Source organism: Mesoplodon bidens (assembly GCF_964165515.1).
Source record: "Mesoplodon bidens genome assembly, chromosome: X".
Classification (NCBI taxonomy): Eukaryota; Metazoa; Chordata; class Mammalia; order Artiodactyla; family Ziphiidae; genus Mesoplodon; species Mesoplodon bidens.
The window spans coordinates 41626425-42203140 of record NC_138163.1 but is presented as its reverse complement, the minus strand read 5'-3'; the positions used below and the strand labels follow the sequence as shown (position 1 = coordinate 42203140).

The 576716-nt window shown below is 36.1% G+C and overlaps 2 pseudogenes across 2 annotated transcripts; one reads left to right on the top strand and one right to left on the bottom strand.

The window, feature by feature from the left end:
* Positions 1-316149: 316149 nt before the first annotated feature.
* Positions 316150-317506, top strand: LOC308608797 (14-3-3 protein epsilon-like; annotated as a pseudogene). The gene is made up of 2 exons: positions 316150-316611; positions 317269-317506. The product of its transcript is annotated as a 14-3-3 protein epsilon-like (transcript).
* Positions 317507-475830: 158324 nt separating this feature from the next.
* LOC308608796 (small ribosomal subunit protein uS5-like) lies at positions 475831-476359 on the bottom strand (annotated as a pseudogene). The gene has a single exon. The product of its transcript is annotated as a small ribosomal subunit protein uS5-like (transcript).
* Between the last annotated feature and the right edge of the window lie 100357 nt (positions 476360-576716).

The following is a 576716-nucleotide window of genomic DNA, read 5'->3' as shown; positions in this document are numbered from 1 at the left end:
CTTACAACCTATTGAGTGAGTCTTGGTCATTCAGTAAATTAGTTAAGAAAAAATCAGAACACATGATCTGACAAATGGTGGCTAAGCAGAGGGAAAGGAAAAAGATACCCATGGTCCAACCCCTAGTTAATATTTTGACATATGTCCTTTCAGTTATTTTAGGTATGTTTTCTTCACTTGTTTCTACTGTATCTATAAACATACTAGACAAAAAGTTTTTCCTGAGTTTTTCCCACTTAATTTTAAAATAAAAAGCATTTTCAGTGTTACTTCCATTACTTTCAACCAACACGTTTTCCTTTTCCTTTACTATGGCTTATGCTTGATACATTAACATTCATAGATCCTAATTACATGGTTCATTGAGTTTTGATAACATTCATTCATGTAACCATCAACCAAAACAAGATAAACAACATTTCCATTTCCTTGAAAGTTCCCTTGTGACCCTTTAAAATTAAAATTCCCTAGGTTCTTCATGATATTTTTTTTTCTTAAATTCCATACATATGTGTTAGCATATGGTATTTTACCCATGGGCAACCATTGTTCTGAATTTTTTTCACCAAAGATTGGTTTTGCTTGCCTTCAGATTTCATATAAATGGAATCATACAGTTTGTGTTCCATTGTGTCTGGCTTTTTATGCTTAACATATTTTGAAGATTAATCCATGTCGTTGTGTGTATCAGTAGTTAATTCCTTTTTATTGCTGAATAGTATTCCAATTTGTGAATACTTCACAATTTGGTTACCCATTCTCCTGTTGATAGACAGTTGGATTGTTTCTATTTTGGGGCTATTAAGAATAAGGCTACTCTGAATGTCATTGTAGAAATCTTTTTTTATATATGTGTTTTCATTTCTCTTGAAATAGAATTATTGAGGCAAAGGTAGTTAATTATTTAACTTTTTTTAGAAGCTGCCAATATTTTATCCCAAAGTGTTTGTGGTGTTCTTAATATGACTAGCAAGGTTTGAGAGTTCCTTACTGATAAGGAAATTCTACATCCGTACTGATAGTTGTTTTTCTTAGTCATTTTTCTTTAACTTTTCATTTTGAAATAATTATAAGCTCACAAGAAGTTGCAAAAAGAGTAAATCTAATGCTATGAACCTTCCACCCAGCTTCCCCAATTGGTGATATCTTACATAATGTAGTATAATATCAAAATTGTAAATTAACATTGGTACAATACTGTTAAGTAGACTACGGACCTTATTCAGTTTCATCAGCTTTACATGCGCTCACATGAACTGTGTGTGTGCATGCATGTGTAGATAAAGTTCTATGCAGTTAATATCCCGTGTGTAATGATAACCACAATCAAGATGCAAAACTGTTCCATAACCACAGAGGAACTTCCCTGTGCTACACTTTATTAGTAGCACCCTTCTACCCACCCCAGCATTGTGCTTTAGCAACCACTAATCTGCTTTCAATCTCTATAGTTTTGCCATTTAAAATATATAAATGATAACCTTTTGAGATTGGCTTTTTCACTAAGCATAATGCCCTTGAGATGCATTTAAGTTGTTGCACATGTCAATAGTTCGTTTTATTTTATTGATGAGTAGTATTCCATAATATAGATATGGCAGTTTTTTTAACCATTGAAGGGTAGCAGAATATGCTACCCTGAAATATGCCACTTTGGCATAAGGATTATTTTGAGCTAAAAGCACTTGAAAAACAGCAGATGCAAGAAGAGCACTCTATTCTCCCCTTTTCTTCCTGAAAAAAGGAGATTAAAAAAAATTCCTGTGTGAAAGATGCCCTCCCTATACCAAGAAACATGAAGCACTCTTTGACAGGTGATAAAGCCAAGAAAATTCTGTACAACCAGACCTTGTTAAAATAATTCTTATCTACCTTTAGCCTCTCCACATAGTTTAGTTACTTTTCCACAATTGCCTTTCTTTGTTCAACTCAATATAAAAGCACATAGGTTTCACCATTTATTTGGGTCTTCATTCCTTTTGAAGGCTCCCGTGTCACATAAACTTATATTACTTTGTATGTTTTTCTCCTATTAATCTGTTTTATATAAATTTAATTCTCAGGCCTAGCCTAGAAACCATATACCTCTCCTGTACCATTCAACTGTTGAAAGACATCTGGTGTGGTTCCAGTATTTGTGTCATAAATAGACATGTTATGAAATTTCATATATAAATGTCTGAGTGAATGTGAGTTTAACTTTCATTTCCCAGGAATAAATGCCCAAGAGTGCAATTACTAATTTGTATGGTGACTGTGTATTTACTTTTATAAGAAACCACCAAACTATTTTTCAGATTGGCTGTACCATTTGACAGTCCCACCAGCAATTTATGCACAACTGTTTCTCTACATCCTCGCCAGCATTTGGTATTATCCTTTTTTTTTTTAACTTTATCTACTCTAATAGGCGATGTTGAACATCTTTTCATATGCTTATTTGCCATCCATACATACTCTTCAGTTAAATGTGTTTTCACATCATTTGCACATTATCTTATTGTATCTTTTTGGTTGTTTTATTGCTGAGATTTGAGAGTCCTTTACATATGTTAGATTTAACATATATAACCACATATATAGATATGTGGTTTGCAAATATTTTCCCCAAATCTGTAGCTTGTCTTTTTATCCTCTTAACAGAATCTTTTTCAGAGCAAAAGTTTTTAATTTTGATAAAGTCCAGTTTATCTTGTGTCCTTTTTTTAGACTACCCTTTTTGTGTCATGTCTAAGAACTCATCATCCAGCTTTAGCTTCCAAAGACCTTTTTCTAAAAATTCTTCCAAATGTTTTAGAGTTTCACACTTTACATTTAAATTCATAATCAATTTTGAAATAATTTGTGTATAATGTGAGAGCTTCATGTTAAGGTCATTTTTGTGCCTGTGGATTTCTAAATTGCTCTAGCAGCATTTGTTAAGAAGACTATCCTCCATTGAATAGTTTTTGCAACTTTGTAAAAAATCAGCTGGGGGTATTTGTGTGCATCTATTTCTGGGCTCTCTTTCCTGTTGCATTGATCTGTGTATCCATCCCTCAGCCAATAACACACTCTCCTGATTCTATATCTATATGGTAAGTTTTGACATCAGGTAGAGTGATTCATCCCACTGTATTTTTCTTATAAATACTCCATATAAATTTTAGATTAAGCTTGTCCATATCTACCTTGAAATCTTGATGGAATTTGGATAAAATTTGCATTAAATCTATATATCAATTTGGGGAAAATTGGCATCTTTACTATGTTGAGTGTTCCAATCCAGAAACGTACTATGTTATCTCCATTTATTTAAATCTTCTTTAATTTCTTTTTATCAGTATTTTGTTATTTATAGCATACAGTTCTCATAATTGTGCTAACTTTACACCAAAGTATTTAACTTTTTGGCTCAATTGTAAATGGTATTGTGCTTTCAATTTCAGTTGTTCATTGCTAGGATATAGAGATAAGGTAAATGTCTATGTATTGATCTTGTATCCTGCAACTTTACTGAACTCATTAGTTCTAGGAATTTTTTGTAATTTCCATGGGATTTTTTTCATAGATAATTGTGTCATCTGTAAATAAGGACAGATTTATTTTGCCCTTTCTCACTGTATGTCTTTTATTACCTTATTGCTATGGCAAGGACTTTCAGTACTATGTTAAATAAAAGTAGTGAGAGTGAACATCCTTTCCTTGTTTAGTCTTTTTGACTTTTGAAATTCTAGTAAGTAGTGGTATCTCACTGTATTTTAATTTACATTTCCTTAATGAATAAATGTGCTTGAGAACCTTTTAACTTCCATTCTCATATCTTCTATTGGAAAGTTTATTTTCTTATGTTCTATGCTAGAAGGATTAAAATATTAGATCTTTACATTTAGATGTTTAATATTAGACATAAAATAATTTTGGTATGTAGTAGAAGGTAGAGTTCCTTTCTCTTCCATGTGGATATCCTGTTGCAGTACAATTTGTTGCAAAACATTCTCTTTCTCCATTTCATTGAATTGGCAACTTAATTGAAAATCAGATGATATGTATGAATTTATTTCTGACATTCTATTCTGTTAATTTGCTCCAATCCCACCATATCCTAATTATTGTAGCTTTATAGATATCTTGAAATCAGATAGTGCTTAGTCATCAAAACATGTACCTCTTAAACAATATTTTTTTCTGGCTATTTCAAATCATTTTCATTTCTAAATAAACTTTAGAATCAAGTTGTGAATTTTTACAAAGAAGAAGCCTGCAGGAATTTTGAGGGGAGTATGTTGACTCTACTGTTAAAAATATGGAGGATAGTATCTTTAAAATATTAATTTCTCCTATCCATGAAAATATATCTTTTCATTTAGTTAGGCCTTTCAGTTTTAACTCTTTAATTGTATTTTTTTAGCTGCAAGTGCTTTTTTTATGATTGCTTTATTGATTAAAGTATGCATCTTCAACTTACTTCAGTATCCATTAAATGCTTATTATGCCATTTTGCTTATAATGTAAGAAATGTAGATTATAACACCATTTACTACTCTCCAAATCATTGTGCTATTATTCTGCATATTTCACTTCTACACATGTCGTAGTCTCAGAAATACAAACTATTTTAAGTTGATTATTGCTTTTTTTACACTTGGTTTTCCAGTCATCCATATCAAAATAAAATTCTGTCTTTGTCCAGCATTTCATCTTTCTTGGGTAAATACCTAGGAGTGAAATAGCTAAGATTTATGGTAGTTGTGTATTCAAATTTTTAAGAAACTACCAAATTATTTTCCAGTGTTTCTAGCATTTTACATTCCTACCAGCATTGTAAGAGTTTTCTAGTTGCCCTATATTCTTGCTGACTCTTATTATAGTGAAGCTTTTAAAGATAAGCCCCTCAAGTTTGAATATAATGTTCCCTCCTTATGGTTTTAATTTGTATTTCCTAAATGACTAATAGCATTAAATACCTTTTCATGAGTTTATTTTCCATCTGTATATCTTCTCTGATTAAGTATCTGTTAAAATCTTTCTTCTCTTTTTAATTAGGTTTTCTTTTTATAACTGAGCTGAAGAAGTTCTTTATATATCAATATTGCAGATACATGTCCTTTGTCAGATATAAGTTTTGCAAATATTTCTCCTACTCTAAATTTTTTTTCTGTTTCTTTTGAAGAGTAAAGGTTTTTTTTCTAATTCTGAAAATGTTCAGTTTGTAGATCTTTTAAATTCTGTGAGGGTTTTTGTTTTTATATTTTAAGATGTCTTACATTTAGATCTATGATGAAATTTGAATGAATTTTTGTTTATGGTGTGAGGCAAAAGTGGTAGGCCATAAGGGTTTCCAATTATTTGTTTTATTGGTATTTTGTGGTTGTTTCGGAGTTTATGGTGTACTTCTTTAACTTATTATGATCTTCCAGTTGTATATTATTACTTCATATATAGTATAAGAACCGTACAATAGTAGATTTCCATTTTCTCCTTGTGGCTTCTGAGCAATTGTTGTCATACATTTTACATCTTCATTTCTTATAACCCCCATAATACATTGTTATTATTTTTCTTAAAATAATCAATTAGATATTTAAAGCAAAACACTTTATATATACACTCACATATTCATCATTTCCATGTTTTTCATTACTTCTATATACAGATTCAGATTTCTATCCAGTTTTAGTTTCCTTTTGCCTGAAGGACCTCTTTTATTATTTCCTATGATTTAGGTCTGCTGGTGATGAAATCTTTCAACTTTTGTATGTCTGACAAAAATTTTTCATTATAATTTTTGAAATATTTTCACTGGTTATAAATTCCAGTTTGTTAGGGCTTTTAAAAAATATTTTAGTACTTTAAACATGATGCTCTATATAACCTTCTACCTTGCCTTTTCCCAAAGAGAAGTCTGCTGCCATCGTATATTTCTCCTGTTTAAGTGAGATGTTTTTCCTGTACTCTTAGAAGGGGATGACACTTTCCTAGTTTCTCAACTCTAAGATTCTGTCTTTGTTGTTTTCATGAAGTGTTAAAATAATGTGTCTTTTTTTCAGTGCTATTGTCTGAATATTTGTGTCCCCCCCAAATTCATATGTTTGAAATCCTAACCCTCAAAGGTGATGGCATTAGTAGGTGGGTCCTTTGTGTGGTGATTAAGTTATGAGAGCAGAACCCTCATGAATAGAATTAGTACCATTATAAAAGATCCAACTAAGCTCTCTAGCCCCTTCTGCCATGTGAGGATATAAGGAGAAATCTGCAACCAGGAAGAGAGCCCTCACCCAACTATGCTGGTACTCTGATCTGGGACCTCTAGCATCCAGAACTGTGAGGAATTGATTTCTGTTGTTATAAGCTACCCAGTCTGTGGTGTTTTTTGTTATTGTTGTTTTGTTTTTTAATAGTGGCCTGAATGGACTCACACACTAAGATTATGCCTTATCTGCTCCTTTACCCCATATGGATCTTGACTTCAATTTACTTTTCCCTGAGTTTCAATGACCTGTTCATATTAGATTATACTCCCAGTAGATTATCCTCCAAGTGAGTAAAACTGATATTTGGTTGGTTTATTTTGAGTTCATAGGACAAGAGTGTATCCTTCACCATCAGACCTTTATTATGTACTTATGTAAGGAGGACTGAAACAGAGGTTAAAATATAATGTAGGGGCTTCCCTGGTGGCGCAGTGGTTGAGGGTCCGCCTGCCGATGCAGAGGACACAGGTTCGCACCCCGGTCCGGGAGGATCCCACGTGCCACGGAGCGGCTGGGCCCATGGGCCGTGGCCGCTGGACCTGCGCGTCCGGGGCCTGTGCTCCGCAGCGGGAGGGGCCGCAACAGTGAGAGGCCCGTGTACCGCAAAAAAAAAAAAAAAAAAAATATATATATATATATATATATATATATATATAATGTAAAATAAGTTTTTGAGTCTGAATCTTATATGTTGGAATGTGCAATATTTATACAACCTGTAGAGTCTGAGGTTCACCTTTTATACTACAAAAAAAAAGAAAGATAAATGAAGAACCATTTACTTGCCTGATGTCTAATTTAACTAGGAGTAAGATCGAGATTACTTTCCAAATTGGAAGTGATTGCCATCATATGAAACAGGAAAACACAACTACACTCAAAATCTCTCTCTCGACAGACTGTTGCTTGAAGGATTTTATATCATCAGATTGCCTTCCAATCAGCTGGAACTTTTTTTGTCGTTTTCACTTGCTATGTCAGGTTTGCGTGATTTCTGCACATGTTTATGTTCTGTGTTCGACCCAAAGGTGTGCTTCTTGTCCTTGGGATCAAGAGTTGGTCACATTCAAGATACCTGCATCAGCAACTGTTGGGAAGAATGCAATTGACTTGTTTGGATTTCTCAAATTGCTGTGACTTTTGAATAAAATAGTGCTTTCAAAGTTTGGCAAATAGAAATAGAGACCTTCAGATGGCAGAGGAGTAAGACATGGAAATCACCTTCCTCCCCACAAGTACATCAGAAATACATCTACATGTGGAACAACTCCTAAAGAACACCTACTGAAACCTGGCAGAAGACCTCAGACTTCCCAAAAGCCTCAGGAGCAGCAGATAAATTTCCACAATCAACTTGATGTACCCTGCATATTTGGAATACCTGAATAGACAATGAATCATCCCAAAATTGAGGCAGTGGATTTTGGAGCATCTGTAGACTTGGGGTTTGCTTTCTGCATCTAATTTTTTTCTGGTTTTATGTTTATCTTAGTTTAATATTTAGAGTTTATTATCACTGGTAGATTTGTTTATTGATTTCGTTGCTCTCTTCCTTTTTATATATATATATTTTTTTTTTCATTTTCTCTTTTTGTGAGGCTGTATGTGTATGCTTCTTCGTGTGATTTTGTCTGTATAGCTTTGTTTTACCATTTGTCCTAGGGTTCTGTCTATCCATTTTCTGCTCGTTGGTGTGTTTGTTACTATAGTTTTTAATGCTTGTTATCACTGGTGGATTTCTTTTTTGGTTTGGTTGCTCTCTTCTTGCTTTCTTTCATTTTTAAAATACTTTTTCATTTTTTTAATTATTTTTTTTTAATTTTTTTTAATTTTAATCATTTTATTTTTCTTTCTTTCATTCTCCCTTTTCTTCTGAGCCATGTGGCTGACAGGGTCTTGGTTCTCTGGCCGGGTGTCAGGCCTGTGCCTCTGAGGTGAGAGAGCTGAGTTCAGGACATTGGTCCACCAGAGACCTCCTGGCTCCATGCAATATCAAACAGTGAAAGCTCTAACAGAGATCTCCATCTCAATGCTAAGACCCAGCTCCTCTCAACAACCAGCAAGCAGGAGTGCTGGACACCCTATGACAAACAACTAGCAAGACAGGAACACAACCCCACCATTAGCAGAGAGGATGCCTAAAATTATACTGAGTTCAGACACCCCAAAACATACCAGCAGACATGGCCCTGACCACCAGAGAAACAAGATCCAGCCCCACCCACCAGAACACAGGTACCAGTCCCCTCCACCAGGAAGCCTACACAAGCCACTGAAATAAACTCGCCCACTGGGGGCATAGACCAAAAACAACTGCACCACCTGGGAAGCCCCTTCACAGGCGATTTCTATCAAACATTTAGAGAAGAGCTAACATCTATCCTTCTCAAACTCTTCCAAAATATATCAGAGGGAGGAACACTCCAAAACTCATTCTACGAGGCCACAATCACCCTGATACCAAAACCAGACAGAGATGTCAAAAAGAAAGAAAACTACAGGCCAGTATCACTGATGAACATAGATGCAAAAATCTTCAACAAATTACCAGCAAGCAGAATCCAACAGCACATTACAAGGATCATACACCATGATCAAGTGGGGTTCATCCCAGGAATGCAAGGATTCTTCAGTATACATGAATCAATCAATGTGATACACCATATTAACAAGTTGAAATAGAAAAACCGCATGATCATCTCAATAGATGCAGAAAAAGTTTTCGACAAAATTCAACACCCATGTATGATAGAAACCCTGCAGAAAGTAGGCATAGAGGGAACTTACCTCAACATACTAAAGATCATATATGACAAACCCACAGCCAACATTGTTCTCCATGGTGAAAAACTGAAATGATTTTCTCTAAGATCAGGAACAAGACAAGGTTGTCTACTTTCACCACTATTATTCAACAAAATTTTGGAAGTTTTAGCCACAACAATCTAAGAAAAAGAAATAAAAGGAATCCAAATTGGAAAAGAAGAAGTAAAGCTTTAACTGTTTGCAGATCACATGATACTATACATAGATAATGCTAAAGAGGCTACCAGAAAACTACTAGAGCTAATCAATGAATTTGGTAAAGTAGCAGGATACAAAATTAATGCACAGAAATCTCTTGCATTCCTATACACTAATGATGAAAAATCTGAAAGGAAATTAAGGAAACACTCCAATTTACCACTGAAACTAAAAGAATAAAATATCTAGGAATAAACCTACCTAAGGAGACAAAAAACCTGTATGCAGAAAACTATAAGACACTGGTGAAAGAAATTAAAGATGATATAAACAGATGGAGAGGTATACCATGTTCTTGGATTGGAAGAATCAACTTTGTTAAAATGAGTCTACTACTCAGAGGAATCTACAGATTCAATGCAATCCCTGTCAAACTACCAATGGCATTTTTCACACAAATAGAACAAGAAATTTCACAACTTTTATGGAAACCCGAAAGACCCTGAATAGCCGACACAATCTTGTGAAAGAAAAACGGAGCTGGAGGAATCAGGCTTCCGGACTTCAGACTCTCCTACAAAGCTACAATAATCAAGACAGTATGGTACTGGCACAAAAAAAGACATGTAGATCAATGGAACAGTATAGAAAGCGCAGAGATAAACCCACAGATATATGGTCACCTTATTTTTGATAAAGGAGGCAAGAATATACAATGGAGAAAAGACAGCCTCTTAAATAAGTGGTGCTGGGAAAACTGGGCAGCTATATGTAAAAGAATGAAATTAGAACACTCCCTAACACCATACACACACACACACACAAACACTCCAAATTGATTAAAGACCTAAATGTAAGGCCAAACACTATAAAACTCTTAGAGGAAAACATAGACAGGACACTCTATGACATAAATCACAGAAAGATCCTTTTTGACCCACCTCCTAGAGAAATGGAAATAAAAACAAAAGTAAACAAATGGGACCTAATGAAACTTAACAGCAAAAGAAAACATAAATAAGACAAAAAGACAACCCTCAGAATAGGAGAAAATATTTGCAAATGAAGCAACTGACAAAGGATTAATCTCCAAAATCTACAAGCAGCTCATGCAGCTCAATATCAGAAAAACAACCCAATCAAGAAATGGGCAGAAGACCTAAATAGACATTTCTCCAAGGAAGATATACAGATTGCCAACAAACACATGAAAGGACGCTCAACATCAGTAATCATTAGAGAAATGCAAATCAAAACTACCGTGAGATATCACATCACACCAATCTGAATGGCCATCATCAAAAATCTGCAAACAATAAATGCTGGAGAGGGTGTGGAGGAAAGGCAACAGTCTTGCACTGTTGGTGGGAATGTAAACTGATACAGCCACTCTGAAGAACAGTATGGATGTTCCTTAAAAAACTAAAAATAGAACTACCATATGACCCAGCAATCCCACTACTGGGAATATACCCTGAGAAAACTGTAAATCAAAGAGTCATGTACCACAATGTTCATTGCAGCTCTATTTACAATAGCCAGGACATGGAAGCAACCTAAGTGTCCAGTGGCAGATGAATGGATAAAGAAGATGTGGCAGAGATGTACAATGGAATATTACTCAGCCATAAAAAGAAATGAGATTTAGTTATTTTTAGTGAGGTGGATGGACCTGGAGTCTGTCATACAGAGTGAAGTAAGTCAGAAAGATAAAAATAAATACTGTATGCTAACACACATATATATGGAGTCTTAAAAAAAATCGTTCTGAAGAACCTAGGGGCAGGACAGGAATAAAGATGCAGACGTAGAGAATGGACTTGAGGACACGGGGAGGGGGAAGGGTAAGCTGGGACGAAGTGAGAGAGTGGCATGGACATATATACACTACCAAATGTAAAATAGATAGCTAGTGGGAAGCAGCCACATAGCACAGGGAGATCAGCTCGGTGCTTTGTGACCACCTAGAGGGGTGGCATAGGGGCGGTGAGAGGGAGACGCTAGAGGGAGGAGATATGGGGATATATGTATATGTATAGCTGATTCATTTTGCTATAAAGCAGAACGTAACACACCATTGTAAAGCAATTATAAATAAAGATGTTAAAAATATTTTAAAAACCCTCTCTGTCCCTCTCTCTCTCCTTCTCTCTCTCTCTCTCTTTCTCTCTCTCTCTCCCTCCCTCCCTCTTTCTGTCTCTTTCCACCCACCCCCCAATAGTATCTTTCAAGTACAAAATCATGTGTGCCCCTCTACTTTGAGATCTGTAGTTCTTTCTAGTTTGTATATTTTGGTTTCTCTTAAGATCTGCATATATTGGTCATTTTCCTATCTAAGACATTATCATTTCCCCCCTTAGGTAGCTCTGTCAGTTCATAGAGACTTAAAATACTATGTGTTTGATTTTCTAGGCCTCACCATTGGAAGACACGGGTGATCACAAAAAAAGTTTCTAGCAATATAATTACTGAATTTTTATTAGAAATTAAGATTAGAAATCTAATCTAAATTTCTAGTTTAACTGATGAATAAAGCCAGGTCAAGCATGTATTAACAGTAATCTGAACTAGACATCAGTCTTCCTTATGCTCAGCCTGCGGCTATTGCAGCTACATTAGTTCCCCTCCCCTTCATATATTACTCTATACTTCAAAGATGTCAGTTGGAAATTTTAGGACACACACTGCTAACCCCCATTATGATGTGTGTATTTCAGATAGCTATTGAACTAACCAAACAGTCAAGACATCCATCTAAAATTCAGTAGAAATTTAATCTTCTCACAGCCTACTTACCACTGATTTCACCTTTAAAACAAACAATTTTTATATGATTGCACTAACAGAGTTGCATTTATCAGGATGCAAAGTAAATGGCAGTAAATTATACTTTACATGTGGAGAATTCATTATTACTGTATTATAAAATTAAAAGAAGGTTATACTTAGATGAATATAGACTTTAACTTTTCAAATGTGTTTGTGCTCATGAGTATTGATAATTTTCTGAAATATGAAAAAGCAAATGATATTCAGTTGCAAGAGCAAAGAAATTACTGTCATTTTTCAATCTTATTCTTCACCGTGAAAACCCTGGAAGTAATTTAAAAAACCAGAAAATATAATTTCAAATATATTGGTTGGTAGATGCTATCAACCAGTGAACCAACTTATGATTGTCAAATTTAAATTGCCAATTTATTCCCACCAGATACTCTCCAATAACAGGTTATTTTCACATCTGTTGATAGATAACCACTCAGTCATCATTTGGGGCATTAGTCCACCAGGTGGTATATAATCCTGATACAAATAATTTTTCAAAGGGCACATTAGAATATGATTTTCCAAAGCTGCCATTTGTTTTATTTTAATGTTTTGGCATTCAACATAATTTTGTGTTGTGAAAAACAGATTGTAGCCATTTTGTCACTCTCATTGTCTGGAAAGTGTCAATATTACTGTATCAGCAAATAAGTATTTGGAATATCTTCCTTGATGATGATAAATTATTTTGGAAAGTTTCAAAGGATAATTGAACATTATAATATTTTGTTGGAAAGGATTTTGAAAGGTAGTTTATATTCATTCATTAGCCTTTGAACTAAACCTAAATCACCTTAGTCTGTACCTAAATTTAATATGTTTTTAGTCTCCTAGAAGTGGACATTTTTGTTTCCCTCTTGAGATAATTCTAATACATAGGATTTTTAAAAGATATAACCTCAAGGCAAACAAAAACAATCACTTGGTTCTTTAGTTAGTATTACCCAAACTTCATAAGTAATAATAATACCTAGAACTTGAGCAACAAGTTAAATTTTAAAAAGTCATTACTAACAATATTAATATTATTCTCAGTTTATAGAAGAGACAGTGGTTCAGAATGATTTGTACCTTACCCAAACTCATAGTAAAACAGCAATAGAAATATATATATGCTACAAACTAGTTTTGAGCTTTAGAGATAATACATGTAAAGAATCTACCATTTGAACCCAAGTTGTTTGTCTCATATTCCATCCTCTTTCATTCAACCACACTGTTCCTCTAGAATATCTACTCCAAGGGGACTGAATAATTTCTGTGACTACAGCTGTGTGGGGCTACAGATCTCATCATTAGATCGACTGAAGTATCCAGTCAGTTTCTTCAAATAAATGAATTTTCCTCCATCAAATTTGACATTCTTCAGATCTGTTTAGACCCTTATTCCCTGGAAGTCATATCTTATCCTCCAAAACTGGGTTAAGTGGCCATCCTCCATCATTACGCATCACATTTTATACTCTAACTTACCTTTTATTATTTCCCAGCATTTGTAATTGTTCTAATGTTTGCTGTTTGTCCAACTGCATTGTATACAACTACACAGTAGGCATCTTTTGTTTCCCTTGTTCAGCCCATAGCTCTAATACCTAACATCATTCCTAGTACATAGCAGATGTTATATTTCAAAATCTATGCTTAATGAATGAGTAAATTTAATTAGCTTTTAGTAATGGTATTAGGTAGGATGCTTCTAAAGAATTTATATGTCTAACCTCTATCAACAGTGGTTATAGAACTTAGCTGATACGAATTTCCTAATAAATGAATAATCTGTTCTGTTTCTACTTCTACCTTAAATCAATAGGTGGAAGAGCAGATACAGGGGATGAATAACATTGTCCTGCCAGTTGTACAGATGTTCACTCAATAGTCAGACATTACAAATTTAAGGTCTAATCATTTGTGAAGCATAAGCCATCAATTTAGTTGTAGTCTGATTAAGTTTTCTGGTAATGATTTTTAGTAACCTGCCATAACAGAAGGCTAGCTGTACTCTCTTATAAGGCCACTAATTCCACTGAAACCAAAGCTAACTGTTTGGAGGAATTTGGTTAAAGCCTATAGCAGATTCTGAATAAAAATCAATCCTCATCATTGAATATATAGTTCAAAGCACCTGCTCAAGTGTTGACTTGCTGATTAATTATTGTAGATGAGGGCTACAGACTCTAATTAGGGTGTAACTCTAAAGTTATGAGAGGTCAGAAAAACATTATCCTTCAAACCTTTCACTGGTTGAGATCAATGTGAATTAGATTAGATTGGACATATGCAGAAGTCCTCTACCATAAGAGATGCATTGTAAATGCTATTTTGACTAGGGTTTCTCCCAGGACTTGATCTTAGACACTGGCACCCCATTTCATTAAGAGGAGTAAAATATAAATGTCCATCAAGCTATGGCACATAGTGTTGTAAAACTTTGGTGGTGGACCTATCTGCAGAGCTTAGGAAAAGAAATTCCAAAGTGAGATTGAATTAATATTTATTCAGGAGAATGAGAGGCTTTATTTAGCAGATGTGATTTTTCTGCTCACACATCTACAGAAAGTGTTTTTTATAGGGAAACAGGGAAAATTCTCTGGGTTTTCCACAACTTGAATTAACTATCCATAGAGGATTCTTCAACTCCGTCACTCATTAAAGGACCTCCCATTGACTTGTGTACTTGATGCCAAAAGAAGGTTATACAATAGACAACAGGGATTACTAGGAAATTGATGTCTGCTCATTATCTTTTCTTAAGTATACCAATTCCATTTTAAGGATTTGGTAGGTGAGACCAAGGAAAGTTTTCAACAGTCCTTCTCTCTACTAGCTAACATATTTGTGTGTAACATTTTAGATAATAGTGTACTTGGATACTTTGATCTCAGATGGCTATAGAGGTTTTTCATTTTCTTCCCACTTTGTGAACAATGCTTTGAAAAGGACCACATAAAAAGAAAATATTTGCTATTGATTTTTTTAAAAAGACTTTCATAGAAATGTCCCCTTTTGTGTTCATTTATTCTCTTCCTTGCTCAAACCCCATTTTTCCTTATAGAAAGAACCATGATCTGCCATCAGTTCTGCTTATTAATTTATAATATATCCAATGAGTCTCTAGGTACACATTACAAAGATTAAAACAAAAATTAATCCAAAAGAAAAGATGTTCCCTGATTCTCTGAACCTTATCCCTACAGTCCATCTGTGGCTACTCTCATGTCTCTTTGTTTGCTAATAATGTAGAGACCTTCAAAAGCAAAAATAAAAATTCTACCCGAAATATTTTATTCTCCAAAGGCACATATATACCATTTAAATAACAAAGACTACATATGCAGTATTTTCTGTAGAAAAATTACCCCAAATTGCACATTGTCTATTTTGTAGAACTTGACTTGTATTAAGCTGTCTTTGCAAATGGACAAAAGCTACTTTGTGGTCAAATTTGAGGGGCTCAGCTTCTCCAGAATGTACACACACACACACACACACACACACACACACACACACACACATTTGTTATAATGTTTAACATTACACCCTTAGATATAGATTCCTTTGGAGTTTAAACACATTCCTGTCTTCTAAGTTCTCCTATTTAAATACAAATGCACCTGGGTAGAGGAACTTAAACCCCAACATCTCCCATTTCTAATTTTTTTTCAAAGCTTCATGTAACCATATATTTGAGTAGATCTGTTCAATTAAATATTGGTATAATCCTTAGCCATTTACTAAAATATTGGAGCAGGAAGAAGCTTTAGAGATTCCCTAATGCAAATCCTTCACATTATAGAGGAAGAACTAGCAAGAGGGAGTAACTTGTGTCCCAGCTCAGTGTTTCTTTCTCTATACCAAACTGATCTTGTAATTTTGCTATAGAGAAAAATGTTGGTACAAACTTGCTAATATGACGGGAAAGTATACACGTTCCCTCCTCTTGATAACATAAGCCATATGCTCTTAAATAAACCTGGTCTTCTAGAGTTCTAAAAGCACAGAATAGGCAGGAGTACCCAGACAAGATATACAGCTTATTACGCAAGTTGAAAGAAGGTAAATGCCTTACTGTTAACACACATTGAAAAGTCACTTATGCTAAAAAATAGTGTTCAAGGCGAAAGGTTAGGCATCATGCACAGATGGGGTAAAATTTGCCTTGTAATACCTCATTCATCAATGTTTCCCATTTTCCCCCAGCATCATTGAGGAATAATTGAAAAATAAAATTCTGTATACTTAAAGTATATGACACGATGATCTGAAATATGTATATATTGCAAAATGATTACCACAATCAAGTTAATTACCACATCCATCACCTAACATATTTACCTTTTCTGTGTGTGTGGTCAGAACACTTAAGATCAACTCTCTTAGCCAATTTCAAGTATATATTACACTATTATTAACTATAGTAACCATGATGTACATTGGATACTCAGACTTATTCATCTTATAAATGAAAGTTTGTACCCTTTAACAAACATCTGCCCATTTCTCCCACACCCCAGCCCCTGGCAACCACCATTCTATTCTCTGGTTCTACGAGTTCAACTTAAAAAATTTTTTTAGATTCCACATATAAGTGAGATCATACAGTATTTGTCTTTCTCTGTCTGGCTTATTTAACGTAACATAATGTCCTTCAGGTTCATCCATGTTGTCCTAAATGGCAGGATATCCTTCTTTTTTATGGCTGAAAAATATTCCATTATATGTTCTTTATCCCCCACCTTGGGGTAAGGTTGACACAAGCAAAATGAAACTGTTCCTCTTACCCTCTTCAGTGCATCCAGTCTCAGGTTTTTTTCTTTAGCAGTGTGCTGAAACCTCTCCACTGGACAATGGGACTCCCACTAAGACCCTCTCATCCATGGGTTATTTTCAAAATTGATTTTCTGTGGGGAATGACAATAGAAAACTATTTTTGCTATCTTGCTGATTATCATTCTACCCCAATTTCTCCCATTATATCTTAAATTCCACTATGAGAAAAAATTATTTCTTTGTGTCTCCAGAAGTTCTCCGTTTAAAAAAGTATTCATTTTTTCAAAGTCTTAATTTGTCAAATTGCTTCCCAGTGGTCCAGTTAGATGATAGCAGGTCCCAAAGGCATGGATAACCAGCAAGGTAAAATTTTATGGAGAAATGAAACAGTGTGTAGAGCAGGAGTCACTATTTATAAGGGTAATACCAGGCATTGCATTAGGGAACTCTGGGTAGCAATTAGGCAGCTATAGGGCTGCATAATTTTGGATGTAAATGTCATATGTGAAAGTGATAAAAATGCACTGAAAACTCTTTACATTTTGCTAAGAGCCAGCTATGGTTTTGTAAAAAGTTCTGGATTGAAAGAGAGCAGTGATGCAAGCAGAGGATATCTGGCATTTATTGGGTGTTTTTTATATGGAGGGCTTTGTTCTAGGTTTCATGGTGTGCCAGCACTATCACAGTGTTTGGTACTTGCAGGTAAGTGATAGAAATTTCTTGAATTTTAAGGACAAAGAACTTTAAAACTTCTCAACTAAAGTGATTTCCTACATACAATAGCTCCAATCTTCAAAGATAGCTTCTCTCTCTGTTCAAACATGCACTGTAGTTTCTGCTTATAAAGGTACCAAAGTCTGCTCAAGCTCAGAAATAAAGAAAATGAGAGATCTAATATTCAGAGTTCTTAACTAGGACCAATTCTCCTGGTTTATTATTCTGAGAGACAAGTAGTTGCACATCATTGAGAACCTAATGGTGCAACAAGGAGAGAAAGTTTCAACCCATTGAAAGTCTATTATATTGTTCTCCCATAATACAAGTACCCTGAGGATTTCAAATCTAACCTTACTACAAAGTATGCTCAATTCTGGCTACACAATGGACAGCTCTTTGAATTGACAGCTTCCAAAAATCAAATTGACCTAAAGTCAATGATATCTTATGTTTTTTCCTTTCTTCTCTATACATGTTTCACCTTTCCCATGAGAATGTGTCCTATATTGAAGTGATTCAACTGTCTATTGTGATCCTGTAATGTAAGATCAATGCCTCCTTTCTCTTGTGATATTTTTTGGCTCCATGCTGTTGGCTAAACCCAATTATTCCATTTGTTCAATAAACATTTGTTGGGAACTATGGAAATTTAACATATCATTTAATAAAAATTATTTATACATACCAACAGGGGTTTCCTTATTCTGGAAGTCCTGTTGTTTCTAACCTGAGAGGACCTCGGGATCTCTCACTCAGGTTAGGACTGTTATAAAATCTATTTTATAATTTAAAGAGTACAGCGTGGTAGTTCAGTGCCCAGACTGTGGAGCCAGACTGGCTGGCTTCAGATACTTGCTCCGCTTCTTGCAGTTTAACCATGACATGCAATTTAACAACTCCATGTCTTAGTTTCCTTATTTGGAGAACTGAGATAGTAATGGTACCTACTGCATGTGCTTTTTGTGAGGGTTAAACAACACATGTAACATACTTAGAACACAAAAATTATCGATGTTGGGGGAACCTTCAAGATGGCAGAGGAATAATATGTGGAGATCACCTTCCTCCTCACAAATATATCAAAAATACATCTACATGTGGAAATACTCCTACAGAATACCTACTAAATGCTGGCAGAAGAACTCATACCTCCCAAAAGGCAAGAAAATCCCCATGTACCTGGGTAGGGCAAAAGAAAAAAGAAAAAACAGAGACAAAAGAATAGGGACGGGACCTGCACCTCTGGGAGGGAGCTGTGAAGGAGGAAAGGTTTCCACACACTAGAAGCCCCTTCACGGGTGGAGACTGGGCGTGGCAAAGGGGGGAAGCTTCAGAGCCACGGAGGAGAGCACAGCAACAGGGGTGCAGAGGGCAAAGCGGAGAAATTCCCGAAGAGAGGATCGGTGCCGACCAGCACTCAACAACCCCAGAGGCTTGTCTGCTCACCCGCTGAGCAGGCGGGGGCTGGGAGCTGAGGCTTGGGCTTCGGAGGTCAAATCCCAGGGAGAGGACTGGGGTTGGCTGTGTGAACACAGCCTGAAGGGGGCTAGTGCGCCACAGCTAGCCGGGATGGAGTACGGGAAAAAGTCTGGAGCTGCCTAAGAGACAAGAGACTTTTTCTTGCCTGTTTGTTTCCTGGTGTGTGAGGAGAGGGGATTAAGAGCGCCACTTAAAGGAGCTCCAGAGACAGGAGCGAGCCGCGGCTATCAGCGTGGACCCCAGAGACGGGCATGAGACGCTAAGGCTGCTGCTGCACCACCAAGAAGCTTGTGTGCAAGCACAGGTCACCATCCACACCTCCTCTATTTTTGATAAAGGAGGCAAGAATATACAGTGGAGAAAAGACAGCCTCTTCAGTAACTGATGCTGGGAAAACTGGACAGCTACCTGTAAAAGAATGAAATTAGAACACTCCCCAACACCATACAAAAAAATAAACTCAAAATAGATTAAAGACCTAAATGTAAGGACAGACACTATCAAACTTTTAGAGGAAAACATAGAACACTCTATGACATAAATCACAGCAAGATCCTTTTTGACCCACCTCCTAGAGAAATGGAAATAAAAACAAAAATAAACAAATTGGACCTAATGAAACTTAAAAGCTTTTACACAGCAAAGTAAAACATAAACAAGATGAAAAGACAGCCCTCAGAATGGGAGAAAATATTTGCAAATGAAGCAACTGACAAAGGATTAATCTCCAAAATTTACAAGCAGCTCATGCAGCTCAATATCAGAAAAACAAACAACCCAATCCAAAAATGGGCAGAAGACCTAAATAGACATTTCTCCAAAGAAGATATACAGATTGCCTACAAACACATGAAAGGATGATCAACATCAGTAATCATTAGAGAAATGTAAATCAAAACTACAATGAGGTATCACCTCACACCAGGCAGAATGGCCATCATCAAAAAATCTACAAACAATAAATGCTGGAGAGGGTGGGGAGAAGAGGGAACCCTCTTGCACTGTTGTAGGAATGTAAATTGATACAGCCACTATGGAGAACAGTATGGAGGTTCCTTAAAAAACTACAAATAGAACTTCCATATGACCCAGCAATCCCACTACTGGGCATATACCCTGAGAAAACTATAATTCAGAAAGAGTCATGTACCACAATGTTCATTGCAGCGCTGTTTACAATAGCCAGGACATGGAGGCAACCTCCATGTTAAATGCCCATCAACAGATGAATGGATAAAGAAGATGTGGCACATATATTCAATGGAATATTGCTTAGCCTTAAAAAGAAACAAAATTGATTTATTTGTAGTGAGGTGGATGGACCTAGAGTCTGTCATACAGAGTGAAGTAAGTCAGAAAGAGAATAACAAATACCGTATGCTAACACATATATATGGAATCTTAAAAAAAAATGTTCTGATGAACCTAGGGCCAGTACAGGAGTAAAAATGGAGATGTAGAGTATGAACGTGAGGACATAGGGAGGGGCCAGGGTAAGCTGGGACACAGTGAGAGAGTAGCATTGACATATACACAGTACCAAATGTAAAATAGATAGCTCGTGGGAAGCAGCTGTATAACACAAGGAGATCAGCTCAGTGCTTTGTGCCCACCTAGAGGGGTGGGATACGGAGTGTGGAAGGGAGATGGAAGAGGGAGGGTATATAGTGAATATATGTATGCATATAGTTGATTCACTTTGTTATACAGCTGAAACTAACACAGTGTTGTAAAGCTATTATACTCCAATAAAGTTGTTAAAAAATTATCAATGTTATTTATTATTACTATGGTTTTTAATCTTATTTTATGTCAAACCCTTTGGTAGGAGCTGAAAGTACAAAGTTAAAAACTATTTTGAAGTTGTGGAGGCAGTTATCATATTGTGTGATCACTGAGGTAACTAGCCATCTCTCAAGGGAATCAGGGAAGGTTTCATATGAGTTATTATTCTAAAATTAGATATGGAAAATGAGCAGGAGTTAGTCAGAGTATGAAGCCATGTTATGGGAGTAATAGTGTTCTTAAAAAGAGGGAACAGCCATGAGAAAAGATAGCATATGATGAACTCAAAGATCTGAGAGAATTTTAATATGGATGATATTGAAAAATCACAAAGGGGAAAAATCACAGAGGTCCTTGTAATACATATCAAGAAATTTATTTTTTATTTTTATTGAAGTATAGTTGATTTATAATCCTGTGTTGGTTTCAGGTGTACAGCACAGCAAATCATTTATATATATATATATATATATATATATATATATATATATATTCTTCAGATTGATTTCTCCTATAGGTTATTACAGAATATTGAGCATAATTCCCTGTGCTATACAGCAGGTCCTTGTTGGTTATCTATTTTATATATAGTAGTGTGTATTTGTTAATCCCTACCTCTTAATTTAGACTTTACCATGTATGCAGTGGGAAGTTCTGATGGGTTTTAAGCAGAAGAATGACTGGATCACATTCACATTTTAAAATGATTTCTTTGGCTGCAATATGGTAAAGATATTGAGAATAAGCAGAATTGCTAAGTTGCTATTGTAATAGTAATGGGATGAAGATAAGTGGAAGGAATACAGAGATATTAAGGAAGTAGAATCAGCTGTGCTTGTTGATTGAATATTAGAGTGAGAGAAGTAGGACTCAAGCATTCACTTAATGTAATGGTTATGATACAGCTTCAGTATGGAGACAAAGACATCTCAAGTTTTAAACTGGATATTTTTTCTATATCCTAGTGTAGGAAACAGAGAGTGAGGAACATATTTGGGAACAATGGGTGATAAAAGCTATTGACTTTGGTTTTTGATATTTTTGGTGTGAAGTGCCTATACAGCTACTAAGTGAAATTGTCTTGGGAAAATAGATCTGGAACTTAGAAGTCATGGTGTAGCCCATGTCTTAATAGGATCTCTTGGCTACTCTTTGAACCCAGTCAAATTGGATAGGTTTCTTAAATTGCTTTGAAGTGGATTTTATGTCAAGCTATTGTTAGACATGATCTTGTGGTGCTCTGAGATCTTCATAGATTTTATCTCAACAATTTTTACATTCTCCCTGAATGTAGTTCAGTCTAAATCAACTAAGTGCCTGAGGTACCATATAGTTAGAAATTGTGCTAAAGTCTTCTGACAGCTATGTGATATCTTTCTTGGTTTCTAATTTTCATTCTATTTGTGGCCTTTGCCAAAGCCATTAACCTTCTTGTCCACCAATATATCTGTTTCTAATGAAGGAATGATAAGAATTGTGACATCTTGCCCTTCCTTAGCAGCAGAGTTTGGTAAACAGTGATGAGTTCCCCAGTTCAAGACTTCTATTTGTTAGCCATTAAATATTCATTTTAAAATGTTCAGGCTCCTTGGAGTCAGTGCACTGCACTGACACTTGTTTTTACTATCCATAAAAATCTACATATGTCTCTTCAAAGTAGACAATTAAGCAACTCAGGGCAATAACCAGTCATATCGTTAGTTATCAGAAAAGTGTCATTGGGCCTTTGCTCCACTCTTTCTCAGAATAAAAATAATGAACACCTATATTTTGTTTTTTATATGAGCACAGAGCCATGGCTCTCTACCAAGAAGAGGTTTATAATGAGGAGGACAAATAAAACATTAAGGCAGATGACTTAGTCATAGTGAAATGAGGTTCATCACAAGTGGACCAGATAGAGCAACTCCAAACTTCAAGTAAATTAACCTTGAGTATTCTGGGCTATAGCAGTAACTTCAAGCTCTATAACTATTACAAAATCTATGTTTACAGAGTATCATGTGATAGTTAAGTGCCCAGGCTGTGGAGCCAGACTGCACTTGAATATATATAGGATTGGCCAAAAAGTTCTTTCTGGTTTTTCCATAAGATGTTACAGAAAAACCCAAACGAAATTTTTGGCCAACCCAATATAATGAGGTGCAAAGAATACTGGATTAAATTCTGGTCCTAGTTTACTCATTTATTTATTGAGTTATTGAGAACCTATTAGGTTATGAGTATGTATTGGTGAATAAAACAAATATGGTGCTTGAGTTTATGGAGCTTATATTCTGGTAAGAGAGACAAAATAAATAATTAAAGAACCAAATAATTGCATAGTTAAAATCAGTAAGTTCTATGAAGAAAATTAATATACACAAGTGATGGAGTATAGTGAGGGCCCTACATTAGATATGATATGAGAGAAGGTGTGTCTGAGGCATTAACATTTAAGGTGAGACCTGAAGGATGATAATGACCCACTCATACAAGCAAGAGAGGGAAGCATATTATAGATGGAAAGATGAGAGTGTACGGAAGCTCTGAAGTTGGGAAAAGCCTGTTATGCTCAATGAACTAAAAGGAGGCCTGTGTGACGGGAGAGAAGTGAGCAATGGGGACAGTGGCCCACACTGAGTTGTAGAAGGAGTTAGGGGAGAGACACTTTAAGGCCTTATAGGCCATGGGTTTTAATTTGGATTTTATCCTAAGGGTGAAGAAAAGCCATGAAAGGGTTTACTCAATAGAGCAATATGATAAAATTTACATTTTTAAAAGACCTCTTTGACTTTCACATGCAGCAGTAATTAGAGGGGTCAAGAGAAGTACAAAGACCATTTAGGAGACTCTAACAGTGGCCTCTGAGACACATGATGGTGGCCAAAACTATATGGGTAGTAGTAGAGATAAAGAAAAATGAATATGTTTGATATATATTTAGAAGTGTTCTGGTTTGAAAAACTAGTAGATTTTACTGCCATTTACTGAGATATGAGAGACTGAAACAGAAAAGGTAGGTGAAGGTAGGAGGTAAAGTTAAATTTGAGATGCCCATGAGACATCCAGGTAGAGATGTCAAGGAAGCAGAAGGAATATAAACTTAGAAATTCCAAGGATAGGTCAGAGATGAATATGGTGATCTGTGGCCGTAAGTTTGACTGAGAGCTCCCATTTATCTTGGAGCTTCCTTTTTTCACATCTTACTTCTGTCATTTATACACTCTCTGAGACAATCTATGAGATAGGAACTAAAAAACAGATTAAATACTCTGCATTAGCTTCATCACTCTCTAGATGATGCACTTCATCATCTAGATGATGTGAAAGAGTTTTTTCCACAAAGGTCATGGAATTTTTCAGGGAAATAGTATCAGTTTGGTGAGTCTTTGTTCAAGGTATAACTGCATGTAAGATGAGATTCATCAAACCCATTTAAGTATATTGATATATGCTCCTGCTGATGACATCACTGTGAGATTTTGACAGATTACAGAACATTCCCCTTTTGGACAGATTTGCCAGACTAAGGAAAGTATAAATTGAAATGACAAGGAAAAACTGTAATAAATTCTTCCATCATTCTTGTTTTATGCCTTTGCAATTTCTCTAGAAGTTAAAACATGAGAAGGGTAGGGATGAGTGCTTTTTGTTATTCTTGAGTTTAGTTTTCTTAAAGTGGATTACAGTTTAGGGATTTCCATTCACCTAAATACCTAAGAATATTAACACAGATTTGTTGTACAGGTTGGGGATTATCTCTAGAATTAGCTCACCACTTGAGATATGTCATTACAAATTAGCCTTTTTTCTTTTTTTTTCATTGTTCAAGATTTTATTTTTTAATGTAATTGTGCTGCTTGTAAATGAGTAACATCTACTTGCTAAAACAGAACCAGAAAACCTTCATTTGCATCTTTCTGGTAGTGTTAGTTCACCTCCCTATTGTTATTGAAAAATAAAGGGCTCTATTTGGCAATGGATTCAAACTGCCTTTCTTGAAGAACATTCTATGGAAGGTATACCCAGTCTCAGAGGTTAACAAGTCTTCTCTTCCCTACTTCCTGTACCTCAGGGAACTCTTAGTCAATCCGGGAGACCTTCCCAGGAAGAGAAGACAATTCAAGGCTGTCAGTGCTGTGGGCTCCAGGAAAACCTTCAAGGTGGCCTTCAAGGTCCATTTCAGGCAGCTTAATCTTTTCTCTAATCAGATTGGCCTTTCCCTCAGTTGGAGACATCTTTTATTTACTCATTTATTTGTTCAAAGAATTTGTATTAAGCACCTTGTTGGCGCTGGATGTGGTGCTAGACCATGGGCTTCCATCTTTGAACATAGTAAAATGGCTGTCTATCCTCTTGTAGCTTTTTGCTGCTCTCTGCACTTGCCAAATGGTTAGATTCCATAGCAGGTTATAGCACCATGAGATGTTACTTTTTTTGTTTTGGAAGAATGACCAGGGAACAAACAAAGAGAAAGGGTTTAAATATTCATTTGTACTGTAAGTTTGTGGGCCTCACAATGCCCCACACAGCTTTGGGTAGAGGTTACATGTTCAGTCAAAGTTCCATAGACTGGAATATAAATGCTAGTGCTTATAAAGATCCTGGAGATCATCTAGTACAACCCTTTCATTTAATAGATGAGGACACTGAAGCACAGAGAAGAAAACAACTCTGTTCAAGGTTGTACAGAAAGCTTGGGGCACAGCCAGCCTTTAGGGCTCTGTCTCCTGCACTAACTTTGCAAAAAAAAGACAAAAAAAATCTTGCTTTAAGTTGAAATGATCTGAGAGTCAACAGATATGTTTTAGGAGGAAAGATGAATTGAGATAACTTTACCTAAAAAAAACAGAATACCAAAGAGTAACTTAAGGATATTCTTAAAAATTGCTTATGAATATTTATTTTTATAAAACGTCTTGATTAGGGGTTCCTTCTGGTGGCTCCAATGTGAATTGAACACATTTAAGTACTGCCAGAGTGGTAAAGACCTATATTGGAATAGGATCTTAAAAAGAGTGGATATATGTATATTTATAACTGATTCACTATGCTGTACAGCAGAAACTAACACAACATTGTAAAACAACTACACTCCAATAAAAATTAATTAAAATTTAAAAATCCAGAGTACAAGAGTAAATCTCCAAAAAATGTAGTGATTTTTAAATTCTTGGATCTGGCAGGTACTCAATAAATGTTTGTTGAAGTAGTGAAAAAAAAACTTACTCTAGTTTATCTTATGTAAAATAAAGTTTGAGAACCACTGAGCTCAAAAAAAAAAAAAGAATAAACAATTACTGCCAGCATGGCCTGAATTAGACATGGGGAAGAATGGTAAGTGAATTCTATCTTGCACTCCTGAGATGGATCCTTGAATCCTCTACTTAATATGTTTCCAACAGGAGAGGAAATCTATTTGTCCCCAGTTTAGAAGCAATGGTGACCAGACTGGTGACTGTACAAGGTTTCTTCATAGAATTATGTTACTCTGTCCTCAGTGGTAACAAGCTCACATTCCATCGCAGCAGGGACATCTCCTAACAGGACAGTGGCTTCAGCTCTCTGTGTGGCCCACTGACAGCTTCTCTCTCTTGGTTTCTGAGTCTCCCTCTGTAGCCTTTTCTCTTAATATAGGGTTTTAAAGTAGGTCTGAAAGTGATGTTCTTTTAACAAATGTCATACTATTTGTTTATGTTGGAAGAATATTTTTTATATTGTACTTTGTTCACGAGGTGAATACATTGCAAAGAATGAAATTTTACTCATTATCAAGATAAATATTTGTTAGTAGCCAAGCAAGTAATGAGCTACCTCTCCCCTCAACACACACAAACACAGTTATCTGCTTTAGAGAACCATTTCACTCATTACCAGTACCAGTAATCAAGATGGGAGGATATGTAAACTTGAAAAGCTGAGATTCAGTTCTACCATTTGTGAGTCTTTAACAAAAATTCCCTAAACTTTCTGTGGTATTGTGCATGAATGTTGAGACAGAATTTTCTAAAGCACCAGAAAAATCTCTGGGTGCAAAGTTTCCTTGGTATCTATCACCTCTTCAGAATGCAAATACAAATAATTAGGAAAATCTTGTGTGCATGTTTATTTATGTCTCTAAGTCTTAATGACAGGTCAAACTTCAGGTAATGGCTACAATGATAAGAGTCAATAATTTCAAGATTTGGGTTTCTTTTAGAGGAAGCAGAAAAAGCATCTAAGTCATTTGTGTATTCCTGATGCCTAGCATGGTACATATGCACCAAAACGTATCAGTACATGATTGAAAGAGGGAATGATACTAATTGTTTAATTTGGATTTTATTTCTTGATTTAAACTAAGAGCACATGAAAGGACTTGTTGAGCAAATTGCTGGCATTCTCCAACCATACCTTCACCCTTTCCAAACCGTCCATTTTGCACAGATTTTTTTTTCATATTATGAAACTAATTGCTTTTGATATTTTAAAAAATATACATTGCTTTCCAAGGTCATATTACTGAAAAAGGTCAGGATTTGAATTACAGTCACAGATATATTTGGTCCTGGATGTTACCTACTTTAAATTTTACTTAAATTCTGGAGGACTTTCAAGATGGCAGAGGAGTAAGATGTGGAGATCACCTTCCTCCCCACAAATACACCAAAAATACATCTACATGTGGAACTACTCCTACAGAACACCTACTGAACACTGGCAGAAGACCTCAGACTTCCCAAAAGGCAAGAAACTCCCCACATACCTGGGTAGGGCAAAAGAAAAAACAGAAACAAAAAAATAGGGATGGGACCTGCACCTCTGGGAGGAAGCTGTGAAGGAGGAGAAGTTTCCACACACTAGGAAGCCCCTTCACTGGCAGACATGGGGGGGTGGCAGGGGGGAAGCTTTGGAGCCATAGAGGAGAGCACAGCAACAGGGGCACAGAGGGCAAAGCGAAGAGTTTCCCACAGAGAGGATTGCTTCTGACCAGCACTCACCAGCCTGAGAGGCTTGTCTGCTCACCCATCAGTGTGGGTGTGGGCTGGGATCTGAGGCTTGGGCTTCAGAGGTCAGCTCCCAGGGAGAGGACTGGAGTTGGCTATGTGAACACAGCCTGAAGGGGGCTAATGTATCACAGCTAACCAGGAGGGAATCCGGGAAAAAGTCTGGAAGTGCCTAAGAGTCAAAAGACCATTGTTTGGGGTGATTGAGGAGAAGGGATTCAGATAACCACCTAAATGAGCTTCAAAGATAGGCATGAGCCGTAGCTAAGAGAGAAGACACCAGAGACGGGCATGAAATGCTAAGGCCGCTGCTGCAGCCACCAAGAATCCTGTGTGCAAGAACAGGTCACTATCCACACCTCCCACCAGGAGCCTGTGCAGCCCGCCACTGCCAGGGTCCAGTGATCCAGGGACAACTTCCCCGGGAGAACACATGGTACGCCTCAGGCTGGTGCAATGTCATGCTAGCCTCTGCTGCCGCAGGCTTGCCCCACATCCCATACCCCTCCCTCCCACTGGCTTGAGTGAGCCAAAGCCCCCTAGTCAGCCACTCCTTTAACCCCCTCCAGTCTGGATGAGGAACAGTTGCCAGAGGGTGACCTACATGCAGAGGTGGGACCAAATCCAAAGCTGAACCCCAGGAGCTGTGCAAACAAAGAAGGGAAAGGGAAATTCCTCCATGCAGTCTCAGTAGCAGTGGATTAAATCTCCACAATTAACTTGATGTACCCTGCATCTGTAGAATACCTGAATAGAAAACGAATCATCCCCAAATTGAGGCAGTGGACTTTGGGAGCAACTGTAGACTTGGGGTGTGCTCTATGCAACTGACTAGTTTCTGATTTATATGTTTACCTTAGTTAAGTTTTTAGTGCTTGTTATCATTGGTGGATTTGTTTATTGGTTTCCTTGCTCTCTTTTTCTTTTATTACTTTAAAAAAATTTTTGATTTTAATAATACATTTTTTAAATTTTTTATTTTAATAACTATTTTATTTTATTTCATTTCATTTCATTTCATTTTAGTCTTTCTATTTTTTCTCCCTTTTCTTCTGAGCTGTGTGGCTGACAGGGTCTTTGTGCTATAGCCAGCTGTCAGGCCTGAGCCTCTGAGGTGGGAGAGCCGAGTTCAGGATACTGGACCAACAGAGACCTCCCAGCACCCCATAATATCAATTGGTAATAGCTCTCCCAGAGATCTCCATCCCAATGTTAAGACCCAGCTGCACTCAATGACCAGCAAGCTCCAGGGCAGGACACCCCATGCCAAACAGCTAGCAAGACAGGAACACAACCCCACCCCCATCAGCAGAGAGCCTGCCTAAAATCATAATAAGTTCACAGACACCCCAAAACACACCACCGGATGCAGTCCTCCCCACCGGAAAGACAAGATCCAACCTCATGTAACAAAACACAGGCACCAGTCCCCTCCACCAGGAAGCCTGCACAACCTACTGAACCAACCTTAGCCACTGGGGGCAGACACCAACAACAGCTGGAACTGTGAACCAGCGGCCTGTGGCCTGCAAAAACAAGACCCCAAACATAGTCAGTTAAACAAAATGAAAAGACAGAGAAATATGCAGCAGATGAAGGAGCAAGGTAAAAACCCACGAGACAAACAAATGAAGAGGAAGTAGGCAGTCTACCTGAAAAAGAATTCAGAGTAATGATAGTAAAGATGATCCAAAATCTTGGAAATAGAATGGAGGAAATACAAGAAACGTTTAACAATGACCTAGAAGAACTAAAGAGCAAACAAACAATGATGAACAACACAATAAATGAGATTAAAAATTCTCTAGAAGGAATCAACAGCAGAATAACTGAGGCAGAAGAACGGGTAAGTGACCTGGAAGATAAAATAGTGGAAATAATTACCTCAGCCCAGAATAAAGAAAAAAGAAAGAATTGAAGACAGTCTCAGAGACCTCTGGGACAACATTAAATGCAGCAACATTCAAATTATAGGGGTCCCAGAAGAAGAAGAGAAAAAGAAAGGGACTGAGAAAATATTTGAATAGATTATAGTTGAAAACTTCCCTAATATGGGAAAGGTAATAGTCAATCAAGTCCAGGAAGCGCAGAGAGTCCAATACAGGAAAAATCCAAGGAGAAATACACCAAGACACATATTAATTAAATTATCAAAACTTAAATGCAAAGAAAAAAATATTAAAAGCAGCAAGGGAAAATAAACAAATAACATACAAGGGAATCTCCATAAGGCTAACAGTTGATCTTTCAGCAGAAACTGCAAGCCAGAAGGGAGTGGCAGGACATATTTAAAGGCACGAAAGGGAAAAACCTACAACCAAGATTACTCTAATCAGCAAGGCTCTCATACAGATTCAACAGAGAAATTAAAACCTTTACAGACAAGCAAAGCTAAGAGAATTCAGCACCATCAAACCACTTTTACAACAAATGCTAAAGGAACTTCTCTAGGCAGGAAACACAAGAGAAGGAAAAGACCTACAATAACAAACCCAAAACAATTAAGAAAATGGTAAAAGGAACATACATACCAATAATTATAATAAATGTAAATGGCTTAAATGCTCCAACCAAAACACATAGCCTGGCTGAATGAATACAAAAATAAGACCAATATATATGCTGTCTACAAGAGACCCACTTCAGACCTAGGGACACATAAAGACTGAAAGTGAGGGGATGGAAATAGATATTCCATGCAAATGGAAATCAAAAGAAAGCTGGAGTAGCAATTCTCATAGCAGACAAAACAGACTTTAATAAAAAGACTCTTACAAGAGACAAAAAGGACACTACATAATGATCAAGGGATCAATCCAAGAAGAAGATATAAAAATTATAAATATTTATGCACCCAACATAGGAGTACCACAATACATAAGGTATATGCTAACAGGCATACAAGTGGAAATTGACAGTAACACAATCATAGTAGGGGACTTTAACACCTCACTTTCACCAATGGACAGATCAACCAAAATGAATATAAATAAGGAAACACAAGCTTTAAATGGCACATTAAACAAGATGGACTTAATTGATATTTATAGGACATTCCATCCAAAAGCAACAGAATACACTTTCTTCTCAAGTGCTCCTGAAACATTCTCCAGGATAGATCATATCTTGGGTCACAAATCAAGCCTTGGTAAATTTAAGAAAATTGAAATTGTATCAAGTATCTTTTCCGACAACAATGTTATGAGACTAGATATCAGTTACAGAAAAAAATGTAAAAAATAAAAACACGTAGAGGCTAAACAATACACTGCTAAATAACCAAGAGATCACTGAAGAAATCAAAGAGGAATGAAAAAATACCTAGAAACAAATGACAATGAAAACACGATGGCCCAAAACCTATGGGACACAGCAAAAGAAGTTCCAAGAAGGAAGTTTATAGCAATACAATCCTACCCCAATTGACAAGAAAAATCTCAAGTAAACAACCTAATCTTACACTTAAAACAATTAAGAAGGATAAACAAAAAGAATCCAGTTTTAGCAGAAGGAAAGAACTCATAAAGATCACTTCAGAAATAAATGAAAATGAAATGAAGGAAATGATAGCAAAGATCAATAAAACTAAAAGCTGGTTCTTTGAGAAAATAAACAAAATTGATAAACCATCAGCCAGACTCATCAAGAAAAACGGAGAAACTCAAATTAACAGATTTAGAAATGAAAAAGGAAAAGTAACAACTGACACTGCAGAAATACAAAGGATCATGAGAGATAACTACAAGCAACTATATGCCAATAAAATGGACAACCTGTAAGAAACGGACAAATTCTTAGAAAAGCACAACCTTCTGAGACTGAACCAGGAAGGAATAGAAAATATAAACAGACCAATCACAACCACTGAAATTGAAACTGTGATTAAAAATTTTTCAACAAACAAAAGCCCAGGATCACATGGCTTCACAGGCGAATTCTATCAAACATTTAGAGAAGAGCTGACACCTATCCTTCTCAAACTCTTCCAAATACAGCAGAGGATTGGACACTCCCAAACTTATTCCACGAGGCCACCATCACCCTGATACCAAAACTAGACAAAGATGTAACAAAGAAAGAAAACTACAGGCCGATATCAATGATGCAGATAGCTGCAAAAATCCTAGTAAACAGAATCCAACAGCACATTAAAAGGATCATACACCATGATCAAATGGGGTTTCTCCCAGATGGCAAGGATTCTTCAATATATGCAAAGCAATCAATGTGATACACCATATTAACAAACTGAAGGATGAAAACCATATGATGATCTCAATAAATGCAGAGAAATCTTTTGACAAAATTCAACACCTATTTATGATAAAAACTTTGCAAAATGTAGGCATAGAGGGAAACTACCTCAACATAATAAAGGCCATATATGACAAACCCACAGCCAACATCGTTCTCAATGGTGAAAAACTGAAACCAATTCCATTAAAATCAGGAACAAGACAAGGTTGACCACTCTGTCTGCTATTATTCTACATAGTTTTGGAAGTTTTAGCCAGAGCAATCAGAGAAGAAAAAGAAATAAAAGGAATCCAAATCGGAAAAGAAGAAGTAAAACTGTCACTCTTTGCAGATGACATGATACTACACATAGAGAATCCTAAAGAAGCTATCAGAAAACTACTAGAGCTAATCAATGAATTTGGTAAAATAGCAGGATACAAAAGTAATGCCCAGTGATCTGTTGCATTCCTATATACTAATGATGAAATAACTGAAAGAGAAATTAAGGAAACACTCCCATTGACCATTACAGCAAAAAGAACAAATTCCTAGAAATAAACCTACCTAAGGAGACAAAAGACCTGTATTCAGATAACTATAAGACACTGATGAAAGAAATTAAAGATGATACAAGCAGGTGGAGAGATATACCATGTTCTTGGATTGGAAGAATCAACATTGTGAAAATGACTATACTACCTAAAGTAATCTACAGATTCAATGCAATCCCTATCAAACTACCAATGGCATTTTTCACACAAATAGAACAAAAAGTTTCACAATTTGTGTGGAAACACAAAAGACCCTGAATAGCCAAAGCAATCTTGAGAAAGAAAAACAGAGCTAGAGGAATCAGGCTCCCTGACTTCAGACTATAATACTAAGCTACAGTCATCAAGACAGTAAAGTACTGGCACAAAAATAGAAATACAGATCAATGGAACAGAATAGAAAGCCCAGAGGTAAACCCATGCACTTATGGTCACCTTATCTTTGATAAAGGAGGCAAGAATATACAGTGGAGAAAAGACAGACTCTTCAATAAGTGGTGCTGGGAAAACTGGACAGCTACATGTAAAAGAATGAAATTAGAACACTCTGTAACACCATACACAAAAATAAACACAAAATGGATTAAAAACTTAAATGTAAGGCCAGACACTATAAAACTCTTAGAGGAAAACATAGGCAGAACACTATATGACATAAATCACAGCAAGATCCTTTTTGATCCCCCTCCTAGAGAAATAGAAATAAAAACAAGAATAAACAAATGGGACCTAATGAAACTTAAAAGCTTTTGCACAGCAAAGAATCCATAAACAAGATGAAAAGAAAACCCTCAGAATGGGAGAAAATATTTGCAAACGAGACAACTGACAAGGGTTAATCTCCCAAATATACAAGCAGCTCATGCAGCTCAGTGTCAAAAAACAAACAACCCAGTCCAAAAATGGCAAAAGACCTAAATAGACATTTCTCCAATGAAGATATACATATTGCCAACAAACACATGAAAGGATGCTCAACATCACTAATCATTAGAGAAATGCAAATCAAAACTACAGTGAGGTGCCACCTCACACTGGTCAGAATGGCCATCATCAAAAAATCTACAAATAATAAATGCTGGAGAGGGTGTGGAGAAAAGGGAACCCTCTTGCACTGTTGGTGGGAATGTAAATTGATACAGCCACTATGGAGAACAGTATGGAGGTTCCTTAAAAAATTAGAATTAGAACTATCATACAACCCAGCAATCCCACTACGGGGCATATACCCTGAGAAAAACATAATTCTAAAAGGGTCATGTACCAAAATGTTCATTGCAGCTCTATTTACAATAGCCAGGACATGGAAGCAACCTAAGTGTCCATCGATAGATGAATGGGTAAAGAAGATGTGGCACATATATACAATGGAATATTACTCAGGCATAAAAAGAAACGAAATAGAGTTATTTGTAGTGAGGTGGGCGGACCTAGAGTCCGTCATTCAGAGTGAAGTAAGTCAGAAAGAGAAAAACAAATACCGTATGCTAACACATATATGGAATCTAAAAACAAATTGGTCTGAAGAACCTAGGGGCAGGACAGGAATAAAGATGCAGACGTGGAGAATGGACTTGAGGACACAGGGTGAAGGAAGGGTAAGCTGGGACGAAGTGCGCGGGTAGCTTTGACATATATGCGTGGCCAGATGTAAAATAGCTAGCTAGTGGGAAGCAGCCACATAGCACAGGGAGATCAGCTCAGTGCTTTGTGACCACAGAGAGGGGTGGGATAGGGAGGGTGGGAAGGAGGCACCAGAGGGAGGGGATATGGGGATATATGTATACGTATAGCTGATTCATTTTGTTATACAGGAGAAACTAACACAATAGTGTAAGGCAACTATACTCCAATATAAATGTTAAAAATAAATAAAAGGAAGGTAGAGAACTGGCTTCTTTTATTAAAAAAAAATCAAAATAAATTCAGTTTTTCCAGTATCAGTTTTCTTCCCACCATCTTTTACTGAGTAATTTTTCTCTAATTTTTTTTCACATTCTATATTCCCATGCCTACTTGCGTCTATTAGTATATTCCTTATTCCAGCATACTCCAAATAACGTTCTTTGGAAGATAATTATAGGAATTCCTTTAGAAGGATTTTATGGTCATGTAAGTTTGGCAAACTTAGGGTTATGTTAAGTTTAAGCAGGTTTCTATAGCGCAATACTCCTCAGATTCTTTAATATGGTAAAAGTCATTGTAAATCTCTGAGGCGAATAAAGGTGATATTTTTGATGTAAAAAATTTTACTTAAATTCTGACTGAGAAAATTCTCTATCCTCTGCTCCTACATTTTACTTCCCTCTGAAAACAGAGAATTGATCAGAAAGGAGATAGTCCTCTGTTTTCCTGTAGGAACTTGATCATAGTGTGGCCTTTTCTCCCTGCTGGTGCTGTAGCCTTTGTTGTGTTATATAGCAGCTTCTGAGTCTGCTACCAAACCCTAACTGCTAAAGCAAGATGTACGGTGTTTTCTTTGCGGGGCAGAAGAAACTTTTCCAGTCAACTATAGAGGACTCGGCTTCTAAGAGCCCACAATCCTTTTGCACCATGGAAGTTCACCTTCCTCTTTTTGGTTTACAGCACCCTCTGTTGGGAAATGTCTGCCAAATCCAGAAACTGTGAAATAGCACTAATATTTTCAACCAGTCCTGAAATTGTAGCACAAAGAAGTTCTATTGGTACTGCTGCTGTGGCTGCTGTTGTTGTTGTTTTGTGTGTGTGTGTTAAATGAAAGTAGTTCCCTGAATTTTCAAGACCTATTGGCACAAGGTTCTGGAAGCCTTCTACTTTCTTTTATGTACAGTTCTTAATTTGGAAGGTTCAGAGACATGATAAATATACTACTAAAATCCCTGTCACATTTTCTTCCTTGGGACTTGGGACACTCTTGCAAAAGAGACTCCTGGTGACTTGCATGAATATCCCAGAATTCTTCAGATACCTACAGATAGAAAGGCTTATATCTTGTTATATCAACCAAAAATGTAAAATGTCCCTCCTTGCCAATTTACACAGTCAAGACTTGATTTACGCTTCATTCATACAAGAAATTTTGTAAGAAATTCATTAATTGGGGAATTCCCTGGCAGTCCAGTGGTTGGGACTCAGCACTTTCACTGCTGGGGCCCAGGTTCAGTCCCTGGTCAGGGAACTTAGGATCCTGCAGGTCACGCAGCACAGCCCCAAAAAGGAAATCATTAATAACATTCAAAGCTTAAAAGTTAAACATAGTATGCAAATATAATACAATAAAATATTGATATTTCTATTCCTAGGACAACCTGGGCCAAAGCTCATAGCTTAATATCCAGGTTCCTTAGGTATAGCAGGGCAACAGCCTGGTCTCTGGTTGAGCCAGTATGAGAGCTTTGGAGCCACTTAGCCACTATGGTGGGAAATGTAGGTTGTTGTACAAGTTATAATGACAAAAGCAGATATAATATTTAATTATATAAATTATTATTAAACAATAACTACATATAGGTATATCAGGTAAATATTCTCAAAGGTTCCATTTTAATTTACAATCTTCAATATTTATGCAAATTATCTTAAAAACACTAAGTCACATTCTGCCACATTTTAAAGAGAAAATCCATGTTGGGAAATAGGGTAAGTCAGGTCATATTATAGCCTAACTTCTGGGGCACTGGGCAAAAAAAGAGCCCATTAGGTGTCCATTATTGTGCAGTGAATACTGTCTTTTGAAATAGAAAATGTAGCTCATTTCTCTCACTGTTTACTTGGATCTCACTGATACTGTTTTTGTTCATTCCACAATACTTGATGGCTTTAGATGAAATCATTTTGATGCTTTCTCATATTTCATGTGTTATATATGCCCTCTGTTTATAGAATAGAATATGATACAGTTAGTATAAAGTTTATAAAACAAAAACTACAACATGCAAGATGATTTTTTCCCTAAAACAGAATTAGTTTCTTTTGGCCTCATTCTCTCCGAGGTTGAACACTTCATCTTAGATGATTCAAACTAAACTCAATGAATATAAGCTTTATTCAGTCAAATTATGTTTTCTCCTCATACCTTACATTCTCTCCAGTGTTACATCAAAGCTCCAAGAGTTCATGTAATACCACAGCATTGTTGGGAAAGGAGTATCTGTTTCTTGGTTTCTGGCAAATACTCCTTTTAGCATCTGTTGAAATCCACATAATATTCAGTTAATTATCCATTCCGGACACTATATCCTCCTAATTCTGTCATCTTTAGGTTTGTCACCGCTTTACTACCATGCTCTCCACTCATGGGAAATAGAAAATATTTGTGTACTCTCCCATCCCTCTCTTGGGCCTCAGGAAATCACTGGAACAATTTCAGGCCTTCTATCCTAGACATACCATATCACCATTTCTCAGGTACTGCTGCTGAACGATGGTGGCACCAGAGAATTCTTCAAGTGACCTGCTTGGGCTTCATCTGAGGTGTAAAGCATCAAACCTCTTTTCTCTCAGATCCTTAAATCTATCTGCAGTTTCTATTCTCCCCACTCCGAGGACACAGCTTGGGGAAAAGAATTCTCATAATCACTTTTCAGAGGTACTACAGCGTTTCATTATCTTGCTTCTCTTTCCTATATTTTCTGTCCTCTTCTAGTTCAGAGGATCTTTTATTTCCTTTGGTGTGAGAGAATTTGCTTGTGTATCATTATGCATTCTTTCAGATCAATTTTTTATGGCTTTGGCTTCTGATTCTCAATTCCTGGGCTTTTGGAAGCAAAAATAGTATCCTCTCTAACCAGTTTCTCTGCCACTAGTTCCAAAATAAATTTTAAATTGATTTTTTTTCTTCTGCATTTCTTCCATAACCTTTATGTCCTGAGGTAGTGAATGTCAAGGTCTTGTTTTAAATGGAGAGAGCCTCAAGGTAAAAGGACATTCTAGAAAATTAGAAAACATATTGGTTTATTTTTCTAAATGTTACACTGTAACAATAAAATTTCTAAATAATGCTGAAATCCACATTTTGGGATATGCCTTGGGATTGCCAGCTGGAGTATAGAGAAACCAAGACATCTCCTTTCAGTCTCAACAACTGTTATAACTATACACATTCCCCTAAACAATTTACCTGTCAACATTACTCTTCTCCTCTGTGTTTAAAGGGAAGAGTCCCACTCCATAAACAGTGAAGCCAAAAGTGTTGAAAACCTACCCCTCTCAACAAGTCAACAGGTTGCTTCTAGTTTATGAATGGGAAGAAAAATAGAATGGGTGCTTTCAATTCTAATCTTAGAAACTCAAACCCTTGAGCAGGGAAAGTCTTTTTCAATCCAACAGTCAGAACAACTAAATTTCTGGTTACAATTTGTTAGTTGAGATAACAGAGGGCATAGGAACCTCACCCAAATATATAAGATTTCTTCTAAAGCTTAGGGTTTATGACTTTTCATTTCTTTTCTTGACCTTAAATCATTTTTGTTACTTGAAGTTGCCTCTGTGTATACTAAGTTAAACACACCTTGTCATGATAGCATACTAGGATGTCACCAACAACAGAAGGAATCTTTTTTTGGTAACAAGTAGCACAACAATCCCTGCCCCTCTAGTGACCATGTTGTTTCATTTTGGTGATATCTCTGCTCCCAGAAATCCCTACTCTCTTATTCTGGGCCTCTCTGACTATTATCATTGCTGTCCCTTATGCTGATAGAAAAAAAAAATCCATCATTACCTGATCTCAGTAGGTGTGCTATATTGTTTATTTTTAATTCTGTATCAACCACCCTCATGAAGTCTCCTATGCCATACAGAGGAGGAGCTGGGAACCACATTTCCCAGAAGTCCCTTTCCATTTGTTTTCTGTTTAAAACGTGTTAATGAAAGAAACATAGATTTGGAAAGCAGAAGAGAAGGAGAGGTAATTACTCGCTGGAAGCAACTGCAGGCAGACAATTGGGCAGATATGAGGTTTGAAGAAACTTGCAGGAGAACTTCTTAAGAATTTCTAATTTCCAGTCTCTCCCTATTTGGGACAAAGAGAAGTATCCTCCAAAAGTGTTACCTGTGGTTTGAACTAGTCTCAGTGGAAGATGAATCTCTGTCTTTTGTAGTAACTTAGTCATTTCACAAGAAAAGAAGAGGTCGAAGTGTTACAGCATTTATTTCTCTATATTCAGGTGGTTTAGCATCCACAGGACCTCCTATTTCCCAGTTATGGGAACGTTTAGTGCTAACCTCCTCCATGTCCTTTTCTATGGGTAGAACCTCAGTTGAAGAGTAGGTTCAATAGCCTCCAGGTTATTAATTTATTTTTACTATTTTCAAAAATTGGAAATTCTAGAGAGGAAGTTGTGAGTTGCAGATTTACTAGCAAAATTAAATTGTCAATATACGTCTCAAGAACTTTTCTTCATAAAAGCTTAATTCTTATATCTGTTCACCCATGCCTATCTCAGAGAGTATACTTTTTATCTATTTGAAAAAATTGTTTTGAGGACTTAATGAATCCTAAATTTTTTTAAGGTCTTTGATACATAATTGACCAATCAAAACTTTGCTGAAATGTCCACTTGCCTTCTGAAACTCTTTGGTACTGGTCATACTTGAAGAGATATGATTGATCAAAATTACACCTGAGACTTGGCTGAAATATTGGCAGTTGCTCACTTCCACGGATATTACCACTCTTAAAGGGCTGTATTTACTATTTATTAAGGCTACCTTTTAATATTTGGGAGGCTATTTTTTATTTTTTTACTTTTTTAACATCTTTATTGGAGTATAATTGCTCTACAATGGTGTGTTAGTTTCTGCTTTATAACAAAGTGAATCAGTTATACATATACATATGTTCCCATATCTCTTCCCTCTTGCGTTTCCCTCCCTCCCACCTCCCTATCCCACCCCTCTAGGTGGTCACAAAGCAACAAGCTGATCTCCCTGTGCCATGTGGCTGCTTCCCACTAGCTATCTATTTTACGTTTGTTAGTGTGTATATGTCCATGCCACTCTCTCACTTTGTCACAGCTTACCCTTCCCCGTCCCCATATCCTCAAGTGCATTCTCTAGTAGGTCTGTGTCTTTATTCCTGTCTTACCCCTAGGTTCTTCATGACCTTTTTTTTTTTCTTAAATTCCATATATATGTGTTAGCATACAGTATTTCTTTTTCTATTTCTGACTTACTTCACTCTGTATGACAGACTCTAGGTCCATCCACCTCACTACAAATAACTCAATTCCGTTTCTTTTTATGGCTGAGTAATATTCCACTGTATATATGTGCCACATCTTCTTTATCCATTCATCTGTCGATGGACACTTAGGTTGTTTCCATGTCCTGGCTATTGTAAATAGAGCTGCAATGAACATTTTGGTACATGACTCTTTGAATTCTGGTTTTCTCAGGGTATATGCCCAGTAGTGGGATTGCTGGGTGGTATGGTAGTTCTATTTTTAGTTTTTTAAGGAACCTCCATACTGTTCTCCCTAGTGGCTGTATCAATTTACATTCCCACCAACAGTGCAAGAGGGTTCCCTTTTCTCCACACCCTCTCCAGCATTTATTGTTTCTAGATTATTTTTTTAATTTTATTTTATTTTTTATTAGTTTCTGCTTTATAATAAAGTCAATCAGTCATACATATACATCTGTTCCCACATCCCTTCCCTCATGCATCTCCCTCCCTCCCACCCTCCCCATCCCACCCCTCCAGGCGGTCACAAAGCACCGAGCTGATCTCCCTGTGCTCTGCGGCTGCTTCCCACTATCTATCTACCTTACGTTTGGTAGTGTATATATGTCCATGCCTCTCTTTCGCTTTGTCACAGCTTACCCTTCCCCCTCCCCATATCCTCAAGACCATTCTCAAGTAGGTCTGTGTCCTTATTCCCGTTTTACCCCTAGGTTCTTCATGACATTTTTTTAAATTCCATATATATGTGTTAGCATACGGTATTTGTCTTTCTCTTTCTGACTTACTTAACTCTGTATGACAGACTCTAGGTCTATCCACCACATTACAAATAGCTCAGTTTCGTTTCTTTTTATGGCTGAGTAATATTCCACTGTATATATGTGCCACATCTTCTTTATCCATTCATCCAATGATGGACACTTAGGTTGTTTCCATCCCCGGGCTATTGTGAATAGAGCTGCAATGAACATTTTGGTACATGTCTCTTTTTGAATTATGGTTTTCTCTGGGTATATGCCTAGTAGTGGGATTGCTGGATCATATGGTAGTTCTATCGTTAGTTTTTTAAGGAACCTCCATACTGTTCTCTATAGTGGCTGTACCAATTCACATTCCCACCAGCAGTGCAAGAGTGTTCCCTTTTCTCCACACCCTCTCCAGCATTTATTGTTTCTAGATTTCTTGATGATGGCCATTCTGACTGGTGTGAGATGATATCTCATTGTAGTTTTGATTTGCATTTCTCTAATGATTAATGATGTTGAGCATTCTTTCATGTGTTTGTTGGCAGTCTGTATATCTTCTTTGGAGAAATGCCTATTTAAGTCTTCTGCCCATTTTTGGATTGGGTTGTTTGTTTTTTTGCTATTGAGCTGCATGAGCTGCTTATAAATTTTGGAGATTAATCCTTTGTCAGTTGCTTCATTTGCAAATATTTTCTCCCATTCTGAGGGTTGTCTTTTGGTCTTGTTTATGGTTTCCTTTGCTGTGCAAAAGCTTTGAAGTTTCATTAGGTCCCATTTGTTTATCTTTGTTTTTATTTCCATTTCTCTAGGAGGTGGGTCCAAAAGGATCTTGCTGTGATTTATGTCATAGAGTGTTCTGCCTATGTTTTCCTCTAAGAGTTTGATAGTTTCCGGCCTTACATTTAGGTCTTTAATCCATTTTGAGCTTATTTTTTTGTATGGTGTTAGGGAGTGATCTAATCTCATACTTTTACATGTCCCTGTCCAGTTATCCCCGCACCACTTATTGAAGAGGCTGTCCTTTCTCCACTGTACATTCCTGCCTCCTTTATCAAAGATAAGTTGACCATATGTGCGTGGGTTTATCTCTGGGCTTTCTATCCTGATCCATTGATCTATCTTTCTGTTTTTGTGCCAGTACCACACTGTCTTGATTACTGTAGCTTTGTAGTATAGTCTGAAGTCAGGGAGCCTCATTCCTCCAGCTCCGTTTTTCGTTCTGAAGATTGCTTTGGCTATTAGGGGTCTTTTGTTTCTCCAAACAAATTTTGAAATTTTTTGTCCTAGTTCTGTGAAAAATGCCAGTGGTAGTTTGATAGGGATTGCATTGAATCTGTAGATTGCTTTGGGTAGTAGAGTCATTTTCACAATATTGATTCTTCCAATCCAGGAGCATGGTATATCTCTCCATCTATTTGTATCATCTTTAATTTCTTTCATCAGTGTCTTATAATTTTCTGCATACAGGTCTTTTGTCTCCTTGGGTAGGTTTATTCCTAGATATTTTATTCTTTTTGTTGCAGTGGTAAATGGGAGTGTTTTCTTGATTTCATTTTCAGATTTTTCATCATTAGTGTACAGGAATGCCAGAGATTTCTGTGCATTAATTCTGTATCCTGCTACTTTACCAGATTCATTGATTAGCTCTAGTAGTTTTCTGGTAGCATCTTTAGGATTCTCTATGTATAGTACCATGTCATTTGCAAACAGTAACAGCCTTACTTCTTCTTTTCCAATTTGGATTTCTTTTATTTCCTTTTCTTCTCTGATTGCTGTGGCTAAAACTTTCAAAACTAAGTTGAATAAGAGTCGTGAGAGTGGGCAGCCTTGTCTTGTTCCTGATCTTAGTGGAAATGCTTTCAGTTTTTCACCATTGAGGACAATGTTGGCTGTGGGTTTGTCATATATGGCCTTTATTATGTTGAGGAAAGTTCCCTCTATGCCTACTTTCTGCAGGGTTTTTATCATAAATGGGTGTTGAATTTTGTCGAAAGCTTTCTCTGCATCTATTGAGATGATCATGTGGTTTTTCTCCTTCAACTTGTTAATATGGTGTATCACATTGATTGATTTGTGTATATTGAAGAATCCTTGCATTCCTGGAATAAACCCCACTTGATCATGGTGTATGATCCTTTTAATGTGCTGTTGGATTCTGTTTGCTAGTATTTTGTTGAGGATTTTTGCACCTATGTTCATCAGTGATATTGGCCTGTGGTTTTCTTTCTTTGTGACATCCTTGCCTGGTTTTGGTATCAAGGTGATGGTGGCCTCGTAGAATGAGTTTGGGAGTGTTCCTTCCTCTGAAATTGTTTGGAAGAGTTTGAGAAGGATGGGTGTTAGCTCTTCTCTAAATGTTTGATAGAATTCGCCTGTGAAGCCATCTGGTCCTGGGCTTTTGTTTGTTGGAAGATTTTTAATCACAGTTTCAATTTCAGTGCTTGTGATTGGTCTATTCATATTTTCTATTTCTTCCTGATTCAGTCTTGGCAGGTTGTTCATTTCTAAGAATTTGTCCATTTCTTCCAGGTTGTCCATTTTATTGGCATACTGTTGCTTGTAGTAATCTCTCATGATCTTTTTTATTTCTGCAGTGTCAGTTGTTACTTCTCCTTTTTCATTTCTAATTCTATTGATTTGAGTCTTCTCCCTTTTTTTCTTGATGAGTCTGGCTAATGGTTTGTCAATTTTGTTTATCTTCTCAAAGAACCAGCTTTTAGTTTTATTGATCTTTGCTATCGTTTCCTTCATTTCTTTTTCATTTATTTCTGATCTGATCTTTATGATTTCTTTCCTTCTGCTAGCTTTGGGGGTTTTTTGTTCTTCTTTTTCTAATTGCTTTAGGTGCAGGGTCAGGTTGTTTGCTCGAGATGTTTCCTGTTTCTTAAGGTGGGATTGTATTGCTATAAACTTCCCCCTTAGAACTGCTGTTGCTGCATCCCATAGGTTTTGGGTCCTCGTGCCTCCATTGTCATTTGTTTCTAGGTACTTTTTAATTTCCTCTTTGATTTCTTCAGTGATCACTTCGTTATTGAGTAGTGTATTGTTTAGCCTCCATGTGTTTGTATTTTTTACAGATCTTTTCCTGTAATTGACGTCTAGTCTCATAGCATTGTGGTCAGAAAAGATACTTGATACAATTACAATTTTCTTAAATTTACCAAGGCTTGATTTGTGACCCAAGGTATGATCTATCCTGGAGAATGTTCCATGAGCACTTGAGAAAAATGTGTATTCTGTTGTTTTTGGATGGAATGTCCTATAAATATCAATTAAGTCCATCTTGTTTAATGTATCATTTAAAGCTTGTGTTTCCTTATTTATTTTCATTTTGGATGATCTGTCCATTGGTGAAAGTGGGGTGTTAAAGTCCCCTACTATGAGTGTGTTACTGTCGATTTCCCCTTTTATGTCTGTTAGTGTTTGCCTTATGTATTGTGGTGCTCCTATGTTGGGTGCATAAATATTTACAATTGTTATATGTTCTTCTTGGATCGATCCCTTTATCATTATGTAGTGTCCTTCTTTGTCTCTTCTAATAGTCTTTATTTTAAAGTCTATTTTGTCTGATATAAGAATTGCTACTCCAGCTTTCTTTTGATTTCCATTTGCATGGAATATCTTTTTCCATCCCCTTACTTTCAATCTGTATGTGTCTCTAGGTCTGAAGTGGGTCTCTTGTAGACAGCATATATTTGGGTCTTGTTTTTGTATCCATTCAGCCAATCTGTGTCTTTTGGTGGGAGCATTTAGTCCATTTACATTTAAGGTAATTATTGATATGTATGTTCCTATTCCCATTTCCTTAATTGCTTTGGGTTCGTTATTGTAGGTATATTCCTTCTGTTGTGTTTCTTGCCTAGAGAAGTTTCTTTAGCATTTGTTGTAAAGCTGGTTTGGTGGTGCTGAACTCTCTCAGCTTTTGCTTGTCTGTAATGGTTTTAATCTCTCCATCAAATCTGAATGAGATCCTTGCTGGGTAGAGTAATCTTGGTTGCAGGTTTCTCTCCTTCATCACTTTAATTATGTCCTGCCACTCCCTTCTGGCTTGTAGAGTTTCTGCTGAGAAATCAGCTGTTAACCTGATGGGGATTCCCTTGTGTGTTATTTGTTGTTTTTGCCTTGCTGCTTTTAATATGATTTCTTTGTGTTTAATTTTTGACAGTTTGATTAATATGTGTCTTGGCGTATTTCTCCTTGGATTTATTCTGTATGGGACTCTCTGTGCCTCCTGGACTTGATTAACTATTTCCTTTCCCATATTAGGGAAGTTTTCAACTATAATCTCTTCAAATATTTTCTCAGTCCCTTTCTTTTTCTCTTCTTCTTCTGGAACCCCTATAATTCAAATGTTGGTGCGTTTAATGTTGTCCCAGAGGTCTCTGAGACTGTCCTCTGTTCTTTTAATTCTTTTTTCTTTATTTTGCTCTGCAGCAGTTATTTCCACTATTTTATCTTCCACCTCACTTATCCGTTCTTCTGCCTCAGTTATTCTGCTATTGATCCCATCTAGAGTATTTTTCATTTCATTTATTGTGTTTTTAATCGATGCTTGATTCATCTTTAGTTCTTCTAGGTCCTTGTTACCTGTTTCTTGCATTTTGTCTATTCTATTTCCAAGATTTTGGATCTTGGAAATAGAATCTTGGATCATCTTTACTATCATTATTCTGAATTCTTTTTCAGGTAGACTGCCTATTACCTCTTCATTTGTTAGGTCTGGTAGGTTTTTATCTTGCTCCTTCACCTGCTGTGTGTTTTTCTGTCTTCTCATTTTGCTTATGTTACTGTGTTTGGGGTCTCCTTTTTGCAGGCTGCAGATTCGTAGTTCCTGTTGTTTTTGGTGTCTGTCCCCAGAGGCTAAGGTTGTTTCAGTAGGTTGTGTAGGCTTCCTGGTGGGGGGGACTAGAGCCTGTGTTCTGGTGGTTGAGGCTCTATCTTGTCTTTCTGGTGGACAGGTCCACGTCTGGTGGTGTGTTTTGGGGTGCCTGTGGCCTTATTATGTTTTTAGGCAGCCTCTCTGTTAATGGGTGAGGTTGTGTTCCTGCCTTGCTAGTTGCTTGGCATAGGGTGTCCAGCACTGTAGTTTGCTGGTCGTTGACTGAAGCTGGGTGCCGGTGTTGAGATGGAGATCTCTGGGAGATTTTTGCTGCTTGATATTATGTGGAGCTGGGAGGTCTCTTGTGGACCCGTGTCCTGGAGTTGTCTCTCCCACTTCAGAGGCACTGCACTGACTCCTGGCTGCAGCACCAAGAGCCTTTCATCAAGAGCCGCGCCGGCCGCCGAACCTCGGGTGAGCCCTTGTGTTTGCCTAGGGCCGTGTGCACAGTGGTCTGCACCCGGAGGCCGCCTGCGAAGCTGGGAGCTACCTAGGTGGCCCCGCGCAGTCTTAGCTGGGCGAGCGCCTGCGGTTCTCTGTTTCTTGATTTTTTGATGATGACCATTCTGACTGGTGTGAGATGATATCTCATTGTAGTTTTGATTTTCATTTCTCTAATGATTAATGATGTTGAGCATTCTTTCATGTGTTTGTTGGCAATCTGTATATCTTCTAACACCATACACAAAAATAACCTCAAAATGGATTAAAAACCTAAATGTAAGGCCAGACACTATCAAACCCTTAGAGGAAAACATAGGCAGAACACTCTATGATGTAAATCACAGCAAGGTTCTTTTTGACCCCACTTCCTAGAGAAATGGAAATAAAAACAAAAATAAGCAAATGGGACCTAATGAAACTTCAAAGCTTTTGCACAGCAAAGGAAACCATAAACAAGACCGAAAGACAACCCTCCGAATGGGAGAAAATATTTGCAAATGAAGCAACTGACAAAGGATTAATCTCCAAAATTTACAAGCAGCTCATGCAGCTCAATATCAAAAAAACAAACAACCCAATCCAAAAATGGGCAGAAGACCTAAACAGACATTTCTCCAAGGGAGATTATTTTTTAATATTTGTCATCAGAAATAATTCTGATAGAATTATTGAAGCAAATGGAAAGTGAATGGGGGGCTCTACCCTATCATGTGAAATATTGGTGCTAAGTCATCATATCTCAGTCCTCTTGGCTATAAAAGGGTAAAAGTTGCATTGTTGAAACGCTAAAAAAATATTATAAACATATGGATATAGAAATTGGTATTTGGGGTTTGCTGTACCAGATAGTCTCCATCTGTCAGGACCAATAAAACACCTGCGGAATCATTTCAAATAGGCACATTATACATTTGTTTTGACCACTGGGTATGAATCCTTCACATAAAGGTGAACAAAAATGAACAAATCCATAGTATATGATTTTGTCAAGGCATGCAGGAATTTCAGACTTCCAAATTCTTTCTCATTTGATTGATAATCACCTTAGAAATAGTCATAAAACTCTGAACTAATACTAGAGCATGAGCTACTAAAGGAAAGTTAAAAGTTAAAGAATATATGTCAAATGAACATGCAAAATAGGTGTTTTCCTTTAAATCCTCATTTTTTTCTTCTTTTATAAACATCCTGTCCATCTCTAGGCAATCAGTATTCCCATGTTCTCTCAGTCTCATCTGTGATAATAGTCTGATAGTCTCATTCACTCTAAAGAATCACTGACTTGCTGTTCAAAAGGAACTTTGAGCTAAAGAGAATTACTGGACTGGTAGTGTTTAGACCTAATGAAATAAATATTAGTGGATTAAGTAAAGGTATTATAGGAAGATATTTGGAGTCATGGTACATTCCTGACATCCTTCAAATCACATCATATTTTACTTCCATGTAAAGCTAATTTTGTTTATTTGCTTGCATTTTTTTGTTGTTTGTTTATATTAACAACTAATATAGGCTTTACTTACTAAAATAAATGAACACAAGTGAGTGTCCAAATGTCCAACATTTACATACCATGTTCACATATTGATGAACCTTAACTAATTTCCCTTTTTTCTACTTCAAACCCCATTACATATGAGACACTCAATGCCATGTTTCTATCAATAACCCACTACAAATAGGAAAGCAGTCACCCCTAAGAAAATTCCAAAATAAGTATTAAATGAGGGACAAAATATCAAAGGAATTTATTAGATCATAGTGTAATAAGTTACTGTAAGAGTTTTGTAATTAGAACACCACTAAAAATCTGTGAGAAATTCTTACATAAGAACTTTCAAGGAAACTCCTAATTACTGCTTGCCTATACTTATTATTATGAGGGAAATAATGCTCCATATTTTTAAAATTCAATAGAACTTAATATGGTCAGAACGTTGTATTTATCTGGTTATTACCTTTTTAACTTTTTAGTGATCTCATTGCCTCTACCAGCCCTTAGGGTATACCAGATGTGTTTCAGGACCAATAAAGAACCTGATTAGGGAGACAGGATATGTGAAAGCTAATTATAGATGAAGGCAATTCAAACTACAAAATAGCTAGAGAAAATAAAACATTTGGCCAGGATGAATTTTGCAAAATAGAAAAGTCACAGTTATCTTCTGCGAAGCCCTATCCCCATGTAAGAAGAAATAAAAATTAGCCCCCCCCCAAAGAAAAAGAGGGGATTCTTTAGAGAAATATTTTAAAATATATTTTCTAAGTCATATGCAGAGATTGAAATTCCCAAGAGGAAACCTGATCACTCAACTTTCTCTCATTCTTAACTTTCATTCACAAAGTTATATGAAAGTAGGTGGAACTGTGTAACTATAAGCCATACTAATAATTATTGTAGTGTGCTTAATGACAAGTAAAGAGTACACTTGCTCTAAATCAGAGCTTCCAACTTGAGAATAAAGAAATGATTTGAAGGCAAACATAATAACTCAGTGATTACACTAAGGGGAAAATACTATTGTCATGGAAACCATTGAAGGGAACCCAAAGTGTCTTGTAAATGCCACCTCTTTGTTGTGTTGCTCATTTGTTTGTTTGTCAAAAAGCTCTTTCATGTGTTCAATAACTTTAATTAAGAAAAACAAATGTTTATATGTTATGTGTCTAAAAATATTTGTAACCAGTATTCTGTGAACAAAATAGTGTGCAAAGTTGGCAGCAGAATGGCAGCAAATTCAAAAGTACAGAAGTCCTCTTAATGGAAACTTTTTTCAGGCTGAGATTTCTTGACAAACATATTCTGGCTTGCACTATGGAGAACAGTATGGAGGTTCCTTAAAAAACTAAAAATAGAACTACCATACGACCCAGCAATCCCACTACTGGGCATATACCCTGAGAAAACCATAATTCAAAAAGAGTCATGTACCACAATGTTCATTGCAGCGCTGTTTACAGTAGCCAGGACATGGAAGCAACCTAAGTGTCCATCAACAGATGAATGGATAAAGAAGATGTGGCACATATATACAATGGAATATTACTCAGCCATAAAAAGAAACGGAATTGAGTTCTTTGTAGTGAGGTGGATGGACCTAGAGTCTGTCATACAGAGTGAAGTAGGTCAGAAAGAGAAAAAAAAATACCATATGCTAACACATATATATGGAATCTAAAAAAAAGAAAAAAGATTCTGAAGAACCTAGGGGCAGGACAGGAATAAAGACGCAGACATGGAGAGTGAACTTGAGGACATGGGGAGGGGAAGGGGTGGGCTGGGATGAGGTGAAGAGTGGCATGGACATATACACAGTACCAAATATAGAATGGATAGCTGGTGGGAAGCAGCTGCATAGCACAGGGAGATCAGCTCCGTGCTTTGTGGCCACCTAGAGGGGTGGGATAGGGAGGGTGGGAGGGAGACGCAAGAGGGAGGGGATATGGGGATATGTGTATACTTATGGCTGACTCACTTTGTTATACAGCAGAAGCTAACACACTATTGTAGAGCAATTATACTCCAATAAAGATTTTGGGGAAAAAAAACATTCTGGCTTGACAATATGAGTGTATCACCTATAGAAAGTGATAATGTTGCTGTGATTTGCATGTACCAGTATTTCTTAATGTCATTTAATTTCATTTTAACATTTAATATCATTTGCTTCCTTTCTTCTGTTTCCAAATAAAACGATCAGACCTAAAACAAGGAAACTGAACTAGATATATTCTGTTGCACAATAGGTTTATGCTCATTAGCAATTTAAATGAGCTTGACATTCATTCAGTAATCCCAACAACTTGGTGGTAGGTGCTGAAATAGCAATGGTCCTATACAAAATTCAGTAAGCAATGGTCCTTACTTCAGAAGTAAGTTTAGATGGTGACATCCAGTAAATACTCAATAAATATTTTGAGACGAGTGAATCTGTTATTAAGACTTTCACAATTAAAACAACTTTTCACAAATTCTAAATCTGCCCTTCTGGATCCATGCTTCTACCAATCTCTTTTTTCTTTTGTTCTACCTCTCTACTCAGATTTATAAAGAGACATATGAAAACCCCAAACAGCTTTCTTCTCTTTCTTTAGGAAGGCACCCATCAGATATGTCAAAAATTTTATTTGATTTATACATTATGCCAAAATAATACCAACAGCCTAGACTCAGAATTTCTTCCAAAAACTTTAGTTGCATGTAACATCTCTTCCCATCTTAGAGAAGAAAGGTCAATGTTGGTTGGTATTGATTTGCTTAACACAAAGACCTGAAAACCTAACATAATTGTAAAATAGCCTCTCCATCATTTCAACAAAGTATAGAGAAATAGCTTCAAAAACACATTTAGGAACTCTATAAAAGAAGCAAATACTTATAAAGACATTTTTTGGAACTATAATTTTGTGACTTTGGAAAAAAATTAAACTACATTTCAAGCACATGCTCTTTTAAAATGATTACAGTTCCCACCTGTGTGCTGGGCTATCTGGTTGTAAAGTGTGAATGCTGGCTTACTTTACAATCAAACAAAAACATAACAATGAGGACAATGGATGATACTTCTAGGATTCCTCTGCCTTAAGAATTCAACTGTTTTTCAGTAGTTCACTCCATTAATCCTCACATCATTCATTCAAGTTCAGCAGGAAGTAAGAATATCATCCTTGTTCATAAACAGAGAAATTGATCTGCCAAACGATTAAGTGATTTGCTCACAATCAGACAGTGAGTCAGAAGTGTAGTGAGGCAAAGAAACCTGGTGTGACAGAAAAAACATGGATGGGAAACATAAAGGAAGGTAGAGGACCTGGTATGCTAGTCAACCCATTATACTCAATTGGTGTTCTAAATGCCATCCAAAGCACAGAAAGAGAAAAATGTAATAATTGATCGAGAAGCAGAGTAAGGAGCATGATCTCAAGATTATGAATTTTCAAAACTAAAAGACAGCAATTTCTAACCACAATAGACATGAAAGCAAAGTAAGCTACCTGGACAACACTAAACTGCAAATACAGATTCCTAATGCTTCATCTTTGATGTCTCTTGAAAAATTGCTAAATATTCTAAAGTGATTTACAATTCTGTCATGTAGACAACGTGCTGTCATAGATGAACCAAGATACTTCAGACCCAGTAGGCCCCAAAATGCATGTTTCTAGGTGATTTTTCTTGCATTCCCTACCCTACTTAATGACTTCACTATTGCCCTAGTCACCTTAGGTAGACAACACAGGACTCAAAGCACTTTGGAGTTAGAAAATATAGCTTAAAATTACTTAGTCCAGTGTTTCTTTTTTAAAATAAGAATTTATTTTTAGAGCAGTTTTAGGTTCATAGCAAAATTGTGGAGAACGTGCAGAGACTTCCCATATACCCCCTTCCTCCAGACATACATACCCTCCCTCATTATCACCATTCCCCGCCAGAGTGGTACACTTGTCACTGTTGATGAATCTACATCGACACATCATAATCACCCCAAATCCATCATTTACATTAAGGTTCCCTGTTGGTGTTGTACATTCTGTGGGTTTGGACAAATGTATAATGATATGTGTGCATAATTATATTATCATACAGAGTATTTTCACTGCCCTAAAAATACTCTGTGCTCCACATATTCATCTCCCCCACCTGTACCCCCTGGCAACTACTGATCTTTTTACCGTCTCCATAATTTTGCCTTTTCCAGAACGTCATATAGTTAGAATCACACAGTATGCAGACTTTTCAAATTAGCTTCTTTGACTTAATAATATGCATTTAAATTTCCTTTATGTCTTTTCATGGCTTGATATCTTGTTTCTTTCTAGGCTGAATGATATTCCATTGTCTAGATACACCACACTTTATCCATTCACCTAATGAAAGACATCTTGGTTGATTCCAAGTTTGGCAATTAGTAATAAAGCTACTGTAAACATCTGTGTGCAGGTTTTTGTGTGGACTTCAATTTTCAACTCCTTTGGGTAAATAAATACCAAGGAGCATGATTGCTGGATCCTATGTTAAGAGTATGTTTAGTTTTATAAGAAACTGCCAAAGTGTCTTCCAAAGTGGCTGTACCATTTTGCTTTCCCACCAGCAGTAAATGAGAGTTCCAGTTGCTCCACATCCTCACCACCATTTGGTGTTGTCAATGTTTTGGATTTTGGCCATTCTAATAGGTGTGTAGTAGTATCTCTTTGTTTAAATTTGCATTCCCCTGATGACATATATGGAGCATCTTTTCATATGCTTATTTGTCATCTGTATATTCTTTGGTGAGATATCTGCTAAGGTCTTTGGGCCATTTTTAAATTGAGTTGTTTGCTTATTGTTGTTTTATTGAGTTCTTTGTATATTTTAGGTAAGAGTCTTTTGTCAGATGTGTGTTTTACAAATATTTTCTTTCAGTGTGTGGCCTGTCTCCTCATTTCCTTGGCATTGTCTTTTGCAGAGCAAAAGTTTTTAATTTTAATACAGCCTAGCTTAATTTTTTCATCGATCATGAATTTGGTGTGTATCTAAAATGCTAACACCTCACCCAAGGTCATCTAGATTTTCTCCTATGTTGTCTTCTAGGAGTTTTATAATTTTGTGTTTTACATTTAAGTTGATGATTCAGTTTTAAGTTAATTTTTGTAAAGAGCATAAGGTCTGTGCCTAGATTCAATTTTTTGCATGTGAATATCCAGTTGTTCCAGCATCATTTGTTGAAAAGACTATCTGTGCTCTATTGTATGCCCTTGCTCCTCTGTCAGATATCAGTTGACTATGTTTATGTGGGTGTATTTAGGGAGTGCTCTATTCTGTTCCATAGCTCTATTTGTCTCTTCTTTCACCAATACCACCCTATCTTGCTTGCTGTGCCTTTATAGTAAATTTTGAAGTTTAATAGTGTTAGTCTTCTAATTTTGTTCTCCTCTTTCACTATTGTGTTAGGTATTCTGGGTCTTTTGCCTCTCCATATAAACTTTAAAATCAGTTTGTCAATATCCACAACATAACTTTCTGTGATTTTGATTGGGATTGCTTTGAATCTATAGATCAGGTTGGGAAGAACTGACATCTTGATGATATTGAGTCTTCTGATCTGTTAACATGGAATATCTCTCCATTTATGTAGTTTTTTTTTAATTTTGCTCATCAGAATTTTACAGTTTTCCTCACATATATCTTTTACATATTTTGTTAGATATATGCCTAAGTATTTCATTTTGTGGAGTGCTAATGTAAATGGTATTGTGATTTAGTTTGGTATTACTTAAAGTGTGTTCTGAAAAACACAAAGTCAGTAAAATACTCCTAAAAAGGTGTTTCATGGTCAAATAAGTTTGTGAACACTACATTTTCAACCTCTTTTTATAGGTTCATAGTACACATAAACACACTGTTTTGAAATGTTACCCTGTAAACAACTTTCATTTGTTAAGTCATTCTTTTCCAAACATATTTGGCTGTCAAACCATTATTGTACGTGTGTATCACACATATATAACACTTGTGGAACATATTTGAGAAGCCATATCAAGTTTAACTCATTTATTTTACATTTTACAGAATTTAGAGGGGAGGAAATAATGTGTCCAAGGTCACATGGCTAATAGGAACAGAGTCAAGATGTGAAGTAAGGTCTCCAGAATCCAAGTACAGTGTTCTTTTCATTATATCATTCTGTCTCTGATTCTTTCCTCACTTTCAACATGAAATCTGGCATGATGTTTTATCTACTATATCATGAAAATATCTTCTGAAAAATTCTTTTTTTCCAAGCTAAATATCAATTCATTACCTCTGTAGTTCTCAAATGATAAATTATAGAATCACTGGAGGAGCTTTTTTCAAAGTAAAGATTCCTGGGCTCCAGATGTATAAAATCAGAATCTCTATGGGTGGGAGCCTGGAATCTACATTGTTACACAAGTAATATTTATTAGTATTAAAGTGTGAGAACCTGGCTCTTTAGAACAGAGTTTAGTGGGTCTAACATCTTCCTGTGGATATCTTTGAAAAAGTAGGTTTTGAGGGCCTTGCTCTTAGGGATTCTAATTCTGTAGATCTGGGATAGAACCTGATATTTGGAATTTTAACAAGCATTTTCCCCCTTCCCCCAGGTAATTGTAATGTAGATGATCCTTGGATCACAGCTCTTCTTGCCTGGATTTTCACGTTCTTCTTTCTCCATCCTTTTCTATATACCATTTGAAAATTATTTTTATCAAATATGATACGGTTTCATATCTCTGCTCAAAAATCATTAGATGAATGATAAACTCTTTATCTCTCCAGTCTGATTCCAGTCTCCCAAATAGAAATTGTACATTCTAACTCTAATAAGTTTTGTGCTGTTTCTACACATAGCTTGCTTAATCATGCATCTATTTTTGCTTTCTAAGAGGTTACCAACTACTGTATGATTAGGTTCACTATCTGCTGTTTGAAAGTCCCTTGACTATCATAACATTAGATCTTCTGATGCTCCTCCCAATAATATGAGTGATGTGTTTCTAAGGATATTTGTACAGGACCTTTCTCCAGTTCCCTAGGGTTCATGGACAATGAACACTGCAAGAACCTAACAATGACAAGCCTCCATCATGTTTTATAAACTCTAGTGTGTGTGTGTAAGACTATCTTTCTCAGGAAAAGATTTCAGCTAAATTATGAGGTAACCAAGTTAATCTCTGCAGCATCAACCTTCACTTTCTGTACTTTCCTTTTTTTGCTGCCACTCTCTTCTCCAGAAGTGCTACTTCCTCTCTCCTTTCAGTTGACACGATAAGCTCATTCATGCAAAAGTGTCACATCTCATAGGAGAATGTGCCTGGCATATATATATGCTCATCACATGCATAAATAGAACCTGCAGACAGATAACTATGCTATGCCTACTGGAATTAGAATTTTAAGCTTCAATGAGTGGCAATGTTTTGGTGTGGGTGGCCTTCTTGGCACAATAAATTCATAGTAAGTGGGGAGACACGCTCTGCATTTATGTGTGATCCTTATTCCCAGATCCTCCTCTATCAAGCTGAGAAATATACAATTTCAAATGAGCCAATTTAGCTTTAATTAAAAAAAATTTAAATAGAACATAGTATCCTAAATCTTGAAGTTTGCTTTTATCAATATTAGGAGGAGAGAAATGCCAAAATACTTCTCTGTTTATTTTCATTTTTGATTATTTTTAATTAATTATTATTGGAGTATATTTGCTTTACAATGTTGTGTTAATTTCTACTGTACAGCAAAGTGAATCAGCTATATGTCTACATACATCCCCTCTTTTTGGATTTCCTTCCCATTTAGGTCACCACAGAGCATTCAGTAGAGTTCCCTGAGCTACACAGTAGGTTCTCATTAGTTATCTATTTTATACATAGTATCAATAGTGTAAATATGTAAATCACAGTCTGCCAATTCATCCCACCCCCCCTTTCCCCTCTTGGTGTCCATACGTTTGTACTGTATGTCTGTGTCTCTATTTCTGTTTTGCAAATAAGATCATCTATACCATTTTTCTAGATTCCAGATATATGCATTAATATACAATACTTGTTTTTCTCTTTCTGAAAAAAGAAAAAACTTCACTCTGTATGACAGTTTCTAGGTCCATCCACGTCTCTACAAATGACCCAATTTCATTCCTTTTTATGTCTGAGTAATGTTCCATTGTATATATGTACCACATCTTCTTTATCCATTCCTCTATTGATGGACATTTAGGTTGCTTCCATGTCCTGGCTAGTGTAAATAGTGCTGCAATGAATATTGGGGTGCATGTGTCTTTTTGAATTATGGTTTTCTCAGGGTATATGGCCAGTAGTGGGATTGCTGGGTCATATGGTAGCTCTCTTTTTAGTTTTTTAAGAACCCTCTGTATTGTTCTCCAGAGTGGCTGTATCAATTTACATTCCCACCAACAGTGCAAGAGGGTTCCCTTTTCTTCACACTTTCTCCAGCATTTACTGTTTCTAGATTTTTTAATGATGACCATTCTGACTGGTATGAAGTGATAGCTCACTGTAGTTTTGATTTGCATTTCTCTAATAATTACTGAGGTATATAGAAGTTTTGGCTTCATCCTTTGAAATAATGAGTTTTGAATCAATTTTTCTTGATGTCACCAAGACCCTTATTAATTGCAAGGCAATTGATCTCTCTTTACTAGAATATTCAGGGAAAATAGAATTGGATCACTTTCAATGATTTGTATGAAAGAAGGGGAGTTAGTAAACTAGATACAACAAATTGGGAAGGTAATTTACCCAATTTTTTCACTGGGCCCTGTTTCTCTGTCTAGAAATAAGCCTTCCATATACTGATCAGAAATGAGTTATTCTCACAGACTATATACCACATATCAAATTATATTTAAACAAAAACTTTAAAACTCATTCACTACAGCAGTCAGAGACAAAAAAAGAAATAAAAGGAATCCAAATCAGAAAAGAAGAAGTAAAACTGTCACTGTTTGCAGATGACGTGATACTATACATAGATAATCCTAAAGATGCTACCAGAAAACTACTAGAGCTAATCAATGAATTAGGAAAAGTAGCAGGATACAAATTTAATGCACAAAAATCCCTTGTATTCCTATACACTAATGATGAAATATCTGAAAGAGAAATTAAGGAAACACTCCTATTTACCATTGCAACAAAAAGAATAAAATACCTAGGAATAATCTTACATAAGGAGAAAAAAGACCTGTATTCAGAAAACTATAAGACGCCAATGAAAGAAATTAAAGATGATACAAATAGATGGAGAGATATACCATGTTCTTGGATTGGAAGAATCAATATTGAAAATGACTGTACTACCCAAAGCAATCTACAGATTCAATGAAATCCTATCAAACTACCAATGGCATTTTTCACAGAACTAGGACAAAAAAATTTCACAATTTGTATGGAAACACAGAAGACCCCGAATAGCCAAAGCAATCTTGAGAAAGAAAAATGGAGCTGGAAGAATCAGGCTCCCCGACTTCAGACTATACTACAAAGCTACAGTCATAAAGACAGTGTGGTACTGGCACAAAAACAGAAATATATGATCAATGGAATAGAATAGAAAGCCCAGAGATAAACCCACGCACATTTGGTCACCTTGTCTTTGCTAAAGGAGGCAAGGATATACAATGGAGAAAAGATAGCCTCTTCAATAATTGGTACTGGGAAAACTGGACAGCTATATGTAAAAGAATGAAATTAGAACACTCCCTAACACCATACAAAAAAATAAACTCAAAATGGATTAAAGACCTAAATGTAAAGCCAGACAGTATGAAACTCTTAGAGGAAAACATAGGCAGAACACTCTATCACATAAATCACAGCAGGATCCTTTTTGACCCACCTCCTAGAGAAATGGAAATAAAAACAAAAATAAACAAATAGGACCTAATGAAACTTAAAAGCTTTTACACAGGAAAGGAAACCATAAACAAGATGAAAAGACAACCCTCAGAATGGGAGAAAATATTTGTAAATGAAGCAACTGACAAAGGATTCATCTCCAAAATATACAAGCAGCTCATGTAGCTCAATATCAAAAAAACAAACAACCCAATCCAAAAATGGGCAGAAGACCTAAATAGACATTTCTCCAAAGAAGATATACAGATTGCCAACAAACACATGAAAGGATGCTCAACATCACTAATCATTAGAGAAATGCAAATCAAAACTACTACAATGAGGTATCACCTCACACTTGTCAGAATGGCCATCATCAAAAAATCTACAAACAATAAGTGCTGGAGAGGGTGTGGAGAAAAGGGAGCCCTCTTGCACTGTTGGTGGGAATGTTAATTGATACAGCCACTGTGGAGAACTGTATGGAGGTTCCTTAAAAACCTAAAAATAGAACTACCATATGGCCCAGCAATCCCACTACTGGGCATATACCCTGAGAAAACCATAAAAAGAGTCATGTACCACAGTTTTCACTGCATCTCTATTTACAGTAGCCAGGACATGGAAGCAACCTAAGTGTCCATCAACAGATGAATGGATAAAGAAGTTGTAGCACATATATACAATGGAATATTACTCAGTCATAAAAAGAAAGGAAACTGAGTTATTTGTAATGAGGTGGATGGACCTAGAGTCTGTCATACAGAGTGAAGTAAGTCAGAAAGAGAAAAATAAATACCGTATGCTAACATATGTATGGAATCTAAAAAAAAAAAGTTCTGAAGAACCTAGGGGAAGGACAGGAATAAAGATGCAGACATAGAGAATGGACTTGAGGACACGGGGTGGGGGAAGGGTAAGCTGGGACGAAGTTAGAGAGTGGCATGGACTTATATATACTACCAAATATAAAATAGATAGCTAGTGGGAAGCAGCTGCATAGCACAGGGAGATCAGCTCGGTGCTTTGTGACTACCTAGAGGAGTGGTATAAGGAGGGTGGGAGGGAGATGCAAGAGGGAGGAGATATGGGGATATATGTATACGTATAGCTGATTCACTTTGTTATAAAGCAGAAACTAAATCAGACACTAACACGCCGTTGTAAAACAATTATGTTCCAATAAAGATGTTTAAAAATTAATTAAATTTTTTTTTAAAAAGAGTGTACAGAGAGCTAAAAGAAATGCCCGACTATTATTGATTATGAGGTATGAGTGAAAGATGAATGAAACAGTAGTTCATGTCTGGGGGTTACATCCTATATCATGGGATAGTGCTCTCATATCAATAAACTCACCCTTATCCAACGTTATTTTTTGCCTTTCCTTGATCTAGTACCTAAATTATCCAGTACCATATATATTCTCACAGCTTCTCCTAGTACATGTTGGCTTGGTCCTTCAGTTCCTTTTGGATTGTAGTACCTTTCCTTCCTTAGTGGGCACGTAACTTCCCTGGCCAATATTTTGTAAATTGACCCTAGGTTTTAGCTTAATGGCCAGGAGGGGAGATGGGAATAGATCCTGATACAGGTACAAATTGACTTTCAAGGCAGAGGCCTGTGCATAGTCTTTAAACCAAGAGGAATGATAGCCTCTAACATGAAGGAATGGCCCACTTCAGGGGAATCCAGGATTTCAAGGTTTTTGGTGGTTCAATACAAATGCCCCCATCCCCTCATATCAGGGTCCTATCCCTTCCTAACCAAGACCCTGACCTTGGGAAGCAGACATTCCAGGGACAAGCATTCCATGTTCTCAGGACCTCTGTTACTCTTGTAATTAACTCCTCGATATAATACACAGCTTTTTATGGCTTCTAACCTCAGGAGATAACATTCGGTTTACGGCTCCCAAAGAGTCACTATGACTTTTCACACTTCACCTTCAATTGGTGATGACTTACCCTTAGTCTTTCCTTGTTTTTCTTCCAGTTATCAATGGCACTCAGTGAAAACCATTTGACTACATTGTCCTTATTACTACTACTCTACCCAAACCTTTGAAAAACCTGAGATATTGCACCCTCTATTCCCTCCTATCCATATCCCACCTTACTTTACCACCTGTTAAAGCTTTAATAATTACACATATGCCAGGGTTTATCAGTGCTTCACTTACACCAAGTGGTGAGGACCCCAGAAGCTAGCTGGTCAGCACGATATCCAACCGCGAAATCCCATTTTAGATCCAACATCCTTTGACTATTTCTGGATCCACCCCTCTTTGATAGAGTTACCTAGGATACAAACCCTGAGGTGGAGATTTGCGTTCCGGAAGTTTATTGGGGAGTGATCTTGGGATCAACACCTGTGGGAAGTGAAGATCGTAGAATCATACAGAGGAGGAGGTGATGTATGAGGCAGTTTCAGCCAAGCTTTTTGCTGATCCCACTGAGAAAGGTGGAACTGAGTAGAAAATAGGTCTCTTAAAGGGAAAGTTTTTTCCAGAGTCAGTCATTTGGGATTTCTTCCCCCAAATTTTCAGGTAGGAAAGTAAAATGTATAAGGTGAGTCTTAAGCAACAGCAATAGGAAAATATAGTCCTCTTAGGCACCGTCTTTTTCTCTTGATCTATACTTAAAGGAACTCCTACATAATTGAGGATTTTTCCAGTTAACAGTGATTGCAATGGCCACATAAAGGCATTCTGGGAGCTTGGTCTCAGCATACCCTTTGGGAGATGAGAAGCTGAGGATGGGTATCTTGGATTTTAGAAACAAATACTCTCTAGTTATAATTTGCTCTTCAAGCTTGTTTCCCTCCTACTGTCCCCAGGTGTTTCTCTTGTATAAAAATAAAAGTCTGGTTTCAGCTGTGTAATAGAAAAGATGAATATTTTGTTAGCTATAATTTGTCCATGTAGATAGAAGGGGAAACAATCTCTCCCCCACTAACCATCACAACTTTGTGGCCTGCACGGAGATGACAAGCTGGATTAGTAACACCTCCAAGAGGAAGATGAGTCTAGGGAAACAAAAGCCAGGTCGATAGGTCTACACACCTTTTCTATATGCAGACTCTCATTATCATCTTGGAGACCTAGATTTTATTTTATTAGGGACATTGGCTGATTTCTCATCGTCCTTGGCAGCTGAGGAATCTGTTTCTTATCACAACCACTGATAAAGGCATTGCTGTCTTGCACTTCGCCATCCTCAGCAGTCCTTGAGGGGCTTTAAGGAGTTATATAATGAATACTAATGATAACGTTTTGCATTTATTCCTCTCCATGTTCTTTCAGAATCTTAACAGAAAGTAGTGCAAATAGTACTGGAATATAAACCTGAAATATAGGCTGAGCTCTCCCATTGCGTGAGTTTGGCAAGCATTAATAACAGTGATCCTCCAAAATGAACAGATGCTTTAGATGATTTGTAAGGTCTCTTTCAGCATGACATCCTTTGATGTTCTTCATTAATTTGATAGCTGCTACAAACCAATAAAGTAAGTAAGGCAGGCCTAGTCAACCTCATTTGACAGTTGAGGATACTGAGGCCTAGGTAGGCTAAGTGATTTTCCCAAGGTTGCGAAACGAAATTGGTTTGGAACTGGAAATCGGGTTCTTTCTGCTATTTAGGGTAGCAGAATATGGCAAAGATGATCTTGGCTAGTAGAGGGAATGAAGGGTATAAAATTTTGCTTGGGACCCAGTAGATTAAGCCTGCTTTAAAGGATCCTGACACTCTTACTGGATAGTAGAAATTGATAAGAAAGATCTAGGCCATAGATCCCCAACTGCTTAAATCCAGGGAAATTTTATATAAACAGACCAATAAATAAATGCTTATGTGTGTATACTTCTGTGGCATTTAATGAAAAAAAAAGCAACAAACATTTATTGTGTACCCCCACCCCTCATGTAATACACTCTGCAGAGTACACAAAAATATGATGAACATAGTCCTTGCCCTCAAGAATCTTGAAAATTATTGAAAGCATATTGAAATTTATAGAGAAATCAAATGCACAAATATAAAAATCTGACAGTAGAATGTGAACCAGATGCTTGGGAGATAAAAGTAGTATCCTACTCCAATATCTCACTCTATCTCAAGAGAGGAGTTCTACAATCCATATTGCTATCTTTTAGAGCAGTGATGTTGACATACTCATCCCTAACATCTCTCTCTATGTCTCTGTCTCTCTCTCTTCCCCACCCCCCCCCACCCAAGAAAAGGATTGAGACTTGAGTGTTCTGTCCTTTAGCGATGAAATAAGTACAGCCTAGTCTCAGGGGAGGAAAATAAATGTTCCCTTAGAACCCAAAATAAGCTCTTCAGTTATGTCGTCTTGCAGGAGCTCATTACTATGACCTATAAGATTTGGAAGAGTTGTATGAGATTACAAGATCCTTGACGGCACTTCACAAAGTATGAAGTGTCATGCAAATGCAAGGGATTACAAAATAATAATTACTGTATTTTCAAACAAAGGTTTCTTGGTCTGAGTATAATATATCCTGCACAATGAATATGATGCCCGCACAAGGGCTTTCTCTGATTTCTGTCCCTGTAACAATTGCTCTCTATAATGAATGCACTAGACCATATTGCTCACTGAAAGGAAACTGAGTTAAACTAAATTATTAACAATTCTTTTTTTATGTATTCAAGAAGCAATTACTTTTGAATTCTGTGAACCAGCCTCCTTTCCTATCCCTGACTTTCCAAAGAAGAAAACAAAATCCCACCCTAAGTAGCTAGATTCAAACCGCCAGTGCACAATATCCAAAATCAAAGGGATCTCAAAACTTTAAATAACTGTATATAATGTATAAAATGAGGGTATTTTATAAGTATATATAATATACAGATTTTGTAAATTATATAGAACATAAATGTGGGTGTGATTTCACACCATTCTTTAATGTCAGCCTAGAAGTTCTCTCTTTAGGTCCTGCAAACCTTGGTTTCTGACAAGACATTGGATCAGGTTCCTTGCATGTAGTAGGAGCTCAAAAACAATTTTCTGGATAAATGAAACAATCTATGTTAATTAAGCATTCAGAAAAAGCTGAGCAAAGTCAATTGACTGAGTTGGTAAATTGGTTGCTATGGCAACTTCTTTCCTCACTGGAAAGAAGTCAAAGGGTCAAGAGCAGATTTTAACACAAACTGGGGTTGGAGAGAGGGAAGAGAAGCACCATGATCTTTTACTTATTCATTTCCTGTTTTCAAAATGAGTTAATAGGTAGATAGAAAAGGCAATTTGTGGTTTTGAAGAGAGTTCTCACCCAGGAGAGGGATCAGCTGCTTTAATAAAAAGCTGTTGTCTTGGCTGAGTTCTGCCACTAATAACCCTCAAAAATTGCAGGTGGAAGGAGAATGTAGTACTATTATGACGTTTAGTGCTGAGGTTGTGAGGGGCTTGCTGAAGGTTCTGGACAGGCAATAGGGCACAAAGATTTTCATTGCCTAGAACCACTTTGGTGAGAAAAAGTTATGTTATTTTTATTACTTTGTTTTGCTCTGTTTGTTTCTTGGTTGGAAAAAGAACATCCAAGTGTTACTTTAATAATGATTGAAGAACAGTTGAGTTAATGACAGATTTTCAAATGGATAAGAATTTGTGATGATTTATGCATGCTTTTTATTATTTCTGGCATTGCATATTATTGAGGCACATCAAGGCATAGCTAATTAACAGGCAGGTACATTTCGTGATGCTATTTTCATAAAGAAGCAATACAGTAGAGTGGAAAGAGTACTTAGCTAAAAGAAGACCAGAATTATGGTTCTAACTTTGACACTTACTGGTTGAATGGTCACACAAGTTCTTTGAACATCAAGTTCTGTAAATGTCACAGGAGAAAACTGAGACCAATATTAGCTGCTCTGCCTAACCTCACAACTGGTTATGGAATCGAATGACTTATGTGTATTAATTATGAAAACAGTGTATAAATGCAAGCAAGACCTGTTTCATAGTTATGTAATCTGTGCAGTTGTGCAAGGTCCCACACTTGGTTTAATGCTATGTTGTCACAGCCATTAAATTAAAAATTTTTGAACAAGGGGCCCTGAATTTTTATTTTGCACATGGCCCCACAAATTGTGTAGTCATACCTGAATGTAAGATATTATTAAACATACCCTTTTATAGAAGTAGCAATATTTGAGAACTGTGGTTATGAATCTGGGCAATTTATCCCTATTGTTTGTTGAATTTTAAACAGGACAGAATGGAAGGAATTAGTGAATGAGACAGTATAGGCATTTTGGGGAGTAATTCACCTTTAAGTGATATCAAGAGAACCATGTAGGTCAAGATTGAGATGAGATTAAACAACAAGGTTGACTTTGATAATAATTAAGGTCTAAATGTGAGAAATAATTTCATATCTCAATCTGCATCCATTTTCCCCAAGTACGTTTGATTTGTTTGGAGCATTTCAAAGGGTAGAGTTTGGTGTGTGTGTTTAGTGGGGGATGAGGGAGAGGGAGTTCCTTACATTGCTACTGCCAGTCAGAGCAGCATCAGGGGGCTAAGTGAGAATGACACAAACCTTAGTCTACCTGCTGTTTTAGTTGACCCTAATTCCATTAGGGTAGTATTTTTTTTCACTCTAATAACGTATAGTGGGTGTCTCCTGAAACCCTATAAAGGCATTTATTCTGCCTGGTACTATCTAAGATAGCTAATGTCTATGAAGAGAAAAAGGTTTGAAATGCATATATATTAGGGTCCAGTATGTACCCTTATTTTATAACATTTCCCTGTGGGAACTTAAGTAAAACTCAAGGCCTTCAATCCAACTGTTAAACTGTGAAATGAAAGACTTTAGGTTTCTGCTGGAAAATATATGACTTGTAAAATTCACCTTCTTTTCTAATGTTTTGCACACTTTCTTTCACTAAAAGACACTAATGGCTTTCTTGAACTAAGCAGACCTTACTTCAAACACATGGTTCCAGTTGCCAATAGAAGTGAAAACAAGACTGTAGTGGATTAGCTTATGTATGGCCTCTTCCTTTGACAATTATAAAGAAAACATGCATATTTAATTCAAAAGGTAGGATTTAATTAAATAGGGAAGACATTGTAAACCTATATGAAAGTTGGAATTTCTGAAGTAAAATTCTGAGTAGAAATCACAATTAATACAAAAATCTTACCTGATTTCCTGGTGAAAAATGAACGGGTGCTGGGTGCTGCTTTGTGTATGTGTGTCTTCCCTGTTCCAACTCCCCATGAAAAAAATTCTAGTTTATATTTCAGCTAAAAAAAACCCCACCTCCTATGACCATCAGATATGTTAAATCAACCATCTGGAATTCTTTTACTGCATTGTAGCCTCACTCTAAATCATGGTGGAAAGAATGCATTTAGTATACATTTAGTTTTTGTGGACTACATATATGGCAAGATAAGTCATAGATGAAAATAAATATAATCTAGAATGTCCACATAGTATATGTAACTTACCCTCCATGCTTGAGATTATCTTTCTCTTGCCTGAGAAATGAGCAGTTGTAAATATGAATGGATTCACTTCACACACAACACAGTATACACACTCCACACAAAATTAACTTCTCAAACAAAAAAGTTGTGTCAAAAATTAAAAGTAAGCATGGAAGTAAATGTGCCCAGTATGCATGCTAAGAGTAATCATTATTGATGTTGTCACTAATACTGTATCGTATTTTTGAAAGTTGCTAGGAAAGTAGATCTTAAAAATTCTCATCATACACACACACGCAAATTTGTAACTATATGTGGTGATGGATATTAACTAGACTTATTGTGGTGATCATTCTGCAATATATACAATATATACAAATATCAAATGATGTTATAAATATGAAACTAACATGTTATATGTCAATTATATCTCAATGAAAAACAAAAATAATATCATTCAGGGTAAGTTGAAATAAATTATGACAGTAGTCAGAGGAAGGAATACATGTTGGTCCTTGGTAGCCCCTACTTCTGTCTGAGGTCCTCTCTGCCTTTTGACATCTCTAGCCCTGGCTTCAGGAATCTCCCTATGGAAATACCCCATCTGGGGTTGACCACTCTAAGGGACAATCCAATTTTCATTTTGTTCTCTTTCTTACTTCTCATCATGTTTTGGATTTGGAAGGGTTATCTAATACCTGCAGTAGAGTCATGCTATTTTGGGAATCTCAATAGAAAGCTAAATCAAATTTGCCCACTGAATGATTTTCTAGAATCATCAAGCTAACATGCTACTCCTCTGAAGATACTGCATGGTCATTAAAATTTGAAACCATCCTTTCTTTCAAAGCAAAGCATTTCTTTCTTATCAGAGAACATTTTCTCCCTAGAGCTGGTTGTTTTAGCTCAGAAACAAGAAACTCAGTAACTAAATCTCCCCAAAATACTTCTTATACATCAGCATGTGAGGATTTCTTTCTGTGGTTTCCCTTTAGTTTCTGCCTAAGCTCAATTCTGCTCAGTTTCTGAAACCTTAGCAAGATTATAGCCCAAAGGTGTTAGGAAAATTTTTAATTTTACAACAGCTGCTCAAGAGTTTAAAAAAGAAGTTGTAAAATTGGATAACTAGTATTTCTGCTTCTCACTAATTACTTTGGAACAGTTACAGTGGGTATTTATGACTACATCAAAGGTTCCTAAATGTTTCCATCTTAGACTTGTAGCATTCTAAAAATACTGAGAGAGTTTTCTTTCTGCGATTCACTTTGTTTCTCAGTTACTAATCTTCCATGCCACGCTATCTCATTTTAGGGGCTGCCTTTCTACCAGACTGTGAGGCAAACAATGTATTTCTAATGTCCTCCCCAGGATCCAGTTCCACTGTGGCATCCTCCTTTGATCTGCCTCCTCCCCTCAGAAAGAAATTAATGCTCTAGTGTGAACTTTTGCTTTCCCCTTGTCTTACCAAAATGTGTACCTTCTGTTTATCTTTAGAGCAGTGCTACTCAAAATATAGTCTGCAGACTGGTATTGGTCCATGACTGGACCAGATAAGTACAGAAATTGAGAGTAAGCATTTAGAAAACTTTATAGCAATGTGTGGGGGGAGGTAAAACTGGTTCTTTATGACAAATAGCTTGAAAAATATTGTTTTAGAGCCCCACTCCAACAAACTGGATTTCGATAATAAGTACTGCAATCTACTGGGATGAATATGTTATAACTTTGAGGCAGCTTATTCATTTCCAAATAGGAATGCTCTGGAGGCACAAAGGAATAGTCGTAAAAATAGGAGTGTTGGGCTTCCCTGGTGGCGCAGTGGTTGAGAGTCCGCCTGCCGATGCAGGGGACACGGGTTCGTGCCCTGGTCCGGGAGGATCCCACGTGCCGCGGAGCGGCTGGGCCTGTGGGCCATGGCTGCTGAGCCTGCGCGTCCGGAGCCTGTGCTCCGCAGCGGGGGAGGCCACGACAGTGAGAGGCCCGCGTACCACAGAAAAAAAAAAAAAAAAAAGGAGTGTTGTTCCTAAGGTTGTAATTCGCTCAGAATATGGTAAGTAGGGGAGACTTGATTTTCTAAAGTATAAGACAAAATATAGCATATCACCTGGGTAACTCAGTTGAGGAAGCTACTAGACTAAATGATATATTAGAAAGTTGTAGATGCCCTTTTTTTCCTATTAAAAACTTCATACTATATATAGAGAGAAACCACCTATGTAATTTTTTTTGTTTTTGCAAAATTAAATTATACCTGTGTTTTTCCCAACTTATAACTTATGAGCCCAGTTTTATTCAGTGGTAAAAGAGTGAAATATGCTTTCTTATCAGAACCAAGAGCTTATCTGACTGAAGTAAGTTGGTTCCCTGGAAAAGAAATACCATTTCAGGAGGAATTATATTTTATTTTCTTTACCTTAAGGCGGGATCAGGCCCACCGGTTTCTGAGGCAGTAGTGAGAACAAATTGATCCTTAAGTAGATGTACCTCCTCTTTCTCAGTGAAATCACAGAAGGTGTATATCAAGTAATACTTCTTTATAGTCCCACGAAGGAGCCAAGGACTTGAACGCATCTCACGCTACCTCCTTGGAGTGGCAGTAGATCCCTTGATTAAATCTGAACCTCATGCTGAGGTGAAATGAAGAGAATATGTGGTCAGAGCAGAAGTTTATTTAAATTAGTCATAGTTATTTAAATTTAGTGCGTGTTAAAACGGTAGCAAAGCGAATGAAACAATACCTTGTTACTCTTTTAACTTACATTCAAATGATTTTAATTCGGTTTGGGAAAGCAAAGTAAATATTTCTAGTGTTGTAATCTCCTAGAAGGTAGGGATAAGGTAATATTCTTTTTTTTATACCATCCTCTTATGAATGTTTTGTGGGGTTTTTTTGTTTTGTTTCTCCATGCCTGACAAAAGTGAAGATTATACTAAAGATAAATGAAGGTTCCCAGGTGCTGGCACTTTCCTTAAGAAAAACTTACATTATCTTCCTACAAATCCAATTCAGCTGCTCTGTTTTGAAATTATTCCTAGAAATGCCCTCTTCATAAAGGAACGAAGTTACTACAGCAACAAAACTGATGTGTTATGAACATTTGGGGGCTGTATTTCTGTGGGAATATTTCTAAATATGATAATAACAGCATGACAGTCAATTAGGTGATAAACCATGCTTGAGTTGAATTCAGAAAAAGAGAGAGAGAAAGAGAGATCATTTCTAAAAGTATTTGCCTAAACCACAAGCAGGGTCCTTTGCCCAAACTCAGAGTTTGAAGCCATTTTAGTACCCATTCTTATTCTGCTTTACAAATACAGAAGGCATTTAAAATCCTTGTAGTTGTCTCCAGGGCTTATATACCTTACCAATGGATCTTCTCAAGAACATTAGATAAAAATAAAATTCTCTTTCTAATATTTACATCTAAACTGGAGCAAAGGTCTGACCATAAAGACTATTTTTCCATTATTTTAGCTTAACGATTCAGTACTAACTTTTTAAACAATAAAATGAGGATTCTAAAGTCCCAAGTTATGTGTTATTTTTACCCGAAATTCCCCCTTGGAAGAAGGAGGGACAGGATCTTCCAGGTGTGTAAAGTTTTAAGACTGCAGCAGCTTTTCAGGATTCATGCCTAGGGCTACCCAAGCCTTACAAAGCCCGCCAACTAGGCTTTCATTCAGTAATATGGCCTTCTTTTCTGAACATTGTATTTAACCTCTGTTCTTCTTATTGCTTTGTTGGTTTAGATTCCTTGCTCTGTCTTAATACCTTGTTTCTATCTGATCCCTAGCCCTCAGCTACTTGTTCAAATTTTCTTACATCCCTTTCTTGTCTTCTGCCTTTTAGACATAATCTATGGCTGGACTATCTTTTCATTCTTCCCCTTTTCTCCTATACTTTGTCTTGACATTTCTGGTGCTGACTCATAGGCCTTATCTCTTATTCATTGTTACCTATGACCTTGTAGTATATCTGAAGAATGGCGTATCTTGGTACCATACTATACTGCATCCTTTTGTAGCAAGGTGGAGGAAAGTCTGTGTTAATGGTTATCATTTTTAGTTGGCTTTCTGCTGCTTTGGATGGTATTGGTTTGTGTCCATTATATCTTAACATCCAATAAAATATTTTATAATGTCAGCTTTAAAACTACAAGTTATTAGAGGACTTTCACAGATTTTATCATTTGTAGTACATAGAGCAATTTTTTACTTAACCTTTGTTACCTGTTTTTTGAAGAAATACATTTAGCTTTCCTTATTATGCATTTGTGAGGACAGACAGAAGATAAGTTGGGTAAGACTTAAACTATTTGCAATAAACTCAACTCCAAAGCCATTTTCATCCTGAAATCACACACCTCAGTTTGGGACTTGAACCCACTGTCTTTTAATTAAAACCATATACCTGGTCTCAGGACCTACTGAAGTTCAGGTTCTTTATGTCTCAGCGCAGAAAGAATTCAGTGACAGACAAAGTTATAGGTAAGACGTGGATTTATTTAGAGAGATACACATTCCATAGACAGAATGCGGTCTGTCTCAAAAGGTGAGAACAGCCCCAGGGCATGGGGTCATCTCAGAAAGGAAAGTGAGAGTGGCTATGGGAGAAACACACTCCACAGACAAGAGTGTAGGCCATCTCAGAAGGTGAGAGGCCCCAAAATATGCGGTGGTTAGTTTTTATGGGCTGGGTAATTTCATAGTCTAATGAGTGGGAGGATTATTCCAACTATTTTGTGGAAGGGGTGGAGGTTTCCAGGAATTGGGCCACTGCCCACTGTTTGGAGTTTTATGGTCAGCCTCAGAACAGTCATGACACTAGTGGGTGTGTCATTTAGCATATACTAATGTATTACAGTGAGCATATAATGAGGCTCAAGGTCTGCTGGAAGTCGAATCTTCCACCATCTTGGACCTAGTTGGTTCTAGCCAATTTATGTCTATCCTCAAAGGCGTCATTCTTTTAAAAGTTGTGCCCTGCCCCCTTCCCTCCTGTTTCAATTCTGATACCCTAGCTGGAAGAAACATTCACGGGATCTAGATTACTCATTGTCTATACCACTTAGCCTACATGGTTTTGATTTTGCTATTGTTTCTTTACATGGATGACTTTTCTTTCCATACACCAACTAAGCTCCATACTATTTTGTATTTCCGACATTTAGCATACTGCTTTGTGTATGATAGGTGCTCAGTTTATTGACTGATAATATGCAATGAACCATGGAAAGAAAAGGAAAGTTTTGGTGTTTCCCTTTTGGAAGTTATTCTGAGGACCTCTAAGAAGATACATTTATCAAAGAAACACTCTAGAGAAGTTGATAAATCAATGTAAACCCTCTAGCTGGCTTTTCTTCTCTTAGAACTATAACATGAGGTGATTCAGCAAAGATTGAGTCATGATAAAAATACTTTTTTCCAGATATAAAACCTTAAGCTTTCGGAATAGAGTTTGACAACCTCATGACGTATTTATGCTAATTCATGTGCTTGCAGATTAGTTTACATGTGCAGTGCTCTTATACCTTAGCAGCCAGTATCTCCCAGATTTAATGCAAAATCATGGTGTATTTATGCTTTTATGTAATGTTTTTTCCTTTCCTGTCAACAATTGTTATTGCAAAATGTACTTTGTTGGTTTAATGCAAGCACAATCTTCCACTTCCTTCTACTATGGACTAACTATTCAAGAGGATCCACTGACTTATTGAAAACATGCTCATTGTACCTATTTTATTTCTGCTTTATCTTTTTGTTTTATGGATAACCAACAGAGATCTCATATGTGTAACAGACTTGCATTTGATATATAGTATATTCAAAAATTGCCATGTGAGGTACATTATGCCTTTTACTTGATACCTTAATTTTTTGTATATTATAATATAGTATAGTAAATATTCTTGATATATTTTGAATTTTGATGCCATTCTGAGGGCAAGTAAGCAGTTCCTAGAGAAAAACAGCCTGTCTTAAGAAATGCGCAAGAATCATTTGCACACACGGTGTGATTTGAGGAGCACTGACTACAGAACTCTTTATGAAAAATACTGAGAACAGATTTTGAAGCCGATAGACAAGAGTTTGCAACCTATTATTTGGATTTATTAGTTTTATGGTTTCAAGCAAGTCATCTTCTCTCTCAGAGCTTTAGTCTCTTTATCTCTGAAATGAAAGACAATAATATATTTCGTGCTTGTGAATTAACTGAGATAACAACAAATACTTGAAAGTCATTGGTTCCCTTTCTCCTTCCTACAGTCCTACCACAATATCTAAAAGTCCCTGATTAGATATTCATCTTATTGTTGTGGTGACAATCTCTCTTAAAAGCACAGTATTCTTAGAAAGAACAACATATTAAACAAGTATGTTTTAACATTTCAGATATTACTTCATGGTCCCCTGAGGGAGTGGAACCATAGAGTTTTGGTGGGAAAGAAATGGTTGGCAAGTTTGAGCACAGAAATTACTTCCAGAGGTAGACAGAACCAAGCAGGACACTGCAATTATGGGATATAGGCAATGTAGTCAGGGCAATGGATACCCAAAGATAGAGGAAGGAGGGCTCAGGAAAGAAGAATGAGCACACAAAAGATAAACTCAGTTGCTTCTAAATTTTGGTAAGATTAGGCACGGGTAAAAGGAAATGCTCCCAACATGAAAAAGGGTTCAAATCATTGATTTAGATTATTGAAATAATAATAATAAAACACATTAGCTTTCAGGCAAATATCTAATCATTTTACACTTGTTAATTCATTTATTGGTCACAAAACTCTAAGATAGGATATGGTATCATCTTCATTTTACAGATGAGGAAACAAGGCACAGGGCAATTTGGTACTTGACTAAACACACAGCTAATGAGTGGAGATGCCAGGATTTATACCCAAGCACTCTGGTCCCAGAATCCATGTATTTAAACTTGGAATAAGTGTCAGCCTTGTTTTTAGACCCCAAACATGAATTAACATCTTTAATTCTGTATTCTTGAGGGAAAAATAATTCATGTTATTGGAAAGATAAACAGACTGGGAAGCAGGAGAGCTGGGTTCTAGTGTGAGTTCTATTAGCTGTAGGAAACTTGGATAATTTTCTGCTCTCTGGATCTTATTTTCCCAATCTCTCAACAGGTGGGTTTGAGCTAAATAATTTTGAGATCCTTTTCAATTCTGGTTCAATGAAACATCATGGGAATTAATAATTTTGAAGGTTATTCAGAATTTATTATGTATTTACACAGAAAATGCTTCACATGATTTGGATAAAAATTATTCTAATCCTCTTTAGTAGCTATAGAATTTCAGTGGGAGATATGTTTATTTGAGCTTTGGAATATATATTATAATAGGTACATGCTGCTGATCTTGATTACCATAAAAACACATTGAAGTTTCTTTCAGAATCCTCTTAACTTTTGAATCATTTTCTCTCTTTTTCAGTGAGGAAAAGCATCGTGGTCTTATTTATATATTTAGTTTTAAGTGGTTCATTCACTAAGAGGAAATGTTGCCAACCATAATGGGTAGTGTAGAGCAAACCCCTCTCCACCTTACAAAGGAAACTAGGAATAGTCTGCCAAGCATTTAATTAAGTATGTTTTGTTTTTTTTTTCCTAGCAGAAGCTTAAGTTAAATGACATTTTTGGCATCATAAATTTCATGAAACAGCAGTAATTTCAGCTTCATTTCTCTTGGAATTTTTTTTGTATAGTTGGGCTGGAGAAAGCATGGCTATATTCTATTTAGATTGATGTAGTATTAGGTACATTTGATTGAACTGCTGAACTAATGCAGCAGCATTTTCATTTGATGCAGACATATAACTCTCTGTGTTTATCAGCTGCTGTACCCAGCTTTAACCTTCTGGTTTCAATATCAGTTTTCAAAATGTGGCTGCAAAGTTTTCCCAAGTTCACCTTGTAGATTTTTAAGTAAAAGCAAAAGCACAAAAACTGGTGTCAATGTACATTGCTGAGAAGAAATCCAGACATGTTTAATCTCTCTCTCAGTTGGGCCCCACATCACTTTGTTTCTGTCTCTATTAAAGCATTCATTCATGTTGCTTTGCATGCACGTCAGCTGTGTACATGTTTATCTTCTCTGTTAATGTAAGTTCCTTAAAAATACAAATTACATTCCTTAGTGAATATCGTCATAATGCCTAGAGTAGTATGGAACATAAAATAGGTGCCCGATACATGATTGCTGAATGAATTAATCTTGTCAAATTCAAGAAGCTGTTAGGGGAAGTCCTTCTTTTAACTTCATGTAATCCTGAACCAAAAACTTAGTTTCACAAGACATTAATATTCTGCCAAATTAAAGAGAGCTATACATTCTGGGAGACTAACCTAACACCAAGCCCCACTGTATTTTTGGCAGAGTTTACCCTCTTGCTGTCATATAGGTGCTCTTTGCTTTATGAAAATGTATGGCATGTAGGAAAAAATGCTGACCTGATTGTCTAGAGCATATTGGCAACTGCTTAAGGTATATTCTCCCTGTCCCCAATTATTCACATTATGAATGAGGAGAGCAATGGAAGCTTCTAATTTTGAGACTGCAAAACAAATCTGAGACTTCAGCAAATACCAAAATTGAGAGAAAAGGAAACTTTCCTCCCACTTTTATATAAAGGTGCAGCATTTATAATTGCTAAAGAATCCATCATTCTATCTTGGAGACTTAGGTGACAGGTGAAATAAGACTAAAGATGAGTTTGACTTACCTCAGAGCAATAAGAAAATCTGCTATAATTCTGTGCATAACAATCTATTTCATTACATGATACTATTTAGTGGCAGCATGATTGTGTGTATGTGAGACTGTTTGTTATGGGTTGAATTATGCCCCTCCAAAAAAGATATGTTATAGTCCTCACCCATAATACCTCAGAATTTGACCTTACTAGGAGATAGGTTTTTACAGAGGTAAAATCGAGTTAAAATGAAGTCATTAGGGTGGGCCCTAATCCAATTTGACTGGTATCCTTATAAAAATGGAAAATTTGACACAGAAGCAAACGTGTGTAGAGGGACAACAATGTAAAGAAATAAGGGAGAAGATGGACACATACAAGCCAAGAAGGGAAGGCTGAAACAGATCTTTCCTCACAGCTCTCCAAAGGAAGCAACCCTGGGGATGATACCTGGATTTCAAACTTCTAAACTTCAGAACTGTGAGACAATACATTTCTGTTGTTTAAGTGACTCAGTCAGTGGTACTCTATTATGGCAGTCCTAACAAACTAGTACATGCTTATATAACAGAAATTTAGAATGCTGGAATTCGAAGAGACCTTAAGAAATCATTGATTCTGTTTCCTTCTTTGCACCCTGCTTAATGTCTAAGACATTCACATCAAAATGTTCTCCTTTGCTTAGAAATGTGAGTGATGTGTATAGTCTCGAGTGAATTATACAGTGTTCTTTCCCCATGTCAAGAAGTTTTTTGTTGTTTTTTTAAGATTTAACATAAATAATTGGGTTTTTCTAGCTTTGTTGAGGTATAATCGATAAAGAAAAATTTAAAGTGTACAATGTGATGATTTGATATTCATTGTGAAATGATTACCTCAGTTAAGCTAACATATCCATCACTTCACATAGTTTCCTTTGTGTGTGTGTGTGTGTGTGTGTGTGTGTGTGTGGTAAGAACACTTAAGATCTACTCTCTTAGCAAATTTCAGCTATGTGATATAGTATTATTAACTATAGTCACCATACTGTACGTTAGAACTCTAGAAGGTATTTATCTTATAATTGAAAATTTGTACTGTTTGACAAACATCTTAGTTCATCCACCTCCAGCCTCTGACAACCACCATTCTACTCTCTGCTTCTATGAGTTCAACATCTTTAGATTTAACATGTGAGTGAGATCATACAATATTTGTCTTTCTCTGCCTGACTTTTTTTCACTTAGCATATCCTTCAGGTCCATCCATGTTGTCAGAATGTCAGGATTTCCTTCTTTTTTATGGCTGAATAATATTCTATTGTGTGTGTGCGTGTGTGTGTGTGCATGTGTATTATCCATTTTCTTCATCCATTCTTCTGTTGATGGACACTTAGTTTGTTTCCATGTCTTGGCTGTTGTGAATAATGCTGCAATGAACATGGGGTGCATATATCCCTTTTAAATAACGATTTCATTTCCTTAAGATAGATACCCAGTAGTGGAATTGCTGGAGCATATGGTAGTTCTATTTTTAATTTGTTGAAGAACCTCTATGCTGCTTTCCATAGTGGCTGAACCAATTTACATTCCCACCAACAGTGTACAAAAGTTCTCTTTTCTCCACACCCTTGCCAACACTTTTTATCTCTTATCTTCTGATGATAGCCATTCTAACAAGTATGAAGTGATAGCTCCTTGTGGTTTTGATTTGAATTTCCCTGATGATTCATGATGTTGAGCCCCTTTTCATGTATCTGTATGCCATTTGTTTGTATTCTTTTGAAAAATGTCTATTCATGCCCTTTGCCCATTTTTTAGCCAGGTCATTTGTTTTATTGCTATTGAGTTGTAAGAGGTCCTTAAATATTTTAGATTTTGATTCCTTATCAGATAGATGGTTTGCAAATATTTTCTCCCATTCTGTATGTCATATGTTCACTCTGTTGATTGTTTCCTTTACTGTGCAGAAGGACTTTAGTTTCATATAATCTCACTTATCTATTTTTTTGCTATTGTTACCTGTGCTTTTGGTATCATACCCAAAAAAACCATTGCTGAGAGCGGTGTCAAAAAGCATTTCCCTATGTTTTTTTCCAGGGTTTTACAGTTTCAGGTTTTACATTTATTTGAGTCTTCCATCAGTTTTAAGTTAATTTTTGTGTATGCTGTGAGATAAGGGTCCAATTTCATTCTTTTACATGTCTATATCCAGTTTTCCCAACATCATTTATTGAAAAGCCTATCCTTTTCCCATTGTGTGTTCTCAGCACACTTGTCAAATATTGGTTGTCTGTATGTGTGTGGGTTTATTTCTGGGCTCTCTATTCTTTTCCATTGGTCTGTGTGTGTCTCTGGTTTTGTTATATTTTGTTTTCATTTTGCAGAAACTCACTGTCAAAAGTTTTCCAAAGAGCAGGGTCTTGTTGTTATTGTTGTCTTAGTTTGTTGTTGTTTTAAATTGCCAAGGTACCTTATTGCTAAGATGCTGGAGCTGAGAATGTTTGGCAGTAAACTTGGTATTATCACATTATTCCTCCTGAAAATTTTTGTCCAGAGGAATAAAAACAGAGTAAACAAACCTTAATATATTAATATCTCAGTTTATTTTCATATAAAGCATGTCTATCAGCCAGCTGTTTTCAGCATAAGCTATCTCACCTCTGTATTTTAAGTCAAATAAATACTGCAGTTAAATTTGGGAAGGTTCCAAATGAAGATTTTCATTTTGTCTTCAATTCTTGTTATAAATAGTTTGGGGAACTATATTTGATAAATATTCCAGTTATAGACATTGCTTTGGCAACATATTTTACCATGACCATTTTTCTCTTTCCAAACTGTACCTTCCATAGCTATACATTATGCTCTCACCATTAATCCAGTTTATTCTCAGCTTAATTTTCTGTTTATAACTTATTTTTAAGCTATGTGGTAAAAAAAAAAGTCCATTTGAAATAGTTTGAGAAAATAAGCAAGCTTGTTACTAAAGGGAAACAATAAAAATATTCAATTAGTAAAACAGTGTATTTTGGCATAAATTATGTGGCCTTGAGGAAGCTATGGGCAGGCAGTGATGGAGCTAGGGACACTGATGTGGCTGAAGGGGCGGGTCATTCCAAAATACAGTGCCAGAGGAAGGTGGTGAGCTCTAATACCATCCTGGCTGGCCTCACCATGCAAGTGTTCCAATATGGTTAACAGAGTGAAGCAGCACGAGTATTCAGCCCAGTGTTCCTCAACCCCTGGCTGAACATGAATATCATCTGCAGAGTTTTGAAAGATGATGCTAAACCCCATATCCAAAGATTTTAATTCATTGGTCTGGGGTGGAGTTAGGGTATCCAAAGCACCCCCACCTCACCATGGAGATTCTTATGTACAGCCAGGATTGAAAGCCACTGGTTTTACTAGATGTTGTGATAAAGCAAGAATATTAAACATGCTAAGTGGTGTGCATGAAGGAGGACTTGAGCTCGCTGCTTGGATTAGAGTTAAGGATGCTAGGGTGAACAGTAAAGCTTTGGTTTTAGTGAAACAATCAAGAAACCAAGCCATCAACTGGTTAAATAAAATAGGAGGTGAGATAAATGATCCAACTGATGATAAGCAACTGGTTATGCACTAGGCAGCTACCAAGCTCAGGGAAGCAAAAGTCACTGAGCAAGTGAGGAGACTTCTGGTCATATTAAGCTACCATCAGAGTGCTTATTAAACTTCGACAGAGAGTGAGAACTGTAATCCCCTGAAAGAGATTTTGAACTTCTTCCATTGTTATTGTCCTATCAAGATAAAATAGTGATTATATGATGAATTCGTAAAGACAAAAACTGGACTCTGTGTGGGGGGGGGGTGGGAGAGAAGAAGGAACGGAGTGGGGGTTGGAGAATGTGTGAAAACATCATGATGTTGGGTTCCTCAGAATGGAACTTAGTTTTTATTTCATAATACAAACTCTTGGAAAGAAGAGAACATAAGCAAAGATAATCTGTCTTCAGTACTTAATTATTTGGAAAAATCTCTTTCACTGGGTCAATAAAGATGACTACTATGCCCCAGGTATTGTGCTAGCCACTGGAGAAAAAGCAAAATATAAACAGACCCTACCCTCATAAAACTTATATTCTATTAACATACATTACTAAAAAGTTTTAAAATAATTACATTTAAGCACATAGAGAATCAGCTGCTGAACATATGGGATAGGTAGGCAGGAACTGATATATAACTGCTGATCAAGTTACATCCTTCTCTTACCTTTAGCTAGAGTTGGGACTGTTTCACACTTCATGATTTGGTAAATTGCAGCCATACTCATTTGCCCAATCATACTCCTTCACTCCAACCTTCTTAGCACATACACCTTTATTTTCTAGAATGAATAATGCTAATCTTAATCTGGTTTTGCGTAGGCATTTTCCCACTTTGATTATTTTAGGGTTTTTACTGAATTTAGTTATTAATTTACAGTAATAAATGAATTGTAATCACGGTATTTCTTTCTTTCCACACTGCTTCATATCAGAACATTGGCCTCAACATCAGACCAACATAGCAGATAGCAAAAATAATGCTACATGGACAAAGTCATGTCTCTCTCTACTTTAAACTAGAGTCTTGGCAGCCAAATTGGAAATACTTGAGTAGTTTCAGGGTGTAAGATTGGAAAATGATTCATTCAAAATTGACTTTATTGAAGTAATGCAAGCCTACCCTTAGAAATATTTGTAAATATACTTGGTATATCAAAATAAAAGCTGCTGCCATTTCCATCAGGACAAATTTGTTACCCAAAAGAAAGGGATTTCTCTCAGAGTATTAGAAAATGGCACCACTAATTATTACCAAGTTTATTCTAGAAAGTTCATATTTGCTACCATATAGTATCAAATTTATTTGCTGATTAAGTACAAAACTGCTAAATATTGTTTATTGGTTAATGGTGGTTTCCCAAAAGGACATCTAAGTCAAATTACTAATAGCTGTAATCTAGATTTCTGAAAAACCTGACTATTAAGGGTAATTATTTTTAGGAATAAGTAAATAACTATCTTTTTAGATATTCATATTATCATATAAATTTTCTCTTTAAATCAAACCTCTAAAATCCATAATCATCAACAAATCTCAAAATAACTCAATTAATGTTTAGAAAATTATAGTAGCTAAATGTGTATTTGCTGTTACTTATAAATATATATATATTTATATATATAAATATATATATATATATAATGCTTAAAAACATTCCACAAATAATTTTTAAGTATTTCCAATGGAAGTATTTCTTTATAAGGCAACATCTGTGAGTCATATACCCAGTTAGCTTCCAGATTGGTAATAGTAATATTTTCACTTCTAAACCAATCTCAATCAATTTATTTTACATCTGTGTCTCCAAAGTACCACAGAGTCAACAGTTGCTGAGATCTTCATGCACTGTAGTAAACAATCATTCTAACAGTATTAGATAAAACACTATAAATCATGAATTAGATTAGTTTCTTGGAGATATAGAGATTGTAAATAATAATGGCTTTGTATACCAGACAATAAATTATTATACTATACCTTGTTATACTGTATTAAGTGTTAGTGATAGAGAAACATGTTTTATAAGTAATCAATTAATAATAGATCAATTAAATATTTTAACTGAGAACAGCCTTGTCTCTTCTGACACTGAAAAGTATCAGAAAACACGTTCAAATAAGTGAGCATAATAGTTTTACAAAAGATACAGAAGCCATGCCATGTGCAAAACTAACTGCAAAACCTCAGACAAATCACTTCATTCTTCCTGCATTAATCTCTTCATCATGCATTGATTACAAATTAACTGTGCCAGGAACTGTGCTAGTTTCTGGGAACATAAAGATGAGTAAGACTGATGCCCTTACCTTGAGGGGTTCACTGTCAGGTGGGGAAAGCAGATCAGTTTAATAATATTTACAATATAGGTAACACTCAGTATTTGAAAACCCACCATCTAAATATTTGCTATAGCCATTTACCAAAAACTGTTTACTCAAAATTTATTACCTAATTGTAAACTTACTATAAGGACCTCAAGATACTCCAACAAAAATGATTACCTTGCCCAGGAGTCCTGTCCAGAGGATATAGAATATACTACAACATTATTTAACCATTCTGATATTATTGTATCCTGTGTTTTACATGTTTGAATCTGCTGTGCATTACCATTGTCATTTTCTCTACTTGTTCTTAGAGGGCTTAACCCTTTGTCAGTTCAGGTGTTTCCTTGTCCATTTTTCCTAGTACCTGTTGTTTGCAGTGTAGGAGGAAATGTGATTAGTGTTGAATACTGCTCAATATCATGGGATATTGCCTAAAACAGGTCCACTAATGAGCTCATCCAGTATTAGCTGATTATGTATTTCGTACTTTAACTGTTATGCGTTATGTAGAAATCCTCGGAGGATGGTAATTTAGGCATTTTAAAATGTTTTGGTGATACTTGGCAAAACTAGAATTTTGGAGAAGAGCTGAGAATGCATTACTAGCTTTCCTATCTACAGTAATGAAATATAGACCATTTCTGACACCACCTCCTCCCACAACAATAATGGTCACAAACCATTTTGGAGGTGATAATAATAATAATTATGGTGATGATTTCAAGGGTGTACACTTATCTCCAAACTCATTACGTTATATTTGTTAAATATATAAACTTTGTACATGTCAAACATATCTCAATAAAGTGTCTTCTTTTTAAATAATGGCCTCCTGGACTTGGGTGGCTATTTCCTTTCCCATGTTAGGGAAGTTTTCCTATGTTAGGGAAATAATCTCTTCCAATATTTTCTCAGACACTTTCTCTTTCTCTTCTTCTTCTGGGACCCCTATAATTCAAATGTTGGTGCATTTTATGTTGTCCCAGAGGTCTCTGAGACTGTCCTCATTTCTTTTCATTCTTTTTTCTTTATTCTGCTCCTCGGCAGTTATTTCCACCATTGTATCTTCCAGCTCACTTATTCGTTCTTCTCAGTTATTCTGCTATTGATTCCTTCTAGTGTATTTTTCATTTGAATTATTGTGTTGTTCATCACTGTTTGTTTGTTCTTTAGTTCTTCTAGGTCCGTGTTAAACATTTCTTGTATTTTCTTGATCCATGCCTCCATTCTATTTCTGTGATTTGGGATCATCTTTACTATCATTACTCTGAATTCTTTTTCAGGTAAGTTGCCTATTTCCTCTTCATTTATTTGGTTTTATAGATTTTTACCTTGCTCATTTGTCTATAACATATTTTTTTGTCATCTCATTTTTTTTTTGATGGGTAGGGCTGTGTTCCTGTTTTGCTGGTTGTTTGGCCTGAGGCATCCAGCACTGGAGTTTGCTGGCAGTTGGGTGGAGCCAGGTCTTGGTGCCAAGATGAGGACCTCTGGGAGACCTCACACTGATTAATATTCCCTATGACCTGAAGTTTTCTGTTAGTCCAGTGGCTTGGACTTGGTGCTCCAACCACAGGAGCTCACTCCCAAACCCTGGCCTGGGAACTAAGACCCTGAAAGCTGCGCAGCACAGCAAAACAAACAAACAAACAAACAAACAAAAAAAAGGCAACAAACAGAATAGAACAGAACAATGACAAAGAATAAAAAATAAAATTAGAAAAATAAATATATTAGAAAAAATAACAATAAAAATGAAACAACAAAACAAAACAGAACCACAAGAGCAAAAAGATAAAATAAATAAAAAAATAAAGAAAAAAGAATAATAACAAAAAAGAATAAAAATAAAAGATAAAAATTTTTCTAAAAGATTTTAAATAAATTAAAATAAATAAAAAAATTTTTTAATTCCCTGGTGCCTCCTCTATCAGTGTCCTTGCCCTCACAGTGAGCCACAGCCTACCCCTGCCTCCCCGGTAGGCCTCCAAGACCTCTAGGTAGGTCTCTGGACCTGCTGCATTGGCCCCACCTTTGCATGTTTTCCTCTCACCAGCGTCTGTTCCTGAAGCTGGCCCAGAGCACATGTGCGCACACAGGCCAGCTGGGGCACAGGCCTCCACAGGCATGCCCTCATGGGCCGATACAGCCAGAGGAGGCCTTGGAGGGAGACGGTGCTCGTCCTGCCTGGACCTTCGCAGCCAGAGGAGGCCCTGTCAGGGGCAGCCCTTGGGCTGCCAGGACCCTCGTGGTCAGAGGAGGCTTTGGTGGAGGCAGGGCTCAAAGCCAAGACTTCTGCAGCCAGAGGGGGCTCTGGGGGTTGGGGATTCAGGCCCAGGACAGCAGCAGGCTTTCCGGGGCCTGAGCAGCCAGGGGAGATGTTGGCCACCTTCCCCTCTGATCCCCCGATCCCCTGAAGGTCCCTCTCTGTTCCCACTGATCCCCTCACTGTGAGTGGGTCCCTCTGAGCATGGGAACCTCTCCCCTCTCCCAGCCCCACCTCAGGGGTGCCAGTCCTATCCCACCTCCACTTTTCTCCCCCCCAACTTCCCTCCCACGTCCTGCCTGGTCATGCAGGGATTCCTCCCCTTGAAAATGGGTGGAAGACCTAAATAGACATTTCTCCAAAGAAGACATACAACTGGCCAAGAGACACATAAAAAGATGCTCGACATCACTAATTATTAGAGAAATGCAGATCAAAACTACAATGAGGTATCACCTCATGCTGGTCAGAATGGCCCTCATCAAAAAATCTATAAACAATAAATGCTGGAGAGGGTGTGGAGAAAAGAGAACCCTCTTGCACTGTTGGTGGGAATGTAAATTGATACAGCCACTATGGAGAACAGTATGGAGGTTCCTTACAAAACTAAAAATAGAATTACCATATGATCCAGCAATCCTACTACTGAGCATATACCCAGAGAAAAGAATAATTCAAAAAGACACATGCACCCCAATGTTCATTGCAACACTATTTACAATAGCCAGGACATGGAAGCAACCTAAATGTCTGTTGACAGATGAATGGATAAAGATGTGGTACATATATACAATGGAATATTACTCAGTCATAAAAAGGAACAAAATTGGGTCATTTGTAGAGATGTGGATGGACCTAGAGTCTGTCATACAGAGTGAAGTAAGTCAGAAAGAGAAAAACAAATACCGTATATTAACGCATGTATGTGGAATCTAGAAAAATGGTACAAATGAATATATTTGCAGGGCAGGAATAGAGACACAGATGTAGAAAATGGACATGAGGACACAGTGGGAGAGGGAGAGTGGGATGAATTGGGAGACTGGGGTTGACATATATACACTCCCACGTGTAAAATAGATAGCTAGTGGGAACTTGCTATATACTACAGGGAGCTCAGCTCGGTGCTCTGTGGTGACCTAGATGGGTGGGATGGCAAGAAGGAGGAGGGAGGTCCAAGGGGGAGGAGATATATGTATACATATAGGTGATTCACTTCTTTGTACAGCAGAAACTATCACAACACTGTAAAGCCACTATACCCCAATTAAAAAAAATAAACAATTAAAAAAACAAAGCCACTTTGTTAAATAAACCCCAAATCAAGGTAAAAAGGAAAATGTAAATGATAAATTATTTACAAAATGATTAAAAATAGGGATACTTTATATCAATCTGTGGCATACATAGTCCGTTGAAATCAGAGAAAAGTATGTTCTTACCCCTTCAATTATTTAAAACAAAGATTGAGCACTATGAAGTAAGTATTGAACTTCAGACACGGGGGGCGAAGGGTAAGCTGGGACAAAGTGAAAGAGTGGCATGGACTTATATATACATTACCAAATGTAAAATAGATGGCTAGTGGGAAGCAGCCTCATAGCACAGGGAGATCAGCTCAGTGCTTTGTGACTACCTTGAGGGGTGGGATAGGGAGGGTGGGAGGGAGATGCAGGAGGGAGGAGATATGGGGATACATGTATATGTATAGCTGATTCACTTTGTTATAAAGCAGAAACTAACACACCATTGTAAAGCAATTATAATCCAATAAAGATGTTAAAGAAAAACTAGTTAAAGAATAATAAAATGAACTAAAAGAAATTAAGAGGAAGATAAAATCTGAAATCAAGTATACAATAATATTAAATAGTGAAAAACAGCCATATAAGTAAATAATGCCAAAGTTATGCTTATATGAAGGGTGAATATGATGGCATAAGGAAATATTCACTTAGTAAAACTACATTTCCCAGTTCAGTGTAACCAAAATTTATAATGGATAGAATGGTTTCAAGCCATGACATTTATAAATTCTTTATTTCAGAGTACATGTACTGTTTCACTTAGAACATACATTTTTTTTCTATTCCTATCATCAGTCAATCTGATATCCCAACCCCAGGTGGCCATGTTCCTCTTTAGGTAGTGTGAAAGTAGAACACAATTTTCATTTCAGAAACAAAACCCCAATTTCCAACACAGAGGCACACCACTGCAAATAGCAGCCCTCATATCACCTCAACAGCTTAAGTTTCATGGAATAAGTTTGTTTTAGCTGCTTTTAAACTTAGACATACTGTATCCTTTCTTCTTACCTCTATTAAGAAAAAGAATAGATGAAATGAATAAGGTGAAACCTCCAAAACCTTTTCAAAAGCCATGTAACTGAGAAAATATTAGAAAAAAAAGACTTTATATAAAATTAGTACTTTTAAAAATGTCTCATTTTGGTCTTATGTTTTCTCACTTTAATGAGGAACATGAGATAGGATTCTCACTCAGTATACAATTGGGTACAATACACAGACAATTTATTTGGTTCTCAATGAATATTTATTCTTTAGTTCCAACTGAAGGGTCAACAAATGAGGTATGCCTCTTTGTAGTCTTAAAACAGGATTTTCCCAGAACTTGATATTCAGTACTAGTTGTTGATTCAATCCTAACTGGTGATTATTTCACATGTTGATCTCTCTGTTTGAATCTCTAACACCTCCTCCATCATCTTCAGATCTTCCTATGAAGCCACCAGAAGAGAACCTTTATATGCTCCTTCTTTCACTTCCACATATCTGCTTGCATTTGTGCTTATATACAATACTCCATTTTCCCTTCTTTTAGCATAGATAAACTGTAAGTGCTTCTAGATAAGCTCAACTCCTCCATTTGCACACTAAATCTCATTCCCTCTTCCCTGTTTAGAGACATGATTCCAACACTTCTCACCTTCACCATCAGTTTCCTTCTCTAATGGGTTACCCTCATCAGCATACAGGCATTCTATATAATCATTATATAGTTGACTACACATTGAGCATATAACTTGTGTCCAGTCCAGTGATAGAAGCTGTGAGAATATCTTTACCCAAGTAAAGAATGTACCTCTTCCCTTGGAAGATCCTATATACTGCTTGACAAATTATTACTGACCCTCCTTTATTTTTTGTAGAGTGCTCTCCACTTTCTAGTGGAGAAAGCAGGACAGGTAGTATCACCATACTCATAATCATCTTTTCATCCTCTTTTATCATCATCATAGCTAACATTAAGTGGACGTTTATTATATGCTAAGTGCTACATGTATCACATACATTATCTCATTTAATCTTAAAAAACCTCCACATGTAGTAGGTATTATTAGGAACTGATGTTCATAGAAGTTACGTGATTCACCTAAAAAAGTGGAGTCAAAATTTGAATTCAGGTCGATCTGACTCCAAAACCTTCTTTATTATTCACTTTTTTCAAAGGAAAAAACTGAGGCTCAAGCATTTAAGTAACTTGGTCATGACTACTAAGCTTTCAACTCTTTTCACAACTAGTATAAAATGATGATCAGAGTGTCACAGAGAGACTAGTGTGGATAAAGAATCAGTGAAGGAATCAAATGGTAATGGTAAAGCCAGGTTCTCATCCTTGTAAGAATTGTGCTTCATTATTTCTTTTTTTATTTTTTTTGAAGGTTGAAAAAGAGCATTTTATTTTATTTATTTTATTTTTTTAACATCTTTATTGGAGTATAATTGCTTTACAATGGTGTGTTAGTTTCTGCTTTATAAGAAAGTGAATCAGTTATACATATACATATGTTCCCATATCTCTTCCCTCTTGCGTCTCCCTCCCTCCCACCCCTCTAGGTGGTCACAAACCGCCTAGCTGATCTCCCTGTGCTATGCGGCTGCTTCCCACTAGCTATCTGTTTTACGTTTGGTAGTGTATATATGTCCATGCCACTCTCTCACTTTGTCACAACTTACCCTTCCCCCTCCCCATATCCTCAAAAGTAATAGGTCAGAATAAGGTAAAACTTACTAGATGAAGTTTTGTCTTTAGGTACACATTATTCATTGCTAAATGCTTGCTACCACTTTGAGAAATTGGCATCGAACTTCAGTCATTTAAATAAAATTAATGCTTTTTCTTTTTAAGTGACAGTTTGACCTTTGGAAATGTCAGGCACTATTGTAGGTTGAAAAGAAAATCCCAGTTGCTACCTAGAGAAAGGAAGGTAGATTGTTGGTTGTTTCACACTTGCTCAAATATCATGGGTCTCCTAAGGTATGTCCAATGAATTTGTCCAGGCAATTGAGCTATGAAGTCCATATCTTAATGGAATCCATTACTGGAATGTTTAAATTCTTTAGAGAAGTATGCTGCCTTTTAAAAATAGGCTCTACCTTCTTGTTGAAATTGCTAATAAATCTGAGATAAGTAATGTAATAGATCTTTTCTATACCTTTAAGTTCCTTCCAACCCTTACTCCATTTTGCCAGCTTCCAAAAGGAACATGTCAGCAACAGCATCCACATCCCATGTCAGTGATTTTATTTTGAGCCCTAGGTGGTGGTGTTGTGTGTCCCCTCCTCCCGCCCTACTCTGTGCTGGCCATACATACACAACAAATCCCTTGCTGATCTTAAAGCTTTCAGGTAAAGCAACTCCTACCACAACGCCCCAGGAAGTAGGAGAACATTACCCTTTAATGTTAGGTATGACTTCCAAAAAGTAAAAGGGTTTCATGCTTCAAAACTGAGAAATCTTAGCACATAGAAAATATAAAAAGGGCCAGGAGCCTTGAGCTCTTTTCTTTCCTTTCAGTATTTTGACTTGTGTATTTTTATCCCCTAGTTACCCCCCATCCACTCCTAATATGTGAGCATTTCCTCCACATTCTTTCTCATTTTAACCTATGCCAGGCTACTTTTGGTTGTTGATAGGAGTGGGTGTTTAGCCATCCCATACACTTGGAGCAGCTGAAGAGGAGTGAAAAATATCATTTGCTAAAAATGAAAGAATGCTTAGAGATGTGTTAGAAGGAGTTAAATGTATGAAAGAACCTTTTTTTCTCTGTGAGAATTTGTTCCCCATTATCAGTTACATAAGTCTTCCCACTGCCTCCACTTTAGGAAGAAAATATTGAGTCAAAAGAAAGGGATATTATTTGCCCAAACTCTGGGTCACCAGTCTTAACCTAACCTAAGAGTTTTTGTGAACATAAATATGGAAAAGATAGTTATTGAATGTATTTTCAACAGTGCCACCCAAATGTTAGGTATTCATATAATTCTGACATTGTGCCTGTTGGCCCATCTGTTCAGTGGACACTTGCCCACTGCAAGAAGTTGTTTTAAGAATAAATGTGCTCTTTTGATGAATCTAACCAATTACTACTACTCTCCTCTCTTGCTTGATAGTATAAGAGCCATGGAGAGAGATATAATTATTGTTACAAACCTAATGCTTTCCATTTTCTGAATTGAAGCAAAACCCATTGAATTTGCAGAGAATGTCCCTGAAGCAAAAAGGTAACAGCTGGGCCCTCTTTGGTAATGGGTCTGCAGCACTGAAAAACCAAATCCAGCATTTAAATTGCATAAATGAGTGACTAATAGGGCTTGATGTCTCACAGAGTACAGAAGGCATTCATCAATATTGAATTTTTTATCATGATGAGAGTAGGATGTGAGAATTCCAGGGCTCTGTTTTAGAAATTGTGCCTTTTGTGTTCATTCACATCTCTTCAAGAAGCAAGGAAATAAGTAAAGAATAAGAAATGAGTTAAACATCTACATCATCTACCAGAAAGAATATCTATATTTGAATGCTTTAAAATGAATGACTTTCCAGGCATTTAGGCATTATTTTTAGGTGTGTGTAAATGCAACTGGTGTCTTAAACAAACGTTTTCAAAACTCTTGGCAAAAAATATATATATATATTTTGCAAACTACTGGTATACTTTGATTATTAAGTTCTCAAACTTGAATAGGCATCAAAATTAGCTGGAGGGCTTGACACAGATTACTGGGCCTCAGCTTCAGAGTTTTTGATTTAATGGGTCTAAAGTGGGAACCAAGTATTTATATTTCTAATAAGTTCCCAAATGATTCTGTGGCTGCTGGACCAAGGACCTCCAAGGACCACACTTGGAAAATCACTGGATTAAAAGAAAACATCATTGATATTAATGGGTTTAGTAATGATAACTTGTAATTATCTAAAATAGCAGCAGACTTTCAAATGGCTCATGGCCAAATATGTCTTCTTATGTGTCACCCTGAATACATCTGTCTGGTAGAAATAGGAAGAACTCATTATTCCCATTTTAGAGATGAGAAACTGAGGCCTGGTTTATTTGTGGGGAAATTATAGAATATGATAGTTTCTCTCATCTAAGTCCCACCCCCTAAAAGCCCCACACCACCCCCAATACATGCAAGTTCAGACTTTTGTAAGGAAAGGCTTTATTAAGGGGGGCTATTGCAATAGGAGGTCACTCAAAGACCAAGCCAAGGAAAGCATATAAGCAGAGACTGTTGGATAGATGGCTGGGAAAGAGGAAGGGGAGTTGCTAAAACCTGCTAGAGGAATCTTGAAGCTTAACAAATTACGTCAAATATTGCAATAACAGGAAAACTGAAGCAGAAAATGCTTGCACATGAGGCAGAGGTCTGAGAGGGAATAAACAAGTTAAAGTGTGAGAAGTTCACATAAGTTTAGGGCCTAGATGTCCTTGTCAAAACTGCCTAAAGTTATGTCAGGTGCAAAGTTTGATTATTCTTGTCACTCCCCAGCTGACTGGGATATCCTTGGAAGTAAAAGTTGCAATCTTCTATTTCATATGAAGACTTACTGTTGTTTCTACTTGTGAGTAAGGACTTAACTGAATCATAGAACTTGAAGAAAGAAATGTTATACTTGGAATGCTTTTCATTTTTCCTCCTGTTATATAAAGACAGTTTTCTAGGAGAAGAAAAACCTATCAGCAAACCAAATTATCACCTGGCCTTTCCTTTAACAACATTTTTCAACATAAAACAAGAAGGGAGGTAGTAGGAGAAAGCCAGTTTTGGTCAAACCATATATTTGAGAAACTTTTCCTATAGACCTAGACTAAATTACCTGGTAGTCATTATCACTTTTAGTAAAAGCTTTCAGGAAAAACAACTCCTACGTATAAAATTATATGTATTTGTCTATTACCCTTTGCATCAATTATTCTATGGCTATTTGCATGGAGTTTTGTAATCTAGAGAAGTCTCAAACTGGACAAATTAGAATGTTAGAGCCAAAAGAAGAGCTAAATTCTCTAAAACTACTGAAAAAAGTAAACATCCATGACCTCCAAATGGCCCAAATCTGATGATTACTTCAGTTTGGCAGTTTTCCCAATGGATTTAGCCATGGTCATCAGCATCCATCATATCAACACTCTAAATGAACATACCAGTAATGTCACAGTCTGGTTCATGCACTATCTATAGACACAGACTGAATACCTTTCCTCATTTAATGAACTAATCAGACATATAGCATCTGTCACATTTGGACCTCAACCCTTTTGTGACATTGTCAAAAAGGGTAACAAAGAAAATGCAAAGGAAACTGGAAAAGGCAAGTATATCCTCTGGTAAGATAACAGTTCAGTGCAATTCTGAAATAATGGCAACTATTTCCTTTGGGCTAGTTTTATTTACTTTTTAGCATTGATACCTCAAGTTGTTTTCTTGTACTTAATTATTGTTTTACATTAAACATGTATGAGGTATCATTTTCCATAGCGATATCTATAAAGAAATAAATAGTGAGGTAGAAGAAGTGCATTCCTAGATGAGTTAGTACCTAAAGTGCTAAGGAAGCCAAGGTCCAATTAAATATTCTTTGATTGCCATAGTCATGAGCAAAGATAACTGAATAGTTACCTCTGTAAATCACTGGACTAGACATAGGAAATACAGAGTATTACAAGATGTGTACATAAAATCATTACAAATAATCTGATAAATATCTGTATATATGAGCGCTAAATTAGCAGTACAGACAATAAATGCTACCAGAATTCTGAAGTCAGATTATTGGGTGGGTCCAATATTTCTGGGAAGAGGTAGGGCATATTTAAAGAACATATGTTACTTAGAAAAGTTGATTATAAGTAGGAGGTATAACAGATCAGAGCAGTAGAGAGAACAAGGACGATGAAAGGCATGTTTTGAACCAATATGCCTCAAGAGAAGGATTAACATAAAAAAACTGTGGGAGAGGAGTTGAAAATATGTTAGCTTCTATAGTACTAGGCTATTGTCTATGCCCCTTATCCTGATCAACTTTCTGCATCATTACAGCTTGATAGCATGATGTGTCAGGTAAGAGCACAAGCATTAAACTTAAGGTCTCGTTCTTCAATTACTAGATGAGTGACCCAACATTTGTCTGCCTCTATTTTCTAAAACAAAACACACACACACATACTGACAACAACAACAAGTAAATAATAGCACCTATCACTTAAAGCTATTGTGAGGATTAAATGATACATACATACATACTATATCATACATACCCTAGCACATAATGAACTTAATTTAATTCAATGTACCTTCCCCTGCAAATACTTGTCATTGGATACTAATGGTAGAGATAATAGATTCATCAAATATAATCTCACCATAGGAAAAAACAACTCAAAATACCTAATTTATATAACAGTAGTTCAGTAGTTATTATCTTTGCTTCTAAAGGGTAGCCTTATACTATTGGAGAAGGAGAAATGCCATTTTCAATTGTGATTTAAGTTTTACAATTTAATTCTCATATCTCTTAACCATTATTATTTTTTTTTTAAGTTCATAAAATTCCATTTCATAACATACAGAATCTCAGGGCTAAAAGAAGACTTAAGTTTTATTTATATACTATCCATCTTTGTTTGTACAGTTTTACCCACTTATTTCCATTTTGACAGATATGGCAGTGCCAGTGCACCTGTGGAAAGTAAACATCAGTAGTCTGAGTTGTCTTAGTTCTGAAAGTCATTAAAATTCCTCTGCATCTGCAGCTGGATTTCATTTGAACCAAACCTAATTTTATAAAAGAACCATGCCAGAGTCACTCCACATGGCTGACAGTGTGTGTGTGTGTGTATTTAATTTGACTTATCTGGTGAGAGCATGGACTATGTGATACTATGGGAATAGCAAACTAGGTGAAATTTCATAAATACACTGTTTTCTTGGGCCACCCTGCCTCTGCACATTCTGTTTTACCTCTGTTCAAATTATCTATTCCTCCAACCTCTCCCAGCTATTCACCTGACAATTCTCTATTCTTTTAAGCCCCATCTGATTATTTCAGACCAACTTAGATTCTGTTCCTTCTGAACTTCCATTGCACTTTCTATATATTTAGGTATATTGATGTTGTGTTTATACCTAGTAGACTGCATAAGAAACTGATTAAATGGCTATAACCTCCTTAAGAAATGATCTCTTGGGATTCCAAGTCATCTTTGTGTGCTAACATCTAATATAATGTGTAAGACATAATAAATACTTAATACAAGTTTAATGAGTGAATGAATGAATAGAATCAAAGTCCCTGTACTTCTCAGAGGTTGTCACTTTGTTCTCTGCCATTGCCATCCCCCCTAATTCTGGGATCTGACAAATTCATTAAAGTAAGGAATAAAGTTAGAGACAGAGCAGGTAGATGACTTAATAACCCCATGTCACAACTAAAAATAGAGCTCAAACTGCATATCCTAGTGTTACTGAGTTAGAGCATCTCCATATATGGACCTCATATTAAAAGTGGGGTGAAGAGATCCTCTGGCACTTTCCATGGCAGTTCTTAGCAATAAAGCTGTTTATCATGGATATGAGAATTGTTCCTATTTGAATACCTCATTGGAATGGGAAGCAAACATCCACTGTCCTCTTGCTATAGTCCTGTCATGACAATATATGCAGAGAAACAGAGGACAAAGCAAACACTGTTGTCTTCTTCCTCATTAAAGATATTTTCACTGTGGTTTCATTTTATCCAGAATCAGAGTTTGCTCTGTGTAATGAGGAGCTTGCTATTAAGTTCCTGCAAAGCTGCCGAAGGGTTTCTTACTTCAATGACTGCTTCAGTAATCACTAGCTGCTGATAGTGAATACAACCAAAATGGGCTATACAGAAACACAATGAAAGGGACATTTGATGTGGCAAGCTAGAAAGATAATTTTAATTGCTATGGGGCTTCACACTTATTGTCAGAAAAATAAAGTTTCCCAGTTGATTGAAGAGCAGATCCTTCCATTTAAATAGTAATTTTTCTCTACTCCTGGAAGTTATTAAAAGTTTCACTTCTATTACCTTTTTTATCCTCTCAGCTGCCTTATAAGGTAGGGAGAACAGGTAGCATTATTCCTTGGGAAAACATGTTTCTCTTTCCAAAAGGACTGATGTTCAATTTTTGTAGAGAGGTTCTGGAATGTTTCTTTTATTTCACAATTTTAAAATGGCCCTCAAGGATTTTAAAAGGAAAATAGAAATCCACAGGACTGCTTTTAAAAATGCCAGTGTGTATTAAAGTGATGGACAGTACAGGTATAGGTTAAAGTGATCTATAGGAGTCATGGTTAAGCCAGGAATGTTTTAAAGAGAAGCCTGAGATAGAAGAGAAGGGCTTGGAGGAGTCAAATAGTAATAGCTTTAAATAGGGTATCCTGAAACAAGATCCAAGCACCTGAAACAAGAGAAATGGAAATATCACTCAGGGAGGGCCTATCAAGTACCAAGGCCTGTGCAAGGTATTTTACATACCCGTGAACTGGGTCTTAGTATACCCATTTTACAGATAGAAAACAGAGCCAGAGAGGTGAAATGACTTACCAAAACTTGCACAGCTTACATGTCATTCATTGATCCAAGACTCAAACTCAGATCTGTACGAAATTAAGAGGGCCTTATAATAAGCCGATGAAAATCCCTGGGACACTAGGAATGTTATAACAATTAGTTCTGAGCAAAAGTATTTAATAATGGTTATTCTTATTGCTAAATATATTATTGCTGAATATAATGTATTAATTGCTAAACATCATGTGGTTAGCATAAGCCTTTAGCCCTCTATGATACATAGTTTGGTAGCTGATGTTCCTTTAGCTTTTAATTAAGCCTTATTATTTTCCCAATCTGTGTATATTATAGTGTAGTGTAGTATAGCGCATTATAGTAGACAAGGAGAGAGAAATGGATACTGCTGAAGGAGATAAAAGAGTTAGTGGGTGCCTGTATAAGTGGAACCAGGTCTCTTTTTATCGGGAAACCGTTTTCTCTTCTTAAACTTAGGAGGCTGTGACACTGAGCAATCTACCAGTGCCTGAGATCAGGTGTTAGGGGGTCACTAGGTGATAAAGAAACTGAGGCACAGAGAAATGAAGCAATTTGCCTGAGATGAGATTCATTGGAGATATTAAATCCAGAGTTTCTTTTCTCCCAGTCCTGTGATTGTTTCAGGACATGGCTTCTTCCCTCCCCTCCACTGATTTGTAGAGGTATTAAAAAGAAATCTGGGCTTCCCTGGTGGCGCAGTGGTTGAGAGTCCGCCTGCCGATGCAGGGGACACGGGTTCGTGCCCTGGTCCGGGAAGATCCCACATCCTGTGGAGCGGCTGGGCCCGTGAGCCATGGCCGCTGAGCCTGCGCGTCCGGAGCCTGTGCTCCACAACGGGAGAGGCCACAACAGTGAGAGGCCCGCATACCGCAAAAAAAAAAAAAAAAAAAAAGAAATCTATCTTTCATTCATAGGCAGGGACCTAGCTTTTCATCTGAGCTTGTTGCCTTGCTTTGCATCTGAGCCTCTTTAGCATAAAGTTGATCGGTATATTATTTTTCATTAACGTTTTTGAAAAGGGCAGTTCCTGACCCCCTGCTCCTGCCAGCAGAATGTCTTACGATGTATTATGGGAATGACAGTCCATTCATTGGGCAGCAGACTCTCACTGGACCTCTTTGCAGAGAAGCACAAATGTTAAGAAGCCTTGAAGGAAAGTATGACAGAAATAATCTATTCTTTCAAAAGAACAGATATCAGTGTTTGCTGTTCATTGGTATTTTTATATGATATGTTTGTTTGGCAGAGGAGAGATGAAAGAGAGGACACAATATGAAAGGTCATTTAAAAACATTAATGAATATTTTTGCAAGGATTATATTCAGAACCTGGATATAAAACACAGTAGAGGCCAAGTTATTGCCCTCAAGGAGCTAAGCATCTAGGAGAAGAGAACATTGGTTCCAAGAATAATATTTACTTAAATAAGGATTTCAGGCCTAGAAGAGAATTTCTTTTCCAAATATCTCAGACTGATTCCTGTCTGATTTGGGAGTATTATTACATCACAAGCCATCCTGTTTCTATTTTTGAGCCGTTCTAGTTATTAAGTGCTCATTCTATACATGTGAAATCTATTTATAATTTTAATCTATTCCTAACCTCTTTCCTCTAGATGTACACAAAACACATCTTCTATCTTTATTTATTCATACATATGAAGACACCAACCATATACTCTTCTAAGCTTCTCTTTCCGAAGCTAATCTCCCTCAGTTCTTCTCCAGTGGCATGATTTATCATTCACCATTCTATTTATTCTTCTCTGAATATACCTCTAGTATATCAAGAAGATTTTTAAAATATATAACTCGGAACTTAAAACCGTGCTTCTGACCCATTCTGACCAGTTAAAGGAAACTCATTACTGCCATGGTTCTGGATATTATCTTTCTATTGATTCAGGCTTACATAATTATTTTTTGCAAGCCACTGCCTACTGCTATTTTATATGAGCTTAGAGTCGTTTCAATATCCGATCTTTTACCCACATAGATTGGTAAAATAATATGCCTTATACATTTCATTGTTCAAACCAAAATGCAGGACTTCATATTTAGATCTTGTATTTCGTTGTCTTGATTTCAGAAAGTGTTAGTTATACTCTTTACAGATGCAAGAATATAGTCAAACTGAAGTAATAAAGACTTACATAGGTTACCTTCATTACTGGTGGTGTTTTGTGAGTTTCCATGAGTCAGTAAGGGAAAAGAAAACTGTTTAGTTGTTGCAGTGTCATTAGTACCTGAAGGCCAGTGGGCATCTCCTCAGATGTGAGATGCTCTCTATAGTAAGCTGCTCTCTATACTAGTGTTTTAATATAATGGTGACTTAACTATTCTCTGTCTCTGCTTCTGCTGATCCTGCAGCTCCTGACTAGCTTTTTCTCGGTTCTCATGTTTAGACTCTTCCACATGAAGGTATTATTGGTTTAGCCAATTATCATACAGTATAGAGAATCTTTATTGCTTCATATTGTAATCCAAGCTACCCCATAGATTGCTGTCCAGTTTTCAGATTGTTTTCATTGTTTCAGAGATCAGTATCAGATCAAACCAGCTGTGGCTCTGTATTGCAAGCCCATGGGGCAACATATTGTACTGAGGAATGCTCAGAAAGGAGCTGTGGGCCTGGCAGCCTTCAATACTTTGATACATTTTTGTCTAATAAACAATTATTAAAAAATAAACATGTAAAACTTGAAATCCTCTGAATTTTAAGTATTCTCCTTTTGTATTCATTCATAAATATATTTTTGTTATTTTAGCCAAGGACTATTTGGTGGCAAGGGAAAGAAATATTATACAACAAAGCTAATCTAAGCTTGCTTAACTGAAAGGGGAAATTTATGGGAAGGGTATAAATTTATCTCACAGGAATCAGTGATTATAGGCCTCATGAGATACTTTCCAAAACTAGAAAGCTACCAGAAACCCTCTCTCTCTCTCTGGAGCCACATAGTTTCAGATATGATTTTCTCTTTGCAGCTGTTGTTTTTTTTCTTTTTCTCTCTCTCTCTCTTCAGAGTGTCTCCATTTATACATGGACCCTATAACAGTATAGGGTCAAAATAATGTAGTTAGCACCCTTACAAATATCTGTCACATAATACAAACATGGCTGCCAGGAGCCATCCCAGGAGGAGAATAGTCCTCAGAGAAGAGGAGATTAGGCTACACAGGAATCCCAACATGTACTAAATTCATTTTTCCCTTTTCATTTAAAGAGTATTTTCCTTGATAAGGCACTTCATCATAGCAGAGATACAAATAGCAAATAAGCACATGAAAAGATTATCAACATCCTTAGTGATTAGAGAAATGCAAATTTAAAGCACAAACTGACACCTATTAGAATGGGGGAGAACATGGTGGCAAGAATGTTGAGCAACTAAAATTGAATGCAAAATGATAAAGTCACTTAGGAAAACAGTTTGGCAGTTTCTGATAAAGTTAAACATACACTTATCATATGACTCAGCAATCCCACTCTTAAATATTGCCCAACAGAAAATGAAAACCCATGTCCTCACATAAACTTGTACATAAATATATATAGCAGATTAATTCATAATCACAAAAAACTAGAAATAACCCAAAATATGCATTAACTAGTGACTAGATGAGCAATGTGTGATGCATCTATAAAAGAAATACTACTCAGCAATAAAAAGGAATAACCTACTGAAATAAGCAGTAACACAGATCAATCCCAAAAGCATTATGCTAAGTGAAAGAAACCAGACTCAAAAAGGCTATATATTCTATGATTCCATTTTTATGATGATCTGAATAAAAGCAAAACTATGGGTTGGAGAACAGATCAATTGTTACTAGGGGCTTAGGATGGGATGTATATTTGACTACAAATGTAGAAAAGAAATATATATCCTATATCCTACATCTTGATTGTGGTTGTGGTTTATTTGACTTTATCCATTTTTCCCAGTTCACAAAGCTGTGCACCTAAAAATGTTGAATTTTACAAACCTGATTTAAGTAAAAATTTTATTTTCTTTGAGAAAGAAGGCAGACTAAAGCAAAAATACAGTGGTTGAGATGTGTGCAGCTTAATAGAATGTCAGTTCATCTAATACTATTACGCAAAGGGGATTAAAATCAGGCTTCACAGTTTCAACTGTGATCTCTCTGCTGGCCTTAAAGATATAGACAACTCACTCAATACCCAACTTTAGGACCTCCACCACAAAACATTCAACAAACACTTATTAAGCACATACTAGTAATATCGTGAGTACTCAATTGTTCACTAAATTGAAATTGGACAAGATCTGTAGTTTGTCTCTCTTCTCTCTCTTCTAATGCTGACCTTGTATCTATCTACCCTTTTATCTACTCTTAGCAACCCACTTTTCCTCTACCCATCTTTTCCCATCTATAAATAAGATGTAGAAAGAATCCTACTTTTAAGGTTATAGCAAAGGGGCAGTATAAATATGAGGGTTAGGGAAATAATGAATGTAGGTTTTGTCATATACTTCATTTACCTAATAAGATAAGGGTAATTGAGGGTTATTTTTATCAACTATGTTTTCATGTTTAATAATATCATAGTCACCATTAATGAAGAACATTTTTTTTTTACTGTATATGGAATGCAATACAAATAACATTGCTCTAAATTCTATAACCAAGCACTATTAATACATTTGCTGTTGATAATGTTTACTTTCTCTTTAATACTTGTTAATGTCAGAGATAGTATGCATTAAGATACATTTACCTTTTCTAAATGCTTGGGTCTCCTCTTTCTGATTTGCAGTTTCACAATTTATAATAAATGGGAACAGCCCCTTGTAGCTTATTCCTTCTTTTGGAAAAGAAAACAGATATATGTGCAAGAGCTATTTTTAAAATCTATTAAAATGTTATTAGGTGAATATTTTTATGTTTATGAACTAAAATGACATTTGTTTATTTTCTATTCACTGCATTGACATTTAGCATTGTTGAGTTTGATGGTATTGAGTCTATTTACTTTTGAAGCTCCATTGTAAACAAAGGGAGAGGAAAATGGAATAGCAAATATAATGTAATTTATAGGTACTATTCTATTGACAATAACCTACTTATTTGTCTTTTGATATAGTTTCTCCTAGGAGAGCAAACATCTGGATATTTGAAAACAAGCAGAGGGCTGGGTTATAGCTAAGGAAAGAATTTTGGCAAAGTAGAAGGTAATAACTAGTAGAAACATGAATTATAATCTATTTATAATTCAAATAAACAAGTTGATTATTTAGCTATCACGTTATACCCTTATTAGCATTGTTAAGAAGAGTCATTGATAAATACTAATTTAAAAATCAGTGCATTTTCACAAATGTGGTATTATTTCATGCCTCTTTTATTTTATAAGAAGATAACATAATTCATAGGAAACTCATGTTTGAAAAATGGAGTGCCAAATCTGTCACCACTAATAAAATAGGAAATTTCTAAATATTTTTTTTTTTTTTTTTTTTTTTTTTTTGCGGTATGCGGGCCTCTCACTGTTGTGGCCTCTCCCGTTGCAGAGCACAGGCTCCGGATGCGCAGGCTCAGCGGCCATGGCTCATGGGCCCAGCCGCTCCGCGGCATATGGGATCCTCCCGGACCGAGGCACGAACCCGTATCCCCTGCATCGGCAGGCGGACTCTCAACCACTGCTCCACCAGGGAGGCCCATCTAAATATGTTTTTATAATGGAGATTAATAAAGTAGAACAATGAGATAATGACCTTGGAAAATGAAAAGTAAATCAAAAGTTAATTTGGGAATTTACTAGCTGTTCTATGAGTGTTGCAGATATTCCTCTTTCTCACAAACAAGATTATCAGTAACTTGAGTATCATAGCAACATCCACTAGCTGGATGCTGAACACAGAATGGGTACTCAGTTCATTCATTCATTCATTTTTTTATCCCCAAATATTTATTGAGTACTCATTATGTGCTAGATGCTAGAGATAAAGCACTGAAAAAGAGAAATATTTTTGTTCAGTCCATATTTCCATGGAACTTACATTGAGCAAATACACACATTGATTGAACGAGTATTTTCAGCTTCATTGTTATAAAGTGAACACCCATGTCACCACTACCCAAATCAAACAAAGTATCAAAAAAACTCTCAACCCCTCCTCAATCACAACCCCTTCTATCTCTATCTTCCAAAGTAGCCATAAAGTTGACTTTTATAGAATAAATCACCATCTTGCCTTTCTTTATACTTTGATCACCCAGTTTTGTATTGCTAAATGTTATGGTTAATTTTTACCTAGTTTTGAAATTTATATAAATTGAATCATTCAGGATTTATGATTTTGTGTCTGACCTCTTTAACTCAATATTATACTTGTTGTATGTGTAGGTGTTGCATCATTTTCATTGCTATCTAGTATGATTCAGTATTTTTGAATGAATATACATTTCTAGGCATAAGTTTTCTCAACATAAAATTAATTCATGCATTTTTCTTATTTTTTCCACAATACATGTGTTTTAGTTATTGTGAAACTTCACAAAAGTGGAATCATACAGCATCTACTCTTTTGTGTCTGTTTTTTTTCCCTCAAAATAATGCTGTTAGAATTTATCTGTGATGTTGTTTGTATTAGTTCATAATTTTAAACTTTCTTACAATACTTAATAGTATCTCAGAGGTCACTGAGGCTCTGTTTATTTTTTTTCAATCTTTATTTTCTCTCTGTTCTTCAGATTGAACAACGTACTTACTTGTTTTATGATTGAGTAGTTGATAATTCATGATCAGATTTGTGTTAAAAGTATCATTCTGGACACAGTGTAAATACTACATTGAGTATTACAAGAATGGAGACCAGGACGATGGTCAGGACTGGGTTCTAGTGAAAGATGATATTGGCCTAAGCTAAGTTTCAGTAGGAGTGGGAAAAAAGTAGACAGTTCATGAAACATTAAGGAGATAAAATGACACAATTTGACAACGGGTTGTATAAGGTCGGATCTTAAAAAATGGCACCACAAAACAGAGGAAAGCTTCAAGTGAGCTTTATTAGGGGGTGCTCCCGGGCGAGGTTCACTGGTCCAAGAGAAAGGGGCCAGAGAAGTCGCACCCAGGCGAGGGTTGGGCAAGATTTTATAGGGGAAGAAGGGAAAGGGGTGTGGTGAATCTGGGAGGGCGCAGGGTATTTCTTATTTGGTGGTCTCTTTGGGTATCGTGGCAATATCTGGTGCCGGTTGCATCAGTCTTGGGACCGTTAGTCCCGCCCCTTGAAAGGCAGGAAGGCTGGGCCAGGTGGAAGGTCCCCAGGTCAGTTCCTGGAACTGGGTGGTCCGGAAAGTCTCCGGGTCAGTTTCTGGAACTGGGTGGTCCAGAGAGTTTTGGTCTGATGCAACCTGTGAATCTGATTGCGTTCCCCTGCCTCAGGCCAGTTGGCCTTACAGGTTGAATATTGGTAACCAAGGATGAAACTCGGGTTTCTTTTTCTGTGTTAGTCCTTGTCCTCTGAGAAGCAAATTGCCAGAATAAGAAACGATATTTGGTTTTGATCTAGATTTCAGTAGAAAGATCTGGCCTTGAGGTAGAGATGTCAAAGTCATCAATACATCAATGATAATTGGAAGCAGAGAATTGTGTGAAATTACCCAAGAGGAGTGTGTGATGTGAAGAGGGCCAAACACAGAATTTCTAACTTAAAAGAGTGAGCAAAGGAAGAAGCTCACACAGAGAAGTTAAAAAGAAGTTGCTAGAGAAGTAGGAATTAAACCAGAAAAATGGTGCATTAAACATTATCATCAGTGTTAAAAATGCAAGCGAGGTCAAACAAGAATAAAAGGTGTTATTGTATAATGCAAAAGTATAAGAACCTTGATAGCCATGGTGTTAGAAATTGCAGTGAAGAGATGTGGGAATCTCAGTAGATTGTTGCGGGAGTAAACCAGGTTAAAATTCATTGAGTGATGAATGTGAGGTGATGTGGAAACAAGAAACTTTCAATTTTTTTAGCTTTTTTTAAATTGTTTTAATTTATTTTTAAAAATTTTTTATGTATTTTTTTGCGCTGTTTGTGTATTCTCTATTTTTTTATTTATTATTATTTTTTTATTTTTTGCTTTATAACAAATTTAATCAGTTATACATATACATATGTTTCCATATCCCCTCCCTTTTGCGTCTCCCTCCCACCCTCCCTATCCCACCCCTCCAGGCGGTCACAAAGCACGGAGCTGATCTCCCTGTGCTATGCGGCTGCTTCCCACTAGCTATCTACCTTACGTTTGGTAGTGTATATATGTCCATGCCGCTCTTTCACTTTGTCACAGCTTACCCTTCCCCCTCCCCATATCCTCAAGTCCATTCTCTAGTAGGTCTGTGTCTTTATTCCTGTCTTACCCCTATGTTCTTCATGACATTTCTTTTTTCTTAAATTCCATATATATGTGTTAGCATACAGTATTTGTCTTTCTCTTTCTGACTTACTTCACTCTGTATGACAGACTCTAGGTCCATCCACCTCATTACAAATAGCTCAATTTCATTTCTTTTTATGGCTGAGTAATATTCCATTGTATATATGTGCCACATCTTCTTTATCCATTCATCCAATGATGGACACTTAGGTTGTTTCCATCTCCGGGCTATTGTAAATAGGGCTGCTATGAACATTTTGGTACATGTCTCTTTTTGAATTATGGTTTTCTCAGGGTATATGCCCAGTAGTGGGATTGCTGGGTCATATGGTAGTTCTATTTGTAGTTTTTTAAGGAACCTCCATACCGTTCTCCATAGCAGCTGTACCAATTCACATTCCCACCAGCAGTGCAAGAGTGTTCCCTTTTTTCCACACCCTCTCCAGCATTTATTGTTTCTAGATTTTTTGATGATGGCCATTCTGACTGGTGTGAGATGATATCTCATTGTAGTTTTGATTTGCATTTCTCTAATGAGTAAAGATGTTGAGCATCCTTTCATGTGTTTGTTGGCAGTCTATATATCTTCTGTGGAGAAATGTCTATTTAGGTCTTCTGCCCATTTTTTGATTGGGTTGTTTGTTTTATTGTTATTGAGCTGCATGAGCTGCTTATAAATTTTGGAGATTAATCCTTTGTCAGTTGCTTCATTTGCAAATATTTTCTCCCATTCTGAGGGTTGTCTTTTGGTCTTGTTTATGGTTTCCATTGCTGTGTGTATTTTATTTTTTAATTGAAGTATAGTTGATTTACAATGTTGTGGCAATCTCTGCTATACAGCAAAGTGACTCAGTTTTACACATAGAGACATTCTTTTTTAAATATTCGTTTCCATTATGGTTTATCCCAGAGGCTGGATATAGTTCCCTGTTGCTATACAGGAGGACCTTGTTTATCCATTCTAAATGTAATAGTTTGCATCTACCAACCCCCAATTCTCAGTTCATCCTCTCCTCCCCACCCCCAACCTTGTGGCAACCTCAAGTGTGATTTCTATGTCTGTAAGTCTGTTTCCATTTTGTAGATAGGTTCATTTGTGCCATCTAAAGAAAAAAAATGGTTCTGAAGAACCTAGGGGCAGGACAGGAATAAAGATGCAGACGTAGAGAATGGACTTGAGGACACGGGAAGGGGGAAGGGTAAGCTGGGACAAAGTGAAAGAGTAGCATTGACATATGTGTACTACCAAATGTAAAATAAATAGCTAATGGGAAGCAGCCACATAGCACAGGGAGATCAGTTCGGTGCTTTGTGACCACCTAGAAGGCTGGGATGGGGGGTGGGGGAGGGAGATGCAAGAGGAAGAGGATATGGGGGTATATATATACATATATTGATTCACTTTGTTATACAGCAGAAACTAACAAAACATTGTAAAGCAATTATACTCCAATAAAGATGTTAAAAAAAAAGAAGGATAAATAGGATAACTGAGAAGGAGAATAACTGGACTAGGAATTGCTGCGTCCTTTCATTTCTAGCACCTCTCCTGGGTACTCTGGGATGAAATCACCTAAATTAAATCTACCATTTTCAGATTTCTTATCTATAGAATGGAGGTAATGATATATTTTGCTTACCTCGAGGTGCTTAATTATGTATCTGATTAGAAGTTGGTTCTTTTTGGGTGAAAGACATAAGATGGGTAGAGTAATAGGAAGGTGTATTGAGTTTTCTAGCCTTCTTGCCAGAGTAACACAGCTTAGTTGCCCCCTTATGAAGGGTAAGGCAATGTCCTAACAATGGCTGTCAAGGTTCTGACATATCCGTGGTAACCACTGCCTGGTTCATAGCAACCAAACCCACATTGTCTACCTTGTCTACCTTGTCTGATTACAGCTAATTACTAAATGAACTTTTAGTCATCATGTTTTTTTTAAGTTTACAAAGTATTTATATAGAACTTACTATGTGCCAGCACTCTTTTAAGCACTTTATATGTATTAAACTCATTTAATCCTTATTATAACATAACAAAAAGTAGGGGCTATCATTCTTTTTAAGAGATTGTACATGCTAGGAACTGTCCCGGCATTTGGCTTGTACCCAATCACTCTACCAATCCTGCTGAGGTTTCACAATTTAAATAGAAGCCAGGTTGTTTCCCTGATACATGGAGGTGAAGAAAGCAGCCACTGAACAAATGGGAAAAATGCATCTTTTCCTAAACAAAAAGAGGTCAGGAACCAACACGGTCATTGACAGTCAATACCAAGACACTTGATCTTGATTTGCCATGACCTCTATTGTTCATCCAAATACCCAATCGTGACTCAAATTTATAAGTAATAATAAAATAAGCACATCTGCCTGGATAGGGTTTATATTTTATAAAGAAGTTTCACATTCCTCATTTCCTCTGGTGCTCAACAACAAAACCTGTGAGCACAGGTGTACAGAAGAAAGCTAATCTAGCCAGTCATTTAAGCAAGAAAATAAAATAATAGGCATCTAAATTGGAAAAGAAGAAATAAAACTATCTCCATTTGCAGATGACACTATTTTGTATAGAGAAGATCCTAAGGAATCCATTAAAATACTGTTAGAACTAATAAACTGGTTCAGCAAGACTGTAAAATACAAGATCAATATGCAAAACACAACTGTATTTCTATATATGTGAACAATACAAAAAAAAGTTAAAATAATTCCATTTACAATAGCATCTAAAAGTACAAAATAGTTAGGGATAAATTTAACAAAGTGCAAAATTAATACTGTGAAAACTACAGAATATTTCTGAAAGAAATTTAAGTGGAAAGACATTCCTTTTTAATTGACTGGTATACTTAATATTGTTAGGATTGCAGTACTCCCCAAATCAATCCACAGATTCACCACAATCCCCATAAAAATCCTTGCTGGCTTATTTTCACAGAAATTGACAAGCTGATCCTAAAATTCATATGGAAATTAAGGGATCTAGAACAGCCAAGCCGATATTGGAAAAGAAGAGCAAAGTTGGAGGACTCGCCCTTCCCAATTTCAAAATTTGACATAAAACTCAGTAACAAAGAGAATGCAATATTGACACAAGTGTAGACATATGGATCAATGGCATAGAATTGAGAGTCCAGAAATAAACACTTGCATTTATGAGCAATAGATGTTTGACAAGAGTGACACAAAAATTCAATGCAGAAAGAATAGGCTTTTCAACAACTGGTGTTGGGATAACTGAATATTCACATGCAAAGAGTGAAGTTGAACCCCTTCCTCAGATCATACACAAAAATTAACTCAAAATGAATCATCGACCTAAATGTAGGAGCTAACCTTTTTTTAATTCTTAGAAGAAAATATGGGAGTAGATTTTTGTGACTTTGGGTTAGGCAAAACATAAATGACATCTTAGACATGATAATAAAAGCACAGTTTATCTAAAAAATTAGATAAGTTGAACTTCATCAAAGTTAAAAACTTCTTTGTGATGCAAAGGATAGCATGAAATGAAACAGCCATTCATTGAATGGGAAAAATATTTGTAAATCATATATCTGATAAGAGACTTGTATCTAAAATATAAAAAAACAGTTATAACTCAATATTAAGAAGACAACCCAAACTTTTAAAAGGTCAAGAGATCTGAATAGGCAGTTCTCCAAAGAAGATATAAAAATGGCCAATAACCACATGAAAAGATGCTCAACATCAGTAGTCATTAGTGAAAGGCAAATCAAAACAACAAAGAGATACCCCTTAATACCCATTAGAATGGCTGTTAAAAATAAAAAATAAAAAAGTTGGGGGAAACAGCAAGTGTTGGCAAGGATGTGGAGAAATTTGAACCTTCATGCATTGCTGGTGAGATAAATGGTGAAGTTGCTGTGAAAAGCAGTTTGGTGGTTTCTCAAAATCTTAAATCCAGATATGGCCCAGCAATTCCATTCTTAGATATACACCCAAAAGAACTAAAAACAGGTGTTCAAACAAAGGCGTTTTACAGGGATGTTCTTAGTAATACTATAGCCAAAAATTGGAAACAACCCAAATGTTCATCAACTAATGAACCTATTTTTGAAATGTGGTATATGCATACAGTGGAATATTATTCAGCCATAAAAATCAGTGAAGTTCTGATAACATGCTAGAACATGATCAACCTTGAAAACATTGTGCTATTTTAAGGAAGCCAGACACAGAAGGCCACATATTGTATGGCTGAGTTTATATGAAATGTCAAGAATAGGCAAATCTGTAAATATAGAAACTAGATTAGTGCTTGCCTAGGGCTAGAGGTTGGGAGGAGTGGGGAATGACTGCTTAATGGGTACAGGGTTTCTTTTGAGGGGCTATGAAAATATTCTAAAATTGATTTTGGTGATGGTTGTAGTACTCTGTGAATATACTAAAAACCAATGTATTGTACACTTTAAATGGGTGAATTATATGGTATGTGAATTATAACTCAAGAAAGGAAGGGAGGAAGGAAGGAAAGGCAGAAGGGAGGAAGGAAGGAAAGAAAGGAAGAAGTTAACATAAGGTTGACCCTTGGTTGGTTTCTGAGATTTGACTGGTAAACTGTCCCTTATACTGATAAAAATAATTCCCTAAATAAGTATGGTTTGCTATACCTAGACCATTTGTGCAAGTGATAAGATTTCCTTCTGGGAGTCTGGAATTTTAATATGTGCTAGGCAGGGGCTACCTAAGTGATCAGCGCTCAGTAAAAATCTGAGCACTGGGTTTGTTTCTCTGGGCAGAAACATCACACACGTATTGCTGCATTTTCATTGCTGCGGGTAGCACTATGTGTGGCCACTCAGGAGGGACAAAGAATAAGGAAGCATATACTTGGCTTCCCCCAGACTCCTCTTTTGCCTTTTTTCCTTATGATCTGGCTGTGTAACCTTACTACATCACTTCAGTGTGTTTTAGCTGTGAGAAAATCTATGTACTGTGTCCCATGAGTCCTCTTAGTGAATCTGGGAATGTGGGAGTGGTTTGGGGGACCCCTGACACACCATTGACTGAGGTAGAATTCACTAGAATGACCCTGACTCATTGAAATATGGCTATAGTGCTCTTTGGGGAAAAGCAAGTGAGAGGGGTGAAGGATGGCAAGACCCTGGTCTCTGGGTGATTATGGAGTCATACGTGGTATGAAACAGCAGCTGAGGGGCTGTCTTTGGTGAGAGATGAGAGTTACCTATGAAATTCAAAATGATAGATCCAATTCCAGATGCTTTTGGTTTTTCTAGCTAAGGTGGGGAGAAAAGTTAGCCCAGGTGATGCCTTTGGTTTTTGGTTTCTGCCAAGTGGGAGGAGAAGAGACCCAAACATTCCCCAAAATGGGCTTTGGATGGTGAAAAGTCAATAAAAAGTAGTTTGTAATTGTTCTCTTCTCCAAGTGGCAGGAAACATAATCCCAGAAATCCTAAAGTAGAGCTTTGAGTGGAGCAAAAATGTTACAGATCTGCATTGCTCTGTCCTCCAAGTAGGATGAAAAAAGGTTAAATGAGTTCACAGGGCTGGAGCAAAGCTTTAGATAAACCAGAGGAGAAAAAAATGAAACCACTCCAGCCTTGCTGCTGTCACTGCTGCAGCAGCAACTCCACCCCCATCTTAATCCTTTATTTGCTAAATGTACTGCTAGGTGTTTGCATAGACTTGCAATGAGATCAAAGGGAGAGGGTGATTTTAACAAATGGCTTTGTATTTAGTGGCTGTAGCATCTCAGTGCATGATCAAAATGCACCTAAAATGTGATATGTTTGCAATTTCATAAATTTTAAAGAGAAAGGTGTTCACACACCTACACAATTTAGTGGAATACAACTTCCTTGCTGGTGGGTGCACTGAAATTTAAACGCTTTGAGTTTTGGAAACAAAACAGTTCTCTATAGGTGATGATTTTTTTGTTGTTGTTGTTTTTGTTTTTGCCTATTGGAGCCCCTGGAAAAAAGGAAAATAAGATAAAAAGAGAGGCAATTGTCACATGGAGAAGTATTTTTTTGTTTATTAACAATAAACTCTTATAAAAATTAGATGTCTGACCCCCAGAGACTGATGATTTTCCTGCCTGAGGTACATGTTATAAAGGGGGTCAATTTGGACTCTAAGACTTACAAGATAAAACGGGCTTTGGGAAACCTTGCTTCAGCTCTTGGATTTGGAACACAGAGGCTGGCCCTACTGTACCTAGACTTTGGGGTTCCCAAAGCAAAGCCACTAGCTTTTTGGAATCCTGAATTCTCAGACCTTAATTTTTTGGATCGGACTCTAAACTGAAACCTTTTACTGTCTGCTATGAGCTGTTTTCATCTCAGTAAGATCTGTGCTGAAATGAAAGCAGGCATGTGCACAATGAATAGAACCCAGGCCCTTGGACCTTTACAGATTTAAGATACCCTTCCGTGAGCCCATACTTGATGACAACACTACTGATGCTGGCAGGACTGTCTGGGTCACTTGCAGATGTCCATGAGATAGAGCTAGTTTTCTGATGGGATCATCTGAAGTCGAGCAGCTCATAGGCTCTATATTTCTGACACAGAATAACTACATTTGTACTGTGCCTGAGTGGATACCTCAGACCAAGTAAAAAAGGTTAATATGGAAACTTGAGGAAGCTACCAGCTTTCAAAGATAAACCCTTATGGCTAATGGGATTTATTTTAACTGCCTAAATCTAGGACAGTGGAGGGCATAACTGAAGCAAGACTAGTGTACCTATGTGACCAGCCTCCAATTAAAACCTTGGGTGCTGAGTCTGTAATGAGTTTCCCTGGTAGACAACTCTTCACACGGTGTCTTGGAAACCACCCAAACAATAGGCAAATAAAATCATTCTCCACATTTTTATAGATGACAAAATGGACGTTCAGCTCTACTGGTCAAAATGATAATTTTACTTTTAACCAAGTAACTCTACACAAGAGAAAATATAAGACGTGCACATGGCTATGTACACAAGGTCGTTGATTAAAATAGTAAATTTTTCTGCAAATGAAAACATCAAAGAGATGACACTTCACATCTGTCAGAATGGCTATCATCAAAAAGTCTACAAATAACAAATGTTGACGAGGATGTGGTGAAAAGGGAATTGTTGTACACTGTTGGTGAGAATGTAAATTGGTGCAGCCACTATGGAAAACAGTATGGAGGTTCCTCAAAAAACTAAAAATAGAACTACCATATGATCTAGCAATTCCACCCCTGGGTATATATCCACAAAATATGAAAACACTAATTTGAAAAGATACATGTACCCCAATATTCATAGCAGCATTATTTACAATAGCCAAGCTATGGAACTATGGAAGCAACCAAAGTACCCATCAACAGACAAATGGATAAAGAAGAAGTGGCATATGTGCATACACACACACACACACTCACACACACACACCCAATGGAATATTACTTAGCCATTAAAAAGAATGAAATTCTGCCTTTTGCAGCAACATGGATGGACCTGGAGAATATATGCTTAGTGAAATAAGTCAGACAGAGAAAGATAAATATTGTATGATATCACTTTTATATGGACTCTAAAAAATAAAACAAATGAATGTGTATAGCAAAACAGACACAGACTCACAGATATAGAAAGCAAACTAGTGGTTGGTTTCCAAAGGCAAGAGGGAAGGGGGTGGGGCAAATCAGGGGTATGGGATTAAGAGGTACAAACAATTATGTATAAAACAGATAAGGAACAAAGATATATTGTATAAAGCAGGGAATTCTAGCCACTATCTTGTAATAGCTTTTAATGGAGTATAATCTGTAAAAATACTGAATTACTATGCTGTATACCTGCAACTAATATAATACTGTAAATCAACTATGCTTCAAAAAAAAAGGTTACTGCATGACAGAAAAGCTTGGACCAGTATTCTTTCCAAAAAAGATGGCAGGACGATATCAAGAGACAAAAGTCATCCTAACCACCATGCACACCTCCAGCCAAGCACCCAGAAAGGCCACCAGGCACTGGCATTTTTCCCAGCATTGGTTTCTCACTTCTTTGGCTGCAGCCTGTAGCCCTGCTACAGGTACCTGTTGGTTTCCGGCTGAGGATCGCTGCACAGCACCCCTGTAAAGTTTATCAGCGCCACCATGCATCCCCAGATGGCGAGTATCTCCTGCAACATTGGCGCCACCAGCTTGAAGTGGTTCTGGGAGAAGCCACTGTAGCAGTTCATAAACAGCTGGTTGAATTGCTGTGGGCAGCCAGAGAGCACCTCTCACTGACTTCAAGAGTGGACAGTGTGCGTGACTTGGTGGTTGGATCCCAGGCCCTATCTTGACACATCTGCAGTGGTTCAGCTATGCTTACTGGTTTAATTTTTCATATGAAGTTTAGAATCAACTCTCTAGTCTCAACGTGGGATTTTCTTTTGTCGTCTGATTTAGTTGTGTTGGATAGAGTTCAGTACAAGGTTTATAAGGATGGTGATTGACAAATGACTTTAGTGTATCTTAACTAAGGATGAAGCTTGCCTTTTCAACTGTGGCCATATAAAATTACAGTAAGGAAGTAACCGTCAATTCCTACATTATTGAGTGTATGTATATATTTTTTTTAATTTCAAGCATGGTATTGAATTTTGCCAAGTGATTTTTCACCTTTCTATGAAAGTGATATCTAATCTTTTCTATCTTAAAATTACTGATGTGATGAACTACATTAAGAGATTTTCCTCATTTATTTTGTTGTTTCTATTTTTAACTTTTGAACTATATTTTCATGCTTTCTTCTTCATTGTTATATAATATTTAAATCTCTGAATTTTCCCCAATCTCTATTTTACCTGTATTGCATAGATTCTTTTTTTTAACATCTTTTTTTTACAACTTTATTGGAGTATAATTGCTTCACAATGTTGTATTAGTTTCTGCTTTATAACAAAGTGAACCAGTTATACATATACATCTGTTTCCATAACGCTTCCCTCTTGCGTCTCCCTCCCTCCCAAATTGCTTCACAATGTTGTGTTAGTTTCTGCTCTATAACAAAGAGAATCAGCTATTTGTATACATATATATCCATAAACCCTCCCTCTTGCGTCTCCCTCCCACCCTCCCTATCCCACCCCTTTAGGAGGTCGCAAAGCACTCAGCTGATCTTCCTGTGCTATGCAGCTGCTACCCACTAGCTATCTATTTTACGTTTGGTAGCATATATATGTCCATGATACTCTCTCACTTCGTCCCAGCTTACCCTTCCCAATCCCCATGTCCTGAAGTCAATTCTGTACGTCTGCCTCTTTATTCCTGTCCTGCCCGTAGGTTCATCGGAGCCATTTTTTTTTAGATTCCATATATATGTGTTAGAATATGGTATTTGTTTTTCTCTTTCTGACTTACTTCACTCTGTATGACAGACTCTAGGTCCACCGACCTCATTACAAATAACTCAATTTTGTTTCTTTTTATGGCTGAGTAATATTCCATTGTATATATGTGCCACATCTTCTTTATCCATTCATCTGTTGATGGACACTTAGGTTGCTTCCATGTCCTGGCTATTGTAAATAGTGCTGCAATGAACACTGTGGTACATGACACTTTTTGAATTATGGTTTTCTCAGGGTATATGCCCAGTAGTGGTATTGCTGGGTCATATGGTAGTTCTACTTTTAGTTTCTTAAAGAAACTCCATACTGTTCTCCATAGTGGCTGTATCAATTTACATTCCCACCAACAGTTCAAGAGAGCACCCTTTCTCCACACCCTCTCGAGCATTTATTGTTTGTAGATTTTTTGATGATGTCCATTCTGACCAGTGTGAGGTGATATCACATTGTAGTTTTGATTTGCATTTCTCTAATGATTAGTGATGTTGAGCATCCTTTCATGTGTTTGTTGGCAATCTGTATATCTTCTTTGGAGAAATGTCTGTTTAGGTATTTTGCCCATTTTTGGATGGGGTTGTTTCCTGATATTGAGATGCATGAGCAGCTTGTATATTTTGGAGATTAATCCTTTGTCAGTTGCTTCATTTGAAAATATTTTCTTCCATTCTGAGGGTTGTCTTTTTGTCTTCTTTATGGTTTCCATTTCTGTGCAAAAGGTTTAAGTTTCATTAGGTCCCACTTCTTTATTTTTGTTTTTATTTGATTTCTCTAAGAGGTGGGCCAAAAAGGATCTTGCTGTTATTTATGTCATAGAGTGTTCTCCCAAGGTTTTCCTCTAAGAGTTTTATACTGTCTGGCCTTACATTTAGGTCTTTAATTCATTTTGAGTTGATTCTTGTGCATGGTGTTAGGGAGTGTTCTAATTTCTTTCTTTTCCATGTAGCTGTACAGTTTTCCCAGCACCACTTATTGAAGAGGCTGTCTTATCTCCATTGTATATTCTGCCCTCCTTTATCAAAGATAAGGTAACCATACGTGTGTGGGTTTATCCCTGGGCTTCCTATCCTGTTCCATTGATCTATATTTCTGTTTTTGTGCCAATACCATACTGTCCTGATTAGTGTAGCTTTGTAGTATAGTCTGAAGTCAGAGAGCATGACTCCTCCAGCTCTGTTTTTCTTTCTGAAGATTGCTTTGGCTATATGGGTTGTTTGTGTTTCCATACAAATTGTGAAATATTTTGTTCTATTTCTGTGAAAAATGCCATTGGTAGTTTGATAGGGATTGCATTGAATCTGTAGATGGCTTTGGGTAGTATAGTCATTTTCACAATGTTGATTCTTCCAATACAAGAACATGGTATATCTCTCTATCTGTTTGTATCATCTTTAATTTCTTGCATTAGTGTCATAAATTTCTGCATGCAGGTCTTTTGACTCCTTTGGTAGGTTTATCCCTAGGTATTTTTTGTTGTTGTTGTTACAGTGGTAAATGGGAGTGTTTCCTTAATTTCTATTTCAGATTTTTTGTCGTTATTGTATAGGAATGCAAGAGATTTCTGTGCATTAATTTTGTATCCTGCTACTTTTCCAAATTCATTGATTAGCTCCAGATGTTTTCTGATAGCATCTTTAGGATTCTCTATGTATAGTACCATGTCATCTGCAAATAGTGACAGTTTTATTTCTTCTTTTCCAAATTGGATTCCTTTTATTTCTTTTTCTTCTTTGACTGAGGTGGCTAAAACTTCCAAAACTGTGTTGAATAATAGTGGTGAGAGTTGGCAACCTTGTCTTGTTCCTGATCTTACAAGAAAGGGTTTCAGTTTTTCACCATTGAGAATTATGTTTGCTCTGGGTTTGTCATATATGGCCTTGATTATGTTGAGGTAAGTTCCCTCTATGCCTACTTTCTGGAGGGTTTTTAACATAAATGCCTGTGGAATTTTGTCAAAAGCTTTTTCTGCATGCATCTATTATTGTATGGTTTTTCTCCTTCAATTTGTTAATATGGTGTATCACATTGATTGATATGCATATATTGAAGAATCCTTGAATACCTGGGATAAACCCCACTTGATCATGGTGCATGATCTTTTTAATGTGCTGTTGGATTCTGTTTGCTAGTATTTTGTTGAGGATTTTTGCATCTATGTTCATCAGTGGTATTGGCCTGTAAGTTCCTTTTTTTGTGACATCTTTGTCTGGTTTTGGTATCAGGGTGATGGTGGCCTCATAGAATGAGTTTGAGAGTGTTCCTCCCTCTGCTATATTTTGGAAGAATTTGAGAATTATAGGTGTTAGCTCTTCTCTAAATGCTTGATAGAATTCGCCTATGAAGCCCTCTGGTCCTGGGCTTTTGTTTGTTGGAAGATTTTTAATCATGGTTTCAATTTCATTGCTTGCGTTGGTCTGTTTATATTTTCTATTTCTTCCTGGTTGAGTCTCAGAAGGTTGTGCTTTTCTAAGAAGTTGTCTATTTCTTCCAGGTTTTCTAATTTATTGGCATATAGTTTCTTGTAGTAATCTCTCATGATCCTTTGTATTTCTGCAGTGTCACTATTTACTTCTCCTTTCTCATTTCTAATTCTGTTGATTTGAGTCTTTGCCCTGTTTTTCTTGATGAGTCTGGCTAATGGTTTATCAATATTGTTCATCTTCTCAAAGAACCAGCTTTTAGTTTTATTGATCTTTGCTATTGTTCCTTCACTTCTTTTTCATTTATATCTGATCTGATTTTTATGATTTCTTTCCTTCTGCTAACATTGGGTTTTTTTGTTCTTCTTTTTCTAATTGCTTTAGGTATAAGGTTAGGTTGTTTATTTGAGATTTTTATTGTTTCTTGAGGTAGGATTGTATTGCTATAAACTTCCCTCTTAGAACTGCTTTTGTTGCATCCAGTAGATTTTGGGCTACCATGTTTTCATTGTCATTGGTTTGTAGGTATTTTTGGATTTCCTCTTTGATTTCTTCAGTGATCTCTTGGTTATTTAGTAGCATATTGTTTAGCCTCCATATATTTATTTATACAGTTTTTTTTTCCTGTAATTGATATCTAGTCTCATAGTCTTGTGGTCAGAAAAGAATCTCGATACGATTTCAGTTTTCTTAATTCTACCAAGGCTTGATTTGTGACCCAAGATATGATCTATCCTGGAGAATGTTCCATGAGCACTTGAGAAGAAATTGTATATGTTGTTTTTGGATGGAATGTCTTATAAATATAAATTAAGTCCATCTTGTTTAGTGTGTCATTTACAGCTGGTGTTTCCTTATTTATTTTCATTTTGGATGATCTGTCCATTGGTGAAACTTCAGTGTTAAAGTCCCCTACTATTATTTTTTAAAAAACATCTTTATTGGAGTATAATTGCTTTAAAATGGTGTGTTAGCTTCTCCTTTATAGCAAAGTGAATCAGCTGTAAGTATACATATATCCCCATATCTCCTCCCTCTTCCATCTCCCTCCCACGCTCCCAATCCCACCCCTCTAGGTAGTCACAGAGCACCGAGCTAATCTCCCTGTGCTATGCAGCTGCTTCCCAGTAGCTGTCTATTTTACATTTGGTAGTGTATATATATCCATGCCACTCTCTCACTTCGTCCCAGGTTGCCCTTCCCACTGCCCATGTCCTCAAGTCCATTCTCTACGTCTGCATCTTTATTCATGTCCTGCCCTTAGGTTCATCAGAATCTTTTTTTTTTTAGATTTCATTTATATGGTTTAGCATACAGTACTTGTTTTTCTCTTTCTGACTTACTTCACTCTGTATGACCGACTCTAGGTCCATCCACCTCACTACAAATAACTCGATTTCGTTTCTTTTTATGGCTGAGTAATATTCCATTGTATATATGTGCCACATCTTCTTTATCCATTCATCTGTCAGTGGACACTTAGGTTGCTTCCATGTCCTGGCTATTGTAAATAGTGCTGCAATGAACATTGTGGTATATGACTCTTTTTGAATTATGGTTTTCTCAGGGTATATGCCCAGTAGTGGGATTGCTGGGTCATATGATAGTTCTAGATTTAGTTTCTTAAGGAACCTCCATACTGTTCTCTATAGTGGCTGTATCAATTTACATTCCCACCAACAGTGTAGGAGGGTTCCCTTTTCTCCACACCCTCTCCAGCATTTACTGTTTGTAGAATTTTTGATGATGGCCAATCTGACTCGTGTGAGGTGATACGTCATTGTAGTTTTGATATGCATTTCACTAATGATTAGTGATGTTGAGTATCCTTTCATGTGTTTGTTGGCAATCTGTATATCTTCTTTGGAGAAATGTCTGTTTACATTTTCTGCCCATTTTTGGATTGGGTTTTTCATTTTTTTGATTTTGAGCTGCATGAGCTGCTTGTAAATTTTGGAGATTAATCCTTTGTCAGTTGATTCATTTGCAAATATTTTCTCCCATTCTGAGGGTTATCTTTTCCTCTTATTTATGGTTTCCTTTGCTGTGCAAAAGCTTTTAAGTTTCATTAAGTCCCATTTGTTTATTTTTATTTCCATTTCTCTAGGAGGTGTGTCAAAAAGGATCTTGCTGTGATTTATGTCTTAGAGTGTTCTGCCTATGTTTTCCTCTAAGAGTTTGATAGTGTCTGCCCTTACATTTAGAATTTTAATCCATTTTGTGTTTATTTTTGTGTATGCTGTTAGGGAGTGTTCTAATTTCATTCTTTTCCATGTAGCTGTCCAGTTTCCCCAGCACCACTTACTGAAGAGGCTGTCTTTTCTCCATTGTATATTCTGGCCTCCTTTATCTAAGATAAGGTGACCATATATGCGTGGGTTTATCTCCGGGCTTTCTATCCTGTTACATTGATCCATATATCTGTTTTTGGGCCAGTACCATACTGTCTTGATTACTGTAGCTTTGTAGAATTGTCTGAAGTCTGGGAGACTGATTCCTCCAGCTCCGTTTTTCTTTTTCAAGATTGCTTTGGCTATTTGGGGTAATTTGTATTTCCATACAAACTGTGAAATTTTATGTTCTATTTCTGTGAAAAATGCCATTGGTACTTTGATAGGGATTGCACTGAATCTGTAGACTGCTTTGGGTAGTATTTTTTTTCACAATGTTGATTCTTCCAATTCATGAACATCATATATCTCTCCATCTCTTTGCATCATCTTTAATTTCTTTCATCAGTGTCTTATAGTTTTCTGTATACAGGTCTTTTGCCTCCTTATGAAGGTTTTTTCCTAGGTATTATATTCTTTTTGTTGCAATGGTAAATGGGAGTGTTTTCTTAATTTCCATTTCAGATATTTCATCATTAGTGTATAAGAATGCAAGAGATTTCTCTGCATTAATTCTGTATCCTGCTACTTTACCAAATTCATTGATTAATAACTCTAGTAGTTTTCTGGGAGCATCTTTGGGATCCTCTATGTAAAATATAATGTCATCTGCAAACAGTGACAGCTTTACTTCTTTTCCAATTTGGATTCCTTTTATTTCTTTTTCTTCTCTGATTGCTGTGGCTAAAACTTCCAAAACTCTGTTGAATAATAGTCGTGAGAGTGAAAGCCCCCTACTATTATTGTGCTAATGTTGATTTCCTGTTTTATGGCTTTTAGCATTTGCCTTATGTATTGGTGTGCTCCTATGTTGTGTCCATAAATATTTACAATTGTTATATCTTCTTATTGGATTGATCCCTTGATAATTATGTAGTGTCCTTCTTTGTCTCTTGTAATAGCCTTTATTTCAAAGTCTATGTTGTCTGATATGAGTATTGCTACTACTGCTTTCTTTTGATTTCCATTTGCATGGAATACCTTTTTCCATCCCTTCACTTTCAGTCTGTATGTGCCCCTAGATCTGAAGTGGATCTCTTTTAGGCCACATATGTATGGGTCTTATTTTTGTATCTATTCAGCCAGTCTGTGTCTTTTGGTTGGGACATTTAATCCATTTACATTTAAGGTAATTATCGATATGTATGTTCCCATTACCATTTTCTTATTTGTTTTGGGTTTGTTTTTGTAGGTCTTTTCCTTGTCTTTTGTTTCCTGCCTAGAGAAGTTCCTTTAGCATTTGTTGTAAAACTGGTTTTGTGGTGCTCCTTCCACTCCCAAGTTTTAAATTAGGCCTGGAATAGACCTCCCCCCTTTTTTAAATTTATTTATTTTATTTACTTATTTTTGGCTGTGTTGTGTCTTCATTGCTGCCCATGGGCTTTCTCTAGTTGCAGCAAGCAGGGGCTAGTCTTCGTTGTGGTGTGTCAGCTTCTCATTGCAGTGGCTTCTGTTGTTGCATATCATGGTCTCTAAGTGTGTAGGCTTCAGTAGTTGTGGTGCATGGGCTCAGTAGCTGTGGCTCATGGGCTCTAGCATGCTGGCTCAGTACTTGTCCCACATGTCTTAGTTGCTCTGTGGCATGTGGGATCTTCCTGGAGCAAGGCTTGAACCCGTGTCCCCTGCCTTGTCTGGCTGATTCTTAACCACTGCTCCACCAGGGAAGACCTACCTCCCTTTTGTGATACAAGATTTTGAGCTTTTTAATCTACATGTCCTTTTTTGTATACTGGGAAGCCCTCTGCAAGCACTTCATATTTGATATTTGCCCCTGGGGTTTCAACCTCACTTGAGGTGGGCTAAATAAATCTTGCAGTTACTTTGTGAAATGTACTTCGTACATTTAAGAAAGTTCTTCTTTGCATGTGTTTTTCCTAATGAAGTACTCTACTCAACTTCCCTGACGTACCTGATTATCAAGCTAGTTCTCTCTCTAGATAGTGCTGAGATGGTAGCCAGGCAACAAAAAATGATAGCACCTATTGCAGTTTGCCAATATAACTGAGGGTTGTGGAAGACAAAGAAATAAACAAAACTGCAGGAAGCCAAATGTTGGGGTCCTCTCTGTAAATTTACCCCTCAGCCAGGAAATGAACTGAACTGTATTTTTAAATATTAGAATATGGCAGTGTCAGTAATGAAGGAAGTTAATATCTTTAAATCAGAAGTACCATGGGGACTCTCCTTTCATTTCAATTAGTGTGTCATCATTTCACAATATAATTTTAAATAATATAATTTTTAAGGCCGTAATCTCATTTTTGGAGATAAAACTGCTCATCTGATTTAGTTCTTTTGTTGACTTGTGAATTTCTTAAGGAAAGTACATGTGTTTAATCAGACATAAAATTTGAAAGAGTAAAAAATGCAAGATAAGGAAACAAAGCCTCTTATAATTCAACAATATCAATCATTTCATTAGATTTCACTGAGGAAGCCTCAAAAACAAGTCACCAACAGTTCATTCTTGACGTAGACACCCATGCACTCATGTCCCAAAATCCAACTCTGCTTTTAAGTCAGAATTCAGTCAGCTACTTGGGTAGCTCCAACCTGCTAACCTGTTATCATCAATAGTTCTTTTCCAATCCTGAGAACCCATACTAAGTACTCATAAATTCTCTTTCTGAAGATATTTAAATATTTATTAAGCAGGATACAATAGCACAAATACCCCAAAGGAAACTTTTAGCTGGGATTTCTTAACTCTCAGAGACGCAAAATGTAATGGTGAGTTTTTTCATTCTTTTTTCCTTCCATGTATCTGTTTACCTATTTATTCCACAGACATTTATTTAGCACCTACTATCTATGAGGAAATGAAATAAACACTGGGGATACATATATCAATAACACAATCCCTGCTCCAAAATACTCATAATCCATTAGAGAGAAAATTACATAAAAGTGCCATTATAATATATGTATTAATAGTAATTACCCTGAGAGATATGTGTTAGTTGTGAGGGGAGTACAGAGAAAGGCAGGCTTGGTATCCAACTTTTTTCAACACTATTTATTTTATCAACTTCTTTCTTTTCACTCTCTTTTTCCATAGCATCCAGCTTCAGTTCACTTAGAAGAACAAAGGCTTTAAATTTTTTAAAAGAACGCAAAGGAATTTCATATCCACAGAATAAGGCTGTGAATGATAAAGTGAGCTTTAAGTGTCAGACTTAACTATCTATTGACATTGTATATTGTTTTCTAAATGTACTTTGCTTTCAGTTTTGAAATGTCTAAATAGGTTAGGAAATGTGCTTATCACTAGAATTTACAAGTGCCCTGCTTGCCAGATAAACTAACATCCACTTATGACAGAATATCAATTTCCATCTTGGAATATGGAATTTAAAGATCAGTCAACAAATTAAAACAATTTGTCTTAATTGGTAGTGAAGTTTTTTTTTTTTTTTTTTTGCGGTACGCGAGCCTCTCACTGTTGTGGCCTCTCCCGTAGCGGAGCACAGGCTCAGGACGCGCAGGCTCAGCAGCCATGGCTCACGGGCCCAGCCGCTCCGCGGCATGTGGGATCTTCCCGGACCGGGGCACGAACCCGTATCCCCTGCATCGGCAGGCGGACTCTCAACCACTGCACCACCAGGGAAGCCCGGTAGTGAAGTTTTTAAATACTTTTTGAAAATTCTATATGTTTTTTGAAAGACCAATAATTGAAAATTACCTGGCAATTGTAGATAACAAAGGGTTGTCTTTTTGTTTTAATATAGGTTTTTCTCTATGTTTTGTTTAATTCATCAGGCAATTTTGAGCATGCATTATGTGGAAAATGCTATGCTTAGTACTCTGGGAGAATAATTTCACACAGGCCCTGTTCTTAGGGAGCTTATAATACACAATCACAGAAATAGAATTGTGGAACTGGAAAATCTTATAAATCTTATCTGGTCTAATAGCCTAATTTTCTACTTTAGCTTATCTAATACTTGGTGAAAACTTTGTAAGTGGCACACATAAATTATTGTACCCAGGATCACACATGTGATAAATAGCAACGTCAAAATTTCAATCCATGGAGATGGATTCATAGCCCATACCTCTTAATAAACTACACTATAGTTTGAGATGAGGAAAACATGGCTTAGAGGATGAAAAAGACTTATCACCCAGAGTCACAAGCTGTTTAGTGTCTAAGGCAGGATTAAAACCCACATCTCCCAATGATCTACCAAGTGTTGTCCATTATTCCATTCTAAATTAATAATTCATTTTCATGCAAAATGGCAGAAGAGTGAAACTAATTCTTATTATGATATTTATTAGTTTGAGAAACCAGATATACATAAAAATAGAGCTAATGGGTAGCAAAAGAAATATAATGAGCTGTGTAGTAACATGGGTTTTTTTGTACCATCAGTATAACTCACTGGTATCTTTTTAGAGGTGGTCAGCATGCCTGCTTAAAGTAACAGCATTACTGAGTTAGACAAATATAAATGTTATTCATAACACAGTTTTGACAGTAAAGTCAGCAGTGCACAGAAAATGCATGTTGCAAAATAGTCAACAATCAATTCAGGCATTAAAAAAGCTCTGGCTGGGATGCAAAAGGTTGCAGTAATTCTCTGCTTACAGATCCAAGTATGTGTAGTAAAATGCAAAATGGAAAGCCATCTTAAGGGAAATGCCTTTTGAAATCCATTTGAATGAAATCAAGGAACTGTCAGAACACGTGACATCACCTGGTGTCTAGATTATTCTCTGGACAGCGAAGAATATAAGATCTATCCTGTTCTAAGGGTACAAGGCAACTTATTTCCAGATATTGCCCTAATAAATAGCCAACAGTATCAACTGAAAGTTGACTCATTTCAGTGTATCAAAGTTTGATAAAGGTACATTCCATAAAATCATTTTTTAAATCACTTTTGCCAAAAATGTGAAGATCACAAGGTTTTCAAGATCACCAAGCCAAATAGAAAGTCGTTGTAGCTAATGCCTCTGATGCTAAATTACAGTATGGTTCTCTCACAGAGACATATACATTCCTTGCTTCAAAGGCAAGACTTAGCATTTTGGAAAAGAAACAATTCTGACAAATCAGGAATTAGAATCTAAAGCATAGGTAATTTTGGGGACCGACTATTTAAAGAAAAGAGTTCTGAGCGGATTCCCCAGGATATGTACCAGAAAAATAAGAGCATATAAAGGGAAGCTGAAATGATTTTATCTTAAAATTTAGGAATATATTTTTTCTGATTTGGGAGAAATGGGATGAGATTGGGAGGGAGAAGAACTTGAACAGGTAATAAATTGAGGTGCCTCCAATCTTCTTCCATATATTCCCTGAGCTACTGGAGTGAACTAAATCCCATCAGGTACTAAAAGATGAAAGTAGTATGACACTATGGAAAATATGAGTATTTTGTGAATAATGCAGTTACAAAGCAGTGCCGCCAATAAGATGAATTCTTGGTGCTTTTGTTGAGAAGGAAGTTTTGGCAGACTCACAATTGAAAATGTGGTTACAGATGCTCTAATGATGATAATTACTTATTGAGGGTATTCTAAATAACAGTCTTCAGTTTGGCATCTCTGTTGCCTCCAGGACATGGTACTTCCTTCTTTGATGGCATATTTCAATACTATCCTGATCCTGGGCTTAGCAGAGAATGTATTTGCTAGAAGACTTCAAGATGGCCTTCATTATTTCAGTGTATTTGGTAGCAGAAAGAACAAATAGAAATGGGGCAGCAGATCTTATAATACTTGCTTCTTACACAACTTTTCAATTTTTGGAGAAATTACCCACACCCTATACAAGACACTGAAGCCTTATACCTTATTATCCTTCCAAACAAAGTCAAGTCTCCCTGCACTTCTCTGCCAAGTTGCCTGTCTCAGAATGTCAGGGGCTCTTGGCTCCCTGTTATGTGCTATTTTCACAGAGGTGAATGTGAGCCCCTGTATCTTATAAATGATATTTCTTCATTTGTTCACTCACCAGGTGTGCAGTGTTTAATTTCATTTGCTCAGGTTTATACCAAGCCACTCAATAGTAAATATGGAACAGATGTAGCCTATGTCGATGTCCTGTTTGTCTGCTACTACAGATTCTAGATAATGTTGTGTCATCAACATTAAAGAACAGCAGATGGACAAGGACATAGTGCTTGGAAAACCCACATGTAAAGGAGTAAATTGAGCTAGGAAGAGAAAATGAGTAGAAGAACTCAGAGGTAGGAGGAGGACCAGGGGAGTACAGCAAAAATAAGAAGTCCAGACCCATGAGAGTCAATGGTGTGGCACCATCAGGGTCCAAATACCTGAGAAACAGTAGAGATAATGGTGTACATTTCAGTCCAAATCTGAAGCCAAAAAAACCTGATGTTCCAACTCAAACACAGGCAGTAAGTTAAGCAAAATGCGAAGACAGAGAAATATGCAGCAGATGAATAAGCAAAGTAAAAACCCACCAGGCCAAACAAATGAAGAGGAAATAGGCAGTCTACCTGAAAGACAATTCAGAGTAATGATAGTAAAGATGACACAAAATCTTGTAAATAGAATGGAGAAAATTCAGGGACCTAGAAGAACTAAAGAGCAAACAAACAATGATGAACAACACAATAAATGAAATTAAAAATTCTCTACAAGGAATCAATAGCAGAATAACTGAGGGAGAAGAATGGATAAGTGATCTGGAAGATAAAATAGAGGAAATAACTACTGCAGAACAGAAAAGAATTGAGGACAGTCTCAGAGACCTCAGGGACAACATTAAATGCACCAACATTCGAATTATAGGGGTGCCAGAAGAAGAAGAGAAACGAAAGGATCTGAGAAAATATTTGAAGAGATTATAGTTGAAAACTTCCTTAAAATGGGAAAGGAAATAGTCAATTAAGTCCAGGAAGCACTGAGTCCATTACAGGATAATCCAAGGAGAAACATGCCAAGACACATATTAATCAAACTATCAAAAATTAAATGCAAAGAAAAAATATTAAAAGCAGCATGGGAAAAGCAACAAATGACACACAAGGAAATCCCCATAAGGTTAACAGCTGATCTTTCAGCAGAAACTCTGCAACCCAGAAAGGAGTGGCAGGACATATTAAAAGTGATGAAAGGGAAAGACCTACAACCAAGATTACTCTACCCAGTTAGGATCTCATTCAGATTCAACAGAGAAATTAAAATCTTTACAGACAAGCAAAAGCTAAGAAAATTCAGCACTACCAAACCAGCTATATATATATATTTTTTTAGACAGTGAAAGTAGCATTTGTTATTTAAATATATTCAGTATCTGTACATACAGCTGTTTTATTCTTTTTTTTAATTTAACAAATTTAATCAGTTATACATATACATATGTTCCCATATCCCCTCCCTTTTGCGTCTCCCTCCCGCCCTCCCTATCCCACCCCTCCAGGCGGTCACAAAGCACCGAGCTGATCTCCCTGTGCTATGCGGCTGCTTCCCACTAGCTATCTACCTTACGTTTGGTAGTGTATATATGTCCATGCCGCTCTTTCGCTACCAAACCAGCTTTAAAACAAATGCTAAAGGAACTTCTCTAGGCAGGAAACACAAGAGAAGGAAAAGATCTACAAAAACAAACCCAAAACAATTAAGAAAATGGTAATAGGAACATACATATTGATAATTACCTTAAATGTAAATGGATTAAATGCTCCAACCAAAAGATATAGACTGGCTGAATGGATACAAAAACAAAACCCATATATATGCCGTCTTCAAGAGACTCACTTCAGACCTAGGGACATATACAGACTGAAAGTGAGGGGATGGAAAAGATATTCCATGCAAATGGAAATCAAAAGAAAGATGGAGTAACAATTCTCATATCAGGCAAAATAGACTTTAAAATAAAGGTTATTACAAAAGAAAAAGAAGAAGACTACATAATGATCAAGGGATCAATCCAAAAAGATATAACAGTTGTAAATATTTATGCACCCAATGTAGGAGCACCCCAATACATAAGGCAAATGCTAATATCCATAAAAGTGGAAATCGACAGTAATACAATAATAGTAGGAGACTTTAACACCCCATTTTCGCCAATGGATAGATCATCCAAAATGAAAATAAACAAGGAAACACAAGCTTTAAATGATACATTAAACAAGATAGACTGATAATTGATATTTATAGGACATTCCATCCAAAAACAACAGAATACATTTTCTTCTCAAGTGCTCATGGACATTCTCCAGGATAGATCATATCTTGGGTCACAAATCAAGCCTTGGTAAATTTAAGAAAATTGAAATCATATCAAGCATCTTTTCCAACCACAATGCTATGAGATTAAATATCAATTACAGGAAAAAAAACTGTAAAAAAATACAAACAAATGGAGGCTAAACAATACACTACTAAATAACGAAGAGATCACTGAAGAAATCAAAAAATACCCAGAAACAAATGACAGTGAAAACACGATGACCCCAAACCTATGGGATTCAGAAAAACAGTTCTAAGAGAGAAGTTTATATCAATACAATCCTACCTCAAGAAACAAGAAAAATTTCAAATAAATAACCTAACCATAATCCTACAGCAGTTAGAAAAAAAAAACAACCCAAAGTTAGCAGAAGGAAAGAAATCATAAAAATCAGACCAGAAATAAATGAAAAAGAATGGAAGGAAACAATAGCAAAGATCAGTAAAACTAAAAGCTGGTTCTTTGAGAAGATGAACAATATTGATAAGCCATTAGCCAGACTCATTAAGAAAAACAGGGAAAAGACTCAAATCAACAGAATTAGAAATGAAAAAGAAGGAACAACTGGCACTAAAGAAATACAAAGGATTTTGAGAGATTACTACAAGCAACTATATGCCAATAAAATGGACAAACAGGAAGAAATGGACAAATTCTTAGAAAAGCACAACCTTCTGAGACTGAACCAGGAAGAAATAGAAAGTATAAACACACCAATCACAAGCACTGAAATTCAAACCATTATTAAAAATCTTCCAACAAACAAAGGCCCAGGACCAGATGGCTTCACAGGCAAATTCTATCAAACATTTAGAGAAGAGCTAACACCTATCCTTCTCAAACTCTTCCAAAATATAGCAGAGGGAAGAACACTCCCAAACTCATTCTACGAGGCCACCATCACCCTGATACCAAAACCAGACAAAGAGGTCACAAAAAAAGAAAACTACAGACCAATATCACTGATGAACATAGATGCAAAAATCCTCAACAAAATACTAGCAAACAGAATCCAGCACCACATTAAAAGGATTATACACCATGATCAAGTGGGGTTTATCTCAGGAATGCAAGGATTCTTCAATATACACAAATCAATCAATGTGATACACTGTATTAACAAAGTGAAGGATAAAAACCATATGATAATCACAGTAGATGCAGAAAAAATGTTCAACAGAATTCAACACCCATTTATGATAAAAACTCTCTAGAAAGTAGACAGAGAGGGAACTTACCTCAACATAATAAAAGTCATGTATGGCAAACCCACAGCCAGCATCATTCTCAAGAGTGAACAACTGAAACCATTTCCACTAAGATCAGGCACAAGACAAGGTTGCCCACTGTCCCCACTATTATTCAACATAGTTTTGGAAGTTTTAGACACAGCAATCAGAGAAGAAAAAGAAATAAATGGAATCCAAATTGGAAAAGAAGAAGTAAAACTGTCACTGTTTGCAGATGACATGATACTATACATAGAGAATCCTAAAGATGCTGCCAGAAACCACTAGAATTAATCAATGAATTTGGTAAAGTAGCAGGATACAAAATTAATGCACAGAAATCTCTTGCATTCCTATACACTAATGATGAAATATCTGAAATAGAAATTAAGGAAACACTCCCATTTACCATTGCAACAAGAAGAATAAAATACTTAGGAATAAACCTACCTAAAGTGACAAAAGACCTGTATGCAGAAAACTATAAAACACTGATGAAAGAAATTAGAGGTGATATAAACAGATGTAGAGATATACCATGTTCTTGGATTGGAAGAATCAACATTGTGAAAATGACTGTACTACCCAAAGCAATCTACAGATTCAGTGCAATCCTTATCAAACAACCAATGGCATTTTTCACAGATCTAGAACAAAAAGTTTCACAGTTTGTATGGAAACACAAAAGATCCTGAATACCCAAAGCTATCTTGATAAAGAAAAACGGAGCAGTAGGAATCAGTCTCCCTGACCTCAGACTGTACTACAGAGCTATAGTAATCAAGACAGTGTGGTACTAGCAGAAAAACAAAAACAAATATAGATCAGTGGAAAAGGATAGGAAACCCAGAGATAAACCCATGCACATATGGTCACCTTATCTTAGATAAAGGAGGCCAGAATATACAATGGAGAAAAGACAGCCTCTTCAGTAAGTGGTGCTGGGAAAACTGGACAGCTACATGGAAAAGAATGAAATTAGAACACTCCCTAACACCATACACAAAAATAAACTCAAAATGGATTAAAGACATAAATGTAAGGCCAGACACTATCAAATTCTTAGAGGAAAACATAGGCAGAACACTCTACGACATAAATTACAGCAAGGTCCTTTTTGACCCACCTCCTACGGAAATGGAAATAAAAACAAAAATAAACAAATGGGAACTAATGAAACTCAAAAGCTTTTGCACAGCAAAGGAAACCATAAACAAGACAAAAAGACAACTCTCGGGCTTCCCTGGTGGCACAGTGATTGAAAATCTGCCTACCAATGCAGGGGACATATGTTCTAGCCCTGGTGCTGAAGATACCACATGCTGCAGAGCAACTAAGCCCATGTTCCACAACTACTGACCCTGTGCTCTAGAGCATGTGAGCTGCAAGTACTGAAGCCTCTGTGCCTAGAGCCCATGGTCTGCAACAAGAGAAGCCACCGCAATGAGAAGCCCGTGCACTGCAGCAAAGAGTAGCCTCCCCTTGCCGCTACTAGAGAAAGCCCATGTGCAGCAACGAAGACCCAACACAGCCAAAAATAGGTAAACTAAATAAATAAATTTATATATATATATATAAACAACTCTCAGAATGGGGGAATATATTTGCAAATGAAGTAAGTGACAAAGGATTAATCTCCAGAATGTACAAGTGGCTCATGCATCTCAGTATCAAAAAAACAAACAACCCAATCCAAAAATGGGCAGAAGACCAAATAGACATTTCTCAGAAGAAGATATACAGATTGCCAACAACACGTGAAAGGACGCTCAATATCACTAATCATTAGAGAAATGCAAATCAAAACTACATGAGGTATCATCTCACACCGGTCAGAATGGCCATCATCAAAATATCTACAAACAGTAAATGCTGGAGAGGGTGTGGAGAAAAGGGAACCATCTTGCACCATTGGTGGAAATGTAACTTGTTACAGCCACTATGGAGAACAGTATGGAGGTTCCTTAAAAACCTAAAAATAGAACTACCATATGACCCAGCAATCCCACTCCTGGGTATATACCCTGAGAAAACCATAATTCAAAAAGAGTCATGTACCACAATGTTCATTGCAGCTCTATTTACAACAGCCAGGACATGGAAGCAACCTAAATGTCCATCAACAGATGAATGGATAAAGAAGATGTGGCACATATATACCATGGAATACTACTCAGCCATAAAAAGTAATGAAATTGAGTTATTTGTAGTGAGGTCGGTGGACCTAGAGACTGTCATACAGAGTGAAGTAAATCAGAAAGAGAAAAATAAATACCATATGGTAACACAAATATATGCAATCTAAAAAAAAAAAAAAACCCGGTTCTGAAGAACCTAGGGCAGGACAGGAATAAAGAGGCAGATGTAGAGAATGGACTTGAGGACACAGGGAGGGGAAAGGGTAAGCTGGGATGAAGTGAGACAGTGGCCTTGTCATATATACACTACCAAATGTAAAATAGATAGTGGGAAGCAGCGGCATAGCACAGGGAGATCAGCTCAGTGCTTTGTGGCCACCTAGAGGGGTGGGATAGGGAGGGTGGGAGGGAGATGTAAGAGGGAGGGGATATGGGCATATATGTATATGTATAGCTGATTCACTTTGTTACACAGCAGAAATTAACACAACATTGTGAAGCAATTATACTCCAATCAAGATGTTAAAAAAAAATTTCTGTGTGTATTCTCTGAAGTACTGTATCATTGAAATGCAGAATGTTCTATTAGTAGATATGTTTGAAGTTTTTCACTCAAAAGTTTTAATATTTTTTCCTCTTCTTTTTTATTTTATTTTTTCTTTATTCCAGTTGTATTCATTATTCAGATATTTTTAGCTTATAAAGAAGATAAAACCAACTTTTAAAATTTTAAAGAAGAAAAGTGAATCAAACTTGAATTGTAAGCTAATTCATATAGAAGAGATATAGCCTGGTCATTTGGAAGTGAGTATAGGCTAAGAATGTTCAGGGTCGTTGAGATTTTTTTAAAAACCATTAAGAAATATTGAAAATGTTCTTTTCAGAGTCAGTTTCATGGGATTTTTAAATTACCAATATGTCACTGGTAATCTCATATTTAAGTTGGAAGCAAAAATAATTGTAGGGCATTAAGAGGTGTCAGCAACAAATATTTTTAGTAAAAGCTGGGCTTTTGCTTCCTAAGATTCTAGGTGACTGATTCCACTGGGGCATTGGACAGCTAATAAGTTATCTTCAAGAAACCTAAGATATATAGTGATGTTAAGTTTGTTTTTCAGGGAGAAATTATTTTATTTGATGTGACTCATTTTTAACCTCCTGAGGTGAAGTCCTAGGAAAGGGGCTATGCTCCAAGTAACTATATGATTTAAAGAGGTTTTTCTTCTTCAAATCTAGGAAATGTTTACTGAAATAAAGATACTGGGAGTAAGGAGAACTGATGGCTACTCACAGAATCATTATTTTCTTATATTTTGTGTGACTGTGGTCAACTCATTAATTGAGACTAAAAATTAATAACTCCACCTGCAAAACAATGATCTGTTGTCTTTTCTTGTCTCCTGGATTCTGGAAAGGAAAGCAAGAATGTCACAAGTAACATGGTAGTAAAAACATTGGAATAAAAGTGCCCAATAATATTAAATATTACTATGCATCAGCTAGTCCTGTAAAACTTGTGAATATTAGAGTGATTCATGAAACCCTGCAGTCTTAATTTTAGATTGTGAACATATTGATCAAACATTTTCTATACTCTCTTTGGCATGATTCCAGGGGTCTTAGCCATATTTACTAACCAAAAAGTATTTTACATCAGAGTTTTCAGAACAAATTTCTCCTTCACTCATACCCCCTTTTCAATTCTTTCTCCAAGATGCATGATAGCAATGAAGAATGGGACTAAAAAATCTAAATCAAGGCTTTACAGGGTCTGAATTTGTCATTGATAAAGGTTTCTGAAAGAGAAGAACAAAGATCAAGGAGCTTTGTAAAGGATATTGAAGACACATTTGCAGCAATATAGTTGGTGACAAAGAATCTTATACTCAATTGCTGATCTGTGCTAAACTATATTCAGAAAGGGGTCATTTGTCTTTTACTGACTATCAATCAGCCTTTCCACATGGATTCAATTGGAATTTTAGATTTCTATCTTTTTAAATTAAAAAAAAGTTACCATAGGACAAAGAAACAGATTGTAATTTGCTAAAAGGAATTTGGTTTAGTTTTCTATGAAAGTAGCATAATCACCAACTGTGTTATGAATGGTGTCATCTTTCATTAATCAGTGAAGATTTTGCCCATTCCAGGCATATCCCCCTTTGTCTTAGTTCAGGCTGCTGTAACAAATTACCATAGAGTGGGTGGCTTAGACAGCAAACATTTATTTCTCACAGTTATTGAGGCTGGGAAGTCCAAGATCAAGATTAGGTGTCTGGTGAGAGCCCTCTTCTGGTTTTCAGATGGCCATCTTTTTGGTATGTCCTCACATGGGAGAGAGGGAGGGAAAGGGGAGTAAAGGGAGGTTAAGCAAAGAGTGGGGAAGAGAGTGAAAGAGAGAGAGAAGCTTTCTTGTGTCTTTTCTTATAAGGACACTAATTCAGACCATGACCTAATTACCTCCCAAAGGGCCTATCTCCAAATATCGAATATTATCAAATTCGAGATTATAGTTTCAACATATGAATTTCATGGGGGACACAAACATTAAGTCCATAGCACCATTCCAGCCTCAGAATAGATTTCTTGGGTGGGGGTAAAAGCATTATCAACCACAGGAAAAAATAGAGTTGAAAATAATTGTCACTGACCCCTCTGTTTACTAAAACTTGCTTCTTCCATACTTGATTTTTATTCTTCTTTTCATTTTTAACCATTGTACCTTCTACCAATACAACTTTGAAAGCTGAGTCTCCAAAGGCAAAGTAAAAGGAAGAATTTACCTTATGAATATGGTCAACATAAGTGATAATGGTGACTAATGAAGCATGTTTAATTATTTGATATTAAACTTTATGTAAATTTCCCTCAAATATATCTATCTATTTTGCTGCTATAGATATTTCTTCATATGATTTTAGGTACGAGTGGACTCATTTCATGCAAGAATTAATGTAACATCATATGTAAATCACTTTAAAGGCATTGGTAGATTGGCCAATTTAATTTTAATCATTACCGCTGCTGTGTCATAATTGTTCTATGTGAATCATTTATTAATATAATATTTGTTTGTTTAAAAATATCATTCATTTAAGCTTTATTGAGTTTATCAAGATTTTTACCTTCTTATAGTGTGGGTCACCTTACTCAGCTTGCTGAAGAGCTTAGGTTTAGGGTATATGGCATATTGTAGGTTACACTTCTTCCTGATATATATTTTGGCTGGTTTTTAGTGTAGAATTCTCTTCTTAACCAATTTGACATCTGTGGTGCATTGACCGTGATTTATCAATATGGTCTTGCATCAGAAGTCTTAAAAATAATAATCATTGGGAACCAATTAGCTTTTCTTTGTTTGAAAACTCGTCCCTAGAAAAACAACCATTTATTTTTTGTTTACAGCCAAACCAGATATTATCCTTGAGAGATTTATTTTAGCTATTAGGGAATAAATTATCTTTGCACTGCATATATTCCTCCAATAGATACGGTGATGGTTAGTATTCTGTGTCAACTTGGTTAGGCTGTAGTACCCAGTTATTCAATCAAACACTGATCTAAGTGTGCTATGAAGGTATTTTGTAGATGTGGTTAACCTCTAAAATTAGTTTACTTTAACTAAGGAAGATTATCCTCAATAATGTGGTTGAGCCTCACCCAATCAACTGAAGACCTCCTCTTCGAGGGCACACGACTAGGCCACATTTCCCAGACTCCTTGCAGTTAGGTGGGGCCGTATGAATGATTTGTAGCCAGAGGTGCATAGAGGGAAATAATATATGCTCTTTCAAGCTTGACCCATTAAATATTCTATTTGCCATTCTTCATGCTCTTTCCCAGTGTGCTGGCTGTATATTGTCTGCAAGGGTGACCTTGGAAATCATCTGTTGAAGATTGCAGAGCTGCTAGCAGCAGCATGCATTCCTGAATAACTGCAGGGAGCAGAAGTCACCCCACCCCCATCACCACAAACAATGCATACTGAGTAAAGAAAGACACCTCTACTGTGTTCAACCACTTAAATTTGGGGATTGGCTTGTTGTAGAAGTTAGCCTACCTCAACTAAAAATTACTGTATTACTGTCTTTCTCACAGCCATCTTACTAGATTGCTAGATGAAATAACCAACAATCAGGCCTCCTATTCCATCTTTCCATTAGAAAGCTGATCCAAGTGTTCCAGTGGTATTTAAAATGGAATAGGAAGCTTTGGGACTGCGTTTTTCAGCCTATATACCTTTATCTCTATCTTCTAAAATACATAGAAAAAGTAAAGTTAGAAATAATATATATTAAGTTGCCTTCAGAGGCAGTTCATCCGCTGAATAGTTTCTGATCGGAGAATAACACTTTAAAAATAGTATAGACCTCATTGTTCAGAAAGCACCCTCTTTTCTGAAAATATAACAATAAGACCAATGACAATGGTTTGGCTATATATAAGAATAATTGATTTTTAAATTCAAAGTATTCAAATTTTGGCATCTAAGATCTCTCATTCAGAATTTCAGTAGAGATTCAGAGAATCTCTTAGCAAAATAGCACTTTGTAAATAGATAGGATGTCAAGGATATTTCATTTGAATACTTGAGATAATGGAATAGTAGAAAATCAGATCTATTGTGAACAATAAAGATCATCTAGATCATGCCCTTTAACTTAAAGATAGAGAAACTGAGTCCCAGAGAGCTAAAGTGATTGGATTGAAGTCACACAGATAGTGGCACATTTAAAACAAGATTAGCTAGGCACTAGGCTTAGAATGGGAGGCTGACTTCTGGAGTTTCTGAGTATGTGAGTGAGTGTGTGTGTGTGTGTGTGTGTGTGTGTGTGTGTGTGTGTGTGTTTAGCCTTCAATGGAATTAAAATCAAAAAGAGAAAACCAAAGTATGGCTCTTCATTGGATTCATATAGAAAGACCTCTGATTAACAACCAGCAAGGAAATTGTGACCCCAGTTCTATAGCCACATGGAATTGAGTCTGGCCAACAACTGAAGCGAGTGTGGAAGAGGATTTTACTCTAAAGCCTTCAGCTAAGATCACAGACCATTTGAAACCTTGATTCAGGGCTGTGAAACCTTGAGATGAGAAACCATCCAAGCCCATCCAGACTTAGTTACAGAACTGTGAGATAATACATTTATGTTGTTTTAAGCCACTGCATTTTTGGTAATTTGTTACACAGCAATAGAAAACTAATACAGTTATTTGCATCTTTCCTGCCTTGGCTCTCTCTTTGATTAAAATGCCTTACCTTCCAGATTTATTTAACAGTTATGATACAGGTGGAATTTTCCTTAAAACAGAGTCCTGTGATGTAATAGGAGAAGAAAAGTACTGTGAAATATAATCAGCACATTTTCCATTTAACAAGAAAATAAATATCTCACATATACCATCCTTTCCCTCCTTAACCTTCAATTTTATGTTCCTCTTATCGAGGCATAAGAAAAATATGATGAGGACTAGTTTGTAGGAGAGAGACTTTTCTACTGATCCTAGAATTTGGAAAATAAATTATGTCATAACTATTGTCCAATTATACCTAAGGCTGAAAACTTATTATTCTCATTAAATTAAATGAAAATCTATTTTCACATCTGTGAGTAGGATATAGCATATGTTTTTAATATATTAATTTCCTTTCAATTGTGGTATAGATTAATTGGCTGGTCATTGCACTGGTGAAAGAAGGTTCCCAAAGGTGGAGTATAGTAGAAGGAAATTGAGAAGTAAAAAGAAAAACGATTGAAACTTTCACTTCCTGGGTATTGGAATAGCAAAATAAGCTTCACAGAACAATAACAGTGAGAAAACATGAAGACTGCTTTCAGCCAGTTTAGGTAAATCAGAAAACACAGATATCATCATACCTTGGAGCTGCCTATATCTCCTGTTAATTTAGGGGGAAAAAGAATTTCCCCTATTCCTAAATGTCTATAGAATAAAAGTATCTTCGCTCACCATAAGTTCAAATTCTGATGAATCTTATTATATCTGTTGCTTCTTGTAACATTATTATGCAGCTTTGTGTCTCTTTATTGGAACTTCTCTTTTATTACCTGTCACAGCTGTCACAGAGATCACATAGCCTAATTCCCAGCTCAAAATAATCAGGAGCTTCATTTTGTAGTTGTGCTTACTTGGATCACCTTCTGTGACCATTATAAACATTTGGATTTGCACATACAGTCTGGTCTATTTGGTTTTCAACCAATTAAATGTGCTCGTTTTTTTGTATTGTTATGGTTCTGTCAGCTGCGTAAAATATTCTTGCGTGCAGTGGTTGATATTGTCCAAGAAGAATATTGCTTTTCTGGTATGTGAATGAATTTCATGACAAATTTGATTTTGTTATTTTTGTAATTGCCCTGGTTGCTTTCAGCAACATCTGCCTTCAAAATTACAGTTCACAGAAGAGCATCTTTCCATGATGGAAATTTGGCCAGGGTATTCCGCATCAGGCAGTTTGATTATTTTCTAGTATTCTACTAAAATGTATTTGTGTTTATCTGGGCTATTGGTGAACTTCATAGTTTTTATAAAGTACTGCTTCAAGAGACCTGGACTGGTCCCGGAACCAGTTGGCTCTGTGATTTTAAAGTATTCACTTAGCCTCTCTGTGTTTTTTTTCTCATCTGGAATATAGAGGTGAAAATATCTCCCACATGCATTGGCCTTAAAACTGTAATTTATTTTCTCTGGCAGTGCAGAAGTGTTTCTTGCAATCTATTTACCTGCAAGAGAGAGAATGAGGGCAAAACTTGACTGACTTGTACCATGTTCGGCAAACTCTCCCCTTGTCTCTCAAGATCACAGTGATAATATACTGGTCATCAGCAAACATTAGGGATTGCAAAAGGAACAAGAACAGAGCCCATAATCCAATTTCATTCACAGCTGACTATAACCATAAAGCAAGCTGGGAAATCCCCATGATTCCAGGTACTGGGCAAAGTTCCCAGGGACAACTAGCTTCTTCCTTATGGATTCAAAAAGTATACATCCATAATATGTCAACTCAAGGCCACTAGGCAAATGATCAAATAGTATTTTGTGCATAGTATAATACTGACTAATAGTGAAATTTAAGGAAAGAAATGCAACTATGTATCTAGTGAACTTCTTAGAAATGCAAATACCAGAATAAGAATGTTCACTGACATGGTTCTTAAAAAACAAGAAATTTGTTTTCCATTAATTTTGTTTTATAAAGGAACAAAGATGCCTGGTATAAATAAACAAGGATACATTAAGCAGAAATTTTCAGGAACTGCTATGTAATGGACCCAGTACTCTGCTGTGCAATATTGGGATCCAGGAATGAAAGACTTAGCTGGCAATTCGGCTAGAAAGGCAAGATTTATTAGAGTACTTCATATAAAACAAAACTAGAGAACACTATGAGATGATATATAATGCTGTGCTTGATGACTTAGCATTTTAGCAAAGAGATTACTTATAGCTTCCAAAAGGAAAATAAAATTTCTTTACCAAGAATCCAAGACCCTTCACAGTCTGACTTTAACTTACTCTTCCAGTCTTATCTACCTCTCTCTTCTACATACCCTACACTCTCCAGGCACCATTCCCTATAAAAGAATTTTATGGCTTTTTGAGTTTGTCATTATTTCTCTCTAAATGAAATACACTTCTCTGATTGGTAAAGTTCTACTTCCACTCAAGACTCATCTCTTCCATTTCACTTCTCTGTAAGTTATCTATATATGTTATGTTATTTTCTCCATTCTACTTTAGTACTTATAATACTTAGAATTATTTAAATTTATGTTTATAAGTCAAGGACAGGTATAACATCTTAATACTCTCTATAGCACCAAACACCCAGTAGAATTTTTGACCCATAGTTTGTGCTTAATAAACCGTTGTTATTCCATTCCAATTGACATTTGTTCATCCATTCAGTTTATATATACATACGTTTAGAAAGGTAAGGTATGAATCAGTTGATGAAGGAAACTTGCATATCTACCTGAGGAGTTTGCGATTTCTCCTACAGAAAAGGGGAGCCACAGTAGGATTTTGGGCAGAGAAGTAGAATAATGAAAGCATTTTTGTAGGGAGATGATTCTGGATGTTATACAAATGGACAGGATGGAGATGCTCTCTAAGGAGCTAAAGACACAACAGTAAGATAGGTCATAGCAAGACCCTCATGCAACTTAATGGAGGTTATATATATCCTTTGAATCACTTTTTACATTTCCTAAACCGTTTATTTAGAAATAATTTTGGGTTTACAGAAAAATCGCAAAGAGAGTACAGGGAGTTCCTGTATACATCTCACCCAATTTCCTCCCACTATGAACATTTTATTTTCATAATGTATTTGTCAAGACTAAGAAACCAACATTGGTACATTGCTACTAACAAAATTTCATACTTAATTTGTATTTCATTAGTTTTTCCATCAAGGTCCTTTTTCTATTCTAAGGTCCAATCCAGAGTATCACCTTGCATTTAGATATCATGTCTTCCCAGTTTCCTCTGGTTTGTGACTTTTTTTAGTCTTTATGTGTTTTTCATGACCTTGAACATCTGTAGGGGTATTGATCAAGTATCCTGTAGAATGTCCCCTGATCTGAGTTCGTCTGGTGTTTTTCTCATGATTAGACTGGAGTTATAGGTTTCCAGGAAGAGTACCACAGAGATGAAGTTTCCCTTCTCATCACATCTATCAAAGTTTATAAGATATCCATATGACATCACTGATGTTAACCTGCATCACTTTCTTAATGTAATGTTTGCCAGGTTTATTTGTAAAGTTACCATTTTTCCTTTCCCTACTTTATTCTTTGGATGTAAGCCATTAATTCCAGCCTATCCTAAGGGGGTTAGGGGAGGATTAAGGTCTACCCCCTTGAGAGGAAAGCATCTATATATGTTATTTGGAATTTCTTTGTAAGAAAGATTTTTCTCCACTCCCCCATTTATTTATTTATTCAATAATATATTAATATCACTATGTACTCATGTGTATTTATTTCATACTTTGAGTTATAATCCAATCATACTTACTTTGTTGCTCAAATTGTTCCAGATTTGGCCATTGGGAGATTTTTCAGTTGGTCCCCATATCCTTTTGACATATCCCCATCATTGTGAATTTTTCTTGGGGAAGGGGAGCACTTTTGTAATTTCTGGCCCTATGAGAATCTCCATGCTTATTTTATATATTCCTTATTCCAGCCCTAGTATCGGCCATTAATCTAAGGAGCCCTGGTTCCTGGCTATGCTTGTTATTGGAGTGTTATTGTTTTCTAGGTCCTTTCAGTGGGCAGAGCAAGAAAATACACACATGTATACTAAACTATGTACATAAACATCATTAATACCATTAATATACAAAAATATCATATTTCTTTATGTATCCATTTTATCTATATTAAGCAAATTGTGAGTTCATGGAGATGTCTCCAACTCTAATCCAGTATCACATGGTTCATTCTAGTCTTCCTCTTTTGCTTATCAGTAACTCCAGCATTAAGATACCTGTCACTATTTACCATACATTTACTTATTTGCTCAGTAGCAATATACATGCAAAACAGTTTCAGAATTGTTAACTTGTGTCCTCATGTGAAACAAATTTACACACTAGAGTAGTATTTATAGTTTTTATAGTTTTATAGTATTTATAGTTCTTTAGTTTAGTCTTTAGTTTACAGGTTCCACTCAAAACATTCTTTTCCAAAGTTACTTAGGTCAGGTCATTTTCCCCACCTCCTTCAGTGTCATCGTATTGTATATTTGTAATAGAGGTAGATTTGTTTGTCACAGTCTGCATTTGATCTTGAGATACCTCAACATCCTGATCAATTTTATATTTTAGTTTGCATATATTAAAATTCACTCTGTGTAATGTACAGTTCTATAGGTTTTGCCAAATGCATGTAAACATGCTTCTACTGCCCCAATACAGTATAGGTTCTTCATTCTAAAATTAAAGAACAGTTCTTTCACCCCCAGAGTTCTCCTGTGCATCCTCTTTGTAGTCGATTATTCCTCCAACCTGTGGCAACTGTTGATTTGTTTTCCTTCCACTTATTACATTTTAATGGGATAATTTTTTAGCTAATTGATTGTTGCTGCTGTCTCTACCATGTGAGTATAAGCTCTGTGAGGGCAAGAACATATGTCTTGTTAATCACTGTATGTCTTCTGACTAGGAGATTGCCTTGCACATTACATGTGCTTAATAAATATTTGTTGAACAAAAAAATCAATAGTGAAATAAGGAATAAGAATGGAATTATTTATTTTAAACCTGGTAATACTTTTTGAGTTGAGAGAGACTCTAGTAGGCATTAGGGATTCAAAGATAGAATATAGCATCTTCCTTCAAGAAACATTCACTTTAGTCAAAGGACAAAACGTGTACACCAACTGCCATAATACATAGTAGACTATGATACAGGTACCAGAAGGGTAGTAGAAAAAATGTTTAAGGAAGGAAGAAGTCATTTCTAGCTGGGCTCTGCTATTGTCTGAATGTTTGTTTTCCCCTAAAGTTCATATGTTGAAACTCTGAACCCCAAGGTGGTAGAGCCCTTGAGAGGTGATTAGGTCATGAGGGCAATGCCCTCATGAATGGTATTAGTTCCTTATAAAAGAGGTCCTAGAAATATCCCTTGCCTGTCCCACTATGTGAGATTATAGCTAAAAGGTGCTATGAATCAGAAAGCGGGCCCTCACCAGATATCAAATATGTCAGTGCCTTGATCTTGGACTTCCCAACCTCCAGAATTATAAGAAATAAATTTCCATTGTCTAAAAGGTACCCAGTCCATGTTATTTTGTTATAACAGCCCAGATGGACTAAGACAGGCTGTCTGGTGAAGACAATGTAACAAATGAGCTCATTTAAAAGGATTCTATTATAATTTATGTATTTGGATTTTTATGTAAATGTGTTACTAAGGTGTATTTGCTGCAAATAGAACCCTGGTTCTATAATCTTTATGGGGAATGTTGAGAGGGCTTGGATTCTGACGTGGAAGCAGAGGGTATGGGTAAAGGAGATGGCGATAGTTTTGCATATATTTTTTTGTTTTTGCATAGTTTTAAGCTGCTGAAACTTAATGGTTCCAAGATAGTTTTGTTCTAATTTGCAAGGTTGCATTAGGGTCTACGTTAGCCTTGATGAAGACTCATTTTTTTATCATTCTCTATCTGTAATAGGGTCCTCAATCCTCTTTATCTTTCTGGTTAATTTTATATTGCTTTGATTTCCTTTCACAATAGGAACAGTTTTTATCTTTGGGGAATAGACTCCATTCAAACATGATAATTGCATTTGGGAACTATAACTGAACTGTACAGAGCAAATTATATCCAATATACATTCAATGTCAAACACATTTCAAGATAAAGAGTAAATGTGTGCTGGAGTCTTTGTGTATAAATACACATTCTCAGGAGATAATTCTTCAGAAACAATACAGAAATTTGGTGGCTGCAATATCAACTGCATGATATGTTTTGAAGTGTGTTTCAAAGATAATCCCAACCCACAATATATCAATAGCTCCTGTACCAGCCATATTTATTTGGAGTTAAAGCATGAAAAGCCAAGGAAAATTAAAATTTTATTTCTCAGTAGGAATTGTACCTTAACTTAGAATCAATGATTAATAACTAAACCAGATTTTATCCATTGGGTTAACCTTACTAAAGATCTGGGCCCTGAAAAAATGGGTCAGGGTATAGGTAAATTTTGATGGAAGCAGATGGTAGGAAATGTCTGAAGAGGAGGGCCTTGCACATAATGCTGAGATTGAGTAGAGGATGCTGGGATGTAGATCTAAGCAATTTAGACACCTCGTGTGTGAAGAATGCTAAGAAGGAGGAAAAGAATATTTAAAAAAAGTTATGTAAAGGCATCTTGGACATCTAACAGCAAAATTCATAGAAAGCATTGGACTAGGAGTTAAGTGGCAGGAAAAGAGGAAAAGTCCATAAAGTGAATAAGACTATGACTTTGACTGAAAGTAGGGGGATGCTAAAGTAGGAATCAGACAAAGAGATAAGATGACAAGTCCAAGTAAGTCAATTAAGGACGGGAGGAATGAATAGGTACTCTATGATTCAAATTTCAGATACTCATAATGGTGTATAAAGGAAATATATGCAGATGATTTATATGGAAAATATCCTGAAACTCAAGATACTAGTAAGGCACAACAGCAACAAAGATTCTATTTCTAGCTTGCATTCTACTCAGTGCCAGCACTGATGCCCCATTTCAGGTGGGTAAACATCTACAGATGGGTAGGAAAAATCACACCTGGCTAAAGGGAAAGATGGATGTGGCAAGTAGAGAAAAGACACCTCTTGCTAATAATTTCGAATTCTTTTTAGTTGGTCTAGGTCTATTTTTGTGTGTGCTATAATTCAGATTCCCAAAACAAAGCACTTTTTTTAAAAGTGTAAAAGTTCAAATATACAGCCTAGCACTGCTTTAAGCCTCCAGTATTGCTACAATTTGCTGATTCGTATAGCCTCGTATAGAGTCACATTCTGGACCTATAAAATTACAAAGCATTTTTAAAACAGTGTCCAATGCTATGATGGATTTATACTCGATCAGTACTTAGAAAGGTGTATGCTTGTAGTCCTGAGATAGAAACTGAAAGAATAATGCTGAATTTGTCAACTGATGAACAGTAGTATTTTAGAGCAAGAAAATATAAATGGCAGAGTTTTTCCAAAAGATGGTTATTACATATATAATCTATACATATTATATATATATATATATATAATATATATATATACACAGTTATCTTAATGATGATTTGAATGAGGATAACAGTTGACATTCCAAGTGACAAATGCATTAAAATGTATATTCACTCACAAGACAGAATATGCCCTGGGAGAGGAACTTTTTCAGTAGGACGAGCTCTCTTTTTTTTTTTCTAGACATGAAAAATTTAATGATGAAGGAGTAAATGAAGGAAGGAGGAAACTAGTGTAACATGTAATTAAGAATATGCCAAACACTAGACTAGGTTTTTGCATTTATTTTCTAATTTTTACATGTGAGGAAACTGGGATTCAAGGAGGTTATGTTGTCAAACCCCAGTTCATGTGCCTGCTGCACAGTAAGGCCGTACAAACCGAAAAATCAATTTGGAGCAGGGAAAGGTTTATTGCAAGGGCCAAGCAAGGAGAATTGGTGGCTTGTGCTCCCAAGACCTGAACTCCCTGATGGGTTTCAGAGAAGTGTTTTTAAAGGCAAATCAGCAGAGGGCTGCAGGATGTGTGACTTTCTTCTGATTGGTTGGTGGTAAGGTACCAGGGTGGTGTTCCAGGAATCACACTCATCAGCCTTCTGGTTCCAACTAGTCTGGGGCCCATGTGCTTGTGCTTAGCCTGAAGTTACCATCCTCCACCTGGGTGGGGGCCTTAGTTCCTGTAGAAAAACTCAGAGATGTGTACCAGATTGTTATGTGTAGCCCTTGAGGAGGAATTAGGTGTCTTGTAACTCTATAGTTCTAATCATTAACTGTTTGAATCTGCCCTTTGGAACTCAGGGAAGGTCTAGGAGGCTGAAGCCTTTTTGCTACAAACAAGAAATAAGGGACATGGAAAGGCTTTTGTACCCAGGAGGGGGCCAAAGGGTCCTGCTCAGTTTCAATCATTGCCAAAGCTTACGCATCCACTGATAGAGCCAGGATTCAAACCCAGGTCTGCCTGATCAGCTGACTTTTATCTGTATACTCACTAAGGTTCATCACATGTAAATATGGATGTTTTGATGTGAAAATATGGTCAATTAGTAAACAAAGTATTTTTTAGCAAATTTAGGCCCAATACACATAGAGTCAGTTGCTCTGGATTGGATTTCTGATTCCATTGTATGTCCTTCATAAATCACTTAACATCTCTGAAACTTGTCTTTCTCACATATATAAAGAAGATTATTAAAATCTATTTGAAGTTCATCAGAAGAATTGCATGTGCCAATGCAGATAAAATGCCTAACAGAATATTTAACAATTAATAGGTGCTCAGGGAAAATAGACTGATTATAACCCCTTATTGTGGCATATTTCCAAAATTATAGAAAATTAGCAACTGTTAGGAAAAGGTTTTCAACTGGCCAGGAGCAAAAGTTCTTCTCTGACCTGTCTATTTAATCTCTTTTTGGTGACTTTAGTATCGAGGCTTCAACCACTGCCTCTGGGGCAGACTCTCAATCTAATTCAGCAACTCTGACCACAGACAAGGATCTTGCACTTGAATAGGATGATATATATTTTTGATAGGTTTTTGTTTTTTCCTAACCAATCTTCCTCTCTCAAAATACCCATTCTCCTGATTATTTCTTATCTTTATTAATTGGGCTACTATTATAATAATTAGCATAGTCTATTTCTCAGTAAATGTTTGTACACATTAAGTCTTCAAATTAGGTTTCATGTATAACTTTTATTTAACCTTAGATCATTTGTCTAAATAGCAATTAAAGAAGAAAGGAAGAAATTATCCTTTGAGGAGATAGATGTCAGGCACTTTGCTATGCACTTTACATGATTTGCCTCACATATTCTTCTTTTTCTGTTTCTTTTTTTTTAATTTTTAAATTTTATTTATTTTTTTATACAGCAGGTCCTTATTGGTCATCAATTTTATACACATCAGTGTATACATATCAATCCCAATCGCCCAATTCATCACACCACCAGCCCCCCCCGCGGCTTTCCCCCCTTGGTGTCGACATGTTTGTTCTCTATATCTGTGTCTCAACTTCTTCCCTGCAAACTGGTTGATCTGCACCATTTTTCTAGGTTCCACATACATGCGTTAATATACGATATTTGTTTTTCTCTTTCTGACTTACTTCACTCTGTATGACAGTCTCTAGATCCATCCACGTCTCAATAAATGACTCAGTTTTGTTCCTTTTTATGGATGAGTAATATTCCATTTTATATATGTATCACAACTTCTTTATCCATTCGTCTGTCGATGGGCATTTAAGTTGCTTCCATGACCTGGCTATTGTAAATAGTGCTGCAATGAACATTGGGGTGCATGTGTCTTTTTGAATTAAGGTTTTCTCTAGGTATATGCCCAGTAGTGGGATTGCTGGATCATATGGTAATTCTATTTTTACTTTTCTTAAGGAACCTCAATACTGTTCTCCATAGTGACTGGACCAATTTACATTCCTACCAACAGTGCAAGAGGGTTCCCTTTTCTCCACACCCTCTCCAGCATTTGTTGTTGGTAGATTTTCTGATGATGCCCATTCTAACTGGTGTGAGGTGATACCTCATTGTAGTTTTGATTTGCATTTCTCTAATAATTAGTGACGCTGAGCAACTTTTTATGTGCTTCTTGGCCATCTGCATGTCTTCTTTGGAGAAATGTCTATTTAGGTCTTCTGCCCATTTTTGGATTAGGTTGTTTGTTTCTTTAACATTGAGTTGCATGAGCTGTTTATATACTTTGGAAATTAATCCTTTGTCCCTTGATTCGTTTGCAAATATTTTCTCCCATTCTGATGGTTGTCTTTTCGTCTTGTTTATGGTTTCCTTTGCTGTGCAAAAGCTTTGAAGTTTCATTAGGTCCCATTTGTTTATTTTTGTTTTTATTACCATTACTCTAGGAGGTGGATCAAAAAAGATCTTGCTGTGATTTATGTCAGAGTGTTCTTCCTATGTTTTCCTCTAAGAGTTTGATAGTGTCTCGTCTTACATTTAGGTCTCGAATCCATTTTGACTTTATTTTTGTGTTTGGTGTTAGGGAGTGTTCTAATTTCACTCTTTTACATGTAGTTGTCCAGTTTTCCCAGCACCACTTATTGAAGAGACAGTCTTTTTTCCATTGTATATCCTTGCCTACTTTGTCATAGATTAGTTGACCATAGGTGCATGGGTTTATCTCTGGGCTTTGTATCTTGTTCCATTGATCTATGTTTCTGTTTTTGTGCCAGTACCATATTGTTTTGATTACTGTAGCTTTGTAGTATAGTCTGAAGTCAGGGAGTCTGATTCCTCCAGCTTCGTTTTTTTCCCAGAAGACTGCTTTGGCTATTTGGGGTCTTTTGTGTCTCCATACAAATTTTAAGATGTTTTGTTCTGGTTCCGTAAAAAATGCCATTGGTAATTTGATAGGGATTGCATTGAATCTGTAGATTGCTTTGGGTAGTAGTCATTTTCACAATATTGATTCTTCCAATCCAAGAACATGGTATATCTCTCCACCTGTTGGTGTCCTCTTTAATTTCTTTCATCAGTGTCTTATAGTTTTCTGCATACAGGTCTTTTGTCTCCCTAGGTAGGTTTATTCCCAGGTATTTTATTCTTTTTGTGGCAATGGTAAATGAGAGTGTATCCTTAATTTCTCTTTCTGATCTTTTGTTGTTAGTGTATAGGAATGCAAGAGATTTCTGTGCATTAATTTTGTATCCTGCAACTTTACCAAATTCATTGATAGCTTTAGAAATTTTCTGGTGGCATTTTTAGGATTCTCTATGTATAGTATCATGTCATCTGCAAACAATGACAGTTTTACTTCTTCTTTTCCAATTTGCATTCCTTTTATTTCTTTTTCTTCTCTGATTGTCATGGCTAGGACTTCCAATACTATTTTGAATAGCACTGGTGAGAGTGGACATCCTTGTCTTGTTCCTGATCTTAGAGGAAGTGCTTTCAGTTTTTCACCATTGAGAATGATGTTTGCTGTGGGTTTATCATATATGGCCTTTATTATGTTGAGGTAGGTTCCCTCTATGCCCACTTTCTGGAGAGTTTTTACTTAAAATGCATGTTGAATTTTGTCAAAAGCTTTTTCTGCATCTATTGAGATGATCATATGGATTTTATTCTTCAATTTGTTAGTATGGTGTATCACATTGATTGATTTGTGTATACTAAAGAATCCTTGCATCCCTGGGATAAATCCCACTTGATCATGGTGTATGATCCTTTTAATGTGTTGCCAGATTCTGTTTGCTAGTAATTTGTTGAGGGTTTTTGTATCTATGTTCATCAGTGATATTGGTCTGTAATTTTATTTTTTTGTAGTATCTTTGTCTGGTTTTTGTATCAGGGTGATGGTGGCCTCATAGAATGAGTTTGGGAGTGTTCCTTCCTCTGCAATTTTTTGGAAGAGTTTGAGAAGGATGGGTGCTAGCTCTTCTGTAAATGTTTGATAGAATTCACATGTGAAGCCATCTGGTCCTGGACTTTTGTTTGTTGGAAGATTTTTAATCACAGTTTCAAATTCATTACTTGTGATTGTTCTGTTCATATTTTCTGTTTCTTCCTGGTTCAGTCTTGGAAGGTTATACCTTTCTAAGAATTTGTCCATTTCTTCCAGGTTGTCCATTTGATTAGCATAGAGTTGCTTGTAGTAGTCTCTTAGGATGCTTTGTATTTCTGCATTGTCTGTTGTAACTTCTCCTTTTTCATTTCTAATTTTATTGATTTGAGTCCTCTCCCTCTTTTTCTTGATGAGTCTGGGTAATGGTTTATCAATTTTGTTTATCTCCTCGAAGAACCAGCTTTTAGTTTTATTGATCTTTGCTATTGTTTTCTTTGTTTCTATTTCATTTATTTCTGCTCTGATCTTTATGATTTCTTTCCATCTGCTAACTTTGGGTTTTGTTTGTTCTTCTTTCTGTAGTTCCTTTAGGTGTAAGGTTAGATTGTTTATTTGAGATTTGTCTTGTTTTTTGAGGTAGGCTTGAATACCTATAAACTTCCCTGTTAGAACTGCTTTTGCTGCATCCCATAGGTTTTGGACCGTCGTGATTTCATTATCATTTGTCTCTAGGTATTTTTTGATTTCCTCTTTGATTTCTTCAGTGATCTCTTGGTTATTTAGTAACGTATTGTTTAGCCTCCATATGTTCGTGTTTTTTCCGTTTTTTTCCCTGTACTTCATTTCTAATCTCATAGCATTGTGGTCAGAAAAGGTGCTTGATATGATTTCAGTTTTCTTCAATTTACCAAGTCTTGATTTTTGATGGAAGATGTGATCTATTCTGGAGAATGTTCCGTGTGCACTTGAGAAGAAAGTGTAATTGGCTGTTTTTGGATGGAATGTCCTATAAATATCAATTAAACCTATCTGGTCTATTGTGTCATTTAAAGCTTCTGTTTCCTTATTTATTTTCATTTTCGATGATCTCTCCATTGGTGTAAGTGAGGTGTTAAAGTCCCCCACTATTATTGTGTTACTGTTGATTTCCACTTTTATAGCTGTTAGCAGTTGCCTTATGTATTGAGGTGCTCCTATGTTGGGTGAATATATAATTATAGTTGTTAGATATTCTTCTTGGATTGATCCCTTGATCATTATGTAGTGTCCTTCCTTGTCTCTTGTAACATTCTTTATTTTAAAGTCTATTTTATCTGATATGAGTATTGCTACTCCAGCTTTCTTTTTCTTTTTCTTTTTTTTTTTTTTTTTGCGGTACGTGGGCCTCTTACTGTTGTGGTCTCTCCCGTTGTGGAGCACAGGCTCCGGACGTGCAGGCTCAGCGGCCATGACTCACAGGCCTAGCCGCTCCGCGGCATGTGGGATCTTCCTGGACTGGGACACGAACCCGTGTCCCCTGCATCGGCAGGCAGACTCTCAACCACTGCGCCACCAGGGAAGCCCCCAGCTTTCTTTTGATTTCCATTTGCATGAAATATGTTTTTCCCTCCCCTCACTTTCAGTCTGTATGTGTCCCTAGGTCTGAAATGGGTCTCTTGTGGACAGCATATATATGGGTCTTGTTTTTGTATCCATTCAGCAAGCCTGTGTCTTTTGGTTGGAGCATTTAATCCATTCACACTTAAGGTAATTATCAATATGTATGTTCCTATGACCATTTTCTTAATTGTTTTGGGTTTGCTTTTGTAGGTCCTTTTCTTCTCTTGTGTTTCCCACTTAGAGAAGTTCCTTTAGCATTTGTTGTAGAGCTGGTTTGGTGGTGCTGAATTCTCTTAGCTTTTGCTTGTCTCTAAAGCTTTTGTTTTCTCCATCGAATCTGAATGAGATCCTTGCCAGGTAGAGTAATCTTGGTTGTAAGTTCTTCCCTTTCATCACTTTAAATATATCGTGGCACTCCCTTCTGGCTTGTAGAGTTTCTGCTGATAAATCAGTTGTTAACCTTATGGGAGTTCCCTTGTATGTTATTTGTCATTTTTCCCTTGCTGCTTTCAATAATTTTTCTTTGTCTTTAATTTTTGCCAATTTGATTACTATGTGCCTTGGCATGTTTCTCCTTGGGTTTGTCCTGTATGGGACTCACTGTGCTTCCTGGACTTGGGTGGCTATTTCCTTTCCCATGTTAGGGAAGTTTTTGACTATAATGTCTTCAAATATTTTCTCTGGTCCTTTCTCTCTCTCTTCTCCTTCTGAGTCCCCTATAATGCTAATGGTGTTGCGTTTAATGTTGTCCCAGAGGTCTGTTAGGCTGTCTTCATTTCTTTTCATTCTTTTTTCTTTATTCTGTTCTGTGGCTGTGGTTTCCACCATTCTGTCTTCCAGGTCACTTATCTGTTCTTCTGCCTCAGTTATTCTGCTATTGATTCCTTCTAGTGTAGTTTTCATTTCAGTTATTGTATTGTTCATCTCTGTTTGTTTGTTCTTTAATTCTTGTAGGTCTTTGTTAAACATGTCTTGCATCTTCTCGATCTTTGCCTCCTTTCTTTTTCCAAGGTCCTGGATCATCTTCACTACCATACCATTATTCTGAATTCTTTTTCTGGAAGGTTGCCTATCTCCACTTCATGTAGTTGTTTTTCTGGGGTTTTATCTTGTTCCTTCATCTGGTACATAGCCCTCTGCCTTTTCGTCTTGTCTATCTTCTGTGAATGTGGTTTTTGTTCCACAGGCTGCAGGATTGTAGTTTTTCTTGCTTCTGCTGTCTGCCCTCTGTTGTATTCTTCTTAAGAATGACAAAATACATTGCCATTTCATAAGAGAGTTACTTGAAGCTCAGAAGTGTTATATAACTTTCCCAAGTCCTTTAAGACTATCATAGCAGAATTTTCCTCTTTCCACTATCGTGTAGCTAATTAAAAAAATATCTCATTCATAATCCAATTTTTTATTGAGGAATGGATGGATAGACGGATGGATGGATGGATTTTCGGATTGGGCACGTGTGCTAGGAGTATTGTGGTAACTTGCTGATTCACTTCCCTGCCTTCAGACTCTTTTCTCATAATTTATCTTCACCACTGCTAGATTAATCTTCCTAAACTACCACTTTGATTTAATTTCCTGTTAGAAAGGATTGTTAGCTTCCCATTGCCCAGAGGATAAAATTAAAACTACCTATCCGCATGTGCAGAGACTTTCACAATTTGGCACTAGTCTATTATATCAGTATTAACCCTACCCTTAAAAAAAACCTGTCTACTCTCGTTAAGTTGTTCCATTTACTGCTCCCTAGGCACTGTTTTAAAATTTTATATTCCCATGCACTTTTTCATTCTTTTTCCCTTATCACATTCATCCTCTCTATCTGTCAAAGACTATTTCATTTTAAGACCAGAGCAAGTATTTCACATGAATCCATGCCTGACCACTCCAACCACAATGGAATGCATTTGTCACTTGGAGCATCAAATGTGATGCTTTTTCAAATCTTCATGAAACTAAATTTTTACATACATATGTAATGACTACTTTCTTTCACTTCTTTAGTTATTCAAGTCATGACTACCTACTGCCTAGATTACTATAATATCCTCCTATAATTGGTTTTGCTTCCTTCATTCTCCTCCCTTTCATTCACAATGCACACAGTGATTCTTTTTTAAAAAATCAAGTTGAATCATGTAGCAACCATTTTAAAATCCTTGAGCGTTACTAATCATGTGACAAACATGGTAGTAGCCAAAGTTTTCCCTGACTACATACTTTCTGGAAGTCAAGATGACTAGAGCTGTAGCAGTAGCTAGAGTAGCATCCTGAGGTTGATAGCTGAGTATAGCCACTCCAGAGCCTAGATGAGGTTCAGCTGCCACTTTGGCCCTGTGGCCACATTTTTCTTTATGACACTGAGCTTGCAGGTGATCATGAATGGTATCATAGCAGAGCACCTGGACATACGGGGTTCCTTTATTTGCTTAGATGATACCATCTGGGCTTGAGACTGAGCCCAGAGCTGATTAAGAAAACCCACAGTTTCCATGGCTTCATGAATTGGACACATAACCTGCTGAGAGTGAGTAGTAGCTTCTAGCAACTATGTTGGTAACAAATCCCTCTTAGGTTCAGAGAAATCAGTGGAAATTCATAATGCACTGAGCTAATCTATCTTTATATATCTGAATGACATGGCGAGCAGCATGCTGTTGAGACCTTGCATTTTAGGAGGCCATATACAGGTAGAACTATTGGCTAGCTGTTACTATGCAGCCATCTGTCAGCCGGGCAAAGATAATCTGTGATATCATCTAGGGGAAAACAAATAGGTTTCTCTAGACTACCTGTCTGGAAGGGATGATCAGGAAAGATATGTTAGACTTCATCATTGGAGGCCTGAGCAGAGACAAGATCAAGGACCACTTCTAGAAGACAGTAGTGTCAAGCATGTTCAAGGACAAGCCCTGATACCTCACTGGGGTGGATATATGTCTTTCCCCATGAGGACTATGTATTTTGGCTTATCCCTGGTCCCCACAAGTAACCTCTGGCTAAAGAAAAAGCAATTTCAGCAGAATATTGGCCTCATTAACCTAGAGTGTATCTGTCCCATCTGCAATATCACAGGCAGCCCTTTCCTATATGTTGCTTTGTGCAGTGACAAGATGGCAGTCTTATAGCATTTCATCATTCATGTCCACTATCAGGTGCAGCTGATGAACACCATGTGGATAAGCATTATGAAGAAACACTTTTCTGACTTGGTGCCAGACACAATGTACAGTGACCCTACTTTCTGTCCTTTAATCTGGACCACAAACACCTTGACATTTGTGGGTGGCACACTGGTCTGTGTAGCCTGGCTGACGTTGCAATGGCTACAGCTTGGTATTAGGGAGTCTAAGCCAGTGGAGTTAGAAGATATTGAAATTTTAAAAATAAACTTTTGTATCTCTGTGATTTCTTATGGAAGAAAATGGTAATCATCTAATACCTGGTCTGGCAATTATTGCTGCTAATGTTCTCTCCCTCCTCACATATCCATCAGTAATAATAACAATAGTAATAGTTATAATATTAACCAGTATCTGTAAGCACTTAATATAACTTGGCAGATAGAGAGTGCCCACAAAGTGGAAGCTGTCATTATTATTGTATAGCACAGTATCTCAAAACCACCCCAGCTATAAGCACTCTAGGTATCCACATTTACAGTAAGGAAAAAGAGGCTTAGAAAGGGGAAGTGACCTGATAAAAGTCATACAATGTAGCAGAAACAGATTTTGAACTCAGTTCTGACTATACAGCTCAAGTTCTTAACTACTGTGCTCTGCTGATCTGTGTGGTTTAAACTGACTTGATATGAAGGCAAAAGTAATGGGAATATGGAAAATATAGTGAATGCTTACTATGTGTCAGGCTCTGTCTTAAGCCCGTCTCATTAGTGTATTTAATCCTTACATACATATGCATGCATGATTGTCATCCTCATTTACATAGAGGAAACTGAGTTTGAGAGAGATGAAGTCACTTGTCCAATGTCACACAGTGAGTAAGCAAGCCAAGATTTCTAACCTATCTTTGTCTGATAACAAAATTCATGATTAATTAAAAGTAATCATGTACCTGAACAAAAACACAAATAATATAAAAGGATATAACTACGATCCTAGGCTTAAGTCCCTATTGCCAGAGGAAATAAACACTGTCAGTTTATTATATGTTTTTCAGAAATTTTCTATTTATAAATGTATGTATCTCATTTTAAAATAAATGCTAGCCTCTGTACACTGTGTTCTGCACTTAGATTTTTTTATGTAATATATCTTAGAGATTTTCTTATGATTAAAAAAAAATCCTTCAGCAACATCTCACTGCACTAAAAGTAAAGACCAAACTACATACAAAGCCAGTAAGGCTCTACATGATCTTGGACTGTCTACTTCTCCAGCCTCATGTTGAAATTTTCACCTTCTTTCTCTCTGTACTTACCCACATTCTTCCTACATTTTTCTCTTTCTATGTTCACTTATTATTTCTGGATATACACAAATCTGAGGCTCTAAGCCTTTCTCTGTGTTCTCAGCGACTAGGTTTATGAATCCTGCAATTAACCTACAATCGTCACAATGCCATTGGGAGAAGAGAGAAATAATGACTGTTAGAATCTGACAAACGTTTGACTCCAATACGTTATCGTGCTGTGATAGAACCAAGTCAACAGTGCTAAATTTACACTGAAGAGGGATACCTAATCTGGCTTTGAACAATTAGGGAAGACTTTATAAGGAAGTAATATCTGAACTAGAAGAATGATCTGATGATTAGGTGGGAAGAGAGAGAGAAATGGTCTAGAAAGCATAAATTACAAGTGCAAAGGTCAAGTGCAAATTGGTGGCAAGGGGAGGCAATCATTATCTCCTCATAATCTCTATTAGCACCACCATCAAGCTACAGAGCATACAGTCAAAATGGTTCATTTGTTATGGAAATGCAGCTTTAAGACAACATTGTTAGCATCATCTTCCAACAACACTGCTGCCCTGAAGCCTTTCAGCACAGAACTCTGGAATCTTGACTAGCCAAAAGCATATTTTTGTAATGGAAAGAAAGAGCACAGCATATTTTAGTAGTGCAAATTATTCAGTATAGATGGAGCACACTTTGCAAGCACTGGGTGGGAAGAGAGGATAAACAGTGAAGGCAAGAGATGAGGCAGGAGAAGTAAGCAGGAGCCTGATCACTAAACATTTTATGAGTTACATTATAGGCAATAGACTTTATTATGAGAAAAAGTGGGAAATAAATGTTTTTTTAACAGGGAAGTTATATGACCAGTTTTGTGATTTGTGCTTTAGAAAATCAATTTTGACTGCACCCTAGAAAAGGGTTTTGGAAAGGACAAAAAATTAAGGCAAGGGGATGATTTGGGGGGAAGACATTGCAGTAATCCGGACAAGAGATAATGATGGCTTAAGATCAAGTAATGGAACTGGGGTAAAGAAAAGTAGATGGATTCTAGAGATATTTAGTATATGGAAAAAACATAAAGTGGCTGATTAGAAAGATTGAACAATCAAAAATGGCTGCTTGGGCTTCCCTGGTGGCGCAGTGGTTGAGAGTCCGCCTGCCGATGCAGGGGACACGGGTTCGTGCCCCGGTCTGGGAGGATCCCACATGCCGCAGAGCGGCTGGGCCCGTGAGCCATGGCTGCTGAGCCTGCACGTCCAGAGCCTGTGCTCTGCAACGGGAGAGGCCACAACAGTGAGAGGCCCGCATACCGCAAAAAAAAAAAAGGCTGCTTACCTTGAGTTGGCAGGCAGTGGAGAAGAAGCAAGCTTAAGAGAAGGAAGGTAATTTCATCTTTGATAAATTTAATTTTTAAAATATTAATTGAATAATGATAACATAAGTATAGAGTTTGGTGAATGGCCACAAAATAAACAACATATAACAATTACCTACAGTTAAGAAATAGAGCATTACCAGCATTCCAAAGTCTCCACATGCCCTCTAATCAGTCACTACCCTGACCCATTGACCCAAAGTTAAATAATAGATGACTGGTGTTATCATAGCTTGGTTTTGCCCTCTTTTAATTCTATAAAGAAACTTGCTAAGGTTCACTCATTCTAATAGTTTATTTGTAGGATTTTTTTTTGATTTTCTATACAACCATATCTCCTGAAGTGAATGAGCTTTATTTCTTTCTTTACATTTTTTATATCTTTAAAACATGTTTCTCTTTTATTAAAGCATTGGCTAGGACTTCCAAGTCAACATTGTATAGAAATTATCTCATTCCTCAAAGGAAAGGCTTTCAACATTTTGCTATTAAATGTGGTAATTGTTCTAGGGTTTCAGTGGATTACTCTCTCTGAAATTAAGGAAATTTTCTTCTATTCCTAACTTTCTAAGAATTTTTTTGTCCTTTATCATTAAAGGTTCTTGAATTTTATGAAATACTTTTTATTGTATCTGTTGAGATCATCATATGATTTTTCTCCTTTAGTCTGTTAACGTAGTGAACTTCAATGATTGTTTTTCAAATGTTAAACATCTTGTATTCCTAAGAAAACATGACTTTATCATGTATTATATTTATTATACATTGTTTGTTTCAGTTTATGATTTTTGTACCTATGTTTATAAGTACAAACATGCCATTCCATGGGGGGAAATGGAACGGGGAAGTCAGCATTTTTTCTGGTTTAGCTTCTTGCTAAATGATTAAAGACAAGTGTAACTTTCATTTTGGACTTATTGATTTAATTGGCTACTCCAGCACCTGACAGCTCTCTCTAGTTCAGCTGGGCTTATGATAATTTTTTAAGATATTTTTAACTTGGTGCAAAATTCTAAATTGGGAATTATTATCTATCATCATTTAAAAATGGAATTCCATGTTTATATAGCTTCCACTATTTCTGTTGAAGAATCAGCTGTTAGCTTAGTGTTGCTCCTTTTATGATAATATGCTTAATTTTTTATATGGTTGTATTAAAGATTTTCTCTCTATTTTTATCTTTTAGCATTATTACTATGATATACCTAGATGTGACTCTCATTGAGCTAGGGCATATTAGTGGAAGAGGGAATATATGAACTAGAAATTTATCCTCATTAGGGGATATAGAGTTTCTTAAAATTATGACTTTTGAGGGTTTTGGTCAAATTCTTGATTATTATACTTCAAATATTTCTTCTATGTCATTCTTTCTTCTGCTTCTGGTCCACCATATTAAACATATATTAGACCTATGTACCATATGACTTGCATATTCTTTTATATTATCTAAACTCTTTTTCTCTATACTTCAGTTTGGATATTTTATTCTGATCTACCTTCTAGTTCATATATTCCCTCCTCCACTATGTCTAATATGCCCTAGCTGAATCTACACATTTTTTAACAGCTATAATGAATTATCATTAACATAAATGAACTGCATGTATTTAAACTATACAGTTTATAATATCTGACTTCATAATAAGCATACACTCAAGAAATTATCACCACAAACACGATAATGGACATCTCTAACTTTCCCAAGTTTTCTTGTACTCCTTTGTAATTCCTCCTTTAAACCCTGTCTGTAACTATTTCCAGACAATCACTGATATGATTTGCATCATGCTTACGTTTCCTAGAATTGTATATAAAGGGAATAATCAATTATGTATTTTTTGTTTTTTATATTCTTTAACTCAGCATTATTATTTTGAGATTCATCCATATTACTGTGCGTATCAATTTCACCTCATTCTGAGTTTTCCTCTCCATATATTGTTCTATAGCCTGAAAACTCTCTCCTTCAAGTAAACTGGCACAGTCACAGGGCTCACTTGTTTGTTTCCCATTTCCCTGAGAACACTGTCCTGTGCTACCAGGTATCCAATGTGTAAAACACATTATTCCATGTATTCTGTCTGCTTTTTAATTTTTTAGGCAGAGGGTAAATCTGATTTCTGAAATTCAGTCTTGGACAGAAGCAGAAATCTAATCTTCTGACTTCTAATTTTAGTTGTGTTTTTCAAGTCTAAAATTATTATTTAACTAATTTTTATAAATAGTAATTCTCTGATAATATTTTATATTTTTAAATCATTTTTTGAATATTTTCATGAGAGTCATGGTAAAGTCTCCATTTAATTATTCCAAAATCTTTATCTCTTTGTTGGTCTCTTTCTACTGTCTTTTTTTTTTTTTAGATTCATTATATTATTTTTTTAATGATTTTTATATTTTCAGATTATGAAGAATTTTAAACATATGCAAAGCAGACAGAAAAATATAATTAATCCTAATACACTCATCAACAATCCCCAACAATCGTTATCACATAGTACATCTGGCACACCCACTTCCCTTATATTATTTTTTTAAATTACAGATATTATGTTATTTTGAATACATATTTCAGAATATATCTCTAAAATATAAGGATACTTTAGAAAACAATCACAATATGATTATTATACCTAAATATTAACTATAGTTATATCATAAAATATCCAGTCAGTATTCAAAATCTTCTCATGATAAGTATATAATTTTACCATTAAAAAAATTAAAGTTAATGCCACTGATGGATATGTATTTTAAATGGTTTTAGTGTATAGTTTCACTATTTTTTCATGCAACTTATTTATTTCAAAGACAAAAGAAACTTGGTTGTTTGTTCTGGATAATTTTCCATAGACTAGCTTTTGCAGGTTGCTTCTGTGTGGTATAGATTAATATTTTCCCCTGTCCTCTATATTTTGTGTGAATCATAGGTTGGCAAACTACAGTCCTTGAGCCAAATTTGACTGACTTGCTTTTGTATACTGTGCAAACTAAAAATGTTTTGTCATTTTAAATGGCTGAAATTAAAAAAAAAAACAAGAATATGCAACAGAGACCCATCTAGACAACAAAACTTAAAATATTTAACTCTTTGAACCTTTATAAAAATTTTTTTCCAGATCCCTGCTCTTAATTAATAGCTGATCAAACTTGCATTGATTCATGTTCCTTTTTTTGTTTGTTTTTCAAGGTAAGGCTTTTTCATAGGTTGTCATATGGCAAATGATATCTGCTTAATTCTTAACTGACTAGATTTGATTGACTGTCAGACATTGCAAATGAAAAAAATTAGAGATTTATAATCTGAACAACATTATCTTCCTCCAGAGAAGATTTAGTGTTCATTTTTACAAGTTATTTAGGTTAGGGGCAGATTTTTGTAATCCAAGCAAAGAATGTACTTATTCAGAGTTATGCTTTAGTCCTTGTAGGGCTAATCTATTTTTATTTCACCAGTGCTCCTTAAGGTGTATTCGTTTCAGGTACTAAATGAAAGCTTGGAGTGTTTATCAGGGCCTATCCTCCCTTTGGGGCCTTGAACTTCAATCAGTTTCCTCAGCCACATGAGAATGCTGAAAGTTCTCCATGTGGATCTCTCAGGGAAAAGTTGTACCAAATTTCAGGCCTTCTCTTGTTACCTTTTCTCTGGGATATTAGTCCCACAAGTCCATCCTGTGTCTGTAGCTTGCCAGTGTCTTCAAGTAGGTTTGCCTAGCTTTTCCTTATGTTCTCAGCAGGAGGTTTGGTGCAAAACAAAGTAGTATACTATACCGTGAGTGGAAACTACACATTTTATTTGAGATGTCTGTAAAATATCTAAAAAGGAAATATCTTGAGGACAATTACATATAAGGATCTGGAACATTTCCTCTGCCTGCCTCTTAAATATTTGTTTATTCCTCAATCTCTTCTCATCTCCCTGTCCTTAAATGGCCTCATAAACTCCTATGGCTTCATATACTATTTTTATGCTTATGCCTCCTCTTTCTAATATCTTTTGTCCAGGACTTTCTCCTAAGATCTAGACTTGAATTTCCAGCCCTCTACTAGTTATCCATTTTGATGCCCCACATCCACTTCAAACCCAGATCTATTGATTTCTCACCAACTCCATCAATGAATTTATTCTTTGTTCTGAGTTTAACTTTTCCTTCTCCTTTAACACAGTCATCCAGTTCTTCATCAAGTCCTGACTATTCTACCTCCCAAATATTTCTCAATTCCATTCATTTTCCTCCATCCTCATTGTTACCATACTTTTCAAGGAATCATATTAGTCTTTTCACTGGCAGGTAACATAAATTTTTATTCACCATTTTACCTCTAGTGTCCAGTAGAATGCCAAACACTAAAAAACATTTAATTAAGCACAATGTATTTTATTGGAACTTGTGACACATTACTTTTACATATGTGAACTCAATTCAGCATCTTAAAACTGGAAAACAAGAGCCTTTGGAATCTGAGTTCTGTTTTCTCACACATGGTAAGGAGCACAGGTTCTAGAGTCAGATTCTGTGGATTGAAGTCTTGTCTTTTTGGTTTACAGTGTAAACTTGAATAAGGTTTTTAATTTCTTCGTCACTTTCTTCACCTGAAAAATGGACTACTAATACATTCTTCATAAGATTATAAAGATGGAATTAAATAATGGATGTAGAGAGCTTAAAGCATTGTCTAAGACATAAGAAGTGTTCAATAAAGTTTAGCTATTATTGTGGTAATAGAATTATGTATCTTACTTCACTTTGTACAATATAAAAATTTGATAAGCATAACTTCTGTGCTGTTATCCATGTACTGACCACGGTCTTTAAACTGGAAAGATTTTATAAATACTACCAAGAAGGAGAAAATATATTACTTCCCATATTTCACTGCTAACACATGGTATTTAAAACTAATGGTATTTTGATATAATTTATCTGGAAGCTTTAAAATATCAAATTCATAGACTCAGGAAAAATACAGCTTTTTTAATTACCAAAAATATAATAATACCTAGCTAATTTGTTATTACAAATTCATTGCTTTGGGGAAACAGAAGTTTACTTATGGTTCTATAAAGTTCTTCATCCTGGATATTCTTATACTTGACATTTACTTTTTTTTAAGCTACATTTTTCTTTAACTCTATCAATTTTTAAGCCTCTTATATGTGCTAGATTTTCTGACATTTTGGAAAAAATTTTGTGTGCTTTACATGAATATCATATGCTACCAGAAATGTATATGACCTCAAGAAAAAACTTGAAAAGTAATTTTTGAAGCTCAAGTTTTTAAAGCCTCATTTTAGTTTTTACTAGTGATTTTAATAGTAAGTTTAAAAAATTATATTAAAACTATAATCTTAGGATTCACACAATTACCTAACTAATGACTACAGCTCTGACATCTGAGTAGTACAGCTGTCTGTATTTTACAGATTGGTTAAAATTGACCAGGTCTTCATCAAATGGTTCTCAGTTATTCCTATGTTTATACTCACCTAGTCATAAAATATTCAAATACATATCATACATAATGTACGAACCATAACTTCACCTTTTCTATGGTAAAATTACATATGTCCATTATAGTTATAAGAACTATAACTATAGATGTGGGCATTGATTAATTTTTTTGAGAATTAAGACAGCAACATGAGTCACTGCATCCTAAGCTTTAAAAACTGAACATATCAGTCAACAGTAGGGGGGAAAAACAATATACATTCATTGAAGCTTGACCTAGAAGTAAATGAGAGAGTTACATTGGAATATCAATGTCTAGCTTAACATTGTAACCCTTCAATAATAAATGGGAGAAGGGCTGTAAAGCTGAACTGTTGGAGGGGGAAAACCAACTCTTCTGATGGTTAGGTGCTTTATTAGTGATGTTTAAATTATTTTTTCTTTTGCTGTTTCCTCCCCCCAGTTTGATGTGAGTGTGGTGGTGATGGAAGCATACACAGGGTAGAATGAAGGTGTCTGGGATGTAAATGAAGTTGGTAACCTGAGTTGGGAGAGGCCTGAACATTAATGTGCTCTGGGTATATCCATCACCTGAAAAATAGTGACATTCTTTACATAGGAAAGAAAACTGTAGGAAGTAGTTTGTTTAAAGGTGTGGACTTTATAAAAAGGAAAACACAGAACTCATTGGGGAGATGACTTGACTGTGATGGAGAGCTTCTTGAAGGTGCAGACATTTTCTGTCTTATTTAATTATGTATTATTATGTATCAATTATTATTATCTTTAGTATTATTATCTTTAGTATTATATATAATGTATTATTATTATCTTTAGTACTTAGCACATAACAGTGCAAAAAACTATTTGTTGCATAAAATATGAGCATCCCAAATGTAGAGAAGTTTCATGTTTATATGACTACCTGAATCCTAAGAGTCCCAGGAATTAGAGATTTCAAACAAGGCAAGGGGGTGGAAATTTGGGGTATTAGACACGTATAAGGAGAGCAGATCTGGATGCACTAGCGAGGAGACTTGGTTAGCTAAAGAAAAGAAAGACAGCTCTGAGTGCTTGGCAAAAAAGTAGTGAGAGTTCAGGAAATAAGATAAGCATAAAAACGGTTAGATTGTCTTCAATTCAATTTAAACTTTGTCCAGACTCTGATGACCATGAACTATCACCCTAATATTGTTGAAAATTAGCAAAGGCTATTTAGTCTACCAATTAAACATCTTTCCAATCTAGCCCTTACTTATCCCCACCACTGCAAATCTAGCAAAATTTCTCATGATCTCTTACCTGGATATTTGCAACAATCCTCCATGAGCATAGGTTTCACAAAAGCAAGGATTTTATAAGTACTGCTCACTGCTGAACCCTTAGAACTCGGAATAGTGCCAAACACATACCGTGCTTTCAATTACTATCTCATCCATTCATTTTGAAGTATTTGTTTAGCACCTACCATGTGCCAGGCACTGAGGTAAAGTGATGGAGGAACAGTTGAAAACAAGGTAGGCAGTATCCCTGCCCACATTAAGCTTACATTTTAGTAGGTGTATAAATAGTAATAAATAATTAGTAAGTATCATATTTTTAAATAGCAGATAAGTTCTATGAAAAAAAAGAGGGAGCAGAGTATGTAAATAGAATATTATGGGGTTGTAGGTCATTTTAGATAGGGGTTTCTGAGGCCTATCTGAGGAGGTGATCTCCTCAGAGACCTGAACAAAATAAGAAAGCAAGTCATGGGAAGATCTGGTGAAAGATCCTTTCAGAGAAAAGGAACAGCTAGTGTAAATGCCTTGGAGTGGAAACAAACTTGATATGCCTAGAACAGAGTAAAAAAAAAAGGCAAAGGATATTAAGGATTGTGGTTTAGCTTTGTTGAATAAATGCTTGAGTACAGGCACATAAGCAGCTTATTTAACTCAACCCTCTCTATCAAGGCCATGCAGCTGCCAGATGTTAACCTAGGTGAAGGTGCTAGGATTCATTATAGGAAAATGTGTTTCATGGTAATTTAATCAGACTAGCAAAAAAAATTAGCAGTCTCTGTTCTTGCTAAGCAGTGCCAAATAAATCAATCTGTATCTCTGGACCTCTCTCTGCTGACTTAAGCAAAAAAAAAAAAAAAAAAAAAAAGAGTTGTCAAGGGCAGCTTAGCCAGGGTACTGAAAGCGCCCCTTGAAATATTGTACAGTCCAGCTAAATTACCAAAGAAGAGGTTGCAGAACTAGCAAAGAAATTAAAGTGAAATCTTAGGGTTAAGAAAGTCACAGATGAAAAATTGTCCTTGTTTGTCACATCTCTTCCTTTAATTTACAAAAGCTCCAAAGAGCACTGGTAAGGCCTGTGTGACAAAAGTGGCAATCTGGAGATACTTGGAGTCATAGAGAATTTTGCTTCTCCTGTTGACTAATACTGAGCTTCACATCAAGGTAAATGGTGAAGTTCAAGGGACTCCGAGGTTAAAGTAGATACTGTAAATTAGCTAGAAGTTTAACTAGTAGTCTCTGTAAACCAGTAAGCTTACAGAAAGAAGTACAAACCACAAGATATGATTATAGTCAAAATCTTGTGAACCACAGCAAGAACTGTATATTCAGGTAAGAAGTAATCACTGTTCCATATTCTGTGATCACTCAAGCAAAACTCTTTATTTTCAGGGGAAATTAAGCATATATATTTGAGAGAAGAATGTAGCCCTGCACTATAGAATCAGGTTTAATACATGACAAAATAATATTGCAGTTAGCCTCCCAGATTAGAACTTATTTATTAAAAATAATAATAAAGTATTTAAATTTTGAAAGCTTCCCACCCCAATCACTCCACCCCCAACAGTTGAGAGAAACATTAGCAAATTCAGAAAATGCATATTGCAATAAGGCCAGTCTTGTTAATTCTAAAGCTTTATCCAACTGATTAAAACTAACATTAAAAAGGCCTATTTTGAAGGAAATTTTTGAGTCAACTTTATGTTTTTTTAAACTCAAGGAGGGTACCTCTCCTTAAATTAATTTGGTGGAAGGGTTCAATATGTGTAGAAAAAGGCAGTTCTTTTGTTTTTCAATCATAGACAATGAAATTTACCATCGCCATCACCAACATCAGTGTCATCAAGGTTAACCAATTATTTAGTACATCAAACTGCAGGACTGCGATGTGTTATCCATATGTCAATTTGGGAAGCAGGGTTTGGTAATCCAGATTTTTTACATACCTTTTTGAGATCATACCCATCATATCATTCACTTGTTCATCAAATATATAAGCCTCTGCTATGTGCCAAGCATACTGTGTATATCATATATATATATATATATATATATATATATATATATATATATACACACACATACACACACATACATAAATTTTTATATAAATATATATATTTTTAAATTGTTGTTTGTTTGGTTGTTAGTTTTGTCTTTGGGAGCTCACCTTGACCTGATTTCTAGATGTTCAAGATCTGATACACAGTAGTTGCTAAATAAATATTGGTTGAGTAAATGAGTGAAAGAAAAGGTTTTCCTCATCCAATAGTTTACAGTCTAAGATATCATTCATCATTAATATGAAGGCAAAGGTGTAGAGTAGGGCATAGATAGTAGAATAATAATATCAATACCTCTCTTTTTACAACTCTATGATTTTATGTCAAAATACAATATAAGCATATACTTCATCTGCTGGTCTGGAGTAAATAAATTCTAAGAATGGGGCAAGAATAAATTCATACTAGGGACAAATTCTAAAAATAAAGGAGGGAGCCAAAAGCTCTTTTCTGACAATTTGATTAACATATGAGTTCTTCCTGAAGAAGTAGAGTCCTAAGAACTGTGAAAAGATGAGAGTATGACATTGGTCATTGATTTTTTGTGCCACCACCCCTCTTTATAGTGGTGGTATTGGAGCCTCAGAATTATCCATAACTTTAGGTGTATGAGTCTAGTATTCAAGAAATATTTTCTTTCTAGGTACTTTGCCTCAAATAAGGTATGCTGATAACAGATGACAGATAACATTACAAGAAGGAGGTAGCTAGCCTTTCTATAATCATGGGTAACTGAGAAAATGTAATCAATTTATTTTTGCTTAACCATTACTATTTAAAGCAGAACGATAATGTCACTAACTAGTGAAGTGTGATCACTTAACTTTGGGGGCTTTAGTTTCCTCATTGTGAAAACGAGGTTCTTGAAAGCTGTTGCCTGAAGTCCTGCCCTGGTCTCTAATATGATTCCAGCATTTGTCAAGCTCAGCCTTTATACCTTTGTACTTTAAAAGCAGAAACTGTATGGTTCCTCATTTACTTTGAATTGCCTCCCTATAAACATCACTCCCCCACCACCACCCAGAAAACTCCTTTTGTTGTTGAGATAATAAATTACTTTTAATACAGAGATGAGATTTCTAAAATCAAGCTTACTGGAAAACTACTTAGCCACTTTTAACCTTTTCTGGAAGAGAGTGGCATATAAATAATAAATAAATGACATGAAAATGAAACAGCATACTTAAAAGCCCATTTAAACAAAACTTAACAGGATTTTTAAGGACACGAAGCAGAGACATCAAAATCTCTCACCCCAGGAAGTTCATTTAGTGGGCTGGGGCCAAGGGTATTCCAGGAATAAAGCACTGCAGAAAAAAACTTGGAGGTGAGAAGACAACTTGTACCCAGAGATATCTTTAGCTTGACCAGAATGGTAAGGATGTTTAGGGTCACAGAAACGAATGCAACTTAGGTTACCATGTAAACAAAGTGGAGTGATGGCTTGTGTTGTAGTTAAAAGTTGGGAGAAAGCTAGGCAGTCTAGTAGTTATAGTCATAGTAAAAGTAATGATGCTATTACCATCTAAGTGGAGCATACTATAAACCAGGCCCTGCACAAAGCATTTACATGTATTTTTATATTTATTTCTCACATAATTCTATGCAGTTAGTACTTTTAACCTCATTTATAAATTGAGGAAACTGAGGCTTATAAAGTTAATGAAATGTTCCAATGTCATACAGTCTATGTGTGTCAGAACCTATCTAAAGGATTTGCCTCACTCCAAGGTTTATGTTCTTAAATACTATATAGAGTGTCTGTACTTTATTGTGGTTCTGATAATTCCAGGGGTTTGGTCTCCAGCTTTGCTTAAGAACTCTGTTGCTGACATACGAGTGTATACTTTTCTTTGACACACCTTTACTTGAGCTCCATGTTCACACCTCCTTCTATTTTGCAAACATGACTTGTGACATGTTACAATTAACTAAAGCTCATTTTACAGTTGCTCCATTTTGTTTTCTTAATGTAGTTTTGAGTGACACATTCTGCTCCCTTGATGATATTTAGCTCAGAAAGGTGCCTAGGTTGTCAGTAACATGCTTCTTAGTTTGCATCCATTTTTTAAATCTGATCAGTGTCCATTTCAAAAAATAACAGGGTTTCCCATTTTAACATCAACAACAGTAAACATTGGCACTCATGATATCAAAATGAATTTTAGCCATTTAGCTGAAAGATCAAGCTTGTTTACAAAATAGCAATGCGAATAGGTGTTTTGAAGAAAAACATTCTGAATTTCTTACTATTCTGTTTGAATATGCCAGTGTTCTTTTATGGGCCTATGTTTAAAATTTTCTTGTTGGGCTGCTTTTGTGAGAGTGCCTCTTTCTCCCTTTCAATTCTGCTTGTAGCCATTGTGTATACAGAAAGGTACAGATCTGTCCCTCTGAACTTAAAAGTTATGTTATATACTTAAGAATATATGAACCAGAATGAATTCATGCATTGTGCTAGGAAATAAAGATGCAGGAGTGAATTAGAAATCCTTCTTACCTTCAAAGAAGCTGACTGTCTACTCTAGCATTACCTAAAATGTGTTTCTTGAAATTTTAATATCCATTGAGACATTAGATCTTTGAAATCATGAATATTCCCAGTATAATTAATATATTTTAAAGTATTGAAAGGTTTTAGATTTATTGGATGGGGAGGAGCTTGTTTAACTTTCTTTAACCTAGAGAAACCCAAACTTACTTGACAACAGATACTTTCCTTCCTTCATATCTCTCTCTCTCTCTCTCTCTCTCTCTCTCTCACACACACACACACACACACACACACACGTTTTTATTAACATTTACAGGATATGTATTCCAATAAAACAGGTTGGAAATGCCAATCTACTCCATTGGGAAAAAAAGGAGGTAAAACAAACAGATGTGGTTTCTTTCTTACCTGGCATCATACCTAGGGAAAATCTTAACTTACACCTGCATCCTTCTTAGAGGATTGCTGGGGAAAGGCATGGACTGTCTGTTGTTTATGAGACAATATTTTTTATGGAGTAATTCTGTTTTTCAACTTTTTAAGGAATATTTACATTTAAAAGTAAGCTTACTGTAACTCATTCTATTATCAAAATTCTGGTCTAGACCTCTTTCATCTATCTACTGTATATTACCAATATTAACAAAGCAAGAGATAGTTCTAGTTCGAAAGTTCTAATTCAAAACTCATGAATCATATTTGTGCTAATCCAGAATTCCTAAACCAAATTATTAGTCAATTTTAACTCTCTGATATTTTTCTTAAATATGCCATGACTATTATGGGTAACTTGATTTCCAAGTTAATTGAGTCATTATAATTTATTCACAATAGTTAAATAATGTTTGAGCATTGCACAGTGTGAATAATGTAAATAGTTTGAATGTTGTCTTAAAGCACCAGACTGGAACAGTGATATACATACTCATCTTAAAGGATTTTGTCAACTCTGCTATACCACTTTGAGGTAGCTTTTTCTTTGCTTTGGCAAGAAACAGGGTATTTGCACTGTTCTAAATAGTTAGACAGCCAGTATTTCTCCTGTTGGTAGTTTAAATATAATTTCTAATTTCAGCTGAATTCTCTAAACAGAAGGCACCATGGCACTTTTCCAATTATGATTTTATCAATCCAAGTTACCAAAATGAGTTAGCTATTTTGTATAAATCAACAGTCTCTCAGAGGAATGTAATTTCTAGTTTTAGAACCTCAAAAGAAAGAATGTTTTACAATCTATTACATTTTCAGAGGTATCACATTACAACTTGATATCATATTCTTCTTTTTTATTGGTGTTCATAATTATGTGGGTCAATAAAAAACTAGCATGAAATAGCAATTCTAATCATATCAGTAGGCATGTTCTCAAAGTCAGTTTAAATAATTTATGACAGAAAATTAGTATAGATTTTATGATTTGCTTATCTAGATGTCTTTCATGTGCAGAGACTAAGAATTCCTCAGGTTTTCCACGGTGCTCAGTATTCTAATTGCCAGAAATATTACCCCTTGAAAGTGATTTACAATGACAGGAAAAGTTGCAGTGACATATATTCTGTCTTTATGTATCCATTTGTTCATTTATTCATTCTGTCAATATGTGCTGAGTTCCTACTTGGTACCAAGCACTGAAATGGGTATGGAGATATACAGCTGAATAGAACACAGAGCCTGATCTCATGTTTAGTGGATAAGAAGAACCTACAATATATAAAAATGATGAGATATCTTAAGAACTTTACTAGAGATGAAAAAATGCTATAGAAACTCAGAGGCAGGAGCAGAAAGGAACTTGTGTCAAAGTAGAGATAATTCTAGGAACCAGGCATCAACAAAGTTGAAGTAGAATTAGAGTATTCTTGGGGAGCTATACAGAGCATAGAAATCCTTTGTTTTTATTACCGCCATTACGTGAAAGTCATTTCATCAGTCATGTTAAGACTGGGCTCTAGGGCTTCCCTGGTGGCGCAGTGGTTGAGAGTACGCCTGCCGATGCAGGGGACACGGGTTCATGCCCCGGTCCGGGAAGATCCCACGTGCCGTGGAGCGGCTGGGCCTGTGAGTCATGGCCGCTGGGCCTGCGCGTCCGGAGCCTGTGCTCCACAATGGGAGAGGCCACAACAGTGAGAGGCCCCCGTATCGCAAAAAAAAAAAAAAAAAGACTGTGCTCTAAAAATTCAAATGTTAAGTGTAACTGAATTGCTTAGCATCACAAATACTTTGAGGACCTCAGTCCCTACACTCTAACAAAATAAAATTATGTCAAACCAACATGAAGCCTGACTCATAATAATGTTAGTTTTAATATCTCAGGTGTATTCAGATTTTACAACTATTGGAAAGAGTAGAAATTTGCCCTATACAAAATAAAAGACATGAATTAATTTAAATTGAGTTCAAAACAATGCAGCTTAATTTAACTTTTAATTTCTCACCTATATACACAATTATATTCTATGAGAGAACCACACTTCCACTGGGTCAGGAATAACAGATGGAATGAAATGTGTAATACCCATTCTGAATTTACTGTTTGAACTCATTTAGGAAGAATCTGTCTTTATAAACTGCTATTTGATTAAATAGCAATGTATAATAAAAGCATTATAAATCCTTGGTTCTTTACTTCTAAAGATTAGATCGACTTCAGAATTTAAAATCCATATGTATTTTTGTAGTTGTCAGTTCTTTAAAAAATAAAATTTTATGGCAACTTAAAGAGATCATTCAAATTAATAACTACAACTACAGTTCCCTTATAGAACCCTAAATCTTCAATGCAAATGCTTTGGGTATTACACCTGACTGGACCAAGTGTGCTATGTGCATGTGCTATGTGATAATTGAATCTGGGAGTAATTGCCCAGGATTCTGTTCAGCCATAATTGCAAGTAACCAGGGGCAGAGCCATGGAGAATTCATAATCAACAGGAGGTGTTTTGACACAGAATGACCAAATGAGATATTTTAGCAACAGAAAGAATGGTGTGTTTCACACAAAATAGAGGTGGTGGTCCTGGCATCAGGATCAATGGAGAGGAGGAAGAAAAGAAACATTGGAAAAGAAGTTCAGGGAAAAGAAGTTGAAAAGAAGGGTAACGTGTGCATAGGTTTACTTTTTTTAGCAGAAGATAAACTTTTGAGCTCAAGTACTAAGAGCTTAAGCAATTAGTATGAAAGGAGATCAGATGTGGCAAGACTCACTCTGTCACTCTTCATAATCTTTATGGATTCAAAGTGACTGTCACTGGCAGTCAAGACATGTCTTTATACATGTCTTTATACAATGGAGCATAAAAAATAGCTTTGACCAGTCAATTTAAAATCCCTCAGGCCCTTTGGGGAGAAAAAACATGTTTCACTGAAGAGTCTAGCTGTTTGAAGAACAGTAGGGATTAGATCCAGCAGGTGCAAGGAGGAGGAAAGCTTTCAAAAGAAATTAAATGTTGCTCCTACTATGATCTTTACAAACCACCATCTTGTGGGGCCTGCAGGGTTTTAAGGTTACAAGGGATATTCATAAAAACTGAAGTTTACAACGGTCTTGTTATGGTCCTTAGAGGATGCCAAGGATCTAATGCAATCATTTACTAATATTCAATCTGTTTGTTCCTTCTACCTGGAACTCTTTTCCCCCGCGTGACTTCCCTCCCACACCATTTAGGTCTCTGCTCAAATATCAACTCAGAGAGATGCCTCCCTGAGCTCCTCCTCTAAGTGGCAATTATTTTCTATTCCTTTATCCTGTTTTATTTTCCTTCATAAGGATTTTACTGCTTGACATTATATTGCATGTTTGTTTATCTTCTGCCTCCCCTATTAACATGTATGATCCTTGAAAGCATGGAACTTATCTATTTTGTTCATTGCTATAACCACATTGCCTGGAATATGCCATATGCAAGATAAGTCCTCAATAACTATTAGTGCAAAAAATTAATTTAGAATTTAATATATTAGTCAATGAGATTCTTTTAGTGTGACATGCCATATTTTGTTTTCGTTTGGATGAGACACAGGATGGTTAAATTTTGATGGGTGAAGAATGGAGAGAAAGGACCTAACCATCAGATTAACGTCCAGATCAGGATAATCAGAGTGGAAAACCACAGTATGGAGTCTTGGATACCTAGGGCCTATGAAGACACTTTGGACTATCCCTCCTAAATGGAGAATGACAATCAGGAGATGGGTTATAGAGGAGATAATAGTAAGGACATCTTCTGAAGGAAGCAGTTTAGATGCAGAGGATCATAAAGGAATAGAGATAAATGAAACAAGGAGAAGAAAACATCAGGGTCAAGCACAGGTAAACAGAGCACCCCACCTTTATATCTGAGTTCTCACAAGGATCCAGCCTATTCAATGTCCAGCACTGTTACAGCTTGGGAAACACTGTCCTCCTTAGGTATCTACTTTTTTTAATTGAAGTATAGTTGATTTACAATGTTGTGTTAGTTTCAGGTGTACAGCAAAGTGATTCAGCTGCATATATATGTATGTATATATCTTTATTATTTTTTTGATTATTTTCCATTATAGTTTATTACAAGATATTGAATAAACTTCCCTGTGCTACACAGTAAATCCTTGTTGCTTATCTATTTTATATATGGTAGTGTGTATCTGTTAATCCCATACTCCCAATTCATCCCTCCGCACCTCCTTCCTCTTTGGTAACCATAAGTTTGTTTTCTATGTCTGTGAATCTGTTTCTGTTTTGTAAATAAGTTTGTTTGTACTATTTTTTTAGATTCCACATATTAGTGTTGTTATATAATATTTGTCTTGGTCTGACTTACTTCACTTAGTATGATAATCTCTAAGTCCATCCATGTTGCTGCAAATGGCATTATTTCATTCTTTTTTATGTCTGAGTAATATTCCATTGTATATATGTATGTGTATTTATACACACCACATCTTTATCCATTCATCTGTTGATGGACACTTAGGTTGCTTCCATGTCTTGGCTATTATATTGTAAATAGTGCTGCAATGAACATTGGGGTGCATGTATCTTTTCAAGTTTTCTCCAGATTTATCCCCAGAAGTGGGATTGCTGGATCATATGGTAACTCTATTTTTAGCTTTCTAAGGAACTTCCACACTGTTCTCCACAGTGGGTGCACCAGTTTACATTCCTACCAACAGTGTAGGAGGGTTCACTTTTTTCCACACGCTCAACAGCATTTGTTATTTGTAGACTTTTTAATGATGGCCATTCTGACTGGTGAGAGGTGGTACCTCATTGTAGTTTTGATTTACATTTCTCTAATAATTAGCGATGCTGAGCATCTTTTCATGTACCTGTTGGCCATCTGTATACCTTCTTTGAAGAAATGTCTGTTTAGGTCTTCTAACCATTTTTGATTGGATTGTTTGGATTTTTGTTATTGAGTTGTATGAGCTGTTTGGAAATTAATCCCTTGTTGGTCGTATCATTTGCAAATATTTTCTCCCAGTCCGTAGGTTATCTTTTCATCTTGTTTATGGTTTCCTTTGCTGTGCAAAAGCTTATAAGTTTGATCAGGTCCCATTTGTTTATTTTTGTTTTTATTTCCATTTCCGTAGGAGGTGGGTCAAAAAGGATCTTGCTGTGATTTATGCCATAGAGTGTTCTGCCTATGTTTTCCTCTAAGAGTTTGATAGTGTCTGGCTGTACATCTAGATCTTTGATCCATTTTGAGCTTATTTTTGTGTATGGTGTTAGGGAGTGATATAATCTCATACTTTTACATGTACCTGTCCAGTTTTCCCAGCACCACTTATTGAAGAGGCTGTCCTTTCTCCACTGTACATTCCTGCCTCCTTTATCAAAGATAAGGTGACCATATGTGCGTGGGCTTATCTCTGGGCTTTCTATCCTGTTCCATTGATCTATATTTCTGGTTTTGGGAAGGCAGATTCTTTACCACTGGACCACCAGCTCTCTCTTTGAATTGCAACAACCAACTTAGTTTTAGCTGCTTAGCCCCCATGATTTCGGTGAGTCACTTAATCTATCTATGCCTAAATTTCCTCATAATTAATCAATTTGCCTCAGAATTTTTGTAATATGTAGAAAAGGCAATCTAAGAAAAGGCATTTTGAGTTGTATAAAAGTATTACGTGTATGCTAAATCCTCTTGTTATGTATATTATTATATATTATTTTGCGTACTGAATCAACCACTTTCTGAAGTTCTCACTAGTTGTTTCATGATACCAGCCTGCCACCATTGTTGTCCTACAGGTTCAAAATACCAAGTAAGAAGGCAGACTGTGTAAGTAACATTGTATGTGTGCCTAGCATATACCAGGAACTTTCTTGGATGTTTTAGTATATACCATCTCATTTAACCTGCACAATCACACTGTGAGTTAAATAGTAAGATCCCCTGGTCTTGTTTGATTGGAAGCTGAAACTCGTAGGCTTTAATGTCTTTTTGGCTGAGGTCACTTTGGTGTTAAGAATGAAACTCACGTTTCCAACTAAGTCTGACTTCTTTCAGAGCCTATTCTATCTTCCTCCAGAACTGTGCTGCTTTGTGAGGAGCAACTAAGGTCTCTTTAGGAAGTAACTTGTTGGCACATCTCAAAGGGCACAGATATAGTTTGACTGGAGTAGGCAATTACTAAATTTTGTAGAAATGAATTTGAAGTATTTGTTTTATAAATTGACATGTATATATATATAGATAGCATGTATAGATACAAATCATTTCTGTTCACAGCTGTGTTTTCTTTGTAAGCCCACTCTGTTTCCTAAGAGCCTGAGGAAAAATGTGTTAGAAGAACATACAGTTCCATTCTTAGAGTCCTGTCTTTTAAATATTGCTTTTATGTCAGAAAGAGAGACTTTTCATATGACTTAAATATTTGGGGAAGAAAACATTCATTTAATAAACTAATACACAGAGCGACCTAGCTGAATTTAACATTCAGACACTCTTTGGTCACCAGATCTACCTGCCCATAAACCCAATGTTACAGAGAGTGCTTTAAGCAGAAAGTAGAGCCTCGTGAGCCATGTGCTGAAGAACAGTGTGGAGGGAGTAAAGGTTGATGTGAGAAAAACAGAAGACATAAATGAGCTATAATAAATTATGAATTTCAAATCACTGTCGGGCAGATCTTAGAAACACTGTCTTATTTTCTTAGTCCATTCAGGCTGCTATAACAAAATATCACAGACTGAGTACCTTATAAACAACAGAAATTTATTTCTCACAAGTCTAGAGACTGGGAAGTCCAAGATCATGGCAACAGCATGGCTGTGTTCTGGTCAAGGTCTTCTCCCAGATTGCCGACTTCTAACTGTGTCCTCACATGGTAGAAGGGGGAGAGAGATGTTTTTGGAGCCTCTCTTATAATGGCACTAATTCCGTTTGTGAGGGCTCCACCCTCATGACCTAATCACCTCTCAAATGTCCCACCTACTTATACCATCACCTTAGGCATTAGATTTTCAACATATGAACTTTGGAGCAACACAGACATTCAGACCATTCCACTTATGAAATAGAAACATCAAGAATAGGTTTAAAGTCTAAATCTAAGGTCATTTTGGTTGTGGGGTGTGGAATATGGTAGAAGAATATGTGTTAAAGCAATCGTACAAATTCTGATATGAGGGCATATTCCATGTGTTGGGTTAAACCAAGCAAGAACTAGTATAAGACAGAACTTTAAGCTCTTGAGAACAGAGATGTTAAAGCATGTTAGGTAGAGCATTGAAGTGGTAGGAGGATAGGTTCTTGGATTCAAACAGATAGGTATAAGTTCTGATTCTGCAACTTACTGGCTATGAGAACTTGGAAAATTACTTAACGTTGTGCCTCAAGTTTCTTCAGCCTCAAATGAACATAAAAAATAATACCAATTTCACAAGATTGTTGTGAAGATTAAATGAGACAGGCAATATTAAGTATGTAATACAGTGCCTAGTACATAAAGCACTGATAAGTATTAGGTGGTTTCATTGTCTTCTGGCATTTAATGACTAACTCTGAGGCCTGCCTGACTTTTTTTCCTTTAAGGTAATCTGTTTGGGAGCAGGGGTGTTGGATTCATTTAGAATGCTTCCTTTTTTCCTAAAATTTAAAACTTTCAAAATGATTAGTTTAGATTTTAATCTATTTTCTTCATTTTTTGATTCTCTGATAAATCCTTTCAATTTGTCTAGTTCTCCATTCAACTTATTAATCTTTAATTCTATTGTGCTTTGTCAATTATTATTTTCCATTTGTTCTGGTCTATTTTTACCAGCTATGTGATATTGGGCAAGTTACTTAACCCATCTGAACTTCAGTTTACTTATCTATAAAGTGGATATAATGGTAATACTAACTTCATAGTGTTGTTCTGAAAGGTCAGTAAAAAAAAAATACAAGTAAAGCACTTATTACAATGCCTGGTATATCAATATATATTGTTGTTTTTATTGTTATTGGCATAATAATAGCTTCCTTATATCTGCTATGAAGATTACTGTTATAATGTATAAAGTTCCTAGCACATAATTGGCATTCAATGAGCAGGACTGTAAAGGGCTAAAAAGGATTAGTTATTACAATGATTATTAACCACAGTCATAATAAAACACACAGGATTATCTCACAGTAGACCACAAACTTCCTCCAGTCTGACCAATAAAGAGCTTAGCCTCTTGTGCTGAGCCTTGCCAACAAAGCAAACATGAGATAGAGCAAGTACTGGTATTTGACCAAATATGTTAACAGAAAGCAATGATGAAGGAGAGCGAAATAATAGCTATTTCAAGAAAGAGGTGCTGCTATGTCTCAGCATCAGCCAAATTGCATCACTCAATGTAAATCACCTACCACTTTATTAAATACTTTCTGTATTCACAACACTGTGCTATATACTGAGAAATGACTAGGATGTGGCCCCTACCCTCTAGCAAATCACAGAGATATGGACATTCACTTAGCTAGACAGTTATAGATGAAAATAATGCAAACCAGACTGTGGTTAGTGCTAAAACAGAGGTGTAGATAAAGATGTCTAGGAGCATAAAAGGATGAGATAAAAGCAATTTGTTTGTTTCCACAATGGCACTGGGAAAAATACAAATCTAATTTCAAGGAATTGGGATTAACTAACAAGTAATAATTTAATTAAGGACAATAATTTCACACAAGCTAAGTCAAAACAGAAGTTATATAAAATATAAAAGCATCAATATGTTTAAATTTATTTAGTTTATAGAAGAAATAAAGATCAAGAAGGTGTATATGTGCAGGTCGGATTTGGAAAAGGGACATGATTTGTTGTCTCGAGTGATTTTGGATCTTAGTCTGAGAGATGTCCAATTGAGTAAACTTTATTGCTTTTCTGAAAACAAGGGCAAAGAATGGACTGGAACCCAATTATAGCACTGAAATTGAGGAACAAAGGTAATATCTTTGTAACAAGCAATCAGTGAGAGAACAAATATGAGTGCACAGTCAAAGAGTAATTATTCAGAACCATTTGGGTGTGGGGAAGCAGAGTCTTCTTTGACATAGGGAGAGATTTTACACTTCATGGTTTCAGTCTTTGATAATGAACATGGGGATGAGTAATATCTCTGGCCAGCCTCCAGATATTCAAGTAATTGATATTAAGCAAAATCTGTTGTGGGGAATGTTATTTAAGGAATGTCTACAATACTCTGACAGTTGAAGAAAGGGATTTGTTCTCCTGAAACCCTTTTTTTGTTTATACTAAGAAGTAGGGCCATTTGCTAGTGCACTTTCTGACAAAGATAGAAGAGACACAATTACAGCATTACAAAAGATTGAGTGCACTGGCACCTGACAATACATAGATGAGTCTGCAAAAATAATGGACATTCCCTCAGCAGGAAATTAGTCTGAAAGAAGATAATAACCGTCAGCCAACTGAAGGATTTAAGCCTACTTGAAGGATATGATTACCACTTGAAACTGGGATATAAGAGCCAAGGTTCCTGCAATTATCCAGTGAAGTGGGAAATGAAATCAAAGTTACTGAACTACATTAGTGACCTGAAGTATAAGATGAATGCAGTAAAGCTTTATATCCATGACCTCTGTAATGTGCCAACATCATACTTTCCAAAATATGTTCTCCTGCTGATGTATTTTGAATCTTTTGTGTAGACATGATGTTTAAGACTGAGTTGTATAAGATCTGGGGCTTTTAAATATTAATAATGGTACTAACTCAGAGGAATGTTGTAATGCCTGAGTGGATATGAATGTGTAAGTGCTAAGGGTAATGTCTGGCACAATAAGGGCTCAAGAATAGTATCATGTGGCCTTGCGATCCAGGGCTACTATATCCCTGCCGCAATTTTCATGGATAAGCTCCCCATCCAGAGCTCTCAGCTATATCCTACAACTCTTCACAGGAAGCAGCAACTTCTGTTATCTTTCACAACACAGGGAAGCTCTCAGGGAGACTCTGGTGAAGGAGTAACCTCTGAGGACTTCTCCTTTCAGAAACTTCCAGAATCCCAAAGAAGAAGTGAAACAGATAGGTGTACATCTTCCTGCCTATTTTCTCAACTTCTCCTTTCTAATCCCCATAATTCACTGGGGCTGGTAGGATCAGAATTTCCCTTTTCATGTGAACATGACTACTTCCTCTGTGTAAAAATCTAGACCAAGTGCCTTTGCCTCTTGTTGTTAATTGTGAATAAAAGAAGCTTAGGAAATCAATATCCCTCTCACTCTTTCCCTCCATCACAAAAGTGCCAATTTCTCCATATGCTTGCCAACACTTGTTATTTTCTGCTTTTCTTTCTTTTTTTCTTTTTTTTTTAATAAATGTAGTAGCAATCCCAATGGGTGTGAAGTCATATCTTATTGTGGTTTTGATTTGCATTTCCCTAACAATTAGTGATGTTGAACACTGTTGCATGTGCTTATTAGCCATCTGTATATCTTCTTTGGAGAAATGTCTATTCAAGTTCTTGGCCCATTTTTTTATTGGGTAGTTTTTGCAATTGTTGTTGGGTTGTAGGAGTTCTTTTTATATTCTGGATATTAATCCCTTATCAGTTATATGGTTTGTAAATATTTTCTACCATTCCATAGGTTACCCTTTCACTGTGTTGATAATGTCCTTTGATGCACAGTTTTTAATTTGGTTGAAATTTAATGTATCTATTTTTTTTCCTGTGCTTTTGGTGTCATGTACAAGAAATCATTGCCAAATCCAATGCCATATATTTTCTTTCTTTCTTATTTTAAACTGGAGGTGTAATTGACATACAACGTTGTGGAATTTTAAGGTGTACAAGGTGATGATTTGATACATTTATACATTGCAATATGATTACCATCATACAGTTAGCTAACACCTCTATCACATCATATAATTATAATTTTTTATGGCGGGAACATTTAAGATCTGGTTTCCTAGCAACTTTGAAGTACATAATATGGTATTAATGACTGTAATCATAGTGCTGTGCATTAGAGCTTCAGAACTTATTCATCTTCTAACTGGAAGTTTGTACCATTTGACCAAAATCTCTCCAATTCTGCCACCCTACAGCCTCTGGTAACCACCATTCTACTGTTTCCAGTTTGGCTTTTTTAGATTTCATATGTAAATGAAATCATACAGTATTTGTCTTTCTCTGTGTGGCTTATCTCATGTAATATAATGCCCTCAAGGCCCATCCATGTTATTCCAAATAGCAGGATTTCCTTCTTTCTCATGGCTGAATATATATATATATATATATATATATATATCTCACATCTTCTTTATCCATTCACCCATTATTGGACACAAGTCATTTCCATACCTTGGCTATTTTGAATAATGCTGCAATACACATGGGAGTACAGATATCTTTTCAGTGTCCCGTTTTCATTTCCTTTTGGATATATATCGAGAAGTGGAATTGCTGGATGGTACAGTAGTCCTAGGTTTAATTTTTTGAGGAACATCCATACTGTTTTCCATAGTGGCTGCACCAATTTATATTCCCACCAACAGTGCACAAGGGTTTAATTTTCTCCACATCCTCACCAACACTTGTTATCTCTTGTCTTTTTGATGACAACCATTCTAACAACTGTAAGGTGATATCTCATCATGGTTTTCATTTGAGTTGTCTTGATGATCAGTGATGGTGGGCATCTCTTCATGTACCTGTTGGTCATTTGGATGTCTTATTTGGAAAATGTCTATTCAGTTCCCCTTGCCCATTTTTTAAATGAGATTGTTATATAAGTTCTGTATATATTTTTGTATTAACCCCTTATCCAACAAATGGTTTGCAAGTATTTTCTCCCATTCTGTAGGTTGCTTTTTCATTTTTTCATTTTGTTTCTTTTGCTGTCCAGAAGCTTTTTAGTTTGAGGCCTTCCCACTTATTGACAGGCTTTTGTTTCTTGTGTGCCCATATGTTTTCTTCTAAGAGTTTTATAGTTTTAGCTCTTACATTTAGGTCTTTGATCCATTTTGAGTTAATTTTTGTATATGATGAAAATTAAGGGTACAAATTCATTCTTTTACTTGTAGATATCTAATTTTCTCAGCATCATTTGTTCATAAGGATGTCCTTTCTCCATTAAATGGTCTTGGCACCCATTTTCAAAATCATCTGACCATATATACAAGAGTTTATTTCCAAGCTCTTAATTCTTAGCTCCACTAGCTTTACTATTTGGCAGTATCAATAATATTGATAAGTTTTCTTCTTCATCTTGGCTTACAAATTTGGGCATGGCTCTATAAAACATGGAATTGTCTGTTTGGGGTTTACTTGGCTCAACTATCTTACAAATACTAGCCCTCTTTCCCTTCCATTTCTACCCCAAGCAAGGAATGTCCAAGTTAAGGGCCACTGGAGAAAGCATTCTTGAAAGAGAAGTGACTGTAGCTCTGCCTTGGATGGTGATTTGAAAGGAATGTGAGGAGGAAAGCATTAATTCTGGACAAGGTTAAAATGTTGAATTGCCTACTGAGTATAAAATATCAGATTAGGAGATATACAGATGCCCAGTGTTGCATTAAAATAGCCCCAAACTCAAACCAAGTGTACATTTATGTCTTGTGTTCAGTAAGAGGCTCTTGAGTCATTAACCTATGAATTAAAAATATCCTTTGGAAAATGAAATGTTGTGCTATGTGAGATATTCTCACATGAGAAGATTTGAGGACAGTAGCATAACCAGTACTGCTGAATGTCAGTAAGTGGAGAGAGAGCTAAAAGTCTGAAAAAGGGTAGAAAACCAGGAATAGAGACAACAAAGAATGAATTTGCCAATTGGATAGCACTGCCAAGTACTGGCCTTTAATGTGGCTGGTCAAAGAAACTATGGCTGAATGTTGAAAAGCACCTCTTGGACAAATCCACATATGGGGTCATTGCCATCTGTTTTACTGGCATTTATTATTCCACAGATTTTACCCAGGTTTGCACAGAATGTATAAGTTTGGACTTAATAAATTTCTACTCATTGAGATTTTTGTTTCTTTGTTTTGTTTTGTTTTTTAACATCTTTATTGGAGTAAAATTGCTTTACAATGGTGTGTTAATTTCTGCTTTAAAACAGAGTGAATCAGCTATACATATACATATATCCCCATATCTCCTCCCTCTTGCGTCTCCCTCCCACACTCCTTATCCCACCCCTCTAGGTAGTCACAAAGCACGGAGCTTATCTCCCTCTGCTATGCGCTGCTTCCCACTAGCTATCTATTTTACATATGGTAGTATATATAAGTATATGCTACTCTCTCAATTCGTCCCAGCTTACCCTTCCCCCTACCTTTGTCCTCAAGTCCATTTTCTATATCTTCATCTTTATTCCTGTCCTGCTCCTAGGTTCTTCAGAACTTTTTTTTTTTAGAGATTCCATATATATGTGTTAGCATATGCTATTTGTTTTTCTCTTTCTGACTTACTTCACACTGTATGACAGTCTCTAGGTCCATCCATCTCACTACAAATAACTCAATTTCCTTTCATTTTACGGCTGAGTAAAATTCCATCGTATATATGTGCCACATCTTCTTTATCCATTCATCTGTCAGTGGGCACTTAAGTTGCTTCCATGTCCTGGCTATTGTAAATAGAGCTGCAATGAACATTATGGTACATGATACTTTTTGAATTATGGTTTCTCAGAGTATATGCCCAGTAGTGGGATTCCTGGGTCATAAGGTAGATCTATTTTTACATTTTAAGGAACCTCCATGCTGTTCTCCATAATGACTGTACCATTTTACATTCCCACCAACAGTAAAAGAGGGCTCCCTTTTCCTCACATCCTCTCCAGCACTTATTGTTTGTAAATACTTTGATGATGGCCATTCTGACTGGTGTGAGATGATAGCTCATTGTATTTTTGATCTGCATTTCTCTAATGATTAGAGATGTTGACCATCCTTTCATGTGTTTCTTGGCAATCTGTATATCTGCTTTGAAGAAATGTCTATTTAAGTCTTCTGCTCATTTTTGGATTGGGCTGCATGAGCTGCTTGTAAATTTTGGAGATTAATCCTTTGTCAATTGCTTCATTTGCAAATATTTGCTCCCATTCTGAGGGTTGTCTTTTCATCTTGTTTATGGTTTCCTTTGCTGTGCAAAAGCTTTTAAGTTTCATTAGGTCCCATTTGTTTATTTTTGTTTTTTTTTCCATTTCTCTAGGAGGTGGGTCCAAAAGGATCTTGCTGTGATTTATGTCTTAGAGTGTTCTGCCTATGTTTTCCCCTAAGAGTTTTATAGTGTCTGGCCTTACATAACGATCTTTAATCCATTTTGAGTTTATTTTTGTGTATGGTGTAATGGAGTTTTCTAATTTCATTCTTTTCCATGTAGCTGTCCAGTTTTCCCAGCACCACTTATTGGAGAGGCTGTCTTTTCTCCATTGTGTATTCTAGCCTCCTTTATCAAAGATAAGGTGACCCTATGTGCGTGGGTTTATCTCTGGGCTTTCTATCCTGTTCCATTGATCCATATATCTGTTTTTGGGCCAGTACCATACTGTCTTGATTACTGTAGCTTTGTAGTATTGTCTGAAGTCAGGGAGCCTGATCCTGGCAGCTCTGTTTGTCTTTCTCAATATTGCTTTGGCTATTCGGGGTCTTTTGTGTTTCCATACCAATTGTGAGATTTCTTGTTCTAGTTCTGTGAAAAATGTCATTGGCATTTGATAAGGATTGCATTGAATCTGTAGATTGTTTTGGGTAGTATAGTCATTTTCAGAATGTTGATTCTTCCAACCCAAGAACATGATATATCTCTCCATCTGTTCATATCATTTTTAATTTATTTCATCAGTGTCTTATAGTTTTCTGCATACAGGTCTTTTGTCTCCTTAGTTAAGATTATTCCTAGGTATATTATTCGTTTTCTTGCAGTGGTAAATGGCAGTATTTCCTTAATTTCTCTTTCAGATTTTTCATCATTAGTGTATAGGAATGTAAGAGATTTCTGTGCATTACTTTTGTGTCCTGCTACTTTACCAAATTCATTGATTAGCTCTAGTAGTTTTCTGGTAGCATCTTTAGGTTTCTCTATGTATAGTATGATGTCATCTGCAAACAGTGACAACTTTACTTCTTCTTTTCCAATTTGGATTCCTTGTATTTATTTTTCTTCTCTGATTGCTGTGGCTAAAACTTCCAAAACTATGTTGAATAATAGTGGTGAGAGTGGACATCCTTGTCTTTTTCCTGATCTTAGTGGAAATGGTTTCAGTTTTTCACCACTGAGAATGATGTTGGGTGTGGGTTTGTCATATATGGCCTTTATTATGTTGAGGTTAGTTCCTCTATGCCTACTTTCTGGAGGGTTTTTATCATAAATGGGTGTTGAACTTTGAAAAAAGCTTTTTCTGCATCTATTGAGATGATCATATCATTTTTCTCCTTCAATTTGTTACTATGGTTTATCACATTGATTGATTTGTGTATACTGAAGAATCTTTGCATTCCTGGGATAAATTTACCAAGGCTTGATTTGTGACCTAAGATATCATCTATCCTTAAGAATGTTCCATGAGCCGTTGGGAAGAAAGTGTATTCTGTTGTTTTTGGATGGAATGTCATTTAAATATCAGTTAAGTCCATCTGTGATTCCTTATTTATTTTTATTTTGGATGATCTGTCCATTGGTGAAAGTGAGGTGTTAAAGTTCCCTACTATGATTGTGTTACTGTCAATTTCCACTTTTATTGCTGTTAGCATTTGCCTTATGTATTGAGGTGTTCCTATGTTGGGTGCATAAATATTTACCATTGTTATATCCTCCTGGACTGATCCCTTGATCATTATATAGTGTCCTTTTTTGTCTCTTGTAATAGTCTTTATTTTAGAGTCTATTTTGTTGATATGAGAATTGCTACTCCAGCTTTCTTTTGATTTCCATTTGCACAGAATACATTTCCATCCCCTCACTTTCAATCTGTATGTTTCCCTAGGTCTGAAGTAGGTCTCTTGTATGCAGCGTATATGTGGATCTTGTTTTTGTGTCCATTTAGCCAGTCTATGTCTTTTGGTTGGAGGATTTAATCCATTTACATTTAAGGTAATTATTGATATGTATGTTCCTATTACCATTTTCTTAATTGTTTGGGGTTTGTTATCATTGGTCTTTTCCTTCTCTTGTGTTTCCTGCCTAGAGAAGTTCCTTTAGCATTTGTTGTAAAGCTGGTTTGGTGGTGCTGAATTCTCTTAGCTTTTGCTTGTCTGTAAAGGCTTTAATTTCTCCATCGAATCGGAATGAGACCCTTACTGGTTTGTGTAACCTTGATTGTAGGTTTTTCCCTTTCATCACTTTAAATATATCCTGCCACTCCCTTCTGGGTTGCAGAGTTTCTGCTGAAAGATCAGCTGTTAACCTTATGGGGATTCCCTTGTGTTTTATTTGTTATTTTTCCCTTGATGCTTTTAATATCTTTTCTTTGTGTTTAATTTTTGGTAATTTGATTAATATGTGTCTGGGCGTGTTTCTCCTTAGATTTATCCTGTGTGGGACTCTCTGCGCTTCCTGAACTTGATTAACTATTTCCATTCCCTTTTTAGGGAAGTTTTCAACTATAATCTCTTCAAATATTTTCTCAGTCCCTTTCTTTTTCTCTTCTTCTTCTGGAACCCCTATAATTCAAATTTTGGTGCATTTATTGTTGTCCTTGAACTCTCTGACTGTCCTCAATTCGTTTCATTCTTTCTTCTTTATTCAGCTCTGTGGTAGTTATTTCCGCTATTTTATATTCCAGGTCACTTACCCGTTTTTCTGCCTCATTTATTCTGCTATTGGTTCCTTCTAGAGAATTTTAATTTCATTTATTGTGTTGTTTATCATCGTTCATTGGATCTTTAGTTCTTCTAGGTCCTTGTTAAAATTTTCTTGTATTTTCTCCATTCTGTTTGCAACATTTTGTATCATCTTTACTATCATTATTCTGAATTCTTTTTCAGGTAGACTGCCTATTTCCTCTTCATTTGTTTAGTCTGATGGGTGTTTACCTTGCTCCTTAATTTGCTGTGTGTTTCTCTGTCTTCTCATTTTGCTTAACTTACTGTGTTTGGGGTCTCCTTTTCGCAGGCTGCTGGTATGTAGTTGCCGTTGTTTTTGGCATCTGCCCCCAGTGGCTAAGGTTGGTTCAGTGGGTTGTGTAGGCTTCCTGGTGGAGGAGACTAGTGCCTGTGTTCTTCCTGATGAGGCTGTATCTTGTCTTTCTAGTGGGCAGGACCGCATCATGCAGTGTGTTTTGGGGTGTCTGTGAACTTATTATGATTTTAGGCAGGCACTCTTAAGGGGTGCAGTTGTGTTCCTGTCTTGCTAGTTGTTGGGCATAGGGTGCCTAACACTGTAGGTTGCTGGTCGTTGAGTGGAGCTGAGTCTTAGTAGAGATGGAGATCTCTGGGAGAGCTTTCGCCATTTGATATTACGTGGAGCCGGGAGGTCTCTAATGGACCAGTGTTCTGAACTCGGCTCACACCACCTAGGCACAGACCTGACATCCAGCCAGAGCACCAAGACCCTGTCAGCCATATGACTCAGAAGAAAAGCGAGAAAAAAAGTAAGAAAAAAGAAAATAAAAAGTAAAATAAAGTTATTAAAATAAAAAATAATTATTAAAAATAAGAAAAATTAAAAAGTAATTTTGAAAAAAAAACAGAGAAAGAAGAGAGCAACCAAACCAAAAAACAAATCGACCAATGATAACAAGTACTAAAAACTATACAAAAAAAATCGTACAGACAGAACCCTAGGACTAATGGTAAAAGCAAAGCTATACAGAGAAAATCACACAATGAAGCATACACATACACAATCATAAAAGAGAAAAAGGAAAAAATATATACATATATATATATATATATATATATATATAAAAGAGGGGCTTCCCCATTGGCACAGTGGTTAAGAATCCGCCTGCTAATGCAGGGGACACGGGTTCGAGCTCTGCTTCGGGAAGATCCCACATGCCGTGGAGCATCTAAGCCCGTGTGCCACAACTACTGAAGCCTGCGCTCCTAGAGCCCTTGCTCCACAACAAGAGAAGCCACCACAATGAGAAGCCTGTGTAGCACAATGCAGAGTAGCCACTGCTCACTGTAACTAGAGAAAGCCCGCGTGCAGCAACAAAGTCCTGATGCAGCCAAACAAAAAAAAAAGGAGGAAGAGAGCAACCAAATCAATAAACAAATCTACGAATGATAATAAACTCTAAATACTAAACTAAAGTAAACATAAAACCAGAGACAAATTAGATTCAGAAAGCGAACCCCAAGTCTACAGTTGCTCCCAGAGTCCACCACCTCAATTTTGGGATGATTCATTTTCTATTCAGGTATTCCACAGATGCAGGGTACATCAAGTTGATTGTGGAGATTTAATCCGCTGCTCCTGAAGCTGCTAGGAGAAATTTCCCTTTCTCTTCTTTGTTTGCACAACTCCTGGGGTTCAGCTTTGGATTTGGCCCCACCTCTGCGTATAGGTCACCTGAGAGCATCTGTTCCCTGCCCAGGCAGGATGGGGTTAAAGTAGCAGCTGATTAGGGGACTCTGGCTCACTCAGGCCGGGGAGAGGGAGTGGTAGGGAATGTGGGGTGAGCCTGTGGCAGCAGAGGCCAGCGTGACGTTGCAAAGGCCTGAGGCATGCCTTGTGTTCTCCCAGGGAAGTTGTCTCTGGATCACGGGACCCTGGCTGTGGCGGGCTGCACAGGCTCCTGGGAGGGGAGATGTGGGAAGTGACCTGTGTTTGTGCATAGGCTTCTTGGTGGCTGTAGCAGAAGCCTTAGCGTTTCATGCCCGTCTCTAGTGTCCACACTGATAGCCGTGGCTCGTGCCCTTCTCTGGAGTTCGTTTAGGTGGTGCTCTGAATTCCCTCTCCTCGCGCACCCCGAAACAATGGTCTCTTGACTCTTTGGCGGGTCCAGACTTTATCCCGGACTCCCTCCCGGCTAGCTGTGGCGCACTAGGCCCATTCAGGCTATGTTCACGCCGCCAACCCCAGCCCTCTCCCTGCGATCTGACTTCTGAAGCTGGAGTCTCAGCTCCCAGCCCCCGCCTGCCCCGGCGGGTGAGCAGACAAGCCTCTCGGGCTGGTGAGTGCTGGTTGGCATTGATCCTCTGTGCGGGAATCCCTCCGCTTTGCCCTCCGCACCCCTGTTGCTGTGCTCTCCTCCATGGCTCTGAAGCTTCCCCCCACCCACCCACCTCACGTCTCCACCAGTGAAGGGGCTTCTAGTGTGTGGAAACCTTTCCTCCTTCACGGCTCCCTCCCAAAGGTGCAGGTCCCGTCCCTATGCTTTTGTCTCTGTTTTTTCTTTTTTCTTTTGCCCTAACCAGGTACGTGGGGATTTTCTTGCCTTTTGGGAGGTCTGAGGTCTTCTGCCAGCGTTCAGTAGGTGTTCTGTAGGAGTTGTTCCACATGTAGATGTATTTCTGCTGTATTTGTGGGGAGGAAGGTGATCTCCAAGTTTTATTCATCCACCATCTTGAAGGTCTCCCCACCCATTGAGTTTAGAAAATCCAGGCCAAAAGGCTTTTTACTGCTTTAACTTAAAACTTTATTAATACATAAACTTCATCCAAAATTTAGTCCCTCTGATTTTGTGACAGCGATGAATATTTTAGATGTGTATTTTCATTTTTAAATATTTTCTGCATTTATTGTAATATAAAATTATTGAGATGAGGAAGAATATAGTTTATTCACTACTGACAAACATCTTAAGCAAGTTATATGATGATGGGAGTAAAGAATTGCAGTTAACATTCTTTTTCATAATATTTGGCACAAATCTGGATTCATGAAAGATCTTAAAAGGCTACAATAAAACAGCCTTCAATGTATTCTAGTGGAATTTAATAAGATACTCAGTTATTAGCTTCATTAAAACACAGTGAGTTCATTATAACCCAATCTGGCAGAAGCTTTCATTGCACTGAGTTTGTATTACTTCATATGATTCAGTTTTTTCCCCCTCCTCCAAACTTCATTGAACGCTTGGTGCTACAGTACAGCCAATTAACACACTTTAACTGCCTATTTGCAATACATCATTTTTAAATTACTATTCTAAGAGAGTTGGCTTTTTCTTCATTTTCTTCATCAGATCATTGAAGTAAGTCTCCAAGGCTTTGGATGTTATACTTGGTTATACTCAGAGTCTTGAAGAAATGCTATTCTAGGACTATGAAGTACTACCATTCTGAATCATTATACTTTCCCTGTGATAAAAATATGATTCAATGCTATTCTTTTCTTTGAATTTTTAATAAAAATATATGGGAGGCTCATATAGACAAAAAATCTGTACTAGACTGTAAGCTTCTTGAGAGAATAATTATGATTTTTATGTTCATAGCAGCTACCATTCATCAAGTACTTATATCAGCTGCTCTTCTAGGTTAGATTTGCTATCTCACATAACTTGACAGCTGAATGATGTATGTGCTATGCAATTATCCCCATCTTACATATGGAAAATAATGAGGCTCTGAGGGGTTAACAATTAACCCAAGGTCACAAACCTAGTAGGTGGTGGAACAAGAGATACACTCTGGTTCTAACTCAAAAATCACACTTTATCCATTCTACTAGGCTGCTTCTCTGGGTCTTTGTATCCCTAGGACCCAGGACAGTGCTTAGCACTGAGTTGACACTCAAATATTTGTTGACTCTTGTATTGATGATGCTAACAAATCACCAACAGGTAGTTGCAGTTTAATGCTGTTTTATTTCAATGTTGTTCTTTTTAATAGCCATTTTTGGCTGGATTCAACTATTGTTTTATTTTGTTCATTGTCAAGATGATTTATGAGCACACATAGCTCAAAGAGGGCTTAAAAAATAAATGTTTGTCTTAGCTACAGGGAAGCCAGTAGAGGGGTCAAGATGTTAAAATGGAATTTGGCAATCAAAGAAAGCTGACAGAAGGAAGCAGGAAAGAGAAAACAAAAAATTAAAACTCAAGAAACAAAAAACAAGTGCCTGCACCTCCTCTTGTTTTCTCTATTTTGTTTGGTGCCATCCACCCTCATTCCTCCAGTTATACAAGCTGGAAACTTAGGACACATTTATGGTTCTCCCTTCTTTTTTACCTCCCTTATCCTACTTAATAACATGCCTATTCTGATTACTCCATATATTTTTGTAATCTGACCTCTCCTCTTCTCTCCTGAAATCACTTTCTGTTTTATTTCTCACCTGGATCAAAACCTTTCAAATTAATCTCCCTGCATTCATATTCTTCCTCTTAGGTTCTTTGTCCACAGTTATAAGATTGACATCAAAAGTTCAAATCTTATCAGTTCACTTACCTCTTTTAAACTCTTTAGTGGCCTCTCTCCAACTCAGGGTAAACCTATCCTACCTTTCTTTTTAAGTCCATGTCTATGTGTTGCAAACTGTGAAACCAATTTGGACAGTGCAACAAATGCCAAGGGTTTTTTTTGTGTGTGTGTTGTTCTGTAAATATTGGCAGCCTCTGGTGGTGAGAGGTAGCTGGGGGCTATATGTTCTCTCTCCCACATCCTGGCTATTAGATGGTATGCTACAATGAAAGAAAGTCTCAAGTTAAATTCCATCCAATGTACAAACATTCATTAGGAAACAAACAAACAAACCTGTATAACCGGTTCTATAGCTCTGGGAGACCCCACTCTCTGATCTAAGGCTGAAGACTGGCACTTTGCATGAAAATCACATTCTGAGGAAGATGCAGTGAAGTACCAATGGTAGGACTAGAGAGCTTGGCAGTGGATTAGGGAGCAGAAGACTGAGAAATGTAGGTACATGAGACCAAAGGAGCTCTGGACCTCCAGGTCTTTGTTGCCTTTTAAAACCTCCTCATGCAAGATTAAGCAGGTCTGATATATCACTTCTAACAATAACCTATCTTAAACACTATTAATTTCATCAACTGAAATGTATTTTTATACCCCTGAAGATGACGAGTAGACCCTATCATGCAGCTCTTGTTAAAGATGATCAGTAACTTGTCCTGAAGGTTGTATTTCATGTGTTATTTGACAACCCCTACAGTTATTATTTTAATTAGGGCACTTCTAACACTATTTAACTGCTCTTATAATACAACATGCCCACTTTCATATACTTTTATCTCTAGTGACATGCAAATGCTTGTAGTTTCTTCACTGATTCATCCACAGATGTTTATGTAATATCTCCTATGTGCCAATCACTGTTCTAGACCCTGAATATATAATAGTGAACATGGCAGACAAAGTTCCTGTTCTCATAGCACTTATATTTCAGTGGGGACACAGAAAAAATACACACACACACACACGTGTATGTATGTATGTATGTATGTATATATATATATATATATATATATATATATATATATATATATATACCCAAAAAACAAATATAGCGATAGCATATACAATACAACAATAACATCAACAATATTTAATGAGTACTTACTGTGTGCCAAGAAATATTCTAAGTGCTTTACATGTATTAACATATTAATCCTACCAGCACTATGGTGTGGGTACTATTGTGGTCCCCATTTTACAAAGGAGGAAACTAAGATACAGATTGAGCAGTTTATCTAAGTTCACAAAGCTAATAAGTGGTGAAACTTATATTTCAACCCAGGCAGCCTCATACTAAAGTATATGGTCCTAGTTTTTGTGACACACTGTTTTTCATTTGATACTTTGGTATGTTAAAACCCTAGGGAAAGTGTCTGATCTGGCTTGGTAATATGCCATCCCTGGTATGAACTGCTTTACCGAGGGGAATGGTATATCATGACTCTGTGACATGGCAAATGGCATATGACCCTGTGTCTGGGTCATATGCCTACCCTTGTAGCAATGGGGGCAGTGTAATATACTTTACAGTCTCATTGTAGAGTTGGAGTGAGAAACACGGCTAAAACAAGAAAGGGGAAAGGAGTACAGAACCGACAAAAACAATAGAAGCTAGCCTTTTTCATAAATGTTATTTCTCACCTTTGCTTGTGTGTTCATATTGTTTTCTTTGGTTGCCATGCTCTGCCCAACATTCTCCCACACATAAACACCTCAGTTTAAAGAATGGCATAAGGTAAGATCTCTACTTAGAAACTTTCCATTATCACCTCTCTTAAACTGAGTTATGTACTTCTTTCCTCTGTGCCTATAATATCCTACACATACCTCTATCATGATATTGTCCTCATGGCATACATTTCTACTTCCCCCAGTATACTGCAATTGCCTTTAAAACCATGGCTCTTCTTTATTCATCTTTCTCTTCCTAAGGCTTAACCCAGTGTCCAAACATATTGTTAGAATTCAGTAAATGTTGGTTGACTGAATGGCAGATTTGGAAACCCCTTGGGAAAAATCAAAAGCAAGGGTCCTATGAGTACTTGAGTTCCTGTAATAATATGTTAAGAAAAAAATCCCAGTAACATGGTCTGTCTGGTAATAATTCAATTCTTTCAACTAAGCAGCCTGCCGAAAACAATGCTTTTATATTGGCTACTTTAAGACTTCCAGAGAAGTTAGAATTTCAAGGTTATGTAAGTTTATGAATTACATAATCATGGAAGGATAGAGCTGGAAGAGTCTTTAGAGGTTGTTTAATCCAGTACTTGTCATTTAATAAATAAGAATTCTGAAGTGAGATATTTTATGATAAAGTACGCAGAGTAACGATGCTTGCAGAAGAGCCAGGAGTAATATCCAGATCTCAACTACTACCCTAGTCTCTGGTGTTTTACCACTTCAACTTTCTTGACTGATTTTGCCTTTGACATACCTCTGGCTTCCAGCTACACAGTGTTCTCTGATATTATCTGATTGCTTATGTCCCCCTAGAATCTTTTAGCATTTTAACATCTCCAGACATGCATCTTGACTCAATCTTTTGTTTTTCCTTTCCCTTCTCCCTCCCTAAAACCTCAGATATCAAAACTTAACTTGTCCTAAGAACCCAGATCTCTATTTTCCCAAGTCATGATTTCAAACTAATTCTGTAAGTGGTAATTGTTAGGAGACTCTCTTAATCTATGTTTCCCTGTTTTCTGCTGCTCAGTGTAAGTATTGTCTCTAACTTTATTAATTTCCTGCCTGATAAGGCTTCAGATCCTCCAATATGAGGTGTAGCTACCAAATTCTGAGAAATCAGTTTACAGTGGCTTTTATATCAGGAAGCTAACAAAGCAATATCAAACTCTCATTCTAGGTCCAAGGTTTAAGGAATCAAGTTTGTATATCATAGTTGAGTTTGCCTATTGTGTGATTCTGTACAATTAACTCCTCGCTCAATACCTCCAAGCAGGAGACAAATCCAGTGTGAACTAGGACTGTGTATGCCTATTGTGCTGGTCATCTTTTCCCTCTTCTGTATCAGTGGGAGAAATGTGAAATCTATAAGAATTAATAAGAATTAGGCCTGTGGTCATTTGTGGTTGAACATGTAAACTTTTTCTAATGGGGAATATAAGGTAATACAGCATTAATGGTAAAGTACATAAAATCTGGAGCTAGACTGCCTCGATTCAAATTCTAGCTCTACACGTAATGTCTGTGCAATCTTGGTCAAGTTACTTAAACTTGTTGTGCCTCAGTTGCTCCATCTATAAAACAGAGATAATGAAAATAGCTGTCTCATAAGGTTGATCTGGAGATGAAATTTGTTAATACTTTTAAAGTGCTTATAATAGTACCTTGCACACAGTAAGTGCTACATTTTCATCATTGTCTGAGTCCAGTGGCAGAAATCATGTAATTAATTAGCAATGTTTTTGCTGTGGTTCTAGGAGAGAGGTGACTACGCATGTCATGAATGTGTCATTCCTGGTAGAGACAAAAGGAATATATAAGCTCAAAGAGGCTACTTTTAGAATGAATTACTTAGCTGTAGCCACATAAAGACTAGACAATTCAAAGTTAATTGAAATAGGTATAATTACTTGAAGACCCTGCTCTAGCATTGTAAGCAGGAAAGAAGAGAAAGGCAATGACCCAATTATTTCAAAGGTGAGAAAGAGTAATCATAGGAGAGCAAATTCTATAATTTACAAACTGGACTACAATCTAAAATCTCATGACCATTTGAGAAGACTTAAAAATCACAAGGATGCCATGAAAAAGGAATATGGAAACTTAGAGTGCCAGTGAAAAAACTGGATGGAGTTAAGAGCCAAAACCTAAACATTTACCTGTCCTTAAATTTATGTGATCTGGAGAGAATTATAATGTATGTCAATTAATATCTCCTGGTAAATTTAAATAATCCAATTACAACCTAGAACAATACCTCTGCTTGACCTTGTGAATTCAGCCTGTTTCTAATGAGTCCTTCCCCAAAATCTGAATTATTTTTCTGTTTCCACATGCTTCTACTGTGAATGCAACCTGAATTTTCTCTGAGCTCCTGCCATCACTTATGAAACAGTAACTCTCATTTGGTCCACCTGGGATGGATTTTGTAGCTGCATGATTTTAGGCAAGTCATATAATCTCCCAATCAGGGAAAATACTATGCTCTGCCTATTTCTCAGAGTTGTTACCCTTGCAGAGATGTAGAAAATTACTACACAAATTGCTAAAATGTTCCTTCCCTTTTATAAAAATATTAATAAAATGTCTTTAACATAATTGTATAATCAATGAAATACTAATTTAATAGTAATTTAATATGAATACTAAATTTAATAATTTAAAAAAATTTAAATTCTAAACTTATCAGGATAAATACTTATTAATATTAGGGAGTATATTATTACTTTTAGGATTAGGATAGACATGAATTTTGCTGGTGAATGAGAAGCCTATTGATAGTCTTATGGGTCTCTGGTGAGAATTGTTTTACATAAAAAATATTTAGTCATTGCATATAAAATCATATTAATCTCATATAATGGAAAACCACTTGATCTTGTTATTTTGTACCTTGTAATGAGGCAAAAATCATCACTGTGGATTCTACATGGGTTTGCATAAATGGCCAGTGGACACTGCTTCCTAATCAGATGCATCAGGAGAACCAACTGCAAGTTTTGCTTATTTCACGTCTCAACCATTTTCTTTTATATTGCCAAAAGATTGTGAATACTCATGGATGACCCACGTAGTTGAACAACAGAGGCCCCAAAACAAGTTTTAAGCCCATGATGTTATTCTTTGCCATTTGGCCCTTAGTGATTTTGCAATTCTCCTTCTCACAAAGGTAGCTCCCCTATATGGATCTCCCATCCCAGGAACCACTTCATACTCTAAATCGTACCCTTTTCTCTTCTCTCTGTAAGAATTTACCCATCTCTTGCCCTACTGTGTCAGGAACGTTTGCTGCTTTACAACTTAACATATATCGAATTTCATAAAGAATCACAGGGAAGGGTTTCCCTGGTGGCACAGTGGTTGAGAGTCCGCCTGCCGATGCAGGGGATGCGGGTTCGTGCCCCGGTCTGGGAGGATCCCGCGTGCCTCGGAGCGGCTGGGCCCGTGGGCCATGGCCGCTGAGCCTGTGTGTCCAGAGCCTGTGCTCCACGGCAGGAGAGGCCACAGCAGTGAGAGGCCGGCGTACCTCAAAAAAAAAAAAAAAAAAAAAAAAAAGAATCACAGGGAATGTGCTAGGGACAGAGCTTCCTTGAGTATGATATATGGAGAGCCAATTCACTGAGTTACTCTGAAAAAAAGATCTGTGGTTAAATAAAATTGGGAAATGCTATATACTATATCACACTCTTGGTAATTTAAAATGTACATTAGTATACTTGAAGGTCAAAAATCTGGTTTCACTTTATTTAACACCATGTTTCCCACACATATTTGAACATGTGACCTTATTTTTAAGTAACACTTATTAATGTCTCTCAGGGCACTAATCTTCCAGAGAACACACTTTCTGTATTAGAACACACACTGTACTAGAAAATGTAAATGACATATGTCACTCTTTTTTCATAGCATGTTTACATTTAGAAGAGATTTTATAGAGAATTTTTAACTTAGAGATTGCCATATTTTCACAGAGAAGTGTTCTTTGTTATTCTCTTTTCTTTGCTATTCCTTTGCTATTGCATTTAAGATTTCTTATGATTATTTTTACACCTGGATCACTTTTATGCTGCCTAAAATTCATTCTTTAGAATTTCCTTTAGTTAAGGTCTATTTGTCTGAAAATGTTATTATTTCACACTAATCATTGGCAGATGAGTATATTTCAGTGGGTATGGAATTCTAGGTCTGCAGTTGTTTTTGCAGCAGTTTTAAAATATTATCCCATTGTCTTCTGATTTCCATTATAGCTCTTGAGATGTCAACTCTTATCTAACTGCAACTGTTTTTTAAAAATCTTCTCTTTACCTTTGATCTACAGTTTCACTGTGATGTGTCTTAGTATGGATTTATTTATAAATATATTTTATATATACCACTTAGATTTCATTGAATTCATGAATCAGTAGATTGGTATTTTTATATCACTTCTGGAAAGTACACCACCATGGAAGAGATATTCTTTATTTTTCATATACTTAGAGAGCACCTAATAATCTGGTTGTGTGTGTATTGAGTGTGAGGTTGGGTTGTGGTGCAGTGGAGAGAGTTGCTAATGGTGGGAGAGAAGTGGTCCTCTGAAGGCCAAACAGGTTATGTGGTATGGCTTCTCACAAAGGCACATTTCTCAATAAATAACTTACCACAGGGAAGAGCATAGGCAGTTCATGACACCCCAGAATTAATCAGTTGGGGATTCCCATGTTGATGCCAAAAACACCCTAATGATAAGAACTGGTATGCTGTAGAAGATGGGCATATGGTAGGGAAATTTGTTACTTGTTTGCTTGTTTGTGAAGGGGAGTGGTTCCACAACTCATAAAATTCTTGATAGGAGGCTGCCTATTCTACTTAGGTTAAGATCTCACCATATAGCTGGATTTGAGCGGTAAATAGCTTTTAAATCCTCTCAGAAACTTGTATTCAAGCATTGTTACAGTTCACCCAATTTCTGAATTTCTTAAATGTTACTTGGTGCTACTAAGCTTTTTTAATGTTAAAGCAGAAGAAACTTGGAAACTAAGCTAAACTTTTGGAGATTGTATTTGGTCTCACCTTCATGCCCTCCTTAGGTATGGATCACCTCCTTTGGGCCACTAACTCTGGCTGACAGGGTATTCAAAGATAGTGCTATTCAAACTCAGCCTTTAGAATTGTTTTCAGAGGAACCAACTGGATGCCTTTAAAAATACTGTGGCCCACTAGGGATCATTGTTGAATATAGTAGTACCTAAAAGCCAAAGGAGTGAAAAGTGGCACCTGAAGATCTAAATATTAGAAAAAAATTTCCAGTAACCATAGGGTGAAATGGCACATTGTGAGGGAAAGATCAAATCACATTATCAAAATATGCTTGTCACATCTCCTTTGAGACCGATGGTTCCAAGCAAAGAGGAAAAAATCATTATGAAGAAAGACTAGACATAAGCAAAGATTGCACTTTGATACTTTCTATTAGGTGATCATAGTGGCCATTTATTCAACATACTTTTATTTACTTTTGAAATTTGTGCCAGGCACTGTGCTAAGCTCTTGGAGTGGGCCCTTGAAAGATATTTGTGTTTGGGAGGTGTGTTTTTCCACTGTAAAGGCTCAATTCAATTAACAAAGAGAACAGGTGAAATAGAGATTAGGAAATCATCAAAGAGGAACAGTTGAAAAATATTTCCTGGAATGGAAGGCTGGCAGCCCCTTAATTGACAGGACCTATTAATTGTCTAGAACAAAAATAAATATATAATAAATAACCCACATTAAGGCAAACAATCATAAAATTTAGGATTCTGGGGACAAAGATTAGCTTCCAAAGAGAAAAATAAATAGGTTACATTCAAGGGGTCAAGAAGCAGAATAGCTTCAAACTTCTTAATATTAATACCAGAAGCTAGAAGGCAATGTTCAAGATCCTCAGATAAAATGATTTTAATCTAAAATTCTGTGTGCTGTCAAACTATCAGTCAGGGCATATTATCACATATTTTTTATTTACACATGAAAATTCAAAAATTTAAAAGTAGTGGAGGAAGTATTCTACCAAAAAGAGAAAATAAGCCTAAAAATTGGGATCCAATAAGCAAGTGATTTCATGCATGAGAGAGCGACAGAGAAATGAAGAGAATTCCACTAATGATGGCCAGTGGAAGTCCCAGGATAGCCGTTATTCAGCAGAGCTAAAGTGTAACAAGTCCAGACTAGACTAGAAGAATGGAAAGGTCCAGAAAAACATGGGACCTAACAGATTACTAGACTGGTTTAAGCATGTGTGAGGCCATAGGAAAAACTTAGATGTAATTCAAAGAAAGTTTAACAAATAAAAAATGTAGACAATTATTAAATCTAAGGGAGGATATGCTGTATGGGAAAGGAAATGTTATCAGGAGTGCTATGTTCTTTCTCTCAGACCCTGAAGCCATTCACCTAAATTGAGAGTTGGCAGTGCTCTTTGACCATGAAATTATCATAGGGTGACCATAAAATTAATTGTCCAAATTTGGAAACTTTTGAGAGTGAAAAGGATGTGCTATTAATATTTAATATGTGACAAAAGTCATAAGTTAGACCTCTCCTAAGCAACCTGGGACATATGGTCATCCTAGCTGTTATGAAAATACCACTTTCCACCTGGTGGCAGCTTACTTTTAATTGCAGTCAAAGTACTCAGGAGAAACTTAACTGCTGATCTTGGAATCTCCCTCCTTAAATGTGATTAAAAATATCACAATCTACTTCTGAAATGAGTCAGATGCTTTATTTGCAGATGTTCAGGCATACATAGCTTACTATGTAAAAACAAGTAAAGAATTCTCATTCATGAAAAGTAATTTGAAAATCACATTTTTATAATAGACATTTTTTGTGGTTTATAATAAACAAATATTTCATAAATTACTGATGTTAGCAAACATGGATTTTAAGAGAGTTTCTCAATAAGGCTCCAAATGTAGATATCCTATTAAGGCTAATCTTAAAGCTCTAACAACTTGATTTCATTAACTAATGAATAACTCCCATCTTCCTACTTTTTTGTCAGTTCTTCTCTAGTCATTAGCTAGGCTAATTCATTAATTATATTAATTATGTAGTGAACCCTCCTTCCAACCCCACTATTCACTCAAAGTCCCTATTGTGCATACACAGTGTTTTTAAAAATACATAACTGAACCATTATAAAGGGCCAAAATCAAAATATTCCCTAGTTCAACAACATGACCAAAGCTCTGTGACAGTTCTTCAGTATTAAAGCTAGATTTTTTTTCTAAGCTACATTGTGAATATATTCGTAAGGATTTGAATTGTGATTTCCTGACAAGGGATCAATATATTGCCATTGTTCTTGTCATTCAAAGCTTTTCCCATCAAGTGTAACATGAACAGAGAATGGGCTATTACGTTAATCTTCACAACATTTCCATTTGATAAATTCATGTGACCATTTTGATGTGTTTTATGCTATACATAAAGAAGATTTAGTAAAGAAGATTCACGGCTTCAAAGGTTTATAAGGTTTCTGTGATGTTTACTTTAGTTATGAATGAATTTGCTCAAATGAATGAACATAACTATTAAATAAAACCACATATATAGCACTACTAATAGAAAATATTTCTCCGAACTTAAGTAGATATTCGCATTATTAGAAAACTGCTTACCTCAAGAGAAGCTTTTCTTTGGTTTTAAGCTTATTTTTCTTTTATTTCCTTTCTTAAAATTTAGGTTTTTATTTTTACTTTTTAATTTTCATTGTTTTTATAGAATGAGCTAAAAAGGGGAAAGACATTAATGTTAATGTTTTTGGAATCTAAATTTTTGGAAGAGCATGTAATGACTTGAGCATTTTAATAATGTTGTCATCTGTGAAAACCCATGGATGGTGCTTTAACTAGTGCTTATAAAATTAAAGAAATTTTAAACATTTCTCCACACACCTGAACAATTCTAGGAATCGTACTTCCCCAAAAAACTTTATTTTTTCTAGATTGAGATAAAAGAAGGAGAATATAGATGATTCTGTTAACTTTTCTTCCTGTACATTCATACACCTAGCCAACCCTGCCCGTGTCCAAGCATGCCAACCTAAATCACTGAGCCATCAGCATCTTGGGAAAGAATGAGCAAGCTTGAAGGGAAGCTATTCAGGAGTAGAGAGTAACAAAAAAATAAAATAAGTTGGGTCAACCAAAATTTAAGTAAATATCATGGCTATATTTTGAAGTAATAAAGTTTTCACAGTTTGTGGGGGGGGCAGGGTGTTGTGAGCTTCTGTATACATATGACTCTGTTGTGTAGTGGAAAATTTCTGGGAAATATTTCCAGTTTCTGAGCTCTAATTCCAGTTAAGCCTGGGATCATCTTAGGCAGGAACACTATTTTTGAGCAATTGCTTGTTTACATAATCCCAGAGATCCCTATGCCCATATGGGTACACAGGAGTACTAATCAATGTAATGATGGAGTAAAAACCCTGTTTTTGTCTTTTGTAAGCTTGTACTATTTTCTGCCTCCTAAAGAGAAACTGTTAAACACAACAGCCTTCCCACCCTGCCTCCCCAGTGACTGAAACCTGATAACATGTAATTAATGCCCATTTCAAAAATGGCTATATTCAATCTCAACTCTACAATATGAAACTGGGATTATATAGACAAAGGCTAAGTCACCCGAAAGAGAGAATCAGCTTGAGATGTCTTTCCATTTGCGTACTTGAATATGTCAAAGGCAACTTGAAATTTTAGCTAACTTTTGTAAACCCATCAGGCTTAAAAACCAATTAGCATCCAAGGAAACAAAATTGTGAGGGTTTACAAGGTGCTCTCTCCAAAGAGAAAAGGCCTTTCAAGGATGCTTGAAGGGGTTTCGTTCCCTGAATGATGGCCAGTCAGCCTTGGCAAGGAAATCTGTTAGGTGCTTGTGTTGCAGTAACAGCACAGGGTTAGGAGGCAGGCAACTTCTAAAGGCTCCGCAAAACAGCCCTCTGAAGCTATCAATCAGCAATCGACCAACTAGCCTTTCCCAAGCTGCTGTTCTGTGTCAAGCTCTAATAGTTAAAACGTGAGCAAAAATTTGGAAGTTAGAAATTGGATAGTTTTTATTCTAACTCAAAGTTCAGCTTTGGTAACATTACTTAGAAATGGCCCGTTCCCATTTATGCTAACTTTGCTCCAAAACCCTCTTCCAGAACACACTCCATTCAGTTGTTAGCCACACAGGTCACAGTGGTGTCAGCAATAAAAGAATTTTTGGTGGAATTGAATTATGATCCTAAAACTTGAAAGATTATGGTGACCCAGACATTGATATGTAATTAAAAATAAATTTTTGCTTTTCAAAGTGACACAAAACTTGAATACAAACTAAAATTAAATATTTTAATTTTTTTCTAGATATTTTTCTTCTTTCTAGACTTTTTTATTACAAAACCTAGATAGATTAATAAAAGCTGAACTTTGCTGGTGCTCTAAACATGAACTTTGTCTGAATTTTGGGTAACTCAGTACTGGATCTTGGATAAGATTTCTGTTATCAATAAGAAGCATCCTCCCCAGTCACTCTTCCAATTAGGCTTACTAGATTGCACCACAGACAAATTTCGGAAAACTGACTCAACAGTTGTAAAAACTCTTGAAATCTTTTGGGAACTCCTGCAGTTTCTCACTTTTAATAGCAGCTGCATATTTATCTCCATTTAACTTTATTTTTAACTCTTGAAAATGTAATGTTTGTTGGTCTCTAGTTGAATGCCAAGAAAACATGTTCAGCCAAAGTGGTCAATGTAATAGAGGTTTAGAATTTAATTATTTAGCCATTCTAAGCATTTGTTTTTAATCTCCTAAACAAACCTTAATTGATGTACACATTCATTTCTCAGAGGTGGACACTAATAATATAGTGCCTTTTAACAGTGATAGTTTAGCCTATACACAAGACCAAATCTAGCAGCCTCTTAAGAAATTTTAGCCTAAAATCAAATTAGTCAAGATGAAAAGAAGTTGGTTAATTAATAGCTCATTCAAGTAGATCAATTAATCATTTGGTTGACTGATTTTATTTTTGCCATGTCACCCAGATACTTTGAGATGGTATGAATGCAATTCTTCAGGAGATAGGCGACAGATGAGACAGTGTTACAAATACAAGCCTATGATAACCTCCAAATTTAGAAATAGGATTATCACAAGGCAGTACTTTCACTGTCATTCAGAGGGAAAATTAACATTAACAACTAGTTTTCAGTCATCTTGCTATGTTTTATTAAATTTGTTATTTTATTTCCTCTTTGTATTAACCCTATGAGATTGATATTACTATCATAATATTACAGATGTGAAAGCTGAGACCTAAAGATATTAAACAACTCTTCTATGACTAGTATGGCATAGATCCAAGATTGGAGCCCAGATAGTCAGACTCTAGAAACTTCTCTTTTTTTTAGGCAGCATCCATTAATGGTTGAGTTGTGGCTCTGGAGCCAGACTGCCTGAGTTTGAATTCCTTAATTTCAATTGTTTCAATTACTAGTTATGTAACCATGAGGAAGTACGTTAATTCTCTGTACCTCAGGTTTCATACCTCTAAAATGGAATAATAATAGTGCCTACTTCACAGGCTTGTTAAGAAGAATTAGTGCATTAAAATCAGTTACATTTGTAAAGCCTTTAGAATAATGCTTGTTACAAGGAAAGTACTGAATAAATGATCTCTATTGTTATCATTTTTATTATATCATCCAGTTGATAGTTGTCAGTAATGAGAAGCTGTTTATATTCCAAACAGAGTAACCCATTTAAAAAAAGTCTTCGTCCACATGAGTTTACAAATGAATGGGACAAAAAGTAAAACTAGGATTTCCTTGCCAATTTCATATAACAGTAATTTCCCCCTGAACATTTTTAATATCAGAACTTAGAATATGTAGCATATTATTTCCCTACCTTTTACAAACCATGTCCCTCTGGTGCAGTATTTAAATTTTAAATTAAATTAATAAAATTAATAAATTAATTTAAAACTTTTAAATGATCCTTAACATTATTTATAATTTCAAGGTAAACTAAATATAAAGATTGAAAACAGATTAAAGTTAATGCAACAAAGGGCAGCCTTATCTCCAAAACACACTTTTCGTCTATTCTTACAACATTTGAAAACAATATGACAATATGTGCTGGGTGTCCTTAGACAAGTAATATAGTCTCTGAGAACCTCAGTCACCTGCTTTAAAACAGGAATAAATACACAGGTTTTATCCCCTTGCCAGGATGTACTGGGAATCAAACGAAACACTAGATATGAAAGCACTTTCTGTTGATAAAAGTCTGATCCAAAAAAGAGACTATTGTGGGTGGTAACAAACTTGCCATCTTGCTGTTAGTAGCTCATTCATCTTTAGCTAAAAGCATCCATATGTATTTCATTGTTCTCAAAGTCAAAAAAATACAATATTTTTTGTCATAGCTGTTAAGTATTATTTAGGTTTTAGGAAGGACAACTCTATGAAGAAAAGCAGACCCAGACCATTCATGAACAGCAATGTTAGCTTTCCAAATACTTTCTGATCCACGCCCACTTAGGCAATTTTTAATTTAATGGTATGACTGTTAAGCATATCCAGTGCAGATACAGTCCTTATAATTCATGATATTGTGTGGAAAACATACTGTTAATCACTGCCATTTAATTTAAGTGATACACACATCTTAGGACACTTTTTATGGTAATAACTAGAATGAATCAGTGAATCATTCAGAATGAATATATTTCTGGTCACTGATTGCAGGAAGATTGGCTAATATGCCATATTCATTATTTGTGCAGTCTCTCCTTATTGCTGTATTTGCATGCAAATGACTTAGTTTTTCCCTCAGTTTCAGTAGAATTCTCCATTACAAGCAAAGAGCTAAATGTAAAACCATAAAAGAAAATTTCTGTGCTTCTTTTATTAAAAGTGCTCCTGAAAAATAGAAGGAGACAGCTACTGGCAGATTAATCTCATTTTCACCTTCTCACTGGAATTTTAACAAGTTTTAGGCAAAACAGGAACTGTTTAATCTCATCTTGACTTGTCTTTTTTTCAAGAGTGATGGATGCAGGAAATGAAGTTATGGGGTAAGACAACTTCGGGGTTTCAGAGGGACAGTTGGGGAAAAGAAGGAAATAAAAGGAAAGGATAAAGAAAAGAACTTGGGAGGGGAAGACAAGGAAGGAAGTCTGGAAAAGTTTGCAACTGCACAAATGTGGAAGAGTAGGCTGTAACTCACACACATACCAAAAAAACAAAAACAACAACAACAAATAAACAACAACACAAAAACCTTGGGCCTCATTCTTATGAGTTTACCTCTCCTCCTTCCCCCATCCCCTGTCCTTTCCACACACATATTTCAGACTTGATCAGTCCCTCTAATCCTTGTTGTCATTCAGTTTAAAGCACAGAGCAGATTTTGACTGACAGCAAAATGAGTGCATTGCATCGTTTTTATATAAAGAACAAATACCGTATGCTAACACATATATATGGAATTTAAGAAAAAAATGTCATGAAGAACCTAGGGGTAAAACAGGAATAAAGACACAGACCTACTTGAGAATGGACTTGAGGATATGGGGAGGGGGAAGGGTAAGCTGTGACAAAGCACGAGAGAGGCATGGACATATATACACTACCAAACATAAGGTAGATAGCTAGTGGGAAGCAGCCACATAGCACAGGGAGATCAGCTAGATGCTTTGTGACCACCTAGAGGGGTGGGATAGGGAGGGTGGGAGGGAGGGAGACGCAAGAGGGAGGAGATATGGGGATATATGTATATGTATAACTGATTCACTTTGTTATAAAGCAGAAACTAACATACCATTGTAAAGCAATTATACTCCAATAAAGTTGTAAAAAAAACAAAACAAAACAATTTTAATGCTTTGCCAGAAAGAAAGGTTGAAATGCTGAAGTCTTCTTTTGTGTTCCCTATTAGAGTGTTAATTTTTAAATTGCTTCAACTGACGTTTATCTGTGAATATAAACTACGGTAAACTGTCAGAATACCGTAATAAAAATAATACAAAATTAAAAACAAAAAACCTTGCCAGAGACTGGCTTACTTTTTAACTATGTCTAGAAAAGGGGATTGCTAAACAAATTAATATTTTCAAGAGGATTATAGGAGGAATGCCTAAATCACTGATTCAAGTTCTTAGTTCTAAAACCACTTTGGCAACTTCTGTTTACTGGTAAGTAAATATATACTTAAAGCATTGTAGAGCTTCAAAAGTCTCAGATATTATCTATTATAATCCCTTCATTTTATAGATAAGGAAACAGAGTGTTCTTAACGGCAGATCTGGGAGCTGGGTACATATGTCTTGACTCCAGTCTGTTGGGTATTTCCACTCTTTTCCATGCTATCCACTTAAAGCCTAATCACAATCATATTTTTACTAAAACAAGTATCATCAATTGCCAAAAATTAGTTAGCTTTAATAAATTTATCTTATTACATTGCTTCAATGTAACTCAACTATATTTCTTTTCAAACTTAATGTGATTTAGACTTTTCACTAAATCAGAATTGCCTTCTTCCGAATTATCCTTAATAACTGAAGTTTTGTCTGTAGTTGCATCTTGAAGCTTTGCTATTTTTCAAAGTAGGAATTTAATAAACAGTAGTAAAGTTTTGTTTATATTTGCTGTCCTTGTATTTTTACCACCTCAAGATAGATAATAAATCAGTGTCCCTACCATGGTTATAAAGGGAAAGGAAATTATCTATGAAAAACGATTTTGAGAAAAGTACACTTGACTTTTTACTTTACACTGTGAAATCATTTTATACCCATTATCTGATTCATGGTGCGTGATTCAAATTTTTAAATTAATCACTCTTCAAAGCACATTCATTTCTGTGCAATTAAAAATGTCAAAATAAACACATGGAGGAAGCAAGCCTAGTTTATGTTAATAAAAATGGAAAACTTCCTTGAATATTTACTGAAGGTTTTTTTTTTGAATGAGTGTGGGATTATTTACATTTCAATCAATGGCTATGCTAGTCATCTCAGCCCTCATTCAGCCCTCATTTCAGTGTCTCATGACACATGAGTGTAGTGTCCTCATGCCTCTTTTTCACTATTCAGCATGGACTAAGCCCATGTTCTGGTTCTACTTTTCCTGTCAAAGCTTATCTTGTATTTGTTCCATTCTTTAGAGACCTGTCAGATGAGTAACTGGCAGATCTGTTCATTATTCCTCTGCATATTCTGTATGTCATTGATTCTAAGACACACACTTTTTTTCTACATTCAACATCTTTGATATAATGATGCATTCTAAAAATCTATGGCATCTCACCGTCAACAAGGGGTAAGTTAGTTGTCATTGTGAAATTCGATCATAGTTGTTCATATGGTCATCAGGACTTCCCTGGTGGTCCAGTGGTTAAGAACCCATGCTTCCACTGCCGGGGGCATGGGTTCGATCCCTGGTCGGGGAACTTCCACATGCTGTGTGGTGTGGCCAAAAAAAAAAAAAAAAGTAGGAGGATACCATGATTTCCCTATACATTGTGTTGCCCAAATTAGAGATAGCTTTCTGAACATCAGTGATTTTGTAGAGAATATCTACACTAAAAAAATATAATAAACATATGGTCATCACTGCAATGTGTTGTGTACTTTCTTGGTACTATATGCATTGTTTTTAAAATGTCTCCAAAAAAACTAAAATGTGATTTCTCACTGAGGCAAAAGTTACTGTGTATGCAGGAAGGGATAGAGAAAGAGCAGGGAGCCTGCATTTCATATTAGTGATTGTGGTAAGCAGAAAAATGCCTCCCTCCACAAAGATGTCCATATCCTAATCCCAGGAACCTATGAATATGTTATATAGCCAAGGATAATTAAAGTTACTGATAAGAAGACCTTAAGGCTTCCCTGGTGGCGCAGTGGTTGAGAGTCCGCCTGCCGATGCAGGGGACACGGGTTCGTGCCCTTGTCCGGGAAGATCCCACATGCCGTGGAGCGGCTGGGCCCGTGAGCCATGGCCGCTGAGCCTGCGCATCTGGAGCTTGTGCTCCGCAACGGGAGAGGCCACAACAGTGAGAGGCCTGCGTAACGCAAAAAAAAAAAAAAAAAAAAAAAAAAAGAAGACCTTAAAATAGGAAGATTGTCCTGGATTATCAAGGTAAACCCAGTGTAATCACAAGGATACTTAAAAATGGGAGAGAAGCAAGAGATGAATCAGTCAGCAGAAGATGTGACTACAAAAGAGGGATTCAGAGAGATGTCAGTGTGAGAATTAGCCCAACATTGCCAGCTTTGAATGGAACCATGAGCCAAGGAATGTGGGCAGCTTCTAGAAGCTGTAAAAAGCAAAGAAACAGATTATCAAGAGACACATTCCTTCTGGATGTAAAAGGAATGCAGCCCTGCTGACAGCTTGATTTTAGCCCATTGAGACCCATTTAAGATTTCTGATTTCCATAATTGTAAGATAAAAATTTTGTGTTGCTTTTAACCACTGATTTGGTAGTAATCTGCTATAGCTGCAATGGGAAGCTAGTTACATTAGTGCTCAGTGGAGAAATGACACATTCCTATTTTTATTTCAAAGAACAAACCAAACGTTTTATGAAACTTAAGAAATAAAGGTGCCTACATATATTACACCACACATCTAGTGACACGACTGAAGGCAGATGACAGAAGAAATGGCCAAATACTTTGGAGCTGATAAAAGAAATTGGAAAGCAACAAGACACTGATGTAACCAATTCAAATAATATATAGAACTCTCATTGAAGCATTAAGTCACAGTTTAACTTGCAACATTTATTCTTTCTTAGGGGTACATAATAAATAATGGTATTTCTTACAAGTGATGTCACCTTTCATTCAATGAAGTAAGTATATAGCAAAGAATTTTTATATCAAAATTAACCCAAGTTCATTGCGTATATATTGGAAAATACAGACATGTATAATAAAGAAAAATGAAATTTTCCATAATCCCCTGGTATCAGTCAGGATAGCCCACTTCATGTTATAAGAACCCCCAAATATCAGTTGCTAAAGAAACAAAGATGAATTGCTTGCTCATTCTAACTGTCAATTGTGATTTGGCAAGAAGAGTCTCAATTTATAATGGTTACTCAAGGACCGAGGTTGGTGAAGCAGCAACTGTGCTGAACATTAATTACTGTTAGTCATGTCAGCCGCAGAGGGATTTTGGAAAATCTAACAATGCCAACTAAATCCTGCATCCCAGAAGTGACATATTATAATTTCTGCTCACAACCCACTGGCAAGAAGTAGTTATATGGTTCTATCCAACCAGAAGGAGGCCAGGAAATACAATTGTATCATGTTGGGAAGGCTGAAATTTTAACAAACAACAATTAATGACTACAGCATTTAACACTGAGATAACCACCATTATAATTAAGAAGCTAATGCATTTTCATCCAATTTTAAAATGTATATTTATGTATTTTTAATGAAATCGACATTCAACTATATGTACAATCTTATTTAACATTACATAGTAACATTTTCCAATGTAATTAAATATTTTTAGAAAAGCATTTTATGTAATGGCTGTATAATATTCCACCTTATGTATTTATCTTAACATTCCCATTATTAGATATTTGCAGTGTATTTTGTTATTTATGCAATTATAAACAATGCTCTGGTGGATATTCATATAAATTAGTGATGATAATATTAAGTACTGGCTTTCAGTAACTTAAGCTATGAAATGAGCAAAATGAGGATTTTAGTAGCTATAGCATGCCAAGTAAAGACTAAAATATTCTATTAGTGTATTAGATGCCATCTAAATGACTTCACACAAAATAGAGCTAGAATTTCTGAGTCACTGATAGACAACTCAAAAAGAAGGATATTTTCTTACAGTTAAATATAAGGTTAAACGAGTGGAGAATGCCACTTCCAGCAAAAAAAGAGGAGTCATAGGGACCAGATTCAATCTCCTTCCTAAAATAAACACATGAACAAAAATTAACAAAGTATATGAAAGAATTTCTTGTATCAAGACACTGGACATCAGGCAATCAAGGACAGGAACGCTGAAATGTAGTTAAATGAAGTGAGCCATATGATTTCCCCGGTTTCCTGCCTTGAGAGAGTTTCTAGGCTATGGTGCCGGTAGGTGAAGCCAGGCAGAATCCTGTGGAGTCCCTATGTTGAAGAGGTTAGAGTCTGGAGAAACCAAGCTAACTAGAATACATAGGACAGTGTATTGGAGAGGAGAGAGTGTTCATAAACTTCTAATGAATGACAGGAACATGAGACATTTGAAGTGACAAGGAAACACATGAGTACTAAAAATATTTATGAGTACCAAAAGAAGCCAAGCCTGTATAAGCCAACCCTCAGACCTGGCTTATTTTCTTCACATAAAAAGAGAACTTAGAGTATTGAAAAGAATACAGTAGTCCCACCTTATCCACAGGATATTTTCCAAGACCCCCAGTGGGTGCCTGAAACCACGCATAGTACCAAACTCTATATATACTCTTTTTCCTATACATGCATGCCTATGATAAAGTTTAATTTATGAACTAGGCAAAGTGATTAATAATAATTAAAAATAAATTAGAACAGAATAATTTTAACAATAGACTGTAATAAAAGTTATGTGAATGTGGTCTTTCCCTCTCAAAATATCTTATTATACTGTACTCACCCTTCTTGTTGCGATGATATGAGATAATAAAATCCCTGCATGATGAGATGAAGTGAGGTAGATGAGTAGGTATTGTGACGCAGCACTAGGCTACTATTGACTTTCTGACTAGTCATCAGAAGGTCAATAGGATCATCTGCTTTGGGTGATCCTGGATCATCTAGCCATGATGATGTCAATGGTTGGATATTAGGAGCAGATGATGTTGATGGTTGGAGATCTCCATCAGGATAGAGTGGGATGGTGTGAGTTTTCATCATGCTACTCAGAACAGAAAGTGCACAATTCAAAACTTATGAATTGTTTATTTCTGGAATTTTCCATTTAATATTTTCAGACCTTGGTTGAATGCAGGTTACTGAAACCACAGAAAGCCACTACTTTACTGAGTGGATTATTGGATTCTGTGTATGAGGAAACTACCTAAGTCAGGGGGGAAAAGTCCTCAGAGAAGATTAGAGAACAGTACCTAGCATACACACGTGACCAAGAATAGTGCCTTTTCCCACAAGTCAGACTGCAAAACCTCATTGTTCATGGGGTATTGGGCAGATTACTCAGAAGGGTCTTGACTCATTAGTGGGGAATTAATAGTGCTAAGCTAATCATAACTCTGGTCCTACCTAACAATTCTTAAAAGCAAGACTCAAAAGGATGAAACCATTTCCAAATAATTTTATATATACCAGAACAAAGCTCAAGAAAATCTATATATGTATATATAAATATATATATATAAGTATATATATGTAAATAAATATATATATATATATATACACACACACACACACATATATGATCTCAACAAGGGCAAACTCACAGATTCTGGCATCCAATAAAAAACTACCAGGTGTGGAAAGAATTAGGAAAATACAACTCATTATGTAGAGAAGAATTAAACCATTGAAATTTACCTAGATATTAGATGGTAACAGATAAGGACATTAAACTGGTTGTTACAATATGTACATAAAGGTAAGCAGAGACATGAAAGATATTTAAACAGATTCAAATAAAACATCTAGGATGAAAATTATAATGTTTGTGATGAAAAATTCACTGGTTGGGATTAACGGCAGACTAGGCATTGGAGATAAAGAGATTAATGAACTCAAAGACTTCACAATAGAGACTTTCCAAAGTGAAACAAAGAAGGAAAAAAAATAATCCAGCTATAGGGAACAGGAACAGACCATTTCTCAGCTTTGGGATAACTTCAAGGAGACATATATGTATAATTCATCTCCTTAGAGGGGAGGACAGAAAAGATATTTCAAGAAATAATGGCCAAAATTTTTCCAAAATTGATACAAACTGTAAACCCAGTGATCCAAAAAGTTCAAGGAACCCCAAACACAAGAACTCAAGAAAAAGTACAAGGCATGTCAGTATCAAATTGCTTAAAAGCAGCAGTGAAGAGTTAATCTTAAAAACACCCAGAGAATAATGAACAAACTTTAAGGGCTAACACTATCTGATTCCAAGATGCATTATATAGTTATAAAACATATAAAGCAGTGTGATTTTAGTCTTCAAGATAGACAAATAAATCAATGGAACAGAGTAAAGAGCTGACAAAGAGACCCACAAGTACATGGAAAACTGATTTTGACCAAGGTGCAAAGGAAAGCCAATGGAAAGAAGATAGTTTTTTCAACAAGTGTTATTAGCCAATTAGATATTTATATTCAAGAAAATGAATTTGATCAGTATCTTGCATCGTATACAAAAATTAACTCAAAAATAGATTGTAAACCTAAATGTAAAACCTAAAATTATACCTCTCGTAAAGGAGTCAGCAATCTATGACCTATTTTTGTAAATAAAGTTTTAAGGGAAAAGAAGTCCACTCATGTGATAGTATATTGTCTGCAGATGCTTCCATGCTAGAACAGCAAAGTGGAGTAGCTGTATTTCTGAGACAATTTAGAGAGAGAGAGAGAGAGAGAGAGAGAGAGAGAGAAGAGCTGACACAGAGAGATTGACATACACGCACAGAGATCAATAGATTATGTTTTATAGTAACTGCCACCTGTGTAGCCTTTACAGAGGGTCTTCAGTGACTGCTGTTGGAAGGCAGTAGCATATTTTGTAAAGTATTTTGCTTGCTAATATTTTCAAAGAAATACTTCTAGTCTAAACCAGTAGCATGTGTAGTCTTTGTGTCCCCCATTCTTTTAAGTTACATAATTAGCAACTAATCAGTCATTGACTTTATCACTGTTTCTCCTGTACAGGAGTTTCAAGACTTGTAAGACTGGGAATCATATAATTCAGTGGCTTTTTAGAGGGTTTGTAAGGGCCTCAGAAGTCCACTATTTTCACAAATTGGCCACCCATACAGGTGCTTGAAATTCTACCATCAGTTTGCACCACAGTTACTTAAAACTTTGACCCTTTTCAAATTGCTCTTGCTATGAATGACTTGTTTTTAAGAGCATTCTGTGAATGGGGGATTTATAAACCATCAAGTCATGCTTCATTTGGTGAGGACAAAGGGAGGGTGCATCCCCGAAGATACAAAAGGGCACCCAAGATGAGTCTAACTTTTGCAGTTTTTCTGAGGCTGCCCCTGGTGACATCCCACTGAAATACCTTAAAGGTAGGGATTGAAGTTTCAGGCCATTTCAGCACAACACAGATATAGTATGAACACTAGCATTTGTTTTCTCTCCTGTTTATAGAGTGCTGATATCACCACAAATGGTAAATAACAATAGAATTCACTTTTCTTTCTTCCTATAATGCCAGGACACCTATGTGCAAAATAAAATATTCAGTCTTCCATCTGGATATTTTGTCTCTATGATGCCAAATGTACAACTGCTTGCAAAGTGCTGAACTATTGATGACATTTTTCTTGTGCCTTTACAATGTTTTGGCACTGGTAATGGAAATGTCATGTCCAATTAGAAGCTTGACTCCTGAGCAAACTGCTCAGTTACATCATTAGCCACCTCCACTTCACTGGGCCCTGTTCCTCTGATGACAACTTAGTATAATGGTAAAAAGTGTGGACAATGTGGGTATACTGCTAGGGTCCAAATCCTTTTTCAGCTGCATGCTAGCTGTGTCACCTTAAGGGAATTAAATAATCTTTCCTTGCCCATTTCTGTAGCTGCAAAATAAAGATAATAAGCATACCTAACAGAATTGTTGCCACAGTTAACTCCAATAAACATAAAGTGCCAGGAATATAATGAGTATTCAATAAATGTTATATTTTTGTTATTCCTTGTAGTAAAGAATCTAATGATGTCACAGAACTACCTTTGAACTGGGGAGGGGATGACTCTGGGGACTTCTGGTTCCCCAAATTCTTTTCTGCCATTTGTTAAAACAGATCCACAATGACTTAAATGGTATGAATGCCAAGCCAGGTAAGTAGTGGGGTGGCAGGACCTTGAAATGTCCTTCAGGCACATGCAAGTCTGCTTGGACATGTGATTCCATTCTTTTCCATGTGTTTACAATGTAAGCAAGGCAGGGGGTCTTCTTTCATTTTGTTTTAAGTAGCTACATGATTATAAAAAGGGATAATAGCTACCTCTAATCTTCCCTACTCAATGTCAGAGGAATTTCCTCTTAAGGACCTTTGTCCTGTAATTTGGATTTAAGATTTTATAACGTAAATGGAACAAGAGGGGGAAAATAAGCTATTTAGTTTCATATATTCCAGCCAAAAACAAATGTCTTTCAGAAGTGTACCCTAAAGACACAGCTGCTCATTACGTTATTTTTTTGTTCCGGGGTCAGCCCTTAGCCAAACTGTGAAGAGGGAATGTTGATCGTTAGAGTTGTTCTGACACCCTTTTGAGGTCTCTTTGGCCCCTGTTGTAATGAATGCCTCAACTCCAGGTGTCCAGTGCCTTCCTGATGGTGTGGATCTTCCCAGGCATGAAGGAAAGAGATCCTGTAAATTAATTGTCAATAGAGTGTCAGATACCTAATCTATTACCTCTCTAAGATAAATTTTTTCTTTGTTATTGTCATTTTTTTAACATCTTATTGGAGTATAATTGCTTTACAGTGGTGTGTTAGTTTCTGCTTTATAACAAAGTGAATCAGCTATACATATACATATGTTCCCATATCTCTTCCCTCTTGCATCTCCCTCCCTCCCACCCTCCCTATCCCACCCCTCTAGGTGGTCACAAACCACCTAGCTGATCTCATGTGCTATGCGGCTGCTTCCCACTAGCTATCTATTTTACGTTTGGTAGTGTATATATGTCCATGCCACTCTCTCACTTTGTCACAGCTTACGCTTCCCCCTCCCCATATCCTCAAGTCCCATTCTCTAGTAGGTCTGTGTCTTTATTTCTGTCTTAGCCCTAGGTTCTTCAAGACCTTTTTTTCCCCTTAGATTCCATATATATGTTAGCATACGGCATTTGTTTTTCTCTTTCTGACTTACTTCACTCTGTATGACAGGCTCTAGGTCCATCCACCTCACTACAAATAACTCAATTTTGTTTCCTTTTATGGCTGAGTAATATTCCATTGTATATATGTGCCACATCTTCTTTAGCCATTCATCTGTCAATGGGCACTTAGGTTGCTTCCATATCCTGGCTATTGTAAATAGAGCTGCAATGAACATATTGGTACATGACTCTTTTTGAATTATGGTTTTCTCAGGGTATATGCCCAGTAGAGGAATTGCTGGATCGTAGGGTATTTCTATTTGTACTTTTTTAAGGAACCTCCATACTGTTCTCCATAGTGGCTATATCAATTTACATTCCCACCAACAGTGCAAGAGTATTCCCTTTTCTCCACACCCTCTCCAGCATTTATTCTTTGTAGATTTTTTGATGATGGCCATTCTGACTGGAGTGAGATGACATCTCATTGTAGTTTTGATTTGCATTTCTCTAATGATTAATGATGTAGAGCATTCTTTCATGTGTTTGTTGGCAGTCTGTATATCTTCTGTGGAGAAATGTCTATTTAGGTCTTCTGCCCATTTTTGGATTGGGCTGTTTGTTTTTTTGTCATTGAGTTGCATGAGCTGCTTATAAATTTTGGAGATTAATCCGTTGTCAGTTTCTTCATTTGCAAATATTTTCTCCCATTCTGAGGGTTGTCTTTTGGTCTTGTTTATGGTTTCCTTTGCTGTGCAGAAGCTTTTAAGTTTCATTGATCCCATTTGTTTATTTTTCTTTTTATTTCCATTTCTCTAGGAGGTGGGTCAAAAAGGATCTTGCTGTGATTTATGTCATAGAGTGTTCTGCCTATGTGTTCCTCTAAGAGTGTGATAGTGTCTGGCCTTACATTTAGGTCTTTAATCCATTTTGAGCTTATTTTTGTGTATGGTGTTAGGGAGTGTTCTAATCTCATACTTTTACATGTACCTGTCCAGTTTTCACAGCATCACTTATTGAAGAGGCTGTCTTTTCTCCATTGTGTATTCTAGCCTCCTTTATAAAAGATAAGGTGACCGTATGTGCGTGGGTTTATCTCTGGGCTTTCTATCCTGTTCCATTGCTCTACATTTCTGTTTTTGTGCCAGTACCATACTGTCTTGATTACTGTAGCTTTGTAGTATACTCTGAATTCAGGGAGCCTGATTTCTCCAGCTCCATTTTTTGTTCTCAAGATTGCTTTGGCTCTTCGGGGTCTTTTGAGGTACCACACAAATTGTGAAATTTTTGGTTCTAGTTCTGTGTAAAATGCCAGTGATAGTTTGATAAGGATTGCATTGAATTTGTAGATTGCTTTGGGTAGTAGAGTCATTTTCACAGTGTTGATTCTTCCAATCCAAGAGCATGGTATATCTCTCCAACTATTTGTATCATCTTTAATTTCTTTCATCAGTGTCTTATAATTTTCTGCATACAGGTCTTTTGTCTCCTTAGGTAGGTTTATACCTAGATATATTATTCTTTTTGTTGCAATGGTAAATGGGAGTGTTTTCTTAATTTCACTTACAGATTTTTCATCATTAGTGTATAGGAATCCAGAGATTTCTGTGCATTAATTTTGTATCCTGCTACTTTACCAAATTCATTGATAAGCTCTAGTAGTTTTCTGGTAGCATCTTTAGGATTCTGTATGTATAGTATCATGTCATCTGCAAACAGTGACAGCTTTACTTCTTCTTTTCTGATTTGAATTCCTTTTATTTCTTTTTCTTCTCTGATTGCTGTGGCTAAAAATTCCAAAACTATGTTGAATAAGAGTGGTGAGAATGGGCAACCTTGTCTTGTTCCTGATCTTAGTGGAAATGGTTTCAGTTTTTCACCATTGAGGACGATGTTGGCTGTGGGTTTGTCATATATGGCCTTTATCATGTTGAGGTAAGTTCCCTCTATGCCTACTTTCTGCAGGGTTTTTATCATAAATGAATGTTGAATTTTGTCGAAAGCTTTCTCTGCATCTATTGAGATGATCATATGGTTTTTCTCCTTCAATTTTTTAATATGGTGTGTCATGTTGATTGATTTGCATATATTGAAGAATCCTTGCATTCCTGAGATAAACCCCACTTGATCATGGTGTATGATCCTTTTAATGTGCTGTTGGATTCTGTTTGCTAGTATTTTGTTGAGGATATTTGCATCTATGTTCATCAGTGATATTGGCCTGTAGTTTTCTTTCTTTGTGACCTCTTTGTCTGGTTTTGGTATCAGGGTGATCGTGGCCTCGTAGGATGAGTTTGGGAGTGTTCCTCCCTCTGCTATACTTTGGAAGAGTTTGAGAAGGATAGGTGTTAACTCTTCTCTAAATGTGTGATAGAATTCACCTGTGAAGCCATCTGGTCCTGGGCTTTTGTTTGTTGGAAGATTTTTAATCACAGTTTCAATTTCAGTGCATGTGATTGGTCTGTTCATATTTTCTATTTCTTCCTGGTTCAGTCTCGGCAGGTTGTGCATTTCTAAGAATTTGTCCATTTCTTCCAGGTTGTCCATTTTATTGGCATAGAGTTGCTTGTAGCAATCTCTCCTGATCTTTTGTATTTCTGCAGTGTCAGTTGTTACTTCTCCTTTTTCATTTTTAATTCTATTGATTTGAGTCTTCTCCCTTTTTTTCTTGATGAGTCTGGTTTTAGTTTTGTTGATCTCTGTTATCGTTTCCTTCATTTCTTTTTCATTTATTTCTGATCTGATCTTTATGATTTCTTTCCGTCTGCTAACTTTGGGCTTTTTTTGTTCTTATTTCTCTAATTGCTTTAGGTGCAAGTTTAGGTTTTTTATTTGAGATGTTTCCTGTTTCTTAAGGTAGGATTGTATTGCTATAAACTTCCCACGTAGAACTGCTTTTGCTACATCCCATAGGTTTTGGGTCATCGTGTCTCCATTGTCATTTGTTTCTATGTATGTTTTGATTTCCTCTTTGATTTCTTCAGTGATCACTTGGTTATTAAGTAGTGTATTGTTTAGCCTCCATGTGTTTGTATTTTTTACAGATCTTTTCCTATAAATGATATCTAGTCTCATAGCATTGTGTTCGGAAAAGATACTTGATACAATTTCTATTTTCTTAAATTTACCAAGACTTGATTTGTGACCCAAGATATGATCTATCCTGGAGAATGTTCCATGAGCATTTGAGAAGAATGTGTATTTTGTTGGTTTTGGATGCAGTTTCCTATAAATATCAATTAAGTCCATCTTGTTTAATGTATTATTTAAAGCTTGTGTTTTCTTATTTATTTTAATTTTGGATGATCTCTCCATTGGTGAAAATGTGGTGTTCAAGTCCCCTACTATGATTGTGTTACTGTCGAATTCCCTTTTTATGGCAGTCAGTATTTGCCTTATGTACTGAGGTTCTCCTATGTTGGGTGCATAAATATTTACAATTGTTATATCTTCTTAGTTCAATCTCTTGATCATTATGGAGTGTCCTTCTTTGTCTCTTGTAATACTCTTTATTTTAAAGTCTATTTTGTCTGATATGAGAATTGCTTCTCCAGCTTTCTTTTGATTTCTTCCATTTGCATAGAATATCTTTTTCCATCCCCTCACTTTCAATCTGTGTGTGTCCCTAGGTCTGAAGTGGGTTTCTTGTAGACAGCATATATATGGGTCTTGTTCTTGTATCCATTCAGCCAGTCTGTGTCTTTTGGTGGGAGCATTTAATCCATTTACATTTAAGGTAATTATCGATATGTATGTTCCTATTCCCATTTTCTTAATTGTTTTGGGTTTGTTATTGTAGGTCTTTTTCTTCTCTTGTGTTTCTTGCCTAGAGAAGTTCCTTTAGCATTTGTTGTAAAGCTGGTTTGGTGGTGCTGAACTCTCTCAGCTTTTTTTTTTTTTTTTTTTTTTTTTGCGGTACACGGGCCTCTCACTGCTGTGACCTCTCCCGTTGCGGAGCACAGGCTCTGGACGCACAGGCTCAGCGGCCATGGCTCATGGGCCTAGCCGCTCCGCAGCATGTGGGATCTTCCTGGACTGGGGCATGAACCCATGTCCCCTGCATCGACAGGCAGACTCTAAACCACTGTGCCACCAGGGAAGCCCCTCTCTCAGCTTTTGCTTGTCTGTAAAGCTTTTAATTTCTCCATCAAATCTGAATGAGATCCTTGCTGGGTAAAGTAATGTTGGTTGTAGGTTTTTCTCCTTCATCACTTTAAATATGTCCTGCCACTCCCTTCTGGCTTACAGAGTTTCTGCTGAAAGTGAAGCTGTTAACCTTATGGGGATTCCCTTATATGTTATTTGTTGTTTTTCCCTTGCTGCTTTCAATATGTTTTCTTTGTATTTAATTTTTGATAGTTTGATAAATATGTGTCTTGTTGTGTTTATCCTTGGATTTTTCCTGTATGGGACTCTCTGTGCTTCCTGGACTTGATTAACTATTTCCTTTCCCATATTAGGGAAGTTTTCAACTATAATCTCTTCAAACATTTTCTCAGTCCCTTTCTTTTTCTCTTCTTCTTCTGGGACCCCTATAATTCGACTGTTGGTGCATTTGATATTGTCCCAGAGGTCTCTGAGACTGTCCTCAGTTTGTGTCATTCTTTAAAAATTCTGCTCTGCAGTAGTTATTTCCACTATTTTATCTCCCAGGTCACTTATCCATTCTTCTGCCTCAGTTATTCTGCTATTGATCCTTTTTGGAGTATTTTAAATTTCATTTATTGTGTTGTTCATCATTGCTTGTTTCCTCTTTAGTTCTTCTAGGTCCTTGTTAAACGTTTCTTGCATTTTCTCTTTTCTATTTCCACGATTTTGGATCATCTTTACTATCATTATTCTGAATTCTTTTTCATGTAGACTGCCTATTTCATCTTCATTTGTTAGGTCTGGTGGGTTTTTACCTTGCTCCTTCATCTGCTGTGTGTTTTTCTGTCTTCTCATTTTGCTTATCTTACTGTGTTTAGGGTCTCCTTTTTGGAGGCTGCAGGTTTGTAGTTCCTGTTGTTTTTGGTGTCTGTCCCCAGTGGCTAAATTTGGTTCAGTGGGTTATGTAGGCTTCCTCGTGGAGGGGACTAGTGCCTGTGTTCTGGTGGATGAGGCTGGATCTTTTCTTTCTGATGGGCAGGTCCATGTATGGAGGTGTGTTTTGGGGTGTCTGTGACCTTATTATGTTTTTAGGCAGCCTCTCTGCTAATGGGTGGGGTTGTGTTCCTGTCTTGCTAGTTGTTTGTCATAGGGTGTCCAGCACTGTAGCTTGCTAGTCATTGAGTGAAGCTGGGTGTTGGTGTTGAGATGGAGATCTCTGGGAGATTTTCACCATTTAATATTACTTGGAGCTGGGTGGTCTGTTGTCGACCAGTGTCATGAAGTTGGCTCTCCCACCTCAGAGGCACAGCACTGATTCCTGGCTGGAGCACCAAGAGCCTTTCATCCACATGGCTCAGAATAAAAGGGAGAAAAAGTAGAAAGAGAGAGAGAGAGAGAGAGAGAGAGAGAGAGAGAGAGAGAGAGGAAAAAGAAAAGAAAGGAGAGAGAGAGAAAGAAAAGAAAGAAAGGAAAGAAAGAAAGAAAGAAAAAGAAAGAGCATAAAATAAAATAAAGTAAGATAAAATAAAATAAAGTCATTAAAATAAAAAATAATTATTAAGAAAAAAAATTTTTTAAGTTAAAAATAAAAGCGGATGGATAGAACCCTAGTTCAAATGGTGAAAGCAAAGCTATACAGACAAAATCTCACACAGAAGCATACACATACATACTCACAAAAAGAGGAAAAGGGGAAAAATAATATATCTTGCTCCCAAAGTCCACCTCCTCAATTTGGGATGATTCATTGTCTATTCAGTTATCCTGCATATGCAGGGTACATCAAGTTGATTGTGGAGATTTAATCTGCTGCTCCCGAGGCTGGGGGGAGAAAGTTCCCTTTCTCTTCTTTGTTCACACAGTTCCCAGGGTTCAGCTTTTGATTTGGCCCCTCCCCTGCATGTAGGTCGCCTGAGGGCGTCTGTGGGGAGGAAGGTGATCTCCGCATCTTACTCTTCCACCATCTTCCTCAACTGCCCTCTAAGAGAAGTTTAGAAAGAGACTGCTCGTAAAGGGGAAATCCTTACTGGTGAGAATTGCACAATAATGAGTCTCAATGAAAGAAGTACAGAGTACATACAGAGATTAGGAGATTCTAATCTTCATATCCCAACTGCCTATTATACTGCAGCATAAAGCCAACCCTACCTTGAGCTGTTATCATGTGGTAACAGTCAGAAAGCTAAACTGTTCAAAATTAAATAATTATAACTACCATTCCCCAAGTGTCAGTGAGCCTCTGGGGTTGAAAAAACCTTGGACGAGAAATAATGTAAGGTTAAAAGAAAAACAACTTTTATCTACAAACCTGTCAATCAATTTGAGAACTGTGTAGAAAACTCTCAGTGTGGTTAAGACACCCAAAGCTTGTCTGGATCAAGGGAATTACTTTCAATTCAAATATCTATAATCTTTTGGAATATACAGCTCTAGGAACTCAAAACTGAATTTTTGTGGATTAGAACTCACAGTCTCCTAACTTGACAATTTCATTGCCTTTTATTTTCTATATAAATAAAATGCAGCATCCTTTTATGACAGTTCTGATATAAAACTAAATAGAAGGCTCAACATATTTATAGTATTATGTTTATTTTAGTTTATACTATAAAAATCTTACAAAACAGTTGCTTACAAATGAATTTATATCAAATAGCAAACATTGCGAATTAGGAACCCTTTATATTTCTTATTTTTTCCCCCTGCTTACAGAATTCTGAACACATGTCCAAAACCATTTTACCAAGGGCTGTACACCTGTCAAAATAGCCATGAGGTGATTTAAAATTTCCATTATTTGAACTAAATCAACATAAATTGGAATGAAAGCACTATATGATTTTATAAGCAACAGGACTGAATGCTCTACATTTCAAAAGCATGAGACTAGATGGACGTCCCTGAATTGCTTGAATAGCCTAATTTATTTCAGTACAAATAGATTTAAATCTTAACAAAAAGCTAATTGGATATAGACATGCCTTTTTTGACATTTAAAATGTTGCAAAGGGGTTCTATGTTAATATGTGCTGTACATCTATCCCTACTCATAGATAAAAGAACTCATATTCTACAAGAGGAGTGGAATACACATTTCCCTATATGGCCCATCTCCTGAGGCAAAACTATAGTCAAAATAAGATGCAGGCAAATTCTGCCCCAATAGTGCTTTTCCCTTTCCCAACATACAACCCAGGGGTCTGTTTATCTGTACCCACTTTTTATGGCTAATGCTTCTGTCAGAAAAGGATCACATATCAAGTCATTTTCACCTTATAATGAACTTAATTCATTGTGTATAAGAAGAAAACCCATTATTTTAAAAGTGTATTTATACAATTGTATATATACAATTATGCACTGTGTCAAAATAGTTCTCTTTGTATAAAAGAGAATACTTGCTAAGGTATTTACTCAGCCTCACTTTAAGGGAGATGATTTAAATTAGCCCAGGCAGAAATGTTACCATATGCTTCCATTAGCAACTCAGAAGAAAGGAAGCAGATTTGAATGAAGCCCATATCTGAACATGAACCATAAAGCAGAGGTTTTGTTTAGAGAGAAAAATTGCTGCAGATCCTTCTGAAAAGAGCAAGTTCTTTTATTCTTAAAACAAGGTAGTTCTCTATATTGTGGATTTTCACAAAGTAATTGTAGACAAAGCTGTGTAAAAATTCAGTTTTGTTACAAAACTGAATAGAGAGGAAAATGGAGCATTAATAAAAGTAATGTATCCATCAAATAAGAAAAGAAAGTAACTGATACTTAGTTATCATTCATATTCTTTTTTGTCTTGTTCATTTGAGGAACGGATTTAATTACTTTACAGCTTTACTCTGTGTGTGTGTGTGTAATTAATTTTGAGATTGTGAACAAAAAAATAAAGAGGGTAGCTCATTATCCAGTTATACAAGGGTTAAGTCATTACCCACTTCAGTCAGCCATCAACTGTGCCCTGCAGGGAATTCAGGATGAAAAACCAGGATGCAGAGCTCTGTGCTTTGGATAAGCAAGCCCTTACATAGTAAAGTGCATACCTTGGGAAGAATTTCAGTGACCCCAAATCCTTGCAACTTCCTGTACATAGAAAAGCACTAAAATCAGTAACTTGAGATATCTGTTCTTTGTGATTTGCAGTAATTTTTACCAAGATGTTTGCTTGACTACAAGTATTTCCTAGCAAAAAAATCCATACACACACACACACACACACACACACACACACACACACACACACACACGCTTCTCCACTACCTCTTCTGGGCAGTTTACTCAGAGGTACTGAGTGGCTGTCTCTCAAGCTATAGTCCTCAATAAGACCCTGAATAAAACTTAAACTTAGAACTCTCATGTTATGCATTTTTCTTTAAGTTGACATTACAATAGCACTAGAAAATAACTTTAGAATGGTATTTTCAAAGACAATCCTAGTCCAGTCATAAGAACCACAAACGTGCAGGTCACCAGATAGAAATAATGCAAGAAAATACAGGACACTTCATAAATCAGTTAAGCTTTTCCTAATATTGAAAGATGTTCCACATCACATCAGACACGAAGGAGCAAGAGAGTTAATATCACAGTAGGGAGTCACATAGTTAAATGCACTGTCTCCCTGCCCAGAGAGGATACCAGGTTACATGTATGTGATTTTTATAATAGAACCAAAGTAGGGTAAAATCCCTACTTTGGAGAGGATCTAATCTCATTTTATTAAGAGGGCTATTAGAAAGGCAGTTCATATTTTTGTAAAGTTAAATGTCTATAATTTTCTATGATTTTTTTCCTAAAAATTCTTTAAGACGTTCAGTATAAGACTCAAAATTTCTAAGGTATAACCTTTAAAATTTGCTCACACATTTTTTTTCCCTAAAAGGTCACTGTTAATTGATACTCATTGACTGCTGATATAACTCAGTTTAGTACCTCGCATGATACTACAATACCTTCAAAGCATGTTGTGGTAGATCAAAAGCCTAGTGACACAGCAACTGTAAGATGTATGCCTTTTAATTTCTTTTCTTCTACTGTAGGTAATTACTGTGGCAATTTCCAGGACTCGAGGTACTATTTAAAATTCTGGGGACACCATCTGAAAGCATAAGATTTGTCTGTTTATCAAGTATATATGTTAAATATTTGATGAGTTTCTGAACGTGAGTACTTCTATTTTTCCCACTACTTTTGACTCTGAAATGTTTATATCTATGCAATGAAAAGATTCTTCCTTTATAGGTATTGTGATAATATAAAAAACACATAATTTAAAAGCACTATAAGATGTTTTATGTTGTTTGTTCAGCCAAATGTTATAAATCATAAATATAGGGATTATGAATATTACTAATAAGTTAAGAAATACTCATGACAGTCAGTAACTCACAATTTTTTCTCATATTGTCTGATCATTTCATTGTGAAAAATGAACACATGTCTGATTTATCTGGAATTTATAAATATTCATGTGTACTTATAAATTAGAAACTGTCACCGAAATACTATTGTGTCAAAACTAGATTTTAACTTGGGACCACAGTAGACCATTGGTCTATTCACCCAGTTCACCAAACTAAATATTTTATTCATATTTGAAAGATATATTTATACACTTATAATGTATTTTGTTTGGAGATTTGAAAATAACTGAAAAGATTATATTCACTACTATAAAATACTTTTCTGTTTAAATCTGACCCCCTAAAAAGATTGAAACTTGAAGAAGATCCCAGTTGCTAAATTTCTGTTTAAAAAAAGAATAAAAATATAATTTGATGCTATACCTATCTTTGTTCAGTTCAAGAGTAAGTAAAAATCTGCTACTTTACTATATTCTATTTTTCCACTTTATTAAAAGAAATACTTGCTTTATAAACTGGTCACTGAAAACCAAGTTTAAAAGGATTAGATGTGTCAATATATGACAACCTCTAATAATCTCAGGTCTGCCACTTGTTAACTGAAACCACTTTACTTTTCAGTTTCTATATATGTAAAAATCATTTTAATAGTTCCTTATTTCATTATGTAATAAGCATTCAGTAAATGTTAGCAATTATTATTATTATAGCAAAATTTGAATAAAAGAAGCCAGACCTGATAGTTGGCTGGCTTATATAGGCTTGACTTCTTTTGACACTCACAAGTATCATTAGTACTCATGTATTTCCTTGTGATTTCAAACTTCTCATGTTCCTGATATTCATTAGAACTCAATGAAAGCCATGTTTCTTAGATAGGGATTCTAATATTTAACTGGAATACTATAGCTGATTAGCATGTGAAAGAAAAAACACTCAAATTATTGATAATTAGCATACAAAAGGCTGTCACTTGACAAATATTACTCTGTTCTTTCAGCAACAGAAGGGGTCTGATATAACATGTCCTCCTATGACAGACTAACATCTTTGAAAAACTGTGGATATTCTTTTAAATCAGATTTATTATCAATTTTGTAACAACTTTATTGAGATAAAATTTACTCTTTAAAAATACATACAGCAACAGTTTATTGCATATTCACAGAGTTACACAAAGAGTACCATTGTTTAATTTTAGAAATTTCCATCACCTCAAAAAGAAACCTTGTACACATTAGCAGTCGCTCACCATTTCTCTACCCTCTATGGCTATTATGAGTAATGCTGCTGTGAACATTCCTGCACAAGTTTCTGTATATACTTGTTATTTTGATTTCTTTTGGGTATATACCTAGGTGTGAAATTTCTGGGTAATATGGTAACTCTATATTTAATTTTCAGAGGAACTACCAAACTGTTTTCCAAAGCAGCTGTACCATTTTTCACATTCCCACCAGCAATGGATAAGGGTTCTGTAGGGGAGGGGAAAAGCTTATCCTTTACCTTCTTAGGTTCAGTGTTCGGGGATTAAACCAAAAAAAAAAGATAGATTAATGGGAGAAAAGGATTATTTCACATTCACAAATGAGCTTCACAGGAAAGAAATAAAAACCCCAAGGAAGCAGTTAGGCCCAGGAACTCATATGCCACTTTAACAAAGGGCAGTAAATTGGGGAGAACTGACAAGAAAAAGGAGAAGTGGCTTGGGCTTCTAAGAGCAGTAAATTGTGGGAAGATAAATATATAGGAAAACCTAATAAAAGATAATGATTATTTAGTAAGGTTAGTTGTGTAGACTCAAGTCAATGCCATCTACAGTGATGAGTCATCTCCTCTTCCTGGTAGAGGAGGGGGGATAACTTCAAAAGGTAAATTTATGCCCTGCTTTTAGGTAGAAATGGGAAGGGTAGAGAGTTCTTCCTGTGTCTGCTGTTTCTTAATTGCCTTAAACTCAAAATAATCCTTGTGCCACAGTGGCATGTTTTGTGATGGCATATTCTGATCACCTTCAGTTCTAATTTCTCTACATCCTCACAAACAATTGTTTTTGTTCTTCCTTTTGAATATAGCCATCCTTGTGGTGGGTGTAAACTGGTATCTTAATATCATTTTGATTTGCATTATGCAGATTGCTAATGATTTTGAACAACGTTTCATGTGCTTATTGGTCATGTGTGTATCTTCTTTGAAGAAATATCTATTCAAATCATTTGCCTACTTTTAAATTAGATTATCAATCTTTTTGTTGTTGATTTATGAGAGTTTACTATATATTCTGGATACAGGTCTTTTATAAGATATATGACTAGCAAGTATTTTCTCCCATTCTGTGGGTTGTCTTTGCACTTCTTAATGGGATCCTTCGAAGCACAAGTTTGTAATTCAGATGAACTCTATTTTATCAGTGTTTTTCTTTTGTTACTTTTGCTTTTGTTGTCATTTCTAAGAATCCGTTGCCAAATCACAGGAAGATTTCAATTTAAGTTTTCTTCTAAGAGTTTTATAGCTTGAACTCTTACATTTAGATATATGATTCATTTTTAGTTAATTTTTAATATAGTGTGAATTAGGTGTTTAACTTCCTTTTCTTGTGTGTGTGGATATCCTGTTGTACCATCACCATTTGTTGAAAAGACTATTCTTTCTCTATTGAAATATATTGACACCCTTGTCAAAACTCAATTAACCATAAATACATGGGTTTATGTTTGGACTCTCAATATTATTCCATATATGTCAAGGCTTATGCCAGTATCACAGTGTACTGATTACTGTAGGTCTCCAGCAACTTTTGAAATTGGGAATTGTGAATCTTCCAACTTTTTTTTTCTCATCAAGGTAGTCATTACTACTTAATTTTAATGTCTTAAAATCTCTGTTTCTGAAGCATAGTTTGCTAGGTATAAAATTATTGATTGATGGGTTTTTCCTTTCAGCATGTTAAACATATCATCCCACTGCCTTCTGGCCTCCATGATTTCTGATGAGAGTTCAACTGTTATTTTTATTGAGAATCATTTGTATATAAGAGTTATATTTCACTCATTGTTTTTGAGATTCTTGCTTTGGCTTTGGCTTTGGCTTTGGCTTTGGCAGTTTGTCTATGATGTGTGTAGGTGTAGATACTTCTTAGTTAATCCTACTGGTTGTTCATTGAACTACTTAGTTGTGCATATTCATGTTTTCATCATATTTTTTCAAATACTCTTTCTGGCCTTTCTCTCTTTTCCTTCTGGAATTCTCATTATATATATATGTTGGTATATTTGGTGATGTCCTACAGACCTCTGAGATAATTATTCTTCCTTCTTTCTCCTTTCTGTTCCTTAGTATAATCACAGTTGACCTGTCTTCAAGTTTCCTGACTCATTCTTCTACCAGTTCAAGTCTGGTATAGAACTCTATTTGGTTTTTTGAACATTTTTATAATAGCTAATTTAAAGTCTTTATCAAGTAAGTCCAACATCTTCCATAGGGACATTTTCTGTTGATTGTCTTTTTTTCTTTGATATGGGCCATCTGTTCCTGTTTCTTTGCATGTCTTCTAATTTTTTGACCTGACATTTTAAATAATATAATGTGGTGACTCTGGGAATAAGAATTTCATTCTCCCCAGGGTTTGTTGTCACTGCTGTTAGCTGTTTTTGTTGTCATTCTTCTTCATTTTTTAATGACTTTCTTGGACTAATTCTGGAAAGTCTGTTTTCTTGTCATATGCAGCGAGTAAAATGTCTGCTTGGTTAGTTCAGGGATCAGCTAATATTTGGACAGGGATTTAGTTAAATGCCATGAACCAGTAATTCTCCTGGCCTTCACCAAAAGATTTTGTATGTTCCTTGACACATGACTTCAGTGCTTCTGCAGTTTACAGCTCTGCCTTAGCCATACTTCTTGCTTATTCAGAGCCTTACGGTCAGTCAGAGGTGAGAGATTAGAGCTTTCGGAGGTCTTTCATGGGCATGCCTATAGCCCTGAAAACCATGTGACCTTCTAGAGTCCCCAAAATATGTTGAGCTTTTCAAAGCCTGCTACAAACATCTCATTTATCAGTTTTTCCTTTTAAGTTTTTTAGTCAGCTTCTTATTAATTCCAACTGGTATCACTGTCTAGGTAGCTGCAGTATTAAATAATTACCACTATTTTTTTTCAACAAATTCCCTAGGTATAGTGTTGTTTGCACAGAGGGAGCTCTGACTCAGGTCAAGTAAAGACAATCCTGAGAATGCAGCTATGCAAGGAGCCCCCAGACATGTCAAAAATGACAATTATCAGAAGATGGATTTTGTAGAAATCCAAACCTGTTTCTCTTCCCTCCAGTGGTTGCTAGAGTGCTGTTTTTCATATTTTTGTGGCAACTATAGTTGTGAGGCTGTTAGTTTTCAACATTCTCACAGATCTGGGAGTGGAGGATAGAAGTAGGGCAAGCTAAAACCCCACAAACCTTGCTGTTTTTACCAAGATTCAACTGTTCTTCTTTAAGAAATACTGCTTGGATTAATGTAAGCCTTTAGTTAACATTCAGAGTTTTAAGAAAGGTTGATTTTGACCATTTTTTCAAGTGTTCTCATTGCTTTTATGGAGAAGAGGACTTTTGGAGAGCTTTATAAGTCCTTTGACAGCTGTCTTTGACTTTTGCTCAGATCTGCAGGACATTGTCTTCTCACATAGTAATAAATTCTAATAAATACTCCTTGCACAATGTGGAGAAAAAGTATTTTGACAGTTAAATTTGGGGATACAAATAAAGCCATCTGTTCTATTTAAAATATAGCCTCATTTAATTTTCTTTTTTTAAGAAAAGTTTTGCTGCTTCCATAGATATCATATTTCATTACTGAGGCAGGAAAATATAATTCCATGAGAATTTTGGCAATGATAATTTTTATTTTACAGCATCCCTATCACCCTATACACATATACAATTATTCATCCCCTCTGGATATCAGTCAATGAGAATAATTTCATTGCAAGGTCCTGAGGCATGCTATTTGTTTCAAATTATATAGACAGATACAGAATATTTATCATAGTCTCCTGAAGTCTGGATGACACATATTGCAAATACTATGTATACTCATTCAGCATTCTTCATACCAGATGGGTCTGATATGGAAGGTCCTAGAAGATTAGAAAGACCACCATTTTCAGATTCATTTCATTTTGTATCTTTTCCAGGGAAATTTTAATTTATCATCTTTGAAGGTAACCAGGAGTAACTCTCAGGTTTGGTCTCCGAGGTTTTATGTGTTCCAACCCCACATTTTGTAATGCTAATTTCTTATACAATGACCAGTGGGAATGGCCATTACATTTTGAAATAATGCCTACAAATCTGCAAAAAAAAATTTCTGTCTATTCCACAGGGTCTGGATACCTTGGCATCTAGACAACATGAGAAAAACACTATCTTGCCTATAGTAAATAGATTTTTGAGTTTAGATTCTGTATCTCATACTCTTTAGGTACTTCACTGAGCTGTTCCAAGTTTACTATCAGTTAAGTGAGGAACAATGAAATAGCATTCATTATAGCTTACTTAATCCAAGGAAACCTGATCTGAGAGCCATTTTAGTCCTTCAAATTACATTTAAATTACTCTAAAAGTGATATTCAAATGTAAAGTGTAAAAAGCAAAAGTGTCAAAGATACACTGCAATACACCATTTTAGGATCTCTGGAGAGTTACTTGACTGCCTAATGACCTTCTCAGCTGCATCAAATGCATAATGATAGGGAAATCTCAAGTTCTTGGTTATTTATGAAGGGCTTCACTATGTTTCTGGGGTGTTGACACACTAATTGTACACTGTTTGAAACTGTGTATATTTTTCTATGATTTTTAGTAGCTACCACTATAACAATGCTATTTAAATGCCATTGCTCTTGGTTGTTGCCTTAACAGAGTAATTGAGTATAGATAGACCTTGTTAACTAGCAGAAATTATTAACTTTGTGGTAATTCTCAAAGGAGAGTAGTATCATCCACATTTTAGACGACTTTCAAGTGTCTGGTTCTGTTTTTCATTGTCCAATGACTAGAGTACCATACTAACATTTAGTGAGTGTTGGCCAGAGGTGTCACAGTGTCCCACATAACAAACACTTGTCCCACCCAAAATTCCAACATGGCCTCCTTTAAGATACAGTGAGAAATGGAATTGCACTCTAGTTATAATAGACAATGTACTACAATGATGATATACTTTTTTCACACTTGTATGCCCACCAAAATCCATTGCAACATGTCAGAATTCATTGTGAATGCTGTGTTATGGATCACTCCATGTTTAAGAAAGTTAGGACTTCAGAGCTCAATGAATGATAAATTCTTAATAAAGAACAATTGTATCATGTAGGTATCTACTTTGTAGCTGTACCTTATAAACTATTGATAGCCTTTGTAGAAATTTACTACATTGCCCAAAAACGGATTCTCTACTATCAGATTAAGAATAGGGTTTGAGATGGGACTAGATTCTTTTCAGTGATTGTGATGGTGAGCTGAGTTCTACATCCAGGTTGGTGGGAGGGAAAAATAGAGACTGATCATAGGTACAAGGGATCTGGAGAATGGGACAGATAATATACACACAGTATATAAAGAACAATCAGCTATGCAGTAGTTCTCATTGAATATGTATAGTATAGTCCAGTTGCCCTTAAAGAGGATTCAGGTTGGGTTGGAAAGCCAAGAGTAAAGAAAAAAAAATAATGATAATAATAACAATATGATAATAAAACATGCAAAATGGTCTAATAAATTATTCAGTGTAGTGTTGCTCGGACTATGTGCTTGAGGAACTTAGAGATAGGGATATACCTTCAGGCTGTTTCAGCTAAGAATGGCTTTATGATAATGAACCCTTGCTGAGTCTTGAGTACTGGTCACACAGCAGACTATTAAGTCAAATAACACATCTTTGACTTATTAAAAAGTGGTAACAAGTACATCTTATGTGAATCTAAGACTGTATACAAATTTTTCTGAGTCACAATCATGTCACTGCTGTTAAAGACACCAAAACTGCTACATGCTACTCCAGGGTTCACCAGATTGCACAGAGATGGCCTGTAGCTCAAACTTCTCCAGACCTTGCCAGCAAGTAATATTGTTGAATTAATAATTATAATCCACAGTATTTGCTTATGACTTCAATTGCTGATGTAGGACACCCAAATCTCTTAAAAATCTTACTCAAACTGATGTGTCTCACACATGTTCACAAGCAATATTTTTGTGCTATATTTCCACCCTTGTTTTTGAACCATGTCCAATAAAATACTTGAAGATAGTACCTGGTCATGGTGTCTGCCATGGACTAAATATTTATGTCCTCCCCAAATTCATATGCTGAAATCGTAATCCCCGATGTGATAGCATTTGAAGATGAGGCCTTAGGGATGTGATTAGGTCATTAGTGTAGAGCCCTCATGATGGGATTAGTGCCCTCATAAGAAAAGAAATGGGAGAGCTTGCTTCTTCTCTCTCTCTCTTCCTTCTGCCATGTTAAGATACAATGAGAAGACCACCATTTGCAAACCAGGAAGGGAGGTCTCAGCAGATGCCTAACCTCTCAGCATCTTGATCTTGAGCTTCCCAGTCTCCAGAACTGTGAGAAGTTAATGTTTATCAAGCCACTCAGTTTCTGTTAATTTTTATTGTAGCCTGGACTGATAGTGTCTTTTTCCCAAATCCATAGTATGAATGACAAGAAACTATGTCCTAATTCTTTCCCAGCTACAAATCTGTGAGGTGCTAAGATCACACACTGTCCTTTGGAATTCTGAATAAGTCAAAGCTATGTCATGCTCCTTGCAGAAGTTGGAAAATATCATCCAGGCCCTGAAGTAGTATTACTGATTTCCCCATATTTTCAGAGTCTCCCTAGTAAGCAGCTACCTGAACTGTTGCATAAAGCCCATTTTTCTACAAGTCTCAAATGTTAACTCATATGGCAAGGTCAAGGGACCAAATGGTATATCACCTCCATCTCCCTTTCCTTTCATTCAGACACACACACACACACACACACAGACATACACAGTCACTCAAAAACAAAACCCCTCAAAACTTTGTGCAAATTATGGCTCCTAAAACTTGCTCACCAATCATTACCAGGTATGCTCAGATATATATAAATACTAGGCTAAGTGAAAGCAGATCTTCCACTGTGGATGCATAAGGATATGGGTGTTGTTTTGTTTTGTTGTTTGTCTCATCTAAATTTTTTATTCTTGACTTCACCTAGATTTTATTTTATTTTTTATATCTTTATTGGAGTACAATTGCTTTACAGTGTTGTGTTAGTTTCTGCTGTACAACAAAGTGAATCAACTATATGTATACATATATCACCATATTGGATGTTGATTTTATGCCTCATGCTCCATACACATATGCTATCTGTCTGAATACATTCTAGTCCCATCTTTTCACTTACTTGCTGTGGGTTTTGAACCAGAATAATTGTTCCAAATCTGTTTCCTTATGTGCAGAGTGAGAGTGGGACCAAAACTAGATATTATTTTCATCTAACTAGAGGTAATTTTTATTTCTGCTATTTCAGTGTTCTATGATTTTACAGGAAGAATCAAAGAACATGTATTATTAGCCTAAATTTAAATTTCCTCTTTCATTCCCTGATAATAATTCACACATTATACTCATCAGTCAGCCAATAATCAAGATTTTTTTGGAGCATTTACTATTCAATTAATAGAGACTCAATTAAGAAACTACAAATTCAAAGAAAGGGATTCAGGTGATGGTACTTTTTGTGTGTGGAAGACCATAGTAAAAGATTTCTGAAAGAGGGGATATCTGAGCTGAGTCCCAGAATGAATAGGAATGTACAGATTTCAAACGATCAGGGAGATTTGATATAGTGCAATAAATTCTGTAACTTCACATACTTCTGTTATTGCTGTTGGATAATTGGTGGAATGTCAAAGCTGGAGATGTTGGCAGATGCTTGGTAAAAAGGAGCCTCCCATATCACAGTACAAGGTTTGTATTTTATCCAGAAGGTAATGGGAAACGTTGAAGGACTTTGATCAGGGAATAAGATGATCAAATCAGGATTCTAGAAAAAAAAGTTCTGGCAGTGATATAGACAACAGATTGAAAAAGGGTAGGATTGGCAGCAGGTGTACTGGGTAAAAGGTTATCGGCAACAATCCAGGATGAAATGATAAGTGCATGAACTAAGGCATTGGCAAGGGAAAAGGAGAAGATCTGTAGAAAACAATAATAGAATCAACAGGCTTTGTGATTTGTTGATATGAGGGGTTTTAGCAAAACAAAAGAGTTCTCACTTGAGATATTAGAAAATGATATTTCTAGCCATCAACTTTAGGAATTCAGAGGGGATTTGCAACTTTGGGATGTAAGGAGTGGAAGAAATGGATTTGAGCTACCTGGGAAACATATCTGTGAGATGATGCTGAATCTAGACCAAAAAAAGTATCTATGTGGGAGTCATGATCATATAAGAGGTAGTTTAAACCCATAGGACTAGATGAAAATGTTCTGAGGGCATGCTCTGAGCATTATTTTCAATGTGTGATCTTTACACTGCCTACATCAGAAATACCTAGGGTGCTTCATAAAAATATTGCACCCTAACATACTGAATCTAATTCTTTGGGAACAGGCCCTGAAATTCTATATTTTGAAAAGGAGATTCTTTAGCATCCTTAATTTAAAAACTACTGTTTGTCTTTCTCTGTCTGACTTATTTTTCTTAGCATAATACCCTCCAAATCCATCCATGTTGTTTCAAATGACAAAATTTCATTCTTTTTTATGGCTGAGTAGTATTCCATTGTGTGTGTGTGTGTGTGTGTGTGTGTGTGTATACACCATATCTTCTTTATCCAATCATCTGTTGATGGACACTTAGGTTGCTTCTATATCCTGGCTATTGTAAATAATGCTGCTATGAACATTGGGATGCATATATCTTTTCAAATTAATGTTTTCCTTTTCTTTGGATATATACCCAGGCGTGGAATTGCTAGATCATATAGGAGTTATACTTTCAGTTTTTTGAGGACCATCCATACTGTTTTCCACAGTGGCTGTACTAATTTACATTCCCACCAACAGTAGGATTCTCTTTTCTCCTCATCCTCACCAACATTTGTTATTTGTAGACTTTTTCAATGATAGCCATTCTGACAGGTGAAGTGATATCTGATTGTGGCCTTGATTTGCATTTCTCTGATGATTAATAATGTTGAGCATCTTTTCATGTGCCTGTTGGCCATCTGCATGTCTTCTTAGGAAAAATGTCTATTTAGGTCTTCTGCCCATTTTTTAATCAGGTTGTTTGTTTTTTTGAAGTTGAGTTGTATGAACTATTTATATATTTTGAATATTAACCTCTTATCAGTTATATCATTTGCAAATATTTTCTCCTATGCAGTAGGGTGTCTTTTTGTTTTGTTGATGGCTTCCTTTGCTGTGCAAAAAGCTTTTATGTTTAATTAGGTGCCATTTATTTATTTTTGCTCTTATTTCCTTTGCCTTGGGAGATGGATAAAAAAATAATTGCTACACTTTATGTCAAAGAGTGTTCTGCCTATGTTTTCTTCTAGGAGTTTTATGGTTTCTGGTCTTTCCTTTAGTCTTTAATCCATTTTGAGTTTATTTTTGTATATGGTGTTAGAAAATGTTTTAATTTTATTATGTTTCATGTAGCTGTCCAGTTTTCCCAATACCATTTATTGAAGAGACTCTCCTTTCTCCATTGTATATTCTTGCCTCCTTTGTCCTAGATTAATTGACCATAAGTGTGTGGGTTTTTTCTAGGTTCTCTATTCTGCTCCACTGATCTATATATCTGTTTTTGTGCCAGTATCAAACTGTTTTGATTATATAGCTTTGTAGTATAGTCTGAAGTAAGGGAGTGTGATACTTTCAGCTCTGTTCTTTCTCAAGATTGTTTTCGTTATTCAGGGTCTTTTGTGTTTCCATACAAATTTTAAAATTATGTATTCTAGTTCTGTGAAAAATACCATTGGTATTTTGATGGGAATTATATTGTATCTGTAGATTACCTTGGGTAGTATGGTCATTTTAACAATATTAGTTCTTCCAGTCCATGAACACAGTGTATCTTCCCATCTATTTGTGTTATCTTCAATTTCTTTAATCAGTTTCTTATAGTTTTCTGACTATTGCTCTTTTACCTCCTTATGTAGGTTGATTTCTAGGTATTTTATTCTTTTTGATGTGATGCTAAATGGGATTCTTCCCTTAATTTCTCTTTCTGATGATTCATTGCTAGTGTACAGAAATGCAATAGATTTCTATATATTAATTTTGTATCCTGCAAGTTTACCAAATTCATTGATGAGCTCTAGTAGTTTTTTGGTGAGGCTGATTTTTAATATGGTTTTCCACTTTGATTACACAGGGCATTGTAGGCCATGTTAAGATTTTATTTTATCCTATCTCTGATGGAAAGTCATTGGAGAGTTTGAAAACAGAAGAATGGAATAATTTGATTTTATGCTTTTAAACAGATTATAATGGGTGTTCTGTGATAATGGATTGTCACGGGACAAGAATGTCGATTAGCTGAGCATTGTACTAGACACTATGTAGGATTTGCCAATACACAAAAACAATATACTTGAATCACAGAATCAGTTAACATAAAACATTAATTTATCAATAGAACATAAGTATGCAACCATGCTGCATTAGTGGTGAAGATTTTAAATGTTATAGAATTTAAAAGGAGAAAGATATTTATAATTTATTTTTAGGGAAGGCTTCAATGTAAAAGGTAGGAATTGAGTTGATGGAAGATACATAAGTAGTGAAGGGATAGCATTCCTGGCAAAAGAAATAAAGTCACAGATGGAATAATGGTAATATGTTTGTGGTAGAGGGGAGAGATTGGACTGAGTAAATCTGAGGATTCTTTTTAATGAGCAGCAGGCTACTGGATAGTTAGGCCAGGACTAGTTCACATGGGGATATGTTGAACATTCAGGGATTTGGGGTGAAGAAAGAGGGTTGCCACTCTTTGTTTCTCTTATTGATGTGATAGGGTATGTCTAAATTGAAGACTCTATAGACTTGAGGATACCAAAGAAAGAAGGAAAATTAAATCTTCTTCCCTCTTTCTAGTGATATTGTGATACTTACCAAACTCACTGACCCTCTTTAGCAGATCTCAAGGGTAAGATCTGGGTAGCAGACAACTGTAAGTTGGTTCAAACACTCAAGAGTCCTTGTGGCAGAACAGAGACCAGAGGATGGATTACAACTATGGGCAACCCCATGGGGAAGAACTAGATTGAGTGCTGAAGTTAATGACCAACAGGCTCTGACATCTCTAGGATGATATTTGTGGCTTGTTATTCCACTTAGAATTGACAGTAAAAATCAGTGAGCTTGCCAACTGTCTATTATTTATCATCTCATAATGAGGTTTCTAATGCTAACTTTAGATGAATGAAATCAGTGGCCAATATTATATTTTGAAAATTCACCAGCATGACTATCCTTTTTAGTATGAAAAAGTCTAGATCCTTTAAAGAGAATAATAGTTGTATTATGAGCAATTATTTTATTTTTATTTAGTAACTTGCCAATGGGGGGAAAATGGCTTGAGATCAATCCCTTTGCTGTCTAATATACTGATTCATGGACAAGGTTAGATCAATTTTATTCTAACTGCAAATATGAACCTTTTACTCTTCAATTTCAGAAAATCAGAAACATTTGTTTCTTAAAATATATTCATCTTTTTCACCTTTTTGGGGTGCTATTGAATCATCATTGTAATTTGCTGGTGATCGTCTCACATTGTTATCCTAGTTCATCTTTTTAAAAATCTCTTAAATTTGACTAAAATATCTTTCCTTTTAAACACAAGATATTACCAAGCAGTGTCTAGCAAACATTTCTTTTTTTTCTATATTTAATTGCCATCATACTTTAACATTTTAAATTTCTCTCTTGGCTCACCTATAATATGGATAAAGTCTGTGAGGCTTTTAAATTATCTACCACAATACTGAATATTATTCTTAAATAAATAAAAATTTCAACCAACCAAAAACTAATAACTTTCAATCTGAGCACACATGAGTGATAAGAATCAGTGAATACTTATGTATATAATTTGGACATTCATTACTTGATGACAAAGACAGGAGTTGGAATCTTGCTAGATCTATGCTCTCCCAGCAGCACTCCATAGCCTGGATTCTTTTTTGTGATTTTCCATCTAATCAAATCTTGTCATATTCTTTATTGTTTTGGGCCTATAAACCCCGACTGTTGTATTTGAAAGTAACATCAAGACTAATTCATTTCAGGGTGTAAATGGGTAAGAGTGGTTTAATGTGTTAACTTGCATCTTAACTAGGACCTCCTAGAGACCCTAACTTATACAGAGGATATGAATGATTCCAATGGTAGACAGATTGTGCCAAGAGAATGAGGATAGATTGATACTCTTTGGTTTTTGTTTGTTTGTTTGTTTGTTTGTTTTTTTGCGGTATGCGGGCCTCTCACTGTTGTGGCCTCTCCCGTTGCGGAGCACAGGCTCCGGACACGCAGGCTCAGTGGCCATGGCTCATGGGCCCAGCCGCTCCGCGGCATGTGGGATCTTCCTGGACCGGGGCACGAACCCGTGTCCCCTGCATCGGCAGGCGGACTCTCAACCACTGTGCCACCAGGGAAGCCCGATACTCTTGATCATACCGCCTAATGTATTTTTATGGAAACTGCACCCCCAACAAATATCTTGTGAAAAATGGCAATCATACAAAAATATCTATACCAGTTAAAGTGTAAACTAGAAATAAGAATCGAATACAACAAATTATAAAACATAATATGTGATTTTATATACTCAGTAGCACATACCTGCCCCCACATGATGGGTTAGTATCAGTGCATCACCATTCATTCTTTCGAAAAACATATTGTGAGGCAGACACAGATAAATAAGGAAGAACATCAGAAAATATTCATTAGTTTTAGGTTACACTACTCTAACAAAGACATCCACAATTACAGTAGATTCCACAGTGATATCCACAATACCCAATACAGGTTTATTTTCTCTTTCAATTCCAGGGTGGGTGGACAGATAAAAGAAAAACAATTTTTCCTTCCATCTTACCGCTCCACGCTCTCCTAGGGTATTGATCTCATCCATAGGTTCAAACCAGCCTTTGAGAAGGATAAAAAAATCAAAATCCAGAGAAATAAACTTGTCTTCCAGGTAGAAATGACTCAGATCTTACATATATTATGTACATTCACATTCCATTGACTTGAACTTAGTATTATGGTTACAGCTAGCTGAAAAGGAGGGTGAGGAATGTAAATTCTAGCTGAGCATGTGGCCATTTGACCAAGAAGAAGGGGAGAACAGATTTGGGGGGCATAACTAGTAGTCTAGAATAGAGTGCTCTTCCATTCCATTCTAAGGTGCTTTGATCATCCAATAGGCCCTAGGAGCTACTGGAAGATTTTAAACAGTACTGTTATGAAGAACAGATTGGAGAGAGAGAATACTCTGGAAGACCACTTAGAATACCTTTGCAATAATACAAGGATGAGATGATCTAGTCCTTAACCAAGGCAGTACTCTACATTTATGGTTTATAGTAAGTTGTACACTCAAATGCTAGGCACATTAAAAAGGCAGAAACTGTATCTGCTAATTGGAAAGAGGGAGTGGAACCCACTAAATACATCCCCTTCTCCCACCTATCTCCTTCTATCTCAGAGAAGACTCTGAACATTCTTCCCTATGGAACAGATTAAGCTCATGACAGATGTGGTATTAACAGCAGAACAATATGATTTTCATTTTTTCTGATTGTAATAATCTGGTAAAAATAACATAGCACCAAACTTATCACTTCTGTTATTATAGGAGAGACCTTAAAATATACATTTCCACAAATTCCACATGTGATTTTTAACACTCAAGTTGAGAAACACTATTAAATTATGGATATGTGGAAATTAGATATGACAATAGGCATTGATTTATTTATAGCATACTCTTAAAGAAAACTCTATAGGTTTAAGGATCAATGGCAGAACAAAATTCTGTGATTGGTAACATGTGTTGCTGAGCACCTTGATGTAGGACCCTTAGAATTTGGGATAATCAATATTGAGACCTGCTTAATATATGCTACCAATATTGAAAACTCACATCAATCACAACTATATTCCACATAATTCTTATTAATGAATTAATGGGAACCATCTCTTAGTTTAATCATGGGCTCAACATTTCTTTACAGACCTAACTTTTATTTATTACCCTTTCCTGCTCCATCTCACCTTACCCAAGCCTTCTCTGCCTCATCTTGCTGTACCTATTTAGACTTTCCATTCTCTGTCAGGTGTCGTTGTGCCCTACTGTAACTCACTTTACACTTACCTTTAGAGTGTGCTGTTTTCTACTCTGTCCCTCCCAGTTTTTCTTTTTCAGTTGTATCCTGATCAATTCTCTGCTGTGCCCCACCTGTCATGTTAGTTCACCCTGATAGATTATGCTTGCTCACCCTGACATACAGTGACATGCCCTGTTTGCCCTGCATTGTTCCAATTTGCTCAGCTCTTCCTTGTCCTAGGCATCTCTGCCATACCCTACATTTTCCTTCTTTTTCTGAATTTTACCTTTACCAAAATTTTACCTTTACTTGGTCAACCCCTCCTAGCCTTTCCCAAACCTTCCTTACTCTGTTTGGCTTGAACCCACCCTACATTTTCCAATGTGTACTACCCTGCCCTGCATAGCCTTTTCCAGTCCTGCACAATACTTTCCTGCTCTGTTCTTCAATGCTTTGGGTTCTCCTGGTTCCTGGGTGATGATATCTTTCTATTCAAATAGACCCTGAGTAAAGCTCTGGTGCCTGTTATTCAGCAGTAAGATGATGGCAATGACCTGAGACACTGCCAGCATCCTGGTACTAGCAGAAAATCCCTGAATTCTGGGTTATATTTGTCAAAATTTAACAAAGCTCCCTTTCTTATTTTAGGTTTAAAATCTGTCATAAGCTCTTTTTTAAATGTAACTCAAGCATAATATCCAACAGTTATAAATAGCAGTAATATAGTAATTTTAACAAATAACTCAACAGTCACAAGTTATATTGAACTTTTACAGTATATGAAACAGCAAAAAAATCAGTTTAAGGTTGAAAAGAAGAAAGGGAGAAAAATCAGACCAAGTTTATATATATCTGAAATGATGAACAGTAGGGACAATATACGAACTATCACTGTCTTTTACATTGGCCATATTTTTTGGCTTTTTTTTTTTTTTTTTTTTTTTTTTTTTTTTTTTTTTTTTTTTTTTTTTTTTTCTGTACGCGGGCCTCTCATTGCTGTGGCCTCTCCCGTTGCGGAGCACAGGCTCCGGACACACAGGCTCCGCGGCCATGGCTCACGGGCCCAGCCGCTCCGCGGCATGTGGGATCTTCCGGGATAGGGGCACGAACCCGTGTCCCCTGCATCGGCAGGCGGACTCTCAACCACTGCGCCACCAGGGAAGCCCTATTTTTTGGCTTTTTAGAATTATCTAAAACATCTTTTACTAGCCTTGGTTTTATTAAAATTTAGATATTTACATTTCAAATGGGTAAAGACTTGAACTGTAGTAAACAATTTGACAATAAGAGACTTTTTAGAATGCCAAAAACATTCAATTAGTAAACAATTCAATTCAGTAAAGAGAAATTTGTTACATAAATTAAGAATACAGAAGAGGCCAGATCTTAATCTTATTTTATATTTCTTGCTCAATTTCAATAGTCAGTAAATGGGTTTTTTGTTTATATCCCTGTATTATAAATAATTTGTACCTTTCATCTTATCCACTCAGAGACAGCTATTTACAGCAGAGTAACTGAACAAGTCAAGTGATTATAGGGACAAGGGTTTGCCCTATAATTTCTCCTTAATTAAAGCTGATTCCTCTTTTAAAGACTACTGTAGGTTGAATGGTGGCCCCAAAGATATCAGATTTTAATTCCTGGAAGAATATAAATATTACCTTATTTAGAAAAAGAGTCTTTGCAGATGTGATTAAGTTAGGAATCTTGAGATGAGGAAATTATCCTGGGTTATCCAGATGAGCTCTGAATATCATCACCACTTTCCTTATAAGAGAGAGGTAGATTGAGATTCCACTGGAGTGATATGGCCACAAGCAAAGGAATACTGTCAGCCACCGGAAGCTGGAAGAGGCAAGGAAGAGATTCTACCCTAGATGCTCCAGAGAGAATGTGACACTGCTGACAACTTGATTTTGGATTTATGGCCCCCAGAACTTTGAAAGGATAAATGTGTATTTATTCTTAAATAATCCACCCAGTTTGTGGTAATATTTTGTATAAGCCATAGGAAACTAATACAGATTTTTGAACCAGGAAATGGGATGCTGCTGTAACAAATACTACAAATGTAAGTGGCTTTGGGATCAAGTTATGTGCAGAGGCTGGAAGACATTTGAGAAATATGATAGAAAAAGCTTAGATTGCCTTGAATAGACTATTAATAGAAATAAGGATGTTAAAGGTAGAGAAAGCTTGTATCTTCTAAGGAAATACATGTGTTGCCTGTCTTTACAAACAGAATGTTCATAGATATATGAACATTAAAGTCACTTCAGGTGCAAGCGCAGAAGGAAATGAGAAACATGTCATGGTTTTTTAATATATACTGCCAGAAAACTTAGCTGAATCATGTCATCCTCTTTTCTGAGCACACATCTTGTCTTGGGACATGTGTGGCTTTTTAAATTCCCCAGTGTACACAGGTGCTTTTGAATGTCCTTATTTCCCAAAGCAACTCTCTCCCCAGATTTTCCCAACCAGGCTGTAGGTGATCTATTGTATGCTGTATACTCAACCATAATCTATGGTCTCCTTCAGCTGTGGATTTTTCTTTAGATTCACCATGTTTTTGAGCAACATCCATCAATTTTTCTGCCCTGAGTGAGTTTTTAGTTAGGTGCAAAAGAGATGGTACCTTGTGTCAGTCTTTCAGGTAACCCCAGACAGATAAACACTATAATTTGTAAGTAAGGTCAGCTCTGCTCCCTCGAACACCAGGTATAAGGGCCTGAAACTACTAACCCAGAGAAAGGTGGGGCTGGGGCAAGTAAAAATGCCTCAAAACTTTCCTATAATTTTTAAGTTGCTATTTTCTTGATTTAGCGTTCATTTGTTTGCTATAAACCTTTGACCATTTTCCAGAATTCTAACATATGGTTCTCAGAGTTCCAACTTGTTTTTCAATTTTTCTGTGGAGGAATAGATGTTTTGAAATTGCTACTCTACCAATTTGCTGGCCTCACTCTCATATGATCCTTTGCATATGCTGCTGGATTTGATTTGCTAAAATTTTGTGGAAGATTTTAGTTCTATATTCATAAGCGATAATTGATTTGTAGTTTTCTCTTATTGTGATGTCTTTGTCTTATTTTTGTATCAGGATAATGCTGACCTCCTAGAATGAATTGAAATTGTTCTTTCCTCTTCTGTTATGTGGAAAGTTAGTAAAGGACTGATTGGTATAATTCACCAAGAAAGCCCTCTTGTCCTATATAGGACTTTGTTATAGGTCCTTTGTTATAGATACATTCAGATTTTCTATTTCTTCTTGAGTTAGTTTTGATAGTCTATGTCACTATCAGAATTTGTCCATTTTGTCTATGTTATCTATTTCATTTGCAAACAGTTGTTCTTAATATTCCCTTATAATCCTTTGTATTTCTCTAAAATCAGTAGTAGTATCTCCTCTTTAATTCTTGATTTTAGTAATTTGAGTCTTCTCTCTTTTTCTCTTGGTCTGTCCAGCTAAATGTTTGTAAATTTTGTTGATTTTCTTCTAAAGAAAAGCAACTTTGTTTTTGTTGAGTTTCTTTATCATTTTTCTATTCTTTATTTTATTTATTTCCACTCTCATCATTATTATTTATTTCTTCATCTTGCTTTGGATTTAGTTTGCTCTTCTTTCTTTATCTGGTATAGTAAAGGTAAAAGATCATATAGTAACTCTATATGCTACTGCAATCCCACTCCCAGGCATATATCCAGAGAAAACTTAATTCAAATAGATACATACACCCCAATGTTCATAGCAGCATTATTTACAATAGCCAGGACATGGAAACAATCTAAATATCCATCAACAGATGAATGGATAAAGAAGATGTGGCACATATATACAGTGGAATATTACTCAGCCATGAAAAGAAACGAAATTGAGTTATTTGTAGTGAGGTGGATGGACCTGGAGTCTGTCATACAGAGTGAAGTAAGTCAGAAAGAGAAAAGCAAGTGTCATATATTAATGCATGTTCAGTCACCTAAGTTAGTTCATGTGTCTGGTGTACATTGAACTCCTTGTTGTGCAACATGAGGAGCTTACTAATGAAGACCTGATGGAAGTGGAGTCCCAGAGAAAGGATGAAGAGAGACAAGAGGAAGAAGAAGTAATTGAAGAACTGAAGAGATTCATGACACAGGAAATGGCAAGCGGATTTTCTTTATTTGAGGAGGCACTGGTTAGGTTTTGAGGCACAGGACCCAAACATAAAACAGTACACGAAGGTTGCAGCAGGTGTTCAGAATGCAATCCAGAGCTACCATGTCATCAATGACGAGAAAAAAAGAGCTACTACCAAGACGTCACTGGATCATTTTTTGAAGAGGGTAGATAGAATTGAATCCAGAAAGGAACCAGAACCTGTGCCATCAACGTCAGGTGTGAGTGAAATTGCAGCTTGAGCTGCGTCTCCTATTGCTGATGATCCTTCAGCTCTACCATCTCCCACCTCCTCTCCCTCCTCCAGTCAGTAACTCTTCTTGCCTATTCACTCGATGCCAGCCCTGTGTGCCAGCTGTTGTACTGTACTACTGTACTTTTCAAGGTACTGTACTGTAAGATTTAAAATGTTTTCTTCATTTTTTGTGTTTGTTTTTTATGTATTATTTGTGTGAAAATCATTATAAACCTATTACAGTACCATACTATATAGCCAATTGAGTTAGTTGGGTACCTAGGCTAAATTTGTTGGACTTACATACAAATTAGACTTACGAACGTGCTCTGGGAATGGAACTCATTCATATGTAGGGGACATACTGTAGCAGTTTCAAAGTTTTGGTTAGTAATTCCAATGTTGGAGCTTCCTCAGGGACAGTTCCTATTGACTGCTTCTTTTCCTGTGTATCAGCCATACTTTCTTATTTCTTTGCAAATGTTGCAATTTTTATTGAAACTTGGACATTTTAGATAATATTATGTGGGAAATTTTCAAATCAGATTCTTCTCCACATCCTTGCCATCATTTGGTTTTGTCGGTGTTCTGGAGTTCAGACATTCTAGTAAGTATGTAGTGGTTTGTCATTTTTTCTTGTTGTTTAATTGGAATTTCTAAACTAATTCAGTAAATTCTGTATTCTTTGTCATGTGTGTGACCACAGACATCTCTGCTTAGGTTGCCTATTGAGCAGCTAATGATTATACAAAGATTTCCTTAGCTACCTGAGACCAATAAATCTAGTCTTTGCAGACGGGCTCTGTGTGTGTTGGAGCATGTCTAAAACATTTAGCCAGGCAGCTTACAACTCCATCTTAGCTTTCACTTCCTGCTTGCTTAAAGCCTCAAGGTTGATAGGAGGTGAGAGCTTGGGGCCTTCTCAGATGTTTCCTAAGTATGTGCACAGTGCTAGATATGGGCACAGTCTTACGCATGCATGTGGCGTTCTGAATAAAAGAGAATGGTAAAGAAGGAAATAATAAAAGTTGAGTGAAATCATTCTAGACTGCACTGTGGTTGTAAGAGACTTCTGCAAGGTCACTGGGGAGTCCTTGAGACAAAATCCCCCATCAGAGCAGTCCTGCATGTCTCAGATATGGACCTGGCTTAGTATCTCTGTTGTGCTCAATTATTTACTGGCTGGGAGCAACTGGTAAAAAGAATGGCCTCTTATCATAACAAGCACAGTGATGGATTTCAAAGTGCTACACATGGGCCACAAGTCAAGTACACTCCCTACTGTCAGAGAAGTAAGAAGCACATTTTCATGCCATTACACATGGCAACATAAATTTCTTGATATATTTGTAGGTAAATTTGGCAATAATTTTCAAATTTGTAATGCTTGTTCCCTTTCACATAGCAATTCTATATCAGGAATTTCTTCTGTAGAAATACTCATGCAAATATGTAATGATATATGCAAAGTAATGTTTATTGTGTCATCTTTCATTGTTAGAAATTAGAATCAGTTTAAAGGTTCATTAATAGGGGACTGGAAAAATATCATATAGCAATAAATATGATATTAAAAAGGATATTGTTGAAATATCTGTATTAACATAAAAAGGAATCCTGGGGAAGAAAACCAAGCAAAAAGGGAATGAAATTATTTATCTTCCTGAATATAATCTGAATCTTTAGCTCCAAAATTTCTCTCATAGAAGTGATCCTTATAAATTATCTCTCATATTACAGGATCTTTCTCAATTACTTTATTTTGAACAACTACTTGAGTATGGTACATCAGTTATTAATAATAACAATGCTAGTTTTAGATGTTAATAGAAATTACCAGTCAGAATCAGGGAGGGAGAATCAGAGGGAGACAAAAAATTAATATTAAATTTTAGATGATTGTCTATGAAGAGGGGATGTGAACTCACAATTGCAGATTTTAAATGCCATTTTATTTATTGAATTTTTTAAATGTATTTATTTATTTATTTTTGGCTGTATCAGGTCTTCGTTACTGTGCACGGGCTTTCTCTAGTTGTGGCAAGCAGGGGCTACTCTTCATTGTGGTGTGTGGGCTTCTCATTGTGGTGGCTTCTCTTATTGTGGAGCAGGGGCTCTAAGCACGTGGTCTTCAGTAGTTGTGGCTCGCAGGCTCTAGAGCGCAGGCTCAGTAGTTGTGGTGCACGAGCTTAGTTGCTCCACGGCATGTGGGATCTTCTAGACCAGGTCTCAAACCCATGTTCCCTGCATTGGCAGGCAGATTCTTAACCACTGCACCACCAGGGATGTCCCTTAGATGCCATTTTAAGCAAACCTTTTAAAGACTACTTTAAAAGCAAATATATAAGTGGTTATATCACAGAAATAAATAACATACATACTTATGACTTAGAATATACTTCTAGTGTCAGCATCACATGTGGATTCAAAAAGTATTTTTTTCTAAAATAATTTAGATAGAAGTGAATATGTTGTGCTCTGGAAAACTGTGTTAGGTCACTCAAGAAGAAACTTTAGTGATGATAACAACTGATGTCTTAAGTCTAACCTGTATCTCACTGGGCTAAAATCAAGACATCAACAGAGCTGCATTTCTTTCTGAATGCTCTAGGGAATGATCCATTTCTGTGCTTTATTTAGCCTCTAGAAGCCACCCACATTCCTTGACTCATGGTCTTCCTCCTCCACCTCCAAAGCCAGCAGCAGCAAGCTTAGTCCTTCTCACACTACCATTTCTGTAGTTCTCTGAAGCTGGGAATTATTCTCTACTTTTAAGGATTCATGCAATTAGATTGGAACTACCTATATAATACAGACTAATCTCTCCATCTCAAGGTCCTTATCCTTAATCACATCTATAAAGTAATTTTTGTCATGCAAAGTAACATAATAACAGGTTCTGGGGATTAGGACATTGATAACTTGGTAGTTGTGTATTATTCCACTTTCCACATTGTTACTTAAAAAATACAATTTAAATGAGTTATCAGTTAATGTCATTTTCTGACTCATGTCAATAGAACAATAAATATCAACAAATCTGTACTATGTGTTTACTGTGCAAACCACCCTAGTGGGTGCTATAAAGTAAAATATAAAGGCATATGAAAGAGGCCCTCCCTAAACAGCATACTATATTGTTGGATCATCAGGAACATTCATGAAAACACAGTTAACAATAAAAGACCTATATGCTGTCAAATTTATTTGTTCGGCAATATTTATGTACAGTGAGAACCTACTATGCTGTTGTAGCTTCTGATGATACTATAGGAGTGAACACAATGTCTCTACCTTCATGAAGCTGATTTTCAAGTGAGGAAAACAATAAGAAAATAGATAAATAGATATACTGTAATAACAAGCAGTGTTAAGTGCTATGGAGGGTAACTGAATAGAAAGGAGTGGAATGGCTATTTCATAGTAGTCTTCTCTGAGAGCTGAATGAATGAATGTTACAGAGACAAGAGTAATCCTGAAGGCTTCATGTTAAAAAATAGAATATATGTCTTTGGAGGATAAGCACGGTTAATAAATGGACAGAACAATATTGTTCCTTATGGCCTATGGGACATCTTTATCAGAATCCACTAAGGTAGCTGCTAAAACTGTAAATTCTCAGGTCCCAACTATAGTCCTACTGAATCAGAATCTCTGTTGATGCAGGTTAGGAATATAACAGGTGATCCTTTACTACAATGAATTATGAAAAACCCCAAGATAGAGTCTTAAAACATTTAAATTTAGAAAAGAACTATACTGCCCCTATCCTACAGCAACATGTAACTCCTGCCATGCTTGGAGGGAGTAATGAGCAGACTAAACTGGTGAAACAGATGGTTCAAAATGGAAAGGTGTTTTCTCCCTAGTTAAGGAGTTTAAACGCTTTGTAGAATGATGAACTATCAAGTATTAATTACTAAGCAATTAACAAAAAACAATATTTTTGGACTATTAGCAATATTTATATTATTAGCAATATGTAGGGTTAATATTAGTGGTAGCAGTGTACAAGATAGACTGGATGTGAGGATAGTGATAACAAGGGAAGGTGTGATAAATCTATGGTAGTATTAACCATCAGAGCTAGGTCAATTTCATTACATTAACCATCAGAGCTAGGTCAGTTTCAATAATAAAAGGGAAGAACAGATATGGAGGTAATTACGAGGTAAGTAAAAATGGGACTCTGTGACAGAATTGATTGTGAAAATGAATGAAGAGTCACAAATGACTCTGATTTTGAACCTGGATAATTGGCAAAAATGGGTTTGCTGATTATTATGGAGCACCATTAGCTAGCTTGATAGGGACAATACTCATAAATGATTACATTAAAGTGTAGGAGAAAAAGCTATTACTTGTTCCTGTAATTTTTCTAAATTTGCCAGTAATCAAAGAAACACATTTAGAGCCTACTCTTTTACCGCTGCTCACGTTAACCACATTAAATAACCCCTTGCATTTAGGAATCAGTGTGTAAGAAAAACTTTTAATATTAAAGAAAACTAAAGCTAGTCCTTTACAGCAACCATTAGTAATTTACTGGTTGAGGAGGAAGTAGAATCTATTTATACCTTTATGATTGTCATTACCACTAGCATTTTGAAGAAAATTTATACTATTTCATGTGTGGTTCTTCATTTATAGCACGTAACTTAACCATAATAATATATTAAGTAATAATTTCTATCATTTGCTAAATTATGTCTTTCACTTACCTAGTGATCCATGTAGAGCAGAACACATTTTAAAAATTCTTACTTTTTAAGGCTGAAGTATATGTTTTTCTAAATCAAGATGTGGTAGGATATTCTCAAAGATTAGAAGCAGGTAACTTGTGATTAGAGTTTTCTATGCATTTAAAATTGAATTGGGATTGTGAAGAATATGTGCCTTATCATTCTCTCTCTCTCTCCCTCCCTCCCTCCCTCCCTTCCCCCATACATACATACAGATATATACATACATATTTATAATTTAAGATTTGTTCACTAAATTATATGCCTTTGGAATTGTCCATGGATATCAAAACATATCTGGCAGTTTACTTGAGATTTTTCTTGTTTCTTGAGGTAGGATTGTATTGCTATAAACTTCCCTCTTAGGACAGCTTTTGCTGCATCCTATAGGTTTTGGGTGGTCGTGTTTTCTTTGTCATACGTTTCTAGATATTTTTTGATTTCCTCTTTGATTTCTTCAGTGATATCTTGGTTATTTAGTAGCGTATAGTTTAGCCTCCATGTGTTTGTATTTTTTAAGTTTTTTCCCCTGTAATGGATACTTAGCTTCATAGTGTAGTAGTTGGAAAAGATACTTGATAAGATTTCAATTTTCTTAAATTTACCAAGGCTTGATTTGTGACCCAAGATATGATCTATTCTGGAGAATATTCCATACGCACTTGAGAAGAAAATGTATTCTGTTGTTTTGGGATGGAATGTCCTATAAATATCAATTAAGTCCATCTTGACTAATGTGTCATTTAAAGCTTGTGTATCCAATAAACAACCTAACCTTACACCTAAAGCAATTAGAGAAAGAAGAAGAAGAACAACAACAAAACCCAAAGTTATCAGAAGGAAAGAAATCATATATATCAGATCAGAAATAAATGAAAAAGAAATGAAGAAAACAATAGCAAAGATCAATAAAACTAAAAGTTGGTTCTTTGAGAAGATAAACAAAATTGATAAACCATTAGCCAGACTCATCAAGAAAAAAAGGGAGAAGACTCAAATCAATAGAATTAGAAATGAAAAAGGAGAAGTAACAACTGATACTACAGAAATACAAAGGGTCATGAGATTACTACAAGCAACTATATGCCAATAAAATGGTCAACCTGGAAGAAATGGGCAAATTCTTAGAAAACCACAACTTTCCAAGAATGAACCAGGAAGAAATAGAAAACGTAAACAGACCAATCACAAGCCCTGAAATTGAAACTGTGATTAAAAATTTTCCAACAAACAAAAGCCCAGGACCAGATGGCTTCACAGGTGAATTCTATCAATCACTTAGAGAAGAGCTAACACATATCCTTCTCAAACTCTTCCAAAATATAGCAGAGGGAGGAACAATCCCAAACTCATTCTACAAGGCCACCATCACCCTGATACCAAAACCAGACAAAGAGGTCACAAAAAAAGAAAACTACAGGCCAATATCACTGGTGAACATAGATGCAAAAATCCTCAACAAAGTACAAGCAAACAGAATCCAACAGCACATTAAAAAGGATCATACACCATGATCAAGTGGGGTTTATCCCAGGAATGCAAGGATTCTTCAATATACGGAAATCAATCAATGTGATACACCATATTAACAAGTTGAAGGAGAAAAACCATATGATTATCTCAATAGATGCAGAGAAAGCTTTCGACAAAATTCAACACCCATTTATGATAAAAACGCTGCAGAGAGTAGGCATAGAGGGATCTTTCCTCAACATAATAAAGGCCATATATGACAAACCCACAGCCAACATTGTCCTCAATGGTGAAAAACTGAAACCATTTCCACTAAGATCAGGAACAAGACAAGGCTGCCCACTCTCACCACTCTTATTCAACATAGTTTTGGAAGTTTTAGCCACAGCAATCAGAGAAGAAAAGGAAATAAAAGGAATCCAAATTGGAAAAGAAGAAGTAAAGCTGTCACTGTTTGCAGATGACATGATACTATACATAGAGAATCCTAAAGATGCTACCGAAAAACTACTAGAGCTAATCAATGAATTTGGTAAAGTAGCAGGATACAAAATTAATGTACAGAAATCTCTGGCATTCCTGTACACTAATGATGAAAAATCTGAAAATGAAATCAAGAAAACATTCCCATTTACCATCGCAACAAAAAGAATAAAATATCTAGGAATAAACCTACCTAAGGAGACAAAAGACCTGTATGCAGAAAATTATAAGACACTGATGAAAGAAATTAAAGATGATACAAATAGATGGAGAGATATACCATGCTCCTGGATTGGAAGAATCAGTATTGTGAAAATGACTCTACTACCCAAAGCAATCTACAGATTCAATGCAATCCCTATCAAACTACCACTGGCATTTTTCACAGAACTAGAACAAAAAATTTCAAAATTTGTTTGGAAGAACAAAAGGCCCCGAATAGCCAAAGCAATCTTGAGAACGAAAAACGGAGCTGGAGGAATCAGGCTTCCTGACTTCAGACTATACTACAAAGCTACAGTAATTAAGACAGTCTGGTACTGGCATAAAAACAGAAAGATAGATCAGTGGATCAGAATAGAAAGCCCAGAGATAAACCCACGCACATATGGCCAACTTATCTTTGATAAAGGAGGCAGGAATGTACAGTGGAGAAAGGACAGCCTCTTCAATAAGTGGTGCTGGGAAATCTGGACAGGGACATGTAAAAGTTTGAGATTAGATCATTCCCTAACACCATACACAAAAATAAACTCAAAATGGATTAAAGACTTAAATGTAAGGCCAGAAACTATCAAACTCTTAGAGGAAAACATAGGTAGAACACTCTATGACATAAATCACAGCAAGATCCTTTTGGACCCACCTCCTAGAGAAATGGAAATAAAAACAAAGATAAACAAATGGGACCTAATGAAACTTCAAACTTTTGCACAGCAAAGGAAACCATAAACAAGACCAAAAGACAACCCTCAGAATGGGAGAAAATATTTGCAAATGAAGCAACTGACAAAGGATTAATCTCCAAAATTTATAAACAGCTCATGCAGCTCAATAGCAAAAAAACAAACAACCCAATCCAAAAATGGCAGAAGACTTAAATAGGCATTTCTCCAAAGAAGATATACAGACTGCCAACAAACACATGAAAGAATGCTCAACATCATTAATCATTAGAGAAATGCAAATCAAAACTACAATGAGATATCATCTCACACCAGTCAGAATGGCCATCATCAAGAAATCTAGAAACAATAAATGCTGGAGAGAGTGTGGAGAAAAGGGAACACGCTTGCACTGCTGGTGGGAATTGTGAATTGGTACAGCCACTATGGAGAACAGTATGGAGGTTCCTTAAAAAACTAAAAATAGAACTACCATATGACCCAGCAATCCCACTATTAGGCATATACCCTGAGAAAACCATAATTCAAAAAGAGACATGTACCAAAATGTTCATTGCAGCTCTATTCACAATAGCCCGGAGCTGGAAACAACCTAAGTGTCCATCATCAGATGAATTGATAAAGAAGATGTGGCACATATATACAATGGAATATTACTCAGCCATAAAAAGAGACAAAACTGAGCTATTTGTAATGAGGTGGATAGACCTAGAGTCTGTCATACAGAGTGAAGTAAGTCAGAAAGAGAAAGACAAATACCGTATGCTAACACATATATACGGAATTAAAAAAAAAAGATGTCATGAAGAACCTAGGGGTAAAACGGGAATAAAGACACAGACCTACTAGAGAATGGACTTGAGGATATGGGGAGGGGGAAGGGTAAGCTGTGACAAAGCGAAAGAGAGGCATGGACATATATACACTACCAAACGTAAGGTAGATAGATAGTGGGAAGCAGCCGCAGAGCACCGGGAGATCAGCTCGGTGCATTGTGACCGCCTGGAGGGGTGGGATGGGGAGGGTGGGAGGGAGGGAGATGCATGAGGGAAGGGATGTGGGAACAGATGTATATGTATGACTGATTCACTTTGTTATAAAGCAGAAACTAATAAAAAAATGGTGGAGTAAAAATGGAATCTTCTAGTTTAACCATCTTGAAAATCACCCCAAAACAAAAGGAGAACGAGAAAAATAAATGCATATTTCTTCTTTGGTGGAACTCGGACATCCGGAGTTCTGAATCACAGTATATGAGGAAGGGCTTCATATACAATTAGGGTTAGATAATGCTGCTGGAAGACACCAAGAGACAATGCTCCTGACCATGCCCATCTCCCAAATACATAGCACATTCTGAGGAACAAATCTATGATTTTAATAGTTTGAAATGCTGTCCTACGGACATTTTAAATTACTTATGTTTTGGGGGGCATCTTTAACAAAAGGTTAAGGAAAATAATATCTGAGTGGTTCTTTGGAGCTCATATTTATTTAGTTCAAAGGGATTTAGTTGTTTTTTTAATTCCCCCCAAAATGAAAATAAATTGTATAATTCTAAACTCACTGATAAAAATCTATACTGCCTAGAAATGATGACTGAATGGATCAGTTGTCTCAGTTATAGCAGTTTAAAATGTCACCTTATTAGAATACAAAACAAAGAAGCACCCTTGCCAGACTACCAGTTAACTAACTGACTTGTCAAAATGACTTGCTTTCCTCTATGAAGCATTCTAATTAATGCCCAGGGCAGGCTAAATGCTCACTGCTAGTTAACTGCATTTTTAGTACCTTCACATGCTTGTCCTTCCACTATTCAAATTCTATGCTTACCAAGAATCTGCTGAGTTTGTTCTAAAACTTATTTATGCCACTTTTACATGTTAATATATTAAGTAATTTAAGGAAATGCTATGTAAAGTGATGAAATATAAATGTAAAAAGAAGGTTGTTCTTTCTATGAAAAGTAACTTCACTGATTTGGAAAATATTATTAAAAGTGTTTCCCTAAACATTGCTAATGAATTTGGTGTGGATGAGACTGAAAATATAGGGAAAATTATTATTTTCAGATTTCTAAACTCAGATTTCTTGCCCATTTTCTTCAAATTTCCTATCCACTTTAAGGAAACGCAAACAAATTTTAAAAAATGAACTATCTGATATAGTTTATATCAGAAAGATAATGTTGAACTCAAACTATTGATTTTGTATACTCTAAGCAAAGGCCCTATGTAAAAAAAGGCAAATATACATTTTTTATTTTAAACTTTTATGGCACATGTCCATCATTTTCATATTTCCTCAATTTATCAAACTTAAAAAAAAATTCTCACCATGCCATAAAATAAAGGTTTATCAATGCCCTTTGATATCTGATAAGCTATGAAACTATTGTGTCCAGACAGTCATCTGGATAAGAATTACTGTATTTTCCATCTCCCCTATTCAACATTATTTTAATAACATGAAAAATGTGCTTTTAAAAATGAGAAGTCATGTGAATAAATATAGTTTTCAATTATCATTGTGCAACTCCACTTTTCTCCTATTAGCATTCTATTATTATAGATTAATTTGGCATGATGATAATAGTTAAAAGCCTGTGTAGAAAGCTTCATAATCATTATAATAGTAGCTGGCATTTATGGAGACTTCACTATATGACAGGCACCTTGCTAAGTGCTTTATAGGAATAAGCTCCCTTAATTTTCACAAGTCTCAAACTACTTCCCAATTATGAAACATACTATCATCAAAAATAGCCTATGATGCCTACTTTTGTATCAAATATATATCATAATGAATCATCTCAGTGCCTAATTCCAAAGTGAAAAATCCAGTATAAGTAGCCTGCTGATTTGAAGAAGAAAAAAATGCAAAGGAATGGAAGTACTTAGGTTTAAAAATTGAACAAATTCCAAAGAATAATCTTTTTTAATCAAATGCACAGAATAACCAAATTTAAAACCAAAGTTAAAATTAAGGACCTGTGTTTCACTGAAAGATAATTATAGTTCTATGACCAATGCATTGATTCATATATTATTCTTACTAATGATATAATTTATTTTGACTTTAGCATATGTAATAAAGTTTACATTTCTGTAAAGGATCTTTTTCCCAAAAGTCGTGAAACGTTACATTCATCGTACTTGTTTAATTTCTACTGAAATTAGGGTTTTTCCCCAAATAAACATTTAAAAGTACTCTCTTAAATTTTCTTGAGCATTTAGTCTATATAAGCCCTTTACATCCATACTTATTTAATTAAAAAAAATAAAACTCTGAAAGGGTAGGTACATTATTCTTTTCAATGTAATGGTACAAAAAGTAAGGTTGGGCAAATATAGGAGACTTGCCAGAAGACACACAATAAATGTGGGAGTCTAATATAACAGGACTTTTCTTATTGCCCTGGGGTTGTCCACTAGAAGCCACTAAAAATGCTTAAAAAAATAAGATACTGTCTTTTTCTTAAAAGAACCTCCATCAAGCTGTGCAAAATTGGGTCCAGATGTCACATTGCAGGTATTCTAACTTACCCATGCTATAATCAACCACCACCTTACTACACCCCAGTATATAAGGCGAGTACCAGGGAACGTAGATGCTATCCAAGTTATTCCTCTGCCTCCTTATGATAGTGGGGAAGGGGTGCTATTTTCTTCTTGAAATTAAATTCTGTGGCATTCCTAGGAAAATCATTCATAAAATTTGGGGTACATGCCAGAAGAATAGAGAGGCATTTTATCCCCTGTTTAGATATTTGCTTTGACAGCAGGCTTGCTGTTATGTCCCTTATACCAACTTGATCAGGAAAAAAATAAATAAACAAAAATAAAAAGAGAGAGAGAGACTTGTGGAAAGAAGGAAGGACTTAAAGAAGAGATGCCAGTGGAGCAGCCTATACTTCTACAGCTCAACAAAGGAACAACACCTGAGTATCTACAGTTCAAGTGGTTACTGAGGGAAGTAGCTGGGTATGTGTTCTCTGAGTGGACTACTGGCTGAAGAATTTGGTAGGGGATGAAAAGGATGGGAATTGTGCTGTGGGAAAGTCCTAGGTGTCCTCAAAAATACTCACATGTGCACACAATGGAAAAGTCAGCATTTGGGTGCCTGTCACACAGAAGGCAGAGAAACTGTGTTTGTCAGAAAATCAGCAACAGTAACCAAGAAGTCTTCAAAATGCTATAAGTTAATTAAATAGATACTTTCTATTTTTCCCCACTTTTTCTCCTTGTAACCGATAGCATAGGAGAATCAAGAACTAAGAAAGAGGATGTAGGTTATTAGCAAAGTTTGCTCTCTTCTCAATTCCTGGCCGTGGAGCTATATGCAGAGACTTTACTGGGACTTGTAATGAGACTGAAGTTTTAAGCTAGGCTAGACATTTTTTCAATTATGAATCGTACATACAAACGTTTATAAAATGTACCTATACAGCTCTAAGAATAATAGTAAAAACACTGATTCAATATTATACCACTTAACACTTCAAACTTCTCTCAGGACTGTTCATATGTCCTACTTCATACTTTGTACTTTGCACTTTATACTTCCTACTTCCCACGTCAACTTCTGATGCCCCATTTCCCACTTCACGATAATAATAACTGATTCACCATCCATATTTCAAGCTATTGTTTACTTCTGTGTTACAAATGCCTTTCTACGTCATTGATTTTTTTAAGTCAAATGTATTTTAAGGAGATTACATTACAAAAAATAAAAAGCAAATAGTCTTTCATTACACATTGCTATTTTTTCCTGGTTGATTTTCAGTTTCCATCGGGCATCATTCCCTTTAATCTTATGACTATCATTTACTATTACAGTGTCAGATGCTGGTAGAAAATTCTCTCAATTTATCTGAAATGTTCTTTCTTTCACCTATATTTCTGAAGAATATTTTTTACTGCTTATGGAATGCTTAAAGTTTTGTTGATGTTTCATCAATCCAAAGATGTTTTCTTTTTTTTTTCTTGACTTCCATTGCTTCTGGTGATGTCAGCTGTGCTTTTTATTGTTTTTCCACTGTACGCAAAGTGAATTTTTTTCTCTGACTGCTTTCAAGGTTTTATATTTATCTTTGGATTTTAACAGCTTCACTTTGGTTTACATATGGTAGTTTTCATTCTGTTTATTCTTGTAAGGGTTCCCTAAGGTTTCTAAATGTTTTGTATCAAATTTGAAAAAAAATATTTTGGACCATTATTTTTAAATAATTTATTGAAGTAAGATTCACATAACATAAAAATAACCATTTTAAAGTGAAAAATTCAGTGGCATTTTTATACAACCACCACATCTATTTTATCACTTCTAAGTAAAATTCCTTAGCCATTAAATACTTTCTCCCCATTCCCCTTCCTTGCAGTCTCTGGCAACCACAAATCTGGACATCTATGGATTTGTCTAATCTGGATATTTATATAAATGGGATCATACAATATGTGACATAGTGTATCTGGCTTCTTACTCTTAGCATAACGGTTTGGTGGTTCATCTATGTTGTACTGTGTATCAGTACTTCATCCATATTTTATGGCTGAATAATATTCCATAGTATCTATATACAATTGGTTTATCCATTCATTCCTTGATGGACACTTGAGCAATTACAACATTTGGCTATTGTGAATAATGCTACTATGAACATTCATGTACATGTATTTGATTGAATACCTGTTTTCAGTTCTTTTGGATATATACCTAGAATTGGAATTTCAAGGTCAGATAGTAATTTTATGTTTAACTTTTTGAGGAACCACCAAACATGTTTTCGTATCAGGTGAACCGTTTTGCATTCTTACTAGGAATTCACAAGGGTACCGATTTCTCCACATCTGTGCCAACACTTGTTATTTTTGTTTTTTTATGATTATTATAGTCATTCAACTGGGTATAAAGTAGTACTTTTTTTGGTTTTGATTTGCGTTTTATTGGTGACTAATGATCTTGAGCATTTTTTTCATGTGCTTACTGGTAATCTGTATGTCTTCTTGGAAAAATATCTATTCAAGTCTTTGTACATTTATTTATTTGGTTGTTTATCATTTTGGTATAAGTTATGAGTTCTTTATATATTCAGGATACTAGTCCCTTAACATATATACAATTTTCAAATTTTTTTCCTACTGTGTGGATATATTTTTACTTTCTTGATAATGATATATGGATCAATGGAACAGAATAGAGAGCCCAGAAATAAATCCATGCACTTATGGTCAGTTAATCTCTGACAAAGGAGGCAAGAATATTCAACAGAGAAAAGCATCTCTTCAGTAGGTGGTACTGGGAAAACTGGACAGCTACATGTAAAAGAATGAAATTAGAACATTCTCTAACACCATATACAAAAATAAACTCAAAATGGATTAAAGACCTAAATGTAAGACCATATACTATAAAACTCACAGAGAAAAACCTAGGCAGAACACTCTGACATAAATCGTAGTATTATTTTTTTGGATCCGTCTTCTAAACCATAGGAAATAAAAGCAAAAATAAACAAATGAGACCTAATTAAACTTAAAAGCTTTTGCACAGCAAAGGAAACCATTGACAAAAGGAAAAGTCAACCTACTGAATGGGAGAAAATATTTGCAAATGTTATGACTGATAAGGGGTTAATATCCAACACGTATAAATAGCTCATACAACTCAACATCAAAAAAAACAAACAACCAGATTTTAAAAAAGAGCAGAAGACCTGTGTAGACATTTTTCCAAAGAGGAAATGCAGATAGCCAACGGGTACATGAAAAGATGCACAACATGGTTAATCATAAGAAAAATGCAAATCAAAACTACAATGAGATACAACCTCATACCTGTCAGAATGGCTATCATCAAAATTAATTGTATCTTTAAAAAAATAATTGTTTGGAGTCATTTAACTAGTGCTATGTTTTAATTTAATGAATTAAGCTGCTTTGAATCTCTGCTGTAACCAAAATGACTTGCTTTAAATTTGAAATAAAATAAATGAGTTCAGTTTAACAGAAGACTTTGAAAACTAAGAAATGAATTTTGTCCCCAAAACAATCCCTGAATATCTCAACTAAGTTTTTTAAAAAGTAATTAGTTTTAATCTATCTGGAATTAGCATAATCAAAATATAATGGCTTTTAAATATATAGTATACTCTTTCATTTACTAAGGAGGCAATAAAACCTACAAATGTTGACAGGAGATTTATGCTGTATAGAATACCAGTTACATAGGGGAGGAGGATAACATGGGATTTATACTGACATCTGAGATTTTATTCCTGTCATGAAGTTCAGTGCTATTAACTTAGGTATAATGTCAGAAGGAACCAGATGTACTCTGGGATCTTTCACTTCTTGTGAATAATGTTTATGTTCCGAAGCCTATTTTATCCAGTTCTGTGGAGACTCTATAGTTAATAGAGGAACAATAATTTGAGAAATCTAAACCAGGTAATCTGTGTGCTTGTGCTGGCTTAGTCTCATCAGAAATAGGATTAATGTCATTTGTGCAGGTGAGATTCTTCACAGTCCTAATGTACCTACTCCAATTCTGCCAATAAAATTTCCACATAACACACCCTGAACCATGGGAAAGTAATTTTCCAGAGTCACCAAAGTTACTGTCTCACACAGTACAACACCAAGCCATTTACAAATAGTCAGTGGTTAGAGATTAGCTTGCCAGTGATGGCTGGTGAAGCATTTTTAGGGCTTAAAAGGTAAACCTCTAAGTTGGTTAATGTAAATATAGTGAATTTCCTCCATATCTTCACTATTCTTAACCTTGCTTAAGTCACATATTTCTTTGAAAATCTGACAATAGCTATGTCTCCTCTCTCTAGAGAAAGACGTGTATAAATGGACATATATAACACTTTTTACACAATTTGAGGATATTCACATACTCCATTAATCCCATCATGAAACTAAGACACAATATTAAAAAGTCCTGCTTTTTAGAATTAAGTGTTAATGGGAGGAAAGGGGAATTGAAAATGAAGACCACTCTGAAAGAGAGGTGTTTTGCTCTTAAACTCGAGACCAGAAATTTTGCAAAGAGATAACAAATCTCTATCATACTGTATTTCTTTTACCCATGAGATTCCACAAAAACAACTGTAATTTTTATTTCTCAGTACCCAGGGACCAGGGTATGCTCTCGTTATATAGTGATAAATGTCCTAGAGGAAATGAAGTATGTTGTTGTGTAACACTGTGCTGGGAGAAAAAATCCACCATGGCTCCTAAGCATCTCTGCACATTCTCATTGGGTATATGCTGAAAATGCAAGGTCCTGATCACTTTTTACCTTGACAGTTTCTCAAGGTTGTATTTGCAGAAACAACCTCTGGAGGGTGTGGTAATGTCTCCTTCCAGACAAAGAGCAGGTTTGCTTCTGCTTTCTATAAAAGTGTTGAATTATCTAAGCTTAATGTTACTCTCCTGTAACATAACCCACTGCATGTATAGGCATCCATCATGGGCCCTTTGGGTTGCCCCAGTGGGACATGGATAGCATGAGGATACCACACAAACCAACATGAAGCTCTCATGACTCCTTTTGCTGTGAGTAAGTAATAAGGCCCTTTGTCTCTGACCCAAGTCAGCTAGTTAGCTTGCAAGTGCTATAAATCAGGCTCTGCACAGTTTCTGATGCAAACTACCTGAAAACTTGGTGGCTAAAAAGAATAATCATTTGTTATAGCTAATTTCTTTTGTGTGTGTTAGGAATTCCAGCAATACTTGGCTGAGTGATTCATCTGCTCCATATGGTGTCAACTTGGGTCACTCTGTGGCATTCAGCTGATGGCTGGGAAGGCCTAGAGGATCTAAGATTCATGCACTTGCCTGGTGCCTTGGCAATAATGTTTAGAAGATTGAGTTCTTCTGGGACTGCCTCTCCTCTAGTACCACGGTTTTTTCACATGATCTCTCCAGTAAAGCAGCCACAGATAAACAGATTTCTTACATGGTAGCACAAGACTTCAAGAGTAAATGCCTCCAGAGACCTAGGTGGAAGCTGCAAGACATCTTATGGCCTAATCTCAAAAGTCCCAGAATTTTACCTCTGCCAAATTCTATTAGTCAAGACACCTCAGTATTCAAGGGAGGGGGAATTATGCCCTAAATCTCAATGGGAGGAGTGTTTAAAAATTGGCATTTATTTTTAAACTGCCACAATAAGCACTAAATAAGGATTAATTGTGTTTTTTTTTGTTTTGTTTTGTTTTTCTGAACCTCTGGGCCTATCACTTGAGTTTCTAAATAGATCTTGGGCTGATTATTAGAACAGGATATTTTGCTATATTTTTTGATGATAGATAGACAGAAAGACAGATAGCCTGAGACTATAAATACATCTTATTAGTCCACTCAGGAGAAATAAGTTTTCTGCATTTAAAATTCCTTGAAATATTTTACTGGGGGATTGGGGCTGGGTGTTGAGAGAGATAAAAGTGTCTGAACCTTTAGTACCACTGATATCTTTAATATGAATCATGTTGTTTTTATCAATTTTAGTCAGATAAAGGAATATTCTGCACTGTTAAGAGAAAATTATCTATTAGTTAATTAAATTTAGCATTTCATTTTGTTTGAAAAGTTTTAGCTTTCAAATGAAAGAGTTTTGTCAAAATCCCCTCAATATTTAGAAATAAATATGTAAGCATGGTGGGTAAAGTTTGTTAGTTGAAATGGAGTCTTGTTTGTTGGTTTTCTTTCTTCTTCTGGGAATTAAATTTTACCATATTTAAACCATCCAATTTTTTTTTTAAAATAATGCAGTAAATTCTTTACTGTTTCATGAAGAATGATAGAACTAATACATTTATTACAGTTGGGTTGTTTGTGGTTAGATGATAATTGTTTTGATAGATATTCAGTTTTTTTTTTTTTCTGACTCTCGGCTGTATCTATACTCAATGGAAGTTAATGGAAACATGTAGTTTAAAAAGATCTAAACCTTATGTTTTAAAATGCTTAACATTGTAAACTGTTATTAAATGATTCAAAACAATATTATCAGAGGTTTGATCAGGAAATAATACCAGTTTATGCAATAAAATCAACCTGAAAAAATTCCAACATCTAGAGTATAGCAACTAATGAAAACCTAAAAGAATTCAGAGAACTTTAAAAATACTAAAGCACTAAAGCATTAAGAACTGAAAACAGCAGTAAGCACTTTTTAAATGATGGCTATTCAAAACACAAAAGTTAAAATATCAAACCAAAAATAAGTCTAAAATACTAAGAAAAAAGGAAGCAAAATTAGAAGTCTAATACTAAGAATATTTTAAGTATTACAAAAATATATTGTAGCACCACAATACAACAAAACAAATAGGAAAAAGACCACAAAACTAAAATTAGTCACTTATAGCTACATGTAAAAGAATGAAATTAGAATATTTTCTCACACCATATACAAAAATAAACTCGAAATGAATTAAAGACCTAAATGTGAGACCAGAAACCATAAAACTCCTAGAATAAAACATAGGCAGAACATTCTTTGACATAAACTGTAACAATATTTTTTTGATCTGTCTCTTAAGGCAAAGGAAACAAAAACAAAAATAAACAAATGGGACCTAATTAAACTTAAAAGCTTTTGCACAGCAAAGGAAACCATTGACAAAATGAAAAGACAACCTACCGAATGGTAGAAAATATTTACAAATGATGTGACTGATAAGGGGTTAATATCCAAAATATATAAACAGCTCATACAACACAACATCAAAAAAACAATCAACCCAATTAAAACATGGGCAGAAGACCTGAATAGACATTGTTCTGAAGAATACATACAGATGGTCAATAGGCACGTGGAAATATGCTCAGCATCGCTAACCGTCAGAAAAATGCGAATCAAAACCATAATGAGATATTACCTCACATCTGTCAGAATGGCTGTTATCAAAAAGTCTACAAATCTCAAATATTGATAAGAATGTGGAGAAAAGGGAGCCCTGGTACAACTGTTGGTGGGAATGTAAATTGGTGTAGCCAGTATGGAAAACAGTATGGAGGTTCTTCAAAAAACTTAAAATGGAACTACCATATGATCCAGAAATTCCACTCCTGGGTATATATCTGAAGAAGACAAAAACACTAACTTGAAAAGATACGCACAACCCAATGTTCATAGCAGCACTGTATTTACAATATAGTAGCCAAGGTAATGGAAGCAACCTAAATGTCCATCGACAGATGAATGGATAAAGAAGATGTGGTATATATATACAATGAATTATTACTCAGCCATAAAAAGGAATGAAATTCTGCCAGTAGGAACAATATGGATGGACCTGGAGGTTATTATGCTTAGTGAAATAAGTCAGACAGAGAAAGACAAATATTGTATGAAAGCACATATACATAGAATCTAAAAATTAATCAAATGAATGCATATAACAAAACAGAAACAAAGTCACAGATGTAGAGAACAAACTAGTGGTTACCAGTGGGGGAAAGGAAAGGGGGAGTGTAAAAATGGGTAGGGGATTAAGAGATACAAGCTACAATGTATAAACTAAATAAACTACAAGTATGTATTGTAGAGCTCAGGGAATATAGCCAATATTTTATAACTTTAAATGGAGTATAATCTATAAAAATATTGAATCACCATGTTGTACTCCTGAAATGAATACAATATTATAAATCAACTATACGTCAGTAAATTTTTTTTAAAATAGAATTTGTCACTTTATATCAGTGATTCTCAACCATCTGATTGCAGTCAACATGTTCTAAGAAGCCACAGTTATTTTCAAGATGTAATTCACAGAACTCATATATTTCTTTGCTTTCTTTCCCCTTAATTCTCTATCTTGACCTAAAGGCTGGAACCTTGAGCCTAGTGCTTTAGTGAAAAAAAGCATACCCTTATTCTGAGTCATTTCATACAACTGAAGAGATTTAATGGGTACCCATACTGATAATCGATTTGCCTTGAGGAAGTTTACTTTACAGAAGGAATCTACTGAATGGTTATTCTTCAAAGGTTTTCTCAATCTTATCTTTTTAAATTTGAATTTTAAATAGAGAAGTAGCTGTCTTTTATTTATTTGACTGTAAAAGGATCTGAATTTCTGAACTCTCTAATCCTTTTCATATCAGGTTTAAAAATTACCAAATTTTCCTGAGCTCAACTCTTTCTTGTAACTTCTTCCAATTTTCCAACATCCTTCTCTAGAGGTGCAAGTGAGTTAGGTACATGATCTGCTTTTCCAATTATCACAGGATAAGAGTTCTACTCCCATAATTTAGATAACAATTTTTACAGCCTGTAATAGTAGTTTCCCAGTTGTATCCCTTTGAACCATTGAGTCAATGTCACCTAGTTTATGCTTTTATAACATCCTCCTTCTAAGTATCCAATTTTTTTCAGTTTTCTTGAAGTATAACTGACAAAATTTGTATATATTTAAGGCATACAGCTTGATGTTTTGATACGTGTATATGTTGTGAAATAATTACCACAATCAAGGTAATTAACATATCTCTCACCCTACATAGTTAACATTTTCTTTCTTCTTATTTTTGTGGTGGGAGCACTTAAGATATACCCTCTTAGAATATTTCAACTATACATTATTATTAACTATAGCCACCATGCCGTACATTAGATCTCCAAAACTTATTCATCTTGTACAACTGAAACTTTGTACCTTTTGACCAATATCTCCCTATTTCACCCTCCCCCCTAGCCTCTGGCAACCAACATTCTCCTCTTAGATTCTATGATTTTGGCCATAGATTCCACATATAAATGAGATCACACAGTATTTGTCATTCTATGTCTGGCTTATTTCACTTATTATAAGTTCATCCATATCATTGCAAATGGCAGGATTTCATTATTTTTTCTATGTATCTAATTTCTTTATCAATCAGGATAAGCTGGGTTATGCTGAAGTAATACTGTAACCAGATAGGGTAGGGGGTGCCTGGAGAAAGAGAACCAGGCATGGCTTTCTTGACATAAGAGAAGCCATTTTTGGCCTAAGCCATTTTGTGATCTAAGCCTGGCCACAGTGCTTCTCCTTGAACAGATCTCAGTAATTAATGATCTTAAGGGGACAAAAGAATGCAGGAACAAAACACTGTTATCAGGCAAGAGAGGTAATAATAGCAAAGATAGCATATCTGTTATAAAGACTCCCTGTCTCTGTTTCATTGGTAAAGATTAGCCTGAAGTGCTCAACCACCAGATCAACTGGAGCCTAAGGGATGATGTTGACCTTTTCAGACCCTCCTGACTTCAGTCAACTATAGCTTGGCCTCTATCTGCCACCCAAGTGCCTTCATGAATATGCATGTATCCTTAGCTTAAAACTTCTGCAATTTTACTGTTCGGGGAGACACTAATTTGGGAAAGATCCCTGGTATTCCCCTTACTTGCCGCAAGTAATCCTTCCTTCTCCCCATCTTTGGCTTGGCTGTGTCTTTTAGTTTGACACCCACCAAGGGGAGAACCCAGATTCTGAATAACAATACCACCGAAATTGTATCAGTTTAACACAACAAAAGTGTATTCCTCACTCATTCAAAGTGCTTCAGGTCCAGGTGAGTTCCTAAATGAAGCTGTGCACCATATAGTGGCACTGTATGCTAGATTGCTTCAGTCTCATCAGACCCCATCAACACATGCTTTCATGATTTCTAGAATCTGGGAAGAAAGAGCATGGAGAATTGTGCACTGACTCTTAAATGCTTCTTCCCAGAAGTGACACTTCTGATGATGGTTCATTGACCAAAACAAATTACATCTGTATATCTAACTTTGAAGGGGAATGTGCTTGAAAGTAGAGAAGAACCCAAAATCTTGGTGAATGTTAATATCATCTGTCACACAATACAGTGCACAAGAAAGGTCTAATGACTTGCTTAGATGCCAGCTGAAAGCTACGTATGAAAGCTAATGTTCTTGCAGGCTTGTATAACAAAAAAATTACTTGGTTGACTTCAGTGTTCCTTTCCCTTACTAAATTGGAGCTTATGAGGAAAATAGTGAGAAAGGTATACAGGGTTGTATTAAGGGAGATAGAGTTGCTTCTGCGATATGAGGGAGGTAAAGGAACTAGAGTACACTGAAGTAAAGAAAGGTGTGTGGGTGTGTGTGAGAGATGCCGAAAGCTCAGCCTCTGTGCACTGGTGCTGAGTTGCATCTCGGAGACAGAGTTTTGGGTGAAGTAGAAAAGAATAGCTTTCTTGCTTTGCCAGGCAAAGGGGGCCACAGCAGGCTCAGGCCACAGCAGGCTCGTGCCTCTCAAAATTGTGTCCCAACCTGGGAGGATTTGATGGAGTTTTATAGCAAATGTTCAAGGGCAGGGTTGCTGATAAGACAAGGGTGTGTGAAGGACCTTCACTCCTCTAATCTGGTTTTAGGTAATCTTCCTGATGAGCTTCTCTGGTTCCTCTAATGTAGCCTCAGGTGATGTTTCTCTGGTATGAAGAATGCTGACTTCTTAAAGAGCTTAAAGACATTGCTTTGTGTATCACTTGAGGTGGAACCAGGACCCTCCCCAAGGCTGCACTATTGTTTCTTGGCTGCCCCTCCCCTGTCCTGGCATCCCCTCTTTCCTGGATTAGCAAATCTGCCCCTTGGAACCCAGGGAAGGTCATGGAGGCCGAAGTCTGTTTCCTACAAGAAACAGGGGACAGAAAAGCTTCCGTGCCCAGGAGCCCCACATGGTCCAGCTCAGTTTCATGTGTATGTAACTAGCACTATGAATTAGCTAAAATATGTGTCCTCATAAACTTACATTCTTGTGTGGACTTTATGTTCAGATCCAGAGACCCACCAAGACAACTTTTTTGGGTTGTTTTTTTTGTTTGTTTTTTGGGGGTTTTTTTTTGTTTGTTTGTTTTGTTTTTTTCCATGAAGAAACTAGTTTTGCAGGAAAACAAAGAGGCAGCTTTGGAACCCACTCAGAAAAGATTTTGTTTTCTCAGTTATCAGGAAAGCTCTTGTGTATCCTGGGATTAGTAATGGGATTGGAGATGACTGCTGTAAAGTGAGATTTACATTTTATATCATAAAGAGGCATTTGTCTTTTATGTTGCTATAATGTACCCCAGAAGTTAGGGAAGCAGTAAGGGACTGAGGGGTACTGAGAGGTAATAAAGAACTTAAAGGGAAAACGCGGGGAGAGAGGAATGTAGCAATAACACTGTCACCTCTTCCCAAGATCACTTTATTGAAAAAGTCAATCTCATTCATGCCTTATCTTTGAACTTTCTGTTTTTTCTGCCTTGAATGATCCTTCTTTCCCAACCCCATTCTAGTGAAGAAGTTCAGGATATGCCACCCAAAATATGCTAACTTCCTTTTTTTTAAAACCTAAAAACAGGGCATAAAATTTCCCATGAGTAAGGTACCTTCCCTGTACCAAGAAGAGAAGAACATCCTTATCACCAAAGACTGGGAATCAACTCTGAGATGAGCCTGTACAAACAAACTTACCAAAATAATCCTTATCTTCCACTAGTTTTCCCCCTATATATCTCCTAGCCACTTCTCCACAATTTACTGGCCTTAGCCCAAACCTCTTTGACTTACCATTTCTTCACAAATTTATAATTTCTTTGTCTAAAATTTGTCTAAAATATATATATATACTTTCTGCTCTAGTCACTTCTTCAGAACTTTATTTTCTTGTGAAAACTCCCATTTAAATTTAAAATTCTAATAAAACTTGTATGGTTTTTTTTTTCTTAATCTGTCTTATATCAGATTAATTTTTAGACTGAGCTAGAGACCCTAAGAGGGTAAAGGAGAAATTTTTCTTCCCTAAGTAGCTTATCTGGGTACCCATACTAATAAAATTATATATGTAAATTACCTAGCAGTATGCCTAATATATATTAAGCTCTCAATAAATATTAGTTCCTTTTAAAATGTATGAAGGGGATGGAGTCTGTGTTACGAGACCAAACTTGGGTCCACTCACCCACTCACACACAGTAAAGTCAATCTACTGACACTGGCTTGTAGTGAAGGAAGGTGCAACATTTACTGGAGTCCAGATCACCAAACAAAGGAGTCCAGGGTAGCTAGCTCTCAAAACACATTTGCTGGAGGTTTTAGATCTGTAAAACAACTCAGGAAATGTGCATCAGATGTTATTATCTAGGTACTTCAGAGAGGAACTAAAACAGGATATGGGGGAGGTGACTGTCCTGGGAAGGCACCATAGGGTCCTGCTCGGTTACACCTTGACATTAAATCTCTCTCCTTGGGACAACTAGACCCACTAGATAATTGCAATGTTTTGTGGAATTTAAAATTTATTACTCTTCATCATTTGAGTATTAGCCTGAGGCTAAAAATGTAGAGAAATAGGATATTGTATTTGAAATACTCAGATAGTATTTAATATACACCAAGCATCCAAATATTATTATTGTTATTTCCACATCATTATGGACTAAACCTTTGTATTCCCCCTGCCACCCTCCCCAAATTCATACGTTGAAGCCCTAACTACCAATGTGATAGTATCAATATTTGGAGATAGAGCCTTTGAGAGATAATTAGGTTTAGATGAACTCATGAGGATACCGCCCTCATGATGGGATTAGTGTCCTTATAAGAAGAGGAAGAGATATGAGATCTCTATCTATCTCTCAATCTCTCAGTCTCTCTCTCCCTCTCTCCCCAAATGATCACGCTAAAGAGGTCTTGTGAGCACACAATGAGATGGCAGCAGTCTGCAAGCTGGGAAGCAGGCCCTCACCTAGAATTGAATACTCTGGCACCTTGATTTTAGACTTCCCAGCCTCTAGAACTGTGAGAAATAAACGTCTGTTGTTTAAGCCACCCAGCTATGCTATTTTGTTATAGCAGTCCAGGCTGACTAAGGCACATATATGAAAGGATATTTTGGAAGAGCACATCTTTAGCTTTGGAGACTTTTGTAAAGCATTCTCACGTTTTGTAAGACTTATAATTGTCAATTGTCCCTCATGGAGGCTATGTAAATGTACTTGAGGCAAATTAGTATGTTAAGAATCTACTAACAATAGATGTAAAGCATTTATCTCAGTGCCTAGTATATAAGAAATGATGATAAAAATTAATTCCCTTCCCCTGTCTGTACAGGATCCTGCATGCAAAGAAAGAAAGTCCACTTATAGAACTTACTAGAATTATATGCAAATACAAAATGGAAATTGAGCTTTGATTCTTTTCCTCTTTTTAAATCACACAATCTTAATGGTAGAAATCAGTTTCTCAAAAGGTAGCATATGTGCTAGAGGAATATGGGAAGGAAACAAATTTAGCTTTGAGCACAATGATATTAAAACATGGCACAAAGACCATCAAGGGTCAGGGAAGGAATTTGGCTACCTTCCCCAGTGCAAGTCAGGCTCATGCTCTGCTGAGTCAAAATATTTTTTAAAAGCAATAAAAAGGGATTAAAAAATGTTTCAAAGAACAAATGATATGTCCATAATAAAGCCACTATGTAGCTAATACTGGAATGGTATACAAGAAATAACAGTGCATCATAGAAACATCTGAATAAGTCTGAGCAAGTTTAAGGAAAAGATGGACAGTCATGACGACTCAAGACCTAGCAGAAAGACAGTGTGAAGGGAGTCAGTAGAGTGACAAAGAGGCACATAAAGGGGAGAAAAAGAGATGACTGTTCCCACAGACAATGGATATACCTTGTAGTAAAGTTGCAAGCAAAGTTGCTAAGTCTGTCTGCCTGTCTATCTGTCTTTGTCTCTCTGTCTCTCTCTCTCACACTCACACACCACCTTTGAAAAAATCATGAATATCTTCTAAGTACCATGAATACTGATAGAGTCAGATTATCTAGGATATGTGAGGTCACTAGACACAATGTGACCAGAATTCTCATATTCCTCATGCTCACACTTGCCAAGCAGGGCAAGACTAATGATGGTGGGGAACAATTTGGAAACAAAAATATCAAGAGGGATGGAGTAAGGCTGTTCATAGTGTCAGTTACCTGTCCATTAGTGATACAGACTTTCTGATTCAAGAAAAACTTTGAAAAGCTTCAGTGGAGCAAATATAAAGGTAAAAATAGGGAGAGTGAGTGATGCTGAGTCCACAACAAGGCAGGAATAATAGAAAAAAGGGGAAAGGAATTATTTTTGTCAAATAAATACCAAAGATGTTGAATAACTCAAAAAGAAAGAAAATACAACTCAGACCAGAAAGATGGCCTGGTAGGCAGTATAATGACTCCCCCCAAGTGTCCATGTCCTAATCTCTGGAACCTGTGAATTTGTTGGTTTAGCTGGCAAAGACTTTGCAGATGTGATTAAATTAAGGGCCTTGAAAGAGGGAGATTATCATGCATTGTCCAAGTGTGTTCAGTGTAATTACAGGGTCCTTTATAGTGCAATCAGGATGCAGAAGTGGTTAGAGTGATGTGATATGAGAAAGACTTGACCCATTGTTGTTGGTGTTGAAGAGAGAGGAAGAGGCCATGAGCCATGTGATATAGGTGGCCTCTAGAAGCTGAAATGGGCACGGAAATGAATTCATTATAAAGATTATATCGCATAGGTACCTTAGTCCACCATGCAAAAAGTCTGATAGCTCACTACCTAGTTTGGTCTGGCAAAACCAAGCATGCCTGAATCCTGTCTCATATTCTAGCTAGTATCCCTACAACACCATCAAGCATGAGGATTTGTAATCATAAAGTTTTTGAGCAGATAGGTTGGGGGATGCTGTTAAAGGGATTTCCGTACTGTCTAGGAGGTTGGAAGTGGTGACCCCTAAGGACTATCTCATTTTTGATTAGCAGTAATCACCTGGCCCCAGAGTATCCCACAGTCTGCAGCTTTGGAAGTTGCAAAATGGGAGATCATGACATTGGAGAACCAGCAGTGTATTGTAGTCAGCTCTCCAATGTAAATAACTACAGGTCTTCTTTATCCTTTATAAGGCACTGGTTGTTTATAATAGAATGTGACATCTATGATGTTAAGAATTTTTATGTTTCATTCACTGTTGTAGCATCAGAACCTAGAATAGTGTCTGGCACACAGTAGGCACTCAATAAATACTTCTGGGATAAGTGAATGAAAGACTACTAAGCAATGGAGAATACATAGATTTTAAAGAAGATAATCTAAGTAACTTCTGACCAGCTCCTCTATAAAAACAAAACATGGTAACTCAATCATTTCTTTAATGAATTTATTCGTTTATAGATAAGGAAATTTCAGAAGACATAGTATAGCTGAACAAAGCAAGGCGTTTGGCATGCTTAAAAATTATTTTCCTATAGATAAAAATGAGCTGAATGCAAAGACATTTAAGTAGATTCATTACTAATTCAATGACTATATCTGAAGCTACCTTGTTTTTATAATCAATGCCAATCTGGAATGAAGTCTATAGTTGTGTGCTGCAAGGCTCTGTTCTTGATAATTACATTTAAGTATTTTTATTAGTGACTTATTTGGATAAAGTGAGAACATGCTCATAGATATATGCAGATAATACATAACTGGGAGTAAGAGCCTCTACATTGAATAGCAGAGTCAGGATCCTCAAATGTCTTGCCAGCTACAATAACGCACTGAATCTATCATGGTGATATATAACAAAGATAAGGTGCGGGGTGGCAACACTAAATTCAATATGAATCAAAAGGTAGACGTGGCTACCAAAAATGTAATGGCAGCAAACTTCCAGTTACAAGATAAATAAGTACTGGGAGTGTAATGTACATCATTACTATAGTTAGCACTGCTGTATGATATATAGGTAAGTTGTCAAGAGAGTAGATCCTAAGAGTTCTCATCACAAGGAGAATTTTTTTCTTTTTATTGTATCTATATGAGATGATGGATGTTAACTAAGAGTATTGTGGTAATCATTTCTCAGTATATGTAAATCAAACCATTATGCTGTACACCTTAAACTTATAAAGTAATATATGCCAATTAGTTCTCAATAAAACTGGAAAAACAATTTAATGAGATCCTAGGCAATAATAATAGTAACATAGTTTCTAGAATTCTAGATGGTTTCATAATCACCTAGAATACTGTAACTGTTCTGGGAACCACATTCTAAAAGAAAATAAACAAACTTCATTGCACTGGGCGGAAAGAAAATAGAATGATGAAGCTGATTTCTAATATCAGTTGGTGAGACCAGGCTGAAGACATCATCCTTGTCATAAGAAATACTGGGAGAGGGCAAAGGCAGGGGACTACATGACACTCATCCTCAAATATTTTAAAGACATTTTAAAGAAAGGTAGCATTGTATAGTAAGAAAGTAGGTTGTAGAGACACACATTTAAGTTTACATCTCAACTCTACCACTACACAGATTTGTGACTTTGAACAAATTACTTAACCTTTCTTTAGAGTCTCATTTTCCTCCTCTGTAAAATTTAGATAATAATAGCACCTATTCTTTAGAACTGTTATGCAGATGTACTGAATTATCTGTAGAGCACTCAAAACAAGGCCTGATAGAAATCGACTGTGATATAAGTGTTTGTAAAATAAACTACAAAGAGGCTTTTTTCAGGATTAAATGATTTGGTATATATAAGGTACTTGTTAAGCCTGGTGGATAGTAAATATGATAGTAAAATATGATAGCTGGTATTATTTTTTTCGAGGACTGTAATGTGAAAGTGTAATTAGACTTGACCTTCAAAAAAGTGTTCTAGGAAAATAGCAGAAATATGCATCTCAACAGGCAAAAGAACTCTTCCCCAGAATGTGAGGGGAAGGTAAAGAACCTGTACTCTTCATTCAGATGTTGAGTTCAAATCACAACTCTTTCCTTTGCAAGTTGCTTTCTTGAACTTTGATTTCATCACTGTAAAATGGGCAAACACTGAAGGTAATTGTCAATTAAATGAGTTATATTAAATGCTAATTATATTAAGAGAGTCCTTGTCTGTCTTATTCCTTGTTATAACCCTAGTCACCTAGAACAGTGTCTTGAACTTAGAAGGCATTCAGTAAATATTTCTTGAGTGGATTTGTTGAATGAAAATGCTCCAGTAAATGTCAGTCACCTTCCCCATTCCCTGCCAAAAACTGAATCTCTATATCTATTCAGAGAAACACTTGAATGTACACAGAAGGAGGCATGGGAAAGAATGTTTCTAACACTGTTTATAGTAGTGAAAATGGGAAAAACCCAAAAGGAAAATGGTTAAATAAACTGTTTCATGTTATGGATTACTATGCAGCAGCTAAAAGGAATAAAACATGTCTGTATGACATGGAAAAACTTACAAGCCATATTGTTTAATAAAAATAGCAAAGAAAAAAATTAATATTGTATGTTTTATGATTACTTAAATATGATGATAATAAGCATAGAAAAAGGCCAAGAACAAAGAAAATAGTTGTTATCTCTGCAAAAAGGACTTAAATGGAATGGAAGATAGGGCATAGATGAAGGATTTCTAGTCTTATTTTTGAAGTCCTGATAATTTTTGAAAGCTCTGCCTCCAAGGTGGTTAGTTCCTAGTGACTAAACGAGATTATGCAGAGAAGCCAGGGAAATATTTGGAATTATGAAAAAGAATCAGCACTGAACGACTTTACAGTTCTTCCTTACCCTGTGAGTTTCTGATTCTATAATTCAAATTCTCAGGTAAATACAGCCTATGCAGATGAAACTAACACCTTTAAAGTTCTCTGGGAATTTGAATAGATTGAAATTGCCTGAGGGAATGTGTTTGCTGCATGGTTTCCGATAAGCCATTCAAAGAAAAGAGAAAGAGTCCTTCAAATGACTCTCTATACAAAGTTTCCCCCTGATGGAATGCCTATTTGCTGATATTATTCTTAACCTTTCAGTGAAGGACTCTGGAATGAAGAAAAATAAAAAGCACAAAAGAATTAAAAGAACAGAAAAACAGACTGTTATATGCAAAAACCTGGAAATCACCCTGGGAACTGACATGAGGGCAGTGTGTCTCAGTGCCCCACTGGATTTAAGGAACTTTTTTTTGATTTTTTGTTTTTTTATAACTAGCTGGAGAATGTGAACAAAGCACATTTACCTGTACATAGACAATATTTTTTCATGGTCATGTTTTATTGCACTTAATGACTTCTTAACGTGTAAAACAAACAAGGAAACAAACAAAATTGGGCTTATTTTAGCCTTCATGTGATAACTTACTCCTGAGGAATGAGAAAGATCTAAGTGCATTGAAAACCTGCTGATTTAGTTGCTGCAGTGCAGTTTTGAAATCTCCTTGCCATTTTGGTAGTATAACAGGGAGAAAATATTTTATGGACTCAAAGAAATGCTTCAGTCACTTTTCCAGCCTCTCCTTTTCCAAAGGCCAAATTTTAGGGTAGGTAGTCTGTCATAGAGTTGTATTTATGCGATACAATGGTTTTTAATTCTCATACTCTGACACCTCAGAATTAAGCAGATTCCATGGGCTCAGAAAATAAATAAATAAATAAAAGAGCTGAACAAAGGAAGGAAGCCTGACCAACAAGTGGCAAAGAGGTGGTAAAAGTAGCATGCAGCATCTCACGTCTTTTCAATAGTGCCCAAAGCCCTTAGGGGACAGAATCTAACAGGAAATTGTCCATAAAAATGTGAAGTCACAATTGAAGATTTTCTAAACAGATGATGATTTTGTGGGGCATGATTTTGGGCTGTACGTAACCAGACTTGAGTTCTTGAACTGGGTAGCATATGGAGAAAATATAATTTGCAAGGAAAGCTTACATTTGTTTTCTATTTAAAGTTTTACAGGACATGGAACTGATAAGCCCTTTCCTTCTGGAAAGCAGAAAATGAGAAAATCAAGGTAATGATCATTAGTGAAATGTGATACACATCGGTATTCTGTAACCAGCTGAACTACAGATGATTATTCATTAAGGTAATCACTTATTCTTTACTATTTTTAGGAATCTCAGATATTTCCATTAGAAATGCACAATAATGAAAGCACCTCTTTAGAAGCAGCTGATTGTTAAACAGATTATGAGCTAAATGAAATACAAATCAGCTGACATTTTAACTGTCATTTTTACATGAAAAAATTATTGGGTTTTAATATATACAATATGGTAAATGAGAGAAAGCTATGTGTACCTGTAAGTAAATGACTTGCTTATGTTCTAAAATTAAACTCAGAAAGTTTTAAGAAGAGGAAAGATTTACTTAAAGTAGAGAGAGAACTAGATTCTGTGGGAATCATAGCAGGGACTCAAAACTAAGAAAGAAAAAAATGCTATTGCTAGCCATCAGGGACAAAATCAGATGAAGAATTTTGATGTGGCCCAGAAGTTAAACATAACAACTTTTAATTCTTAAAATATTGTAATAGGAACCATTGAAAAGGTTACTGATAAAATGTAGGAGAGTTTCCCTAGTTCTGCATTATGAAGATGCTAAATAAGTGATAAGTAAGGAGTCATAATTTCTACTTGTGAGTATTCAGGCAAAAGATAAAGAATCATACATTATTTTATTAAGTATTTCTCTTTCACTTGTTTTGTTTCTTTCATGTTCTTATTATAATAGTGGGAAAAATATATGGGGGCCATCTAGTGGCCAATGCATTACTTTTTCCTGTTTGGCTTTGAAGTAAATTATTGGTTTTCCAGAACTATATTCTATCTCTCTTGCTGTCAAACAAAGGGGGCAAACATGGTTTCTTTTATCATGGGAATCGCTTATTGATGTTTTCTCCATTGAACTGGTTGGATGTTGTGATTTATAATTTGTTAACCTGTGGCAGGGATGGGAATGGGGTGTGGACTTGTGAATAATGACAAATGCCTTAAATGTCAAGGGAGGGTTTTGGTTAATCAGTTCAGTATTTCAGCAATTTCATTAGCAAAGGATACTACCAATCCAACTCACATAGTAAGTCGATTGAGAAGCAGGATTGATATTCAACAGATACTCACCTGTGCTGCTGATTTTTCTTTTACTGCTGGTATCTCTGCTGACTGGTTAATGCTCATGCTGTACCTCTTGACTATCACGTGGTTGACAGGTGGATGTCAGTTAACTATGTATAGGCATGTGCCTAATTCCTATAATCAAACAGGCAACTTGCCTAACTGGAATTCTGCTTGAACTTAAGAACCATAATTATTCCTGCCTTTCTTTCTTATTCCCCAAAATAACTAATGTTAACCGTCTCTTACATATCCTCCTTGAAATATCTATGACCATACAAGCATAATTTTGATTATACAAAGAATATTGTATATAATATCTTACTACTTTTCTTCATTTAATATGTATTTTGAAGATACTTCCCTACATGTACATTACAGAGTAGGCTTCTTTTTTTGGAATTGCTGCAAAATTCTTCATTAGGAGGATATACCATAATTTATTTCACCAGTCTTCTATTGATAGGCATTTAACTTGTTTCCAATCTTCAGTTAATATAAAAAATTACACAAACAGTATCCTTGATATACCATAATTTATTTCACCAGTCTTCTATTGATAGGCATTTAACTTGTTTCCAATCTTCAGTTAATATAAAAAATTACACAAACAGTATCCTTGTACATATTTCCTTGCTTACATATGACAATAATTTCAGGAAGTGAAAATAATAGTATATAGATAGATAGATAGATAGATAGATAGATAGATAGATATAGATATAGATATAGATATAGATATTTTTTTGGCTGTGCTGTGTGGCTTGTGGGATCTTAGTTCCCTGACCAGGGATTGAACCCAGGCCCTCGGCAGTGAAAGCATGGAGTCCTAACCACTGGCCAGCCAGGGTATCCCTAATAGTGTATAATCTTTAATTTTGATTTTTCAAATCAACTTTTCAAATTGAAGGTAGAAAAATATTTGCATATAATTGTGTTACCAAGTTGACATCAGGTGAATTCTGCCATTCTGCCTGCCATTGTGGATCATATACATGGTAGTTTAGTTGGAACACATACAGATGGAAAGTTGGTTGCAAAGCTGAAGACTACTTTTCTCCCTTAGACTATCAAGGAACCCTGTATTTGAAGCTTAGTTAAGTGCAAATCTGTGGAAGGTAGTGAACCAGGCAAAGAGTGGAGCTGGCAATGTAGATGCCATTGGAACTAAATTCCATGCTGATTTTATTACATTAACAGTTTCCATTTTCTACTGTGATCCATTAAAGTGAAATATGATTAATGAAAGACTTATGAACCAGTGTGAAAGTAAGCATGTCTGTTTTAATCACCTCTGTATACCAAGTGTCAATTCAACATTTGGAATATGTTCAAGTTCAAAAAATACTTGCTCTTTTAACTAATACTTCACATCATGTTACAGTGAATTTAAAAAGGAATATCCAAATTCTTCTATTTTAATTTCATTGTGACAAGTATGCTTATCATATGCTCAAATCTCCTACCAATTACACCCACCAGAGCATCCACTAGCTCATTTTAAATATTATCAAATTAGTCCAATTTGCAGATGACAGACATTTTTAATTGATGGATAATGCAGAGGGAGTTATATCAAATTGTTTTGCTACATCTGTTTTCCTGTCCAAATCAAGTACTTCCTTTACTGTGTAATATGTAATAAATGTGCACTGAGATACTACTATGGATAAGTTATCAGAAAATGGTTTAAAATTGCTATATTTAATATTAACTGTTATCATTTTTGAGCATTTACTATGTGGCAGCCACTAGGTAATTTATTTAAAATCAGGTCAATTATATAATCTGTTCAACTTGTAAAGTTATGTCATAGAGATCATCTTATCAGAACATTCAATGCAGAAGGCATAGCATAACCTGAACTGAGAATATCAGCATTTGTTATAGTTCTTCCAGATTTCTGGTCATTAATAATAAGCAATGAGAAAAAGAGCATCTTTATCAATCATGCTGGAAATGATACTATTTTGAGTAGAAAGTAATTCATGCAAGTATGGGTTGGGTTGTATCCCCCTAAAATTCATATGTTGAAATCCTAACCCTCAGTACCTCAGAATGTGACTTTTTGGAAATATGGTTGTTGTAGATGTAATTACTTAAGATGAGGTCATTAGGGTGGGCCCAAATCCAATCTGACTGGTGTCCTCATAAAAAGGATAAATTTGGACACAGAGAAATACACATAGGAAGAATAATATGTAAAGATAAGGGTGATACTTCTAAAAGCCAAGAAATGCCAAAAATTTCCAGCAAACCACCAGAAGCTAAGGGAAAGGTATAGAACAGATTCTCTCATAGTCCTTGGAATGAACCAACCCTACCAACACCTTGATCTTAGACTTTTAGTCCCCCAAAATATGAGTCTATAGATTTCCGCTGTTTAAGTCACCTGGTTTGTGGTACTCTGTTATAGCAGCCCTAGCAAAGTAATACCATGCCTCATGATTGCAAGATGTTCTATGACCAGTGATTCTACCAGGCAATTATCTTAACAGTTGATGGTGGGAATTCCCTGGCAGTCCAGTGGTTAGGACTCCATGCTTCCACTGTAGGAGGCACGGATTTGATCCCTGGTCAGGGAACTAAGATCCTGCATGCCATGCTGCACCACCAACGGTAAAGAGATTGGTACATTTTTACTATAATTGGCAATCTAGCATAGACTGGGAAGTCCATAGCTGCTGATATTCTTTATTTTTTTTTGTGGTACGTGGCCCTCTCACTGTTGTGGCCTCTCCCGTTGTGGAGCACAGGCTCAGCGGCCATGGCTCATGGCCCCAGCCACTCCACGGCATGTGGGATCTTCCCGGACCAGGGCACGAACCCATGTCCCCTGCATCGGCAGGCGGACTCAACCACTGCACCACCAGGGAAGCCATGACATTCTTAAGGAAGGAAAATTTTGTAGCTTCAGGGAGACTTGAAACTTTGGCTTTGTATGTATGGTGGTGGTGGAGGCTGTTAGGAGGGGGCAGTAGGTTGGCGGGGGCAGCAGGGTACAAAAAGAAGACCTGTATATATGCTGTCTACAAGAGACCCACTTCACACCTAGGGACACATACAGACTGAAAGTGAGGGGATGGAAAAAGATATTCCATGCAAATGGAAATCAAAAGAAAGCTGGAGTAGCAATTCTCATATCAGACAAAATAGACTTTAAAACAAAGACTATTACAATAGACAAAGAAGGACACTACATAATGATCAAGGGATCAATCGAGGAAGAAAACATAACAATTATAAATATTTCTGCACCCAGCATAGGAGCACCTCAATATATAAGGCAAATGCTAACAGCCATAAAAGGAGAAATCAACAGTAACACAATAAGAATGGGGGATATTAACACCCCACTTCTACCAATAGACATATCATCCAGACAGAAAATAAATAAGGAAACACAAGCTTTAAATGACACAACAGACCAGATAGACATAATTGATATTTTTAGGACATTTCACCCAAAAGTGAAAGCATACACTTTCTTCTCAAGTGCCCATGGAACGTTCTCCAGAATAGATCATATTTTCGGCCACAAATCAAACCTTGGAAAATTTCAGAAAATTGAAATCATATCAAGCATCTTTTCCGACAACAATGCTATGAGATTAAAAATCAATTACAGGAAAAAAACAGTAAAAAACACAAATACATGTAGGCTAAACAGTGCACTGCTAAATAACCAAGAGATCACTGAAGAAATCAAAAAATACCTAGAAACAAATGACAATGAAAACACGATGATCCAAAACCTATGGGATGCAGCAAAAGCAGTTCTAAGAGGGAAGTTCATAGCACTTGAGCTCACCTCAAGAAACAAGAAAAACCTCAAAAAAGCAATCTAACCTTATACATTAAGCAATTAGATAAAGAAGAACAAAGAAAACCGAAAATTAGTAGAAGGAAAGAAATCATAAAGATCAGAGCAGAAATAAATGAAATAGAAACAAAGAAAACAATTGCAAAGATAAATGAAACTAAAAGCCGGTGCTTTGAGAAGATAAACAAAATTGATAAACCTTTAGCCAGACTCATCAAGAAAAAAAGGAAGAGGATGCAAGTCAATAAAATCAGAAATGAAAAAGGAGAGATTACAACTGACACTGCAGAAATACAAAAGATCATAAGAGACTACTGCAAGCAACTATAATATAAGCCAATAAAATGGACAACCTGAAAGTAATGGACAAATTCTTGGAAAAGTACAAACTTCCAAGACTGAACCAGGATGAATTAGAAAATATAAACAGACCAATCACAGGTAATGAAATAGAAACTGCAATTAAAAATCTTCCAATGAACAAAAGTCCAGGACCAGATGGCTTCATAGGCAAAATTCTATCAAACATTTAGAGAAGAGCTAACACCCATCCTTCTCAAACTCTTCCAAAAAATTGCAGAGGGAGGAATGCTCCCAAACTCATTCTATGAGGCCACCATCACCCTCTTACCAAAACCAACAAAGATATCACAAAAAAAGAAAATTATAGACCAATATCACTGATAAATATAGATGCAAAAATCCTCAACAAAATACTAGCAAACAGAATCCAACAACACATTAAAAGGATCATACACCATGATCAAGTGGGACTTATCCCAGGGATGAAAGGATTCTTCAATACACACAAAACAATCAATTTGATACACATATTAACAAATTAAAGAATAAAAACCATATGATAATCTCAATAGATGCAGAAAAGGCTTTTGACAAAATTCAACTCCTATTTATGATAAAAAATTCTCCAGAAAGTGGGCTTAGAGGGAACCTACCTCAACATAATAAAAACCATATATGACAAACCAACAGAAAACATCATTCTCAGTGGTGAACAACTGAAAGCATTTCCTCTAAGATCAGGAAAAAGACAAAGTTGTCCACTCTCACCACTATTATTCAACATAGTACTGTAAGTCCTAGCCACAGCAATCAGAGAAGAAAAAGAAATAAAAGGAATCCAAATTGGAAAAGAAGAAGTAAAATTGTCACCGTTTGCTGATGACATGATACTACACATGAGAATCCTAAATATGCTACCAGAAAACTAGTAGAACTAATCAATGAATTTGGTAAGTTGCAGGATACAAAATTAATGCACAGAAATCCCTTGCATTCCTATACACTAACAACAAAAGATCAGAAAGAGAAATTAAGGATAACACTCTCATTTACCATTGCAACAAAAAGAATAAAATACCTAGGAATAAACTTACCTAAGGAGGCAAAAACCTGCACTCAGAAAACTATAAACCACTAATGAAAGAAATCAAAGATAACATAGACAAATGGAGAGATATACCATGCTCCTGGAATGGAAGAATCAATATTGTTAAAATGACTATTCTACCCAAAGCAATCTAGAAATTCAATGCAATCCATATCAAATTACCAATGGCATTTTTCACAGAACTAGAACAAGAAATTTTAATTTGTATGGAAACACAAAAGACCCCAAAGAGCCAAAGCAATCTTTAGAAAGAAAAACGGAGCTGGAGGAATCAGGCTCCCTGACTTCAGACTATACTACAAAGCTACAGTCATCAATATAGTATGGTACTGGCACAAAAAAATATAGATCAATGGAACAAGATAGAAGGCCCAGAGATAAACCCACGCACATATGGTCATCTTATCTTTGATAAAGGAGGCCGGAATATACAATGGAGAAAAGACAGCCTCTTCAATAAGTGGTGCTGGGAAAAAATGGACAGCTACATGTAAAAGAATGAAATTAGAACAGACCCTAACACCATACACAAAAATAAACTCAAAGTGGATTAAAGACCTAAATGTAAGGCCAGACACTATTAAACTCTTAGAGGAAAACATAGGTAGAACACTCTATGATATAAATCACAGCAAGATCCTTTTTGACCCACCTCCTAGAGAAATGGAAATAAAAATAAACAAATGGGATCTAATGAAACTTCAAAGCTTTTGCACAGCAAAGGAAACCATAAACAAGACAAAAAGACAACCCTCAGAATGGGTGAAAATATTTGCAAATGAAGCAACTGACAAAGGATTAATCTCCAAAATTTACAAGCAGCTCATACAGCTCAATATCAAAAAAACAATTCAGTGCAAAAATGGGCAGAAGATCTAGATAGACATTTCTTCAACGAAGACATACAGATGGCCAGCAAATGCATGAAAAAATGCTCAACATCACTAATCGTTAGAGAAATGCAAATCAAAACCACCATAAGGTATCACTTCACACCGGTCAGAACAAGCATCATCAGAAAATCTACAAAAAGTAAATGTTGGAAAGGGTGTGGAGGAAAGGGAACCCTCTTGCACTGTTGGTAGGAATGTAAATTGATGCAGCCACTCTGGAGAACAGTATGGATGTTCCTTGAAAACTAAAATTAGAACTACCATATGATCCAGCAATCCCACTACTGGGCATATACCCTGAGAAAACCATAATTCAATAAGAGACATGTACCACAATGTTCATTGCTGCACTATTTACCATAGCCAGGACATGGAAGCAACCTATATGTCCATCGACAGATGACTGGATAAAGAAGATGTGGCACATATATACAATGGAATATTACTCAGCCATAAAAAGGAACGAAATTGAGTTATTAGTAGTGGGGTGGATTGACCTAGAATCTGCCATACAGAGTGAAGTATGTCAGAAAGAGTAAAAGAAACACCGTATGCTAACCCATATATATGTAATTTTAAAAAGTGGTACTGATGAACCTAGTGGCAGAGTAGGAATTAAGGTGCAGATGTAGAGAACAGACTTGAGGGCCCCGCAGAGAGGGGGGGGGAAGGGGAATTTGGGATGAAGTGAGAGAGTAGCATTGACATATATACACTACTAAATGTAAAATGGATAGCTAGTGGGAAGCTGCTGCATAGCACAGGGAGATCAGCTTGGTGCTTTGTGATGAGCTTGAGGAATGGGATAGGGAGGGTGGGAGGGAGGTTCAAGGGGGAGGGAACATGGGGATATATGTATACATATAGCTAATTCACTTTGTTGTACAGCAGAAACTAACACAATATTGTAAAGCATTTATACTCCCATAAAGATGTGAAAAAAAAGAAATCACAAATGACACCTGAAAAAAAAAGACTATAGAGAAAAAGAAAAGTAGGATACCTGAGATTTTGTTTAAGACCTGTTGAAATTTATATGCTTTTGATGAACACTTATAACATTATAGCATCCCTGGCCTCTCAAGTTAATTTTAAGATTCAGTTTTTGAAAGTAAACTAATAAAAACATATACAGGGCCTCCCTGGTGGCGCAGTGGTTGAGAGTCCGCCTGCCGATGCAGGGGATACGGGTTCGTGCCCCGGTCTGGGAGGATCCCATATGCCGCGGAGCGGCTGGGCCCGTGAGCCATGGCCGCTGGGCCTGCGCGTCCGGAGCCTGTGCTCCGCAACGGGAGAGGCCACAACAGTGAGAGGCCCGCATACCGCAAAAAGAAAAAACAAAAAAAAACAAAAAAAAAACATATACAATTCTCTGTTTGTGACATCTGCTAGAGAATATATCCACAAATGTTCTATGTAAAGACATTTGCATTTCAGAAATTCAAAAATCTATTATTTTTTATCTGCTTTAACTGATTCACACATCAGCAGTTGTATCTTAAAAATGGAGTGGTAGTTTAAATTATCTTTTTTGTTTTCTTTTACTTTTTATTTTGAAATAACGTCAGAATTATAGAAATACTATGAAAATTATAAATAGTTTCTATATACTCTTCACAGAGTTCTCCCAATGTTAAAATTTTATCCTAGCAAATTTGCTGTCTCTGTCTCTTTCTCTCTCTGTCTCTCCTCTCTCATGTATGTATATATGATTTTTTCAGAGCTATTTGAGAAAAGATTGGAGATATAATTCCCTCTATCTCTAAATATCCCAAGATGTATTTCCTTAAAACACGTATTACATTACATAAACACAGTAAACTTATCAAAATGAGGAACTTAAAAATGATAAAATAATATTATGTAATTTTCAGCCCTGTTCAATTTCATCATTTTTCATACTAATGTCCTTCATAGGTAAAGAAAAAGAAATATTTGGTCCAGGATCCTTTATGGATTCACACATTGCATTTCAGTATCACATCATTTTAGTTTCCTTTAATCTGAGACTTTTCTAAAATCTTTTTTTTCTTGACATTTTTGGACAGTACAGGCCAGTTACTTTGTCGTGTATCCCTCAGTTTAGGTTTACCTTATGTTTCCTTTTGATTAGATTCAATTTACACATTTTTGACTGGGTTATCACAGAATCCCATAGTGGTTCTTCCCATCATATATCATGAGGTCCATGATGGCAATTCATCCCATTACTGGTGATGTTAACTTTGATCATTGGGTTAAAGGGTTGTCTGCCAGGTTTCTCCACTACGAAGTTACTAGTTTTCCCTTTGTAATTAATAAGTATCTGTTGGAGAGATATTTTGAGACTGATTAGATATCTTATTTCTCATCTTTCACTAGCTTTGCTGTCCACTGATGACCCTTGTCTAAAGCAATTATTGTTATGTTAGTTGCCAAATGGTGATTTTCTAATTTTTTCATTCCTATTTCACTAGTTGGGATGCTATTGCAAGGATGAGTTTTCTCTTCTCCCCTAATTATTTATTTTTATTTATGTACATATATAGTAATATGAATTTATGATTTCTTATTTTATTATTTGGATTATCTGTTCCTGCATCATTTATTGCGATTCTTAAATGATTCCTGATTTGGCCAATGTTAGCCCCTTCTGTGTCCTTTTAACATGTCAATCATTATTTGAGCATTTCCTCATTTTCTTGCAGAAGTTCTTTAAGGCTTATATTGTAATTTCGCTGCTCCAAACCTTCCCAAGTAATGTGGTTTCTATTAGTGGAAAATGATATTTAGAAACCAAGATCTGGGTGCTAGATGTGCTGTTGATTGCTAATGGTGTATCATTGCTTCTAGGTCCCATATATACACTATTTTTTTAAATATATAAAAATAATATATTAAAATATAATAATATATTAAAATAGTTACATATAATTTAAATAATATACTATATTAAAATATACATTTATATGTATTATACATATATATGTATGTGTATTATACATATATGCATCCTTTTTAAGGTTATATATGTGTATATATATATTCAGGGTTATTTATATGTATTTATATTGACTAATATATATTAATACTGATACTTTAAAATCCAGTAAACAAAAGAGGGTTTATTCTTGCTTTCCTGTTTCCATATTTTAAACTCTCTTCTCCAACAGTGAAAAACCTGCTCTAATTGTCTACAATATATTTACTTATTTGATCAGTTCTACAATATACATAGTTTCAAAATTGCTAACTCAATCCACTGGGAAAACAAATCAACCAACTAGAGTATGCACTATTTGTTTATAGTTCTACTTATCTTTATTCTGAGGGCATATGATCAAAATACTCTTTTCAAAAGTACCTTGAGTTAGTATCACTTCAATATGATGATGTTATTTATTTGAAATACATTCAGGTTAATTTATTTCCATTTGTATTTCATTTTGTGTCACTTTCCTATCCACTGTCCTTTTGTTATACTAAAATAACCAAATTATATTTAGAATTTTTAATCTTGTTCAAATTATTTAATTCACCACATCTGTTATAATTTTAATTATTTGGCTTTAGATTTCATACACTAAAATCTTTAACAGTATGTTGTGCCACTGTATTTTGCATAAATGTTTAGCTATAAATGTTATCAAACATTGTGTTTATTTCTGCCAGATGAATCAAGTTGCATTATCATCTTCATAAAGTTTCTTGGATAATCTTAGTCTCAGTGCTATGTATTGTTCTGCTAAATGTAGAAACCTACATATTATGCATTCAACAAGAGCCTGATAATATTTTTCTCATTTTCATATTTTAAATTTTCTATAACAGAACAGTTATTTGTTTTTCAAATTGGATTTAAATTTTGAATACCTAAGACTATTGTTAATATTATTTTTACTTTCTTCAGGTTTAATAAGAATTTGACCCACACTGGCAAAATTTGTGCCCCCTTTTTCAGTTGATTTTTTCTATATTAAGAAATTGGAGCATTGAAAAAATTATGGAATTATTTCAAGTAGAATAAAGTAACCAGAATCAAGTGATTTTGTCATTAGAAAGAATGTGTGTAGAAAAAGTTTCATAGAACTTTGAACATTGCTGTTTTTTAACAAGTGTCTTGTTTAATTGTTTAATATTTAAATGATATCCCTAGGTACCTAAATTGGCACATTTGTACATTTGGTTAGTAATTGTTCAGAGTTATTTTTATTTTATAGTTAAAAAATATTTTGTTATCATGGTAGTGGAGGATAAAGTAAATCCACAACCTGCTATGATTTTATCTGTGCTACATTTAACTGAAGTTTCTGAAATTTTCAATTCATGTTTTTCTTTTTTTATTTTATTTTTTATTAGTCATCAATTTTATACACATCAGCGTATACATGTCAATCCCAATTGCCCAATTCATCACACCACCACCCCCCCACCGCTTTCCCCCCTTGGTGTCCATACGTTTGTTCTCTACATCTGTCTCAGTTTCTGCCCTGCAAACTGGTTCATCTGAAATGTATGTTTTTCAAAAATGGGTTTAATCATCCAAATAATTTTATTTAATTTTCCTATTTAATGACTTTATAGTCATTTTTCTTTTTTTTTCTTTTCATAAATATCTTCTTATGTTTGGATTCCAACAGTCAGATTATGATGTGTGTACATGTGGAACTCAAAGAGTTCATCCTACTTTATTGAGTTGTTTGGATGTGTAGATTAATGTTTTCTATCAAATTTGGGAACATTTCAGCCATGATTTCTTCAAATATTCTATCTGCCCCTTCTCTTTTTCTTATGAATGTGTAAGTATGCTTGAAGATATCCCACAGGTCCCTGAGGTTCTTTTCATTTTTCTTAGTCTTTTTTCTTTATGTTCCTTAGACTGGATAATCTCAATTGAACTATCTTCAAGTGTACTGCTTCCTTCTCCTGGCTGCCCACATCTGCTGTTGAGCTCCTCTGCTAGATTTTTTTCATTTCAGTTACTGCAATATCAGTTCCAGAATTTCAATTTGATTCTTTTTTTACTTTAAATATTTTAATTGTTTTGGTGAGGCATTGTGGTCATACTTTCCTTAGTTTTTTTTTTTACATGGTTTCCTTTAGCTCAGCATATTTATAATAGCTGATTTAAAGTCTTTTTCTAGTAAGTCAAATATCTTGAGTGCCTCAGGAACAGTTTCTATTGAGTTTTTTCTCACCTGTGTATGGACCATACTCTCGTTTTTTTCTATATCTTGCAATACTTTTTGTTGTTGAAAACTAGATATTTCAGGTAAAATTATGTGACTGCTCTAGAAATCAGACTTATTCCTCCCTAGATTTTATTGTGTTTGCTATTCGTTGTTGCTGTTGTTCCTGTTGCTGTTTGTTGTGACTTCTCTGGACAAATTTGGTAATGTCTGTATTCTATGTCTTTTCCAGCCACTGAATTATGCTTGGTTAGGTTAATGATCAGTTTATGATTGAACAGAAGTCCTTAAATGTCTTGAAACAATAATTATTTCATCTTTTTCTGAGGGGCTCTGTGTTTGTGTATTGGGGCATGCTTTCAATATTTACACAGTTTTGGTTTAGCCTTTATTCCTAATTGTGCAAGGTCTCAAGGTCAGCCCAAGATAAGACAGTGAGTCATTTTTAATTCTTTCATGGGCATGCCCACAGCCCTGCACATGCACATAGCCTTCTAAATCCCCAATAAGGTGCCAGAGCTCGAAGCCTCCTATGGATATCTCATTCCCAGGTCTTCTTTTAAAGTTTTTGGTCAGCATCTTGTTTGCCCCAACTTGTATTTGTACCTTAGGCAGCTGGAATGTTAAACAGTTGCCTAGGGATAAAATGTTTCCTGTGGAGTGAGCTGAAGCTGGGAGGTCAAGTATAATAATAACACCCTGTGAATGGGGTTTTTCCAAAGAACTGCCAGTCAGGTCAAATAGTGAAAATGGTTTAGAGAAGAGACTTTGAGAAGCTCTAAATGCAGTCTACCTTCTCTGGTGGTTGCAAGCCTGTTGGTTCTCATAGCTAGTGTGTTTGCAGGGTTACTAGTTTTCAAGGCTATTGTAGAACTAGAAAGAAGGAGGTGGATGTTGGTTAAGTTATAATACCACAAAGTCTGATATTCTTACCAGGATTTAGCAACCTTTCTATAATAAATGCTCTTTGAATTGTTGCAAGCATTTGGTTAGTTTCCAGAGTTTATTTCAACCATTTCCAGTGTTTTTGTTACTTTTATGGAAGGATGTATTAACTACAGTCCTCTCTGCCTTTCCCCTAAGCATGCACTTTTAACCACTGCCCTGTAGTTCTCTTTACTGAGCTAACTCAGAGTCATTCTTCAAGTTTTCTCTTAGAAATCGCTTCCTCCAGGATGCCTAGAAGAAACTTGGCTTACGGAAGAAACATCACATGGTCTTCCTATGCACTACAGTAACATCCTGTATCCTGTTGCTCTTTAACAACAAATAAACAGGCAGTTACAATATGCTGTAATGTCCCTCCATTGAGACTGTAACGTTCTTGAGAATAGGAACATTGTCTCTCTTAAAGTCAATCATATATAGCATAGGGATAAGGTAAACTGAATGCAAAGGCAGAAGTGTTCTATTCTGAATTGTTTAAAGTCAACATGTAAAAGAAACAAAGGAAACCTGAAACTGGGAACAAATTGGACACACTTTCTAAAAAGTGTTCCCTCAAGAAAAACTCCCATTTCACTTATCCTTGTTACTAAATTAATTGCTGCTCTTAATCCTTTTCTAATCTATGCATAAGGTTCCCAACTGGCCCTAAGGCATTAGGTTTATTAGCATATGAGTCATTTTGAAGTATAATAAATATTCACGAAGTCCTTTCACTCTCCTCTCCTGACAGTTATCACTACTATAAAGGAGTGTTTTCCCATAGACAAACACAACAAATTCATCTCTAATTCAATTTGTTGAAACAGGACTGCAGAAGCTGAAAAGGAGGAAACATTTTAAAGATGCAGCAGGACTGTTTCATTCCGTAGGCTCCTCTAAAAAAAAAAAAAAAGGATCAAAGAGAAATTCAGGTAAAACACTCCTACAAAAAGAGAAAATATTACAGAACCTAGACTTCAGTATGACAGCCAATCTCCAATCTAATCTCTGGACTGGTCAGCTAAGTGAAATGTAATAATTGCTCTGTCACACAGCAGCATAGAAAGCAACCTCCCCGTTTTGTGTTCTCTGCCTTAAGATGCTGGTGCTGTTGGCTGTTATTGAGTTGAGAAATTTGGAAGAACTATTTGACAAAAGGAAATTGGGAACTATGAAGAGGAAAGGGGGAGAGATGACAGGGCTAGCTGGGGAGGATAGAAAATGATGGTTCAAGAGGGAAAGTTGGGCGTGATAATTGGTATATAAAGGTTATGATGGAATGCAGAAACACCAGCTACATGTTGAAGAGAAGAAGAAATGTCTTGTCTGTGTTTTGGCAGAGCCTGCATGGTGCTTTTATAAATCAAAGTAAACTGAGCTACTTTGGATTGTTTAGACTGATGATGAAGGACATTGCTTCTCTATTTTTATTTTATTTTGATATAGTTTTGTAAAATACCAGTGATTGAGAAGATAGTTTTATATAGCATTTAGTTAAAAGTGAGACCAATAGAGGCACCAGCTAAATAGAAAATAGTTTTGATAATTTAATATACTGTAAACCACACAGCAGCTGAAAGCAGCATTTTCTTATTGTCAAGGCTAGGTTCCAAGTCAGGATGCTGTGTTAAATAGCTAGGTTATACTGACTTACTTGTAGAATATGTCTTGCAATGGCATGGCTCTGCGCTTATGCTTTTTTCTTTGTCTAGAATACCTTTCTCCAACCTTGAATACCTGACATTACCAACACATTCCTCACTGCCAAGCCAAACACCTCATGCTCTGTTTTTTCCCTTTAAAGTGTGGTGAGTATTCTTAAAGCTTCTGGAACTAGTCTGCCTGCCGGCTCTGTTACTTCAAAGCTGTGAAATCCTAGGCAAGTCACTTAAGGTCTGTATGCCTCAGTCTCATGATCTGTAAAAAGAGCATCATATTAGAATCTACTTCATAATATACCTGCACAGATTTTTAAATAATTATGCAAAGGCTTTAAACATTACTAAGCATCTACTAAAGTGTTCTGTGAGTGTGTGCTTTTCTTATCCTTTCCCCATAGTTCATTGATTCTTTCTACGTGTCTACTCTGTCCTTGTCATAAATGTCTGTTATAATCTTTATTGCAATTAGTTACCAGAATATCTGTTTCCTTGGACCATACTGTGAACTTGAGGGCAGAAACCATAATTTATTTATCTTTGTGTCTCTAGCATTTAGCACAGTACCAGGCACAGAGCGTGTGTTCAAAATGTCTTTGATTACTCTTTCTCCCTCCTTAATGGCTCCACTTTCTCCTCCAGGTCCATACTTACCAGAATTCCCCCAGGATATGTTTTTATCTACATGAATTCCCTGTGTTTCGACTGTCCAGTCTCTGCTGATGATCCTCCAATTTACTGACCAGTCACATATTCCCACCAGCACTCCAATTGCTAGCTTTCTACTATTGCAAGAATCTCCCTCTTTGGAAATGCTGCCACCACCTCAAATAACCTCTGTTCCCAAACTCAACACTTTATCTATCTTTCTTTCCTCTCAAACTGCCTCTTTTCTTGCCAATATTATAATTGAATGACATAGGCAAAACTGCTTTCATCATGGTACATTATCTTGTGTTGGTTTTTATATTGCTGGAGTTCAAAATGCTAGAGATCAGATCTTTATGTTTCTGAATATCAAATTTGAACACAAATATACACAGTAGATTATAGATGATTATTCTACAGAATCCATGTGATAAAGAGAATAGTTTTGCTTGAAAATATAATCACTCTCTGTCTACCTCCTCTAATGTTCTTCAGTCTATCTTCATTCCTCTTCTTTATTTTATTTCTTATACAAAGCTTGTTTTAAAAGGTTGTAATTCATATAGAATAACCCTCCTAGCCCTCTGGCCCCCTACCTCACCCTCCAAAATAAAAAACAAACTTAAGCAATTTGAAGTCAATTTAACATGTCAGGGATGCTTCCTATGATTTGTGTCTGTAGATATAGGTAAGAAGGTATGTTTTGTTCAGCAAAGATACTTAGGGTAGGAGCACAGGAGTGGCAGTTTCAAAGATTACAAAGGAGGTAAAGGCCATTTCATAGTGGCTTAGTTAGGGTACACATTTTCTGGTTAGAGAAAATAGGAAAGCTGATGATGATCATATATTGAAGATACTCTGATGCAGTTTCTCACAACTGCTTCCCTGAATATCATTTCTTAGGCTATTCAGAATGAGTAAAACTGATTTTCCAGATTATGTTTCTACAACTGATAAACACAATTCGATACACTAAATAAAATAGGTCTAGTTATTAGTAAGAATGATGTGGAGTATAGTTATTGCATATAATTCTTAAAATCAGCAACAAAACAGCATTATTTGGAGTAAATAGAATCCCAGAAGGGCTTATGCGTTTCTTATATTTCCTACATGTACAGTTCTCTGGGGGGCCACAGGACATTCTAAGATTGCAATTTTAGCCATCAAAATTAGCATGAAAGATAGTAAGAAAACTTCCAGAGATGACATACAAGGTGGCGTTATTCAAATCAGCAGATAAGATTTATACCTCTTCTTAAAACTCCAGGATGAGAAGAGAGAGTATTAAGTGCACCAGCCTTTCAGGAGATAGATGAAGCCTGGGAGAAGAGTTCATGGAAAGTAGAATTAAGTATTGAAAATCAACCAAAGTGAAACTTGGATGAAAGAGAAACCTTTAACAAACCAATCAAGCAGAATAGAAAATGTGTGGAAGTAGTTCATTTTTAAAGCCTTTAAGCATAAGAATCTAGTGCCAATGTAAAAAAATCTAGATACTTCATGTGTCTAGAAATTCATGCTGAGTATGTTAATGAACCTTATTAAATATTCCCAGTTTCTCAGCATCAAGGAGGGGCTGGTATACCCAGACAAAGTATTGCTGATGCTGGTGTGATTAAGCGAGCAATGGGGTCCAATTGGCTCCAAATAGCAGTTCCCTCCCCACACTCCTCTTCATTCCTTTCTACTTTCCCGATTCTACACATTAAACTAATCCTTTCTCTTTTCTCTTTTGCATATTAAACTAATCCCAGTAAGTAACTTGTAGAGGGATTTGGAGAGATGCTTTCCTCTGGCCTGAATGGACCTACTGCAGAACACAGATTGTGAGTTCAAGAGAGGTCAGAAAATAACACCTGCCCATATGCTACAGCTGTCACAATTTCACCAAGCCGTTTGTGTGTGTGTGTGTGTGTAACTGAACACATCTAAGGACCGAAATATTTGTGGTGCATGTGTCTCATTCTCTCATCATCTTACGTTTTCTATTTTAGAAGCAATAAGAAAACAAAATTCATAAGAGAAAATCTGTCTCTGTGAATAATATTCAGCTCATGCAGGCATAGCACTTTTTCATGTACTATTATGTGCTTTGTACCAATACAGTTTTCATATCTGTTGTGATGCCCTTGGGCACCCCAGGTGCTTTCTTCTCCTGTTTGTTGTTACGAGGGATAATTCAGAAACATGCTCAACCGTGGAAATCCATAATATGTGCACATATACACATATCCTGTGGTATGTATAGTATACACTTTACATATATACACCTAATATATTTAAATATTGACTGGGAATTATTATGTTTTTTACAGTACAAAGTTATTTGACATGTATGCATTTTCCTCCAATTAGAAAAAAATAATTGTTTCAGAGCATGTTCATTATTTGAGACTACATTGGTGTTTCACAAATAATATTGAGACTTTAGGGTGTTTTTCCCCCAAATGTTATTAATTTGTTTGAGAATATGAGAAAAAAAAGCTGTATTGACTTTTAGCAAACATTTGCAATCAAAAGCATTTGTGTTCCCTTTCCAATCACTAGAGAGATTAAAATCATAACCATCTTACAGGACTGCATTTTTGACAGACTCTTTCATAAAAGGGATAGAACTGATAATGCAGGTGGTAAGAAATTATTCCCCTGCATGCTGGTAAGGTTATGAAGGCTACATTTTTCAAAGAGCTAGTTTTGGTGGATAGATTTCAATTGTGCTTGCGATACAGAGTTCTCCTACACTGGAGATTAAAGGCTCCTTTATCAGCAGTGACTTAGAGATCTGAAATGAAATATAGATCCAATTAATTTCATCTTCCTGTGTCAGTATTGCTCTTTTCTCCTTTCATAAGGAAACTGGACATTTGGATTCTATAGAGTTTTATGGAAAGCGTCCATGGTGATGCACTTATTTTGGTAAAACAAAGGCCTTGACTGGATCTTTAGTTGGATCAGATGTGACTGAAGATTTGAGGATTTGAAGCATCTTCTGTCAGGCTGAAAATATCACTCTTTTCCACTTGTGAAGTGATGCCTGGACTAGCAGAATTTTTCAGTCGTATCTAATTCTGTTGTCCAATACTGATTGTTTATTTCCACATACTGAGAGGAATCTATTAAGTGCTGGAAATTTTCAGAGAAAAATTTCTTGTTTTCCTTTCTTTCCCCTTAAGGATACTTTAATAGTTTGCTGTTGCTGTTGAAAATGATGATGATTATGATTCTTGTTTTTTGTGATGGTGAAATATTAACAATAATTTTAAGAATATCATTCCCCTGAGCATACAAGGAATAGCTCCTTCTATGAGAATAAGAAGAAGTAGGAATAGTTTGTAATCTGAGCCAGAAAAGAATTGATCATTCCTTGAACTTGTGTTAATCATTTCTTCTTTGTAACTTTGCCAAGAACGAAGAACCCTTTAGAAACCAAAATGCAATGGAAGGAATAATAGGTGATACTTTGGGTAAGGATGAGTTATAGCTATGAAGCACTGATGGTCTCTGGGGACTTAGGATCAGATACTTGGGACCTAGAATATTGCATGATGTTGATAATCAGTTGTGTCCTTGTTCACATTTGTTGCCACTTATGCTTAGTCTAAACTTTCCAAAAGGCTTACATTTAGAGGTAAGGTAAAACATACAGAGGATTATCCCAATGGTAGTGTCACTCAAGCTTGCAGTATGATGTGTTCTTGTAAATGGGAAAAAACAAAAGATGGAGTCAAAGGTAACTCACTGGAAAGTACATATATCTAAAGTAGTATTTTCATGTTATTACTTCCAGTCCCCTTACTCTCTGTTATTTTTCCAATATCATATTTACTTTCTGTTTATTTGTATTCTGTCTCTCCAACTAAAAAAGTCAGCTCCATGAACTCCAGTGCCTGGAGCAACACCTGACATATAGTTGGCATTGAAAAACTATTTGTTGATTGTGAAAGGGATTAGAATATGACACTCTAAAATATGTCACTTTGGCAAAAGGATTATTTTGAGCTGAAGGCAGCTGAGAAGCAGCAGACACATGAAGAACTCTCTGCCCTCCCCCAGTCTAACAAAAATAAGGGCATGCATTGCCTTTGAAAAAATGTCCCCCTCTCCCACACAAGAAAGAGGATAACAATTCTTAATACCATAGATGGAGATGGCACTGGGATTAATCTGCATAAAGAAACCTTACTAAATAACACTTATCTACCATTACTCTCCACCATATATTTACTTTCCCACATTTTACTATACCTAGGAGCCCAAACTCCCTTTTCTATGTCTAGTCACCTCTCCACATTTATTGCCATTTGTTAAAATGGTATATAAGCTCCTAAGTCCAATGGTTTCTATGGATTTTTTTTTCCTTTTTTTCTGGGAAGCCCCTTTGTGTATAAAATAAAATTTGTATGCCCTTTTTCCCTGTTAATCTATCTTTTGTAATTTAAATTTTCAAGTCCTAGCTGCGAACCTAAGAGAGTAGAAGAAAAGATTTTCCTCCCCTAAAGTTCAATGAATAATTACCCAGATCCCCAAGGTTGTTTTTTTCTATGCCACAGCCTGTATGAACTACCATTACCAATGTTAATCACTGGGGAATTACAAATGGTAGGAGTGTTTTACTTCTTTATCATTTGGAAAGAAGAAGGTGTTATCAAAATCTGATTACCTCTTGGGGTGTATCTCACACATGGATGCTGTCTGTCTAATATGGGAAGAGTTGGCATAGAAGAATAGAAGTAGAAAAATATGGTATTAGCTATCATTTGAACACTTTGTAAGTGCCAGATCCTTCAAGTACTTTTTGAGTTTTATCTTATTTCATCTTCTATGAGCTAGATAGTATTACTAGTCCTGTTTTACAGGTGAGGAAACAGGCACAAAATGCTAAATAACTTGCCCAAAATCCAAGATTAGAGTCTGAATTTGAATCTAGAAAGCCTAATCACAATACATATATACTTGCCCACCACACTCTGCTACATACTGTGTGGTAACACTTAGCTATAATATTGTGATGGAGGCAAAAATTATGTTTAAAAAGGGAGTCAGGGAAGATGTAATTTTCTGAAATCATAAACAAGTTAGAGTCCATAAGGGCACGAGGAAAGAGCAAACCTTATCCCTCTGCATTTCAGTAAAGAGTAAGGCTGGGTGATAGCTAGTAGATAGAAAACAAACCTGTTTAAGAATTGCTCTCTAAATCTTTTTAGTACATAGTAACAATTCTTTTATATCATATATATTTTCAGCAATGTTTGGATATAACAATGCATTATGTTTTATAGGTAGCCTAGGGGAGAAAGATCTAGATGACAAAATAAATCGCAAACAAAATAGAGAAAGATGGATCAAACCCTACGAGTGAAGAAAAATAGGTGAACAGGTCCATGATGAATAACTGGCCTATAGAAGTTTCCATAGGAAACTGAATAGCAATGAAGAGGAAGGCCATAAATCTGCCCAGAGAAGCAGTTACAGAGGACTTTTAGCCTTTGCTGACATGAAAATCAGAATTTTTAACAGAGCAAACACACATTAATTAAGCTCAACTTAATATTTTATAGCAATTTGACATTAAGAAAAAGAACTGCCAAGTGGGACAGGGCTCTGCTTCTCTCACCATTTCATTCTCTCCTCATAGGCATGCTATGTGGAATACATAAAATCTTATCCAAATTTTAATTGTTGAATCTGAACTTAGGATAAGGAGAATTTATTAGACTTCTATTTAACTGCACTCCTGTAATATGGATGTATTTGCCACAGGAACAAAATAATTTTTCTTTGGGCTAGGGTACTCTGAATACTGCTTGTTTGGGATTATCTTTGCTTGTCTTAGTGATGTTTTTGTTTATATTTTACTGGTCAAATCTCCTAATTCTTTTTTTTTTGTTGTTCACTTAAAGTCAATTACATTTTAAAGAGATTTAAATAACAAGAAAGCAATCTTATCTATTTGCCCTATCTAGTTACCATTTCCAGTGCTCTTTGTTTTGTGCAGATGTATTTTCCATCTGATATCTGTTTCCTTCTGCCCTAAGAACTTTCTTTAATATTTCTTGTATTACTCGTCTGTTGATGATGAACTATTTAATCATTATGTTTCTCAAAAAGTCTTTATTTTACCTTTTCTATTAAAAGATATTTCCATTGAGCTATAGAAGTACAGGCTGATTGTTTTTTCTTTTAGTACTTGCTTGCATTGTTTCCAGTGAGAAATCGGCTGTAATCCTATTCTCTGCTGCTCTGTACAATTTGATTTGCTATGACTTGGTGTTGTCTCCCCTGTTTCTTTTTATTAATTTATTTTTCTACTATGGTAAGAACACTTAACATACCCTCTTAACAAATTTTTAAGTGCACAATATGGTACTGTTAACTATTTTTTTGGATGTGCTGCTAATTGCAGTCAAGTCCCTGTCAAGGCTTGCAAGTCTGGGAATTATTTTCTTTCTTTCAGTTGCATGAACAATTTTCTACTCTCATTGTTTGTATGTTTAAAACTTAAGTCTCAGAAGGCATTCATGTTTCCCTTGCTTCCATATTTCCCTTGGTTGAGAGATACCTCAGTATAACTCTAGCCATGCATGAAATTCTCATGTCACTTGTTATCTAGTTCATTTAGCTCTAGCAATGGCCTTCTTTTACTTGAAGACATTGAGCTCTCTCCCATCTCAGCTTTCATACATGTTGTTGCCTTTTCCTGGAAAGCTCTTCTTCCTGTTCATAAGAAACTAATTCCTGCTCATTGCTAAGGGTACATCTTAAAAATAACTTCTTTGAGGAGCAATTCCTCGACTAGATTAAGATCCTTCCTTTAATTTTTTTCTCCTATAGCATGCTGGTTGCATAGAATATCAAGATGTATAGCTATATATTTATGCAAGTTTTGTTTATTATCTATTTTCCCCACTTAATGGTGTAATATCAAATACAAATTAAGTGACTTAAATTCTCCCTATTGAAAATAAGAGAAGAGACTCCCTTCCCCGTTTTTCAAAATTTCTTTCCCTGTGTTTTTCAAATGTGTGTAAGTCTTTTTAATGACTAAATAAGCCTCTTGTGAGTCTCACAACTCAGGAATATCTCCTCAAGGACCTGAGAGTCATCTCTTTGAAATGTAATCATCAAAGAATATAACGTCCTATCTCCCAGTTTCCTAGGAGGATATAGGCCTAAATTCAGCTGGCAAGTGACTCCAAAGGGCAAAACCTACCTTCAGTCATAAAGACAGCAGAAAATTAGCAATTTTATCTTGAGCACATGAATTTAATGTGTTGTATCCATTTAGCTATATAAACAAGTAATGTTTCTTTCTGTTGTTGCAACCTCTTTAGTGGATTGCCTGTGATGTGCATTGCATTCTGACTTATTGCTTGTTCAATAATACAGTTGTTTCTTTGTCTGCTACCTTTGTGAGGAGGTTTTCTGAGTTGGGAGGAGATTTTGTTTATAATTATATTTCCCCCAAAATGGTGAGCTCCATGAGAACAGGGACAAGGTCTGTTTTGTTTATGACTGTATTCTCAGTGCATACACTGAGTGGTCCAGAATATAAGTCAAATAATTGTTCAATGAAAGAATGAATGAAGAATCTAGCAGGAGACTCCATTTCTCCATTCATTTTTCTTGCAGGACCATTATGAGGACCAAATGCAGTCAGACCAACCTAGTTGGTAGCTTTAGTTCCATCAGTATTTGGTAGTGTGATCAAGGACATGTTGCTTTAATTCTCTGAGCTTGAATTTCCTTATCTATAGAACAGGAATAATAATAGCACCTATGTCTGAAAACCATTGTGGGCATAAATTGATAGAATGCATTTAAAATACGCAACATGGTGCCTTTACATAGAAGCAATAAATTCAGCTGATAAGAGTTCATTACAATCATTTACCCCAAACAAACATCTTCTTTGGGACCCAAAGATCACAACAATAAGGAAGCTGTAGATTGGAAATGGTATGAAAAATTGCCTGTGCCATCATGTCAGAAAATTCTGTAATTCTACCACCTCTGTCCTCAGGCTTATTTGAATTTTTTCATTAGGCTGAAACTATGGGACTGAAGCTCTTACCACAACCCTTCTCCCTACCTTTCCTCAGTGATCCATAACCCATACCTCATTCAGCCAGGAATTCAAAGTGTGAGATACGTCAGAGTGCCTGTTAGCCACAGGAAAGCAAACTACGAACTTTCATTTTTAAGAGTCTGGCCTTTTCCATTTTCTCTCATGATCAGTCAGTAGCTTCTCTCTGTGGATAACTCTCTACCTTCCTGTCCCAACCCAGTTATGAGAGACCTCTTCTCCTTATGCTTTCAAGTGGATGAACCCAGTAGGATTATTTATGGATTTGCAGTCTTTTAAAACTTTCTTTAACAGACCTAGTCTAAATCATGCTATGATGTCACCCTCCCTCCCCACATCTCACATCCCCATATCCCACTCTGAACATCCTTAAGTATATACATGGTCAGAAAAAACCATCAACAGCCACGGTTTTAAATACTTTAGAAAATAAGGCTACAGAGTAGGGTGTGTGTGTGTGTGTGTGTGTGTGTGTGTGTGTGTGTGTGTGTATGCGCAGAATGAGAGAGAGAGAAAAAGAGAGTTATTCATGAAAGATCACTGAGCCAAGATTAAGAAAGTGGCTTTCTCTGCTGGGATTACCAGTGTGTCATTATGTGAACTCAGGCTAATGATTTAATTTCTTAGTTCACCTATTTCCCATTATTAAAATTGTAACTGGCAATGCCTTTCTGCAAACTAGTTGGCTGCACCTACCACAGCACTAGGCACAAATACATCACCCATTAATACCTGTAGATTAATGGACTGATCTATAAGGAAGTCATACATGGAAATGATGAGGGCATTTTAAATCCCTAAGATAAAAGCTTCCATTGCATTTAATGTGATATACCATACATCATAGTACTGTCCTTAGAATTCAAGATTTTCAGCATTTTAGTAATGAAACCTCTAAGAATGGCAGTCATGTTCTTTTCAACATTTTAGTATGTCAGTTTAATATGGAAGCACTCTACTCAGAAGTCAGCTTAGGAAACCTGTGCAAAGAAAATGGGATGCTGAGATGCTTTTATGCTCAGCTGTAGGAACATATCTCACAGTGAGATAAAGTAATAACAGTGATTTCCTTGTGTGACTCATAAGCTGATACTGGTGACAGTTGCCAGACGGTGTTCTACACATTGCTAGAATAACTACATAGCTTCTGTAACCATATTTACTGAATGCCAAATCACAATACATTATTTGATCAAGGACTTTTCCTGATTTATAAATATCTGTGAAAAGTCATGCAAAATTATTCAGATTAATATTGCATTCTATCATTCATGAATTACCTTTATTGAGAATAATAAAATTACAGGACATCTAGATTGTTTGTCCTGGACAACTTGGAACCAATTGTTATCATGTGTACAGCCAAGATGATTACTTTGAAGAGGACAAAATTCACTGTAATCTAACAATGCTTGTATGTTTATTTAAACACGAATCTTGCTGTTTTATAGTCATGCCTTGTATTTGTGTAAGAAGCCCTAAAAGAAAAGTAAAACAAAATGACTGAATATGTTGTTTTTCTTTCCTAGAGTTAATTGATTGTCACAGCAGGTAATAATTCATTGTCCCTCTGTGTTAGGAAAAGGTAGTTATTAATAGACTACAGTATAGTTGTTTTTCAGCCACACCTCTATACATCAGATAAAATGGCTTGGTGTACATCTATCATCTGGCATAATAGTGATCTTTGTCACTGAACTTTCACAAAAGATCAATTCAATTTTTTTTCAGGAAATATAGATATCCTGATTTCCCTTTGACATTTACATAGCTATAGAAGACCATTATCCCTGTGACAATACCTCTTTTTTAACTACCACTATCTTTAAAGAAAATAAAATATCCATAGCCCTTTTAACTTCCTTATTTAGAAGTCACAATTCAGCTTTTCTCTTTTTATCTTCAGCATATTAGATTTTATTTTCCTCTAAAGTGTTCTAACTATTCCATATGCCCTTGTGGTCCCCAGGTGAAATACTAGATTTCTTATTTTCAACAAGTTGAAGTCACTGCTGCTGATCATGCTTGTTTCTTTCTTTGACTGTTTACCAACCTCAAGCCTGAGGTAGGTAGAGCAGACATGGCTGACAGTTCACAGGCCAGAAGAAACCATCTGGGCCTGCTTCTACATCCTTATGCTTGCCAAATGCATAGGCCCCTCAGGACTATCCAGCCATTGAATTAGCCAATGTTTGGGAGTTTCCCCAGATTCAACTTGAATAAGGGGCAACTTTTCACAAACAAATTCACAGCACCATCAGGCTGATGGAAGATGTTATCCTCTCCAGTCTTCTTAACATTAAAGAGATTTAGTTTATATCCAAATGATGAATGTCTTAGAAAATAGATGGCTGTGGGTAGGGGAGTGAGCAAATCAAATCATTATTTGATTCTTTGTTATTACTTTCAGCCAAAATAGAATTGAGGGCCCTAGAAGTATTACTAGAAGAATGAAATAGGAAACATATCTTATTAGCATACAAACAATTTTATTCTGATATCACAACATTACCAATCAAATTTAAACCCAGTTCTCACCTAGTGAGTAGAAATGAACATTAATTTTTTCTTGCAAATCTCTCTTCTCTAAGACTGGAAAAAATCCAAGAGGGGCTCTTTTCAGTTCTTTTTGCTAAATCATTCTGTCCTATTCTAATGCTGCCCCTCAAAGAGCATTGCAAAGAACCTCTCCAAAGAAGAGGAGAGCAGAATTGAGCACACTTGAGACTGTGTTGCCATGTTAGCTCAGAATCATTTGAAAATGAAAACTAAACAAAAAATCAAGTTAGGATTAGTGTGTTAGTAGTCATTAAGAGGCTACAAATGCTCAGTTTCTACCTTCACAAAATCCACTACCTCCATCAGTTTTTTGGTCAAAATGTATTGTTCCAGCATAAAAATAATCCAATGTAAGTGATAGTTTGTTCCCACCTCCCTGGAGCCTAATTTCATGTGGTTGCTTCCTTGTTTGCAAGAAGCCAGGACTAACTGATAGGTGTAAGACTGAATAGAAAAAGACTATTTATAAGTAGAATTGATTGCTATATAAATACCATTCTTCTACTAAATAATGTACTCAAATAGTACTAACTATTTGCTATAAAATATTCTCAGGTTACTTAATGTTTTTAATCCTGAGGCTGTGTACATGAGAATCCAAAATGTTTTACAAAGTCAAATAATTTTGTAGCCTTCTCTAGATACATCCAGAGTGTTCCAAGTTAATGGATGGATGACAATGTGGTGTCATCGAAAGAACATGGGCTTTTGACTCAGACAGATGGCCTTTGGCAAGCTATTTAACTTCTCTGAGTTTTAGTTTCTTTCGGTGAAAAATATATATCACTACTATTTCAAAGAGTTGCAGAGATGATTAAAGTAGAAAGTTTTTACAAAATATCCAGCACAATGCTTGGCATACACTAGGTGTTCAAGAAAAGGTATTCTTGAACATTTAAAATCTAACTTCCGGAACATTTAAAAAGGCACTTTAAAAAATGACAATTCTTACTGTCTACGTGTTTTCAGGTTATAAACTGTGTTTGATAGTAATAATAACCCTGTTGGATAGGAAGTGTAATTACTGTATTCTCATTTTACAAATGAAAAATCTGAGAACCTAATATGTATGGAACTTACTCTAAGTAATTCAGTTAGCAAGTGGCAGAGTCAGAGCTAAAATGTGGTTCTTTTTTCCCAGTTTACTGCTGCCTCAATGGTGTAGAACAGCCATGAGTTTGGAGGAATTTAAATACAAATGTAAAAGGGAAAAAATGTTACTTGCTATAAACAATTTTTTATTTATGATCACCCTGCAACTTCTAAGGAGAGTTGATCCTAAGGTGAGCCCTTTGTTAACAGAGTTATGCTATAATTGTGAAGCTAAAAGAATAAGAAAGAGCTCAATTGCTGTGCCTAAGAAAAGGGAAAATTTGTTGGGAAAACTGGACAGCTACATGCAAAAGAATCAAACAAGACTTCTTTCTCACACTATATACAAAAATAAATTAAAAATGGATTAAAGACTTAAATGCAAGACCTAAAACCATAAAATGCCTAGAAGAAAATGTAGGGGAAAAAACTCCTTGACATTGGTCTTGGCAATGATTTTATGGATATGACACCCAAAGCACAAGGGATAAAAGCAGAAATAAACAAGTAGGTCTACAACAAATTAAACAGTTTTTTCACCATGAAGGAAACTACCAACAAAATGAAAAGGCAGCCTACTGAATGGGAGAAGGTGTTTTCAAACAATAAATCTGATAAGGGGTTAATGTCCAAAATATGCAAAACTACAGACAATTCAACATCAACAAAACAAACGACCAGATTAAAAAATGGGCATGGGACCTGAATAGACATTTTTCCAAAGAAGACATACAGATGACCAACAGACACATGAAGAGATGGTCAAAATCTCTAATCATCAGGGAAATGCAAATTAAAACCACGTTGAGATACAACCTCACAGCCATCAGAATGGCTGCTATCAAAAAAACAAGAAAAAACAAGTGTTGATGAGAATGTGGAGAAAATGGGACCCTCACACACTGTTAGTGGGATTGTAAATCAGTGCAGCCACAATGGAAAACAGTATGGAGGTTCCTCAAAAAATTAAAAATAGAACTACCATATGATCCAGCAGTTCCACTTCTGGGTATTTACCCAAAGAAAACAAAAACGCTAATTTGAAAAGATATGCACACTAGTGTTCATTGCATCATTATTTATAATTGGAAAGATATGGAAGCAACCTAAGTGTCCATTGATAAATGAATGGATGAAGAAGATGTGGCATGTATGTATGTATGTGTATATGTAGAATATTACTTAGCCATTAAAAAATGAAATCATGCCATTTGCAACAACATGGATGGATCTGGAGGATGTTATGCTAAGTGAAATAAGTCAGAGAAATACAAATACCGTATGATCTCACATATATGTGGAATCTAAAAAACAAAACAAAACGAAAACAAACTCGTAGATAGAGAACAAATGAGTGGTTGCCAGAGGGAAGGGAACTGAGGTGGGGGAAAAGGTGAAGGGGATTAAGAGGTACAAATCCTTAGTTACAAATTAAATAATCCATGGGGGTGTAATGTATAGCATAAGGCATATGGCCAATAATATTGCAGCAACTTTGTATGGGGACAGATGGTTTCTAGACTTATCATGGTAATCATTTCATAATGTAGTCAAATGTCAAATCACTATGTAGTACACCTGAAACTAACATATTATTCTAGGTCAACTATATTCTTTTTTTGTTTGTTTTTCGTTTTTCTTTTACTTTTTATACAATTTTTAAAGGTTACTTTCCATTTACAGTTATTATAAAATTTTGGGGGGCTTCCCTGGTGGCGCAGTGGTTGAGAGTCCGCCTGCCAATGCAGGACCCACGGGTTCTAGCTCTGGTCTGGGAGGATCCCACATGCCGCGGAGCGGCTGGCCCTGTGAGCCACAATTACTGAGCCTGCGCGTCTGGAGCCTGTGCTCCGCAACGGGAGAGGCCGCGATAGTGAGAGGCCCGCGTACCGCGATGAGGAGTGGCCCCCACTTGCCACAACTAGAGAAAGCCCTCGCACAGAAACGAAGACCCAACACAGCCATAAATATAAAAAAAACAAACAAACAAAAGAAAAAAGAGCCGGTGACACGTACGTGCGCCGAGACAGCGCGAATTGGAGGGGAAAAAAAAAAAAAAAAAAACCTCAATAGGTTACCAGAGTAATTCAAGGTAAACTACAAATAAAGGATAATTGAGACAGCACCCAATTTAAAAAAAAAATTTGGCTATAGTCTCCATGTTGCATAATACATCCTTGAGCCTATCTTATACCCAGTAGTTTGTATCTCCCACTTCTCCACCCCTATAATGCCCCTACTCCACCTCCCCACTGGTAACCACTAGTTTGTTCTCTATATCTGTGAGTCTGCTTCATTTTTGTCATATTCACTAGTTTGTTGTATTTTAGATTGAACATATAAGTGATATCATACAGTATTTGTCTTTCTCTGTCTGACTTTGACAGAGAATAATGCCCTTTGCATAATGTCCTCCAAGTTCATCTGTGTTGCTGAAAATGGCAAAATTTTGTTCTTTCTTATGGCTGAGTAGTATTCCATTGTATATATATACCACATCTTCTGTTTCCATTCATCTGTTGATGTACACTTGGGTTGCTTCCATATCTTGGCAATTGTAAATAATGCTACTATGAACATTGGGGTGCATGTATCTTTTCAAATTAGTGTTTTGGGGTTTGTTTTTTTTTGATATATACCTAGGGTGGAATTGCTGGGCAACTATACACCAATAAAATGGATAAACTGGAAGAGTGGACAAATTCTTACAAAGGTACAATCTCCCAACACTGAACCAGGAAGAAATAGAAAATATGAAGACACCAATTACCAGTAATAAAGTTGAATTGGTAATTAAACTCCCAACTAACAAACATCAAGGACCATGTGGCTTCACAGGTGAATACTACCAAACATTTAGAGAAGAGTTAACACCTATCCTTCTCAATCTATTCCAAAAAAATTGCAGAGGAAGGGACACTTCCGAACTTATTCTATGAGCATCAGCATCACCCTGATACCAAAACCAGACAAAGATCTCACAAAGAAAGAAAATTATAGGCCAATATCACTGATGAACTTGAATGCAAAAATCCTCAACAAAGTACTAGCAAACCGAATCCAACAATACATTAAAAGGATCATACACCATGATAAAGTGAGATTTATCCAGAGATGCAAGGATTTTTCAATATCCACAAATCAATCAGTGTGATACACCACATTAACAAACTGAACAATAAAAACCATATGATCATCTCAGTAGATGCAGAAAAAACTTTTGATAAAATTCCACATCCATGATAAAAACTCTCCAGAAAGTGAGCATAGAGGGAACACACCTCAACATAATAAAGGCCATGTATGTTAACCATATTTTAATTTAAAAAAAAGAAGGAAGAGGGAGAACTGTTGGGAGTTAGTTGTGCTTGATTTGGGAGGCCAAAGCCAGGCGGGCAGACCAGCTGAACTACGGGCCTGAGGGATAAGGGTGCCGGTGTTGAAGGGGAACTTTGGAGGAACAACAGAGATACCTCATTGATACTTTCTTATAATTTTGCTTTTGAGGTGTGATGTAACTCTAACCTCTGCCCCCCTAACAAATTATCAGCAAAATAGCAATTTCTTAATACTGCTAATAGGAAGATTTTGTCAGGATATAGAAAAATGAAAAGATGTATTCTAGGGTTAGTTGGAATTTTTTCTATCCTCACCTGGCACTAGTAATATCTGGGTTACAAAAGAATAAATAGCCATCTTTTAACCTTTACAGACAATTAAGGGTGCTTTTTAAAGGTCTTTGTATGTTCTATAGCAGATGCCATCAATTCCAATATGGCCAAACCTGTGATATAAGGAGTAAGGCAGACTGAGTGGAGGGTGCCTGCCTCTTCTAAAGAGGACTGCCTCAACTCACACCTGACAGATGGCTATGGTGCAGTCAAGAATATTTCCAGATCTTCAGATTTTTTTTCATAAAAAAGCAAAATAAAAACAACTGGTGATCTAAATATTATGTGTACTTTTGCAAATTTAAAATCTACCATATTTTTAAAACAAAAGGAAATAAACTAGCAAACATAAAATACGGTGCAAAAAAGCTGAGACCCAGGAGCTGTGAGAACAAAGAAGAGAAAGGGAAACCTCTCCCAGCAGCCTCAGAAGCAGCGGATTAAAGCTCCACAATCAACTTGATGTACCCTGCATCTGTGGAATACATGAATAGACAACAAATCATCCCAAATTGAGGAGCCAGGAGTCAGTGCTGTGCCTCTGAGGTGGGAGAGCCAACTTCAGGACACTGGTCCACAAGAGACCTCCCAGCTCCACATAATATCAAACGGCAAAAATCTTCCAGAGATCTCCATCTCAACACCAGCACCCAGCTTCACTCAACGACCAGCAAGCTACAGTGCTGGACACCCTAAGCCAAACAACTAGCAAGACAGGAACACAACGCCACCCATTAGCAGAGAGGTGGCCTAAAATCATAAAAAGTCCGCAGACACCCCAAAACACACCACCAGACGTGGACCTGCCCACCAGAAAGACAAGATCCAGCCTCATCCACCAGAACACAGGCACTAGTCCCCTCCACCAGGAAGCCTACACAACCCACTAAACCAACCTTAGCCACTGGGGACAGACACCAAAAACAATGGGAACTACGAACCTGCAGCCTGCAAAAAGGAGACCCCAAACACAGTAACATAAGCAAAATGAGAAGACAGAAAAACACACAGCAGGAGAAGGAGCAAGATAAAAACCCACCAGATCTAACAAATGAAGAGGTAATAGGCAGTCTACCTGAAAAAGAATTCAGAATAATGATGGTAAAGATGATCCAAGATTCTATTTCCCAGATCCAAAATCTTGGAAATAGAATAGACAAAATGCAAGAAATAGTTAACAAGGACCTAGAAGAACTAAAGATGAATCAAGCATCAATTAAAAACACAATACATGAAATAAAAAATACTCTAGATGGGATCAATAGCAGAATAACTGAGGCAGAAGAACGGATAAGTGAGGTGGAAGATAAAATAGTGGAAATAACTGCTGCAGAGCAAAATAAAGAAAAAAGACTGAAAAGAACAGAGGAGAGTCTCAGAGACCTCTGGGACAACATTAAACGCACCAACATTCGAATTATAGGGGTTCCAGAAGAAGAAGAGAAAAAGAAAGGGACTGAGAAAATATTTGAAGAGATTATAGTTGAAAACTTCCCTAATATGGGAAAGGAAATAGTTAATCAAGTCCAGGAGGCACAGAGAGTCCCATACAGAATAAATCCAAGGAGAAATACGCCAAGACACATATTAATCAAGCTGTCAAAAATTAAACACAAAGAAATCATATTAAAAGCAGCAAGGGAAAAACAACAAGTAACACACAAGGGAATCCCCATCAGGATAACAGCTGATCTATCAGCAGAAACTCTACAGGCCAGAAGGGAGTGGCAGGACATAATTAAAGTGATGAAGGAGAAAAACCTGCAACCAAGATTACTCTACCCAGCAAGGATCTCATTCAGATTTGATGGAGAAATTAAAACCTTTACAGACAAGCAAAAGCTGAGAGAGTTCAGCACCACCAAACCAGCTTTACAACAAATGCTAAAGGAACTTCTCTAGGCAAGAAACACAACAGAAGTAAAAGACCTACAATAATGAACCCAAAACAATTAAGAAAATGGGAACAGGAACATACATATCGATAATTACCTTAAATGAAAATGGACTAAATGCTCCCACCAAAAGATACAGATTGGCTGAATGGATACAATAACAAGACCCATATATATGCTGTCTACAAGAGACCCACTTCAGACCTAGAGACACATACAGACTGAAAGTAAGGGGATGGAAAAAGGTATTCCATGCAAATGGAAACCAAAAGAAAGCTGGAGTAGCAATTCTCATATCAGACAAAATAGACTTTAAAATAAAGACTACTAGAAGAGACAAAGAAGGACACTACATAATGATCAAGGGATCGATCCAAGAAGAAGATGTAACAATTGTAAATATTTATGCACCCAACATAGGAGCACCTCAATACATAAGGCAAATACTAGCAGCCATAAAAGGAGAAATCGACAGTAACACAATCATAGTAGGGGACTTTAACACCCCACTTTCACCAATGGACAGATCTTCCAAAATGAAAATAAATAAGGAAACACAAGCTTTAAATGATACATTAAACAAGATGGACTTAATTGATATTTATAGGACATTCCATCCAAAAACAACAGAATACACATTTTTCTCAAGTGCTCATGGAACATTCTCCAGAATAGATCATATCTTGGGTCACAAATCAAGCCTTGGTAAATTTAAGAAAATTGAAATTGTATCAAGTATCTTTTCCGACCACAATGCTATGAGACTAGATATCAATTACAGGAAAAGAGCTGTAAAAAATACAAACACATGGAGGCTAAACAATACACTACTTAATAACGAAGTGATCACTGAAGAAATCAAAGAGGAAATTAAAAAATACCTAGAAACAAATGACAATGGAGACACGACGACCCAAAACCTATGGGATGCAGCAAAAGCAGTTCTAAGAGGGAAGTTTATAGCAATACAATCCCACCTTAAGAAACAGGAAACATCACGAATAAACAACCTAACCTTGCACCTAAAGCAATTAGAGAAAGAAGAACAAAAACATCCCAAAGTTAGCAGAAGGAAAGAAATCATAAAAATCAGATCAGAAATAAATGAAAAAGAAATGAAGGAAACGATAGCAAAGATCAATAAAACTAAAAGCTGGTTCTTTGAGAAGATAAACAAAATTGACAAACCATTAGCCAGACTCATCAAGAAAAAAAGGGAGAAGACTCAAATCAATAGAATTAGAAATGAAAAAGGAGAAGTAACAACTGACACTGCAGAAATACAAAAGATCATGAGAGATGACTATAAGCAACTCTATGCCCATAAAATGGACAACCTGGAAGAGATGGACAAATTCTTAGAAATGCACAACCTGCCAAGACTGAATCAGGAAGAAATAGAAAATATGAACAGACCAATCACAAGCACTGAAATTGAAACAGTGATAAAAAATCTTCCAACAAACAAAAGCCCAGGACCAGATGGCTTCACAGGCGAATTCTACCAAGCATTTAGAGAAGAGCTAACACCTATCCTTCTCACACTCTTCCAAAATATAGCAGAGGGAGGAACACTCCCAAACTCATTCTACGAGGCCACCATCACCTTGATACCAAAACCAGACAAGGATGTCACAAAGAAAGAAAACTACAGGCCAATAAAAAAAAAAAATAAATAAAATAAAATAAAATAAAATAAAATACGGTGCTAGCCAAACAAAACAATCTGCAAGCTGGATTTGCCTCTGGACCACCTGTTTATGACTTCTGCCAATATTCCCATTCTTTCACATGCTCCAAATTAAAATTGAGAAGCACTGGTATATATACAGCCTAAACACTTCAGACTAGTGTTTTATTAAGTAATTCTATGACCTTGGGTGAATACCTCTCCTCTCTGCACTTTAATTTTCATGTGTAAAGTAGGAAAAAATCATTGTCCTTACTTCATAGGATTGTTTTAAGGATTAAATATATTAATGCATTGTTTTCTTCATTCACTTCCCATCCTTCTTCTAAAATCACTCAAAGTCTATATTTGCCTTTAGTTAATCTCTAACCAGTAATGTCATTGCTCACCAACAGTGGTATTTCTCAAGAAGGAAGTCTTCTCTTTATGCCCTTTTATTTTAATCCCTAGCCCTAATCAATAACCAAGTCATGTTTTTGACCACTACCATGTTTCTCCAAATTCTGCTAAAGACACAGGTAAATTTCTAACTGAACTCCATCCAGTAGGATGTTATTTGTCAGTGTTCCCACTACATAATGCTGGGGAATTGAGCTTTTTACAGGCACCACTTTAATCTCACTGCTTTTGTCCTGAAAACTCTATACTTGCTCTTCATCTACTACTTAAGATTAAGACAATTTTCTTGTTTTCATTTTTTTCGGTTAAAAAATGCCTATAAAATTTCAAATAATACAAGAAACTAAAACATTTTTTTAAACCAGTGAAATACTGCCAACCAGATATAACTACCACATTTTACATGCTGTTTCACAGTCTGCTTTATTCATGCATCATTGTGCTGTGGACATTTTTTCTAGTCAATGAATTTTACTCACAAATAAAACAGCATACTCAAGAATGAGTATTCATTTCAATATGCTCTCACCAATGCTGGATATTTCAATTTTTTGTTTTATTCTTTCATCTTTGCAAGGCTCATAAAGGACAAATGATATTTCCTTGCTGGTTTTTTGTTTGTTTTATTATATTTTTTTGTTTTTATTTGTCTCCTGCATTTCCCTAATTGTTTGGTCAAAGATATTTTTATATATTTGTTGACAAATTTTTGTTTTTGTTATGAATTGTCTGTTCCTGCTTTTCACAAGTATTTCTATCAGAATATTCATTTTTCTGTATTTATAAGAACATTTTATATAACCCACTGTTTTACATAAATATTGCAGATATTTATCCAAATATTCCTCCTTTGTAAATTGCCTACCAGTTTCTGTGAAACAAGTTGCTGAGGAATAGTGCTGTGATAAGTAAAACCATCGTGTAGCCTTCACTATGTGCCAGGAACTGTTTTAAGTTAATTACCTGGATTGTCTCATGTAATCCTGTCTATAAACTTACTATTATTATTCCTATTTTCCCATGAGTAAAATGAAATACAAAGGAGGTAAATGACTTGACCAAGTTTCTACAACCACTGGCTCTGCTCGTATTTGAGACAGGGTAGTCTGGCTACACTCCATGCTCTTAATCACTGTCAAAGATAAACAAAGCCAGACACTAGTTAAAGAGGTAAGGACAGGTTTTATTCAGTAACACTATTACAGTAGGGAAAAAACTTCAGCATGAACTGAATTCAACTTTGATTTATGCAAAAGTGACTGGGCATTTTAAAGGGATAACGAGGGAATGGAGAGGAAGTATAGTGGGAGCTTGAGTAGAGTCAAGGAAGTGGAAATTTATAGAAAGTGGGAAAGTGGATTGGTTAATGTAATTATGTCATCTTGGTTTGTTAATTGGCACTTATCAAAGTTAGGCTCCTACACTCTCACACAGATCAGGAGATAGGAGCCCTATCTTCAGGGGTTGGCTGGAACAAACAATAGATTCTTTTGGCAGCCTTGAGCTTTCCCAAGCAGGAACTTAAGGGGGCTGGAGTCATCATCCTAGAGATGCAGCCTTGAGCTGTTAGCAACTATGGTAGTGTTTTTCAAACTCTTTTAATGGGTGGAAGCTGTGAAAAGCATCATTTGTGCAGCTTGTGTACACTAGGTTGAGGCCAAGTTAATAAGAAGGCTCAGAGGAGCCTGACTAGAGTTTAGCCAAGGAGAGAATCTTTCTCACTACTAATCATTGTGGTAAACCATACATAGCTAAGTTTAAGTATATAGTTCAGTGCAGCAGGTACATTCACATTGTTGGCAACCCTCATCACTACCCATATCTAGAACATTTTCATCATCCCAAACTGAAACTCTGTAACTATAAAGCAATAATTAATCATTTCTTCCTCCTCTCAGTACCTGATACCCTCTATTCTATTTTCTTTCTCTATAAATTACACTACTCTAGGTACCTTTATTACTAGAGTCATATTTGTCCTTTTGTGTCTGGCTTATTTTACTTAGCATAATGTCTTCAAGGTTCGGTCATATTGTGGCATGTGTCAGAATTTTGGTTCTTTTCAAAGCTAATATTATTCCATTTTATGTGTATACTACCTTTTATTTATTCATTCATTCACCAGTGGGCACTTGGGGTGCTTCCACCTTTTGGCTGTTACAAATAATGCTGCTATAAACATGAGCGTACAATATGTTTGAGTGCCTGTTTTCAATTTTTGGAGTATATACCCAGAAGTGCAATTGCTGGATCATATAGTATTTCTTTTTTAAAAAAATGAAGTATAATTGATTTATAGTGTTGTGTTAGTTTCAGGTGTACAGCACAGTGATTCAATTATATAGAGAGACATATGCATATATATATATTCTTTTTCAGATTCTATTCCCTTATAGGTTATTATAAAATATTGGACATAGTTCCCTGTGCTATAAAGTATGTCCTTGTTGGTTATCTATTTTATATACAGTAGTGTGTATATGTTAATCCCAAATTCCTAATTTATCCCTCCTCCCTTTCCCCTTTGGTAACCATAAGTTTGTTTTCTACGTCTGTGGGTCTATTTCTGTTTTGTAAATAAGTTCATTTGCATCTTTTTTTATTTTTAGATTCCACATATAAGCAATATCATATGATAATTGTATTTCTCTGTCTGGCTTACTTCACTTAGTATGATAATTTCTAGGCCATCCATGTTGCTGCAAATGGCATTATTTCATTCTTTTTTAATGGCTGAGTAATATTTCATTGTATACATATACCACATCTTCTTTATCCATTCATCTGTTGATGGACATATTAGGTTGCTTCCATGTCTTGGCTATTGTAAATAGTACTGCAAAGCACATTGGGGTGTATGTATCTTTTCGAATTATGGTTTTCTCCAGATATATGCCCAGGAGTGGGATTGCTGGATCATATGGTAACTCTATATTTAGTTTTTTAAGGAACCTCCATACTGTTCTCCATAGTGGCTGTAATAATTTACATTCCCACCAACAGTGTAGGAAGGGTCCTTTTTCTCCATACCTTCACCAGCATTTATTATTTTTAGACTTTTTTAAAAAAATGGATGATCACAACAAAAGCAACAATGATTGCAATTACCAAACACAAAACACACTCATACTATGTCATAATATTGACATTCAGTCCAGTAATCCTCCACTGTAACAGGTCCTTTACTTTGTAGTAAAAATTGATCTGTATATTTTTTTGCCTCTGAGTCCTTGTGGGATTTTTTTATTATTATTCAAACAGAAAGTCACAAAAATTATAATCATCCTCATCAGTTCACTCAGTCCCGTATAATTAATTTTTTTTCATCTTGATCTTTTGTTAGCACTTTTATGAGTTCATCAGTTTTCCATTAGAGTTCTGAAAATGCTTATTCATTCAGTTCAGCAGTATAGTCAGTTACCAGAAACCTGTACTTGTCAGAGTCTTTTCCATGAATTCCTTGAAGATGAAACCCTTTTATAGGAACACATTTGCAAAAGCATCAGAGTACACCCAGAACTGTCTGTAAATGACAAAAGACTTTAAAATGACCCCGGTTAAAGACTGATGAAAGTTCATAATAATGCAATTGACAAGGAAATTTAGTTATTTCTGAGATATACATTTTAAAGTAATAACTAGAATTATGACTTATAACATTATACCAGAACATATAAGATTTTTAGAAATTTCATGTAATGTCTGAAACATTTATATTAACATATTTCTATACAAATAACCCAAAAAGTTTAGTATTAGTTGTTTTGTTTGCTTGTTTGTTAGTTTTTTTATACAGCAGGTTCTTATTAGTCATCAATTTTATACATATCAGTGTATACATGTCAATCCCAATCGCCCAATTCAGCACACCACCATCCCCACCCGACCACAGTTTTACCCACTTGGTGTCCACATGTCTGTTCTCTACATCTGTGTCTCAACTTCTGCCCTGCAAACTGGTTCATCTGTACCATTTTTCTAGGTTCCACATACATACGTTAATATACGATATTTGTTTTTCTCTTTCTGACTTACTTCACTCTGTAGGACAGTCTCTAGGTATGTCCACGTCTCAACAAATGACTCAATTTCGTTCCTCTTTATGGCTGAGTAATATTCCACTGTATATATTTACCACAACTTCTTTATCCATTTGTCTGTCGATGGGCATTTAGGTTGCTTCCATGACCTGGCTATTGTAAATACTGCTACAATGAACATTGGTGTACATATGTCTTTTTGGATTATGGTTTTCTCTGGGTATATGCCCAGTAGTAGGATTGCTGGATCATATGCTAATTCTATTTTTAGTTTTTTAAGGAACCTCCATACTGTTCTCCACAGTGGCTGTATCAATTTATATTCCCACCAACAGTGCGAGAGGGTTCCCTTTTATCCACACCCTCTCCAGCATTCGTTGTTTGTAGATTTTCTGATGATGCCCATTCTAACTGCTGTGAGGTGATACCTCGTTGTAGTTTTGATTTGCATTTATCTTATAATTAGTGATGTTGAGCAGCTTTTCATGTGCTTCTTGGCCATCTGTATGTCTTCTTTGAAGAAATGTCTATTTAGGTCTTCTGCCCATTTTTGGATTGGGTTGTTTGTTTCGTTAATATTGAGCTGCATGAGCTGTTTATATATTTTGGAGATTAATCCTTTCTCCGTTGATTCATTTGCAAATATTTTCTCCCATTCTGAGGGTTGTCTTTTCGTCTTGTTTATGGTTTCCTTTGCTGTGCAAAAGCTTTGAAGGTCCATTAGGTCCCATTTGTTTATTTTTGTTTTTATTTCCATTACTCTAGGAGGTGGATCAAAAAAGATCTTGCTATGATTTATGTCAAAGAGTGTTCTTCCTATGTTTTCCTCTAAGAGTTTTATCGTGTCTGGTCTTACATTTAGGTCTCGAAACCATTTTGAGTTTATTTTTGTGTATGGTGTTAGCAAGTGTTCTAGTTTCATTCTTTTACATGTAGCTGTCCAGTTTTCCCAGCACCACTTATTGAAGAGACTGTCTTTTCTCCATTGTATACCTTTGCCTCCTTTGTCATAGATTACTTGACCATAGGTGTGTGGGTTTATCTCTGGGCTTTCTACCGTGTTCCATTGATCTATGTTTCTGTTTTTGTGCCAGTACTATATTGTCTTGATTACTGTAGCTTTGTAGTATAGTCTGAAGTCAGGGAGTCTGATTCCTCCAGCTCCGTTTTTTTCCCTCAAGACTGCTTTGGCTATTCGGGGTCTTTTGTGTTTCCATACAAATTTTAAGATGATTTTTTCTAGTTCTGTAAAAATTGCCATTGGTAATTTGATAGGGATTGCATTGAATCTGTAGATTGCTTTGGGTAGTATAGTCATTTTCACAATATTGATTCTTCCAATCCAAGAACATGGTATATCTCTCCACCTGTTGGTGTCATCTTTAATTTCTTTCATCAGTGTCTTACAGTTTTCTGCATACAGGTCTTTTGTCTCCCTAGGTAGGTTTATTCCTAGGTATTTTATTCTTTTTGTTGCAGGGGTAAATGGGAGTGTTTCCAGAAGTTCTCTTTCAGATTTTTCATCATTAGCATATAGGAATGCAAGAGATTTCTGTGCATTGATTTTGTATCCTGCAACTTTACAAAATTCATTGATTAGCTCTAGTAGTTTTCTGGTGGCATTTTTAGGATTCTCTATGTATAGTATCATGTCATCTGCAAAGAGTGACAGTTTTACTTCTTCTTTTCCAATTTGCATTCTTTTTATTTCTTTTACTTTTCTGATTGTCGTGGCTTGGACTTCCAAAACTATGTTGAATAATAGTGGTGAGAGTGGACATCCTTGTCTCGTGCCTGATCTTAGAGGAAATGCTTTCAATTTTTCACCATTGAGAATGATGTTTGCAGTGGGTTTGTCATATATGGCCTTTATTATGTTGAGGTAGGTTCCCTCTATGCCCACTTTCTGGAGAGTTTTTATCATAAATGGGTGTTGAATTTTGTCAAAAGCTTTTTCTGCATCTATTGAGATGATCATATGGTTTTATTCTTCAATTTGTTAATATGGTGTATCACATTGATTGATTTATGTATATTGAAGAATCCTTGCATCCCTGGGATAAATCCCACTTGATCATGGTGTATGATCCTTTTAATGTGTTGTTGGATTCTGTTTGCTAGTATTTTCTTGAGGATTTTTGCATCTGTATTCATCAGTGATATTGGTCTTTAATTTTCTTTTGTGTAGTATCTTGTCTGGTTTTGGTATCAGGGTGATGGTGGCCTCATAGAATGAGTTTGGGAGTGTTCCTTCCTCTGCAATTTTTTGGAAGAGTTTGAGAAGGATGGGTGTTAGCTCTTCTCTAAATGTTTGATAGAATTCACCTGTGAAGCCATCTGGTCCTGGACTTTTGTTTGTTGGAAGATTTTTATTCACAGTTTCAGTTTCATTACTTGTGATTCGTCTGTTCATATTTTCTATTTCTTCCTGGTTCAGTCTTGGAAGGTTATACCTTTCTAAGAATTTGTCCATTTCTTCCAGGTTGTCCATTTTATTGGCATAGAGTTGCTTGTAGTAGTCTCCTAGGATGCTTTGTGTTTCTGTGGTGTCTGTTGTAACTTCTTTTTCATTTCTAATTTTATTGATTTGAGTCCTCTCCCTCTTTTTCTTGATGAATCGGGCTAATGTTTTATCAGTTTTATCTTCTCAAAAAAACCAGCTTTTAGTTTTATTGATCTTTGCTATTTTTTTCTTTTTCACTTATTTCTGCTCTGATCTTTATGACTTCTTTCCTTCTGCTTACTTTGGGTTTTCTTTGTTCTTCTTTCTCTAGTTCCTTTAGGTGTAAGGTTAGATTGTTTACTTGAGATTTTTCTTGTTTCTTGAGGTAGGCTTGTATAGCTATAAACTTCCCTCTTAGAACTTCTTTTGCAGCATCCCATAGGTTTAGGATCATAGTGTTTTCATTGTCATTTGTCTCTAGGTATTTTTTGATTTCCTCTTTGATTTCTTCACTGATCTCTTGGTTATTTAGTAACGTATTGTTTAGCATCCATGTGTTTTTTTACGTTTTTTTTCCCTGTTATTCATTTCTAATCTCATATCATTGTGGTCAGAAAAGATGCTTGATATGATTTCAATTTTTTTTAATTTACTGAGGCTTGATTTGTGACCCAAGATGTGAACTATCCTGGGGAATGTTCCATGCACACTTGAGAAGAAAGTGTAATCTGCTGTTTTTGGATGGAATGTCCTATAAATATCAATTAAATCTATCTGGCCTATTGTGTCATTTAAAGCTTTTGTTTCCTTAGCAATTTTCTGTTTGGATGATCTGTCCTTTGGTGTAAGAGAGGTGTTAAAGTCCAGCACTATTATTGTGTTGCTGTCAATTTCCTCTTTTATAGCTGTTAGCAGTTGCATTATGTATTTAGGTGGTCCTATGTTGGGTGCATATATATTTATAATTGTTATATCTTCTTCTTGGATTGATCCCTTGATCATTATGTAGTGTCCTTCCTTGTCTCTTGTAACATTTTTTCTATTTTATCTCATGTGAGTATAGCTTCTCCAGCTTTCTTTTGATTTCCATTTGCATGGAACATCTTTTTCCATCCCCTCACTTTCAGTCTGTATGTGTCCCTAGGTCTGAAGTGGGTCTCTTGTAGACAGCATATATATGGGTCTTGTTTTTGTATCCATTCAGCAAGCCTGTGTCTTTTGGTTGGAGCATTTAATCCATTCACATTTAAGGTAATTATCGATATGTATGTTCCTATGACCATTTTCTTAATTGTTTTGGGTTTGTTTTTGTAGGTCCTTTTCTTCTCTTGTGTTTCCCACGTAGAGAAGTTCCTTTAGCATTTGTTGTAGAGCTGGTTTGGTGGTGCTGAATGCTCTGAATTCTTTGGTGGTGCTTTTGCTTGTCTGTAAAGCTTTTGATTTCTCCATTGAATCTGAATTAGATCCTTCCTGGATAGAGTAATCTTGGTTGTGGTTTCTTCCTTTCATCACTTTAAGTATATCATGCCACTCTCTTCTGGCTTGTAGAGTTTCTGCTGAGAAATCCGCTGTTAACCTTATGGGAGTTCCATTGTATGTTATTTGTCATTTTTCCCTTGCTGCTTACAATAATTTTTCTTTGTCTTTAATTTTTGCCAATTTGATTACTGTGTGTCTCGGCGTGTTTCTCCTTGGGTTTATCCTGTATGGGACTCGCTGTGCTTCCTGGACTTGGGTGGCTATTTCCTTTCCCATGTTAGGGAAGTTTTCAACTATAATCTCTTCAATTATTTTCTCTGGACCTTCCTCTCTCTCTTCTCCTTCTGGGACCCCTATAATGTGAATGTTGGTGCATTTAATGTTGTCCCAGAGGTCTCTTAGACTGTCTTCATTTATTTTCATTCTTTTTTCTTTAGTCTGTTCCACAACTGTGAATTTCACCATTCTGTCTTCCAGGTCACTTATCTGTTCTTCTGCCTCAGTTATTCTGCTATTGATTCCTTCTAGTGTAGTTTTCATTTAGGTTATTATATTGTTCATCTCTGGTTTTTTTTGTTATTGTTCTTTAATTCTTCTAGGTCTTTGCTAAACATTTCTTGCATCTTCTCGATCTTTGCCTCCATTCTTTTTCCCAGGTCCTGGATCATCTTCACTATCATTATTCTGAATTCTTTTTCTGGAAGGTTGCTTATCTCCACTTCATTTAGTTGTTTTTCTGGGGTTTTATCTTGTTCCTTCATCTGGTATATAGCCCTCTGCCTTTTCATCTTGTCTATCTTTCTGTGAATGTGGTTTTTGTTCCACAGGCTGTAGGATTGTAGTTCTTCTTGCTTCTGCTGTCTTCCCTCTGGTGGATGAGGCTGTCTAAGAGGCTTGATGGGAAGGACTGGTTGTGGGTAGAGCTAACTGTTGCTCTGGTGGGCAGAGCTCAGTAAAACTTTAATCCACTTGACTGTTGATGGGTGTGGCTGGGTTCCCTCCCTGTTGGTTGTTTGGCCTGAGGCAACCCAAAACTGGAGCCTACCTGGGCACTTTGGTGGGGCTAATGACAGACTCTGGGAGGACTCACGCCAAGGAGTACTTCCCGGAACATCTGCTGCCAGTGTCCTTGTCCCCACGGTGAGCCACAGCACCCCCCCACCACTGCCTCTGCAGGAGACCCTCCAACACTAGCAGGTAGGTCTGTTTCAGTCTCCCCTGGGGTCACTGCTCCTTCCCCTGGGGTCACTGCTCCTTCCCCTGGGTCCTGATGCACACACTACTTTGTGTGTGCCCTCCAAGAGTCGAGTCTCTGTTTCCCCCAGTCTTGTTGAAGTACTGCAATCAATTCCCACTAGGCTTCAAAGTTTGATTCTCTAGGAATTCCTCTTCCCATTGCCAGACCCCCAGTTTGGGAAGCCTGACGTGGGGCTCAGAACCTTCACTCCAGTGGATGGACTTCTGTGATATGTGTCCGCCAGTCTGTGAGTCACCCACCCACCAGTTATGGGATTTGATTTTACTGTGATTGCACCCCTCCTACCATCTCATTGTGGCTTCTCCTTTGTCTTTGGATGTGGGGTATCTTTTTTGGTGAGTTCCAGTGTCTTCCTGTCGATGATTGTACAGGAGCTATTTGTGATTCTGGTGTTCTCGCAAGAGGGAGTGAGAGCATATCTTTGTAATCCGCTCTCTTGGTTCCTCCTGCTATTTTTAGACTTTTTGGTGATGGCTATTCTTACTGGAGTGAGGTAATACTTCATTGTAGTTTTGATTTCCATGTCTCTAATAATTAGCAATGTTGAGCATTTTTGCACGTGCCTGTTGGTCATCTGTATGTCTTCTTTGGAGAAATGTCTATTTAGGTCTTCTGCCCATTTATTGATTGGATTGTTTGTTTTTTGATATTGAGCTGTATGAGTTGTTTGCATATTTTAGAAATGAATCCCTTGTCAGTTGCATCATTTGCAAATATTTTCTCCCATTCTGTAGGTTGTCTTTTTGTTTTGTTTATAGTTTCCTTTGCTGTGCAAAAACTTTTAAGTTTCATTAGGTCCCATTTGTTTATTTTTTTAAGTTTATTGAGTATAGTTGATTTACAATGTCATATTGATTTCTACTGTATAGCTAAGTGATTCAGATATATATATATATATATATATATATATATATTATTCTTTTCCGTTATGGTTTATTGCAGTGTTTATTTTGTTTTTACTTCCATTACTCTAGGAGACAGATCCAAAAAGATATTGCTTTGATTTATGTCAAAGAGTGTTATGCCTATGTTTTCCTCTGGGAGTTTTATAGTATCTGGTCTTACATTTAGGTCTTTAATTCATTTTGAGTTTATTTTTGTATATGGTGTTAGAGAATGTTCTAATTTCCTTCTTTTACATGTAGTTGTCCAGTTTTCCCAGCACCACTAATTGAGGAGACTGTCTTTTCTCCACTGTATGTTTTTACCTCCTTTGTCATAGATTAATTGACCATAGGTGTATGGGTTTATTTCTGGGCTTTCTATCCTGTTTCATTGATCTATATTTCTGTTTTTGTGCCAGTACCATACTATTTTGATAACTGTAGCTTTGTAGTATAGTCTGAAGTCAGGGAGCCTGATTTCTCCAGCTCCATTTTTCTTTCTCAAGTATGCTTTGGCTATTTGGGGTGTTTGTGTTTTCATACAAATTAAAAAATGTTTTGTTCTAGTTCTGTGAAAAATGCCATTGGTAATTTGATAGGGATTGCACTGAATCTGTAGATTGCCTTAGGTAGTGTAGTCATTTTAACAATATTGAAAAAGAGGAAGTAAAACTGTGACTGTTTGCAAAGGACATAAAACTGTACAGAAATCTGTTACATTGCTATACACTAACAATGAAAGATCAGAAAGAGAAATTAAGGACACAATCCCATTTACCATCATATCAAAAAGGATAAAATACCTAGGAATAAACCTACCTAAGGAGGCAAAATACCTGTACTCTGAAAACTATAAGATACTGATGAAAGAAATTTTAAATCACACAAATAGATGGAAAGATATACCGTGTTCTTGGATTGGAAGAATCAATATTGATCATACAATATTTCTAATAGACATATATAGAACATATCAAACAAAAAAACTACTATATCAATTTAAAAATCAGTTTATTTGAAATATGGTCTCAAAGGAAATATTTAAATGTTCTAAAAGGAAATTATTTTTTTAAAAAAACACTTAAGCTGTGAGCTGGTAGAGAACAGGAAGAAAAAGTAAAAATAAAGTATTACTAAAATGAAAGCTAGATAAAAAGTAGCAAACAATAACAGATATAGCTGAAAACACAGTTAAGGACATGGAAGACTGGTGTAAGGAAAATGATAAAAATGAAATAAAAAAGAATGAAAGATTTTAAAGTTTCTATAGGACATGATAGCTAATTTGGACAGTTGAGTTTGAACATATGCATAATTTGTATACATGAAGTAATAATATAAACAAACTTTCTTAAAATAGAGGAATGCCCAAATGGCTCATTCAATGCCAATTTCTATCATATAGTACTAGGTGATGTGTCTGTAATGAGTACAGAAAGGATGCATGCGTTTCATGTATATGTGCATATCAATGGTGGTTACTTCTGCTTTTGGAATTTGGGAGTAGGAGGGAAAATCATTTTTATTGTTTGCCCCTTCAAACTGAAAACGTAACCATTTTGTGTGTTGTTTTCATAATATTACTATTAAACAATTCAAAAATGTTAACTGTACCCCTTTTCTCTTCACAAGGGAATGAGTAATTTATTTGGGGACAAAGTTACCATTAACTGTTCCAATGTGATTTGTCCTCATAGGGAAAAATTTCATATTAGGATACATTAAACTTTATTTCAACTTCTGGGTGTGGGCTTGGAGAAATTGAACAGCAGCTGTTGAGGGAAGGCATGAAGCCCTACCTGGATCTTCTTTTCTATCTTCCCTAAGGAACAAAAGCCTTAAGCCAAGAAAGGAAGGACACCAAACCCTGTGATCCTCATGCCACAGTTGAAGACCCATTGTGTCTCAGGAAATGGAATAGAAAAAACGAAAAAACAAAAAACCTACCCTTTGTAATAGAGTTAAGAAAACATCCTAGGCCCAAATTATAACCTGTTACTGGCAGAAAAGATAGGAACAATGGAAAGACTTATCTTCAAAATCTAGGGATAAAGCACCTACCTAAGACTGAGGATGGACTAAAATGTTCCCCTATCCCAAACTCAGTCTCCCCAGTGTTGAGTAACTAGTAACAGAAATCTTTTGTTAGTTCAGAGGCTGGAATAGGAGAGATGCTGTCTCTGAGGTACAAGTTCAAATGGAAACTATAAACCTGAGAGTGGAACAAACATTGGAAAATCCTCTAATCCTTAGTAGCCCCATCCTAAGCAGAAGGTAAGACTAGAGGAATTTGGAGATTGCCACACTGAAGGTACACTATGACAAAACTCAAACTCAACTCAATTAAAGGCCTTGAAAAAGAAATAGGTATGCTCACTTTAAGGCATAAGTACTGTTTGACACAAGATGCCTGGTCTTCAACAACATACCCCAAAAAGTAAGGAAAAACACACTATCAAAGACAAAGCAATCAGCAAAACAAGATGTAAATATGATGAAGATATTGGAACTAAAGATAAGAAATTTAAAATAGCTATGATTAACATATTAAATGCTCTAGTTCAAGAGTTAGCAAACTTTTTTTTTTCTGTAAAGGGCCATATAGTAAATATTTTGGGCCCTGCAGGTCATATGGTCTCTGTCACAACTTTTGGATTCTGCCATTGTAGCACAAACCAGCCATAGACAACACATAAACCAAAGAGCATGGCTGTGTCCTGATAAGATTTTATTTACGAGAACAGGTTGTTGGTTATAGTTTGCCAGTTCATACTATACTGGAAAAGACAGATGACATATATGAACAGATAGAGTATTTGGGAAGAGAGATAGAAATTATACAAAAGGATCAAATGAAATACTAAAAGTGAAAAACACGAGAGAGATTAAAAACGATCTTCAAGAGGCTTTTCAGTAGATTAGTCACAACTAAGATCTGGATGCAGATTTCATTAAGTATATTCACTGTGTGAAAATTCATTAAATTACATACATTTATGATTTGTGTAGTTTTATGTACATATATGTATATTGTGTATGTATATGTATATTTTACATGTATATGTATATATATGTAAACATATGTATATATACCATTTATAAAAATTCATCTGACATTATTTCTACATTTGGCATCTGGTGATGTTGAAAATGTAAGAATAGCTCAATCACTTTTTTTCCCTTGGTAAATGACTATAGTAGACACTTTGAGTCACCTACCCATTAGCCAATCCCCTTTTACTGCTTACTTGCTGTCAGAGTCCCATCTTTGATTATAGAGCATGGAAATGTAGAAAATCACTTCCCCCGTCTCCCTTATAGCTAGAGTGTAGTAATATGGCCTTGTTGAAGTGAAGAGATGTAAGGATAATTTTGCTGGAGTGTTCTAAGAAAGAGTTTCCTCACTAATACAAGAGATAATTGGGCTGCCTGGATACAGAGCAGGAGGCTGAGAGAGAGATCCTATCCACTTCCATCTGTTGCACAGGCCTCACTGTAGCTGCTACACTATGCATGATCAGGAGAATCTGGTATATACCAGGAAGCTGGCCAAGGAGGCTGAATGATAGGATGGAATTAGTGAAGAAAGTAGCAGGGATAGATGTGGAGCTGACAGTTGAAGAAAGAAATTTTCTATCTGTTGTATATAAAATTGTGATTGAAGCTAGAAGAGACTCCTGGAGAATAATCAGCAGCATTAAACAGAAAGAATAAACTAAGAAGGAGTAAACAAACTAAAAATGATCTAGGAATATTGGCAAATGGTCGAGATTGAGCTAAGGTTAATCTGTTGTTACAGTTTGGATATACCAGACAAACACCTCATTCCAGCAGCTAACACTGGCGAGTCCAAGGTTTTCTATTATAAAATGAAAAGGGACTATCACAGGTATCTGGCTGAATTTGCCACAGGAAGGAGGCTGCAAAGAACAGCCTAGTAGCTTTAAAGCTGCTAATGATATTGCAATGACAGAACTTCCACCAATGCATCCCGTTTACTTAGGTCTTGCTCTCAATTTTACTGTATTTTACTATGAAATTCTTTTTTTTTTTTTTTTTTTTTTTTTTTTTTCAGTATGTGGGCCTCTCACTGTTGTGGCCTCTCCCATTGCGGAGCACAGGCTCCGGACGCGCAGGCTCAGCGGCCATGGCTCACGGGCCCAGCCGCTCCGCAGCATGTGGGATCTTCCCAGACTGGGGCACGAACCCGTGTCCCCTGCATTGGCAGGCGGACTCTCAACCACTGCGCCACCAGGGAAGCCCAATCATTAGCTTTTTTTTTTTTTTTTTTTTTTTGCGGTACGCGGGCCTCTCACTGTTGTGACCTCTCCCGTTGCGGAGCACAGGCTCCGGATGCGCAGGCTTAGCGGCCATGGCTCACGGGCCCAGCCGCTCTGCAGCATATGGGATTCTCCCGGACTGGGGCACGAACCCGTATCCCCTGTATCGGCAGGCGGACTCTCAACCACTGCGCCACCAGGGAGGCCCATCTTTTATTTTTATACAAATTTTAAAGATTACTTTCCATTTACAATCATTACAAAATGTTGGCTCTATTCACCGTGTGGTATAATACATCCTTTGCCTATCTTACACTCAATAGTTTGTACCTCCCACTCCCCTAACCCCCTCCACTGGTAACCACTGGTTTGTTCTCTATATCTGTGACTATGCTTCTTTTTATCCTACTATGAAATTCTTAATTTCCCTGAGCATGCCTGCAGGTTGGCAAAATCAACTCTCGATGCAACTGCAGAGCTGGATATGCTGAGTGAAGAAAGCTATAAGGACTCTACACATCATGCAGGTGTTATGTGATAATCTGGCACTATTGAATTCAGACGTGCAGGGTGATGGTGAAGAGCAGAATAAAGAATTTTTGCAGGCTGTGGAAGATGAAAATCAGTGAGACCTAAAAGCCAACAAGAAAAACAATCCCTAGCCACCCTATTCCTTCCCATCCCACCACGTAGGAAATTCCTCATGGTCAGTGAGAACCACCAAATCTGACTTCTACATTTGGTTTCAGAATTTAGGTTCTGCCCTGTTTTGTTTTTTTTTTTAAACAGTTTTCAAATGTTCTTAAAGGCAAGGGTGAATTTCTGTGCATTTTACTGGTTCCAGTTTTTAGGTTCTTTAAGACACGAATAGGACTACATAGAGGCTTTTTCGGCACTACTGTATCATCTCCTGCCAGATGTGGCAAGATCACCATTAGAAATGGAAATTACATTCAAAAGCAATTAGACTTCTAGGTGATGCAAACATCTAAGAGAGAGGTTAATCACACTCTAGAGGCATAAGTGGTATCATTTTTCCTTTTTCTAGTTGTTTAAATTGAATTTTATACCGATGTTTAAAATTAATTGGGTGTTAGCTTGAGGTGGTTAAAGGTCCTTTGGAGAGTTTGTTGTAATGGTCTTACTGTAAAAAAGTGCTTCAAACTCTGCTGAAATGTTGCTGAAAAGCATGATGCTGGTAACAGTCCAACGATCTATGGCTGCTCATTCTTGCCTGCTTTTACTCTCCCTCTGAAGCAGGTTAGCATCGAAGGTGGTATGGAAAAGGCTGCATGCCTGTTATATTCTTTGTTTCTTCCCCTTCACTCTTCCCCTGGGGAAATAAGTTCCTCAGCCATTCAATCGCTTAACTTCTTTTGTTCAGTCTGTGTGCCTTGAAGTTAATTTGTACTACTGGATGTCTGACTGGATCCACAGATACAGAAAATCTGTATTGTTCTTACTGAAACACAGCATGGAATTAATATTAAACTTAAATGAAGCAAACCTTAATTTAAAATGTCAAATATTATTGCACCACCATCCTCTGTATTTCTAAAATAAAATCTCTAGTCAAATAAATAAATCAATAAGACAAATGAGGAGACAGTATCTACTCTCTATTCCTGCTTTTGGGTGTGGTTGTGTGAGGACACGATGAGGGATGATGCAATAGCTAATTGACCATGAGAGAACAAAACTGAAGACAAAAGTCTTACTGCTGTGGATGGTCATGTGAAAGGATACAGAGGGCCCATATCCTTGTGGATATCATTAAGCCACTGTACCAACTGTGAAACAGCCTCTTTCAGATTTCTTGTAGTGTGAGGAAAATAAAAACAAAAACAAATGAAAAACCAACAAGAATTGAAACACCTATTTTTAAACCACTTTAAACTATATATTCCTTTACTTGTAGCCAAAAATATCTTAATGCTACAGCAAGTAACTTTATATCTGGGTAGCTATAATATTCCTTCTCCATCAAAAGTTATATAATGAGGAATATCTGGATTTTTTTGCCATTATACATTTTTTTTGACAGTGAAGCCTTTTGTTTTGCAGACTCAGGACTTCGGTCATTTCTGGAAGATTTTCTTCTTTTAGACTTGTGAATATTTTTGTTGTTATTGCTATATATGTTTTCTTTCATCAGTCATATCAATTATCTAGAGTCTTGAATCCCCATTTTATGAATATCCTTTTTGTTTCTTAATGGGTTTTCTTCTTTGTCCCTTAATGCATTATCTGTTATGTACTTGCTCCTGTCTTCCATTCTAGTAGCTTAGTTTTTACTAGTAAAAAAATAGGCAATTTTCTACTTTAATTGCATTTTAACATTACTATTATATTTCCTCAATTCATTTCCCTGGCCAACATAATACTCTCAGTTGTCCATTCAGTTTGAAAAATGGAGTTTTTTTCATACTTTCTTCTGCTTATATCCTAACAAATTATATTGGCCTCTCTGTAGTTGATTCTTAGTATATTCTTTTAATTTCATTCAAAATGTTTTATATCTGGATGATATTCCTCAGAGTTGTGTTATGCGATTGAGATATTGTCTTAATTTCAATGATACTTTAATCTTTCTTACCCTTTTTAAGCTCCCTTTGGGAAGGAGAGATATTATGAACCTAAACTTAAAACCAGTTTCTTTCTTGAAATGTACCCTACTCTCTACTTTGGTTATTTTACGGTCATAATTAGTCTTTTGTCCATAAACAAAGTGAAGTTTTCTTGGCTACCACCTTAGAATCTTTGAATCTTACTTTTACAAACCATCTTTACTTTAGCTTACACTAAGTAGTTCGAAGAAGGAGAACTAAAGGTGTAAAATATAACAGAAGATGAATTATTTAGTCTCAATATATTTTTCTTGTGAAACTTTCCTAATTTTTACATGACTTTGAAATTGATATTTTTACAATTTCACATGAGAGTAGGAGCTTATATTCTTGTCCATGTATACTTTCTGTGTCTTTGTTTACACCATTTAATGGTTTATGGGGTGATGTTTAGTAAACCAATGTAATTGAAACATAACTAAAAAATATGTTTCCACACAGTTACCTTGTAAGACCATACACATACTCTAGCATTACTGACATTGCTGCAAATCTGGGTGGATTTTAATTTTGGGAGCTGCTGTCAGAGCCAGTTGATGTATCACAGAAGAAAATAACTTTCATTATCTTATAATTACACTTCAATTCAGATCTTAAAGAGTAATATGAGATTTGTTTTCCAACCTCTTTTTCTAGACTTGACTTTTGAATGCAATTTACACCTTTATGTTTTGTGTTCCTACTTGTGCTAGCATTTTCTCCTCTGCCATCTAGGGCAGTGTTTTTTTTTGTTTTTTTTTTTAAAAAGGGCTTCAAATGCTTGGCTTTTTTATTTATTTGTTTGTTTATTTATTTATTTTTGGCTGTGTTGGGTCTTCATTTCTGCGCGAGGGCTTTCTCTAGTTGTGGCAAGCGGGGGCCACTCTTCATCGCAATGCACAGGCCTCTCACTATCGCGGCCTCTCCTGTTGCGGAGCACAGGCTCCAGACGTGCAGGCTCAGTAGTTGTGGCTCACAGGCCCAGCCGCTCCGCGGTACGTGGGATCCTCCCAGACCAGGGCTCGAACCCGTGTCCCCTGCATTAGCAGGCAGACTCTCAACCACTGCGCCACCAGGGAAGCCCTAGGGCAGTGTTTTTAAGATAAGTTCTTTAATCATAAGAACAAACAATGCCATGTACTATGCTATGGAAATTAATGTAAATCACAAATATAAATTTTTAACGTTAAAAATTTTTATTTCTGCATTAATGGTGTCTTATATAGCATCATAAGTGTGTTCCTTGCACAGTTAGAGAGTAGTGTGCTTTTTAGTTCCAGCTGAAAAATACCAAAGAGGTTTTGCATCAAGAGAGAAATTTTCACATTAGTGTCACATATTGTAGGATTTTATGTTTTGTTTGAATTATACTTGGAGGTCCAAGCCAACAAGCCAAAATACTGAGTTTCTCACTGTGGTTAATTTCAACTTTTCTTCCTTCCTTTCTTTCTCCTTTCCTCCCTCCTTCTTCTCTATCTCTCCCTCCCTCCCTCCCTTCCTATTTCCCTTCCTTCCTTTCTTGTTACTTTCTTTAAGATATCAGTACATTCATTGTAGATATTTCTTAAAAATAACAGATGGTTATAAATTAATCTTCTGTTTAGAAGATGTGAAGTAAAAAACTTATATACCCTTTTGGATTGCAAGAGTGATAGGGCATAGTAGAAAATTTGTGTACATATTGTGATTAAGAATAGGAAGATAGGGCTTCCCTGGTGGTGCAGTGGTTGAGAGTCCACCTGCCGATGCAGGGGACACGGGTTCATGCCCCGGTCCGGGAAGATCCCACATGCCGCGGAGCAGCTAGGCCCATGAGCCATGGCCGCTGAGCCTGCGCGTCCGGAGCCTGTGCTCCGCAACGGGAGAGGCCACAACAGTGAGAGGCCCGCGTACTGAAAAAAAAAAAAAAAAAAGAATAGGAAGGTAACTATTAAGGTGACTGTGATAACCCAGTTAGGTTCGATTTCAAAGCTAGTGGTGGAAGCATAGGTAAACAAGTAAAATGGGGATGATTTGCTGACAAAACCATAAGACTAATTCCTGAGAGGGACAATCAGTAGTTTAAATTAGAACATTCAATCAAATGTGGTTAAGCTGTGCTTGAACTTGGCTGTCAGTGGAGTCCTAGGGAATCAGACCTGGTGTGTAATGTTACAGAAACAAGAGGCTTCAGAAAGTGGTGATTGACAATTTCAGATTTATTGTAGTAAGATATGTCTGTAGGTGGTATATTCAATTTTCAGCAAGAACCTTGAAGATGGAGGAAATATAGAGAAAGGTAATTAGCAACATGCAGAAAGTTTTTCAAGGCCCCAAACATGCTCTAGTATCTAGTATTTAGGGTCCAAACAAGGCTTCAGTTACAATGAACAAATGAATAATCAGAAACCAAGACTTGTTCAGTAGCACAAATTGGACACATATGGTTTAAAAGGAAAGTTTAGGGATGTTAGATATTTGACTTACAGCAGCAGGACTAATTCAAAATCTCACTCAATGATAGAGATATTTCTCCTTATGTACAGTTTGCCTTGGTCAGGGTTGATTCCAGATCCTGCAGGATGAAGGTATAAGTGCCTACAAATGAGCAATACTAAGAGAGGATCATAAGATATGTGAGTTCCTGGAGATTAAGAACCCTCTGGTTTTTTACCCTGTATATCTTACAATTTTATCACAGCCATTAGTAGGTGGCTATTGAATTGAAAAATATCTGGCTTCACACAGAGCATTACTTGATGAGTTTTAATTAAATAATATTTTCTATGTAATACATTTTTAAAAGGTTGACTAGAGGCCAAATTGTAGAGGAAGTAAAGTTCTATTGAGAGCTTTTTCATCCTGAGATAGCCTACCTATCTCTGGATGCCTGGGGACTCTCAAGGCAGATCCCCTCTTTGAAACGGAGGCAAATTGAGTTTTGGGGGGGGGGGTTTCTTCTTTGTTTTTTTAACAACTTTATTGGAGTATAATTGCTTTACAATGGTGTGTTAGTTTCTACTTTATAACAAAGTGAATCAGTTATACATATACATATGTTCCCATATCTCTTCCCTCTTGCGTCTCCCTCCCTCCTACCCTCCCTATCCCACCCCTCTAGGTGGTCACAAAGCACCCAGCTGATCTCCCTGTGCTATGCGGCTGCTTCCCACTAGCTATCTATTTTACATTTGGTAGTGTATATATGTCCATGCCACTCTCTCACTTTGTCACAGCTTACCCTTCCCCCTCCCCATATCCTCAAGTCCATTCTCTAGTAGGTCTGTGTCTTTATTCCCGTCTTACCCCTAGGTTCTTCATGACCTTTTTTTTTCTTAGATTCCATATAAATGTGTTAGCATAAGGTATTTGTTTTTCTCTTTCTGTCTTACTTCACTCTGTATGACAGACTCTAGGTCCATCCACCTCACTACAAATATCTCAATTTCATTTCTTTTTATGGCTAATATTCCACTGTATATATGTGCCATATCTTCTTTATCCATTCATCTGTTGATGGACACTTAGGTTGCTTCCATGTCCTAGCTATTGTAAATAGAACTGCAATGAACATTTTGGTACATGACTCTTTTAGAATTATGGTTTTCTCAGGGTATATGCCCAGTAGTGGGATCGCTGGGTCATATGGTAGTTCTATTTGTAGTTTTTTAAGGAACCTCCATACTGTTCTCCATAGTGGCTGTATCAATATACATTCCTACCAACAGTGCAAGAGTGTTCCCTTTTCTCCACACCCTCTCCAGCATTTATTGTTTCTAGATTTTTTGATGATGGCCATTCTGACTGGTGTGAGATGATATCTCATTGTAGTTTTGATTTGCATTTCTCTAATGATTAACGATGTTGAGCATTCTTTCATGTGTTTGTTGGCAATCTGTATATCTTCTTTGGAGAAATGTCTATTTAGGTCTTCTGCCCATTTTTGGATTAGGTTGTTTGTTTTTTTGTTATTGAGCTGCATGAGCTGCTTGTAAATCTTGGAGATTAATCCTTTGTCAGCAAATTGAATTTTTGAGTCAACTGATTACTGAATTCTGTTTTCAAAGTTTATTTCAAGAAAAATGGTGAAGTATGTCAAGTTGGTCCTGTGTTCACCCCATCTCTTCATCCCATCTCTTGGTATTCTCAAGCAGTCCTCTGCTGGCCCTTCTCTCTTCCTCTACTTCCCTTACATTTTACTAGACTAAGACATCACTTTAGAGCTCTCTCTGCAAATTTTTCACCCATTCCATTATCATCAATATCTCAAGACACTTGCTTCCTGGACAGTGACATCAAATTAACAATTAAATCCCTACAGTATTGTTACTAATATATTTCTCCTCCAGTGTAAGGGAATACCTAATCCAGTCAAAACATTCTTAAGAACCTTCTGAGCTTTCGAAAGCATAGCTTATAGGCAGCTACCTATCCTACAAGATTGCTCCTTAGAGTGTACTCAAAGAGAACTCAAAAATATCAAGAAAACGCATCTGCTAGTGTTTTGAATATAAATATAAATTGTTGGAGATTTAAAAAACTAGTGAATAGTTTATTGCAGGTCTATAAATAAAAGCATCAGCTTCTCAGTTGAAGAAAACAGAACTTTCATTTTGACATTTATGAAAAATGAATGACTTCTATATATGCTGATATATTTTTATAGTCTACCTTCTGCCATCCACTGTTGTCTAATTGGACTACTGTCACTAATGCTATTATTATTGGCTCTATTATCATTGGCTCTTGTCTTATTACGCTCTCTGATTAGGAATCAAGCCAAAATAAAAATACTAGTAATAATAGCAGCCTATATTAGTACAGTGCTTTAAAATTTGTCAATACCTATCCTCATGTATAACTTCATTTTCTTTTCAAAACATCCCTGCCAGTTAGGGGAAATGCGTATGATCCATACTTTGTAGATGAGGGAACTGAAGCATGGAAGCTGTGACTTGTGTATAATCACACAGCTAATCAGTGGCAAAGCTGGGTTGAATGCTTTTTATATTTCTTTTGTACACCTTGCTGTTTCTACTACAAACAAGTAAAACTAGAAGGAAAATTGTGAAAGAATTATTAATTTTCATTTTTCTTTCCATTTAAAATACTAGCAGTCATCATAATAATACCAATAATTAGTATTTTGGGGCTATTCTCATGTATACAAAATTAAGGATATATTAAACACCTACTTTTTATCCAACATGGTTTGTAGGTTGATGAAGGCTAATGTTCTGGTTAACTGGTGACCAGAAAGAGTTAATCAGTTCTTCCTAAAAGCCTTGGCTACTTTCACAGTCACTTGGGATGTGAACAGTAGATAACTATCCAATAATAGGGTAATTGGATACTTCTTTAAACTAGTTCTAATTGTCACAACAAAGGTTCTACCTATATTTTTATTATATTGAAAATAACAGCTAATATTTTTGAGCTGTTATATTGTGGAGTATTTTACTTTAAAAATACTTCAGTATACACAGTGTGATATAAATGTGTACAAATTATGACTTCATTGTAAGGGCAGTTAATTAGCACTTGAGGTACCTTAAGTTGGAATCAACAAAACAAAAATAGTTATTTAGCATTTCCAATGTTTTTATCAAAATCTACACCAGAGAGTTTGTAATTAGAATTAGAGATGTTAGAAATATGTTTCATTAGTGGTGTTCAAGAGAGAAGCCTGGTTGGAAAGATAATACAGGTCTCACTATCCTTATGAGAACCATGTAGAAGAATCTGGCAAGCCCAGCAACCTAAAATCCTCTGTGTAGAGCTCGATACATAGAACCCCACTGATCTGGTATCCCTCTACTTCACAGAGGACTCTACCACATTACAAGACTACCACATTGGTTATTCCTGCTGTAAAAATATCATAGCATCTGCCCAGAGTAAATATTGCTGCAAAGTGTCAGTCTGTGTGTCTCAGAGTGGGAATTAACCTGAGCTACATGCAATTATGAATGTTTTATGCCTATAAATATTTGTACACATGACAGAATTTGGTCAAAAACCTGTCTTCAATGAAGCATACCACCTGGTAGTGAGGTTTTGGGGTAGGAAATGTACAGCTTCTTCCAACTTATAACTACCAAGGGCTCCTTTTATTTATCAAAAGGACCTGACAATTGCCAAATGGTGAAATTGCCATAGGACTTTTGCAAAAGGCTGCTTATGATGTACCAGGAACTCTGTGAAGTATATGAATTCCTTTCTCTTATTTATTCTTTATAGCAATTCTATGATTTTTATTTTGATTGTCCTCATTTCTCTGATAAGGAAACTGAGGCTTAGAGAGATTAGGTAACTTGGCCAAGATTTCACAGCTGGTAAGCGGCAGAGATGAGATTTTTATTCAGATCTGTCTACTTCAAAATGTAACTATGGTTTAGTGGTTGCCAAAATGAAAGACATGTACCTTGGTGGTATACATGGATTATTTCAGATCATACACAGACCTAGGCTTTATAAATAATAACTCAGTGAGAAAGCTATCTTTAAAAAATTTTTCTGATTGTCCAATCAAAAATGATTCTCATCCCAGTCAATTTCATTTATATTATTCCATTTTATTTTCTTCAGTGAATTTGTTCTAGCTCAAATTAACTTGTATATTTATTTGCATTGATTGCTTTTTTCCCCCATCTTCTCCCAGTAGGATCCCAATGAAACCAGGTATCTTGAGTATCCAGGCATATAGGAGAAAGACAACAAATATAAATTATATGAATGAATGGATTATGTTAAGGAGCAAGTCTCAGTTTGGTGCTAATGAGTCTTTAATATCTTTCTAACATTTAGTAATCTTTCTGTTTAATAAAAAGGAAGTAGGCTTGGGGTCAGAGGATTTGACAGAAGCTAGAAATCATAACTGTTTTTTGTGGCTATCAATCCTGACTTTCTATTTAAGCTGTTTCCTTTTTAATTATTTAAGTGTGTATATATATATATATTATATATATTATATATATATTATATATATATTTAAAATGAGTGTGTTGAGAGAAAATATCAAGTAAATGAGTATACAGGTGTTGGAAAGTTATGGCAATGATTGTGAATGTTACATTGCATCATAAATGAAAATAGGTAGAAGAATATTTTATAGTGGAGAAATAAATAAACTGTGCTTAAAAATGAAGTTGAATAGCATGGCTCTAGGAGAGCTCCCAAAGAAGTCAATGTCATGATTTCTACTCTCAATTCATATGGGAAGGCAACACATAAAAATTGGTGTTTTTATATGATAAATGATCAAGATATAGATTATAATGCAAAAGGAAATTTCTAAAAAGGGAGAAATCAATTTGGGTTTGACTAGACAGGAAAAAGCAGCTTCATAGAGGTGAATTCAGTTGTGTTCTAAAAACACGATTCCACTACACACCACCTACTGATTCAACCAACATCAACTGAAAGCCCAGAGTAAGGAAAATAATGTACCGGACATTCTGGCAAAAACTCACCTAAAGGAGCTTCCTCCTGCTCTGAGGACAATTACAATCTAGTGAGGGATTGACTTATAGTACTTAACCTCTGTATAAGTTAATGTAAAGTGAAAGCTGATTCAGAGAAAAGACTAATTGCATCTGAGGAGGGATGATCAAGTCAAGAAAAACTTCCTACAGGTGATAGCTCTTGAGTTAACTCTGTAAGAATATTTGCTTAGTTGGGTACCCTGAGGATGGCTGACAAGCTAACCTGAATAAAAGTAGAAGCAAGTATCAACATGGTATATTTGAGGGATGGTAAGGAACTTGGTTTATTTCATGCATGGCAGTTGGCTCAACTAATGAGGAGGGTTCATACTGGGAAACAGTGGGTGATAATTTTAAGTGGATAGTGAGTGGTCAGATCAGGGGTACACCTAGGTTTGGTGGGCTCTAAAGCTCATATAATCAGGGGCTCTCTTTAAGAGAAATGCTATAAAATTTAGAATGCAATATTTGGTATGAACAAAAATATTTAAAAGAGAAAAAAAATCTCAACAAACTTCAAACTTCAGAAAGCTGACAAACATTTTTAAAATCTAGAAAAATAACATTTTTATTAAATCATGGCTTGAACACCGCTACACTACTTTTCTTCATACAAGTTTTGCCTGATACTTGTTGATTGCCTCTTCATAAGACAATGGTTTTATAACATAAACGCCTGAGGAAAGAATAGAGAAATGATTGCTTTTTACCTGTGGTGTGATAGATATTTATTTTTATCATTGCTAGTTTAAAACAGGCTTTTTCAGCCTCACAACTTATTATAAATAATGTCATAAATTTTTTTAGGGTTGTTGTCAAATTTGATGAAACTACTATTAAAATTCTTTTATAAGTAAACTGAAAGATTTCTTGACACATGAAATTTTCTTGGGCAATGAATAATCTTACCACTCTTTGAATTGATGGCACTCATTAACACAGTTGTCATCTATGTCCTCATTATAATGGCAAATTATGAGTTTTATGTTATCTTTGTCAGTTTCAGATTGCTTGTCAACGTCCCTTAGTCAGATTGTAAAAAGGCCTATGACTATGATCCCTCTAATGACATCTGACATGGAGCAAAATCAGAGTGGAATGCGACAGTGGTCTTAACTGAATATAGTTAAAGTATGATAATTTTGCAAATTTTTCAGTAATGTATGGCTATATGAATACATTGCTAAGGCCCTGCCAGGGCTGGAAAGGGACCCGCGCAAGTGAAGGACCCAGAGATTACATTCCACATTAGCTTCACAGAAATTCCACCTGAGTGAGATTTTTGAGAACTTTGAATGCCAGAATGAGAGTAAACCTAAAAGAAATATTTGATGAAGAATAAGATACGTTGGATAAATGATGTAAGCTAAGGGAATATAAAACACTAGTGTGGATTTTTAAAGTGTAAATTCAATTTCTGTACTAACTGATATTGTAGTGGTCCAAAAACAACTGTTCTCCTAAGGATGAACTTTGCTTACCTCGAAGAATCTGCTTCTATGAGGAGCTGTGAATACAATGACTATTAGCTCATTTTGCAGCAAACTGCATGATTCAGATTAATAATATCATTCAGGACATTGTCAAGCCTTTACAAGCTAACGAGCAGTAGAGAATGGTTAAGGAAAATCTTTTAATGTGTTAAACAGTGAAAAGTACAGATCATTTTAGAGTTTATCAGCTAATTTCGCCTTGAAGCTAAATTTTTTTATGGAAGAATAAGCTCTGGATCATGCTGCAGAATAAAAGCTTGGAGCAAAGTTTCTCCAGAGGCTAGTCCTGGAGGAAAGAAATACACGGATTTTTTTAAAATCACTAGTACATTAACCATTTCAATGATGCATCCTGTATGACTCTAGAGAATGTCATTTACCTTTTGAAAAGTGGAGTAGAGCAGTAAAGCAACCGTGATACACAGGATTGAGCTTAAGCAATGAAAATAAGATGGCTTTTAGTTGGTTTTTCTGTTCTTTTAAAGAGTAACTTATATTCACGTCCAGCAGGTACAGTCAACTCTTTTTTTAGTGTTTGTTACTGTTCACTGAATAGTGTATAATGGTCACCGTATCTGAGCATCTACAATGAGCCATACTAACTTGCTTTCTGCCTTTCCAGCTCCAGGCAACATCTGTGAATTATGGTCACACATTTACCCCCATTACAACTCAGATTCCCAAAGAAAATGAAATGACTCTTTTAGAATAAAAGAAACTTAGGAGAAATAACAACTAAATGTAATGTATATATGATGTTGGAATCCCGATTGGAAAACATCAACTGTAAAAACGTTTTGAGAAAATCAGATCAATTTAAAGATGGACTGAGTATTAGAGGATAGTGTGGAATTAACATTATTGGGGGACTGTGATAATGGTATGGTATTTATGTTCATAAAATGTCTATATCATGCAGACTGAAGAATTTGTGGCTGAAATGACATGATGCCTATTATTATCTTTAAAATATTCCAACACCCACACATACAGAGTTAGGACCTGATAGAGAAAACAGAATTGGCAAAATTTTGCTGAACTTTGAAACTGGGTCATGTGGACATTGGAGCTGATTACACAATTTTATGTGTTTTTGTGAATGTTTGGAAAGATAGAGGCTTAGATTTCTCATCCCCAGTGTTTTCATTTTCTCTTTGTTGTGGTCCCGGCACTGTGCCCATCCTTCTCCTTCAGGAGTATACTTAGTGGTGGCCTTTGTCTCTATTGAACAGCAATCCAGAGGACACACTAATATAGGCTGAGAATAAATACTTTATGTGCAAGGGTCTACAGATACTGCCATGGATATATCATAAATATAGTTAGGCAATATTACCTTTCAATTATAATTTAGAACTGATGAATGTATTAAAAGTTGAGTTCAGACTAATAAGGAACTTTGGTTGAATAAAATACTCCAACAATAAATAATATCATGTGTTAAGCATCTACTTCGAACTAGGCATGGCAGTAATTGTTTTACTTACATTATTCTCAGTCCTCCCATTAGTTTTGTGAGGATAATATTATTATCTGGATTTAACTTGTTCTGCATGATTCTATGGCATGATTTTTTGTTTGTTTGTTTTTGTTAGGGTCTTTCCAGGTCATTTCTGTAATTATTTGATTCAAATGAAAAAAACAGAGAAAAGGGAGTGAATATTTATTGCTTATGTCCATTGCTTAAAGCAGGAAATGTGAGAGATAGATAATTTGCAGATGTTATCTCATTTTACAACAAGCTTCTGAAGTAATTTAGAATCATTGATATTGTTGTCAGTACTATAGGTGAGAAACTGAGCATCAGCTTTGTCAAGTAATTTCTGTAAGATCACAAAGCTGGTGAATTTGTATCTCTTTATCCAGTATTTTCTGTCTCCAAAGCCTGTGTCCTCCAAAGAAACTATATAGCCATTGTCTTGGAGATAAGTAATAAATCTGTTCATTCTAGAACTATATATGGAACACTGACTACGTGACATATCCTGTGTTTTGGTGCAGGGAAGAATACAAGACAGGTTTGATGAAGTGATTCCTACACTTAGAAAAGTGTATAATCTAGCTGAGAAGAGAGGAAGCATACACAATAACAAATAATATGAGAATATATGCATCAGACCAACAAATTTTAGGAGACTGAATTTTGGTCCTTAATAAAATGCAAAAAGCACTGAAAGAGATTTGCACTTAAACCCTAGTAGTATATACTGAGAAATATTTTATGGACAAGTACTCAAAATCAATATTTCTCTGGATAGGAGTTTGACAAATTATGCATTTAAAAATTTTCCTATTTTTAGATTTCATATTGCTGTTCCTGGGAGTTCATGGTGAAAGTGCTTTGGAATAAAAATGAACTGTACCATTAAGAAACCTTGAATCAATAGGTGAATAATGGGAAACACTTTAATACTAAATATCAAGGTTTGTTCAACTCATAATTCTTTTTTTTTTTAAAGGACTCTTTATTTTTTTATTTTTTTTTATTTTTTAGTAATTTATTTATTTATTTTTGCTGTGTTGGGTCTTTGCCTCCGTGCGAGGGCCCTCTCCAGTCGCGGCAAGCGGGGGCCACTCTTCATCGCGGTGCGCGGGCCTCCCACCATCGCGGCCCCTCCTGTTGCGGAGCACAGGCTCCAGACGCGCAGGCTCAGCAGCCGTGGCCCACAGGCCCAGCCGCTCCGCGGCATGCGGGATCCCCCCAGACCAGGGCTCGAACCCGCATCCCCTGCATTAGCAGGCAGACTCTCAACCACTGCGCCACCAGGGAAGCCCCAACTCATAATTCTTGAACATGAAAATATAGTGGTCAGAGAAGACCATTAGGGAAAAGATGTGGTTCTCTTTGGTCTTGAAATGTGCACTGTTTCATCTTCAAGAGAAAGACAACATATTCCATAAACAGAAGTTTGTATTACAGATCATGTTTGGGTAGTCATCGCCCACACTGGGAGGGAAACTGGGAAACTGTCTGGTTATGTGGGGTATCTTACCAGACTAGCAATCAGGAGCTACAGGATCCAATCCAGGTTCTACCACTATCAGAGCGATCTTGTACAATCCGTCCCTAAGCCTCCATTTTTCCGTCCGTAAGAAATGTGATAATTGAACTAGATGACCTCCAAGAGTCCGTCCAGATTTGAAATCCCAGGTTTTTATAGGATAGATAATACTGTTAAGATGCTTCATTCTTGCCTTTTATATGTGCAGGTGGTATATTGGTACCTCTACTTGAGGTACAGCTTTCCTCATATGCATTATCAGAGCTTTCACATTTGGAGCCTAAAGAAGAGTGGAACTAGTCAGTGGATGAATAATGGTCTTGTTCAGAGATGGAGACAGTAGTATGATTTTATGACTTTATGGGTATTAGTAAATCACTTGTCCAAGGACCACCAAATTAGAAAGATGCCACATTTATAGTTTCTTTTTTGCTTACTTCTTTCATCCCCTGTTAAAGGATAGATAGCTTTGAGAGAAGTAATGTTTTGGGCTTCATCAGACATCAGTATCTCATATACATTTATTTGACAGCATGAGGATAGTGAAAAATGGTAATGGAAAAGAGTAACAAAAGGCACCACCTCTAGTCTCACTCCAAGAAAACTTTATTTCACAGTCATAAGGAGTGGTAAAGGGCTGTGTTTCTTCTTTCTTATGCAGGGGATGTATTTTTTTCCCTAAAAAAGATACTTTCTTGCAGCCAGGAAACCTTCAGGGGTTCTTTGAAAAGGAGTATAAAGGACAATTCTGAGAGCATCTGATGTTATTTTATTTTATTTTATTTTTACTTTATTGGAGTATAATTGCTTCACAATGGTGTGTTAGTTTCTGCTTTATAACAAAGTGAATCAGTTATACATATACATATGTTCCCATATCTCTTCCTTCTTGTGTCTCCCTCCCTCCTACCCTCCCTATCCCACCCCTCCAGGCGGTCACAAAGCACCGAGCTGATCTCCCTGTGCTATGCGGCTGCTTCCCACTAGCTATCTATCTACCTTACGTTTGGTAGTGTATATATGTCCATGCCTCTCTCTCGCTTATTTGCTAATGTAAAAGAGAAATTCAACCTCACTGCTTATTGCTAATATCATAGGTATACAGAAAACGTCCATTATAAAGAACCCAGTATTCCATGCATCATTACCCTGTAGATCAAATGCAGTCCACAACTGCACATCTAGTTATCTAGTTGTGTTCTCTCCCTCCCTCCCTCCCTCTTTCTCTCTCTCCCCCACCCCATCTCTCTCCACCATATGGAATATCTTTACTGTAATTGCAATCCTTTTCTGCAGACGCAGGCATTTTAACAGGCTTGACTTCATATTTCATTTATTTAGCTGAGAAGTATTCTATCAGTTCATTTTGTATTTTTATCATATGTTTGTAACATAACTAAGCTTCATTAAAACAATTCACTTAGAACAGACTATTTTTTTCTAATTTTTTGGAATGGATTTTAAACTCTGTGGCCCCTCATCTGAAGTTAATGGGTATTACTGTGGTGGTTCAGTGTTAGTTAGGCATATCACCTTGAAAATTATTTCTTTTTATCATCTCTAAAACAATGGCAGCAGGTCTAATGAAGTTTTCTGCTTGATAACTTCATCCTGCAAAAATGAAAATCATTCATCGAGGGGCCATTTATTCCCTTGTTATATGTACAAAACAAAATTCTGGCTCTCTTAAAACATGGGAGCTGTCATAGACTTAGGGTAAATTTATGAGAGTGTTCTGGTTAAAAAGTGACACTTGGAAGGCAAATACAACATTTTAATAAGCTTAGGAAAGATGCCAGGGATTTAGTCTGTTTTGAAAAACATTGCGTATGCCAATTCCAAAGGATGCCAGGCATATTTTCTCTTCAACAGCCCTGGAACCGCAATATAAGTACAGTACTTTGAAATGTGTTTGCAGGATTATGGAAAGCACAGATAGAATTCAATTGCTAAAACCTGTTTTTGTCCAGATTAATGAGTGGAGACAAACATCTGCCAGTAACCTCTGTTGGGCTATATTCCTTTAGACTGCCTGAAAAAGATATAGATGCTTTTCTTTTTATTTCATTACATATTCATAAGCTTTCTGAGAAAAAAGACTTAAATTATTTCTAATTTTCTTCACAGTTATCTGTTTGGTTCTTTTAATCTAGCATATTCTTTTAGCCTAATATATTGCTTTGAAACAGTCTTAAGTCTCTTTATAGCATTGCTGCCATGGAAATTAGCCTGGCTCTAGGATTGGAACAACATTTTAACAAAAATCAGCCTCCTGACTACCATCCTTAAAACTTATTATATGGCAAATATTTTGTTCATTATAATATTTCATGGAAGGAAAATATAGATCATTTTATATCTTAAGCTTTCCCAACTATAGAAATATAGGCTACCCTACTTATACCTACAGGCTAGGATATACGTTTCTCCAATAGATATATAGTTTCTTACCATTCTCCTTTTTTTTACTAAAGCTCTCTCCTTTTCCATGTCTTTTGATTTTTCAATTTTTCAAATGTTACAAGTCTGAAAGCCTGTATTGACATTAACTAATACACTTTTTAATAAGGAGGGTCTTTCCAGCCTACTGCAGAAGCAACGCAAAGAAATAGAAGGCATAATTATCTATTGGGTGCAGGAAGGGAATATCAGAACTGAGACGTCAAAACTCACTCCTAAATTTGGAAAACAGGAGGGTTTCTGTACCTACTGATAAGGTAGCCCAAAATACTCAGAATACTTTTTCTTTACTGGCACAGAAACATAAACGCATGAAAAAGTGTTTTAGAAACTGTTCCTCATATGAGTGTCGGATGAATGAAACTCAATATCCAAGTGTTGATGAGTCTCTATCACTGTCAGCCAAATGTATTTATCACTGCCAAATGCCATACAGCTTCATGAGCATTCAACAGAATTCTCTCTCAGCCTCAGTTGATGTAGGGCTCATACCTAAAGTACAGAGGGCTGGTAATCTATCATTTTGACTTGAAATACATAGAAAAAAGAAAAGCCATATTTAACTGGTGCATACTTGGGGTTGTTGGGTTCTAGTTATTTGAATTTCAGGGTAGCTGAAGATTAGCAGAGGGTGACATTTATTTATTTATTAAATAGACGATTTTTTTTTAGAGGAGTTTTAGGTGCACAGCAAAATAAGCAAAAGATATAGAGATTTCTCATGTAGAGACTGCTCCCCCACCCATTTTAATATTTGAGTAGCACAGTCTTGCCCTCTTCCCTGTGACCCAAGGACTGTGCCAAATTACCTGATTTTACAATTTAGGAAGGTATAAAGGCTATCATCTTGATTGAAGATCCATTCTCATTATTCAGAATATTATATGTAGAGGCAGTAGATTTATGAAATTGGGGTGAATGTATGCTGACCTTAGGTTGACCACCCTGGATTAATTTTCTTTTTTTGCCTTTTAAAAATTAAAACTCTGATCTGTTCTTTTCTGGTGAAGTGCAGATAAGACATTTGGTAACTTGAGGATATTGGTTTGTTGAGTTTTATTTAACATATGTATATTTTGATATGTATAAGTAAAGCTGGAACATGGTGAGGGAACTTAGGACTTTGTCCCAGGTCATCAAGATTGAAGGGAGGCAAATAACAATAATAGTGCTCACTTTAAAAGTGTAGCACCCAGTATAAATAGGAATCAGCCAGAAATTAAGCTGTTACTTCTGTGAGCTATATCATGAATTTTAAAAAATTCAATTAACTCAGTTTTATTGCATTGTCTTTAGTAAGGTTTAACTTCTGAACAAAATATCTGTCTCCCCCAAAAAAGTCCTATTTTGACATCAAATATATATCAACTCTTACTTGTCTAAAGACCAGTTTTTATTTCAAAATCATCTTATTTACCATCAGTTCTATCTACTTGAGTTTGTTGTTGACATTGACTTTATCTCAGAGTCACCTGAGTTAATGGAGCTAATTGATTTGAGACAATAAGATTTTTGTCAGCAAAAGTTTCTTCTTAAAATTAGCACTGCAGGGCTTCCCTGGTGGCGCAGTGGTTGAGAGTCCGCCTGCCGATGCAGGGGACACAGGTTCATGCCCCGGTCTGGGAAGATCCCACATGCCGCGGAGCGGTTGGGCCCGTGAGCCATGGCCATTGAGCCTGCGCGTCCGGAGCCTGTGCTCCGCAACGGGAGAGGCCACAACAGTGAGAGGCCCACGTACAGGGAAAAAAAAAAAATTAGTACTGCATAGAATTTAGTTATTTTAAAAATAATAAACATAGTTTTTCAGTACTTTTTCAGTTCGTTTGACTTAGGTACACATCACAGGTTGAGAAAGAGTGCTTACTTGTTCTTCTGTACAGGGATTTTCAAGACTAATGCTTATCACATCTTGGCATCAGGAAGTTCATAAGAGTAGCTCAGCAAAGACACAGAAGAGACAATGAATAGTAGATCTCCCTGTGGGATTTTTAAATATGGCACTAATCCAGTTGGGAAAGAAAGGCCTTCAACAACCATGCTCATTAGATTAAAATACTCTTGCTAACAAACATAGAAAATGTTATCTAGTAATTCTCAGCTAAGGAATGGTGGTTATCAATGGGCAGCTTTTTGGGCCAGTATACCCAAATTCACCTTCTAGAATTCTGATGCCCTCCAAGGGGATAATGCCTCCCAACAAAGAAATCAAATGTAAACAAATGCAATAAATTTGAACGCGACTCCCCATGTACAATACTTAATTGTCTAGCAAGTACAGCTGACTTATGATAAGGAAGTTTGGGTGGGTAAATGGTGGCAGTTTTAGATGTATGGAAGAGACAACTATTTGCATGAATTTCCTCTGCAAAGAAGACATCTAATGAGAATGTCTGAGAAGGAATATAATTTCTGCTGTTGGATGTATAACATTTTGGAGAAGTGTGAACCTGAAGAAAGTCTTGTATATTCATGGATATAATAAAATCTAATGGTTAAATTAAAAAGCACATTTTTATATTTGGAAAGAAACTTGTAGTTATTTGTTATATTTTTCACGAGAGAGAAAGATTTGCTTCTGTGGCTATTTTTATTATGAGGTTCTTATCTCCAAACTTTAATGCTTCAAAAATCCTTTTCTGCAGAGATGTGCAGATGGCATCAGTATAACCTTTGATGTTACAATCAGGTCAGAATGAAGGAGGAAAAAGAGATAGAATTTCCAATTTAGGAATAGAGTGTTAGAGATGCAAAGCCTTATCTGATGTTATTACTTGATTTGGGGCCATAGAATTAAAGAAGAAAGAAACATTTAAAACGCTTTGAACAGTCTGTAAAAAAGAGAAAAACATTATGGTAGGTCCCTTATTCACAAAGTTATAGTGTAAAACTAGTACCAGAATTAGAGTCATGTTGCATGATTATCCATGTAGAAAACCCCAAAGAATCAATATATTTTAAAACCTTCTAGAATTAACAAAGGAATTTAACATTATCATAGATACATGATCATCACATAAAAATGAATCATGTTAAATACTAGCAATGAACAAATCAAATATTAGCAATGGAAATCAAAACTTAAAATAAAACACCATTTACAGTATCACCAAACTGAAATATTTAGGCATATGTTTAACAAATCATGTACATGATCTATATGCTGAAAACTACAAAATGATGAAGAAAGTAATAAAAGACTGAAATAAATGGAGAGGCATATTGTGTTCATGGATTAGGAAACTCAAAGTAGCAAAAATTTCAATTCTTCCCCAATTGATCTACAGGTTTAATGCAATCCTCATGTAAATACCAACATGAGTGTTTGTAGATATAAACAAGCTCATTTTAAATTTTATATGGAAAAACAGAGGACATATAATACATAAAACAATTTTGAAAAAGAAGAATAAGGTTGGAGGAATCACACTACCTGATTTTAAGATACCATATAGCCACAGTAACCAAGATAGTATGGTATTAGCAGACAGACACATAGACCAATGGAACATAATAGACTCCAGAATAGACCCACACTAATATGGCTAACTTATTTTTGATAAAGGTGAAAAAACAATTCAAAGAAGGAAGGATAGACGGTCATTTCAACAACTGGATATTCATAGGTTAAGAAGACAAAGAAAAAGAAAAACTAAACCTAAACTTCATACCTTATATAAAAATTAACTAAAGCCATCTGGTCCTGGGCTTTTGTTTGTTGGAAGATTTTTAATCACAGTTTCAATTTCAGTGCTTGTGATTGGTCTGTTTATACTTTCTGTTTCTTCCTGGTTCAGTCTCAGAAGGTTGTGTTTTCTAAGAATTTGTCCATTTCTTCCAGGTTGTCCATTTTACTGGCATATAGTTGCTTGTAGTAATCCCTCATGATCCTTTGTATTTCTGCTGTGTCAGTTGTTACTTCTCCTTTTTCATTTCTAATTCTGTTGATTTGAGTCTTCTCACGTTTTTTCTTGATGAGTCTGGCTAATGGTTTATCAATTTTGTGTATCTTCTTAAAGAACCACCTTTTAGTTTTATTTATCTTTGTTATTGTTTCCTTCATTTCTTTTTCATTTATTTCTGATCTGATCTTTATGATTTCTTTCCTTCTGCTAACTTTGGGGGTTTTTTGTTCTTTCTCTAATGGCTTTAGGTGTAAGGTTAGGTTTTTTATTTGAGATGTTTCTTGTTTCTTGAGGTACGATTGTATTGCTATAAACTTCCCTCTTAGAACTGCTTTTGATGAATCCTATAGGTTTTGGGTCATCGTGTTTTCATTGTCATTTGTTTCTAGGTATTTTTTAATTTCCTCTCATTTCTTCAGTGATCTCTTGGTTATTTAGTAGGGTATTGTTTAGCCTCCACATGTTTGTATGTTTTACATTTATTTTTCTGTAATTGATATCTAGTCTCATAGCATTGTGTTCAGAAATTATACTTGATATGATTTCAATTTTCTAAAATTTACTGGGGCTTCATTTGTGACCCCAGATATGGTCTATCCTGGAGAATGTTCCATGTGCACTTGAGAAGAAAGATTATTCTGTTGTTTCTGGTTGGAATGTCCTATAAATATCAGTTAAGTCCATCTTGTTTAATGTTCATTTAAAGCTTGTGTTTCCTTATTTATTTTCATTTTGGATGCTCTGTCCATTGGTGAAAGTGGGGTGTTACAGTCCCCTACTATTATTGTATTACTGTCGATTTCCCCTTTTATGGCTGTTAGCATTTGCCTTATGTATTGAGGTGCTACTATGTTGGGTGCATAAATATTTGCAATTGTTATATCTTCTTCTTGAATTAATCCCTTGATCATTATGTAGTGTTCTTCTTTGTCTCTTGTAATAGTCTTTATTTTAAAGTCTATATTGTCTGATATGAGAATTGCTACTCCAGCTTTCTTTTGCATGGAATATCTTTTTCCATCCCCTCACTTTCAGTCTGTATGTATCCCTAGGTCTGAAGTGGGTCTCCTGTAGACAGCATAAACTCAAAATGGATTAAAGACCTAAAACTAAGGCCAGACACTATAAAACTTTTAGAGGAAAACATAGGCAGAACACTCTATGACATAAATCACAGCAAAATCCTTTTTGACATACCTCCTAGAGAAATGGAAATAAAAACAAAAATAAACAAATGGGACCTAATGAAACTTAAAAGCTTTTGCACAGCAAAGAAAAGCATAAACAAGATGAAAAGACAACCCTCAGAATGGGAGAAAATATTTGCTAACGAAACAATGGACTATGGATTAATCTCCAAAATATACAAGCAGCTCATGCAGTTCAATATCAAACAAAACAACCCAATCCAAAAATGAGCAGAAGACCTAAATAGACATTTCTCCAAAGAAGATATATAGATTGCCGACAAACACATGAAAGGATGCTCAACATCAGTAATCATTAGAGAAATGCAAGTCAAAACTACAATGAGGTATCACCTCACACTGGTCAGAATGGCCATCAACAAAAAATCTACAAACAGTAAATGCTGGAGAGGGTGTGGAGAAAAGGGAACCCCTTGCACTGTAGGTGGGAATGTAAATTGATACAGCCACGATCGGGAACAGTATGGAGGTTCCTTAAAAAACTAAAAATAGAACTACCATATGACCCAGCAATCCCACTACTGGGCATATACCTGAGAAAACCATAATTCAAAAAGAGTCATGTACCACAATGTTCATTGTAGCACTATTTACAATAGCCAGGACATGGAAACAACCTAAGTGTCTATCAACAGATGAATGGATAAAGAAAATGTGGTGCATATATACAATGGACTATTACTTAGCCGTAAAAAGAAATGAAATTGAGTTTTTTGTAGTGAGGTGGATGGACCTAGAGCCTGTCACATAGAGTGAAGTAAGTCCAAAAGAGAAAAACAAATACTATATGCTAACACATATATATGGAATCTAAAAAAATAAAATAAAATAAAAAATGTTTCTAATGAACCTAGGGGCAGGACAGGAATAAAGATGCAGACATAGAGAATGGACTTGAGGACACGGGAAAGGGGAAGGTTAAGCTGGGACAAAGTGAGAGAGTGGCATGGACATATATGTACCACCAAATGTAAAATAGCTAGCTAGTGGGAAGCAGATGCATAGCACAGGGAGATCAGCTCGGTGCTTTATGACCACATAGAGCGGTGGGATAGGGAGGGTGGGAGGGAGACGCAAGAGGGAGGTGATATGGAGATATATGTATACATATAGCTGATTCACTTTGTTATACAGCAGAAACTAACACAATATTATAAAGCAATTATACTCCAATAAAGATGTTACAAAAAATTAACTAAAAACAGATCATACTTCTAAACATGAAGTGTAAAACTATAAAACTTAGAAAAAAAAATAGGAGAAACCTTCATGACTTAGGATTAAGCAAAGAATCCTTAGATTCAACACCAAAGGTGTGATCTATAAAACAAAAAATTGGAAATTAGATTTCATTAAAATTTACAACTATTGCAATGTGAAAAATCTGCTAAGGGAATGCAAAGACAAGCCACAGACCGAGAGAAGAAATTTGCAAATCACCTATCTGACAAAGGACTTATATCCTGAACTTTTAAAAAAACTCTGTAAAATCAACAGTAAAAAAAGCAAGAAATCCAATTCAAAAATGGGCCAAAGACAAGAACAGACATTTCACCAAAGAGCATATACAGATGACAAACAAGCACATGAAAGAATGTTCAACTTCATTAGCCACTAAGGAAATTCAAATCAAAGCCACAGTGAGATAGTACTACACACCTAAAAGAATGGCTAAAATAGAAAATAGTGACAACAGAAAATTTGAGCAAGGATATGTAAAGAGTGGATCATTCATACACCGGTAGTGGGAATGTAAAATGACACAGTCACTCTGGAAAATATGTTGGCAGTTTTTATAAGGTTAAACATACACCTACCAGATGACCCAGCAATTAATTAAAATAAACAGGAGTCTGCAGCTATACTGAATGGTTGATTAATGACAACATGTTAATAACGAAGAAAAAAAGAAATGAAAATTGAAAATATGTTTTATTTTATATTGTTTTCCCTCATGTAGAAGATATTATTTTATAGTCAAAGCTTGGTACCACTGGGAATCCAGAAGCATTGAAGATGTTAAATATTTTACAGATCATTTCTAGGGTTGGCACAGGAAGACCACAGATGGGCTCAAAGATGAACAAAACATACAGGACTTTGCAAGACATTCCCAGCAGCAGAATGATCTATGAGTCATTTGTTTATTTCAAGCTGAAATATCTAGAAAGCAGGAGTGGTTCCATCAGGACATGAGGAGAAAGAAAGGAGTACAGTGAAATTCTACCCGATGATTCAGTATCTGATTTTTATCTTCTGGTGCCATTTCTAACAAAGTGAATATCATACAAATAAAATTTTATTTTTTTATAAGCCTTTTGTAGAATGATCAAAATGGCATGTGATTAAGGAAATATTTGTTTAATGCTCAAGAATAGCATACTGTATAAATGCTACAGTCAATATATCCTTCCCATTAGTGATGACACTGTTCTCTTGACCAACAGATTCATATTTGTCAGGAGGATCTTTTTCTCCCAAAGTTTCTGTGAAATCAGAGAAGTGGGTACTGGCAGTAAAGACAAATGAGTGGTGGCTGCCAGGGCCATGTGAGGGATGAAGGAATTACCAGTCTGCTTCAGATGGGGACCACAGGTTACAAAGTTCATAATATAATCTAAAAATATTTGATACTATTAATGATTATTCTTTCAAAATAAAGCCTTAGTCACTGTTTTCCCTCAGAAAGTAGTATTCTCCTTTCTTTTATCGAAAGAGAGCATTGATATTTTTGATAAAAAGCAGTATTCATCAAACGTTTATTGAATGGCTACTATGTGTCAGTTACTGTGATAAGCATTGTGCACAGCCTGATAAACAAAACACACAAGATCTCTGCATTCATGAAGCTTCTAGTACATTAGGGAAAGCAAACATTTAAAAAAAAACGCATATTTTTTTAAAAATAAAGACTATAAAGACTATGACATTTAAAAAATGGGTGCTATGAGAGAAAGTGACATGATATACATACTATATACAAATGGCCTCTCTGAAGAAATAACATTTAATCTAAATTCCAAAATATGAGGAGCCATTACCACGTGAAGGCAGAGGAGTCATTTCAAAGAAAGGCACTAACATGTACAAAAGCTCTGAGATAGGAAAGAGCTTGGAGAATTCGAGGAAGTAAAATAAATGTGTCTGCAGGGAGTAAATGTCAGAAACAGTAAATAAAGGTTGGCAATATAGACAGCAGCCAGATCAGACTTGGTCTTTTAGATCATGGAAAGGAGTGTGGATTTTATTTTTAGTGTAATGGGAAGCCATCAGACAGTTTTAGGCAGGGGAATGACATGATGAATATTTTCATGTTTTAAAAAGTTTTCTCAGGCTACTATAGGTCAAGCATGAAATCAAGAAAAACATTTGGGAAGACATTTGAGAATCTATATTTGTGTTATTTTCCCACATCTTAATGTTGTGAAAAAGCACTAGATTTATCCATGTGGGGTGGTTTCTCATGCTAACAGCATCCCTGGTGAAGTGCATAGCTGGGAACAAATAAATAAGAATACCTTGCATTTGCTTAGTGCTTATACTTTTGCAAAGTATTTTATCTGCATTTTATTTTACCTCACAACAGCCCCAACAGGTGTATAGCACAGATTTTATCATCATTTCAAAAGGGGAATAAACAGGTAAATATCTAAAAAATGTCATGCAACAGTTAATAGCTGCTAGGGAACCAGGTCATGTGTTTTCTTTTTCCTCATTCAGTTCTTTTTCCCACTCCACCATGCTGACTTTTATCTTACCCCTCTATCTCAATTTCTCCATATATCTGATAGAAATAACCATCTCTCTTGTCTAATAATCACAGGAATTTTGTGGTTCAAACGAGACACAAAACATGCCGACTCGAAAAAGTATAAAGTACTATTGAAATACAGTATCTTATAATTCTAAACACCAGGACTACTATACATGCTGGTCAGAATTTCAGGCCCCCCTAATTCTTTTATTCTTAAAGAAACAAGAAGAACAAGTCAGACCCAATGAGATATTACTCCTAGGTATGCTTCCAGGTAAGAAAGCTATTCTAGGACTCTAGCCCCAGATAGATGATTTTTGCATAAGTAGGCACTACTTATGCCTGTGAGCAACTATAAAGAAGAGCCTCAGTCTTATCATGTTAATCTACCCTGTACCTAGTGTAGGGCCTGAAACACATTAGCCACACAGTAAATGACTGTTGAATAGAGAGAAACTCTGCAGATTCTTCTCCAGTCCCTCTGGAGGGAAGCAGTGGGCTCAATTCATTTGGCCACATGGTATCCCTTATATCCCTATGAACGTACTTCTCCAACTGGGTTCTAATAATCATTGATTCCAAAAAATGTTACTAGGTAGTCTGATAAAAAGTTTCATGTTCAAGAAACTTGGGAAATTGTAAAGTCTGCCTTGCTAATTTAGGACTTTACAGAATATTAAAAGCCCCAATAATTCTTATAGTAAAGAAACTTGCTTAATTTTTTTAGGCCTTATTTTCCACAAATATAGATTGTGTCTTTTCTTATAATACTTACCAATGTCTTATGCTTTTGGAACATGGCTGGAAAAATGCCTTATGCCTTTTACTATACATGCTTATATGACCCTTATGTAACCAGAAGAATTAAATCATCTCTGAGCATGATACCACACACCTCCCCCTCTCCTATTCAGAGACAAAGGACAGGCCCTTGATAAGAATTACTGGCATCCTAAGTTTTCCTAGTTGAATTTTCCTAGGTAGAAAAGTATATATTAAGAAGCATCATGGCCATATTATGGCCCTCTGTTATCCAAAAGCATGTCGGGAGGGGCAAAATTTGAGAGGCATAGTTGAGTGGTAAGTAATGAAAGAAAGGAACCAAGACTATCTTCATTATCATGTTAAATATGAACTATACTGAAAAACAACCTGTCTTACAAATTATGAGGCAGTCATGCCCAGTATAGGTCAGGGAAAATAGGAGGCACCTACGAAATGATTGTTGATTCTCTTACTCTTTGTGGGTTTAAATTTTTTTTTTTTTTTTTTTTTTTTTTTTTTTTTTTTTCTTTTTGCGGTATGCGGGCCTCTCACTGTTGTGGCCTCTCCCGTTGCGGAGCACAGGCTCCGGACGCGCAGGCCCAGAGGCCATGGCTCACGGGCCCAGCCGCTCCGCGGCATATGGGATCCTCCCAGACCGGGGCACGAACCCGTATCCCCTGCATCGGCAGGCGGACTCTCAACCACTGCGCCACCAGGGAGGCCCTAAATTTTTTAAATTTATTTATTTTTGGCTGCGTTGGGTCTTCGTTGCTGTGCACAGGCTTCCTCCAGCTGCGGCGAGCTGGGGCCACTCCTTCCTGTGGTCTGCGGGCCTCTCACTGCGGTGGCCTCTCCCGTTGCAGAGCACGGGCTCTAGGAGCATGAGCTTCAGTAGTTTCAGCATGCTGGCCCAGTCGCCGTGGCTCGCGGGTTCCAGAGCGCAGGCTCAGCAGCTGTGGTGCACCGGCCCAGTTACTCCGTGGCATGTGGGATCTTCCCAGACCAGGGCTCAAACCCGCGTCCTCTGCATTGGCAGGCAGATTCCCAACCACTGCGCCACCAGGGAAGCCCTCTTTGTGGGTTTAGAGTCATGTTTCCGAGAATATCTGTCCTTTGGGAGGTGTGTGTGTGTGTGTGTGTGTACATTTCTACTGCTCAGGAATTCCACTTTAAGGTGTACACCAAAAGTGTGAGTTCATATAAAAAATTTTGTTATAATAGTCAAAACTGAAAGTAATACAAATGTCCAACAATACAATATTTAAATTAATTGCTGTAAATTTATAAGAGGGAACAGCAACGAAAAGAGCAAAATACTGCTGTATGGAAGAATATGAATGCATCCTATTTACATTCATGTTGAAAGAAAGAGCACATACTATATTCTATTTATATGAAGTTTAAAAAGAGCCAATAGGGCTTCCCAGGTGGCGCAGTGGTTGGGAGTCCGCCTGCCGATGCAGGGGACGTGGGTTCGTGCCCCGGTCCGGGAAGATCCCACATGCCGCGGAGCGGCTGGGCCCGTGAGCCATGGCCGCTGGGCCTGCGCGTCCGGAGCCTGTGCTCCGCAGCAGGAGAGGCCATGGCAGTGAAAGGCCCGCGTACTGCAAAGTAAAAAAAAAAAAAAAAAAGAGCCAATACTTATATATGATGGTAAAATTCAGAATAGTGGTTGCCTCAGGGGGCTATTGACTGAGAATTAGTATCCGGAATTGGGTTATGTTTCTGTCTTTTTCTGGCTAGTTTTTACACCATTGTAGTCAGGAATTTCCACTGGCATGCACAGAAAGAGTATGGCAATTTATGAGGCAACTCTGTCCAGGATTTCTAAGGGGTGACAAGTGGTGAATAATGGCCTATAGTTGAAACAGGAGGCAAATGCCAAGGGAGAAACTCCAGAGAGAGGAAATCGAGAATGGGGTAAAGACAGAGGAGGGACCAAGGCTCTGTTTACATGTAGCACGGTGACCTGGTTTCTTTTTCTATAGAGATATAAATTGTATATTAGGTTGAATGAATTTTATGCTATAATACATTGCTGAGAAGGCTAACATGGAATATCTTCTATTTTGCTTCCCCATGTATTTCCTGATTTAGGAGTTGTTTTGATACTCTGTCATCGAGGCCAGAATTCAAATAAAATTTAACACTTAATTACAATTGCTCAATCAGTACTGAAATTTCACGTGACTTAGCTAGAAGAAATGTTACAAGAATGATTCAGGAAGAAGGAACAGGATGTGAGACAGTGTAGAGGTTGAGAAAGCATGATACCTTTGAATAATTTTAAGTATTTTGTTATGGCTTGAATCAAAGAAGTATGTAAGAGATTGATGAGAGATTGCAAGAAAGTAGCAGGCACCAGATTATGGAAGGAAGCAAGTGCTCTCAGTAACCCACTCCTGTTTTGTTGGCATCTAAAACACTTTGTAGAAAGGCACTCATCAAGTCCATATACAGCTCCTTGGCTTTATAAAGTGAGGTAGCATATGGACAATATATATTAGAATTCAACACATCTTGAGGGAAATATAGATCTAACATAACCTTTGCCAAAGAGGAAATTTCATCTATTAATGGTGTTTGCATATGCCAAGCATTGTTCTAATTACTTTATAAATATTAGTACAGCTAATCCTCATAGCAGTTCTATGAAATAGGTTCTAATATCATTATCCCTGTTTAACAGATCAGAAAGTTGAGGCCCAGAGAAGTTACCTGATTCACACAAGGTGGCAAAGTAATAGAAACAGGATCTAACTCAGGCAGTCTGGTTCCATAGCCCATGCTGTCAACCATTACACTATGCTGCATCTTTAACTGTTAGATTAACTCAGAAACTATTTTATGCATACATAGTAAAAGAACATTCATGAATTTGGATTTTGCTAAGAGAGTAATGGGATATTGGGGACCCACTAAGTAGTGGCTCCTGTAGAGTATATTTGTTGGAAAATGATGCATATAAGGATGATAGGATGTTCAAGCAATTTAGATTCCAGCATATTCAGACTTAAAATACAAGGATAGTAAAAGGTTGAAATTAGTTTTTAATTGATGTCAGGGCATTTCAAGTCAATTTGAAAGGATTAAGGGATAATATGGATTTGCCAAGTACTTTGAGATACCAAGGAACCATGAGGGCACTTGTAGGATTACACAGGATATTTATCAGCTTTAAGTCTCTCTCTGAGATTTTAATTCTTTGCCTTAACTTTTGAAACTAACTTTACTGAATGAAATGGTGGCTACACTAGTTGCCAAAGTAGAAGTTACAAGTCTGAACAGTTACAAGCATGAAGTGGTGATATTTCGAGCTATTTGACACTGTGGACTGCTTTCAAGTGTTCCTTTAGGGTACCACAGGGAGAGGAACAGGGCTGGGAGCCTGGAAAATTGGCAGAGCTCTGCTGCTCCCACCCTCATTTCAAACAGAATGGCCATGCTGTTATCTCTTTTACAGAGTAAGCTTTTACATAGTAGTCTGTTTGAAAAAGGGGTTAAAGACTCTTAAACAACACTGAACATCATTTAATTAAGTTTTCACTCATTTCATTTAATCAGTAGTCACTAAGGTTATATATTCACACCTATTAGGGTGGCTATTATTTTAAAAAGTGTGAGGATATGGAGAAATTGGAAACCTTGTGCACTTCAGGTGGGAATGTAAAACGGTGCAGCCACTGTGGAAAATATGGTGGCAATTCCTAAAATAATTAAACATTGAATTACCATATGATGGAGCAATTTCACTTCTGAGCATATACCCAAAAGAAGTGAAATCAGGGACTTGAACAAATACTTGTACACCCATGTTCATAGCACCATTATTCCCAATAGCCAAAAGGTGGAAGCTACCCAAATGCCCATCAATAGATGATGAATGGATAAAAATAAAGTGGTAAATACATACAATGGAATATTATCATCATTTTAAAAAGAAAGGAAATTCTAACACATGCTGTAACATAGATGAACCTTGAAGATATTCTGCCTAGTGAGATAAGCCAGTCTCAAAAGCCCAAATATTGTGTGGTTCCACTTACATGACATACCTAGAGTAGTCAAATTCAAAGAGACAAAGTAGAATGGTGGTTGCCAGGGTCTGGAGGAGATGGGAATGGAGAGTTAGTGTTTAATGAGTACAGAGTTTCAGTTTTGTAAGATGAAAAAGTTCTGAAGATGCATGGTGGTTATGATTGCACAACAACATGAATGTATTTAATGCCACAAAACTGTACACTTAAAAATATTAAAATGATAAATGTTATGTATATTTTACTTCAATAAAAATATGTTTTAAAAAACAGCTCATAGATACAGAGAACATATACAGTGGTTGTCAGAGGCAGGAGGTTGGGGTGGGGGACAAAATGGGTGAAGCGATTCAAAAGGCACAAACTTCCAATTATAAAATGAATAAGTCATGGGGATGTAATGTACAGCATGGCAACTATAGTTACTAATACTCTATTGCATACTTGAAAGTTGCTGAGAGTAGATGCTAAAAGTTCTCATCAGAAGGAAAAAAATGTGTAACTGTATGGTGATGAATATTAACTAGACTTATTATGATGATCATTTTACAATATATACAAATATTGAATCATGTTGTACACCTGAAACTAATGTAATGTTACATGTCAATTATATCTCAATTAAAAATAAGTTAAACATACCTACCTACTCTATGATTCAGCATTCCATTCCTAGGCAGTTACACAAGAGAAATGAGAGCTTTGCCCATATGAACACTTGTACATGACTGTTTACAGCAGCTTTACATGTAATAACCAAAAATCTAGAAGCAACCCAATATCTGCCCACAGGTGAATGAATAAACAAACTGTGGTATATTCATACAATGGAATACTACTTGCAATGTAATATTCTAAAAAGGAATTAACTGCTGATAACCCAACAACATAGATGTATCTCAAATAGTTATGCTTAGTGAAAGAAGGCAGACAAAAAAGTACATACTTAGGATTCCATTTATATAAAGTTCTAGTAAATGCAAATTAATCTGTATTGACAAAAAACCAAATCAATGGTTACTTGGGGAGGGGAGGGTGCAAGGAGAGGCAAAGGGGCACAAGGAAACTTTTGGGAGTTGTGGATGATAAGTTCATTATATTGATTGTGGTGATTGTTTCACAGGTATACAGACATGTCAAAAGTTATCACATTGTACACTTTAAATATGTACAGCTTACTATATATCAATTACACCTCATTAAAGCTGTTAAAACAAAAAACAAAACAAAACAAAACACAGCATAGCAGGATTTAAAGATTAAATCCATGCAGATTAAAGATGAAAAATTTTCCCAAAGACTATGAGGTGAGATAGCTTCTAGTGTACATGAAAGACACTGAAGAGTACAAGGAGCTTTTTAGAAAGTGCTTGTCCTGGGTAAAAATTTTGGTTTCTGCTTCCTAAACAGAATAATTATTAAAGATAAAGGAAACACAAGAGGAAAAAAAGATTCAAAGGCAATATATAGCAAACATTTTGACCAATCTAAAATAATTGGTCCTTAATCACTCATTAGGCAATTATCACTAAATTATTAATGGGTCATGTGATAGACATGACCATCATAACATACCAATCAATGTATACAATACAGTTAAAGTAGCTGCTGTGCTTGGATGTAACTCAAATGATTCCTGACAGGCTAGAACTGTTATTGCACTTTTACTTTCTCTTCAGCAGGTTAAGTCACTTTAACTTGTATTTAACTTGTTGGAGCCTAAGGGACTGTTTCAGAATCTAAGACTATCCATTACTTAAACATTATTCTGTTAAGAACATTACAAAGACATGGCTTTAAGCCATTGATTTTCTCAACCCAATTTGGAAAGATTCAGACTTGGACATCAAAATATTATGAGTCACCCAATGTTACAGAGCTAGCTGTTTACAATCCTGGAAATTAAAAAATTATACAAAATCTCCCCCCAAAACCAGACCTTGTGAACATTAAAAGAATTATCTTCTCAATGGTTCAATGAGACCCAAATTACATACCACCAAACAGAGCAACTTAGAGTACAAATTGCACTACCTTTCTGTGAAAAAAAAAATTAGATTCCAAGAACTGACTTTTCTCAATGATATGTTCATGAAATATCAAGGAAGGTTGGGATTACCAAATCTTGTTCTACTTTGTACAAGTTTTCTCCTGCTTCCTAAAAGCTGACTATAATTAACGTGGAAAAGGTCTGTTAGAATTCTTTCATTTCCGTAGCACACAGGAACTGTAGCTGAAAGTTTCCAAACTGGAAAGAGTTGTTAAACCTGAATTAAGATTCAATTACTCCTTGGTATGTGCTGCAAATTGGTGTGTCCATAGCAAAGCCTTTTTTCTTTGTATCCAAAATCTACGTGTATTTTGTGAGTTAAATTTTGAAATTTGGTTTTATCCCTAATAACTTTCAATCATTTAAAAATGTTTAATTTGAATTTTAAAAATATATTCCATTTTTTCTCCACCATATTAACCTTCTCATTTCACTTTGAAACTGAATGACAACGTGATTAAGTATAATAGAAAAATACCAGGATCTTCCAGTTTTGTTTTGGGTAGACTGCAGGAGGTAAAGACTAGGATTTAGAGCCTAAGTGCCTCAACCCTTAATTTTCAGCTTCTCTCTTGATAAAGAAGTTTTTGTTGTTGCTGCTTTTCCTTTATTATCTTTAAAAAGTAAATTATACTTATTTTTATTTATTTATTTAAAATTTTTTAAAATTTATTTATTTATTTTTGGCTGTGTTGGGTCTTCATTGCTGTGCACGGGCTTTCTCTAGTTGCAGTGAGTGGGGGCTACTCTTCATTGCGGTGCACGGACTTCTCATTGTGGTGGCTTCTCTTGTTGTGGAGCATGGGCTCTAGGCCCATGGGTTTCAGTAGTTGTGGCACGTGGGCTCAGCAGTTGTGGCTTGTGGGCTTTAGAGCACAGGCTCAGTAGTTGTGGCACACGGGCTTAGTTGCTCCGCAGCATGCAGGATATTCCCGGACTAGGGCTCAAACCTATGTCCCTTGCATTGGCAGGCGGATTCTTAATCACTGCACCACCAGGGAAGTCCTATACTTATTTTTAAATAGGTAATATTTTCTCATGCTTCAAAATTCAAAATGCACAAAAGGATGTAAAATGAAAACTCCTTTGCCCTAAGCACCCGGTTTTATTGCATAAATTCTATGTTATTAGTTATGCTTCTAGAAAACTGTTATACATGTATATGTGTATAAATGCATATACAAACACACACACACACACAAGCAAATACAATTATCTTTTTTTAGGCATTTATGCACCTAATTTTTTTCACTTTACAATGTGTCTTGGAGATTGTTCCATTATAATACAAAAAGCTTTCCATGTGTTTGCTATGGTTTGTCTGTTCTTTCAGCTGCATAGTATTCCGCTATATTGCTATATCATAATTCATTTTAACCTGTTCTCTACAGATGGCATTTAGGTTGTTCAAATTGTTTGCTATTACCAACAATTCTTTAGTAAACAAACTTGTACATACATGATTTCTCCTATATGCAATTTTTTTCTGAAGATAAATTCCAAGAAGTAGGAATGTTGTGAAATTATTAAGCCCTAATTCTTGTTTTATGATAGACTTTTCTATGTCTTTTGAGTGAGTTTTGGTATATTTTTCTACAGTATTATCCATTTCATTTTGGTCTTCAAATTTATTTGCACAGTTGAACAGAGTTGTGACATTATTATTCAAGGTGTCTCCATCTGAGCTTATTTCAACATACTTTATTTTTAAAAATCCCCCCAATGTTTTATTTTGATCAGGTTAGCTAACTGCTTCTCAGTTTTATTGTTGTTCTTCAAAGAACCAACAAATTTTTAAGAATCCATTAATTTTTAAAGTATTTTAATTCTTCTAATCTCCTTTGATTTACCTTCTATTAGTCTTTTTTTCTTAACATTTTTTGGCTTGATGATTCATATATTTTTAATTTTTAAATTTTTGTTAAGTATTTAAGACTGTGGAATTTAATTTGGGCACTGCTCTAGAAGCATCACAAAAGTTCTGATATGTAGTATCAATATTTCTGTTATCATCATTTGTTAATATTCTAATGTAAGGTTTCATTTTCTCTTTGAATTGTTTAAGAGAATGTGTCTAAAGCAGGATTTTTTGTTTCCTATTTTTGTTATTATCTTCTACTTTTATTGAATTGTGATTAATGAATATTCACATTGCTTTACTTTTCTTATACCTTGAAAAATGATGTATTTCTTTTAGCAAAATATATAGTCATTTTTTGGAGAATATTTCAGGGGTCCTTTAATATGAAATATATTCTGTATTTTACGGTATAGAATATGATACATACCAATAACTCCACCTTACTAGTTGTGCTATTTAGGTCTTCTATATTTATTCTTTGTCCACTTGGCATGACATCTACTGAGTGAATAAATCTGCTGCCAATAAAGCATATCTTTTTACTTTTTCTTTGATATCCTATAGTTTTGAAGAGATAAATGTTGCTGCCATGTTATTTGATGCACAGATATAATTGTTATAACTTCATTGTGATTATAACTTTTAGTATTATACAATGCTACATTTTTGTTTAATTTAAAACTCAGATTCAATATTGACTCGTATTAAGGTCTCATTATAGATTCTGCTATCCTTTTTCCACACCTTTTACACATTCTTTTTATTTTCAGTCTTTCTAAATCACTTTGTTGTAGTTATCTATTCTTTACAGCACCATTTTCTGTGGTGCCTCTTGGTAGTCCTTTTAATTAGTGAGTTTAGTTCATTTACTTTTATTGAAATTTTGTTACATTTCTGTTTATATACTTTCTTGAAATCATTCATTACATGAATTATTTATGTCCTGTGTGTGTTTCCTCTGATATTTAGGAAGGTTTGCTTTCATATATTAATATGTAATATGTTATTTGTTTATAATGTATATATGAAATACATTATTTCATTAATGTTTTATTTAATAACTATAATTCTCTAGTTAAAAAAATTATTTCCATGAGCATATCAGTCAGTGTTGGTCAGAAAAAAAAAGCTAGTCTAGGAATTTTGTAGGAAATTTTTTTTTTTTTTTTTGCGGTACGCGGGCCTCTCACTGTTGTGGCCTCTCCCGTTGCGGAGCACGGGCTCCGGACGCGCAGGCTCAGTGGCCATGGCTCACGGGCCCAGCCGCTCCGCAGCATGTGGGATCTTCCCGGACCAGGGCACGAACCCGTGTCCCCTGCATTGGCAGGCGGACTCTCAAGCACTGCGCCACCAGGGAAGCCCAGGAAATATTTTAATATAAAGACTTAGTGGTTCACAAAGCTTTTGTCAGAGCTAGGGATGTGAAGGTCAGGGAAGCTTCTGTTGGAGTTCATAAAATTAAGAAATGTCAGGATTGTAGGAAAGCCCATGTCTATCTCAGCTGCCTGCAACATTAAAGAAAGTGATTCATAGGAATTTATCCAGAAGCCAAAATGAACCTGAGTAATCTCAAGAAAGCCACCATCACCAATTTTAGCTGCTCATAGTTTCAGGAGATTACCTGAAGCCACTACAGGACTTCCATCTGTTATCTGTTCATAACTGCTCACAATTATACTTTCAATATGTGGATTCTAGCCTTATCTTCATTTCTTGATTTATAACTATAACATATTTACTTTATTACATATATTTTCTTATTCAGAGATGCCAATTGTGTATATGTTAGATTTTTCTTTCTTCTGTGTCATTTTCTCTTTAATTATAATAGCACTTTCCAAATTCTGCCTTTTTTCCTACTATATTTGTAACTCATTGGGTTGATTGTAGTACCTATTTTTATCTTGTGCTAGTTCTAATTTTGCCTTCATTTCTGTGGTGTGTCTTCTCTGATTTTTTTCTGAAGTGTTGCAGAAAAACATCGTATCTCCTTCCATTATCTCTCTATATATTACAATAGTGCTTGCATCTCTTCTTTATTCTCTTCTAGAAAGGATATGGCTTTGATGATTTTTTAGATTTCATGGTGAAATATTTTGCCACAGTTTTCATCTGTTTTGCTACAGTATTTTACTGGTAAGTTTTTTTTTAACTTGCCAAGCACCTTTCCTGTCCCTGTCTCTCATATTTCTTCTGTTTTTGTTGTGATTTTTTAATCTTTGAATGAGGTTATTTTTTTCTAGACAAGCTATTTGCAGGAAGCTGTTGTCTTAAAGGGGATAGGACTCTATTCTAAGCTATGAGTACATTTATTTGTGCCTGAGGATTTTGTGTGAGTGTTCTGTTAACTTTTATTGTTTTTCCTAGCCAAAGGAAATAGACAGATGTAAGCAGTTCACAGTATGAATCACAATGCCACAAATACAAGTTACTTCCTGGAAATATGAATTGTCTGTGTGCTTCCATGTTCCACTATTACCTCTTCCATTTTGTAGAAGCAAACCAGATCCAGAGAAACTCACACTACTGGTATATGCATAATTTTCTTGCTGTTGAAATTGAGGAGTAGTCATTTCACTCCAAAGTGCCCACCTTATATTAGGGAATAGAAATTTCTGAATTTACAAGATTTGTGGTTTCTCCTTTCAGGTTCTTTCTACAGCCATGCTTGGTTTCATTGCTTGGAACACATTTCAGTCTTTATTTCAAGGTTTTCTCTGAATATAGTTCAAACAAATTCATAGTTGTATCTATCATTCTCATGTTTCTTGTTGTTTTAGGGTGACTTCCAAGAAGAGAATGGAGCATACTGACAAAACATTGTCATCTTCAAACCAAAAGTGTCATATTTTTAAAATTAATTAAATGAACAAATACTATAAACAATAGGTTTCTTAAAAATACAATATACTCATAAACCACAAAGATTGCTCTAGTTCAAATTTTCCCTTATCACTACTCTGTCTGAATGAGCATTTCTAAATTTTGCTGGAATATTTTAAAGTTTGGTCAATCAGTCTCACCAAATTAAGAGTGCTACTTACATTCGTATACCTACTTCACCCAAACTATAGAGCTCTTCCCCCTTTTAAAGTGATTCAAGCTTCAGAAAAAAAATATTCTAACCATTTTAAATCAAAGTGAGAGGATGTGTGTATGAGTGAGTTTGGCTAGAGATGATTATTTAGTATATTTGGCTACACTCAAAAAGGAAATCATGTAAACAATGAGGGGGGATTAAGTTTCAATAAACAGATATGTAATCACATGGAAAATATGATGTTAAAGTCTTTGGATTTCTAGTTCAGGTAATAGGTAAATCTAAGATGGCTTTAAAATTCTCTCAAATCAAACAAAATTATTTCAGTCACTGTGTTTTTCTTAAGATTTTCTCTTTTATAATTTATTTTTCTTACAGTTTTATTGAGATATAATTGACATATAACACTGTATAAGTTTAAGGTTTACAGCACAATGATTTAACTTACATACATCATGAAATGACTACCACAATAAATTTAGCAAACATCCATCATTTCATATAGATACAAAATTAAGAAAATAGAAAAAGTACACCTTTTTCCTTGTGATGAGAACACTTAGGGTTTACTCTTAACTTCCACATATAACATATAGCAGAGTTAATTATATTTATCATGTCATACATTACATCCCTAGTACATATTTATCTTATAACTGGAAGTTTGTACCATTTGATTGCCTTCATCAAATTCTCCCTACCCCGGCCCCACCACCCACCTTTGGTATCCACAAATCTGATCTCTTTTTCTATGAGATTGTTTGTTTTTTTGGTTTATTTGTTCTAAGTATAACTGACCTAAAGCACTGTTAGTTCCTGTTAGACAACATGGTGATTCAGTATTTCTATACATTTCAAAATGATCACAACAAAGCTAGTTACCATCTGTCACCATACAAAGGTATTACATAATTATTGACTATATTCCCCATACCTGTAACTCATTTATTTGCAGCTGGAAGATTTTAATTCTTAATCTCCCTCACTTATTTCTCTCCTACCTGCCACCCACCTCCTCTATGGAAACCACATATTTGTTCTCTGTATCTATGACTCTGTTTCTATTTTCTTATGTATTTTTATTTGTTTTTTAGATTCCACATATAAGTGAAATCATACAGCATTTGTCTTTCTCTAACTTATCTCACTTAGAATAATACTCTCTAGGTCCTTCCATGTTTTTGCAAATGGCAAGATTTCAATATTTTTTTATAGCTGAGTAATATACCATTGCATCTATATACTACATCTTCTTTATCATCTATTCACCTATTGACGGGTACTTGGGTTGCTTCCATATATTGGCTACTGTAAATGATGCTGCAATGAACATATTGAGTGCATATATTAATATCTTTTCTAATCAGTGTTTTTATTTTCTTCCAATAAATACCGAGGAGTGAAATTGCTGGATCCGATGGTAGTTCTATTTTTAATTTTTTGAGGAATATCCATACTGTTTTCCCTAGTGGCTACACCACTTTACATTCCCAATAACAGTGTACAAGGGGTCCCTTTTCTCCATGTCATCGCCAACACCTGTTATTTCTTGTCTTGCTGACAAGTCTGAGGTGATATCTCATTGTAGTGTCAATTTGCATTTCTCTAATAATTAGCGATGTTGAGCATCTTTTCATGTGTCTCTTGGCCATCTGTATGTCTTCTTTGGAAAAATACCTATTCAGGTCCTCTGCCCATTTTTTAATCAGGTTGTTTGTTTTCTTGATGTGGAGTTGTATGTGTTCTTTGTATATTTTGGATGTTAACCTCTTATCAGATATATCATTTGCAAATATTTTCTCCCTTTCAGTAGGTGGCCTTTTTGTTTTGTTGATAATTTCCTTCACTGTGAAAAAGATTTTTAGTTTGATATAGTCCCATTTGTTTATTTTTGCTTTTGTTTCCCTTGACTGAGGAGACATAACCCCCCCTCCCAAAAAATTACTAAGACCAATTTTAAAGAATGTACTGTCTATGTTTTCTTCGAGGAGTTTTATTGTTTCAGGTCTTACATTTAAGTTTTCAAGCCATTTTGAAGTTATTTTTATGTTTGATGTGAGAAAGAACTTCAGTTTGATTCTTTTGCATGGAGCTGTCCAATTTTCCCAACACCATTTATTGAAGAGGCTGTCTTTTCCCTATTGTATATTCTTGGCTTCTTTGTCTTGTATTAATTGACCATAGGTGTGTGGGCTTCTTTCTGGGCTCTCTATTCTGACCATTGTATATGTGTCTTTTTTTGTGCCACTATCATACTGTTTGTTTTGATTATTGTAGCTTTGTACTATAGTTTGAAATTAGGGATCATGATACCTACAGCTTAGCTCTTCTTTCTCAATATTGTCTTGTCTGTTTGGAGTCTCTTGTGTTTCCACACAAATTTTAAGATTATTTTTTCTAGTTCTGTGAAAAATGCCATGGGTATTTTATTAGGGATTGCTCTGAATCTGTAGATTGACTTGGGTAGTATGGTCATTTTAACAGTATTAATTCTTCCAATCCATGAGCACAGCATATTTTTCCATCTATTTGTGTGTTTTTAAGACAAAATAATCCTTGAAAAAAGTGACAATTAAAACTTGAGCATTAAGGCAGAAATAGAGACACAGATGAAGAGAACAAATGTATGGACACCAAGGGGGGAAAGCGGGGGTGGGGTAGTGGGATGAACTGGGAGATTGGGATTGACATATATACACTAACAAACATGTATCAAATAGATAACTAATAAGAACCTGCTATATAAAAAATAAATTATATTAAGTTAAAAAAAAACTTGAGCATTAAGTGAGTGAGATAATGTTGCAGTTGCCTTTATTGTGTGTGTGGAAGGAATGCCAGTTTCAGAAAACTTGGGGATTGGGTTAACTCTCCCCTCTCTCTGCTCTGAGATGAAGTCTTAGAGAAGTAGAAAGTTAGAACTGAGATTTATAAAAAAAAAAAAGTTGGCACACAAACTGTATTCTCTGTAAAAGCTGAGAGCAAATAAAAATATGTCTGTCTGTCAGCACAGAAAGACAATGAAATTTGTCTTCCTTGGCCTGAGGTGTGGATGAAAGAACAGAAAACTCTGTCTGATTATTTGAAACCTGGACCTTAACATGTAAGTTTAGCATTTAATGCTACAGTATCTATATGGGATAGAAACTCCCAAGGTAAGAAATTGACATTAAAATGTATCCTGAGTCTATAATATTACTGAATTAGTTGGTGAAACAAGTAAAAATGTCTTTTTGGAAACATTTTCTCAATCCAAACTGTAAAGTGTTTTCTTGTCTCATTATTAAACTGAAGAATATTACATACAAAAAGAAATTCATAAAAACATCCATGTAGTAAAGACAAATTTCCTATAAAAGGTCTACAATTATGCTGACCACAGTTTTGTCAACAAAAATAATGAGATGTGTAGTAAATAAGGAAGCAAGAATATAATGGAATGAATATTTTCAAATTTCTTAGGAAAATTAGTATGGCTTGTTAAATAATAGATTCTCAGAATGGATTTAATTTTCATTTTAAATTTAAATTAATGCTATTTACAGGAGACACACTCAAACTCCTTTTCTTGAGATGGCATAGACTCACTCTTTTCAGCTCCTCCCCTCTAAATACAACTAAATGTCTCAGAATAATTCAATAGTCCATCACAAAAGGATTCTCAAAGGTAGAAAGGAGTCAGATAGGCTAGGGACTTTGTGAAATGAGGAAAGACACCATGGTGAGATCCCTTTGTTTTCATTTTATCTCTTATATATTAAAGAATGCGGACTGAAGAGTCCTGCAACCAAAATATCAGCAGACATAAATAGAAAAAAAAAAGAAAAGAAAAGTTATCCCACTAAACAGCATCATACAGCCTAGGTGGAACCTGTGGATTTGAGTGGGAGCACCAGAATAACAAAGCAGACCAAAATAACACTGTAAGAGCTATAAAAACTAATTTTTCCTTGGAACTGCAGATCTCCAAAGTAGACCAAGACCTATGTACTAAACCTAAATAGGGTGACTGAATACTGAAATAGAATATTTAAATAGGATCAAGTGTCTCTTAACATAATAACCAAACTTTCTGAGATATAATGTAAAATCACTTGTCATGCCAAGAACCATGACAAATACCACTTGAGTGAGAAAAGACAGTCAACTGCTGACAAAATTGAAAGAATCAGGTATTGAAATTATCTGAAAAGGATTTAAAAACAGACATCATAAAAATGCTTCAACAATTACGAGTTCTGTTGAAGTTCAATTTAAAAAAATAGAAAATCTCAGTAAAGAAATAGAAAGTATTAAAAAGTACTGAATGAAAATTATAGAATTAAAAATACAGTAACTAAAATTTTAAAAACTCAGTTCATGAGCTCAATAGTAGAGCGATGACAGAAGTTACAATCAATGAATTTGATGACAGAGTAATAGAGTTTACACAGTCTTAACATCAGAGAGAAAATAGTGTGGAAAAGGAATAAATATAGCCTCAAGGACTTCTGGGGGCAATAGCCAAAAATCTAGGATTAGTCTCATTGGAGTCCCATAAAAACAAGAAATGAAATTGTGGCAGAAAAAATGTATTTGAAGAAACAATAGCTGAAAACTTACCAAATTTAGTGAAAGATACAAACCTGCAGATTCAAGAAGCAGACCAATACTCAGAAAGGATAGATCTAAAGAAGTCCTGACCATAACACTTCATAATTAAACTTCCAAAGACTAAAGACAAAAGAAAAAATCTTAAAAAAAAACACAGAGAACTGACACATTACCTATATAAGAACACCCATTTAAAGATATTGGATTTATTACCTGAAATGATAGAGGCCAGAAGGAAGTGACACAACATTTTTCAAATACTTAAAGAGAAGAAATGTTACCCAAAAATCCTACACCCAGTGAAATACCCTTTAGGAACAAAGGGGATATCAAGATATCCTTGAACAAAGGAAAACTAAGAACTTATCATTAGCATACCTCTACTTTTAGAATGGCTAAACACACTCTCCAAACAAAAAGAAAATGATAACAGAAGACTGAGATCCTGAGAAAGGAAAAAACAATAGAATCAGTAAACATAAGAGTAAATACAAGATCCTTAACCCCATAAGTTTCTTAAATCACATTTAATGAATGAATCAAAAGTTATATCATCATCTAATATGGTGTTCAACATATCTAAAGGAAATACTTAAGACAATTATTTAATAATTTCAAAGTAGAGTGGTGATCATTTTGTAATGTATGGAAATATAGACTCACTACATTGTGCACCAGGTACTAACATAGTGTTGTGGGTCAATTATACTTAAAACAAACAAACAAACAAACTCAAAGAAAAAGAGATGAGATTTGTGGTTACCAGAGGCAGAGGTGGAGGGAGGGGGAATTGGATGAAGGTGGTCAAAAAGTACAAACTTCCAGTTATAAGATAAATAAGTATGAGGGATGTAATGTACAACATGGTAAATATAATTAACACTGTTGCATGTTATATATGAATGTTCTTAAGACAGTAAATCCTAAGAATTCTCATCATAAGGAAAAAACTTTTTTATTTTGTATCCATATGAGATGATGGATGTTCACTAAACATATTGTGGTCCTCATGAAATGATGTATATAAGTCAAATCATTATGCTGTATACCTTAAACTATAGAGTGTGGTATGTCAATTATATCTCAATAAACCTGGAAGAAAAAAAATTTAATGAAAAAATAAAGTAAAATAGAGTAGATTCATTCAAAATCACTGAAGTTGGAGAAGGGAGAAGGCAGAATTCACCAGAGACTTCCCACCTGCAGTGTCTCCTGCCCCAGGTTAAAATGAAGAAATAACACTTTGATACATATGCATTAAGGTGTACTGATCGTATTAATGTTATCTCAGGAAAAACTATTCTTCAGTCTTGCAGGAGATGTGTAAAAAAAGAAAAAGTGAGGTAGAGAGTAAAGGTACATAAATGGTAAGGTTTCTATTCCTCACCCAAAGTGAAGTATCAATACTGATAGAGTGTGATAAGTTACGTATGTATATTGCAATATCTACAGCAACAATTAAGAAAAGTATAATGTATACAACACTATATAAATGAAACAAGACAGAATTCTACAAGGTGTTCAAGTAACTCACAGAAAGCCAAGAAAGGAGAAACAGAGCACTGAGAAATAGAGTGAAAAAACACAAATAACAAAATAGCAGACTTAAATACTAATATCACAATAATTACTCCAAATATAGATGATATAAATTCCCCAATTATGGATAGTTGGTAGAGAGGATAAGAAAACATGACCCAACTGTATACTGTCTACAGGAAACTAATTTCTAATATAATGACATGGGCAGGTTGAAAATAAAAGCATGGAAAAAATATAGCATGCAAATATTAATAATAGCTATATTAACATCAGATAGAATAGACCCTCATAGCAAAGAATATCACAGGGGACAAAGAAGGATATTACATAATGATAAAAGGATCAATCCACCAAAATACATAGCAATCCTAATGTGTACTCACCAAACACCAGAGTTTCAAAATACATAAAGCAAAAACTGACAGAACTAAAATGAGAAATAGTTAAATCCACAATTATAGCTGGATGCTTAAACACCCTTTCTCCATAATTGTTAGAAAGACTAGACAGAAAATCCACAAGGATGTAGAACTGCCCAATATCATCAAGCACTAGACTCTGTCATATAAGGACACTCTACCCAATGATAGCAAAATGCATACTTTCTCAAGCATCCATGGAATGGAATATTCACCAAAATATATCATATCCTGGGTCATAAAACAAACTCAATAAATATAAGAGAATTGAAATCATACAGACTATATTGTATGACCAAAGTTAAATTAGACTAGAAATCAACAACAGAAAGACAATAATAAAATCTCTAAACTTTTAGAAATTAAACATATCTGAAAATAATCCATGGGTCAAAAATAAAGTCTCAAAAATAATAATTTAAAAATACATAGAACTAAATGCAAATGAAAATCAACATGTATGAGTTCTAGCTGAAACAATACCAAAAGGGAAATTTATACCATTAATACTCACATTAGAAAGGAAGAGAGTTTTCAAATAAAAAAATCCAAGTTCCAACGTCAAGAAGCTAGAAAAGAAGAGAAAAATAAACCAAATATAAGTAAAAGGGAGGAAATAATAAAGATAGAAGCAGAAATAAATGACAGTGAAAATACGAAATACAGAAAATCAATAAAACCAAAAGCTGGTTCCTAAAAATAATAACATTGATAAAGTTTTAGCAAGTCAAAAATAAGAAGAGTGAAGACACAAATCACTAATGTCAAATGAAACATGGAATATCATTAGAGATATTGCAACAATTAAAAGGATAATAAGGTATCTTAATACATTTTGCCTACTATAAAAATGCCATAGACTGGGTAGATAATGATGAACAGAATTTTATTTTTCACAGTTCTGAAGTCTGGAAGTCCAAGAACGGGGTGCCAGCATGGTTGGGCAAGGGCGCTCATCCAGGTTTCAGACTTCTCATTGTATTCTCAAACTGTGGAAGGGGCAAGAGATCTCTCTGGAATCTCTTTTGTAAGAGCACTAATGCTAGTAAATGAAGGCTTTGCCCTCGTGACTTAATCACCTCCCAAACGCTCCACCTCCTCATATCATCTCCTTGGATGTTCTGTTAGGATTCAACATATGAATCTTAGGAGGGTACATTCACCCTAGCATAAAAGAGCACTATAAACAACTTTATGAGTATAAGAAATGGATCAATACATCAAAAACCATAAACTCTTAAATCACAAACAAGATCAAATTTACAAAGGTAGTTGTCCTATAAGCATTAAAAATTGAATATTTAGTTAAAAAGCTCCCCCAAAAGAAATCTCCAGGCCCATGTGGGTTCACTGAAGAATCTATTAAAGATTTATAAAAGAACTAACATCAATTTTACACAATCTCTTCTGGAAAATAGAAAAGGAAGAAACATTTACTGACTCTTTTTAAAGGCTTGAAATTTCACAATACCTAAAACATACAAAAACAATAAAAAAGGAAAACTATAGACCAAATTATCTCATGAACTTAGATGCAGAAGTCCTCAATAAAACATCAGCAAATGAAATCCATAAATGTATTAAAAGAATAATAAATGATTACCAAGTAGGATTTACTCCAGATATGCAAACCTGGATCAACATTCAAAATAAATTAGTGTAATGTATCATGTCAACAGACTAAAGGTGAAAAATTCATAAGATAATATAAATTGACAAAGAAAATAACAAAATCCAACATCCATTCTTAATAAAAACTCTCAGCAAATTAGGTATAGAGGGAAATTTCCTCAAATTACTTTTATTTATTTTTAAAATTAATTTTTATTGGAGTATAGTTGATTTACAATGTTGTGTTAGTTTCTACTGTACAGCAAAGTGAATCAGTTATACATATACATATATTGACTCTTTTTAAGATTCTTTTCTAATATAGGTTATTAGAGAGTATTGAGTAGAGTTCCCTGTGCTATATAGTAGGTCCTTATTAGTTATCTATTTTATATATAGTACTGTATATATGTCAATTGCAATCTCCCAATTTATCCCTCTCCCCCCGTTCCCCCTTGGTAACCATGTTTGTTTTTTTACATCTGTGACTCTATTTCTTTTTTGGAAATAAGTTCATTTGTGCCATTTTTAGATGCCAAATATAAGTGATATCATATAATATTTGTCCTCTTCACTCAGTACAACAATCTCTAGGTCCATTCATGTTGCTGAAAATGGCATTATTTCATTATTTTTTATAACTGAGTAATATTCCACTGTATATATGTATCACATCTTCTTTATCCATTTATCTGTTGATGGACATTTAGGTTGATTCCATGTCCTGGCTATTGTAAATAGTTCTACAATGATCATTGGGGTGCATGTATCTTTTCAAATTATGGTTTTCTCCAGACACATGATCAGGAGTGGGATTGCTGGGCAATGGTAGCTCTATTTTTAGTTGTTTAAGGAATCTCCATACTGTTCTCCATACTGGCTGCACCAGCTTACATTCCCACCAACAGTGTAGGAGGGTTCCTTTTTCTCCCCACCCTTTCCAGCATTTATTGCTTGTAGATTTTTTTGATGATGGCCATCTGACTGGTGTGATGTGATACCTCACTGTAACTTTGATTTGCATTCTTCAAATAATTAGTGAGGCTGAGCATCTTTTCACCTGCTTTTTAGCCCAGCTGTATGTCTTCTTTGGAGAAATGTCTATTTAGATCTTCTGCCCATTTTTTGATTGCATTGTTTGTTTTATTGATATTGAGCTGCATGAGCAGTTTGTATATTTTGGAGATTAATACTTTGTCAGATGCTTCATTTACAAATATTTTCTCTCATTCTGAGAGTTGCCGTTTTGTTTATGGTTTCCTTTGCTGTGCAAAAGCTTTTAAGTTTCATTAAGTCTCATTTATTTTTGTTCTTATTTTCATTACTCTAGGAGGTGGATCAAAAAAGATCTTGCTGTGATTTATGTCATAGAGGGTTCTGCCTATGTTTTCCTCAAAGAGTTTCAAAGTATCTGGTCTTAAATTTAGGTCTTTAATCCATTTTTAATTTATTTTTGTGTGTGGTGTTAGGGAGTGTTCTAATTTCATCTGTTTACATGTAGCTGTCCAGTTTTCCCAGTACCACTTACTGAAGAGACTGTCTTTTCTCCATTGTGTATTCTTGCCTCCTTTGTCATAGATTAGGTGACCATAGGTGCATGGGTTTATCTCTGGACTTTTGATTCTGTTCCATTGATCTATATTTCTGTTTTTGTGCCAGTCCCATGCTATTTTGATAACTGTAGCTTTGTAGTATAGTTTGAAGTCAGGGAACCTGATTCCTCCAGCTCCATTTTTCTTTCTCAAGATTGCTTTAGCTATTCATGGTCTTTTGTGTTTCCATACAAATTGTAAAAATTTTTGTTCTAATTCTGTGAAAAATGCCCTTGGTAATTTGATAGGGATTGCATTGAATCTGTAGATTGCTTTGGGTAGTATAGTCATTTTCACAATATTGATTCTTCCCATCCAAGAACACGGTATATCTCTCCATCTGTTTGTGTCATCTTTTACTTCTTTCATCAGTATCTTATAGTTTTCTGAGTATAGGTCTTTTGCCTCCTTAGGTAGGTTTATTCCTAGGTATTTTTTTTTGATGTGATGGTAAATGGAACTTTCCTTGATTTCTCTTTCTGATCTTTCATTGTTAGTGTATAGGAATACAAGAGATTTCTGTGTATTAATTTTGTACCTTGCAACTTTACTAAATTCATTGATGAGCTCTAGTAATTTTCTGGTAGCATCTTTAGGATTCTCTATATATAGGATCATGTCATCAGCAAACAGTGACAGTTTTACTCCTTCTTTTCCAATTTGTATTCCTTTTATTTCTTTTTCTCCTCTGGTTGCTATGGCTAGGACTTCCAAAACCATGTTGAATAATAGTTGAGAGAGTAGACATCCTTGTCTTGTTCCTGATCTTAGAGGAAATGCTTTCAGTTTTTCACCACTGAGAATGATGTTTGCTGTGGATCTGTCATATATGGCCTTTATTATGTTGAGGTAGGTTCCCTCTATGCCCACTTTCTGGAGAGTTTTTATCATAAATGGGTGTTCAATTTTGTCCAAAGCTTTTTCTGCATAACTGTGATGATTACATGGTTTTTATTCTTCCATTTGTTGATGTGGTGTATCACACTGATTGATTGCAGATATTGAAGAAATCTTGTATCCCTGAGATAAATCCCCCTTGATCATGGTGTATGATCCCTTTAATGTGTTGTTGGATTTGGTTTGCTAGTTATTTATGAGGATTTTTGTGTCTATATTCATCAGGGATATTGGCCTGTAATTTTCTTTCTATTTAAAAAAAAACTATAAAAACCGTACAGTCAGCATCATACTTAATAGTGAAAGACTCAATGCTTTCCTTCTAAGTTTGGGTACATGGAGGGGATGTCCACTTTCACTACTCTTATTCAACATGGTATTGGAAGTTCTAGCTGCTTCAATAAGGCAAGAAATAATAGCCATAAATGTTGGAATAGAAGAAATAAAATTCCCTATTTGAAAATTACATGAGAGTCTACATATAAAATCCCAAGAAATTTACAGAAATAAAGTAATAAAATAAACTGTTAGAACTAATAAGTGAGTTCAGCAAGATTGAGGGTTACAAGATCAATGCAAAAATGTCAATCATATTTCCATAGACTAACAATGAATAACTGGAAATAAACTAGAAAAAAACAACATCATTTATAATTGCTCCAAAAAATGAAATACCTAGTTATATATCTAAGAAAGCATGCACAGGATCTCTACGTTTAGAACTATAAAACATTGTTGTAATAAACCAAAAATCTGAATAACTGGAGAGACCATATTCATGCATTGGAATACTCATCTAGTAAAGATGTCAATTGTCTTCAAAGTGTTCTATAGGTTTAAGGAAATTCTCATCAAAATCCTAGCAAACTTTTTTGAAGACATAGACATGCGAATTCTAAAATTTATATCAGAAGGGTAAAGACTTACAGTAACCAAAGCAAATTTTGAAAAGAATAATAATGCAGAAGGAATCACTTTTTCTATTGTCACAGCTTACTACTATACAGCCATTAATCAAAACTGCATGGTAATAGAGGTCAAATAGACACATAGATCAATTGAAGAGAATAGAAAATCCAGAAATAGGCCCATAGATTTACACCCAGTTGATTTTTGACAAACGTGCAAAAGTAATTCTGTGGAAGACATATGGTACAGAGAAATTGGACCTTCATACAAAAGTTTAACCTAACATCCTATATCATAATTAACTAAAATGCATCATAGACTTAAATGCAAAATGTAAAACTATAAAATTTTTGGAAGATGGAGAAAATTTTCAGAACCTAGAACTAAGTGAAAAGTTCTTTAATTTGCCACTAAAAGCATGATCCGTAAGAGGAGAAAAAGATAAATTGGACCTCATCAAAATTAAAAATGCATTCTCTGTGAAAGATTTTGCTCAGATTATAAAAAGTAAGTTACAGACTAAAAGAATATATACATAAACCACATATCTGACGAAGTATCTAGAATATATAAAGAACTCTCAAACTCAACAGTAATAAAAACAATTAGAATCTATCCAATTATAAATTTAGAAAAAAGACATGCACAGAAATTTTACCGAAGAGGATATACAGGTGACACGTAAGCACCTGAAAAGATGTTCAACATCATTAGGCACTAGACTTACCACTACACACCTATCAAAACAACTAAAACAAAAAAGCGATACCACCAAAGGCTGGTGAGGATGTGGAGAAACTGCTGATCACTCATACATTGCTGATGAGTACTCAAAATGCAACAGTCACTCTTGGAAACAGTTTGGCAGTTTATTTTAAAGCTAAGATGGCTATTACTATATGACAGAGCAATTACACACTTGGGGTTTTATCCCAGAGGGATGGTAACTTATGTTCATGCAAAAACTTGTATATGAATATTTATAGCAGCTTTATTCATATTAGCCAAAAAATGGAAATGGCCCAGATATTCAACTATGAATGTATAAATAAACTGTGATGTATCCATACCATGGAATGCTACTCAGAAATCAAAGGAATGAAATATTGATGCATGCAATAACTTGAATGAACTTCAGAGGTATTATGCTGAGTTAAAAAGCTGATCCCAAAATGTTATACACTGTATAATTCTATCCATATTACATTCTTAAAATAACAAAATTATAGAGATGTAGGATAGATTGGTAGTTGCCATGGATTCAGGATGGGGGTGGACTGTATGTGGCTTTAAAAATGTAACATCATGGAGACTTGTGGTAATTAGCCAAAACTACACATGTGGAAAAATTGTATAGAACTTAGAACCACACACACACACACACACACACACACGTGCACACACCCACACAGATGAGTGCATGTGTACCTGGAGAAATATGAATAAACTCTATGGATTGTATCAAAGACAGTTTTCTGGTTTTGCTATTGTACTACAGTTATGCAAGATGTGAACACTGGGGGAAGCTAGGCAAAGGGTATTCATAATATCTTGTAAATTTCTTAGCAATTTCCTGTAAACCTATAATTATTTCAAAATAAGAAGTTTAAAATAAAACATAATGGCATTTTCATAGATATCTTATTGTTATTGATTTCTAATTTAATTTTACTGTGATCAGATAAATTGTTCTATAATATTTTGATCATTTTATATTTACTGAGACGTGTAATGACATTGCAAATGGATTATGTGAATATACCATGTTCATTTTAAGAAGAGTGTATTTTGCAGTTGTTAGTGTAGCATCCTAACAATATTATTTAGGTCAAGATAGTTAACAGACTTGTTCATACTCTCTCTGTCTTTACTGAGCTTCTGTTTAAGGTCTGTTAATTGATGATAGAAGTATGTTTTTATATCTTACTTTGTGGAAATTTTGAATTCTCTCTTCAGTTCTGTCAATCATATATATATGTGTGTTCACTGAAAAAACTGTTATTAGCATATACACATTTATGTTTGTCATAAATTACTGGAAAATTGAATCTTTATCAGTTTGAAATGTCCCTCTAGTGATATTCTTTGTATTAAAGTTTATTTTATTTTACATCATAGCTATTCCAGCCTTCTTCTGCTCCATGTTTGTATGGTATATCTTTTTCTATCCAGTTACTCTCAATCTGTTGATATTTGTCTTTATATTTTAAATGAGTTTCTATGGACAACATGTAAAGTATTTAAGCTATTAGCATATAGGATAACTATTTATATAGTTTGATTCAGGCCTAATATTGTGTTATTTGTTTTAGGTTGGTTCCCTATCTTTTTTTTTTATATGTTTCCCTTTTCCTGGCATTTGTTGGATTAGTTAATAATTTTTAGAATTCTATTTTTATTTGTCAATTGGCTTTTAAGCTACATCTCTTTGCATTAGATAATTTTTATTAATCTGTATGAAAGTTCACTGATTCTTTTTTTTTTGTCCTACCCATTCTATTATTAAGCCCATCTAGAAAAATTTTAATTGCAGATATTGTATCTTTTGCCTTTAAAATTTGCATTTGTTTCTTTTATATTGTTAGTATATCTCTACTGTGATTTCCCATCTTTTCATTATTTACAACATATTTTCTTTTAACATACTGACCATAGTTATAAGGAATGCTTTAAAAAAACTAGCCTGATAATTCCAATAGCTAGGTAATCTCAGGATTGGCAACTGTTGGTTCCATTTTCCTTTGAGATGGGGTCATATTATCCTGGCTTTCATATGTCAGATAACTTTGGCTTATACCCTTGACATTTTGAACGTTATGTCATGGAGATTCTTGATTTTGTTACATTACTCCAAGAATATTGATGTTTTGGCTTTAGCAAAAATTTACTGGGTTAGACTCAGGCTGAAAATTGTTATATCAGCATTAGCCCAGAACTCATTTCAGTTTCTTAGGCCTAACTTGAAGCTGATTTCAGCTTTCCCCATGCATGCAGGAGTCAGATAACAACCAGAGGCTTAGGCTGAATTTAGACACAGATTTTTTTTCTCTGTTTCTCCTCTGTCCTAGGTTACTTATTCTCTTACAGTCCTTATTGTCTTATGTTCCTTTTCTGAATATTCTGGCCAAAAATAAAATGGTGTTTACCCTGTAGTAGCAACCGTAATAATTTTGTTGTCCTCAGGGAAAGCTGTAAAAAACAATTGGGTTAATCATTTCATTTGGATCATTTCATTTACTACATGTTTCCACCCCACATAAAAATCTACCTACACTTTTTTGGGGCTGAAAAACACTGAGGTGGTTATTTTTCATGTACTTTTAATGGAATGTATAGCTGTTGTGTGCAGGAGGATCAGCTAATTAAGCTCTTATTTCTTAACACCAGAAGCAGAACTCCTCTTAAAGCATAAGGAATCACAAAGGCCAAATGTAAAGAAATGAACATTTATAGCAGACAAAATGACCAACTAAAATAGTACAAAGTAATAGCAAAGAAAATACATGTTAAATGAGTATTATTATGCATTAAGAAGCCCACTACAAAGGTATAAAAATACTATTAAAATATTGATGTTTATTTATAAGAACTTAAAAATATATAACACAAAATATATAGAACTACAAAGAGAAATTGAGAAATCCACACTCATAATTTGATCTTTTAAAAAATCTTTCTGTTACTGCTTAAGGCACACTACTATAAAAATATAGAAGTTTTGAATTATGCTATTAATCACGTATATTTCATGAAATATTATACATATGGTCAACATTTATTCACTTTCCAGAAGTATGCTTCTGTATAATAAATGACCAATTATTTTGTTCTTATTCCAACTTCCCCTCATCATGCATATGTGGCCCGTACATTGTAGTTAGACTTTTAGAATCATTTGGATTCCTATGGAAGAAAGCCCAAAACATTGAAAGGATATTAAAGTTAAATATGTTCAAAGATTTTTTTATATTTAGAATTATGTGTGATGTGGATTTAAGGAGCAAACAAACAAAAAGCATACCTTTCTCTTTTTTTTGATCAATAATATGAAACACTCAAGAATTAAGAGGACATTGTAATTTAGAGAGCTGAGCTTCATGTGGACATTGATGAAAAGAGTGTTTGGCATTTAACTCCTGTAAATAAAGCTGCTGAATAGAACTACTTCAGTGATCAATATTATCTAATTCAGAACTATAAGACTTTTTAGTTGTAAAGGACAAGGGAAAATCAATCAATCAAGAAAATGTTCTCACCTTGTTGTTAGATTTCTCAATCAAAAAAATATGCTATTTATCCTCTTATTCTCTACCAGTCCCTACAATGTAGTGAAATAAACACATTTTAAAAACAACTGTATGCCTAGCCTTCAACAGAGGTATCTGAATTATTAGGGGTCTCTGTCAAGGCTGGATATGTTTTTATGCAAATAATTTTCAAATGTGGAATCAAGTCATATTGATGTGTAATTTGCTACTGTTTGTATAATGAGTAGAGTAATGGTTTATTTCACTTTTATAGTTTAGAACAGGTTCAAGATTGTCTCTAGAATAATGGCATTCTCACTCATGAGCATTGTGATATGTTTTGAGTGGGAAGGAAATGAAAGTTCTACATAGTGGTTTGAGAATTCATTATAACAAGCTTTATTCTGTACCTTAAAATGAAGTCACAGTAAATATATGTAAAAGGACTGCTTGCTATTCTCACTTATCAAACCATCATGTAGAACTATAACTTTCTCTGCTACTTAAAAAATCAGAACTTTGTAACTGATATACAATATAGATAGTTGCTATTATGAATCATAGTAGTTCTTTTCCCCACAAAATTTTGGGAATATCATAGACATTTTGGAATACACATTTGAATGAATCTATTGTCAGGTCATTTTCAGTCCTTTGTATGAAATTTGTCTTTTTTTTTTTCTTGTTGATTTTAGAGTCATTTGTTTTCCTTTGCTGTTCTACAATTCCACTGTGATGCATCTAAGTATGTATTTTTTCTGGTGGTCTAGTTGTGCTTCTTGAATCTGAGGGTGCGTGTATTTCACCATTATGGAAAGTTTTCTGTCATCTCTTTGAATACTGCCTCTACCTCAATCACTCTGTTCTCTTCTTCAAGATCTCCTACAAGAGGTATATTAGACTTTTCCATTGTGTTTTTCTTAACTCTTAAACCATGCTCATAAAGTTTACATCTTTATTGTACTATACTGCATTCTATATTCTTGATTTTCTGTAGTTTGAAAATGATATGCCTAGGTAAAATTTTTGTTGTGTTTTGCATTTATCCTGCTTGATATTCTCTGAGCTTTCTGGATCTGTGGTTTGGAGTCTAACACTAATTTGGGGGGAATTCTTTCATTATTTAATATTTTTTCTGTTCCTTTTTCTCTTTGTTCTCCTAGAATTCCCATTATGCATATGTTACATAGTTGTCCCACAGTTCTTTGATATTCTGTTCTTGTTGGATTTTTTTCAAGCTTTTTTCTGCTTTTCAGTTTTACTGGTTTCTGCTTAGATATCCTCAAGCTCAGAAATTCTTTTCTCAGCTGTGTCCAGTCTACTAATAAGCCCATGAAAAGCATTCTTTATTTCTGTTAGTGTTTTAGATCTCTAGCATTTCTTTTTGATTCCCTCTTAGAATTTCTATCTCTCTGCTTGCATTGCCCATCTGTTCTTGCATACTATATAGTTTATTTTTAGAGCCTTAAGCATCTTAATCATAATTGTTTTAAATTCCCAGTCTGCTAATTCCAACTTCCCTGCTATATCTAAGTCTGGTTGTGATGTTTGTTCTCTCTTTAAATTCTGTTTTTTGCTTTTTAGTATGTCTTGTAATATTTTTCTTGATAGCCAAATATGATGTAGTGGGTAAAAGGAGCTGCTATAAATAGGCCTTTAGTAATGTGGTGGTAAGGTGTTGGGAGAGGAGATGTATCCTATAATCCTATGAGTAGGTCTCACTCTTTTAGTGAGCCTGTACCTCTGGACTGTGAACTTCACATGTACTTCTCAGCTCCCAACATCGCGCCCTGCCCCCACTTCAGTGAGACAGGATGGCTAGAGTGGGCTGGAGTTTGGTATTTACCTCTCTCCTGCTAGAAGGCTCTGATAAAACCCCTAGAGGTTAGGCTCTGGTTAAGTATTTTCTCCTGAGGGCAGACTTTGTTGAGAACAGAATGCTCTGCCATATTTCAAAATGATTCCTTTCCCCCTCCCCCTGCCAGAAGCACAAGGAGATTCTTTCTCTAATAGTCACTGTGAGAACCTGGTCAAGCTCCTAGAGGTGAAGTTCAAAAAAGTGTTGGGGCCCTGCATCACTGGTTCCCTTTGGAGTTTTTAACTCTTGGGCTTTTCCATACTGAGCCTCCAGCAATTCATCAGTCATAGTTCATATTTCCCTACCTCAGCATTGGTTCCTACAGTGGTTTGTGCTTGTGGGTTTCTGCTTCAGTAAGTTGCGATTCTCTTTATTTGCCTCTTGGTCTCTTCATTTTGCAGGGCAATGGTTTGCCCCGTAACCTCACTTCTCTGATAGATATAAGAAGAGTTGTTAATTTTTCAGTTTCTTCAGCTTTTTCTTGTTTTTAGGATGCACTGGTGACTTCCAGCTTGTTCCATGCCTGACCAGAAACAAGATGTCTCCAAACTATGCATTCTATATCCAATAATTCTATCAGCCTTGTCTAATATTGTATTTTAACCCATTCCTTGAAATATTTTATACCGAAGAATGCATTTTCATCTGCAGAAGTTGATTCTTATTTTGGTCAAAACAGCTTATTTTTTATTTACATGTCCATTTTTTTGGTAAGCTTTCAATTCTTTCTTTTACATGTTTAGTCATTTAAAATATGTATTTTACAGTCTCTCAGATTGTTCTTTTGTTGCTTCAGATTCTGAGCAGGTACAAGAAATAGGAGAAGCTCTATCAAGCATTTGTGATGATTGGGTTAGTTCATTGCATGTTCTCTATTTTTAAAAATTATCTTACATTAAATGAGCCTGGTTTCTTCCTGTGAGAATCCCTTGTCACTTTGGTCATGAGAATATCCCTCTGAAGTAGTTTTGCATTTACTTATATCAGGTATCCTTAGACTACCACTGACTCAGAATCAAAATTATATCAATTTCTTGGGTGCCTAGAACATATAAGTTCTTCCAGTTTTTATCTAACCCCAGATAACGAATGGGACAAAAGTTCTGAATTCTAATGGAAAGCTTTTACTTTCCTTAATTCAGACCAATAAAATCACCTGTTATCCCTTGTGGCCAGCAAATGGGTTTTATTATTGTTTCCCATTTTACTTAAAGTGTGGACTTTGAGGGTCTCAGCTTTATGCAGGGATCTCAGTTCCAACTACCACCCTATATGTTCCCAAGGCCTTGAATCGTTTCTCTACATGGTTTTTATATCCAATTTCAAATTTATTATCTAATAATCAACTAATACTTTCCCCTCCGTTATCTTTTCCTGGACAGAGCTTGAGTAGTGTTAACTAACTTGCTTACATTTTTAGCTTTCCATTCTCCTCCTCCTCCTATTCTTTTCTTCTTCCTTCTCCCCCTCTTACTTCTCCTCTTTTTCTTGTTCATCTCTCCCTCCTCCTCTTTCTCCTTCTTCTTCTCCTTAGCATATATCATTTTATTCTTATTTCTTATAAACTCTGCTGTAAAGTTTTTAAATTATACTGTAACCAAAATTTTAAAAATATTTGTATGTTATATTTTCCATATTAACTTTGATGACCATACTGACAATATCAGAAGTCCCTGTTAAAATTATCTGCAATTCTCAAGAAGATCTAGATTATATTCTACTTTATCACTCTCATAGGATGTTTGTACTGGAAAGACATTAAAATATGATCCAGTCCAGAAATCCAAAATTATAATCTCTAGGGGTCTGATAGGTAATATAAATGTATGAAATGGCTGGATATAAGACAGTAAGGAGTGCTGGGGCCTTGTTGTAGACCAGGAGAGTGTATATTTTAAAATATCTAACACTATGCTAGCACACAAAACAGCGCCACAGAATACTGTTTTCAACCTCTTATTCTATGCCAATTCCCTCATTCTATATATGATGAAATTGAGAACAGAATAGGTCTTACCCAACTAGCACAGCTGGTCATTTGAGTCCCCTTTCTAACAACCATGACTACCATAAACTTATAAAACAACTAGAAAATCATACAAACTTTACAATAAAATGTTATATTTGATAGATACTATATGCTATAAGAATTTAGAATAGTGACACAAAATATTAAAGTTTTCAATATTATCATCCTGTTTTTAAATCTCAGGCACTAAAATCCTCTTTCAGTTGCAGAATAGTATTCTTTTTTTCTCGTCAAGATATCACATTTAGCTTAGCTTGAATGTAAATGATGTTTAGAAAAATGTGGCTGTGAAGAAATGTTCCTCTCCCCAAAACAGGTAAGATATAGAAGCCTAATTTCTTTTTTTTTAAACATCTTTATTGGAGTATAATTGCTTTACAATGGTGTGTTAGTTTCTGCTTTATAACAAAGTGAATCAGTTATACATATGTTCCCATATCTCTTCCCTCTTGCATCTCCCTCCCTCCCACCTCCCTATCCCACCCCTGTAGGTGGTCACAAACCTCCTAGCTGATCTCCCAGTGCCATGCGGCTGTTTCCCACTAGCTATCTATTTTACGTTTGGTAGTGTACATATGTCCATGCCACTCTCTCACTTTGTCACAGCTTACCCTTCCCCCTCCCCATATCCTCAAGTCCATGCTCTAGTAGGTCTGTGTCTTTATTCCCGTCTTACCCCTAGGTTCTTCATAACCTTTTTTTTTTCTTAGATTCCATATATATGTGTTAGCATACGGTATTTGTTTTTCTCTTTATGACTTGCTTCACTCTGTATGACAGACTCTAGGTCCATCCACCTCACTACAAATAACTCAATTTCATTTCTTTATATGCCTGAGTAATAGTCCATTGTATATATGTGCCACATCTTCTTTATCCAGTCATCTGTTGATGGACACTTAGGTTGCTTCCATGTCCTGGCAATTGTAAATAGAGCTGCAATGAACATTTTGGTACATGACTCTTTGAATTATGGTTTTCTCAGGGTATATGCCCAGTAGTGGGATTGCTGGGTTGTATGGTAGTTCTATTTGTAGTTTTTTAAGGAACCTCCATACTGTTCTCCATAGTGGCTGTATCAATTTACATTCCCACCAACAGTGCAAGAGTGTTCCCTTTTCTCCACACCCTCTCCAGCATTTATTATTTCTAGATTTTTTGATGATGGCCATTCTGACTGGTGTGAGATGGTATTTCATTGTAGTTTTGATTTTCGTTTCTCTAATGATTAATGATGTTGAGCATTCTTTCATATGTTTGTTGGCAATCTGTATATCTTCTTTGGAGAAATGTCTATTTAGGTCTTCTGCCCATTTTTTGATTGGGTTTTTTGTTTTATTGCTATTGAGCTGTATGAGCTGTTTGTATATTTTGGAAATTAAGCCCTTGTTGGTTGCATTGTTTGCAAATATTTTCTTCCATTCTGTAGGTTGTCTTTTCATTTTGTTTATGGTTTCCTTTGCTGTTCAAAAGCTTGTAAGTTTGATTAGGTCCTATTTGTTTATTTTTGTTTTTATTTCTATTGCCTTGGGAGACTGACCTAAGAAAACATTGGTACAACTTATGTCAGAGAATGTTTTGCCTATGATTTCTTCTAGGAGTTTTATGGTGTCATGTCTTATGTTTAAGTCTTTAAGCCATCTTGAATTTATTTTTGTGTATGGTGAGAGGGTGTGTTCCAACTTCATTGGTTTACATGCAGCTGTCTAACTTTCCTAACACCACTTGCTGAAGAGACTGTCTTTTTCCCATTGTATATTCTTGACTCCTTTGTTGAATATTAATTGACCATAGGTGTGTGGGTTTACTTCTGGGCTCTCTATTCTGTTCCATTGATACATATGTCTGTTTTGGGGCCAATACCATGCTGTTTTGATTACTGTAGCTTTGTAGTATTGTCTGAAGTCTGGGAGAGGTATGCCTCTTTCATTTTTCTTAGCAGAGATAGATAGATTTTAAAATAACTATGATACATATGTGAGAGAGTCTAGAGGAAAAGGTGACCTACATGTTTGAAGAGATGTGGAGTGTAGGCAGAAAAATACAAACTATATAAAATATTTAAGTGGAAATTCTAAAAATGAAAAATACAAGATTGGAATTTAAATTCATTTAGCAGGCTTAATAGCAGAACATACATTGCAGAATAAAAGGTCAGTAAATTTGAAGAAAGTCAATAGAAATTTATCCAACTTGAAACACAAAGAGAAAAAAAACCTGGCAGAACAGCTGAGAGATGTGGGTAATACCAAATGGTCTAAAATATGTAATGGGAGTTAGAGAAAGAAAAGAGAATAAGAATGGAGCAGAAAAAATATTTGAAGAGATAATGACTAAGAATTTTAATGACTCATAAAAGACCCCCCTAAATCCAAGAATATCAGTGAATTCCAAGTAGGTTATATTAAAAGAAATTCACGCCTAGGTACATGATAGTCAAACTGCTAAAAACATGCACATATATAATTTATCTATCTATCTTCTGTCTGTATTTATCTATCTATACATCTATGTGATGTATAAGATCCTCTTCAGGTTTAGAGTTAAAGAACTTATTCCTCAAGTTACTAATATTGCTCTTGAATGATAGCCTTCAGCTTCCAGCCCTCTTCAGAAATTGCCCTTATTGGAGATTGCTAACACTCTCAAGGGCACAGCTTCTTTCAGCTAGCCTGTATCCAGTTACTGGTGTCAGTGTGGGAATATAAAATCTTGGTTCCCTACCTGCATCGCAGGACAAATTTGAAGGTTCATTCCAGCTTCACAGCTCCTCATGGGATAGGCTAAGGCTTTTGCAGAGACTGCTTTACATTTCAACTACTCTGCTAAATCCCACTTCCTTCTCTTCTGCAGTTATTTCAGAGAATATCCCCAATAAAATTCCTGTATGAGAATCTCCATCTAAGAGTCTGCTTCCTTAGAAACAAACTAGCATATGTAACTATATGTGTATACCCTTGTTAATTACTTACAAGAGTATTAACATTGAAAAATCAAAAATAATAACAATGCATTGTGGGGTACATAACATATATAGAATAAAATATATGAAAAAATAGCCTGAAGGAATGGGAGAGGATAAATGCAATTATACAGTTTGAAAATTCTCACATTGTCTGTTTTGAAGAAAGATGAAGATAAAGATACATATTCTAATTCCTATAGTAATGATTAAAAATATGTGAGAGCTGAAAAGTCAACAGGAGAAGTAAAATTAAATGCTACAGATATTTAATTAATCCAAAAGAAGGTGGTAAAGGAGGAACAGAAGAAAAATAACAGATGAGATATATACCAAGTGGTAGGTTTTAACCAAACATACCAATAAGTATAGTAAGTATAAGTGAATGAAACGATCTAGTTAGCAGGCAGTGTTTGTCATACTAGATAAAAAAGCAAGAACCAACTCTATGCTGTTTATAAAACCATACATGTTATATAGAAAGCTACAGAAAGACTGAAAGTAAAAAGGAAAGATGATAAAGCATGCAGACACTAAGCATAAGAAAAACTGTGTGACTATAATAATATTAAATAGGTAGAATTCAAGACAAGGAGTATTACTAGTGATAAATGTTGTGTCAAATAATCAGAGTTCATAACAAATATGAATGTGTAGGCACCTAATAACAGAGCTTCAGATGCAATAAAGAAAAAAAGAAATAGTGTGAAGTAAAATAAACAGAAAAATCCACAATCATACTTGGAAAATTCCACAACCCGTCTCAGTAATTGACAGAACATATAGCCAAATACATAGCTAAACACTCAGTAATTATATAGTTTATTTGAACAACACTATCAACAAACATGATGTAAATGACATTTATACAACACAACATATGCTCAGTAGCTGCAGAAACATATATTCCTTGTTAGTGCACATGGAATGTTCAGAAAATGTTCTTTATCAGACAGGATATATTATCTGGCCACAACATAATTAACTTAGAAAAAATTAAAAATAAGCTATCTAGGAAATCACTAAATAGTTACAAATTAAGCAATATATTTCTAAATAATTGAAGGGTCAAATATAAAATTCCAAAGGAACTTAGGAACTACTTAGAACTGAATAATAATGAAATAATAATGAAAACAGAACATATCAAAATTTGTGGGATGTGGCTAAAGTAGTAATAAGGGAATTTTATCTTTAAATGATTATATTAGAACATAAGGGTAGTTTAAAAGTAGTGGTATACGCTTCCATCTTAAAAATTCGAGGGGGAAAAACAAGACTCAAAGTTAGTAGAAGAATACAATGATAAAAATAAAAGGAATTATCAACAGAACAAAAAAATGAAAAATAGTGACTTGAAAAGATTTTTAAGATGTAAAAACTAGGCAAGGATGTAGAAGAAAAACAATGAGAGAAAACACAAACAATAATGATAATAAAGAAGGAAACATTTGGAAATAATTGTTCATGAATTGCTCATGTTTCTAGGATGTCTAGGTATACCATGTCCACCTGGGCTCACTCCTCATCACCCCCATGGGGCTTGAGGGGCAAGGGCAACTGATGTGAACATGTAGTCCATACTGTCTGCTATGCCATGAGTAACAAAATTTTAAAATCTATTTGTGCTTGTTGTTTCTTTATGGGCTGAATATATGGGAATGGGGCCAAGTACCATATGCCAATAACTCAACAAATTCTAAGAAATTTTCTTGAGAAGTAGAATTTGATAAAACTGAAGAGAATTTTTGAAAAGGTCATTACAATAACCTTATATTCAATAAAGAAATTGAATTAAAATTATTTTTTAATTTCACAAAGAAAAATTTCAACTCAGAAGGCTTCACTCTTTACTTCCATCAAATCCTTAAGGAAAAATTGAAATCAGTTTTATGAAAAAACTCTCATAAAGTAGAAGAGAAGAGATACTGTAATTCATTTTATGAGACCAACATAATCTGAATTGTAAAACCTTATGAGCCCATAACAAGTGAAGAAAATTATGGATCAATATCCCTTATGCCTAAAGATGTAAAATCATTAAAATATTATCAAATCAAATATAGCAATATATAGCAAGGATAATACATTATGAACAAGCTGCTTATCAAAGGAATGCACATTTATGTACAAATCCTAAGGAATCAATAAGAACAATAATAGCAACACAATTAGAACAAGAACTAATACAAAATCAATTGTATATTTACATAATAGCCTCAAAAAACTAGAAAATAAGATGTAAAGCAGGGATTCACAACCCCCGGGCTGAGGACCAGTACAGATTCACGGCCTGTGGGAACCAAGCCGCACAGCAGGAGGTGAGCAGCAAATGAGCAAAGCTTCATCTGCTGCTCCCCATCACTCTCATTACTGCCTGAACCATCACCGCCCCCACCCCTGCCACTGGTCTGCAGAAAAATTGTCTTCCATGAAAACGGTCCCTGGTGCCAAAAAGGTTGGGGACTGCTGATGCATATGTATAATAATAGCATTACAAGTGCAAATATCTAGGAATAAGACTAATAAAAATTGTGCAATACCTCTACACTAAAAACTACAAAATATTGCCTGGGATATTAAAAAGAGGTAACAATATCCAAGTTCCACCCATTGAGATTCTGAGTTAATTGTTCTATAGTAGTGGTTTTTTAAAAGGCTCCCCAGCTGATTATAATGTAAGTACAGCATTAAGAATAACTGGTCTAATATGGGTTTTAAATTTAACTATGAATGGTGACAGGAGCAATTTTGGAGGATATTCTAGAAAGCCTGTGATATTTTATCCCCTCGATTTCAATTATCATTCCCCTAGAGTAGATCTCTTGTCCACATCTTTGCTCTGAGTTCATTTCTGCAAGCCCAACTGCCTGCCATGCATTTCTACCTGTATATGACACTTGTACTTCAAACTCAGAAATCCAAAATGAAGTCCATCCCCAACCCAATTTCAACTCTGCTCACTTTTTGAGTTTTTATTGTTGTTGTTGTTGTTGTTTTAAACAATTAATGGAATTAGGGATGGATCTTAAACTACTAGATAGCTTCTTCAATTCATCTTTGCTCTGACCCTATCCATCCATATCCAATCAGTCAAATACTCATACCTATTCTATTAGAAAATATCTCTGAAATCTACCCCAAATGGTTTTTTTTTGTTAACATCTTTGTTGGAGTATAATTGCTTTACAATGGTGTGTTAGTTTCTGCTTTATAACAAAGTGAATCAGTTATACATATACATATGTTCCCATATCTCTTCCCTCTTGCATCTCCCACCCTCACACCCTCCCTATCCCACCCCTGTAGGTGGTCACAAACCTCCTAGCTGATCTCCCTGTGCTATGCGGCTGCTTCCCACTAGCTATCTATTTTACGTTTGGTAGTGTACATATGTCCATGCCACTCTCTCACTTTGTCACAGCTTACCCTTGCCCTTCCCCATATCCTCAAGTCCATTCTCTAGTAGGTCTGCATCTTTATCCCCATCTTACCCGTAGGTTATTCATGACCTTTTTTTTTTCTTAGATTCCATATATATGTGTTAGCATACGGTATTTGTCTTTCTCCTTCTGACTTACTTCACTCTGTATGACAGACTCTAGGTCTATCCACCTCATTACAAATAGCTCAATTTCGTTTCTTTTTATGGCTGAGTAATATTCCATTGTATATATGTGCCACATCTTCTTTATCCATTCATTTGTTGATGGACACTTAGGTTGCTTCCATGTCCTGGCAATTGTAAATAGAGCTGCAATGAACATTTTGGTACATGACTCTTTTTGAATTATGGTTTTCTCAGGGCATATGCCCAGTAGTGGGATTGCTGGGTTGTATGGTAGTTCTATTTGTAGTTTTTTAAGGAACCTCCATACTGTTCTCCATAGTGGCTGTATCAATTTACATTCCCACCAACAGTGCAAGAGTGTTCCCTTTTCTCCACACCCTCTCCAGCATTTATTGTTTCTAGATTTTTTGATGATGGCCATTCTGACTGGTGTGAGATGATATCTCATTGTAGTTTTGATTTGCATTTCTCTAATGATTAATGATGTTGAGCATTCTTTCATGTGTTTCTTGGAAATCTGTATATTTTCTTTGGAGAAATGTCTATTTAGGTCTTCTGCCCATATTTGGACTAGTTGTTTGATTTTTTGTTATTGAGCTGCATGAGCTACTTGTAAATTTTGGAGATTAATCCTTCGTGAGTTGCTTCATTTGCAAATATTTTCGCCCATTCTGAGGGTTGTCTTTTGGTCTTCTTTATGGTTTCCTTTGCTGTGCAAAAGCTTTGAAGTTTCATTAGGTCCCATTTGTTTATTTTTGTTTTTATTTCCATTTCTCTAGGAGGTGGGTCAAAAAGGATCTTGCTGTGATTTATGCCATAGAGTGTTCTGCCTATGTTTTTCTCTAGGAGTTTGATAGTGTCTGGCCTTACATTTAGGTCTTTAATCCATTTTGAGTTTACTTTTGTTTATGGTGTTAGGGAGTGTTCTAATTTCATACTTTTACATGTACCTGTCCAGTGTGCCCAGCACCACTTATTGAAGAGGTTGTCTTTTCTCCACTGTATATTCTTGCCTCCTTTATCAAAGATAAGGTGACCACATGTGCGTGGGTTTATCTCTGGGCTTTCTATCCTGTTCCATTGATCTCTCTTTCTGTTTTTGTGCCAGTACCATACTGTCTTGATTACTGTAGCTTTGTAGTATAGTCTGAAGTCAGGGAACCTGATTCCTCCAGCTCCATTCTCAAGATTGCTTTGGCTATTCGTATCTCAAATGTTTTATTTCCCTAAAAATCATGTTATTCCAATCACTCATCATCGCAAGTACAATAGGCTCAAAACTGGTCCTCAAGTTCCTATATTAGTAGTTGCAATCTATTCTCCACACTGCCATCAGTAATCTTTAAAGCAAAAATCTGATCATTTTACTCTCCTTCTTAACACCCATTACCCAAAGTGGTGATCAAGATTATTTATGCTATTTTAGGGGAAACATTGTACTTTCTTTTTATATTAATTTTACCTCATCTTAAAAATCTTATTTTATATGCTTTATAATGGACATAACATATTCATTATCAATTTATAAATACATAAAAATGTACATTAATTGCATGTCCATGTTCAATTACTTTTTTAACTGATAGGGATGCACAGTCAAAACTTAGGAGAGCAATGACCTCTAAGAAAAATTCCAAATTACTTAGACTGATATCCCAGGCACCTCCATATCTTGCCTCAGCCTCTTTCTCTAGCTTCAGCTCCTACCACTTTGCTCTCCAACGTCCCTCCAGAAAGAATGCAAATGGGGCTTTTTCTTTCTACCTTCACTGTCCTTGGTACATACTGCTATTGCATTTTTTACACCCTATCAAACTTATTGCACTTACCATAAGATATTTAGGCAATTTCATTCATAAAAAAACTTCTCCATTAAACGAAGTTCTATGAGTTTAAGAGCTCTGACTATCTTCTCTCATTATCCAAACTTTCTAACTTAACTCCTGACATATAGTAGGCATTCGATAGCATTGAGTTGGTTCAACAGACACCCTTTTCCTACCCACCCTGTTCTTTTGCTGAAGTTGTATAACTTCATTTAATGCTCTGTAGCATCATATGTTTAGAATAACATCCTAGGACTTCCCTTGTGGTGCACTGGTTAAAAATCCACCTGCCAATGCAGGGGATACGGGTTCAAGCCCTAGTCCAGGAAGATCCCATATGCCGCGGAGCAACTAAGCCCGTGTGCCACAACTACTGAAGCTGCGTGCCTAGAGCCCATGCTTCGCAACAAGAGAAGCCACCACAATGAGGAGCCCGTGCACCACAATGAAGAGTAGCCCTCGCTCACCACAACTAGAGAAAGCCCACGTACAGCAACGAAGACTCAAAACTGCCAAAAATAAATAAATAGATTAACATCTTTGTGTTCACTTGACGACTTGCCTTTCTTAAAATCTATCATTAATTCTTTTGGGGAGCTATTATCCAGTCATCATAGGACCACAAATGAGGGTTAGAGAAGCCTAGGCACTATTTTGTACCTTGTCACAGTGACCCTGAAAGCATTTCTCTTCCTTCCCTCACATATTCTATTTCTTACCCTTTCTCACTTTAGATTATGGATTTGTGAAGCAAGCATGCAGGTTATTTTATAGTAATTAAATAAAGGGATTTTTGTGGATGTTTATAATAAATTTTAAAATTCATTAAAATAAGATTATCAGAAAGTTGAATGAAAAAATGGATTATTTTGATTTATACTTGGAATTCAGTTTGAATTGTTTCAATATGAGTTATTATTAATATTTTATTTTATTTTTACCTATTTTAATTTCTTCAAAATTACAAATTAAGAAAAATGCACATTTGCTAAAAATTTAAGTATAGAGTAAAATTTGAAATTTCTCTTTTAATACTGTACCCTAATTTTACTCTCCTCACTACAGTGACAACTATTAAAACCTTAGTCTATGTCCTTTTCTCTTTTCACTCAGTAATTCATGAATAGATTGATTCAACAGTTATCTATTGAATACCTAATTAGTGCCACACACTATGCTGCTGACACAGGATAAATAAGAAAAATAATGTCTTCATGGAGCTCACAGTGGAGTGGGGAGGACAACAATGAATGAAGCACAATTAATAATTACAGGTTACATTAATGTTCTGAAGAAAATAAACAAGCGAATGAGATACTTTAGATATGGTGTTCTTGTTCCTCTGAGAAACAGACACCAAGATGAGCTGAGAAGTACAAGAGGTTTATTGTGGGAAACACCTGTGAGAGAAAATGTAGAGTGAGCCAGAGGAGGCTGAGAGACCTCTGATTGTGGTGATAGTGCAGCTCTAACTTCTGTGAGGAAGAGAGGGAAGGAGAGAAAGTTGTAGAACTGAAGCTCTACTAAAGTTTTGACTGATGGGGAGTCCTCAAGCCAAAGTCACCTGTCAGAGGAGCCCTGTATCTCCTAGGAAGGAGCCCAACTTAGCATACCTGTTATATCCAGGCATTGGCTGGGAGCAGCATTTGTGAAGTGTGACCTTGGTGTCAATGTGGTGATAACTTCAGAGTGGGGGAACGTGGAGAGAAACTGATCAACTTTGCACCCTGCTGTTGGAGATCTGAGTAGAACATATTCATCACTGCCTCATACAGTATCCAAAATATCCTCTCTGAAGAGATGAAACTTGAGCTGAGACTTAAGCCAGTCATTTTAGACAGAGGGACCAGTAAGTACAAAGGCCTAGAGTTAGGAAAGACATGCTCTGACCCATGAATAGAGGGGAGACACTAGGCTGAAGAAAAGTATGGTATGAATGGAGGTTTCAGAGGGAGGCAAGAACCTGATATGGTCATGCAGGGATTTTAGGGCCAAGGCAAAGAGGGTTTGTTTCTTTTTTTCACATAGAGCAGAGGGAGTCCATGGAAAGGTTTTAAGTGGGAGTGACATGTAATTTTATATGTTGCAAACATTCTTTAATCTATTGTGTAGACCATGTATTGAAAGAGGGCAAGAGTGAAGTCAGGGAGAACCAGTTAGGAGGCAATGCAATAATACAGGTGAGAGATGGTAGATTGGACTAGACTGGGAGCAGTGGTATTGCAGATGGATTCAAGGTCTTTCCTTTCATGAATATATTTATTAGACTATACACGTTATGCTCTGATTTGCTTTTTTACATAAAAATATATTTTACAGATCATTTCATGTCAGTTGTATACATCTATTACTTTCTTTATAAACCAGCACATAGTATTCTAAACCATACTGATTTACCTATTTTCCTTTTACTGAACATTTAGGTAAACACTTTTTTATCTTTATCAAATAATGTGACAATGAATATTCTTATACGTGCTTCATTGTGAACAGTGTAAATATTGTTGAGAAAAGACTTAGAAGTGGAATTTCTGTGGATACTTTAAAATTGAATAGGCATTGACGATCATTCTCCTAAAAGACTGTACTAATTTGTACTCTGATGAGGAATGCAAGAGATGGACTATTGCCTCACATTTTGCTAATATTTGATATTATCAATCTTTATTTTTTTTCAAACTTAGGGGGAAATAATTACTTTTAGATGGGTGATATTGAGGAAAAGAGAAATATTTTTTGTTGCATTTAAGGAACATTATAACACCTATCCATCATTTCTATTGTCTTGGCCGGATTAGATAAACCAAATATTAGTGTATTAAGTTTCCTGGGACTATCATAACAAATTGCCACAAAGTTGGTAAATTAAAGCAACAGAAATAAATTCTCTCACCATTCTGGAGACCAGAAATCTGAAATCATGGTGTTGGCAGGGCTCTGGGAAAGAATCTGTTCCATGTCTCCTGTTACATCTGGTGACTGTCAGCATTGCTTGGCATTTCTTGGCTTGTTGGTTACATTGCCCCAGTCTCTGGTTCCTGGTTAACAGTGCCTTTTCTTCTGTGTGTGTATATGTCAAAACTCGTTCTACCTCTCTCTTACAAGAATATATGTGACTGCATTTAGCAGCAACCCCAATAATCTAGGATAAACTTCTCTTCCCAAAATCTTTAAATAAATCAGATCTTTCTCCATATAAGGTAATATTCAAAAGTTCTGAGGTTTAGGATATGGACAGATCTTTTGGAGGGCATACAATTCAGCCCACTACAATTAAAGAACTCACATTTCCTCCCATTGTCATCACTACATGAAAGACAATGGTAGAGGGAGTAGAATTCAGGATTCAACAAATTCCCGGATTACTAATAAAGTCTAAGCACCTTGTCATGTGTCAGTCATTTCTATTTTCTTTTGTATGAATTACCTGTTCATAGCCTCTGCTCCTTATTCTCCTGAGATGTTAGTCTGCTTTTTATTTTATTTATTATTAGGTCATATAAATTATATTGTTTGAATTATTTTTTACATTGCTTTGAGGGTTTTTTTTTGAGTTGTTGAGTTCTTTATATATTTTGGATATTAACCCCTTATCAAATATATGATTTGCAAGAATTTTCTCCCATTCCAAAGTTTGCCTTTTCATTTTGTTGATGGTTTTCTTTGTTATGCAGAAGCTTTTCAAGTTGATGTAGCCCTACTCTTTTTGTTTGCTTTTGTTGCCTTTCCTTTTGGTGTCAAATCCCAGAAATCATCACCAAGACCTATGTGAAGGTCTGTATGTTTTTTCTAGGAATTTTATGGCTCAGGTCTTATGTTTAAGTCTTTAATCAGTTTTGAGTTGATTTTTGTGTATGGTGTAAGACAAGAATCCAGTTTCATTCTTTTACATGTGGCTGTCCAGTTTTCCCAGCATCAATTATTGGAGAGACTATCCTTTCCCTATTGTATATTTTTGGCTCCTTTGTCATAAATTAATTGACCATATATGCCTGCGTTTATTTATGGGCTCTCTAATCTATTTCATTCATCTTTGTGTCTGTTTTTATGCCAGTAATATACTATTTTGATTACTATAGCTTTATAATATAGTTTGAAATCAGGAAGTGTGATGTCTCCAGCGTTGTTCTTCTTTCTCAAGATTGCTTTGGCTATTTAGGGTCTTTTGTGCGTCCATACAAAGTTTAGAATTGTTTGATCTATTTCTGTGAAAGTTGCCATTGGGATTTTAATAGGGATTTCATTGACTCGATAGATTGCTTTGGATAGTATGGACAGTTTGATAATATTAATTCCTCCAATCTATCTGTGAACATGGAATATCTTTCCATTTGTTTGTGGCTTCTTCAATTTCTTTCATCAATGTCTTACAGTTTTCAGCATACAGATATTTCACCTCCCTGGTTAAATTGGTTCCTAGGTAGTTTTTTCTTTTGGATGCAAATGTAAATTGGATTATTTTCTTAGTTTTTCTTTCTGATGGTTTGTTATTGATGTATAAAATGAAACTGATTTTTTGTATATTGATTTTGTATCCTGTAACTTGACTGAGTTTGTTTATTATTTGAAAGGTATTTTGGTGGTGTCTTTAGGGTATTCTATATATAAAAACATGTCATCTGCAAATAGAGATAGTTTTACTACTTCCATTCTGATTTGGATACCTTTTATTCTTTTTTTCTTGTAAAACTGATCTGGCTAGGAATTCCAGTATTATGTTGAATAGGAGTGATGAGAGTGGGCATCCTTGTCTTGTTCCTGATCTTAGAGGAAAAGCTTTCAGCTTTTCACTATTCTGTGTGATGTTAGCTGTGGGCTTGTCATATATGGTCTTTATTAAGTAGAGGTATAGTCACTCTATACCCGCTTTGTTGAGAGTTTTTCTCATAAATGGATGTTGAATTTTGTTAAAAGTTTTTTTGCATCTATTGAGATGATCATATGATTTTTATTTTTCAATTTGATAATATGGCATATCACATTGATTGATTTGCAGATATTGAACCCTCCTTTCATACCTGGGATAAATCCCACTTTATTATGTTATGTCCTACTTTTAATGTGTTGTTGAATTCAGTTTGCTGATATTTGTTTGAGGATTTTTCATCTATGTTCTTCAGGGTTACTGGACTGTAATTTTGTTTTCTTGTAGTGTCCTTGTCTGATTTTACTAGCAGGGTAATGCTGGCCTCATAAGATGAGTTTGGGAGTATTCTCTTATGTTTCATAAGTGTTCAGTCATTAAAACCTTTTAAAGAGGTATTATTATCTTCACTTTACTGATGAGTAAATTGGAACTCAGGGCAATTTAATAGCTTACTTAATATCAAATCCAGCCATAGATCTGTTTATAGACTATTCTGTTCCATTGAATATTTTCATTTTAAACACTTCATCCCTTAAACTTTGGTTTCCAAATAATGAATTAAAAAAGGAATTCTCTGAAATAGGAAAATAAAGAAGTCAAAGCATTTGATCCAATGGCAAAGGAGAACAGTAAGCTATATTTTGACATAAATATAATGTAGACAATAAATGTGAAGATGGAAGTAGGATTTGGGTGTAAGACTTGAGGGAGGCACTCTGGGGTACACTGTTAAGTACATAAGAAACTGAACATAAGACTCATAATATTGATCAAATTTTTCTGATTAGGTTCACTTATAACCCTGTAAATGTCCCATTAGACATGTTTTCATTTAGATGAAAGAATAAAAGAGCAAAAATTATTTTCTACATAGAAAGTATAAAATAAAAAACACCCGCACAAACATTTAGACATAAACATTTAAGCCCACACATTTAAACAAAGAAGATCAATTTCTTTCATATGGTGTGTTTGAATTAACTTCTCATTTCTGATCCTGTAAGCATATTGTGATACTTCAAACAATAATCAGGTAAACAAAAGTACCTAATTCATGATAAAAGATAATGGTCATTTTAATAACTGATTTTAGCTAAGATGGGGATTGCTTTCTTTTTGTTTGCTTTCTGCTTTTTAATGGGGGAATTTATAATGAACATGGATGTTTCAATAGATATTTGAATGTCAGAGTCCACAGCCATCCGGTACAATATAAGCAAAACAATATGCAGACCATCTGGGCTTATTGCCATTATCCTGCAAACTGGTTAGGCATGAGTGATCCTCTGAAGCCTAATTCCAGTGCACCCTGGTTTGCCTGTTTCAAAAGAGCTCTATTTGCCAATATTTTGGAGCAGGTGCAGAGCCATTCTGGAGGTTGCTGCTGAGGTTTATGCAAATGTCTGGCTTAACTGGACTGTGGGCTCAGATTTCCTGCTGCCAGAATACTGAGACTTGGACATGTTTTGGCTTATATTTCCTTCTTAACTTAATTCATTCTCCTTCTACAATTTCTTTCAGTTCTTTTGCCCAAATCATACCCTGTTATTATCTAGTACAGTGTTTCTCAAATGAAAGAAATATGAATATGATCACTGTTAACAGTGAATGATAAATTGAAAGAACTTATAGAGCAGTGCCTATGGAGTCACAGCTCTGTGAAGTAATTTTTGATCCAATAGTCATTTGGATGACTCTGGATAGGTCACTTGACCTCTCCAGGATCCTCTGCCTGACTTATGGATCTTGCATAAAAACCAACTACGGTACTGTATGAGAAGGCATTGAGATTGCACAAAATAATCTATCAATATAAGATAGTAGGTGGGCTTCCCTGGTGGCGCAGTGGTTGAGAGTCTGCCTGCCATTGCAGGGGACACGGGTTCGTGCCCTGGTCTGGGAGGGTCCCACATGCCGCAGAGCGGCTGGGCCCGTGAGCCATGGCCATTGGGCCTGCACATCCGGAGCACAGGGAAAGGCCACAGCAGTGAGAGGCCCACGTACCGCCAAAAAAAAAAAAAAGATAGTAGGTGAGCATGAGAGAGATTGTGAGCAAGATTATTAGAGTGAGGAGCTTCAGGAAGGGTAAAATAAAGTGGGCCCCACCCTGAGTTTTCCATTCCTAAATCAGTTAACTCGATTGGATGATAAAGGATATGAAATGGTTTTTGGCAGACAATGTTGGTTACTTACAACAATCTTCCTCCATATCCTAGGCAAAGGAAACAGGAAGTCTAAAGACTCTAAAGTAGAACACGGTGAATACCAGTATAGATGGGCTAGGGGAGAAGATGAGGACGTTAGAATACCCATGGGTCAGACTACACAGGGTCTTTTTAGCCATGGTACAGTACAGCAGACACTATCCATTGCCTACTCTGAATCTACCCTCACTTCCTTTCTTTGTTGCTGATAGAATTCTGATTTTTGTGCTCAGGTAAGATGGCCTTCCTCCCTCCTCAGCCCCAGAGATTGAAGTTTCATTAGTCTAAAATAATTATAGTCATTCCATGATTGGCCATTCTGTGAATAAGTGTGTGATCCAACAGTAGCCAATGAGATATAAGGCACTGACTCCAAGAGAGATTCTCAAATCATTTTCTTCCCTGATGTAAACCACACTCATTGCAGAGAAACTCTCTGACTTTGGACAATACTGTGTGAGCTTCACCCATCTTGTTAAATTTAGAAACAAGATAATTGTGAGAAGCTAACATAGAACACTGAAGCTGATATGCTATGGAATTAACTAACCAAGGAAACACTCTGTTTACATATTTCTTGTTGTATGCTATAATAATATTACTTTCTTGTTTCATCATTCTGTTGTATGGGCCTAGGCAAAACACCATAATCCTTAATTTTTTTAAATTTTATTTTACATTGGACTATAGTTGATTTACAATGTTGTGTTAGTTTCAGGTATACAGCAAAGTGATTGTTATACATATACATATTATATATCTATTTTTCAGGTTCTTTTTCCATTTAGGTTATTACAGAATATGGAGTAGAGTTCCCTGTGCTATAAAGTAGGTACTTGTTGATTATTCTATATACAATAGTGTGTATAGTTTAACCCCAAACTCCTATTTTTCCCCCTCACCTTTCCCCTGGTAAACATAGGTTTGTTTTTCTAAGTCTTTGAGTCAATTTTCTGTCTTATAAATACGTTCATTTGTATCATATTTTTAGGTTCCACATATAGGTGATATCATATGATATTTGTCTTTCTCTAACTTACTTCACTTAGTATGATAATCTCTAGGTCAATCTATGTTGCTGAAAATGACATTATTTCATTCTCTTTTATGGCTAAGTAATATTCTATTGTATATATGCACCATATCTTCTGTATACATTCATCTGCCAATGGACAGTTAGGTTGCTTTTGTGTCTTGGCTATTGTAAATAGTGCTGCAGTGAACATTGGGGTGCATGTATCTTTTCAAAGTATGGTTTTCCCCAGATATACGCCCAGGAGTGGGATTTCTAGATCATATGGTAGCTCTATTTTTAGTTTGAGAAACCTCCATACTGTTCTCCATAGTGGCTGTACAAATTTACATTCCCACCAACAGTGTAGGAGGGTTCCCTTTTCTCCACACCCTCTCCAGCACTTATTGTCTGTAGAGTTTTTGATGATAGCCATTCTGACAGGTGTGAGGTGATACCTCATTGTAGTTTTGATTTGCATTTCTCTAATAATTAGCAATGTTGAGCATCTTTTCATGTATTTTTTGACCATCAGTATGTCTTCTTTGGAGAAATGTCTATTTAGGTCTTCTGCCCATTTTTGGATTGGGTTGCTCGTTTTTTGTTATTGAGCTGCAAGAGCTGTTTGTATATTTTGGAGATTAATCCCTTGTTGGTCGCATTGTTTGCAAATATTTTCTCCCATTCTGTGGGTTATCCTTTCATTTTGTTTATGGTTTTCTTTGCTGTGCAAAAGCTTTTGAGGATAATTAGGTCCCATTTGTTTATTTTTGTTTTTATTTCCATTACACTAAGAGATGGATTGAAAAAGATATTGCTGAAATTTATGTCAAAGAGTGTTCTGCCTGTTTTCCTCTAGGAGTTTTATAGTATCCAGTACCACATTTAGGTCTTTAATCCATTTTGAGTTTATTTTTGTGTATGGTGTTAGAGAATGTTCAATTTCATTCTTTTACATGTAGATGTCCAGGTTTTCCAGCACCACTTATTAAAGAGACTGTCTTTTCTCCATTTTATAGTCTTGCCTCCTTTGTTGTAGATTAATTGACCATAGATGCATGGGTTTATTTATGGGCTTTCTATCCTGGTCCATTGATCTATATTTCTGTTTTTGTACCAGTACCATACTCTTTTGATGACTGTAGCTTTGCAGTATAGTCTGAAGTCAGGGAGCCTGATTCCTCCAGCTCTGTTTTGCTTCCTCAAGATTGCTTTGTCTACTCAGGGTTTTCTTTTTGTCTCCATACAAATTTTAAAATTTTTCGTTCTAGTTCTATGAAAAATGCCACTGGAAATTTCATAGGATTGCATTGAATCTGTAGATGGCCTTGGGTAGTGCAGTCATTTTGAGAATATTGATTCTTCCAATCCAAGAATATGATGTATCTTTCCATCTATTTGTGTGATATTCAATTTCTTTCATCAGCATCTTATAGTTTTTGAAGTACAGGTGTTTTGCCTCTCAGGTAGATTTATTTCTAGGTATTTTATTCTTTTTGATGCAGTGGTAAATGGGATCATTTCTTCAATTTCTCTTTCTGGTCTTTCATTGTTAGTGTATAGAAATGCAACAGATTTCTGTGTATTAATTTTGTATCCTGCAACTTTACCAAATTCATTGATGATGTCTAGTAGTTTCCTGGTAGCATTTATAGGATTTTCTATGTAAGGTATCATGTCATCTGCAAACAGTGACAGTTTTACCTCTTCTTTTACAATTTAGATTCCTTTTATTTCTTTTTCTTCTCTGATTGCCGCAGCTAGGACTTCCAAACCATGTTGAATTAAAATGTTGAGAGTGGACATCTTTGTCTTGTTCCTGATCTTAAAGGAAATATTTTCAGCTTTCCATCATGAAGTATGATGTTGGCTGTAGGTTTGTCATATACAGTGTTTATTATGTTGAGGTAAGTTGCCTCTATGCCCACTTTCTGGAGAGTTTTCATCATAAATGAGTGTTGAATATTCCAAAAGGTTTTTCTGCATCTATTGAGATAATTATATGGCTTTTATTTTCAGTTTGTTAATGCAGTCTATCACACTGATTTGCAGATATTGAAAAATCTTTGCATCCCTGGGATAAATCCCACTTGATCATGTTGTATGATCCTTTTAATGAATTGTTGGATTCAGCTTGCTAGTATTTTGTTGAGGATTTTTTGCGTCTATGTGATACTGGTCTGTAATTTTCTTTTTCAGTGTTATCTTTGTCTGGTTTTGGTATAAGTGTGATAGTGGCTTCATAGAATGCGTTTGGGAGTGTTGCTTCCTCTACAATTTTTTGGAAGAGTTTCAGAAGGATAGGCGTTAACTCTTCTCTAAATGTGTGATAGAATTTGCCTGTGAAGCCATCTGGTCATGGATTGTTGTTTGTTGGGAGATTTTCAATCACAGTTTCACTTGCAGTACTTGTGATTGTTCTGTTCATATTTTCTGTTTCTTCCTGGTTCAGTCTTGGGAGATTGTACCTTTCTAAGAATTTGTCCGTTTCTTCCAAGTTGTCCAATTTATTGGAATACATTTGCTTGTAGTAAGTAGTCTCTTATGATCCTTTGTATTTCTGTGGTGTCTGTTGTAACTTCTTGTACATTTCTAATTTTATTGATTTGGGCCCTCTCCCTTTTTTTCTTGATGATTCTGGCTAAAGGTTTATCAATTTTGTTTATTTTTTCAAAGAACCAGCTTTTAGTTTCATTGATCTTTTCTATTGTTTTATTCATGTCTGATCTTTATTATTTCTTTTGTTCTACTAACTTTAGGTTTTGTTTGTTTTTCTTTCTCTAGTTGCTTTAGGTGTAAAGTTAGGTTTTTTATTTGGGACTTTTCTTATTTCCTGAGGTAAGATTGTATGGCTATATACTTCCCTCTTATAATTGCTTTTGCTGCACCCCAGAGGTTTTAGATTGTCATGCTTTCATTTTCATTTGTCTCTAGGCTTTTTTTTCCACTTTGATTTCTTCAGTGACTCATTGGTTGTTTAATAGAATATTGGTTAGCCTCCACAGGTTTGGGGTTTTTACAGTTTTTTTCCTGTAATTGATTTCCAATCTAATAATGTGTATCCTGCTCTTTTGGATGGAATGCTCTAGAAATATCATTTAAGTCCATCTGGTCTAATGTGTCATTTAAGGCCTGGGTTTCCTTATGGATTTTCTGTCTGGATGATCTATCCATTGATGAAAGTGGGATGTTAATATCCCCCAATATTATTGTGTTACTATCGATTTCTCCTTTTATGGCTGTTAGTATTTGCCTTATACATTGAGATGCTCCTATGTTGGTTGCATACATATTTACAATTTTTATATATTCTTCTTGGATTGATACCTTGATCATTATGTAGTGTCCTTCTTTGCCTCTTATAACAGTCTTTATTTTAAAGTATATTTTATCTGATATGAGTATTGCTACTCCAGGTTTCTTTTTATTTCCATTTGCATGAAATACTGTTTTTCCATCCCCTCACTTTCAGTCTGTATGTGTCCTTAGAGCTAAAGTGGTCTCTTGTAGATAGCATATATACAGGTCTTCTTTCTGTATCAATTCAGCCAGTCTGTGTCTTTTGGCTGCAGCATTTAATCCATTTATGTTTAAGGTAGTTATCGATATGTATGTTCTTATTGTCATTTTCTTAATTGTTTTGGATTTGTTTTTGTAGGTCTTTTTTCTTACATTCCTCTTTTGTTCTCTTGTGATTTGATGACTAACTTTAGTGTTGTATTTGTACTCCTCTTTCATTTTTGGGTATCTATTGTAGATTTTCCATTTGCAGTTACCATGAGGTTTTGATATAGCACTCTCTATATAAACAACATTGTTTTAAGTTACTGGTCTTGTAATTTCAATTGCATTTCCAATATCCAGCATGTGTACTCTGTTCTTCTCAGAACTGCTGGTTTTGATATCATATTTGTGTGTGGATGATTTCCTACCTTTACTGTATGTTTGCCTTTACTGATGAGCTTTTCCATTTGTAATTTTCTTGTTTCTAGTAGTGCCCTTTTCTTTTCTGCTTAGAGAAGTTCCTTTAGCATTTGCTGCAAATCTGGTCTGGTGGTGCTGAATTCTCTTAGCTTTTGCTTGTTTGTAAAGCTTTTGATTTCTCCATTGAACCTTAATGAGGGTCTTGCTGGGTATAGTATTCTTGGTTGTAGGTTCTTCCCTTTCATCACTTTAAATATATCATACCACTCCCTTCTGGCCTGTAGAGTTTCTGCTGAAAAATCAGCAGATGACCTTATGGGAATTCCCTTGTATGTTATTTATTGCTTTTAATATTTTCTCTTTGTCTTTAACTTTTGTCAGTTTGATTACTATGTGTTTTGGTGTGTTCCTCCTTGGGTTTATCCTGCCTGGGACTCTCTGAGTTTCCTGGATTTGGGTGACTGTTTTCTTTCCCATGTTAGGGAATTTTTCAGCTATTATCACTTCAAATATTTTCTAAGGTCCTTTCTCTCTTCTCCTTCTGGGACCCCTATATTGCAAATGTTGGTGTGTTTAACGTTGTCCCAGAGGTCTCTTAGACTGTCCTCATTCTTTTTCATTCTTTTTTCTTTGTTCTGTTCCACAGCAGTGATTTCCACCATTCTGTCTTCCAGCTCACTTACCCGTTCTTCTGCCTCAGTTATTCTGCTATTGATTCCTTCTAGTGTATTTTTTATCTCAGTTATTGTTCATCTCTGTTTGTTTTTGCTTTAGATCATCTAGCGTTTTGTTAAACATTTCTTGTATCTCAATCTGTGACTCCATATTTTTTCTGAGATCTTGGATCATCTTTACTATCATTACTCTGAATTCATTTTTGGGTAAATTTTCTATCTCCACTTCACTTAGTTGTTCTTCTGGGGTTTTATCTTGTTCTTTCATCTGGGACATAGTCTTCTGCCATCTAATTTTGTCTAACTTACTTTGATTGTGGTTTCCGTTCTGCAGGCTGCAGGGCTGTAATTCCTCTTGCTTCTGCTATCTGCCCCCTGGTGGGTGAGGTTGGTCCAGGGGCTTGTGCATGCTTCCTGGTGGGAGGGACTGGTTCCTGCCCACTGGTGGGTGGAGCTTGGCTTTGTCCATCTGGTGGGCTAGGCCGTGTCAAGGGGCATGTTTATCAGGTAGCTGTGTGCTTAGGAAGACTTTAAGCAGCCTGTCTGCTGATAGCTGAGGCTCTGTTCCCACCCTGTTGGTTTTTTGGCCTGATGCATCCCAGTGCAGTAGCCTACAGGTTGTTTGGTGGGGCCAGGCCATGATGAGAAAATGGTGGCCTCTACGAGAGCTCACACCAATGACTACTCCCCAGAACTACCACCACCAGTGCCTTTGTCCCCACAGTGAGCCACAGCTGCCCCCGCCTCTGCAGGAGACCCTCCAATACCAGCAGGTCGGTCTGGTCCAGGCTTTTATGGGGTCACTGCTTTTTTCCCTGGATCCTGGTGCACACAAGGACTTGTGTGAGCCCTCCAAGAGGGGAGTTTCTGTTTCCCCCTGTCCTGTGGAATTCATGTGATCAAAGTCCACTGACTTTCAAAGCAAGATTCTCTGGGGGCTCCTCCTCCTATTGGCAGACCCCCAGGCTGGGGAGCCTGACATGGGGCTCATAACTTTCACTCCTGTGGGTAAACCTTTATGATATAATTATTTTCCAGTTTGTGGTTAACCCACCTGGCAGGGGTAGGATTTGATTTTATTTTGATTTCGCCCCTCTTACCATCTCGCTGTGGTTTCTTCTTTGTCTTTGTATGTAGGATATCTTTTTTGGTAGGGTGCAGTGTTTTTTTTGTCAGTGGTTGTTCAGCAGTTTGTTGTTATGTTGGTGTTTTTGTGAAGGGGGTACGTTCACATCCTTCTACTCTGCCATCTTGTCCCCTTCCTGATCTTTAAATTCTTAATTGAAAAATTGTTACAGGAAGGGGAGTTGAGGGACTTCTCTGGCAGTCCAGTGGTTAAGACTCCACACTTCCACTGCAGGGGGCATGGGTTTGATCCCTTGTTGGGGAACTAAGGTCCCACATGCTTCATCGTGTGACAAAAAAAAAAAATTTTTTAATTTAAATAAGAAAGAGGAGTTGATACTGGCTGACATTATGTGCTTTACCTATAAATCTGTACTTCCAATATTAAATTATGAATTTAATCATGTCAATTCTTTCTTTGTCAAAAGCATTTCAGTAGCTCTCCATTATCTTCAATGTAAAAATCCTTGCTAAACATTTTATGATCTGACCCCTTCCTAACATACCAGTTTCACTGTGTGCAAATATTTTCACAGCCTGCATTATTGCCATAATTTTTTTTCCATTACTATGATTCCCATGGAAATTATATTGTCCCAGGAAGTTTATACTCTTGCCATCCACCTGAGGTTGGATAATAATTATGTATCCTTCACATATTTCTTGAGATACTTTGTTCCAGAATCCTTCCCAGTTTACTTAAACCAGGTTACTTACCCTTGCAATGTGCTCTCATAGCACCATTACTTCCTTTATGACTGTAAGACCTACTTTAATGTAATTGCTTTCCTGATTCTCTAGCTCCTCAACTGAGCTGTATGCTCCACTAGGGCAGCAGCAATGTTGGTAATGCTCACCATGGTATATTCTTCACAGTGTCTAGAGTATAAAAAATGCTCAACAAATATATTTGAGGAAAAAATAAAATCTTAACAAATATAATGCTCTAGGAATGAGAAAGGTTGATGAGTGATGAGTATATCACCTCCTTTGAGGAAAGCAGTTTTTGCACATTATGGAAGTAAATCTGGAAAGAACACAGAATTAATGAGGAATTGTTAGAGTAAGAGAATGAAAAGAAAAGTTGCCAATTTTAAGAGCGAACTACAAAATATATATCATTTTTACACCAGAAATAAGAAAATAGATGGTATAATTTATAAAAGATATTATTTACAATAGCAACAAAAACAGTAAAGTTTCAAGGAATTAAATAAGAATAAAAGACCTCTCTGATGACAATGTCAAAGTAATAGTAAAGGACGTAGAAAATGACCTAAATTTTAAAAAGTAGTCTTGGATGGGATGACCTGATACTGTAATGATCATAATATCTACAAATTGATCTATAAACTCAAGGAAATATCCTTCAAAATTTGAGTTGTATGTTTTTTGAGGAACAAGAAAAACTTAAGATAAAATTTATATGGAGGAATAAAGATTTTCATCTCAATCTTAAAAATTAAGACTAATGAAGGAAGACATGCCTTACCAATATCAATATATATTTTAAACCCTTAGGAATTTAAAAAAAAAAAACCCTGTGTGGTATTGATGAAAGATTACAAAAAGACCAGTGGAGAAGAGTTAAGCACTCAGAGGCAGACTGATGTGATATGTGTGTAAACTTAATATAAGATAAAGAGAACACTATAAATAAATCAAGAAATTATAGATTTTTAAATGATTATTTTGGGGCATACTGTCCCGCTAAACTGAAATAAAAATGCTAAATCTTTGCTTAACAACTAATATAAATGTACATCTGTTAAAGATCTTAATATCAAAGTTAACTATGTATTTAATGAAAAAATCTTAAAGAATACTTTTGTGACATAGAAGCAGGTGAGGTCTTTATAAATAAAACATCAAAATTGCAAACTATAAGGCAACATATTTTAAAGTTGATTGAGTCAAAATTAATGATTTCTAGATACCATATACAAAATTAAAAGATACTTTAACCAGTGGTCCTTATGGATAACAGTAGGGATTATGAGTGAAGATAAACTAGAATCATAAGTAAATGTACAAACAAATAAGATGAAAAAGGCTTTGCTTGGACCAACAATGAATAGGTATCCTAAACTGAGAAGTATAATTACTCCATCCTCTTTACTTTTTGTCAGGAGAAAGAGAGAGAGAAATAGAGAAATGTGCAGTAGCAGGATTTATCTCTAAAGTAACCTTCCACATCATCTAGGATAGTAAAGCTTGTGGCAAGAAAACAGCCTAAACAAACCATTCATATTATATTTTCAAAGGAAAATAAATATTTTTCAACATCAAAATAATTTTTCACTGAAACTATAATCATAAGGATTAATTAGGTTTCACAGTATTTAATTTTTTTAGAAATATCAATTTTTACTGAATGATAGTTTTATTTTCTAAAGTTTTTCTTAAATTAATTTTTATTGGAGTATAGTTGTTTTACAATGTTGTGTTAGTTTCTACTGTACAGCAAAGTGACTCAGCTATACATATATCCCCTCTTTTTTGGATTTCCTTCCCATTTAGGTCACCACAGAGCATTGAGTGGCGTTCCCTGTGCTATACAGTAGGTTCTCATTAGTTATCTATTTTATACATAGTAGTGTATAGTGTATGTCAATCCCAATCTCCTAATTCATCCCACCACCGCCAGCCACCCTGCTTTCCCACCTTGGTGTCCATACGTTTGTTATCTACATCTGTGTCTTTATTTCTGCCTTGCAAACCAGTTCATCTGTACCAGTTTTCTAGATTCCACATACATGCGTTAATATACGATATTTGTTTTTCTCTTTCTGACTTACTTCACTCTGTAGGACAGACTCTAGGTCCAACCACATCTCTAAAAATGACCCAATTCCATTCCTTTTTATGGCTGAGTAATATTCCATTGTACATATGTACTGCATCTTCTTTATCAATTCCTCTGTTGATGGACATTTAGGTTGCTTCCATGCCCTGCCTATTGTAAATAGTGCTGCAATGAACATTGGGGTGCATGTGTCTTTTTTAATCATGGTTTTCTCTGGGTCTATGTTCAATAATGGGATTGCTGGGTCATATGGTAGTTCTACTTTTAGTTTTCTATGGAACTTCCATACTGTTCTCCATAGTGGCTGTATCAATTTACATTCCTACCAACAGTGCATGAGGGTTCCCTTTTCTCCACAGCCTCTCCAGCATTTACTGTTCATGGATTTTTAAAAATATATTTTATTTATTTATTTGGCTTCACCAGGTCTTTAGTTGTGGCACATGGGATCTTCATTGAAGCATGCAGGCTCTTAGTTGCAGCACGTGGGATCTAGTTCCCTTACCAGGGATCAAACCCAGGCCCCTTGCATTGGGAGCACAGAGTCTTAACTGCTGGACCACCAGGGAAGTCCCTGTTTGTAGATATTTTGATGATGGCCATTCTGACTGGTGTGAGGTGATACCTCATTGTAGTTTTGATTTGCATTTCCCTAATAATTAGTGATGTTGAGCATCTTTCCATGTGTTTTTTGGCCATCTGTATGTCTTCTTTGGAGAAATGTCTAGGTCTTCTGCACATTTTTTGATTGGGTTGTTTGGGGTTTTTTTTCAGAAAAGAACATGATATGGAAAATATTGGGAGACATAGGCCCAAGAATTGTAGTCAGGAGTGTTATCACTGCTACTCATTAGTGTGACGTTTGGTATATAACCTCCCCTCCCTTGGTCTGTTTCATCATATCTAAAACAGGGTTTGAGGAAAAGCACAAACACGTGAACACTAAACAACACACTACTAAGTAACCAATGGGTCAAGGGAAGAATCAAAGAGAAAATCGAAAATATCACAAGAAAAATGGAAATAGAAACACAACACAACCTATGGGATACATCAAAATCAGTCCTAAGAGGGAAGTTTATAGTGATATAGGCCTACATTAAGAAATAAGAAAAATCTAAAATAAACAACCTAACAGACCATCTAAAGGAATTAGAAAAAGAACAAACAAAGCCCAAAGACAGCAGAAGGAAGGAAATAATAAAGATCAGAGAGGAAATAAACAGAGATCAAAAACAATAGAAAAGATCAATGAAAACAAGAGCTAATTTTTTGAAAAGATAAACAAAATTTATAAACCTTTAGCCAGGCTCATCAAGAAAAAAAGAGAGAGGACCCAAATAAACAAAATAAGAACTAAAAGAGAAGTAACAGCCAATATCACAGAGATACAAAAAATTATAAGGGAATACTACAAACAAACAGTTATACAAGTTGGACAACCAAGAAGACATGGAAAGATTTCTAGAAATATACACCCTTCTAAGACTGAATCAGGAAGAAATAGACAATCTGAACAGACCAATCACTAGGAGTGAAATTGATTTTGTTAAGAAAATATTCCCAGCAAACAAAGGTCCAGGACTGGATGGCTTCACAGGGGAATTCTACCAAACATATAAAGAAGAGCTAATACCCATCCTTCTCAAAATTCCAAAGAAGTGAAAAGAATGGAACACTCCCAAATTCATTCTATGAGGTCACCATTACCCTGATACTAAAACTAAGCCAAGATACTACAAAAAAAGAAAATTACAGGCCAATATCTCTGATGAATATAGATGCAAAAATCCTCACCAAAATATTAGCAAACCATATAGAAAAATATACGAAAAGGATCATATACCATGATCAATTGGGATTTATTCCAAGGAAGGAAGTATGGTTCAATATTCACAAATCAATCAAAGTGATACACCATATCAACAAAAGGAAAGATAAAAATCACATGATCATCTCAATAGATGCAGAAGAAGCATTTGACAAAAATTCAACATCAATTCATGATAAAGGTCTCACCAAAGTGGGTATAGGAGGAATATATCTCAACACAATAAAGGCCATTTATGACAAACCCACAGCTAACATCATACTCAATGATCAAAAGCTGAAAACCTTTTCTCAAAATTCAGGAACATAACAAGGATTCCTACTCTCACCATTTTTATTTAACATAGTATTGGAAGTCCTAGTCACAGCAATCAGACAAGAAAAAGAAATAAAATACATCCAAATTGGAAGGGAAGAAGTAAAACTGTCACTATTTGCAGATGACATAATACTATATATAGAAAACCCTATGACTCCACCAAAAAACTATTAATAAATTAATTGAGTAAGGCTGCAGGATACAAGATTGATATACAGAAATCTGTTGCTTTTCTATACACTAAAAATGAGCTATTAGAAAGAGAAAACAAGAAACAAATTCCAATTAAAATCACATCAAAAATAATAAAATACCCAGGAATAAACTTAACCAAGGAAGTGAAAGAACTATACTCTGAAAACTATAAAACATTGATGAAGAAAATTAAAGATGATACAAAGAAATGGAAAGATGTCCCTTGTCCTTGGATTGGAAGAATTATTATTGTTAAAATGCCCATACTATCCAAAGCAATCTACAAATTTAATGCAATCCTTATCAAACTACTTATGTAGTTTTTCACAGAACTAGAATGAATAATCCTAAAATTTACATGGAACCACAAAAAACCCTGAATTGCCAAAGCAATCTGGAGACAAAAGAACAAAACTAGAGGTATCATGCTCCCTGACTTCAGATTATACTTCAATGCTACAGTAATCAAAACAGCATGATATTTATACAACAACAAACATGTAGATCAATGAAAAAGAATAGGGAGCCCAGAAATAAGCCCCCACATGTATGGTCAATTAATCTATAACAAAGGAGGCAAGACTACAGAATTGAGAAAAGACAGTCTCTTCAACTAGTGGTGCTGGTTAAACTAGACAGCTACATATAAAAGAATGAAATTAGAACATTTTCTCACACCATACACTAAAATAAACTCAAAATGGATTAAAGGCCTAAATATGAGACCTGAAATCATAAAACTCCTAGAAGAAAACATATGCAGAACACTTTTTGACATAAATCATAGCAATATTATTTTAGTCTCTCTCCTAAGGCAAAAGAAACCATGGCAAAAATAAACAAATGGGACCTAACTTAAAAGCTCTTGCACAGCAAAGGAAACCATAAACACAATGAAAACACAACCTACAGAACGGGAGAAAATATTTGCAAATGATATGACAAATAAGGACTTAATATTCAAAATAAGTAAATAGCTCATACAACTCAATATCAAAAAACAAACAAACAACCCAGTTGCAAAATGGGCAGAAGACCTGAAAAGACATTTTCTCAAAGAAAACATAACAGATGGCCAACAGGCACATGAAAAAATGCTAAACATTGCTAACCATCAGAGAAATGCAAATCAAAACCACAATGAGATATCACCTCACACCTGTCATAATGGCTATCATCAAAATGTCTACAAATAACAAATGTCAGCCAGGATATGCAGAAAAAGGAAGCCTCCTAAACAGTTACTAGGAATGTACATTAGTGAAGCCACTACTGAAAACAGTGTGCAGGTTCCTAAAAATCTAAAAATTGAACTACCATATGATCCAGCAATTCCACTCCTGGGTATGTATCTAAAGAAAACTAAAACTCTAATTCAAAAAGATATATGAACCCAAATGTTAATAGCAGTATTATTTACAATAACCAAGATATGGGAGCAACGTAAGTGTCCACCAACAGGATAAAGAAGATGTGGTATATATCTGCAATGGAATACTACTCAGCCATAAAAAGAATGAAATTCTGCCATTTACAACAATGTGGCTGGACCTAGAGGGTGTTATGCTTAGTGAACTAAGTCAGACAGAGAAAGAAAAATATTCTGTTATCACTCATGTGTAATCTAAACTATAAAATGAACAAATGTATATAACAAAGCAGAAACAGATTCACAGATATAGAGAACAAACTAGTGGTTACCACTGGGGAGAGGGAAGGGGGGAGAGGCAATATAGGGGTAGGGGATTAAGAGGTACAAACTACTATGTATAAAATAAATAAGCAACAAGGATAATTGTACAGCACAGGGATATATAGGCATTATTTTGTAATAATTTTAAATGGAGTATAATCTATAAAAATATTGAATCATTATGTTGTACACTTGAAACTAATACAATATTGTAATACATCTATATTTCAATAAAAAAATAAAATAGTTTGTACTAAAGCAGTAATGTCCTCACCTAACCCCCTCTCTCTGCCCTGGCCAAAATTAATCCTGTACTAAGGATGAGCATAAGATCCTTAGATAATATAGATGTGCAGTGGCATATGGGAATCATTAGAAAAGATGATCTCAAACCCTCCAGATTAAATATCAATTCTCTACGATTCTCTGAAATGTGTTGTTCTGTCTTTCATGTTGTAGGTATGTTATATAGCGATTCACAGGTGGTAGAAGAAGTCTAGGAAAATCTTCAAATAAAACTAAAGCTTATTATACAGTCTAGTCACGCAGTTTAAAGATTTATTTGACTGACAGTATATTTAAAGATCAGCAAAATGCCTAAGGGCTCAGTCACTTGAATCTGTGAAATTGCTGCTGCTTTTTTCCTCTCTTTTACTTGGCCTGAGTGTTTGTGAGGTGAAAGGTTTACTATCACCCTCCATATATTTTACCATTTTTATTAAATATGAGAATATATTGTATAGGATAGTCAACGTTAAGCTTTGTCTACTTATAATAGTGTACATAATTATACAATATTACATTAGTCATTTTGCAGAATTTTCTTTTTTTAACCAAATTAAGCAGTTTTTTCAGGAGGCACAAAGTATAGAAATCACATTTCAGAAGGGCAAAGTAGCTCATAAGGTTGACTACGATAACTTGGTCCAAAAGAAATAAGTAACATTGAATTAAAGAAACCCTCTTCCTTTCTTTAGAGTTAGAAAATAGTTCCTAAGAACTCACAGACAATGTTTGGTTCTTATTCAAACTTCACTGGTAACGTAATTTAGTTTGAACAATGGCAATTACTGGGAATAACAGAGCACTCCATGTTGGCTCTGCTAGTGAATTTTCTGTGCAGCTTGAAGTAAATCACATTGTCAGTTCTCACCCTGATTCTTTCTCCAAAGCAAAAAGCAAACAGCAATGTTTATGGAGCTTTTAACAGTGATTTTGTATAAGATGATATTAGGACAGGAGAGATATAAAGACTCTAGAATATTAAAAATATACTTCACTCCTGGAATGGCAACAGTTTGTGAAAAAGCCACACTTACTTCATAGTACACATAGCAAATGCATCAATTGTTTCTTATTTGTCAGATAAGTGAGTATTTATAAAATAGAAACAGCAAATCACCAGAGAAAATGGGACATATTGTTTCTAAAGGAACAGCCCTCTAGTTATGCTTCTCCAAAAGCTATCATTTTCTAATAAAAAAAAGCATAGAGAGAGAATTGTTAGAGTGAAAAAAAATTATATAAGGGAAAACAGTTACTTACAATACTTTGTGATCCGATGAGAAAGGTAGATTTTAAGGAAGTTCTTTAGTTTGCTAAGCAGAATGACAATTGTGAAAATGCAAGAGAAGCTGAGCAAAAGCGAAATTGATATGCATAACAAAAAGAAAACAAAATTTTGGGAGAAAAGTATCGAGGGGGAGATTTTTATTAATGAAACAGTGTATTACATATGACTTTTCCTATGGACTTAGAGTTTCAGCAAAGATTTAAAAGTTAAGAGAACAAGAGAATAGGGGTCAAGTAGCCTCACATGCTTAAGTAAGATGGTAGACCAAAACATGCTAAGATATGGTAAAATGATAAGATATTTCTTTAAATTGGCCTGGCAACAGAAAGCACCTATTGCCAAGTTATATAAGGGAAGGCAAATAATTCATTTGTGAAAAAAGACTAAAGGCATGTAAGATTTGGCTTGATAAGCATGTAGATGCAGAGGAGAGAGAGACATGGAGAGTGTGTTCAGAGTGAGCTTCACTTCCACCAATCATGGGGTAAAGGTACATATTTACCATGGAACAGTTATGGGCCCTCTGGGAGTAAGCAAAACTGGGTTGTCCTGAAATGGATTCTGCCCAAGAGAACTGCCAGCATCGTTGGTAATCCCCAAAACAGATATTGTGTCAGACACTAGGGCCTGGATGAAAAGTGGTCATAAGGAATCAATGAGGAAGTGTATCGTTCATAACTCAAAACTGTCATAAGAGCTCCTCAGTAGAGGAATCAAGAACCAACAAATGTGTCTCAATAAAAGAAAGAATTAGCGCTTGAAATCTAGGCACATACAAAGGGTGCTGACAGATTCCAATGACACTGGTCATGTCTCATTTTCAGTAACGGCAGTGTTACCTTATTTAGGACTAACCCTACCACCAATAACAAATATGAGCTCTGGAAATGAATATTTAAAGAACACAAGCAAATGGAGATCTACTTTTTTCTGCTTTGATTTTTATTACTGTGGCAAAATACACATAACAATAATTAAACCATATTCAAAATGTTGTACAACCATAACCACTATCTACTTTCAGAACATTTTCATCACCGCAAAAAGAAAACTCTTGCCCATTAAGTACTCATTCTCCATTTCCCCTTCTCCACAGCTCCTGGCTACTACTAACCTGCTTTCTCTTTTTAAGAATTTGCCTGTACTTGATATACCTAGGAATAAACCTACCTAAGGAGGCAAAAGACCTGTACTCCAAAAACTATATGCAGCCTTTCTGTCTGTCTTCCTTCACTAAGCACGATGTTTTCATGGCTTAGCCATGTTGTAGCATGTATCAGAATTTGATTCCTTTTTATGGATACATGATATTGCATTGTATGAATATACCACATTATTTTATTTATCTGTAAGTTTTTGAACAGTTGGACTGTTTCCAACTTTTTAGCTATTACAAATAGCTAAATAGAAGCTTCCTGCATACCTTGTCTCATGGTCCTTTCCTCCATCTTCAATGCCAGTAGTGTAGCATCCTCTAATCTCTGACTTTGGCCATCCTATCTCCCTCTTATAAAGTGCTTTATGATTACATTTAGCCCACCTGGATAATCCCCCATCAAGATCTTTAAATTAATCATATCCGAAAAGCCTCTTTTGCTATGTAAGGTAACATATTCACAAATTTTGAGGATTAGGATATGGATGTCTTTGTGGGGGCATTATTTTGCCTACCAGAACCTAAAAATCCAGTAAAAATACTCTTCAAAAATAAAGATAACATAAAGACACTAACAGAAACAAAATCCAAGAGAATTCATCTAAGAATTCATCCGTAGTAGCACAGCAGTACAAGAGTATAAAAGAAGCAACTAAAACTGAGAAGAAATGGTATCAGATAAAAGCCTGGATCTGTAGCAAAGAACGAAGAGAACTAGAAAAAGGCAAGTATGTAGGAAGATACAATAGTTTATTTTTCTTTAATATTTTAAGAGATAATTTAAAAAGGAAACTTCTAATAAAGGCAGGATAAGCAGTCATGTGATTCCTCACATAGATAATAGTTGTAACAACTGGACAAAAATTATTTTTTTTAAAAAATAGGCTTCCCTGGTGGCACAGTGGTTGAGAGTCCACCTGCCGATGCAGGAGACACGGGTTCGTGCCCCGGTCTGGGAAGATAACACATGCCGTGGAGTGGCTAGGCCCACGAGCCATGGGCGCTGAGCCTGCGCCTCCGGAGACTGTGCTCCGCAATGGGAGAGGCCACAACAGTGAGAGGCCTGCGTACCACAAAATAAATAAATAAATAAAAATAAATAAATAAATTTGAAAACACTGAAGAAAGAGCACACACAGGTAGAAGCTTGCTAAGGGTTTACTCGTAAAATACTGCTACTGCATAAAGAACTGAGAGTTTGTACAATATATTCCTTTCCTGGAAGTGCTATCTGATTCTTGACCCCTGGCAGTGCAAAAACAGCCACTGGCAAAAAGTGGCAGATCACAGAACTCAGAGCAGCAAAGCAGCTAGTAAGTTAAGCTGGAAAGAGGGAGAGAGCTGTTAAAAGGCTGAGATCCAAAATGTGAGTATAATTTTGCCCAAATCACTGGGCTGATCTTTAAACTGTGTATAGAGACATGTGGGTAACCCAAAGGAGCCTGCTGAAAAATCAGGCAAAATCTAGAGGGTGTGGGGCTTCCCTGGTGGTGCAGTGGTTGAGAGTCTGCCTGCCGATGCAGGGGACACGGGTTCGTGCCCCGGTCCAGTAAGATCCCACATGCGGCAGAGCGGCTGGGCCCGTGAGCCATGGCCACTGAGCCTGCGCATCCGGAGCCTATGCTCCACAACGGGAGAGGCCACAACAGTGAGAGGCCCACGTACCGCAAAAAAAAAAAAAAATCTACAGGGTGTAAACTCTTCTTGAAACACAGAACCCCTTCTGATCAGGTTTGGAAGTCTGTTGTGATTTTGACAGAGTACATACTCTAACACACACATACATACACATGCACACACAGATTGGGTGATATAACATGGAGGCTTTACTGGCTTAAGGTGTCAGAAGGGAAAAATCAAGGCTGGAAGAACAACTGAAAATTTGCAGGGGCCAAAGTACTTTTGGGAAAGAAAAATGGAGCTGGAGGTATCAGGCTGACTTCAGACTATACTACAAAGCTACAGTCATCAAAACAGTGTGGTACTGAAAGAAAAAAGTATATAGATAGATGGAACAGGATAGAAAGCCCACAAATAAACCCTATGGTCAATGCACCTATGGTCAATTAATCTACAATAAAGGAGAAAAGACTATACAATGGAAAAAAGACAGTCTCTTCAATAAGTGGTGCTGGGAAAACTGGACAGCTACATGTAAAAGAATGAAAATAGAACATTCTCTAATACCATACACAAAATAAACTCAAAATGGATTAAAGACCTAAATGTAACACCAGATACTATAAAACTCTTAGAGGAAAACAGAAGCAGAACACTCTGACATAAATTGCAACAATATCTTTTTGGATCCATCTCCTAGAGTAATGGAAATAAAAAGAAAAATTTAAAAATGGGACCTAATTAAACTTAAAAGCCTTTTCACAGCAAAGCAAACTATAAACAAAACAAAAAGACAACCTGTAGAACAGGAGAAAATATTTGCAAACAATGTAACCAACAAGGGATTAATCTCCAAAATATACAAACCTCTCATATAGCTCAATATCAAAGAACCCCAAACAACCTAATCAAAAAATGGGCAGAAGATCTAAATAGACACTTCTCCAAAGAAGACATATATATGGCCAAAAACACATGAAAATATGCTCAACATCGCTATTTATTAGAGAAATGCAATTCAAAACTACACTGAGGTACCACCTCACACCAATCAGAATGGCCATCATCAAAAATTCTACAAATATTAAATGCTGGAGAGGGTATGGAGAAAAAGGAACCCTCCTACACTGTTCATGGGACTGTAAGTTGGTGCAGCCAACTATGGAGAACAGAATGGAGTTCCTTAAAAAACTGAAAGTAGAGCCACAATATGATCCAACAATCCCACTCCTGGGCATATATCCACAATACTTAAAAACTCTAATTTGAAAAGGTACATGTACTCCAATATTCATAGCAGCACTATTTACAATAGCCAAGATATGCAAGCAGCTTAAGTGTCCATTGACAGATGAATGGGTAAGGAGATGTGGTATGTGTGTGTGTATGTGTGTGTGTGTGTACGTGTTTATATATATATATAAACACATACACACACACACACAATGGAATATTACTCGGCCATTAAAAAATGAAATAATGCCATTTGAAGCAACATGGGTAGACCTAGAAATTATCATACTAAGTGCAGTAAGCCAGATAGAGAAAGACAAATATCATATGACATCGCTTATGTGTGGTATCTAAAAAAATGATACAAATGAACTTATATGCAAAACAGAAATATATCCACAGACATAGAAAACAAACTTATGGTTACCATAGGGAAAGGTGGGGGAGGTTTAAATTAGGAGTTTGGGCTTAACATATACACATTACTATATGTATAATAGATAACCAGTAAGAACCTACTGTATAGCACATGGAACTATAATCAATCTTTTATAATAACCTATAAAGGAAAAGTATCTGAAAAAAGTAGATATATATGTATATGTATATGTGTATATATAACTGAATCACTGTGCTCTACCTGGAACTAACATAGTATTGTAAATCCACTGCACTTCAATTTTTAACAAAATATATATATTTCAGGAAAATAAATTTGATGAATTGTTGATACAAAAATTCTCCTCCAGGGCTTTCCTGGTGGCGCGGTGGTTGAGAGTCCGCCTGCCGATGCAGGGGACACGGGTTCGTGCCCCGGTCCAGGAAGATCCCACATGCCGCAGAGCGGCTGGGCCCGTGAGCCATGGCCACTGAGCCTGCGCATCCAGAGCCTGTGCTCCGCAACAGGAGAGACCACAACAGTGAGAGGCCCGTGTACCGCAAAAAAAAAAAAAAAAAATTCTCCTCCAATATCAAGTCTTTTGGATGGATTTAAAGGCATGTCTCCAGAGCTCATTTTGGTCTGTTTCTATTATTTGTTATTTCTGCTGACTTTCATTCAAGTAGCCTTTTCTTTTTTTGCATCCAATTACTTTTTCTTTCATTAGCCATTGTTCTTGGACACCTGTTTAAAGAAACAATCTTCCACCAGGAAGGATTTACTTTTGCTTCTGCTGGATGCCTACTGGCACTAGCAATTTGAGGTCACCTCAATCCAATTTTAAAAAAATAAGATGGCTTGCCTACATGTCTGTGGGAGCTAGACTCAAAACCTTATCTCTCTTCCCCTGAAAGTTATTCAAAAGTGGTACTTAGAAAAAGTTAGGGGGAGACCTTAAAGATGGTGGAGGAGTAAGATGTGGAGATCACCTTCCTCCCCACAAATACCTCAAAAATACATGTACATGGAACAACTACAGAACACCTACTGAATGCTGGCAGAAGACCACAGACTTCCAAAAAGGCAAGAAAATTCCCACGTACCTGAGTAGAGCAAAAGAAAAAAGAAAAAACATAGACAAAAGAATAGGAATGGGACCTGTGCCTCTGAGAGGGAGCTGTGAAGGAGGAGAAGTTTCCACACACTAGGAAGCCCCCTCACTGGTGGGTACAGTGGGGAGAGCTTCAGGAGTCACAGAGGAGAGCGCAGCAACAGGGGTGCAGAGAGCAAAGTGGAGAGATTCCTGCACAGAGGATTGGTGCTGACCAGCACTCACCAGCCTGAGATAATTGTCTACTCACCTGCCCGGGTGGGTGGGTGCTGGGAGCTGAGGCTCAGGCTTTAGAGGTCAGACCACAGGGAGAGGACTGGGGTTGGCTGTGTGAAGACAGCTTGAAGGGGGCTGGTGCATCACAGCTAGCTGGGAGGGAGTATGGGAAAAAGTCTGGACCTTCCAGAGAGGCAAGAGACCACTGTCTTGGGGTGCACGAGGAGAGGGGCTTCCTGCTCCGTGTGCCCACAGATGACAGAGAACTGTGTAAGTGAGCTCCAGAGATGAGCATGCACTACAGCTATCATCTTGGACCCCACAGGCCGGCACGGACCGCTACTGCTGCTACTGCCACCAAGGATCCTGTGTGCAAGTGCAGTTCACTACCCACACCCTCCTGGGAGCCTGTGCAGCATGCCACTGCCAGGGCCCCATGATCCAGGGCCAACTTCCCCGGGAGAACACACGGCATGCCACAGGCTGTTGCAATGTCACGCTGGGCTCTGCCACTGCAGGTATTCCCTGCATTCCAACTGTGACTACCATACCCTTTCTCCCTGGTCTGAGTGAGCAAGAGAGCCCTAATCAGCCACTGCTTTATCCCCCTCCTGTCTGGGTGGGGAACAGATGCCTGAAGGTGGCCTATATGCAGAGGCGGGGCTAAAACCAAAAGTGAACCCCAGGAACCATGGAAACAAAGAAGAGAAAGGGAAATTTCTCCGTGTAGTCTCAGAAGCAGCAGACTAAATCCCTGCAATCAGCTTGGTAAACCCAGAATTAGTGGAATACTGGAATAGACAATGAGTGCTGCCAAAATTGAGGCAGTGGACTTTGGTGGCAACTGTGGACTTGGGGTTTGCTTTCTGCATTTTATTTGTTTTTGGTTTTATGTTTATCTTAGTTTAGTTTTTAGTGATTGTTTTTATTTGTGGGTTTGTTTATTGGTTTGGTTGCTCCCTTCATTTTTCTTCCTCTTTTTGTGAGTATGTGTGTGTATGTTTCTTTGTGTGATTTTGTCTGCTTAGTTTTGCTTTTACCATTTGTCTTGGGGTACTGTCCTTTTTTTTCTTTCTTTCTTTTTGTGAATGTGTGTGTATGTTTCTTTGTGTGATTTTCTCTGTTTAGTTCTGCTTTTACCATTTGTTTTGGGGTTCTGTCAGTATATTTTTATTTCTTCTTTTTCTTCTGAGGCATGTGGCTGGCAGGGCCTTGGGGCTCCAGCCTGGTGTTGGGCCTGAGCTTCTGAGGAGGGAGAGCCGAGTCCAGTACATTGGACCAACAGAGACCTCCCAGCCTCATGTAATATTAATTGGTGACAACTCTGTTGAGATCTCGTCTCAACACTAAGACCCAGTTCCACCCAATGGCCAGCAACCTCCAGTGCTGGACTCCCCATGCCAAACAACTAGCAAGACAGGAACACAAACCCACCCATTAGCAGAGAGGCTGCCTAAAGTCATACCAAGTTCACAGAAACCCCAAAACAAACCACTGGACGCAGCTCTGCCCACCACAGGGACAAGATCCTGCCCCACCCACCAGAACACAGGCATCAGTTTCCCCCACCAGGAAGCCTACACAACCCACTGAACCAACCACACCCACTGGGGGCAGACACCAGAAATAAGAGGAACTACAAACCTGCAGCTGGCAAAAAGGAGACCCCAAACACAATAAGTTAAACAAAATGAGAAGACAGAGAAATATGCATAAGATGAACGAACAAGGTAAAAACCCACCAGACCAAACAAGGTAATTGATAATTACCTTAAATGTAAATGGAGTAATTGCTCCAACCAAAAAACACAGGCTAAATGGATACAAAAATAAGGCCCATATATATGCTATCCACAAGAGACCCACTTCAGACCTAGGGATGCATACAGACTGAAAGAGAGGGTATGGAAAAAGATATTCCATGCAAATGGAGATCAAAAGAAAGCTGGAGTAGCAATACTCATATCAGACAAAAAAGAATTTAAAATAAAGACTAATATAAGAGACAAAGAAGGACACTACATAATGATCAAGGGATCAATCCAAGAAGATATAAAAATTTTTAATATTTATGCACCCAACATAGGAGCACCTCAATGTATAAGGCTAAAAGCTAACAGCTATAAAAGGGGAAATTGACAGTAACACAATAATAGTAAGGGGCTTTAACACCCTACTTTCACCAACGGACAGATCATCCAAAATCAAAATAAATAAAACACAAGCTTTAAATGACATATTACAAAATATCAACTTAATTGATATTTATAGGATATTCCATCCAAAAACAATACAATACACTTGCTTCTCAAGTGCACATTGAACATTCTCCAATAGATCATATCTTGAACCAACCACCCTTGGTAAATTTAAGAAAACTGAAATAATATCAAGTACCTTTTCTGTCCACAACACAATGAGACCAGATACCAATTACAGGAAAAAATACTGCAAAAAATACAAACACAAGGAGGCTAAACAATACGCTACTAAATAACCAAGGGATCCTTTAAGAAACCAAAGAGGAAATCATAAAATACCTAGAAACAAATGAGAATGAAAACACAATGATGCAAAACTTACGGGATTCAGAAAAAGCAGTTCTAAGAGGGAAGTTTATAGCAATACAATCCTATCGCAAGAAACAAGAAAAGTATCAAATTAACAACCTAAACTTACACCTAAAGCAATTAGAGAAAGATGAACCAAAAAAACTCAGAGTTAGCAGAAGGAAAGAAATCATAAAGATCAGATCAGAAATAAATGAAAAAGAAATGAAGGTAATGATAGCAAAGATCAATAAAACTAAAAAGCTCATTCTTTGAGAAAATAAACAAAATTGATAACCATTAGCCAGGCTCATCAGGAAGAAAAGGGAGAAGATTCAAATCAACAGAATTAGAAATGAAAAAGGAGAAGTAAAAACTGAAACTGCAGAAATACAAAGGATCATGAGAGATTACTACAAGCAACTATATGCCAATAAAATGGACAAAACCTAGAAAAAATGGACAAATTCTTAGGGAAGTACAACCCTCCAAGAATGAACCAGGAAGAAATAGAAAATATGAACAGACCAAACACCAGCACTGAAATTGAAACTGTCATTTAAAATCTTCCAACAAACAAAAGCCTAAGACCAGATGGCTTCACAGGTGAATTCTATCAAACATTTAGAGAAGAGCTAACACCTATCTTCCTCAAACTCTTCCAAAACATAGCAGAGGGAGGAACACTCCCAAACTCATTCTACGAGGTAATCATCACCCTGATACCAAAACCAAACAAAGAAATCACACAAAAAAGAAAATTACAGGCCAATATCACTGATGAACATAGATGCAAAAATCCTCAACAAAATACTAACAAACAAATCCAACAGAACAGTAAAAGGATCATACACCATGATCAAGTGTGGTTTATACCAGGAATGCAAGGATTCTTCAATATATGCAAATAAATCAGTGTGATACACCAGATTAACTAATTGAAGGATTAAAAACCATATGATAATCCAATAGATGCAAAAAAGCTTTTCACAAAATCCATACCAATTTATGATACGACTCCCCAGAAGGTGGTCATAGAGGAACATACCTCAACATCATAAAAGCCATATATGACAAACCCACAGCCAACATCATTCTCAGTGATGAAAAACTGAAACCATTTCCTCTAAGATCAGGAACAAGACAAGGCTGCCCACTCTCACCACTATTATTCAACATAGTTTTGGAAGTTTTAGCCATGGCAATCAGAGAAGTAATGGAAATAAAAGGAATCCAAATTGGAAAAGAAGAAGTAAAACTGTCACTGTTTGCAGATGACATGATACTGTACACCAAAAATCCTAAAGATGCCACCAGTAAACTACTAGAGTTAATCAATGAATTTGGCAAAGTAGCAAGGTACAAACTTAAGGCACATAAATCTCTTTCATTCCTGTACACTATCAACAAAATATCTGAAAGTGAAATTAACGAAACACTCCCATTTACCATTGCAACGAAAAGAATAAAATACCTAGGAGTAAACCTACCTAAGGATACAAAAGACCTGTATGCAGAAAACTGTAAGACAATGATGAAAGAAATCAAAGATGATTCAAACAGATGGAGAGATATATCATGTCTTTGGATTGGAAGAATCAACATTGTGAAAATGACTATACTACCCAAAGCAATCTACAGATTCAATGCAATCCCAACCAAACTACCAAGGGCATTTTTCACAGAACTACAACAAAAATTTTTTAAATTTGTATGGAAACACAAAAGACCCTGAATAGCCAAAACAATCTTGAGAAACAAAAACAGAGCTGGAGGAATCAGGCTCCCCATCTTCAGACTATACTACGAAGCTACAGTAATCTAGACAGTATGGTACTGGCACAAAAACAGAAATATAGCTCAATGGAACAGGATAGAAAATGATAAACCCACACATGCACTGTCACCTTTTCTTTGACAAAGGAGGCAAAAATATACAATGGAGAAAAGAGAGCCTCTTAAATAAGTGATGCTGGGAAAACTGGACAGCTACATGGGAAAAAAAATGAAATTAGAACACTTCCTAACACCATACACAAAAATAAGTTCAAAATGGATTTAAGACCTAAATGTAAGGCCAGACACTATAAAACTCTTAGAGGAAAACATAGGCAGAACACTCTATGACATAAATCACAGCAAGATCCTTTTTGACCCACTTCCTAGAGAAATGAAAATAAAAACAAAAATAAAGAAATGGAGCCTATTGAAACTTAAAAGCTTTTGCATAGCAAAGGAAACCATAAACAAGATGAAATGACATCCCTCAGAATGCAAGGAAATATTTGCAAATGAAGCACCTGAAAAAGGATTAATCTCCAAAATTTACAATCAGCTCATGCAGCTTAATATCAAAAAAACAAACAACCCAATCCAAAAATGGGCAGAAGACCTAAATAGACATTTCTCCAAAGAAGATATACACATTGCCAACAAACACATGAAAGAATGCTCAACATCACTAATCATTAGAGAAATGCAAATCAAAACCACAATGAAGTATCATCTCACACCAGTCAGAATGGCCATCATCAAAAAATCTACAAACATGGAGAAAAGGGAACACTCTTGCACTGTTGGTAGGAATGTAAATTGATACAGCCACTAGGGAGAACAGTATGGAGGTTCCTTAAAAAACTACAAATAGAACTACCATATGACCCAGCAATCCCACTACTGGGCATATACCCTGAGAAAACCATAATTCAAAAAGAGTCATGTACCAAAATGTTCATTGCAGCTCTATTTACAATACCCAGGAGATGGAAACCACCTAAGTGTCCATCAACAGATGAATGGATAAAGAAGATGTGGCACATATATACAATGGAATATTACTCAGCAATAAAAAGAAATGAAATTGAGTTATTTGTAGTGAGGTGGGTGGACCTAGAATCTGTCATACAGAGTGAAGTAAGTCATAAAGAGAAAAACAAATACCGTATGCTAACACATATATATATATGGAATCTAAGAAAAAAAAAGGTCATGAAGTACCTAGGGGTAAGATCGGAATAAAGACACAGTCCTACTAGAGCATGGACTTGAGGATATGGGGAGGGGTAAGTGTGAGCTGTGATAAAGTGAGAGAGTCGCATGGACATATATACACTACCAAACGTAAAATGGATAGCTAGGGGCTTCCCTGGTGGCACAGTGGTTGGGAGTCCGCCTGCTAATGCAGGGGACATGGGTTCGAGCCCTGGTCCAGGAGGATCCCACATGCCGCGAGGCAACTAAGCCCGTGAGCCACAACTACTGATTCTGCGCGTCTGGAGCCTGTGCTCCGCAACAAGAGAGGCCGCGACAGTGAGAGGCCCGCATACCACGATGATGAGTGGCCCCTGCTCGCCGCAACTAGAGAAAGCCCTCGCACAGAAACGAAGACCCAACACAGCCAAAAATCAATAAAAAAACAAACAAAAAAAAGTGCACGGATTGGACTTTACCTTTAAAAAACAAAATGGATAGCTAGTGGGAAGCAGCCACATAGCACAGGGAGATCAGCTGGGCGGTTTGTGACCACCTAGAGGGGTGGGATGGGGAGGGTGGGAGGGAGGGAGGGAGATGCAAGAGGGAAGAGATATGGGAACATATGTGTATTTATAGCTGATTCACTTTGTTATAAAGCAGAAACTAACACACCATTGTAAAGCAGTTATACTCCAATAAAGATGTTAAAAAAAATCTACAAACAATAAATGCCAGAGAGGGTGTGGAGAAAAGGGAACCCTCGTGCACTCTTGGTGGGAATGTAAATTGATAAAGCAACTATGGAGAACAATATGGAGATTCTTTTAAAAATTAAAAATAGAGCTACCATACGACCCAGCAATCCCACTACTGGGCATATGCCCTGAGAAAACCATAATTCAAAAAGGGTCATGTACCACAATGTTCATTGCAGCACTATTTACAATAGCCAGGACATGGAAGCAACCTAAGTGTCCATCGACAGATGAATGGATAAAGAAGATGTGGCACATACATACAGTTGAATATTAGCCATAAAAGAAACAAAATTGAGTTATTTGTAGTGAGGTGGATGGACCTAGAATCTGTCATACAGAGTGAAGTAAGTCAGAAAGAGAAAAAAAATACCGTATGCTAACATATATATATATATATATATATGGAATCTAAAAAAGATGTTTTTGATGAAGCTAGGATCAGGACAGGAATAAAGACGCAGATGTAGAGAATGAATTTGCAGACACAGGGAGGGCGAAGAGGAAGCTGGGACAAAGTGAGAGAGTAGCACTGACATATATACACTACCAAATGTAAAACAGATACCTAATGGAAAGCAGCAGTATAGCACATGGAGATCAGCTCAGTATTTTGTGACCACCTAGAGGGGGTGGGATGGGGAGTGGGAGGGAGACTCAAGAGGGAGAGGATTTGGGATGTATGTATACATATAGCTAACTCACTTTGTTATACAGCAGAAACTAACACATCATTGTAAAGCAATTTTACTGCAATAAATATGTAAAAAAATTAAGTTCTAGTTAGCCTCTCAGGCTCTCAGCTGCTTCTTCTGGAATCACCCAATACCCTAATGATCAATTAGTAAGTATTTGAAGCTTTGCAGGGATAAGTTCTCTGTCGTGCCTACTTAATTCTACTTAATTCTGCTGTTGTACCTACTTAATTCAGCAGAATTAAGTAACCATAGACAGTACATAAATAAATGTATGTCTAAGTAACCATAGACAATACATAAATAAATGTATACGTTCCAATAAAGCCTTATGTACATAACAGAAGGTGGGCTGCATACAGAGTATAGGTCATAGTTTGCCAATCCTGCCACTAAAAAAAATGACTCCATATGTTCATCCACCTCCAAAGCTTCCATGCTATTGTAAATTCTAGCACACTAATACTCTGTTATCCTGTTAACTAACAAGCACCTCAAAGCAAAGAATTTTTACACTTTAGTTACCCTTGTTGTCCTCAGTGAGAGAATTAGTCCAAAGTACCTCTCTGCATCTTTCTCTTAATACTGCTTGAACCTAAAATTGGTCTAAAAAGTAAGTCTTTTAGAAAATAAAAAAAATAAATACAAATTTAAAATTCTTTGAATAAAATAACCTCTAAGAGGATATTTTCCCCCTGGGTTACTTATCAAAGGACTGGAGGGAGATTTGAGAAGATGGTGGAAGAGTAAGACACGGAGATAACCTTCCTCCCCACAGATACATCAGAAATACATCCACACATGGAAATGCTCCTATAGAACACCCACTGAACGCTGGCAGAAGACCTCAGACCTCCCAAAAGGCAAGAAACTCCCCACGTACCTCGGTACGGCAAAGGAAAAAAGAAAAAACAGAGAAAAAAGAATAGGGACGGGACCTGCACCAGTGTGAGGGAACTGTGAAGGAGGAGAGGTTTCCACACACTAGGAAGCCCCTTCGTGGGCGGAGATGAGGGTGGCGGAGGGGGGAAGCTTCAGAGCCACGGAGGAGAGCTCAGCAACAGGGGTGCAGAGGGCAAAGCAGAGAGATTCCCGCACAGAGGATCGGTGCCGACCGGCACTCACCAGCCCAAGAGGCTTGTCTGCTCACCTGCCGGGGTGGGCGGGGGCTGGGAGCTGAGGTTCGGGCTTCACTCGGATCCCAGGGAGAGGACTGGGGTTGGCGGCGTGAACACAGCCTGAAGGGGTTAGTGCGCCACGGTTAGCCAGGAGGAAGACCGGGGAAAAGTCTGGACCTGCCGAAGAGGCAACAGACTTTTTCTTCCCTCTTTGTTTCCTGGTGCACGAGGAGAGGGGATTAAGAGCGCTGCTTAAAGGAGCTCCAGAGACAGGCGCGAGCCGCGGCTAACAGCACGGACCCCAGAGACGGGCCTGGCATGCTAAGGCTGCTGCTGCAGCCATCAAGAAGCCTGTTTGCAAGCACAGGTCACTATTCACACATGCCCTCCCGGGAGCCTGTGCAGCCTGCCACTGCCAGGGTCCCGTGATCCAGGGACAACTTCCCCGGGAGAACGCACAGCGTGCCTCAGGCTGGTGCAATGTCACACCGGCCTCTGCCGCCACAGGCTCGCCCCACATCCGAACCCCTCCTGCTGCCTGGCCTGAGTGAGCCAGAGCCCCCAAATCAGCTGCTCCTTTAACCCCGTCCTGTCTGAGTGAAGAACAGATGCCCTCAGGCGACCTAAATGCAGAGGCGGGGCCAAATCCAAAGCTGAACCCGGGGAGCTGTGCGAACAAAGAAGAGAAAGGGAACTTTCTCCCAGCAGCCTCAGAAGCAGCGGATTAAATCTCCACAATCACCTTGATGTACCCTGCATCAGTGGAATACCTGAATAGACAAAGAATCATCCTAAATTGAGGAGGTTGACGTCGGAAGCAAGATAGATTATTTTTTCCCCTTTTCCTCTTTTTGTGAGTGTGTATGTGTATGCTTTTGTGTAAGATTTTGTCTGTATACCTTTGCTTTCACCATTTGTCCCAGTTTTCTATCCGTCCTTTTTGGGTTTTTTTGTTTTTACTTTTTAAAATTTTTTTCTTAATAATTTCTTATTTTAATTATTTTATTCTTTCTTTCTTTTCTTTCTTTCTTCCTTCCTTCTTTCTCTTTCTTTCTTTCTCTCTCTCTCTTTCCCTCTTTCTCTCTTCCTCTCTTACTTTCTCTTTTTTCTCCATTTTATCCTGAGCCGTGTGGATGAAAGGCTCTTGGTGCTCCAGCCAGGAGTCAGTGCTGTGCCTCTGAGGTGGGAGAGCCAACTTCAGGACACTGGTCCACAAGAGACCTCCCAGCTCCACTTAATATCAAACAGCGAACATCTCACAGAGATCTCCATCTCAACACCAACACCCAGCTTCACTCAACAACCAGCAAGCTACAGTGCTGGACACCCTATGCCAAACAACTAGCAAAACAGGAACACAGCCCACTCCATTAGCAAAGAGGCTGCCTAGAATCATAATAAGGCCACAGACACCCCATAACACACCACAAAACGTGGACCCGCCCACCAGAAAGACAAGATCCAGCCTCATCCACCACAACACAGGCACTAGTCCCATCCACCAGGAAACCTATACAACCCACTGAACCAACCTTACACGCTGGGGACAGACACCAAAAACAACGGGAACTACGAACTGGCAGCCTGCAAAAAGGAGACCACAAACACAGTAAGATAAGCAAAGTGGAAAGACAGAAAAACACACAGCAGATGAAGGAGCAAGGTAAAAACCCACCAGACTAAAAAATGAAGAGAAAATAGGCAGTCTACCTGAAAAAGAATTCAGAATAATGATAGTAAAGATGACCCAAAATCTTGGAAATAGAATAGAGAAAACGCAAGAAATATTTAACAAGGACCTAGAAGAACTAAAGAGGAAACAAGCAATGATGAACAACACAATAATTGAAATTAAAAATACTCTAGAAGGGATCAATAGCAGAATAACTGAGGCAGAAGAACGGATAAGTGACCTGGAAGATAAAATAGTGGAAATAACTACTGCAGAGCAGAAAAAAGAATGAAAAGAACTAAGGACAGTCTCAGAGACCTCTGGGACAACATTAAACGCACCAACATTTGAATTATAGGGGTTTCAGAAGAAGAAGAGAAAAAGAAAGGGACTGAGAAAATATTTGAAGAGATTATAGTTGAAAACTTCCCTAATATGGGAAAGGAAAGAGTTAATCAGGTCCAGGAGGCACAGAGAGTCCCATACAGGATAAATCCAAGGAGAAACACGTCAAGACACATATTAATCAAACTATCAAAAATTAAATACAAAGAACACATATTAAAAGCAGCAAGGGAAAAACAACAAATAACACACAACGGAACCCCCATAAGGTGAACAGCTGATGTTTCAGCAGAAACTCTGCAAGCCAGAAGGGAGTGGCAGGACATATTTAAAGTGATGAAGGAGAAAAACCTGCAACCAAGATTACTCTACCCAGCAAGAATCTCATTCAGATTTGATGGAGAAATTAAAACCTTTACAGACAAGCAAAAGCTGAGAGAGATCAGCACAACCAAAGCAGCTTTACAACAAATGCTAAAGGAACTTCTCTAGGCAAGAAACACAAGAGAAGGAAAAGACCTACAATAACAAACCCAAAACAATTAAGAAAATGGGAATAGGAACATACATATCGATAATTACCTTAAATGTAAATGGATTAAATGCTCCCACCAAAAGACACAGACTGGCTGAATGGATACAAAAACAAGACCCGTATATATGCTGTCTACAAGAGGCCCACTTCAGACCTAAAAGTGAGGGGACTGAAAGTGAGGGAATGGAAAAAGATATTCCATGCAAATGGAAATTAGAAGAAAGCTGGAGTAGCAATTCTCATATCACAGAAAATAGACTTTAAAATAAAGACTATTACAAGAGACAAGGAAGGACACTACAAAATGATCAAAGGATCGATCCAAGAAAAAGGTATAACAATTGTAAATATTTATGCACCCAACATAGGAGCACCTCAATACATAAGGCAAATACTAACAGCGATAAAAGGGGAAATCAACAGTAACACAATCATAGTAGGGGACTTTAACACCCCACTTTCACCAATGGACAGATCATCCAAGATGAAAATAAATAAGGAAACACAAGCTTTAAATGATACATTAAACAAGATGGACTTAATTGATATTCATAGGACATTCCATCCAAATACAACAGAATACACATTTTTCTCAAGTGCACATGGAACATTCTCCAGGATAGATCATATCTTGGGTCACAAATCTAGCCTTGGTAAATTTAAGAAAATTGAAATTGTATCAAGTGTCTTTTCCGACCACAATGCTATGAGACTAGATATCAATTACAGAAAAAGATCTGTTAAAAATACAAACACATGGAGGCTAAACAATACACTACTTAATAACGAAGTGATAACTGAAGAAATAAAAGGGGAAATTAAAAAATACCTAGAAACAAATGACAATGGAGACTCGATGACCCAAAACCTATGGGATGCAGCAAAGCAATTCTAAGAGGGAAGTTTATAGCAATACAATCCGACCTTAAGAAACAGGAAACATCTTGAATAAACAACCTAACCTTGCACCTAAAGCAATTAGAGAAAGAAGAACAAAAAAAAAAAACCCAGTGTTAGCAGAAGGAAAGAAATCATAAAGATCAGATCAGAAATAAATAAAAAAGAAATGAAGGAAATGATAGCAAAGAACAATAAAACTAAAAGCTCGTTCTTTGAGAAGATAAACAAAATTGATAAACTATTAGCCAGACTCATCAAGAAAAAAAGGGAGAAGACTCAAATCAATTAAATTAGAAATGAAAAAGGAGAAGTAACAACTGACACCAGAAATACAAAGGATCATGAGAAATTACTACAAGCAATGCTATGCCAATAAAATGCACAACCTGGAAGAAATGGACAAATTCTTAGAAATGCACAACCTGCCGAGACTGAACCAAGAAGAAATAGAAAATATGAACAGACCAATCACAAGCACTGAAATTGAAACTGTGATTAAAAATCTTCCAACAAACAAAAGCCCAGGACCACATAGCTTCACAGGCAAATTCTACCAAACATTCAGAGGAGAGCTAACACCTATCCTTCTCAAACTCTTCCAAAATATGGCAGAGGGAGGAACACTCCCAAACTCATTCTACGAGGCCACCATCACTCTGATACCAGAACCATACAAAGATGTCACAAAGAAAGAAAATTACAGGCCAATGTCACAGATGAACATAGATGCAAATATCCTCAACAAAATACTAGCAAACAGAATCCAACAGCACATTAAAAGGATCATACACCATGATCAAGTGGGGTTTATTCCAGGAATGCAAGGATTCTTCAATATATGCAAAGCAATCAACGTGATACCCCATATTAACAAATTGAAGGAAAAATACCATATGATCATCTCAACAGATGCAGAGAAAGCTTTCGACAAAATTCAACACCGATTTATGATAAAAACCCGCCAGAAAGTAGGCATAGAGGGAACTTCCCTCAACATAATAAAGGCCATATATGACAAACCCACAGCCAACATCATCCTCAATGGTGAAAAACTGAAACCATCTCCACTAAGATCAGGAACAAGACAAGGTTGCCCACTCTCACCACTCTTATTCAACATAGTTTTGGAAGCTTTAGCCACAGCAATCAGAGAAGAAAAAGCAATAAAAGAGTCCAAATCGGAAAAGAAGAAGTAAAGCTGTCACTGTTTGCAGATGACATGATACTGTAGTTAGAGAATCCTAAAGGTGCTACCAGAAAACTACTAGAGCTAATCAATGAATTTGGTAAAGTAGCAGGATACAAAATTCATGTACAGAAATCTCTGGCATTCCTCTACACTAATGATGAAAAATCTAAAAGTGAAATTAAGAAAAAACTCCAGTTTACCACTGCAACAAAAAGAATAAAATATCTAGGAATAAACCTACCTAAGGAGACAAAAGACCTGTATGCAGAAAATTATAAGACACTGATGAAAGTAATTAAAGATGATACAAATAGATGGAGAGATATACCATGTTCTTGGATTGGAAGAACCAACATTGTGTAAATGACTATACTACCCAAAGCAATCTACAGATTCAATGCAATCCCTATCAAACTACCATGGGCATTTTCCACAGAACTAGAACAAAAAATTTCACAATTTGTATGGAAACACAAAAGACCCTGAATAGCCAAAGCAATCTTGAAGACAAAAAATGGAGCTGGAGGAATCAGGCTCCCTGACTTCAGGCTATACTACAAAGCTACAGTAATCAAGACAGTATGGTACTGGCACAAAAACAGAAATATAGATCAATGGAACAGGATAGAAAGCCCAGAGATAAACCCACGCACATATGTTCATCTTATCTTTGATAAAGGAGGCAAGAATATACAGTGGAGAAAAGATAGCCTCTTCAATAAGTGGTGCTGGGAAAACTGGACAGGTACATGTAAAAGTATGAAATTAGAACACTCCCTAACACCATACACAAAAATAAACTCAAAATGGTTTAAAGCCCTAAATGTAAGGAGAGACACTGTCAAACTCTTAGAGGAAAACATAGGCAGAACACTCTATGACATAAATCACAGCAAGATCCTTTTTGACCCACCTCCTACAGAAATGGAAATAAAAACAAAAATAAACAAATGGGACCTAATGACAGTTAAAAGCTTTTGCACAGCAAAGGAAACCATAAAGAAGACCAAAAGACAACCCTCAGAATGGGCGAAAATATTTGCAAATGAAGCAACTGTGAAAGGACGAATCTACAAAATTTATAAGCAGCTCATGCAGCTCAATAACAAAAAAACAAACAACCCAATCCAAAAATAGGCAGAAAACCTAAATAGACATTTCTCCGAAGAATATATACAGATTTCCAACAAACACATGAAAGAATGCTCAACATCATTAATCATTAGAGAAATGCAAATCAAAACTACAATGAGATATCATCTCACACCAGTCAGAATGGCCATCATCAAAAAATCTAGAAACAATAAATGCTGGAGAGGGTGTGGAGAAAAGGGAACCCTCTTGCACTGTTGGTGGGAATGTAAATTGATACAACCACTATGGAGAACAGTATGGAGGTTCCTTAAGAAACTACAAATAGAACTACCATACGACCCAACAGTCCCACTACTGGGCATATACCCTGAGAAAACCATAACTCAAAAAGAGTCATGTACCAAAATGTTCATTGCAGCTCTATTTACAATAGCCAGGACATGTAAGCAACCTAAGTGCCCATTGACAGATGAATGGCTAAAGAAGATGTGGCACATATATACAATGGAATATTACGCAGCCATCACAGAAACAAAATCGAGTTATTTGTAGTGAGGTGGATGGTCCTAGAGTCTGTCATACAGAGTGAAGTCAGAAAGTGAAAAATAAATACCGTATGCTAACACATATATATGGAATCTAAGTAAAAAAAAAAAAAAGGTCATGAAGAACCTAGGGTTAAGATGGGAATAAAGACACAGACATACTAGAGCATGGACTTGAGGATATGGGGAGGGGGAAGGGTAAGCTGTGACAAAGTGAGAGAGTGGCCTGGACATATATACACTACCAAACGTAAAATAGATAGCTAGTGGGAATTAGCCACATAGCACAGGGAAATCAGCTTTGCGGTTTGTGACCACCTAGAGGGGTGGGTTAGGGAGGGTGGGAGGGAGGGAGATGCAAGAGGGAAGAGATATGAGAACATATGTGTATGTATAACTGATTCACTTTGTTATAAAGCAGAAACTAACATACCATTGTAAAGCAGTTATACCCCAATAGTGTTAAAAAAATTAATAAATAAATAAAAATCACCAGAGATGCATGGAAAACCGGATGCCCAATGATGCACATGAAAATGCTTTAAAAAAAAGATTGGAAATTGTCTCCTATATCCATGCACATGAAATATTAAATATTTATTGAGAAATGTTGTATATTTTCTATTTGATTACTCCCAAAGCTACATAGTTGAATTATCCTCATTTCATTAACCAAAGCAAGACATAACAGTGATGATCCTGCTCTCTAGGAAAGGCCTCCCAATGCATTTTTCTTTACTGTCACTGGTTACACTCTACAGAATTTGCCACATATGAATTGAGTAGCATGATATATACACTGCTTCAGGACAGAGCAGATTTTTCAACCAACTTATTCTCTATGCTGGGAATTCAAGGTTCCTTTTAAATCTTAAGAGTCATAGCAGCATTCTTCAACTGGCAACACAACTGTCTCAAAAACTTAAGTCTCCTTATCTATTTCATTACAGTCGATTTCTTATGTCAAAAACCTTAACAACAATTATGTCCAAGATGTAGTTTCCAGAAATATTGTATTTATTGGTTTTTAACGCTTCCATTTTTATATCACAATTTAATGGCCAGTTACCTGAGCCCATGGGGCTTTATAATAAGTGTCACTCTCTTAGACTCTTTTCCCTGAGCCATTACTTCTAATGTAAAGATTCACTGTGCATAACACTCTTAATTTGACCTTTGTTTTGAACTATATCTATTTGGAGAGTTTAACAATAGGTGTGGAGGTTTGTCATTAATTGGTCTCTGCTTCAAGGATCACTTTTACTTGGACTTAGTCTTTCAAAGTCTCTCAATTTTGTCCCTTATTATTTATCTTCTAAGAAGCAGTAACATTTTCCAGACTTGTAATGTCCCCACCTCTAATTCTCTTCTTTTTCTTTTTTTTTCTGAGCTCATTTTTTTCTTGTCAAGCATTGCCAAAAGCAACTAGCTCCTGATACTAACATTCTGCTTTCCAATCTCTTCTTTTCTGAAGACATAAGTTCATTAGGTACATGAACTACCTTCCAACATATAACAGAAGACCTGCTTGACAAATGTTTTGTTAATACATCCACATCATTCTAGCCTCACTCAAGTAGTAGTTGTCTCTTCTAAGCATTACTGGGCTTTAAAGCTAATACTGTTCATCATAGGGGATTTTTATTGTTGTTATGGCAGTACTCTACTTCTAGTACCATTTGTATCAGTCAGGAAAAGCTGGGTTATGGTATGAAGAGCAAAGAGCCACCAACTCTCAGTGGCTTAAAAAGAAAAAGTTTCATTTCTTGCTCCCACTACTTGTCCATTTTGTATTCACAATGGTCTTTTCTTCATGTCATTTCTACTCAAGGGTCCAGGGTGATGGAGACTCCACCATCTTTAATGTTACTGATAGTCATAAGTAGGGGGAGGGAAAACACAGAGAAGCGACCACAAGCTCAACCCTGAAGTGGGTTAAATGTTCCAACCCAGAAGTGACACATATCACTTCTACCCATATTTCATTGGCCAGCGCAAATGACTAACTTTAAGAAAGTAAGGAAGTGCTCTTGTGAACCCCGAAAGCAGGAGACTCAGACATATAGTGAGCATCACTAGTACCTGCCACAGGGGAAAGGTCCTTAGAGATCATCTAGTTGAATTTCATCATTTGACACTCAAAATAACTGAGACACATATAAGAAGAAATGCCTTTTCACAGGCTATACTTGTTAGATCCTGCACTATAGACAACCTCCTGAATCCTATTCCCATGTTTCTACTATGTGTTTTTGTTTCATCTGGTTCTTACCAGTCTCTCATATGTTGCTATAACTTAGGACCTTGATACTTCAGTTTTCATGTGCAACTATCATATGAAAATGAGTTAAAACTAATGAATAGCACAGAAAGTTAAAAAATTGATACATCACTGACAAAATTGAATTATATGACTCTATATTAATGACATTAAATTAGTCATACAACATAACAGTGGTTGAAAGTTCATTTTTTATCAATAGCCAATGATATACCCATAATAAAATCTTTATAAGAGCAGCTTATCATATTAAAGACTTTGTTATTTAGAAAAAATAATGCTGAACCAAATTAATGTTTCAAATTTATGAAGAGCTAAAATGTCTATATATTAACTATATGCAAAATATCATAAACGATTTTTTATTTAAAGACTTCTGTTCATATATCTCCAACTACTTTTTCTTTTTAATATATTTTAACACCTTTATTGGAATATAATTTCTTTACAATGTTGTGTTAGTTTCTGCTGTATAACAAAGTGAATCAGTTATATGTATACATATATTCCCATATCCCCTCCCTCTTGTGTCTCCCTCCCACCCTCCCTATCCCACCCCTCTAGGTAGTCACAAAGCACCGAGCTGATCTCCCTGTGCTATGAGGCTGCTTCCCACTAGCTATCTATTTTACATTTGGTAGTGTATGTATGTCCATGCCACTATCTCATTTTGTCCCAGCTTACCCTTCCCCCTCCCTGTTTCCTCAATTCCATTCTCTATGTCTGCGTCTTTATTCCTGTCCTGCCCCTAGGTTCTTCAGACCATTTTTAATTTTTTAGATTCTATATATATGTGTTAGCATACAGTATATGTTTTTTTCTTTCTGACTTACTTCACTCTGTATGACAGACTCTAGGTCCATTCACCTCACTACAAATAACTCAATTTGGTTTCTTTTTATGGCCATTGTATATATGTGCCACATCTTCTTTTTCCATTCATCTGTCGATGGACACTTAGGTTGCTTCCATGTCCTGGCTATTGTAAATAGTGCTGCAGGGAATACTGTGGTACATGACTCTTTTTGAATTATGGTTTTCTCAGGGTATATGGCCAGTAGTGGGATTGCTGGGTCATATAGTAGTTCTATTTTTAGTTTTTTAAGGAATCTCCATACTGTTCTCCGTAGTGGTTGCATCAATTTACATTCTCACCTACAGTGCAAGAGGTCTCCAACTACTTTCAATGGTATATTTCTACAGCACAGTAGTACAGACCAATAGAGTATATTAGATTAGAGGGAAAAGGAAAAATTCATAACCTTCACTTGATCTAAAATAAATTGACATATACTGGAGGTTCCAAGATGGCAGAGAATAAGGGGGTGAGCTACCTCTTCTTACATAAACACCAAAATCACAAATAACTGCTGAATAACCATTGACAAAAAAAAATCTGGAACCTACCCAAAAAGATACCCTATATTGAAAGACAAAGAAGCCACAACAAGATGGTAGGAGGGGAGCAATCGTGATAAAACCAAATCCCATAGCCACAGAGTGGGCAACCCACAAAGTAGAAAATAATTATACCAAAGAAGTTCTCCCACAGGAGTGAAAGTCTTGAGCCCCATGACAGGCTTCCCAGCCTGGGGTCTGCCAATGGGAGGAGGAGCTCCTAGAGAAACTGGCTTCGAAGGCAAGTGTGGTTTGATTGCAGCAATTCCACAGGACTGGGAGAAACAGAAACTCCATTCTTGGAGGGCACACACAAAGTCTCATGCACATCAGGACTCTGGGAATAAAAGCAATGACCTCATAAGAGCCTGGGCCAGACCTACCTGCTGGTATTGGAGGGTCTCCTGTGGAGGCACAGGGCAGCTGTGGCTCACTGTGGGGAGAAACACACTGGCAGTGACAGTTTTGGTGAGTACTCATTGACATGAGACCTCCTGAAGGTCACCATTTCCTCCCCAAGACCTGGCCCCACCAAACAGCCTGTGGGCTCCAGTGCTGGTACACCTCGGGGCAAGCAACCAACAGGGCAGGAACACAGCCCCACCCATCAGCAGACAGGCTGCTTAAAGTCTTCCTGAGCAGGGCCCTGACTACCAGAGGGACAAGACCAAGCTCCACCAACCAGTGGGCAGGAACCACTCACTCCCACCAGGAAGCCTGCACAAGCCTCTTAGACAGCCTCATCCACCAGAGGGCAGAGAGCAGAAGCAAGAACAACTACAATCCTGCAGCCTGCAGAACAGAAACCACAATCACACAAAGCTAGAAAACATGAGATGGCAGAGGACTATGTCCCTGATGAAAGAACAAGATAAAACCCCAGAAGAACAACTAAGTGAAGTGGAGATAGGAAATCTAACCAAAAATGAATTCAGAGTAATGATAGTAAAGATGATCCAAGATCTCGGAAAAAGAATGGAGGTACAGATCGAGAAGATATAAAAAAAGTTTAACAAAAACCTAGAATATCTAAAGCACAAACACACAGAGATGAGCAATATAATAACTGAAATGAGAAGTACACTAGAAGGAATCAATAACAGAATAACTGAGGCAGAAGAACGGATAAGTGAGCTGGAAGACAGAATGGTGGAAATCACTGCTGTGGAACAGAACAAAGAAAAAAGAATGAAAAAGAATGAGGACAGTCTAAGAGACTTCTGGGACAACATTAAATGCACCAACGTTCACAATATAGGGGTCCCAGAAGGAGAAGAGAGAAAGGACCTTAGAAAATATTTGAAGTGATAGTAGCTGAAAAATTCCCTGACATGGGAAGGAAAACAGTCACCGAAATCCAGGAAGCTCAGAGAGGCTCAGGCAGGATAAACCCAAGGAGGAACATGCCAAACACATAGTAATCATACTGACAAAAATTAAAGCCACAGAAAAAAATATTAAAAGCAACAAGAGAAAAGCAACAAGTTACATACAAGGGAATTCCCATAAGGTTATCACTTGATTTTTCAGCAGAAACTCTGCAGGCCAGAAGGAAGTGGCATGATATGTTTAAAGTGATGAAAGGGAAGAACTTACAACCAAGAATACTATACCCAGCAAGACTTTCATTAAGATTCAACAGAGAAATGAAAAGCTTTACAAACAGGCAAAAGTTAAGAGAATTCAGCACCACCAGACCAGACTTGAAACAAATGCTAAAGGAATTTCTCTAAGCAGAAAAGATAAGGGCAGTACTAGAACCAAGAAAATTATGAATGGAAAAGCTCACCGGTAAAGTCAAACATACAGTAAAGGTAGGAAATCATCCACACACAAATATGATATCAAAACCAGCAATTCTGAGAAGAACAGAGTACAAATGCTGGATATTGGAAATGCATTTGAAATTAAAAGGCCAGTAACTTAAAACAATCTTATTTATATATAGTGTGGTATACCAGAACCTCATGGTAACTGCAAACCAAAAATCTACAATAGATACACACACAAAAAAGAAAAAGGAGTCCAAACACAACACTAAAGTTAGTCATCAAATCACAAGAGAACAAAAGAGGAAGGTAAGAAAAAAGACCTACAAAAACAAATCTAAAACAATTAAGAAAATGGCAATAGGAATATACAAATAGATAATTACCTTACAATTAAATTGATTAAATGCACCAACCAAAAGACATAGACTGGCTGAATGGATACAAAAACAAGACCCATATATATGTTGTCTACAAGAGACCCACTTCAGATCCAGGGACCCATAGAGACTGAAAGTGAGGAGATGGAAATTGGTATTCCATGCAAATGGAAATCAAAAGAAAGCTGGAGTAGCAATACTCATATCAGAAAAAAAGACTTTAAAATAAAGACTGTTATAAGAGACAACGAAGGACACTACATAATGATCAAGGGATCAATGCAAGAATATATAAAAATTATAAATATATATCCACCTAACACAGAAGCACCCCAATATATAAGGCAAATACTAATAGCCATAAAAGGAGAAATGGACAGTAAGACAATAATAGTGGGGGATGTTAACACTCCACTTTCATCAATGGACAGATCATCCAGACAGGAGATCAATAAGGAAACACTGGCCTTAAATGGCACATTGGACCAGATGGACTTAACTGACATATATAGAGCATTCCATCCAAAAGCAGCAGAATACACATTTTTCTCAAGTGCACATGGAACATTCTCCAGGACTGATCACGTGCTGGCCACAAAGCGAGACTCAGTAAATTTAAGAACACTGAAATCGGGCTTCCCTGGTGGCGCAGTGGTTGAGAGTCCGCCTGCCGATGCAGGGGACACGGGTTCGTGCCCCTATCCCGGAAGATCCCACATGCCGCGGAGCGGCTGGGCCCGCGAGCCATGGCCGCGGAGCCTGTGTGTCCGGAGCCTGTGCTCCGCAACGGGAGAGGCCACAGCAGTGAGAGGCCCGCGTACAGAAAAAAAAAAAAAAAAAAAAAAGAACACTGAAATCATATCAAGCATCTTTTCTGACCACAATGCTAAGAGATTAGAAATCAATTACAAGAAAAAAAATGTAAAAAACACAAACAAGTGGAGCCTAAACAATATGCAACTAAACAACTGATGGATCACTGAAGAAATCAAAGGGGAAATCAAAAAATCCCTAGAGACAAATGAAAATTAAAGCATGATGATCCAAAGCCTATGGGATGTGGCAAAAACAGTTCTAAGATGGAAGATTATAGCAATACAATCTTATCTCAGGAAAAAAGAAAAGTCACAAATAAACAACCTAACCTTACACCTAAAGCAACTAGAGAAAGAACAAAATGCAAAGCAAGTAAAAGGAAAGAAGTCATAAATTTCAGAACAGAAATAAATGAAATAGAAATGAAGAAAACAATAGAAATGATCAATGAAACTAAAAGCTGGTTCTTTTAGTTATGAACAAAATTCATAATCCTTTAGCCAGACTCATCAAGAAAAAAAGGGAGAGGGCTCAAATCAATAAAATTAGAAATGTAAAATGATAAGGTACAATGGACACCACAGAAATACTAAGGATAATAAGAGACTACTACAAGCAACTATATGCCAATAAAATGGACAACCTGGAAGAAATGGACAAATTCTTTGAAAGGTACAATCTCCCAAGACTGAACCAGGAAGAAATAGAAAATATGAACAGAACAATCACAAGTACTGAAATTGAAACTGTGATTTTATAACTCCCAACAACAACAACAACAACAAAAAGTCCAGGACCAGATGGCTTCACAGGCGAATCCTATCAAACATTTAGAGAAGACTTAACACCTATCCTTCTGAAACTGTTCAAAAAATTGCAGAGGAAGGAATACTCCTAAATTCATTCTATGAGGCTACCATCACCCTGATACCAAAACCAGACAAAGATAACACAAAAAAAGAAAATTACAGGCCAATATCAATGATGAACATAGGCACAAAAACCCTCAACAAAATACAAGCAAACTGAATCCAATAATACATTAAAAGGATCATTCATCATAATCAAGTGGGACTTATCCCAGGGATGTAAGGACTCCTCAATACCCACGAATCAATCATGTGATACACCACATGAACAAACTGAATAAAAGCCATATTATTATCTCAATAGATGCAGAAAAGGCTTTTGACAAAATTCAACACCCCTTTATTATAAAAACCCTCCAGAAAGTCGGCAGAGAGGGAACTTACTTCAAAATAATAAAGGCCATATAGACAAACCTACAGCTAACATCATACTCAACGTTGGAAAGCTGAAAGGATTTCCTTTAAGATCAGGAACAAAACAAAGACGTCCACTCTCACCACTTGTATTCAACATAGTTTTGGAAGTCCTAGCTACAGCAATCAGAGAAGAAAAAGAAATGAAAGAAACCCAAAGTGGTGAAGAAGAAGTTAAACTGTCACTGTTTGCAGAGAGCATGATACTATACATAAAAAATCCTAAAGATGCTACCAGAAAACTACTAGAGCTGATCAATGAATTTGGTAAAGTTACAGGTTAAAAATTAATACACAGAAATCTGTTACATTTCCTTTTTTAAAATTTATTTGTTTTATTTATTTATTTTGGCTGCATTGGATCTTGATTGCTGCATGTGGGCTTTCTCTAGATGTGGTGAGCAGGGCTACTCTTCGTTGTGGTGTGTGGGCTTCTCATTGTTGTGGTTTGTCTTGTTGTAGAGCATGGGCTCTAGGTGCATGGGCTTCAGTAGTTGTGGCACACTGGCTCAGTAGTTGTGGCTTGCAGGCTATAGAGCACAGGCTCAGTAGCTGTGGTGCACAGGCTTAGTTTCTCTGTGGCATGTGGAATCTTCCCTGACCAGGGATCGAAGCCGTGTCCCCTGAGTTGGCAGGCAGATTCTTAACCACTGTGCCACCAAGGAAACCCAAATCTGTTGCATTTCTATATACCAACAATGAAGGATCAGAAAGAGAAAATCAAGAAACAATCCCATTTACCACTGCATCAAAAAGAATAAAATACCTAGGAATAAACCTACCTAAGGAGACAGAAACCTATACTCTGAAATCTATAAGATGCTGATGAAAGAAATCAAAGACGACACAAAAAGATGAAGAGATATACCATGTTCTCCATTTGGAAGAATCAATATTATCAAAATGACTATACTACCCAAGGTAATTTACAGATTCAGTGCACTCCCTATCAAATTACCAATGGCATTTTTCATAGAACACTAGAACAAAAAATCTTAAAATTTGTATGGAGACACAAAAGACCCCAAATAGCCAAAGCAATCTTCAGAAAGAAAAACAGAGCTGGAGGAATCAGGATTCTTGACTTCAGACTATACTACAAAGCTATAATCATGAAAACAGTATGGTACTGGCAAAAAATTAGAAATATAGATCAATGGAAGAGTATAGAAAGCCCAGAAATAAACCCACGCACCTATGGTCAATTAATCTACAACAAAGGAGCCAAGACTATACAATTGAGGAAAGATAGTCTCTTCAATAAATGGTGCTGGGAAAACTGGACAGCCACATGTAAAAAAATGAAATTAGGACAGTCTTTAACACCATACACAAAAATAAACGCAGAATGGATTAAAGACCTAAATGTGAGACCAGACACTCTAAAAATCTTCGAGGAAAACATAGGCAGAACACTCTCTGATATAAATCGCAGCAATATCTTTTTCAATTAGTCTCCCAGAATAATGGAAATAAAACCAAAAATAAACAAATGGGACCAAATTAAACTCAAAAGCTTCCTCACAGCAAAGGAAACCATAAATGAAACGAAAAGACAACCCACAGAATGGGAGAAAATATTTGCAAATGATGTGACCAGCCAGGGATTAGTCTCAAAAATTTACAAACATCTCATGAGGCTCAATATTATCAAAATAAACAACCCAATCAAAAAATGGGCAGAAGACCTAAATAGACATTTCTCCAAAGAAGACATACAGATGCCCAAGAGGCACATGAAAAGATGTTCAACATCACTAATCATTAGAGAAATGCAAATCAAAACTACAATGAGATATCACTTCACACCAGTCAAAATGTCCATCATCAAAAAACCCACAAACAGTAAATGCTGGAGAGGGTGTGAAGAGAAGGAAAACCTCCTACACTATTGGTGGGCATGTAAATTAGTACAACCACTATGGAAAACACTATGAAGTTTCCTTAAGAATCTATAAATAAAGCTACCATATGATCCTGCAATACCACTCCTGGGCATATACCCAGAGAAAAACATGGTCCAAAAGGATACATGCACCCCAATATTCATTGCAGCACTGTTTACGATAGCCAAGACATGGAAGCAACATAAATGTCCACTGACAGAATGGATAAAGAAGATGTAGTACATATATACAATGGAATATTACTCAGCCACTAAAAAGAATGAAATAATGCCATTTGCACCAACATGAATGGACCTAGAGACTGTCATACTGAGTGAAGTCAGACAGAGAAATATCGTATGATATTGCTTATATGCAGAACCTAAAACAAATGATACAAATGAACTTATTTACAGAATAGAAACAAATTCACAGACTTAAGAGAATGAATCTATGGTTACCAGTGGGGAATAGTGGTGGGGGGAGGGATAGTTAGGGAGTTTGGGATTGACATGTACACTGCTATATATCAATATAAAATGGATAACCAACAAGGATCTACTGTATAGCACAGGGAACTCTGCTCAATATTATGTAACAACCTAATCGGGAAAAGAATTTGAAAAAGAATAGACACATGTATATGTATAACTGAATCACTTTGTTGTACACCTGAAACTAATACAACATTGTTAATCAGCTATACTCCAATATAAAATAAAATGCTTAAAAAAAGAAAATACATATTAAGCATTTTATATATGTGTAAATTCATGATCACTTAATTATTAACTGTTATTTTTGACATAATTTTTGGCACAGAGAAGGGGTTAAACATATGGATTATCTAATAAAAATTGTATTTGTATGATGATACATACAGGTATATTATATATGATATTATATATTTTATTATAAACAATGCTGTGCCAGTTTTGTCTTTAGCTTCGAGATGCGGAACATTTTAAAAGAAGATCTTTCAAAGAGACAGGAGAAACAGCTCCCACACTGGCCAAAATAGGGGATGGTGTCCAGGTATGAATGCTCTAAGATTTCTTAATAAGTATAATTTTTTACAGTTATTACAAAGTCACAATTGTTGAGAATTAAGTAACCCCTTTTTTTTTTTTTTTTTCCCTTTTTGCGGCACGCGGGCCTCTCACTGCTGTGGCCTCTCCCGTTGCGGAGCACAGGCTCCGGACGCGCAGGCTCAGCGGCCATGGCCCACGGGCCCAGCCGCTCCACGGCATGTGGGACCCTCCCGGACCGGGGCACGAACCCACGTCCCCTGCATCGGCAGGCGGACTCCCAACCACCGCGCCACCAGGGAAGCCCCGAGTAACCCCTTTAATTCATACAAATATGTACACATGACATTTTACTCCAAGAAGATAATCTTAGAAGGTATGAGACATGATACAGCTAATTTAATCATCTATATTAAAGAGCTGGTTTAGGGTAGGGGGTAGAAAAGTAGATTAAATCAAGTAACTAGTGCATGCCCAGTTACTAACCATTTGTTCTTCAATAACGAGTAGCTTGACTGAAGTCTATGACTCTATTCTGTTTTCAAGCTGACTTGGATTTACATAAACATGGTTCAATTCAGCCCAGTATTCCATATGAAAAACTCAAAACAATTTGATACATTAATTTATCAATGTAGAGAATAACCAAACTAACTCCTTAGAAGAAGATAAGAAATGAAGACATTTCTCCCTCAGCATAGAGAGAGAATATTACTCAGCCATAAAAAAGCATGAAATAATGCCATTTGCAGCAACATGGCTGGACCTAGAGATTACCATACTAAGTGAAGTAAGTCAGAGAAGGACAACTATCATATGATATCGCTTATATGTGGAATCTAAAAAAAATGATACAAATGAACTTATTTACAAAACAGAAACAGACTCACAGACTTAGAAAACAAATTTATGGTTACCAAAGGGGAAAGGTGGGGGGGTGAGGGATAAATTAGGGGTTTGGGATTAACATATACACACTACTATATATAAAATAGATAACCAACAAGGACCTACTGTATAGCACAGGGAACTCTACTCAATACTCTGTAATAACCTATATGGGAAAAGAATCTGAAAAAGAATGGACACCTGGGTCTAACTTCCTATTCTCTGTACTATCTTCTGATTGCTGAACATGAGATTAAACTCACACTACCATACCAACTGCTTCCAATACAAATTTAAAGTCTCCAACTTAAACCCTGTCATAAATGATACCAAACACTTCTCTTTACCTCATTCTCTCTCCCATTCTCCACAGAGGCTATAGTCCATTCTCCTCGAATGTCTGCTTTACCACCTATTACCCTCCCTTTGAACAAATAAGCATGAATTCTTCCTTATTGAGAAAATATAAGAAAGATATTCCTTACCGTGAATTCTAAAATATTATCAGTATATTTTCCTCCCCTCACTTTTTAGAATCAAAGCAGTGTCCTGCATCTTTTGTAATAATAATCTTTTCACCTATAATCTGCCTCCAATTCACTCCCTCATTCTCAGCAACCAATCTCAGCAATCAATTTATTATTCTCTCTTCTTGACCTTCACTGTCTTCTATAGTGGCTCCTTCTCATTAGCATTTATATATTTTGAAGGGTCTTTCCATTTTAAAGAAAAATGGAAGGAAGGGAGGGAGGGAGGGAAGGAGGAAGGAGGAAGGAGGAAAGGAATGATGAAGGCAAGAAAAAGGAAGAGAGAAAGAAAGGAAAGAAAAAGGCAAGGGAGGGAAGGAAGGAAGAGAGAAAAATTCCACTCACTTTGTATGTTTCATAATTTTTACAACCAAACGTTAAGAATGGGTTATCTATTCTCACTGTTTTAACTATCTTATTTCCTACTTATTCCTAATCCCACTACCTCCAGCGTCAGCTACTTCTATGAAATTGCTTACACAAAGGTCACCTAGAAATTCTCTTTCGTGTACCTAATGGATACTTTTCTGTATTTACCTTATTTGGCTTCTCTGTTGTATCTGTCAATGTTGATCATTCCCTCCTCCTTACAATGCCTTCTTTAGATTATATGACATGACATTCTCCTAGTTTTTCTCTTCTAGTTGCTTAATCACTTTTTTTCAGGGGCTCCTCATTTCCTTCCCACCCCTTAAATGTTATTGTTTTCAAACGTTTATTCTAAACACTCTTTTTCCTGCATACTCTCATTTACACACCTTCAATATACTGATGATGCCCTAACCTTTAACTCCAGCCTTCATATCTATTTTCAGTAGTAGAGAGAGATATGCATTCCTCAATCAGATGTGTTCACGAGTGTTCCATAGGTGCATAACATTTAACATACCCCAAATTAAATTCCTTCAAGTCTTACTTCCTATTTCGTTCTGCGTTCATTGTAACACTGTGAATGACATTTTAAGGCACCCAGTAACCCCAGTTAAAAATCTGGCTTTTTTGTCTTCACACCCTTCCTCCACAGTAATTCACCAAGCAGTCATTTTCCGTTCATCATCTAAATAATTTCTCCCTTTTCTTCCCCTGCTGTGCACTGCCTTTGTTCATCTTGTTTCAGCCAGAATGACCCCCGTAGCCTTTTTCCTACATTCACTGTTATCCCAACCATCTTCCCCCACTGTCAGCCGAAGTCGGCATTCACTATAAAAAAGCCACTCTCAGTTTCTTAGGCTTATCGTGCCAGCTCCTATATCCAAGCCTTTGTTGTTCCTCTGGCCTGAAACGCTATTAACCACCACCTCCACTTCTTCTCATTTTAGCTAATGTCTAGTCATCCTTCATAGCTCCCATTTCTGAGAAGTCTTTCCTGAATCTCAAAGCATGTTTTAGAGTTTCCCCTTACATGTTGCGGTAGTATTTATCTCATTTACGGCACTTACAAGGATTTTTAATTATCTGTTTAATTGCTTGATTTTCTGTTTATTTCTCCCAGGTTGCATACGGTTTTTAATTTCTGTCTACTTTTCCAGTCTCTTCACTCACCATTCTCAGTGTAGTGCTCTACTTGCTAAGCACTCAGGTCTTCTTTCTTTTCGGATCACTGGGCTCCCAACCACTCCCAAGCCTTTGCCCTTGCTGTTCTCAGGAGGGGAATGTCCCCACCCCCAACTTGCTTAGTTAACTCCTACTTGTCATTCATATATTGAGATAAACTTCACTTCTCCAGGAAAGCCCTGTCTAACCTGCCAGACTGGCACTGATTGACCCGTTTTATTTTCATAGCATTTATCAGTTTAAAGTTATATGCTTTTGTGAATTATTTGATTAAGGTCTATAGGCTCCACAAAATTGTGCTCCAAGAGAATAGAGATCTCTAGTGCCTAGCATGTAAACTGATCAATTAATGTGTGACTGAATATATGATGTGTCTGCAAAACCTTCTGTTAAATAAGTAAATATTTTCAAAGAACGGTGACATGTTAGTCTCCAGTCAAGCATAAATAATTTCATACAGATTAATTTATCACCTTTGAAAAATCTACATGCTTTGAAAGAATAATGCATAGGACAGAGATATTTTAATAAAAGAAGAAAGAGGCAAGTAAGTCCAGGTCATGGTTATAATGCTTGGAGAAGTCACCACTAGGTAGGGCATCAAAATGTGTTTTCTCATTTGTAAAGTGAGAATCACACTAGTAACTATCCCCTAGGATAGGTGTGAAGATTAAGTACTTAGCATAGTGCATGTAACTAAATCAGCAATCAGTAAGTGTTATGCAGTTGATTTCCTTCGATGAATATTAATTGTAGTGAGCATACACAGGTGTAGAAAACAAACTTATGGTTACCAGGGGGAAAGCAGGGTAGGGATAAATTGGGAGATTGGGATTGACATATACACACTACTTTATATAAAATAGATAATAAGGACCTACTGTATAGCACAGGGAACTCTACTCAATACTCTGTAATGACCTATATGGGAAAATAATCTAAAAAAGGGTGGATATATGTATATGTATAACTGATTCACTTTGCTGCACAGCAGAAACTAACACAACACTGTAAATCAAATATAATCCAAAAAAACTTAAAAAAATAAATGTGAGCTCAGCCACTTACTATTTTAAAAAACTGTAGTAAGCATAAGCAGTGTAATGGAATCAGGCACTCAAGAAAAGAAGTTCAAGAGTATGATAAGAGGATGCTGGCTACAAACTCCAGCACCTAAATTTGGGCTCCATTTTAAGTGCTAAAAACAGATCCTGGGGCCCTAGTTCATCTCGTCAAAATGCTTCCAGACATGATTAACTTAAAATATAGTTCATTCAAGAAAATAATAATGAATACTTGATATTTCTCTTTATTGCTCTATTTTCAAAGATGGTACAGATGGAGTAAACACACCACAGATCATGCTTTTGTAAACTAGGCTTTAACAGCCTCGAAGAATTTTATAATCTTACTTAATAGGGCTTTGTTTTGGTTTTACTTTTTGCACTTTTAAGTAACCTCCAGCAGTAGGAAATTATCATAATGAATGTCTGAAACCATATGGTTATATATTTGTGTATGTACATGTATTAAAATATTATTGTATTAATTGCCTTGCTTTTATTTTCACAACTTAAAGAGCTTTCTATGCAAGCATATAGAACCCTGCTTTGCTCTTTTTAATGGTGGCATACTATTCTATTGCACTGATGAATTTTATTTTACGTTTAATTAGTTTAACAAAACCATCATTGATGAATAATTTACAGTCTTTCGCTATTTCAAACAATGTCCAGTGAAAATACTGACAACCATATCTTGTCATACTTTTGTGAGTATCATCAAGGAGTAAATTCTAAGCAATAGATTTGTTGAATCAAAAGGTATATGTTTTTTGTTTTCATTTTGAAGTATACTTAGTAGTTCCTTGCCGAATGAATAAACGTATGGATGAATGATTTTGAAATACATATAACAAAAGATTTTGTGGTGAGGATATGAGGACTTCTGCATTTGCCCACTTTAGGTATGTGTTTTTTTCATAGTTTGTAATTTTATGTAAATGGCATGTGTAACTGGCTACACCCAGAAATGGTTCAAGCTCAGTATCGCTTGATAAATCTGCTGTTATTGAAATATTTCACTACCTCTAACTTAACCCACATTTTAACACATTACTGACTGGGGGATTTTTGCAGAAACTAACGCCTGTGGCAGTCATACGTCTCCGGTCAAAAATGTGTTAATACTTTCTTCATCCTTCCTGAGTCCTGCATGTCTGAAGGCAAAAGAAAATTCCAGACATATTTGAATATCAGTTGAGCTCTTAGCATTTTTCACAATTTATCTTTGAAAGAATGCCCCTCTACCCACCCACTCCAACCCTTTATTTATTTTACTTCACCTACCTCCTTACCTTTATTTACTTTATTAATCCTCCCAAATCTAAGCATTTCACTGTATTGAATATATATTTAGAGAGATTCTCATATAATTTGCATGGCCCACGTTCTCAGAATTATGTCATCCTACTAGGCTGGGATAATCTGAAAAAAGTTAAAGAGCAGAGAGAAAGTTACCAGATACATCTAATTCTAAGGAACAGTAAGTCCAGAAAAACGTTCTTTTTTTAGCCACATGTTCTACTTGACTAGAAATTAACTAAGACTACAAAGAGGGAGAAAGGAAGAAACTTTTTAAGAGGGTAAATAAAAGATGTGGGCTCATCTTAAAACAATCATCTAGTAAATACTCGGTAGCCAAAGCAAAGTAAGTGAGGTACCCTTCCTTCCACCCATACATAACACCATAATACCCCTGATGATTTGTTTTACACTTCAAAGCCACCTTTAATAACCCTTTGAACCTGATTTCACTGAAAAGAGTGTGAGCTTGGGGATAGGGACCATGAGATAGCGTTTGCTGGGGAAAAGCTCTATATGATATTCTCTGAGCCTTACTTCCTTTTAGGGTAGGCTCTTCTCCTAACTGAATATAGGTATACCCTATAAAGCAATTATACCCATCCCTATTGAGTATTATTGATTGACAGCTTGTGCTTTTTACCACTATGGATTTCTTGTGGAAAAACAGGCTCAAATTATCTTCTTCCCCCAACTGAAGAGGGTGTAAGTCTGCAATTTCCCAATTTAGCCACTAGATGGCAAATGTGTAACAGTAAGCCAAAATGCCACTGTTTTCAGAACCCCCCAGGGGGAATTCAAACAGATTGAGAATTCGTACTAGTCTCTTATGATCCTTTGTATTTCAAAAGTGAAATACAGCTGTTCTAAGACATAATGTAATAACTGTATCAGTGAAATAAGCAGTAAATTGAAACTACTAAATGCAAACTTGATAAAGACATCTCTCTGGCAATTTGCTAGCACATTCTTAAAGACAAGCATTCAGATTCTTCCATTGCTTAACAAAAACTATCACAATTTCAAAGTCAAAGGGTATAATTAGTAGTTCAGAAGAATGCCATATATTGTAAGTGGATAATGGAGTTCCTCTTGGATATGTTTCCAGGTTCATGTTATGAAATACTTGTTGGGATTTAAAATGACTTCATAGGACTAGATATCTATGAGATTCCCTAGCTTCATGGAAAGATTTATCTTCATTCCATTTGACCCAGTAATTTCACACCTGGGAGACTAAGCAAACAATGCCAAGAATAGAAAAAATATTTACAAAATGTTCTTTAAAGCATTATAATATATGAACAACAGAAACAACTAAAATGTCTAATAGGGAGAAATTAAGAATTTTTTGATATTTCCATGTGATAATATATTATGTTTTTGTTTAAAATTATGTTCATTAAAACTTTGTAAAAATACACAACATATTTATAGTATAAGGGTTAGAAGACAAGATTTTTTTTTTTTTTTTTTTTTTTTTTTGCGGTATGCGGGCCTCTCACTGTTGTGGCCTCTCCCATTGTGGAGCACAGGCTCCGGACGCGCAGGCTCAGCGGCCATGGCCCACGGGCCTAGCCGCTCCTCAGCATGTGGGATCTTCCCAGACTGGGGCACGAACCTGTGTCCCCTTCATCGGCAGGCGGACTCTCAACCACTGCACCACCAGGGAAGCCCACAGAAGACACGATTTTAAATGTCTATATGGTATATTTAAAACTACTGTGCTTAGAAGAATGACTAGAGGAAAATATACCAAAATATTATGAATTGTTGAGGGGTGAAACTGGATTATTTTTCCTTCTTCCTATTTTTCCTTATTTTCCAAATGGTCTATAATTTTTCTGAATAATCTGTCATGAACATGTATTGTTTTATAATCTGAAAAATAAAGCAAGTATTTAAAAAGGGAAAAAGTATATTAGTAGACTAAGGCAGTTCAACAAATTGAGGACAGAACCAAAATATGACAGAAGTTGATGTTTTAGTTTTTCTCTAATGATCTACTTTTAGGAGTGATGAGTGGGGAGAAAGGACATAAGATAAGCATCTTGAGATAAATAACTTCCACCTGTTCAAGCAAAGCTAACTTCTTCCTCTTTGCAAGGGAAGTATGTAGTCACCCTCTCTAGATACATGAGCATATTTCTAGAAAAATCTGAATTGGGATAGAGTGAGAAATAAATTAATAATACCCTTTGTATTATCGTTTTCAACCTGTACTTTTATGCAGATAAAGATGAACAATTAATATTTCTTTCCCTGTATTGTCTTCTCCTTATGATATCTTTTCATTCATGAATATTAACGAAATAATTGTCAAGCACTTACAGCCAGTCAGACATTGTTCTAGGTACTGGAGATAGAGTCGTGAATTAAATAACTCTTAAGGGACAACAATAATAAACAAATACCCAAACAAATACCCAAATAAATATATAATTTGGGATGAAAGGAAAGTTATTACGTATCTTTACAAAAACTCATGTTAAATGTGTCCCAAATAAGAAAAAATATTTTATGCAATTTCAGACTTCTAAGCAAACACTGAACATAATTCCATATTCATATTGATTAGGTAGGGTTGTGAAGTTTAAGGAAGTTATTTAAAATTGTCAGCCTGGTATATATAATTTGCCTTTATAATTTTTTTAACCATCTTTATTGGAGTATAATTGCTTTACAATGGTGTGTTAATTTCTGCTTTATAACAAAGTGACTCAGTGATACATATACATATAACCCACATCTCTTCCCTCTTGTGTCTCCCTCCCTCCCACCCTCCATTTCCAACCCCTCTAGGTGGTCACAAAGCACCAAGCTGATCTCCCTGTGCTATGCGGCTGCTTCCCACGAGCTATCGGTTTTACACTTGGTACTGTATATTTGTCCATGCCACTCTCTCACTTTGTCCCAGCTTACCCTTCTCCCGCCACGTATCCTCAAGTTTATTCTCTACTAGGTCTACATCTTTACTTCCATCTTGCCCCTAGGTTCCTCATGACCATTTTTTTGTTTTGTTTTTTAGATTCCATATATATGTGTTAGCATACGGTATTTGTCTTTCTCTTTCTGACTTACTTCACTCTGTATGAGTCTCTAGGTCCATCCACCTCACTACAAATGACTCAATTTTGTTTCTTTTTATGGCTGAGTAATATTCCATTGTATATATGTGCCACATCTTCTTTATCCATTAATCTGTCGATGAACACTTAGGTTGCTTCCATGTCCTGGCTATTGTAAATGGAGCTGCAATGAACATTGGGGTGCATGTGTCTTTTTGAAATATGGTTTTCTCAGGGTATATGTCCAGTAGTGGGACTGCTGGGTCATAAGGAAGTTCTACTTCTACTTTTTTAAGGAATGACCACACTGCTCTCCGTAGTGGCTGTATCAATTAACATTCACACCAACAGTCCACACCCACTCCAGCATTTACTGTTTGTAGATTTTTTGATGATAGCCATTACGACTGGTGGGAGGTGATACCTCATTGTAGTTTTGATTTGCATTTCTCTAATGATTAGTGATGTTGAGCATCCTTTCATGTGTTTGATGGAAATCTGTATATCTTCTTTGGAGAAATGTCTATTTAGGTCTTCTGCACATTTTTGGATTGGGTTGTTTGTTTTCTCGCTATTGAGCTGCATGAGCTGCTCGTAAATTTTGGAGATTAATCCTTTGTCAGTTGCTTCATTTGCAAATATTTTCTCCCATTCTGAGGGTTGTCTTTTCATCTTGTTTATGGTTTCCTTTGCTGTGCAAAAGCTTTGAAGTTTCACTAGGTCCCATTTGTTTTTGTTTTTATTTCCATTTCTCTAGGAGGTGGGTCCAAAAGGATCTTGCTGTGATTTATGTCATAGAGTGTTCTGCCTATGTTTTCCTCTAAGAGTTTGATAGTATCTGGCCTTACATTTAGGTCTTTAATCCATTTTGAGTTTATTTTTGTGTATGGTGTTAGGAAGTATTCTAATTTCAGTCTTTTACATGTAGCTGTCCAGTTTTCCCAGCACCACTTATTTAAGAGGCTGTCTTTTCTCCATTGTATACTCTTGCCTCCTTTATCAAAGATAAGGTGACCATATGTGCATGGGTTTATCTCTGGGCTTTCTATCCTGTTCTATTGATCTATATTTCTGTTTTTGTTCCAGTACCATACTGTCTTGATTACTGTAGCTTTATAGTATAGTCTGAAGTCAGGGAGCCTGATTCCTCCAGCTACATTTTTCTTTCTCAAGATTGCTTTGGCTATTTGGGGTCTTTTGTGTTTCCATACAAATTGTGATATTTTTTGTTCTAGTTCTGTGAAAAATGCCAGTGGTAGTTTGATAGGGATTGCATTGAATTTCTAGATTGCTTTGGGTAGAACAGTCATTTTCACAATGTTGATTCTTCCAATCCAAGAACATGGTATATCTCTCCATCTACTGGTATCATCTTTAATTTCTTTCAGCATTGTCTTATAATTTTCTGCATACAGGTCTTTTGTCTCCTTAGGTAGGTTTATTCCTAGATATTTTATTCTTTTTGTTGCAATGGTAAATGGGAGTATTTTCTTAACTTCACTTTCAGAGTTTTCATCATTAGTGTATAGGAATGCAAGAGATTTTTGTGCATTAATTTTGTATCCTGCTACTTTACCAAATTCATTGATTAGCTCTAGTAGTTTTCTGGTAGCATCTTTAGGATTCGCTATGTATAGTATCACGTCATCTGCAAACAGTGACAGTTTTACGAGTTCCTTTCTGATTTGGATTCCTTTAATTTCTTTTTCTTCTCTGATTTCTGTGGCTAAAACTTCCAAAACTATGTTGAATAAGAGTGGTGAGAGTGGGCAACCTTGTCTTGTTCCTGATCTTAGTGGAAATGGTTTCAGTTTTTCTCCACTGAGAACGATGTTGGCTGTGTGTTTGTCATATATGGCCTTAATTATGTTGAGGTAAGTTCCCTCTATACCTACTTTCTGGAGGGTTTTTATCATAAATGGATGTTGAATTTTGTCAAAAGCTTTCTCTGCATCTATTGAGATGATCATATGGGTTTTCTCCTTCAATTTGTTAATATGGGGTATCACATTGATTGATTTGCATATATTGAAGAATCCTTGCATTCCTGGAATAAACCCCACTTGATCATGGTGTATGATCCTTTTAATGTGCTGTTGGATTCTGTTTGCTAGTATTTTGTTGAGGATTTTTGCATCTATGTTCATCAGTGATACTGGCCTGTAGTTTTCTTTCTTTGTGACATCTTTGTCTGGTTTTGGTATCAGGGTGATGGTGGCCTCATAGAATGAGTTTGGGAGTGTTCCTCCCTCTGCTATATTTTGGAAGAGTTTGAGAAGGACAGGTGTTAGCTCTTCTCTAAATGTTTCATAGAATTCGCCCGTGAAACCTTCTGGTCCTGGGCTTTTGTTTGTTGGGAGATTTTTGATTACTGATTCAATTTCATTACTAGTAATTAGTCTGATCAGATATTCTATTTTTTCCTGATTCAGTCCTGAAATATTGTATATTTCTAGGAATTATAAATAATTTGCCTTTATAATTTTTTTCTTTTTGCAGTACGTGGGTTTCTCATTGTTGTGGCCTCTCCCGTTGCGGAGCACAGGCTCCGGACGTGCAGGCTCAGCAGCCATGGCTCACAGGCCCGGCCGCTCCATGGCATGTGGGATCTTCCCAGACTGGGGCACAAACCCGTGTCCCCTGCATCGGCAGGCAGAGTCTCAACCACTGCACCACCAGGGAAGCCCCTATAATTTTTTAAAATGTAGGAAGCCCCTACATTTTACCTGAATTTTTAATGGTTCTCTTAAAGGTTTATTTAATAATACACAACTTTCTCAAACAATACACAGAAATGACTGGTTCAATGAATTGCAGGTCTGCAATCTGTTATCCGTAATTCCAAAATTTAAAAAAGCTCTGAAAACTGAAAATTTTACTCATAAATCATTTGGTGGCAAAACCTGATATTACATAAACTCATCTGAACACAAAACCTGACCTGAGCTGATGTGAGTGTGTCTAACTATGCTTTTTATGTACACCATCTAGTATAAATATTCATAAGTTTTGTTTCATAGATATTTATGTATTTGATTATGAGGTGCTGTCTCACAGTCAGTGGGTGATGCTATATAAGATACATTATATGCACCTATTACCTTTCTAAAATTCCCAAAATTCTAAACTATGAGAAGCATTTGTCCCCAAGAGAGATAAGCAACTGAGGACTTAAATTAAGGTTATCTTAATAAGTCCACTTGAACTCTCTACCTCTTATTTGAGTTAGAAGACACAGGTCACTATGTGCTAGGATATGTAAATTAACTCACTGTGTGTCGGCCTAACTAAATTAGGCGATTCATAATGCTTTTGATATTTTATTGCATTGGAAAATAAAGGGAAGGTGAGATGTGAGATAAAGGGCCAGTCTCACAACATAAAATTGAGGAAACCACCAAAAACACAATTAAAAGACAGAATGGACAAAGGGCATGAACAGACAGTTCATAAAAAAGATGTACCAATTAGCCTTAAACATACAAAAACATGTTAAACTCCACTCATAATAAGAGAAGCGCAAATCAAAGCTCTAGTGAATAACAATTCTCACTTCTTTGGCAAAAATTCAAAACGTTGACAGGGTTATAGGGAAATATTCACTCTCATATATTGCCACGGGGAATGCAAAATTGTATTAATCCTATGGTGGAAAATTCAGCAATATCTAACAAAACTGAATATGTATTTGCCCTTTGAATCAACAACCCTACTCCTAGGCATTTCTCCACTGATTAGGGGGAAAAGACATATGCACAAGTTTATTCACTGTGGCATTATTTATTATCACAACATATTGGAAACAACTTAAATGTCCACATTTGGGAGATTATTTGAATAAAATCTGGTACATCTAAGCTATAAAATACAGAAACTATCAATTAACTAATACTGAGTACTTTCCAGAATGTCATTAAGTGAATAAAACAAGTTGCAAAAGACCATATAGTGTGTATTACATTTTGTGTAAGAAAGAAGGGATAATATGAAGTGTGTGTCTGCCTGTCCTTATTTTTATAAAAAGAGACACAGGAAAGATAAACCAGAAATTAATTAAATTGGCACCCACAGCCTGTGGGTCGTGATCATGTAAGAGCAATAGAGAAGAGAATGAGACTTCTTCAGGTATCCTATTAGTATGTAGTATTGGTTTCCAAGCTATGTGAATATTTTACATATTCAAACAATAAAATTTAATTAGCAAGAGTAGAAAAAAGTTAAAATTGAATACTAAGATAAATACACGGATGTAATTATTAATCAAATTAATTACAAAACCACACATAGAATTAAAACCAAGTAACATTTGAATATATTACTCTGACTATATATCCTCATTGGGATATATTCTAAAGACACAAAGAACTGAAAAGACATCACGAACTTTACTTAGTAGGTTTTTTGTTGGCAGTTGTATGCAGTAATAATTATAAAACTATTTTGTCCAAACTATAGAATTGAGCAAATGAGTGAATATATTGATATTTAGGTGGAAACAGTGTCCTAAAGGTGGAAAAGGAAAATGCAAATATGGAATACTTTATGAAGAAGAAAGATCCTCTGGTATGGGATTGGAATTAGAGTATGAACTCATGAATTAAAAGCCTTGCCCAATGAAAAGTCCTAGAAGCAATGATATCCCAGGAACAATAAGAACACCTATTACCCAGATCTTGGTTTCTAAATGTTACTGTCCACTAAAAAGAACCATGACTTCTTAGAGAAATAGCTGATTTAAGGGCTGCAGAGGGAATGTATGAGGTGAGCTAGTAGTATCTTTTTAAGCTACAAAAGGAGAGATATCAAAAGGATATGAGGACCAATTTGAAGAGGAATCCACCAGATCATTTTTGAAACAATTTGTCCATTAAAAATAATAATAATAGCAATGGGTTGAAACACATTGAATAAAAACAACTCATGAATATATAGTGACATTAAAAGGGTGAGTTGGGAGAAACTTTCTTCTTTATAGAAAATTCTAATATAAAAAGATAGAATTCGAAAACCAACATTTTACAAACACCATAGTAATAATTGCTTCAGTCAAGAATATCACATCATCAGTGGACAAATGCTTGAGGAACAAGACATTCACATAGTCTAAAAGTATTGCCTGAGAGATCACTTAATAATTACAAAGGAAAAAGCTACCTCTACAAGAGAAATCTGTTGGACATCATGTTAACCAAGTGATCAAACTTGACATTTCCAATAATGGGACAAAATTACTTCCTCATGTGATGTAATAAGGAGGATGAAACATCGTCTATGTGGTATTTGTCAAAAATGTTCATACTAAATCCACTCATGAAGAAACAATCAGACTAGTCCAAATTGATAGACAATATGCAAAACAACTGGTCTGGACTTCTCAAAAATGTCAGTCTCATGAAAAACAAATAATAAAAGAAAATGGCTAGGTTTAACTATTCTAGATTGAAGAAGCTAAAGAGGCATGTCAAAACTTCTTTGATTAGATTTTGAATCCAGAAATAAGTATCTATAAAGGACAACTGAGGAGACATAGGTATGGATTGTATATTAGACAATAGTATTATATTAAAGTTTTTGAGCACTATTATTATACTCTGGTTATGTATGTCCTTGTTTTTAGAAGATAAATGGTGAAGAATTTAGGAGTGAATTGTTATGAAACAGACACCATACTCTCAAAGTAAGCACCAAATACATATGGGTTTGGAGAGACACACACATATAAAGAAAGAGGGAAAAAGAGAGAAATTGCACAAATGTGAAATCATTTTATGTTAATAACTGGTAAGTCTAGGTGAGGGGTATGCAGTAGTTCAGTATATTATTCTTGCAACTTTTGTGTAGGTTCAATATTTTTCAAGATAAAAAGTTGTGGGGAAAATGTAGGTAGGAGTTATATGTATTCTGCTGATGATCTCACTATCAAGTGGTATATTACAATGAAAGCAAGTATCAGGCTGAATTCTGCAACACATTAATAATCAGACAAAAAAGAGTCATACAATCTGTTCTTTTATGCTCTTTGAAGTCCTCATCATTTATCTCCTTAAAAACTTAGACAATACTTTGCACGAAAGATGTAAGTTTTCCTTTAGAAATGGGTGCACCAATGTTCTGATGGCAGTATCAGCAAGTCTTCTAATTGCATCAGACAAAAGATCCCCATATTAAGTATGGAGCCTGGAGGCGGAGGATTGGTGTCGGTCCAGCGTCTTGGATCTAGTGAGTTTCATTGAAGTTGTTAGCTGGCTGAGCTGGCCAGATCCTTGTTCACAAGGGTTGGAGCTTCCTGTACAACTTTCTAGTCAACGAAAATTTTGAACTATTCTAATATCATCAATGAAAGATTATTTCTTGTGCTAATTAAAAAACCCTATGTTGTACATTTAGATAGAAATATTTGCAAAACTTGGAGCATATCCTTCGAATGAAAACTGTCTACCACAGGAATGTGGATCCCTGAAAAAGAGTACTCCGAATGTTAACTAACTCCATCTGGGTTATACGTTAATGTTGACCCACACCCATATTTTTATTACATAATTTACATCAAAGTGTTTTAAATTATGGGCAAAATAATGTAAGCCCAATGCTTTACTTTGGGCAAATAATTATATTCTCTTTTTTAAGTATGATACTTGGTATCCTTAGTTGTTCATTTATTCATGAATTGATTTGTTGATTTATTTATGAACTTATGAATTCATGAATTCAATATTTAACACAAAAAATTGATGTTTTTTTGTATTTGGTTTTTATGTATTAGATACTGTGCTATGTGTTAGATATTAGATATACATATGGTTTTTATGCATTAGATATTGTGCTATGTGTTAAAGACACAAATAAAGACCAGACATAGTACTTGTCATCAAGCTGATGGTAGAAACTGAGATGTATAATGAGCTAAGTTCTATAAAGAAAGAGTTAGGGAATGTTTCACAGAGAAGTTGACCTTTGTTCTGGTTTTTCAAGGACAGGAAGACAGGCAACAGGTGGATAAGGTGAGGAAAAGCATTGGGAATAGGAAATTGGATATGCAAAGGTATATCAACCGAAAAGTGCTGTGGAAAATTCACAGAATTGTGAATAGTAGGATGTGATTGGAACAAATGCTGCATAAAAGAAAGTATGTTAGAAAAATAAATCGAGGTCAAATTGTGATGTCCCATTTTCTGTCATTTTAAATCATTTAGATTTGATTTCTAACTCAATCAGTATTTTGCAAACTTGCTTGTTTGTAAAAATCACCTGGCACTTGCAAACAACACGGATTCCTATGCCTTGACCATGGAAATTATGCCTGAGTAAGACTGGAGTGAGTCTTTGATAAGTGTTACTTTTAACAGGCTCCCCACACACGGGGAGATTCATAATATGGCAAGTTTGGTAAATAATATGTTGAACCAATTTTATCCCATTTTTTTTTCTGTTTGATACATTGAGCTTCCACAAGATATCTGCCTTGATAAACAAACAGGAGTCTGCTGATTTATATTTTATTTCTGAAAATCACTGCTTTAGGCAGCAGAAGGGGAATACGATATTTGAATTCATGTTTTAGAAATATAATTGGCAGTGGTGTGAAGGATATTATGAATCTGGAAGGACTGAGGCAGAAAGCCAACTTAAGGGCCCTCTACAATAGATCAGGTAGAACGTAATGAGGGCTTCAGTCAGGTCACAGCAGTGGGGATGAATATGAACGGAATATATTTAGGCTGTACTTTAGAAGGTACAATGCACAGAGCTAGTTTTGATTGTAAGTGACATGTGAGCAAGGAGATTCTGAGATGACTCCTAGGTTTTAGTTTTGGTGACTAAGTGGATGGTGAATACATTAACTGAGAAAAGAAAAACGGGGTAAAGTGGCAAGTTTGGTATGACAGTTCAATTTGAGGTGACACTAGTATACATAAACAGAATAGGCAGAGTTTTCCCATAGGTAATTGAAAATAAAAGTCTGGGGCTCAAGGGAGAGGGGCTGAAAATACGAATTTACTCATCATTCATTTCTAGGGCAAGGGTTTTTAATCGAGGCTTTAGCAGTATATGAAACCTCTGAAATTGTATGTAAATAATATATATATACATATCTATACACATTTTTCTGGGGAGATGGACCTAGGTTTCATCTGACTTTTAAAAAGGTCCCTGACCCCCAAACAGATAAAAACTGATCTAGGTAGTAGTTCAAAGTGAGCTTGCATAAAGTCAGTGTCTTTGAGCATTGTTTGCGTTTGGGTTATTTTGTCTTCATTTAGGGGGTGTGAGAGCTCCCTTGAATTTTCTCCAAGAATGTAATTCCTATTTATAATACACAAATGAGAAATTTAGGTTATGAATAATGATCTTGTGTATAAAGCTCACATTATTAGTATTACAGCTACCAGTAGAATTTCACTAAGGATTTCTCCGTATGTGCCTTGAATGTCTGAGCTTACTTGGGAGAAGATTTAATGATAAGCCTTATTTGACCCATTCCTCAAGTCACAACAAACTCACTGTTCTAACGTAGTAATTATTCTGAACTTCTAAGAAGAGGTCTGTTGTGGGTAAGCTAACTCATAACTTCAAAGAGAGAATAGAAGAACTTATTTCATTCCATATTTTAACATATGAATAAAAATTTGTCCCTGAAAATAAGTTTTCAATCCTCCTTTATGGAAATGGTTTTCTTTATGGGAGATTTTAATTTTTTTTAATCAGCTTTTTTTAAATCAAGGATGCTATTTATACCATTATCGTATTATAAGTTCATCGCAATTTTTTATATGATAGGCTTGAATGAACTTAAAGAATATTTATATCCAATAATAGAAATGGGAATATAATATGATTTCCAATGTTTCAATAAATAATGGAGTGTCAGTTTCTGTTAAGATGTCAGTTCCTGTTAAGTTCCACACTCCACTCTGGCTCCGCCTACTGAAAGCAACTAAAATTCCTGTACAGATTGGATGGAGCAGCTAGCTATCTGGGGCATCTGAAAAGTAAATGTTAGCAAGAAGGAGCTGGGGGAAAAAATCAGAACTAGAAGAATGAACAATCTGGCTCTGAGTTGCCAATTTTCTTTTCACTTCTGTCAGTCTTGACTTAGACTCAAATATGGCCTTTTCCTGGAATTGCAACAAGTACAGGTAGAAGTTCAAGAGAAGTCTTCTCTTTCTGGTCTGAGTCAGGGGAAGGAGGATGCTTAATGGGCAGAAACGGGGCAAATAGCCTCTGTATTTTTCCCCTCTGGCCTGGCCTGGCCTGCAAACAAGTCCCATTCCTGGTGGTACAACCTTGTGATCATGGTGCAGCAACAGGCAAATAGGCACCTAAAACTCTGAGGACATAAAATCCTTTTCTATTATTGGAAGAACTGTGGTCCAAAGATTTTGTGGGGAAAGTCTGTTGCTTATTCACTCTCTCTCCCCTCCTGCCACTTGACCCTAGAAACACAGCCAGATACAGAAGTTTGTGACTAAGCAGAAAGAAAAAACACCCTGGCTTTCTAGTGAGATAACCAAGAGACAGGACCTTTGTGAGACGGACAATATGAGGGAGATCAGGGAGAAGAAGGAACTTGAAAATGGGATTCCATAAAGTTGCCAATGAATTCTGGACTCATATCCAAATTGTTTATGCATCAAATATGACCCTATAGAGCATACCAAAGGGCTCAGACTAGCCCCTGGGTGGTGCACAAAGTGGGCAGATCCAAATAATACTGCTAAAGATTTGGAAACTTAACTTACATTAGAACCACAGCCAAATGAAGGCAAGTTGAAACATGTGGCCTAAATCTAATTGGCTCAATTGACAATTTAAAAAAATCTCAGTAGGATTTTTTAATGACCCAGAATCTTATAATATTAAAAATGTCCAAAAGACAATTAAAATATGTTCAATATACAAAGACCAGGAAATTCTGACAAATTCTCAAGGGCAAACACAATCAACAGACATTAACCCTGAGATGACCCAAATGTTGTAATTATCCAAGGGAAAAAAGAAACACCTTATAGTAGTTATTATAACCCTGCCTTGTGAAGTAAGGGGAAGTAGTGTTACTCACAGTGTTACTCACTGTTATCATTTTCCCTGTGGGAGAGGTCATTGCTTCTGGATAGATTGGCCCCATGCAGTTTCCTTGGGGACAGATGCTGGGAAAGTTTCTGTTATTGTTGTCTCCACTGTGACCATATTCATATATATATTTGTTCCAGTCACATGCTGGAACCTCTCGTTGGGAAGGCAGGACTTCTGCAACTTATTTCTCCTGTGTGGGTATCTGCTCCATGACCTGGAGCACTCTCCAGATTTTTTCCCATCCATGATGAGCAGTGTCTGGGTAGATTCATTAGCTCTGCTACCTATACTGAGGTCTGCCTATTCCTGAATGCACAGATGAGCAAGACTCCTGCAGGATCCCTTGGCATATGGTGCTAGATCCTACAACACCAACAAAGGTGCTTTTCTTCATGGATGGTTGTCTATTTAGTTGTTTAGAAAGGGGGATTAAAAAAGGAACGTCTTACATCACAATGATGCTGACATCACCTCATTCACTTTTTAATATGAATGTGAATGTTTCTTAAACTAATTTAGCAACCTTCAAATAATGTACTGCAAGAGAATCAAGGTGGTGAGGGGTGTGTGTGGTGACCATAAAATGCAATCCCAGGCCCTATCCCCATAGATTCTGATTTTGCAGTTCTGAGATGGGGCCCAAGATGAGGATCTAGGAAACTAGTTGTCTAAAAAAGAATCCTCATTGATTCTAATGCAAATGGTCAGCAAACCACACTTTAATAGATACATATGTAGAGTGTGGTTGCTCATTTTTATAACTGTTATTTACAGTATTTTATGAGATTTATTTAAAGAACAAACCTCCTTCTAAAGTTTCCAAATAAATTGTATTTATTGCCCCTACATATAAATGCTTGTCCTCCCCAATAAAAGATCAATTTCAGTATAATTCTTCAAGGTATATGAGTACTGTTTTGTGTCCACTGAAGTTCTTAACAAGATATAAACTTCTCTACTCATTATAAAATTTTTTTTTGTTATAATTACCCCTCCTGGTCATTTTAAGTTGTGTTGTAGCATTCTTCCCTCCATGTCAATTCTGTCATTGTTGTTTTCTAATTATAAATATTTCCTTATTATAATAAACCAATTTGATTAGTAATGTTGTTTGATAAAAACAATAAATTGAGAGTCAGCACACAAGTTTGATCTTGACACTTGTCCAGCTGTGTGACATCAGATAAGTCACATATAATTTCTGGTCCTGCTTCCATATGTTTATGAATTGGGATAGATAATTTCTGAAATCTTTTCCATGTCTAAAATGCTGATTCTTTGATTTGTTTTGGAAAAAGTTAAATTGTCCCTTAAAACCTTTTATTTATAATATTGCTGCAAAACTTTTTAAAAAGTATATTATTTCGGAAACTATTATTTTGGAATTCTCTGAAATGATAATCTACATTCTGAAATAGCCAAAGTAAAATGAGGATTCAAATCTTATAATATCTTATAAATTTTTATATACAAATATTTATAAAATTTCCATTTCCCTCATCTTGTACAACTGACTTCTTGCCCTTAATAAATCTTTTTAAGAACTGACCAAGTGATAAATAATACTGTATTGGTATAAGCCCACCCCAAGGCTGAACCATTTATTAATTATCATTAAAATAAATAACAAAAAATCCTTCCGTTGTCAGAAAAACTCTTATTCAAGCACAGGATTTGAGATGTGGGTTTAGAGCTATCAATTATTCCTCCAGGAAATTATTATGATCTTGATGTTCTGATATACTGTTCCCTGAAGATATTACTCCAAAATGTTGATATGGTTACCTTGACAAAAAAAGTATTTCATATTATCAGGAAATTCTATAGAAACTAAACATATTTTTCCTTTGAGTATATCAACTCATCAAGGATATTGTTTAAAATTCTGCTCATCACACCTAACAATCTCAGCTAGGGAAGATCCAGAGAAGAACCTCTAAAATGATAGAGGGTATGGAGAGACAATCCATTATAGATAGACTAAAACAAATATGATTCTTCCAAGATGATAACTGAGAGCAGAAGAAAAAATCGAAATGGATAAAATGATGACTTATCTTAGAGGTGGGGAATAAATCTTGAAGCATGAAAGAAGTAAAAATTGTAGCTAACATTTATTGAGTACCTTCTGTGTGCTTGGCACGTTTTAACAACTTTATATGTATTTTCTCATAGAGTCTTCATGAAAATCTTAGTGGATAGATCCTATTATTATAACTTTAAAGATTAGTGACCTAACACACAGAGAAATTTAAGTAAATTTTTTGAGGCCAACTAAGTAGCAAAGCCAGAGTTTAATTGAGAGAATGTTTTCAGAGCCCATGTCTTTAAATGCTATATTATATATTATTAATAGATATAAATAAATACTGTTATTCATTATTTATATATTCAATCAAGAAGAATTTTTGAGCTGACACTATGTACTAGGAACTGTGCTTGGCACTGGGGATAGAGAGGTGAACAATTTACATCCAGAGGAGGAAACAAATAAATAAATGGAAATTTTCATAATGACTTGATACATGCTATGGAGGAAAGAAACAGTATAACTTATTCCTAAAACTGAAAATTGTTAGTTCTGTAAAACTGGAACAAAATGTGCCAATGGGGAGAAGGAGGAATGGTAAAATAAATGGAAAGATAAAGATTAATCCTATCATGAAGATGATATGTAGTTATGAGAATTTAGTAAATGTGGACTTTTATCTTGATGCTTATAGGGGACCAGTGAGGTGGGTTTTAAGCAGGGAAGTTACATGATCATATTTGTACTTTATAAGGATTACTATTGCTGTTGCTTGGAGAAAATTTTGGAGAGGGACCAAAAAGAACTAGGGAAATCAGTGAAAAAGATGTGTTATCCAACAAGAGGGAAGTGGATATGAAAAGATAGAATTGAAGGACTTGGTGATTAAATCATTGTGGTTGAAATAATGCTGTGGTGGTTGGTTGGCATTAGACTTCAAAAGAAGGAGCACAGATCAAGGGGGAAGGAGTGTGTATGTCTGTGTGTTCGTGTGTGTGTGTGTGTGTGTGTGTGTGTTGTGAGTCAGGTGGAGAGATAAAGAGATCCCTTTGTGACCCTGTGTCTCAGTTATATGAGATAACTAGGGGTAAATATAGGTCTGGCTCTCAGAAGAGATTTTTGCTACAGATACAGCTTTTGCAGCCATTAGCATGCAAATGGGTGTTCACAACCTTTACTGAGCCTCAGAATCACCCTGGGAAATGGAAAATTCATATTCCCAGGCCCTCACCTAGAGATTCTGACTTAGCCCACCTGACACAATGCAGAAGTCTTCATTTTAACTGTTACCTTATGTGATTCTAATGCAAGTGAATCACAAAACAATTTGAGAAACACTAAATAAAAGGCTAAACTTGTCAAAGAAAAAAGGAATTTTTAGGAGCAGTGAGTGAGAAATACTTTGCTTATTTATATTCATATTGCTCTATGTCCATTCTTTGGAAAAACAATGGAAATGCTATTATTAATGACTTCCATTTAGTATTCTAGCTAACCCTTAAAAAGAAAAGGTAATTGATATTGATGTTGCAGACTTAATTCCTATGATCATTCTTTGATACAAGGTAATTACATTCAGAAGTAATCTCTGTCATGACAAATAAGCTGTAGATGAGTCTGTTTGAATTTAAATTATTCTTTTTTTACACTACAAATGTTAACAACAGCAACAAAACAATCTTCCACTCTACTGATAAAAATACCATATAAATCTGCTTCTAGGTAGCTCTGAATTTTTTCAAACTAAAGTCAAATTTAAACAAGGCCAACTTACAAGAATGTTTTTCAACTCTGATGCACATTGCCATTAACCAAACAAACATTATGTTACTGCTACTTTATTAACAAAATCAACTACAATATAAGAAGGTATCAAAAATATTACTGATTCAATTTAGTTTACTATCTCTTGACAGTCTTGGAAAACACGAGAAACAAGGAACATTAATTGTTATCGACACAGTAATTTATTATTGGTGTTGTACTTGAAGTTCTAAATGCATACCATAGAAAAACAGCAAGAACAAAAAAAAGTCCTAAAATTTATTTTAAGTCTAAATAATTACCTGATTGGATTATGGTATTATAGCATACACTGCAGGTAGAATTAAAAGCTCATGAAAGATATATTTTTAATGCATTTTTCCTTTTTTTCCTTTATGAAGTTTTTTTTTCTTTTGCTTTACAAATGTGAAATTGATCTAAATTAACACTTTTGTGCTTACTTCTAAATTATATTTTGTGACTAATAATTTATAATTGGAACTCTTAAAAAGAACAGAAAGCACTACACTACTTTGAATTAAGAATATGCATAGATATTTATAGATATCACATTGAAACTTCTTTTTGAATGGTTTGCCACACTAATAATCATTTACTGGGCTAGGTGGGGTACATAAAACATCATTAAAGTGGACATTTAGGAAAAACATCTAGGGTAAGAAACAGCACCACGTGTGTTGTAATATGCTACAAGTCATGATGCTTAGGCATTTTCCTTATAAAATTAAACAAATTATAAGCAAACCTACTTAAGAACACTTAAGAAATTCACTGAGCAAACTAAAATGTAGATAATCATGGCGTTTGAACAAGACTTAGAAAGCTAACTGAATCATTTAATTACTTTATCTCAATTAACTTATTACAAAAGAATAAATGAGCTAACAACTGGGGATCTGACTAACAGATCAGAGTGAGAGAGAGTTGAAAAGGAACTGAGTCAATGGTAAATGACAGTCTTATGTTCCCACAGAAACAACCATTGTATTCAATACAGTAGCTTCTATTGGTTTTTAGATTCTCATTTTCTAAGACTAAGAAAAAGAAGTACATATGTATGACTGATTCACTTTGTTATAAAGCAGAAACTAATTTTAAAAATAAATAAATAAACTTAAAAAAAAAAAAAAAAGAAAAAGAAGTACAAACAGCCATTCAACAAGATAAATAGAAACATGTACTTAGGAAACCCTAAAAAGTTTCACTGGGGCTAGGAATCAGTTGGACAGCAATGTTGATAGGCTGGAGGAGAACATTTATGTTCTAAGACAAAAAATACTGTATACATAGTATGCACATAGATAGGCACAGACAAAAATGCATACAAATTCCTAAGACCACTTATACAACAACATCTAAATGAGTTAAGTACTTTAACAGAGCACTTCTTTAGAGGTAAAGAAGTGAAGACAAGTAGGCGTAGAAATGGCAATATATTCCAGCTTTCCTCTTGTCTTTTACAGATCAACCTCACCCAGCAAATATCCTGATTATGCATTTCCATAAAATATAAATGCAATCATATTTGCATATCTGTTCTTCCACAATATGTTTTTAAGTCAAGGTTATCCCTTTGAATCCTTTAAAATGTATGACTAATTTAAAAGACAGGAAAAAAACTCTTTAAGACTCCTTAGAAAATAATAGCATGAATGGAAAAATATTAGAAGCTGGATTTACTATGATTAATTACATTAGCATATCACAGAAGAAAAACCATATGATGATATTGAAAGATACTAAAAACCTATCTGATAAATTCCAAATGCATTCTTAGTTGAAAAAAATTAAATTTTTGACAAATTAGGAATGGAAGGAATAATTCTTGACATTACAAAAATATATATTCTAAACATAAAATGAACAATATCTTGTTTATAAAATACTACAGTCACTCCTGTTAAGTCAAAGAAAAAAAGATAATGAGATATAATAGCACCTTGATTATTATATGAAAGTGTATGTTGGAGATTTTTATCAATGAAGTTAAATAAATACATAAATAAAAGGTATAACTATCAGTTAACATTAATTGCAGATAATATGACTACCTAAAAGAAAAAATTCAAAGAAAAGAACTTTTAAAATTAATTCAAGTACTTTATATGAATATGAAAAATAAAAAACTTTTCTTTACATCAGAAATAATTATAAAGTAACACAATAAAACAAACTACAAACAAGACAAAAAGACAACCCTCAGAATGGGAGAAAATATTTGCAAACGAATCAACAGAGAAAGGATTAATCTCCAAAATATATAAACAGTTCATGCAGCTCAATATTAAAGAAACAAACAGCCCAATCCAAAAATGGGCAGAAGACCTAAATAGACATTTCTCCAAAGAAGACATACAGATGGCCAAGAAGCACATGAAAAGCTGCTCAACATCACTAATTATTAGAGAAATGCAAATCAAAACTACAATGAGGTATCACCTCACACCAGTTAGAATGGGCATCATCAGAAAATCTACAAACAACAAATGCTGGAGAGGGTGTGGAGAAAAGGGAACCCTCTTGCACTGTTGGTGGGAATGTAAATTGATACAGCCACTATGGAGAACAGTATGGAGATTCCTTAAAAAATGAAAAATAGAATTACCATATGATCCAGCAATCCCACTACTGGGCATATACCCAGAGAAATCCATAATTCAAAAAGACACATGCACCCCAATGTTCATTGCAGAACTATTTACAATAGCCAGGTCACAGAAGCAACCTAAATGCCCATCGACAGATGAATGTATAAAGAAGATATGGTACATATATACAGTGGAATATTACTCAGCCATAAAAAGGAACAAAATTGAGTCATTTGTTGAGACATGGATGGATCTAGAGACTGTCATACAGAGTGAAGTAAGTCAGAAAGAGAAAAACAAATATCGTATATTAACGCATGTATGTGGAACCTAGAAAAATGGTACAGATGAACCGGTTTGCAGGGCAGAAGTTGAGACACAGATGTAGAGAACAAACGAATGGACACCAAGGGGGGAAAACCACGGTGGGGTGGGGATGGTGGTGTGCTGAATTGGGTGACTGGGATTGACATGTATACACTGATGTGTATAAAATTGATGACTAATAAGAACCTGCAGTATAAAAAACCAAACGAACAAACAAAACAACTAATACTAAACTTTCTTTGGGTTATTTGTATGGAAATATGTTAACATAAATGTTTCAGACATTACATGAAATTTCTAAAAATCTTATATGCTCTGGTATGATGTTATAAGTCATAATTCTAGTTATTACTTTAAAATTTATATCTCAGAAATAACTAAATTTCCTTGTCAATTGCATTATTATGAACTTTCATCAAATCTTTAACCGTGGTCATTTTTAAGTCTTTTGTCATTTACAGACAGTTCTGGGTGTACTCTGATGCTTTTGCAAATGTGTTCCTATAAAAGGGTTTCATCTTCAAGGAATTCATGGAAAAGACTCTGACAAGTACAGGTTTCTGGTAACTGACTATACTGCTGAACTGAATGAATAAGCATTTTCAGAACTCTAATTGAAAACTGATGAATTCATAAAAGTGCTAACAAAAGATCAAGATAAAAAAATTAATTACATGGGACTGAGTGAACTGATGAGGATGATTATAATTTTTGTGACTTTGTTTGAATAAAAAAAATCCCACAAGGACTCAGAGGCAAAAAATATACAAATCAATTATCACTGCAAATAAAGGAGCTGTTACAGTGGACGATTACTGGACTGAATGTCAATATTATGACATAGTATGAGTGTGTTTCGTGTTTGGTAATTGCAATCATTGTCACTTTTGTTGTGGTCATCCATTTACAATGCTTGGCGTCAGTTTATTTATCTCTTGTAAAAATAAAATACAGTGTTTGTGTGTGGGAAAAAAAAAGAAAAAAGAAATCTCCTTTACTTTAAACATACACAAACAAAGGAAAGTACCTAGATAATAAACTAAATAAACGATGTACAAGACTCATGATAAAGATCTAACAATTCTACTAAAGGTCATAAATATTTTAAATGATTAAGTTTATTTGAAATGGAAAGTGACAAGTGTGTGGAAATATTTTTAAGAATAACAAAAATCAGTGACAGACTTCCAAAACATATTCTAAAAGAAAAAAAATTAAAACAAAATCTCATTGCTGCAAGAACAAAATTCTAGAATAGCATAGAAAGGCCAGGAACAGATGCAATTACATGCAAGTTTTTAGTATATGCTAAAGGTAGCTTAATATCAGTGGGGAAAACATGAATCATTTAGTAGGTGGAAAAACTAGTTAATAATTTGATAAAAACTTAAATCCCTTTTTCATATAGTGTATACAAATAAATTCCAGATATAATAAAAAGATCAAGGTCTAAAATGAAAAAACTTAAAGAACCAGAAAATATTGGTGAATATTTAAATATAAAGAAGAGGACAATTGCCATTCTAAGTATGGCATTAAAGGCAGAGACCATTAAGAAAAAGACTGATAGATTCACCACATTAACAAAGAAAAGAATAAAAATCTTATGATCATCTCAATAGATACAGAAAAAGCTTTTACAAAAATTCAACATCTATTTATGATAAAAACTCTCAACAAAATGGATATAGAGGGAACATACCTCAATATAATAAAGGCCGTAAAAAAACAGCTCACAGCTAACATCATACTCAATAGTGAAAAGCTGAAAGTATTTCCTCTGAGATCAGGATTAAGACGAGGATGCCTATTCTCACCACTTTTATTCAACATAGTACTGAAAGTCCTAGCCACAGCAATCAGACAAGAAAAAGAAATAGAAGGAATCCAAATTGGAAAGGAAAAAGTAAAACTGCCACTGTTTGCAGATGATATGATACTATACATAGAAAATCCTAAAGATGCCACCAAGAACCCATAGAACTAATAAATGAATTCAGAAAAGTTGAAGGACACAAAATTAATATACAGAAGTCTATTGCATTTCTATACTCTAACAACAAACTATCAAAAAAGAAATTAAGGAAACAATTCCAATTACAATTGCATCAAAAAGAATAAAATACCTAGGAATAAATATAACTAAGGAAGTAACAGAAGACTCTGATGAAAGAATTTGAAGATGACACAGACAAATGGAAAGATCTACCCTGTTTATGGATTTGGATGAATTAATATTGTTAAAATGACCATACTAACCAAGGAAATCTACTAATTCAATGCAATTCCTATCAAAAAACCAATAGCATTTTTCATAGAACTAGAACAAATGATTCTAAAACATGTGTGAAAACACAAAAGATCCCAAATAGCCAAATCAATCTTGAGAAAGAACAACAAATCTGGAGGAATTATGCTCCCTGATTTCTACTATACTACAAAGCTACAGTAATCAAAACAGTATAGTACTGGCACAAAAACAGACATGTAGATATCAGTGGAACAGAATAACAAGCCCAGAAAAAAAACCCATATTTATATGGTCAACTAATCTACAACAAAGGAGGTAAGAATATACAGTGGGGAAAAGACAGCCTCTTCAATAAATGATGGTGAGAAAACTGGATAGCTACAGGCAAAAGAATCAAACTGGATTACTTTCTTATACTATATACAAAAACAAAGTGAAAATGGATTAAAGACTTAAATGTAAGACCTGAAATCATAAAATTCCTAGAAGAAAACATAGGTAGTACCCTCCTTGGCATCGATCTTAGCAATATTTTTTTTTGATCTATCTCTTCAGGCAAGGGCAGCAAAAGCAAAAATAAACAAATGGCACTATATCAAACTAAAAGGATTTTGCACAGAAAAGGAAACTATCAACAAAACCAAAAGGCCACCTACTGAATGGGAGAAGATATTTGCAAACAATATATTCGATAAAGGTTAATATCCAACATATACAAATAAGTCCTAGAACACAATATCAAAAAAAATCTGACTAAAAATAAGCAGAGGACCTGAATAGACATTTTTCCAAAGAAGACTGACAAATGACCAACAGACACATGAAAACATGCTCAACATCACTAATTATCAGGGAAATGCAAATCTAAACCACAGTGAGTTACAACCTCACACTTGTCAGAATGGCTATTACCAAAAAGACAACCAATAACAAGTGTTGGTAAGGATGTGGAGAAAAGGGAACACTTGTGCACTGCTGGTGAGAATGTAAACTGGTGCAGCCACTATGAAAAACACTATGGAGATTCCTCAAAAAATTAAAACTAGAACTACCATATGACCCAGCAATTCTATTCCTGGGTATTTATCCGAAGAAAACAAAAACACTAATTCAAAGATATACACATGCCGATGTTCACTGCAGCATTATTCACAATTGCCAAGATATGGAAGCAACCTAAGTGCCCATCAATAGATGAATGGATAAAGAAGATGTGGTATATACATACAATGGAATACTACTCAGCTATAAAAAAGAACAAAATTTTGCCATTTGCAGCAACATGAATGGGCTTCTAGGGAATTATGATAAGTGAAATAAGTCAGAGAAAGAAAAATAATGTATGATTTCACTTATATGTAGAATCTTAAAAACAAAACAAGTGAACAAACATAACAAAATGAAAACAGAGTCCTAGATATGGAGAACAAACAGGTGGTTGCCACAGGAGTGGGGGGAGTGGAGATGGATGAAATAGGTGAGGGAGATTAAGAGGCCCAAACTTTCAGCTACAAAATAAATGAGTCACAGGGATGAAATTTACAGAATGGGGAAGATAGTCAATAATAATGTAGTATCTTTGCATGGTGACAGATGGTAACTAGCCTTATCATGGTGATCATTTTGTAATGTACAGAAATGTCAAATTTCTAGGTTGTACCCCAGGAACTAACATAGTGTTGTAGGTCAATTATACTTCAAAAACAAACAGACTCATAGAGAAAGTGATCAGATTTGTGGTTACCAGAGGTAGGGGGTGGGAAATGGGGAACTGGATGAAGGTGGTCAAAAGTTACAAACTTTCAGTTATAAGATAAATAAGTACTAGGGATGTAATGTACAACATGATTAGTATAATTAACACTGCTGTATATTTTATATGAAAGTTGTCAAGAGAGTAAATCCTAAGAATTATCATCACAAGGAAAAAACATTTTCTTTTTCTTTTACTTTGTATCTATATGATATGATGGATATTCACTAAACTTGTGGTAAACCGTTCATTATGTAAATAAGTCAAATAATTATGCTGTACAATTTAAACTTATACAGTCCTCTATGTCAATTATATCTCAATAAAACTGGAAGAAAAAATTTAAAAGAAGACTGCATTATATGAACATAAGCAGCTATATGCTGTGTGCCCAAAGATGAAAATAAGCAGAATTTAAATGCAAATTACTACCTGGAAAATATCTGCATATGACAAGACTATTCCATATTATATATGCAAAAATCTGCTACAATATTATAAATCCAAGAGAGAAAAATACTTAGTAGGAAAATGTACAAAGGGCATGTACAGACAATTGTAAAATAATAATAATAATAATAAAAAGGAAAAAAATACAAAAAAATTTTTAACATCTTTATTGGAGTATAATTGTTTTACAATGGTGTGTTAGTTTCTGCTGTATAACAAAGTGAATCAGCTATACATATACATATATCCCCATACCTCTTCCCTCTTGCATCTCCCTCCCTCCCACCCTCCCTATCCCACCCCTCTAGGTGGTCACAAAGCACCGAGCTGATTTCCCTGTGCTATGCGGCTGCTTCCCACTAGCTATCTATTAAAAAGCTATAAACTTATTTGATTTCATTACTAATCAATATGGATTAATCAAGAATGTGATCATCTTTCACCCAGTATATTGGTAAAAGGATGAGGAAGTAGACAATGCCATTCGGTATTGATTAGAGTATAAATTCATTTGATGTTGCTGTAAAATATTTTGGCAATATGTATAAAAATTATATAGATTCACTGGCTGAGCAACTCTACTAGAAATTTACCATAAATAGATAATTCTATTGAAAGGACAATTTCAAAAGTATGCAAAGAAGCACTTATAAGGATATTCAAATACAGTATTGCTTATAATACAAAAATATGTAATCACTCTAAGGAATCATCTATGTAGTTCCAATAAGTAAAGCATATACAGTACAAACCCTATGTTGCTAAACATCATTTATACACATACACATACACACACACACACACACGGAGATAACGTGTTTCTTTTTTCGGTGGGGTGGGAAGATACATATACATTTATTATTGCTGAGTTTCCAAAATTAAATAAATGGGTCTTTTTGTTTTTTTCTTCCAGTTTTATTGAGATATAATTGATATATAACAGTGTGTAAGTTTAAGGTATAAGATGTAATGATTTGATAAATGTATTTCAACATGGTTAATACAATAAGGTTAGTTAATACATTCATCACCTCACATAGTTACAAATTTTTGGGGTGGTAAGAACTTTTAAAATTTACTCTCTTAGCATTATGTTTTTTTATTGATAATTAGTAAGAGGCTTTTATATATTTACTAGAACCTTATCACATATATAATAAAATTATTTTAAAAATAGAAACCCTAGAGTTTTAAGTACAAAAACTGAAATAAAATATAATTTACTAGAGGGACTCAACTTCAGATTTGAGCTGGCAGAATAAATAAGCAGTCAACTTGAATATAGGTTAATAAAGATTATCTAGCCTGTGGAACAGAAAAAGAAATGTTGAAAAATAAACAGAGCCTCAGAAACCTGTGGCAAATCATCAAGCCACCAACATACATATAGTTAGATTCCCAGAAGAAGAAAGAGGCAAAAAGAGTATTTGAAGAAATGATGACCAAAAAAATCCCCATTTTGGTGAATAACATTTATACATACATCCAAGAAGCTCAACAAACTCTAAATAAGATAAACTCAAAGTGACCCACAAATAGACACATCATAATCAAACTGTTGAAAGACAAAGAAAGAATCTTGAAAGCAGCGAGAGCAAAGTGACTTATCACAAGGCAGCTTCAATAAAATTAACAACCAATTATTCATCTGAAATTCAAAACCCTTTCATGATCCAAAAAAAAAAAGTACTCAAAAACTATGAGTAGAAGGGAACTTTCTAAACCTGATAAAGGCATCTACAGAAAATCTATAACTAGCATCATACTAATTATGAAAGACTGAAAATTTGCCATAATATCAGGAATAAAACAGGGATGTCTGTTCTTCCCACTTCTGTTCAACAATGGGTTGAAGTTCTAGCCAAAGCTAAAAACAATTTCAGCAAGGTTGAAAGATACATAACCAATATACAAAATTAGTTGTATTTCTATATACTAGCTATAAAATATCAAAAATTAAATTAAAAAAATAATTCATTCAAAAAGCATCAAAAATAAAAATAGGAATAAGTTTAACAAAGGAAGTACAAGACTTATACACTGAAAACTATAAAAAAATGTTGAAAGTAGTTTAGGAAAATCTAAATAAATAGAAAGACATCATGTGTTCATAGATTGCAAGAATTAATTTTGTTAAGATGGCAATACTCCCCAAATTGATCTACAGATTCAATGAGATACCTGTCAGAATCCCAGTTGGCTTCTCTGTAGAAATTGACAAGATGATCCTAAAACTGATAGGGAAACTCAAAGGACCCAAAATAGCCAAAACATTCTTGAAAAGAATACAGTTTATGATCTCTGATTTCAAAACCTTCTACAAAGCCACAGTGATCAAGTCAGTTTAGCACTGCCATAGAAATAGACAAGAAGATGAAAGGAGGGTAATGGAGAGCCCAGAAGTAAACCCTTATATTCTGGTCAATGAATATTTGACAAGGGTGCTGGGAAAATTCAATGGCAAAGAATAGACTTTGAAAAACGGTGCTGGGACAATTGTACATCCACATGCAAAAAGATGAATTTAGATGACTACCTCATACCATATATAAATATTAACTCAAAATACATCATAGACCAAACTGTATTAGGTGAAAGTGTAAAACTCTGTGGAAAAAAAGGAATACATTTTCATGACTTTGTACTAGGCAGTAGTTTTTTAGCCCCAAGAAATAAAAGCTTATGTTCACATAAAAACCTATACATGAATGTTCACTGCAGCTTTATTTGTTATAGCCCCAAACTGTAAATAGCCTGGATGTCTTCCAATCGGAGAATGGGTAAACTGTGGTTCATTCTTACTAAGGAATATATTACTCATAACTCAAAGGAATGAACTATTGATACACACAACTTGAATGAACTTGAAGGATATTATTCTGAGTGAAAAAAAAAACCATCTCAAAAGATTACATACTACATGATTCAATTTATATAACATTCTTGAAATACTAAAATTATAGAGAGGGAAAACAGATCAGTGGTTGCCAGGGATTAGGGATGGGTGGCCATAGGGAAGTTGGCATGTTATAAAAGGACAACACAGGGGTCTCTGTGATGACAGAACTGTACTGTATCTTGACTGCGGTGGTGAATACACAAACCTACACATGTGATAAAATCGTATAGAGCTAAACACACATGCGGACAATACAGATGAGTACAAGTAAAACAGGAGTTATATGAATAAGAAAAATAACATATTTAAAGGGACATAGACTACTTCCCCACAGGTCTATTTAACAATTTTAACTGTAGGAAATGGAATGTTCTAGGGTGTCACTGATTTTACTTAAATGTAGAATTGGGCCTCTGACTTAAATATCTATATAAAAAATTCTGAGGTAGATTTATGATCTTCAAGATCTAAAGGAAATCATACAATACTTCCTGATTGATGTAAAGAATGTTGAATTAAATAAAACTGTATGTAACTGGATGATTCTAAAATCTGAGATTTTTTATAACAATGTTATATACACTAGCATGTTGTGAAATTGATAAACCAATTTAGTTAAATTTTTATCACAAACTTGTAGTGAACAGAATATGAATCAATAGGTTAATATAAAGGAAAAATTTGCTTGATACTTCCCTTTTCAGGATATTTTGAAAAAGATGCCCAGGTAACAATTACATACATATAAGACCAGAGATTCTATGTTTTATTTTAATGTTTGTTTTATGCTAATGTCCATTTTTAAAAGTAATTGAATGAATTACCTTTACATTCACATTTTAAAAATTACTATTAATAGTACTTGAAAGTTGATGTTAAGTAGGAAAAAAAAACCCACAAGATACATCATAGTTTCTCAAAACCAAAGACAAAAATGACTTAAAACTTTCCATAGATCATATCCAGAATGCTTAAAGAACTTCTACTAATCAGTAAGAAAAGGAAAGACAATACTCATAAAAGAGAGTATCCAAATGTCCAATAAATATATATTACAAATATATATAAATATATAAAGATGCTTAATCTAATTAGTCCTTAGGCAAATGCAAGTTAAAATTTCAGTAAGATAGGGCTCCCCTGGTGGCGCAGTGGTTGAGAGTCCACCTGCCGATGCAGGGGACACAGGTTCGCGCCCCGGTCTGGGAAGATCCCACATGCTGTGGAGTGGCTGGGCCCATGAGCCATGGCCACTGAGCCTGCGCGTCCGGAGCCTGTGCTCCGCAACCAGAGAGGCCAGAACAGTGAGAGGCCCGTGTACCACAAAAAAAAAAAAAAAATTACAATAAGATAATGGTACATAGCATCCACAATGGCTGCAATTTTCAATACTGATATTACCAAGTGTTATAATACAGAGAGCAATAAGAATCCTATATATCATTGGAGAGTAAGGAAATTGGTACAGCTACTCTTGGCAGTACCTACTAAAGCTGAACATATATCCTGTGACTAGCAAATTGATTCCTAGGTATATACCCAATGGAAACACTTATACATGTGCACCAATAGAAATGGAATATTCATAGCCATATTCTTGGTAATAGAGTAAAACTTGAAATAATCACAATATCTCATCAATAGTAAAATAGATAAATTTTGGATATTCATATCTGCGAACACTATATCACAGTGGAAAAGAATGAATTTGAAACAATGTGGATAAATTTCACAATCACTATGTGAATTAAGGAAGTATTACATGTGATAAAGTTGCACAGAACTAAACACAAGTATATACACACAAATGAGTGCAAGTAAAACTAAGGAAAGCTGAATAAGATAGGTGGATTACATGAATGTCAATGTCTTGGTTGTGATATTATACTATAGTTTTCTGACATGTTACAATTGGGGAAACTGGATAAAGGTACATGGAATCTATATTATTTTTTACAATTTCATACAAATCCACAATTAAGTCAAAATAAAAGGTTTATTTAAAAAACAGGCCATACAATATGAAGCCATTGCCTTTAAAGGTAATTATGAGTCTAGAGATATATTCAGTGGAGTCACTATTATGTATTTGACTTCACTGTCCACAATTGGTAGTATCACTGGTAGATTCCCTCTCTTTGGTAAAACATTACTTTAGAAATCAACAAGGAATGACTGAGGATTTCTATTCTTGATCTAACTAGCATTCATTGTGCTTTTGGATTGCATGCTATTCTCAAAATGAATATTGATTTGAGGTCATTTAATTGGTTCCTAGTTCAGCCACTTCTGGATATATGCTACTTATAGTTTCGTTCCCAAAACAGAATTACTGTGGGGCCACAGTGCATACATAAGGAGTCTATTTTTTTCGTCAAGAGTTCTTTAAATGTGAAATCATCTACAGTAAAAGGGATTACAAGGGAGTTGTCTGAGATTAAAAATGGTAAAACATTATCCTTGCCCTAAAACATGTGTATTCATTGCTAAAAGACAGTTTCAAATTATCTAAGCACTTTGCTTAGAAAACCCACAATATTTATTTTTGAGTCCTTGAATCCTGTTTCTAACATGTCAGAAAAAACAAACAAGAATTATACTTTTTAAAATCTTAGAATTTATTTATCTGGCTATCTCATTCATAACCACAAAGCATGTGGTTTTCAGTTACTGAATGAGTGAATAATTGAATGAATTTGGATTGGCTATAGAAGACTAGCCAGTATTATGAACAAAAGGAAAATATTCTAGGCATATGATAAATTATATATATATACATATTTTTAAATTTCAGGGGTCAATAGGAGCTTGGTTTAATTGAAGAAGAGGTTTCATGTACAGGGAAAGTGGAAGGTAAAGCTAAAGAAGTAGGGGTCCCTGATTGTGTGTGGGCATTGAACATCACGTTGAAAAGTTTCAACTTTATCTGATAGCCACTGGAGAGGTCCTATTAATTAAGTAAGAGTGAAATAATTTCCCACTAGGTAAAAGAAACTCTTCAGATGTGAATCCAATAGGCATATGGATGAATCAGTTAATTTTCACACATACTGCTTCTCCATTTGTACCATTCACTTTCAATAACATTTTGTAAATATGGGACACATTCAGGGAGAATTTTAGTTCCTGAAAATAGTGACAGTTTGGTAGAGAGGCTTCCATCTGTCTTACACTGTATATAGCTCAGCCTCACCAAAAGCCAGTGATAGATATTTACTGTAGTGATCAAAAATTCTGATCTTGGGGCTTCCCTGGTGGCGCAGTGGTTGAGAATCTGCCTGCCAATGCAGGGGACATGGGTTCGAGCCCTGGTCTGGGAAGATCCCACATGCCGCGGAGCAACTAGGCCCGTGAGCCACAACTACTGAGCCTGCGCGTCTGGAGCTTGTGCTCCGCAACAAGAGAGGCCGCGACAGTGAGAGGCCCGCACACCGCGATGAAGAGTGGCCCCCGCTCACCGCAACTAGAGAAAGTCCTCACACAGAAACGAAGACCCAACACAGCCAAAAATTAATTAATTAATTAATTAATTTTTTAAAAAAAGAATACCTGATAAATACTGAGGATATATCTTGAAATACATATAAAAAATTCTGATCTTTGGAGAAAGTTATAATCAAATTTTAAAACAATAGTGATTTTTCAAGTGAACTAAAGCATTTCTCAGCATTCATACCCATCTATATACATACATACATGTATGTAAGCTTTTGGAAAATCAGGGAGCATAAAATAACCACATAGTACAAGGATACATGATACTGAGAACCAGATTTTTTGCTAATTGAAATATAGTTAACATAAAATATTATGTTAGTTTGGGGCTTCCCTGGTGGCGCAGTGGTTGAGAATCTGCCTGCTAATGCAGGGGACATGGGTTCGAGCCCTGGTCTGGGAGGATCCCACATGCCGCGGAGCAACTAGGCCCGTGAGCCACGACTACTGAGCCTGCGCGTCTGGAGCCTGTGCTCTGCAACAAGAGGCCGCGATACTGAGAGGCCCGTGCACCGCGATGAAGAGTGGCCCCCGCTTGCCACAACTAGAGAAAGCCCTTGCACAGAAACGAAGATGCAACACAGCAAAAATAAATTAATTAATTAATAAAAACTCCTACCCCCAACATCTTCTTTAAAAAAAAAAATATGTTAGTTTCAGGTATACAACATAGTGACTCTACATATAAATACATAACAAAATGATCATTATGATAATACATTATGAAATGATCACCATGTGTCCCCATAGAAAGTTATTACAGTACTATTGACCATGTTCCTTATGCTGTACATTACATCCCTTTGACTATTTATAACTGTAAGTTCATACCTCTTAAATTCCTTCACCTATTTCACCCATCCCCCCATCAACAAAACAAAAAGAGAGACAGATTTTGAATGAGTGGAAGATCAAAGGAGAAACTAAAGCTGGTAAACTCTGGTACTAAACAGTACAAAAAGTATAATTCTATTATTATTTTGCCTAATATTGTTTTATAAAAGGATGCTGAGAAATCAAGTGACAGACCAGAGCTCTGCTATATACTAACTGGTAATCACTACTAATATGTGATTCTATAGAGAGACCCTGGAGTGTAGAGAACACATGACATCTCCACATGCATATGGTGACCTTTCGCATTCAATTTCTAGAATCAATTTGGAAAGGATCATACTTTCCTCTACCCCACCTATTGATCACTGACTTTTGCTATGGAAATTACATGGTAAATTTGGTGAGCTTTTTGCCACAAAATATAAAATTCTATTTGACATTGGTAGTAGTCAAAAGGAGAGTAGATAGATAAATCCATGATGTATACTAGTTGCCAAGGATTCAATGTGAAACTTAACAATCAGGATGAGGCAGTTGATGTTCTTCGGGTGTTAAGCCTTACGATCCTTATGATTCAAGATTATTGATGACATTGGAGGTGAGGAAGTGTTCTTGTTTCTTTTTTATATTTAATATTCTTAGTGTAAAAAAATGAAATTTTGATAAATTAAATATTCCACATTAGGTTTCATACAGCAGAAATTGGGGGAACTAAATTAGTAAAAAAAAAAAAAAGCCTACTTCACAGTTACCACATAAAGAATGCCTAACTGAGTTCACTTATAACTGCAAGCAAACCAAGGATATCATGATGATCTGCAAGACGACCATGCATCAAATGTTACTTTGCACTCTCTCTTCCTTCTCCAGATCTAGTACATTACCAAAACGCATTCATTTTACCTACACATTGAAAAAAAATATTTTTAAAAGATATAGATATAGATATAGATATAGATATAGATATAGATATAGATATAGATTTTTTTTTTTTTTTGCGGTACGCAGGCCTCTCACTGTTGTGGCCTCTCCCGTTGCGGAGCACAGGCTCCAGACCCACAGGCTCAGCGGCCATAGCTCACCGGCCTAGCCTCTCCGTGGCATACGGGATCCTCCCAGACCGGGTCACGAACCCGTGTCCCCTGCATCGGCAGGTGGACTCTCAACCACTGCGCCACCAGGGAAGCCCAAAAGATATGTTTTTAATCCATTTATTTTTTCTTACTCTACCAAGGGCCAAGGCACTGTAATTTCTCACTTAGACTATTGTAATAGCCTCCTAATATTTTCCCTACTTCCCCTTTTGCTCACTTTCAAGCAGTTCTTCCCAATTCAACCAGAATTATTTTTAAAACCTGTAAATCTCAACATATAAGCCTCCTGTTAAAAACCCTCCTATTGCTTCCTATCATACTTACTGAGAGATAAAGAACTCTGGTCCTAGGACCAGACCAACTGAGTTTGAATCCTGTCTGTACTACTTACTAGTGACTGTGGGCAAGTCACTTAACCTCTGTGTTCCTCACTTTTGTTATCTTTAAAATGGGAGTACTGATAGTACCTATCTAATAGAGTCTTCATGAGGATTCAAAGTGATGATACAAGTAAAATACCTACAACAATTTCTGATACTCTTATGATCTTATTACTCTAGGCAGTAAAACACTTACCATGATATATACGATCTTATATGACTTGATGGTTGTCCATCTCTCACACCTCAGGTTGTGCCACATTTCCCCCTCACTATACTGCAGTCACACTGGCTTTTCTATTGTTTCTGTTCAAATTCATGTAGCATATTCCCACTTAAGAAAGTTTGCACGTGCTACTCCATCTACCTATTTTTCCCCTTATATTTCACTTGGTTGGTGCCTTATTCATATTTCTGGGGCTTTTCCTGATCATCCAACCTAAAGTACGTCACAAAATTGCTCTCCCATATTACACCTAGCTTTTTTTTTCCTTCCTAGAATATGTTTACATTTTTATTTTCATGTTTTTCATGTCTCTCTCCCTCACTAGACTCTAATTTCTATTATGGAAAAAATACTTTCTTTTCAATATATCTCCAGAAGTTTCAAAATTACCTTGTACAAAGTAGGTTCTCAATAAATGTTTACTGAAGTGGAAAAAAATACTTAAATGAGTATGTAAACCATAAGGAAATAAGACAGATTAGCATGGAAGGCGGGAATCCTAGAGGGAAAGCATCTTACAGTGAGAACAAAATATAAACAAAAGCATAGATAGGAAAATAGGACATATTCTAAAATATATAGTTTTTGACCAGTGTGGCTGGAACAAGGGGAATAGTAAGAACAGATATAGTAATGTTTAAGAATGGAGAGTCAGCTTGAGGCCAAATTAAGTCTTTGTTCCTATATGTATCGTACATATATGTATCATATGAAATATGCATAATCTTCAAACATAATAGGATATATTGATACTACACATCGTGCTGAAATAGAATGACTGTTAACCCTTTAGACATCAACTGTTCAATCACAAATTTTATTATCATTACATCTAATGTTTATTCCACTTGCCCATTTACCTATTTATAAGCTTTTATTTTTAAGTTTTTAAATACTTATAGTGATTTATCCACTTTTGAAAATTTTACAGTGTAATGTTTTCATCATCAAAAGCTATGTAAGACAGAAAACATGACAATTTAACGCTTTGTAAATTCCCTTGGTTAAAATGAATGGTGAGTTTTTTTCACAGCAGATTTACATGAAATTATTTTTTGGTTCCTATTGATTTCTAGGGTTGATTTTTTAGATGATGGAAGTCTGAATGATCCTTTGGAGAGTTCTATTTTGAAAGCAAGCATGGGCAGTCCTAGCAGTTGTACATGAGGAATGTTATCTTTCACTAATATAGAAAAATATTGAAAGTGCTTTTTGCTGACATTTCCAGGTGCACAATGTTTATTCTGTATCCCAGGAGCAAAATAAAGAGTCCTGCTGTTAAAAAGGAACTGGGGAGTTCAAATAGTCTAGCCACTAGCTCCCAGGTAAGATAGCACCTAACTAGATTTATCTATTCTATTATTAAACACTACAGGGCAAGGGGATACTTGCAATATACTATTTCTGAACTCTAGAAATAATGATGCAGATTATTCTTACTGTTCTGCAAAAGGAGGATATGGTTCTCTTTTTAGGTATTTGTTTTATTTATTTATTTATGTTTGTTTGTTTGTTTATTTTAAATGGCTTAATTCACTTTATTTTTCTCATATAAAACTATGTGGTGGCTACAGCTGGATCTTGTGTCCTCTGCACGGAAACTCTGATGTGGGTCTTTAAATGATGGTAGTGAATTCCTGATATGGAGACTTGATGAACATCCATCTCTCCAGAGATCAGAAGTGAGATAACTGTAGGTCTTGGAAATGGCATCAAAAGTTGCCCAAGGTGGCGGTGCAGCCCCTGGCAGAGGTGTAGCAGTCGTCAATTCTGGCCACCATCAGTAGCTTCTTGGGCACAGGGGCTGAGACCATTCCAGTGTCCCTGGGGGCAGGGATGATACGCACCAGCACAGACGCACAGTGGCCAGTCACCTTGCAAGGGATGGTATGGGGCTTGCTGATCTTGATACCCAAGTAGCCTCGCTGCACAGGGACGGTGGGGAGCTTGGCCAAAATGATGACCCCACAGATGGCAGTGGCTACCTCCTTTGAGCACTTGACACCCAAACCAACATGTCCATTGTAATCCCCAGTGGCGACAAATGCACCAGCATCATCCACCATTTGGTGTTTTCACGGAGAAGATCTAGCTATCTGTTTTAAATGAGCTTATTCCACTCAGAAATTTGGGAATCACATCTCTTTTCAGGATTCTCTATACCCTATCCTACTTGTTTCCTCTATAGATAACCAACCCAGTACAACAGCAACCTTCTAGCTCAGTTTCAGATTTTATGATCCCAAACTTTTTCCCCTTTGGTATTTTCCCATCTATCATCCCTTTCTCCTAGAGATCTGTTGTCTGTCAACATTAAGATGGATGATAATGAGGTGACCAGACAAATGAATCCCAGCTCACGTGATGGTTAGCTGACATATTGCTTTTAATGTTTTCATTCTCTTAATGTGCAATTAAAGTCCTTAAAGAGTGACAAATGCTGACAATAATATAAAAACTGTGTTGTAAAATTCTGTGCAATAAGACCTCTGATTTCTTTTCAAATTATTCCACATACATTAGACTGAAAAACTTAGAAGTGATTTCATAAAGGGAATATTTGCATAGTAAAGTATATAATAAACAAAGGCCAATACTGTTACCAGAGAAATTTTCTATTAAATATATCATAAGGGACTTCTGTAGAAATACCCAGTCAGTAGCATTCATGTAAAGAATATTATATTTTCCTTGGTTTGAAACAATATCAAATCTAGTTTTTTAAAAAAATTGATAATTTCAAAAGATTTTAAAAACCTGGTTATTTCCATGCCCTCATAATTTTATTGAAATGATGGCATAAGTTGACGTTCAGTAATAACAGTACAGTATTATCTATGTTTTAGGTTTTTATCAGTTGGGTTTTAATGACTTCATAAACGTATTTGTTTAGTATGATTTAAATCGATTTTTTAAAATAACAGCTAGTTCGGAAATATTTACCACTGCTGGCACCGTTAGTTACAATTTACCTCAGAAACATTTTATAGCAGATATATGTTTGAAATATAACCTTAAATAATACTTGATATATTGGCTTTTTAAAAATATATATATTATTATTGCCACTGGAAGAGACTTGGAGTATCTAGTTCAGATAATTTTTATTCATTTTTTTATTATTGAAGTATAGTTGACTTCCAATATTTTTAGTTTAAGCTGCACAACATAGTGATGGGACAACCAAGTATATTATAAAATAATCACCATGACAAGTCCAGTAACTGTCTTTCACTATACAAAATTATTACAGTATTATTTATTGTATTCCATATGTTATATGTTATATCCTGTGCCTTATATATTTTATATTTTATAACTGGAAGTTTGTATCTCTTAATTCCCTTCATGTATTTCACCCAACCCTTCACTTCCCTCCCCTCTGGAAACCACCAGTTTGCTCTCTGTATTTATAAGTCTATTTCTGTTCGTTTTCTTTTTAGATTCCATATATAAGTGAGATAATATTGTATTCTCTAACTTATTTCACTTAGCATAATACCCTCTAGGTCTATCCATATTGTTTCAGATGGCCAGATTTCATTCTTTTTTATGGCTGAGTAATATTCCCATGTCTATGTTTGTGTGTGCATGTAATCTTCTTTATCCATTCAAATATCAATGGCTACGTAGATTGCTTCCTTGTTTCCAGCTATTGTAAATCATGCTGCAATGAACATAGGGAGGCATATATCTTTTCAAACTAGTGGTTATGTTTTCTTCAGGTAAATACCCAGAAGTGGAATTGCTGGATCATATGGTTGTTCCATTTTTAATTTTTTGAGGAACCTCCACAGTATAGAGGTTCCTCAAAAAATTTTCCATAATGGCTGCACCAATTTACATTCCCAGCAACAGTGTACAAGGGGTCTCTTTTCTTCACTCATCAACACTTGTTATTTTTTGTCTTTTTGATGACAGCCATTCTGATAGGTGTGAGGTGATATCTCATTTTGGTTTTTACTTGCATTTCTCTGATAGTGATGTTGAACATCTTTTAATGTGTCTGTGAACCATCTGTATGTCATCTTTTGAGAAATGTCTATACAAGTCCTCTGCCTATTTTATAATCAGATTGTTTGTTTTGTTGATATTGAGTGGTGTGAATCCTTTATATAATTTGTGTATTAACCCATTATCAGATACATCATTTGCAAGTATTTTCTATCATTCAGTAGGTTGCCTTTAGTTACATTGATGGTTTCCTTCACCATGCAAAATCTTTTCACTTTGGTGTAGTCTTATTTGTTTATTTTTGGTTTTGTTGCCCTGGCCTGAGAAGACAGATCCAGAAAAATATTGCTAAGATCGACATCAAGGAGTATATTGCCTATTTTTTCTTCTGGGAATTTTATGGTTTTAAGTTTAACATTTAAGTCTTTAGTCTATTTTGAGTTTATTATTCTATATGGTGTAAGAAGAAGGTTGAGTTTCATTCTTTTGCATGTAGCTGTCCAATTATCTCAACATAATTTACTAAAGATTTCTGGGCTCTCTATTCTATTCCATTGATCTATGTATCTGTTTCTGTGTGGTAAGAGCTATACTGTTTTGATTAGTATAGCTTTGTAGTATAGTTTGAAATCAGGGCACATGATATCTCCAGCTTTGTTCTTCTTTCTCAAGATTGCTTTGGCTATTTGGGATCTTTTATGATTCCATTCAAATTTTAGGATTACCTGTTCTAGTTGTTAAAAATTGTATTTTGATGAGAATTGCACTAAATCTATAGATCACTTTAGGTACTATGGTCATTTTAACAATATTAATTCTTCCAAGCCATGAGCATGGCATGACTTTCCATTGATTTGTGTCATCTTCAGCTTCTTTCATCAGTGTCTTATAGTTTTCAGGATACAGTCTTTTACCTCCTTCTTTAAATTTATTCCTATTTATTCTTTTTGACACAATTGTAAGTAGCATTGTTTCTTAATTTCTCTTTTTGATAGATGATTATTAGGGTATAGAAAGGCTACAGATTTCTGTATATTAATTTTGTACCCTGCGACTTTTCTGAATTCATTTATTAGTTCTAATTTTTTTTTTTTGCTGGTCTATAGGATTTTCTATATATAGTATCCCATCATCTGCAAACAGTGACAGTTTTACTTCTTCTTTTCCAACTTGGATGGTTTTTATTTCTTTTTATCATCTGACTGCTGTGGCTAGGATTTCCAATACTATGTCAAATAAAAGTGGCAAGAGTGGGCATCCTTGTCTTGATCCTGATCTTAGAGGAAATACTTTTCAAATTTGCATCTTTGAGCATAATGTTAGCTGAAGATTTGTGATATATGGCCTTTATTATGTTGAGGTATGTTCCCTCTGTGCCCACTTTGCTGAGAGTTATCATAAATGGATGTTGAATGTTGTCAAAAGCTTTTTCTGCATCTGTTGAAATAATCATGATTTTTATCCTTTGTTTTGTTAATGTGATTTATCACATTGATTTGCAAATATGGAAACATCCTTATATCCCTGGAATAAATCCTACATGATCATGGTATACAATCCTTTTAATATTGTTGACTTCAGTTTGCCAATATTTCACTGAGGATTTTTTTCATCTATGTTCATCGGGGGTATTGGCCTGTAATTTTCTTTTTTTTTTTTTGTAGTGTCTTTGGTTTTGTAATCAGGTAACACGACCCTTGTAGAATGAGTTTGAAAGTGCTCCTTCCTCTTCAATTGTTTGGAATAGTTTGAGAAGGATAGGTATTAAGTCTTCTTTAAATGTTTGGTAGAACTTACCCATGAAGCCATCTGGTCCTGGACTTTTGTTTGTTGGGAATTTTTTGATTACTGATTCAATTTCATTACTAGTAATTAGTCTGATCAGATTTTCTATTTTTTCCTGATTCAGTCTTGAAAGATTGTATATTTCTAGGAATTTATCCATTTTGTTTAGGCTGTCCAATTTGATGGTGTGTAATTTTTTGTAATAATCTCTTATGATGACTTTCTTTAGTATCATGTTTATACTCCTGTCTCTTTATGTTATGTGTATCTATTATTAGTTTTTGTTTTGTGGTTACCATGAGGTTCTTATATAACAACGTGTATATAGCAGTCTATTTTAGGTTGATGCTTACATGGTTATTTATGTTTGAGTGCATTCTAAAAGCACTACATTTTTACTCCCAACACATTTTATGCTTTTGATGTCATTTTTTATATCTTTTTATTTTGTGTATCCCTTAATTATTATAGATGTATATACATTTACTAATTTTGCCTGTTAATGTTCATACGAGCACTATAGTTGGTTGATCCACTACCTATATTTTTGCTTTTACTGGTGAGATTTTTTTTCATAATTTTTTAACATTTCTACTTACAGTCTTTTCTGCTTGAAGATGTCCTTTTAACATTTCTTGTGAGGGCAGTTTAATAGTGATAAGCTCCTTTAGCTTTTGCTTATCTGGGAAACTTTTTAAAATTTATTTATTTATTTATTTTATTGTTTATTTTTGGCTGTGTTGGGTCTTCATTGCTGTGTGCAGACTTTCTCTAGTTGCAGCGAGCAGGGGCTGCTTTCTGTTGCGGTGCATGGGCTTCTCATTGTGGTGGCTTCTCTTGTTGCGGAGCATGGGCTCTAGGCATGCAGGCTACAGCAGTTGTGGCACACCGGCTTACTTGCTCCATGGCATGTGGGATCTTCCCAGACCAGGGCTTGAACCCGTGTCCCCTGCATTGACAGGTGGACACTTAACCACTGCGCCACCAGGGAAGTCCCTGGGAAACTCTTTATCTCCTTCGATTATGAAGGATAACCTTGCCAGACAGAATATTCTTGGTTGTAAGTTTTTGGTATTTTTTTCCTTTCAGTACTTTGAATATGCCATGCCACTCCCATCTGGCCTGTAAAGTCTGTGCTGGAAAGTCAGCTGATGGTCTTATAGGGGCTCCTCTATATGTAACTAGTTCCTTTTTTTCTTGCTGCTTTTAAGATTCTCTGTTTATCTTTAATTTTTGACATGTTAATTATAATGTGTCTACATGTTGGTCTCTTTAGGTTCATCTTGTTTGGGACTCTCTGTGCTTTCTGGACATAGATTAGGTTAGGAAAGTTTTCAGGCATTATTTCCTCAAATAGGTTTTCTGTCCCTTTCTCTCTTTTCTTTCTGGGACTGCTGTAATATGAATATTAGTACTCTTGATATTGTCCAAGAGGTCCCTTAAACTATCCTCATTTTTTTACTTTTTGCTGTTCCAATGCATGATTTCACTAGCCTGTCTTCCTACTGCTGATCCTTTCTCCTGCATCATCTAATCTGCTGTTGGTTCCCTCTAGTGTATTTTTCACTTCTGTTATTGTATTCTTCAGCTCTGATAGGCTATTATTATTATTGTTTTTTTTACAGAAGATGTTGGGGGTAGGAGTTTATTAATTAATTTATTTATTTTTGCTGTGTTGCATCTTCGTTTCTGTGTGAGGGCTTTCTCTAGTTGTGGCAAGCGGGGGCCACTCTTCATCATGGTGAGCAGGACTCTCACTATCGTGGCCTCTCTTGTTGTGGAGCACAGGCTCCAGATGTGCAGGCTCAGTAGTTGTGGCTCATGCGCCTAGTTGCTCCACAGCATGTGGGATCCTCCCAGACCAGGGCACGAACCCGTGTCCCCTGCATCGGCAGGCGGACTCTCAACCACTGCGCCACCAGGGAAGCCCTGATAGGTTATTTTTATATTTTCTATCTCTTTGTTGAAATTCTCTTTCTCCACTCTTTTCCTGAGTTTGGTGAGTATCTTTATGACCTTTACTTTCAACTCCTTATCTAGAAGGTTGGTTTTCTCCATTTTATTTAGTTCTTTTTCTGAGGTTTTATCTTGTTCATTCATTTGGAATATATTCCCTTGTCTTCTTATTTTGCCTAACTCTCTGTGTTCGTTCCTACATATTAGTAGATCAGCTATGTCTCCCAGTCTTGAAAGAGTTGTTTGTGCAGCAGGTGTCATGTGGGGCCCAGTAGCATGGTCTCATCTAGTCATGAGAGCCAGGTGCTCCAGGATTTCCCCTATGTGGGCTGCATGTGTCCTCCTATTGTGGTTGAGCTGCCTTGTTGCTGGTGCACTAGCATGCAGGTCTGGCCCTCACTCTGGGTCTGGTCACAACTATTTCTGATGCTCTTGTGTACAGGGTCAGCTCCCAGGTTGGGAGCCACTTTGTGGGGATGCTGGTGGGGCCAAGGGTGTATACCAGGTCTAGCAGGGTGAGTGGCTGTTTTAGAAGGGCTCCACTGCTAGCAAAGGGTGACCACTGTGACTGGTGGGGCACAGGGATGCTTTGGGGGGCTCCACTGCTGGCAGAATATGGCTACTCAGTCTGGCAGGGTAAGTGGGCCGCTTTGGAGGAGCACTAGCTGTGTCAGATCTGCAGTTGAGTTCAGGGCAGGTCAAGCAGTGCTATAGGTTAGATGGTAAGAGTCAGCAATGATGCCTGCCAGTACTGGGCCAGCTAGGTAGAGGGTGAGCCACAAACAACACAAAAAACCTGCTGCCCCCCACCTCTTTACCAATAGAAAGTTCTAACAGATCCCTGCCCCTCATGCACACACTCTAAAATTAGTCAGTGAATCACCACATATGATCCAGATGCTTTACAAACAGTTTCTTCTATGCTGGGACTTGGAGAAAATGAGTTTTTGCATGCACTCATTAAGAGTGGAATCTCAGCTTCCTACAGCCCTCCAGCTCTCCCAGACATAAGCCCCACTGGTTTTCAAAGCTAAATGTTATGGGGGCTCATCTTCCCAGTGCATGTTCCCTGGGCTGGGGAGCTCAATGTGAGGTTGGAGCCCTAGGCTTTCATGGGGAACCTCCAAGCCTATGATATATCTTCCACCTATGGGTCACAGTGGTGAGTGATGGTGTAGGTCCTGGCCAGACCACATTTCATGGCTTTTCCTTTTTATCTTTAGTTGTGGAAAATCTTTTCTTCTAGTCTTCAGGTCATTCTCAGAGTTAGTTTCTCTGCATGTAGTTGTAATTTTGGCATGTCCTGGGGAGGAGACAAGCCCAGGATCTTTCTACTCAGCCATTTTGTGCCTTAGTTCAGATATTATTAACCATAATTCATGATGAGATCCAATCACCACCCCCATTATGGGCTCTATGACTTCTACCCCCATAATTATATATATCTTTGTGCTTATATATGAGTTATTTATTTTTCTAAAGAGAGGAGCCATAGCCCTTCAAATGCCTGAATCAAAAATGTTAAATCTGTGCTAATAGTTTTTTCTTTCAAGAACACATAGAGAGTTGCTGGAAGAGCCTACACTACAACCCAAGAAACCAGTCATTCCAGTGTTCTTTCATTAATAACTGATGCCTCTAATTAATGTGCTTTGTATGTTGTTACTCTATTTTAAATCCATGGCTATAATTTTACTTTCAATATAAAGGTGACACTTTCATGCACTGCTGGTGGGAGTATAAATTGTTACAAACATTGGAAAACAGAGAATGCTCTACAACTACACAAAGAAACATAGATGTATCTCACAAACCTAATGTTAAGGCAATAAAAAGTCAAACAGAGAAGAGTATGTACTGATTTATAAAAAATAACTTTGAGGATTAATGAATAGAAGGGGGCATGGAGATGTCTTCTGGGGTTCCATTTATTAACCTAGGTACTGATTACCCAGGTTTGTTCACCTTGTTAAAATTCAGTAAGCTCTACACTTATGATTTAGGCTCTTTATGTTATAATCTTAATAATACATATTTTCAGCAAATGGGATGATACTATCATAAACTATCATTTTTGTAGAGAATATTATCAAGGAAATGAAGATAAACTAATATTTACTGAATCCTAATGTGCATTGTGTAGTTAGCACTTCTTCACTTGTGACATCTCAAATAATACTGATAAATAACCTTGTGAGAGAGGTATTATCCTGATTCTTAAAGAGAATATGTTCCCAAGGCTACACAGTTAATAACTCCATTTATGAAAGACCCTAGTGATAAGAGTACATTGTCCTTAAGAAAAAATAATGTAAGTCCTTTGAAAAGATCAATAGACAGAGCAACATGAGCCTTGAGTTCTAACCCTAGCCGTATCATTTATTCACCCATTCATTTATCTGACAATATTTAAGTAGCCACTATGAGCCTATGTGCTGAAGAGATATGTTATCTCTTGTGGGACTTTGTCTCCTTATCTGTAAAATATATGTATTTTTCTAAAAGATTTCAGAGGTCTCTTTCAACTATAATATCAAGTCTATAATTTCCTCACAACAGCTTTTCCCAAACTGGCTTACGTGTGACTCTAGTTTGCAGCATTTCTCAAATTTACTTAATTATGTAACCCTTGACATTTTCTGGAATATACTTCCTAAGGAAAAGTTCTTAGGAAAAGGAACTAAATGCAAATTTAATCCATAGGAAACTTACCTGGAAGTTAAGATATTTCACAGTAATCATTTTCTGTAAGATGACCGCAAATGTATGCTATTATCCCCTTTTACAAATCAGTTTAATTATAGTTCTCTGAACATTCATAGAACTGATATATATAATATATATCAGTTATATATATATCAGTTATATATATATCAGTTTTATAAAATATGTATGTTTTATATATATATAATGCTATTACATTCTGTTCTTCTGACTACCCATGAAATATTTTGAGTTTTTTACTTCTTCGCTATTTCAGAAGCTACTATTAGGACCACCACCCTATAAATCCCAAGAGAAGTCTAAAAAAAAATCAAAGTGAGGCAACTCCATTTGTTTATCTAGAAGATATTATTAATAATTCTAGGGATATAATTTAATAATTTATATTTTAAGGCAGTTCATAATAATTAAAATACAGTTTTAAATTTATAATTGGTTAATAGTTGAGTGGGAGAGGTAGTACAGTGTTTTTCATCAGGAAATCATGAGTAATAGGGAAGGTGTATAGATTTCAATTAAAATATTCATGTTTTGACATTTTAGTTTTTGAATGAAATATTAAAACATACATTAAAGCCTGAAGCTCTTTATACTAAAATAATTGAATTACCATTCATTTATCTTTTAATAGTTCATACTCAGATAAAGATTATGATTAAGAATAAATTTTATTTCAGATAGTAGAAGAAAATAAGGATCATATTATGAAGATAAAAACAAGTAAGAGCTACTTCACCTCTTGATCATCATGTAAATTCCCCTGGTCAAAGTGACCAGAAATAATTATAATAGGCTTTGTGATTATAAAATTAAAGCCCAAATGTAGATTTCAATGGACTGAAAGTGTCTCCCCAAAATTCATATGTTGAAACGTTAATCTCAAAGTGATAGTATTTGGATAGCTTCAGGGAGTAATTAACTCATGAGAGTGGAGCCCTGATGAATGGGATTAGTGCCCCTGTAAGAAGATGCCAGAGATCCAGTCAGCTTTATTTTCACCATGTGAGGATACAAGAAGTCAGTCTGCAACCCAGAAGAGTGTTCTCACCAGAACCCAACCAAGCTGGCCTCCTGATCCCAGTCTCCAGAACTGTGAGAAACACATTTCTGTTGTTTATAAGCCACCTATTCTGTTGTACTTTATTATAGCATCCTGAACTGACTAAGCCATGGACTGTGACTCACCATATTAGAAGGCCAAATTACACCATCTTCAAATTGTTAAATCATTTCTTCCTTCTCATTGGCCACTCCAAGGAAGAGTTTGCTTAGTCTATCAACCTGAATTTGCAGAGAGCTTTCCCTTACAGTTATATACCAATTCAATGATTCAGAGGTCAGATTATTAAGATAAAATTTTTTGTTTACTGTGAATTTTTCCTGATTTAATTTGGTATGCCATCTTTTAGAGAAACTTTATTACCATATTACTGATTACTATGCAAAGATTTAGTCCAAATATTTCTAATTTTTATTTATCTTTTTATCTCCAAGGCTTTTGCACAGCTAGAAAAAAAGGCTTAAGTAATCCTGCAGAGTTATGTATTAGCTTATCATGTGGTACTTACTAAATCCTTTTGCTAGAAATTATTAAAAATCCATTTTATTCCTCACTTCCAATTTCATCACTAACTTTACAACATTTAATTATCTCATCCAAATATTCCCTGGTTGGAACTACAATTGAAATTCTTTCTTCTGGTGATGAGGATAATAAATGTTGTTTAGATGCCTTGAAGTTTCATAGATAGTCTGATCTGATTATAAAATGCGGAGTGTTTTTATTTCCTTTATGATCATAATGGAAACATTTTGAAAATTGGAAAAGATATAATTAAAATTTATCACTTAAGATATAATTGGATTCAAAGAACACTAGGAAAGCCCACTTATTGTTAATATAACATCAAGAAATTCCACCAACTGCTAAGGAAACATTTTGTATCCTTGGAGCTAAAGTGATTTGCTGCATAATTGGAAAGCAGTACTTTGTTTTGTTTTTGTTTCAACCAATATTCTGTTACCCAAATCCACATTCATCCTATTAGATGAGTCATATAACAATCTACTTACGTCAACCAGAAGAACATAGAATTAATACCCTATCTGAAGGTCACTGACTTAAGAGAATATGTATCCCTTGCTTTTGGGGATCTGGAGCAAAAATCTCAACAATTAATTAAAAAGGACTCCCTATAGAAATGAAGAATTTTTTTAGAAGCCAAGAAAATGAAGAAATTTGAAATTACTATGGGTTTCAAAAAATTAATTTTTAATCAGTTGCTTAGGAATGCTTTTAGGTTTATTCTTCATTTCTTTCTTTCTCCTGTGTCTAAGGTAGTTAGATAACTGCCTATAAGACATTGCACTGAGACAATATAAGTTGAGGATGGAAATAGTTGGAGATAACTTGAAAACTCTAGATGGTATTTAAATCAGCAGGTCCTAATGATCAGTGACAAAGAATTCTAAAGGCAATGGTGCATGTATTGCAAAGCTCTTTGCTGCTATTTTGAGTAAGTTGCTCAGAAGTGCCAGAAGACTGAAATAGAGTTCAATGCCCAATTTTACTAAAAGGATGATCTTGGAAAATTGTAGACCTGTTAGCTTAAATTCAGTACCTGGGATGATAGTAGGAAAAGTCATTACGTTATCAGTTTGAAAATGCCTGCAGGGGCACAAAATGCTGAATAATGAGCAACATGGGTTCACAAAGAACAAATAACATCAGGCACATTTTATTTCCCTCTATACCAAATTGATATTATTTATAGAAAGGGGAAAAGGGATCATTATGTGGCTGCAAACACCATTTTAATGTTTCCATATTACCGAGTCTTAATCTTTCCCATATTTTTATCTCCGGCTAGTCATTAGAGTAGGTAGTTATGGTATTATTTCAGAGATTCTGGGAAGATTTTGCTGCCCTCCAAAACAAGCTACCAATATTTAGTACTTTATTTCTTTGGCTTAAGGCTCTTTGACACTACTAAAAAGCTGTGTGACTTTGAGAAAGTTAATAAACTTTCTGAATTTGTTTCCCTATCTGTAAAAGTTGAAGCTCTCTTCCAGCCCTCTGGATCTATTACTGAAATGAGGTACAGATTCGAGATAACATTTCAAACTGATTCATTAAACACAAGAAATTTCTTAAAGTGTAAGGTCATACAAACACTGTGACACAAACACAAATAAATGGAAGTAAAAATTACATTAGAAAATGGCTTGAGAGGAAGACGATGAGATGGATAATAATGGCTAACGTGATATAGTAGTCACTAGACGTTAATCAGAATTTTTCCATATTAGAATTAAAAAGAGACAAAAAATATTAAAAAGAAAATGACTCAAGGGTATGGAATGTAGGGGGAGATCAGCCAAGATGGTGGAGTACAAAGACCATAAGCTTGGCCCCTCTCACAAACAAACCAAAATAACAACTATCTGCAAAACAACCATCCATCGGAAAGACAAGAATCTACCAGAAAAGATCTTCTACAACTGAAGACATAAAGAAGGAACCAAAGTGAGATGAGTAGGAAGGACAGACTTGCAATATAGTCAAGTCCCATATCCCCAGGTGGGCAACAAACTGGAGAATAATTACATTGCAGAGGTTCTCCCATAGGAGAAACATAGGAGTGAGAGATCTGAGCCCTACATCAGGCTCCCCAGCACAGGGGTCCTGTATCAGGAAGATGAGCCCCCAGAACATTTGGATTTGAAGGCCAGCAGGGCTTACTTTCGAGGGTCCCAGGGGGCTGGGGGAAATAGAGACTTCACTCTTAAAGGGCACACTCAATATCTCACATACTCTGGGACCCAGGGCAGAAGCAGTAATTTGATAGGAACCTGGGTCAAACCTACCTGTTAATCTTGGAGAGTTGCCCAGACAGGCAGGAGGCAACTGCAACTCACTGTGGGGATACAGATACAGGTGGCAGCCATTCTTGGAATCTCCTTCCACCACACGGACACTGGCACTGGCAAGTACTATTGTGGAATCCTCCCTCTAGCTTATTAGCCCGAGGACCCAGCCCTGCCCTGGCCCAAAAACCTGTAGGCAGCAGTGCTGGGATGGCTCAGGCCAAGCAACTAGCTGGGAAGGGACACAGCACCACCCATCAGCAGACAGACTGCCTTAAGACCCTCTGAGCCCCCAACTGCCACCTCTGGACATGGCCCTTCCCACCAGAGGGCCCAGGATCCAGCTGCATACACCAGCCCCAGAATCACCTGGGCCCTGGCCCTGCCCTCCAGGAAGCCTTCTGTAGCCTCTGGAGCAGCTCCAACCACCAGGGAGTAGATACCAGATGCAAGAAAGCCATAATCCCACACCCTGTGGACCCAGCCTGCCCACCGCTAGGCCAGACCCTGCTCTGGGACCAACTGGGCCCTGGACCTGCCTACTAGCAGGTCAACACAAGCTTTAGAACACCCCAGGCCCAAATGTGTTAGAAACCACGCCCCCATCAGCAATCTGACACCAGCTCTGGGAAGCCTGAATGCTGAAACCAGACTCTGGGACCCAGCTCTGTCTGCCAGTAGGCTGGCACTAACGCAGGGCCTGGCATCACCCACCAGTGGGTGGGCAACAGCCCCCAGAGACTTCTGGACCCTGATTCCACCCACCAGTGAGCCAGCACTAGCCCTGGGGCCCCCTGGGGTTCTGTATTCAGTTGCCTTGTGACCCGACCACACCACCCAGCAGCTGGCAGCCTCCACACAAAGCAGGGCTGGGAGGCCAACCAGAATAGGGGCCAACCAAGTCTACCAGAATGCCCACATGGTCAGACCACAATAACAGAAGGACCCACGTCGTCCTTATAGGGGGAAACCGTAGAGCACATAGATTAAGTAATGAGAGGGGAGTGCATTGCTGAGATATATATGATATCTCCACTTTTCCAAGGCTGGGAAGTGTAACTAACACACCAGATACATACAAACAGCGATGTAGGCAAAATGAGATAACAGAGGAACATGTTCCAGATGAAGGAACAAGATAAAACCTGAAGTGGAGATAGGCAGTCTACCTGAGAAAGGGTTCAGGGTAGTGATCATAAAGATGATCAAAGAAATCAGGAGAAGAATGGATGCACAGAGCAAGAAGTTAGAAGTTTTTAACAGAGTTAGATAATATAAACAACACCCAAACAGAGATGAATACAGTAAATGAAATGAAAAATACACTAGAAGGAATCAACAGTACATGAAATGATACAGAGAAATGAATGAACAGGTTGGAAGAGTAGTGGAAATCACTGATGTTGAACAGAAAAAAAGAAAAAAGAATGAAAAGAAATGAAGACAGTTTAAGAGACCACTGGGACAATATCAAGAACAATAATATTCACATTATAGCACTCCCAGAAGGAGAAGAGAGGGAAAGTGGCAGAGAACATACTTAAAGACATAATACCTGAAAACTTCCCTAACCTGGGAAAGGAAACAGACATCCAAGTCCAGGAAGCACAGAGAGTCCCATAAAGGATTGACTTAAAGAGGAAAATGCCAAGACATACTGTAACTGAAATGGCAAAAATTAAAGATAAAGAGAGAACATTAAAAGCAGAAAGGGAAAAGCAACAAATAACATACAAGGAAACTCCCATAAGGCTATCAGCTGACTTTTCAACAAAAACTCAGCAGGCCAGAAGGGAGTGGCACAATATATTTAAAATGATGAAAGGGAAAAACCTATAACCAAGAATACTCTACCCAGAATGGCTCTCATTCAGATTTGACAGAAAGATCAAAAGCTTCACAGACAAGCAAAAGCTAAAAGAATGCAGCACCAGTAAACCAGCTTTACAAGAAAGGTTAAAGGAACTTCTCTAAGTGAAAAAGAAAAGGCCAAAGCTAGAAACATAAATTACGAAAGGAAAAAGCTCATTGGTAAAGGCAAACATACTGTAAAGGTACGAAATCATCTCACACACAAGCTAGAAGGAGGGTTAAAAGACAAAAGTAGTAAAATCATCTGTATCCACAATAAGCAGTTAAGGGATATACAAAACAATTAGATGTAAAATATGATATGAAAAACAGTGTTGTGAGGGGAGGAGAGTACAAATACAGGGTTGTTAAAATGCATTTGACTTATATGTGGAATCTAAAAAATGGTATAAATGAACTTATTTACAAAACAGAAATAGAGTCACAGATGTAGAAAACAAACCTATGGTTACTGGGGGGAAGTGGGGGGAGGGATAAATTGGGAGATTGGGATTGACATATACACACTATTATATATAAGGTAGATAACTAATAAGGAAGGACCTAATGTATAGCACAGGGAACTCTACTCAATACTCTGTAATGACCTATATGGAAAAAGAATCTAAAAAACAGTGGATATATGTATAACTGATTCATTTTTCTGTACACCTGAAACTAACACAGCATTGTTTTTCTTTGTTCTTTTTTTTAACAACTTTCTTGGAGCATAATTGCTTTACAATGTTGTGTTAGTTTCTGCTGTATAACAAAGTGAATCAGCTATATGTATACATATAACCCCATATCCCCTCCCTCTTGTGTCTCCCTCCCACCCTCTCTATCCCACCCTTCTAGGTGGTCACAAAGCACCGAGCTGATCTCCCTGTGCTATGTAGCTGCTTCCCACTAGCTATCTGTTTTACATTTGGTAGTGTATATATATATGTCAATGTTACTCTCTCACTTCGTCCCAGCTTACCCTTCCCCATCCCCGTGTCCTCAAGGCCATTCTCTACATCTGCATCTTTATTCCTGTCCTGCCCCTAGTTTCATCAGAACCATTTTTTAAAATTCCATATATATGTAAGATAACATTTTAAATCAACTACACTCCAATAAAAATTTTTAAAAAACGATTTGAAATTGAGAGATCAGCAACTTAAAACAATCATATATATATATACACATATGTATGTATGTGTGTGTGTATATATATATATATATATATATACACACACACACACACACAAAAGGAATCCAAACATAACACTAAAGATAATCACCAAATCACAAGAAAAGAGAACAGAGGAAGAAAAAAGGAACAAAAAACATCTACATAAACAACCGCCAAACAATTAACAAAAGTGGCAATAAGAACATATACATCAATAATTACGTTAAATGTAGACGGATTAAATGCTCCAATCAAAAGACACTGAGAGGCTAAATGGATACTAAAACAAGACCTGTATATATGCTGCAAACAAGAGACTTAAACATCAGATTTAAAGACACACACAGACTGGAAGTTAGAGGATGTAAAAAGGTATTCCATGCAAATGGAAATCAAAAGAAAGCCACGGTAGCAATACTTATATCAGAAAAAAAGAAACTTTAAAATAAAGACTGTTACAAGAGACAAATAAGGATACTACATAATGATCAAAGGATCAATCCAAGAAGAAGGTATAACAATTGTATATGCACACAGCATAGGAGCACCTAAAGACATAAAGCACATATTAATGAACATAAAGGGAGAAATAGACAGTAACACAATAATAGTAGGGGATTTTAACACTCCACTTACACTAATGGACAGATAATTCAGACAGAAATTCAACAAGGAGACACTGGCCTTAAAGGACACATTAGATGAGATGAACTTAATAGATATCTATATATCTGTATCGATAGCTATATGTGTGTGTGTGTGTGTGTGCGTGCCTGTGTGTGTGTATATATGTATACACTACATTCCAGCCCAAGGCAAAATATACATTCTCTTCAACTGCACATGGAACATCCTCTACTATAGGTCACATGCTAGGCCACAAAATAAGTCTCAGTAAATTTAAGAAAATTGAAATCATATCACACATCTTTACCAACCACAATGCTATGAGACTAGAAATCAACTACAAGAAAAAAATGCAAAAAACACAAACACATGAAGGCTAAACAATATGCTACTAAACAACCAATGGGTCACTGAAGAAATTAAAAGGAAATCAATAAATACTTGGAGACAAATGAAAACAAAAACAAAATGATGAAAAACTATGGGACACAGCAAAAGCAGTTCTAGGAGTTAAGTTTACAGTGATAAAAGTTTACCTCAGGAAACAAGAAAAATCGCAAAAAAATAAATGACCTAACTTTACACCTAAAGGAACTAGAAAAAGAAGAAGAAAACCCAACGTTAGAAGAAGGAAAGAAATAATAAATATCAGAGGAGAAATAAATGAAATAGAGCTTAGGAAACATTAATGAAAATAAAAGCTGGCTCTTTGTAAAGGTAAACCTTTAGCAAGATTATTCAAGAAAATAAGAGAGAGGTACCGAATCAATGAAATCAGAAATGAAAAAGGAGAACTTACAACCAACACCACAGAAATACAAAGGACCATAAGAGACTACTATGAGCAACTGTACACCAATAAAATGGACAACCTAGAAGAAATGGAAAAATTCTTAGAAACGTACAAACTCCCAAAGCTGAAACAGGAATAAATAGAAAATAAGAACAGACCAATTACAAGCAATAAAGTTTAATCAGTTTAAAAAAACAAAAACTCTGAACAAACAAAAGTCCTGGACCATATAGCTTTACAGGTGAATTCTACCAAGCCTTTAGAGAAGGGTTAATACCTACCTTCTCAAACTATTCCAAAAAATTGCAGAAGAAGGAATGCTTCCAATCTCATTCTACAAGGCCAGGATCTCCTAGATGCCCAAACCAGACAAAGATATCACAAAAAGCGAAAATTACAGGCCAATATCACTGGTGAACATACATGCAAAAATCCTCAGCAAAATACTAGCAAACCAAATCCAACAACATATTAAAAGGATCATATGCCATGATCAAGTGGGATTTACCCATGGATGCAACAATTTTTCAATATCTGCAATCGATATGATACACCACATTAACAAATTGAAGAATAAAAATCATATGAGCATCTCAATAGATGCAGAAAAAAGTTTTGACAAAATTCAACATTGATTTATGTTGAAAACTCTCAGCAAAGTGGGCACAGAGGGAACATACCTCAACATAATAGAGGCCATGTATGACAAACCCACAGCTAACATCATACTCAATGATGAAAAGCTGAAAGCATTTCCTCTAATGTCAGGAAAAAGACAAGGATGTCCACTCTTGCCACTTTTATTCAACTTAGTTTTGGAAGTCCTAGCCATAGCAATCAGACAGGAAAAAGAAATAAAAGGAATCCAAATTGGAAAGGAAGTAAAACTGTTACTGTTTGCAGATGATATGATACTATACGTAGAAAATCCTAAAGGCACCAGCAGAAAACTACTAGATCTCATCACTGAATTCAGTAAAGTTGTATAATACAAAATTATTATACAGAAATCTGTTGAATTTCTGTACACTAACAAGGAACTATCAGAAAGAGAAATCAAGGAAACAATCCCATTTACCACTGCATCAAAAAGAATAAAATACTTGGGAGTAAACTTACCTAAGGAGGCAAAGACCTATACTTGGAAAGACACTGATGAAAGAAATTGAAGATGACACAAATAGATAGCAAGATAGACTGTGTTCGTGTACTGGATAATTAATACTGTTAAAATGACCACAGTACCCAAGGCAATCTACAGATTCAATGTAATCTTTATCAAAATACCCATGGCATTTTTCACAGAACTATAACAAAATTTTTTTTAATTTGTATGGAAACACAAAAGACCCCAAATAACCAAAACATCCTTGAGAAAGAAATACAGAGTTGGAGGAATCACGCTCCCTGACTTCAGACTGTACTACAAAGCTACAGTAATCGAAACAGTATGGTACTGGCAAAAAATAGACACGTAGATCAATGGAACAGAATAGAAAGCCCAGAAATATATCCACAAACTTATGGCCAATTAATACAAGACAAAGTAGGCAAGAATATACAATGGAGAAAAGACAGTCTCTTCAATAAGTGGTGCTGAGAAAACTGGACAGCTGCCTGTAAAAGAATGACATCAGAACATTCTCTAACACCACACACAAAAGTAAACTCAAAATGGATTGAGGACCTAAATGTAAGACCAGAAACAATAAAACTCCTAGAGGAAAACATAGGCAGAACACTCTGACATAAATCGTAGCAATATTTTTTGGATCTGTCTCCAAAGCAAAGAAAATAAAAGGTAAAATAAACAAATGGGACCTAATTAAACTTAAATGCTTTCACACAGCAAAGGAGACCACTGACAAATCAAAAAACAACCTACTGAATGTGAAAAAATATTTGCAAATAATATGACTGATAAGGGGTTAATATCCAAAATATATAAACAGCTCAACATCAAAAAGCAAACAACCCAATTAAGAAATGGGCATAAGAACTGAGTAGAAATTTTTCCAAAGAGGACATTCAAATGGCCAACGGGCACATGAAAAGATGCTCAACATCATTAATCATCAGAGAAATGCAAATTAAAACCACATGAGATATCGCCTCACACCTGTCAGAATGACTATCATCAAAAAGAACACAAATAACAAATGTTGGTGAGGATGTGGAGAAAAGGGAACCCTCATACACTGTTGGTGGGAATGTAAATTGATGCAGCCACTGTGGAAAACAGTATGGATGTTTCTCTAAAAACTAAAAAATAGAACTAGCATATGCCCCAGCAATTTCACTTCTGGGTATATACCTGAAAAAAATAAAAACACTAATTCAAAATGATACACACACCCCAATGTTCACAGCAGCATTATTTACAATTGCTGTGATATGGAAGCAACCTAAGTGTCCATCAACAGATTAAGGGATAAAGAAGACGTGGTGTCCACACACACACACACACACACACACACACACACACACACACACACACACAGGAATAATACTCACTCATGAAAAAGAATGAAATTTTGCCATTTGCAACAACACAGATGGACTTGGAGGATATTATGCTAAGTGAAATAAGTTAGAGAAAGACAAATACTGTATGATAGCACTTATATGCTACCATATAAAAAATAAAACTAGTGAATATAAAAAAACAGACAGATACAGAGAACAAACTAGTGGTTACGAGTCGGGGAGGGAAAGGGGTAGGGACAAGATAGAGGTATGGGATTAAGAGATATAAACCACCTTGTATAAAATAAATAAGCTACAAGGATATATTGTACAATATAGGAAATATAGCCAGTTTTATAATAACTATAAATGGAGTATAAGCTTTTAAAATTGTGAATTGCTATGTTGTACACCTATAACTTATGTAATATTGTACATCAACTATACTTCAATAAATTCCCCAAAAAAGAGTATGGAATGTACAACTTACAGAATTTAAGAATATAAAAATGGTAAATAATGATAGAAACAAGCAATATGTAAAACCTAGTAAGTAATATTCTGTTTGTACTTGGCCTTGATTAAAACCTTACTATGGAACATGGAACAACATTTAGTTTAGGATTCTGTATTTGGAAAAGAATGTAGGTGTTATACAGTTGTTTTAGAAGAGTGCAAATAAAAAAGCTTAAAGAAATATAAAAGACTGAAAAGTTTAAAGCACCTTTTTTCTTTGGTGTGAGTGAGTGAGAGAGAGAGAGGGAGAGAAAGGGAGGGAAAAGGAGGAGAGAGAGAGAGAGAGAGAGAGAGTGGGCAAGGGGGAGGGAGAGGGGAATTGTGTACTTGCTTTAGAAAATAACCTATGGCTGACTAAAGAGGGAGAATATTGACCAACTAATTCAGTAAATTAATGGAGTAATTTTTTTTTTCCTATCCAATGCTGCTTGCTATCATAATCGGGAAAACTGCAGGACATTATCTCTGATTACAAGATATTTATACTTTCACTAGAAAGACAAAATTAATATAGTCATCCTAAGCAAAATAAGTCTATATAAAATAAATTATGATTCAATCCCAAAATGAGTAGCTCAGACAATAAACAAGATCAGTATCTAGAGAAGAGAGAGATGAAGATGGCCCAGCCTACACATATTTTTCTCAGAGCCTGGATTTCCCTTACTTTCCCTGCTCTCTTCACCTGGCTTATGTCAGGTCTCTGCATTGTCAGAATCTCTGTAAAGCTGTTTCTGAACTATTTCTCTCCAGCCTCTACAATAATGCACTTATACAACTGAGTTCTGTACCCATTCTGTGCTTCCTCAGCTCCTGGAACTTGCCTGTGCCTCAGTTCTTCTCACTCTTTATTATAATTGCCTGTTTGCTTGTCTGTGCACCCCAGTAAAATGTGAGTTCCTTGAAAGCAGGGACCAGGCCTTATTTATTGCTGTATCTCTTAGCTACTATGTGGCTTAGCATATACTAGGAATTTTATTATTATTTGAGGAAAAGAGAAAAAGATGAATACTGTGTCAGTGCAAAGGGCATATCTTCCATCTCAACAACTTGATAGCAATAAGTTGCTTATAGTTTTCTCTCAAAATGCTCCAACTGACAAGTAAGACTAATGGGTTAAGGATCCTGTCATGACAAGTTTATGAGATCATTTATGGTCAGTTATGTGCCTTCCAATCTCTTCAAGTTTATTTCTTACCTCTCTTTTCTTCCCACTATATGCCACAGTCACAAAGAACTACTTGTAGTTTTTTCTTTAGCAATTCTTTTTAACAAATTTTTTCTTAACAATTCACTTTCTGACTCTTCCTCTGAGTTGACTTTGGTGCCCATACTCCATGGTCCAGAGGATCCTGTGCTTATCTCTTAATCAATTCTTTTAAAAAAAGAAAAAAGAAAAAAAAAAGAACAAAACACACATATACAATAAGGGGAATATGTCAAAGTGACACAGAGCCTACTGAAACAAATTGGGTAAAGCTAGAACAATTTGAGAAACAAAACAAATGATGTTAGTGTATTATAACTCAATGTATAAAATAAATACCCATGAGTCTACAGTAATATATGTAAATTTTTGAATAAATATATAGTGGGAAGGAGACAAATTTCCCATGTAGAAGAAAACCAAATAATTTATGTAGATATTCTGCCCTCAAGATGATGAAGCATATTTTCCCAGTCCTTAAATGTGGGGTAAGCAATAGTGACTTCTTTCCAAATAGTCCCATGTGAACAGGATGAAGAAAAAGTGGATATACAGTGGAGAGACCTGAAAAACACAGCCTCGGCCAGACAATCAAGGTTTATATCAACAGTGATAAATCATGCTGATAACCCTTGATATGATGTATAGTTGTCCCTTGGTATCCACAAGGGATTGGTTCCAGGAACCCCCGAGGATACCACAATCTGAGGATGCTCAAGTCCCTTAATAAAATAGTGTAGGATTTACATATAACCTATGCACATGCTCCAGTATACTTTAAATCATCTCTAGATTACTTATAATACCTAAAGCAATGTAAATGCTATGTAAATAGTTGTAAATACAATGTAAATGCTATGTAACTAGTTGCTACTTTGTGTCACATTCAAGCTTTTTGGAATTTTCTGGAATTTTTTTTCCAAATATTTTCAATCTGTGGTTGGTTGAATCCACATATGCAGAACCTGCGGATACAGAGGGCCAATTATAATGAAAATGGCCCTTTATGTCTTTGGTTGTCTTTCTAAAAACACATAACCTCTTTTTAATCATCAGAAAAACCTCAAATAAATCTCAATTGAGGGACACTTTAAAGAATACCCTTTGGTTGTAATCTACTATTTTTATACTGGGATCCTGTTGGTGTGGTGGTGAAATGTGAGAGAGGGGAAGCATTCTATACAATTATGATTAAATCTCAGTCTTTTGATGGGCCTGTTTCTTGACTGTGACCTTCACAGGTGATTCTCCAGTGGTACAGCTTTTTAAAATTTTACACTTTAGGTGAAACAGTAAGGTTAAAGAGGCTAGGGTGTCTGGAATTTTCTTGCTCCTTCATGTGGAAAAGGCTTTGTTAATATCTTTTCCCTTGGACTGTAGGACTTTTTATGGAGAGTGCTCTGGGAGTATTTCACAAAGATTAATACTTACCTCCCCTGCCATAGCCATGAGGAGTTCTTTCTCAGATTTTCACTGTGATAGCCTGGTGGGGTATTTGGAGGTAAAACCAATGAAAGCTGAGAAATTCCATAAGACTGAGGTCCCCAGGATTTTCTTACTCTCATACTCTTCCATACTTAACTTCCAGTAATTCATCAAAATTGCCATTTACTGTTCCTATCAGTTATGGCTCTAGAGACTTCTACTTCAGGTAAACTGATCTCAGTTGTGATTCTTTGTATTTACCTGTCCCTTCATATTTCAGAGTGATTTGCTATTGCAAGCTCAGTTCTTTGATGAATACAAGTAATGTTGATGTTCAGTTTCCTCATCTTTTTCTTCCTGAAGGATGGGTATGACAACTTCCAAGTTGTTTACACATCAGTAACCAAACTGGTAAAACCAAAGTTCTATCATTTTCTTATAATCTGAAAAACTTCCTTTAAATTATTGTAATTGAACATCTACCTTTGATGAATTCTCTAAACATTTGTTTTTTTCTGAAACCATCTTTATTTCACTTCAATTTTGAAAGGTATTTTTGCAGGATATAGCATTTTACTTTTACCTTAATATTTGTTCTTTTGTACTTTAATGGTGTTCCACTTTCATGTCTCTTTAATTTCTGGATTTTTTCTATTTATATCTCTTTATGCTGGCTTCCTTTCAGAATTTTCTTTCTCAGGGGTGTTCAGCAATTGGATTTCGATATGCAGTTTTCTTTTTTTGTTATCCTGCTTGGGTTTTGGGGGTTTTGCTGATGTTCTTGGATGTGTAGGTCTACAATTTTCCTCAAATATGGAAAATTTGTGAGAATTTTTCAAAAATTCTTTTCTGTCCACATTTCTCTCCTTTTCTTACTCCAATTACATGTATGTTAAGTGGCTTAATATTGTCCCTCAGGCCATTAAGATTGCTGTTCTTTTTTCTCAGTATTTTTTTCTGTGTGCTTCCATATATTGACAGTTTCTATTGCTATATCTTCATGGTTACTGACCTTTTATTCTGTAATATGTAACCTACTCTTAAGTCACCTGGTAGTTTTTTATTTTATTTGAGATGTTATATTTTTTCAGTCTAAAACTTCCAAAACTTCCTTTTATATCTTTTCTAAGTTATTTTTTCCTTTAAAATTTTGAGGTATAATAGCTGCTTTAAAGTCCTTGCCTACTAATTCTATCATCTCTGACATTGTTCAGTTTGTTTCTAATGGTTGATTTTCTCCTGGTTTTGGTTAATGAAGTCTTATATGAGTTCCTTGAGGTCAGAGACAGTGCCTTATTCACTGCTTTACAGGCAATGTTTAGTGAAGGGTTTGGCACAAAATAAGCTCATATAAATATTGAGAGATGTAATAAATGAATGGGCTTGGAAGGTTTCATAGAGGAGTTAAATGTAGCTTAAAAATATTGATGTCTTACTATATACCAGACCCTATCCTATGAACTTATATATTAACTCAAGAGATCATCTCAAAGACATTATATGCTACTATTATTATCTCAATTTTGAAAATAAAGAAATGGAGGCACAGAAATCTAAGTAAGTTGTCCAAGGTTATAGATATCTGGCAAGTTACAGAAAATTGTTATTAAGTACTATACCATATTATCTCTGTACTTAGGATCTACGCTGGTTCTGTGAAAAAGAATCAAAGCAAAAAAGTATTCTCACATAGTCCTTACTATGACGTATGACATGAGCTGAAGAACATAATATAATGTACAAAAGCAAGACAATTAAGAGAATGATGTATTTGATACTGTTTGGAAGGTTTTGACTGGGAAGTAGTGGCAGACAGACTTGGCTAGGTAAATTATAAGATTATAGATAGAACTGAATGCCAAAGTGTAGAGTTTAGACTAAACAAGAAGGATATGAACACAGTAGATTTTTGAGTAAGCGAGTAACATGATAAAATAACGTTTGGGAAGACTGATGTAAGGGAAAGTGCACAATCAACAAGAGTGCAGAGTACTGCCAACCTGCTGGGGTTTTTAGGCCAATATTACTTTAGTAATTTCACTAACATCCAAGATTCACCGCTTGTACCTAAATGTTTAGAAAATCTCTGGGCCCCAAAGTTTATAAGATTATTGTGTGACTGATTCAAACAAAATAATCAGCAAATATTTTTTAGCACCTCCTCTCTATCAGGCATTGTATTAGACATTGGAGAATGGTGGCAAAGTAAAGACATGGTTGTTATCTCCATGGAGTACAGTAGGTTAGACATAACCTGAATAAAGTGCTGTGTCTTACAAAAGTGAAGGAAGTGGTGGAGAAAATAATAGAAATTGGGGTCCCTTACTGGTCTAAAAGGCCAAGGGAAAATTCCTGGATAAGGTTACAAATAAGCAGAGGACTAAAAGATGACTAGAATGAAGGGTGAAAAGAGAAGGGCTCCAAGTAGAAAAAAAGTAACATGCCAAAAGGGCTTGAAATGGGAGAGCTAGTACCATGTTCAAAGAACGGAAAGACCTTTATTACTGGAACAGAGAGGGAAAATGACACAAGATGATATCAGAGAGAAAAGCTAAAGCCAGATCTCACAAGATCCTAAAACACATTAAAATATTTTTATTCTAAATGTTATCAGAAATTATTGGAGGATTTTAATAGTTCAGTGATCAGTTCATGTGATTTGATTTATTATTTTTTAAAACTCTTCTCAGACATACTCTTCCAATAGACTGGTGGACTGTATAAGTTTACTTGCTCATCATACCAATTAAAAATGCTGAATTGGGCCTCCCTGGTGGCGCAGTGGTTGAGGGTCCGCCTGCCGATGCAGGGGACGCGGGTTTGTGCCCCAGTCTGGGAAGATCCCACATGCCGCGGAGCGAGCGGCTGGGCCCGTGAGCCATGGCCGCTGAGCCTGTGCATCCGGAGCCTGTGCTCCGCAATGGGAGAGGCCACAACAGTGAGAGGCCCACGTACCGCAAAAAAAAAATTAAAAAAAAAATAAATTAATTTTAAAAAATGCTGAATTAATTTTTTCCACATGTACTGGTGAGGAATTAAGGAATACACAGTAAAAAAGTAAGTCAAAAAATTAAGGGGAATTCCCTGGCGGTCCAGAGGTTAGGGCTCCATGCATGCCATTTACAGCAACATGGAAGGACCTACAGATTGTGATACTGAGTGAAGTAAGTCAGACAGAGAACGACAAATATCATATGATATCGCTTATATGTGGAATGTAAAAAAAAAGGTACAAATGAACTTATTTTCAAAACAGAAAGAGACTCACAGACTTAGAAAACAAACTTATGGTTACCAAGAGTGAAAGGTGGGGGAGGGATAAACTGGGAGATTGGGACTGACATATACACACTACTACATATAAAATAGATAACCAACAATGGTTTACTGTATAGCACAGGAAACTACTCAATACTCTGTAATGGCCTATATGGGAAAAGAATCTAAAAAAAGTGGATATATGTATATATAAAACTGATTCACTTTGCTGTACACCTAAAACTAACACAACATTGTAAATCAACTATACTCCAATAATTTTTTTTAATTAAGGAAAGTAGGAAACTGAAACAGATGAGCAAAGCACAGAAATGAACTTATACATGAGGAGGATCTTCCAAATATGATGAACTTGACCTTCAGTTTTCATGGCCTCATGGGAGTTAAGAGACATGTCACAAAAACTCAGGGCCCACTCAAATTATAAAGACTGTTATAAGATCCCCACATAAAGCATTAATCCCAAAGGAATAAAGCCATTCTCAGAGGATTAGAAATAAACTAGCCAAGAATATTAAACTTTAACCTCTAGATTGTACTTCTGCGAATGGCTAAATAGAATACATTAATCATCCTGAAAATTAAAAAAAAAAACTATAAAATCCAGAAAAAAATATTTAAAAATAAACGACTTAAAGACATTGGCAAGTGAGCAAAGAAGAACGATAATAGAGGGAGTTGACAGCTGGATGTAGGGAATAGCAATGAGTATAACATTTCATATTGTTTTTAGCCTGAAGAGAAGTCCGAAGTTTAGTACTGGAAGACCAAAATGCAGATAGAAACCTGACAGTTTTACCGGCTTAACCAGAAAGCAAAATCTGGGACAATCACAGCAGCTGAAAAGTGAGGGAGGAAATTCCATAAAGTAGAAAAACCATAGATAGGGAGCTCTAATTCTGTGTACAAGGTCAACCTAAATCTCTGGCTGACTTTTGAACAATGTATACACAGGACTGAGTTCAAGCAGCCAAGCTAAAGCTAGGAGAATTGAAATAATGTTTCTGAATTTAGGTTTTGAGTTCAGACAAATCAACTATTTACCCCCCCCATAAAAAACAAAAACAAAAATTAGTACCCTTCAGTGGAAAGAAAATAAAATCAAGAATCTCTAAAATATTTCAACCATAGAGTACAGGATATAACAAAACATTACTAGACATAGGAAGAAATAGGAAAATAAGACCCTCATTCAAAAGAAAAGGTAATCAAATAATACTAACACCAAGACAACCAGAAATTTTAATTATCAGAGAAAGATTTTAAAACAGCTATTAAAACTATATTCAGGGCTTCCCTGGTGGCACAGTGGTTGAGAGTCCGCCTGCCGATGCAGCGGACACGGGTTCGTGCCCCAGTCCGGGAAGATCCCACATGCTGTGGAGCGGCTAGGCCCGTGAGCCATGGCCGCTGGGCCTGCGCATCCGGAGCCTGTGCTCTGCAGCGAGAGAGGCCGCAACAGTGAGAGGCCTGCGTACCACAAAAAAAAAAAAAAACTATATTCAAGTACATAAATAAAAATATGCTATTAATGTATAAAATACAAGCAATCTTAACCAAGAATAGAAACTGTTAAAAGGAATCAAATGGAAAATCTAAAACCTGAAAATCCAATACCTGAAATAAAATTTCACTACAAAGGCTTAACAACAGGTCAAAGATAATTGAGGAGTCAGTAAATTTGATAGATCACTAAAAATAATCTAGTCTAGAGGAGAGAGAGAAGATTGAAAAAATAAACTTGTTTACTCAGTGATCTTCAAGGAGAAGTACACTGTAGAAGGAGGAAATTACTTCTCTTAGAATTTATAACCATGAGCTGGCCATGTGTAGAATTTTATCCAGAATTTGCATTACTTGGGTGGTCCCAAAACAATTCATTCCTAGAATTAAAGTTCTCTACAACTGGTAGTGCTCACCAGAACATGACCCCATCAGAAGCATCCATAAAAATGAACTGGTGGAATCCATGTTCATTCATGCCCCAAGAAATGACAATGGATACATTTCTAAGGAAAAATCACTAATACCACAAAACATGCAAAATAAAGCAACACAAAAATCTAAAAATGAGAACAAGACACTATGACTTGGGGGACATTCAAGATGGCAGAGGAATAAGACGTAGAGATCACCTTCCTCCCCACCAATACATCAAAAATACATCTACATGCAGAACAACTCTTACAGAACACCTACTGAACACTGGCAGAAGACCTCAGACCTCCCAAAAGGCAAGAAACTCCCCACGTACCTGGATAGGGCAAAAGAAAAAAGAAGAAACAGAGACAAAAGAATAGGGACAGGGCCTGCACCTCTAGGAGGGAACTATGAAGGAGAAAAAGTTTCCACACACTAGGAAGCCCCTTCACTGGCGGAGATAGTGGGTGGCAGGGGGAAGCTTCGGAGACACATAGGAGAGCACAGCAACAGGGGTGCAGAGGGCAAAGTGGAGAGATTCCCACACAGAGGATAGGTGCCGAACAGCAATCACCAGCCTGAGAGGCTTGTCTGCTTCCCCGCCAGGGCAGGTGGGGGCTGGGAGCGAAGGCTTGGGATTCGGAGATCAGATCCCAGGGACAGGACTGGGGTTGGCTTCATGAACACAGCCTGAAGGGGGCTAGTGTGCCACAGCTAGCTGGGAGTCTGGGAAAAAGTCTGGACCTGCCTAAGAGGCAAGAGATCATTGTTTCGGGGTGCACAAGGAGAGGGGATTCTTTCCCTGTCTGCCCACAGATGGCAGAGAACTGCCTAAATGAGCTCCAGAGATGGGCATGAAACACTAACGCTTTTGCTGCAGGCACCAAGAATCCTGTGTGCAAGCACAGGTCACTATCCACACACCCCACAGGAGTCTGTGCAACAGGCCACTGCCAGGTCCCTGTGATCCAGGGACAAGTTCCCCGGGAGAACACATGGTGCCCCTCAGGCTGTTGCAATGTCACGCTGGCCTCTGCTGCCACAGGCAATCCCTGCATTCCAATTATAACTACCTTACCCCTCCCTCTCCCCAGCATGAGTGAACCAGAGCCCCCTAATCAACCACTCCTTTAACCCGGTCCTGCCACGGTGGGAACAGATGCCTGAGGGAGACCTACATGCAGAGGTGAGGCCAAAACCAAAGCTGAACCCCAGGAGATGTGCAAAAAAAAGAAGAGAAAGGGAAATTACTCCCAGCAGCCTTAGGAGCAGATTAAATTCCCACAATCAACTTCATGTACCCTGCATCTGTGGAATACCTGAATAATGAATCATCCCAAAATTGAGGTGGTGGAATTTGGGAGCAACTGTAGACTTTTAGGGTTTGCTGTCTGCGACTGATTTGCTTCCTATTTTTATGTTTACTATAGTATAGTGTTTATGGCTGGTTATCATTGGTGGATTTGGTTATTGGTTTGGTTGCTCTCTTCTTTTTTATTATTACTTCTTTTCATTTTAATAATACATTTTTTTCTTTCTTTTTTTCTCCCTTTTCTTCTGAGCCGTGTGGCTGACAGGGTCTTGGTGCTCCGGTCTGGTGTCAGGCCTGAGCCTCTGAGGAGGAAGAGCCAAGTTCAGGACATTGGACCACCAGAGAACTCCCAGCCCCATGTAATATCAATCGGTGAGAGCTCTCCCAGTGATTTCTGTCTCAACGCGAAGACCCAGCTCCACCCAACGGCCAGCAAGCTCCAGTGCTGGATGCCCCATGCCAATCAACTAGCAAGACAGGAACACAACCCCACCATTAGCAGAGAGGATGCCTAAGATTATACTGAGTTCACAGATACCCCAAAACATACCAGCAGACATGGCCCTGACCACCAGAAAGACAAGATCCAGCCCCAACCACCAGAACACAGGTACCAGTCCCCTCCACCAGGAAGCCTAGACAAGCCACTGAAAGAAACTCACCCACTGGGGGCAGAGACCAAAACCAATGGGAAATACGAACCTGCAGCCTGAGTAAAGGAGACCCAAACACAGTAAGTTAAATAAAATGATAAGACAGACAACTATGCAGCAGATGAAGGAGCAAGGTAAAAAGCAACCAGACTAAACAACTGAAGAGGAAATAGGCAATCTACCTGAAAAAGAATTCAGAGTAAAGACAGTAATGATGATCCAAAATCTTGGAAATAGAATGCAGAAAATAAAAGAAACGTTTAACAAGGACCTAGAAGAACTAAAGAGCAAACAAACAATGAAGAACAACACAATAATTGAAAGTAAAAATTTTCTAGAAGGAATCAATGGCAGAATAACTGAAGAAGAAGCATGGGTAAGTGACCTGAAAGGTAAAATAGTGGAAATAACTACTGTAGAGCAGAAGAAAGAAAAAAGAATGAAAGGAATTGAGGACAGTCTCAGTGACCTCTGGAACAATATTAAATGCACCAACATTTGAATTATATGGGTCCCAGAAGAAGAAGAGAAAAAGAAAGGGTCTGACAAAATATTTGAAGAGATTATAGTTGAAAACTTCCTTAATGTGGGAAAGGAAGTAGTCAATCAAGTCCAGGAAGTGCAGAGAGTCCCATACGGCATAAATCTAAGGAGAAACATGCCAAGACATAATAATCAAAATATCAAAAATTAAATACAAAGAAAAAATATTAAAAGCAGCAAGGGAAAAGCAACAAATAACATACAAGGGAATCCCCATAAGGTTAACAGCTGATCTTTCAGCAGAAACTCCGTAAGGCACAAGGGAGTGGCAGGACATATTTAAAGTGATGAAAGGGAAAAACCTACAACCAAGATTACTCCCAGGAAAGGATCTCATTCAGATTTGACAGAGAAATTAAAACCTTTACAGACAAACAAAAACTAAGAGAATTCAGCACCACCAAACCAGCTTTACAACAAATGCTAAAGGAACTTATCTAGGCAGGAACACAAGAGAAGGAAAAGACCTACAATAACAAACCCAAAACAATTAAGAAAATGGTAATAGGAACATACATATCGAAACTACCTTAAGTGTAAATGGATTAAATCCTCCAACCAAAAGACATAGACTGGTGAATGGATACAAAACAAGACCCATATATATGCTGTCTACAAGAGACCCACTTCACACCTAGGGACACATACAGGCTGAAAGTGAGGGGATGGAAAAAGATATTCCATGCAAATGGAAATCAAAGGAAAGTTGGAGTAGCAATTCTCATATCAGACAAAATAGATTTTAAAATAAAGACTATTACAAGAGACATAGAAGGACACTACATAATGATCAAGGGATCCATCCAAGAAGAAGATATAAAAATGGTAAATATCTATGCACCCAACATAGGAGCACCACAATACATAAGGCAAATGCTAACAGCCATAAAAGGGGAAATCGACAGTAACACAATAATAGCAGGGGACTTTAACACCCCACTTTCACCAATGGACAGATCATCTAAAATGAAAATAAATAAGGAAACACAAGCTTTAAATGACGCATTAAACAAGATGGACTTAATTGATATTTATAGGACATTCCATCCAAAAACAACAGAATATACTTTATTCTCAAGTGCTCATGGAATATTCTACAGGATAAATCCTATCTTGGGTTACAAATCAAGTCTTGGTAAATTTAGGAAATTGAAACCACATCAAGTATCTTTTCTGATACTATGAGACTAGATATCAATTACAGGAAAAAGTCTGTAAAAAATTCAAACACATGGAGGCTAAACAATACACTACTAAATAATCAAGAGATTACTGAAGAAATCAAAGATGAAATCAAAAATACCTATAAACAAATGACAATGAAGACATGATGACCAAAAACCTATGGATGCAGCAAAAGCAGTTCTATGATTTCCTAAAAGGGAAATTTATAGCAATGATTTCCTAAGAGGGAAATTTATAGCAATACAATCCTATCTCAAGAAACAATAAAAATCTGAAACAACCTAACCTTACACCTAAAGCAATTAGAGAAAGAAGAACAAGAAAACCCAAAGTTAGCAGAAGGAAAGAAGTAATAAAGATCAGATAAGAAATAAATAAAAATGAAATGAAGGAAACAGTAGCAAAGACCAATAAAACTAAAAGCTGATTCCTTGAGAAAATAAACAAAATTGATAAACCATTAGCCAGGCTCATCAGGAAAAAAAGGTACAAGACTCAAATCAACTGAATTAGAAATGAAAAAGGATAAGCGATAACTGACACTGCAGAAATACAAAGGATCAGGAGATAATACTACAAGCAGTTATATGCCCAAAAAATGGACAACCTGGAAGAAATGGACAAATTCTTACAAAAGCACAACCTTCCGAGACTGCACCAGGAAGAAATAGAAAATATAAACAGACCAAACACCGGCACTGAAATTGAAACTGTGATTAAAATTCTTCCAACAAATAAAAGCCCAGGACCAGATGGCTTCACAGGAGAATTCTATCAAAAATTCAGAGAAGAGCTAACACCTATCTTTCTCAAACTCTTCCAAAATATAACAGAGGGAGGAACACTCCCAAACTCATTCTATAAGGCCACCATCCCCCGATACCAAAACCAGACAAAGGTGTCATAAAAAAAGAAAATTACAGGCCAATACCACTGATGAACATACATGCAAAAATCCTCAGCAAACTACTAGCAAACAGAATCCAACAGCACATTAACAGGATCATACGCCATGATCAAGTAGGGTTTATACCAGGAATGTAAAGATTCTTCAATATATGCAAATCAATCAATGTGGTACACCATATTAACAAATTGAAGGATAAAAGCCATATGATAATCTCAATAGATGCAACAAAATCTTTCAACAAGATTCACACCCATTTCTGAAAAATACTCTCCAGAAATTAGGCATAGAGGGAACTTACCTCAACATAATAAAGGCCATATATGACAAACGCACAGCCAACATCATTCTCAATGGCAAAAAACTGAAACCATTTCCTCTAAGATCAGGAAAAACACAAGGGTTCCCACTGTCTCTGCTATTATTCAACATAGTTTTGGAACTTTTAGCCACAGCAATCAGAGAAGATAAAGAAATAAAAGGAATCCAAATTGGAAAAGAAGTCGAAAAGACAACTCTCAGAATAAGAGAAAATATTTTTAAACAAAGCAACTGACAAAGGATTCATCTCCAAAATATACAAGCAGCTCATGCAGCTCAATAACAAAAAGCAAGCAACCCAATCCAAAAATGGGCAGAAGACCTAAATAGATATTTCTCCAAAGAAGATATACAGATTGCCAACAAACACATGAAAGAATGCTCAACATCATTAATCATTAAAGAAATGCAAATCAAAACTACAATGAGATATCATCTCACACCAGTCAGAGTGGCCATCATCAAAAAATCTAGAAACAATAAATGCTGGAGAGGGTGTGGAGAAAAGGGAACACTCTTGCACTGCTGGTGGGAATGTGAATTGGTACAGCCACTATGGAGAACGGTATGGAGGTTCCTTAAAAAACTACAAATAGAACTACCATATGACCCAGCAATCCCACTACTGGGCATATACCCTGAGAAAACCATAATTCAAAAAGAGTCATATACCCAAATGTTCATTGCAGCTCTATTTACAATAGCCCAGAGATGGAAACAACCTAAGTGTCCATCATCCGATGAATGGATAAAGAAGTTGTGGCACATATATACAATGGAATATTACTCAGCTATAAAAAGAAACGAAATTGAGCTATTTGTAATGAGGTGGATGGACCTAGAGTCTGTCATACAGAGTGAAGTAAGTCAGAAACAGAAAGACAAATACTGTATGCTAACACATATATATGGAATTTAAGAAAAAAAAAGTCATGAAGAACCTAGGGGTAAAACAGGAATAAAGACACAGACCTACTTGAGAATGGACTTGAGGATATGGGGAGGGGGAAGGGTAAGCAGTGACAAAGTGAGAGAGAGGCATGGACATATATACACTACCAAACGTAAGGTAGATAGCTAGTGGGAAGCAGCCACCTAGCACAGGGAGATCAGCTCAGTGCTTTGTGACCGACTGGAGGGGTGGGATAGGGAGGGTGGGAGGGAGGGAGACGCAAGAGGGAAAGGATATGGGAACAGATGTATATGTATAACTGATTCACTTTGTTATAAAGCAGAAACTAATACACCATTGTGAAGCAATTATACTCCAATAAAGTTTAAAAAAAAAAAGGGACATGTACCACAATATTCATTGCAGCACTATTTACAATAGCCAGGACTTGGAAACAACCTAAGTGTCCATCAACAGATGAATGGATAAAGAAGTTGTGGCACATATATACAATGGAATATTACTCAGTCATAAAAAGAAATGTAATTGAACTATTTGTACTGAGGTGGAGGGACCTAGAGTCTGTCATACAGAGTGAAGTAAGTCAGAAAGAGATAATGAAATACTGTATGCTAACACATATATATGGAACCTGAAAAAAAAAAAGGTTCTGTTGAGCCTAGGGTCAGGAAAGGAATAAAGATGCAGACGTAGAGAATGGACTTTAGGACATGGGGGGTGGGAAGGGTAAGCTGGGCCGAAGTGAGAGAGTGGCATGGACATATATACACTACCAAATTTAAAACAGAAAGCTAGTGGACAGCAGCTCCATAGCACAGGGAGATCAGCTCGGTGCTTTGTGACCACATAGAGGGTTGGGATAGGGAGGGATGGAGGGAGACACAAGAGGGAGGGGTTATGGGAATATATGTATACATATAGCTGATTCACTTTGTTTTACAGCAGAAACTAACTCAACATTGTGAAGCAATTATATTCCAATATAGATGTTAAAAACAACTAAAAAAAAAAAAACTATGACCAAGAGTCAGCAGAAACAACAGACAGCAAATCAAACCTGCAATGTCTTCCGGTATTAGAATTCTCAGGCTCAAAATATGTTTTGTATATTTGGTATTTTAAAGAATTTTTTAAAGTTTTGAAAATGTGGTTATTGAGTAAAAACTATAAAAATTAATCAAGGAGGTTGGAAAATATCTGTATAGTTAACTATAATAATATAAAATAATAACTCATGGACGGGATATCAGATTTGACTCAGCTGAGGAGAGAATCCATAAAGTAGAAGACACATCCCAAGAGAATTTCCAGATTTGGAGCACCAAAAGACAATAGGGAATAAGAGATATGTCAGAAGCTATAATTTTTACTTCTCAAGAGTGGAAAGGAAGATAGATTACAGTGGAGTAGTAAATCCAATGTGCTAAAAGAAAACACATGGTAACTTAGGATTCTATAAGTGGTAAAGATATATTTTGATAAAGAAAAGTGAAATAATGATATTTTCAAAAATTCAAAACTGAGAAATCTGCTGAGTAAACCTAACTAAAGAAAATTCCGCCAAATATACTTCAGTAAAAGGATGACAGATGAGAAAAGTAAAGTGGTAGAATACCAGAGAAATTATTGAATAAAAAGATGTTCATGTTATAAATTATACGTAAAAATCCCAACATGGAGACAGAAAGTATCACTACCACTTTATTATACTCTTGGATTCTGTGGGACAAGAATTCAGACAAGGCAGAGTAGGGATGGCTTCGCTTTCCTCTGAGATAGCTGGAGCCTCAACTGGAAAGACTTGAATGGCTAGGATAACTTGAACAATTGGGGACTGAAACCATCTGGAGTCTTTTTCATTCATATATCTATTGTCAGAACTGGTTCAACTCAAAGGCTTCTTTCAAGGAGAATGCGTATAACTTCTCCACGTGTCATGAACTTTTCACAGCACAGCAGTTGGATGCTGAGAGGAAGTGTCCCAAGAGGGAACAGCAAGAAAAGAAATATGTCAAGAGGCCAAAAAAAAGAGAAAAGCTCAAGACGTTTTCAAATCTAAGCTGATCTGTCACAGAATGTTACTGCTACCACATGATGGTTAAGCAAGTCACTAACACTAGCCCATAATCTAAGGGAGGGTAAATAAACTCTACTTCTTGATGGTAGAGTAGCAAGATGACAATCTTTAATAAACAATAAAAATTATGTCTTATGAGGTTAAAAAGTAAGATAGAACTATAACAAAATCATATATGTCAGGTATAACTGGCAGAAAACTATTCTAAAATTTCTTTTTTCAGAAGAGGACTAAATACATCAATTAAACCTAGAGCTTGATAAGTTATGTATATATGTTAAAATTTGTAGTGTGACCACTAAAGGAAAAGAAACAGAGTGATGGTCTCAGCTGGGACTACTTGTCTCTGCTCCATGAGGTCTCTCATTCTTCAGCAGACTAGCTTGCACTTGTTCTCATGGCAGAGGCTGAGAAAAGTCAACTGCTTCTTTTATATCACATTACAATTATTGCAGATCACTGGGTAAAAAGAGAAATATCTTTTATAGTCATCATTACTTCAAAATCAGGGAGGTAATTGGACCTACCCCTAGATCTTGTTATTTAATGCATTAATAAAGATATCCAACACCACAGCTGACCCTTGAACAATGCAGGGGTGGGGGTGTTAATCATTTAATTTATAGCTGGCCCTCCATATCTGCAGTTCCTCACCATCTGCAGATTCAACCAATCACAGACCATGTAGTATTGTAGTATTTACTATTGAAAAATGTCCTCGTATAAGTGCACCACTGCAGTTCAACTTCTGTATTACAAATGTATTAGCATTCCTATAACTGCGTTTCAATTGGTTTCTTTTGTAGTCCTATAATTTTGTGCACTTAAAAATTTATTCTGAGAAAGAGTCCAGTAGGCTTAACCAGACTTCTAAAAAGATTCATGGCACAGTTTAAAAACTCTGCTCTTAAAAAAAAAATCTTATACATACATGGAAGAATGCACAAAGCAGGGCTATCTAAGATAGAAAAAAAATGTTGAGAAACGAAATATTCACCAATGTTAAGCTGAATAAATATATTATGGTATATTCACAACATGAATTAATATTTTGCTGCAGTGAAATGAAGGATTTATACACAAACACATAGGTAAATCTTAGGTGAGCAAAAAATGGAAGTTGTTAGAAGAATGTATAATGTATGGATTCTTTGTGTAGACAGTGAAAAAACATGTAAACTAAACAATGTATTGTTTAAGGATACAAACATGTAGTGAAGCTATAAATAAATGAGAGGAAATGACAAACTCAAAAATCAAGGTAGCAAGTTACCTCAGAGTTAGGAGGAAAAGGTATGAAATCAGAAAAGAAACTAGAGAGACATTGTTTTCTTTTTTCTTAACTTAGGTAGTAGTTACCTAGGTGATAATCATGCATGATTCTTTATAAGTTACACATATTTCTTATTCTTTTATCTGCTCAGTATTTACTAAAAGCAATTTTAAAATGTATATAATTCTGCCAGCTTTGTGAAGAACAGAACAAATGGGATCCATAGTAGAAATAGGCAGGCTTCTAAAGGAAGATGTTACAATACTCAAGGTGAAAGATGTTGTGGCTTGGGCTAGAGTTTTGATAATGTGTAGGTGTAAAGAGAAGGGGTAATATTCAGGATTCCTTTTAGTAGAAACGAGATTCAGTTGAAGGAAAGAAGAAAAGAAAGAAGTCCTAAGACTGCCTGAACAACTAGATGAAGGTAGAGCGATTTAAGGGATGGGGATACAGTGAAAGGAGCGTGTTTAAAAGGGAAATGGAAACTTTCAAAAATAAGCTATAAAGAGAGGTATCATATGCTGGCGGTGGGGGCTGGGGGGAAGTGGGATAAGTCATACCTCAGTAAATCTCCACTTTCAGAATCGAAGCTTATGGTTTACAACACTCTTTAAGCCCTCTGTGCAGCAAGCCTGCATCTTCTAATCCATATTCAGGCAGTGATTTTGGATGTTATGTAGCTTGAAAACTTGAACTAAATTTTCTGGGTTGTCTATAAGCTATCTGTATGGGTATTAATGAACAGTGAACTTGCACTGAAGAAAAAAAAGGAAATGAAGAATTCTGTTTCAGACCTTACATTCTGAGGAGTCTACGAGACAGTCAGTAGAAATGTCACTAGGCAGTTGCTATGTATGTATTTTCTACATAAACAGAAACATAGGAACCATAACATCATTGATCCAGAAAAGAATTCTTAATCCTTTCCTCACTTTAAACTTGGGGGAAAAAAATCAAATGGTTTCTTAGCGCCCATGCCTCTCCAATAACTATTGGTGGGTTTGGGAGTTGCCAGCAGTAATCTGTTCTTTCAGGCAAGTCTCTGCTTTTTCCACTAAACTGCCAAAGCAAGGGTTTCTTCCATTGAGATTTTCTCACCTGAGTGAATTTATTTCCTGCTTTTATTCAGAATGCCTCTTCTCTCCTTCTCTGACTTCAGTACTGCTTCACATTCTAGTCAGGTGCAGTGATTATAATACCTTATATTAGGATTGCACTTTAGAGATCACAATGTGCTTTCACATACAGTATTTCATTTACCCCTTCTGAGACTTCTTTGAGGTAGTTTGGAAGGGGGCAATTATCCCCAGTTTTTGAGATGAGGCAATCAAGATCCCTACTGGTAATGTGAATTGCCCAAGGTCATAATAATTATTAAGTGGTAGAGCATAATCTCAACTCAAAGTCTGCTGGTCCTTGAGACCTTGTGTTTATTCTATATCTTATAGCAGTTTGCATGTTGAGGAAAAGTACTAGTTCTTGTCTACTGGGTAACTGTACTCTAAGGGCACTTGCTGTAACTTTTTAGATTTGCATAACGCGATTAGCAATTAGAATGTTTGCTCCAGGTAACTAAGATCACCAATATTGCAATTAAAACAAAAAAAATGACTTATGGCTGTTCGTTTTTTTCCTTAAAATCATTTCAAAATATTTTATCTTGAACTCATTTGCTACTTCTAGCGCTCTTTTAAATTGGCCATGGCAGATAATTTTATCATTTAGAAAATGAAGAAATGGAGCCAGAGAAAGGTGAAGGTAGTTGCAAAACAACCACAAATAGAGCCCCATGATTCTCAAGATGACATTTTGCTAATTCTTCCTTTCATTATAATTGAAATTTCCCTTAGAAAATCACTACATTATGTTAAAAATCATACTACAATGAAAGTGTATTCTAGGCATTGTCTTATGCAAAATTTTAATGCTTAGAGAGAATGCTATGGGAAACAATTTCTCAATATTGATATATTCAGAACACAAGGAGCATTTCCAAAGGTAGAAATTCCTCAAATAACAAAATGTATTTTAATGTGCTAGCTAAATAACACATTTTGATTTTGATTTCTTCAAGAAGCTTTTGTTTCTCCATGCTACAGCTGTTTCAAAGATAGTCTCGCCAAGAAAGTTATAATTAAAAAAAATTCCCTGCCTAAGCTCTGCCTTCTTACCTCTGTTGTCCAAAGTTTGAAATACTATTTTAAGAGGTTATTTGGGGTGAAAATTACAGATCACTTGTATTTTTTGCCTTATATATTACTCCACTGTTTTAAGTTAAATTTTCATAATCAGCATATATCACTTTTGTAATCAGAAAAAGCAGACAGAAAAGATCATTTAAAATGTTTTAAACTGCGATGTCTTCTCTAGAATTTTTCAGAAAATATTTCATTTTGGTATAATAGCTGAATGTAAGATAATGCACTGGAAGTTACTAGATTTCCAGCAACATTTCTATAACTCTATATAAGTATTATGATTCATTGAATGTTTGCTGTGTTTTTATGCTAATCTAATCAGATTGTCTTAGAAAAATTCAGGACCAGGAATCCTAATGATGCATTTTGAAACAAATGTAGTTTTTGAAATACACAAAAATAGATTTCATAAAGATCTTATGGGAAACATTTCTGCCAGCAATTTGTTATGACCCAGTTTATTCTTAAAGTTAATAATCCTGAGGAGAATATCCATGCTTACAATATACCCTGGCACATATATGCTAGAAGATGCAATTAAACTTATTCTTAGTTCTATGAAGTTGAATTGAGATTTCAATTCTGAAACTCTGATTCAACCTCTTTACGTTAAAATCCCCTGAATCAGTGTTTGATTCAAGCTATTTCAAACCTGGCAGAAATTTAGAGGCTAAAGGATAGTCTTCAATTCCATTAAAGAGAACAGTGATTTGGGGAATCCTTTCAGTGTTTGTAGAAAAGTCTGGAACAGAGAATGAACAATTTATTATAGAAACAAAAAGCCTTAGATAGGTAGTATTTTCTTTGGTTGGGAAAAAAATTTTAGATCCCTTGTTACATGTGTGTTCTTTTTTTTTTTTCCTTTTTTATTCCAAATGTCCACAAAATCTCATTGCTTTTCTATTGTTCTTGTGTTAAGGACAAAATTATTCATGATACTTGCTAAAGACAGTAAAGAATACTTTATTCATAGGGGGACTATCTTGAGGTGTAGGGATCTTACAGCGGGGGAGAGAGATTGGTTTCAACCCCGAATACAAGGGAAAATGGGAAATTACAGTCCAGGAACAACGTGTGGTCAGTGGATGAACAATTACTGAGAGAAAACATCATGGGTAAGGGCAGAGTGTGTCTAAACCGACTTAATAGGATTTTTGCTGAAGGCAGGCGAGGGTGATTAGACATCACTTAGGAGAGGGTAGAAGATAAACCCAACTAGATATCAAGAGTGATCAAATATGGAGGAAGAGGATTCTGATTAAACTGACTTAGGATTCTTGCTAAAATTTGACAATGCACACATGAACACAGAACTCCAAAAGTTGAGGTCTAGTTGAATAAGTACTCAGAGGAGCCTGTGTAGAGTTTGTCATTGCACTTAGTTTTAAATGTGATTGGGAGCTATGGTACCCCTATGGGGAAAATAAGAAGAGACCTTTATACTTTATGGTCAATAAAAATCATTGTTGCCACTCTCTCTTAGATACCATTGGTGATCAATTATAAAGCAAAATAAAACTTTAAATTATAAGTTTTTTAAGCCCTATGACATCTAAGTTATCCAATCATACAATTGTCCAAAGCTCATATCTTTTCACTATTGATGGTATTTTGCTTCCCTTTACCTAGAAAAGGCTGCTCTCAGAGGTCCCATCTAATTGAGCAGTTAAAAGTTAAAAGGTAATTTTTGTACAAAGTGAAGTACCACAGCTTCATATGTAGTAAGAAATGTATAATTTGAGCAGCAACACCCAGGTAAAGCCTAAGTAGGGAATATTATTCTAGTAATCATCCATTAGCATTGAAAATGTAAGATGGAGATGAGCAGAAGAGCATTAAATGGAAACCAGTCTCTGACAAATCTTCCATCCAACCAAAAAAAAATCCAAACACAGAGCAGTGGCCTATAAAAAATTATATCTTTGTCAAGGAAAACTTAACTTAGAATCAAGAGAAGGTGTTGGGAACAATTAGCTTTTAAAACTCAAAGTTAGTAAATGAAAGCATCAAAAAGATGATACTTTAACCCAAATTGGGGTTTTTTTGAATTTTTGAATTTTATTTTATTTATTTTTTTATACATCAGGTTCTTATTAGTTATCCATTTTATACATATTAGTGTATATATGTCAATCCCAATCTCCCAATTCATCCCACCACCACTCCCCCCACCCCACCGCTTTCCCCCCTTGGTGTCCATACGTTTGTTCTCTACATCTGTGTCTCAATTTCTGTCCTGCAAACCGGTTCATCTGTACCATTTTTCTAGGTTCCACATATATTGTTTTAAGACCACTGTTACTTTGAATTTCTGTTTGATAGAGTTAATTCGTACATCAGAACCCACAAAATGGAGACTGCCCCAGTGGCCGCAAACCTAAACCTAAGTCAGCCTGCATTTATGGGAAGGCCCTGTCAAGAAAATTTAACGTATTCCAATCACAATCCTCCAACTCAGCTTTAGCTAGCTCACCTTACCCTATAAAACAGGACTCACTATGCTTACCGGGAAATCCCTGACCTCCTAGCCAATCATGCCCTGTTTCCACATTGCTGCTTCTAATGGTCTGTAAAACTCGCTTTTGCCCAAAATTCCTCAAGAAGGGTGCTCTACTGCTTGTGAGACACTGTACTCTCCCAGTCCATGGATTGTTTTCCTTAAATAAAGGGTATCAAACTTGTTACTAAATTGTATTATTTTTGTCATTTGACATTATTGTCACTTTCCCTCATATTGGAATGACTCCAGATAATTTTAGGATCCAGCTCAGGAGAGGTAACACATAAAGTGACACACTTATTTTGGTTTTAGTGGGATATGTTTGTGTTTGCCAATCATTGTGGTGGACAGTTAAGTTATTGCTAGCTGTCCCAGTGTAGGAAGGCTTCGATGAATTCTCCTGCTCATCCTGCCACCCAACCATCATGACATAAGAGTGTAGGGACAGAGATTATTTCACCCAGCTGCATAAGTATATAGATGGTGGAGGCACAACAAAAGCAGTATGCAGAAAATTAACCTTTATCTTAAAACTCATATAGGAAAGAAACTATACAGGTTTTCCAAATTTGACAAGAATTTAAAATATAATATAAAACATTAAATAACAACTTTTGAAGCTTAAAGAAAAATTTCTAATTATCAAAAACAAATTTTGAATAACTGTCCTAAAGGAGAGAAAAGCCAAAAGGATGAACAGAAAATATAAATAAATATATTGGACAACACTAAAGAAAATTTTTTCTTCATTTTACTTTTTACATTATATGAGACTATGAAAAGTTGCATATGTGATTGTAGGCTCTATAAAAACATTTTTATTGTCTTAAATAATTCCCTTAATGAGCTGAAATAAAAACAAAATGTTAGTAGTGAGTTTTCAAATACACACCCCAAAGAAAAAGCAAGAAAATACTCTAGCAATAATATTATCCCTAAAGACAATTATCATTTTATCTTTTTTACATAAAATATGTTTTTGGTGGTGAGGGGCTACAAAGAATTATAGATAGACTTATTTAGAGTTAGGGTCTGGAATTCCAGGTAAAAAAGATATTAATGTTTAATGTATTTATGTATCAAGAAATATCAGCTGTACTCTGATGCTCTGAGATTACATTAGAACAATTTTGTTATTCTGAACTGGCAAATTCAAGAAAGGGAATATACTTGGAAATCTTGGAATTTCCAAGTGTATCTTGGAAATCTTCTAAAGATTACTTTTAGAGAGTTAAACTTTATAGTGAATGATATTTTTTCCTAGGGCCAGGCCAGTTTTCACTTCCTAGCTTTTGTGACACTTGTATACCTTAGAACTAACTGGTACTTTTAATAATGGAACTGAAAAAAGATATTTTTCAATGTGATACTTTTTGTTGCTTCACGTTTTTGATGGGATGCAAACTGCAAGCTATTTAACATAGTCAAAGTGCTGTTAGAAAAAGCTATCATTAGCATTTTGAATGCCTTTAAAAATCCTATCAGCATGATGGCATATGTATGGGATGATAATGAAGTAAGAGGAATGATTTAACGAATGAATAATGTTTTTCTATTCATAGGTACCATATCTACAATGACAACTAGAGCTGAGTAAATGGTCATGGAATAGTTTTATTCAAGCAGGCAGAAAATTTTGGTGTGGGGTTTGAGGAACAAATTATAACTTGAATTCCTCCAATGTTGTGCCAGTTATGAAAAGTGACACTGTAGAGTAAGACAGCCTTGCTGGGAAATTCCAATTTTTATTGGAGTGTGCAAAATTAATTTTCCTTATTGGTTATAAAAGCAATTTGAGATATCAAACTGTTTAAAAACAGAGAATTGGGAAAGAGTGAAAACTTGTAACTTTAAAGGTAAATTCAAAGTGTCAATACTCAAGAAGTTGAGACAAGATGGTAGAGTATGAAGATCCTGGGCTCGCCTCCTCCTATGAACACACCAAAATTACGATTACATATAGACAGACTATTTCTGAGAATGACCTGAAGACTAGCAGAAAAGATTTTCCACAATTAAAAGATAAAATGTAAAAGCCACATTGAGATAGGTAGGAGGGACAGAGATGCAGTCTGGCCAGGCCCCACATTCCTGGCACGGAAACTCATAAGGCAGAAGGGATGTCACAGCTTCAGAGGTTCCCCTGAACTGAGGGCTCCGAGCCTCACATTGGGGTCCCCAGCCCAGGTGAACTGCACCAGGGAGACAAGCCTCCATAATATCTGGCTTTGTAAACCCACAGGGCTTACATCCAAGAGAGCTGAAGGGCTGCAGGAAACCAAGACTCTGCTCTTAAAGAGCAGGTACAAAACTTCAGTTAACCATGTCCTAGTTCAGAGGCAGCAGTCTGAAAAGCATCTGAGTCATATGTGGAGATTCATTGACTAATTTTAGAATGTGTGCCCGAGGGGCAGGGATCTGTTGGAACTTTCTCTGGGTACAGAAGAGCTGATGGGTGCCATTTTGTTTGTTTGTTTATTTATGGCTCACCTACCTAGCTGGCCCAGCACTGTCAGGAATACTTCTGACTCTCCCCATCTAACAAATTAGTACCACTCAGTCTGATCTGTATTCACCTGTGGACCTGACAGCAGGGGCTCCTCCAAAGTGGCACCACATACTCCACCAGGACCAGTGGCTGCTCTTGACCAAAAGCAGAGCCCCTCCAAAGCAATCCCCCATCCCTCCAGTCCTAGCTGGCACCCTAGGCCAGCAATGGAGCCCCTTCAATGTAGCTCCATGCTGAAACAATCCTGGCAAGCACCTCTAAAGGGGCCCCCTGCCCTATCAGAACCAACAGATGCCTTAGGCAGCAACAGTGTCCCCCGAAGAGCCAGCCTTACACACCAGAGAACCGGCAAGAGTTGCAAACAGTCCTTACAGCCAGCTGCTCCAGGGACTGCCCCACACAATAATGGCCCTGCAACAAGTGTAGACCAGCCACAGCAGGAGCACAAACACAGTCCACACAGGGGACACTTCTAGAGCACCTGGCTCTGGTGACTGGGGGGAAAAATTACTGGATCCCCCGTGACACATTCTATACAAAATCACTCCTTCAAGACTAGGAGATGTAGCTGATCTACATAATACATAGAGTTAGGCAAAACGAAGAGGCAAAGGAATATGTTCCAAGTGAAAGAACAATAAAAAAAAAAACCTCAGCAAAAGAACTACATGAAACAGAGGTAAACAACTTTACAGGTAAGAAGTTCAAAATAATGGTCATAAATATATTCACTGAACTTAAGAATGGAGGTACACATTGAGAACTTCAACAAAGAGAAAATATAAAAATGAACCAATCAGAGCTGAAGAACACAGTAACAGAAAAGAAAACTATACTAGAGAGAATGAATAGATTAGATGATACAGAAGAAAGGATCAGCAATCTGGAAGACAGGCTAGTAGATTACCCCAATTTGAACAGCGAGAAGAAAAAAGAAGCCAAAAAAATTAGGATAGTTTAAAGGGACCTCTTGGACAACATCAAGTGTACTAACATTCATATTATAGGGGTCCCAGAAGGAAAAGAGAGAAAGAGAGGGACAGAAAACCTATTTGAAGACATAATGGCTGAAAACTTTCCTAAGCTAGTGAAAGAAACAGACATCTAAGTCAAGGAAGCATAGAGCATCCCAAACGAGATAAACCCAAAGAGAAACACATTAAGAAAAAATATAATTAAAATGTCAAAAGTTAAAGAGAGAATCTTAAAAGGAGCAAGACAAAAACTACTACTTATATATAGGGGAGCCCCAATAACACTATCAGCTGACTTTTCAGCAGAAACTTTACAGGTCAGAAGAGATTAGCACAACATGTTCAAAGTACTGAAAAGAAAAAAAGACTTACAACCAAGAATATTCTATCTGGCAAAGTTATCATTCAAAATTGAAGGAGAGATAAAGAGTTTCTGAGACAAGCAAAAGCTAAAGGAGTTCATCACTGCTAAACTGACCTCACAGAAAACATTAAAGAGACTTCTTTAAACAGAAGAAGACGTCTTTAAACATAACTAGAAATACAAAAATTATGAAAGAAAAAAAATCTCACTGGTAAAGGCAAAAATATACTAAAAATAGTAGATCAACTATATAACTGGTATGAAGGTTAAAAGACAAAAATACTAAAATTATATATATCCACAATAATTAGTAAGATATACACAAAATAAAAGATATAAAAGATTATGTCAAAAACATAGAACATGGGGGATGGGGCCAGCAAATACACAGTAGTGCTTTTAAAACACACTCTATGAGGCCAGCCTCAGTGTGAGAACAAAACCAAAGACACCACACACACAAAATTACAGGCCAATATCCCTTGTGAATATAGATGCAAAAATCCTCAACAAGATGCTAGCAAATGGAATCCAACAATACATGAAAAGGATCATACACCATGATCAAGTGGGATTTATCCCAGGGATGCAAGGATTTTTCAATATCTGCAAATCAATCAACATGATACACAACATTAACAAAATGAAGGATAAAAATCATATGATCATCTCAATAGATACAGGAAAAGCTTTTGACAAAATTCAACATACACTTATGATAAAAACTCTCAACTAAGCAGGCATAGAGAGAATATTCCTCAACATAATAAAGGCCATACATGACAAACCCACAGCTAACATCATACTCAATGGTGAAAAGCTGAAAGCCTTTCCTCTAAGATCAGGAAACAAGATAAGGATGCCCACCCTTGCCACATTTTTTCAACATAGTATTGGAAGTCCTAGCCACAGCAATTAGACAAGAAAAAGAAAAGGCATTGAAATTGGAAAGGAAGAAGTAAAAATGTCACTGTTTGCAGATGACTTGATACTATACATAGAAAACACTATAGACTCTACCAAAAAGAACCTATTAGAATAAATGAATTCAGAAAATCTGCAGGATACAAAATTAATATACAGAAATCTGTAAAATTTCTATACAAAAATCATGATCTATCAGAAAGAGAAATAAAGAAAACAATCCTATTTACAATGGCATCAAAAAGAATAAAATACTTAAGAATAAATTTAACCAAGAAGGTGAAAGACCTGTACTTTAAGAATTGTAATTAATGAAAGAAATTGAAGATGACAAAGATCAATGGAAAGATGTACTATGCTCATGGACTGGAAGAATTAATGTTTAAATGACCATACTAGCCAAAGTAATATACAGATTCAATGCAATCCCTAACAAAGTATCAATAGCATTTTTCAGAGAACTGGAAAAAATAATCATAAAATTTCTATGGAAACACAAAAGACCCAGAATAGCCAAGGCAATCTTGAGAAAGAACAAAGTTGGATGTATCACACTCCTTGATTTTAAACTATAATACAAAGCTATACTAATCAAAGCAGTATAGTACTAGCATTAAAAAACAGACACATAGGGCTTCCCTGGTGGCGCAGTGGTTGAGAGTCTGCCTGCCAATGCAGGGGACATGGGTTCGAGCCCTGGTCTGGGAGGATCCCATATGCCGCGGAGCAGCTAGCCCCGTGAGCCACAATTGCTGAGCCTGCGCGTCTGGAGCCTGTGCTCTGCAAAAATAGAGGCCACGATAGTGAGAGGCCCGCACACCGCAATGAGGAGTGGTCCCCACTTGCTGCAACTAGACAAAGCCCTCGCACAGAAACGAAGACCCAACACAGCCAGAAATAAATAAATAAATACATTTAAAAAAAAAAAAAAAAACAGACACATACATCAATGGAACAGAATAGAAAGCCCAGAAATAAAAGTACACTTGTATGGTCAATTAGTTTTTGACAAAGGAGGCAAGAATATAAAATGGGGGGAAAAGAGCTTCTTTAATAAATGGTAGTGGGAAAGCTGGACAGCTACATGTAAAAGAATGAAACTGGACCATTTCCTTACACCATATACAAAAATAAATGCAATCAAATAAAGACTTAAATGTAAGACCTGAAACCATAAAACTCCTAGAAAAAAAAATAGGCAGTACACTCTTTGACATCAGTCTTAGCAATACTTTTGGATCTGTCTCCTCAGGCAAGGGCAACAATAAACAAAGAGAACTACATCAAACTAAAAAGCTTTTGAACAGCAAAGGAAACCATCAACACAATGAGAAGGCAACCTGTTGAATGGGAGAAAATATTTGTAAATGATATATCTGATTGGGGATTAGTATCCAAATTACATAAAGAAATCACAAAATTAATATTTTAAAAAATCCATTTAGGGCTTCCCTGGTGGCGCAGTGGTTGAGAGTCCGCCTGCCAATGCAGGGGACAAGGGTTCGTGCCCCGGTCTGGGAGGATCCCACATGCCGTGGAGCAGCTGGGCCCGTGAGCCATGGCTGCTGAGCCTGCGCATCCAGAGCCTGTGCTCCACAGCGGGGAAAGCCACAACAGCGAGAAGCCTGCATACAGCCAAAAAAAAAAAATCCATTTAAATAATGGTCAGAGGACCTCAATATACATTTCTACAAAGAAGACATACAGATGACCACTAGACACATGAAAAGATGCTCAATATCACAAGTTATGTAAATAAACTAATGTAAATAAAAGCCACAATGAAATATCACCTCACACCTGTCAGAAGGGCTACCATCAAAAACACAATAAATAGGGCTTCCCTGGTGGCGCAGTGGTTGAGAGTCTGCCTGCCGATGCAGGGGACACGGGTTCGTGCCCTGGTCCGGGAAGATCCCACATGCTGCAGAGCGGCTGGGCCCGTGAGCCATGGCCACTGAGCCTGTATGTCCAGAGCCTGTGCTCCACAATGAGAGAGGCCACAACAGTGAGAGGCCCGTGAACCGCAAAAAAAAAACAAAAAACAAAAAAAAAAAAAAAAAAAAAACACACACACAATAAATAACACATGTTGGTAAGGATGTGGAGAAAAATGCAACCCTCATGCACTGTTGGTGGGAATGTAAATTGTTTCCCCCAGTATGCAAAACAGTATGGAGGTTCCTCAAAAAAAATTGAAAATAGAACTACTGCACCATCCAGCAATTCTACTTCTGGGTATTTACCTGAAGAAATCAAAAACACTAATTTGAAAAGACATACGCCCTTCTATGTTCACTGCAGCATTATTTAAGAAAACCAAGATATGGAAGCAAGCTAAATGTCCATTGATAGATGAATGCATAAAGAAGATTACACACACACACACACACACACACTCACTCAAAAAAGAATATTACTCAGTCACAAAAAAATAATGAAATCTTGTCATTTGAGAAAACATGGATGGACCTATAGAGTATTATGTTAAGTGAAATAAGTCAGACAGAGAAAGACAAATACCATATGATCTCATTTACATGTGGAATCTAAAAAGCAAAACAAACAAAACAATGCAGAAACAGACTTATAGACACAGAGAGCAAATTGGTGGTTACCAGAGGGGAAGAGGGGTGAGGGGTTGGGTATAATAGGTGAAGAGAATTAAGAGATTCAAACTTCCAGTTACAAAATAAATGTCATGGGGATATAATATACAGCATAAAGAATATAGTCAATAACATTCTTATAATTTTCTATGGTGACAGATGGTTATTGAACTAGTAGTGGGGATCATTTCATAATGAATTTGATTGTTCGATCACTATGTTGTGCACCTGAAACTAACATAATATTGTATGTCAACTATACTTCAATTTTTTTAAAAGAAGGACTGATTTGAAACCACATCTTGCAACCTTAAAGGAAAAAAAAAAAACTCACAGAGAAACAGACCGGATTTGTGGTTACCAGAGGCAGGGGGTGGGGGTGGCACAGGGGAGAGTGAATGGTTGAAAGGTACAAATTTCTAGTTCTAAAATAGATAAGTACTGGGAATATAAACTTATTGCAGCAATTATTTCACAATATATGTATGTCAAGTCATCATGTCGTACATCTTAAACTTATACAGAGCTATATGTCAATTATAATTCAATAAAATTGAAAAAAAGTTAAAATTAAAATTAAAAGGCAAAAAAAGTGTCAAACTAAAACAAATAAGTGTAAATAGGAGGGAAGAGATTTCAGTATTATCTTGCTAGTCAATTAGTGTAGGTTTCTTACCAGTCTAAAAAACAATAAATTCAAAATGAAGTGGTAGAATTTAATCAATTAGGAAACATAGGAAAATTCCTTGAGGGGATCAGATTTTACCATCTCAAAATGTGCCTCTTTGGTATATCAATTATTTTAAGCTGGTTATTAAAAGAAAAACAGCAGACATGAGAGAATCTGTGGAAACTGAGCACAAGTTACCTTTTATAAGAAACATTTACATTTATAAGGGAAATCTCCATCTGTCAGTGTCTCCCCTTGTGTACTAGGAAGAGAAGGATGACCCTGAATCTCAAGAAACTCTTATCAATGGAGAAGGCACAACTTAAATCTGCATAACAACCTTACCCTTGTTTACTGTGATTTACATGGTCACCTCCCATATCTGACTTCCCACCCCCAACATCTTTTGTCTTTACCTGAGGATGGCACTTAAGGTGATGGGTTCAGCTCTTTCAGGGAGTTACTCAGCTTTCCTGGGTCTCTCCCATGTATACAAGAGGTATACATCTTATTAAACTCCTGTTTGATTCTTCTTCTGTTAACCTGACAAATCAGTTTAATTATTAGACCAGCCAAAACAACCTAGAAGGGAGAAGGAAAATTTTTTCCACTTCTACATTCCCTTCCTGTGAGCATGGAGTATATGCATACAAATGTACGCTGTTGGCAAAATCTAAAGAGCTCGAGGCAAAATCTAAATATTTTGAAGCAAGGAAGTACTATCTAGGGGTACTTACCTTAAGGAGTCATATGAGTAATGTCATCTTTTTAAACAAAGGGACTATTTCCTAAGCTACCATGGATTATTTTTAAATGAGAGAATGAAATTTTTTAAATGATTGCAACCATTTGAGTCATATGGGAATTGCTGCTCTTTTCCTGTCTCCTCCAATTTACTGGTAGTTTTAATTAAAGGCTACAATCTATTATCAAGTCCCATTCTACTGACAGACACTGCAGGGTATATAAGTGGATATCATGATCAATTACTTATAGGATTTCTTGCTTTGATGGCGTACTTAGTTTTGATTATACAAATTATAAAGGCTATACTTTTGCATAATACAGTTGGAAAAGACATGGTCTCATATTTATATGTTGTGATACCATTTCACCCATCAATTTCACAAATACTGAGTAAATGGCAGTGATTTTCCTATTCAGTTTGGATTTCTTTCCTGTTTTATAACTAGAACTGTCTGCTCTTGCCAGATAGGTAAAATGTAACAGTAAGGAGTTATTTGTATTGCTGTCAGGCTTTCTTCCCTCAGTCAGGCACTTAACTTTTTTTAATTATAAAAGTAGTTTGACTCAAAAAATGGTACCTCAAGATGCATATTAAATACCAACTTACTAGCTTCTGGTATAAAAGATATCACCCTATTACTCTGAACAAAAACATTTGCTAGTTAACCTGTATTTTCTAAGACTATTTTACTATATGTCTTTTTTTTTTAACATCCTTATTGGAGTATAATTGCTTTACAATGGTGTGTTAGTTTCTGTTTTATAACAAAGTGAATCAGTTATACATATACATATGTTCCCATATCTCTTCCCTCTTGCATCTCCCTCCCTCCCACCCTCCCTATCCCACCCCTCTAGGTGGTCACAAAGCACTGAGCTGATCTCCCTGTGCTATGCGGCTGCTTCCCACTAGCTATCTATTCTACGTTTGGTAGTGTATATATGTCCATGCCACTATCTCACTTTGTCCCAGCTTACCCTTCCCCCTCCCCGTATCCTCAAGTCCATTCTCCAGTAGTTCTGCATCTTTATTCCCGTTTTGCCCCTAGGTTCTTCTGATCATTTTTATTTCATTTTTTTCTTTTTTATAGATTCCATATATATGTGTTAGCATACGGTATTTATTTTTCTCTTTCTGACTTACTTCACTCTGTATGACAGTCTCTAGGTCCATCTACCTCATTACAAATAACTCAGTTTTGTTTCTTTTCATGGCTGAGTAATATTCCATTGTATATATATGCCACATCTTCTTCATCCATTCATCTGTTGATGGAAACTTAGGTTGCTTCCATGTCCTGGCTATCGTAAACAGAGCTGCAATGAACATTTTGGTACATGACTCTTTTTGAATTATGGTTTTCTCAGGGTATATGCCCAGCAGTGGGATTGCTGGGTCGTATGGTAGTTCTATTTGTAGTTTTTTAAGGAACCTCCACACTGTTCTCCATAGTGGCTGTATCAACATACATTCCCACCAACAGTGCAAGAGTGTTGCCTTTTCTCCACACCCTCTCCAGCATTTATTGTTTATAGATTTTTTGGTGATGGCCATTCTGACCGGTGTGAGGTGATATCTCATTGTACTTTTGATTTGCATTTCTCTAATGATTAATGATGTTGAGCATTCTTTCATGTGTTTGTTGGCAATATGTACATCTTCTTTGGAGAAATATCTATTTAGGTCTTCTGCCCATTTTTGGATTGGGTTGGTTGTTTTTTTTGATATTGAGCTGCAAGAGTTGTTTGTATGTTTTCGAGATTAATCCTTTGTCAGTTGCTTCATTTGCAAATATTTTCTCCCATTCTGAGGGTTCTCTTTTCGTCTTGTTCATGGTTTCCTTTGCTGTGCAAAAGCTTGTATGTTTCATTAGGTCCCATTTGTTTATTTTTGTTTTTATTTCCATTCCTCTAGGAGGTGGGTCAAAAAGGATCTTGCTGTGATTTATGTCATAGAGCATTCTGCCTATGTTTTCCTCTAAGAGTTTGATGGTGTCTGGCCTTACATTTAGGTCTTTAATCCATTTTGAGCTTATTTTTGTGTATGGTGTTAGGGAGTGTTCTAATCTCATACTTTTACATTTACCTGTCCAGTTTTCACAGCACCATGTATTGAAGAGGCTACCTTTTCTCCACTGTATATTCTTGCCGCCTTTATCAAAGATAAGGTGACCATATGTGCATGGGTTTATCTCTGGGCTTTCTATCCTGTTCCATTGATCCATATTTCTGTTTTTGTGCCAGCACCATATTGTCTTGATTACTGTAGCTTTGTAGTGTAGTCTGAAGTCAGGGAGCCTGATTCCTCCAGCTCCGTTTTTCTTTCTCAAGATTGCTTTGGCTATTCGGGGTCTTTTGTGTTTCCATACAAATTGTGAAATTTTTTGTTCTAGCTCTGTGAAAAATGCCAGTGGTAGTTTGATAGGGATTGTAATGAATCTGTAGATTGCTTTTGGTAGTAGAGTCATTTTCACAATGTTGATTCTTGCAATCCACGAACATGGCATATCGCTCCATCTATTGGTATCATCTTTAATTTCTTTCATTAGTGTCTTATTATTTTCTGCATACAGGTCTTTTGTCTCCTTAGGTAGGTTTATTCCTAGGTATTTTATTCTTTTTGTTGCAATGGTAAATGGGAGTGTTTTCTTAATTTCACTTTCAGATTTTTCATCATTAGCGTATAGGAATGCAAGAGATTTTTGTGCATTAATTTTGTATCCTCCTACTTTACCACATTCATTGATTAGCTCTAGTAGTTTCCTAGTAGCATCTTTAGGATTATCTTCTTATATGTTTTTAAGGCAATAGCATTTTTTTCTTTTCTTTTTCAGCAATATAAACAAAGATGGTGTCCCACTAATGCTGGCATGAAAACAATCTGAGAACATTCATAAAATATCAGCATTTTCAGGCATCTCTTACGTTTTTCTTATCATGGTGAGTTTCATTTTATGAAAATATAAAATTTATTTACCTTTGCATTTGATTGCTTATGTTTTCATTAAAATTGAAGCATTCAACTCCTACAGAATCTGTTTTGTAATATCACTCATGGGAACTTAGATTTGATCATTCTACTCTCTCTAAACATAACACCTATTAAATAGAAAATTTGGTATTATATCATTCACCTCTGAGGAAAACGTAATTCACTTTTCTTGACATCAGCATGGCAAAGAGCAATTTTTCTCTGATCTGTTTCTGTGCTACACATCTATTTACTTGCAGCTCATACAGGGCAGAAAAGAAATGAAATTTCACTCCTTCTTCAGACATGAATATACAAATTTGACAGTGGCCACATTCTAGAGCAAGTAAAGCTTTTTAACAAAATAATTTTACATCGCAGCTCTTTGAAACAATGTAGTTTTTTTCTCATTATTTTTTAACAAAGTAGAACTTTCTAAAAGTTAAAAACATAATTCATACAAATATAAAATTAACACATCAAATATTTATTCAAATTAGTCATTGATGTGGGAACCAGTAAGTTAGCAAACTGGTTCCAAAAGAATCTGGAGAGCTAGATATCTATAAGCAAGTGGATGTGGTTCAGAACTCACAACTCCCAAAATATGTCCTCTTGACATATTGAATATTTTAAGCTGAAAGAGTTTGAGAAGACAGCAGAAGCAGGAAGTCCACTCTGACCTTCCCCTGACCCCACCTCAACCCTGCCCATCTCCTCAGAAACAAGTCCTTAAGTTTTCATGTGAGAGGTGCTCTCCCTCTACCTGGGGGAAAGGAGCATCCTTACCTCCAAAGACAAAGAGACACTAAGAAGAATTCTAACAAAAAGACCTTGCTAAGTTTCCCCCAGTTTATTACACTCACCCCATACTCCTATCATATTTCTCCACAACGGTCCACTCTTCAAGCCTAGCATGAAAATACTCAAATCTGTTTCTTTGGGTCATCATTTCCTTATGAAGGCTCCCATGTCATGTAAAACTTATATTACATAACTTTGTATGCTTTTGTCCTATTAATTAGTCTTCATCAGTTTAATTTTCAGACCCAGCCAATGACCCTAAGAAGGACCACGGAAAACTTTTTCCTCCCCTATAATGTTAATAAAAGAAGCCTATCCCTGGTGGCACAGTGGTTGAGAGTCTGCCTGCCGATGCGGGGGACGCGGGTTCGTGCCCCGGTCCGGGAAATCCCACATGCCGCAGAGCGGCTGGGCCCCTGAGCCATGGCCGCTGAGCTTGCGCGTCTGGAGCCTGTGCTCCGCAGCGGGGGCGGGGGGCGCAGCAGTGAGAGGCCCGTGTAACACACACACACACAAAAAAAGAAGCCTAGGATACAATTGTTAAGTTAAAACCAAAAGTTGTCAATGTCCTTCAAAATTAATAAACTCTGGGGGTTTATTTTTGATTGAAGGTAAATTATTTACATCTCCATCAGAAAAAAATTTGCACATTAACATGTATTTTCACTAACTCTGGTTCATTGTACCAACAGTAAGCAGTGAGTCAAAGTACATTAACTTGAATAATTCTTGGGTGAGACTGAAAAATATTGCCTCCATGATACTGAAAGAACATTCTTCTTTCCTTTTGCCTTATTTCTAAGTATTAGATAAAGTTTCTTAACAATTCTCTTCATATGCAAAGCTTGAACAAAGATATCAGAAGACAAAGTCGTCACATTTAAAATCCAGTTGTTTTTCTAAACTTCTGAAAGTCTGTCATTCTAACCATGGCTTTCTAAACAATCCATTTGATCCAATAAGTGAAACAGATACAGCCTCCTTGAAAGAAACATAAATGAAAAGGGCAGCTGAATATGGTACCTAATAATCTGAGCAAAATGATCAAGTTAATAAAATTGTGCCCCCCCCTTAAATTTCAGTATAATCTGTGGGTTTTATTTTTGTATGACACTTGCGGTTGACCACAGAAAAGTAAATCTATAAAGTCAGAGTTCAGGCATTCTTTCAACATAAAATAAACTTTGGTAAGGTTTATTTAAAATTGAGTAGTATGAACTTTCACTAGAAAGTCACTAGAAAAGTTAAATCTTTCCTTACAGATTTCAGGAAAGCATGCCCATAGCCTTAAATTCTTCACAGGCTTCTTGAGTCACTTACATTCCTCTCCTATTATTTATATTTTCTATTTTTTAAAAAAAACATAGGAATTCATGAAGGCAATAATTGTATCTTCATTTATGTGTTCCTAGGACCTATTGCAATGTTTTATCCATAATAGGTACTGAGAAAACTTATATGAATAGATGGTACATGAATGAATAAATATGATTCACAGTCATTGGTGCCTCTGTCCCATGCTGAAGGCAAGCTTCCCTTCTGAGATTTTATAGCAGTGAGAGCCCTGTCCCTTTTCTTGCCATATATAACTATATTAAATAGAAGGAGACAGGAGAAGATGGCGAAGAGTAAGACGCGGAGATCACCTTGCTCCCCACAGATACACCAGAAATACATCTACACATGGAACAACTCCTACAGAACACCTACTGAACGTTGGCAGAAGACCTCAGACCTCCCAAAGGGCAAGAAACTACCCACGTACCTGGGTAGGGAAAAAGAAAAGAGACAAAACAGAGACAAAAGAATAGGGACAGGACCTGCACCAGTGGGAGGGAGCCGTGAAGGAGGAAAGGTTTCCACGCACTAGAAGCCCCTTTGTGGGCAGAGACTGCAGGTGGCGGAGGGGGGAAGCTTCTGAGCCATGAAGGAGAGCACAGCAACAGGGGTGCAGAGGGCAAAGTGGAGAGATTCCCGCACAGAGGATCCATGCTGACCTGCACTAACCAGCCTGAGAGGCTTGTCTGCTCACCTGCCAGGACGGATGGAGGCTGAGAGCTGAGGCTCAGACTTCGGAGCTTAGATCCCAGGGAGAGGACTGAGGTTGGTGGCGTGAACACAGCCTGAAGGGGTTAGTGCGCCACGGCTAGCCAGGAGGGAGTCCAGGAAAAGTCTGGAGCTGCTGAAGAGGCAAGAGACATTTTCTTCCCTCTTTGTTTCCTGGTGCGCGAGGAGAGGGGATTAAGAGCGCTGCTTAAGGGAGCTCCAGAGACGGGCGCAAGCTGCGCCTATCAGCATGGACCCCAGAGACGGGCATGAGACACTAAGGCCACTGCTACCGCCACCAAGAAGCCTGTGTGCAAGCACAGGTCACTATCCCCACCTCCCGTCCCCGGAGCTGGTGCAGCACGCCACTGCCAGGGTCCCAGGATCCAGGGACAACTTCCCCGGGAGAACGCACGGTGCTCCTCAGGCTGGTGAAACGTCCTACCGGCCTCTGCCGCTGCAGGCTCACCCCGCATTTCGTGCCCCTCCCTACTCCCGGACTGAGTGAGCCAGAGCCCCCGAATCAGCTGGTCCTTTAACCCCATCCTGTCTGAGCGAACAACAGATGCCCTCAGGCGACCTACATGCAGAGGCGGGGCCAAATCCAAAGCTGAAACCCAGGAGATATGCGAACAAAGAAGAGAAAGGGAAATCTCTCCCAGCAGCCTCAGGAGCAGTGGATTAAATCTCCACAATCAACTTGATGTACCCTGCACTGGTGGAATACCTGAATAGACAATGAATCATCCCAAATTGAGGAGATGGATTATTATTTTTTTCCCCTTTTGCTCTTTTTGTGAGCGTGTATGTGTATGCTTCTGTGTGAGATTTTGTCCGTATAGCTTTGCGTTCACCATTAGTCCTAGGGTTCTGTCTATCCGTTTTTTGTTTGCTTGTTTTTTACTTAAAAATTTTTTTCTTAATAATTATTTCTTATTTTTAATAACTTTATTTTATTTTATTTTGTCCTCCTTTCTTTCTTTCCTTCTACTTTTTCTCCCTTTTATTCTGAGCCATGTGGATGAAAGGTTCTTGGTGCTGCAGCAAGGAGTCAGTGCTGTGCCTCTGACTTCAGGACACTGGCCCATAAGAGACCTCTCAGCTCCATGTAATAGCAAATGGTGAAAATCTCCCAGAGATCTCCAGGTCAACACCAGCACCCAGTTTCACTCAACAACCAGCAAGCTACAGGGCTGGACATCCTATGCCAAACAATTAGCAAGACAGGAACACAATGCCACCTGTTAGCAGAGAGGCTGCCTAAAATCATAATAAGGCCACAGACACCACAAAATACACCACCGGACGTGGACCTGCACACCATAAAGACAAGATCCAGCCTCATCCACCAGAACACAGGCACCAGTCCCCTCTACCAGGAAGCCTACACAACCCACTGAAACAAATTTAGCCACTTGGGACAGACACCAAAAACAAAGGGGACCACGAACCTGCAGCATGCGAAAAGGAGAACCAAAACAAAGTAAGTTAAGCAAAATGAGAAGACACAAAAACACACAGCACATGAAGGAGCAAGGTAAAAAACCACCAGACCTAACAAATGAAGAGGAAATAGGCAGTCTACCTGAAAAAGAATTCAGAATAATGATAGCAAAGATGATCCAAAATATTGGAAATAGCACAGAGAAAATGCAAGAAACATTTAACAAGGACCTAGAAGAACTAAAGAGGAAACAAGCAATGATGAACAACAAAATAAATGAAATTAAAAATACTCTAGGAGGGATCAATAGCAGAATAACTGAGGCAGAGGAACGGAGAAGTGATGTGGAAGATAAAATAGTGGAAATAACTACTGCAGAGCATAATAAAGAAAAAAGAATGAAAGGAACTGAGGACAGTCTCAGAGACCTCTGGGACAACACTGAACAGACCAACATTCGAATTATAGGGGTCCCAGAAGAAGAAAAGAAAAAGAAAGGGACTGAGAAAATACTTGAAGAGATTATACTTGAAAACTTCCCTACTATGGGAAAGGAAATAGGTAATCAAGTCCAGGAAGCACAGAGAGTCCCATACAGGATAAATCCAAGGAGAAATACGTCAAGACACATATTAATAAAACTGTCAAAAATTAAATACAAAGAAACCATATTAAAAGCAGCAAGGGAAAAACAACAAATAACACACAAGGGAATCCCCATAAAGTTAACAGCTGATCTTTCAGCAGAAACTCTGCAATCCAGAAGGGAGTGGCAGGACATATTTAAAGTGATGAAGGAGAAAAACCTGCAACCAAGATTACTCTACCCAGCAAGGATCTCATTTAGATTTGATGGAGAAATTAAAACCTTTACAGACAAGCAAAAGCTGAGAGAGTTCTGCACCACCAAACCAGCTTTACAACAAATGCTAAAGGAACTTCTCTAGGCAAGAAACACAACAGAAGGAAAAGACCTACAATAACGAACCCAAAACAATTAAGAAAATGGGAATAGGAACATACATATCAATAATTACCTTAAATGTAAATGGATTAAATGCTCCCACCAAAAGACACAGACTAGCTGAATAGATACAAAAACAAGACCCATATATATGCTGTATACAAGAACCCACTTCAGACCTAGAGACACACACAGACTGAAAGTGAGGGGATGGAAAAAGATATTCCATGCAAATGGAAATCAAAAGAAAGCTGGAGTAGCCATTCTCATATCAGACAATATACACTTTAAAATAAAGACTATTACAAGAGACCAAGAAGGACACTACATAATGATCAAGGGATTGATCCAAGAAGAAGATATAATAATTGTAAATATTTATGCACCCAACATAGGAGCACCACAATACATAAGGCAAATAAAAACAGCCATAAAAGGGGAAATCGACAGTAACACATGCATAGTAGGGGACTTTAACACCCCACTTTCACCAATGGACAGATCATCCAAAATGAAAATAAATAAGGAAACACAAGCTTTAAATGATACATTAAGCAAGATGGACTTAATTGATATTTATACAGCATTCCATCCAAAAAAACCAGAATACACACTTTTCTCAAGTGCTCATGGAACATTCTTCAGGACAGAACATGTCTTGGGTCACAAATCAAGCCTTGGTAAATTTAAGAAAATTGAAATAGTATCAAGTATCTTTTCCAACTACAATGCTATGAGACTAGATATCAATTACAGGAAGAGGTCTGTAAAAAATACAAACACATGGAGGCTAAACAATGCACTACTTAATAACGAAGTGATCACTGAAGACATCAAAGAGGAAATCAAAAAATACCGAGAAACAAATGACAGTGGAGACACGACGACCCAAATCCCATGGGATGCAGGAAAAGCAGTTCTAAGAGGGAAGTCTATAGCAATACAATCCTACCTTAAGAAACAGAAAACATCTCAAATAAACAACCTACCCTGGCACCTAAAGCAATTTAGAGAAGGAAGAACAAAAAAACCCCAAAGTTAGCAGAAGGAAAGAAATCATAAAGATCAGATCAGAAATAAATGAAAAAGAAATAAAGGCAAAGATAGCAAATGTCAATAAAACTAAAAGCTGCTTCTTTGAGAAGATAAACAAAATTGATAAACCATTAGTAAGACTCATCAAGAAAAAAAGGGAGAAGACTCAAATCAATAGAATTAGAAATGAAAAAGGAGAAGTAACAACTGACACTGCAGAAATACAAGAGATCATGAGAGATTGCTACAAGCAACTCTATGCCAATGAAATGGACAACCTGGAAGAAATGGAAAAATTCTTAGAAATGCACAACCTGCCGAGACTGAACCAGGCAGAAATAGAAAATATGAACAAAACAATCACAAGCACTGAAATTGAGACTGTGATTAAAAACCTTCCAACAAACAAAAGCCCAGGACCAGATGGCTTCAAAGGCAAATTCTATCAAACATTTAGAGAAGAGCTAACACCTATCCTTCTCAAACTCTTCCAAAATATAGCAGAGGGAGGAACACTCCCAAACTCATTATACGAGGCCACCATCACCCTGATTCCAAAACCAAACATGTCACAAAGAAAGAAAACTACAGGCCAATGTCACTGATGAACATAGATGCAAAAATCCTGAACAAAATACTAGCAAACAGAACCCAACAGCATATTAAAAGGATCATACACCATGATCAAGTGGGGTTTATTCCAGGAATGCAAGGATTCTTCAATATACGCAAATTAATCAACATGATACACCATATTAACAAATTTAAGGAGAAAAACCCATATGATCATCTCAATAGATGCAGAGAAAGCTTTCTACAAAATTCAACACCCATTTATGATAAAAACCCTGCAGAAAGTAGGCAGAGAGGGAAATTTCCTCAACATAATAAAGGTCATATATGACAAACCCACAGCCAACATCGTCCTCAGTGGTGAAAAACTGAAACCATTCCCACTAAGATCAGAAACAAGACAAGGTTGCCCACTCTCATCTCTCTTATTCAACATAGTTTTGGAAGCTTTAGCCACAGGAATCAGAGAAGGAAAATAAATGAAAGGAATCCAATTCAGAAAAGAAGAGTAAAGCTGTCACTGTTTGCAGATGACATGATACTATACACAGAGAATCCCAAAGATGCTACCAGAAAACTACTAGAGCTAATCAATGAATTTGGTACAGTAGCAGGATACAAAATTAACACACAGAAATCTCTGGCATTCCTATACACTAATGATGAAAAATCTGAAAGTGAAATTAAGAAAACACTCCCATTTACCATTGCAAGAAAAAGAATAAAATATCTAGGAATAAACCTGCCTAAGGAGACAAAAGACCTGTATGCAGAAAATTATAAGACACTGATGAAAGAAATTAAAGATGATACAAATAGATGGAGAGATATACCATGTTCTTGGATTGGAAGAATCAACACTGTGAAAATGATTCTACTACCCAAAGCAATCTACAGATTCAAGGCAATCCTTATCAAACTACCGCTGGCATACTTCACAGAACTAGAACAAAAAATTTCACAATTTGTATGGAAACACAAAAGACCCCGAATAGCCAAAGCAATCTTGAGAAAGAAAAACTGAGCTGGAGGAATCAGGCTCCCTGACTTCAGACTATACTACAAAGCTACAGTAATCAAGACAGTGTGGTACTGGCACAAAAACAGAAATATAGATCAATGGAACAGGATAGAAAGCCCAAAGATAAACCCACGCACATATGGTCACCTTATCTTTGATAAAGGTGGCAAGAATATACAGTGGAGAAAAGACAGCCTCTTCAATAAGTGGTGCTGGGAAAACCGGACAGGAAAATGTAAAAGTATGAGATTAGAACACTCCCTAACACCATACACAAAAATAAGCTCAAAATGGATAAAAGATCAAAATGTAAGGCCGCAACCTGTCAATCTCTTAAAGGAAAACATAGGCAGAACACTCTATGACATAAATCACAGCAAGATCCTTTTTGACCCACCCCCTAGAGAAATGGAAATAAAAACAAAATAAACAAATGTAACCTGATGTAACTTAAAACTTCTGCACAGCAAAGGAAACCATAAACAAGACCGAAAGAGAACCCTCAGAATGGGAGAAAATATTTGCAAATGAAGCAACTGACAAAGGATTAATCTCCAAAATTTACAAGCAGCTCATGCAGCTCAATAACAAAAAAACAAACAACCCAATCCAAAAATGGGCAGAAGACCTAAATAGACATTTCTCCAAAGAAGATATACAGATTGCCAACAACCACATGAAAGAATGCTCAACATCATTAATCATTAGAGAAATGCAAGTCAAAACTACAGTGAAATATCATCTCACACCAATCAGAATGGCCATCATCAAAAAATCTATAAACAATAAATGCTGGAGAGGGTGTGGAGAAAAGGGAACACTCTTGCACTGTTGGCGGGAATATAAATTCATACAGCCACTATGGAGAACAGTATGGAGGTTCCTTAGAAAACTACAAATAGAACTACCATACAACCCAGCAATCCCACTACTGGGCATATACCCTGAGAAATCAATAATTCAAAAAGAGTCATGTACCAAAATGTTCATTGCAGCTCTATTTACAATAGCCAGGACATGGAAGCACCCTAAGTGTCTATCAACCGATGAATGGATAAAGAAGATGTGGCACATATATACAATGGAATAGTACTCAGCCATAAAAAGAAACAAAACTGAGTTATTTGTAGTGAGGTGGATGGACCTAGAGTCTTTCACACAGAGTGAAGTAAGTCAGAAAGAGAAAGACAAATACCGTATGCTAACACATATATATGGAATCTAAGGGTAAAAAAAAACACGGGCATGAAGAACCTAGGGGTAAGACGGGAATAAAGACTCAGACCTACTCGAAAATGGACTGGAGGATATGGGGAGGGGGAAGGGTAAGCTCTGACAAAGTGAGAGAGTGGCATGGACATATATACACTACCAAACGTAAAATAGATAGCTAATGGGAAGCAGCCGCATAGCACAGGGAGATCAGCTTGGTGGTTTGTGACCACCTAGAGGGGTGGGATAGGGAGGGTGTGAGGGAGAGAGATGCAAGAGGGAAGAGATATGGGAACATATGTATATGTATAACTGATTCACTTCGTTATAAAGCAGAAACTAACACACCATTGTAAAGCAATTATATTCCAATAAAGATGTTAAAGAAAAAGAAAACAAAACACACAAACAAAAAAACTACCATGAGATATCATCTCACACCAGTCAGAATGGCCATCATCAAAAAATCTATAAACAATAAATGCTGGAGAGGGTGTGGAGAAAAGGGAACACTCTTGCACTGTTGGTGGGAATGTAAATTGATACAGCCACTATGCAGAACAGTATGGAGCTTCCTTAAAAAACTACAAATAGAACTACCATACGACCCAGCAATCCCACTACTGGGCATATACCCTGAGAAAAGCATAATTCAAAAAGAGTCATGTATCAAAATGTTCATTGCAGCTCTATTTACAATAGCCCAGAGATGGAAACAACCTAAGTGTCCATCATCGGATGAATGGATAAATAAGATGTGGCACATATGTACAATGGAATATTACTCAGCCATAAAAAGAAACGAAATAGAGCTATTTGTAATGAGGTGGATAGACCTAGAGTCTGTCATATAGAGTGAAGTAAGTTAGAAACAGAAAGACAAATACTGTATGCTAACACATATATATGGAATTTAAGAAAAAAAAATGTCATGAAGAACCTAGGGGTAAGACAGGAATAAAGACACAGACCTACTAGAGAATGGACTTGTGGATATGGGGAGGGGGAAGGGTAAGCTGTGACAAAGCGAGAGAGAGGCATGGACATATATTCACTACCAAACGTAAAATAGATAGCTAGTGGAAAGCAGCCACATAGCGCAGGGAGATCAGCTCTGTGCTTTGTGAGCACCTAGAGGGGTGGGATAGGGAGGGTGGGATAGGGAGGGTGGGAGGGAGGGAGATGCAAGAGGGAGGGGATATGGGAACATATGTATATGTATAACTGATTCACTTTGTTATAAAGCAGAAACTAACATACCACTGTAAAGCAATTATACTCCAATAAGGATATTTAAATAAATAAATAAATAAATAAATAAATAAATAAATAAGCATGTTGTCTAATCCCCACATATTCATGATTATATTCCTTACCTTCTCTTTTTTCCTTTCTTCTCTCCTCCCTACTTCCATTGCTCCCTCCTCCCCTCCTTCCCTCCCTCCCTCCCTATCATTAGGTCTTTATTTGCAATGGTAGGTCTTCATTTCTAAGAAATAATCAATCTGACCCAAAATAATTTCTCATAATACCAGGATACCTGAAGTTACAGTTTAACAGTTTTGTAGGATTTAATGGGGAAGCAAAAAGAGGATGAAACAAAGAATGAGGATACCAGAAGTCTAAAATTCAAGAATCATTCCTCTAGTTTTGCTGAGGACTGTGCAGAAAATATAGGTAGGGAGCTCTGATAAGCCACCTGTACATAATTTAAAGGTTGACTTTGTCTACAACAAACTGACTTTTACAAGAAAAATCACTTCAAGTTGTTATTGGTAGTGCATGGATTCAGAACATGTAGCCAAATAATTTGAGAAATTTCAAACTTTCTGAATTTGTAATCCATTCTTAAGAATTCTGATGGTTGGGACTTCAAATACAGCAAATAAAAGAACTAAAAGAAAAATATTCTTACCAGGTTTAGGCTTTTTCCTTGATTGGGCTTTCACTTGGTTGCTATAGCTGTTTGACTGATTGCTAGAGTTACTATAAAGTTATTTTAGTCCATTTCTTTTTGCTTAGTTAGTGTTTCTGTGGTGAAGCAAGGGCCTAGAGCCTCATCTGCCATCCTGCTGACATCTCAATCTATTTATAGTGCCTTTTGTAATTACATAATTTCCCTTAACAGTTTTCTTTTTATCATGTGAATTTGAATTAGTGCCTGGGAATACTTGCTTTCAGCCTGAAGAACTTCCTTCAGTATTTTTTATAAAGCAGGTCAGCTAGCAATGAATTCTCTCAGTTTTTGTTTATCTGAGAATGCCTTTATTTCATCTTCAGTTTTGAAGTATAGCTTTGCTTGATACAGGATTCTTGGTTGACATTTTTTTACTTTGACTATATTGAATATGTTGTCCCACTGCCTTCTGGATTCCACTGTTTCTAATGAGAAGTCAACTGTTAATGATGTCCCCTTGTTTGTGATGATTTTTTCTAAAATTTTTCAAATGTCCATTTTATTCTGATTTATAAGCATTGTCAGCTATACATTTGAAGTGCCTTTTTTTTAAAGGACTTGACATTTTAATGAAATCTAAGTAAATTCTCTTGCTGCATTCAAGATTTTAATTACCTTTTTTATTTGTCATTTTTATTATGAGGCATCTGTTTTTTAATTTCTTTGTATTTATTCTACATGAAGTTCACTGGGCTTTTTGCATGTGTGGATTAAAGTTTTACTTTCAGTTTGGAAAAAGTTAGCCATTGACATGAATATTTTTCTTTCTCTTTTTCCTCTTCTTCTGACACACCCATCACACATATCTTGCTACACTTATGGTTCCACATTTCTCTAAAATTTTGTTCATTTTTCTTTTTCACTTTTCTCTTTTTCAGAATGAATAATCTAAATTAATCTACAATTACCTTGATTCAAATCCAATTCAAATCTACTGTTGAGCCCATCTAGTGAATTCTCATTTTGGTTACTGTACCTTTAAGCTCCAGAATTTTTATTTGGTTCCTTTTTATAATTTCTCTCATGACGGTATTCTCTATTTGATGAGACTTTAATACCTTCTTTTACTCTTTTAAATATGGTTTCCTTTCATTCTTTGATAGTTATACTGGTTACTTTAATGGGTTTTTTTTTGTTAAATCCAAACCTGTTCACTTTCAGACAGTTTATGTCGTCTTTTTTTCCCCTGGGTATAGGCCAGACCTTGTTTTTTTGCATGTCTCATGTTTTGAGGGGTTTTTTGGTGAGAGACGGGACACTTCATAGCAACTCTGAGTACTGGTCTTCCTACTTCTAGGACTTCTTGTTGTCATTTGCTTATTTATCTGTGTATTGTCTGGCAGGATTATTTTAGGAAAGCCTATCTGCACCCCCTCCCACCCTGTGTGAAGCCTTTGATTTTGTTCACTGGAGGGTACAGCCTTGGCATGTGTACAGTCATTATGAAATGACAGCGTTTGACTGGAGTCTTCCACTATTTCTTTTATCACACCCAGCTCTTAAGCTCCAGTAATTGCTGGCTGATTGCCTTATTGTTTTGAACAATATCTAGGGCATAAATTGCTCCTGAGATGGACCCAATTAAATTCAGTCTCCTTTAAAAGTATAGTTTTTGAAGTCTCTGTTTGAGATTTGTCCTGAACCTAGGAAGGCTCTTCTTAGCTGTGTCATTTCCTGGTTCTCTGCGGGGAAACTAGTTGAATTATGTTTGAGTTTATATCTCTAATGGATCTACGTATCTCCTCTTTAGTTGTTTTTCAGCACAACCTCCATTGTTTTTGAGAGAATCCTTAAGCTATGAGTTCCCCTATGCTCTGTAGCATATGAAATAAGTTCCTTTTAGGAAATCTTCAGCCTGCCTCCATCCACAGGCAAAATTTCAGAGATATGGCCCTGAAGCTAGGGGTTGGGATGGTGGCAGACTTCTGAGTGAAACTCCTGCTTTAATTGATGAGAACTCAACTAGGGGTGTAGGACAGCTGTAGTCGCTGATATCTTCAATGGCCCCTCCCAGTGGGGAACTTTGTTATCTTTATGATGGAGCCAGGCTAAGAGTGGTCAATCACAGGCCCAATATTCTCATGGCACTGCACCCAAGGAGAGCTTAGGCCCTATGATTAGGGGCTGGATATAAAAAAGGGAGCCCCTACTTCTTGGCAGCACTTAGCCTCTGCAAATTGCAGCTGGGACAGAATGAGAAAGTCTGAAGTCCTGCCCCTTCTAGGGAGATGCTACAGTTCTCCAACTTTCAGCTGGGGGAGATGGAGAAAACCCTGTGTCCCTGGGTGCAACCATCTGTCTGGCTAGTATATTTAGATGTGGGATTTGGTTGTTATTTACCTTTTGTGGGGTTTTCTGAGCTTCATGGATCTGTGGCTTGAATTCATTCATTATTTGGAGGCAATTATTCAACATTATCTCTTCAACTATTTTTCTGCAATGTTCCTTCTCTCTTCCTTCTATGTTAAAACATTTGTGATATTGTCCCATGGCTCGTAGATGCTCTGTTCTATTTTTGTTCATTCCTTTTCTTCTTTTCCTTTCAGTTTGGGTAATTTCCATTGAATTATCTTCAAGTTTAAAGATTCTTTCCTTGGCTGTGTTCAGCCTACTGATGAGCCCATTGAAGACATTCATCTCTGATGTGCTTTTTATTTCTAAAATTTCCATTTGACATTTTTTATGGTTTTATCTCTCTGCTAAAATTCCTCATCTGTTCATGCAATTGTTCACCTTTTCCTCTAAATCCTTTAATATGTTAATCATAGTTAATTTAATGTTCCTGTTTCAAAGTTCCTATGTCTTCTCTGTATCTTCTGATATTGACTAAGTTGTCTTTTATAAATAGAATTATTTTTCTTGCCTTTTTGTGTTTCAGTTTTTATAAATTTAATGCCTGACCTCATGTGTAGAACATTAGGGACTAAGGTAAATGTTATTTTTGCCTGGAAGTGGGCATGTCTCTTTGTTTAGGATGTAAGTGTAGGAGATTAAAAGAATCTAGTCAGAAATTTATCTGTGTCTGGGCTTTGCTGCTGCTATTGTTTTCTGCAATACACACAGGTTGCCACTGATTTGTGCTTAGGCTAGAGGCAGATTTGGCAGTTGGTGTTTTTCTCTGTTAGTTCTCAACCCTAAGGTTCCAACCATGTCTGTACACCTGGTGCAGAGTGGTTCACTCTTCTCTTTCCCCTCCCTACCAACAGACCTCTGTAGCTTGTTGATAGGTGCTAAATTCATGGTAGAGGCCACAGGGGATGCCATCTAATGGTATTGATAAAGGATCCTGGGCTTAGAATTGTTTCATGCTCTAGGAAGACAATTTTATTTCTCCTACACTTCCCCTAGCCACAGTAGAGAAGTTTGCTTGCCCCTTGCCTAGTAGCTTAAAGCTCTTAAATTAAGAAGTTAGGAGTGACATCAGTGAAAATGGCAGCATATGGACCACTGAAAATTTCTTCACAAACAAAACAAAATGGTAAAAACAACCTTTTCAGAACTCTGGAAATTAAAGTCCTGAAGCAATCCAGGGAGTACTTACTTAAGAAAAACAGCTTAATCTCAGTAAGAAGAGTGAACGAGGCAAAAAGATAATTTAAATTTTTTATTGAGGACACAAAACTCTCATTGCCAGGGCCCCATTTTCCAACTCCAAAAAATAAAGTTTTTTCACTGGACCATACAGTCTCTAACAGAGACGTTCTATAACCAATAATGCTATTTCTAATAGAAAGTGTTACAGTACTTATGGCCTTCCAGAAAGGTAATTGGTGTCTATATGTACCATTAATGTCACAATATAGGCAGCCACCTTGTTTATCCATTTTAAGCTAATTTTCTAATTCACAAGCAGAAATAGTCACAGCTAAAAATATTGAATTATTAAAATAGTTTCCATAAATTAAAATTCCTATTCTACTTAACTCTCTATATACATTTTCATCTCAAAAGGAAGGAATTCAATCAAAACTTTGTTACATACAACAAACAAACTCATAGGTATTTAATGTTTTCTTCCTAAACTAATATTGAGACATTAGTAAGGCTGTACAGACAAAACGTTTGCAAATATACTAAATTTCTGTGGTGTAATAAATATCTTTTTTATTGCCGAAACAGAAATTCATTCAGGCAATTTTGGCAATGCAAAACATAGGTACCACGAAAACTAATCTCTCCTTATTGTTATTTCCTCCCTTCCTCTCCTACCTTTTATTATTTCAGGATGGAATCCAAGTCACGACTGGATAGTCAAACAGAGAAAATGAGGTTGCTATTTTTCCCAAATATTTCAGCTGACTCATATTTAAGAATCAGTGTACAAACATATTTGGTGTCTAACTTTAAAACTATTTTAGCAATCCCTGTAATATTAATGTGAAAATTTTTAAGTTCATTGTATAATAATCAGAAAGAAAATTAATCCAGAGTAAAGAAACGAAAACATCTAATCTCATAAAATAAGAAAATAAAATAAATGAATCACTTTGGATCATCTTAGTTCCTAAGCAAACACTGTAGTAGAAACCACTACCCAATATATATATGAACTATATAGTAAACTATACACACACATGGAAAATTGAATACAATTTGCATCCAAATAAAAGTCATAAATATTTTGATCCTTTTTCCCAGTTAATGAATGCTTTGAAATATATATATATATATATATATATATGGAAGGTAACCCCAAACCATGCATACTCTAGCATAGACCTAATTTCTATCATTGGGCCCAGAGCATTCCAATTTTAGGTAAAGAAATCTCAGCCCATCCAGCAGGAAGAAAATCACATGCAGAGGAATAAAAAGCAAAGGAGCTCATGAATAAAACAGCTAGATTTATTTGAAGAGATGCACATGTAGGTAATCAGTATTTTAGCCTTTGGAGACACCTATGTAGGCTTGCCAGATAAAATACAGGATACCCAGTAATTTGGATTTCAGATAAAAAATGAAAAAAAATCAGTATAAGTATATCCCATGCAGTGTTTGGGATATACACTAAAAATTGTTGCTTATTCTTAAATTGAAATTTAACTGGTCCTCCTATATTTCTATTTGACAAGTCCAACAACCTTAAACCTACCTCAACTATATAAATAGGTGAATCACTGTACTCTCATTTTTACTGCTAAAATACTTACATGTAATAAAAACTAGTGCTTATCTCCTTCCCATATACAACAGATTTTATCCACTATCAGTGAGAACTTATTTATGGGAGAAGTATGGGAGAGATATTTACTCAGCACAAGATTTCCCCAAAGGTTATTAGTTTCTTTCTTCCATCCCTCTTTTAAGAAAATGGATTATCTATGAAACAAAACCTGGCCACATTGCCTTGTTGAATTCATAGTAAATTTAGAGGAAATATTCTAGTTTCTTAGAGAGCAGAGCTATTACACAAATGGTGTCCTTGTTTGACCATGTAAATTAAGTACTTTTGATACATAAGTTGTGATTTTTTTTTTGCTTCTTTCCTATGGCAATTAAGCTGATTTGCAAAACCAAAAAAAATCCTAACTAAAGAGTTTAATATGAGTATATTAGTCCGTGCTAAGCTGCTTCAAATCCTGTCACATATTTCTATAGATCTACACTGTAGGAGACTTATTTTAATACTTCTTTAAAATATTGCCAAACTTTCTCAATATTAATTTTTAGATACTTGTAGTTATTTCATTCTTTTTCAGCATTAGCTCAGGAGCAGATATTTCCAAAAACCCTCAAAGTTAATTTTAATTTTTTTCTTTTAAAACATTGAAAGCTTGGCAAGTGTGTAAAGTAATGAGAACAAATTTTAGTTTATATGCTGATCACCTTAAAAGGTGCAGGGCCTTGTCAAATTTTTAAAAATCTTTGCCTTTTGAAAAACCAAAATGCTGAGTCCCTTCTTCAAATAACATACTGGACCTTTCAAAGTAGCAGGAACAGAGGACATTATGGGTCTGGAAGGGCAGGTGCAAAGCTTCACAGTAAGGTTACCATAAAGTGAATGTGGGAACTGGGACTATCAGATGTCTAGGTGGGTAGGCTTCAGAAAAAATGTAGAGGTAAAGAAGCTGTTTGGCTCAGTAGAAGAAAGGGCAGAGTTCCCAGCACATGTAGGTTCTGAGGTTCTGGGAAGTCTGCTTGATGATGACAGGGAATATCTTGATTGGTAGATAGATCGATAGATAGGTAGATCATCTCCCTCCAAGTCTCTCATTCCTCTTGCTGTTTCTCTTGCTACCCTCATCTTGCTTTCTATTTGTTACCCTCACTTATCTTTTTCTACAGCTTGGCCATAGCTTTAAGTTAAAATAACACTAGCAGCACCTTCCTGTAGCAATTTTGCTTCACTCCCCCAGGAACCTTTTTCCTATCAGACCTTATGGAGAAGCAGAAGAGACAGAACTAGATCACATTTGACACACAATGCCTCATTGCATTTAGAACAGATCTACAATGCAAGTTTGCGAAGTTATCCTGAGGTTCACCTACCAGATTATTAACACTTAAGAAAAACCTTAATTTTGAACTCTTTATTTGGGAATTAACTTGAGGAAGATGGGAGTTATAAATGAGAATTCCTTGAATTGATTTCTTGTATGCATTTTTGTACATTTTGCTTAATATAACTTTTGAGTACAAAATAGTATGTTCCCCTATTTATAAAGTCAAACTTCCAAACCATACTTTGAGAACTAGTTCTTTTGTGAGGTTGATCTACTTTTCATTTCATTTTCTAGAGCTTTAGTACATTTCCCAGATAAAACGAAATTAAAATATGTGTTAACTATGTACTTTTAAAATATGCATTTAATGTAAACATTGGGAAGATTTAAATTTAAACATACACAGGAAAATTATTATTATGTGGATTAGTTTTTCACTGAAAAGAATTGATGGTTTTCCACTGTAAATTTTAATGTTCTGCCTCTTGGCTAAACACTAGAAGCTAACTACTGCTAGCTGAAGATTTACCTATTTCCTATTAACTATCTATTCTTTTCTACCTCTTATTTTGAAAGCTTTTTATGTTCTTCCTTCCTTAAAGATGATTTTCATCTTTACCATCCTATTTGATTTATGCAAATAAGTCCAACTTTTTCTTTTCCTTTTTCCTACGGAAAAAGAATACATAAAATCCAGTCTGCTACTCATGCATGTCGTGATACATGCTAGAAATTGTAAGGCACCTGAAAGGCTGTTTTGACCATAAATACTTTTGCCACCAACCTACATTTTTCCCTTTATTCATCCCTTGTAAGGTAACACATTGACGAAATTGCTCAAAATGGACATGTTATCAGGGAGTTGTTCAATCTATTACACATTATCAGGCATTACTACGCCAGTTCCAAGAGTATCCTATTTTAGTAACCCAGTAGAGATTTAAGGGAATAAGATAAAGGGAAAGAGAATGAGACTCATTGAAGGGAAAGGCTCCAGAAAGATAGTGCAAAAAGGGGATTTATGAAAACTACTTTCTCTGCCAATCCAATCCTATTACTTCAGAACTAAGGTGGCTACTCTTCCTGACATTACAACCTTTAAAACACTGAATATACTACTGTCAGTGGATATCTCCTTCCTCCTGCATGTGTATTGATACCAACCTCTTTTCCTACTTTTATTCCCCATCAAGCTACCACATACCTTCACTTACTATAAGCTAACAAAACTATACAAAGAAAACAGCAAATTAAATTTGAGCAAATCAAAACCATCTAAAAAATGATCTTAAAAATGAAGATAATACATGATAAGAAAATGTTATTAGAGGAAAATATAGCAAGTGCGGTATGTATATCTATAAGTCTCCTGTTGACTCAACTTTAAGTATTGGATAAAAGGTTTTACTTTCAGCAAAGAATGGATAGAAAAATTTTGAGTTGATCCTAGTGGGGAGGATTCCTTCCATTGGAAGGGCAGAGGAGACGGCTTTAGAGTGGTACAGAGGAAGGATGTAGCTTGATCAACACAGAGAAGAGTCACACAAGTTGAGTTGTGGTGAAGGAAAGTACAGCAGTTATTGCAGGGCACCAAGCAAGGTGAATGGGCAGCAAATACTCTAAAAACCCAAACTTCCTGATGGTTTCCAAGGAGTGGTTTTTAAAGGCAATATTAGGGATGAGGGTTGCAGTGTACATGATCAGCTTGTGGACCTTCTTCTGATTGGTTGGAGGTCAAAGTGATGTTTCAAGAATCTTAATCTAGGGACTTTCAAGATGGAGGAGTAAGACATAGAGATCACCTTCCTCCCCACCAATACATCAAAAATACATCTACATGTGGAATAAGTCCTACATAACACCTACTGGATGCTGGCAGAAGACCTTAGACTTCCCAAAGGGCAAGAAAATCCCCATGGACCTGGGTAGGGCAAAAGAAAAAACAGAGACAAAAGAATAGGGATGGGACCTGCATGTCTGGGAGGGAGCTGTGAAGGAGGAAAAGTTTCCACACACTAGGAAGCCCCTTCACTGGTGGAGATGGGGATTAGGTGGGGGAGGGGGGAAGCTTCAGAGCCACGGAGGAGAGCCCAGCAACAGGGGTGCAGAGGGCAAAGCGGAAAGATTCCTGCACAGAGGACTGGTGCCGACCAGCACTCACCAGCCCGAGTGGCTTGTCTGTTCATCTGTTGGGGCAGGAGGGGCCTGGGAGCTGAGGCTCAGGCTTCACAGGTCAGATCCCAGGGAGAGGACTGGGGTTAGCTGCATGAAGACAGCCTGAGGGGGCTAGTGCACCACAGCTAGCCAGGAGGGAGTCCGGGAAAAAGTCTGGACCTGCTGAAAAGGCAAGACACCACTGTTTCAGGGTGCGTGAGAAGGGATTCCTTCCCCATGTGCCCAAAGAAGGCAGAGCACCGCCTAAGCAACCTCCAGAGACAGGCGTGAGCCACGGCTATCAGCTCAGACCCCAGAGACAGACATGAAATGATAATGCTGCTGCTGCTGCCACCAAGAATCAAGTATGCAACCACAGGTCATTATCCACAGCAACCCCCCCAGCCTGGGAGCCTGTGCAGCTGCCACTGCCAGGGTCCCATGATCCAGTGACAAGTTCCCCAGGAGAACACACAGCATGCCTCAGGCTGTTGAAACGTCACACTGGCCTCTGCCACTGCTCACCCTGCACTGCAGTTATGACTACTGTACCTCTCCCTCCCCATGGCCTCAGTGAGCAAGAGCTCCCTAATCAGCCACTGCTTTAACCCCTTCCTATCTGGGCGGGGAACAGACACCTGAGGACAACCTACACGCAGAGGTGGAGCCAAAACCAAAGCTGAACCCCAGGAGCTGTGCAAACAAAGAAGAGAAAGGGCAATCTCTGCCAGCAGCCTCAGGAGCAGCGGATTAAATCCCCACAATCAACATGATATACCCTCCATCTGTGGAATACCTGAATAGACAACGAAACATCCCAAAATTGAGGCGGTGGACTTTGAGAGCAACTGTAGACTGAGGGTTTGCTGTCTGTGACTGATTTGTTTCTGATTTTTATGTTTATATCAGTTTAGTTTTTAGCACTTGTTATCACCAGTGGATTTGTTTACCGGTTTGGTTGCTCTCTTCATTTTTTTAAATTATTTTTTCAACTTTTAATAATTTATTTTTATTTATTTATTTATTTTTCTTTCTTTTCTTCTCCTTTTTCTTTGGAGCCATGTGCCTGACAGGGTCCTGGTGCTCTGGCCTGGTATCAGGCCTGACCCTCCGAGGTGGAAGAGCCAAGTTCAGGACACTGGACGACCAGAGACCTCCCAGCCCCAAGTAATATCAGTTGGTAAGAGCTCTACCAGAGATATCTGTCACAGCTCTAAGATGCAGCTCGACCCAATGGCCAACAAGTTCCAGTGCTGGACACCCCATGCTAAACAGCTAGCATGACAGGAACACAACCACACCCATTAGCAGAGAGGATGCCTAAAATCATACCAAGTACACAGGCACCCCAAAACACACCACCAGATGTGGCCCTGCCCACCAGAAAGAGAAGATCCAGGCCCACCCACCAGAACATAGGCACCAGTTCCCTCCACCAGGAAGCCTACACATGCCACTGAACCAACCTCACCCACTGGGAGCAGACACCAAAAACAACAGGAGCTAAAAACCTGTAGCCTGCGAAAAGGAGAAACCTAACACAAATGAAAAGACAAAGAACTATGCAGTAGATGAAGGAACAAGGTAAAAACCCACCAGACCAAATAAATGAAGAGGAAATAGGCAGCCTACCTGAAAAAGAATTCAGAGTAATGATGGTAAAGATGATACAAAAGCATGGAAATAGAATGGAGAAAATACAAGACATGTTTAACAAGGACCTAGAAGAACTAAAGAGCAAGCAAACAATGATGAACAACACAGTACATGAAATTAAAAATTCTCTAGAAGGAATCAATAGCAGAATAACTGAGGCAGAAGAACGGATAAGTGACCTGCAAGATAAAATAGTGGAAATATCTACTGCAGAGCAGAAAAAAGAATAAAGAATGAAAAGAATGGAGGAAAATCTCAGAGACTTCTGGGACAATATTAAACGCACCAAGAGTTGAATTATAGGGGTCCCAGAAGAAGAAGAGAAAAAGAAAGGGTCTGAGAAAATATTTGAAGAGATTATAGTTGAAAACTTCCCTAAAATGGGAAAGGAAATAGTCAGTCAAATCCAGGAGGCACAGAGTCGCATACAGTATAAATCCAAGGAGAAACATGCCAAGACACGTATTAATCAAACTATCAAAAATTAAATACAAAGAAAAAATATTAAAACCAGTAAGGGAAAAGCAACAAATAACATACAAGGGAATCCCCATAAGGTTAACAGCTGATTTTTCATCAGAAATTCTGCAAGCCAGAAGGGAGTGGCAGGACATATTTAAAGTGATGAAAGGGAAAAACCTAAAGGAAAGATTATTCTACCCAGCAAAGATCTCATTAGATCCCATGGAGAAACTAAAACCTTTACAAACAAGCAAAATTTAAGAGAATTCAGCACCACCAAACCAGCTTTAAAACAAATGCTAAAGGAACTTACCTAGGCAGGAAACACATGGAAAAGACCTACAATAACAAACCCAAAACAGTTAAGTAAATCGTAATAGGAATATACATATTGATAATTTACTTAAATGTAAATGGATCAAATGCTGCAACCAAAAGACATAGACTGGCTGAAAGGATACAAGAACAAGACCCATATATATGCTGTCTACAAGAGACACACTTCAGACCTAGGGACACATACAGACTGAAAGTGAAGGGATGGAAAAAGATAATCCACGCAAATGGAAATCAAAAGAAAACTGGAGTAGCAATTCTCATATCACAAAATAGATGTTAAAATAAAGACTATTACAAGAGACAAAAAAAAGGACACTACATAATGATCAAGGGATCCATCCAAGAAGATATAACAATTGTAAATATTTATGCACGCAACATAGGAGCACCTCAATACATAAGGCAAATGATCACAGCCATAAAAGGGGAAATCCACAGTAACACAATCATAGTAGGGGACTTTAACACCTCACTTTCGCCAATGGACAAATCATCCAAAATGAAAATAAATAAGGAAACACAAGCTTTAAATGAAATATTACACAAGATGGACTTAATTGATATTTATAGGACATTCTATCCAAAAACAACAGAATACACTTTCTTCTCAAGTGCTCATGGAACATTCTCCAGGATAGATCATATCTTGGCTCACAAATCAAGCCTTGGTAAATTTAAGAAAATTGAAATCATACAGAGTATGTTTTCTGATCACAACGCTATGAGACTAGATATCAATTACATGAAAAAATCTGTAAAAAATACAAACATGTGGAGGCTAAACAATGCACTACTAAATAACCAAGAGATCACTGAAGAAATCAAAGAGGAAATCAAAAAATACCTACAAACAAGTGACAGTGAAAACACGATGACCCAAAACCTATGGGATGCAGCAAAAGCAGTTCTAAGAGGGAAGTTTATGGCAATACAATCCTACCTCAAGAAACAAGAAACATCTCGAATAAACAACCTAACCTTACACCTAAAACAGTTAGAGAAAGAAGAACAAAAAATCCCCAAAGTTAGCAGAAGGAAAGAAATCATAAAGATCAGATCAGAAGTAAATGAAAAAGAAATGAAGGAAACAATAGCAAAGATCAATAAAACTAAAAGCTGGTTCTTTGAGAAGATAAACAAAATTGATAAACCATTAGCCAGACTCATCAAGAAAAAAATTAAGAAGACTCAAATCAACTGAATGAGGAATGAAAAAGGAGAAGTAACAACTGGCGCTGTGGAAATTAAAAGGATCATGAGAGATTACTGCAAGAAACTATACGTCAATAAAATGGACAACCTGAAAGAAATGGGCAAATTCATAGAAAAGCAAAACCTTTCTAGACGGAACCAGGAAGAAATAGAAAATATAAACAGACCAATGACAAGCACTGAAATTGAAACTGTAATTAAAAATCTTCCAGCAAACAAAGGCCAGGATCAGATGGCTTCACAGGTGAATTCTATTAAATGTTTAGAGAAGAGCTAACACCTATCCTGCTCAAACTCTTCCAAAATATAGCAGAGGGAGGAACTCATTCTACGAGACCACCATCACCCTGGTACCAAAACCAGACAAAGATGTCACAAAAAAAGAAAACTACAGGCCAATGTCATTGATGAACATAGATGCAAAAATCCTCAACAAAGTACTAGCAAACAGAATCCAACAGCAAATTAAAAGGATCATACTCCATGATCAAGTGGGGAATGCAAGGATCCTCCCAGGAATGCAAGGATTCCTTAATATACACAAATCAATCTAAGTGATACACCATATTAACAAATTGAAGGATAAAACCATATGATAATATCAACAGATGCAGAAAAAGCTTTTGACAAAATTCAAGACCAATTTATGATAAAAACTCTCTAGAAAGTAGGCATAGAGGGAACTCACCTCACATAATAAAGGCCATATATGACCATCAGACAGCCAACACTGTTCTCAATGGTGAAAAACTGAAACCACTGCCCCTAAGATCAGGAACAAAACCAGGTTGCCCACTCTTACCACTATTATTCAACACAGTTTTGGAGGTTTTAGTCACGACACTCAAAGAAAAAGACATAAAAGGAATCTAAATAGGAAAAGAAGAAGTAAAACTGTCACTGTTTGCAGATAACATGATACTATACATTGAGAACCCTAAGATGCTACCAAAAAACTACTAGAGCTAATCAATAAATTTGGTAAAGTAGCAGGATACAAAATTAATGCAGAGAAATCTCTTGCATTCCTAAACACTAATGATGAAAAATATGAAAGAGAAATTAAGGAAACACTCCCATTTACCATTGCAACAAAAAGAAGAAAATACCTAGGAATAAACCTACCCAAGGAGACAAAAAACCTGTATGCAGAAAGCTATAAGATACTGATGAAAGAAATTAAAGATGATACAAACAGATGGAGAGATATACCATGTTTTTGGATTGGAAGAATCAACACTGTGAAAATGACTCTACTACCCAAAGGATTCTACAGATTCAATGCAATCCCTATCAAAATACCAATGGCATTTTCCACAAAACTAGAACAATAAATTCTACAATTTGTATGGAAACACAAAAGACCCCAAATAGCCAAAACAATCTTGAGAAAGAAAAATGGAGCTGGAGGAATCAGGCTCCCTGACTTCGGACTATACTACAAAGCTACAGTAATCAAGACAGTATGGTACTGGCACAAAAACAGAAATATAGATCAATGGAACAGGGTAGAAAGCCCAGAGATAAACCCACACACATATGGTCACCTTATCTTTGATAAAGGAGGCAAGAATATACAGTGGAGAAAAGACAGCCTCATCAATAAGTGGTGCTGGTAAACTGGACAGCTACATGTAAAAGAATGAAATTAGAACACTCCCTAACACCATACACAAAAATAAACTCAAAAGGTATTAAAGACCTAAATGTAAGGCCAGACACCATCAAACTCTTAGAGGAAAACATAGGCAGAACACTCTGTGGCATAAATCACAGCAAGATCCTTTTTGACCCCCTCCTAGAGTAATGAAAATTAAAACAGAAATAAACAAATGGGACCGCATTAAACTTAAAAGCTTTTTCACAGCACAGCAAACCATAAACAAGACGAAAAGACAACCCTCAGAATGGGTGAAAGTATTCGCAAATGAAGTAGCTGACAAAGAATTAATCTCCAAAATATACAAAGAGCTCATGCAGCTCAATATCACGAAATCAACCCAGTCCAAAATTGGGCAGAAGACCTAATAGACATTTCTCCAAAGAAGATATACAGATTGTCAACAAACACATGAAAGGATGCTCAACATCACTAATCATTAGAGAAATGCAAATCAAAAGTACAGTGAGGGGCTTCCCTGGTGGCGCAGTGGTTGAGAGTCCGCCTGCCGATGCAGGGGACACGGGTTCATGCCCCGGTCCGGGAAGATCCCACATGCCACAGAGCGGCTAGGCCCATGAGCCATGGCCGCTGAGCCTGCGCGTCCAGACCCTGTGCTCCACAACAGGAGAGGCCACAACAGTGAGAGGCCCGTGTACCGCAAAAAAAAAAAAAAAAAGTACAGTGAGGTATCGCCTCATACCATTCAGAACGGCCACTCTCAAAAATTCTACAAACAATAAATGCTGGAGAGGGTTTGGAGAAAACGGAACCCTCTTGCACTGTTGGTGGGAATGTAAATTGATACAGCCACTATGGAGAACACTATGGAGGTTCTTTAGAAAACTAAAAATAGAGGTAACATATGACACAGCAATCCCACTACTGGGCATACCCTGAGAAAACCATAATTTAAAAAGAGACATGCACCACAATGTTTACTGCAGCACTATTTACAATAGCCAGGACACTGAAGCAATCTAAGTGTCCAATGACAGATGAATGGATAAAGAAGATGTGGCACATAGATACAATGGAATATTACTCAGCTGTAAAAAGAAACGAAATTGAGCTATTTGCATTGAGGTGGATAGACCTAGAGTCTGCCATACAGAGTGAAGTAAGTCAGAAAGAGTAAAACGAATACTGTATGCTAACACATATATATGGAACCTAAAAAAAATGCTTCTGATGAACCTAGGGGCAGGACACGAATAAACACGCAGACATAGAGAATGGACTTGAGGACACAGGGAGGGGGAAGGGTAAGCTGGGACGAAGTTAGAGAGTGGCACGGACTTATATATACTACCAAATGTAAAATAGATAGCTAGTGGGAAGCAGTTGCATGGCACAGGGAGATCAGCTCGGCGCTTTGTGCCCACCTAGAGCTGTGGGATTGGAAGGGTGGGAGGTAGACACAAGAGGGAAGGGATGTGGGGATATACATATACGTATAGCTGATTCACTTTGTTATACAGTAGAAACTAACAGAACATTGTAAAGCAATTATATTCCAATAAAGATGTTGTTAAAAAAAAAAAAGAACTTTTCATCAACTGTTTGGTTCCAGTCAGTCTGGGATCTACATGCTTGTGGTCATCATGTAGTCACCATGCTCCACCTAGATGGGGGTCTTATTTCCCACAGAACAACTCAAATATATGCATTAGATTGTTCTGTATATCCCTTCAGTAGGAAGTAGGCGTCCTGTAATTCTCTGTTGTCACTGAACTATTCTTTTTTTTTTTTTTGCTGTATGCGGGCCTCTCACTGTTGTGGCCTCTCCCGTTGCAGAGCACAGGCTCCGGATGCGCAGGCTCAGCAGCCATGGCTCACGGGCCCAGCTGCTCCGCAGCATGTGGGATCTTCCCGGACCGGGGCACAAACCCGTATCCCCTGCATCGGCAGGCGGACTCTCAACCACTGCACCACCAGGGAAGCCCTGAACTATTCTTTAAACTACCATTACTTTTCTTGCTTGACTGCTTTTCCTTTGTTTCTGCATTACTCATTCTCTAATTAGTAACACTTGAGTGTGCTCTTTGGAACTTGAGAAAGGCGGAGAAGACTAATGCCTTTTTTTAAAGCAAGAAATGGGAAACGCAGAAGGGCTTTTGTACCCAGGAAGGCCCTACAGATTTCTGCTCAGTTTCAATCCCCCCTTTTGACACTCCCCAGTTCTGAGGGGAATAGGGGTGAGACAAGGAAAGGAATAAAGTTTTAGATAGAGAGGTAAATCATAAACTCTTCAGGGAAACTCAGTATTAGAAGAACTTGGGGGCTTCCCTGGTGGCGCAGTGGTTGAGAGTCCGCCTGCCGATGCAGGGGACACGGGTTCGTGCCCCGGTCTGGGAAGATCCCACGTGCCGTGGAGCGGCTGGGCCCGTGAGCCATGGCCGTTGAGCCTGCACATCCGGAGCCTGTGCTCCGCAACGGGAGAGGCCACAACAGTGAGAGGCCCACATACTACAAAATAAAATAAAATAAAATAAAATAGAAGAACTTGGTTTCATAATCACTAAATCAGTTAGCTTTTACTGTCTAGCAAGCAACCTCAAGATCCCATTTGCAAACAAGTACTTATTGTTGGTGTATCTGAGATTGCACTCGGCCATTCTGCTTATCTTGTCTGGGTTTGCTCACATGTCTGTGGGTTAGCTGGCTGGTCTGCTGCCTCAGCTTGGGTAGATATGGTGACTCAGCTCTGCTCCACATGTCTCTTTTCCTCTAATTTATGGGTTGGTGGGCTAAATTCAGCCTACCACCTGTTTTTATAACTAAAGTTTTATTGGATCACAGACCTGCCCATTTGTTTACATACTGTGTATGGCTGCTTTTGCACAACAAAAGCAGTGTGAAGTAGTTGCAACAGAACTATATGGCCTGCAAAACCTAAAATATTTATTATCTGTTACTTTACAGAAAAAGTTTGCCTACCCTTGTTCTAAAAGGCCAGCCCTGGCAGTTTTCCTGGTGATGACAATGATAGAAAAGCATGGGCACCAACTCATGTGCCTATTTTGAGCCTCTGTGTCACATGTGCTAATATTCAATTAGCCAAAGCAAGTCACATGCTTGAGTCCAGGGGCAAGGGGCAAAGAGTAAAGAGTGGTAAGGAGTGTAGAAGCAGGAAGGATAAAATGGCTGAGGCCAATAATGCAATCTACAATTCATTTGCATAATCTTTCCTTTTGAAGAATAGTCACACGTGTATACTTGTTTAGAACTTGCTACTTTCTCTTCCAGCAACTCTTTCAATACATAAAGAACCAATGATCTACCCCAGGGGTCAGCAAACTTTTTCCATAAGGGGCTAGATATTAAATATTTTTGGCTTTGTTGGACACGATCTCCTTCACAACTACTCAAATCTGTTGTTGTCACGTAAAGTGGCCATAGACAATATGTAAACAAATGAGTTTGGCTGTGTTCCAATAAAACTTTATTCACAAAACAGGCCATAGTTTGCCTGTTCCTAATCTACCACATATAGAAAATAAGAAAACTGAGACACAAAGTATTTAGATGACTTTTTCAGGATCGCACAACTAAGAGATGATTAAACAAGACGAGAGCTATAGTCATACAGTGGCCAACCCAGAAGATATGTTTTGTTTGGTCCCACATAAAGTTACAAGATTTGACTTGTCTGTCAACATGTAAAAATTGGGAGAATTTACATAAAAATCTGGATGTCCGGGTTTTCTTAAAAATTGGATCCCGTGGAAATACTGGACTCAAATTCCTACAATGCAACAACTGGTAGGAGTCAAGTAACTGCCATCTCATTAGATATACTGTCAGTTCCACCATTTCTTGAGACACTGCATTTGTCCCAGCACACTCATTTACATTATTTTACTGACCCCTGTGGGCATATAAGTTTACTACCATGGACTTAGAACACGGTCCTTTTAATTTCCCAGTCCTGGGTTTTTTCCACTTGACTACTTCATCTGGTCAAGTCATTCTGATATGGTTAAGTGTTAGGATTTAAGATTTGTAAGAACTGCTTTCTCTTTGAAGAAGTGTTTCCCTCCTCTATGGATTTCTGGAGATGAGGAGACTTTCCAACTTAATTAGTTTAGAATCCATAAAAATGTGTTTCAGAGAAGTAATTTATGATCAAATCTCTTCTTTATTACAATTGAAGGTATAATTTGCAATGCCTACTGAGGTGATTTTAAACTTTGGACTGTCTTTAATAAATATTTCTTAGCACCTGAGCTAGAAATATTGGAAAAGAAAGTGAACAAAAAAAGTGATTTAAGGGAAAATGCTCCTTGAACACACTCCTTATTAAAATTTTATGGTCATTAAATGAAATGAGAATTATTTGGTGCCACAACAGTTGATAGATTCACATTCAGAGATTCTTCGTCTTCATTTGAAAATAGGTGAAAGTAATGACATTCTTAGAAAATTCCACCTCATGTATTGAAGTTTGTATATGACACATCTTTTTGGTAATTAGCTTCCTTTGCTCAAGGGTTCAAATCAACCACCTGATTATGATTAAAGATACTTCATCTTACAAATTTACATCATATAACAAATATCACCAACTAACACCCCAAACACTTGTAGCTAATCACATATCATAGACTAAAGGTCATGCCTGTGGAAAAGAGGAAGAGAAAAAGAAAACTAATATTAACTTTTACTACAATGCCATTCAATGTGCTAGGTGCTTTATAGACATTTATCTTCATTTAATCTACAAAGCAATCCATTGGAATTGGTGCTTTTATTATTCCCAGTTTATAGTAGGGGAAACTGAGGCTCAGAGTACGTAAGTAACCTGCCTAAAATCATCTAGTTAAGTGACAAAAGCTGGATTTTTTTAGGCAGGTCTGTCAGACTCCTGTGTAGTAAGCAACATGGGGGTAGCATGGAAGATAACAGTACTGGATCTATCTAGGAGGTAGGAAAACTGGACAGTGTAGTAATAGCTTTCTATTTTGTGAGCTAGCTTGACTAGATCAGAGCAAGGCCCAATCAAGGCTAAATGCAAGGATCATAGATAAAATAAGCAAAGCTACTATAAGGCTTACAGATTATCAAAAGGCATCTCTTCATGACTATACACAGAATGAGGCTAATGCTGTTGTACTTATTCTGGCAGTCAAATGAAAAATTCCTGCTTTGGAAGGTTTGTTCACAGAAGTGTTCCGAATTTGCAGAATTATAATAAAAGGCTTTCAAACATTTCATCAATCCATTCTGAGCTATTATGGCATTCTTTTTGTCAAGGATTTTGAGTGAGTTTATTTGCCTGTGATTATTAAGGCTCTCGTAGAAGCATAAAAAGTAAGCTCTCTTGAAAAAGAATTTAACTCATTAAGTTCTGTTCTGCCTAACCTGCACATTTGCATTGTTTGGTCCTCCCCTCAGAGAAAATTGATGCATACTCCCCTTGTCCTGCAAAACTACTGGAAATTTTGCCAAGAGAAAATTTCTAAGAATGCCTCTTGGCATGGAAGAAAGTGAAGTGTTACATGAAAATAAGTAGAAATAGTTTTCAAAAGAGCTATTTAAGCAGTTGAGTGCAATTTGCAACAGGATTTTGTACACACTGTTGCAAGACTAACTGAGCATGAAGTTGCATATGCAAAGCATCAGATGTTCAAAAAAGATTTTGTGTCCAGACTGACATTCTGATCACCACCCCTTTTATATTTGACATAAGTGAACCAAACAGTAGACCAATAAAGCACGCTTCCTGTTGTGGCAAACTCTTCAACATTTATAGGAATTGCTTTGTGAAAAAACTGGAAGATCACATGATAGGCTAGCCATAACCAAATGATCATGGTCAAATTCTTTATTTTTGTCTTCCTGTTTCTATCTCCATTAGATGGCAGTTATTTTTAATATTTTTGTAACTTTTTCTATTTTTTTCCTGGAACTCTCCTGGATGCTTTTCTTATATTAGCAATATTAGAATAGTCAAGATTATACAAGGCAATAAAAGCTTAAGTAAAATAAAGATTTTTATATATGAGTTCTCACACTGCCTAGCTGAGACCATTCTAGATAACTGATACAACCAGTTTTTGGAAAACTGGTTCATGCAACTTGAAATAGGAAGAAAACTCAATTCTTAGTATACCAAAATTAGGATTCTTGGACATTTTTACCTACAGGACATAATAATGTAGAACTTCAGAAATGAAGTTATAAGAAGTATCCGTCTATAAAACAAACCACTCTGGCTATTTTGAACAGAAAGATTTTTATTACAGGGAATTTTGTGCTTATGAAATCATTAGAAGGTATAAGTGAGCAAGATTTAGACTGGGAACCAAGAACAACTCCCAGAACAACACAGAATTGTCCCTCCACAGGAGCTGATATCTACACCACAATCAGCAATCAGGAAAATTAAGACACCATTGTAAAAAGTGCTGTGAAAAAGTACCATATCACCCGAGTTATGACCTGGAAATCAGAGAGCTACTAACAGAACTGCTGGATGCAGAACCACACAGGGCTCCCCAGATCTATACCAGCAAAATAGATGTTTTATATATGTGTCTCTCCTAACATTTAATGCAGTTATGAATGCAAGTGTTGGGTGAATGCCTCTGGTGGAAACCTGAAACCTTAGCTACAAAGGGATTTTGGAAATGTAACTTTTAGCTTGCTAGCATCTGCCATTCAGAAGGATAGCCTAAGAGTTGAAACAGATATTGAATAAATCAATGTACCACATCTGCTGTACCAAAGTGCCTGGAGGAAACCTTATCACAAGTACTAGTTTTAAAAAATAGACAGATTGTTTTTAAGAAGGAAGTCAATACCTATAAATCATTTTAGTATAAAAATGATATAATTAAAATGTATTTCTGGTATATTTATACCCACCCTAAATTGATGTATTTGAGAACTTGATATTTCAAATAATATTTATTGAGCACCTGTAACATTTAAGAAGTTGGGCAAGGGGAGTCAGACATGGTCCCTGTCCTTGAGAAATCCACATTCTAACTTGGAATAGAAGAGCTGGGGACAATTGACAATACAAAATAACATGCGTTAAATACTGATAAAGTGCTGACTCTACTAGAGAGGACTCAGGAAAGGTTTTAGGAAGGATGTGGCAGTTAAACTTGGCCTTACAGAATGAGTGAGGGCAAGCAAAAGCAAATACTTGTACTTTTACAGCAATTTTCAGTTTAAAAAATATGTTTACATATATTTTTTCATTTTACTTTCCCAGCAATTTATAACTAGAGAAATGTTTTCCATATTCCACAGTTGTTTTTTTTTTAATTGAGGTTGAGACCACATAGTTAGGAAACAGCAGAGATAGAAAATGAACTCATGTATGTTTCACTCCAATCCTGCTGATCAACCATATCACATTGATACTCTCAGAGGGATTTAGACACATAGGAATTCCTATATAGAGAAAGCAGAATGAACAAAATAACCCTGGAATAAAAGCTGTTATACCTTAGAAACTGCAATTGCATTTGGCTGGATTGCAAAGAATATAAAGAAAGTAGAGAGACTAGAGAGTAAAGATGGATTAGGACCAGACAGTAGGTAAGTTTGAATATCAGACTAAAGCAATAGACATCTAATTAAATTTTTAAAAATGATTACTGCAGTGATTTATAAAAAAAAGTCATGCACTAATTTGTAGGGTTGAAATGCAGTGTGAAAAAGACTGGAGACTGAAATGGGGGAAATAAGGATTTCCTAATTGCCTAGGTGAGAGTAATGAGGGTATAAATTAGTTTGGTAGGACTATGACTCAAGACTTCTATCTCCAGCAATATGATTAACTACATATTTTGACATACAGCCCCAACAATCTCAAAAATGCAGAAATGATGGATCAAACCTAATAAATATCCTTCCAAATCAATACATAGCTGAGCTCATAGGAAAGCAAGGGAAATTCCCATGGATTAAAACTGAAGACAGCTGTAAAACAAAATGGTACACTGAAGTTAAGCCTACTAGAGTCCTAGAAATATTTGTCAATCTCCTTAAATAAGAGGCTTGTATTTCAATAATCTGCCACATAGGCATAGGTGACATAGCCTTGGGCCAATACAAGGTAGAGAGTTGCAAAAGAACTTTCTCACCCTCGAAAAACCTGATATAACTAAATACTCAGTGAATGGGTAGAAAACAACTGGGAAAATACATATGGCTCTGAGTAGATAAAAGCTTCCTGAGAGTAGTATCCTATCAATAGGACTGATTATGTCTATATCTAGTCTTCTGGTTTTAAGGTATAATAGCTATGTGATCCAAGAAAATATAAACTGAGAAATTAACTTAATCCTTGGTTGGTAGTCAACTAAGGCATCTTTCAGAACCTAGTACATATTAACGGAGAAATGGACCCTCAAACCAGGCTTTCCAGAATTTCCAGGGGTAAAGTTACATTAAGCATCAATTCACAATCCAAAATCATATATATTATGACCAGGCAGGACATCTCATAGATAGTAGTAGCAGTAGAGGCAGTAGTGGCATTATGAGTTTTCACTCTGCCTAAACTGAGGAATGAGCTTCAGACTATCAAGGAAATATTGAAGTGCTTGTGAGTATTAAATATATTTAACTACATCACTAAGAATAAATGATGGGAATAAGGATGAATGAATATATATAAATGATATGGGTTCTAATGATGATATATTGCAACTATCAAAAATCATGGTGAGAAGAAGGAAAAATCAATGGTAAGTAGAATAAGCTGGTTGATTGTCTTATATATATTTTTTACTGGGAATATAGAGATATAGCTTTAATTTAGATGATTGGGGAAAGGAAAATGAAAAAAAAAGATTTGTAGCTATTTTCAGTAATACTTATAGTAACAAACTAACAGAAAGTACCTTAAGAAAAAGATTAAGGATAGTAAGAATATAATGGCAGGGTTTCCCTGGTGGCGCAGTGGTTGAGAATCTGCCTGCCAATGCAGGGGACACGGGTTCGAGCTCTGGTCTGAGAGGATCCCACATGCCGCGGAGCAACTAGGCCCGTGAGCCACAACTACTGAGCCTGTGCGTCTGGAGCCTGTGCTCCGCAACAAGAGAGGCCGTGATAGTGAGGCCCGCGCACCGCGATGAAGAGTGGCCCCCGCTCGCCGCAACTAGAGAAAGCCCTCGCACAGAAACAAAGACCCAACATAGCAAAAATAATAAATTAATTAATTAATAAACTCCTACCCCCAACACCTAAAAAAAAATATATATATATATAATGGCAATTATCAGAACAAAAAATAAAATCTTCCTAAAGAGCAACATTAGTATGAGAAAGATCTCATAGAAAAAACTTTAGCTACAGAGTTTGATAGAGAACAGAACTGACACTAAATATATTACTCATAATATAGTCATGACTCACAGATTAAAAGAAAAATATTTTAGATTAACTGAAGAAGCAGAATACAAACCTATACTTTATACAAAGACACATCTAACATACAGAGATTCAAAAGGTTAAAAATAAAAGGATACTTATTTTCATACCAAACAAGCAAATAAAAAGAGAGCAAGAGTCAAGCTCTTAATATCTAACAAGGTAGAATTCAGATTAAAAAGCATTAACAGAGACAAAGAAAGATTTTATAATGCTCAGTCTATAATTCATAATGATGTAATCAATATTGTACAGGTAAATATTATCTCTGGTACCCTGGATTATAAAGAATATATCTTTTTTTAAGTGTATATTAAAAATTTATGAAAACTGAATATTTGGTTGTTTTGAAAAATCTCAATTCCAAAAACGGGAAATATTACAGACATAATTCTCTAACTCCAGTGTGATAAAATTAGAAATTAAACACAGTTTTTTACAAGATATTTCCACCTGAAAATTTTTTTAAAAGCATGCTAGTGAGCAACCCTTAGGTCAAAGTAGAAATATAAAACAAAAATTGGAGAATTTCTTATACATAACAATGGAATACAGCAAAAGCAGTTGTCAGAGGAAAATTATGCAATGAAATACCTCCATCAACAAAATTGAAAAATCAAAATAAATGAACCACTCAGTTAAAAGAAATCCATAATTAAAAATAAAGAAAAACAATTAAGGAAATAATGAAATCAGATATTAATGAGCTAGAAAATAGAAAACTACAGCAATCATAAATAAACAATAAAGCTGGTTCATTGCAAAAAAAATTTCAATACTGCATTATTAAATAACCTAATGGAAAGGGGAAAGGTACCACAAATGCACATAATCAGAAATGAAAAGTGGAAAATAACCATCAATTGTTTTAAATGAGACTATTTTGCACAAATAAATGCAATTCAATTTTAAAATCTAAAAACATAAATAATTCCCTAGGAATTATAGTTTACAAAATTTGACTGCAGTCAAACTAAAAATACTAAAGAGACTATTTCCCATAGAAAAAAATAGAGACAGTCATAAAGTATTCACTTGCAAAAAAAGCACTAGACCTATATAGCTTCCCAAGGGAATTCTACAAAACCTTTAAAGATCTGTTAACTCCAGTGTTTCTAAAACAATTACAAACCATATAAAAGAAAATCTCCATATTATTTTTGTATGGCAAGTATAACATTGACATCCAAATGAAATCTACAGTCTGGTATCACTTATAAATATTTAATGCAAAAAGTGTACATAAAACATTAGCAAACAGAATCCAGCAGCACATTAAGAATAACATATTATTTGGGATTATATAACTAATTGGGTTTTGAGAATGCAATGGTGATTCAACAGAAAGAACAAATGAATACAATTATCATATTAATAAAACTAAAAAGAAAAAAAAGCATCTTTATTAGATGCCTAAAAGGCATTCCATGAAATTCAGCAACCATTAATTTTTTTAAAAAACATTAAATCAAATAGGAATCTATGGATATTTTCATACAATCATCAGCCCTGAAACCAGCATATTTCTCGATTAGTAAATGTCACAGATTTCCCTACTGAAGTATGCTCACTGTCTCTACTACTACTTACATTGCATTATATGTATTAGTACACTTGGATAAGAGAAAGCAATTGAAAATATAAATCTAGAAGAGATAAAACAATGTGTTTGCAGGTATGATTATATAACTGAAAAACCAAAAGAATCAATGGAAAATTATAAATAATAAAAGAATTTAGTAAAGTAGCAGTAGCAATATATAAAATTAATATATAGAACACAATAAACTTCATATATAAACCGAGAGTAAAAGCTCTATTTACTAAAAACTATAAAACATTGATGAAAGAACTTGATGAAGACACAAATAAATGGAAAGACGTCCTGTATTCATAGATCAGAAGAGTTCATTGTTAAATGTCCATACTACCCAAAGCCATCTATAGATTAAATGCAATCCCTATCAACATTCCAATAGCCTTTTTCACAGATAGAAAAAAAACTTGAAATTTGTATTGAACTAAAGAAGACTCCAAAAAACCACAGCAATCTTGAAAAAGAACAAAGCTGGAGGACTCCCACTTCTGGATTTCAAACTATAGTACAAATCTACAGGAATTAAAACAGTATGCACTGGCATAAAAACAGACACAAGGACCATTAGAACAGAATTGAGGGCCCAGAAATAAACCCTCACACACATGGTCAATTAATACTTGATGTGAGCCAAGAATACTTAATGGTGAAACATAGTCACTTCAATAAATGGTGTTGGGAAAACTGGATATTAACATGCAAAAGAATGAAACTGGACCTTTATCTTATACCACTCACAAAAATTAACTCAAAATGGATTAGGGACATACACTTAAGACCTGAAACCATGAAACTCCTAGAAGAAAACAAGGATAAAGCTCCTTGACATCAGTCTTGGCAATGATTTTTTTTTATGTATGACACCAAAAGTATAAGCAACAAGATCAAAAAAATCAGTAAGTGAAAGCTTCTGCACAGCAAAATAAACAAACAAAATGAAAAGGTGGAAAATATTGCAAACCATATACCTGATAAGGGATTCATATCCAAAATTTATAAGGAACTCATAAGTCAATAGCCAAAAATAATTCAATTAAAAAACTTAATTGGCAGCGAATTTGAATAGACATTTCTCCAAAGAAGACAAATAAATGGCCAACAAGTACATGAAAAGGTGCTTAACATCACTAATCAGGGAAGTGTAAATCAAAACCATGATGAACTATCACTTCACACCTGTTAGAATGACTGCTATGAAAAAGACAACAAATAACAAGTGTTGGCCATTTACAACAAATAACAAGGATGTGGAGGAAAGGGAAGCTTTGTGCACGTCAGTGAGAATGTAAACTGGTACAGCCACTATGATATACAGTATGGAGTTTCCCCCCAAAATTAAAAATTGAGATACCATATGATTTAGTGTTGGGCTGTACCTCGCAGGCCTGCAAACCTTGTAATTGCCCAGCCTCAAGATTAAAGAAAGAGTCTGGAGCAGGGCTGCTACTTTTAAACGGGAAAGAGACTCTGAGGTTTATAGGATATCATCAATATAATGGAAGGGAAAGACATCGCTCATGGTAGTCAGCTGCCACAGGGCCCCACATGCTAGTGGATGGCCGCCTCAGGATTACCCCAGTAACTTTTCATTTCTCTTCCTTATTTCCCAACATCTCGATGCTCATAGGAGTTTCCTCGGCCTCTTGGCTGCCTCACCAATTGTTGGGCTGCACCCTGCAGGCCTGCAAGCCTTGTTAATTGCCCAGACTCAAGACCGAAGAAATAGCCCAGAGGCAGTGACAGAGACATCAACAGTTTGCTGGACAGGGGATCTTACTTGTTTGAAGCAAAATGTCCTGGAGCAACACCCCATGATGTAAGGCAGACGGCAGACGGCAGACGGCAGACGGCAGACGGCAGACGGCAGGCAGGCCACGGCAGCCATCTTTGCTACTGGGGAGCACGGAGAAGGAGGCTACAATTTATAGGGGGAATTTACGTCAGATTGGCTCATCAGTTACCAGGGAAACCAGCAGCTGGGACCCATCCCACACAGACTCTCAAGTTAACAACCGTCAGGAGGGCAGGTATTTCCCTTTAATAAACTAGCAGGTGGAGTCATTCTGGCCTAAGGATTAGAATAATCACTAGTTGGGGCAGGAGGAAAGCACATTTATGTGAGTAGGGTGTGGGTGAAGCAGGCACTGGTTGAGCAGGGGATGAACAGCCATTTTGAGTGGCCTGACCGTACAGCCAGCAATCCCACTTCTGGGTATATATCTGAAGGAAAAGAAATCTCTATGTCGAAAGAGCTATCAGAACCCTCACGTTCATAGCAGCACTATTCACAATAGCCAAGACATGGAAACAATGTAAATGTCCATGGACAGATTCATGGATAAAGAAGTTGTGGGGTGTGTGTGTGTGTGTGTGTGTGTGTGTGTGTGTTATTCAGCCATAAAAAAGAAGGAAATCCTGCCATTCAGGAGAGCATGCATGGACTTTGAAGGCATTATGTTAAGTGAAATAAGTTGGACAGAGAAAGACAAATATTGTATGATTTCACTTATATATGGAATCATTAAAAAAAAACTCATAGAAAGAGATCAGATTTGTGGTTACCAGAGGGAGGGGTTGGGTGTATGGGAATTGGATGAAGGTGATCAAAAGGTACAAACTTCCAGGTATAAGATAAATAAGTCCTGGAAAGTAATGTACAACATGATGACTATACTTAACACCACTATATGGTATATTTGAAGTTGCTAAGAGAGTATATCCTAAAAGTTACTGTCACAAGGAAAAAAATTGTAACTATACGAAGTGATGGATATTAACTAAACTTATTGTGGTAATCATTTCACAATATATGTATGTCAAGCCATTATGCTGTACACCTTATTTTTTTCATATTGAAGTACTGGGATTTTCTTTTTTTTTAAACTTTTTATTTTATATTGGAGTATAGTTGATTAACAATGTGTTAGTTTCAGGTGTACAGCAAAGTGATTCAGTTGTACATATACATGTATCAGTTCCTTTTCAAATTCTTTTCCCATTTAGGTTGTTACATAATATTGAGCAGAGTTCCCTGTGCTATACAGTAGGTCTTTGTTGGTTATACAGTAGGTCCTTGTTGCTTATCCATTTAAAATATAGCAGTGTACATCTTATATTTATACAGTGCTCTATCTCAATTATATCTCAATAAAACTGGGAGAAAAAAACCTAAAGAAACCTAAATGTCCTTCAATAGGAGAAGAGATAAATTGTGACTGTATTCATGCAATGGAATACTATGCGTAATATAAATGAATGTTACTCAACTAAAGTCATCAATACAAATAAATATCAAATAAAAAGTAAATTGCATAATGATGTATATAATATAATTCCATTTAAATAAAATTTTAAAACATTTAGGTCAATATTATAATATTATTTTTTCTTCATTGTTATTTTTTTCAGCTTTACTGAGGTATAATTGACAAATAAAATTCTGAGATATTTAAAGGGCCCATTGTAGTGATTTGATATATATATACATTGTGAAAGAATTCTGTTTATCTAGTTAACTATCACATCCATCACTTTACATATTTGTCTCATTTTTTTTCTATTTCTGGTGAGAACATTAAGTTCTATTCTCTTAGCAAACTTTAATTATATAATATAGGGTTGGCGCAATCGGTTAGCATGTGGTACTTATATAATATTATTTTGAAGTACATATATATATGGTAAAAATATAAAAATGAATATTAAAGATAAATACAAAATTCAGGATAAGTGGTTTCCTGGAAGAAGGAGGAACAATAACTGGGGGGAAAGGAAATGTGACCAGAGAACATGAGTTTTGTAATGTATTAGGTATTAAAGCACTTAGTTGGAACTCAGACACTCACTACATTATTCTTTGTATCTTTTTGTATGTAGGAAATATTACAGAATATACTGGTTTAATGAAGCGTAAATTGTGAGAATTGTGAGACATAACAAAAAGGGATAGGATTAAGGGTAAGCTGTTGAATTTAGCCAGGTCATTGGTGATCTTTCAGGGTGAAATTTCCACAGAACGATAGGACCAGATGCCAGATTGTGAAGAGTGAAGGAATGACTTTAAGATGAGAAAGTAAAGGCATTGAATACATTTTAGTTTTTCTAGAGTTAGCAAAAGCAAGGCAGGGATTTTTAAAACAGGATTGTATGTCTTAGGCTGAGGAGAAAAAAATTTTAACTTTTGCATACAAAAGTTCAAATCCTAGCAGTGATATTTGCTGAGACCAGATGGTGAATCAATTCCATATGGAGGCAGATTTGCCTTGCCAAGGAGCAGAGATTCTTCTCTGAAACTCTACTAATAGTAAAGAGGAGGGAAGGTAAATATCCAGAGATTGTGGTTGTCAAACATTTCATATAAAAAATCTCTGGGGAATGAAGGGATCAATCTTCCAAGCAGTAAATTAATAACATTGATCATACCACTGAAAATATGACTATTGTATACATACAAATATATACAAACAGGTTATATCATGGGTTTACTCGTTTCTCTAAATGATAAAGATACTCATGTAACACAAACAATCTATAACGGGAATGTAAATCTTTTCCTTCTAACACAGCATAAAAAGTATTTCTTTGTTAGATAACTTGATTTGGACAAAAATATACATCAGTGTTTAAGTAAATCGTGATACTTTTTATCACTGTGCAACATCGTTGAATTAGCTACCTGCATTCTATTAAATTTAGGGTGTCTGGAAGCCTCCGTAGTCTTTTTGAGATTCTTGCCACTAGGTGGTGATTCTGAGGAGCAAGGATTTTAATAAGATCTCTGATAACCACTTTGCATCAATGGATTTTTCATGAGATTGTAGGTTGTTTATCTGTATTACAATAAATATTACTATGACTTAAGTAACTAATTATTAAGTGGCAAAGTCTAGGACATGACTGAAAATAAAAATAACAAAAGGAGCAAAGAGTGGGGCTTCCTTGGTGGCGCAGTGGTTGAGAATCTGCCTGCCAATGCAGGGGACACGGGTTCAAGCCCTGGTCTGGGAGGATCCCACATGCTGCGGAGCAACTGGGCCCGTGAGCCACAACTACTGAGCCTGCGCGTCTGGAGCCTGTGCTCCGCAACAAGAGAGGCCGCGACAGTGAGAGGCCCGCGCACCACGATGAAGAGTGGCCCCCGCTTGCCGCAACTGGAGAAAGCCCTCACGCAGAAATGAAGACCCAACACAGCCAAAAACAAATAAATAAATTTCTTTTTTTAAAAAAGGAGCAAAGAGTTAAAAAGAATAATCTGTTCATTATTGATGTACACTCTACCTCACTAAACATGCTTTCAGAGTTACTGTTTCTGAAAAAGTTGTGTTTACTTGAAACTTAAAATGATGACTCATTTTGAAGTCACACTGAAACGTTAATGGCTCTCAATTTGAGCAAGTCCTCAAGTGCTGCAGCCTCTATCCACTGGCTGCCAGCCAATGTTAAGCCATGCAAGTTGGGTAGGGAATATGAGCCGATCAGGCACGTATCTAAACATTTCTTTTCTGAAGTTGGCTTCCTTTTTGATGTGTTTGGTCTCATTTAGTAAATAGTTGAAACTCCACTTCTAAAATTAACCTTACATTAACTTTCAGGAAAACATTATTATTTTTTGGCTTTCTGCTTTCTGAGAAAAAACTATGTTTCATTGGCTGCTAGGAAATTATTTCAACTGTTACAGATGTGGAGCAAGCCTCTTTTACCCTGTCTTATTGCTTCGCTTTCTTACCAGAAAGGGCATCGTCAGACAATATTTGACTGGGGACACTATTCCCTCAGCCACTAAGTCACTGGTTGATATGTACTTCTGCATATAACTCATTTACAGAATAATAGCCAACATATTTTAAACAAATAGATACTAATACCCTTCCGTTTATCAAGAAGGTGTTTCTGTCTTCTGAAAAGTAAAAAATATGAAATAATTATTGGTTATGCAAATCTCCCCAAGCAAAAGAGAAAATAATTCTTCTGGCTTTTCCCTATTACCCTGTCAACCTATGTCCTTTCTCACTCAGCTAAACTTGACAGATAATGAGAAGAGTTAAAAGTAACTGAAATATCAATACTGGTGACTGAAAAGATGGTGGGACCAATTATCTGAAATAGTGCAGCAGGTTTAGAAGAGAATTTGATGTGATGTTGATGGCAGGCAGATCCTGGAAAAGGTTGTTGAAAGAGGATAAAGAACTCTCCATAGGAGAATATTGTCCCATAGAATAAGTTCTCATACAAGGTATTCAATATTAACAGAAAATACTGAATATCCAATACTCATATGAATATTCAATATTCACAGAGGACACATAAAAATTAAGTGACCTTTCTATTACTTTGTCAGTATCATAATTAATGCTTCTTACAGAGCTTTCTGCTCCCAAACCCCAGAGTAGGCAAGTAGTCCATTAAAAGTACCATTGAAATGCTTTCAAAATTTTATGACTTTTGGTGGGGAAATGTTGAGGTCTTGAATTAAATCAAATTATGACTGCATATAAAGTAAGTTACTTTACTTTTTAAAAATCTTGCCATTTATTTTCATTCTCCATAATAGTATAGTTCATTCATTTTTATTTCCTAAGATAACTAAGGACGGTATTATCTTTATACAATTTACATATACACTCAGTGAGTGTTTCCCACTTACTAAATGCAACACATAGAGTTTGGAGTATTTATTAAAATAATGTCACAAAGTTCCAGGCTACTGTTCCCCAAAATAAAAAGTTAACTTCTATGATTTAAAATTTCTTTCTATGGAGTTATTCCTCTTAAAGCTTTATCAGAATACTGACTGTGAAAGAGAAAGCTGTACTGATGTTGATTTCTATAATTAAGAATATAATTTCTATCTTTTAAAAGAAATGTAAATTTTCTCAAAAAAGTGCAAGTAGAGTGAGTTTTGCCCTCACTTAATTGGATTGAATTTTAAACGAACGCCCAGTATAGATTACTAATTTTCCCAGAGTCACCATCTATAACTGTGGTAGCTGACACCAAATGATACATGGCACCAATATTACATTTACACTCTACTGAGTATAACTCCAAGAGGTGAGACAAAGTCTGTGTGTCCATATGCTTTCTATTACAAATTTAATGATGATGGTGTTGTGTATAGTAATGATGGTAAAAATAACTCATTCATTAAGCACACTGTTAATGTGCCAGGCACTGTGCAAAGTGCTTTACATCTGGTATCTCATGTATTTGGCTGCTGTGTCTCACATCACAAAAGTAGCTCTGCCAGAATTTTGTCTGAATTTTTGGTAGGACATATAATGTATTTTGCTTTCCCACATTATTCACTTCAGCACTATTAATATAAGGTGGGTCTGTCTTATAGTCTATGTAAGTAGGCTTTTTCATAAAAAGAATTAACCACAAACCAGCCTTTTCACATCATCCAGAATTTATCCTTTTTAAGAAAGCTTTATAATTTAATTTACATACCATAAAATCCATTCATTTAAAATGTACAATTCAATGTTTTTTTAGTTTATTTACACTGTTATGCAACCATCACTACAACCTAATTTTAGAACATTTGCTACACCCCAAAAAGAAACTCCATCTGTACTCATTAGCAGTCATACCACATCTCCCTCAGCAAGTCCTCAGCTCTAGGTAACCACTAACCTACTTTCTCTCTATATAGATTTGCCTCTTCTGGACAGTTCATATAATATGTTATATTCTGTGATTGATTTCTTTCACTTAGCATGGTGTTTTCAAGGTCCATACATGTTGGAGCATGTATCAGTACTTCATTATTTTTCCTTGCCAAATAATATTCCATTGTATAGATTATATCACATTTTTGTTTGATATAAGTCAACACTGTTCTTTTGTGTTTGGTTTTCCAAATTAGTCTGTGTGACTTTTTGAGCATCAAATGAAAGGGAAATAATCTTTCAAAACACTTAAATAGAAAAATGCAGGTCAAATTCAGGAGAGGTGATGTTAATATTTATGGTTCTTTTCAAGGTGTGGCAAAAATACAAGTGGAATACTATGTTAGATTAGAAATTTAAAGCATTTAGTTAACATACCCATCTTCTAATTTCCTTTTCATTTTTATATGGCATGGGATATGTAAATATATATATGATATGTATGATTTACATATATATGATATATATATATGATTTTAAAAGAGAAAACTATAATCTCACTAGATAAATATATGAATCTATCAGAATGTTTCACACGAACATGACTCTTATTTTGATATTTGGAAATTAAGTTTTGATTTTCTAAGTGCTATTAAACTTGGTCTTAAGGAAAGGTTTTCCTAGGTGATGGTATCACATGAGGCATCTTCTAATCTTTACTGAGTGAATAACATTTTAATTTCAAATGAAATTATATATAAATGATGTAAATATATAACAGGTGCAAAACTTGCAGCATAAATTGAAATATAAGTGCTGTTATTTTCTGCTTAGACTGTAAGGTCCAAAAAGATATAATGAGAACATGCAGAGGTAAGTTTAAAAGAAAAATATCTTGTGTTTTTTTAGTTGTTGTAGTAATCAACAACTGTGTTCTTTATACCAAACTGTAGATCTGACTGGAAAATGGTATATTAAAAAAGTAAATAAGAATTTAAAATAATAATAATAAAGAAAAATGTCAAATAGAATTATTTGAAATTATGTCAATTTTAAGCCTAATGTTACACACAAAGAAATATATAGACAATTCATTATGAAAAAAAGAATAAATCAACACTATAGTAGGGCTTAGGGAAAACACAACACATGAATGATCTGTTTTTTCCTATGATGTTTATTTTCTTTTATTGTATGTTTAAAAAAAGGTTGTTGTACTCAATTTAAGAACTTCTATTAGGTCCTTAGGAAACTTATTCTTCCTATGAAAGAGGTTCAGTTTCCCCATTTGTATTAAATAGCTTATATCATTCATATCCTTTTGGCTATATATTGTTTTTTTAAGGACTGGATGCCAAACACTTCTTAGAAAATAACATTAGATCTTACCCACATAACAAGCTTGGTTTTTACCTTGTTTTTTAATCTCAATATAGCACCAAAGTATATGCCTCAATTTTTTTCTTTGTACAAATCCCCAAAATTATGACCTAGTTATTTCCAATATATTTTTTATACTCTTAAAATTCTGCAAAGTACTTATCCTCATGGTTATACAGTTTTATGTTAAACAGACATAATATTCTAGGACAGTGTTTCTCAAACTTGGCTGCACATTGTCAACATCTGGAAAGCTTTAAAAATTCAGGTGCCTCATCCACACTCTCAGAGTTTTGTATAATCTATGTAGTGTGTGGTTTGGCATCCATATCTTTCATAGCACCTCAGGGAATTCTAATGTACAACCAAGGCTCAAAACCACTGCTCTAAGAATTTACATAAAACAGAGGCAATTATCTGCAGCAACTTTCATGACTAACAAGATATAAGATATGATATAACGATATTGTCCTACTAGCTCTTATATTTGGGGTATCCACTGAAAACAGGAATTATAGTTGGGAGGGTGAATTTTATCCACATGGAATCAGTTGCTTTGCTAGAATACCCAGAATTTCATCAAATAATACAGTAGAAGCGAAGGTTTTTGTTGTTACTGTTGTTGTTGTTTAATTAGCTAAAGTTAAAATACTTCCTAAAAGTCAGAAAATTCTGCCTCATCATTCAGCAGTATGAAGCTTTTTATAAGCACTTTCTTGGTTTGGATTTATAGGGCAAAATTTTAGAGGCTTATTACTTCCTATGTGCCATCTGGAGATGTGCCACCAGATGGCATGTGAGTGGCAGTGATCATATGGCTTAAATAGAAAATTTCATATAAATTTTAGGAACTAAATCATAGATTATATCATGTTTTCCCAGAGACTCATATTTTCTCTATTGAACTAGAGCTATACTAAGTCAAGACTAAAAATAAATTAAACCCTAATAACTATATGTTAGAGAGTAGCATACAGTTTTAAGATTTACTTATTTATTTATTTTTTAAATGTTTTCTCAAAGTATTTAATATGTTTCCTCACATATAAAAGGCTTATAATAAAAAACAACAAGTTCCTGACTCCCTAGAAGGAACCATTTTAATTGTTCTTCTGTTGGTTACTTATGTTTCTTAATTTGTCCAAACGATGAAGATTTAGAGTATTTTTTAAAAAAAGCAAACATATATGTCGAAGTTAGTAACTTTAATGGCTGGCAACTGCTGCTTAAATGTAACACTGGCTCTATTTATAAACAAGAGAAGAAATCACCCTGATTTTATATTGACTTTTCCAGGAATAACTCTATTCCTGGACAACTGATTGCATCTCACTGAGGTCTTGAAAGCATTACAACATTTCTTCTGCTATTGACACAAGTCTTTTGACTACCATAGGCTTTCTTTTTCTGCTAACTGGTGCTTGACTCTTACCTTATAAATTAGGTAACTATCTTCTGTTTATTTGGCTAATGTAGAAATTGACTTTTTGCTCCATATAACTTACCAAAATGCAGTGATGAGAGAGGTGTGGGCTCTCTGTGCATATGATGACCATTTTCTTCCCAATTAGGAAAAATTTTACCCACCAAAGGGATTGGTTTTATTCTTTTCCAACAAGATATTGCTACTAGATGTTTACTATTTAATTATTATTTAATCCACATAGAAAAAGCAGTTTATCCACCAACATATTTAGCAAGATTTAAATTTAAACTCATTTCCAAATTTCTCTTTAGCATATTTTCTAAAAAAGTTTTCAAATTATGACTCTTATGGCATTATTTTTTGTTGTATCATGGCCAGAGTAGAACCTCCTCTCTCTCTCTCTCTCTCTCTCTCTCTCTCTCTCTCTCTCCCTCTCTCTCTCTCTCTCTCTCTATCTCTCTCCATATATATATATATATATATATATATACACACACACACACACACATATACACACACATATATGTATATATACATATACACATGCATAATTCAGTAAAAATCAAAATATTTTGAAATTCATTATACTAAAACATAGAGTATTTAAAAACAGATTTAAACAAGGAATCATAGTTTTTCTATTGAATTATAAAATAGTTTTTTACAATAGTCAATCAAGGAAAAAAATCTGCATGAGAAGAAGAAAAAACATAATCTAGTACGGCAATTTCCCAAGCAGAGGTAGAAGCACTAAACTTTAGTCCCCGGTAAAGTATGGAAGATAGTGATGGTACCAGAGCAAATAGGATAGGAAAACTTTAACCCATGAATACCATCT